We start from the raw sequence: 549,002 nt of genomic DNA, 5'->3' as shown, positions 1-549,002 counted from the left end.
CATTCTTTGGCTTGTAGATGCACCACTCGAATCCCTGCCTCCATCTCCATATGGTGTTCTTCCCTGTGTTTCTGTGTCCAAATGTCCCTCTTATAAGGACACTAGTCATTAGATTAAGACCCGCCCTAATCCATTGTGACCTCTTTTTAACTGGATTGCATCTACAAAGACCCTGTTTCCCAATAAGGTCACATTCTCAGGCACTAGAAGCTGGGACTTCAACCACCTCTTGGCAACCCAATTCAACCCACAACCTTATTTCTGTATATTACAGAAATAAGAATAAAAATGACAAGATACTTAAGCAAAGAAAGCATAATTTCAATATTAGGAGTGGTGATGTTGCCCATGAAACATACTTAATTCTTATTTTGATAGCTTCATTGCCCTTGTAGGGCTTTTGTTGTCTTTTAACCTTCAGGACTTGATGCCTCAGAATATATCATTAAAGGGGAAGTTATGGGATTTGGGTCTTTAAGATATGTAATCGATGCTGCAACAAATAAACACTAAAATATGAGTGTTAACATGATAAGAGTGTATTTTTTACCTTTTTAACATTCCAAGTGGGTGTTCCTAATGAGTCAAAACTAATTTCCAGGAACTTGGGGAGTTGAGGGCACCAGGAGCTTCTTAAAACTTTTGTCTGGGAGGTGCCACATATCACATCTGCACACATAATGTTAGCAAGAACTACTACACCCCTAGATGCAAGGGGACTGGGAAACATAACCCCTGCTGAGTTCGCTGGTACTACTTTATACCATAGAAGAGAGAGCATGAATTAGTGGACAGCTATCTCTGCTACATGGATGCATCTCTCTCTAGAATATTTTTAAATATAGGTCTTGCTTGTAGAAAGTGGAAAAGACTTTTCTAGATGTTCCTTTTAACCTTATAAATCTATGAAACTGTGATACAAGATCTCAGAAAATAGCCTGTGATTACCTTAAAAGTGAAACAAGTATAGCATCAGAAGTTTATTAGGATAATGTGAATTTGTTGTATAAAAGCAGCATGAGTAATTGGTGATGAGTATGGCCTGTGGTGCTGGTTTGTCTGGATTCAGAGCCTGAGCCTACAGGCCACTCAGACTTCTGTCCTTCTCTCCTCCCAAAGACACCTATAGACATTTACTAATGGTCTGTTTTACAGAAAATTACTTCTCAGTCACAATTTCTATAAATGGGGGAAGTTAATAATCCATACCTCACTGGGTTGTGAGGATTTAATAAGGTAACATGTACAGTGCCTTGAACATGGCCAGTATTTTGTAAATGTTAGCTTTATTATTGCTAACATTATCTCTCCTGAACTAACAAGTAGTTAGTCTTAGTAGTTAGTCCATATCACAAATAATGATATAATTTTTATTTAGAACAAAAGTAAAATATTTTTTACCTATCGTGTTATTTTCATTTAAAAAAATGCTCAGACTGTTGAGAGACCACTAAAACTAGCTATTCATCCTGTCCCACTCTTTCCCCTGCTCCCTTCCATATAGCCATACTGCTTGTGCTGTATCTCACCTGACTTCCTTCATTCAAGTCTCTGCTCATGTCACCTCCCCAGTCTTCCCTGATCACCCTATCCAAAAAACTAGCCCCTCACTCTCAATAACTTATCCTGCTTTATTTTCGCTTATATCTGTTATCACTACCTGATATTTATTGTATAATACATAAATGTATAATATTATATTTATTATATTACATATGTTATATATAGATAAATTTTAAATGATTATGTTGGGACTTCCTGGTGGCACAGTGGTTAAGAATCCGCCTGCCAATGCAGGGGACACGGGTTCGAGCCATGGTCCGGGAAGATCCCACATGCTGCAGAGCAACTAAGCCCGTGCACCACAACTATTGAGCCTGCGCGCCCAGAGCCCGTGCTCTGCAACAAGAGAAGCCACCGTAATGAGAAGCCCACGCACCACAACGAAGCAACTAGAGAAAGCCTGTGCACAGCAATGAAGACCCAACGCAGCCAAAAATAAAATAATAAATTTATAAAAACTTAAAAGATAAAATAATTATGTAAAATCTATAAATATATATTATATAGGTAGATATATAAATGTTTGTCTTTTTTACTAGAAAGGAAACTCCGTAAAGGCAGGGACTTTGTCTGTTTTCCTAAGTGCTCTGTTCCTTAATACCTTGAACAGTTCCTGGCCTATAGCATGTGCTCAAAAATTATTTATTGAATTAATTAATTAATGGTGCTGGCAATGTAAATTATTACAACCTTTTTATAAATAAATTTGGCAATATGTTTCAAGAGTGAGTAAATTTCATTTAACAATAGTTCATATTAATAGCAATAATTATTGTGAGACACTGCACAGAACTATTTACCTACATTATATCACTTCTGGACTCTGTCCTAAGGAAATACAAGGTGCATTCAACAAATCTTTATTAAGCACCTACTATGTGCCTCTTTCCCAATTCTGGTAGGTGAGAGAGATAAAAACAAAAGGCAGGCAAATAAAACTGTGAACAAAGATATTTATTGTTATATTATTTCTAAAAGCAAAAATTAAACACAACATAAGTTCCAACAGTGGGGAAATGATATGTATGGCAAGATTAATCCTTTTATTGTTAACTTTGAAAGGACAGGATGGGGAATTCTCTGGCAGTTCAGTGTTTAGGACTCTGTGCTTCCACTGCTGGGGGCCCAGGTTCAATCCTTGGTCAGGGAACTAAGATCTCATAAGCCGTGAGGAATGCAAAAAAAAAAAAAAAAAAAAAAGGAAGGGAGAAAGGACAGGATGGTATTGTCCGAAAGAATTTGTCACCTATTGCCACCAAATTGTAGATTCCACCTTGAGTGGACAACAGGAAAAGCCCATTTTATTTTATTTTACACACCCTTGCTTTCCAAGGTTGGAGCCTTCAATCAAGCAGTTGCATGGCCATGTTTTCTTCAGTCCCCTCAGTGAGTCCCTCCATCTGGAGAATTCTGTCCTTTTAATCCCCTGTCTTATGTGCCCCATGGTCATTCCTTCTCATTGGTCTTTGACTTAGCATTATGGCTTCAGCTCAGAATATACACATGGCAGTCAGATATTTTAAGATTCTTCAACAAATCTTTACTGAACACCTACTCTGTGCTGCCTTTCCGTTCTAGTAGTAGAGATAGGAAAAAACAAGTAGGCAGGCAAATAAAAGTATTCCAAATTGTAATAAATACTAAGGAAACAAACAAGAGATAGAGATGGAGACTAATAGAGTAAGTCCTTGAACAGAATGGACAGTGAAGTCCTCAGTGGAGGAGTTGCTATTAAAACTGAAACCAAAGAGAAGGATCAAGCCTTGTGAAGATAGGGATGAGAAAATATTCTAGGTGGAGGGAGAAACACGAAGCCCTTGAGGCAGGAAAGAACTTGGCATTTTCCAGGAACTGAAAGAAAATTAGTGTAGATGGAGCACAAGGGTACAAGAAATGTTTGGTGATAGGCAGTCAGTAAGAGCACATTAAGGAGTTTAACTCTAAGTACTGCTCAGGGGTTTTAAGCCAGAAGAGGAGGGCAATGATTATATTTGTTGAGAAAAAGATTACTCTTGTTGCTGAACTGCACAGTATTGCTGAATTACAGGAGGGTGAACATGGGCAGAGATAAATTATTTAGGAGGCTTTTATAATAATCCAAGTGGGAGATAATAGCGGTGGGGACTAAGGTGGTTGTGATGGAGATAAAGTAAAGAAGGTAGATTTAAAACATACTTTGGGAATAGAATTAACAGAGTTGTGATGGATGGTTTGTAGGGGAGCAGAGAATGGAGGAGTGCTGGGCCACTGGTAGTTTTCTGACTTGAGGACATTTACCAAGATGAGGATAGCTGCTGAGGGAAGGAGAAGGACAGGTTTTGACTAGGAAAAATGAAGTGGTCTGTTTTTTAAGTTTGAAAAATCAAGAGTGTGTTTCTGTATTAGTTTGGTACGGCTGCCATACCAAAATACCACAGACTGGGTGGCTTAAACAACAGAAATTGATTTTCTCACAGTTCCGGAGGCTAGAAGTCAGACATCAAGGTGTTGGCAGGTTTGGTTTCTTCTGAGGCCTCTCTCCTTGACTTACAGATGGCTACCTCCTCGCTGGGTGTTCCTAAGGCCATTCCTCCCTCTGTGCATTCTCTCTGCCCTAGTCTCTTGTTCTTAAAGAGACACCAGGTGTACTGGGTTGGGGCCCACTCATTTTACCTTAATTACCGCTTTAAAGCTCCATCTCCAAATACAGTCATATTCTGAGGTACTGGAGATTGGGACTTAAGCATATGAATTTGGCAGGGGGACACAATTCAGCCCGTAACAATTTTTTTCTTCCTTTTGAACTGCATCATAAAAAGCCCTTTTTCTGTTATCCTACAGGGTATGGGCCTAGCCCAGAAGTGAGTGAGATGGGAGAAAGAATTCTCTTCTGCCACATAAATGAGAAAGCACAGAAAAAAATTTCCCCCTCTTTCTAATAGATGCAAGCAAAACAATTTTATTCATAATATTACATGTTATGATATATGCCACTTAACAACATAAAGAATAATAATTCTGGATATTTATTATAGAATCCTTCTCAACTTTCATTCTCACATTTATACTAATCTCATTTCCTGCTCTAAATTTACATTCTGACTCCAATTTCCTTCTCAGTATCGCAGCATGAAACAGTAGTAATGATCATATTATAAATACCTGAAATATTTTTTAAATGCTCTTTTTATAACTCTCTATAATTTCTTTGTGTTTGTTTTCCATCCCCTAATTACAGGAATTCAGCTGGCATTCAAACAGGCATAAGCCTGAAAAAAATCACATGTAATGTGGCCATTGACCAGTATGTGGGGATGTGTCCATGCCTTTGAAATTACAGTGTGATTATTCCAGTTACTATACTTTCTAAACAGAGAAAGTGCTCAGAATGACTATGGTGTTTGTTGTTGTTTTGTTTTGTTTTTGCGGGGGGAGGGTTGGCAGAAAAAAAAAAGTTGTCTTTAAAAACAGAGTCTTAACTGTATGATAAACTATGCTTTAAAGTTAATTTTATCCCACAGCAATCATAAGATGAGAATTCTGCAAGTTCTAATTAATAATGAGCATCACCAAAGAAATATGGTATGAAGTGTGGGATCTGTACGTATATGAATCCTTTAAGTCTATGTGTTTTTCTTTTCTATTTTTTTTTAAATAAATTTATTTACTTATTTTTTTATTTTTGGCTGTGTTGTGTCTTCGTTGCTGTGCGCAGGCTTTCTCTAGTTGCGGCGAGCAGGGGCTACTCTTCCTTGCGGTGCGCGTGCTTCTCATTGCAGTGGCTTCTCTTGTTGTGGGGCACGGGCTGTAGGCACGAGGGCTTCAGTAGTTGTGGCACACGGAGCTTAGCTGCTCCGAGGCATGTGGGATCTTCCCAGACCAGGGATCGAACCCATGTCCCCTGCATTGGCAGGCGGATTCTTAACCACTGCGCCACCAGGGAAGTCCCTATGTGTTTTTCTTTTAAAGAAAACAATTAAAATAGCAATAAAGAGACGGAATCTCAACTACTAGAGCTTAACAGTCAAACTTTGGGTTGCAAATTGAGCTATTTTGTTGCTACTGATTTCAAAGGGTCTCATAAAGATATTTGAGGTTGAAAAGTTCAAATTTAGCTGTAAGAAATATGAAATCTGGGAAGTTTGCTTTTTTTTGTTCCTTGTGCCAGGTCCCAGACCAAAGTAAATCAGCAATATAACCTGCATCAAGCCAAAGGGTGAGATCTTATTTATTTATTTATTTATTTATTTATTTATTTATTTATTTATTTATTTATGGCTGTGTTGGGTCTTCGTTGCTGCGCATGGGCTTTCTCTAGTTGCGGTGAGCGGGGGGGCTACCCTTCATTGCGGTGTGTGGGCTTCTCATTGTCATGGCTTCTCTTGTTGTGGAGCACGGGCTCTAGGCGTGCAGGCTTCAGTAAGTTGTGGCACGTGGGCTCAGTAGTTGTGGCTTGTGGGCTCTAGAGCTCAGGCTCAGTAGTTGTGGCGCACGGGCTTAGTTGCTCCGCGGCATGTGGGATCTTCCCAGGCCAGGGCTCCAATCCGTCCCTTGCATTGGCAGGCAGATTCTTAACCACTGCGCCACCAGGGAAGCCCAGATCTTATATATATATATATATATATATATATATATATATATATATATATATATATATATACACACAAACACACATATATCACACATATATATACATATGTACATATGTATATTTTTAAGTGGCATGCCTCACAGCCTTCAAATAGAATCAGGACTAAAACTAATTGTAACTACAGGTTTTAGTCAAATTAACAATACTATTTCTTTCATAGAAGTCAGCCACAGCATGAGTATCTTCATCTATTGAATCCTTTATTACTAACTTTCAAACTAATGGTATAAAAGAAACAGACTTGCTGTGCATCTTATTCAATTATCACTTTTTATAAGAGAATTGACATCTTTTTTTTTTTTTTGGCCTCACAGCATGCAGGATCTTAGTTCCCCAACCAGGGATGGAACCCGTGCCCCCTGCAGTGAAAACACAGAGTCCTAACCACTGGGCCACCAGGGGATTCCTGACAACACATTTCTTAACTAAGCATTAAAAATCTTATGAAAGCAGCACAGAGGCCACAAAAGTAAGGAGACTGAAAAGCTCTTTAAACTCCCTTCCCTTTTCCCCTACCCCCCAGAACTCCTTACATGCTCTAGAACTAACTGTTGGTTGCCTTCAGCATACAGATAACTTTTATACACATTGATTGCAAATGTTGAAAAAATGTGTACTGTTACTCATGCTTCTTTTGGAAAAATGAAATAGATTGCCATAATAGCTGGCATTTAGAAATAAATAAAACACATTTTTGTGGACAGATTTTCGTTACAGTTTAAAAATATATTTTTATTGTCTCAGTGGAGATCTGATAGCCTAGAGGAACAGTTGAGCATCAGTGACTAGGAAGGACAGAGTGTTCCTAGAAGACAAATTATAGTTGCCACCTCCACAGCGCCTAAATACAGTTTAACCACATTAAAATGACAAAAATGTTTGCCCAAGAAAAATGCCATGCAGTTCAAGCTGCTGTTTTACTTTAAAAAAAATAAAGAGAAGAAAAATTACTCTTTGTAAACATTGGGGTATTAAGAGGTGAATTGAAGGGTGTGCTGTTCACTTTCAACAAACAACAAACTTCATCTGTTCAATCTTTAAAAGGAAGCACTACCGAGCAAGCTAACTTCCAAGGAGCAGCTTTCAAACTGCTCCCATTTGCAAGCACTGAGAGCGTTGACAATAAAATAGAAATCCTGTGGAATGGTGAATGTTAGAATTGTTTCTCGTGTGGAAAACATTTTTTTTAAAAAGTACTACATCGTCAGAGAATAAAATTGTACACTGAATCTATGGTAAGGGTGATACACCTTATCATCCTTCTCCTAGTTACAAATAGAGGGACTGGATAAGATGGTTTCTTTTATTTAACAAAAAAATTATTCTGTTTAAAATTAAATTTGTTTAGTATGGGAAATTCTCATTTAAAAATTAAAATAGATTTTATTTTAAAATATTAATGATTACTGTTAATAATTTAAACAATTCAGTAAAATATAAAGAAGAAAATATCAGAGATACCACCTCAGGAGATACATACTGGGAACATTTACTGAACATCATTCTGATGTTTTTTCATACTCCAAAGTATGTTGCACAGACACAGAAATCAGTATGTTTACTCAATGGATCTTGGAATTTTGTAACTATTTTTACTCAACAAGGTGCTAAGGACCTCTTTCCAAGTATTGGGGAGCTTAGTTATGTTCACGTAGAAGACATGTCCACACCATGAACTTACAGGGCCAATTATCCACACATATAAATAATGGATATGTTCAGTCTTATTCTGTTCAAGTAGAATAAAAATCTTTTTTTTTCAGCATTATTGATATATAATTGACATATAATATTGCGTAGGTTTAAGGTGTAAAATGTCATGATTTGATACACATGTGTACTGTGACATGAATACCACATACATTAATTAACATCGCCATCACCTCGAAAAATCTTAAGTTGAATGTGTCTTGTTATATTGATAGTCATCATCTGTGCTTTGATTGCCTAGAATGGCTTCTCCAGGTTCTTCAACGCCTCTGGCTCCACAAAATAACAAAATGCTCCGGGGGACATGTAAAGGAGAGCCTTGAGATGCTGCTTAGCGTATCCATTTTGTCTACTGCCCTTGTATATTTATATCCTTTAAGTTAATAAGCAATTTGTTTGATTATGTCTATAACATGTATGAAGACATAACTTCCATTCATTATATAAAAACTAAGTCTCAGGAATTTGTAAGCCCTGCCTCTTTGAATCTCTATGTATACTGAAATATCTAATGAGCTCTTTGAGGGCAGGGGCTCTGCTTTATTAATTTTTTATTCCCACGTCTGAACAGAGAGCACGGAACGCAGTGGAAGTTTGATAAATCTGTTATCGAGATTACATCAGTGAAATACACATGTGCTTTGCTCATCATTGTATCCCTGTGACCTAATATCTTATCCACAGTAGAAACCTAGTTTATTTGTTAGATAAACATGATTTGGAAATCTGGCTACTGGGAAGTACAACTAAAATCTAATATAAAAAGTTTTCCTTAGTCCCTTGAATTCAGGAATAAACTCAGATTAGAGTAAGCATAATTCTGGAAGATATTTTATTTATTACTAAGAAATAGCTCAGCTATACAGAGGTGGGGTTGAGGAGGAAAAGGGAGAGAAGTTGTAAACAAATGAGACTCATAGGAGAAAATAGCTCCTCTGAGGGGAGCCACATGCTGATACCCAAGGTGGCTGCATGAGGAAGCAGCCTAAAATTAGCAGGATGGGCAAGCCCAGGAAGGGAAAGCCACGGCAGATTTCCCTGCACTCAGCAAGTGAGGGGAAGGGCCAGGAGCCCCGGTGGAACCCTCCTTAGCCTGTGGAGATCCACTGCAGTTTGTGCCAGGTAAGGCCCTCCCTCAGAACTCACCTTGGGAGGTAAAGCAAGCGATTTCTTAAGGGAATGTCCAGACAATGGAAAGATTTAATATTGCCTAGTAAACAGGTGCCTCCAGGAATCTAATGATTAAGAGAGCAATAAAACTATTCTTGTATCCATCCTCACCCAAGGTATTCATCTGAACCACACCTTTTCACCTTGTTGAACTGCGGCTCTCTGGGGTGTGTAGGTGCTGTTTTTTTTCAAGTGTTGGGGTAAAGGGAGGAGGCTGTCCTAGAAAATCTGTAAAACCAGGTGGAAGAAGAATGAGGAAAGAGCACTTCCAAGTGATATTAAAAAAACGGATGAGATACTGCAGGTCCAAAAAGGAAAGATTAGAGATACCACAAATAGGACTCAGTGCGCAACAGTGTGCTTTGTTCACGGGCGAAGTACAGAGTGGTTGAGCTGGTCGAAGACAGACAGCAGAATCCTGGAGGAGCCAGGATTTCCTGTGTTGTTGTTTCATAAATAACTAGATCAGTGACTTACTTTAGGACGCACATGAGTTATTCCCAGTCGGCGTATTTTATCTATCACTCACCATGGTTTCTGTAAGTTCCTATCTTCTGTGCTGGAATTCATTTTTATATTACCTGTTTTTTTTGAAGTTACTACTCATTAATGGTAAAACCCTCCCATCCTATTAAGAGGGTATCTCACAGGGTTGATCTGAAGGGACTGTGCAATTGGACAGCAGAAATTTAGAACTTTAAAAAAATTACAGCTGTATTGAGATATAATTCACATACCATACAATTCACCTATTTAAAGTGTACAATTCAGTGGTTTTTAGTATATCTACAGAGTTTTGCAACCATTGCCACAATCAACTGTAGAACGTTTCCTCACCCTCCCCACAAAAACCCATACCCAAGAGCAGTGGCTCCTCTTTTCTTCCCACATTCCCCTCACCCACAACCCTAGGCAACCACAAATTTACTATCTGTTTCTGTAGATTTGTCTATTCTGGACATTTCATATAAATGGAATCACACAATATGTGGTCTTTTGTGAGCTTTTTTGGGGGGTGGGAGGGATGCTTAGTGTGTAGCGAGAGAGAAAAGAACCTCTTCCGTTGGGAGTATTACTTTCACTTATTATTTACTAAATCCTTTGGACACGTACCATATAAGTTCTCTTAATGATACGCTAAATCAGGGGTCCCCAACCGCCGGGCCACGGACCACTACCAGTCCGTGGCCTGTTAGGAACCGGGCCGCACGGCAGGAGATGAGGAGCAAGCAACTGAGCGAAGCTTCATCTGTATTGACAGCCGCTCCCCATCGCTCACATTACCACCTGAGCTCCGGCTCCTGTCAGCATTATGGTGAGTTGTATAATAATTTCATTATATCTTGCAATGTAATAATAATAGAAATAAAGTGCACAACAATGTAATGCACTTGAATCATCCCAAAACCATCCCCCTCCGCCCCAGTCCGTGGAAAAATTGTCTTCCATGAAACTGGTCCCTGGTGCCAAAAGGGTTAGGGACTGCTGCCCTAAATGAATGCACTTCATTGCATCAGGTCATATCCAAGACGATCATTAAATAAAAATCGTCATTATTGAAAAGCATTTAATCATATAATTAATGAAAGTAAGATGTAGTGTATCTAGAACAGTGCCTGGCATGTATTAGCTTCTTAGTAAATAGCCATATTTTCCTCTACCCTACTCCCAGTGTTAAACATTTACTCATATTATAAAATATATAGAGCAGATTTGAAGAAAATCCTAACTTAGCAGAGTGCTTTGAACATACTAGTTAATAAATACCTTTTAAAACAGGAAACGAAGATATAGTCATGGATGTGTGCATTTTACAGCTGTGATATTATTTCATAAAGGCTATGGAAAACAGTTTCATATGCTGGACGAGGAGGCACCAATTATAATTTCAAGTTTGAGCTGATATCAACTGCAATCTTAGATAACTGACTTGCTTCCTCTGGTCCTCAGTTTCTCTACAACGCCGAGCTAAGAAAGATAGGCTGGATCATAGCTAAAACGCCATCCCCATCGTTCATATTGTGGAAGTATCTTATGGCAGGTTCTCCAAGACACACCTGCCATGTATTTATTTCATGCTAAAGGTCACACATTGAATTACAGGATTGCTTCTTAGGGAAGTCCAGTTGGTTGACTGTCATAAGATCTTGCAGCTTGTAATTACCTTGATGATATCACCAGGTTTCATTGTCTGGTCCTCAGCTATCCAAGATCAGAAACCTAATTTGTTTTTCAAAAACTCTTATAGCAATCCAGTCCTTTTGCAAGGTATTTACATTAATCAAACTCCCAAGGGAGTAATGCAGCATCCACATTTCCAATTTGTTAATTTAAAATGAGAAACATGGCTTGAAAGGAAACTAAGTGCCATATTCACCTACCAACTTATTATTTAAAAGAAGTCTAGGGACTTCCCTGGTGGTGTAGTGGTTAAGAATCCGCCTGCCAATGCAGGGGACATGGGTTCGATCCCTGGTCCGGGAAGATCCCACATGCCGCAGAGCAACTAAGCCCGTGCGCCACAACTACTGAGCCTGCGCTCTAGAGCCCATGAGTCACAACTACTGAGCCCACGTGCCACAACTACTGAAGCCCATGCACCTAGAGCCCATGCTCCGCAACAATAGAAACCACCACAATGAGAAGCCCACGCACCGCAACGAAGACCCAATGCAGCCAAAAATAAATAAATAAATAAATCTATTTTAAAAAATAAAAATAAATAAAACAAGTCTATTTTAAAAAAAAAACCTCAATTGAAATCAGAATGCTGTTGTATGAGCATGGATTGGATCAAGGTAAGTAATTGGTTATGGCATCTGGTAGTGTTGGTCTGGAGCTGCCAGCACTACCATCAGGAGCAGATAGGCTCTCTTGGATGAACACTGCTGATTCTTTCTTCTTTGATTTCCCTTTCCTACTGGTAATTCCAATTATCTCTTCAGATGTAGATATAGATACAAATATTTATATACAAACATATATTTTACAGATAGGTAGGTAGAGACCATGAGTTAGGCTACAGCCAAATTTTGCTTCTTTTTTGTACTGGTGTCCTTGAAGCTTTTTTTTTTTTTTTCTTTTTTTGCCTTGGGGGCAACTTTTACCATTTTTTTCTCTTTATAAATATAATACACCCTTATTAGAAGTTTTTTTTAAAGTACAGCTAAGAAAAAATATGAGAGAAAAATCTTCCGTAGTTCCACTACCTAGTTATAACCAGTTAACATTTTGGAATATTGTACTCCAAAATTTAAAAAAATAAAACAGGGTCATATTATAAATACTGTTTTGGAGACTTTTTTTTTAAATCTTACACAAGCTTTATTGCTCTTTAAAAATGAATAACTAAAGTTTAAAGAGGTATATACGAATATAGGTTTCAAACTCTCAGAACCGAACTAATTCTTTCTCACTGAACTAATTTTTTTTTTAACTAGTTAAATTTTATTCTTTAATTAGAAACCCTGGGGAAAAGAAGTCACATCAGGTCTTAAAAGCAAAGGCAGAGACCCAAAACCAGCTGGTTTTTCCTTATTAGGCTGGAGCAGAGTTTAAACCAGGCCAGACCCACTCCAGCTCTGGCCACAGCCTACTCTCTACATCCTGGTCCCAGGGGTTTGTTTGGTTGCAAACTGGCTTCACTTCATCCGAGGACCTAGCTTGAGTGAATTCATGGCTTCCTCAAGTGTGAGCATCCCTTGTTCCTGCCACTGGCAGTGCCATTCAGCCATGGACTTAGGAATTTGATCAAAAATACAGAAAAGCCCTTGGCATTCACACATTTAACATTTGGCATTTTTGACTAAACAAGGAACTATCCTGAAAGGCCATGACACAATAATTTGTGATTTTGCTGAGGTATCACTTTGAACATGTACACCTGGAGCTGGGGGTTCAGGGCTAGTCACTTACATGGTCCCTGAGCCTAAGCAACCATCAGTTCTCTAATTATGATCTCATACACATTTTATCTGAAAAATCAAATACAACAATGGTATAAGGGATCCACAAATGGCTTAGGGTACACCCTACTGTGAATGTCAAGGATTTATTTTATTCATATATTGTATAAAGAGTTTCAAAAGACTGAAGATGTTTTTTTTTTTAAGTTGGTAAGCTTTTTTTGTATTTTATTTCATTAATTAATTTATTTATTTATGGCTGCATTGGGTCTTCGTTGCTGTGCGCAGGCTTTCTCTAGTTGCGGTGAGCGGGGGCTACTCTTCATTGTGGTGCGAGGGCTTCTCATTGCAATGGCTTCTCTTGTTGCGGAGCATGGGCTCTAGGCTCGCAGGCTTCAGTAGTTGTGGCATGCGGGCTTCAGTAGTTGTGGCTCGCGGGCTCTAGAGTGCTGGCTCAGTAGTTGTGGTGCACGGGCTTAGCTGCTCTGCGGCATGTGGGATCTTCCCGGACCAGGGCTCGAACCTGTGTCCCCTGCATTGGCAGGCAGATTCTTAACCACTGTGTCATCAGGGAAGCCCCTAACTAGTTAATTATTCTTTGTGTCAGCTTCCTCATATATAAATGTGAGTATTAAATCAGATCTACTGACAGGACTCTGATGAGAAATAGCTAATAAAAAACAATAAAACACTTTTCAAATGTAGTGTTTGTACAAAAGATCATTTAAATAATAGGATTTAAAACATCATTGCTCTTTGTATTTGACATCTACTCCACTTCATCATCATTATCATTAGCAGCATTTATTTAGTAGATCTAAATCTTCTTTATCTTATTCCATGTGGTGTTCATATACATTCAACATTAGTCTATTAGACAATTCAGGATCATGGGAATTCTAAGATATCCCTCACTTCCCTAGATTTCTCCTCTCTAAATCACTTAACCTTAACAATAGTTTTGTCAACCTAAAGTTTTATACCAATCTATGCTGACACCCTTTTCTAGATCAGATAAGAAATAAGATATTTACCAATACTCTCAATTATTATTTTCTTGTCATAAAGCACATACCACAGAGTGGATATACTGCTCTGATATTTGTCACCACTCTACTTATTTGGCTAAAGTAAGCTTGTTTGATACTTGAGTTGTCAGATCAAATTATAATTTCAACCCTTTAGCTATGTTTAGCCCCTTGGCAGTGGCTGAGTTGAGAATTTAGAATTCAGAAGCAGATGGTTCAGGAGCACGGTAACTAGATATGAAGCATTTTACCTCCATATCATTGGTTTACAACTAAACTTGGTTGATCACTATTGGTGTCCTATACAAGTTGTAAGTGATCTGATTTGAATCTCTAATGAACAGCACCCATGTTAAAAAAACTCATCACTCTTGCACTAATTGGCATTTTTGTTGTCAGTGTCAGGACAGAAGCCAAGGACTGAATCAGTCTGGAAACCTGAACTGCGGCTGTGTCTGAGTCATCAGTCTAGATGGCCCATTCAGCCTCCGGCCTTTCCTTAGACTTTACAGCTCAGCGCAAATGTGTATACTTCACTCCCTGTGACTTCACAAAGCCAGATTAAAATATGTTTACTTAAAATATATCTTTTTATGATAAGAATGGTAATAATGATAGTTAACATTTATTGGCCACTTGCTAGGAGCCAGGTATTATTCTAAGAGTATTTACTTAATTTTCACAGCAATCCCATGAGTTAGGTACTAATATTTCTCCCATTTTTTAGAGCTGAGGAAACTAAAGCACAGAGAAATTAAATAACTTGCCTAAGGCTTCTCAGATAATAAGTGGTGGAGGTAGAATCCAGCTCTAAATACAATTTCTCTCTGCCTAATTATAGCATTTATTTGACTTTTTCTTTTAAACATCTTACTATACCACTGATATAAATTTTAAACATTCTATGTTCAAATCAAACAGGGCATATATCAATGTCTCAACTTTAAAACTGCTCATCTTTCTGTACTAGTTATTATTCGTTTCTGAAAAGAGGTGATGGATCTTTCTTAAATTTGATTCACATGCATCCTTATTCTGATTTTTTAAAAATATTTATTTATTTGGCTGCATTGGGTCTTAGTTGCACCACGCGGGATCTTCATTGCAGCATGTGGGATCTAGTTCCCTCACCAGGGATCGAACCTGGGCCCCTTGCATTGGGAGCATGGAGTCTTAGCCACTGGACCAGGGAAGTCCCTTATTCTGATTTTAAGGTACTTAAAGACCTTGATTTTACAATGGCTTTTATGCTTACTTATTTATTTTTTCATTGTTTGAGCTAAACATTACCTGAACTTGGAAACATCCTCTGACCTTAACATTTCTAAATTAATAGAGAAAAGAGAATTAAATCAAATAAAACCCTGCCTACCATGCCATCCCAATATAAACATAGTGAATGATCACCAAATAAGCAATCCAGCTGCCTCTTTTTGTTAACATAGTAACTGGATTTCTTCCACCTATTCTTCATACAAAATTAAAAAGCAAATAGGAATTTTTTTTGAAAAACTGAGTCTCTATTTTATGAGACTTCCCATAGTAGCTAGGAAGGAAGTTTTTAGTACATTGAGATAAATGACCTTTAAAATAAAGTTCATGAGCAATTAGATCATTTTAATGAATAAAAGAAATTAATCTGGTTCTCACAGTTTTCTTAAGACTTAGAAAAATATTATTTGCCATAATTACCAGCTAGAAATAGAAAAATAGAAATAGCAAATAATTTCTTTTTTATGTTTCTTTTAGTTGCCATCTATACTCAGTTATTCAAAGCGTGTTCTAAGCCTCATTTAGCACATATTTATTGCTCCAGTTTTGCTAGTAGATAAACTTTGGGGTGTTCCCCTAAAAAAGCTCTTATTAAACTAAATAAATAATGTAAACTTGGCAATCTGGATTTTACTGCTGATTTACATTTACATTTGCATGGCCATTCTAGTGTTTAATTTTCCTATGTACAAAATAATCATAATAAAGACCAACTTCACGGACAGTGGTGTAGTTTTGTCATTGTTATTAGAACATAATAACCAATACATGATTGTAAATAACTTCAAAAAGATGAAGTGCTAAGTAAATGTCTACTTAAAATATGATCTCTACATGCTTAATTTCACTATGTCTAGTAATTTGCAGATAGAGATGCACCAAGATAATTGTTTATTATTTGTGGTTGCTTCAGTTTCTTTTATTTCTTTGACCAGTCAGAGATAGGAAATCATCCAGATTTCCAAGGACTTGGAAGGATTTTGGAGGAAATCACTAAATCATCATAATCCTAATATCACTTGAGGTCTCCTTCTTGTAACTCTACATCTTCTGAGTTTTTTCAAAATTGATTCCCAAATGCATTGCTAACAAGGGTGTATTCCTCTGAAAGGAGATGCCATGTAGTAGAGAAGAACTTGGGCTTTGGTGTCATGTAGACTTGGGTGTGAATCACAGCTCTGAGGGGGCCCTGTGGAAATTTTTTCTCCGATCTTCAGTTTCCTCCTCTATACAAAGAAGGATAATGATATAGAATACCTTGGATGATCTCAAGGTGTACCTCCTGAGACTTTTTCAGACCCCTGAATTTGCAAAACCCACAGTGGCATATACTTTTTTCAGTTTCATTCTCCATAAAATGGGGATAACAATTCACACTTCCTGGGTTGTTGTATTAAATTAAATTTTGTATTAAATATGAACAATAAAGCTTGGTTGGTGTGGACACTGGACAGAGTCAGCTAGGATCACCAGAGAGCTGAATAATTCATTCTGGCTTATCTGCATTTTAACAAGTCCAATTTGCAGTCAGCCACCAATAGTTGAAATCTTGATCTAAATTAGAGAATATATGTGTGTTTTAAGTGTACTGTACTCTTTCTGAGAGAACAGGCAACTCAGTCTGTGACTTGAGCTGGAATCTCAAAAACCAGGGCATAAGAACAGACAGAACTGCCTCTCAGCTATGCATAGTAGGGTTTTGAAGTCCAAAACTCAAGAGGAGCAGTCTATAGAAGGAAAAAAGAGTCTGATTCTAGGGCTTGGACAGAAAGTAAAGACCTGATGTAAAACAAAAGTTGTTCCAAGGTGGGCAGGAAAAATAGTGGTTAAGCCAGTTAAGGAAGATGCAAAAGTATGAAAGTGCCTCTTGTGGGGCACCTACAGAAGAACTCTTGGGCAAGGTGGGTGCTGTAAACAGCCCGAATCATTTCCAAAAGCAAAAGTCCTCCATATCAATTATCTCAGGAATTGTGAGCATCCACTAAGCCAAAGCACATATATTGATAGTCATTACTCAATGACTGGTACACAAAGAACAACCAAACATTTTTAGCTCCTTTCCTCATTTGAATTGATTCTTAACAGTATTTCTGTGTTAAACTAACATCATAATTGTTAATGACAATTGAATCAGTTAATGTTGCTGAGAGTTTAGGTCATTTGATCTTTTCTGGCACACAATAAGCATTCATTAAATATTTGTTGAATTGTGTGAATAATTTAGGACAACTCAACAATTAATACATTATTTTTATAGCATGCTACAGACAAATATTTATTAAGTGACTAATTTGTGCCATGCCTTGAGATTAAAACTGTGTGGCCTATATAAATGTTTTTATGGCTTCAATTCTCAAGGAGTTGATCTAGTTAAATAGATAAAGCATAAATGCATAAATGAAAACTCAGTTTAATTCAGCAATATAAGAAATGTTATAACCATTAGTTGTTTAATTACATAATAATTGGAAGAAACAATGAACAAAGGCAGGAAGTAAAGATAAAGCAAGGAAATACTGGTGGAACTTTTTGGAGACAAGGATTTGTGTAGAAGAGTGCCAGATCAGACCAGAAAGGTTGTTTATGTTTTATAGGATCAAGATGATCACATTTCTGATTATACCAAGGCTTTTCTTATTCTATTTGAAATCTGCACAATATTGTCAGGCCAGTGGGCTGTCTACAAAGAGATTTATCCCCAGCTCAGTTTACACTGTGGTAAATTTTTGTGTTTAAGTCCCCTGTGACATTGTATATATTTGCTTATCCCTTTTATTGACATTATCACCCATATTTTTTTTTTTTGGCTGCGTGGCTTGTGGGATCTTAGTTCCCTGACCAGGGATTGAACCCGGGCCCTGGCATTGAAAGCGTCCTAACCACTGGACCTCCAGGGAATTCCCTCACCCACATTTTTAATTAAAGCTTATTGTCTAGGTTAGAAGATGAAAGGAGAGAATCTCTAAGATATTAACAGGAGACTTCTTGGTTAGACTACGTTTTAACTAATCCATTCTCAGTTTGGAATGAAAAGCAGTTGGGTGATGAGGCAAAATAAAAAAGGTTTTCCAGGTCTTCCTACATTAAAGTATGCTGACTTTATTTGATAGGAAGTTTGCTAAAGCAAGAAACACCAAATGGGTAGATCCATCTGCAAATAAAAATAAGAACTTGAATAGGGATATAAAATACAAATTCCTTTTGATAGATTTCATATAATAACTTCTCAGAAATGTGTATTAGCCCTTGCTATTTCAGTCAACAAATTTTATTGAGTCTTCTTTGTGAAAACAGTCCAAGACTTAGTCTTATGCTATTTTTCTGTTCTCTTCTTGCTTCTGTGAAATAAACACCAAGTCCCTAAAATCAAAGTAATGACTTTAGTAATCCTTTGTCTACCGATACATATGAAAATAATGGCGAGTTTCCTTCTTTGGGTGATTTCTGATTTTTGAACTAACCTGCATAATTACTTTTCATGAGAAGACAGTGGAGGCGGGGGCAATGAAAAGAGAATACATTTTAAACTAAGAGGCCTAAGTTTGACTTCACCCAACTGTGCAGCTCACTGGTTGGCTACCTTTGGGAAAGCTAAACTTCCTTAAGCCTTAGTTTCCTCCTTGTAACATGCAAATAGCAATACCTTTCAGGGTTGCTGTGAGTGTTGAATAAGAGATAACTTAAGCTGCTCCTGTCTTAGAGTACACTTGGAAGAAATGTTAATTCCCATTTCCTTTCCTTCACATCATTAGTGTTAGTGTGATTATTTGGGTCATGCATAAGAACACTGAACTTTATTTTCAGCTTTCTGAGATGTCCAAGCTGCCCAAAAATAGAATCTGAGTGGAATCACCCAGAGACTGGCACACTGGCATTTAAGATATTCAGTGATAGCATTATGAAGAGAGAATATTTCAAGTGTTATTTTCCTACTCTTAACTTGCAAAAAAATTTATTGACCCATGTTGATGTGCTGAGAAATAACACAAAACATTGAAATTTACTCTCAAAAGAACAAAGCTCTTAAATTGTCTGAGCAAAATGACTATCATAAATGGAACAAAAAAATAGGTCTGTTAAAGCATTCAGACTGTCTTCCAATGCCCTATCTTTCAGCATTAATGCCTAATGTTTCGGTCCACATATCAATTCATGTTCTCAGCTAAAATACTGCAGATACAATGTTTCTGAAAGCATTCGTTTTTTTCTTTCTATATTTTCTCTTTGCTTGTTTGTTTAGTCATACAAAAGAATTTCAGGGTTCCTTTCTATCAGAAAAATTATAAACAAAATTCAACACAGTGTTTCCTTACAATACTTACTAAAAGAGACAGTAGGTTTTATGTTTATTTTTACCCTTAATTTTCTTTTCAAATACTGCAGAAATGCAAACTTTTAAATACGTGCAGTAGTTATGAGCACAGACTTAGAGTTAGCCTTAGGTTTAATCCTGGCTCAGTCACTCACCCATTGTGTTACCTTGGGCAAGTTTTTAACCTCTTTCTAAGCCTTAGGTTCTTACCTGTAAAATGAGGATTCTAACAGTACCTACTTCATAGTTTGTTGAAGGAATATGTAAAATAAAGTACAATGTCCATGAAGAGCCTAACATAGTGCCTAGCATACAGCTAAAGAATGTTAACTTACTTCTACTGAGATGATAAGTTTATATGTGTGTTAATATAATCATGATATTAACGTGGTGAGCAGGAGGAATCAACTGTAGACCTCAGGATTACACGCCTGATACTGTCTTGGATTTCTTCAGTTAATCATAGATGCTCTTTTTTTTTTTTTAAAGATTTTATTTTATTGATTGATTGATTGATTGATTGATTGCTATGTTGGGTCTTCGTTTCTGTGCTAGGGCTTTGTCTAGTTGCGGCAAGCAGGGGCCACTCTTCATCGCGGTGCGCGGGCCTCTCACTATCGCGGCCTCTCTTGTTGCGGAGCACAGGCTCCAGACGCGCAGGCTCAGTAGTTGTGGTGCACGGGCCTAGTTGCTCCGTGGCATGTGGGATCTTCCCAGACCAGGGCTCGAACTCGTGTCCCCTGCATTAGCAGGCAGATTCTCAACCACTGCGCCACCAGGGAAGCCCCCATAGATGCTCTTTTAAAAAAAACTCTGGGAACAGATTTTCTTCTTAGAAATAATACCTCCTAAAAAGTGTAAACTTTGATATGTCCTCCATATCAAAAGCACAAGTAAAGGAAGCCTTACAGTCCTTTCATGGAAACCACACAGTAAAGCTTTAATCTACCCCAAAACTGGGGGAGCACACATTAAGTATTATAATAACTGATTATTTTCCCAGATTTACTTTAATAAATGTATCAACCACACTCTCAGTTTTGTATCAGGTAAAGATGTTTACACGTGTCACATGCATCCTCCGCATGGATATGTTGTGCATTCCTTACGTTTTATTCTTTAAAATTTCATGTTTATTATCCTTTTCATCTCGTCAAAGGAGAAATCAAGAAAGTCTGTTTCCTTAGTCATCTTAGTCATTACCCACCCACACCATCCATCCAGGTTAAGAACATCGCGCAGACTGAGTTATTAAAGTTGATCCAAAAGAGCAATCTTTTCTAAATGACGGTCCCTGGATCTGCCACGGAACCCTGTAAGTACCCTTCATTACTCTGGTGGGGCAGTATCACATTTCCTTCATGCTACTTTTGTGGCTGACACAAGTTAGGCAGTGAGATATGGGCTTTGGATGATCCTGGTTGATTGATACAGGAACGGTCCTTCTCCTGGGACAGGTAATCACAAATTTACTTTTCAGGATAATAAGTATTCTGTTTATAGATTTTTAAAATGTTTTTAGTTTTTAAAACTAAATAGGTTTTGAACTTATAGCTTTTGAAGTTTTTTTAGTTTTAGTTTTAAGCAAGTGTTTTCAGTACCGTTGAGATGAAAAAGACATTTCTTAAGGATTTAATTGTAGTTCTCAATTACACTGTATCACGGGGTTTGTTTAAGACCCTCTATAATCCACCATACATACATTGTTTTGGATGGTCAAGAACTTGCCTCTGTTGTGTTTTTCTCATTAGCAAAGGTTAGAAAATAATACAAGTCTCTATTCTTTAAAAATAAGATATAGAGGATTGTTATTTTTTCATCTGATACTTGAGGGGAATACCTCAATATAAATCTATAAACTTTAAGCAAAACTCATGGAAAATTTGGTATATGTCAGAAATTTCTTTTAAAGAATAAAAATCTAAAGCAATCTGGAAAAATAGCAAATACAAAAATTTTATATGAATCTACTAGCACAGAAATTCTCACATGCTTATCCTCCAAGTGAAGACTTCCTCTGTCATAGACCTTCCAGATTCCTTGGCATTCCTGTGGATCACCCCAATGTGAGTGAACTGTTTCTATAACTGAGTGACTGAATTAAGAAAACAGCTGAAGGCAAGAACAAGATCATGTTCAAACCACAATAAACACATGTGTTAGATGGGCCACTCAACTTTATGGGGAAGGCTTAAGACATGTAAACTTGTGTTTACTTGTCACTTATGAAATTTGTTTTTAACTATGTTGGATATATTTTTTAAGTTTTAAAAAGTATTCTTTGTACCAGTAAACTCTGGTAAAATCTAAACTAGTAGGTTTGTGGTGTAATGTTTATACAATTACTAAGATGATATGCAGGGTAGGGGCTACATTACCTGGGAGCAGAAACCAATTTTAAAAAACTAGAATCTAGAATACAAGGTTGATATACTGTTAAGCAAGGTATCCACAGTTGCTGAATATTATTTATTTAAAATATTTATATGCAACTTTTTTTCAAAGAGCTCAAAAAATTTTGTACACTATATGTATTTGAAAATGTTACGGTAAAAATGAAAGAAAGATTACTGCTATTCAGAATTTCTTTGTCTCTTTTTTCCGTAACTTTTTTTTTTTTTTGCATTTTAAACCGATTTTAATTCTTCCTATTGATTCCTAATTCCACTGCCCAACCAACTCTAGTTTATCTTTCAGTATGGGTCTTCTTCCACCTCAGTGTTCTATACCTGGGTGAAAGGTAGGATACCAGGCTTATCATGGAACAGTTTGCAAGGAAGCAGAAATATGTTCACTTACGGTGTGTGTAGACATTTCCCTTTGGAAAATCAAATTGTAGCACATCTATGTGCTAAATGAAATGGAGGTTTTACTTTTTCCTGTCCCGACTCAAGACTTAGCAGCACTTATATTGATTATGCATCAAGATCTGAAAGGGATAGTGGGGGAAGATCCTCTCTTTAAATAAAAAGAAATCGTTGGAGCACCTACCTAAATAGAAAATGCAGAAACACAATTAAGTAGTCTTGAGGTTAATTTCAGCACAGGTAAGAGAGCAAACAACCCTGTACAGTGAAGATCTAGATTAATGCAGTAATGAAAATAACCTATCCTTATAACTCAGTTATTCTTGTGCCCTCTTCCCTCCTCAGTAATAGTGCTTTCAGTCTGGATTATTTTAAAGTTTTCCTCAATAGTCTTTTTCATTTTGCCCATGTAAATTCAAAGTTCCTTAACAAAAGGTATAGTGAAGCTTCTGATTTGATCATAATAAACAAACTTTATATCTATTCAATATACTATAGGGAGTCTCAAGGTGACTGAAAAAGGTAAAAAGATCTCTTAGCAAATGCCATGAGGGCAGGAATTTTGTTATGTTTTGTGCACTGCTTTATACCCAGTACCTGGTACATAGTAGGCATTAGATAAATATTTGTTGAATGAATGGGAAGAAATTCTACAAGTATTATGTGATTTCATTAAGAAAGGTAGGTTTAAATCAATGTATTTTATGCTACCCAAATCTAAGAATGACCCTTAAAAAAAAAAAAAAAATGGCATTTATCTGAATTTTCAAAACCCAGGCTTCTACCAAGACTGAAATAATGGGGTTAACGTTTTTTTTCCAAATTCATATTCTGAAAATATATGAAATTAATATCAAAGAGCCTATACTTTGACAAAGTAGGTTTTTGAGCAGATGTTGGTTTGGCTAAGGATTCTTTTTTATTGTTCGGCAATGCTTGTAAAAGAAGAAATCTGGCATAGACTTTTTCAAAATAATATACAAAAAAAAGTTATTCCAGGTACTAATAAATGAACAGGAGTTGTAATGTGTTACATTATATAGCAATTTTGACTTTTAAACAGTATCTGATTAGTTTTTTTTCTGAAAAAGTTTGTTCAAACTAATTTGTTACTGGGTTTATTCTCAGACTGATGGCTTTTTCCTCTCCATTTTTTCTGTGATCTCTAGTTAACAACTTTTAATGTTAGTTATCTTCTCTGCTTTTGCTAAGCCTTTGGACAAACAGTTAAAAAAAAAAAACCTCTCAGCTTTAAAATGTTAGACCTCACTTTCATACTGGCTTTTCATAGCCAAATTTCCTAAAATGTATCAGTGATTAAATGAGAGTAAATTTCCCATGAATTAAAGTTAATTCTCTTACCTTCTGTGTAGTTCAGGGAACTCTACTCAGTGCTCTGTGGTGACCTAAATGGGAAGGAAATCCAAAAAAGAGGGGATATATGTATATGTATGGCTGATTCACTTTGCTGTATGGTAGAAACTAACACAGCATTGTAAAGCAACTATACTCCAATAAAAATTAATTATTAAAAAAAATAAAGTTAATTCTCTTAAAAATTAAGAATTTTGATGTATTTCAAAAAATAATGCCATTTTATTTGACAGATGGAATGTGTTATAATGAATTTAGTATTAATTCCAAACATAAATCAATAAACAACTTGGGCCTCTAGCTGTAAGTGAAATTCTATAGGTAGGAAAACTGACTGACCCCCACCTCCCATAGGTGCTGTCCTGCTGTGGAATCCCTTTGCTCAGTTTTCTCCTATCCAATCAGGTGGAATGTTTCACAGGCACATGGTTTATACAGCTCAAAATAACTTGGGACCTGTGAGCTGACAAATGCTCTGGCTCCGGTGGTGACAGGTTGTCCAGCTTCTAACAGCCATCTTCACTGAAACTAAGGTTAACTCCTCACTCTACGGACGGCTACTCTCCATTTCCAAGGGCGTGAAGAATTTTCTTTTTCTCCTGTGCTTTCATCTAAAAGTTCTCCTTGGATAATTATCATCACGGTGGAGTGTTTGGACATCCTCATCTGGGTCAACTAAAAAAAGAAAGGTAATATCCAGATTTAAGTTCTCAAGTGTGTTTTGATAACAAGAAACTGACAATGGGAAAGGGATATTTCCGAGACCTAATTTCTGTTGTTTAGAGTAAAACCGAGGATAACTTTCTAATTACGTATGATGGGACACAAAATTATGTGAAAAATAAAGTTTTCTACGTGGTCAAATTTTGGAGGGGATTGATGAGACCCTCAGTGATCACAGCCTACTCGGGTCCTAAAGGAAAATATCTTAACAGAGAAAGTCGTGACATGTGTATCACCATGGGCATTTTCCATACATTCATTTATTAAAATTACAGTGTTTGTATAGAGAATATGTGTGCAATGCCTATTTCCTTTTAAAAGGAAATCAAATCTAAAATAATATGACTCCATAGTTAAAGACTTTCATTTAACATTTTTTTTATCATGTAAAAGGATATGCTTGCTATATTTAGTGTTGGGAGATCTGCTCCCTGGATTAATGTACACAACAGCTGCAGAAAGTCTTGCTCAAAGGACATTGCTCTTTCTTTCTCCTTTCTCTCCCCCTCTCTCTCTTTCTCTCCCCCCCCCCCTCCCTCCCTCCCTTTTCAGCTGCATCAGAAAGACACTTGACAGTCAGTGGCAAGTGTTTGGCTTGGTACATTGCACTATTAGCAGTAATTAGATGCACAACTTGAATTATATTTTAATAACCGTATAAACAAAGAAAAAGAAAACATGAGTTAATCTGTATTTCCATTCCCAAAAAGTGAACATTACAGTAAGGGTGCTAAGAAATTTTATTATCTTGTCAACAGATTTTTTTACTCATACTTGTTAAAGATACTAGCATCAATCAGTTTGAAAGAAACAAAACAGCTAACCAGTTTCCTTTCTCAAAAAATTATTATTCAACTACTTTCACATTGGTAATGATGAAATGAATTCTACAAGCTCTAAATTTAAAAACTGTTATAACTTTTTAGCCTCTCCTTAATAATAACTCCTAACTTCACATAAAATCCATATAATCCTTTTCTAGGAAATTGAGAATGTCTACACTTATAGCTATAATAAACATATTTTTAAACAAAAATTAAGATATGCTGTCTGATACACCATTTGACAATAAGCAAAATAGTTAAAATCAAGGCCATCCCATGAAATCTGAAATATATGCACACCATACTTACTTTGTCGGGACACAAAATTATAAACATTACAGAATCTTACAATAATGGAGTATGAAACAAACAGTTGGACATTATCCAAATTCTGGAGGTTTGTCTCTATTCCCACTTATAGAATATGGCTAATGTTACTGGAACTCCTAACAATGTATTAAAGCGCCAGTGTTCCATACGTGTATAATTTAGAATACAGACTCTACTACAGACTCCAATACATCTATTGTATAATAGAATATAATTTCTAGCTTACAAAGGCACACGTTCAATGGAATGGACTCAGAACCACAATTCACAGACATAAGAAACTGAATGAATTTTTATCCCAACAGGGTTTTGGAATTCATAGAGATGGTTTTTCAAACTTATTTTTGAAGAAACGGGACTACAGGTAAATTAGGTTTCACTGTGAAAGGACTTTAATGAACTAATGTTAGTATATGAAAAGGTGACAGCTAAATTTTTTAGGTTAACTCCTCGATGCAATAGGAGTAATGAACTCAGCTCATTAACCTGAAAATAGAAGATGAATGAGACTGCTAACCCCAGAATAATTAGTCTCCTCATTGACATTGAGATTTGACAAAGGCATTGCTTGTAGCATGGTGTTATTGCCTATAACAAGCCAAAAAGATGAAAAGATTTTCTTATCTCTTTTCCTCTCTTAAGAGATATAGAAGGATCAAACACCACAGAATATTTTCTTAAATTTCTATGGTGCTTTACAGCTGACAAAGAGCTTTTAAAACTGCTAAGGCGTTGGGCTTTTGTTTAAAGGGAACAACCCATGTACAGACAAAATGGTGTGTTGAGAAATTTAAGAACATATTTTCAGCAGTTACATTTTTGGTGGGCACAAAAGTTGGTGTGACTATTTACCTGCAGTCACTGAAGAGTTCCTACAGTTCTGTATAACTAGAGTCACCTTGACAAGCTCTGTATAGACTGTGTGCTACATAGCCCTCCACTTGGAGTCACAATGCACCCCACAGTCTGAGAGAGGCCCAGCAGAGCCTTCACACCACGGGCTGGAACTAGAACTAGATCTTGAGATCACAAGCCGAATTGGGGTACTTGCTCCTCTCCCAATCTAGCAAATGTGTCAATTAGGGAAGTTATCATTTTTCAAATCCTTAAACACCTAAAGAAAATGGACCCAAATATTAAGAGGCTGAAGAAGGATGAAAACGTTTACATTTTTTTTCTTATTTAAAATGAATCTTTGAGTTAATGGGGATTGACAAAGTTTTCTCATTTGGGACTTCGGTATAAGAGCTAAGTTCATCATGAGTGGTGAATTGAGAGTGAAAGAAAGCCTCATTTTTGTGACTACCACCAAACCCTTTTTTTGGCCCTAGATTCCTGAAGCCATCTTACTTGGCTTCATTACCTTTTTTAAGGGTCATAGAATTTACTTCTATACTATTTATTTGCTATATTTCAGATTAAATACTAACTTTGGGCTCTGGTTTTGGTATCCTTTACACTAGTGTTCCCCTACAGAAAAGGATTACCTTGAATTTGTATAGTGTCTACATTTCTAAAGTTCTTTCACAAACAAACCTACGAAGTAAGCAGCATAGTTCTGCTCCTCAGTTTAGAGGTGAGTTAATTAAAGATGTCTATCTTTTCCTATTCCAGCTCTCTAGCCAAATAACTATTAAATATTAGTCTGTTTTTATGTTCCCCTAGTAACCAGATTTGTTTTCTCATTTAATATCTAAGAATATTTCATAGCCAGAAAACTTCAGTATTCATGTTTTAATCCAAGTTACTTCATATTAGGTTTTGCTAATTCTCTGGTCAATGCCCTGATTTAAATGTTCATATTATAACCAAAAGATGAGTTTATAACTCATGTTATTTCCAACAAGGTCTTCTCAGAACCTGCAGAAGAATAGTGTTAACATGACTTGAGAAATATGCCCAAAGGTATCAGCATTAAGTTTTGTTTTTGTAAACCAGACTCCTAACATTTTCAGCAAGTTCTTAGGTCAGATCCTCTTTTCAGGAAAATTCGTAGGGAAAAAATATAGATATTTAGCAAAAGAAAGTGAAGAACATTCAATAAGCATTCTATGTGGCTAAATTAGTTTACATGATTTACTAAAGTTGGTCTTGATGCCACATTAACTGCCTCATTTCAAACCTAAGACCATTTCATCAAAAGCACAATCTGTTTTCAATGGCATTTATTCATTCTTAGTTTGAAAGCAGCGTAATATCTGTTTCAATTTATAATAAGCAGAAAGAAGGAAGCAATGTCCAATGTCACCTGAACGCACCAGCTGAAATGTCTAAGAGAACTTTGACATTTGTCAAATGAAATGTTTAAGAGAACCCTTCCTAAAACTTGTTCCTGCCTCATCCCAGTAAATAATTCCTCCACTCACCTAGTTGCTTAGGCCATAAATACTGGAGTCACTCTTGACTCTGGTCTTTCTCTTGTACCCTACTTTCAATCCATCAGCAAATGATACTGGCTGTATTTTCAAAAGATATCTCAAATCTGACCATTTCTCGCCATCTTCCTCTAATACTACTCATTGATCCAAACCAGCATCATCTCTTGCATTCTTTGCATAGCAGCCACAATTGAACTTTTTCAAAACCATCTCACCTGCTTCAAAAAACCTTAAAATGGTTTCCCATTCACACATTTAGTAAAACTCAGAGTCTTTCCCATGGTCTGAAAGATCTTACATGCTCTAGCCTTCCACTCTTCTTTCTTACTCACCTCCTGGCCCACTGGGCTTGACTTGGACACACCAAACATTCACCTCCCTTGGCCTTGACACTCACTTCTTCCTCCCAGATGGTCACATGGCTAACTTCTCCACTGCATGAGAAGCTTTGCCTGACATTCCTAGCCAAAATATCAGTAGCACACTTTCTCTACCTCATCGTTCTCTATTCCCTTGCCCTACTTTATTTTTCTTCTTAACATTTATATCTTCACTACTAGAATGTCAACTCCATGAGGGCAAGGACTTTGTCTTTTGTTCACTGATGAATCCTCAGGGCCTAGAAGGGTGGCTGGCACATAGTAAATGCTCAGTTAATATTTATTGGATAAATAAATGAAAGCTGGGTTATCCATAATAGCTCTTGGGTTTTTTAAAAGTATAAGTTTTGTAACAGATAGTTTTAAAATTAATGCTTGAAAGAGAAAGTAATACATTTTCATATTTCCTATTTTAGGTAATATTTATCGGTTTAACAATTTATACATGCATTTCCACCTGAGAACCATCTGAGATGGAATTGTTATTATACCATTTGATAGATGAGGATAATTGAGATTCAGATGCATTAAGTGACTTGCTCAAGATAGCAAAGTTATTTAGTGTTGGAGCTGGGATTCAAACCCAGGTTTTTTATTATAATCAGCTGTTCTTTGATCCTTCTAGTATGAAAACAAAGCATAATTCCAGTTATTTTATCCACCATAAATAAATTTTTATTTGAAAGTCACTTTGAAGTTATTACTGCTTTTACCAGTTTATATTTTTTCTTTGTGTCTGTAAGTTTCCTTTGTAAATATGATTTCTATTTATCTGTCTTACTTTAGCCTGCAACTTTAAAAAAAGATAAACAACCATAGATTTAGTAGGAAATTCTAATGAACAAAAGAATTCAACAGATACTTTTTGATCACCTTCTATGTGTTGTGTGTGTACAGAGATGAGGGTGTACAAAACAAAATGAGGTAGACAGAAAAGTAAATAGGCAAATATGTATCATAATAAGTGCTGTGTTTGGGGGTTAGGACAGTGAATTTTGGCAGCACACTGGAGAGGTACCCAACCCAGAGAAAAGAAGAAATCCCAGGGCCAACATTCGGCTAAGAAGTGAAGATTGCATACGACTTGGCCCACTAAGATAGTGAAGAGAGGTGGAGAAAGGGAGCAGCCTGAGCAAAGAGTATATGTACAAAGATCTGAAGGCAGCATGGTTTGTTCATGAGACTATGCATATTTCACAGAATACAGATACGCTGAATTAACTACAAATTCAAGTTCAGTTTCTCTTCAAAGTGTGTCCTTGGATCAAGTCACGTCACTAGTTCTACTTCTTATCATGGTACGTGGCCACAGTTGTTAAATAATAATAAATAATAGTAACTACCATATATTGAACATTTACTAGATGCCAAGCACATTAATCACCCTTCAACTTATGAAATGGCTACTGTTATTACCCCTGTTTTACAAACAAGCAATCTGAGGCTTACAGAGGTTAAGTAACTTTCTTGAGTTTATACAGCTAGGAACTGTCAGAACTAGGATGTGAACCCGATCTATCTAACTCCAAAGTGTTAGGTAACAACTGTTACATTCAAACATTAAAGAAATCCTTAATTTTGAATGCTTGAAATTTTTGTTCTAATAATTTCTCATGGCTATAAGCATCAGAACAGGCACACATTTACACCTCAACTGGCTCCTTTTTTTTTTTTTTTTTTTTTTTGCCGCACCGCAGGGCGTGTGAGATCTTAATTCCCCAACCAAGGATTAAACCGTGCCCCCTGTAGTGGAAGCACAGAGTCTTAACCACTAGACTGCCAGGGAAGTCCCATTGGCTCCTTTTCTTTAAAAAACAACAACAAAGACATAGTTGTAGAGAGAAGTGATTACTTACATGTGTATTTTCTTCTCTATTTTCACCATACATATAAACTTTTTGTAAGTTCTTCAACATTAACATCACCTTTACCCATGTACTGTTATTTTACTAACATCAGCTGAGTGTTCATTATAGTGGCTGGCCCCGTTTTACGAGATTTGCAATCGTAATGTTATTCATCCTCACTCCCCTGGGAAATAGACATTATCCATGTTTTACAGATGAGGAATCCAAAGATCAAAGAAGTTAAGTAATTTTCTCAAAGTCACACAACTGCTAGGAGATGAAGCCAGAATTTGAAAACAGATTTATCTGATTCCAAAGCCAATGTTCACTCTGTGTTGCCTCAAGATGAAAGTCATCTTAAAGAGCTAGAGACAAAGTTACATTAAAACACAATATACAGTAACGTCTAACTAATAGAGAGAAGACCATCCTGATTTATAAAGCACTGAATTTCCCCCCTCACATTTAAATATATACAGAAACTCAAACTTGATTAATGGGATAGTTGATTTACAAATGGAAAGGATTTTCAATCAGTATATTAATTACATTTTCAAATAGCATTTTGCACCTTACTTCAATACCTTTAACTATTCCTCTACAAAGTTAATGCACAAAGAGACAAATTTTCAGCTGGGATCTCAATTACATTTTCATATACTATTTTGTATATCATTCACTGTGCTTCAAAATTTAAAATAGCCATATAGTTCTATTTAATGAGCATATCATACTAATTTAACTACTTTCTTATTGGACATGGTTCCAATTTTTTAATATTATCATCCATACTATGATGAGTATCGTTGTAGATAAATCTTTGCACCCATCCAACCCCACTGCATTTTCAATTAATCTTTTTTTAAGGCACAATAAACCTCACCCAAACAAGTGGCTCCAGTAGTGTTCATCTCAGGCTATGGCAAGCATATGAAAAAACATTTTGCTGTAGGTGATCCTTTTAGCCATCTTTAATTGTCCTCTCAAGGTGACTGCCTACCTTGTCAATTTAGAGGTTAGTTCTAGATAGCACTCTAAAAGTTTGAGAACTAGGGCAGTCCCTAGGAAGCCCTATTTGTAATATTTTGTGATATTACAAATATTTTTATTTATGATATGAGGCTGTCATATAAAAGAAAGAAGAGAAATTAACTGAAATAAATTTTGTCATAGAATGTTAAAGCCGGAAAATATTTAGGAGATTACTTTCCTCTCCATCTTCCAAGCACAAGGCACACAGTAGCCAAGAATGGCAGATAGTCTTCATCTCCATTACCATCTCTGAGTGGCGCGTGGTGGCTGAGGGACTGGAGAGTTAAAAAAGTGAAGGTCAATGGGAAGAATACTGTAATCAGTTAGCTACATCCCTTAAGGAGGAGAGAGAGGAGTAACAGCCTATGGGTTACAAGCTTGCTATCCTTCTAGTAAACGTGTGAGTGAATAAATGGGTATAACATAAATAATATGAAAGTAGTTTGCATTACCAAAATTTCTAGTCCAAGGACTTTGAACAAAAGTTATTGTACTATTTTTATAAGACTTTAAGAATTATTTATTTTTGAATAAATATACCCATATAATTTATGTTAATATATAATTGATTGGAATATACTCGTATAATTACAATTTAAAAGTAAGAAAAGGGTATACAGTGAAAAGTGTTCTGTCTTGCACCCCACTTCCCTGGCTTCCATATCCCCTCTTCACCAATGTTAATTTAAGAGATTTTTTTAAAACCTAGGCTCTAACTCACACCTTTGTAGAAATTAAAATAATCATACCTTATTTGAAAAAACTAAATCATTATAGTTTTCAAGAGCACACGGAGCCTAAAAACAACACTGAATTTAAACAACTTGTCTCTAGTCATAAAATAAAAGCATTATTTATTTTCATGAGCTAGATCAAGTTTATATTTTCAGTAACTAGATGAGATTATATTGTCAACATCTTTTAATTTCTGTTATTTTATTACATTCAGGGTAAGGGGGAGAGGATGGAGGGAAAACTCTCTGTGTATGAAAGCACTTTAAAACTAAAAACCCCTTACAGATATTATCAAAATTATGTTTAGAAATTACATTTAATATCTCTATAGTTATAGCATAGCTTTCAAAATTGAACTTGTATTTAAAGAATTTAATAAAGTGATAATCACCCATGTCTAATTTCAGGGAAACCTCATTCAGTTCCTCTCCATTTTACAATTTGAGAATAATAATCTTTAAGTCTTTAAAGTAAATTTTGTGAAAGTATCAAAACTAGGCAATTTTTATTTTCAGATTTAAGTTCTTAAGCATCTATCATGCTATAATAAACATAGACTTGTTATTCTGTAGAAATGATCCAAACTTTTTGTTATTATTGCTATTTTGTGACAGCATGCAAGACGACAGCCTAGAAGCTTCTACTTCCATATCTCAGCTTCTAAGAGAGAGCTATTTAGCTGAAACTAGACATCAGGGAAACAATGAGAGGAGTCGAGCAGAGCCTTCCTCCAACTCTTTCCATTTTGGCAGTCCTTCTGGAGCTGCTGAAGGTGGAGGAGGCCAAGATGACCTTCCAGATCTTTCAGCCTTTCTGAGCCAAGAAGAATTAGATGAAAGCGTCAATTTGGCAAGACTGGCAATCAATCATGACCCTTTGGAGAAAGCAGATGAAGCCCAAGCTAGAAGATGTTTTTCTTCTGATCAGATGAAACACTCACCTAAATCAAGTTTTGACCCTAACTTCTGCCAGGATAACTCTCAAAGTCCTACCAACTCTAAAGAGAGCCTCCAGGAGGCAAAAAGGCCACAGTATAGTTCTGAAACCCAGTCCAAAAAAGTATTCTTAAATAAGGCTGCCGATTTCATTGAAGAGCTGTCATCCCTTTTCAAAGCCCATAGCTCCAAAAGGATTAGACCTCGTGCCTGCAAAAACCACAAGAATAAATTGGAATCTCAAAGCAAAGTTATGCAGGAAAACAGCTCCAGTTTCTCAGATCTGTCAGAAAGAAGAGAAAGATCTTCTGTTCCCATCCCTATCCCTGCAGATACCAGGGATAATGAAGTGAACCATGCCCTTGAACAGCAGGAAGCCAAGAGGCGCGAAGCTGAGCAGGCTGCCAGTGAGGCAGATGGGGGAGACACCACCCCGGGGTCTTCTCCTTCATCTTTGTACTATGAAGAACCTCTGGGGCAACCTCCCCGGTTCACTCAAAAGTTACGGAGCAGAGAAGTTCCAGAAGGAACCAGAGTACAGTTGGATTGCATAGTGGTAGGAATTCCACCACCTGAAGTAAGGTAAAAATGTCCCATTAGTAATGTTTGGTAATTACTTTCCATCTACTGTGATCCTCTTCATTTTATCTTTCACGTGTGTGGTTTCAAAAATTATATACTCCCTTTGAGTCAGAGTTTAAAGCAACACTGTCTAAGAGAAGTGTAATATTAGACATACATGCAATTTAAAATTTTCTAGTCATCACATTTTTTAAAAATAAAAAGAACTGGGTGAAATTAATTTTTAAAAATATATTATTTAACCAATATATTAAAAATATTACCATTTCAACATGTAATCAATATAAAAATTATTAATAGGATATTTTACATTCCTTTTGTCACCAGGGCTTCAAAACTCAATGTGAATTCTGCACTTACAGCACATCTCAGTTTGGATGCTAAATTTTCCTAGGAAATACTTAATGTGCATTTAGATTTCAAAAAAATGTAGTTGAAAAGAAAAAGGAGAAGTAACCACTGACACTGCAGAAATACAAAAGATCATGAGAGATTACTACAAGCAACTCTACGCCAAAAAAATGTAGTTGAAAAAGTAGATTGTAAGACCCAAGTTGTTCCAAACATACTTAAAAGTTCTGTAAGAACTGAATTGAGTATTGGGTTTTACATTTAAATTAATTAAAATTAAACACAATTAAAAATTCAGTTCCTCAGATGCACTGGCCACATTTCAAGTGCCCAATACCACATGTGGCTAATGAACATGTATTAGCACAGGTCTACAGCCTGTAGCTTAAAAAACAAAGTATTTATGACCTATACTCAATGAATACCTGTGGTATTTTTTTAATTAAAAAAAACCCAAATAATAGAATAAAGTCTGATAGAATAAAGGTAGAATAAGGCTGTGGCAAAGATCAATTTAAAGATTTATTTTACATGTATTGTATTTATTATATACTTTTTGATATCCACTTAATGAGCACTCTTCTCCCTAATGCCCAAGTCTTTCCCTAATATGACTGATGAGTAGAAAGGATATTCATCTTTTATGTGTCTACCATCAGCTTTTCTGTGAAGTAAGTAAAGCTTAAGCTTCAAGGCTCTTCATGTGCACAGGCTACATCTAATTTTGTGTTCTAATTTTATTTTATTTTTTTAAGAGGTCTTTATACTTTTATGAGCTTCAGGCCCCACAAAATCTGGATCCAGCCTTAACTCCCAGGGTGACATTTGCTACCTCTTGTATTATAATGTAATAATATATGAATAATGTGCTGGAAATATATTACTTTTATAGAGAATTACTGGTATTTAGAGTCCTATAAGAGTTACTTTGCCTCCCTAACCACCTAATTACTACTAGAATACTACTTAACATTTATTCTAGTTATGTAAGCAGGACCTCATCTTCTTTTTGCAAAATATTCATATTATAGGGTAGTAATAGCACTAGTATTAATAATATCTTTAATTATGTATTCCTATTGATTAAAGGGATTTTAGTATAAAAACATATTCATATATTGAATTTTGCTTTTCAGAGTCAACATAAGGCAATATTAAATATTATTTCTACAATGGCGTATACATTTTACTATCTAGTTATCCAACTGACCTCCTTGAGGGCAGGGGTTCTATTGTTTTACCTTTGGATCTTGAGCACCAAGCATGGCTTCTAGCCTATAGTAGTTATGCATAATATAGTAGTCACTAAGTTATGAGTAAACTAACGCATAAAGAAACAGGAAAACAAGAAACTCAACTTAGATTTAAATCAGGAGTGATACAGTTGGACTAAGATGTGGCAAAGGGTTGGAACTGCACAACACAGGGCAGTGTCTACCCTTCTACTCTGTGCAAGCCTGATGACACTCCCTGGAACTCTGGTCAGTAATGTTGGCAAGATGTCATCATAGCACCATGATGTATACCACCCAGTGGCATCTGGTCAGTCTAAGTAAGCTGGTAAGCACTCAAGTTACGGCACACATACAACTTACTTAGATTAATCCTATCCATTCCACTAGTTTCTGGTCATAGATTGGACTCTTTCAAAAAAAATTAGACCAGATCGTTCAAGACTCATCCTCCCCATTCTCGACCATGACAATCTCAGATACAAAAAAGACTTCAGTGCTCCCGTGAGAAAAACTACCCAGGAAGAATTACAAAATACCCATGCCTTGAAAAACAAAGTAACCTGGTGGTCACTCAGAAACTACTCAATCGACCAATTAAACATTTACAAATTTAAAAGTGAAAGAAATATATACAACTTCCATGTAGCAATACTAATTTTTACCTGGAGAGCATTTCTTCAGTGATAGAATTCATGCCTGTATCCCAACCACTGTTTTGGTGGCAGGAAATTAATATGTACTCACTAAGTATTTTCTGAATTTCATGACAGTAATCATATTAAGAAAAAACTTAGGATTTTCCAAATAGACTATTAGCTGTCATTATTTTCCTAAGTACAGAACTTATATAACTCTAATCACAAAGCAAATATGTATTGAGCTTTTGCTCTAAACTCAGCACTGTGACCAGTGCAATGAAAGAGACGATATAAATGTGTCCCTGCTCTCAAGGAACTTGCAATCCAGTTAAAGAAATCATCCTAACTCTACTCAGTACTCTGTAATGACCTACATGGGAAAAGAACTTAAAAAAGAGTGGATATATGTATATGTACAACTGATTCACTTTGCTATACAGGAGAAACTAACACAACATTGTAAATGAACTATAATCCAATAAAAAAATAATGATAATAAAAAGAAATCATCCTAACTTTTATAGGACAACCATAAGACTATCAGACTTCAGAGAAGGTCTGGAGGACTAGAAAGGTCAAAGAAGACTTCAGAGACATAAGGGGATTTTAGTTGAACCTTGAAGAGTAAGAAGAAGTTAGGTAGAAATTTAACTCATTTATTCATTCAACAAATACCTACTGAGTTACTAAAGTGACTCATTGATGGTACAAAACAATTGGGAGCTATTGGAGGTCAGGGACCTTGTTTTGAAACCAAGTCTAAAACTCTTCTAAGAGGGCAGCTCACAGTCTAATAGAGGAATCAGACAGACATATAATCAAAACATTGCAATACTGTGTAATAAGGGCTGTAACAGAAGTATGTATAGGATGCAATGGCAGCTCAAAGGAAGATGTGATATTTTGCCTGAAGTGCAGGATGAAGGAAGCATTAACGCTGGAGGTGCCACTTTAGTTGAGAAAACTAAGGGTGGAAGAGGAAAGCAAGGGGAAAGGCCTAGAGACGAATGTTTTCAGGGAACTGCAAGTACTTGGCTATGTGACGAACATGGGATAACAGGTGAGGAAAGATGAGAGAAAAGACGGAAGAAGCAGGCAGAGGGACAGGTCCTTTTAGGCCAGGTCAACTCAACATGTTTACATAAAAGTACAGATGCTGGAATAGTAATAATATCTTTAGATGACAGTGAGGAGACTGAACTAACTGGAAAACAGTGGAGCCAGATGATTTCGAAAAGCCTTGAAAGCAAAGTAGAATAGTTCAGAAGTGGTTTCAAAAGCAAGTGGAAAACATTTAAGGTTGTGTATAAGGACGTACTAAGATGAAAGGGAGAATTTAAGTAGAGTTAGTCTGGAAGAATGAGTTAGACCCCAAAAGAATGGAGCCATGAGGCCACTTAGGAAGCTGTGAAGGGTATTCCAGGCATCAGATGCTCTGATCAGACCAGGGTAGGGGTAGTGCGAAAGCAGAGAAAAGATGTGAGAGGGCAATATTTAGAATAAAAGAAACCAAGCCGAACTTGGTGACCGACTAGACAGGACGGATGAGTTTGAAGCTGGGTACCTGAGAGAACTCTGGGGTCACTGTCAAGGTCTGAGAAACTGGAGGAGGTGGATGATTTGAGTCTGAGAAGATGGAGGGACCATATCCAGTAGACAGTCAGAAATGCAGGATTGAAGGTCAAATGAGAGGGTAGTGGAACTGGAGACATTCCAAGGAATGCCCTGGACACTGGGAAATTTGGACACAGTATCTCTGGCATTACAAAGGGACGATAAATACAGGTAACACTTGGAACTAACTTCTAGCTGTGCTAGACTGGGCCAGGGTTTTCCAACCTTCTTTTGGCAGTAATTCCTCCCCCCATTCTTCTCCCCACAGGAAATCCATTACATTACCCCAATACATACTTCACACACACACACACACTTTTTTAAAAAATTTTTATTGGAGTATAGTTGCTTTACAATATTGTGTTAGTTTCTGCTCTATAGCAACACACACACACTTTTTAAAGATAAAATTAGTGCTTCTGGGATTGAAGAGAGTTGGGGTGGAGGGGAGCATGCAGTCCTACCTTGCTCACCACTGAAATTCCTAAAGCATCTCCATAGAACCCAGGAGCACAGATTTTGATTTGGAGAACGCCTTTAAAAATGCATTAAAATAACGAGACACTTTGGTTTGCCATAAAGGAAAACACAGTCAAAAAGAAAAGTATCCTTTTTGCTATTTTTGCAAGAAAATGTAAGACATATACCTGGCAACTGAGGTCTAACCTTTTATGTGTATGCATCTTTGTGTTCTCAGTATTCTACCCATGTTTTTATAACCCTAGTTTAGCAAATTGAAGAATCCTTTTTGCCTATATTTGTTGATTTCCAAGTTGACTGGGAAGAAATTGTTTTGTTTTGTAAGGGTAGGATCCTATATCATTAAAGCTAGCTGTTTTTGAAAGCTTGTTAATCTTGAACATAGCTTCATTGGAGGAGCTGAAATACATTCATGCGTTACCCACAGATGAAAGAGTCTGCAGGAATTCACAGCAAATGGCCATGATCCCTTTTTGTATCCTGACTCAAAATTCTTTTCCCAGGAATGTACAGCTGGGTCACACTAAGTATGTTTCCTTGTACATAACCCTCTGAAGCAGCAAAAATTTACCTTTTATAGATGCTGATATCTGCTTTGGCTATTAAGTTTTTGCTATTGGTACTTCTGGACATTTGCCTGTAAGTGGCGTGCTGAGGAAATAAAAAAGGAAATAAATTAGCTGTAAAGACAAAGGATGCTTGGGAATTCCCTGGCGGTCCAGTGGTTAGGACTCCACGCTTGCACTGTCAAGGGCACCGGCTAAGATCTCACAAGCCGCGTGGCGTGACCAAAAAAAAAAAGACAAAGGATGTTTTAAATGATATAGGGAAATTTAAAAATATTATAAATAATTATATATGATATGTAATGTAAAATATTATATAAACATTTTAAAACATTACATTATTTAGGGGCATTTTCTTCTACCTTTTGGGAAAATCTATATACTTTCATTTACTCATTCATGCAACAAATATTAAGTGTTTATTATGTGCCATGTACTGTTACAGGCAATAAGATTAAAGCAGCGAACAAGGAAAATTCCCTGCCTTCATGGATCTTAGAATCTAGAAAAGAACACAGACAAAAATTCCAGTGATTATATAATTACAATTGTGATAAATGTTATAAAGGAGGGTCCATAAAGCAAAGGGACCAAACCTTGTGAATGGGTTGGGGAAGGTTTTCTTAAAAAGTGGTATTTAAGCTGAGACATAAAAGATGACTAGGAGTTAGGCCAGCAAAGCGGAGTTTAGGGAAAAGTGTTGCAGGGTGAGGGAATAACAAATTTGAGGCAGTGAGACAATGGTTAACTTTAAGGAATTGAAGGAACTGATGTCACCAGAACATAAACAGTGAGGAGGAAATGGTCTGGGATAAGTTCAGAGAGGAGGGACAGAGGCTAGATTTCAAGAGCCTCCCAGAACAAGCTACTCAAACTGGGTCCCTGGACCAGCAAGTCAGCATCACCTGGAGCCTTGGTGGATATGCAAATTTGCAGGTTCTACCTTGGACCTACTGAATTAGGATCTCTAGAGCGCAGGCCCAGACATGTGTGCTTTAACAAAGTGCCATTTGTTTCTGTGCTGAGAACTTTTGCAATCTCTATAGAGACCTCCTCACCCGGGGGGGCTGGCCCCTTGTTCTGCTCCTTGACCTGAATGTTGTCATCTCTACTGAATGTTCTAGCACCTGCCCCTCAGTCCCTACTCCAACAGTACACCCCTCACAGCCTCTTTCTGTTCGTGTCACTCACCCTAGCAGGTGGTTCTTTGAGGTAGATCTGTTTTGAGATAGAAAACCAAGCTGATTTCTGTGGTGTCCACTTGGCCCATGGGAAAACCCACATCTTTGCCCTCACAAACTTTGGAATTGTTGGCGGTTTCCAATGCAGCCCTCTCTTCTTGCTCTTCCCTCTTGGACAATGCTAAATATCATTTCACCTTAAAAGTTTTTGAGGCAAGAGCTGGGTAAAGCCTCTGTACCACCACCAACTCCAGAGGCTGCAAGTCAAGATCTCCAAGGGATTCTGTAGACGTCCCTGTCACTTGCCTACTAACCTTCTCTATTCAATCTCTCAACCTCCTCATCTATACTCCCAAAGTAGACAAGGATCACCAGATGGAATTTTCTGAATTGTTTTACAAGTACATTTTGAATAGATACTGAAGAATACCTACAATATGGATATATTATAAGAATAATAGCACAAATATCTGTGTGCCTGCCTTACTATCATTTTTAAATCTAGTGTCTTCCTGATCCTGTCCCTTCCTCCCTGCTCAGAGGTAACCCCTAGCCCAAATCATGTGTTTTCTCTTTAAATTTTTCTTAACAGTTTTCCTTCATAATTTTATAACATATCCTTATGTCCTTAAACAATATTGGTACAGAAGTATTTACAGGTGAAATGACACAAAGTCGTATATTTACATTAAAATAAGTCAAAGTGGGGAAAAGAGGAATGTATAAAAGAAACACATCTGCCATTTGTTGAAGTTCAGTGATGCGTGCGCGGGGGTTCATTATACAGCTGCTCTACTTTATGTACATTTGTAAGTTTCCATAATAAAGAGTTTAAAAAAATATTTTTAATTTTACTGTTGTAAAATGCTTATGTAAGTGGAATCATAATGTACGTATTCTTCTGCTACTTGCATTTTTTTCTCTAAAAAGTATATCTGTGATGCTGCGTGTAACTCTCATTCATTCACTTTCATTGCTACATAGTATTTTACTGTAAGGTGAGAGAATTGTATCACTGATGTACATTTGGGTTGTTTTCAGTTATTTTCCTAATAGGAACAATGTTATTATAAATGTTCTAGCATAGTCTCCTGGTGCACGAGTATGTCTAGGCATGGAATTGCTGTCAGAGTATGTACAACTTCAACTTTATAATAACACCAGATTATTTTCCAAAGGAATTGTTTCAATTTACATTCCGACCAACATTACATAAGTGTTCTGGTTGTTCTACATTGTTGCCAATATGGATATTATCAGACGTTTTAATTTTTGCAAATCTGATAGGTATGAAGGCTTCTTGTGATTTTAATTTTCATTTTCATAGTTACTAATGAGGTTGAGATTTTTTAAAATATGTTTATTGATCATTTAGGGTTCATTTTCTATGTAGGGTCTGTTTACATCTTTCACTCGTTTTTCTATCAGTTTGTTCTTTTCTTATTGATTTGTAAGAATTTTTAAAATATGATTAGGAAACTAATCATATGACATTATGTGTTATGAAAATATTCTCTCCCCATTTGATCTTTCTTTACGGTATCTTTTGATAATTAGATATTTTTAACTTTAGTGTCTAATTAACTGAAGTTTCCTTTATGGTTTTGGTTTTTATAGTTTGAGTCTAGTGTACCAAGAATTTTCCACCTGGAAGAACTCAATAAATGTTAATAAAAGTTAAAGCATAGACATAACCGTCCCACCTGTAACCCCAAACTCCTATGAGTGAAATATAGCCATTGGACATGAAAACTTAAGTTCGTTAACTCAGTAGTGGTCAAACAGGACATACAAAACACTGAATTGTGTTACGAAATCCAACATAACTTTGAGTCCTGTTAGAAAATGTCTACTATTATATACTCCAGTTGCACTCTCTATATGAAGAGTCATTCTGATGCATGGAGAGAGCTGAAGATGTCAGTAAGTAAATAAACTACCTTTTGGCTATTTCAGGGCTTACACTCTTTACTTAAGAGATCAGGCATCTAGTCCCCAAGGCTTCTTGAAAAATGAAAATGAAACAGACTTGAGGCTATAATAATCTTAATTTGAATTCATTCACTTAACATCCATACAACAAACATCTTTTGGAACAGCTATGTCGTGCCATACGCTGCGCTAGGAACCAGATAAACAAGTAGTAAAGCGAACAAACATGATAATCTCTGCCCTGTGGTGTTTACTGTCCAGTAAGGGAGAGAGATATTAAACAAATAAACCTATAAGTAAACATATAATTATAAGTGATATGTAGGTTCTGTGAAGTAAACAAACAGGGTATTAGGAGAGGGAGTAATAGGAGGTGGAACAGGGACATTGGAAAGGCTGGGTCAGGGTTAACAGAAGGCTCTGAGTAATCATTCTTTTAATGAGCATTATTACTGGTGAGCCACAATAACACATTCAAATTATGTTTAGGAGTTGTTAATGGGCTAAAACAATGAGTCATAATATTTAGCCACACCATATTTTAGACAAAATAGTAACCTAAGAGCAGAATGGTGATATGTAGCTTAAAAGTCCAGTTAAATCTGAAAAATGTGTCTCTTCAGTGTCTTCATTCCCAGGCTTGGTAGCTAGCCAAATCAGCAGGTCTGGCAAGCTGTCCTTAGTGCATTAAAGATGGAGCCTTCTTTATCATTTGGACTTGTCCCATTTCCCCAGATCACTGACTCATTTCTGCTGAACCATGAATCATGTCTGGCAACCACTGCCATTCTGTAAGTGTCATGAAGATTTGGAGTTCTAAAAACATGCATCTGGGCAGGGTACTTCTATGAAAGCATTCCCTAACATGGATAGACGTTTGAGGAGAGCATGCTTCCTCCTTCCCCTCTAAAGTCTTCAGAGTAGCTGGGTAAATTTTAATTTCTTTTCAGAAGGCAGCCTGACTGGTGCATTATTTCTGAGTGGGTCATGGTGTTAAAGTAAGAATGACAGCGGTTACTAGCTGTCCTTTGGGGCTGGCTGAAGCCATCCTGGCCATCTGAGTAAGGACAAAAATGTTTCTGACAGAGAGTTTGGGCATTTGAATCACTCCACTTATCGCCTCCAGCTGTCCAATTGCTCAGAGATGTTTCCACTCTCATTTTGGTAAAGAAGAGAAATGTTATCCAAAGAAATGAGATAACCTTATAATGTTTATATAAGGGAAGGTGTTTGTTTGTTTTGAAATATTTATATTTGCCTTATCAAATTAATACAGGTACATTGCTTAACAAGTCAAATAATATTAAAAAATGGACCATTTTCAACTCTTTTTGCAGTTTCCTATTTATTCACCTCTAGATTTCTAAATTATATGCCAGTCGTTCTCAAACTTTTTGTTCTCAGGACCCCTTTACAGTCTAAAAAATTATTGAGATGCCAAAGAGGTTCTGTCTATGTGAATTATATCTATAATTATCATATTAGAAATTAAAACTGAGAAACATTTTAAATAGTTGTTTACTTATTCCTTTTAAAATAACAGTGATAAACATGCTCATATAAATAATTTTATGAAAAGTAACTGTATTTTCCCAAAAAAATATTTGAGTGAGAAGAGTGGCATTGTTTCACGTTTTCTGCAAACCTCATTAATGTCTGGCGTAATAGAAGACAGCTAGATTGTCCTATCTACTTCGGCACTTGGTTTGCTGTGATATGTTGTCTGGGTGGCAGTAAACTTTAAAAATCTGGCATTGTACAGATATGTAGCTGGAAGCAGGAGGAATACTTTAATAGCCATTTCAGATAATGTGGCTATTCTGATTTGATACTACATGAAAATTCAACTGCAGTAGTTTCTTAAAGGTTAGTTGCAATGTGAAATCTGAAACCATACCAATGAACTTTTGTACCCTGCTGTACTAAAACCCTTTGTCTGTCTTGAACTTTGAATGGATAACATCACGCTTTGGTCATTTGGAAAATGAGTAATGTAGATCTTCCAAATGTTGACACATTTTATTATATAATATTTAGAAAATCATATATGTTAATACCATGGATTTCATCAAAAATCTCTTTAAGTATTAGGAAGCCCTAAACTCACTATGGGAGATACAAGTTTTACAAAACTCTAATTTTTCCTTGAAAGCTCAAATTTTTTCCTTGGCAACAAATGGGATCAGTTATTTTTACTTGAAACAACAGGCTTACTTCCTTCATTTTTGAGAAAACATCTGCCGAACACCCAAATCTGAATAACCATAATTTGTCAGCTGTTCTTTCAAGTTAAGATACTGTCTCATGCATTAAGGGCCTAGTTCAACTTAAAAAGCCACACAAGTGCTCTTCTGTATTCAGGAGAAACGCTTTATGCTACTTCCCATTTCGCCACCCAGAATGTTAAAAAGACGTGGACTCAAGGTTGAGATGTAATAAATGTAATGACTTTTACTGCTTCATTGAGGACATTTTTAAGTGAACCTGGCTTTTTTTTTTTTAACTGCAAGTGTGGTGGTGAAGAACACAATGACCACTACTCAGTTTTATGCTGCTGAAGCACCAGCAATTTTACCCACTGTGGCTTTTGCACCATCAGTGTAAAATAATATCTTAGTATTATAGGAAAATAGTTTTGTCTTCACAGAAAGTGAAAGTGAAGAGAACCACTGTAATATGCTTATAAACCACTATTGCTTGATATGCTGATGCTATTTTCTCTTTACTTCCTGTTCCAGAAGATGGTGGTTTAGCACCCCTTCACTAAACCAGAACCTCCATTGTTCCTTCCTTCATTGCCTCAGTATAATCATATCACACTCTTGTTTTAAAAAATTTAATGTTTAACTTCTTGTTACTATGTAAGTATTATTTTCTGCCAAGCCCAGTAGGGAAAAATGGCTGCTTCCTTGCTTGTATAACTTTTAATTTTCACCTGAGTTGATGACTCTCTTGTTTTTTTATGTGCTTAGCTCTGTGGTCCTATCACAATTCATCTCAGTTTTCCAATATATTTGTAAAACATTTCCTAAATACTCTGTTCCACACAGTTAAGCCACCAGGCCCATTTAGTTTTTACCCTTCTTTCTCTTGCTCCAATATGGAGCAGCTACTCACACAGCCAACAACTCAGCCTTCATCCTGGGGCAACTCCTAACTGCTCAGAAGAGAGGATGCAACCTGTTGGGGGAATCTAAACGTTCATTTTCTAAACCTGGAATCAGTGACCCTATTTTAAGCTCTGTATCTCCCTCTTCCATTGTCAGTGTGTTTTCACCAAACTTGTATCTCTAAATCCTGAAACTTGCTGGGGTCCTGCTGCACAAATTGCCTTCTTTCACTGACATCCCCAAGTAGGCACTTAGTTTTCAGATTTTTCAACTCTCCTCGCTTCTCATTCTGCTTTCCACCTTTCAAAAGTGTTTGAGGTCTCAGGTCTGCTGTTATCTCCCTTCCCATTCTTTTGGACCTTGCGCTTTTATCCCTTTAAAAACCTTCTTTATTCTCATTTTAGGGTCATTTCTGGCGGAGAGTAAAGATAAACACATGTTTTTCTGGACGCTCGCTATTTGTATTTACAACTACCTTGCTGTGAGGGTTTGTTCATACAAGCTCCATGGGGTCTTGTTGAGATTTGTGCTTTGGAAGATTTAGAAACCCATTTCAGCAGCTGCATGCACTGCTGCCGCCACAACAGATCAAACAATGGAATAGAATTTGATGAAGCAAATAAAATACTTACAAAATATTAACTATCAATTCTTTCCATCATTTGGTCTTTCAACAAATCCAACACAATTTTTCTGCGTGCCTACTACGTGCCAGGATGCTGCCGTAAGTGTGGGATTATATTGGTAAGACTGACAAGGTCCTCTCGTGGACTTTATAACACAGTAGGGGGAGCAAATAATAACAAAGTAAGCAAGCATATAAGATAATTTCGGATAATAATAAGTGCTATGAAGATAACACAAGAGGATAATGTGATAGTGTCTGAGGATAAAGAAGCTACATTAGGAAGAGGATCAGGGACGGCCTCTTCGAGGAGGTGACATTTGAACTGAGGCCTGACTGATGAGAAGGGCCTATTTTTATAAAGACTGGGGGACAAGGATTTCAGGAAGTACAAAAATCCTAATATGGACAGTAGCTTAATGTGTTCACAGAATAGAAAAAAGACCAATGTGGTTGCAACACAGTAAAGGGAGAATGATGGGAGAAGGGATCCAGAAGTCCGAGCTGGGAGGCAGGTTTGGATGTTATCCCAAATAGAGGTGATACTTGAAACTAAGGGATGAGATAATGGCCAAAGGAGAAAGTGTACAGAAAACTGTACTAGGCAGTGTGGATGCTGCACGAGCTTGTAAGCCACCGTCCCTACCTTCAAAGAACTTACAATTTAGTGAAATTGGTGAGACAAGACAAATTCCCCAAATAGACAATTATAAAAGACAGTATAAGGGAGATGGGCTCAGTGCTTTGCGATGACCTAGATGGGTAGGATAGGGAGGACGGGAGGGAGGCTCAAGAGGGAGGGGATATGGGGACATGTGTATGCATATGGCTGATTCGCTTTGTTGTGCAACAGAAACTAACACAGTATTGTGAAGCAATTATACTCCAATAAAGATCTATTTTAAAAAAAGACAGTATATAATCAAGACTTGAATGACACAGTATAGTTTAAAAAAATAAAAAGTAAAGTAACAATCATTGAGAATTGATGGTAAAAGGTGCTTTGCATAGGAGGTGATACCTGAGCCAAACTGATGGATGAGTTATATTTGCAGTAGCTGAAAGGTGAGGAAGAGAATCTCAGCTAGAGAGAAAAACATGAGCAGAGGCTTGAATGTAGGGGTGAATATGACATATTTATGGAACAGCAGAGAAAAGCTTAACTCTTGGGAAGCCGTTGAATAGGTGAGTTTTCTTAAATGTGCTTTAGAATCTTGCTTTATAAATGGTGGGAGAGAGGGGTTCAAGCACTGAGTGGTTAGATCTCAAATTACAATAAAGATTAACCATTGCCAGGACTCCTTAATTTTTGACATTGAATAATAGTAACGGTCTCCACCTAATTACTTTTTAATATGATGTTGATTAGTAATTATTACTTTAAAAATGAAAACAATTATAAAAAGGGGTACCCTGAGACACCTCACCCCATCTGTCTTCATCCATCTTGTTTCCCCTCACCCCAATAGGAAGCCACTTTGATTTTCATTCCATTCTTTCCAGTTTTCCTCATGCATATGCAAACAACATGACTGTATCTTATTTCTTGCCCCCTGTTTTAGTTTCCTAGGGCTACTATAACAAAGTACCACAAACTTGATGGCTTACACAACAGAAATTTACTGTCTCACACTTCTGGAGGCTAGGAGTCCAGAATCAAAGTATCAGCAGGGCCGTGCTCCCTCTGAGACTCTGAGAAGACTCCTTCCTTGTCTTTTCTAGCTTCTGGTGGTGGCGTTCCTTGGCATTCATTGGCTTGCAGCTGCATCACTTCAATTTCTTCTTTCAGTTGTATCATTCTTAATAGGAGCCACTTGCTAATTTCCTGAAAAAAGTGTCACTGGGATTTGAATCCTGCCACTTCTTCTCATTGTTACAACCAAATTATACCATAATAATGGGTTGTTTAATGTTTTGACTCTAAGTTTGCCACAGTTTTCTTCTCAGGGAATATCTGCAGCCATTTATGTTATTAATTCTCACATTTCAGTCATGCCAATATTCTTCCTTGCAGGTGGTACTGTGAAGGCAAGGAGCTTGAAAATTCCCCAGATGTTCACATCATCCAGGCAGGAAATCTGCACTCACTGACCATTGCTGAAGCCTTTGAAGAGGACACAGGACGCTATTCCTGCTTTGCTTCCAACATCTATGGGACAGATTCAACTTCTGCTGAGATTTACATAGAAGGTAAAGCAAAACAGTCTTGGAGCATGGCACTTACTAGTAAGATACATAGTTATAATAAATAAACATTTATCGAGGGCCTGCTCTACCACACACTCTTCAGTGGGGATAACAGCAGTGAGCCAAATAAACAAAAATCCCTAGGCTCGTGGATAGATGGCATTTACATTGTAATAGGAGAGACAGAAAATAAATGAGATAAATAAAATATATCATATGTTAGGTACATGAAATGATTCTGATCATCAATTTCAATGTGTGTGTATCTCATGGGGGAGGCGGTTCCCACACCAGCAACAAGCAATTCTTCACAGCACCAATTTGGTTTCCTACAGTTTAACTCAATTCTGACCCATCTACCTGGAGATGGTGTCAGATCCAACAAGTTAAGGGCTCAGTCCCACAAGACTGCTCACCCCCACCCCCTTCAGATGCCAATCACACGTAGTAGGTGCCCAGGTTACCCACAACTTCTGTCTGACTTGGCTACAAATTGGAGGTTCTCACAAACCCTTCTTCGGGTTCAATTAATTTGCTAGGGTCGCTCACAGAACTCAGGGAAACACTTATTTATGTTTACCGGTTTACTACAGGGTGTGATAAAGGATATAGATGAACAGCCAGATGAAGAGATACACAGGGAAAGGTGGGAGGGTCCTGAGACCAGGAGCTCTGTCCCCGTGGAGTTGGGGTGCGTCACCCTCCCAGTGTGCTTATGTTCACCAACCTAGAAGCTTTCCAAACCCCATACTATTAGAATTTTATGGAGGTGTCCTCACACAGGCATGATCAACTATTAACTCCATTTCCTGCCCTTCTACCCTCTCTGGAGCATGAGGTGTGGGGCTGAAAATTCCAAGCTTCAAATTATGGCTTGGTTTTCGGGTGACCAGCCCGCATCCGGGAGCCATCCCGAGTCACCTCATTAGAACAAAGGATGCTCCCAGTGCTCTCATCACTTAGGAATTTATTAGAGTTTCAGGAGCCCTGTGTCAGGGACCTGGTCAAAGACAAATATTAGAACAAAAGATGGGGCTTCCCTGGTGGCGCAGTGGTTGAGAAACTGCCTGCTAATGCAGGGGACACCGGTTTGAGCCCTGGTCTGGGAAGATCCCATATGCCGCGGAGCAACTAGGCCCGTGAGCCACAACTACTGAGCCTGCGCGTCTGGAGCCTGTGCTCCGCAACATGAGAGGCCGCGATAGTGAGAGGCCCGCGCACCGCGATGAAGAGTGGCCCCCGCTTGCCGCAACTACAGAAAGCCCTCGCACAGAAACGAAGACCCAACACAGCCAAAAATAAGTAAAATAAAATTAAAAAAAAAAAAAAAAAAAAAAAAGAACAAGAGATGCTCCTAAGTGCTCATCACTTAGGGAATTATAAGGGTTTTAGAAGCTCTGTGCCGGGCACCAGGGGCAGAGACCAAAATATATGTTTTCTGTTATCTTACAGCATATATGAGCATATGAAAGAAATAGAAAGCAAGGAAAAGGGATAGGAAGTATGTGTATGTATATATGCGTGTGTGTTTGCATGCATGTGTATACAGGCGGACGTACAAGACCTCACTCACTGAGGGAGTGAGCCACAAAGATAGATATTCAAGGGAAAGACATTCTAGGCAGAGAAATCAGTAAGTGCAGTGGCCCAGAAGAGGCAGTGTGTCTGTCTTAGGGTACGGAGATGAGCAGCTGAGGTCAGAAGTTCAAGATGGGGTGAAGGTGGGAGGAAGCATGTGAGCAGATCATGCAGGTCCTCACGGGTCACTGCAAGGACCTGGCTTTTACTCTGAAAGAGATGGGAGTTCTGGAGAATTCTAGGCAGAGATGTGACATAGTTTTTTTTGTTTGTTTTTTTTTTAATTTATTTTTTAATTAATTAATTTATTTATTTTTGACTGTGTTGGGTAAGCCCTCTGTGCGAGGGCTTTCTCTAGTTGCGGCGAGCGGGGGCCACTCTTCACCGTGGTGCGCGGGCCTCTCATTATCGCGGCCTCTCTTGTTGTGGAGCACAGGCTCCAGACGCGCAGGCTCAGTAGTTGTGGCTCACGGACCTAGTTGCTCCGCGGTATGTGGGATCTTCCCAGACCAGGGCTCAAACCCGTGACCCCTGCATTGGCAGGCAGATTCTCAACCACTGCGCCACCAGGGAAGCCCTCCCCTGACTTAGTTTTTAACAGGGCCACTCTGGCTCCTAGTTGAAAATATACCAAAAGTAGAAGCAGGGAGACCATTTGGGAGCCTTGGAAAGGCATTTATATCAGCACCAAACTCAGATGACTAATTTTAGGGAACAAATCAATTTATGTACCTTGTATATTGACCTCAGTTTTTGTCCCTATTTACCTCATCCTCTGAGTTTTTTCTGGGAGCCTTTTTTTAAATTTATTTTATTTATTTATTTTTGGCTGAGTTGGGTTTTCGTTGCTGCAAACGGGCTTTCTCTAGTTGCGGCGAGCGGGGGCTACTCTTTGTTGCGGTGTGCAGGCTTCTCACTGCGGTGGCTTCTCTTGTTGAGGAGCACGGGCTTTAGGTGCGCGGGCTTCACTAGTTGTGGCATGTGAGCTCTAGAGCACAGGCTCAGTAGCTGTGGCGCACGGGCTTAGTTGCTCCGCGGCATGTGGGATCATCCCAGACCAGGGCTCGAACCCGTGTCCCCTGCATTGGCAGGTGGATTCTTAACCACTGCACCACCAGAGAAGCCCTGGGAGCCATTCTTTAGTACTTTTATCATCTCTAATACCTTATGTATGCCTTGCTTTTAGCCCTTAAATATTGTATTATTATGGTATAAAGGCTGGAACTGTCTCATTCTTCTTTATATCTCCAACACCTTATGTAGTACCAAGTACATAGTGGTTATTTAATAAACTTTTATTGAATAGATGAATGAATAATGATAATAACAATGAATAATACATGAATCGAAGTGTGTTACATGTTTTCATCCTCAAATTTTTGGAGTACAATAAATACCTCCAGATTTAGCTGTGTGATATCTTCCTGGAATTCACTATCTTAAGAAGCAAAGCCAGGATCAAAGCTCTGCTAACAGTGCTGAGATTGGATTGCTGAGTTTTAAAAATTTGTGGTAACAGAGCTTCAAACACCCCCACTCCCAAGATGAAATGTGACTTGTTAATATTAGGACTGGACGGAAGAGCATCCACCTACACCTACAACGTTTGGAATCTAATGTAATCCCTTCTTTTATTTAATCTATGTAGGCCAAGAGTAAGAGGATTTATGGACACCACAGAATGTCTGCAAAGACTGCTCTGTTAGTCTAAAGGCATCAGCAGGTGTTTTATATACAAGAACACGTGGAATTTGGGCCAGTTAATTTGAACTCTTGTCACTAACTAGCCATGTGACCTGAGCAAGTACTTCAACTACTAAGGGTCTAGTTCCTCATCTGTAAACTAGGTGTTAGTTTAGGGAATCACTGAGATTATTTCTAGGTCTAAAATTCTATAGGTCTTTAAATGCCTAGGAACCAGTTTAAGAAATTTTTTTTTAAATTACATGTCTTATTTTTATTTTTCCAGGGGTTTCTTCTTCTGACTCAGAAGGGGACCCTAACAAGGATGAAATGAATCGGTAATTCCAATTTTCTATCTTATTTAGCATCCTCAGGTCCTGAGAAAGCTGCTAATTGTTTAGTAGAACTTGAAGAGGGGGGCTCCAGGGTTTGACCTCAAAAAAAAAAAAAAGATTGGGTAGATTTGGAGAAAATGCTATTTCTTTTGCTTGTTGCTGCTTAAAAGATTAATTTTCATATTCCCAATATTTAAAAAATGAAGTATCACCTATGAAATATCATCATACTTATATATAAAGAGTAAAAAACAAATAACTCAGTGGTTAAAAGAAAATTCATGTTTTCTAACTAAATAATAGTATTCAAAATAACACACGATCTGGTGAACAAAAATTATATGTATGAGTGATCTGGGCAAGACATAGCCTTTTTGCTAAACGATTGTATTGGGTACTGAACAAAGTTACATTACTTTTCACAACCATTGGCTAAGCACCTCCTCTACACCAGGAACTTCACTAGATGCACTGGGTACTAAGAAAAATCAGATGCTTCCTGCCTTCAAGAGGCTCACAGTCTAGGAGAGGGAAACATATGTATAGCAAAAGATGTATACCACACATATAGACAGTAAGAGTAATAAAGTGTAATAGACTATGATATAACCATGTGCAAGGTTTAAGGACTTGGCACAAAGGGCTCTTTATTGGTTGGGGAGGGAAAGAGAGATCAGGAAAGGCTTCGCAGAGTTGGTGACCTTGAGCTGGGTCTTAAAAGAGCAGGTGGACACCCCCGAACAAGGGAGGAAAGGGTATTTCGGGAAGAGGAGACTGTGGACAGAAGGCACGGGAACTAGAAACAGACACAACAGCCATCCCTTGAGACTACCTGAAACATGGGCAATGTCTGGAAGACAGGTTAAGGAGTCGATAACTGAACTTGCATATTCTTTCCTCTCCTACAGAAGGCAAGCTCTTAAGGGCAGAAATCATGACTTATTCTTCAAACTTTGGGGGGTATGCCTACTTTGGAATGGTAATTTGCTTTTAGCTTTTGTGCACATATGAAAATTCGTAACCAGAGTAAATGATTTCTCCCTTTAACTCTCTTCCTTATCATTCTCATGGCTTCAGTTCAGTTCCTCTTCTTTCCTGTCTCTTTATGCCAGTCCCCTCCTTACAGATACTCCAACCTTTTTCTCTTTTACAGTCTCCAAACTACATATAGCCAGTTAAAAGATAATTCTGATCTTATCATTTTCCCGACTTAAAAAAATTATTACCTATGGGAAAATAAAATCAAACACAAAACAAACAACATTTAAAAAAATCTCAACACGGGCATACAAAGCTTTATTCAATAGAGTATCAACCAGGCTTTCCTGCCCCTCCTCCTCCAATCCCCCACCCTCAGGCTCTCTACATGGCTGCCATCTCACTCAAACAATGTGCGGTTCATTTTCACCCCTTCGTTCAAGGGGTGAAATTCCTTGCTAGGAATGCCCTATCTCCTCTGCCTGGCAAACTCTTATTTATCCTTCGAAGCCCAGTCAAGTTCTATAATAAGGTCCTCTGCCATTGCACATACATCCCTCCTTCCTCAAGGCTCTCATAACATGGGTATGAATTTGAGCCTAATGGGTATGAATTTGATATACAAACTTAAATAAGCAAGAAATATCTCATTTGTTCATTTTCTTTAAATCTACTTGTAGTAGTTAGGATTTAGCTGCAGTTGTGTGTAATAGTGACCCCAAATAACAGTAACTTAAATAAGACAAATATTTTTCTCCTTTACATAAAAATATGAATTTGGCTGGCAAAACAGCTCCAAATTCCACTGGGTTCCAGTCTGCTTCCAGCTTTCTGCTTCACCTCATTCTAAGATGTGTCCTCATCTTCTTAGATTGAAAGGAATAAAGGACATACCCTACTCCCCTTTTAAGGTCATCTCTCTTAAATTACATACATCACTATCCTTCATATCCCATGACCGGAAAGTAGGCATGTGGCCACAGCTAGCTTCAATGAGGGCTGGGAAATGCAATCTTTATTTGGAGTAGCTATGTAAAGAAATCAGGGATTCTAATATTGTAGAAGAAGAAAACAGATGCTTCAGGAACACTGATAGCCTCTACATCATCAAATGATTCTGCTTCTGAGACTCCATCCTACCTGGCTCTGGGAAAAAATTCAATCACTCATTATTGGGTGTCCCTTTCCCCCTCCAAATCTGTGCAAAGATTCCTGGGATATAGCAGATACAGACACAGAGATGTAGATATATAGTTTGATATTAAACACTGCTCTAAGCATCTTACATGAATTACCTTATTTAACCCTCACAAAAACCCTATGAGGTAAGAATTATTATTTCCTCATTTTAGAGATGAGAAAGCTGAGGCAGAGAGAGGTAACATCTAGACAAAAGGGAAGCCCATCCTGTCATCGGTCATCTATCTCCACAGGTTATGGGTGAGAGGCCCATGTCCCACACCTCAAGGTCCCTTCAAGTCTAGTGCTTTGTTTCTTCCTGATATGTTTGGGTACTGATATCTTTAGCAAGATTGGGAGCCTTTAATCAAGGGATTGTCATCCCCTCTGGACTTAGGTTCTCCCTCAACAACAAAACTGAAATAATCTACCCTCTGCAGCCTTCTCAAGAATACTTTCTGGCTCCCTTGCCCTTCAAACAATCTCTTTAATTTAATTTGTGTAAACCTGAAGAGCTCATTGACTCAGGCTATTTCTGCTTTTTGCCATGCCAAAATCCCAGAAGCAAAGATTTACAAAGCCTGGCCTCTTACTTGAAATAGGAGGGGGAGGGAAAACACAGAGGACAAAACCAAAACAAATCTCAAAAAATTTTCTGCACATGCTGTCATAGCACTTGTCTTGAATCTCAGTTAGTTGAGAATATGCTTGAGTCCCCAGCTCTGCTGACAGCAGCTAACTCAAGGACAGAACTGGCGTCTTATCATCTTCCTGTTTACACTGCCTAACAAAGTGTGTAGCAAAGCCCTCAGTAAATGTTTGTGTAATATTGTTGAACGAAGATTTCTGTAAGCATTTCTGAAAGCTCTGCTGAAAGGATTTTCACAACAATGATAGGTCTGTTTTATAATCTATATTTTAATCACTTCTCAGAATCCAGAAGCCAAATGAGGTGTCATCCCCTCCCACTACTTCTGCAGCCATTCCTTCAGCAGTACCCCAAGCCCAGCATGTGGTGGCCCAGCCCAGCGTGTCAACCATTCAGCAGGTACAAGAGTCTAAGTGAAACACAAGTGCCACGGACTGACAGGCGGGCGCTGTGACCATGACTATCTCGCACGGCATGATCATGTTCTCCTCTGTTGCAACTTCATAATGACCTTGGGCAACACACTTCTATCGTCATGATAATCACTTTGTACTTCTGATGTATGATATCAGTAGTTCCCCTGGCTTCGGGAACACATTCTCTAACTTCATAGGCAAATTTCATAGCAAAAGAAACTCTACAAATTAGTCTCTGATATTCCAGCTTTATGAAGGGCATTGACTACGTATACAATGAGCTGCCAGCTCTCACACTGGCCCAAGACACTCTGGATCATGAAACTCAGTTTCATGGAGCTATTAAAAAAAAAACAAAATTCTACTTTCTAAGATAGAGCAACCATGAAATTAATTTTTAGAAAACCTCAAAGTCTCTCATCCTTCAAGTTAACAATGATGATGATGATGAGAGTGATGCTTATTGTAAAAACATTTTAAAAATACAGAAAGCATATTAAGTAAAAACTTTAGTCAAGGTTTGACTCCTCTGGCCCCACTCTTCAGAGGTACCTCCTGTTAATAATTTCTAGCAGATAGTTCCAGGCATTTTCTATGCATATCTATAAATGTATATTACTCATATACTTTAAAAATATGAAATCATACTAATATAAACATACTTGTAATGTGTTATTGATATATTGAAATATAAATATTGATGTATATAAAGATCTACAACCTTTAAAAAAAATTTTAAAGTACTTACCTGACCCATTTAGTAATGCAGAGGGGTCACATTTTAGTTCTAATTCAGTAGTTTTAAAACTGATCTGTGGAGCCTCAGGGGTCTATGGAACCTCTTCAGGGGGTTAGGGTTCATCACATAGCTCTATATGTGAGGGGGTGGGGATGGCCAGCACGTATTTACGGCCACCATGACCTAGAAAGAAATACAATCAATTCAGCATAAAATTTGATGTCTGCAATTCATAGACTGAGAAAATGTCAGTCTTTGGTTTTAGATTAATTTCATACACCAAATTCTTTAGCTGTGTTATACCTATCTATCATCTGTCTACCTACCTATCTGATAATCCCAGTGACAATGAATCTATTGTTGGTTCCCTTCTAACAGTGTCAGAGCCCTACCAACTATCTGCAAGGATTGGATGGAAAACCTATCATTGCAGCTCCTGTGTTTACAAAGGTAATCAAAATATAACTTCTTTCTGTCATGGCTTTAAACACACCTCAATACCCAAACAAAGTTGTAGGATTCAAAATTCACTGATTTTATCTCAGGATTTTGGTCTCTTATAAGTACAGGATAGGATTTTGGGGTTTTGTGGTAGCTGTTACCATGTCGCTCCAAGTTGCAGATTTCTAATATTAGTTTGTATAATAAGGGAAAGGTCATCCCCACTCATCACATTGATCTCTATGTCCATCCTATTGCTTTTAAACACAGTAGCCACACCTAGGGGTCAGGTGATACATTTCTAGGCACTTACTATCCAAGGGTTTCTCTGGATGTCTCTGGTGTCCAAGGAGATGGAGTTACATGCTCTTAAGAAGCTTAATACAAAGCCTCACTCTAGAACAAAGAGTTTTCTTTTTCTAATCCATGGTATCAACTATTGTGGTGGCATCAAATTCTGAGCCTCATAATCTTTGTATTTAGAACTGGAAATTTTACTCAGGCACTTTCATTTACAAATGAAAAAACCAAGGGAGGCCCAGAGAGATTAAACAATGTATCCAATGTCACAGAACTAGCACGTGGCAGAATCAGGACTAGAAACAAGTTGTCCCAATTCTGTCTACTGTTCTTTCCCTTACATAACATAGACTTAGTTTATATGTTGCCCAGGACAATAAACTCAAAGGTGCAAAACTGAGTCGTATTGGATTTGTTTCGGTATTATGAAAACCACATGGATGGACTCTATGCCTGGATTTACAGTTTATTGTTTGTATGAATACCAACCTTAAACCCAAAGAAATTTTATCTACCCAGAAGTATGATTTAGAGGAATGGTTCTCAATCAGGGTTAATTTTGTCCCTCAAAGGACATTTGGCAATGTCTGGAGACATTTTTTTGATTTTCACAACAGGGGGCTGGCATCCAGAGATACTGTTAAACATCCTGTAATACACGGGATGACAGCCTCCTGCAACAAAGAAATATCCAGCCCAAATTGTCAATTAGTCCTGGGGCTGAGAAATCATGGTATAGAGCAAAATGGCAAAAAAAAAAAAAAGTCTTTTCCAATGAGTACTGATCCTAAAAGAATTGCTAAATTCACAACTTCCACAGAAACATCCATTTTAGCGACGTTCCACCATATCAGCTCATCCAAGATGGTTTTCCAAAATCAAGCAGAGTCTAAGAGTGAGACATGTTTATCCATAACCGTATCAGGTGGGCAAACATTCTTATGTGAAACAAGATGCCTCTCAATTTTTCAGGTTTGTTTCTTGTAACCGCTTTCGGAACTTAAGTTTTGCTATTCTCAAAGACTTGAAGTAGGAAAGCAACATGCTGTGATTTGGTGAATACCAGACTTGGACAAAGAGTTATAAGTGGACCTGTGTGTGTGCGCGCACGGGCGCGTGTGTGTGTGCGTAATATAGCTAATAGAGCTACCCCTAAGTGTCTCTTAGTTCACTGTTAAGTCACCTAGCCTTGAAACAGAGCTTTAAATGCCGAGAAATCAGGACACTTTTAATTTGTCGTGCCTATTTGTCACACCCTTTGTCAGGCAATGCTGACTCTTCAAAGGCAACTAAATCACAGAATAATTTATACCCAGTCCCAAACTGAGATCTCCTCCACTCTTCTCCTCACCACCATCTGCCCAGCTAGACAGCAAAGAAGTGTCCTTATCTCCCTCCACACTTTCAAATATTTTTGGGTGCTCTGTTTTCCCTGCATCTACATCACCTGGTACATGCCTCTGGTACAACATTTAGCACAATAATAAAGATGTTTAGTTTTCTGTCTCTCCCAAGCGCCTTGAAGGCTATCTCTAATATCTAGATAGGAGTCCATAATGGTTATAATAGGTCCAAAGCCATTTTTATTATTCTGAAAAGCCTAACAGGACTTTAAAACCTATTCTTTACATTTAATTTTCATGGACTGGTTAGCCTCAAGTTTAGCTGCTTTTGTGTTGTGACTGATTACCTCCCTCTAATTAGATGCTCTGATTTGCAGATACATATATGCCTTTGATAAATAAAAATGGGGAAAAGAATTAGTCATTAGTGTATGTTGTTAATTAGATAAATCTCCAAAAACATTAGATCCATGGTGGGAAAACAGTCCCTAGTACAGGGACTCAAACTCTGGTGAGGCTTTCTCAGCCCTCGGGAAGTGTACTTTTGCCTCCATAAATGGGATCAGGGTTGTTCAGACGTAGGGCACTAGCACAGGCTGTGGCTCAGATTCCAGAGGGACTTATCAGCAATGCTGTGCTTGCATCAGTTTCCATGAGTGAAGGTAGGATTGAGGTCATCGTCACTGTCAGTGACATTAGAAAATTTCTGAGTCAGAGCCACTGATGATGGTAATCACGTGGCATAAGCCTTGATAACTGATCATTGGCATACGTTTGTTCAGGTTATTCCTTGCTCTATTTACTTCTTTAGGGACTTCTGGCATTCCAGTACCTATGACTCACTTTCTATACTGCCCAACAAAGCATTTCTCTGCCAATAATGGCAAGAAGCCATTTTTTTGAAAGCAACGATTAGAGAGCAGAATTTTATTTAACTCCCTGTACCTCCTCTGGTGATAGGGAAGTACTGGTATTATCTTCTTTTAACCTAAAGAAGGTTAAAATGAAAATGAAGGTTGCCCAGCAAAACAGTGGTAGAGTTTGAAAGAAGCCTGGGGTCCCATATGCTAATTCACTGCTCTACCTATAGAGGATACCTATATTTTTAAAATATTTTATGGAGATAGACTATCCTCCATCCTCTATACAGTATCAAAAACACTTTCACTCTGTTTGTGGGGGGGAAACAGTGCTCACACTCCTTGAGTGTGAAGGGAGGTAGATGATCACATTAGAATCTTACTCCTATCACTGCTCCCACTCCAACAACAGCTGCTCTGCAGGCTTTCAAGGCTGCAGCCCTGGCTCCAGCTGCTTCAGCAGTAATTTGAAGAGTGCAAGGGGGCAGGGGAAGTGAGAATTTGAAGAACGGCACTTCATTATATAATAGCTGAGGCAGGAAACCCTGAAATGACAAGTCCGGTGGTTGGCTCTAGATTCCTGAAGATTACATGGGCCCCTCTCCCCAACCTCACAATTCCAGAGACTTCTCTGACTCAACTGTTGTATTGGGCACCTGTGACAATGTAGGGGCAAAAAGGTCTTCAATCAAATGGTTCTTTATCAGTAAAAACTGCTCTGATCCAACTCCAGCCTAAAAGCACTATAGCATTCACTTCCAGCATCTCCCAAGGTGCAAAAATAGCAACTGGATTTAAAAAAAGAATAAAGTGACAATATGAACCTTATAGCTGACATCTTTTAACCAATAAGGGAGATGCCTTTTCTCAAGGATGTCCCTGCATTGTATCTGTGGGTATAGGTCTACTAAGCAGGAACTGTGTCCTTTCAACTCACATTTACAGCACCTGGCACAGCGCTTGGCACAAAGCGGGAACAGAGTTATATTTATTCTGTGGTGAACTGCCTCCATTTCAGCTAAGAAGGAATTATTGCTTTTATCACTTTGTGGCTTCAGAGTGTTGTTAGGAGTAGAGAAAAAATCCAATGTCAAATGGCCGTGGAAGACATGCTTCTCAAGTCTCTGTGTTGTCAAGTCATCCTACAAAGAATGTCTTCCTGGATGATCAATATGGTGATGACACACAAGACAGATTTGCACTTTGGATACTGTTTACTGCAGGAGGTTGTAGACTTTTCATTATAGGGACTTCAGTTCAGATCCATAATTCTTAGTTAAGACTAACTTAATCTTTGCTAGTTGGGGAATGTTTCATGTCTTATTCGTCTTCAGTGAAGTCAAGATACATATGATCAAGTCTTACACAGTGTGCCATTAGTAACAGCCTAAGATCTACTGCTGTGTTGAACATGGCCCCATCTAAACTATGTTCAAATGGTGTAACTGGTTTGGACCGGATGTGCAGCAATGTGAGATTTCTTCTTATGAGATTTTTGTAGAAAAGCACAGTTTTTAGCAATAACAACTATCATTGTCCTTCAAACTATGACCTTCAACAACCTTTTCTAAGTGCCTTGTAAGATGACCCCTGGCAACTCCTTTACTGAGTACTGACGATGTATCACACTGGAATGAGTTTCCATCTCATATCACAGTCCCTTAGCTGGCATATTCTAGAACTATAGTATCTCAGGTATCTGGCTGGACTCTCCAATAGAACACAGGTCTTGGCCTTCAATTTCAAGTGAATAATTACAACCAACTAATGTTGGTCTCAACTGTAACATATTCTCTCCAGGAGGTCCTTTTGCAAGCAGGACCTTGGTGTCACCTCTGCAGATTGAGAATTGGTTCATATATCTGAACCTCAAGCCATGTCAGAATGTAGACTGACCTCATTCTGCTTACATCCATTTTTTAAATGTGCCATATTTTATTCATTCAATCCCTTCTGCCACCGCCACTTTTTTTTGCTTTGGTTTTCTAATTTGTTTGCCTCAAGAAGGAACGAAACTCCATTATGTATGAATCCCAGGGAGATGTCTGACTGCCATTAAAGTTTTCAATGGGCCCCCAGAACTACCATCTTAGCACAGAATTTGCTCAGATGTCAGATTCACCAGCTTGCCAGGAGCACCCAAGACTCAATGATGTTCCCTGCTTACTGAGAACATTCCATTCTTGTCACTAGAAGCTATTGTTTTGGGGTAAACAAGGAATAACCAGGTTTTCAATCAAATAGTTCCTTATTACTCCAGAAACCACTCTGTGCAAATCACATCCTGAATTCCTTCAGCAAACAAATTTGGGAATGCGAAAAGAGAACAAAACACTAACTCTGAACTATAGCGCCCCCTGGCTGTCACAATATCAACTAACACACCCTTCTGAGGTAAAAGTCTCCTACTACAGCTAAAGCCATGTGGTTAAACCCACCCCAGTATTCCTAAGATAAATGCCATAACTATGATAGGTTTAAGCACAAAATATCATATACTGTTAAGAGCTGTAAACAATCACAAGATATTTATAAGAGTAAATGACAAAAGCAAAAAAACTACTGGCCTTCCCCTTCTCCAAAGCAAGAGCCAATATTTCCTAAATACAGACCCCAAAATTGTAATAATGGGAAAGCCTTGCAGCATTTGTTGCTGATAGAGCTTGTAGAGGAAGTTAATCATAACCTTTCCATGTTTATCATCTTTAGGCCTATATTAAAAATAAAAATGTGCCCACACATATGCCAAAGGAGCATTTCATAATCAAATGAAGTACCAACTACACAAACGAATGTGTGACTTTAAGCTCATAAATCATGATGAGTGAAAGACAAGTTGTGAAAGGAAAATGTGAGTTCCATTCTCCCATAGGGTCTATTATAGAATATACTGATATTTTACAATGGAAAGTGATTTTTGTAAACTTTTTTGGGGGAAGCGTGGAAGAGCATTTAACGATGCCTTCACAAAATTATGACATATTTTACCATGACCTAAGACTCCACATGTGACTATGATTTTATAGAGATTGTCATTGTTTACCTCCCTCAACAGACATTGAGGCTATCCTGTAAAGAACACATAAGGAAAAGAAAATAGCAAAACAAACGTCAATTTCTAGGACTACAGAAAGTAGGCAAGGCAAAGCCAAGAAAATAGTCACTTACTTAGGCCACAGAGATAGCCCACCTTGTGGAACAGTCTTGTGTGGAAAAATACATTACTCCCATACTGAATACACCTAGTAGATATTCACTGCAGATTTTTAAAATCGTTATTATTTCTGAAAACCAAACTCTACTTGGGCATTTTCTTAAAGGAAGCAGAATTACTTTACCAAATATTAGTATTTTTGCAAACCCTCAATATGTTTCACCTAGTATTCAATAAATTTGTCTGGCACTGCAACAGAGAGGAAAAGAAAGAAGATAGTGAGGAAAAAGCTTCCTATGCACTCAGATGATTCTGTCTTCAAAAATAGATTCAATGTACATCCACAGAATTGAAGCTGCTGGAAATGTACAAGATTTGGAGAAAATCCAAATATGGAGGCAATGGTATCCTTTTCGAAAATTCAGCACTGGGAGTAGATTCCAAAAATATATGCTTTTTGGTTCTAACAATATTCTTCTCATTACAGATGTTACAAAATTTATCAGCCTCTGAGGGTCAGCTAGTTGTCTTTGAATGCAGAGTAAAAGGAGCTCCATCTCCTAAAGTTGAGTGGTATAGAGAAGGGACCTTGATAGAAGATTCTCCAGATTTTAGAATTTTACAGAAAAGTAAGTTGGTGCTTTAAAATTATTTTTCTGATAATTTTTATAGATATATTGTATACATTTATTTTTATAACTTTTAACAACTAATTAAAATGTAATAAAAAGAATAAAATAAAAACCACTTATACTCCACCAAACTAAACCCTATTAATATTTTGGTGTATATTCTCCAAAAATTTTTCCATGCATATATTTTCTTTAAATAAAAATAGTTTTGTAAATTGATTTTTTCACTCAACATTTCATGAATATCTTTCCATATTAATAAATATAGAACTTTTTTACTTGTAAAAATAAGTTGATGCAATCAATTTCATATTTACTTAATCTCCTATTGCTGAAAATGTAGATTGTCCACAAATTTTTACTATTAGAAACTATATTTCAAAGCATGTTAACAGAGAAGATCTTTGTGAATATCTTTGTGAATATCTATGAATAAATCTGAGTACTAGAATTGCTACTGTAAATTCACATTTTTTTAGGCTTTTAATATAAATCATCAAAATGCCATCCAAAAAGGTTGAACTAAATTTAGGATGATTATATAATTGATCATCTAACCTGGGACACCTTGGGGAGTAACAGAGGGTGCTAGTAATCATTACACAGAGATCCCAGGAATAAACCAGATCATCCCAGTTGAACTGGGACACATGCTATTTCAGTTACATTCTACTACAACCAGCAACATATGGGAATTTCTTTTGTCTTATACCTTCACTATCAATGGGTATTAAACATTTTTTTAAATCTTCACTAATTTTATAGGTCCCAAATGGGAATACTTGTTTTAATCTGCACTTCACTAATGAGATGTGGAAAGGAACTTTTTTTTCCTATATATTGGGTCTTTGAATTTACTTTAAAATTACCTATTATATCCTTTGTTCATTGTTTATTGAGGTTTTACTCTTTTTATTGTAAGAATTATTTATATATCCAAGTGGTTAATTCTTTTCTTGTCATGCAGTGCTTTCACCTTGACCCATTTCAGTCGTAAAATATGTTGAAAATTATTTGCTTCTTGGTTAATTTGTTTCTGCCTATCACAAAATAGATATATGAATCAAACTACTATCAGGTTTAACAACAATGATATATTCTGAATAGCAGCAACAATGATATATTCTGAATACCATTTAAGCTGAGGCAAAAAACCTCCACTAGTTCTATCAGTGTAGAAGAATGTAACTAAATTCAACAACTATTCCCTGAGTGCCTGCAATTCTACAAACCTTAGTTGAGCACCTGTTTTCAGTACCAAGCGGGCACCTTCAGGAATGCCAAAGAATTTTAAGACAAAGAACTGTTCCTGAGGAACCTGTCATCTATCCTGAGGCTCTTAATATTAGAAACCTTAGGGCAGGAGGTATACGCTACATTATATCAGGATGTGAGAGCCCAAAGCCAAGAATGATCTCTCAGTCTTCACAAACTTTTTCAGGTCAGGCTGAATGGGTACAATAAAAGCAAGTCATCCTGAATCCCAACTAATTCAGTAAATTTTCCTCACCTAAGGTTTATGTGTCCCAAGTGGAACCCAAGTATGTCCCAAGATACGGCCACATCATTTAGTCAGCAGCTCTCTTGCTGCCCTTCTGTGATAATGATCCTATCCCTGTCAAGGTCATTGGTGCTTAGGTCATTTTACTTAAAATTTACAGATTAGCCTTGTCAAATTACTCATGAGTATGCAAAAGATACTTCTATAGGAAGCTTCTGATAAAAATATCACCTCTCAGTAAAATAAATGCTCAGAATCTTTTAATTTTTTTTTCTTTTAGAACCTCGATCCATGGCAGAGCCAGGTAAAGATCATTTTAACTTTCATTTCATTTGTATGTGATCTGTGACTTGAAATATATAATAAACATATTGAAATTACACTGGTGTCAAGAAAAAAAGTTTTACAAAGAAGATCGAAGCCAACTCTAGCTATGACTGTAGGAGAAGGAAAGGCAAGCATGTGCAAGTTTGGAATATATATTCAATAGCTAGTGTGAATGCAGTTAGTTCTGCGTTGTTGAGGAATGTTTCTTAGGAATATTTTCCCTCTTTCATTGGCCCCTACTCATGACCTCCTTAAACTGGGCAGAGCAATTTCCATGACGCTATCAATTCCAATTCCACAGCCTATGTATCTCAAAAGTTATGCATCAGATTTTAAAATTCACAGAATCAATAAAATGTTTATGATGTTATTAGATTTGGTTGGGAGGATATTAAGATGACACATGGATAAAGCTCTTACCTCTAGAAAAAGACAAGTTGCTCACAAAACACAGCATAAACATCTGAATGTCCTCTCTATGATCACCCTGAAAAATAAGATTGTATTTGTGCCCATGGGTAAGAATGATGGTTTGGAATTTCATTATTATAATTCTTGCTTCTGAAAACTGAATGGAAAGGCATTCCCAGTGTAGACACTGAATATCCATGTTGCATAACCCTACACTAGGCCCTTGGGGATACAGTAAAGACCAGAGTGCTCTTGCTCTAGCATTGCTTGTAGTGGAGAAGCATTTTTCCCTTTGAAAATATTTCAGGCTTTTGATACTTTCAACCAAAGCAAGCTTTTTCACTAGGCAGTCTCATACACAAAATAATTTCAGAGTCACCCAAAAGGGGTCCCTGCTCAAAACAAGCCCCAGCTCCATGATCTAAAATTTCATGTTCAGAGAGTTTTTCTTTCCACCTTGGATAAAGCAAATACCCTTTGGAGACAGAATACTATCTCATCAGGCAGGTATAGTATAGTATGAATGAATTTATCAGATCATTTTCCAAATGCAGGTTGCTGAAAGATGAGAGTGCCAATGTTTGGGAAGGGAACAGAGAGAAGGAAGCATAAGACTCAGAAAAAGGACAGAGAGGTACCAAAACCAAACTTTGCCTCTCCATCATTTAGGATTCTTTGGGCAGCAAGTAAACAAGACCTAACCAAAAGTGCCTTAAGCAACATGAAAAATGTATCTTGTTAGATAGCAAGATGTCCTAAGAAATGGTAGTCTTGAGATTGGTTAATTTAGCATCTCAGAGATCATCATGGGCCAAGCTTTTTATTTTTTTTTTCCCCATTCTGTCATCTTCAGAGTATCCTCTTAGACTGGTTCTACTCATATACCCAAGACGGCTGCCACAGTTCTGGGTATTACATGCAGATGACAACGTCCAAAGGCAAAAATAGGGAAAAACGCTCTCTTTTACCCCTTTTAAAAGGCAAGAAAAACTTTCCCAGAAACTCCCCAGGAGATTTTCCCTAATATCTTATTGACCAGAATTGTGTGTCACATGCTACCACCTTAGCAAGAATAGAGTGGTATTTCACACAGACCTACTTTTGCTTTAAATCCTAATTTGTTTTTGTGATTTTTAAGCTTATTGTTTCTTGGTCCCATTTTTGACATCTGGACTGATGACATAAAAACAGATAATCTGCAAATCCATAATATACATTATATTATCATTAAATCCTCTTGTTCATTGTCTGCATGGAGTTATTCATTTTACTTCCTTTAGTTCATTTAGTCTGATAATCAGTCAGTTCAATCAAATAATTGGACTAATTATTTTCAAACAATTAATATCATCAGCTTCTTCTATTGACTTTTATAGAATCACCATCTAATATCAGAAAATTCCATAATTCCACTTCCGTAAATAAGTCAGTAACCATTCTGCTTTATTGGCTTTAGAGGAGATCTGTACTTTGGTCATTGCTGAGGTATTTGCGGAAGACTCTGGGTGCTTCACCTGTACTGCAAGCAATAAATACGGCACAGTGTCAAGCATTGCACAGCTAGATATAAGAGGTAAGGGCTCTTTCAATGCCAGAACAGTTTAGACTATGATTTTGATTATGAGTATGGACAATGTATATTACCCTCTTACTGTTTTTCATATGAAGCTAGCTTGGCTCTCCTAAAATTTTTTGAATTATTGAGGAAAGTGTTCTTGAACAGAATCCAGTTGTCAATTTCTCATCGCATTTATCACCACCACCCCAGTTATCCTGCTGTTACTTATTATACTCCCTAAGAAAACATCTCCTTGATCTTACCTAAACTTCTAAAATTCTTTCCAAAATGGTACTTAGATTTTTTTAGGTTTTTTTTCCTGTATCCTTACCATTCTTTAATGTCCCAGATTGTGTTTTCTGTTTTTGACAAGGATTTCCATTAGCACGTTCGCCTGGGTTGGATACATGCCCCGTCTCAGGGTTCTAATCCTATCTCAGTCTTGTTGAGTAAGGCTAACATCTCAGGTCCTGTTATCATCCTTTCAGGAAATGAAGACCCCAGAAACAATGGGTCTCTTCACTCAGCCAACTCTACCACCAACCTGGCTGCTATTGAGCAACAGCCGTCCCCACCCAACCCAGAGCCACCTTCTGTGGAACAACTCCCTAAACCCAAACTGGAAGGCGTTCTGGTGAACCACAACGAGCCCCGGTCCAGCTCAAGGATCGGGCTCCGTGTCCACTTCAACCTGCCTGAAGATGACAAAGGAAGTGAAGCATCCTCTGAGGGTGGCATGGTGACCACCAACCAGACCAGGCCTGATTCCTTCCAGGAGAGATTCAATGGACAGTCGGCAAAAATCCCTGAGCCTTCCTCGCCCGTCAAAGAGCCCCCTCCAGTTCTGGCCAAACCCAAACTGTAAGTAGAAATTAGAATGGATAACCAAGAGTGCCTGTGACCTTCTCTGACTCTGCCCTTCTTAAAAATGATGGCGCTAAAAAGGGAAATTATGAAATGAGAAAACACACATTAAATGCTTTGCAAATCATAATCCTTAACATCAGTGTAACTGTACTATCACTTTCATCCTTACTATTCATATTCTACCTCCAAGAAATGTTACTCCTAAACTAGCTCATAAAAGATGTCTGTCTAACATAAGAGGACTCCAGGTGAAGCACTTCTACACTCTTCTTATGAAGCCCTTTCTCACGTCTAATAATCTTTATGGTGTGAAATTTCATCTTTCTAGTCCCCATTTCTGCTTCAGCTTAAGTTTTTGTAGTCATTATAGAAAAGATACCTAGTATTTTTTTTTAAGGTCTTCTTTTTTTTTTAATTTTATTTATTTATTTATTTATTTATGGCTGTGTTGGGTCTTCGTTTCTGTGAGAGGGCTTTCTCTAGTTGCAGCAAGCGGGGGCCACTCTTCATCGCAGTGCGCAGGCCTCTCACTATCACGGCCTCTCTTGTTGCGGAGCACAGGCTCCAGACGCGCAGGCTCAGTAGTTGTGGCTCACGGGCCTAGTCTCTCCGCGGCATGTGGGATCTTCCCAGACCAGGGCTCGAACCCGTATACCCTGCATTGGCAGGCAGATTCTCAACCACTGCGCCACCAGGGAAGCCCCCTAATATTTTTTAGTTAGTTCCTTGATATGGCTAGATATGCTGTAGTAACCACACGCTTCATATAAATGTAATGGGTTGAAATTACAAAGGAAGTGAAGCATCCTCTAAGGGTGGCATGGTGACCACCAACCAGAGTCACCTCAGGAGCCTGATGCAGTTGTCACCCAAACCCTCCAGAGAGCTTCCATCAGAGTCATGTGGCAAAATTTAATGTGCATCCATCGTAAAGCAAGCACAGAATATGATACTACTATTATGTTCTGTTTGATCCACAGATCAAAGTGATAAAAATTACATTTATAACTACATAAACCTTTACATATCAACAGTAAAATCTACAGTAATAGCACTCCCATCATGTGTTTCTCAGTGCTGATATTCATTGGAAGCAGTTCATGTTGCTTAGTTTTATATTTCTCTCACTACCACACAAGGGGAAATTCTGGGCATAAAATTAAATGTTACAAAACATGCGGGTCACATCCAGAAATATCTCTGTCCCCTCAAAGTTCTGCCAGTCACAGGAAAAAGGAATCTACTTAAAGTAAGAAGGGAAGAGGTTATTGTAGGGATATAAGCAGGAATGGGCAACAAAACACAGCCAGGTCCTGCACAGAGAAGGACAAGCAGGGAGTTAAGAGCTAGGATCACATACACGGTCAGTCCAGCCTCTGTCCACTGCTCACGTTCCGTCTTGAGCACCTCCTTGTTTCCTCTTTGCATATCCACTCTACTCTTCTCTCTTGGAAGACTCATCGATTCATATCTGGCCCATGATGGCATGGCATGTCTTGTCACGATTTGTGTCAAGTTCCACTGCTAACTAAATCGTGCTCAGCAGCTCAATTCCAAATACCAATTAGCCCAGGCTCGTCAGGTGCAGAGCATTTATGTTTGGCGGGAAGAAGAGTCAAATGGATCACATCAGAACTGTGTGTGAAGGCAGTTCGCAGAGAAGGGAGTTGTGAGAACAGGTAACCCCAAACAATCAACCACCTCCTTTGTAGGGCCTCCTCTTACCCAGGGACTGTTTAGGGGCTATTAGGTATGTCAGTTAGGATTAGGTTTAGCTTCATGTTGCAGAAAGCCCAAACTAATGGTGAGTTAAACACATGAGGGTTTATTTTTCTCTCAAATAAAGGAATTAGATGGGCAGTCTGAGGCTGTTATCATGGCTTCATAATCATTAAGAACCCAGTCTGCTGCTCTGCCGTCTTTAGCACTGGCTTCTTCTCCAAGTGCCCTCATGGTCCAAGAAGGCTGATGGTGGTCTAGTCATCATGTCTGTATTTCAAGCAGCAGAAAAGGCAAACTGGTAGAAGTCCAATTACTCTCCTTTAAAGGAGCCTTCATAGGACTTACCCAAAATCACCTGCTTAAATCTCATTGGCCAGAACTTAGTCACATGGTATATTAAGTACAAAGGAAGCTGGGAAGTGTGGTCTTTAGCTGCACATGTTGCCTCCATGAGTAAAATCAAGTTCCTTTACAAAGGGGAGAATTAAGTAGTCAGCCAGCAGTACCTACCACATGAAACTTTCAATGAATATAAAAATTCTTTCTACTAAATTATGTAGTGACACCCTCTAAAAATCCAGTCCTCAGCAGTATATAATTCTTTAATATTTTTTGCCTTCCTTAAATTTTCACCTAATGGTGTGAATATAGGTTTGTATTAGTAGAGGTATGACTACGCATGTGCATGCTCACCTCTCTCTCTCTCACACACACACACACACACACACACACACACACACACACACACCCTTTGTGACTCCACATGCCTACAAAGTTTTCTTACTGGTTTTAATCTTTTAGGTTTTATGTTAAAATATATTGACTCAATAATCTTGAGGATACAATTTTCTGCTTGTTCCTTCAATTTGCCATTCATACAAAAAATAGATAGAATTCTTATAGATCTTAAAACTGCAACAGAGAGGGAAGCTGTCATTTTTCAACACTGTATCATCAAAGCCTAGATAATTCAGACTTCGACATTTTCAGCTTGAATATTAAGCTATTTAGAGAAGTGACTCTTCATCCTGGCTACACTCTAGAATGAAATGTAGAGCTTCTGAAAAATATTTATGCCTTCCATCCCAGTTGAATGAGAATCTCTCCACAGATTATTTTAATGTACAGCCAGGTTGGAAAGTACGGGTGTAAAGTTGGAGAACCTGAGTTACAACCCTTTATCACCCCACCCAGCCCCATACACACACCCCTCCACAGCCAGGAAAAAAATAGAAGAATTAACATTTAAAGTGAGTAAAATGTCAGACTAAAATCAGAATGTACTGGGTAAGCCTATGCTTTGGGGCAAGTGTTTCTTTAGAGCAGTGGTTCTCAGTCCTGGATGCAGACAAGAATCCCCTAGAGCCTTGCTATTCAAAGCACTGGCATCACCTGGGAGCTTGACAGAAATACAGATTCTCGTGCTCCACTCAAGACCTACTGAATCAGAAACTCTGGAGGTGCGGCCTGGAAATCTATGTTTTAACAAGCCCTCCAGAGGGTTCTGAGGTTCACTAAAGTTTAAGAACTGACCCACATTTAAAAAGATAATAATAACTATGCCTGGATCCTTTCCCAGGCCAACTGACTCTCTGGCCAGTGGTGCCTAAATCAGTAAGGTTTGTCTTTTATGCTCTCTGGGTGATCTAATGCACAAGCAGCATAGTTACCACTGCCAAAACCACAGCTAAAAGCTGATTGCAGAGACATATTTACCCAGAATTAGTTATCCTAATCAGCAATGTGCTAGCAAATGTTTTAACTACCGGCAGAGGCGGGGAAGCCCTGATTTGTAGCATTTGCCAGTTTCCTCCCACCATGGCTGATTTCAAGCTACTAAAGAAAAGTCATTAAACTGGGAACTGGGATGAGGTGTATACAACGTGCCCTCCAGAGCCATCGAGAGCTGGCTCCAGCACACACTGCCCCAAGTTGTTGTTGCCAAAATTGCTTTCAAAAGTATTTGATACAGTAGCCCAAGTTGTTCTGTTGTGTTTATCATTAAGCCTTGACATTTTATCTCAACCATTTAAAATCCCTCAGAAATGGACTTGAGGACATGGGGAGGGGGAAGGGTAACCTGGGACGAAGTGAGAGAGTAGCATGGACATATATACACTACCAAATGTAAAATAGATAGCTAGTGGGAAGCAGCCGCATAGCACAGGGAGATCAGCTCAGTGCTTTGTGACAACCTAGAGGGGTGGGATAGGGAGGGTTGGGGGAGGGAGACGTAAGAGGGAAGAGATATGGGGATATATGTATATGTATAGCTGATTCACTTTGTTATAAAGCAGAAACTAACACACCATTGTACGGCAATTATACTCCAATAAAGATGTTAATTAAAAAAAAATCCCTAAGAAATTCTTTTGTATTCCAGAAACCACATCAAGAAACATCCTTATAATTCTGAAACTCTAATTTTCATTCTTACAAATCTTGAAATTGATATCTGTAGTTCAGAAACTGAAAAATATAATAGCCACCATTTATTGATCATTTATATGATTTAGGTGATTTATCTATCAATTCTCACAACAACATGAAGAGATATTACTTACTCCTATCTTACTTATGAAGAAATCAGGGTCAGAAAAATCTAGAAACCACCCCAAACCACACATATAATCAGTGGCAGAGCCAGGATTAGGACCTAAGTCTATATGTCTGCAGAGGCCATATTCTTGAGCATCATGCTTAAGCTAAGTTGTGGCAAAAGAGAAGATATTTTCAGGGAACCCAGGAGAGTTGATAATCTACAGAAAGAAAACTGGGTACAAAGCTGATTTCAGAAGTCCTCATAGCAACAAGAAATGAGCAGCTGAGCTTATAGCAATTTATGATAGGCTGTTATTTTGAATTAGAGAGGTTGCTCAGGGTTTTGTATGCTTTGTAATTAACCTTTCCTTCCTTTATTCTTTCATTGCACTTTGTACCTTCATTATTAAATAGTAAGTTCCATATGTTACCTGTAAATAACCACTGGGTATTTGTATTACATATATGTATAGTAAGATTTTTGAGCCCTGAATATCTCATACTATCCCAGGCATATTTGTATCTCCTACAGTACCTAGCAAAGTAAACATACATAAGATTCAATAAAAGTTTGTTGAATACTGGAATTGACACCTTGCCCTTATGTCATGAATAAGCAAATTGAAACAGCTGTTTTAAATCCCTTCTGAAACAAGACAGTTTAATAAAATTTGGGGGGGGGGGGGAAACCCTGTCAAACAAAAGGAGACATTATTCTCAAATGAATTCTTCCAGAATCTTAGATAATCAAAACTATTTGATGCTGTATCTCATATATCATTATGTTTAAAGTTTGTGACCCTCTACAATCCGATATACTGCATTAAATGATAAGGGCTAACATGCTGTTTAAAGTCTTACTTAAAATTAAAAGCTGGTTCTTAGTTTTCATTCAATGGGAGCTAAAGGAAAATAAGAATCAATCAATACCAAATGACTTCCTGGTCCCTTTTCTTCATCCTTATCTTTCTAAGATTACTTAGTTTTCATATACTACTTTTTCTACTTCCATAACCACAATATTTCTGCAATACCATCAGATTAAAAGTTGCTCAGACTACAATACAAACATGTCCTAAAAACCACATGGCATTTTCTTTACACTATAGTAATCACAGAATGGGACCTGCCAGATATGAGATCCATTAAAAATTTAAAGGTTTTATATTTTCATGCCATTGGGAAAGTTAACACCAGCAGAAACGTTATTGTATATATTTTTCTAAGGATAATCTAACAAAGATATTTCTGCTTCTCTTGATTGCTGAATCTTTCATCTATGATGGAATGAAAAGATTTAATTAATTTTAATTATGTTACTTTATTCTCTCAGCTTAAATACTTACTTCTAAAAGGGAGGAAGAAAGTTACTGTGCCAGGTGGCTATACTTCTAAATTCTTAGTTTTCATAGTTGAACAGAGGACAAGAATTTTCATAGTTGAATAAAGAGTCGCATAGTATGTAGCATTTGACAGCAGTCATGAAAGTGGAGATAGGTCTCTACTTTGTGAAGTTACTTTTCTGTATATTGTGTATCAGAAGTGTTAATGAAGGCAAGAGAAAAGTTCTTAAACTCCAAGAATTTTTTTTTAAATCACGACTATATTCAATATCCTGTGATAAACCATAATGGAAAAGAATATTTTAAAAAAAGAATGTCTCTATGTGTGTAACTGAGTCACTTTGCTGTACAGCAGAGATGGCACAACACTGTAAACCAACTATACTTCAATTAAAAACAAAATTTTTTTTAAATCAAAGTTTGGAGAACTTTCTGCCTCAACTTTATTGCCGTTGGTGTTGACTTTCCCGATGGTATGAAAACATAAAACCTTTCATTTTTAATAGATCTCATGTTCAGCAGATCACCTTCTATGTTCCAAAACATATTTTCAAAGAACATAAAACCACGGTGGGCTTGAAGCACTGTGGTCTCACTTGTGGCTGTTGCTATGGTTGTTTATTCAAGAGTAGATTCTCCTAAACAGCAAAGTTTGACAGCCCTGACAACTTTATACATATATGACTTTTAGACACTTTCGTTTTCCATTTTCTTTTTTTAAAAAATTAATTAACTGTTTTGTTAAGAGGAAGTAAATAGACTGTGGGACTTAAGGCAACTCATATAATGCTTCTGTGAGTCAGGTTGCTATAAATGGGGAAAGCGCTCCCAGCTTGATCTTTTTTTTTCCTTTAGGCACGAGAAAAGTCTAAGTAACATTCATAACTACGGTGACCATATAATCCATCGTTCAAACCATGACATTTTTGAGAATGAAAGAGCACTATTAATAATCATGGCAGGAAAACAGGCATAAAGCAGGACTGTCTAGAATGAATCGAGACATATGGTCACCTTCTCTATAAAGCTTTGTTCTCAGAAGAGGATGAGAAACACCAAGACACATCCAGCTGCTTTGTTAAAGTTTGCTCTAAAATGAGGCAGAGTGAAGAATATAGCACATTCTCAGGGAACTCAGCCCCCTTTAGTAACTCACATCAGTATGTAGCTCAGTGCCTTCTGTCCCGAAACAGAACTTTGAGCACTTCCAACAAGAGGACCATTTTTCTATTTCTTCTTTCTAATTTATAACATTCTAAAATGGGGCTGCTGTGTTGCCCAACTCCAGGGTCACAACACAAAGAACACAATGTGAATGACGCCTCTTGGAGTTGTGCATCATGGTGGCCTTTCCCTTCTTCCTGGCAATCAAACAGATTTAGAGAGAAGGAGAGACAGGGACTTCCTTGGCGGTCCAGCGGTTAAGACTCGCCCTTCCAATGCAGGGGGCACGGGTCTGATCCCTGGCCAGGGAACTAGATCCCACATGCCCAAATTTGATCGGCTGGTTTCTGGCGACACTGGCTGTGTGTTCTTAATCAGCATCAAGCAGCCAACAGCCTGTCTCTACAGGCTGAGGCAATGGTGACGGATTTCTCTTCTCTCTCCCCACTCTTGTTTTGTGTGCAGAGATTCCAGCCAGCTACAACAGCTTCACAAGCAAGTCTTACTGGAACAACAGCAGTTGCAAAACCCATCTCCTTCATCTCCTAAGGAGTTTCCTTTCAACATGAGTGTTTTGACCTCCACTGCTGTCCCAGCGGTGACAATGTCCGGCAAGCAGGTGAAGGCCCCTTCATCACAGACATTCAGCTTGGCCCGGCCAAAGCACTTCTTCCCCTCCACGAGCACCACTGCAGCAACTGTGTCCCCTTCCAGCTCTCCAGTGTTCACCCTGATCAGCACTCCTCAAGCCATGCAGAGGACAGTGAGCAAAGAAAGCCTCTTAGTTTCTCAGCCCTCGGTGCAAACCAAATCTCTAGGAGGGGTTTCTGCCCAAAACGAGCCACCTCCTCCAGGTCCGATAGAACCAGCACAACTGCCACTCACATTTTCCATCTCCAGCGGAAACCAGTTTCAGCCCCACTGCCTGTCCCCAACTCCTGTCTCTCCCACCGGCCGGATTCAGAACCCAGTGGCTTTCCTCAGCTCCGTCCTGCCTTCTCTCCCTGCCATCCCACCCACCAATGCCATGGGGCTGCCTAGAAGCGCACCATCCGTGTAAGTGTCATTGAGGTTTCTTGATGTAAAAGATGTCATTTAAGAATGGACCCACATAAGAGTAGCTTGGTCTGGGACAGGACTCTCATTTAGTGAATTCCTACATAATCCAATCTCTTAGACACAAAATGGATATTGAGCACCTTAGGACAAGAGGACACGATTACTTTAAATAATGTTTTTATAATTTAAATACTGAAAACACCTCGACACACAGATTTTCTGGGCAGTGCTCAACTTTTGCTCGCAAGATGCACTCCGTAAGTGCCTGATGGCTCCTGGCGTCTGGTTGCCATGCCAACCACTCTGATTTCTAGGCCTTTGTACCCTGGCCAGTGCTTTTCATGAGTGATTTAGGTGTGAATTTATTTTACAGGCCATCCCAGGGACGAATGAAGAAACATATAAAGTCTTCCCAACCAGTGAATGATGATTACATTCGTGAAACTAAGAATGCGGTGATTCTAGACTTGGGGAAAAAAATGAATTTCAGTGATGTCAGATCAAACCAGCAGGTAAGATTGTTGGGTTCGGACGGTTTACTGGAATTTCTTTGTAAGGAATGTAAGTTTGCTTAATTCAGTCCTTGGGTGCTCAGGTCACCTGACCTCGGTGAAGCTGACACTGCAGTTCTGGAAGGCAAAGCACAGACTGTCCATGGTTCATGTAGGAAACTCATCCACATGGATTCACAGTTCTTGATTTAGCCCGGTAGTTAATTCAGTTTACTTGTCTACATGCGTTTACCTAGAATAGCGTATGTTAAGGAGAGAGACTAGATAGTCTGTTTTCCATTCCAACAATCCTCAGCTCAGTATTGGCAAACACCGTCACATCTTTGAGACATTTCAATATCTGAGCCTTGAGATGACCTAGACTTTAAGGAACTCTGGGGTTCCAAGCCATCCTTTATCTGGCTGCTTCAATCTAATGTGCTTGGGGGTTTGCTCACCAGTTCCTCTCAATCTTTACATTAGGTTGAAGCACGTGAAACAGCCATTAGCCAATATCCTGTGTTTCAACCTGTACAACTCCCTGCTTTCTAGTAAGTGTTTACACGGAAGGAGAAAAAGGAAAGTCATCTGTAAGCATCACATAAAAGAAAGACTAAGTATTTTATTGGAGCCATTTATTTTTGCTTTTTGTAAGGTGGTTATTTTTTAAATGCAGATTTACATTTTAATAATCTAACTCTTGGTTTATTTCCCCAGGTGGGAACTGATAAAATCTATTTTAAGTGTAACATAAAATTTCAGTGAAAACTATATGCCAAATATTGTGGAATTTGTGACATAAGTGACCCCTGGAAACAAGGCTCCAGACTCCCCTGACCATATGCTGTTTTCCTTCATGTTTCTATCTCTTACTTCCAGTGGAGCCATTGATATACAGTATTTTACTATTGTGTTATACGTTGGACAATTTTTACTGAGTGGATTCTCTTGAAAGTAATGCTTAAAATGTTTAAAATAATAATGCTTAAAATAGCTTAAAAATGCTTTTTAAAATTGACTTTAAATTATTGTCTTGAAGCAGGATATTTAAGCTTGCCATAATCGAGTACACTTTTCATGTATTATTTCGTCAAATTACATATATTTCTGGGAGGCAAACACCAAGGCAACTATTCTTCTCTTCCACCTTCTAGATAGAGAAACTGAAGCACAGTTGTCAAACTATCAGTGGTAGAATGACAACCAGAGCCCTGGTCTCCAGGACACTTTCACATTTTCCCTGAAACTCTGCAGCCTTTTTGCAGGTTTACGACAAATACCTCCAAGCCCCATAAATGTTGCTCTGTCTAGCACAGATTTGTTTTCCTATAATACTGTCATCACAGTTGTGGTTGTTAATCCTTCTAAGTGTCATTGAAATCAGAGCTGTGTTCAGCCTATGTCTTTAACAACTCAGGGAGCAATTAGAACCCTGTAAAAATGATACCGGGTCAGCACACAGGCTGTTTGATTTTACTTTTACGGTTACTCTGTAGGTAGATCCATGTTAATCCATTGCCCCAACTCAGGGGAAAGTAGGGTTTTTCTCTTAATTACCTGAAATGTGAGTACATATAAACATGAACTTCCATGAGTGGAGTGCCATAAACCCAGCAGAACTCTTTATTAAACCTCCATCATGAATTATCTTCAGGGCTAACAGCAGGAACTTGGAGTCTCAAAAAGCATCTCAATCCTCTCCATATTTCAGTGAAAACTATATACCAAATATCTGTGACACATCCGTGTTCTTCTGACAATTATTATTCTGAGCGTTATTATGGTATATTAATTACAGAATTGATCTTACACAGCATTCTAGGCCAGGGATCATGAAAGCCAAGCTGCATAAATGCAATTCAGGAAACTAAGGAGCTGTCTGAGATGGAATGCTTGCATTAGGTTGGTAGATGTTGATTCTGAGAAAGTTTTGAGGAATAAATGATGACCATATTATAATATTGTTTTGTCCATTGCTGCCTTGGGAAATGACAGTGAAAAAGTCATGAAGAACTGTCTAAATGTATTGTGGCCCACTGAGGAAGTTAAGAAGAGGAAAATTTGCTGAGAAAAAGTGGAGATTTGTAGATTTTAGGCTGCATCATTTCTTATTTTGAAGGGTATCGTTCACCACCAGTGGATCTTCACTGGACATCAATTGGTTTAGGTTAGCAAGGTGAGTCTGAGAGGTCAGAGGAAACCAGGATCACACAAAATGTAATGGAACCTTCATAACCAATGATTTTAATGCATACATGACTTAGTATGACGTTCTGCTCCCAGTAAATAGTTGGTGACTGTTAATGTCTAAAGCGCACACACACACACATTTAATGTCTTATTTCAACTTTCCTCCTTGACCTCATTTCTCTGGAAACTTTCCCATCTCTTTATTCTGCTCCTCCCTCCCATTTTTTAAATGAAAGCTTCATTAAAACTGTCTGTGGTTCCCAGATACTGCCCTATATGACAGAGGGGGGAAAGAATAAGTACCTAATTCTTGCTCTGCCTTTTTTTCCTCTAATCTCCTTCTTCTCTAAACTGCTTAGTCATTTCTTCTATTTAAATCTTACCTCTTTCATCTCTTACCATGAATTCTTTATGAAAATTCTCTCTTGAGGGCAAGCCGTCTGTTCCTTTTCTAATAAGAATTCAACGTAGTCACTGGCCTTATGTTGCTCACCGTGGGCATTGTAGGACCCTGGGTGCTGGAATAGTGCAGTGTCCCCATGTCACCTGCTGTGGGCCCACCCAGGATGCACCAGTCACAAGCTCCCTGCGAGCTGGATTGGCAGGGGGTGGGGGAGGGGGTCTTGTTCATCGCTGCACCCCTGCTGTATCTGTCCCAGAGTAGGTGCTCAGGGAATATCTGCTGAATTAACTCACAACTTTGGGATTTACATTAATTTCAGATAGGATAACCAAACTTTTGACCAAGGAGAAAATTTTGGATTTGTTGCATCTGTATGGAAAATATCTCACTTAACTATAGAGATTCTGATTATACCTAATTATAGACACTATCTACTATGATAACAATCTATTTTAATCAACTGACTAAAAAGTTGATTAAAAACACACTAAAACCTTTTTAAAAAAACACCCTGAAATTAAGCAAAACTCTAGTGTTAACTGAACATTTAAGTATAAAATAAATCTGTGAACCACTTACTAATTATTTATTCTTAAAGACAAAATTTGGATTTAAAGTATTTTTATGCAACCTCCTTGAAGGTAGAGTGTGTGTTTTATAGAATGCTGTGTCCCCAGCGCCTATTATAGTATTCTAAGAATTTGGCAGCAGGGACAGGGGGTAAGCCATGAAGCCTGGTTATTTCTATTGAAGGAAGCATGTAGTATTGGATAAATCATAAAAGAAGACATCCTCTGTGTAGGTTAACCTCCAAGTTAATCTAGGAATCTCTTATCTGCTGTCCATACTGTGGCTCACCCAGGAACAAAAGGAGAATACTTTCTCTAACACATAAAACTTCTTCTAGTGAACACTGTACCCAGAGTTGGTTGGGAACCCTTTGGGCAGGCTCTTCCAGCTGGTTTGACCCTATTTGATTATTTGCCCCTGAAGCCCAGACTCAGACCCAGAGTAGAGGAAGCCAGCAGCACGCTCAGGGCAGTGAGTGCCAGATCATGGCCCACGTTTTGGAAATTTGGAACCCTGGCAATGCCATATCTGATTGGGTTGTGTCATTACACTGTGATTCTTAGCAGGAGGAAAGCACTCTCCACCAGTCTGACAATTTGAAGAAAACTTCTGCAGATGTGTCTCAGAAACCAAATGCCTCAAGTTGTCAAACTATCAGCCTTAAGAGGATTATCTTTAAAGAAAAAAAAAAAAAGAATTATATTTTCAAGTGGCATACTCTTCTGATGTAATTTTTTTAGCTTTTCATTTTCTTTCGTAGAGCAACTGAAATTCTATGCAATTCATTTTCACTTAAGGTCTTTAACATAAGCCTGGAAAGGATGGGCCATATGTCTTTGACTTGCTTGCCATACAGACCAGATTTACACAGAAAAATATTCTCTCCTTTGAGCACAGACATCACCTACAAGCAGCTGACGCAGAAACTCCTACTTTTACCCACAAAGGGGACAAGGCAAGGGAAAATGGAGAACACAGCCCAAATCCAGTTCTGGAAATTCAAAGTGTACAGCTGCTGACAGTGGATCAGTAGTACAACCTTTGTGCAGAACAGTGCAGAAAGCACATTCAAATTTAACTTAAACACACTGCTTGTTTGCAAATGTCCTTACAAAATCTGAACCCCCTCAGTCACAACTTGGAACGACAACCTTGATTTATGTATAAGAGGATTAGTTATCCTTGGGATAACCAACTCTTAGTTGCAAAGCACTACCAAAAAAAAAAAAAAATGAATTCCTGCTCTGGGGATGGTGTGCATCTTTGTAAACATCTCAGTTGTAAAGGTTCACTGCTTTAGAAACAGGTCACATACCCCTGCCACACAGTTACATGGGTTTCCTTGTTCCTGAGGTTCAACTTCCCAAATATTTTATGAAATCTTTTGTGGAAACTCCTTGACCTACAGTATTCTTACTTTGTTGTGCATCTGTAACTTATACATTATACCATATAACTGGTACCTTCAACAATTGTACCTTAAAAGCAATTTTATTTTTTTCTCCCTTTATCCCTTTAAATTTACCTAGTGGGGCTAATCCTTCTCCTGGCAATCTCAAATGTGAGGTAATCTCAAAACCATTTTGACCAATTTTAGTTCATATAACGTTCTACATTTAGTTTGTTGCAAAATACAGCCTTGATCCAGTAATACAAAATGACCAGTCCTCATGGTAACCAACACCCCAATCCTTATTCAAAAATAAGACCCCACACACAAACGCCCCCATCCACACCTCACAACGCACACCCCAGGGACCTCTACAAATGGGAAATCTAAAGCCAGGAAGGAAGTATGGCCAGCTTCTCTCTTTTTCACTCCCTCCTCCCCTGCTTCACTAACTGCTGTTCCCAACTCCTTCCTTTCCCAGCCACAGAGGGACAAAAGCTGACTCCACACTGGCTCTGTCTCATATGTGGCCCATATATGTATGACAGCAACCATCACAGGTCCTCCGACCTGACACAATGCAGGAGTGTGGGCCACTGAAAGCAACCTTCAGCTTGCCCACCAACAAAAACCCACTGTGCTCCTCACTCTAGATTTTTTAGGCAGGAATCAGATACCAATCCACTGGAGGAACACAGTAAACACTACAAATGGGTCTATTTAATCTCTCTCAATAGACTGGAGGTGAAAGGCAGATACTCTGGGAGTGGAGGTGGAGGTGGGATGCTCACAGACATTAATAGCTCTTTCCAAAGTCTTCTCACTGGATTTTCTCCCTCCTGACTCTTTTGTATCTCTGATGAAGGTGAAGAATATCAATCATCTAACCTGTCCTCAAGCACCTGCTTTGAGATTTCTGGAGGATAGTTTGTCTCCCAACTCACTTGTTTTTTGATATCTAACTCATCTTGGTGCCTCAGTAGAATACAACTGTATCCTCAGTACATAGTTACAGATAGTATATTTTAGATAACTCATTGAGTGTTCTGTTTTCATCACCTCCCAACTTGCAGTACTGGTAGAATAGTAAATATATAACCAATAGGTGTACACTTACAGAAAAACAAAACGTGCGTATTTTCATCATATCGCTTCCATAGTTCCTTTGGTTAAATCAATTCAAACATTTATAAATTCCATAAAATCAGGTCCCAACTTGGTAAAATCAAGTTCCTAAAAATAGTTGTTTGGAATACATGGAGACAATGTGGTATTTGTATTCTCAGGCAAGTGCTCAAAAGCCTTATATATCACCCATTTGTTCCTGAAGTATAGATATAATCATAACTTACCACAATGTACAGTAATACTTGTTTGGAAAAATTAGATCATACTTTCAATATAGAATTTCAGGAATTCATTCCCCCCCCCATAATAACTCTGACAATGTAATTAGCCAGGAACTTACCAGCCCTCACCCATCATGCAGTAGGAGAAGCTGCAGAGAAGGTTATTTAGGTTGGAGCAAGGACTCTACTAAAATAGTGGCTAGAGGCGGTATGGAATGGATTGGGAATTTGGGGACTTAAATGAAACAAGATGAGAAGCCATAAGAAGCTAAGACCTCTTGCCACCCTCACAAAAAGCCTGGGTTATCCTGAACTCCAGGATTTGTGTGTGAGGTTTGCTAACTATATGAATTATGCTTTTGACTATTATTTTTAAAATAATAAAGCTATTTAGCACCTACCTCACATAGTAAGAGAATAAAATGACTCATTGGTTTTACTCCTAAGCATCCAAAAAATAAACAAATTTGTTAAAAGGAAAAATAATACCCATTTAGGAGCATGAATGCAATTCAACAAAGAAGAAAAATATATTCCTTATGGGATTTTAAACTGTCAAGACTAGGAAACATTTCAAATTTGTGGGATTAGTTAATGTATTTATGGAAAATATACTCGCTGTATAGTATTAGGTTGAATAATTTGAAATTGCTGATATTTTACCTCTTTTAACCCTCAAAAATGGCAACTTCATATAGTTCAAACTAATAGGTAGATAGTTGGAAGCTTTAAGTATTAACTTTAAAAATAAAAAACAACCCAAAATGTAGAAAACGGTCTTAATACTTTTAAACTAAATTAGGTTTCAAATTAGAAGTGAACAATCTTTTACTTTAATTATTTGTTTATCTGATTAAAAATTAATACGCTTAACTGGAGATTAATCATTTTTCTACCCTGAAAGAGCTGTAGATGTATTTTGTTTACCCAGTCTGAGATGAGGCTGAGAGGGAAGATTTAAAATTGGTTCTAAGAAATTAAAACCAAGAAACATTTGGTGTCCGTGTTTCCTAAGTTCCAATTCTGCACAAATTCAGGCGATGATATGTATAAGACAATAGCTAGAGGACATGAATGACGTGATTTAATAGCTTGAGAACATATCTCATGAGTCCTGAACTCAATTACTCTGCCTATGACTAGGGGCAGATGCAAATCAGCCATGTGCCCCCAAATTCCACTTCAGGGGCATCCTAGTACCATCTCCTACCTACCTAATTTAGGCCTACCTAAATCATAAAATTATGGTTAACTAGAGTCACAAGTTTAACCAAAGGGCTCACCCTCACCCCAAGCACATGGCTCCAGATTCCTCAAAGATACAGTAGTGTTGGAACAAGTGACGGCCTCCATGTCATTCATGTATTCTTTCATTCTTCAGATACTCATGGAGCACCTGCCATGTGGCAGGCACTCACTATTCCATATATGGTTGATATAGTGGGATGCAAGACAGACAAGAGCTCTGTTTTTCTGATGCTAACATTCTAAGGCTTAGAGATATTCAATCATTCAATCAATATACAAACAAGAAAAACACTAGATAGCAGTCCATGCTCTGTAGAGAATTAGAATTGGGAGTTACTTTAGATGAAGTGGCCTGGGAAAGTTGCTTTAGGGAGGTGACATTTAAGCTTGATAGAATAGGGCAGGATAGGGAATCAGAGGAATCCAGGATAAGTTCTAGATTTAGGTTAACTTGGTGCACTCAAAGTGTGGTCTTAGACCTGTGTCAGTCGGCAAGCTGTCACCTCTCCACCTTGAGATAAGTATGGAAATTGAAAGTAACCATTAAGAAATTTCTAGAGCATTTGACAGAGAAATTTTATGTCTATTGAATAATTCTGCATGCTTTTTCTATTTCATTTTTCTAGTAATTCATTTTTATTTTATTTTATTTTACAAGAGTACAGGTTGAAAAAATGTATTTTTAAAATCTGGTTTTTACCATAGGTAATGTGAGAAACACCAGCTTAACCACTTAACCAAGTGGATGAAGAGTGGTGCCAGTTCCTAAGATGGGGAAGAGCAGGGTAGGAGTATCTTCCCTGGGGGACAGAAATCAAGTGCGTGTTGTTTGGACCATGCTAAGCTGGTCCATGGGTGCACCCATGAGGCACCCAAGCCATGACAGAGAGTATACTGGTGGGTATATGACTCCCATGATGTAGAGTAGATCATTGGGTATATGAGTTCTGGGGAGAGACCAGGCTGAGACACATGGATTTGGAGTCATCAGCATACAGAAGGTATCTGAAGCTGTGAGATTGGATGAGATCACCTAGAGCAGAGGAGGAAGAGCTAGTAAAGGAGACTGATAAGGACCAGCTAGGGGAAGAGAAGGAAAACCAGTAGGGTGTCATGGAAACCAACAGAAAAAAAAATGTTTCAAAAGAGATAAAGTAGCCATCTGTGTCTAATGCTACTGAGAGGTCAGGTAAGGTAAGAGCAGATAAGTGACAACTTATCTGTGGATCTGGCAAATGTGAAGACCCTGACAGCAGCAATCTCAGTGGAACTATAAGAACACAAGCCTAATTGGAGTATGTTAGTGAGAGAACAGGCAACAAGGAAATGAGACTATAACAATAGAAAATTATTTTAAATAGCTTCGTTGTGAGGGCAGCAGAGACACAGTGTAAGCAGACATGGGGTCAAGGGAGATTTATTCAAGACAAGTTTTCCTCAAGTATGCAGATGGGAATGTCTAGTAGAGACAGGAAGTTGGTGATGCAGGCATGTATCAGAATGCAGTTCAGAATAATTTTGCCAAAATACCACATAGGCAGCTCTACATATTGAAATGGACACTATTAGTAGCTACAAAAATTATATTCCATCTTCATTCCATTCCCTACAATATTCTACTGGGGCTCCATGCTGAAGGTGAGGAATCAGGGTTCACTAGGACAGTTTGGGATTGTAGTAGAAACACAAATCTCCTTCAGTGCTCCATGATGAGGAACTGGAAACAGAACATGCCTGGTTTACTGAGGTTCCACAATGTAAATCTAACATTTGAATCTTAAAAAGTTTCATCCTCACATTATATTGATGGACACATTCTTCCTCACCCACAAAAATTGAAATTAAAACATGTTTGCCATTTTGACAGGAGTACAAAATTTCAAGCTTTGAGCAGAGGCTGATGAATGAAATAGAGTTTCGCTTGGAACGCACCCCTGTTGATGAATCAGATGATGAAATCCAACATGATGAGATCCCCACGGGCAAGTGTATAGCTCCCATCTTTGACAAAAGACTCAAGCACTTCCGGGTCACCGAAGGCTCTCCAGTGACATTCACCTGCAAAATTGTTGGGATACCTGTCCCAAAGGTAGGGGAAGATGACCAGCCAGTTGGCCAACCAACAGTGCAAAACTACAGACAGTGCCTTCAAGAAAGTCTTACCAGACTGTAGTGAAGTATCTACAGAGGGAATGAAAATCAATACCAGAAAATTAACAAAGCCCAAGTAATCTGACTAAAAAGATACAATCAGGAATAGAATCATTAAATAGCCAGGCAAAAACCAAATCAGATAACTTATGGGTAAGTTAAAATTTTTATAAAAGTTGACAATAAATGTCTTAGTCATGATCCTCTATTTTGGGCTATTGATTCTCTCAACCATCAAACTCACCAAACTGATACTTTTCTTTCTATTTAACATCTACTGAAAATCTACAGCCTGCCTGTTGTACAAAGTGAGCTATATTTGTATTATTACTGTTAGGTTGGTAAATGCTGAAAATGTCGTATCATTATCATTGGCTGCTGAAAAATCTTACGAGTCACCAGACTTTTTGGCAGTCAGCGAGAGAAGGATTTACACCCAGTATGCCTATAGCAGGGAACCTATCCACCCTACTTTCACAAACATTAACATGGCGCTAGTATGTATGATTAGGTAACCAGGAAATGTAGAGAAGGGCAGCTGCAACCAGTACTTTAACTCCCCTGTCTCTGAGAGATCTCCTTGATACAGGCAGAACTTAACTTGAAAACTATGTATACTTAAATTTTAGTCAGAGGAGAAATTTAGCAATTGAATCCTGGCCTCATTCCATTTGGTATAATAAACCATACTATCCTTTCAAGTAAGGTCAGCTATTCGAGGCCCTGAGATCTCGGACTTCAGGAGACTTGAGTTTGTAAAAGGATAATAGGAAAAGTTCCAGGCTCCTGGTTTTAATTATTTTGCTTCTGAAGACAATTCTGGTCCTTAGGGTGGCTTTTTAAGTAATTATAAATATAATAAAAATAGTCAAAAGTTTTTTCTCAATCCTAAATTATACATAATTTCTTACTTAAATATTGTATATGTACAAGTGGAGGAGCATATTATACTGTCATTTGTAATATGTTTAAAAATTTTTTTCTAAGTGTTTTATAAGGGATGGGTTACTAGTTGTAGAGATGGCAATCGATCCTTGCCTTATCCTACTCCTTGTATCATTATCCTCTAAAGATGTACAGAACAGGGACTCCCCTTGTGGTCCAGCAGTTAAGACTCCACGCTCCTAATGCAGTGGGCACAGGGTCCATCCCTGATCAGGGAACTAAGATCGTGCATGCTGCATGGTGCGGCCAAAAAAAAAAGATGTACAGAACAGTGTATATTCTCCTTGATCATTTTTCATTTCAGGTTTACTGGTTCAAAGATGGGAAGCAGATTTCAAAAAGAAATGAGCACTTCAAAATGAGGCGAGAAGGAGACGGGACGTGTTCTCTGCACATTGACTCCACCACCGGCGATGACGACGGCAACTACACCATCATGGCGGCCAACCCCCAGGTGGAGACGCAGGGTTCCGCGCTGTACTGCACTCTGAGGAAGGAGCGGTTCATGTCATTGTGAATAAACCTTGAGAAGTGCAAGTTACTAAGGATTTCTGAGGAAAATGAATAAGGAGCATAGAGACTGTGTGAACTGGAGCACAGTATCACAACTTACAAGACCACTTAGCCACTGATGGGTCACGCCACCCTTCAGCCTTTGTCAAAGGACATTAGTAGTATCTATTCACTAAGTATATGCCCCAGAACTATTGGAGTAAATCTTGTTTTGATCAACTCACTGACTCTCTTGAAGAGTCAACAAATTATTCTATCAAAGAATGATTTGCTATTTTTTGTTCTTTAGAGAACAAGCAAATCACTTGTGAATATCCCTCACTCATAAAAAAAATTTTTTTTGATAAAAGTTGGAAAGCCATAATCTTTCACTTTCCTTTTCTGAAGAGACCAAGACTTAAAATTCCCCTTAAAGATATGGCAGAGTAAATATCTTCAATTACTTTTAGAATAGGAGGTACAGAACTCACTGTACCTCACTCACTGTACCAGAACTCACTGTAATTTCTACTCACCCACTCCTCCTATTAAAATGTTAGTTTTGAAGATAACTTCTATTGAGGAAAGTATAAAAATACTTGACCATGATCTCTGCATGTGCCTACAAATAATGTTAAGTGCACAAGAATTCAAATTTTTTTACATTTATGTCTGTTCATTTCTCAGCTTAAAAATGAAAGTCACAATATTCTTAAAAATCGTTTCGGGCTTCCCTGGTGGCGCAGTGGTTAAGAATCTGCCTGCCAATGCAGGGGACACGGGTTCGAGCCCTGGTCTGGGAAGATCCCACATGCCACGGAGCAACTGGGCCCGTGAGCCACAACTACTGAGCCTGCGCGTCTGGAGCCTGTGCTCCGCAACAAGAGAGGCCGCAACAGTGAGAGGCCCGCGCACTGCGATGAAGAGTGGCCCCCACTCGCCACAACTAGAGAAAGCCCTCGCACAGAAACGAAGACCCAACACAGCCAAAAATAAATAAATAAATAAATAAATAAATAAATAAATCGTTTCCCCTGGAATATTAACAGTGATTTAAGGAGTTATATTGTTTTCATCCCCCCTCACAAAAAAAAAAAAAAAAAAAAACTCATAATAGTTAGCCAAAATGTTCATAATGTTCTGGTCCATAAGAATGTATATGTACTGAAAAAAATGTGGAATTGTTTTTATTTTAATCTCCTTCATTTTCTGTTTCTCAGGGGAGAATCAGCTGTTCTGGCCACTTGATGGTACAAGGTTTGCCCCTTCGAAGTCGACTAACAGCTGCTGGTCAGTCTCACAGGTAAAGACAGTAAGAATCTCCCTTCTTTAGCCCCTCCCAAGCAGCCACCCACCACAATGAGCACTGAAGTATCTGGTCTACAAATTGTCAACTAATGTGTAGTCCTCCACCCACAGCATCAGCATCACTTGGGAGCTTTTGTTGCAAATGCAGAATCCCAAGCCCCACCCAGACATACTGATCAGAATCTACATTTTAATAAGATCCCCAGGTAATTCATAAGCGCATTAAATATGAGAAGCGTTGGTCCACGGCACACTTTTAATGGTTCAAAAATTGCAACCATCAGTAGTACCTGTGCACATAATATATAAATCAGACTCTCTGAATTAAATTACCTTGTCTTTAAAAAACAGAAACCGTTAATGAGTATATGTATACTGATAAAAGATTTCTGTTGTTGTTATTGTCTCCAATATAACAGCTGTCTCCAACACAGCAACTGACTTTCCTCCTCTCCGATTTTACTAAACACTAAGAAGAAAGAGCCTGGCTTTCTCTTGAGTCTTGGTGGTGCCACAGAGTCTTAGCAAAGCATTTCATAGTTGCTGACATGGATGAATTACATTAGACTTACCAAAGGAACAAAAATAGTGACCCATGTTTCAGATACAGTATTTTACCACCGTTGCAACTCTACCTTCTTCTTCAGTTTTTTTTTGTTTTTGTTTTTTTCCTTCTTCAAGAACAGCTGTTACTGTGGTCAGTCTTAACCAGTTTAAGTTCATGATCATCTTTAATGGTCTGACATAATTTATTAGCCAGGTTAAATTGTATTACTCAGAGACACAGGGATTGCAGCTGCCTTGTTCTGGGTGATAAACAGGACTTCTCTTTTGGCTCTCATTTGAGGTTCAGATTGAATACTGATTTGTTTATTCTGAAACTTCTGAACAACTGGTCAAACCCAAGGCAAGGGGAGCTGAGTCACTTAACCCAGAATGACTTCAGAGAGAAAGAAGCTAAAGCCTGATTATTTGATTACAGATCTCACAAGATAACCCTACAGTGGGTGAGATGCTTAGTACTTTGCTTTTTACATCAGCTCCACACTATTATTTATTATCCCTTCATGGTCCAGCCACCCCCACCCCCAAAAAAAATCTTTCTCCAGGCCCGAGAGCCATGCCTAAATGTCTATACTGTCATAAGTTCTGAAGCGGTTTCTGTGGGTAATGCCTGAACATGCTTGCTGTTTTAGAGTAAGGTCCCGAGCGCAAGAAAGAGACAAAGAGCCCCTACAGGAACGATTTTTCCGACCACATTTCCTGCAGGCTCCTGGGGATATGGTAGCTCACGAGGGGCGCCTCTGTCGCCTGGACTGTAAGGTAGACTCTAGTACACCATTCTTGGTTCCAAATCTGTTCATATTTTGTATTTGTTTGTTTGTATGCACCTATTTTTGTTTGTATTTGTTTTATGGTTGTTGTTTTTTCGGGGAAAGGGGACTGAGGAACAGAGAGAGAGAGAGAGAGAGCACTTTTTTGCCCACAAGGTTCTTTTTGGAGCATTTAATACCAGACAAAAGTATTTCATAAAGTCTTTAAGTGTTTATATCTTAATAAAAATTACATTGATACTGTACCAAGTTAACTCTATGCTTGTAAAGACAACCAAAGAGGTGATGTAATTCAGACATTTTCCATATGGTACCTGGAAGGTCTTTATTACCATAAAGGCATAAGGATGATTTTTGCATCCTTGAAGTGAATTGCTGTGAGGTACAGCCTTTGAAAAAATTATAGTCATGAAAAGATGGCTCCAAGGCAGTTTATGAAAACAGAAGCTGATTTCTCTTACTAGTCAACATCCATCACCTTTAGCTAGTCTACATTCTAACTCTTCCACCAGAAACTAGGTTCAGTTGAACAGTATGAATATTTCTCAGTATGAACAGTAACTGAAGTCACCCCTTCTGTCCGAACGATGTAGAATGCTATGGAGATTTAGACACAAATTAGTAAAGGCTTAAGGTTAAGCATTTATAGAATCCACTTCTCTAGGTGGTTCTTGCTCTCCCATTAGTTACCTAAATAATATTTGGGATTAACTTCTTCCACCCTAAACCCTAAAAGACACCCATGACTGGGTCCCATCCCCAAAGATTCTGATTTAATATAGTAAGTGGGCATCAGGATTGTCAAATACTCCTCATGTGATTATGACACACAGCCAGCTTTGAGAACACTGGTTTAATGTCTGTGCCTTCCTTGGCTACCTCTTGCTTACTAGGTATGTAAGCAATATCTCTGAAACTGATCCCACAGGCCTATTTTATCTATCTATTTAGCTTTTTAATTCTTATTCATTCTAATCTAGAATATAATCATGACCTGAACTGGGGTCCAAATACTATACAGTTTAAATGCATACGGCCACCCACCTAGACCCCTCTTGTCCCGATGTTCCTGAGGAGAGGCTTCTCAGCACTGACGTTCTGTCACTATCGATGTGGTGCCAGACAAGGAAGAAGAATTCAGCCACCAAATAAATCTGTCTGTCCTCAGTCTGTCATTTGCCTCATCTGTCCTGTTGTTTGTTAGGTGAGTGGCTTACCGCCTCCAGAGCTGACGTGGCTGCTCAATGGCCAGCCTGTGCTCCCCGACACCTCCCACATGATGCTGGTCAGGGAGACCGGAGTCCACTCTTTGCTCATTGACCCGCTCACTCAACGTGACGCAGGGACCTACACCTGCGTTGCTACCAACAAAACCGGACAGAATTCCTTTAGTCTGGACCTCACTGTAGTAGGTAAGGTTTGCTGCTGGGACCCCTAAACAGAACTCCCTCCAAAGTGATTGCGGAAACATGCAGAGCCTCTGATGTAATTCCTTAGTCCTTTGCCCCACCGAGTCTCATCTTAGTTTCTCCTTCACTGTAATAAGGGCCATGTTTCCTACGTTGCTTTCGAAAACATATCAGTAAGCTAAAAACATAATATGGTACTTTGTGTATATCATGCTTGCAATAAATGGTAGTCATTGTAATTACCAATTGACTATCACAAATTCAGGTCACTTGCCCTACAAGCTCATCACTCCTGGAACACTCCAGGGTCTCCCCCCACCCCAAGCTTCCATGCCTTTGCATCTGTGGTCCCTCTACATGGAATGCCCTTCTTTGCCTAGCAACCTCCTGCTCATTCTCTAAGACTTAATTCAAATGTCACCACAAAGGCACAGTGGATCCACCAGGTTACATCCTCCTCTGTTTCCATAGCACTTAGTAAAGGAGAGACTCTTACAGCACTGGTGGCTTCGGTGTAACTATTTTCCCTTTTGCCTCCCTGAAGACACCATGAGCCTCTGAGGTCAGAGATTCTGACTTGTTCTTCCGTGTATCTCTGATGTCTGACTCAGTGCCTGGAACGTGGAAGGCACTTGAATCTATAACTAAACAAACAAACCCTAACCTTATAAGATGATGTGAACAAAACACTGTCACAGATAAGGACAAAAAGTCATTGTCACCTGGGAGGTGCCAGACCCTCGGGGCAGTAGTCCAGCCAGAATTAGATTTCAGAATGTATGAAATCTTGTGCTGGGCTTTCTCCCGCCCTCATATGGCCCCTGAAGGAAATCAGGGTAGCTTCAGAATGCTAATCCTCTCTCTAAGCTAGTAGCTGTCTCCTCAGTATAGTTTTTTCTTTTTCTCATCCTTAATTCCATCTCACCAACAGAGTAGGAAAAGCTCATCCTGCAAGGATACGTTGATTGCAGCTTTTACTTTTTTCCCACTATTTTGCTATTGACTAGGGAACCCTGAGATATGAGGTAGCTTTGCCTTAATTGGTTCGGTGGGGGGGGGGGAAGAAAGCCTCCTTAGGAAGCATAATTTGTGTGTGTGGTTTTTTTAAAATAGTATACTTCTTTCAACTTTTCTGTAGCTATAAAATTTTTCAAGATAAAAAGTTGAGGGAAAATTAATATATCTTCTACAAAATAAACTCCTCTAAAAAAGAAAAAAAAGATATATTTAGTACCTATATTGTTTCTCAAAATTTACTGCTGAGCAATAAAAGAAACTCCCTCAATTCCACACCTACCATATGCATCCCATGTGTGTGACCCAAATCCTTGAGTGTAGTCCCTCATAAGATAGGCAGAGACAGTTTCCTCATTTCTTTTTTATCAAGCTTCATTTCTGGAGCTTTTATCAAGGCAGTGATCTTCACTACGAGGCTTGAGAAGTGTTCTAAAGAAGAGGTAAAGGTGGGTGGGTGCTCACTCTGCTAGACTCCAGAACTGTAATTTGTTTGAGGCATGGACCCCAAGGCACTTAACGCTTCAAACTAGCACTGCCCTTCTCTCATTCAGCCAAAGAAGTGAAGAAAGCGCCTGTAATCCTGGAGAAACTGCAGAACAGCGGTGTTCCCGAAGGCCACCCGGTGAGACTGGAGTGCAGGGTCATAGGCATGCCTCCACCTGTGTTCTACTGGAAGAAAGGCAACGAGACCATCCCCTTCACCAGAGACAGGATCAGGTACAGCCTCCACCCTCGGTCAAGTTCAGTGAGGCCTGTCAGGCCGCCCAAATAAGTCTGTAGCCTTTTGAATCTGGTTTCTTCCACTTAGCATAATGTATCTGTTTCACACGTTACTGTGCTTATCAAGAATTTATTCCTTTCTGTTGCTGAGGGGTAGTGCATTGTACACATGTCCCACAGTTTTAAAACCTTAATTTTTAAGCTTAAAAAGGTATGAGGAATTTATAAAGATCGTGCCTATTTTTTGTCATGTGTCTTCAGTCATATTAGCACACAGAAAACCTTTTGACGGTAAAAAGCTAAAATAAAGTAAAGCAAAATAAAATATTAAAGTAATACTCCTTCTCCATCCATCACTACATGGCTGTTTTTTAAGTAACTTTAAGGATACAGTTTCTTAAAGTGGGAGCTTTCCTTAATTCTCCCTAACCATCCTTCATTCTTTGCCATTTTGGTTTTATGCTACAAAGGCGGCTTATGTACAGAAATTGCTACTGAGAATTATTTCTTCACAGTAAACTGAATTTGTCCTAGAAAATATTGGGTTTTACAGAATTTGGGCATCTAAAAAAGTCTATGTACATATAGGTCAGGATTTTTCTCTGGTAAAATATACGCAAGAACAGAGAATATTCTTGAGTTAACACTTCAGTGTAAATTAATGAAACGTGTCAAACACAGCCTGAAATTCTGGTGTAATTATCTAGGATTGCAATATGCAGTCAAGGTTAGTTAAGAACTACTGACATAGAGAAAACAGAAGGAAAGAACATGCTGATTTGCTCCTGAACTGTATTAAGCTAAATGCTGCACATGCCCAGTTGGATATATTAAGAAATACCCCCTCCACCCTAAAGACTGCATACAAAAACTATTAGAACTGATAAACAAATTCAGCAAGGTAGCAGGATACAAGATTAACATACAGAAATCTGTTGCATTTCTTCACACTAACAATGAAATATCAGAAAGAGAAAGTAAAGAAAAACAATCCATTTTAAAATTGTATCAAAAAAACCCAAAATACTTAGGAATAAACCTGACCAAGGAAGTGAAAGACTTATATGCTGAGAACTATAAACATTGATAAAGGAAACTGAAGATGCTACAAAGAAATGGAAAGATATCCCATGCTCTTGGATATCCCAGCGTGGTATTGGCACAAAAACAGCCATATGGATCAATGGAACAGAATAGAGAGCCCAGAAATAAACCTACACACCTAGAGCCAATTAATCTTCGACAAAGGAGGCAAGAATATACAATGAAGAAAAGACAGTCTCTTCAGCAAGTGGCGTTGGGAAAGCTGGACAGCCGCATGTATATCAATGAAGTTAGAACACTCACTCACACCATACACAAAAATAAACTCAAAATGGATTAAAGACTTAAATATAAGACATGACACCATAAAACTCCTAGAAGAGAACATAGGCAAAACATTCACTAACATAAATCATACCAATGTTTTCTTAGGTCAGTCTCCCAAGGCAATACTGTAGAAATAAAAGCAAAAATAAACAAATGGGACCTAATGAAACTTACACACTTTTGCAAAGCACAGGAAACCATAAATAAAATGAAATGAAAACCTACAGAACGAGAGTAGATATTTGCAAACAATGCGACCAACAAGGGCTTAATTTCCAAAATATACAAACAGTTCATACAGCTCAATATCAAAAAACAAACAACCCAATCAAAAACTGGGCAGAAGACCTAAATAGACATTTCTTCAAAGAACACAGCCAGATGGCCAACAGGCACATGAAAAGATGCTCAACACTGCTAATTATTAAAGAAATTCAAATCAAAACTACAATGAGGTATCACCTCACACCAGTCAGAATGGCCATCATCAAAAAGTCTAAAAATAATAAATGATGGAGAGGGTGTGGAGAAAAGGGAACCTTCCTACACTGTTGGTGAGAATGTAAACTGGTGCAGCCACTATGTAGAACAGTATGGAGGTTCCTTTAAAAACTAAAAATAGAGTTACCATATGATCCAGCAATCCCACTCCTCGGCATATATCCAGAAAAAACAAAAACTCTAATTCAAAAAGATACATGCACCCCAATGTTCACAGCGGCACTATTTATAATAGCCAAAACATGGAAGCAACTTAAGTGTCCATCAACAGATGAATGGATAAAGAAGTTGTGGTGTGTGTGTGTGTGTGTATATATATATATATATATATATGAATATATATACACACATATATATATACACACACACATACATACATACATACATACATACACACAATGGAATATTACTCACCCATAAAAAAGAATGAAATAATGCCATTCGCAGCAACATGGATGGACCTAGAGATTATCATACTAAGTGAAGTAAGTCAGACAGAGAAAGACAAATATCATATGATATCGCTTATATGTGGAATCTAAAAAAATGATACAAATGAACTTATTTACAAAACAGAAATAGACACACAGACATAGAAAACAAACTTAATGTTACCAAAGGGGAAAGGGTGGAGGGAGGGATAAATTAGGAGCTTAGGATTAACAGATACACACTACTATATATAAAATAGATAAACAACAAGGCCCTACTGTATAGCACAGGGAACAGTATTCAGTACCTTGTAATAAATCTATAATGGAGAAGAATCTGAAAAAGTTATATGTATAACTGAATCACTTTGCTGTACACCAGAAACTAACACAGCATTGTAAATCGACGATACTTCAATTAGGAAGGAAGGAAGGCAGGAAGGCAGGCAGGCAGGCAGGCAGGCAGGAAGGAAGGAAGGAAGGAAGGAAAGAAAAGACCCCATCCATGCTAACAGTTCATCCATCCCTGGCCTCTCGTTTTGGTCTACTCTCCCGTAGCTTTTTTACAAAGTTCTTGCAATGTCCAGCCTGGTTCGGAAAAGAGATTTTTTCTGTACTTTGGTTGTGACAAGTGGGAGTCCTCCTGGGAGGAGAGTGGAGAGGTCAAGAACAGGTCTCAGCCATGGCTACTGACCCTCTTCTTTCCACCTTCAAGCTTGCCTCTGATGCTTGCTTAAAGCTGAATCCCCTTCCCTCCTGCTAGGGTCAGGGAGGGGAGGAGAAGCACTGCACTGCCTGATTTGCCCGAGTTTCCCGGAGCCCTAAACTCAACAAGGCCGCTTCTGCCCCCAGATACAATACGGATATATTCTTTCTTTTCTCCAGCATGCACCAGGACACAACTGGGTATGTCTGCCTCCTCATTCAGCCAGCCAAGAAATCAGACGCTGGATGGTACACATTGTCAGCCAAGAATGAAGCTGGCATCGTGTCATGCACTGCCAGGTTGGATATATACGGTAAGTGTGATGGCATCGGTTGATCCGTGTGTGACAGGGAGCTTAAAAATCTTTTTGCGGGGAATTCTCTGGTCGTCCAGTGGTTAGAACTTGGAGCTTTCACTGACTAGGCCCCGGTTCAGTCCCTGGTCGGGGAACTGAGATCCCGCAAGCCGCAGGGCGTGGCCAAAAAAATCTTTTTTCTTTTAGGATAGGTGTAGTATGTTTTCATAAATGAATTGGTTAGATCATATTTTAGTGCTTAAGAGATGGATTTTTAAAGTCATTTTATCCTAGTCACCTCAGGCTTTTGTACACTCTCTCATTTCACTATAAGGTTAAACTTCTTCCAAAAAGAGGTTAATTTTTCTGTACTTCTAATACTAGGAATTACAACTACTTCAGAGTGTACATGCGCTTGTACTTCTAATTACCCAACATCTTCAGGCCATCTCCTTGCTGCCATGGGTCACCCACTGTAACTCCCTCCCCACTGCGCGTCATTCCCCAGCCATACCTCCACCCAGCAGAATTTTCCAGACCCCATTCATTTGTTAATTAATTCCACAAATATTTATTACTCCAATCTCACAATCAGACTAATAATAGAGAGCTGTCCTAATGATACTGATATCAGATGACTTTTGTACAGTGACTTGTAATTTATGAAATGGTACCCTAAGATCCTCCTAAACCCATGAGATGATTGTAATTGTTGTTACCCTCATATAAATGAGGAAGAAACGCAGAGACTCAGAGAGATTAAGTGACTACAGCTGGAAAGCAAATCCAGGTTTTACATCGTTCCTTTGAGCCATGTTTCTAATTTTCAAAAAGATTTAACAGATTAATCTTTATTAATGTATTTGTGTACTCTACTCCTCTCCTCTATAATTTTGACATTAACTGGTATTTTTGAAGACATATTCCTTAACCCAAAAGAGTAATCCTTTTTTTCCCCCCCTCTTTTAAAAGAATTAATTTGTTGGCTTAATAAGTTTCTTATTCATTACTGGTTTAACATGATTAACCAGAATAACAAATAAGAAACAGTAACTCTGCCTAGAACCTGAGGTCCCTGCTATTTATAGGTGCACACCAGGTACACCCGCCCCCCCTTTTTCATCTTTTTTCCTTTTTTTTTTTTGGCCGTGCCGCGCGCCATGCAGGATCTTAATTCCCCCACCAGGGATCGAACCCGCGCCCCCCTGCAGTGGAAGCGCGGGGTCTTGACCGCTGGACCGCCAGGGAAGCCCCGGGTACCTCCTCTCTTTGGTACCATACAGGAGGGGTCTTGGCCTGCCATTTTCCCTAAGTCTAATATTTAGAGAAAATATATAGCTTTCTGGTTATTTTCCTTAATTCGTGGACTTGAAAAGAAATTCAGCCGTGAGGGACGCTGGCTCCAATGTACTTTCCCCTGGGAGGATCCGAGGAGAGACACGCCAGTGATACGTTTCTTAATCCAGGCTAATGCCTTAACCATTTCACCCACTTCACCATGTCAGAAGGAAATAGGTCTCCAACTAAGAAACTCATACCAGTAAGCCCTGAAACCGATGACTCTGTCCCAGTCCCGCTCATCCGCGGCGGAGTCCCCAGTTCAGTTAGTCCCGGCTCACCTCTCCCCTGGCTCCCGTCCTGATTCCTCAGCACTAACGACGCGAAGCGCTGTATCCTCAGCTGGGACGGGGGAGTGGGGCAAGGCATGGAGGATTTGGGGTAAAATCAATCCCGTACGCCGCCCCGCAATCACTTCCTACCTGTCCGAGGAATGGGGACAGTAGGCATTCCTCTCTCTTCGAAAAGACGGCTTCTAATAGTACCTGCTGTCAGGTTAAGGTGTCCGAGAGAGCCAGGAAAGGCTAAGGGGCGGAGGGCGGCGGGGAGGGACTTTAAACCAGTTCATGGCTGCCTTACTGAGTGCCTGCTCTCTTGTGGAATCGCTGTAAGTTTTGTCCTGTTTTGTAGCTTTCCAATTTTGATTTTATCAATTCACTCAGAGGCATTTAGATCCCGAAAAACTAATTCAAAAGAATGAAATCAACAAAGGACCCGTTTATAAGTGGGAATGCTACAAGGGTCCATAGCTTCGTAGGACCCAGAGCGTCAGCGTTCCCCACCTGGTGCTTCCCCATCTCCACAGCAAGCTTCTTGGAAACCTCATGAGAAGACTGCTTGGTAATTTCTGAATCAGTGACAACACACAGGACTGAGCAGCTTGGATGGATATTTCATTCAGGCCATGTTCAAGCCTAAAGATCCTGGCTGCTAAAACCAGGGTCCCCTTTGGACAGTGCTTGGTGAACGTGGAAATTCTAATATTCTCTTTTGTCCCCGAACCATGGTTGATTGCACATGTTACTTTTCAGTCTTCTTGCTGTAACTCATTAGAGCCTGATTAGGACGGTAGGTAGGTAATCGCTGATTAGGGTGATGAGGTGTGCGGTCAGAGGTCTGGACTCATCTTTTGGCTTCCATTTCCATAGATTTCTCATCTCCACCTTCTGAGGTGCCCTGCCTTGAGAGCCTACCGCCCTCTCTACCCAGCAGACTCCATGCTAGGTCAGGAGAAAATTTTGAGAAATCACCCTAGTCACCCACTCTTCCTTCTTACAGCCCCAGATTTTACTGGATTAGAATCATAGGGTTTGGAATTAGGGGATTAAGAGATCACCAGCCCAATTTCCCTCTTCCCGATAGGGAAGGAGAGATTTTATTTCTCTCTTTTACAAATGAGGCATTTCAGACCCAGATATATTTCAATGCTTTACTAAGATCCCACAGAAAGTGTTGGAATGAGGACAGAATGCACCCCTGCCGTGTACCTGCTAGACTGTATTCCTTTGATTGTAACACATTATTTGGTCCATTTTCCAGCTCAGTGGCACCACCAGATCCCACCACCCATGTCTGTCCGGCCCAGTGGCAGTCGCTACGGATCTCTCACCAGTAAAGGACTCGACATTTTCTCTGCTTTCTCCTCCATGGAAAGCACAATGGTGTATTCATGCTCTTCTCGGAGTGTAGTGGAGAGTGATGAACTTTAAGAATGTCTGGGTGCCTGCTGTGTAAGGGGGTGGACTGTGGAGGGGGAAGGAAGACCAGCCAGATACGATGGTTTCCAAGCAACTGGATTTGAGTAAGTTCCCACTCTGCCCGACCTGTGGCAAGGAGAGCTTTGAGTAAGTCAGCTGGGGACTCTTGCAGTCTCAGCTCAGGGAGAGATGGAGGGCTGTGCCTTTTAAGATTCCAACAAAATGAGAAGACAATACAGACGAACCAAAGATGTCATGCAGCTGCCATCCACTGCTTTGGGGAAAAGCTAGCATGCTTCCCTGCCCCCTGCTGCGTTGGGGTATTCAGGCCCTTCTAGGAGCAATTAGGGGCCAGACGCTTGGGCTGAGAGGAGTTGGACAGTAGTGACCTTAGGAATCACTAACTCACTAAACAATGCAAAGGAAAAAGGCAGGGGGGTCTCCACCACCTTTCATTGATTGCATCCATAGCAGTAGTTTCGGTGGATTTATTAAATCAGCTTCTACTTAGCACTAGGAGTCTGTGCCATACAACTCACATACGTGGAGAAGCACTTTTGATTTGCTTACCCTGGGTGTACTGAGCCACATAATAAAGTGCCAAAATGTGATTGAGATACCAAAAAAAAAAAAATCACTGAAACACTAAATATTGCACAGTGCACTTATTCTATAGCCAAAACAGGGACCCACCACCCTGCCTGCACCATTTCCTTTTGGATACAGTGGTGAGTGGTTTTTCTTTCTGACTACGTATATATATATATCCCTAGGCTCTAGAACTAAAGGGTTGTTAATAAACCAACCAGAAGGAAATCTTCTGCGGGGTCACTTTTAAAACTACAAGCTTCAGTTGCCACTTGCAAAAATATTCAGGCATCATCATCATCTGCCCATAGAATATTGACTCTCCCGCTTCTCCCCTCGCCCCAAAAGTCTGCAAGTATATGAAGCAGAAAGGAAGAAATGCAAACCAGGAGAGGAAGTGATGGGAGAGTGGTTTTTGTTTTTTCATTTGCCCAAGCAAAAGGAAAGCAGTGGCTGTAGAAGGAGAGGTCTTTAATAGTTGTGAACTGCTTTGAGATCATTAGCCAAATTGCATTTTCTATACAGAAAATATTATGCTAACTGAGAAAGCGGGAGGGACAGAGAATGTGCATCTTTATTCTAACCCACTAATTCAAAGCCTGACTCTCCACTTAAGGAATTTTTAGACTTAAGTTCACTGTGATATCCCAGTGCCTAGAAGAGTGCTTAGCACAAAGTAGACATTCGATAACTATTTGTTGGATGAATGAATCTTATGTTAGAGAAATCTACAACATATGCACCAGTCAAAAAATTGCCCTAGGGATGGTCATCACGGCACAGTTTGCTCCAGATTCACCAGGGAAATGAATTGGAGTGTCTGTTACCAACTCCTTGTGCCCAAGTCCTTGGTGTTCTCTGAGCAGACATCCTCAGCTGGCATCTTACTCAAGTGAACAAATAGTAATTGCTTAGAAAGGCTTGAAATTTTCTTCACTTCAAGGCAAGGATTTCCAGTATAAAAATAAATTCATTCACTCAAAAAATCATTTGTGTGTCCACTCTGTATAAGACGCTATGCTAGAGACTATGGGCCATACACAAATATGATAAGACACAGTCCCTGCCTGCAGAAAGCTTACAATCTAGTGGGGGAGGTAAGAAAAAAGGCATGTCAAGTGCTGCTTCTTTGGGCAAAAGTCTATTTTTTATGAAAGGGAAGTTTCTAGTACTCTTCATCCTATATTTTTCATGACTCTAAAATCATCTTAATTATTTTCAATCTTTATTTCTTAATTAAATAAAATACCATAAGTTACATCCTTAAGAAATAAAGATTTCGGCCAATTACTTAGCAGAATTATTAGACTTTTTCCTTTCTTATGTATGCAGGAACAATAGTAAAAGTATAGGCAACTGTAATGAAATTGAATGCATTCCATACAGAATGCATCCTGTAAAATATTCTGTTTCTATATTGGCTTCTATTATCAAATCTCTTTATGACCAAAGAGCATTTTCTAACTCCAGGATTGCTTCTCCACAGTTGGACACCCAACCTCCTCATCACATCTATTAATGTAAACTCTAGACAGTTCTCCTATGAGAGGATATTCTTCATCTCTATATGTATTCACTTTCCGAATATTTTTTACCTGTTGTTTTACAGTGCTTAACACAGAACTATGATAAATATTATATTTGGCCACTAGATGGCACTGTCGAACCTAAAATATAACAAGCTTTAAAATTCCTCGAATTTGAACTTACTGGATTAGGTTACAGGAAAGTTTCTGAACCTCAGCACTCTTGACATTTGGGGCCGGATAATTCGTTGTTGTGAGGGACTATCCTGCACCCTGGAGGATGTTTAGCAGCATCCTTGGCTTCTACTCACTGGATGCCAATAGCAGAGCAACCCCTCCCCAAGTTGTGGCCACCCGAAATGTCCCCAGACATTGCCACATGTTCCCCGGGAGGCAGGATCCCCTTTGTTGAGAACTACTGTGTTGAACAAATCCAAATTCTATTGGAATTCAATTACAACGAGGAATACTTATATAAGAAATTTTAGTTCTGCTGGATATGTTTGGACTCAACATATCCAAAATCAGATTCATCATCTTCCCTTTCATAAACCATTCATCATCCTAGTTTAATGATTTCTATTAATGGCACCATCACAGTCCTAGTAATCCAAATAAAGAGTATCCAAGTCATTTTTTGCTTCCTCCAATCAACTGACAAATCATGTTAATTCTAACTCGATTATTTCTTTTATAGTCAGGCCTTCCTTTCTGTCCCCCTGTGGTTCCCCAGTTCAGACTTTCATTACTTTCTTAATTTCCCTCAATTTTTCTGACTTCAACCATAATAAGAGACTTCTAATTGGTCTTCCTGCCTCTAGTCCTGCTTTTTCTCCCACTCAAATCTAGCTGAGATCTCAGCATCAGATCATTCTTCCTGAAGTACTGCTCCAATCATATCATTCCCCAATTTTCGAACCCCCAGTGGCTCCCTGGAGCCAACCCAGGCCAGCTGTTCTGTCCTGTGCTATTCAAGCCTTGCTTCAATATGATCCCAAAGCTTTTCATCCATTACTCAGAAAACACACCCAGTGCACCAGCAAAGTTAACACAGGCCTCAGCTTTCCAGCCACATGGCTCTTTTTTGCCTCCCCCTGGAAGGCTTTCTCCCCAATCCCCACCTACAGAAATCTTACCTGTTCCTTAAAAGCCATCTCAAATGCTACTTTACTGCCTCTATGAAATATTTTCTGACCGCCCCCTCCCCCAGACCCCAGTAAAATATAATTCTACTTTTTTTGAAATCTTATAGCAAATTTCTTGAGTCTGGAAAAAGAGAAGATTAATTTGTATAGTATTTTATATAAAACACAGCCTCTATATACCTGCCTGTCTCTCCCCTTGCACTAGCCCAGTCTTGCCTGCACTAGATTTTAGCTACTTGTTAGTAAGGATTGTGTCAAAAGTTTGCCTTATACAGAGTAGGCACTCAATAAATATTTATTGACCTAAATTGAACTTTAAAATTCTATGTGAGTCAGTATGTTTCCATATAAAATGAATTGAGTCTAGAGCAGTGGTTTTTAACCTTGGCACACTAGAATCTCCTGGGGAACTTTTAAAAATCCCAATAGCCATGCCACAACCCCAAATCACTAAGTCATAAGTTCTGGGGTTCTGGCATAGGCGTCAGTATTTTTAAAGCTTCCCAGGTGATTCCAACGAGCAGGTGAGATTGAGAAAAATCATTTTATTACCATGATTTGATCACAGAACTTACCCTAAGAGGTCCGAAGGGATGCAGATAGCACAGGCTGTAGCGTCGGCGTCAGTGAAGAATGTACTTCCTCCTTGTTGCACGTGCAGTGCATGTCTGGAAAGTAGAAATAAACATGCACTTTGGCCTTATGAGGCCCTGCTATTTTGCACTACACTCGTTGGACATGCAGCATTCATGAAGCCCTCAGAGAAATCTCCAAAACTGCAAAAATGGACCGGCGAAAAGAGGGAAAGTTGGTACAATCCTTCTGGCCCTTTTTTCAAAAAGCTATGCAGATCCCATAAGCACCCTTCTTTCCAAACAAGTGAAGAGCTTTTCATAACTTGGTTAGTCGTGGAAATGGGGATCAGAGGGAAAATGGAGAAAGAAAATGCAGCATGAAAACCAAACCGCCAAGCAGCTAATAGAAGAAAGACTACTTCCTCCTTTTTTGTGTCTACATGTCCAAGCTACAGTGTCTGTGGTCCTTTCTGCTTCTATCCCCATTCCGTGTTTTTCTCCGAGATGCCCTGTGCCCCATGTTCTATAATCCCCCATGCTGTAACCCATCCCCTCTCACCCCTTCCCCACACCTGCCAACATGCTTCATGCTCCAAAATGACCTAACTCCTGCTCCATGCATCTTGGCTTAGTGGTCAGGAGAAAGCAGTCCAATTGAACAAATCCTGAATGCCTGAGAGTCTTTTAACTTCACAGAGGAGCTGCGCTTTTAAAAGCAGTTGCTTCCTTACTTCTATCAACTTCTAATAGATGGAACTGCTGGCAAAAGGAAAAAAAAAAAAATCAGGCTGGGAGGGGAGGTCTAGAAAACTGAGTCAGGCATCCAAATTATTCTGGTTGATCACAGCCTCCTCCTGTCCTCTTCCTCCCTACACACTCCCAAAGAACCTTCCAAGCTGAGATCCTGGCCTGAGTCTGTTTGTATATGGGCTATTTATAAGTTGGTTGTAAACTCAAAGGCAAATTTACTCATAATGACCTTTATTCAAGGTCCCTTCCGGGGTAACCTGGACTCAAAGTATTTCCACTTAATGGTAGAGTTGAAAATCACTGGGCCTCACCAGGAAGATGAACAGATACTTAGATTGCAATAGAGCTTGTTGAAGTCCTTTTCACCACTGATTGCCTTTTCTTGTTTTAAGTGGATCAGTATTTCAGAAAGTTAATTACTGAAGCATTGCTTGAAGAATGCCAAGCATCTTCTAAACTTTGACAATGCAGTGGTCATCAGTATGCTAAAAAAAATTGCTACTACCATGTTTTTTAAAAAATCTGTGCGATGCAAAAAAAAAAAAATGCATATTTGTTAAAAATATGTTTGCCTCCTTTTTCTGTCTAATTATATTAGTTAGCATACTTGGTGCTATAGAACCATACACAGGCTGTTTTTTGTTAATATGTAAGTAATGGCCACTTCGAACTCCGAAGAGCAATAGCCTTGAAATTGCAAGAAATAGAGAAAGAACACACTTTTCAATCCTCTGAGAATTGTGCCATAAATGCTGAGAGTAAGCAATAAAGAAAATTGCTGTACTGTAGAGGCATATATGCTAATTTGCTAGAAGATTTAACATACAAGTGAGTAGAAAATGTTTCCCTAATAGTAAAAACTAAAATATTTCAACATTATTTGATAATAAATATTTGACAGTTGACATAAATGGGCATTTTTCTTTAAAATGCAGAAAACAGTGCTAGTTTCCAGGTTTAAAGATTGTTTTTTTGATGATGATTGAACTGATTTTTTAATGTACAGATACATACATCTGATACTTAAAAGAGATTTTTTAAATTATTCAAATTGTAAAAATTACCACATACATTATAACCTGGTCAGATATCTCTAGAGGAACAGAAAGATAACTGGGTTTTAGTCTTCCTAAAATATCCAGCAAGTCCAATAAACTTCTCATAGAATGTTTTTTACTTTCAAAGATAAAAATTCGTTCTACCTCCTAACTGAAAACAGGGACACATTAAAATGAAACTTAAAGATGGGAAAGATGGGGGTGGCAGGGTGGGGGGTGCTTGACCAGTTTCAATTGGAAATTAATGGAGTTACAAGTATAGTTTTCTTAAAGTAAGAAGTACTTTAATACCCACTAAGAAACATGAATGATTTTCATATAATGTGGTAAGAATGAATTGCTCAATGTTCCAAAATTCCAAAGAACCTAATGTTTCTACACATATTCAGTGAGTTATCTGCAAACTGGAGACAGATTCCTATAATTTCCCCACAATTAGTGGTGCAAGAATCCAGTGAACTACATTCTAGTATTGACCATAGCAGTCACTATCAAAAGATTACTAAATGTATGTGCACACAGTATAAACAGATTTACCATGTTTTTTTTTTTTTTTTTTTTTTGGCTGCGTTGGGTCTTCGTTGCTGCGCGCGGGCTTTCTCTAGTTGTGGCAAGCGGGGGCTACTCTTCATTGCGGTGCGCGGGCTTCTCATTGCGGTTGCAGAGCACGGGCTCTAGGAGCACAGGCTTCAGTAGTTGCAGCATGCAGTCTCAGTACTTGTGGCTCACGGGCTCTAGAGCGCAAGCTCAGTAGTTGTGGCGCACAGGCTGAGCTGTTCTGCAGCATGTGGGATCTTCCCAGACCAGGGCTTGAACCCGTGTCCCCTGCATTGTCAGGCGGATTCTTAACCCCTGCACCACCAGGGAAGTCCTGTTTTACTGTATGTTTTAAGGAGAGTTAAAACCCTGAAATAATTCAAATGAGATAATTTGAGTGCAACTGTATTTTTTAACACACACTGGTTAATTAACTTTTACTTTCTCAGTATTTTGATTTCAGAGATAACCATATCCTCTTTTCTGATTAAATTTCACTTATTTTTTCCAAGCTTTAGCATTAAGTTTCATGACCTACTCTTCTCTTTCATTATCTTCCTGTCAAGATAAAAATCTATAAAATATTTAATAGCATTAGGAGAGCTCCTTATGTCTAGGAATTCTCAGGTGAATTCCTATAGGGATTTTAATCATTCAGATGAATTTCAGATATGTTCTCTAATTTTGCTATAACTCTGGAGTCTCTGTTTCTTTATCTGTGAAATAAACAAAATATCTGAGACTTTCCCAGGATGGAGGGTAGGATAAATAAATACTTACGAAGTTTACTGTAGAGACCCTTTAAAAAAGTGATAGCAGGGGTTTATTCATTCCAAAGAAAATGGTAAAAATATTTTTCTCCAAAGTAAGTAATCTGTTTTAAAAGTTCACATTTCTTCCCGGTCCCACTACTTTGTATTTCCTGAGAAGGGTAGTACACAGTGGGAGAATTTCTTCTTCCAAGATGCTATGTGGTTGAAAAAAATCTGGAGAAAAATTAAATAAATTCAAGAAATATCCTATCTGCTTTCTACAGGCAGATTCCAGGGAAATTTATTTCAACATAGGCAGAATAGCCTAAGGGAACTCAGAGTCCTGCGTCTATGATCGAAGCTAGTGGAATGACTCCGAAGTGCACAGAGAAGTAGTAAGAGAGTCCCTGTATTCCTTTCTGGCTTACGCAGTTCAGGACAACTCCATTGTACTTCTCTAGGCTCTAATGAAGAAACGTTCCATACTAGCATGTCATTAGCCTTATGTTGAAATGAATCAACCTTAGGATAACAGATGGATATGGACCCTCAAAAATGAACATATCCTTTGGTCTCTGTTTTCAAATTCTTAGCTACGTCAAGTCTGAATTTAAACTCCATGATTCATTTCAGCCATGAGAACTGACAAAGTTCTTGTGCCCGAAGGCATGTGCACACACACACCCACACACACACACACACACCCACCCACAGCTAACAATTCAATCATGGTCAAGGGACACATGCTTTTCCTTTCTCTTCCTGCATGAGTTCTTTCCACTTGAAAACACACCAGGCCCCAGAAGGCTCACAGACATGATATGCTTCCATCTCAGGAAGCTAGAGTCAACTTATTTTCTAAAGTACCTTTTTGGTTATTGAAATCCTAATGGAAGAACTATTATAGTAACCATTTTGAAATGTGTGAACTATATAAACTGTATATTTCGTCTCTATTACTAGAAAGCAATTAATGGATCTTGGCTTTTATTCCTTTCCTCTGCATCGTGCATGTTAGATATTCTTTGGAAATGAAAACCAATGATCGCTTAAGCCAAAATGTTTGTGAGCATTTACTGTGTCTTTCTCCAGGAAGTATATGGTATTGTATTCCAGTAGCCCACATCATCTCCATGACACCCGTTGCTGTTTCCTAGTTCTGCTTTCTTAAAGATTTATTGGAGGTTGTGTTTTGTTTGGAAACTTTGCAATTAGAAAAAGAAAAACTAAGAACCAGTATTTAATTCACCAGGATGTTTTAAAAAGCAGTTTAGAGGATGTGATGGACTGTTCCTTTATTCATTAAATAAAATTTTATTTATTCTCAGTTAGTTATTGGGTTTGTTTTGTTTTGTGGTTTGGTCCCAGACTTTGTATGTGAGATGGGTAAGTTCTTGCTCTCAGTAGTTTTTTTTCGGCTTGGGTATTTTGGGGATACACTACCAGTTTGAAACAGCAATCCAAAAGTCCTGTGTTAATTCAATGAAACACTCTTTAAAGCTTGCACCATCTAGTATATTCATGATCAGAGAAAGGAATGGATATACATGTGAAAAGGTTGGTCATATATTTATGGTCTTATATGTGCTTTGAAATTTCTTTCACCCACAGGTAGCAAAAAGAGATATCTTTAGTGAAACCTAATCAGAGAGCAGAGCCAAATTCAGTCCAAAATAACACTTTTACTCTAAGATGGCAAAATTTAAGTAGTGAACTGAGCCTTAATTGTTGAATCCTGCAGCACTATTAACCACAACCCAAATACGTTCCCTCTGGCTCATATCCAGCAGAAATTTTAGATCTTCATTAATATAATGGTCAACTCATTAACTAAGAAACTGGGTGTAACTGGATGTTAAGAAAGATACCCTAATCCTTCTTAAGATCTGCAAATACAAAGCCTGTGACATCAATATAATCAGTTTTTGGTAATGACGTTAATGGTGTCATAGTAGATGTTGTTTAATTAAGCAGTTCTCAACCCCATCAGCCAGTTAGAATCACCGGGAGAGTACTGAAAAAATACCTATGCCTAGGCCTCACCTCAGAGCCGTTAAATCAATTCTTGAACTGGGGGCCCCAGATTTGGTATATTTTTCAAGACTCCCTACCTGAGATTCTAATGAGCAGTCTGGGTTGAGAACCACTAGCTTAGATGGCCTTTCCCATCTTCAGAGCCCCATTCATTTGTATAGGGTTCTTCAAGACTTCTGACCCTGGGGTTTGGCCTCAACCTGCAGCTGGCACCTAGGGAGAGCCCACATATAATAACTAATGGGACTCAAACCCTGCCTGTAAGTCGGTCTTCTTCTATTATTTAATATCTCTCTTAGGAGCTCTTATGGCACATATTACCGATACTATACTGTTGAAGCATTCAGCTACACACTGTTCAGGGCTGCTTATTGATTAGTACATGTGTATTCTTCTTGGCTGCCTACACAAGGACAAGGATGATGTTGAAGAAGGCAGGGTATGGGTAGATGCTTGATAACATCTGTTGATTTCTTAAGAAAAGGAAGCCCGAATAAAAGCATATTTTTGAATTTCAATATGTTCTGTTATCAAACTAGAAAGAACACAGATTTTCAAAGGTGAGACAATATAGTATACTGTAGCAACTTTTAGGTTGCTTGGTAATCTAAATTCTATTATGTATAGTAATAAATGAACCTTAACTCCACAAATATTTTACATTTGTTTTATCCAAGCTCCTAATCCATAAACCATAATGGATTCCCCAACATACAGTTTGAGGAGTTTTATCATAGATTGGATTTGATCACTGAGACCCATTTACTTTTCCCTCAAATATCTTTCAGGAAAAAAATAGTACATCAAGTGGGGTGGAAAGCTTAGGAATTTGGTAAGAGCTAAGTTGCTTCCAGAGATTTCCAAACCACGGAAATGGGCAACTAAAAGCATAACAGTTAACAGATTCCCACTCTTTTGGGGGAATGGGGACGGGGGAGAAGAGGCATAGGATTAGAATAGCATCATTTTAATTAAATTGTTTGATTTCATTAAGAAATAGACACAGACGTAGAGAACAAATGTATGGATACCAAGGGGGAAAGGGGGCGGTGGGAGGAACTGGGAGATTGGGATTGACACATATATACTGTTGATACTAGGTATAAAATAGATAACTAATGAGAACATTCTGTATAGCATGTTCTCTACTTAATGTTCCCTCTTAGTTCCCTCTACTTACAGGGAACTCTACGTAATGCACTGTGGTGACCTAAATGGGAAGGAAATCCAAAAAAGAGGGGATATATGTATATGTAAAGCTGATTCGTTTTGCTGTACAGTAAAAACTAACACAACATTGTAAAGCAACAATACCCCAATAAAAATTAATTTTAAAAAAAGAAACTGCTGTTAAGTTGATAAGCAAATATATATATTGCATGTTTATCCCTGTATGGTTCTCTTTTGCAAGGTACTTACAGTCCAGAGAGAGGAATGTGCACCCTACCTAAAAAGAGGACTAACCATCTGAATACATCTGTGAGATCCTCTCTGATTAACACATTCTATTTTAGCACTGATTTTATTTCATTCTACAAACTTCAGAAACTTACTGGGGTTACTAATGACGCATTTTAAGTATAAATAAGTAGAGTATTGTGCCCAAATAGTGAGGAAGGCAGGTGCCCTTAGGGTTGCCATAGCCCCCGTACCCACTGCAGAGCGGAGTAGGACCAGACAGTGGTCTGGGCATCATCACTTCTAGAGCCGTGTTGTCTGCTGGAACTACAATGTCTTCTAAGAGCTGCTGAAGTCAAGAGGTTAAACATTTTATCCTCTAATTTGCACCGAGGAAGGAAAGTCCTGAGCACACCTCAGTTTCTTATTAACAGATATCAGAAGGAAAGGGAAATTCAGCATTAGTCTCTCAATGGATTTCTAGTGATACACTTGTGATTTTGTAAGTTTTAGTTTATGGGGAAGATACTTCCGCTCACTACAAACCAAAAGGATTTTGATAATCAGGCATAACTAAGAAAGTAAAAATTTTGATGAAGACTCTGTGGATAAACGGCAAATAGGTGGCTGTGCCTTGATGTTAGGTGTTGGAACACATAATAAAAGGGTTTGGGAAATGCTGCTTTGGTGACTTGTGACAAGCTCCAAATGCATAGAGCCTTGCTTTTTCCAATTATTAGCAAGACATTCTCTCAAAAGCGTGCAGTGCTGTTGACCAAGTCGTTCTTTACATTAAGGGCTTGGTTTATTCATCCAATGGTTAAGCAAATTTATAAAAAGTAATTCAAACCAATACCACGTATATTATATTGCTCCTTTTTTGATTAGCCTTGATGGTAGTGAAGCCCTCATTGCTCAACTGGTACTGATTAAAAGAAAATCACTTTCAAAAGCCATATATATATATATATATATATATATATATATATATATATATACACACACACACACACACACAAATGTATATATGCAAATATATATATTTGGGTACTTGTAAGGAATTAGTAGTTAGTAATTGGCTTAATAAGGAAAATAAAATATTAAGGAACTGTAAATCTAGTTGCTTAAAAGCTAAACATTATTTCAATTAATTTAATCTTTTTAAAAACCTTGAAAAATATATCTATATTTCCAAGTTGACAGAGAAAACTTTCAAATTAATTACTTGTACTCTCATCAGCTTGTCTTTTTTTGATGAAGTATTACAAAACAGCACTTTGCCAATTGGTGGGATTAGATTTAAACGCTCCACATCTTTACTCAGATAAGCACTCAATATCATCACCCCCCCAAACAAACAGGCCTTTAGTGCCATCAGGAAACTAGCAGGGCACTTGGCATGAAAAACAAACCCACGTTTTTATTATATTTTACAAAATCTATACTTTAATAATGTATACACAGTTTTAAAAAATACAGAGCACTCACGCCCATGTACTCTACCAAAAAAAGAAGGAAAGAAAGAAAACTTTCTACTGCTTCATGCATGGACACACAATGCACTAAGCATAACTGCATTTATAAGACAGGAAGGCAGCTCTGTATTAAGTATACACAAGTAATAGATACTGTAACTTCACCCTAACAGGACAAACCTACAAAGTTTAAGAAAGTGAGGACTAAAACTGCAGTATAACCTAATCCTATTTTTCTTAAGATTGTTTTCTCTCAAGGTAGTCCAGAAAAGGGGGAGGGGGCATTACTTTCAGCAATCAAAACCATTCCAAGATCCATTAATGAAATCTACAACATACTAAGGAGGAATAAAAGAAAAGCAATAAAGTCATTGCGTCCCTAGGACTGGAGATGCGAATAAAAGTAACCTGGAAATTTGTTAATTTTATTCTAAGAATGCATCCTACGCCACCGATAGCCCGACCAGCTACTTGGGGGAAGGTTACGGCTCCAGAGCGCGGATCACTGGGCGTCTCATTCCGGCAGGGTCGCGCGTCCTAACTGGCCATCTGGAAGGGCTCGGGCTGGAAGCTGAAGAGCCTTTGGCCGTAGGGCTCGCTCTCGCCCGGCAGCTTCGCGCCCGCGAACGGAAGGTAGTGGTCTCGGCCGAAGTGCTCACAGTGGAGATTGACCCAGTCCCGCTCGGAGCCGAATCGCTCTGCCTCGGCCAGGATGCGGGTCAGAGCCATGATGTAGCTCAGCGCCATCTGCAGGGTCTCGTACTTGGACAGTTTTTTATCCTGGCCCCATTGGGGTACCACCCTGCGCAGACGGTCAAAAGCCGTGTTGAGCCCCTGCATGCGGCGGCGCTCGCGCGCGTTGGCCGCTAGGCGCCTGCGCGCCGCGCTCTCCAGCCGCCCCTCCCCGGAGCATGTGCCCGCGCACTCGGCGCCGCCCGCGCACGGGGGCGCGGCACGCGCTCCCGCCGCTGGGTTGCTGGGCTTGCAGGACTTCATTCCCCCGCCGGAAAGAGGGAGGCGCCGAGCTCTCTGGTCCGCTCAGGACCTGTGCGTGGGCTGGTGTATGGAGCCGCTCTGAAACTTGGCTCTTCTTAGCAAATAAGTCATGCACAAAACAACCGTGTGGTTCGAAGTTTGTAGTGGGAGTGCGGGGCCCCGCCTTCTGTCCTATTGGATAGCCAGATTGATGTCTCTTCACTTGCCAAAGTTTAGGGGAAATTGAGATGTGGAAGAGAAAGTCATTTTCCCAACGTGAAGTTGAAAAAGAGAAGGGAACTCTCCTGCAGCAGAATTGGTGTCGCTGGTTCGGGAAATGTCTTTCAAGTCCTCTGGGAAAGCCCGAGACTTCTTTTCTGGAAGACAAAATCTTTCCCCAAGCTCAGGAAAGGAGCGCTTCTTCCGCAGTAGCTGTCGGAGAGTGCTGGATGCACCTTTGAAGGAGGAGAATTTATAGCAGAGCGCTGAAGGAGGGAAACAGGTGGTGGCAGGTGGGTGGGCGTCCCTCGGCTTCCATCTCAGCACCTTCCTACCCTGGGAACTGCAGGGGGGAAGGGGGACGACGCACGGCAAAATCCTGACATTACAGCCTTCGTCTGTTGGAAGTTTCTCCAAAGCTATGTCCAACACTAACACACCATCTGGAGTGGCCGGGCTGTCCCCAAAAGAATAACAAGGTGGGGGTGGGCGGAGGGCTTGGTTCATCCTTTCCCATATCAGCGAGCAGCTTACATTATCAAAAACTGAACCAAGGGTTTTAAATTATTAGAAATCACTTGTGTGAATATGTTGGTCTTGAAATTTTAAGATATATAGACGTTTAGTGCCAGAAAATTTCGCTTTGTCAAGATGTGTGGCAATTTTGCACAATGCTGATTGAATGTATTCAATTGAGTATATTCATTTTATTTTAGCTATTAAGCAAGTTGGGACAAACTAGTAGGTCCTAATATTATTTCAGACCTGAAATTTTACTGTGCAAATAATTTGGCTGTTTTCTGCAGAATAATTTATCACAACATATTAAAAGATATTGATATGCTCACAGACATAGAAAATAAACTTATGGTTACCAAAGGGGATCGGGTGGGGAATAAATTAGGAGTTTGGGATTAACATACACACACTACTATATATAAAATAGATAAACAAGGACCTACTGTATAGCACAGGGAACTATATTCAATATTTTGTAGTAACCTATAATGGAAAAAAATCTGAAAAAGAATATATATATAAACTGAATCACTTTGCTGTACACCTGAAACTAACACAACATTGTAAATTAACTATACTTCAATTTAAAAAATGGTTTTAAAAAGATATTAATGTGTATGTAAAAGATGTATATTATTCTACTATATAATTGGATTGCGTGAGCTTGGATACTTAGGCAAATTCAGAATTTATACTCAATTCCCCCTGACACCGGTTTATAAATGTTTTCGGGACATATATTGAGATGATAATCACTTAATTATTTAATTTGACTTTTAAATCTAATAAAACTAATCATAATGTGCATACATATACAAAATGGGAATATCTAAGTGATTTGTGAGGTTTTAAAAAAATAATTCCTAATGGAAGACTTTTTCCCCCACCTCATAAAGCTATAAATATGTCATACTACTTGGATGTTTCAGTTGTGTCAACTGTCCTCAGGAACAATAATGAAGCATGATTTCCACTATTGATAGTGATGTGCTGATTTATAGAGAAACCATTAACTTGATTCTCTTATCTCAGCTTCTTTCTAGATCTTAAAGAAGAGTAAAGTGGCAAAGAAACCAGTTCCAAATAGATTCAAGCCAGAATCATTTCTGGATTCTTTACTAAGATCAAGTTTGTTCTTTCTCCTTTTGAAATATGGATTATGTAGGCATTATTCTCAGATATTTTTGTTTAATTAAATTATCAACAAGCTCCCACAAATCAGGAGTCTTTTAACTGTGTCTTACTTCCCTTACCATTGCTTGAGACTAAAACCCCATTGTGACTGCCCTGACTCCAAGTCCTGTCTTCCCATAAATAGTTGATTAATCCCCAGCTGAAGCAATGACAATGAAATGAAGTTGAGTAACATGAAGACAATAGAATGCAATTGGACATTAATGATCTCCAGCATGACAGATGTTGAACACAGACTTTTGCATGGAGACACTCAGCTCTATTACTCTGATTCTTAACAGTCTTGGTCAGGAACAGCAGTCCTATGACAGGAGAGACTATGTTTAGTCATCAAAATGTCAAATACATTTTTTTGAGTTTTCACGGAAATCAGCCCTACTAATGCTATTATTTCTCATGTTCATTTATCTCATCTGTTTCCCCCAAGGAGCCTCCTCTGTGCTACCCTTTGGAATATTTCCCTAAAAAACATACTGTTCTGGACACTATTGACCAAAGTGCTAATGAGATGCATGATTTTGCAGGCCATGTATTCAGGGTTGGTGAGATTATAGCCTGTGCACCAAGAGAATTGTAAACACAACTTGAAGAGAAAAAGGAAGCCCAGCAGTGTACACACCACACAGCTATATTAGAACAAACTAGCAGATATCTGTGACATGAAATTGATCCAAGGATAGACAGTATTGCTGCAATAAAGGGCCTTAGAAGGTATATAGTAATTCATTGCCCAAATGTATTCTGAAGGACAATTTATTAGTACTACAAAGATGCTTCTGGGGGAAAAGAATTCCACTGTCAAGTAAATTTGGGAAACACGTCTGCTATTTCCTGCTTAGAGTCATGAAGCAAAATTGGTATAGTAAAGTTTCTGAGAAGTCCTGGAGTAAAGAAACCTTCTGACTCCATAGTTTCCTAGACCTTCCTGAACACAGAACTCTTTCTTCCTAGAAAGGTCTTTTAACAAAGTTCCTTGAAATACACGTTTCCAAACCTGCTCTAATACCTTCCATTTATTTTATAGAGGAGGAGACTGAGATCCAGAGACTAAACATTAGGTTCAAAGGCACTGAACAACTTAGTGACTAAATTAAGAAGTCAAATCTCCTGTAGCCTCTGATTTTAGAGGTTTTAAAATTGAGATCACTTAATACAAGCCCCTCAGTTTATACTGGGACAGCTGAGATCCACTAATGACTTCCCAAAGTCAGCAGAGTCACTAGTAAAAGTTTCAGGAATAGAATTAGAAATTTTGTGCTTAAAGGACAGTGTAATTTATTTCATAACCCTAGTGTCTAGCACAGTGCATAGAAAATAACAAGTAATAAACAACCCAGCCTGAGTGGCTGAAAAAATTGTTACGTAAATGATAGATAAATGCCCATCAGAATGCGTGTATTGCCAGTGAATAACCTTTACAAATAATTTACATTCCCTCACTTTGTAAAGAACACATATTAGATCCACATTTTGAATGCAGAATTGATCCTTTCTTATCAAGAAACACATCTATAGCCATTTGAGCCATAAGAACTTGCATGTCAGACTAATTTCTACCATGTTTCTATACTGAGGGCATGATCCTACCAGGTGAATTGGCAGTTACTATATGTCTAGGGTTGGCCAGAAATCAAAACTGGCAGATGGAGATGGGAGAGAGTAGAAGATAGAAAGAGCTTACACCTGTAGGAGCAGAAAAGTAGGAGAAACATTATTTTAGCGGTTAAAGGTCAATGGCTGGAAATTACTACATTAAATGGATAGTCTAGGTTAAAGGGTAAACGTCTTAATTATCCAAAACTATAATTTTCTAAATAAAAACTCTCCAAAGAAACACACAATTAAAAGAGAGGAGAACACTTGTTCATTCTGAATTTGCAAAAAAATACGGAAAATGAGGAATGGGGTTTGCTTCTGGAGAGCATGGCAATTGGGGGACTCTGAGTACCTGAAAGACATCAGAGGTGAGCCAGCAAAAGACAAAGGAACAATGAAGTTGAGTTCCACTTATATTTCATTAAAGACCAGAAATGCAAGGTTTTAAACATTCTTGTGATTTTATAATGTGCTATGTGTTACCAAGTGGGGAGAAAACTGCAAAAAGATTTATGTGTTTAGAGAAAGGAAGGAAGAGGCAAAGTCTTGCATCTCTGTCGCCTGCCCCTCAATGATCCAGGGAAGAGAAAACCCAGTGGAGGGAAGAAACTAAGAAGGGACAGAGACTAACAATGGGGCCAAGAGAGAGATGAATAAGACGGGAGGCCCTGTCCTAGGCCCCAGAAATGATCTCTCACCTCCAGAAAATACGGGCTCACTAAAGGGCCCCAGCTGATTCTCCAACCCCCAGCACATGCTGCTTGAGAATTCCGGCTTGGGAGTCTGATTTAGTTTCTAGTGCCAAGAACCAGAATGACTTGTAGGGTTTGGACTCTGGGTGGTAGATCTTAGCCTCCTCTTAGTGTCTGGGCTGAGCAGCATCTTTGAAGCCAGTTTTGAATCCTGGATCTCCTTTCAACTAGCTGTGTACTCTTGCACAAATCACTTCTCTGATTTCTCCATCTGCAAAGTGGAATCATAATACATACCTCGCAGGGCAGTAGTGAGCATTAAATGAGGTTTTATTAAATAAAGACCTCTGCCAGGTCCCTAAGAAAGTCACTCTTTAAATGACATCTAATACTTTACAAGTGATAATGAAAATGAATTCATCATCAGTTTCTGCAGCTTTTGACTTTAATGAATAATTTTTGAATCTTTTACACATAAAGCTACAGTTAAGGGGGAAGGGATAAACTGGGAGATTAGGACTGACATATACACACTACTATATATAAAATAGATAACTAATAAGGACCTACTGTATAGCACAGGGAACTCGACTCAATACTCTGTAATGGCCTATATGGGAAAAGAGTCTAAAAAAGAGTAGATATATGTATATGTATAACTGATTCACTTTGCTGTACACCTGAAACTAACCACATTGTAATCAACGATATTCCAATTAAAAAAAAAAAAAAGCTACAGTTAATCGTGATGTGAATTCCAGTTGTGTGACCTTGAGCAATTTACCTAACCTCTCTAAGCCTCTTACCTTATCTGTAAGGAGGGTTAATAATAGATCTTATAGAATTGATATGAGGATTGAGTTAGTTACTCTTTGTAAAGCACTTAGACCTATGCCTGGCATACAATTAAATGCAATACAGGTGCTTGTTTAGATAAACAAAATGACCTGTTGCAATTATCCAGATCATTTTTGTTTTATTTCCTTTCTCTTCAGTGCTTGACCCACAGAGTGAATAGGGACAGGGAGACAAGGTTAAATTCAAAGGAGTTCCTTCTGCCTTTGATACGGGAGCAATCTAAGTTTGAAGTATCAGAGGCTAAAACAACGCAGCTCAGGGCCTTACTGGGTAGCAGATTCGGTGGTTTCACTGTAGTTAGAGGTTCAATCTCACAATGACAGACACATATTTTTAAAGCATTAATTTTCAGGAGATGCTCCACTTTTCCAGTGACTGAAATGTTTGCACTCACCATCCAGGGTCCTTCCCTTCCTAGAACTGAGGTATCTGAGAAGATGAATCAATAATCATGATGTTTCTCAGACGTCCCTGGCGGTACAGAGTGGGTAAGACTCTGCACTCCCAATGTGGGGGGCCTGGGTTTGATCCCTGGTTGGGGAACTAGATCCCGCATGCATGCCGCAACTAAGAAGTCCGTGCTGCAACAAAGGCCCGGTACAGCCTAAATAAATACATTTTTTTTAAAAAAAGTAATAATCATGATGTCTCTTTTCATGAACGTAGATAGATGCATAACAAAGGGAATCAGTCTCAGGGGTGTGCTGGACTGTTCTATGGTAAATCTGGGCTGGGACCTATGTTTTTTAGAATGCCCTTCCCTGTGTGCTTCTGGGTTTGAGTTAGGCAAAAGTGAAGTTGCATGAGCTTGGGAGGCAGAAGTGAAGCCGCCATGGTCTGAAGATCCGTGTAGATTAGAGGCTGGGAGGGACAGATGCAGAGGTGCTGGTAGATTCCAGCTTGTCCTTGCTCTTCCTCAGGCTGCATCCAGTGCTCCCCCCCAACCACCGGCCCTGCTGACCAACAGCGGCCCCAGGCCCACTATCAGATGCTTCACGTGAACGCACAGAGGCGGTGGCCTCAAAGAAGCGGACTTCTGCACCAGTGCCCCCACCCAGTCTTACTCCTGCAGCTGGACATGCTTGGCTTCCAGACTCCCCTGCAAGCTCTGACTCATTCAGCCCAGCCAGGGCTGCTTAGCGACTGTTCTCTCATCCTTCAATAGCCCTTTTTGGAACTTTATGTCCCTAGCTCCTTCCCCAAGTGTGTAAGGACTCATCCTTATAATAAATTCCTTCTTCTATAATACTCACAGTGGCTCTGCTTCCCTGGTTGAACCCTGACTGATACAAGGAATCTTTCACCTGGCCACAGAAAGGCCATAGGACCTATCCCTGCACAGAGACCCTCCACACTAGTGCCCCATGGTCTATGTGTCCGCCAGAATTAGAGCCTTTGTCTCTTGGACAGTAATTACTATTTCCATCTGTTCAGCCCTGTGCCAGGCAACAGCAGGGATAAGACCGCATTTAGCCTAATGGAATTCACCATCTAGTTGTGGAGATAAGATCCAAGACACATCAAAAAAGTTGCCTGACAACCATCACACTTCTGAATTCTAATTCTCTTGCCCAAGCAAATCCCCCTCCAATGGAAATGGATTTATTCTGTTTTAAAGTTGCCTGATTTAACAAATACAAATACATAATGACCAATTAAATTTGAATGTTAGATAAACAATGAATAATTTTTAGTATAACCACAGTCCTTACATTGCATGGGATATATATACTAAAAATTATAACTGGACAGCTTGTATTATATTTGGCAATCTTATTAATCTACATCCCTCCCTTTACCCCATCCCAGGAGCTCTGCTTCCTACTAACTGACTACAGGCTAATCTGATCAACTAACTTTCAAGAGTGGTTAATAGGTGTTACTAGGTTAAGTGGTAAAATTTCAAACCAAAAGGGTGACTTGATCATAAGAATTTAAGGCATCATAGGGCTTTTTGCCTAATCTTTTGGGGGAACAGAAGTAATGATATACAGTCTTTGACTAGCAGACTCAAAAGCTAAAAAGGTAATAGGTACCATTTTTTGCATTCACTGTGTTGTTTACTGACTAAAATATATTAAGCACTAATTATATGCCAGTCATCATGCTTTACACAATCGTTCAATTAAAAAAAAAAAAAAACAAAACAAAAAAAAAACAAAAAAACAAAAAACAAAAAAAAGTTGCCTGAGGGAAATTCCTGGCGGTCCAGTGGTTAGGACTTGGCACTTTCACTGCCAATGCCTCAGGTTCGATCCCTGGTCGGGATCAGGCAAGCCTTGCAGTGCAGCCAAAAAATAATTGTTATAATAATAATAATAAAGAAAAGCTTTAAAAAAAAGAAAAGAAAAAAAAAAGACTAGCCTGAGTAGTAAACCAGGGTCATGGCCCCCAAGAGGTGCACTAGATAGTCCATTAGAGTATGGGAAATGATTAGAAATTTTGCTGATATTTATTTTATCTCATTCTTTTCATTTCTGTCTCAGGGTATGTTTTATAGTGTACAAAATATAAATACATATATTTATATGTGAGTATATACCAATGCTTTTTTTTTTTTAACTGATAGGAGCACTTGAGCAGAAAAGTTGGGACCACTGTCCTAGGCATGAGGCAGTACATAGTTAGTACAATTAGGAGCTCAGAGCAAGGAGATTTCACTGTGCTCTGGAGGAAGAAGGATTTCGGCTACCTCTCTTACTGCTGCCCGCTCAAAAGGCTACTCCTCCTCCACTGCCCACACTCACCCACAGCTTGGGGCTTCTTCACTGGTTGCTCCCCCAGCCTCAAATGCCATTTCCCCAGATCTTCCCTGGCTGGCTCCGTTGTATCACTCAGCTCCTGCTCTATCTGATGCTGTATGTCCTTAGTTGTTTGTTTAGAAACTCCAGGAATTCAGGGGCTTCCTCTGTACTGTTCCTAGCTATATCTCCAGGATCTAGAATTGTGTCTAGTACATAACAGATGCTCAAGAAATACTGGTTGAAGGAACGAAGGAAAAGAAGGGAGGAGGAAAAGGGAGATGAAAGGACCCCACACACAAAGGGAGAGTAGAAACTGTCCCCCTTAGCAACACAGCTCTTTTTCCTCCTGCTAATAGGACTCTTTAGGGGAAAACTGTGCCCTCCAAAGGCAGGGACCACAGGCCTGCTGCTTCTGTTTCTGCTCTGAAATTGTGCTATCTGCTGCTTCACAGTGAGCAGGTGGCTTACTCCCCCAAAGGGTGGCTCTCATTACAATCCAGGTTTCAGGCAGTTACCTGAGTCAGCGCAGAGTAAAAGCCCAGAGGCCTCGTCAGCCCAGGCCAGCCGCTGATGCCAGCTCCCTGCCCCAAGGGGAAGCGGTTTTCTGTTGATTTGAGCTGGTGTTGCTTTTTTGTTTCCTTGTGCAGTTTCAGCAGCTTGGCTGCACAAGTTATTCTAAATGTCCCCAGGTCTTTTAATTCTGAGGTTGTGTCCCTGTCCCTCCTCACCATCGTGTTTGAGTCTTACTTTCCTGCCTCCTACTGACTTCCCCTGAGTGGGGAGCAAAAAAGAAATCATGCCTAGCTGACCAGATATCTGTACCCATCAGATTCCTAGGCTCTGTCTAAGTGGAGTCCGACATTGGTAGTCATAGGAGTATATACTCTTTTCTATTCATTTGGCAACCATATACCAATTTGTTTCATTGTTTCAAACTAATTTTCATTCATTTGTTTATTCAACAAATATGTATTGCACGTACTATGTGCTGGGTACTGTTGTAAGCCCTAGAAATAGTGTTGACCGCACCGCAAAAATCTCTACCCTCATGGATATTTAAAACTTGGTATTGTTGCTATATTCTGATGAATTTAATTTCTGTTTCTCCAGATAGGTTGTAAGTTTTTTTGAGGGAAGGGGCAAATTTTAGATATCTGGGTCTAGAGTGTTCAGTGAATACATATTTGCTGTTGTTGTTGACTGAAGGTCTTACTCAGGCTGATCTTAAGCAAAGGAAACCAATATCATCACCATAAAAAAATTAACACCTACGGGAAACACCAAATGCTTACCAGGTCTTAGTTCCTAGCCTCATCATACCTTTTGAGTAGGGACTGTTACAATCTTCATTTTGTGGCCAAGAAAACTGAAGGCTCTGGTTAAACTGAGCTACACAGCCAGTGACTAGATTTGAAACCCAGTTCTCTTTCTTCCTAGAGCCCATGCTCCGTGTTGCACTGAGTCTTGCCTAGAAGAGCTTTGATGTCAGAGAAAGAGACTTATTCATCACTGGGCCCCCAGTGCCTAGAAGGATGCCTGGCACATAGTAGACCTTCATTAAAGTGCTGTAACATGTTCACAGCACTGTGTCAGTCCCAGCAAGTCTCAGCCCTGCTAAACAGTAGGCAGTGGGGCGGGTAATTGGCAGGCACGATTAGACTATTTCTGCGAACCAAGTCTGAGGTTTCCTTGGAGCACCATCTCCCGCTACTGGTATAGAATTAGTACCTAGTGCTGAGCTTGGTGTCTGATGTGCCTGGGGGTGGATGAGAAGCTTCTAAGGACTCACTGACCTCAGCCTTCCTCTTTGGACCCTTCTGCAGCACCCTCACCCTCCACTTCCCGTCTCCCACTGTGTCACTGTATGCCCCCCTCCTTGGGTTCCTGGAGGCTGTACGACCCTCAGTCTGGTGAGTGGGGTCCCTCATTTACCATGAGCTCTCTTCTCCCAAGAACTGGTCACTTGCTCTTCTCTCAGAAGAGGACAAGGGGCCTGCTTCATCCTACACATTCTTCTGGAGCCCCAGGACCCACCACTTGATCATTTCCACATTTTGCCAAACATAAAGCCTCCTGCTTCTGCATCTCTTCACACAATCTCAGATCCTCAGAAGTCAGTACCAAAGGAGAGGGAGCCTAAGTTGGCAATACCCCTCTGACACTGGGCTCCTGACCATCCTCCTCGCAGGCCAGTTTCACCACTGAGTCGGCTCTTCCAACTCCAGCCTTCCACTGCTTGCATGTTCACCTCCCCGCCGCTGCCTGCTCTTGAGGCTTCAGTGGACCAGACAACTGAGCACCTGACGCTTTGCCAGTCATAAAACCACTGCTGACTGCAGTGCTCAGAATACAAGTAATGCCCACAACCCTTTCCTTTCAGCTCACTTGTCCTGTTCCCCAGTGGCTAATGCCCAGTTGCCATATAATGTGTCACTCTAGGTCATCTAGGTAACTTAATTCACCCTAGCAAGTTTGCTTTGCTACTAACTGATGAACACTGAATTGGGACCCAGGTTACAGTGGTTCATGCCTCCATGCTCCCTGGTGTCATGCAGGATGCAGGTAAGTCATCTCGGATGGAAGCCAAAAGTTTACTTAACTACTTGATGACTTTAGGCCAAGAAACACCCTGGAACACAAGTTTTCTGCAGAAGCCCACTATAAGAACCTTTTACCAATTCGATCTCCCAAGTGTCTCCATACTCAAATAGGTCAGAGAAATTCCAGAGTGCTGTTTCCAACCTTCAGTGCCCCCTTTCTCCCATGCCTCACTTCACCCAGAAGATCAGCTTTATTTGTTCCCCCAAAGTATGTTTCCCAAAGTGTGTCCTGAAACTCTTACCCTTCAATAAAGAAAAGGAAATTCTGGCTTAAACAAAGGTGCACAGGCTTTACTATGATCATGGTCCTTCTCAGAATGGGAAATGCAGAGTTTCCTAAATTATGTGGCCATGGAAACTCTTCATCTCAGAGGATATCCAGAGAGCAGTACCCACAGAAAACATTTTTGGAAAATGCAACCTGAGTCCACACTCTTACATTAAGGAAAAGGCCGTCTTAAAAATATCTGTGTATTTTAAAAAAAAAAAAAATCTGTATGTCTTTACACTCAAAAGTTTAACTTGCTATTTTGAAATGAAGGAACCAACCTCTTCTCTTCTACATTCTAGGCATTCTTTTGAGTCCTGAAGATTTCTCTTATAAAGTGACTTGTGAGCATGCAGACACTCCAGGTAGTGCTGAGGGTGAGGTGGATGTGCTGGGAGGAGACTGTTGGGGCTGAGAAAACTTTCAGGGCAAAAAACTGGCCGGTGAGCAGGATGGTCAGAGATCACTGCTCAGCTGGCAGCCAGCCCAGAATTTGACCGTACATAAAGGGACCCAGGAAAGGAAGTGCCAACAGAGAGAAGGGCATTGGTGGCAGGGTAAGATTCAAACTCCAGCCTAACCCACAGTTCATTGCCCAAGGCCTGGTGGTAACACATGCCTGTGAATAACCTACCACTGTTATTTGAATGCTTCTAACTATTGTCCAATTAATCCACTAAAAAGAGATAGAAACAGACAGAATCAGACATCGTATGCCTCCTGATGGAAAAACACAGCACCTGGTGTATCTACTAAAAAGTTGAACCTGAATCTTATTAGGCCTCCACCTCGAACAATCAATTTGCATGACCTTCAGGGGACACAGAAACATGTCAAGAGATACCACGCGGGGCGGGGGGGCGCAATCAGCAAAATCCAGAACTGAGAATCTCAGTAGGACAACTGACACATTGATAACAAGTATCCTGCATGAACAAAAAGTGAAGCGGGAACCTAGGAAATTAGAACAAGAGGCTAGAACCATATCAACCAGGTACAATGTGTGGCTCTTGTTTGAATCCTGACTCAAACCAACTCTAAAAATGTTTATGAGACAATGAGGGAAATTTGCACACTGATTGCACATTCGATAAGGAATTACTGTTAATTATTTTCAGTGTAATAAAAATATCATGGTTACATTAAGTCCTTATATATATATTTTTTTTTTAATATTTATTTATTTGGCTGCGCCGGGTCTTAGTTGCAGCATGCAAGATCTTAGTTCCCTGACCAGGGATCGAACCTGGGCCCCCTGCATTGGGAGCACGGAGTCTTAACTGCTGGACCACCAGGGAAGATGCAAGTCCTTATATTTTAGAGATACATACTGAAATAGTCACAAATGAAATTATATAATGTGTGGGATTTGCTTCAAAATAATCTAGGACAAAGGGAAATGGGTGGAAGTATAGGTAAAACAAAATTGCCTATGAGTTAATAGTTGTTGAAGCTGAGTGATGGAGATATTATGGTTCATTATAACTGGCCTGGAAACAGGGACATAAGTCAGGAATTCCCTGGAGGTCCAGTGGTTAGGACTCAGCACTTCCACTGCATGGGGCACAGGTTTGATACCTGGTCTGGGAACTAAAATCCCGCATGCCACCCTGGGGGCCAAAAAAAAAAAAAAAAGAAATGGGGACATAACTCATAACAGTAGCAGTGTGTGTCTTCAGGTTTCAGGTGCTGGTGGACAGCATCAGTGCCTTGGGGTCAAGGAGGTGACCCAGTTCAACCAAACCACCAAGTCTGCTTCTGAAGCTGATCCAACTCTTTTCTGGTTTTATCCAAGACCTGCCTGGAGACCCACCTAACTGCTTCCCCCTGGTCTGATCCCAGTCCCTTTACCGTGTGGGGAGGAGAGGAAGAGTGGGAGACTCAGAGAGACAAATGGAAGGCCCTAGAGTCCTCAAGCAGGGAGCTCCGTAAGAGAAGGCTCTAACTGCTAACTTATGACGTGGAAACATGAAAATTCCGGGAAGCTGGCGGAAGTTTTGGTGAATTATGTGAAGTCTAATAAGCTAAAGCAAGACCACGGATGCTCCAAGTGGCTCCTGCAGAAGTGGGGATGGGTTGTGCCAAGGGCAGCTATCTGGGTGGAGGCTGGTCATGTCTACAGGGGGAGGATGCACTCCATGGCCAGAAAAGAGCAGGAATTGAACTGGCCCTAAGAGGGATTCGTGTCTTTAGCTTTGTTACAAAGTTACCCACCCCTTGGTGACATCGTATGAAAATCTCCCTATTTGAGGGAGCTAGGAGGGAGACTTTGATCTCTTGCTCAGGGATTTTGCCCAGCTTCAAAGATGTCACTGATAAATGGACCCAACCTCACATTTGGATCCTCAGAGGAAGCCCTTTGCAGAAGATGAGACCAGAGCCTTCCTCGTCTGAATCAGTGCCCGAATGTGGATTAGAAGCATGGATCCTATGGAAGAAGCCATTTCCAGTAATAACTGTAAGAAACCCATGGCTTGCTTCACTGGATGATTCACACAGCCGAGGCTGTTTCAATTAATCACTGAAGGTAATGTTATAATTCATTTTTTTAAAATGTACTTAGCTGTACAAGTTGTGCAGCTTAGATGAGCCTGGGGCCTTTTTTTTCAGAGATTTTAGCACTTGCAAAATTAACGCTACAGTGTCACCTATACTTGAGGAAGCGCACTTGGTCATTTTGTGTAGGCACAAATTTAAATCCCAGGTTACCAGACATAGATGTAAATCGCTTAGCCAAAGAACAGATCCAGCTGGCTAACCATCTGGCACATGCATCTCCATGCAGCCTTATAGCTCTTGTGGCTGAAGATGCCTTTTGTGGGGGAAATTTTATGTTATGATGATATTCTCAAGGTTGGAGAACCCAAAGATTCTGGATTAAACCACTTGCAAACACCACAAACTTATTGTACAAAACTTATCCCTCTCTGCTTTTTTTTTTTTTAAGTTTTCAGTAGGTAACATCACTTACGGTTCTTGCAGAAGAAAAAAGGAAAATGGAACCAGTCTTTAAGCAAAAAAGGAGATATGGAACGATATGAGGAGTAGCTCACTAAATCAAAGGAAACTTAAACAACCCATTCTCTGGCAGGACGTGAATGAAGGTGACCTGGGACCTTAGCAGCCATTGCTCTTGGCCCTGGAGCATTATCATGAGATGACTCTGCTCCAACTTGCTTGTCTATTCCAGTCAAGTTTTCAAATACCTGGGAGAGAGAAATGGACTGGCCAGCTTGTCAGGCATCTCTAGCTATGGCTAGGAAACAGTCACATGGTCACTGGGGGGCTGGTTGTGAGCTAGAAGCCACTGCAGTTTGTGTCTGTTAGAGAAAGGGGGACCCTTTCATCCTGCCCCAATGATGGGGATCCAGCAGAAACTAGATAAAGAAAAAAAGTAATCAGGCATCTCATGGAAACTGAGATTCTGGCTATAAAACAGTTCTCAGCCAACCACTGCTCTCTCTTCATCTGGGAGAAATGGCCCTTCCGCTCCTGTTCTCCTCACCCAGCTCCACTCAGAAGCAGGGCTCCTCACCCCTGTTCCCTTGTTGTCTATTGCAATAAAATTGCCTCTGATGGAGGAGAGGAGAGCTTGGAGTACATGTGGCCAGGCAGGCCCATGCACCATCAGAGTGTCTGGCCCTGAAGAATGCAACCCCATCCTCAGCTACACAAAAGTTTTTCTCCCATGTGAGTAAGCACTTGATCTTGATCTCTCCATATCTCTCCTGGAAATCTTATCCAACTGTCTCCTGGGAATGATCCACCTGAGAAACACAACAGAAGTCCTTGCCATGGCTGTTGCTGAGTTCCCTGGAGTTCTGGTTCTGATAGGACTGGGGACTGGCATGAAGTGCTTCTAAAGCAACAACCCATTCATTGCAGGGTGAATCAAAATATAGTGTTATGCCTGATCTTTATCTCTTTGTTGAAAAATAAGAAAGACTCATGAATGAGAACAAGGGAGAAATGAGCAAGTTAAAGAATTCACATACAATTTTAAGACTGTGGAGTTTGAGGGTAAAATGTTAAAATTTAAGATTTTAAAACCAGCACTGCTCACTCAAGTCTTCTGTTCCTGCCTATTTTAACATGCCTATCTTGTTCATATTTGGCCGGAATTATCATTATCCTTATTGTCATTTTTAATACCCAAGATGTATTAAAAGTACATCCACGTACCAGACACTATACTAAACACTTTCACCATATTATCTTATTCCATTCTCTCAGCAGCCCAGTGAGGTGGGTACAATTATTATCCCCATTTTACAGATGAGGAATGTGAGGCCCAGAGAGGTTAAGAAACTTGCCCCAAGGTCCTTCTGCTGGTGAGTGGTGGAAACTGAATTTGTCTGACCGCAGAACATAACCTCTTAACCACCATAAAATTGGAGTCGGAACACTGATAATGATTCAATATTGCCATAGGCAGAGGAACCCACATGTCTCCCTCAGGCTGTGGTAAAGCTTTGGGGGCTTACATGTACCGCATTTGTGGTCAGACCTTTAGGGAACTGTTGACCGAAACCACCGGCCTTGGCCAGGCCCACGTGCCTGAGTTGTCTCACATCAGGAGGTCCTGATAAGGAACATGGTGCTGCCTCGAAAGCTAACCGGCAGAATTCAGGAGGAGCCAAAAGAGGGAGGAGACGACCAACCTCCCAGAGTCCTTTGCTCTGGAACCCATCTTGGCTGAGAGATGCTCGTGCCACCAGGAAGGACCCTGAGTCAAGACTATGGTCCAAGCAAGATGACTGGCCAGAGACAACCCGGAAACTAACCCCATTACCATAAACCCTGAGACTACGACCATGTAGCAGAGCAGTTCTCCTGGGTTCCCTTACCCTGCTGCTCTCTGTCCAGGCACCCCTTTCCAATAACGTCTCTTGCGTTGTCAGCTCACGTGTCTCCTTGGACAATTCATTTCGGAGTGTTAGACAACAGCCCACTCTCGGGCCCTGGAAGGGTTCCCCCTTCCTGTCACAAGACCTCCAGGTCTTGGATACATCGTGGCCTGACAGCCAGGCCCCAACACTAGCCTCTAGTAAACAGACTCTTTAATTTCGCTTATCGATGGGCAGTGAAGACATCAGACTCCATTGGAGCAATCCTGGGAGGATGCTCTGAGCTCTGCCCTGCCCATTAGGAGCTGTAAGTTTGTGCAAACAACCATAAAATTAACCCCACCCGGGGAGGGGACATTGATTTCCAATTGGCATAGTTCACCAGATGCTGTTTGGTCTAAGAATTGCTTGACCTCTACTAGTGACGCCACCTGCCCTTGGCTTTGCAGGGAGTGTTCCCAGCAGGGAAGGCCACTGCACTCCTGCTTGCTGCTGGAACTTGGGCTGTAGGCGTGGCGGGCTCCCCATATGTTGCAGGGGAGAGGCCAGCCACGCCCCGGGGATGGATTCGCCCTCTTATCCAACTCTGGGGCTAAAGCTACCCCCAGGAGATTACAGGCGCTCCCAGCCCCAACTAATTAAATAGGTGGCCTCCTGATGCTAAAAGGGAATGAGGGCGGAAAAACAGCCGGACCCAGAAACCACCGATGCGTGCCTAAACGGTCTCTAATGGGTCAGGGTGGTTCTATGCCTGAGACCTGGCGTTCTGTATAGTTTGTAGTTTTCAAATCTTATAGTTCAAAACGTGTGTCATAGAAGCTTTACACATTATTTAAAATAATATTTCCTATTAATGAGTATATCTTACAATTATTATTATTACACACCAATCCTTGTGTTAAAACATTGGAATAAAAGTAACTATTCAAAGACAATATTTTTTCTCATGGCACAACCTGCAGATGATTCTACTATATGATTCTACTATACAACACACACACACACACACACACAAACACATAAAGAGGCAGCTTCTGGATTCAAAGCTAAGTGTCTGCCTAAATTACCTAAATCTAAATGTTCATGCAATTATAAGTTTAGATGAAAACTAAAATCATGGTTTGGATTAAGGAAAGAAACCTTTAGAGTTTTTCAGGAGTTCAGCCCTCAAGAGAGTTATTATTAGTTGTTCTGCTTTCCACTCTGTTTTTGCTACAAATCGTTTAGAAGAGGATCTGAGATGCAAAGAGGAAGACAGTTGCAATAATAGGAAATTGGACTAAATTAAAATGATACTAAGTCACAGCACAACTTGGCCTCTTTGCCACCAACTTTTGACATTCTAATTAGGGTAAATGGTTATGCAAATCTAGTCAGTCACTCATTTCTGCCCCAGCCAGAGCGCATGTGATTGTTTAAGTGAGGACTGTTGATGGCATAATTAAAGCTCTCCTAAAAGTTAACTGGGAATTGGAGGACAGCCTCCAAAGATGCCCTAATTTGTGGGCAGCCCAGCACAGCTGTCCTTTTGTCCAGCCTGCCACCAGGACGCCTCGAGTTTCCCCATCAATATAATAGAATGTGACACTCGAGGTGTTCTCAAGCCTCAGTCCACAGGATGGAGTGGAAGACACAGACCGGCAGGAGTCTGCTGTACCCAGGGTTGCCTCCTGGGCATGTTCAGCTGAGAAAATGGGGTTTCAGGTGACCCCAAACACGAAACACAGAACACCTGGGTTTGGGGGGCATCTATGAAACATAATTAATTGGTTGTGAGTTGATAAACGTTGAAGCTGCATGATGGGTGCAAGGGGTGGGGAGTGGCAGGGAAGAAAGCCAGGAGTAGTAACTATAGTATCAATATTTGCTTTGTTTTTGTGCATGCTTGAAATTGTCCACAATAAAAAAAAATTTTTTAATGTGTACAATACTGTTAATTAAACAAGGAGGCCGGGCTTCCCTGGTGGCACAGTGGTTGACAATCTGCCTGCCAATGCAGGGGACACGGGTTCGAGCCCTGGTCTGGGAAGATCCCACATGCCGCGGAGCAACTAGGCCCGTGAGCCACAACTACTGAGCCTGCACGTCTGGAGCCTGTGCTCCCAACAAGAGAGGCCGCGATAGTGAGAGGCCCGCGCACCGCGATGAATAGTGGCCCCCGCTAGCCACAACTAGAGAAAGCCCTCGCACAGAAACGAAGACCCAACACAGCCATAAATAAATAAATTAAATAAATAAATAAATAAAATAAAATAAAAAATATAAACAAGGAGGCCTTTCAAAATAAATTTAAAAAATAAATAAACAAGGAGGTCATTAGACTCAGGTGGTTCTCATACTTAGCTACATAAGCAAACCAAAACCTAAGCCCATAAATGCCTCAAGGGTAAAAAGTCAAAACCTAAGGACAACCAAGCACAGACAGCCAACTAGGCTTTCCCAAACGATGTTTGAGCTTAGCCAATCAAATAATATCCTTGCCCTGCTTCAAAGTCTTCTCGATAATAAAGTCTTGCCCCAGCCCCTGTCAGTGACGTGCTCCTAACCACTTCTGGTTTGGCACTGCCTGATTGGAATAGATGTTTGCTCAAATAAACTCTTAAAATTTAAAAATATGCCCCAGTTTATCTTTTTATTTTTAAATAAATTTATATATTTATTTTTGGCTGCATTGGGTCTTCGTTTCTGAACGTGGGCTTTCTCTAGTTGCGGCGAGCGGGGGCTACTCTTCGTTGCGGTGCACGGGCTTCTCATTGCCGTGGCTTCTCTTGTTACAGAGCACGGGCTCTAGGTGCACAGGCTTCAGTAGTTGTAGCACACGGGCTCAGTAGTTGTGGCTCGTGGGCTCTAGAGCACAGGCTCAGTAGTTGTGGCGCACGGGCTTTGTTGCTCCACGGCATGTGGTATCTTCCCGGACCAGGGCTCGAACCCATGTCCCCTGCATTGGCAGGCGGATTCTTAACCACTGTGTCACCAGGGGAGCCCCTAGTTTATCTTTTAACACTACCAAGAAATAACATTGACCATGAGGAGGAAGTTCTTAGTAGCAAAATCAACTTATGGTTATCCTCTTAAAGGAGGAGAGTCATAGAGCACCTACTGGTTAACATGAGTATACTGTTCTATTACTTCTTATCACATTAACAACACACCCCCACATCCCACCCTGACTCTTCCCAGTTAGGCCCCAGCTTGGAATGAAGAGCAAAGACTGAGGAGAGACCAGGAGAGAAATGGGTCCAGGTAAGAGACAGAAGAGGGGAAACCAGCTGAGAGGGTGAGAAGAGTGAGATCCCCAGGTATCCATACAGAGGATAATTGAGAGTTGACCATGAATTAGTTCTATGTTGTTGTTGGGCTGCACCCTGCAGGCTTGCAAGCCCTGTACTTGCCCAGCTTCAAGAAAGCCTAGAGTCAGCAGCAGACCCATCTATGGTTTGATGGATGGTGGAGCTTACATGTCTGAAGCAAGGTCCTGGAGCAAGACCCCACTGTGTGCGGTGGCTGGCGGGCAGGATGGCAGCAGTCTTGGCTCCTGGGCAGTGGGGCGGGGGAGGGGAAGAGAGATCAGGTTGGCTCATTGGTTACCAGGGAAACTAGCAGAAGGGCACGCCCCTCACCGCCCCTTTGAGAAGCTATCAGGTAAAGATGGTCAGATCTAAAGATTAGAACAATTACTAGCTGGGGTCTGGGGCAAGTACATACATAGGAAGGTCAGTCATGGAAGTAGGTATAGGTGAAGCAGGCACTGGTCGAGGGGATGAACAGAGAGCAAGAGAACAGACACCTTGAGTGGCCTGGGTGGCCTAACCATACAGTAATAAAAAACCAGTACAATCCCATTTGACTTAAAAATAACTTAAGTAAACACTGCTAAATTTAAAAACTAAAAAGTACCTGATAGTCAAGGGGCAGATTCTCTCATGTTTGACAAGCTCCCCTGGCAGCCATGAGTTAAGATGCAATGGGAAAAGAAGTTGGTAGTTTCAGTCCTATGGGTGGAGGTTTTTTAAAGATGGGAGCCCCTTGGCTACAGGAATCACAATGCCAGATAGCTGCAGGCCTTGGAAATCACCTATCTTCCCCAGTGCAGAATGATGCTTTTTCTTTCTTTTAGAATTATCCACGTCTAGGGTGACAGTAATTAATGAGCTAGTAAAAAGCCTCCCCAGTCAGGCTGTGCCCAGGATTTCCTAGCTTTGTTAGGAAAACTTGAGAGAACCAGTGTGGACTAATTAATTGGTCTTCAGGTAGTAACTAAATCAAAGGTGTCTTGGGTACCCTGGGAAACCAGAGTCTCCTCCTTCTTGAGAATCAATCAGCTTAAGATTGATGAAGGGCTGCTAAGGTCAGGCTTAGAAACACAAAACCATCTGCCAATTCTCTAGGGCTGGTACCTGCAGTAGAGCAATTTTAGAAGAACAGGTGTTCACTTTTAACTTACCTTTTCTTTTCTTTTTTGCTGAAATCATGACTTTAGCTACGAAGAGCCTCCAATTGGTTGATGAAATTCACAAACGGTCTACTGTAACTTAAAATAACCTGGCCCAAAGGTATTGTGATAACCTCAACGGTTCTTGCACAAAGTCATAAACCACTCATCCCGGGACTTCCCTGGTGGTCCAGTGGTTAAGACTCCGTGCTCCCAATGCAGGGGGCCTGGGCTTGATCCCTGGTCAGGGAACTAGATCCCACACGCCACAACTAAGAGCCTGCATACCGCAACTAAAAAGATCCCGCACGCCAAAACGAAGATCCTGCGTGTGGCCACTAAGACCCGGCGCAGCCACATATATAAATATTAAAAAAAACCCAAAACACTCATCCCCGACAATGGCCACTCTGGCCTCTCTGGAAGAATTTGGCAGCATCAGAAAACAGTAACTACAAGGCATTGCCCCAGAACGGCTGCCATTGCCCCAGAATGGCTGCCATAGACTGAAAGTTTGTGTGTCCCCAAAATTCATATGTTGAAACTGAATCCCCAGTGTGATGGTACGTGGAGGTGGGGCCTTTGGGAAGTGCTTAGGTCATGAGGGTGGAGCCCTCATGAATCAGATTAGTGCCCTTATAAAAACAAGACACCCCAGAGAGATCCCCTGCCCCTTCCACCATGTGAGGACACGACAAGAAGATTGCCATCTATGAACCAGGAAGCAGGCTCTCAACAGACATCAAATCTGCCACTGCCTTGATCTTGGACTGCTACCTTCCAGAACCATGAGATATAAATGTTTATTGTTTATAAGCCACCTAGTCTATGGTATTTTTGTTATAGCAGCCCAAACAGATGAAGGTAAAGACTAAGCCAAGGAACACTGTTTCACTCTGAGTGTGGAACAGATCCAGTCTGGTCCACCTCCTTTGCAGAGTAGGCTTGAGAGCCCACAAAGTCCATAAAACCTGACACTTAAATGTTTCTGGTTCCTTGAAAGTATCTTCAGTAGGCTAAGAACATTTTCATAAGTTTTTGATGATGACCTATAAACACATCCATATGTTTGTTGATGATGGCTCAATGACTATATTTGTTGTTCCTTTACTTAAAAAAAAAAAAGATTCAGGGTTAACACCAAGTTTTCTTCTTTTAAATGGAGGTATTTCTTGTTCTTGCTAACCATTTATGTCTCAAATTTCCCGAGAATATGGGAAATTCCCCAAAACACTCTTGTGGTAGATCGTATTTTTCCAAAGATTGCTGCAGTCAAATATACCCCATCTCATATGCTTTTATTACAATGTGACATTAACAATCCTCCATTAAGAGGTGGGATTTGTGTCCCTGCCCCATGAGCCTGGACAGACCTTCATAAATGCCTCAACCATAGAACGCGGCAGAAGTAAAATCATGTGACTTCCTGGTGTCATAAAAGGTGAGACAGCTTCCACTTGGCTTTCTTGGGGCCTTGGGAGCCAAGCCTACATGGAGGAAGTCCAGCTCTCCTAAACCCGCCATGGTGGAAACATCACGTGGAGAGATTATGTAGAGATAAATGTGTTCAAGGAGGCCTAACTGGGGACATCCCTGGTGGCGCAGTGGTTAAGACTCCGCACTCCCCATGCAGGGGTCCTGGTCAGGGAACTAGATCCCACATGCCTGCTGCAACTAAGAGTTTGCATGCCACAACTAAGGAGCATATGTGCTGCAACTAAGGAGCCAGCGAGCCACAACTAAGGAGCCCGCCAGCCGCAACCAAGACCTGGCACAACCAAATAAATAAATAAAATAAAATAAAAATTAAAAAAAAAAAAAAGGAGGCCTTACTCTTCCAGCTCTCAGCTGTTTCAACTCTCAGCTGTTTCAGCGTCCCCAACTCAGGCTCCAAACGTGTGTAAACAAGCCTTTGATGATCCCAGCCCTGCCTTTGAACCACCCCAGCTGACACCAGGTGGAGTAGAAACAAGCCTGCCCAATATGTCCCATGCAAATTCCTGGGGACCCACAGAATCTCCGAGCATACCTCTAAACTTGGGGGTAACATTATACAGGACAGTAAGCAAAGCAACCCTCTAGGGATATTCCTTGAAGTATAGCAAGGGCACTAGATTTGTAATCACATAGCCTGGTTTTGAATCCAGATCTAATCATCTCACTAGCAGAGTAAACTTAAGCAAGTCAATTTCCTTTCTGAGCATTACTTTCCTCATCTATAAAACAAGGATAATAATGACTGCCTTAATATACATCAAAACATTGGGGAGAATATTTCCACACCTATGACACATAAAAGTTCATAATAAAGAAACTGGTAACAAAATGCAATGGAAAATAAGCAAAATACATGAATAGAGAGTTCAGAGAAGATAAAATATAAGTAGCAAGTTACTGTAACAAAAGATGTTTAACTTTCCTAATCAGGTAAATGCAAAGTAAGTAATACTAAGCTATCACTTATCAGATTAGCAAAATTCTGCTGGTGGGTTGTGGTGAAAAGGATACAGTGCTCTGGCAACATGAACAGCTACAGTCTCTTTTGGAAGGGTATCTGACAATAGCTACTAAAATGAAAAACACACACATTCCTCTTTTTTTTTTGCATGTGAGATCTTATTTCCCCCACCAGGGATCGAACCCATGCCGCCTGCATTGGAAGCGCGGAGTCTTAACCACTGGACTACCAGGGAGGTCCCCCAAAATACACACATTATTCAAACCAGAAATCTCTCTCTCTCAAGTCTATCCTAAAGAAATAAAAGTACCAGGACATAGAAAATAAAATAAAGTTGCTCTCTGCAGTACAGCTTCTAATGGTAAAGCATCTGGAAATAAAATCAAAGGTCTTCAATAGGAGACTGAGGGGGTAATTCCCTGGTGGTCCAGTGGTTAAGACTCCGTGATTCCACTGCAAGGGGCACGGGTTTGATCCCTGGTCGGGGAAATAAGATATTGCATGCCGTGAGGCATAGCCAAAAATAAAAATAAAAAAAATAGGAGACTGAGGGGATTGATTGAGTAAATGGTGGAACAGCTAATAATGTTAGAACAAGCTAGAATGAGCTATAGTATGGATCTCTATAGTATAGGTCTCTAGCCACCTCTACAGTACTGCTTCCCTTGTTCAGGATCCACATTCCCAGGAGATGGTTTCTGATTTGGCTGAGCCCGAGTAGCATGCCTGCCCCCTGAGGTGCAGAGAGAGGTAGCACCTGGCCACCTTGGCTTTCTTGGAGGAAGTTGGCTAGTGCCTCCTTGACTATTCGCAATAATGTTGCATAACTCCAAACAAATAGTCATAACAACAAAAAGTCAGGAAACGGCTTTAATCTATCTTGAGCTAAAAATTGAAAACAATTTTCCCATTCTTTAGCTATCCTTGAGTTTACCTGATGCCCCTTCAGCTGGACAGTCTCATTTCTTTCTCTGCTCCAACAGTACAAGGCTGTGACTCCTCTTATTGTGATTCAATACACAGGGTGTTCATGGTCTCCAAGAGTTCAGTCTCGCACTCACCTGATGCTCTCTGACACGAAGGACTGGTTTGTGGTTTTGACTGTCTCTGCTGTAAGTCCCATCCCATCAATCAATGGTCTCTGTTCAGCAAAAGCCATTTTGCATGTGTATAAAAGAGAAAATAGGCTTGAACAATCTTCCCCTTTACTAGAATCTCACTAGAGTGTTACATACTTTTTGATATAGGGATCAACCCCTGCTGGGAAAGATTACAATATTAACTTGCAGTGAATGATTAACATTGCCAAGCCAACTCCCTAATATTGCATAAAATAAAATGTTTTGGCTCCCCTAAAAATCAGGGTTTATTCTTGCAGGTCTCAGCAACCCAACTTGTTTTGCATATGGTTGCATGTTTAATTAGTGATCCTTCTGTAAGTGTCTGCAACTAGCACCATGATGATTAATAAAATAACTCCTTTAAAGCTCCATTTAGCTAGCAGAACTGCACAATCAGGTGTAATTAATTCATCATTAATAAATCATGGCTGATTAATCTGTATATTACCAACATTTTACTGAACAGCTCCCACCTGAGCACAGCTAATTTTTCTATGCTGAACAGAACTGGAAGCTAAGAGGGAAAAAAAAAAAAAAACCCAGCTCCTCCAAAACTGCACTAAGCAGCAAGTATATTGGTATGGTCAAGGAGATTTTGAGATAATGCACATTTAAAGTTGTTGAGCTACAAAGGCAATTATCACTTGGGAGGGAAGAAAACAGTGGCTGAATACTAGTAGTTCTCAAACTTAAGTGTACACCCGGATCACCTGGAGAGCTTGTTAAAAACCAGACTTCCGGTCTCCATCTCCAGAGCTTCTGATTCAGTGGGTCTGGGATGGGGCCTGAGAATTTGCTTTTCTAACGAGCTCCTAGGTGGTGCAGATGCTGCTTGTCTAGGTACCACACCTGGAGAACCATAGTTCTCCCTTTCTCATACCCTGGGGATGATTCACAATCGCCATGATTCCTATGTCCTTTCTATAGGTTTTAATAGTTTAAAAAACAACAATAAAAATAGCTTACAGGGGCTTCCCTAGTGGCGCAGTGGTTGAGAATCTGCCTGCCAATGCAGGGGACACGGGTTCGAGCCCTGGTCTGGGAAGATCCCACATGCCGCGGAGAAACTAGGCCCGTGAGCCACAATTACTGAGCCTGCGCGACTGGAGCCTGTGCTCCGCAACAAGAGACGCCGCGATAATGAGAGGCCCGCGCAACGTGATGAAGAATGGCCCCCACTTGCCATAACTAGAGAAAGCCCTCGCACAGAAACGAAGACCCAACACAGCCATAAATAAAGAAATGTAAAAAAAAAAAAGCTTACAGTATTATTTATCTATCCTTGTGTTTACATGCTATCTCTTCAACTGGATTATTAGTTTAATAATTACTTTCTTTTATTTCTCTCAGCCCCCATAGAACCTAACTACTTTCAAGATGTAGAAACTCTAGACAAAACCCAGACATGCCATGTGCATTCATCTCTGAAGCCTTACTCATGCCCCAGTCTTTCGAAGCCCTGTCCTTCAACACTCCCCTGACTACGCCATAGCATTCAGTGTCTGCCATATGTAGACCCTAATCACAGACCAGTGCAAGTGCTCATTATCTTTTCATGAAAGGATGAGCCTGGTTTTCCCAGAGTCCCTTGAGAGCTCTATAAGCTTCCCCTCTAATCTCCTTTGCAGCCTGGCCCCCAGCTCTCCACCCCACCAGCTTCTAGCCCGGTGTCTTATACACAGGAGACAGCAAATTGCTTTTTACCAAGCACGTCAGATTGCTGAGCAGTAGATCTGACACATGGGCTGGGAATTCAGATCCCAGCTGGGCACCTAACTTGCAGAATACATGGGAGCCACAGCAAGGGGAATTCCCACCCCAAAAAGAACTTGGAAAGAGGCAAGATATTACTTTTCATGTTTAATTTTACTACCACTCTATCACACATACATTTTAAAAAATTTCTGGGCTTTTTAGTTATTTAGTTACATGTCCTGATTTTTAGTTATTAAACATGAGTGTGTTCCAATGGAGAAAATAACTTTTTAGGTACATTAAAATTACTCCAATCTTACCCTCCACACGCGAACTCTTTTCACTTTTCTATCTTCATGATCCATCTTTGTCTATATAAATTCGTATTCTCCACAGACACAGCATAACATTGCTAACAGTTTATACTCTACTGTGATTTTCTTTCTTGGTATTGTATCATGAAATTTTTTTTTATATTTCCTCATAGTTATTGGGTCTTTTCAATGGCTGCAAAATAGTCTGTCTGGTACACCTAAGTTTAAATGGTTTGATCTTACTCCTCATAAATTTGTTCCTCATTTTGTGATTGGTGCTCATAATCAAAGGTTACAACATTATTCTTCGTTATTGGTTACTTACATTTCAAATATACTCACAGGTAGAGCCAAAACTCCATTAGTTAATTAGTCAGGAAGCATTATTAAATTTCCATTAATATGTCTTTGTTGTTCTGTGTCTAAGGTGAGGATTAAGTAGACTACTATGCAAACTTTATTCAAAGCAGCCCCTTACATTTCTTTCTACGCGGAAAATGCTTGGTAAGTCAAGATTGCAGCATCGCGCACAAGCGCGTCTAGGCCGTCAGCGTGCCCTCTAAAACAAGAGCAGCACCTCCCTTGATGTCAACTCGTCCATCAGGACGCAGGGAAATCTTCAATTCTCCTCCCCGGCTGGAACACTGAAAGGCTAAAGAAAACATAAAACGAGTCACAAATTAAGATCATTTTCACCCTTTTTAATTAACAGGACATAGTGAGAGACCACTTATTACAAGCTCTAGAATCCTCCCAGGTCAGTTTAAAGAACACATCCCTTCAAACAAACAAAAACAAAATAAATGAACAAACCAAACACAAATACATAGACACAGAGAACAGAGGGTGGTTGCCAGAGGCGAAGGGTCAGGGAGGAGCAGGGAGATCAAAATGGGTAAAGGGGATCAACTGTATGGTGAAAGACGGAAAATAAATTTTTGGTGGTGAGCACGTTGTAGGGTATATAGAAGCAGGAATACAATGTACATGTGAAACTTATATAATGTTATACATCAATGTTACCTTAATAAAAATCAATTAATCTTAAAATTTTTTTAAATAGAATGCATTCCTTCATCTGTGCATGGTATTGCCCAGCCCACCCCATTCTCCTGAGGACTGAGAGACCACAGACGCAATTTGATCCACAAAATACACCGCTCTACCGCTTTGCTTCCTGAGCCACTTCCTCTATTACTTCCTGTAATGCCCCAGACATACCCCGCCCACAGCATCCTCCCTGGCTCTGTCTAGGAGTTAGCAAGCACATGTGAAAAGACAGAGGCTAGGACTAAAAGTCTAAGAAGACAAAGAGGGGTGCTCTTGGCCCTTCTGAAAAGGCCCCACCTTCCGAGGTCTGAATAGGACAAAGGGAGTTCTTTCCTCATTGTGGTTAGCCAGCAACCACACTTGTCAGGCAACCACGAGGCACAGCCTCAGGCTTCCTAAGCTTAGGGGAGTAATTAGGCTCACCAAGGAAAGAGAACAGCCACCGTGCTATGCCCAAATCAGGGTCACAGAGGCTTAACCATCCCACTAAGCAAGAACCTCCATCCTTTAAAGTCAAACTCCTACTTTGATTGTGTAGCCTGTACCACATACAGACTACCAGCTACACTGTTAGTACTAGCTGTGTAAATTCCACTGGCTGCCATTTATTTTCTCTGCCTCAGGCAATATGTAGATCACTAGGAGACTTGGTTCCAAAGCAGTTTGTTTGATTTAATCTCATAACTAGCAATGGCAGTAAGGAACCTTGGTAATCATCCAGTCTCAACGTGTCACATTATAAATAACCTTTCTGGGCCAAAGTTATACAGCCAGTTAACTTTATTCAACAAACATTTATTGGGTACTTACTGTATTAGAAGTGTGTCCTTGTGCTGGGAGAGACAGAGGTGGAAGATGTTTGGGGTGGAGGATGTTTTGAGTAGAAGGTTCAGGGGGAAGGAATTCAAAACATCTCGTTTTCACGTGGGTGATAGTTAACATTTTATTACATCTTCAAGTGGATAGTACATATGAGAAGGAATACTAGCTTCAAGTTAAGCAAATTTTTTAAAATTTGAGAAAGAGCTGTCCTACCGTGCATGGCTTTCTTCCCCAGTTGCTGGGACCAGTAGCTGCTGAGAACAGTATGTGCAGACCCTTAAAAGAAGTGAAAAGTTATGGTACAATCCCAAAGAAAACAGGGGCAACTCTGTGCTAAGTTCATAAACAATCAACTATCCAGTTTGACTAAACCTTAGGTGACTTAGTCAGTATGCTGGCCGTGGCCACAGCCAAGTGTGGAATTAAGGATGGAAATAGAAAGGAAGACATAGAATTTATGGATAACTCCTCCAAATGATGTATCCTATGTCTTATACTTTCTGTGTCTTATACTTTCTGAAGGCTGAATTAAACTGTAGGTTTTAATTCTTGTCTTGTCTACCAGTTCATTGTCAGCCCATGGTAGAATCAAGGTCTTCACATAAAACTGTCTACATCTTCCAAGGAAAAAATATCTCCTTCCTCTTAGGACACACATGAAAGAAAAGGTGGGAACTCTGACAAAAGGCTAAATTTCCCACCAAGTCAGTATTCACAGGTTTTCGGTGCCAGAAGAACTTTCTTTTAGTGAGGTATTTTTTCATATGATTGCGCCCTAGGTTTATATCAGAGAATAGATATTAAAACGAAGAAACAAAATGTAAAGTAATAACTGACAGAAAAGTCTTTGGGAGAAAAAAGGATGGTTTGGAAAAGGTCTCTCCTTCAGGAAAACTTACTAATGTTATGGGGGGTCCACATAGGGTGCCCAAGTAACCCGGTATGCCTGAGACTGTCCTGGCTTTAGCACTGAAGATCCTGTATGCTGAGAAGTCCCTCGGTCTCAAGCAAACTGAAACGGTTGCTCATCGCTGTCCTTCCCACTCTAGTAAAGCATTATTACAGGGGCAAAAACTTGCCCTCTGTGGTAATTAAAATCTTTGGGAAGCAGCTGTGCAAGTGTAAGTCCACTCAGAACTTCTTTTCTATTGGGGAGGGTTGAGTTGGACCAACAGTCGTTGGGCATTTTCCTGAGTCTTTAAAAGTGCTTGCTTGCTGAGCTTTGAATTTCACATATTTTGTTCCTCAGAGTAACTAAGTCAAGGCCCTGAAACCATCCCAGCCCCTGCCATCTGACCAGAACAGGAGGCTCGCAGTCTCTGCTCAGCCTCCTTTTACCCTGGCCACTATCCCATCCACCAGCCTCCTCCATCCAGCATCCCCCCTTTTGCGGCTCAGCCCATTCTTCTCAAGGAGGATGAAAGTACGAGGCTTCACTTTCATCCCTCTGCTTCTGTCTGGTAGAAGATCCTGAATACCCACGTTCCTGAACCCATCCCACCCACTTTGTGGGCAGGTCAGGGAAATGAGGAGGGGAGGAAAAAACAAAACCACTATGCCTGTTCCAATTTCCCACCAGCAGTCCAGGGCTTGATCCTTCAAAAACCAAATCTTATCTAGATCAATGATCATGCAGGCTGGTTACTGAAAAGGACAAAAGGCTTTGGGAATGTAGTGGACACTGGCCACTGGATTTTGCAAATGGCAGCTCTAGAAGTGTTGGCTCAGGGAGCCAGTTTTGTTGTTATTATTAAAATACCTAATAGCTATTGGGCACTTACCATGTGCCAGGCACTGTGTTGGGCACTTAACATGCGTTGTGTTTACATAACCTATGAGGTATTATCCATATTTTATAGCGAGGGAACAAAAGCTTTAAAAAGTTAAGTCAGGAGTTCCCTGGTGGTTCAGTGGTTCAGACTTTGTCTTCCAGTGCAGGGGGTGCGGGTTCAATCCCCGGTCAAGGAGCTAAGATCCCACAGGCCTCGCGGCCAAAAAAAAAAAACAAACTCCAAAACATAAAAATCGAAGCAAAACTGTAACAAATTCAATAAAGACTTTTAAAAAAATGGTCCACATCAAAAAAAATCTAAAAAAAAAAAGTTAAGTCATTTGCCCAAGGTCAACGGCTAGGAAACTGGGATGCAAACCCAGGCTGTCTGACACTAGTTTAACCCTGCTGTACTGCCTCCTTAACTCTGTGTTTTTCACATGAGACTTCAGGGAAGGGATGGGGGAGGGGCAGGTAGGGAAACAAAGGCAGCTCAGAAACCAAACAACCTGAAAGGTCACGTGGAGGGCACATAAACAGCTACTTGTTATCCTCCTCCCTCCCCACTGTTCAGCCCTCTTCAGGACTCAAGCCAAAAAGTACCTGTTACAGGGTCTTCAGCCACACCAAACCATGGAGTGAAATATCTGGAGTAAAAGTCAAACGCTTGAGTCTGCCCATCAGGCTCTCCCTTGATGGTGAGAATGAGTCCTTTCACCTTCCCCGTGTTTTCCACTTGCGGCAGATTCTGTGTGTTCACTTTCAGGCTCTCCAGAAATGACCTTGTTCATAAACAGGATGGATCAGGACAAAGCCATTCAATAGACTACCCACTACCCAGACTCTGTAAAGCAGGCCAGAATGCAGCTTGCCAAATGGCTCACCAGGAGGGGAACAAAACTCTCTGGCTGTGTAAATCATGGTTTGACGGAACATGGCACAGCCAGACCAAGCCAGAGCTATAAATCTGGGTGCTCGGCCATCCCCAGGGTGCTGACGAAGCCAAAAATCTTGTTTACCTGTTGTAAGTATCACTGAGCCGGACCAGGAGCTTTCGGGTATCTGGGGAATAGCGGATGTCCTGAACCAGTGTGTCACCTATGGCAGTCTATGGAGACAGACCAAAACCTCCTCAGGAATTTATGAATTTGACCCATGTTTGGAGAGCAACCTCTCATGAGCGTCTGCTCTGTGCCAGGCACACCCAACATCTCCAATCCCAGGAGTTTCAGGTCAGTTTCGGGACTCAAGGTATTGCTCAAGAAGGCCAGTTTCCTGGCAGCCAGAGACCTTGATGAGGGTTGAGTTTACCCTCTGAGTTTAGCCAAAGATAGGCACTGTTCACACGTGTTACTACGTGCCTCAACACACAACTCCTTCAAGTGGGTATTTTCCCCACAGATAAGAAGATTCAGAGAGGCCCAAGGTCACACACACACACACAAACCTTGACCCAGGTCTGAGGGGCCCTGGAGTCAAAGCTCTGAATTACTACTGTCTACTATCTGTAGAGGTGGGGGCTTCATGCCTGCCTCTTGGAGGTGTTGTGAGGATTAAATGAAATAATATGTGGAGTTCCTGCAGCAGTAACTAGAAGCTTCCACATGGGAAGGACTCAGGGCCAGCAGTCTGATTGGAAGTGGGAACTAGGGCACTTGTCTCAATGCTGCTCTGCTTGGCAAGCTCCCTGTTCTCACGTAGACTGTATGCTACAGATCAAGAACGTAGCAACATTTTCTAGAGATACCTTGATTCACCCTTTACTGGGCTGCACATAGCCTCGCTCATATCTAGGACACTGTATGTCTGTCTTGTCTTTGCTGGCTTGGGGTGCTGAGGGAGATTATGAGGGGACAAAAGCCCCTCCGAGTCATCCTGTGGCACCACCACCAGCTGCCGGCAGAACAGACAAGAGTTACATGGTAGTTGTCTGGTTGTCACTAGGTGGCTTCAGGTTCTCTAGTCTTCTTTAGGGACTGAGGTGTTCTAGGTCCTATGGCCTAGACTCCCTCTGCCGTGGGTGATGCCTGGAATGTCTGCCTCTGTGACCACTGCTGACCAATGTCCCCCTTCTCTAGAAATGGGAACTCCTACAGCCCGATCCCATCTGCTCTCTGGGGCCTCTCAGTCTCTCTGAAGGGTCATCCAGCCCTTCTCTGCATGGATTCTTATGTCAATTTGAAAGTTTAATTCTCAGCTGAGACTCTTATTGCCAGTTTCTAGGAACACAAAATGACAATACTCACAATAAATAACCCTTCATCATCCTCATTTTACAAATGCCGACCCTGAGGCTTAGAGAGATCAGGTTAAGTTCTTTCTACCACGAACAAGGTCTACCACTGTGAATATTTTCCATTTTCTTGCCAATACGGTTAAAGTAGTTCATTTATGAATTTGGCCTGTCTCCCAAAACTCAAGCCATAGGTAGAGCTGAGTGTAAAATCAGAATCCATGATACTTGCTTATACTCTGAAAACTTGAAGCAAAACACTACAGAGATTACAAATGCTGAGTTGAAAATTCACTGAGAAATACCATAATACTCCATTTTGCAGAATCATTTTTTCTCACGGCTGCCCTTGGCCTGGTCCTGACCTGGGCCCTTCTTGCTCTACAAACTAAGCACCTGGCCATGCAGGGCTGCTCTGGCCTTCTGGAATCTCTGGGAGACAACTGTAGTGCCTGCTGCACTGGGTGGCAGTGAGAATTAAATGAGATAATACATTAAAACACTTAGTGCGTGGCACTGCACAGGGGAGCCTAAAAAATATTCGTTGTAATCATCGTCATCATCACCATCATCATCATCAAGCCCCATCCCCACACAGACCCCGTGAGGAGGCCGGTCTATGTATCTTGTCTTCTCTGTCGAGGTTCCCATGCTTTCCTGCTCTCTTCCATCAAAGCACAGCCCTGTCATCTCAGGCGTATTCTCCACTAAAGACATCAGGACACCGACAGCTGCCAGGCAGTTTCCACTCTTTTCTTTCACTCTCAGCCTGACACACGACAGTCTCCCCTCCCCCACCTTTCCACGGAGGCTAATCGGATAATGAAGAGTCAGGGAAAACTGGTCAACCTTCTCACTAAATAGATTCAATATTATTTTTCTTTTTTTTTTTTCTGGCTGTGTCGGGTCTTTGTTGCGGCATAAGGGCTTCTCTCTAGTTGTGGCACACGAGCTTCTCTCTAGTTGTGGCGTGTGGGTTTTCCCTCTCTAGTTGTGGCTCTCGGGGTCTGTAGTTTGCGCACTACGGCTCTCTCGTTGAGGCGCACGGGCTTAGTTGCCCCGAGGCATGTGGGATCTTTGTTCCCTAACCAGGTATCGAACACCCGTCCCCTGCATGGTAAGGTGGATTCTTTACCACTGGACCACCAGGGAAGTCCCTAGATTCAATATTAAAATTCAAATCTCAGATGCACAGTGCAGTATTCAACCAAGCTTAGAATGGAACACTTGTACTGGTAGAAGGCCTATGTGTTGAGATCAAATAGTACCGAATCTTTGTTCAAACGATAACAGATGATCAAATCACACGGCTTAGGTTTGATTCTTTTCACCAACCTTTATCAATTCCTCCACTTCATGGAAGTCCTAGATTGGGAAAAAAGACAAAACTACTGTAAAACAGGAAAGCTCTCAGTTTACGGCAATAATTAAAAAGAGCTGGGAATTCCCTGGCAGTCCAGTGGTTAGGACTCCATGCTCTCACTGCCGAGGGCCTGGTTCAATCCCTGGTCGGGGACCTAAGATCCCATAAGCCGTGCAGGGTGGCCAAAAGAAAAAAAAAATTTAAAAGAGCTGACCTGGGGATGGGCTGGATAAAGAGGCAGGTCCAGGACGATACCGTCCTCTTCTCTTCTGGCCTTTAGTTCCCCACTCAGAGTGACAAAGGTTAGGGTGCTATTCATGTTTTCTGGCCAAAAAAAGAATTCTATTTTGTCAACTAGAAAACTTTTTGAAAGGAATCAAGAAATAGGAAAATAAACATTGTTATATAGTTGCATGTCTGTTTTGATCACTGTTATGTAGTCTTAGATTCTCTGGCAGTGTTGTCCTTTCCAGTAAAAAGGTCCCAGGTTTGGGTTACTGGGGTCCTAAGTGGAGAAAACTCTCACTGGATTCTAACTTGAGAACCAAGAACATAACTGATTGGACTTGACATCATGCTGTGCCTTTGAAAAAATTATTTAATCTCCTTAAACCTCAATTTCCTCATTAATAAAATGGGGTAATAATTAAAACTATACTAATTTCATTTTACCAATAAATTGGGGGTAATAATTAAACATAGCTCATAGGGATGCTATAATGTTTTCTAATGCAGATTTTTAACTATCCCCCTATAATACTATAGAGTTATAAACTCTACTAGTTTAAGATAAGCCAAAGGGATGACAAATAGAACATACAGGTTATGTACAACAGTCTGAGATGAACAAATCAAGCTTACCATAAACAAACCAAACTATACATAAAATCTTGATTTAAAGATTAGATCACCAACCCTGATATAATATCCCTTCATGTTACTGATACAACTTGGGCCACTTATCTCAGTGTGGGTAACATTTTTAGTGAAAACAAAGATTTGTGACTTAATTCTTTTCTCTTCCCTAATATTTCTGTAATACTTAACCATATCTCAAAGGTGAGGAAATTCAGCATTGCTAATTAACTTTCACAGAATAAAATTTACATTCTGAAACCCAAAGTTGAATTCTTCTCATTATAATTGGTGTAAGACATCACTATTTACAAAGCATTTTCTCATCGAACCTTAGGCCCACCCTGTGGAGGACTATCAGGCCTTTCTTTGGTGCTACCACTTTGCAGTTCAACTTCTCCCTGTGTTCAATTCTGCTTTCTTTACTCCCTTAACAATACTGATCTCAAGAACACTGCCCCCAATTCTTCTGGCATGCCAGTGTGTCTCAGAGTCTGCTTTCTGGGCAAACTTGACCTATTAACACCTTCCCTTATCAGCCCCATCTAAGTTACTCCCCCAGAGAAATTCTTTTTCCAACACCCTACTCCCCACAGTTACCCCTCTGTCGTATCATCCTGTTTATTTCCTTGTTTAACTTTCTGTTTGTTGTCTACACTTATTCATGGCTGCTTCCATCTCCACTTTTAGGACATTTCCAGGCATCTCTCTGCCCCATTCCCACAAAGCCCTGATCTTTATCTATTATACTAAGTGTAGATGAGATGGAAACAGGTAGGATTAAGGTGCTGCATCCTCTCTTCACAGGGTAAATGTATACAGCTGGGACTCATTAATATTTAAAGTTCAGAGTAAAAAAGCTCTTATTGTGAAATGAATTTCAATGTGGGTGGGGACCTATTTGGGGCAAAGTATGTCTTTTGGTTCCCCAATGTCATATCATGTTAGACAACTATTCTGCCTTGCAAGCTCTGCTCCTGTGTTTGTCACAGAGACCAGAGAGCTCCTATTTAGAAGAAAATGGCATTCCAGGAAACAATGACCATGGCTTTCCAACATGCATGGCACCTACTCTGAAATATCAAAGTGTTATAGAAACTTGCTGTTTTTGTTTCTGCATAATAAATCGCATGAAATAAACTTTGCAATGTCTTTATACCAGTCACTTTGGTTCACAGGAAAGAATGTGTGAGAGTTTTTTTAAAATATTTGCTATTTGCTAAATGGTAAGTTCATAAAAGAAAATCACGTTACTTATTTTGTGAAACAGCACAGCTGCAGAAGCCAGGGTAGCGTGGCCACAGAGAGGAACCTCACTCACTGGTGTAAACCACCTTAATCCAAAGCAGGAACCTTCAGAGGAGAAAAAACCAAAGAGAGACGAGATCATTCCCATACAAGGGGGTCGTAAACTTTTCATTTTCTTATTCTTTTCTAAATATTTCATTAGCATGATTCATCACTGAAACATGTTGTGAAAGGAGGAGCAAAGTCTAGGCAAGCCTCCTAGGGCCCCCGAGTGCTAGATCTGGAGCTGAAACACTCAAATTCACCAACACCTGCTCCCACAGATGAAATGAGAACCAGATTAGACGCTCCCCCTCTCCCTCCTATCTGCCTGCAAATAGTACATGGACATTTCCCTTAACTATCATTCCCCCACTGGAAAAGCAGCTTCTCGTGCCATTCAGGAATGGTTTAAAAAAAAAAAAAAGTATTTACTTTGTGTAAAGTTGTCAGTTGGGTGTAGTTTTTGGATAAAAGCAGTTTCAGAGAGATTCATTTCCTTTGCAATTTTCTGATGCATATCTTCATCCAATTTCTAAATTAGAAACAAAAGGTTATTGAGACTCCAGAAACAAAAATCAGACTTCCTTGGACAGCAACTGCCACTAGTAAATAACAGTTTATTAATATTAAAAGTTATATGCCTAAAAGGAAATAATCACCAAGGAATTCAAGGCACTTTTATAAAGATGGTTTTTCAGAAATCCATGCATGCAACCATGTGAAGAGCGGTGGAGGTTAAAAGCTAGAACAGATTCTGAAAACCTACCGGCCTGGGCTACCGTTGTCAGATTATCATCTAGTCTATCTGTGAGCATGTGTTCTCTTCTAAAAATAATTTCTGCAAATGGAAACTCCACAATCTCTCTTTCCTGTTGGATGAAGAGATGTTAGGTGCCCACTCTGAGCAGGCTGGACCACTCTGCCCCCATTTACGCACAGTTCACTCCCTTTCATGAGTCAGGCCTCAGGCCAGAGGTCACCTCCTCCAGAAAGCCTTCCAGACTGCTCTGTCTCTTCCCCCGTGCTTAGACCACCTGAAATTACTTGCTATGTCCTTTTAATGTCTGTTCCCCCCACCTCTGACTCTGGCTCTATGAGAGCACCAACTGTGCTACCTTGCTTTGTCCTGGTTTGGAACAATGCTTTTATTCATCCTGGGATGGAAGGAGGTCAATAAATATTTGCTGAGTGAATAATTATCCAGTTACCCTTCATTTTAAAAACCCTCAATATAGATAGTTTTATCCACTTACAGATAAACAAATTAAACACAGAAAGTTTGTGTAATATCCTAAGAACACAATACGCCTAATAAATGGTAGAGTGATTAAGAATGTGGGCTTTGCAAATGGTAAGAACCAGTGAATCTAGAGGAAAAGTATATAGATGTTCATTCTTGAAATTTTTCTTAAGTTTTTTAATTTTTCAAAATAAAACAATTTTTTTATAGTGGGCTTTGGAAACAGACATAATTGGATTTGTATCCTGGGTCAGCTCCTAGAAACAGTGCAAGAGTGGGCAAGACATTTCATCTCCTGGAGCCTCAGCTTCTATGCCTTTAAAGTGGGAATAATGGTTATTGTGAAGACACATACATACATATACATGCGTACACACACATACACACATTCCTCTTAACTCAAGGGAAAAAAATTGGCTGAAGCATGAATTTTCTTTTTGAGAATGAAAAGCAATTTTTTAATCAACAAAATGATCACTACTTAGATTTTGAATTCTAAAGAAATCTCAAGACATTAACTATACTCCAATAAAAAGTTATTAAAAAAAAAAGAAATCTCAACACAAATGTATTTTTGCTTTGGCAAAACTTACTATTCTTGAGCTCCTGAAACCCATAAATAATAATTATACTTTATTCTAATAAATTCATAATTCACTTATCTGAGTTATGCAAGTTAAACACCCTTGTCTTTTAGTTGATTCAAATTCTTTTGAAACACTTTCCATATACTCATATAACATTACAGATATGTTTACCTATTAAAGTTTCTGTATTGAAAAAAAAGGCATAAAACAGCCGTTGTGAAAAATCAGTCATGATTTTTAAAATATCAGCTGATGTAAAAATCCTAACAGGAGACTTACTAAGCTTTTCTTAAAGGAGCTCTGTATTAAAAATCTGTAGAGGCTCTGTAGTCCTACAGAAAGAGAAATCACTTAAGACATAGATACTTATTTTCTGAAAAAATAACACAATGGGTTTTTCTGTTTGTTTTTTACTTAACGTTTTTCTTTCAAAAGATTTAATCCAATAATGCATATAAAGTGCTCATCACAGTGCCTGATGCATAGCAAGTACTTGATAAACGTTACCTTTTTTTTTTCTTTTTAAACGTTACCTTTTTGAGTGGTTCAAAGCCAGTGCTTTAACCTGCCGCACTGCACTGCCTCCCCATAACAAGGGAGTTATTATTATCCCTTTAACAGGCTGCAGGCAAGAAAACCAATGTCTATCCGGTAAAATGGACTCCTGAAAGCAGAATCGATCACGGAGTGCCATGCTGGGCCACCAGCATCAGCACCATTCCCAAGGGAATGTGTTAGAAATGGGGAGTCTCAGGCCCTGCCCCAGACCCTCTGAATCAGAATCTCCATCTTAACCAGAAACCAGGTGAGCCGTGCGCACATTAAAGTCTGGGGAGCCCTGGTGTGTAAGATACGGTCCTGTGGTCAAGGGCCTGAGACTCTCAGTGGAGGAGTCGAGATAGATACAGAAATTAGCAATGGATTTTGACATTAAGTACTCTAGGACTTTAAAGGTGAGGACTTGATGTGGACCTAGAAAAAGGGAAGATTTTGGTGAGTTGGACAGGAAAATGTGGGCAAAAAGCTTTGTATTGGGGACGCTTCTTGGGCAAATCACTTGACCTCACTTCTTTCTCCTTCTGTTAAATCTTTGACACTCTAGGATTCTGTAAGCTAAGGTAAGGAGAATTAGGATGGTAGGAATGAAGTGGAATGAGCACCTGTCACACCTCTGGGCACCTGTGGGCCTGGGGAGCGAGAAGTCCCACCTGAGTAGAGGAGGGGGTTGGGTGCTGCTGAGGCCAACAAGGCAACAATGTTCAGAAGTGAACTCAAGCGCTTCGCAGTGGCCTGTTGAATGTTCCCCATGGAAACTGGCCCACCTGCCCGTGCATATAACACCTGAGAGAAACTCAGAGACATTTAATTCCCCAGTGCTGAGTCAGCAGTCACAGGCCTCAAAGGTGATTGATGAAGAAAAGCCTGGATTTGCCTCCTTGACTGCAGGAACCTGCAGTGCCTGCCAGTCCTTCCTGTATCTCATCTAGCCAAACTCCCTATCCTTGTCCTTCCTTTCTTTGCCTCTTGCTTCCCTTGATCTTTGGGACCAGAGTCTCTAAAAGTATTAAAGCATTTCACATTGTAGCCAAGCTCACCATCTATTGGTAATAGATTCCTCTGCAAATGGGCTTTTTTGCACATCAGCCAAAAACACACTTCACTGACCATCAACTCTTTAATCTTCTCTGCTTTGGTGTATTTCACCAATTACAATCTGAATTTCTGTAAGTGCAATTTCTGCCCCAGAACACTGAAAATGCACCTGCTATTTGCCTGAGGGGCCAGAGACAATGTAGAAAGTATGACAGTAGCAGCCCTCAATGTGCACCACACGTGGCTGAATTTCTACACTGGAACCAAAGATCAAAATAATGGTGAATCATGAGAAGATTAATATTGCTTCAACTTGGAGAGCTTTTGGAAAAAAAGAATGAGACTACATTCATTCAAAATACTGAATTTTGGTTCCAATAATGTTTCCATTTTACACTACAAACTTATTTTTAAATGTAACACATAATAGTTTCAAACCAAACCGATAACTGTTAGTTCTCTTGCTTTAATATCCATTTCCTTTTGCCAATTTCACATGAGTCAAGCTTCCAGCAGCAAAATTAGAGCCATGTTTGTTTTTCTGCCTTCCAATGTACTGCGTTGGGACACTGAGATTCCATCACTATACGGCCCGCGAAAGATTAATGATCAGAAAATCAGAGTAAAGTTTTAAAATACTCCCACCTTGTGGCAGTTTAGAAATATGACAGCCTAAACAGGACAGTCCTGCTCTGTTTATTTGTCCCTCTGCTTTCCTTCCAGCAATGGAAAAGCACTTGGATGTAGAAAGTTCTAAATCATCTAGGAAGAAATTCCTTTTGAGGAATTCCTGGCTGTCTACCATAAGCTGGACACTGTGCTAGGATCAAGATTCCTTTCGAGGCACTTGGATTTCCGATTGTAAAGTTATGTCCACACATTGCAGCACTCAAACTGCAGGCCATCTTCAGTTGCTTCCAATGGATCTTATGAATGCTTAGTCTCTCCAGCTCCATCACAAAACCCAAAGCACATACTCACTTTGCATACCCTGCCCACCCCACCCTACCAATGAGAACAAAAGATGAATAATTGTTGGCTAACTAGAACTCGTAGAAGGAAATTTTGCCATAATATCACTGATTATAATATTTTCACTTTCACTCAACAGTTTTCTATTTAGTGCCTCCCATGTGCTAGGCCTTGTGTGTTGGAACAAGTCAGAATAGATTAATATCTCATGGAATGTACAGTAGTGAGAGAGACAGGCACTGAATGAATTACAACAAGAGTGATGCATGTTATCAACTGGGAAGGGGTGCCATGGGAGCACATAAAAGGAGGGGACATCTAGTCTAGTATTGAGTGGGTTAAAAGCATGGGCCCTGGGCTTCCCTGGTGGCGCAGTGGTTGAGAATCTGCCTGCCAATGCAGGGGACACAGGTTCGAGCCCTGGTCTGGGAAGATCCCACATGCTGCGGAGCAACTAGGCCCGTGAGCCACAACTACTGAGCCTTCGCGTCTGGAGCCTGTGCTCCGCAACAAGAGAGGCTGCAATAGTGAGAGGCCCGCGCACTGCGATGAAGAGTAAAAGCATGGGCCCTGCAGTCAGGCAGACCTGGGGTGGGATTCTGAAGTCAGCCATTTAACCTTCTTCTGCCTCCGTTTTCTCATCTGTAAAATGGGGATAATAATAATAAGACCTACTCATAGAGTGGTTGTGAGGGTGAAATGAAAAGAAATAGCACAGTATGCATCTGGCTGAACTTGCCTGAAGTCACTGCCCTCAAAGCTGAGAGTTATGTTCTAGAAGCCAGTGAGGATACTTGGGAAGCAGAAATTCCGACATTAACATTTCCTCTTCCTTTGCATTGCTCTCTTCCCTCAAATAGCAAAGGAAAACACTTCAACGTCCTAGAAGAATCTTCTCTGCACTTTGCATCATTTTTCTGGGCATAAAAATGAGATATGAGGTTGTAACCCTCTAGAAACCCCAGGAGCCTCTGACCCAGTATGGTCACACTGAGCCAGTGATCCTCTCTCTAAGGAAGGGCAGCAAGTTTGGAAACGGCCACTGCACATGAGTTAAAACATGGATTGAACACAGCATTGCTATACACCTGTTTTTCTTTAAATATATAGCCCACCAAGCTGTAAAAGGGGCTTTTGGTCGTCCCTAAATTTAACCAGATAAACCAGAACAGCAAGTACTTTAGGAACTAAAACTAAGCATTCCTCCTTAAAAGTGTGAAGCCAGGGACTTCCCTGGCGGTCCAGTGGTTAAGAGGTCACCTTCCAAAGCAGGGGTTGCGGGTTCGATCCCTGGTTGGGAGCTAAGATTCCCACATACCTCAGGGCCCAAAAAACCAAAACATAAAACAGAAGCAATATTGTAACAGACTCAATAAAAACTTAAAAAAAAAAAGTGTGAAGCCGATCCTCCTTGCTGTCACTGGAAATGATTAGCAGTGTTTAAAAGAATAGAAACACACATATATGAATATTACATTTGATCCTAGCACAGTGTCCAGCTTATGGTAGACAGCCAGTAACGGCCAGTTGAATTGGGATAAATAAATATACTGGGCACACAACGAAGTTGTTTTTATGGATAATTTAAACAGGAAAACTCCAGGATAAGCCTCTCTTTAGAGAAGGTATCTTCTGAAACAATGGTTTTCAACTGGGGGCGATTTTTGATGGTCATGTCTGGGGGAGGAGGAGAGACCACTGTCATCTAGTGGGTCAAAGCCCAGGATCTGCCCAACATTTTACAATGCACATGACGGCCTCACACAATAAAGAACTTGCCAGGCCAAAATGTCAATAACACTGCTATTGAGAAGCCCTGCCCTAAAAACACACACACACTTACATACACATACATATACACACACACACACACACACACAAAACAACAACAAAAACAAAAACCTTAAGGCTTTGTTAGAATATGAAGGAGAATAAATATGGCTCCTTACCTCTGTTGAGGTTATTTTCACTAAACAGTAAAGATGGTTTACAGAAAAATAAACAAAGTACCACCCCTTTTCACTACCACAGCCCTCTGACCTATTCCAATAGTTGGTCAGGAGTTCCTATAGTTTTTACACAGCTGTCATTGTAATGTATCTATTTCACTTTTTAAAATATTGTTTCTAGGGCTTCCCTGGTGGCGCAGTGGTTGAGAATCTGCCTGCCGATGCAGTGGACACGGGTTCGAGCCCTGGTCTGGGAAGATCCCACATGCCGCGGAGCAACTAGGCCCGTGAGCCACAACTACTGAGCCTGCGCGTCTGGAGCCTGTGCTCCGCAACAAGAGAGGCCGCGATAATGAGAGGCCCGTGCACCGCGATGAAGAGTGGCCCCCGCTTGCCACAACTAGAGAAAGCCCTCGCACAGAAACGAAGACCCAACAGAGCCAAAACTAAATAAATAAATAAATTTATTACAAAAAAAAATTGTTTCTATACATTTTCCATGTCTCTACATCATCTTTATTGTAAAATTGTCAGGCATTTGAGAAAACCATCGATTTTTTGAAATTAAAAATTTTTTTTTCAAATGTCTGTTTCATGTTCCATTTAGCCCTTAATCTGTTTTTGCTTTCACCTAATGTACAGTGTTATAAGTTCCTCATGTGAAAATTTTTAAAATGGACTTGTCTAGAAAGGAAAACAAAACTTTAGAATAGTCTAGAAGCTCTGGAAATGTTGTTACCCAGAATTTTTTCCTTTCCTTCCAGCAGTCTCTTATCAAGTATTCCAAAAGCTCAAAGTACAATTACCTAGTCTTTAGTTTGTCCACCAAGTTTTTCTATAGTTAGTCTCATCTCAGTCAAATTTTAAATAATTTTAAACAAAATGAAAAAGAATATTCCTATGCAGCCCTGCACTTAAAATCTGAAGCATTTTCTCCCCCATAAAAATCCAATGTTGTTCCATGCTCTGCATCCCCATGGGACCTGGCATGAGTCCCCATGGTACCCGGTACGTGGTCTTTCAGCCTCTGTGGTAACTATGGGAAAATGATCAGGTTTAAAAGTGTATTTCCCCTGCTAGACTCTGAGCACCTCAAGGACAGGCAAACTTACTGATCTCTATACCTCCCGTCCCTACCCTGGAGCCTGGCTCACGGTAGATGTCAACAAATATTTGTAGACTATGTAATGACAGGCTGAACACCTACTGAATTGTGGTCAGCATTATAAGGTTTAGCACTTATCTGTCTATGGTATTTTCCTGAGTTCACTTGTGTTCTCTCTAGGTGTTTCAGGTGTCCACTATCTCCAGCCATGTGTAAAAGAATCCAAGGGTGGAAACAACAGTTTATACCTCCATTTTAATTTTTATTGATTACGCATTGGGGAAAGTGCTAGATTAGCCTCCAGGAGAGCAGGATTCTTGTGTCCACAGGATAGAAAACTAGCAAACTAGTCTTTAGATATCTATTCAGTTGTCCCTGACAGGCCATCAAATTAGCCTGGTCTCACAGGTCTAAGGCACAGAAGTGAATTGAGAGACTCTTCAGAAAGCATCCCCAGATGGATCATAGACTTCATCTTCTTTTTCTTTCTTCCTTTCATACTAAAGCATATTGCTTTGAACTATGCTAAGTTTTTGGTTAAATTTTTATTTCCTAGCTTTTCCAAACATATAAATAACATGCAAAATATATTTTAATGGAGAGATAGAGAGGGGAGAGAGAGAGAGAGATCCTAAGTCTGGAGTTTAGTGACTGTACTGGAGGTAAAAAGGAGTAAATTGAGGAGTAATATTGATTCTTGTCATCTGGTGAAACTGAGTACATAAATCACTCAAAACTTTTCTAAAACTCTTCAAGAATATTACATGGGGACATGGGGCAAATGTATTAAGGCTCTTTTTTAAATTTTTAAATTTAATTTTATTTTTGGCTGCGTTGGGTCTTCGTTGCTGCACGTGGGCTTTCTCTAGTTGTGGCAAGCGGGTCTGTTCTTCGTTGCAGTGCTCGGGCTACTCATTGCGGTGGCTTTTCTTGTTGCGGAGCACAGGCTCCGGGTGCAGGGGCTTCAGTAGTTGTGGCTCGCAGGCTCTAGAGCGCAGGCTCAGTAGGTGCGGCACACGGGCTTAGTTGCTCCGCGGCATGTGGGATCTTCCCGGAGCAAGGCTCAAACCCGTGTCCCCGCATTTGCAGGCGGATTCTTAACCACTGCGCTACCAGGGGAGCCCAAGGTAAGATGAGGACTCTTGATCACCATTTCGCTGCTCCATTTGACGGAGAAAATAGGTATACCAAAGACTCAATTAACAATATTCAGCTGTCTCAGTAAAACCTCAGCCATTCTCCATCTTGATTTACACTAGAATCACCCGAGGAGCTTTAAAGAACAGTGCTGCTTGGGTCCCACCCCCAGAGATTCTATTGTGATTGGTTGGGCATAGGAATTTTTAAAGCACATCAGGTGATTTTAATCTGCAGCCAGCTTGATGTTTGCACTCAAAGGCCCCAACTTAATAAGACTTTTTTTAATGTGTTATTTTTTTATTGGAGTATAATTGCTTTACAATGTTGTGTTAGTTTCTGCTGTACAGTGAAGTGAACCAGGTATATTTATACATATATCCCCTCCCTCTTGGACCTCCCCCACCTCACATCCCACCCATCTAGGTCATCACAGAGCACAGAGCTGAGCTCCTTGTGCTATACAGCAGGTTCCCACTAGCTATCTATTTTACACATGGTGGTGTATTTATGTCAAACTTAATCTCCCAATTCATCCCACCCTCCCCTTCCCCCCACTCCCCACCGTGTTCGCTACTTCTGCCTTTCTATTCCTGCCCTTTAAGATCATCAGTTGCTTACTGTGTTCCTGAAGTAATTTTTAGAAAATCTACTCTTGTACTAACTGCTCTGAGTGGAAGGTACCTTGGCTTGTTTCCTAATACCCAGGTAACAACACAAAGCATCTAAGGTCAAAGAAAATTTAACTCTTCTGTTAAAACTTATCCAATTGAAGAGCCATTTTTAAAATGAGACTTTCAGTAAGCTGAGTTCTCCCTATGTTAGAGCTTAATTCCTTCTATCTTTCCACTAAATTACTTAATTCCTTGCAAAATGTCTCATCTTTGGTTCTGAAAGAATTTCTAATTGTCTGAACTATAGGTAAGGTTAAAAATATCCAGCTAGAATCTTTTAAGCTAAATGTAGTATCAGCCATGTCCAGTCACATAAAACTCATCTAATTTCATTCTCCTCCCCATTTGGTGCTAACTAAATGAAAACACAGAGGCTACAAGGAGCTCGAGTTCTTTTTTTTTTGGTGGGGGGGAGTCTCAACCACCAGACCACCAGGGAAATCCGCCCCCCCACTTTTTTTTTAATTGGCTCTAGTTCTTCTTTACATTCGAATCTTCATTTCTCTAGACCTAAGCATCTAGGTGTAAGCAGTCTCATCATATGATTTGGTCAAAATCAACTTGCAGACATGAACATCGCTGATACCATTTGACAAAGAACACAAACCAGAGAGGTACACAGCTAGGTGGGTCTGATTTTTTTTTTTTTTTTTAGGAAATACTTGGTTCTACAGGAATCTAGGATTTGAGGCACTGCACTTCAAAACAAAATACTACTTACATTTTCTAGGAGGCAAACAGCAGCAGGATTCCCATGAAATGCTTTTGCTGTGAATGCATCTACTATGAAAATAGGGAGCTTCATTTTCCTTGCAAGCTGTTTCTGCAAGCTCTCAAAATTGCTGGTAGCCTGCTTTCATGCTTGTTGCTGCAAAATATCAAAAAGTTAATGTTTTACTTGATGTACAGAAGCAACTAGCATTTTCCAGGTACAAAGTCAAGCAATTATTCTAACACACCTACATTTAAAGTGATCCTCTGATTTTAAGCCTCTAAATTGAATTTGTTTTAAAATACTGGATTAATAGAATATTTTTTTTCATAGTGTATATATACTTAACAACATAATCATATTCTTAGAGTAGCCAAAACTACATTAGGCTATGTTTTTAATGAAGTGCATGAAATTTTCAAGGGGCATATATGTTGCGTACAGTTTCCCAATGAATATTACTGCCCTTTTAAAATAATGCATTTTTTCTAATTATAAAAAATATGCCCATTATTGCTTCCCCGGTGGCGCTGTGGTTGAGAATCCTCCTGCCAATGCAGGGGACACGGGTTCGAGCCCTGGTCCGGGAAGATCCCACACGCCGCGGAGCAACTAAGCCCGTGTGCCACAACTACTGAAGCCCGTGCACCTGGAGCCTGTGCTCTGCATGAAGAGAAACCCGCGCACTGCAAAGAAGAGTAGCCCCTGCTCGCCGCAGCTGGAGAAAGCCCGTGCGCAGCAACAAAGACCCAACGCAGCCAAAAATAAATAAATTTATATATTTTTAAAATGCCCATTTTAAAAAGCTTGGAAAATCCAAAAGTGACTCATAACCATGTAAATCAGCAATAACTTTTTTTGGACTTAACATAGTCAAAGGAGCCTCATGCTTTAATTTTGTGTTATTTTATAAATCTGCAGATGGAAACTTTTTAACTCATGATATAGATTTGTTAAAATAAAGCTTTTCATTATAACACTTTCTCTTTACTGAAAACCTGTAAAATATAGAAAAGCAGGGTGGGGAGGGGATCTCCTGTATTCTCATGCCCTACAGAGAGAAATTCTGTTAAACATTCTCAGTGTTTCCTTTGCTTTACTAGAAAGCATGGGTTTTGTCACAGGCATGGAGGGATTCTTCCCTCCCAAAGTTATAGAACTTTTAAAAAATTCAGCAAATTAGGAGGTGCTTTGTTTAAATCTAAAAGAAATTAACCTATCCTAACATGTATTTCTTGTTCTCAAGATTAAGATAAATAACAGTGGGACGCCTTGCTGGTGGCCACACCTGGCACCAGCCCACTAGGCAGCTCCCAGGCCTACAGGTTTCTTTTTCTTTTCTTTGTGTTTAATTTATTATACAAGTGTTTTGCTTAACTTTCTTGCCAAATGCCTACTTTTTTCTGCCTTTTTTTTTAGATATAATTGATGTATTACTTTCAGGTGTACAACATAATGATCTGATATTTTTATATATTGGGAAATGATCTACCACAATCATTAACTACCTAGTTAATCCATCACCATACAAAGTTACAAAAAAAGGTTTTTTTTGTGTGTGATGAAATTTTGAAGGTCTACTCTCTTAACAGCTTTCAAATATGTAATACATTATTGTTAATTATAGTCACCATGCTGTACATGACATTCCCAGGACTTATTTATTTTACAACTGGAAGTTTGTACCTTTTGACTCCCTTCAGTAACTTCAGTAAGGTTGCACCTTTTGCCCTCCAAGCAATAACATTATTAATATTTTAGATATAGTTTTTAATAATTTTTACCCTTTTAACAGTATAGTATGAGTATAAATGCTTCAAAAACATCGTTTTAATAGATTTACAATAGGCTCATGCATATGTTATAAATTATTTAACCATTTCCCCTTTGGTGAGTATTTATTTCCAATTTTTCACTTGTAAAGATAATGTAGTGATCAAATTTTTTGACTGTAAATCTTGGCCTGCATTTCTGATTCTTTAATTATAATAGATTCCCAAAAACCAAATCCCTGGGTCAAAGTGTACAGACATCTTAACTTACACATACAGTTAAATTTATCTTCAGAAAGAGTGTATCAACTTAGCATATGAGAATGCCCCACCATTGGTGATCTGATAGATTTAAAAATACCTTGAATTTTCATTTGTGTTTCTTGGATTATTCTAACCAGACTGCAAAGAGCATAAAGTCAGAACCTCTTCTTGTTTTTCTTTGCTACTAAAATCTCAGTTTCTAGAACAGTGCCTGACACAATAAATGTTTATTGAATTAAGTAAATAATATACTGAGCGTGCATCACAACTGAACTTTCATACACTGACTGGCAAATACTTAGGGCTTCTCAACATGGTATCATCTGCCAGCCAACATTTCAGTAGCATCACCATTATTGACAGTACATTGCAGTTTGTTGATGTAATTATTTGGAAATTTTATTATAGATTGCCTTTATTATTTTAGAAAAATTGAATAGAGACCAGAAACAAATTAAAGTTCTGACAATGAAGCATAGTTTTCATAAATAGAATTGACACTGTTTCAGAAATCATAGGTCTGCCAAAAGGAGCAAGTTTTCAGCCTCATTGAACTACAGCCCCATTGGTCTCAGCCATCAGCTATGTGTTCAATTGGATGAGAAAATTTATATTGAAAAGACTGTCTAACTTTTCTATAGAGATCATAAATTACATGTTTATGTTTTTAAAATGTTTCTTCAGATAGTCTTGTTTTCTTGCTCTAATTTGGTACAGAAAAATAAAATTCTACAACTAAGTACTTTATCAGGCTTCTAGAAATACTGCATTGTTTCTCAAGTGAAAACATTCTTTAAAGGGAAAAATTCTCCAAGACTCTAATATCCAATGTCATTTGCCTGTTTGACAACCACCCCTCTCCACCCCACCCCTCCCACACACATACTTGCACTTCTCTTTTTCTAAAAGAACTCTGGTTTTGTTTGGGGAGGCAATGCACCCGGCCCCATCAATGTATCATAAATGGTCTAAGCCAATCTGTATTATTTCATTCTCCTATGCCAGATGCTCCCTCTTCCAGATCCTCTTGCAGCTAGAGATGGCCATAGGACCCATTTAGAGCAAGATTGCTGGAGAGATTCTAGGGACAATCTTTTGCTTTCTGATAAAAGGGGCAGACGGGAAAGGAAAATGGACAGCCTCTTTTTCCCCCTCCTCTTTTTCCTGTCTTGAATATGTTGCTGATGCCTGGAAATGCAACGATCATCTTTTGACCATGAGGTGACAAATATGAAGAGGAAAAGCTAACAAACTAGGTAAGGAAGAAATAGTATAGGTTCTTTACAATGTAGTTAACCTGCTAAGTCAATGTTAGACCCTCCTACTTCCAGACTTAGGTAAACAGCAAATATCCTTAAGGTTCAAACTATTGTCAGTCCATGGAGTAGCCAAAATAATGGCCGAAGTAGCCAAAATAATGGCCGAAGTAGCCAAAGGTGTCCACATTCTAATTCCAAGAACTTGTTAATGTGCTATGTTGCATGGCAGCAGGGAATTAAGGTTGCATATGGGATTAAGGTTGCTAATCAACTGATTTTTTTTTTTTTAACATTTGAAGGCAGGACTTTTTTTTTTAATTTTATTTTTATCTTTGGCTGCATTGGGTCTTCCTTGCTACGCACGGGTTTTTTCTAGTTGTGGTGAGTGGGGGCTACTCTTCATTGCGGTGCGCGGGCTTCTCATTGTGGTGGCTTCTCTTGTTGCGGAGCATGGGCTCTAGGTGCACAGGCTTCAGTAGTTGCAGTCTGTAGTTGTGGCGCTCGGGCTCTTGGGCATGCGAGCTTCAGTAGTTGTGGCACGTGGCCTCAGTAGTTGTGGCTTGTGGGCTCTAGAGCACAGGCTCAGTAGTTGTGGCGCACGGGCTTAGTTGCTCCGCAGCACGTGGGATCTTCCCAGACCAGGGATCAAACCCGTGTCCCCTGCATTGGCAGGTGGATTCTTTTTTTATTTTTAATTTATTATTTATGGTTGTGTTGGGTCTTCGTTTCTGGGCGAGGGCTTTCTCTAGTTGTGGCAAGCGGGGCCACCCCTCATCGCGTTGCGCGGGCCTCTCACTATCGCGGCCTCTCCCGTTGCGGAGCACAGGCTCCAGACGTGCAGGCTCAGCAATTGTGGCTCATGGGCCCAGCCGCTCCGCAGCACGTGGGATCCTCCCAGACCAGGGCTCGAACCCGTGTGCCCCGCACTAGCAGGCAGACTCTCAACCACTGCGCCACCAGGGAAGCCCGGCAGGTGGACTCTTAACCACTGCACCACCAAGGAAGTTCCAACTGACCTTAAAATAAGATTATTTTGGATTATCCCAGTGGACTCAATGTCACAGGGGTCTTTAAAAGTGGGAGAGGGAGGCAGAAAAGTTCAAGGCAGTGATTTGAACATGCTGTGCTGCTGGGTTAAAGACAGAGGAAGGAGACACAAGCCAAGAAATATAGGTAGCCTCTAGAAATTGAATAAGGTAGGACTTCCCTGGTGGTCCAGTGGTTAAGAATCCGTGCTCCCAATGTAGGGGGCATGGGTTTGATCCCTGGTCAGGGAAGTTCCCCGACCCCATGCCATGGAGCATGGCCACAAAAAAAAAAAAAAAAAAATTGAACAAGGCAAGGAAACAAATTCTCCCCTAGAACCTCTAGAAGGAACAAATCTGGATTAGTTGAGGATGCCATAACAAACCACAGACTGAGTGGCTTAAACAACAGAATTTCTTTTCTCACAATCTGGAGGCTGGGAAGTCCCAGATCAAGATTGATTTTATCTCAGTGAGACCTATTTTGGATTTGTGACCTTCAGAATTATAAAATAATACATTTGTGTTATTGTTACTCACTAAATTTGTGATAATTTGTTATAGCAGCAATAGGAAATGAACACAATCCAGTATTCTGTTACTTGCAGCCCAGCAAAATCCTAACTGCTGCACAAATTTCCAAGAACAATAATAATAAATACTTACTGAGCACTTATTATGTGCTAGACATGGTTCTAAGAGCATTTAATCCTCAGAGCATCTCATGAGATAGATCCTTATTATAATCTCCATTTCCATTTTACAGGTGAATAAACAGAGGCTCAGAAATTTTAAGTAACTTGCCCCAGGTCACACATTTAGGCAATGACTAAATTTGAACCCAAATAGTCTAACTCCAGAGTCCATGTTGTCAACCACCATGCCTTAGAATATATCCCAGGACCAGAATTTGAGGAACTCTTACTTAAGGAACTAAAATCTTAGTTCCATGAAATTGTAAACTACCACTGCATAAGAGAAATTTTGTCTTAAGTGTTAAAATACTTTAGACCATCTTTGAAATGAAAACTCAAGAGTTTAAAAATTCTCTTAGAATTTACAGACACTCAAGAATACAAAGGACCCTGGTACAACAAACACTAAATAACTGTACTATGTATGAAAACTAAACAAGATTTCTGATTAAGTAAAAAGAGTTCTTGGTCAAGTGTGAAAATTTCTTAAGCATTTTTATTTGTTCTAGAACAGTGCTTTTCAGATTTTAGCATTCATCAGAATCACCTGTGGGGATGTATTAAAACACAAATTGCTGGACTCCATGCCCAGAATTTTTTATTTCATAAGTTTGAGGTGGGGCCCAAGAATTTACATTTCTAACAAGTTCCCAGGTAATGCTGATGCCGTACTTGGAGATTCACTACAAAAAGAGCATGAAGTTTCTAACACCATAAATGTATTAAAACTGTCTTTCTAAAATGTATTTTATAAATTTAATTTTTATTCTCAAAGGGTAGAAAAAGTATTTTTATTCATTTAATTTAATTGATTAATATTCCTGTTTGTGCTCTATGGTAACCAATTATGCTTAACATAGGGTTCACATTAACAATTTAATTTTCAAAAATTACTGTGTATTTCCTAAACACCAGGCACATGCTAGAATTGGGGGATAAAATGATGAACAAGTCACTAACTCTCTGTCAAGGTATTCTCAGTCAGTGAGGAGACCAATGTAAAAATTATAAAATATAAAAGAAAAAGATATAGATACAATGCTTATGAACACAAGGAGAGAGCAATAACTCTGCCCAGGAGACAGTCAGAGGGCGCTCCAGAGATGAGGTGACATTTGAATGGGTCCAAAAACATACACAAAAAAATGTCCAGCAGTTCCATAGGGTGCGAACAGGCATCTTGGGCAGAGTGCATGGATTAATCCCAAGGTAAGCAATTCAGTATGGAAATAGATGTGGCAAGAGGATAGGAGAGGGTGGAGATAAGGCTATAAAGATCTGCTGGAGCCAATGTTCATGATTTGTTCTTTATCTTTGTGGGTTCAGAAATCCAAAGTTCAGTTCAACAGCTACTGTGTGGCAGGCAGACTCCAATGCTAGGCACCAGAGAGAGAAGAGAATCTCATGAATGAGCCATACACCTCTACCCTGAGGATCTAATCTAGAATTTATCTTTGAAGATGTCCTTTTTCTCTCTCTCTCTCCTTAAAATTAATTTTGGTTTCATTCCTATAAGGAAAAGGCAGGCTTAACGTCCCCCTGAATTGCTGAGAGAAAATTTGAGGCAGGTAAAGTTTGAGCAACTTGCCTTTATTTACCCAGTAAATGGGCTTGCACAAATTTTGGCATCCAGTCAAATGGCTGGTCCTCAGGTGCAGCTATCAGGCAGGGCTCTGAGCAACTATCCAGCACTGTGTTTTTCAAATGATCCAAATAATTTAAATTATCCTTCTCTAGTTTCATTGACATTCCGTTTGGACACCTAGAGTGGCTTTACATGTCCCTCAATAATGCCAAGCAAATATGCTGTTAAAAAGAAATAAATTACCCCCAGAGGGTACAAGCTCATAAACCTAAATTCATATGATTTCGAGACTTCCCTGGTGGCGCAGTGGTTAAGAATCTGCCTGCCAATGCTGGGGACACGGGGTCGATCCCTGGCCGGGGAAGATCCCACATGCTGTGGAGCATCCCATGCACCAGAATTACTGAGCCCGCATGCCACAACTACTGAAGCTCGCGTGCCTAGAGCTCGTGCTCCACAAGAGAAGCCACCGCAATGAGAAGCCCGCGCACCGCAACGAAGAGTAGCCCCCACTCGCCGCCACTAGAGAACGCCCGCGTGCAGCAACGAAGACCCAACGCAGCCAAAAACAAATACATACATTTATAAATTCATATGATTTCTCAACTATTCATACTTCTCTTTTTTAACTCTTTAGTTTTTAATCATCAAATTAGTATATGAATATAAACTTGTTATAAACAATAAAATAGTACGGAAAAAACTAAAATCCCATTTGACAATTCCCTGTCCCACTACCTTCCCCTGAGTTCCACTGGGTTTGTTTTTGAGAACACAGTAGACACCTTCCTGAATTCTAATCTTGGTTCCATTTACCATGTAAATGTAGGGAAATCATAAACCTCCCTTGTTCAAATAGCTTAGTCATTAAACCTGCCCATGGGTATGCCTGGGAACACTGAGGCTTATTTGTCCCTCTGTAACTGTCTTAGCTTGTTTACAGTCTCCTGTGGCTACAGACAACAGAAAGTTGATTTCTGTTATTCTGTAGCTGTTAGCATAAAAGAATCCACTTAGCTTTTGCTTATGACTACTGCCTCAAAACAAGGATACTCATTAATAAATGCCAGTTTAGTTCTTTGAAAATGTAAATACTTACTAATTGAGCACTGACTGGCATTCAAAGTGTACTTGAACACTGTCTACTTACTGGTGAAAAGAAAATGAGTATAAAAAAGAGCTACAAATTATTAAGTAAAATAAGTTTTTAAATAAAAATTTGGAAGAAAATCTATTTTTAAATTAGTTTCATTTAGCTACTAAGACCATATATATATATATATATATATATATATATATACACACACACATACACACACACACATATATATGGCATTCAGTTACTTTTTGTTTACTTTTACCCATATTTCCTAGACTTAACAGAAGCTCTAAACACTTCCTTTGTTCAAATATTTTTAGACTCGTTCTGATTTCTTCAACTACATTTATGTTTAAATACCCACTGTTTTGGATGGAAATTTTTCACTTTTCTGTTAAAGTTTACATTTCTCATCTTATCATCATCACTTACCATTTATCAACCAAATTATTGTCCCCCCCTTCCTCTCCCCACTGGTAACCACTAGTTTGTTCTCTATATTTGTGAGTCTGATTCTTTTTTGTTATATTCACTAGTTTGTTCTATTTTTTAGATTCCACATATAAGCGATAACTTTGTCTGACTTATTTGTCTTTGTCTGATTTATTTCACTTAGCATAATACCCTCCAAGTCCACCCACATAGTTGCAAATGGCAAAACTTCATTCTTTTTTATGACTGAGTAGTATTCCATTGTATAAATATACCATATCTTCTTTATCCATTCATCTGTTGATGGACACTTAGGTGGCTTCCATATTTTGCCAATTGTAAATAATGCTGCTATGAATGCTGAGGTGCATGTATCTTTTCAAATTAGCATTTTTGGTTTTTTTCAGATACATACCCAGAAGTTGAATTGCTGAGTCATATGGTAGTTCTATTTCTAGTTTTTTGAGAAACCTCCATACTGTTTCCCACAGTGGCTGCACCAATTTACATTCCCACCAACAGTGTATGAGGGTTCCCTTTTCTCCACATCCTTGCCAACATTTGCTATTTGTATTCTTTTTGATAATAGCTATATACATATGTTCTTTATAGATATTCATATTCATATATATATAATATCTAGTTAACACAAAAGCAAGCAGTAATGGAGGAATAGAGAAACAATAAAGACATGGCATATAGAAAACAAATAGCAAAATGGCAGACTTAAACCCCACCTTAATTACATTAAATGTAAATGGACTAAATTCACATCAAAGGGATTTTTTTTAAAAGACATGATCTAACTATATGCTTTCTATAAGAGACAAACTTTAAATTCAAAGACACAAATAGGTTGAAAGTAAAAAAATGGGGAAAAGATATGCCATGCAAAGTATAACCAAAAGAGAGCTGGAGTGACTATACTAATAACAAACAAAATAGACTTTAAGACAATATTTGTTACTAGAGACAAAGAATGACATTTTATAATGATAAAAGTATCAATCTATCTGGAATATATGACAGTTATAAACGTATATGCACCTAACAACAGAACCCCAAAACACATGAAGCAAAAACTGACAGAATAGAAGAAATAGACAAATCAACAATAATAGTTGGAGACTTCAATGCCTAGTTTCAATAATGGATAGAACAACTAGACAGAGGATCAACAAGAAGATTTAACAACACTGTAAACCAACTAGACCTATCAGACATCTCTAGTACACCCCACAATAGCAGTAAACAGCACATCCTTCTCAAGTGCACATGAAGCATTCTCCAAAATAGACCATATGTTAGGTAGCCCATAAAACAAGTCTCAATAAATTTAAAGGCCTGGAATCATACAAAGTGTGTCCTTCAACCACAATGGAATAAAATTACATTTTAATAACAAAAGAAAAAGGAAATTTGGGAAATGTGGAAACTAAACAACCTTCTCCAATAATAAAAGGAAGTGAAGCTCCCTGGAGAAATGGCCGATTCTAGGGCCAGGGTAAAGAAAATACCAGATGAGCCTGCAGCATCTTCTAGTACCAGAAAGTAAGGCAGTCTCAAAAAATAAAAAGGATAGGGGCATGTCAAAGGGATATAGAAGCCAATCTGAAAGTGCTCCCAGTGGCCTAAGCAAGAACAATTTGAGCAACAAAATTAGTAATGTAGTAGTAGATTATAACCCAAAGTACAAAATGAATATCCGTGAGTCTGTACTGACATATATAAAAGATGAAAGAATGAAAGAAAGAAAAACCTTACAGAATAATATCAAATAATTTATCTAGCTACTCTCTCTTCCAGGAGATGGAGTTTATTTATTTATATAAATTTATTTATTTATTTTTGGCTGCGTTGGGTCTTCGCTGCTGCACGCAGGCTTTCTCTAGTTGCAGAGAGTGGGGGCTACTCTTGCTCGACGTGTGCGGACTTCTCCTTGCAGTGGCTTCCAGGAGATGGAGTTTAAATACCCCTTTAGTGTGGGTGCACTCAGTGACTTGTTTCCAAAAGAGTAGACCATAGGAAGAGGATAAAAAGCAACTTCACAGTGGAGAAATCTGGCAAACACTACCTCACCCAGGTGATTAAAGGTAACACCATCAGTGATAAGTCATGTTGCCAGCATATACTTTTGATATGGTGTGATGGGAATGGCACTTTACTTCTGTAGTCTTCTTCCCAAGAACACATTACTCTTGTCTAATCATGGCAAAGATATCAGAGAAATTCCAACTGAAGGATATTCTACAAAGTACTTGACTAGAGGATGCTAAGGAGAATGTTGACTAATGTAATTTAGCATCCCAGATCAGATACTGGAACACAAAAAGGATGTTACAGAAAAACGAGTGAACCCCAAATAAAGTGTGGAGTTTAGTTAATAGCAATGGACCAATGCTGGCTCATTACTTGTGACAAACGTACCATAGAATGTAAGATGTTAACAACAAAGGAAACTGAGTGAGAGGTATACAGGAACTCTTCATACTATCTTTGCAACTTTTTTGTAAACCTACAACTATTCTAAAATTTTTAAATCATTAAAAAAAACCCAAAAAAACTGAGGCCTGCCAATAACCATGTAAGGGCGCTTGGAAGCAGATCTTCCATCAGTTGAGCCTTGAGTAACTGCAGGCCCAGCTGACACTTTTTTTTTTAAATTTATTTAATTAATTTATTTATTATCTTTGGCCACGTTGGGTCTTCGTTGCTGTGCATGGGCTTTCTCTAGTTGCGGCGAGCGGGGGCTACTCTTCGTTGCAGTGCGTGGGCTTCTCATTGCAGTGGCTTGTCTTGTTACAGAGCACGGGCTCTAGGCGCACAGGCTTCAGTAGTTGTGGCACACAGGCTCAGTAGTTGTGGCTCACGAGCTCTAGAGCACAGGCTCAGTAGTTGTGGCTCAAGGGTTTTGTTGCTCCACGGCATGTGGGATCTTCCCGGACCAGGGCTCAAACCCGTGTCCCCTGCATTGGCAGGCGGATTCTTAACCACTGTGCTACCAGGGAAGCCCCCAGTTGACACTTCTGATTGCAGCTTTATAAGAGACCCTGAGCCAGAGGCACCCATCTAAGCTGCCCTCAGGTTTCAGACCCACAGAAACAATGAAATAATAAAAGTCTGTTGTTTTAAGCTGCTAAGTTTTAGGGTAATTTGTTAACAGCAATACTAAGTAATACAGTATGATTTCTTTTTTTCCCAGTTTTACTGACATATAATTGGCATACATTACTGTGTAAGTTTAAGGTATATAGCATAATAGTTTGACTTACATATATTCTGAGATGATTACTGCAGTAAGTTTAGTTAGCATCCATCACCTCTTATAAATACAATAAAAAGAGAAAGCAAAAAAAGAAAAATGTTTCCTTGTAATGAGAACTCTTAGGATTTACTCTCTTAACAACTTTCATACATCATATAGTAGTGTTAATTATAGCCATCATGCTGTATACTATAGTCATCATGCTGTATACTATAGTCATCATGCTGTATATTACAACCCTAGTACTTACCTTGTAAAGTATAATTTTTTTATATATAATATTCAGAAGCAGCCACTGCAAAACATAGGGACAAGATGCAGTCAATCTGTTTGAATTATATTTCTCATTATTCCTCATTGTAAGTTAATAAGTTCTCATTCCAGTTTTAACAACAGATGCTAGACCAAATTTACCTAGCCTGAGCCTATCTCCCTAAACTATCAGAATGTAAAAGCAAAATATACATTGATGAATGCCAGCTATATATCCTAGCACATATTAATTTCCTACTAGACACATCCACTTGGATTGTGTATGGCACCTCAAAATCCGTATACTCAATAGTCCTGTATTCTCTGTCAGTTACTATCCCCACCAACAAACCCTAAACCAAAAGTAACTCATCCTTGACTTTTTACTCATCCATCCACAGCTTCTCTAATCAATCACTAAATCCTGCTGATAATGGCTCCTAAATATCTCAAAGACATCCTCTTATATCTATCCCAGTACCACTGTTCTAGTTTAAGAGCTCATCATCTCTGCTGGGCCTTCTTTGCTAGACTGTGGTGAAAATTAGTTACTTAAAGTGCCTCCACCCCCGATATAACCATAGTTATTTGTACACTAAGAGGCACAGGTACATATATGAAGAAACATATTTTTATCTACCACTCAGAAGCTTAAAATCATGTGTGGGGGGAGAGGGGAATGGTCTTGTTACTCTTAACGGTACAGTGTTTTCTAAGTTATCAATGTGCTTATAAAATATTAAAAGCAGTACAATAGTTTGATTTAAATTCCTTAAGTAGTTATCTTTTGTAGCTGCTTTCCCTGTTCTTCACAGCAATCCACTGGGACAGAAATAATGTTCAACACTTTTAATTATTTTCAAAAATTAGAGAAAGTGTGCTAGGTGCTTTTTTCCTTCTAAGTTGCAATTTGTTTACTTAGTGTATAATTATTCCAATTGGATGAGACCTTTTGGCTTCCCTAATCCCAGAATGAACACTAGGGTGACTTGAAGATACAAAAAAGTATCAAGAATGTAAACTGTAATTAAGTCTTGTCTTGAGAAATAATTTTGAATTATGATGGAGAAGACTACTGCTTTCTAAAGAGAGTAGATATATATGATATAAATCAAAGAACAAGCATTTCACAAAACCTTAGTAAGACAGATTTAGTGTTCAAAAGGCATTAACCACCTTAATTAGACACACTCCTAGAAACTTATTTGTGGGTTTGTTACGTTTTTAGCTTATTTGATTTTCCTGTAGACAAAAATATTGTAATCCAGTTTTTATGTTATTTCAGAATGCCAGTGGGGGTATGTGAACAACTATCTTAGCCAATTTTTAGTTAATATGCCTTCTCTCCCCCAAAAGAGTACAGTCTCTTTCTATTTCTCTTTCTTTTTTTTTCAGGCTCTGCATGGAATTTTCCTGTTCCCTTCATCCTGGTGGTATAATCAGGATCACGTGTTAGCTGTCTTGTTTTCCTCTGGGCCGTGTGGGTACTTCTATTTCCTTCTACTTTTTCATCTCTTCTCTCATTTTGGCCTCTAACAAGACCCTCTGCAGGGTCCCTCTGATCTCTGTACTAATAGGAAAGCACTGAAATGACGAAAAGGAAGACAAAGAGGAAAAAAAAAAAAGCAGCTGGGAGTCCTTAGTTTTAACCATCTCTATGGAAACATTTCCACGGAGACCAATCTGGAAACAATTCAGTATGGACCACTGGAGCAATGGTGAGCCAATCTCACCAAGCCTTACAGGACTCAACTTGCAAGTGAGAATAGTTGATAGACATTTTTTTTTTGAGAAAAGTAATAAAATAGGAAGCCAAATAAAAATTAAGTTTACCCCTATATAACGTACTTTTTTTTAAACTCAAAACTTCCTACTTGCTGTAATAATAAAAAAGCCAAAGGAATGCATGTGCTAATTTCAAGTCCTTCCCAAGCATTCACATTGGCAAACAGCAGAATGCCCAATACAAAGAAATGTGGCCAAAAAAACGAAAAAACAAAGAAAGCATTGCAGTTTGGTGGTGAAAAGTCTTAAGAATGATTTTAGGATTATGGCCCGTGACAATAAAAGTATGTGGAGAGAATGCCAAACTCATTCAGGCAGTAAACAGATTGTTTGAATTCACGCAAGGGGTAAAAGGGATTACAGAATTCCATCTACCAAATCAGGTTGAAAGGCAGAAAGGATAAAGTAGTGATGTAATTTGAATCCAGGGAAGAACTCCACCTGAAGCGGGAGCTTGGAGTCTTACTAATATAGCAATTATTAGAGTAAAAAAAAAAAAAAAAAAAGAAAGCTCCCCCGACCCCCTCACAGTGTCAGACACCAAGATATCAAGTTTCAGTCCTGTTCAAAAGTCTCCAGCCAATAAACCGTTAACTGCAGGTCTCCAGAGATGCTAACTGCAGTGTTAGTTAGAAATAACTCCAATGTGGGGACTTCCCTGGCAGTCAAGTGGTTAAGACTTCGCCTTCCAATACAGGGGGTGCGGGTTCGATCCCTGGTCAGGCAGCTAAGATCCCACGTGACTTGGGGCCAAAAATCCAAAACATAAAACAGAAACAATATTGTAACAAATTCAATACTTTAAAAATGGTCCACATCAAAAAAAAATCTTAAAAAATAGAACTCCAATTTGCCTAAAATGATGTTTGTTCCCTTAAAGGTTATTTACATCTCCAGGTAGGTACATAGTGCTTTAAGACCCTAAGCCCCTGGAGTAAAAACCACTTGGGTTTAAATCCTAGCTTCTGCCACTAGGTGTGTGACCTTGGGCAACTTTTTACATTTCTCTAGAACTCAGGCATACCATCTGTAAAATGGGGATAATAATTATTTTTCAGGGTTATAAAGAGTCAGTGAATTGAGCACAGCACCTAGCTCAAGCAAGCTCTCAATAATTGTGAGCTATCGTTATTACACTATCCAGTTTCGTTTTTCTATCTCTTGTAAATGATGACATTGTCCCTTCCCCCTTTCTCTAAGGGTTATTTTGAGGGAGTGGTCTCAAGAAAGACAGTAGGGCATTATGACCCAGACAATTCTTACTGTCGCACACTTGTCTTACGCAGGTTTGAGGATGAATTAAAGCCACGAAATGGAAGTTTCCATTATATGACGGTAACTGACCTCCTGTCTCCACCCTACACACTGCAAACCTCATGAAGGAAAAATTATTCAAGCTTCTCCACTGCTAATACCCCTTGCGCCCCCTCATCCCACTCTCGACGGGCTTCCTAGTGCCTGTAGTACCAAGTACAAAGTCTTTGGATACTGAAGGTGTACAACTTAGGTTCGTCCACATTTGCAACCTTCGGGAACATCCGTGTACTCGAACTCATTTCCTCCTCTCCCTCGCATGTGACATACGTTCCTTCGTTTGCACTTTAACTTGCATTGATCTCGGTACCAGGACTGCCCTCCACTCTTCTTACAGAAATTAGGCTTGCTTGTTTTTGGGGTTTTGTTTTTGTTTTTCCCTAAAAGCTGTCACTAGGAACCTCGGTGGTATGCGAGCCAGCACAACCAAAAATTATTTATTAGGCGTCACTGGTTCGCTCAATTTTCAAGAATGCAAAGCACTATTCAGAAAACAACCAGAAATCGGGTGCCGCAAGCGGCTGATGGGTCACTGAGATTACAAAATGGGAGACATTAAAAGCAAGAGAGAATGAGAAAGCGAGAAGAGGAAGCGAGGAGTGATCTGCAGGAAAACTTCAATCATGAACATCCCCCCCCCCCTCCCCCAACGAGGCTCACGTTGGGGCGGCTGGGCCGGCAGTGCCAAAGCCAGGGGAAGGAGCCCCAGCCCGAGAACCCAAATCAGGGCCTGGTGGACACTCTTGTATCTTCCCAGCTGAGAAGCCCTACTATTTTTACCGCATAATGCAAACATGGTGGACAAGAAAAGCCCTCCCCGCGTTTGGCGGCCAAACCACGTGGCTCCGTTTCCACGCAGGTGACGCTGAGGGAAGGGCGGGGCCTTTACCGAACTTGCTCTCGGTGCGGCAGAGCAGCAGAGAACTTTTCCACACCCGGACGCCACGGTTCCTGCAACACAGGACCACTATTGCCTCTTCACATCCTACCCGAGAGAGCAGAAAGGTGACCTCTGAGGATCTGATAGTTTTATGGGAATCAAAAAGGTGGAGTTCGCGGCCTCTTTCTTTAACTGGACTAGCTCCCAGCTCCTCTCCACCTCTCTCCCCAACAACCGGGCTTTTCACCAACGCGCAAGCGCACTTCCTGCCGTCCGCGCCAAGGCTGGGCCGACTCTCTTGTCTCGCGTGAGTGGGGCCGGCCGGTCTTCCTTGCTCTCGCTCCACCCCCTCCTCCTCGCTCGCTCTCTCCCATCCCCCCAAGCCAGTCGGTCTGCTGCGCAGCTCCCTTAGCGGTTGCCGCCGCCGGAGACGGTTGGAAGAACCGTTGTGGGAGCGCTGCACGAGGCGGGCGACTTCTCCCTGCTCACGACCGGACCTCGCGAGCACCGGAGTCGGGGTTACTGTCGCCCGACAGGGTATCTGAAGTAAAAGGGGGTAGGTTGGGCTGGTGGTTTCGAGAGCGGAGTCGGGAGAAGGACGAAAGAGCGACTGGGAGGGGGTGGGGCTGCGGGGGGGAAGTGTGGAGGTCGCCGCTCGGGGGCGGCCAGGCTGCGTCTCCCAGGCGATCTCCCACTTCAAGGAGGGCGGCCTGCCGGGGGGAGGATTTACTCAGGTGGAATTCAGTGAACGAAACCGAGCCCCGAAGTGGGGGTCATCCAGCACTTCCTCTCCTTTCCCTGCTGGTTTGGCCTCCGCCATCTTGGGTACGGCGGCGCGGCCACCTCAGCTTCCCGCCCTTCTCCTCTCTTTCTGTTTTTTGCCCCTCAGCTTCCGAAAACTGATTTAGAAGTCCGGGGGATGGTTAAAGGTCCGTGGAAGGGATGAGGGTGGGGAAGGAAGCGAGCAGGGAAAGGCCGGGCACTTGGGTGGCGGGAGGATCTGGGCCGTCGGGCGCGCTCCCGATGGAAATGGCGCCAGATGGGCCTGGCCTCCCACCGCGGCCTCCCTTCCTCCGCAGTCTCGGCTGGGCTACCTGGGCCGGCGGGACTGCGAGTGACTTCTGACGCAGATTCCCAAGATGAGAGAGGCTGGAGCTGGGGGAGGAAAGCCAATGGCGACGAAGGCGCTCAACTCCCAAATCCAGGACAAAGGAGCCAGACGGCCTCCTTTGTAATTCCGCCGCCCGGTGGCGAAGGTTTTTAAGCCAGGCTTGGCTGCCGGGCGGGGAGGGGGGGAAGGGGCGTACTCTCCCTAGCTCTTTGGTCTCTAGGGCAGCTAGATAAACGAAAAGTCTCCGGGGCGGAATAAAGGACGCTTAGCCGGCCCTTATAGTCCAGATTTGGAACTTCGAAAAGAGTACGTACTCATTTTCCAAAGGGTTTTTTTTTCCACGCTTCTCTTAAACGTCGAAAGACTTTGTGGGTAATTGTTTTGTAAGCAGAAAAGCGGGTGACTTACCAGATAGGAATGTGAAATGGACTTATTTCAAATAGGTCGTCTGGATCCAGTGAACTGTGGAACTAGGCTTTTGGAACCTGTGGGCGGGGGTGGGATGGTTTAGCAATGGTTTTGTGTAGTTTGGCAAATATTGATTGGGTTAGAACTTAAGTAGGAGTTTTATTTTGGGGAAACGGTTGTTAAAACACAACCAGTGATGGCAAAACTGTGTGTATAGCAATTGAATTATTAAATCTCCAAGGGTTGGATTTTGTGCAGAGATTGTTTGGGCATTAAGGCCGTAGAAGTAAGATTCTTCAAAATACAGTTAGGGTTTATTTTCTTTTGGTAGCTAAGCATGTTTTCTATTTGGTGTAGGACTGTAGTAACGTTTTGACCAAGAAAATAAGCCTGCTCAACAGAAAGACAAACTGCAAGTTCAGTCATGTGATGCTGTGATGATTTTCGGTCCTTGGAACAGTCGGAGAACTGGTTCTGTAATTTTCGCTGAAGACCGTACAAAAGGGACAGGCAGCCTATTTTTCCAGCTTTAAAAACAAAAAACTCTTCCTGTTGGTGAAGATGTTTTATGATTCTTGTGGACTTTGAAAAGACAGCCCAGAGTTTCCTATACTAGTTTCCTAGTATGTGATGTAACAGTTTCCCTGATTGGATTACTCTAGAAATCTTTTTTTTCTGCCCTCTTTTTCATCTGTATCATAATCTGGAAATGCATCTAATTGCCTTTATATTTTTAATAACTGTGTTCTTCTGGTGTTCTTGGCTGAGCTGCAGTGGCTGGTAACATTGTTCTAGAGAAGAACTTGATCATTTTAGAGACCTCACCACCTTTAGGTACTAGAGGTGTCTCTAATTTTGTTTTTATTTAAAATTAATGATGGGACTTCCCTAGCGGTCCAGTGGTTAAGACGCCGCGCTCCCAATGCAGGGGGCACGGGTTCCATCTCTGGTCGGGAAACTAAGATCCCACATGCCTCACGGTGCGGCCAAAAAAATAAAAAATTCAGTTAAGGAGCAAGCACAGTGAAAGGGAAATGATGTAAAATTACCTGTTACGAATTTCATCACCACTTATTGACCAAATTTTGAAGTTCCTTCTCATTTTTTAGCAGCAGTGGACTACCATTTAGAAAGTTATTAATGCATCAAACCCTTACTGTATGTATTATACTTCGGAAAATAGTATATGCCTCTGCGTTATAAAGGAATTTTATCTCTTTTGGCCTCTGTTGTTAGATGCTTTTTCTTAACAGCTTTGGGATACAGTTCCCATATCATAGACTTCACCCATTTAAAATCACACAACATGTGGTCTTTTGTGACTGGCTTTGTTCACTTAGCATAATGTTTAGGAAATTATATTTAAAATCTCATATAGAACTGACTAAAGTTATTTTAGTATTTCAACTGCTGGTATTTTAATTGGTGCTAACACTAGGAATTCTTTAAAAAGCATTCTGATTAGCCATGACACTGTTGGAAAGAAAGGTTGAGGTGGATTATCCTGAATAATTAGGGAATGCCATTTAGGTAGTTGCCGAGACAGCTTTATTAAGGTATTAGAGCAGATTGTCTTTTTTTATGTGTTTAGAGTTCGTCTTGGTTTTGTTTTATAAATAGAATTCTAGGTTCAAATTTTGAGTTTTGAAGAGATAATAGAGTATGGCTTTCTTTATTGTGTACTCTTCATACACACGGGGTGGAGAGTCACCCTATAAAATAGTTTGTTTTCCGAATCTGCTTAATTTATCCTGATTTAAAATTGTGTTAACAGCTTGGTATTTTTTTTCTAGGCTATGTTTGTTGTTTTTATATAGGTCTCATTGATACAGGCTGATCCAAAAATCAGAACTAGTTTGCTTGCCTAGTATTTCTTGGAAAGTGCTAATACGATTTATAGTAAAGATAAGTCAGTTTCTGTCTTTTTTTTTTGGTATTTGTTCCTGAAACAGTACCTTTACATTGAAAAAAAGTAATGTTCTAAATGAAATAAAGCCACCACATCTACGGTCTTTTCACAACAGATTAGATTGGCTTTGCAAAGTTCTTAAGTTTTTCATGAGGAAGTTAACATTTGAGGTTAGAGCCTCCCCATTTTTTCCTATTGTGTTCTTAAATTCCCCTTTGTAGAAAACAGTTTTTGCCTGTTTTTGTTAAGAAAATGATAAAGATCTTCAAAATGTCTCAACTTTTTTCTCAAAGCCTACTTTCAGGGTGACGCTAGAACTATTTTTTTAATTGTCTAGCTAATCACATATCCTAGTAAACATTTCCAAAGACCCCTTTTTTTCCTCTCTCTCTCTGCTTTAGACAGTTCCTAAGGACACTTGAAAACTTAAGCCTTTGTTGACTTTGAAAAAGACTTGTAACAGTCCTTATTTCCTTTCAAGATTGAGGATGGTTTCCTCTCCTTTAAGGTTGTTATTTTGTTTGTGGGTTATTTCATTAGTTTTATAGGGCCCCTTAAAATCCAATAACAATGGCCACCATTGAATGATTGCCATGTTGCAGACCAAGCACGGATTCCTTAACAGTCCAGTGAGGTATAAGTAACCACTGCTGCACTTTACAGTTAAAAATGCAGAGGTTAAGTAGTTTGCTTAAATTAAGTAGCAAGTGAGTGGCAGACTAGGGATTCAAACCCAGGGTTTCCTTTCTCTTAAAAGTTCTTCCCACTTATTTGTGTGCATAAGAATTAGTTGTAAGGTCAGATAAAAATTTGTATTCCTATTTTGAACATCTGTGTCTAGAGTGGCACTTAGGATGGGGTTTTAAAAAAACAGCGAACCAAGTACCAAATGTGATTCATGTGATTCGTATGCCAGAGGTATTTGCTTAATAACCACATTTGGATAATTTCTACGTTAGCTTATTTTAAATGCGTGGATTCTAGGGAAAAAATTTTACTCTTTTGAGATGCTACCCTTAACAGTTGCACTGATAATTAGATTGTGTGAAATTAAATATTAGTGAATACTGTTTATATGAAATATCCTCAAGCTTAAAGGAATCAAGTGAACAAACTGTTTTGTTTACAGGGGAGGAGGTGGTGAGGGAAAGGTTTGAAATATTCAGGTGAGTAGGATTCCTACAGCTGCATAGTGAAATTTATAAGATCTGGTAAGTTTCTGCAGCTGAAGGACTTCTGCATTAACCTCTTTAAAATGTTTGGGAATTTTAAAAGAAAGGGTGATTGTCTCTTGGGAAGGGAATTTGGTGGATGGGTTCTTTTGCGGGGGGGGGGGGGGAGGAGGGTGTCTCGTACCGTTTTTAATACTTTTTGAATGTGATTGCATTACTTTTTTAAAAGTTCTGTTTAAAGTAGTGAGTAAACTGGTTTTTAATATTACTATCTTCAATAATTTCCAAACAGGTGGCTTCAAAAAACTGTTTGAAAGCTATTCACTTTTGAGTGCCCTTTTATCTCAATTTTTAAACTCAGCCTGATTAACTCAGTAATTGTAAAACTTGCTTTTGGGGAGTGTTTAAATCAGGTTTAAACACAGATAGGAATTTTTCCCCCTTCGAAAACAATTTGGTGTGTCCAGAATTATAGTGCATCTATTAAGTTGAGACTTTTAATACCATTTTTCCAGCATCAAAGGAGAATACTCATTGTAGTTGTGACTTAGGCTCTTACTGTGAATGAATGATGGTACTATGTACAACTTTTGGGTGATTAAGTTTTAAAGAATTTGCATAACTATTCAAGTGAATAATAAAACCTGGAAAGTTTGAGATGTGAGGAAGAGGCTAGAGTTGACACTAAGATGACAGGGTGAAGAAATAGAGTTTGAAGACTGATGGTGGAATTATGTAAGTTTTCTTAAAATTGGTTAATATATTTGATCCTTAGAAATTCAGTATTTTGGGGGAGGGGGTCAGGTTTCACTGCCTTTTCCGTCTTTTGCCTACCCCCAATAGAAAGGTGGTGTACCGTTGTATTGTGACGCTGTCACTGAAGTCACTGAACCATAGTTAACATTTCCTGTTGTGCACCACTGAGAGGTGTTTCTTCAGTACCTCTGGCAAGAGTGTATTTTGATTGACTGCTTTATGTGCTTGTTTATTTTTTATAGCATTTAAATCAAACGGTATTGAGATGGATTGGGTTATGAAACATAATGGTCCAAATGACGCTAGTGATGGGACAGTACGACTTCGTGGACTGCCATTTGGTTGCAGCAAAGAGGAAATAGTTCAGTTCTTTCAAGGTACCTCTAGTATTAGTCAAAGTTTAGTTGTATTTTAATTTTATATTTCTGTTACTCAGTTTCTAATTTGTAAAACCCATTTGTTTGGGGGACTTTTTGATTTGAGTATATCTGGGTTAATGTGTTCAGTTATGAAATGTGCTCCAGTTAATAATATTCAATACAGAATGTGTAAAAATATATAAAACCTAACTAATACGCAATAAACTTAATTGAGAGTAATTATATGTGATGAAATGAATCATGAATTAGCATATGGAGCATAGTTAAGTTTGATTTTTTTTTTTCCATGTAATATTAGGTGGGCTTTTAGAGTGTGTGTGTAATTTTAAAAGACATTGGTCGCAGAAAAATTTTTATGTAATCCAATAATATTTGAAAAAAATCTTCCTTTTATATTATGGGGTGATGGGAAAACTAAGCTTTTTTGTTTTGTTTTGTTTAGACTTGTTTTAAATATTTGATTCAGATGGGAATGTTTCAGCCTTTAACACTGTTCCCCTTGATGGGGTTATTTGTCCTTGGGTTAAAGGGTTGGAAATCGTGCCAAATGGGATAACATTGACGATGGACTACCAGGGGAGAAGCACAGGGGAGGCCTTCGTGCAGTTTGCTTCAAAGGAGATAGCAGAAAATGCTCTGGGGAAACACAAGGAAAGAATAGGGCACAGGTGGGGATGGAGAGTTTGGGATGGTGTTAAATTTTTATTTTTGGGGGTTGTGGGTCACTATTGCTTAAATGGGGGGGTAACAGTAACATTTTTCTGGGGTAGTTTAAAAGAATTGATAATTATCTAAATTTAACTTGGAAACTACAGATTTGGGTGGGGAATTAATGCTATAATAGTTTGCTTAAATTAAAATTAGATTGTTTCCATTTTTTTGTAGGATGTTGTTGATAAATGCTTTTGTATAATCACCTGTTTTCTCTAAACACCTATTACATACTAAAGGAAACAAGCTTAAAATTATATTTTGTGAATTGTTTTCAAATGATTTGTATGTAAAACTTAAATATTAATTATTTAAGTTTGTAGGTGTAAAAAATGTTAACTTTTGGTGTATTTAGGCGATTTAAATTGGGTTATATCTAGATGTAGAAAAACTTACTGCATTTTGCCCAATATTTTATTTACTCTAGTACGTTTATGCTGAAACCTGTACCTTAAACCATTTTCAAATAGGTATATTGAGATCTTCAGAAGTAGCAGGAGTGAAATCAAAGGATTTTATGATCCACCAAGAAGATTGCTGGGCCAGCGACCGGGACCATATGATAGACCAATAGGAGGAAGAGGGGGTTATTATGGAGCTGGTCGTGGAAGTATGTATGACAGAATGCGACGAGGAGGTGATGGATATGATGGTGGTATGTGTATCTAATGAACAAAGGTTCTGTTGTCATTTTCTTAATGTTCCTGACACTTTGTCAAGAAATACAGAAATGGCAGTAATTCAGTACCTACTAGGTTTTAAAACCTGTTCATGAAAAGATGGATTCCCATGGCCAGCTATGGGACTTGATTGATGCACATATTGGCACCTGGTTTACTTACACAAAAATTTTTAAAAGATTGTTACGTTTTGAAATTTTCTGTTTGGCATCAGGGTGAAAATTAATTTTGATGTCTAAATGTATCCTTTTCATATTTTTAATTTCCACCAAGTGTTAACTGCTTTTTTCATACGCACTAAGTTGGAAGTTGCAAACTTTGGGGGAGGGCAGAGTTGCCAGACTGCTTGCCACAAAACATGCTTTTGTAAACTGGATTATAAAATTTGTCTCTTCAAAGCTTATTCATGTATTTCTCCTTAAATTACACAGGTTATGGAGGTTTTGATGACTATGGTGGCTATAATAATTATGGCTATGGAAATGATGGCTTTGATGACAGAATGAGAGATGGAAGAGGTAAAATAAATATTAAAGACATAGTCATTTTTAGGTGAATTTCAGTATTTGCTTTACATGCACTTAGTGGTAATATAGGTGACTTGTATACAAAAGTCAACTCAGGCATATTTCAGTGCATTCCTGCATAGGGCTTTATACAGATGTATACTTACAGGAAAATTCTCCATTTGATATTTAGAACAACTATAAGTATTAAGATTTCTTGGGATTGTCAAAAAAAAGGGTGTAAATAGGAAAAGGTGTGTATAGGGAAGAAATAATCTTTGGAAATTTTATTCTCTAGGTATGGGAGGACATGGCTATGGTGGAGCTGGTGATGCAAGCTCAGGTTTTCATGGTGGTCATTTTGTACATATGAGGGGATTACCTTTCCGTGCAACTGAAAATGACATTGCTAATGTGAGTAATTTTAGTAATTTATTAGTGACTTTGTGCATAATCATAGTCTCTAAATTTTGAAAATTCTTTAATGTACTCATCTTTGTCTTTTTAGTTTTAATGTCAAAAAACCCTTTAATATGAAAATACATATATCCTTATCTTCACTAGTTGATGAATATGTGTCCGTTGTGTGCCAGCCTACATAGGACTCAAGCAAGTTAAAAGCTACATTTATAAAGTCCAGTTAATAATTTCGTGAAAGACTGACGAGCAGAGAGGTGATGACTGGAAGATTATTTCCTTGTTGTGTCAAGTTTTGAAAGTGTTGTAAATATGTGACAAGTCAGTAAGTTTTAGTGGTGTGGTTTGGCTTTCTAGGCTTATGTGGTGATCAGAAATTGAACTGAAAATAATGGTAGTAGATGCTATTACTGATTTGAAACTGGTTTGTTTCACATTGGTTAGAGAATCAGCAAATTTCAGTCCGTGGGGCCAAGTCAGTCACTGAGTAGTTGTGATAGAGACCCAGTGGCCTACAAAGCTGAGGGTATTTATTTATCAACTAGCACTTAAAGAAAAATTTTGCTGTTGATCTAACTGGGAACCAATTGGACCAAGTTCCAGGTGCCTTTTGGGGTCACTTAAATCTGGTTAACTTGTGATTAGAACTAAATGATATATTTTGGGAGCTCTGCATATACAGTGGGTAGGTTTATCAAACTCCATTGTTCTGAGTCATTTAACACCCAATTTCTCTGCATATGTCAGTCCCGGGTGACTTTTTTCAAACAATTTTGAAATACCTTTCTTGGGAGTGGGCCAGGGGAGCTTACTCTTCTCCCTCTCAGTATAGTAAGGAAAATATGGCTTTTTCATTTGTTTAAGGTAAACTGTTCTCTAGCTTAGAAATGTTTTTTAAATTTAATATATCCCCTGGCTTACTTTAAAAGAGATCTCTTCTTTGCATTTGTTTTAATATACTTAAAACCAAAGTGTGTGGTAATTGGCTTTCAGTAATCTAAATAGAAAAGTAAAATAAGTGTTTTCTTTAGTTTTTCTCACCACTAAATCCAATCCGAGTGCATATTGATATTGGAGCTGATGGCAGAGCAACAGGAGAAGCAGATGTAGAGTTTGTGACACATGAAGATGCAGTAGCTGCCATGTCTAAAGATAAGAATAACATGCGTAAGTGGTATAGCTTTCTCATTTGTAATTCCTCAAATGTAAGAGGTTCTGGGATCTGTAGGTAACTCTTAGTAGTCTGGGGCCTGAAACCTTGTGGCCTCTAATAAGTTCAGACTTCAGTGGCTTTCTAGGGGGCTTTCTATTGAAGTTTACTCAGACTCTTAATACTTGACAGATTATTAGAATTTAAGTTATTAAAGAGAAGAAAATTCGTATGTTTTTTGTACTTGCCTGAGTTTCTATGCCGTTTGCAAATTCTGTTTCTTAACGTATTTGTTGATAACTTGGGTAAGTTATTCCTGCATGTCATCAAATCTGTTTTTAAGCCATTAAATTTAAACTCCCCTAGTGATTCCCAAATCTGGCCACACATCAGTCACTTGATACCTAATAAGTTGTTCCAGACCCTACCCTCAGGCTACCCTCAATATTCTAATTCAATACTATGAATGGGCCTGGAATATATTTTTAAGACGTATACCAGCAGGTTCTAAAATAATGTTAGCCCTTTTATAGATAAGGAAACTGAGGCGTCAAACACTTGTTACTTGTTCTAGCTTGAACAGTTTGAACAAAACATAGATTTTAGTCATATCTGGCCTTCACTTTGTCACTCCACTAGGAATTTGCAAGCATACTTTTTCAAGTTAATATTAGCCAGTCAACTTTTTCACACTTCTGCTGATAAATTTGATCCATCACTCCTTTCTCCCATATTACTTTTTTTCCCCTAAAGAACATCGATACATTGAACTCTTCTTGAATTCAACTCCTGGAGGCGGCTCTGGAATGGGAGGTTCTGGAATGGGAGCCTATGGCAGAGATGCAATGGGTATGTAAAGTTTTTAAAATAAGCTGACTTAGACACTTAGCAATCAGTCTCAAACTTTTCTTCTTTTTTTTTTTTCTTAAAGATAATCAGGGAGGCTATGGATCTGTTGGAAGAATGGGAATGGGGAACAATTACAGTGGAGGATATGGTACTCCTGATGGCCTGGGTGGTTATGGTAAGTGTCTGGTTACTCTTGATTCAGTTTGTGTTAGTCCCCTTATGTGGTGCAGAGTTAAAGTTCATTTTATTTACTTATTTGGTTGCACTGGGCTTTATTAGTTGCAGCAGGCGGGCTCCTTAGTTGTGGTTCACCGGCTCCTTAATTGCAGCATGCATGTGGGATCTAGTTCCCTGACCAGGGATTGAACCTGGGCCCCCTCTATTGGGAGCGTGGAGTTTTACTATGCCACCAGTGAAGTCCCTTTTTGTTTTGTTTTGTTTTGTTTTTTAATTGGAGTATAGTTGATTTACAATGTTGTATATATTTTTAATATCTTATGCATTTATATCTTCTAAACGGTTCTTAATGTCTTTTTTTTCCTAAGGCCGTGGTGGTGGAGGCAGTGGCGGTTACTATGGGCAAGGTGGCATGAGTGGAGGTGGATGGCGTGGGATGTACTGAAGCATAACCACCGATACAGAAGTCCTGACAACAGCATCTGGTCTACTAGACTTTCTTACAGATTTAATTTCTTTTGTATTTTAAGAACTTTATAATGACTGAAGGAATGTGTTTTCAAACTATTATTTGGTAAAGCAACAGATTGTGATGGGAAAATCTGTTTTCTGTAGGTTTTATTTGTTGCATACTTTGACTTAAAAAAATAAATTTTTATATTCAAACCACTGATGTTGATACTTTTTATATACTAGCTACTCCTGAGGATGTGCTGCTTTCATAAGATTTGGGTTGATGTATTTTACTATAGCTCTACAAGAAGTAGTTTAGTGTAATCTTAGAGGACAGTGGTTCACCTCTGCATAAACTACAAGTCTTAATAAGCAGACATCTAGAATAGAGCTTGGAAAATAATTAGTGTAACTCTAATTTCTCCTTGACAATACTGTAAATATAAAACCTTAAAGATGAGTTTAGATGGCTTCAGGAGTATAAATTCAGCTAATTAATTCTATATTATTCTTTTTCAAAAGTCATTTATCAGGCATAGCCCTGAAATGTTAATGATCTAAGAGGTATCTGGATATATGAATATTCATAATTGTGTTACCTGCAGATAGGAGTGTTGAAAGTTTAAATTCTAGCCCTAGATTTTAGAATAAATCCCCTCAGCACTTGACTGACGTACCAAAAAAATGTTTCCCAAAAGTGATAGTTTAAGTTCTCAAAATGTATTAGACTAAGTTAAGGTTCTCAGTGACATGAGAATTCAGTGCAAGTACAAAGATATTTACCATGGAGTATAATTAATTCTCACAGATGTATTTTCAGTTTCCAGCCCAATAGTTAAAGCATATGGTTTTTTAATAACTGTATAGATGACTACTTTAAAAAAAATGTAAGACACAAGTCCATGTCTTGAGAGTCTTGCGATTGGATTTTGCATCTGATATGTTTGGAGTTTTAGAGCCATTGTGTTAAAAAATTATATGTAGCAAGGAAAAGGTGCTTTTTTACTTTTTAATCCCTTTGATCAATATGGCTTTTTTCCAAATTGGCTAATGGATCAAAATGAAACCTGTCAATGTGAATTCAGTTACTGAACTTGTTACTTGTTTTTGCTAGAAATGTTATTAATGTAATAAATATCATTGTGGGAGATAAGAGTAATGGCGTCTGTCCTAGAATGCTTTGTGTCAGTTACTGATTATAAATCAAATTGGTAGAAGGTACTATGTCTAATTGAAGATTAGACAGAGTGACTAAGAAATGATTTCTGCTTGTTAGAAAAGGCAGCTTGATAACATAAGTGGAGCCTATCAACTGGAGCAATGATTCATCTTACTGCCTCTACTCCCTTAATTACCTATTTAAGTACTAGGCTCATACCACTTTTTAAAAAAAGATGACGTGCTTTTATTTCCCCAGGATTACCCTATTAAAACGTACGCCTTCTAAAGTGGGCTAATTTTTCAAATCTTTTATTTGTTATATAAAATTCACATTTTAAAACTGTGTATAGAAGAATTACAATCACAATTCCTTGGCACCATGATAGCATTACTGTGGTAGTACTCCTAGATGAGGGAATGGTATGTGAAGTTCACAAAGTACAAATTGACAGCTGTGTAACAAAAAATCCAAAATTAGTAGAATGGTTTTTAGATAAAAGTCAAAACAAAATGGAGCAACTTGTATTACTGTTGTAAAAGCCTGCCTACAAAAAGCCCAAATCAATGGCGATGACATGAGTTTTGAGTGGCAAAGAATTTAAAGGGGGACTAAAAATCATGGTTTATTTGTTGAATGAAACCAGCCTTGGAATTTAAGAAAATCACATTTTAAATTTAAGCACAGTTATAAAAAACAGTATTTGAAATTTTCATTTTTGCTTATTCTTATTTTCAGCAATCATAAAAATGTTAATCCAATCCCATCAGTACAAAATAGTTCCAAGAATATAATTCATGTCTCAAATATTCCTATCAGAGCATTAAGGACCACCTATAAATCGGTGTGTCGGTTCTAACTGAACACCGAAAACTGGATTAGGGAGAAGATAAATCCGAAAGTAAAATAATGGTTTCATACTTTGGCAATTTAGAAAATTAAATAATTTTAAACTTCAATGGAAGAATGTACTCTGAGGAAACAATCCTATAGAATAAGCAACCCTATCCTACCAGAGAGGGAGGTAGCCATGATTCATTAATGCTTTTAGGAGTAACGTAGATACCTATGACATGTTTAAAAGGTTCTCAGACTTAAAGTGCATGATTTAAATTAGGGTTAAAAGTGGAACCCCAAGTGGTGAGGCTGTTCAGATGGTTAATTATACAAGGGTAACTGGATTAAATTCTTGGTATGGCAGGGATTAGTGTTTATTGACGTTCATGCTTGAAATAGTTCAAGTATGAATTTAATGGCAGGGCTGAAACTACATCTTTACTCTAGGCCCTGGCTTGGAGGTGCTCACTAAATGGTAAATATTTTATTCTGTATATATACTGTAGTAGTAGACTGCTACAGTGTAATGCTTCCTAAAAGTTACTGGAATGGAAACGTAATACAGAATTTTTTTACTCAAGACTGTCATATCAAAAGCAAAGTTTTATTGCATTTTAGATTTCTTCTTAAATGCTTAGGGGAGGATCAAATCAGCCTGTAATCCCTGCTACATTTTTTTCTGGGGAAGGGTTTATGTATGTTTTGACTTTCAAAGGGGGCTGTGAGTCCTCCCTAAGAAATGCATATGGAATTTTAACTTACTTTCAAAACAAAAAGTTGTCAGGCAAAATAATACCTCTGTAACGCACTGTTATCTGAAAGTTATCAGCAAATGTCACATTGACTTTTTTAAAGGAAGGCCTTTTCTAATGCAAAATGGGCAGAGGAAGGCGGAGCAAATAAATATTGTTGAAATCTTACCAAGGTAATGAAAAATGTGTTGAAATATAAATACTTCTAAAATGTGTATCTCCAATCTTTCAGAACTGTGAAGCTTTAAAGTGCATTAAGAAAATTACAGGCACCATCAAATATCAGTTTGACAATCTGGAGAATAAAACAATCTGAAGCCCTATTTTTAAGGTCTTTACAAAATAAGGCAAATGTGTTAGCTATGCTATCTGACCTCTCAATGGCATTAAGAAAAGAGTTACATGATTACTACATCAGGAATTAGGATAAAGTTACTGTAAAGCATGCCCTATCAAATTCTTTCTGAGTTACAGTGGGGAAGGAAATGTCAAATTATACAGTTTATAATTCCCGTGAGTTGAATATGTGGAAAGTAAAACTGGTACCAATGCTGTCTGAAAGCTGCTTAAGAAGGACTGTCTGAATACGCTGTATACACGTTCATACATAACATTCATCGTAGGTACTTTTCATACATAAGAATTTAGTTCTGGAGTATTATGGCAAGTTAGATGAGCATCTCTGAATCAGTAATGCGTGACAGGAATCACAAACCCGTACTGGCTTTGGTGAAGAAGGCAAAGGCAGTTCGTTGTCAGAGCAAGCATTACAGAAAATTTCCCCACAGTTTCTACAGTGGTGCTATTAAATGGAAAAATCAGAGAAATTTTGAGTAAAATTAGAAGCCATATTTGCAACATAACTTTTGGACTCACTTCCTATCTCCCTTACCTTTCTCTTAGAGAGTGAGAATTCCTTTTCACAAAGTTTACAATGTGTTGCTTCTTTGTCTTTCAACCAAACCAGTCCCTAGTAGGAAAAATACAAATATTAATGCTCAAGTTGGTAACTAAAAGTTACATGTGAAAATATTTTCAACCAAGAGCATTTTATAGGAATAGATATGTAGATAAACCAAAAATGAGTCCTTTTCTTTGACAGATATACTGAAATAGTTGTAGATTTAACAAGTGTGGAATTTGCTTCAAAATAATCTGGGTGAGGAAGAACGGATGTGGGTTGAATATAAATAAAGCAAGGTTGGCCATATATTGATAAATAGTGAAACTGGGTCATGGTTCATTTTATTCTTTACAACAGAATATTTGAACATTTCCATGACAAATGTTTTTAACAAAAATCTATTATGGATAGTAATTCTCTTTAAGGAAAGAACCCTAGTATACCTACATCGTTGGAAACGCCTCACAGATTAACTGTGTGGTTTCCTTTACTCATAGAACTACCTGTTAGATCTGTGGGAAAGAACTACAAGACAGAGTTGCCAAGTAAACTATGAAAAATGTTAACAGTCAAACTTTTTATCTTAGGTATTGGCATATCCTAATGATCTGTACTGTTCTAGGGTGTGATGGCTTAGGAGTGAATATGATTTGAACCTAATACATTTTTAGAGGGTGTCAAATTCAGAATCAGGCAGAGCCATCTCTTGACCCTAAACATGGTCCTAAAGTAAATCGCTTGAGGAAATTGGATCCCAGAGATTACAGGTGGGGAATTTTGAAGTGTGTCCATATTTCACTGGAGATCAAAGAAGCCTAACTAAAAGAATTGTGGGCTGACTCACATGATAACTTCTTTTTGAGAGGGCTATTTTATCTTGAAGATTATGAGTTTGGAGGAACTAAGGTGATTGGCAGTGAAAAGAATCAGAACATGTGAAATTCCTTAAAATTTATTGACTTAAGTAACTTTGTGTTACACATAATTAAAAAAAAGAACGCTTTACACTTAAAAAAAGGAAAGAACCCTAAAGAATATCCAGTCCAAAAACACTTAAGGATAAATTTTCATTATGTGAAATGCATGAGTCTGGCATTATGTATATATATACCTTATATACAGCAAATCCACAAAATTTGAAGAGATTTTGGAAATCAGATGACTGAGTTCGTTATTTTAGGTAAGACTTCACCTTAAATTCAGTTCTACACTGCTATTAATTTCCCTCACCTCTGTAACTCACAAATTTAATAGTTACTATGTAAACTTTAGTGGCAAATATAAGTAGTGTTGAACAGGTGGAAGTTAACTTGATACCTAAAATTTCTAACTTGACCCATTCTTTCTTTGTTGTTGTTGTTGATTTAAACTGAAAACAATTATTGAATTTGGAGGGAAATTTTTGACCCATTCTTAACTAACCAAGCTCTTGGCTAGAAAAAGCATTTTTCTCCCTATGAAAGCAACTTTGTTAGGTGGTGCCCATTTTATTTCGAGAAGACCTAAGTGAAAGAGGAGTCCTCTGCTTCTGATTAATCTCATCACATCTCCCTTTCAGAAACAGCCCAGGCTAAGCTACATTGCCACTGCTTCCAAAGAACCAAGTATATCTGATTACCACTTGGGAGATGGAACAAGTGCCACTTAACAACAGTGTACCTCTAAGGCATAAGACCTTTACCAGCTAATGAGAGAAAAATCTTCCAAGCAGAAGAGCCAACAGACATTATTTCTCAAAAGCCTGAGTTGTCTTGAAAGCCTTTTCTACCTGACAGAATTCTTTGAAGAAAGTGAGATGAGGACTAAGTATTCACAGATCAAGGTCACAAGGTTAATATCAGCTGTTTTTATTTCACAGTCTTAATAACCAGCAGCTGTTATCTGATATAGCAGAGGTAAGACAAATGGTGTTGGGTTACTGCACTTCAGGCAGTCTAAGGCTCCTTAGAACACAGGATTGTAAGAAGTGAAGGTTTAAAAAAAAAAAAAGAAAGAAAGAAAAGAAAAGGGAAAACCTGAACAGCTCATATCAGACACAACAGCAGAGTCATATGACTTGAATCGTGGAATTTTTTTTTAAAGCAAGATGGGGCCGTAAAGATAATTCAGTCCAACTTGAAGATCACCATAAAAAGGGAAGTGATTTGCCAAATGTCCCAAAGCCACCTAGTGGAAGCAACTTTGCTTCCTGCCCAGCTATATTTGTAAGGGATGGAGAGCCTGATGTGAAGCAGATTTCCAAGCAGTATCATTTGGTTCAGAAGTAACCTTCTGACATCAGGGTTGAGCTTCCAACTTTATTTCCAGACTTATTTTAATTTTAATTTGACTGAACTTACCCTGCCCCTCTCCCAAAGAGAAAAGCTGTACACTGTAGGTTAAGCCTAGTGTATTAGCTGGATGGGACCTCAGAGATCAGCACCTTCAAGCTTTCATTTTACAGATAAGAAAACTTGAGACCCAGAGAGCTGAAGTAGCTTCATCAACGAAACAAAGCTGTTTACAAGCAGAGCCAAAACTAGAACGGGGCAAGCTATTGCTCGGCAAACAAATGGCTATTTTTCTCTGCCCAGTTCCAGAATGTCAACCACCCAGCTTAAATCCTCCGAACAGGATATTAGAGGATCCTTCTCTAGAGAACGTCAACTGCCCCAGAGAGGAGTCTTGTAGGTACTAACATTGAGAAAGGATACCATCAGTTCAGTAGTTAACAGATTTCTCTATGCTTGAGGCCTACCAGTCTATTACAACCCACCCCCATCCACCTAACCAACACACACAGGGCTTCCAAGATTTTTTTTGTGCTTTTTATTGAAATTGGGAGATTATCCAACATTTGAGGAATGATTGGGGCATGAGGTACTCCAACCAAAGAACAAACCCAAGAATGGAATTCAGAAGAAACAGAAAGGCAGTAGCAAAAGAAAACTTTAAAGAAACTATAATGAATATCCCCAGAGATAAAATAACAGGATGCTATTTTAAAAAGGAAAAATGAGTGAATAAAAGCCTGCTGAGGGACTTCCCTGGTGGCACAGTGGTTAAGAATCCACCTACCAATGCAGGGGACACAGGTTCGATCCCTGGTCCGGGAAGATCCCACATGCCACGGAGCAACTAAGCCTGTGCGCCACAACTACTGAGCCTGCGCTCTAGAGCCCGTGAGCCACAACTAAGCCCGCATGCCATAACTACCGAAGCCCGTGTGCGCCTAGAGCCCGTGCTCTGCAACAAGACAAGCCACCGCAATAAGACTGCGCACCACAACTAAGAGTAGCCCCCGCTTGCCGCAACTAGAGAAAGCCCGCACACAGCAACAAAGACCCAACAGAGCCAAAAATTAATAAATTAATTAAAAAAAAAAGAGCCTGCTGAATATTTAAAATATGGTAGCAGAAATAAAAAAGTCTCACAGAAGGCTGAACCTGAATCCAACCAAGCCTTTCGATTTAATTTCCAGTTTACAGGCTTAAAAGGGGATAGAGTAACAAATTTAAGACTACTATGAACAAGCAATCAGATAAAATCTGAAATGTGAGAAACTGTAGGACAGCTGTTCCAGACCCATCAACTGGACAATAGCAAGGACCAAAAAAAAAAAAAAAAAAAAAAAAAGTCACATATAAATCCATTTTCATACATATAAAAACAGGGAAGGGACTTCCCTGGTGGCGCAGTGGTTGGGAGTCCACCTGCCAATGCAGAGGACACGGGTTCGAGCCCGGGTCGGGGAAGGTCCCACATGCTGCAGAGCAGCTGGGCCCGTCTGCCACAGCTGCTGAGCCTGTGCTCTGGAGCCCGCGAGCCACAACTACTGAGCCCACGTGCTGCAACTACTGAAGCTCGTGTGCCTGGAGCCCGTGCTCCGCAACAAGAGAGGCCGCTGCAGGGAGAGGCCCACGCACTGCAATGGGGAGTGGCCCTCGCTTGCCGCGACCGGAGGGAGCCTGTGTGCAGCAACGAAGACCCAACGCAGCCATAAATAAATTAATTAATTAATTAATTTTTTAAAAAACCAACGGAAATCTGGATAATATTTTGTTAAAGCTAGACATGAATGATAAAACTATAAGAAAAACAACATAATGATTAACGAAAAATAGAGGACTGTTACTATAGGGAGGGGAATGCAATCAGGGAGCACACATGTTCTATTATAAGCTAAAACAGAGTATGCCAGTGTTTTTAAGTTATACTATATGTGTCCTCTTTTGCATATATAATATATATTTAACAGAGAAAAAATTTTACAGAGTTTAAAAAATGACAGTTGGGCAGACATCCCTACGTATCTCCTAAAAAAAGTGTGAAAGCAGAATAAAGGCATACAGATTCATAAAATCTTTATCTTCATTCACCATTTTCTAGGAGGCTACTAAAGGAAGCATTGCCTAGTGGGGATTCCCTGGCAGTCCAGTGGTCAGGACTCCGTGCTCTCACTGCAGAGGGCCAGGGTTCAATCCCTAGTCGGGGAACTAAAATCCCACAAGCCGTGTGACGTGGCCAAAAACAACCCAAAAACAGCTGAAAGAACGAATGGCAGCAAAGGGAAATGCCAGGACAAGAGTGACCAGACCAGGGACTTCCTTGGTGGCGCAGTGGTTAAGAATCTGTCTGCCAATTCAGGGGACACGAATTCAATCCCTGGTCTGGGAAGATCCCACATGCCGCGGAACAACTAAGCCCGTGCGCCACAACTACTGGAGCCTGCATGCCTAGAGCCCCTGCTCCACAACAAGAGAAGCCACCGCAATGAGAAGCCCGCGCACCGCAACAAAGAGTAGCCCCCACTAGCGGCAACTAGAGAAAGCCCGCGCGCAGCAACAAAGACCCAACGCAGCCAAAAATAAATAAATAAAATAAATAAATTTATTTAAAAAAAAAAAAAGAAAAAGGGTGACCAGACCAGACAGGAGCAGTAAAGCAGAGACTCCAGGAGGGATGACTCCGACAGAAAAAGAAAACTAACCAGTTACCCGATTCATTTTACCATGTGAAAACCTTTTATCAAGAAGCACTTTACAGAATTGTTTGAAAGTATAAGAAAAGTCTGATGCTCAAATACAACAAAACTTAAAGGGGCAGGTAGGGGGAGAGTAAATATTAACTCCAGAGGAAATAAAAAGTAGTTCAAGAAAGAAAATATAATTGCAATATACTACCTGGCCCAGCAAGGAACAATATTTAAATAGTCATAATAAAGAATACACAGTAAATAAATGTCACAAAAACTTTTACTTAATTATACTGGGAGGGCAGTGAAGAAAAGACAGACCAGGGTGAGAGTGAACAAAACTCCTCATCCACCATGCTGATGAGGCAATAGATAGGTCTGAATAGTACTTAAGAAATAGGGGAATAAATACAAGAAACAACTAAAGGAATTAAAAGTAACCCCCTTCTGGTGGCAGGAGCTGGGGTGGATAAGGGACAAGAGGGTGAAAACAAGAGACTGCTTCCATTTTTTTTTTTTGAAGTCTTCCTAGTACAATTTGACTTTTTAAATTACTTTCATGTAACATTTTGATAAACCAAATGGGTAGCTTGTGTAGTAGGAAGCCATCTGTCACTGAAGTACTCACACAGGGACTGTATTTTCTCCTGTGTTGTAAAGAGATTCTTGCATCCAGATACATTCAGAACCATATACTAATAAACTGTACCAAATCACTTTCACATACATTAACCTACTCAATATTCAAAGCAACCCTATGCAAAATCATAAGCCAATTTCAGAAGAGAAAACTGAGACTCCATGGGGATATGTGACTTGATGAAGGTCAAAAACTAGTAAGTAATAGACTAGCACAGGAATTTAAGGATTATCAAATTCAAAGGCAATTTCACTCTATCATGCCACACTTTGTAGGAAAGTGGACAAAATTATTTCCAAGGTCATTTCCAACATGAGGAATTTTAATAATGTGTTCTAGAGGTATAGGGAAGAGATGGACCCCATCATACAAGCTCCCCATTCACTGCTTCTGCCTCTATATATCCCAGGATTCAATAATAGTACACAGGGCCTTACCTTTATTGGAGACTTTCACATATATCCATACCTTCCTACTTGAGGAAAATACTTACACTCACCTGCAATGCTTTGTTGGCTTCTTTTATATCTTCTATTTTAAGTTTTGATCTAAAAAGATTATAAATAGGTCCAAATTTCAGTACACATTTTAAAATATAGAACATCTAGTAATTCATTAGAAAGGTATTGAATTTTCATAGGATATAAAATGGTATATACTATATTATTCTAATGATCTTCTTTGGCTAGTAGGATTATATTTAATATTTTCCTATATTTCCAAAATGTCCTAAAGCAAAAATAGTTTTGAGATTTAAAATTTGCTTTTTTAAAGAAAGAACATTGGGCTTCCCTGGTGGCGTGGTGGTTAAGAATCCGCCTGCCAATGCAGGGGACACGGGTTCGAGCCCTGGTCCGGGAAGATCCCACATGCCACGGAGCAACTAAGCCTGTGAGCCACAACTACTGAGCCTGCGCACCTAGAGCCTGTGCTCCGCAACAAGAGAAGCCACCGCAACGAGAAGCCCGGGCACCGCAACAAAGGGTAGCCCCCGCTCGCCACAACTAGAGAAAGCCTGCACACAGCAACGAAGACCCAATGCAGCCAAAAATAAATAAATTTATAGGGGCTTCCCTGGTGGCGCAGTGGTTGAGAATCTGCCTGCTAATGCAGGGGACACGGGTTCGAGCCCTGGTCTGGGAAGATCCCACATGCCACGGAGCAACTAGGCCCGTGAGCCACAACGACTGAGCCTGCGCGTCTGGAGCCTGTGCTCCGCAACAAGAGAAGCCATGATAGTGAGAGGCCCGCGCACCGCGATGAAGAGTGGCCCCCGCTTGCCGCAACTAGAGAAAGCCCTCGCACAGAAACGAAGACCCAACATAGCAATCAATCAATCAATCAATCAATCAAAAAAAAAAAAAGCTCATTTCCTCCTCTTCCCCTTTAAAATAAATAAATAAATAAATAAATAAATTTATAAATTAAAAAAAAAAGAAAGAATATTGGTGTTTTCATGTGGTTATGACTACTAATGACAGCTATCATTTATTGTAGGCTTATGATGTACCAGACACTATGCTATAAACTTTGCATGCATAATGTCATTTAGTCTTCAAAAACACTTATAAAGATGAAAAAAGTGAGGCCTGCTGAAGTTCAGGTGGTAACTGGGGAAGCCAGAATTCAAACCCTGGTCCTCTGAGATCCCAAAGCCGACAGGTTAACCATTATGAACACTATTTCTCTAGCAGATGCAAAAGAGTGGTAAGTGAGAGTGACAGTGGAAATATTAAGGAAGATATAATTGTGATAGTTTTTCACCTCTTGAAAATACATGTTAACATACAGACTATAAGTAACAATATTTAATTATCTGTGATCCCACTACTCAGAGATGATAATCTCTAAATATCAATGAGTATGTGTATTTCAAATGGAAAAATTATTTACAGTTTCCTACATGACTTAACAATATATCCTGAAAGGATTAGAGCTACTGACTTGTTATTAACTATCTGCCACATCATTATATTAAATGGTTACATGGTATACCATGAAAAAGAATATGAAGTATGTAGTTTATATAATTATCCAGTGCTGAACTTTCAACCTGTTTCAAATTTCTTTACCACAAAATTGTTCATTAAAGTTGAAATGACCAAAACATTTGTATTACTTTTCTTAGGATAACAACTTAGAAATGAAATTACTGGATCAAAAGGTACATAACATACTAAAGTCTCTGCTACTGAAGCAGAACATTAGGAAACTTGCTTTGCCCTACAAATGCTCTTTGTTCCAAGACATAGAAACAAAGTGTTAGTCTTTTATCTGGCGCGTAATGACTCTTACAGTGGGAATAATCAATGTAAAATTACACAGTATAAAAATATTAACAGAGTAATCAAATTTTCTTGGCTGAATTCACATCTACAAAATGTATCCAAGGAAAATTGATGCTGGTGGGAATTTTGGCCAAAACAGTAACTGCTATATAGAAAAACTGAGTAAGGAATAAAAGAGCTTACTTAATGGCATTCACTACAGAAATACTTTCTATATGAAAATTTACTGGTGTTGATATATTTCTGGTTAAAATGCCTCTATTCACAAATATGGACTCTAAAAAGCTTGCCCCCTTCTGATGCAAATTGCCAAAGTACCTAAAGAAAAAGAGTATCAGTTACAGTTCCAATAAACACAATGTACAAGAACACCTTTTCCTTGTCCTAGACAAGGAACAGATGTCTATATTATTCATTTTAATTAAATTCTATTCAGAAATATGTATTTAAGTTTGTGAAAGTATTTGACCACAGCATGAAAACAGCATAGAGAAGGGTCAAAATAAAACATGAGAATGTAATAAATGTGATACAATTATGACACTATAGGAAAACATCCATAAATTATACAAGCCTCTGATAATCCTGAAACCCCTCCTTTGAGGGAAAAAAAAATCTGTAAGTCTCTTTATATGGAAAGAATAGCATTTACAGAATACTACATTTGGAAGAGTCCTGGTAATTTCCTTTTTAAACTAAAAGTTTTTCTCCTTGGAATTTAAGCCTCAATGAGGATAAGGGAAAAGCTGGTTTTCCTCCTTCAGGTATTCTAAACTGTCAGTCATTATGACACAGATTAGTCTAGATTTTCTTACTTGAATATTTCATCCTAATATTTCATATGTTACATGTTTTCTTCAAATATGAATAGTTCAAGTTTATTTCATTTCTTTAATCCTCAAATTAGATAGTCTATCTACTACAATTATAACTTATTCAGAATAATAATTAACATTTAAAGCCTTTTAAGGGACTTCCCTGGTGGCGCAGTGGTTAAGAATCTGCCTGCCAATTCTTGGGACATGGGTTCAAGACTTGGTCCTGGAAGATCCCACATGCCATGGAGCAACTAAGCCTGTGAGCCACAACTACTGAGCCTGTGCTCTAGAGCCTGCGCGCCGCAGCTACTGAAGCCCGTGCGCCTAGAGCCCGTGCTCCACAACAACAGAAGCCACTGCAATGAGAAGCCCACGCACAGCAATGAAGAGCAGACCCCGCTTGATGCAACTAGAGAAAGCCCGTGCAGAGCAACGAAGACCCAACGGAACCAAAAAAAAAAAAGTGCTCTTATAAAAAAATAAAATAAAAAAATAAAGCCTTTTAAAATCTACCAAAATTTCTCTTTGTAAGAATCCTTCAATAAGAAACCAATTAAGAGTAAATATTATTAAAAGTATTTTTCTAATTAAAATTAATCATTTACATTTAAAATTGCTGGTTCAGAAAGTAAGCACGGGAAAGTAACTTTCAGATCCATCCTGCTCATCTTACAGACACAAAAACTGATATTCTGCTTGCGATGAGGAAAGGCACTGTGCTAGGTGCCTTCCCATACTTATTCTGTTAATCAGAAAAAGAACCCTACATGGATTTTATAACTCTCCAATTTACAAATGGAGAAATGGGCCTAAAGCGGTTAAATAAACAGCCCTAAGTCACACAGCTGATAAACCGTAGGAGGGATACTTTATCCTGTGAGTGATATTAATGAATACTAATTTTTAAATTTAGTCACAGATTTTTAAAAAATATTTGTTTTATTTATTAATTTTATTTATTTCGTTGTGCCAGGCCTTGGTTGCAGCACATGTGCTCCTTAGTTGTGGCCAGCAGGCTCCTTAGTTGTGGCATGCGAAATCTCAGTTGTGGCATGCAGGTGGGATCTAGTTCCCCAACCAGGGATCGAACCTGAGCCCCCTGCATTGGGAGTGCCGAGTCTTAACCACTGCACCACCATGGAAGTTCCTAGTCATTGCTTGAAAATACAGATCTTGAATGGTAAGCTTAAAAACTATTTTCTGAAATATTAGTTTTCCCTTTTAACAAAATTAAATGTTTCATATTATTCTGTATGACCTTCCCCCTCCCAACCCCATTTTATTAAAAAAAAATTTTTTTTTTGACTGCACCGTGTGGCACGCAGGATCTTATTTCCCTGACCAGGGATGGAACCCGTGCCCACAGCAGTGGAAATGTGGAGTCCTAACCACTGGACCACCAGGAAATTCCAACCCCATTTTAAATAACACCCAAATGGTCTACATAAAGCCAATTCTGGTAAATTAGGAGCAAAGGTTGAAGTATTGGTCCAAACTCTGTCCCTCATCATCAACAAATTTTTCTTTTTTATTCTTGTCTGAAGGTGACTCACAGCAATGGCTAAATTAGTCATGCTGCTAATTTACCTCCAAAGGTTTATTTAGCACCTCAGAAATATCTTTTCTCTTGACATAAAGAAAAAAGACAATGAAATGTGCACACAACAAATTTTTAAAGAGATCATCAGGGACTTCCCTGGGAGTGGTCCAGTGGTTAAGACTCTGCGCTTCCACTTCAGGGGGGTGCGGGTTCGATCCCTGGTCAGGGAACTAAGATCCCACATGCGGCCGTGTGGCAAAAAAATTAAAGAGAACATCATTCTGTGTATTAGGGAAGAATTTGTTTTTGCTTAATTTCAACCTGATAACAGTCATAGGAGTAGGAGGATAAAGAGGAAGGCCAAAAGTGTTTCAGCAGATAAGCAGGTACAAATACTCTTAGGGGCCAATAGTCTCTTCTCCAGCCCTGATTAAATTCTTATCACAACAGAAGAGAACCAGAGTTGAGGAAGGATAAAATACGTTCTGACTCAAAAGTGGCCCTATCCATGTCTTAGAGACTATGGTTTCAGAAACAGTAAAGGAAAGCTAATAAATCTGAAACATAAAAATTCAAACATCAGCAAGGAAAAAACATACATCAAAAATGAAACTAGGGCTTCCCTGATGGCACAGTGGTTAAGAATCTGCCTGCCAATTCAGGGGACATGGGTTTGAGCCCTGGTCCAGGAAGATCCCACATGCCGTGGAGCAACTAAGCCCATGTGCAACAACTACTGAGCCTGCAGTCTAGAGCCTGCAAACCACAACTACTGAAGCCCACGCACCTAGAGCCCGTGCTCCGCAACAAGAGAAGCCACCACAATGAGAAGCCCGCGCACCACAACGATGAGTAGCCCCCACTCGCTGCAACTAGAGAAAGCCCGCACGCAGCAACGAAGACCCAATGCAGCCAAAAAATAAATTAATTAATTTAAAAAAATATATATATATATAAATGAAGCTAAAAGACAACAGACAAACTGGGAAAAAAAGATGTACACTTGTACAACAAATAATTTACAAAGACCCCATAAGAAAAAGATGAACAATCAACCAAAAACAAAAAATGTGCAAAGGATACGAACAGGCACTTTACAGAAAATAAAATACAAATACAAATGGAACACAAATTTAGATGCTTAACCCTGTTCATAGTTAAAGAAATACAAATCAAAACACTTAAGATTTTCACCTGTCAGACTGGCAAAAACAGGCACTCTCTCCTACTACTGGAGGGGGTCTAACATCAGAGACGGTAGGTAATCTGGCACTAACAAAATCTTTTTTAATTAATTAATTTATTTTTAAAAAATAAATTTATTTATTTATTTATTTATGGCTGCATTGGGTCTTTGTTGCTGTGCGCGGCTTTCTCCAGTTGCGGTGCGCGGGCTTCTCATTGCGGTGGCTTCTCTTGTTGTGGAGCACAGGCTCTAGGCGCGCGGGCTTCAGTAGCTGTGGCTCATGGGCTCTAGAGCGCAGGCTCAGTAGTTGTGGCATACAGGCTTAGTTGCTCCATGGCATGTAGGATCTTCCAGGACCAGGGCTTGAACCTGTGTCTACTGCATTGGCAGGCGGATTCTTAACCACTACGCCATCAGGGAAGCCCCTTTTTAAATTTATTTTTATGTTTTTATTATGTAAGTCTCAGGTATATAGCATTATATTTCAAAACCTGTACACACTCCAGAGTGATCACCACCAAAAGTCTAGTTACCATCCATCGCTATAATCAAAAAATCTAAATTCTTTTGGCCAGCGATCACCTCTAGGAACTTACTCTTCAGATATACACATTAAAGTATATCAAGGGACTTCCCTGGTGGTCCAGTGGTTAGGAATCCGCCTTCCAATGCAGGGGACATGGGTTCAATCCCTGGTCGGGGAACTAAGATCCCACATGCTGTGGGGCAACTAAGCCCTCACGACGCAACTACTGAGCACGTGGGCCACAACTAGAGAGCCCACATGCTGCAACTACAGAGCCCACACGCTCTGAAGCCTGCACGCCACAACTAGAGAGCCTGTGCACTGCAACTACTGAGACCATGTGCCACAACTAGAGAGAAGCCCGCATGCTGCAATGAGGAGCCCATGCACCACAGCAGAGTATCCCGCATGCCGCAACGAAGATCCCGCCTGCCGCAACTAAGACCCAACACAGACAAAAATAAAATAAATAAATAAATATTTTAAAAAAGAAGGTATATCAAGATATATCAACACACACGTACAAGGACACAGAAGCATGTTATAAAAGAAAAAAATTATAAACAATGTCAATTAAAGCACATTCATCCTATGGAATATCTTTATGTAATGATATGAAAAAACCTCTAACTCATTCTTTTTTTTTAACTCATATTCTTAAGTAAAAAAAAAACAAACAAAAAGAACCTACCACACACACACACACACACACACACACACACACACACACACACACAAACCAGCAAACTTCAAAAGAATATGCATACAGTGCAGTTACACAGGGATTAGGTATGCAGTCAGTATACAAGGGAAAAATTTAGTAGTCAAAAAAACCCTTGAAAATTACTGCTCAAAATAACATTGAGCAGTAATTTTCATGCAAACTATAATTTGAGAATCAATGAACCAGAATAAAGGAAAAAGGAAAACAACGAAATTCTGAATTCAGCTATCTGGACATCTAAATGATCATGCCTTTAACACAACTATAAAGTCTCTAGTATTGAGTGGGAGATGGGTGAAAAGTAATACACATTCCTTGTTTTACTATTCTAACCTGTTTTAATATTAAACCTTTATGATCTTAAATAAATGTACATATATTTTTTGTCGTGGGGATTGTTCACTGTTGAGTCCCTAGCACTTAGAATAGTGCCTGGCACATAGTATTTGTCGGATGAATAAATGGAAAATGAGCACCTGGTCTGGCTCAAAATGATCAATGAATGGATGCCAGATTAGAATAAAAATCTTGCTTATTGATATCACAATGCAAATTGTGCTTTGTAGAAACAAAAACATCTTTTATCTTTTTGAGAGCTGGTATTTCCTTTTTGTGGTTTTAGGGAACTACTCTTTTTTTTTTTTTTTGGCTGCGCCTCACAGCATGCGGGATCTTAGTCCCCTGACCAGGGATCATACCCGTGTCCCCTGCATTGGAAGCACAGAGTCTTAACCACTGGACTACCAGGGAAGTCCTAGGGAACTACTCTTTACTATGCCCTTGGTAATTGTTCTCAAGACTTCCTAATGGAATCCCAACTTTAGCAATTAAGTCTCCATTCCAGTATGATTTCTATTCAGTTTAATGATTACAAAAGATATATATGACATATATATACAGCTAATCATATCCATATATATAATGATATCCTTATATATAGATTTGTTCTGAGGTTAGCTAACTTTGGGGATTGATACTTGGGAGGAGGGAGGCAAATGTTTATTTTATACCTTTTGGTGCTCTTTGTCTTTTTTTGGCCGCGCCGCTCATGGCATGCGGGATCTTAGTTCCCTGACCAGGGATCGTACCCGCGTCCCCTGCATTGGAAGCACAGAGTCTTAACCACTGGACCGCCAGGGAAGTCCCCTTTTGGTGCTCTTTGAATTTTCTAACCATATAAAACATCAAAGGGATTTATATAGGTGATAGGCTTATGGGTCATTGTGGCTTTCTTTTACTTTTCTGTATTAAAAAAATGACACTATTTTTTTTTTAATGTGACAGTGGTACATTCAATACTAAATTAAACCCTCCAGCGTTTACCCTAGATAGTTGACAATATGTTCAATCAGGGCACAAAGATGAAGCTAATCCAAAACACAGACCATGTGGAACAAGGAGGAAAATGTGAGAAAGACAGAACGCCGTTTCTCCTTCTTGTCTTCATAGAAACCCAGTAACACTTCATTGTGACAGAACTAACCACACTGTATGAAGTCAAGCCTCAACTCCAGACGGCATCAAACACCATTCACTTTTCACAATGCTGGCTCCTTCTCAGAACAGTCTGAAAAAGATCTCTCCAGATATTTCGAAAATTTGACTTTTGTTCTGAGAAAAATATATTAAATGAACTTCTGAATTCTCTGATTGGAAGAAATTAAACAAGAGTCTTAGATTTCATCTACTGGAAAATGTTTAGAGCTAACACTTACTATAATGAACATAACTTTAAAAAAAATCTCTCCAATCCACACCCTTATTTGTTAATCTTTAAAGTTTTTGTTTGGCTTTGTTTTTAATAGTTCATATCTTTCTATTTTATATTTAAACTTTTCTGTCTACTTGGTTTGGCACACTCATAACTTAATAAGAGTCAATGACTACTTAGTTGGAGGAAAAAAGAGAAATTACTCGCTAAGTTTGTTGCCAAGTTCTTGAAGAGCTTGCTCCTGTTCGTGATATATTTTTTTCAACTGGTGATTTTCATCCTGGAGGTGAAGGAACTCCTTCAAAACAATAAAAGACAGAAAATGCAATTTAAAAGAAACAAACTCCACACTGCATACATGCAATTAAAGGATAGGAATGTATCCTTCAGCTTTTCATAAAAAATAGCTGCTCTAAAAAAAAACAAAAAGCTGCTCTATCAACTATCAGCTATTTTCCATTCATTTAATCTCCTTACTGATATTTTTAAAGATGACCAGTATACTCTGTTTCCTTGGTATAAATGTAAATTATTATTTGATTCTCTTTTTAAATAACTTAACTGTCATCAAGATAGAATTTTTAAAGTTTTACCACCATTATTTACTTTTTTAAGACTAATGATTTGTTGGGTCTCATTTCTAAGATGAGATAAGGTGTCCTTCTCCTTTTGAAGATCTTCTTGCAAAGTTTGCCTCCATTCCTTCTCAATCTTCAGATCGGTTTCCAGTTGCACCCTTGAATGACAAATAATACAGAGAAGTTCAGTGTTATTTCTCACATGACGGTTGTATGCATTCTTCATTAACAGCATCTCTTTGGTTGATTACTTTCACCTTTGTAATGCAATTCTTCAGGTAGTTTCTTTCACAAATATTTTTTAGAAAACAAGTTCAGTAGCACAGGGTTTTCAGATCTCAAAGTCTCAGTTAATTTGTCAATCACAAAAACCTCTTGCTAAATGTCAATTTGTCATTTATTAACTCTGTATACATAAATGCTGTATAAGCATGGAAAATGCCTGGAAGGGCACACCATACTAGTAAGACTGGTTATATCTTAGAAATGGAACCATGTTCTGGGCCATGAGAAAATTTTTACCACAAACTAATGAAAAGTATTGTTCTGATATAAGGATTACAGCAACCATGAAATCAATTCAACATCAGAAACAGAAAAATCAGCCCTGGTGCCAAGTGCTACTTTGCAGATTACTGTTGGAAGCTGACCCATTACAGTACAGAGCTAAGACCAGGGAGACACTAGAGGAAAATCCACACTGCCTGAAAATGCCAGCTCACATCTGGAAGCTCTATTTCATCATTCAAACAACAGGTGCTAGCTGGAAAAACAAAAGTAGTCAACTTCTTACATTTTAGGAAACTCCCCCAAAATAATTCCAATAATTATTGCTCATAAGTAGTTGTAACAGGTGAGGTATATACTAATAATGCAATAGTTCCTAATACTATACATTTTAAATTATAATGTTATGTTATAATATTGAGAATATCACCGTATTACATTATATTAATTTTTTGTTAATGATTACTTTTGTTTCCTCATAAAGTTAGCATTTCCATCTACAGCCAAATTATTTTCAGTGAAGCAATTTTAGATTTTATAATTAAGGTTGAAGAGACAAGATACCTCAAAATGGAATTTACAAATTGTTGATAAATACCATTTCACCACAAATTTAAAAGGGATACAGAGGGACAGGTATATGCTACTAACACTGAAGTAAGCAAAGTACAGAGTGAGTGCATTGTTGAGTGGCTGCATCATCCAGAATCAGAAAAAACTGAGTGAAAAAGCAAAGGAAAAATTTTGTTTTTAAGTTATTTTAAATATATTGTCAAAACACATGTTGACCACCAAGGGCAGAAACCATGAAGGGGGAAAAAAAAGGGAAAACAGAACTATATAAAAATGTAAAACGCCTAAATGAAAAAAACCACTATGAACAAAGTTTAAAAATAAACTATAGGGCTTCCCTGGTGGCGCAGTGGTTAAGAATCCGCCTGCCAATACAAGGGACACGGGTTCAAGCCTTGGTCCGGGAAGATCCCACATGCTGCGGAGCAACTAAGCCCGTGCGCCACAACTATTGAGCCTGCGCTCTAGAGCCCGCGAGCCACAACTACTGAAGCCTGCGCGCCTAGAGCCCGTGCTCCACAACAAGAGAAGCCACCGCAATGAGAAGCCCGCACACCGCAAAGAGGAGTAGCCCCCACTAGCCACAACTAGAGAAAGCCCGTGAGCAGCAACTAAGACCCAACGCAGCCAAAAATAAATTAATTAATTTTTTAAAAACACACACAAAAAAACTATAAACTTAGAAAACATTTTCACTGTATGTGAAAAACCCACAGTAAACACATAAAGAGCTCTTATATAAATAAATATTAAGAAACTGAACACCACAGAGGAAAAACTAGAGGCTATGAACTGGCAATTCACAAAATAAAGAAATACAAAAGGCTATTACTAGTAATCAAAGATATGAAAACTCAAACAATAAAGCACAATTTTTCAGGCTAAATGATTCCTTTAGGTTAACTGAGATACGATACTGTAGACCTACAGTAACTGATATGATACAATGTCCATAATGTAGTAAATACAATAAACAAGATACTAAAGAGCATGTAGCATGATCCTCTTTCTACTGATAAAAAGCAAAAAATATCTATGCATACCCAAAAAGAATGTTCATCAAAATGTTAGAAAAAGGTATATCCAGGGAATTCCCTGGCGGTCCAGTGGTTAGGACACCGTGCTTCCACTGCAGGGGGCTTGGGTTTGATCCCTGGTTGGGGAACCAAGGTTCCCTCATGCCACGAGCGCAGCCAAAAAAAAAAAAGGTATATCCCATTTTTATTTTCTGCACTTTTCCCCATATTTTCTTACGTTTGGTCAACAGGATGTAATGTTTTCATAATCAGAAACCAAAAAAAGTTATTTCCATTTTAGGTGAAAAAATGGAATTTGTTTTTCTTGAACAAAGTCCCAATTGCCTATTTCTACAGAAACAGTTCCAATTTTTCTGAGACATCAGGGATCCCCTTGATCTCCAAATTGTTAACATGTTTATGCTCTACTAAAATGGCACCCGATGAGAAATGAAATTACTTTCACAGTTTCAGCAGGGACAAACATCTTCTCTCCACATCTGTACCCAAGACCTACTGAGTAGGTTAGCCCTACAGGGAAGGACCAGGTCCCTGGAGCATTATTTGGGTCATCCTTTGGGCAGGGATCAAATAAAGGCAACATTGTAGAATTAATATCAGACTTGCCTTACCTACCCTTTTGTCAAACTCTAGAAAAGTGATTCAGTAACACGGAGTACTGAAGTTTCAAGATTGTATTCTATTGACTGGCAAAGTGTCCCAGTCTTGCTTTTCACATTTTTCCATTTCGCAGGGTACAGGGACTTAAACAACAAAACCCTTGGCACCATTAATAAACTTGATGACTTAAATGTTCTTTGTGATTTCTGTTGCCAAGGGAGTCCTGAAAGCACTTCTGTGAAAGTCTTTAAGAGAAAATGTTTGTTTGCCGAGTGGTGGGTTTTTTCTGGGGGGGGGGGGGGGGAGTGGGTGGGGGGGCATGTGTGAGTTTTAGTTTCACAATTTACAAATGACGTAAGTTTCCAACCAAGGTAATACTCCCTGGCCTAAAGCCTTATTCTATATACCAATTTCTCAAAATGTTATTTTTGTGGCAGATTTAAAAGGAACTTAATTCGGTTCTGAACAAGGTGGAGTAAACACATTTCTACCTATCCCTCCAACTAAGTACAGTTAAAATCCCTAGACATTATATATAAACAAACATAAGAATATTCTGAAAGGGGGAGAGAAGAAAGCAGACCAGCTAGGAATGCCAGAATTCAAGGAATAACATGGTGATGAGTTCCCTGAGGCTTCTTTTTGCCTTCTTTATAGCTCCAACTGGATGTTGAAGAAGCCCACAACCCACAAACAGCAATGGGCACAGACAAAAAAAGCCCCAAGAAAAGCCTACTCTCTCCTGTCAAAGAGCTAGGAAGCAGCCGCCTAGCATGATAGAAACCTTTTCAACGATAAATGCCCTATTCCAAAAAAAAACACCAGAGGAAAAAACCATGCCCACCCCAACCACTGTCAGCAAAAGCCAAACAGGGAGCCTAGTTTCTACCCTCACCTGGCAATAATGAGGCATGCCTCCCAATTCCCACTGTTGTAGTATCAGAGAAAGAGCCAAGTGCGGAGCCTGGACTTTTTTTACCACCACCCAGCAGTAATGAGGTATCTCTCCCCACCACCTCTATGGTATTAGTGGAAGTCACATGGAGAGCCTGGACCTTTATCCTTATGCATCAGTAACAAGGCATTTCTCACCCTCCCCACAGTGTCAGCAAACACCAAGTGGGGAGCCTAGATTTCTACCCTGGCCTGGAGTTAGTGAGGTACCTCTCTCACTCCCCTCCAAGATGGTGTCAGCAGAGACCAAGAGGGAAGCATGGACTCCACTCCCACTTGATGGTAACAAGGCACCACTCTCCCTCTCCACAGTGTCAATGGAGACTGAGTGGAAAGCACAGATTTCAATCCCTGCCCACTAGTTAGGCACCCTTCTCCATTCCATCCAGGATGGTCCTGGGCTTCTACCCCCACTTGGTATGAAGAGTCAGTGTCCACGTTCCCCTGCTGGTGTGGTTTCAGTAGAGGACTGCTAAAACATAAGATTTAAGTAAGACGCAGTCTCATAACATAGTTCCCAAAATGTCCAGAATGCAACTGAAAAATATCTGTCATACCAAGACCCAGGAAAAATCAACAGATTCCAACAGATTCCAAGTCAACAGATTCCAGGAAAAATCAACAGATGGCAACATGTCAGATAATTCAAGATGCTGGATTTAACTAACAAGAATTTTAAAGCAGCCATCATAAAAATGTTCCCATGACCAATTAAGAAAATGCTTGAGGAACCCTCCTACACTGTTGGTGGGTATGTAAATTGGTAAAACCACTATGGAGAACAGTACGGAGGTTCCTTTAAAAACTAAAAATAGAGCTACCATACGATCCTGCAATCCCACTCCTGGGCATACACCTGCAGAAAACAGTAATCCGAAAAGATACATGCACCCCAATGTTCACTGTAGCACTATTTACAATAGCCAAGACATGGAAGCAACCTAAATGTCCATCGACAGATGACTAAATAAAGATGTGTTATATTTATACAATGGAATATCAGTCAGCCATAAAATGCCATTTGCAGCAACACGGACGGACCTAGAGATTATCATACTAAGTGAAGTAAGTCAGACAGAGAAAGACAAATACCATATGATATCACTTACATGTAGAATCTAAAAAAAAAATGAGATAAATGAACTTATTTACAAAACGGAAATAGAGCCACAGACATAGAAAACAAACTTATGGTTACCAAAGGGGAAAGGGGGGAGTTTGGGATTAACATATACACACTACTATATATAAAATAGATAACCAACAGGTCCCACTGTCTAGCACAGGGAAGTATACTCAATATTTTGTAATAACCTATAAGGGAAAATAATCTGAAAAAATATATAGATGTATGTATAACTGAATCACTTTGCTGTACCCCTGAAACTAACACAACACTGTAAATCAACTATAGTTCAATTAAAACAACAAAACAAAAAACTCCCAAAATGTCATTTCCTCTACCTGGAAATTCCCTCTCCTGCCCAGATAGTGACTTAGACTCCTGGGTATCATTTAAAATACAGTTTATATTTTACTTCCTCTGAAAAAAAAAGAATATGCTTGAAACAAATTAATGAATAGGAAGTTTTGAAAGGAAGAAAGGAAATTTTGGAAGGGAAGAAGAGTCAAACGGAAATCTTAGAACTGAAAAATAAAATAATCTCACTGAATGGTCTCAATAGGAGAATGAAGATGATGAGGAAAGAATGCATGAATTTCAAAACAGAACAACAGAGATTACCTGATCTGAACAACAGAAAGAAAACTGACCGAAAAAAAAAAAATAGTGTCAGGGTCCTGTGGGACTATTAAAAAAAAGATCTAACATTCATTATATCAGAGTCCCAGAAGGAGAGGAGAAAGCAGGTGGAACTGAAAAAAAATATCTGAAGAAATAATGGCTGAAATTTTTCCAGATTTGGCAAAGATAAGCCTAATGATCCAAGAAGCTGACCAAAGGCAAAAAAGGATAAATCCAAAGAAAGAATCTTGAGGGTAACTAGAGGAACAATGATTCAAATGACAGTTTACCTTTCATCAGAAACTACGAAGACCAAAAGAAAGTGGCACAACACTTTTCAAATGCTAAAAGAAAATACTGTCAACTCAGAATTTTAAGGATATTCTGAAAATATCCTTCAGAAATAAAGGTGAGATCAAGACATGAAAGAGAACTAAGGGAATTTGTTGCCAACAGACCTACCTTAGAAGAATGGCTAAATGAAGTTCTTCAGACACAAAAAAGGAAACTTGGAGCATCAGGAATGAAGAAAGAACAATAGAGAGTTTTCTAAATTATGTTTAATGGTTGAAGCACAAACTATATCATTGATGTGCTTCTCAATATTACATAGAGGAAATATTTAAGCAAATTATATTGTAAAAAAGAGAACGTAAAAAGACCTAAGTGGAGGTAAGACTTCCACACTTCCCTTAATATAGTAAAATGTTGATACCAGTGGTGAAAAGTTGCAGATATATGATACAATATCTAGAGTAACCACTTTTAAAAATCTATACAAAGAGATACACTAAAAAATACTACAGATAAATCAAAAGCGAATTCTAAATAATGTTCAAGTAACCCATGAGAAGACAGGAAAAATAGAATAGAGGAATGAAAATACATAAAACAGCAGATTTAAGCTCTAATATATCAACAATTACACTAAATGTAAATAGGCTAAATACATCCTTAAAAGAGAGATTGGCAGAATGGATAAAAAACATGCACTATAGGAAACTTACTTCAAATATAATGATACAGATTAGGCTGAAATTAAAAAGATAGAAAATGTAAACATTAATCTTTTGTTTACTACATGAAAACATTAATCAGAAGAAAGCAGGAGTGGCTATGTTAATATGAGATAAAATAGACTTCAGAGCAAATAAAACTACCAGAGACAAAAGGCACATTATATAATGATAGAAAGGTCAATACACCAAGAAGACACAGCAATCTTAAATGTGTAGGCACCAAACAACAGAACTCAGAATACAAGAAGCAAAAACTGATAGAACTAAAAGTAGAAATATACAAATCCACAATTATAGTTGGGATATTTCAACAAATCCTCTCTTGATAACTGATAGAACTACTGGACAGAAAATCATCAAGAACAGAAAAGAACTTAAAAACACCTCAATGGATTTAAAGGTAGCTTAGCAAGTTACACATCATACATGGTATGTGATCTTGTTAATGATCTGTTAAACATAATATTGGGTTGGCCAAAAAGTTCGTTCGGGTTTTTCTGGAACATCTTACAGAAAAACACGAATGAACTTTTTGGCCAACCCAATATATAACTCTTTATTTTCTATTGTTGTTTTGCTGTTCTCTTTAATAACAAAGTGGTACATATTTATTGGGGAAAAAAATACTGATGTTTATAAAGTAAAAAGTAAAATACCCCTGTCAATTTACCATCACTCCCTTGAGATAATCATTTTCCAGAATCTGTATTCTTTAAACTCTTTTCTATGTATATGTAAATACACACATATACAGTTTTAATTTTATAAAAAATGGGATAATACTTAGCATACTGTCTGCAACTTGCTTTTTTCAACTCAGTGACATATACTGACATCTTTCCTAGCTGGTAATATATAGATCTATCATACGAAGTACTAATAAAAATGTTCTCAGAAAATATCACTTTCTTTGATAACGTAAGTTCCTTTGCGTTACAAAGGCCTATAATACTCAGTATCTAGAAACATAATGGCCATCAGATTAATGCTGAACAACAGCAAAAAGAATAAAACTCTCCTTGAGCAAGAAGATAGCAAGACAGTTGAAAGTACTCTATAAACAATAAAGGGAGCAAAAACATAAGTTTTATCACAATTATGCTTTCTAGTTTTCTTTTTTTTCTTTTTTCTTTTTTTTTTTTTGGAAGGAGAACTCCACAACCTAGCCAGCATCGTTAAATAAATAAAAATATAGGTTGTCTACCATTATGTGCCAAAAAATGGGGGGGGAAGAGGGGGAAATTATGTTAATACAGGTATTTATTTCCAAATATACTCACAGCTGTTTCTCCTTTTGGGAGATTTGTTTCTGCAGACCGTCGAATTTACTCTGGCATTCTTGTAGATATTTCTTGTCCTCATCTTCAGTGTCCATTTGCGCCTTCTCTGCTTGCTGCAATCTGGTGTAATTCAAATCAACTTTGGGTAAAACTGAGGCTAGAACTAGGGTGTAAAAGGGTGAAGAAGACAAATAAAAGAAAAATGGGGAAATAGAAACATTTCTAAATGAAAACAAAGTTTGGGGGAAAACTCACAAACTCAAACGTGAAAGAGCCACACAATGTCTAGAAATTGTTTTGTGATTTTTTTCAATATAACGCATAATATACCCAGAATACTATCTTCAAATGTGCTTTATTTCTTGTTCATAATTAACAATGCAAAGCAATATAGCCTTTACCACTTATGTAAAGCATAATGAGTTAACTTTCAAAGTATAATATGTGTGTTACTGCCTTTTTACGAAACCATGAAAAGTATAGTACTTATGTCTACACTAGGTGAAGAAGCCACATTGTTATATATTATGCTAGGATGTGTATGCTAGGAATCAAGTGTGCTACAAGGCCAAGAGCAAAGACCTGCAATTACTTCAAATAACAGTCAAGTCCTCCCTATAGAATCTTTATACATTTACTAAATTATGCCAATGTTCTGTGAGTGTGTATATGTGTGTTTTAAGATTCAAAAGAATTTATTACTAGTTGGCAACATTCTCTAGAGATCATTTTTGTTCCTCATCACTGAATTTTTTAAAGTAGCTTAAAATGTGAATTTCTTTCTTTCTGCTTTTATTTGTAAGTCATTGCTTCTCCCTGTGCTTAGCTCCACTCCCTGCCTCCTATGGCCATCTAGGATTTCTTAGATTTAACGTCACTACTTTTATAAGAAAACATCTCCCAAGTATTCAAGGGACATTAAGTCCTTGTAGGGAATCAAAAGAGAAATTTCTATTCAACTAACCAAAAAAATTACCTCTTCTTTTCTTCCTTAAAACCATGCCAATGGGGCAACCCTCACACATTTCAAAAGTATAAAGGCCACTTCCAAAAAAAAGAGAGTAAGTGTAACATTCAAGTTATCTCTAAATCTAAATTTAAATTTAAAATATTAAGATGGAGAGATGGGAGACCCAAGCTTTTCTCTAAGGGTACAGAAATGAAAATAAAAGTCAGAGTGAGGTAGGCCTTGAAGTTGTGCTATCACAGAAGAGGGCTAAGGGGAACTGGAAAATCAAGGCGCTAAAGCATAAGATGATGGCCAATCTGGGTTATAAACTATTTTAAAACATAGTAAAAAATCAGTAAAGGAGCTAGTAGGCAAAGAGTGGGCCAATGGGGAAAAAAGTGTGTGCCAACACATTGTGAAACCAAAGATTAACTTATTATTAAACAATTTTTATATTTTCCATCAAAAAGTAGCTAAAAAGGTAAAACTGCATTCGAAAATTCTGACCTTCAAAGGGTCAATACTCAAATAAGCCCTTGAGCACAAGGTATGAGGAATTTTTGGAAATCCAAGTGCACCCACTCTGCTTTATGGCAGTGTATTACCACAGCAGCTGATCAAGAAGTGTACAGGGTTCCTAATACCCTTTCAGAATACATAATAGCATAAATTCTTTTTCAGTTTAATACATTATAAAATTGTTGGTTCTCTTTTAGTCTGTTTGAATACAAGTGGTTTTCAGAAAGATATATCTTTGACCAGCTTGTACTGGTCCTGAGTGTCACTGCTGGCACATTTCACCAATGACATTGCAATTGTTCTAGTTTGAGTTAACAAATCATTGTCACTTCATAATGGAATGGACAGAAATCAAAGACAGAAAAAGGTAATAAAGATGTCCAAAATGTAAAAATGGGGATAAAGAAAACAAAAAAGAAAAAAGAAGAAAGAGGATGTCAATAAAAGAATATTCATGTCAATAAAGCATTAATAGTTATGTTTTTCATAAGTAGATTCAAAGAAAGCAATGATAAGACATATGTTGACACCAACATGACAGGTCAATGGAAATACATTACACTTTCCAACAATAAAAGTGAAAAATGCCAATATAAAACAATTCAATTTAAACAAAATTATTTCCTGGGTTAGGTTGAGGGTCCTAGCTCAAAAAAACACAACTAAACTGCCAACTCAGAAAGCTTGATTTCACATAAAGAGATGGTGAATGACAAGGGATATGACAATCAATATGCATGGAAATCAATCAGGGATAATTCCACCATGGATTTTGTTCGTTTTTCACTTTTTCAAGGCTTTTGTTTGTGTATTTGTTTTATGTAATACATTGCACCAAATGAAACTGCCGATATTAGGCCTTTCTAAAAAATCTACAAAATGGCAAGTTCAAATGAATCAGGCTAATATAAAGCAACTTGATTCCATGCAACAACCGAAACAAAAAAGGCAAAATTCTGCTGGGCTTTAAAAAAAATTCCTAATCTAAATTTTCCTAATGGTCTTTGTGGCAGGTGTCAGAGTTGAATAAAGAAAAGGGGGGTAAAGAAAGGAAAAAAGAAACTAAGACTGGAAATGCTGTACCTTTGTTCCAGCTGCCTCATGGCTGCAGTAATTTTATTGGTTTTTTCTTCTAGTCGGGCAGTTATTTCATTTTTTTCTTTCAAATCAGCTTCAGAACCCTATTTAGAAAAACATAAAAGCTACAGTGGTTTTGATTTTTAAACCTGAATATCTATAAGCTTTGTATACCATTTTGCTATGGGATTGTTACTTTGAAATGAGCAGAGTTTATTTGTAGATTAAAATACTCCTAGATGCACCCCTATGTTCATAGCAGCACTATTCACAATAGCCAAGACATGGAAACAACCTAAATGTCCATCAACAGATGAATGGATAAGGAATATGTGGTACATATATACAATGGAATACTACTCAGCCATAAAAAAGAAAGAAATAATGCCATTTGCAGCAACATGGCTGCAACCAGAGATTATCATACTAAGTGAAGTAAGCCAGAAAGAGAAAGACAAATACCATATGATATCTCTTATATGTGGAATCTAAAATATAGCACAAATGAAACTAACTACGAAACAGAAACAGACTCACATACAGAGAACAGACCTGTTGTTGCTGAGGAGGGAGGGGGAGTGGGGGAGGGATAGACTGGGAGTTTGGGGTTAGTAGATGCAACATATTACATATAGAATGGATAAACAACAAGGTCCTACTGTATAGCACAGGGAACTATGTTCAATATCCTGGGATAAACCATAATGGAAAAAAATATAAAAAAGAATGTATATGTGTGTATAACTGAGTCACTTTGCTATACAGCAGAAATTAACACAACATTGTAAATCAACTATACTCTAATAAAAAATAAATTAAAAATAAAATAAAATACTCCTAGATATAAAGCAGTACTACTACAACTAGTCTTCATTTAAAATGTAATAAAGGGAAAATTCCCTGGTGGTCCAGTGGTTAAAACTCTGAGCTTTCACTGCCGAGGGCGCTGGTTCAATCCCTGGTTGGGAAACTAAGTTCCCACAAGCTGTGCAGCAAGGTCAAAAAAAAAAAAGTAATAAAGGAAAAAAAAACCTCAGCCTTCAATATTTTCAGAAGATGACAGAATAAACTCGTGTAAAATATGCTATTTTTTCAAATTAAATTGTAAAGGGCTTTTGGCAACAAGTCTACTTAACAGCAATGTCACTTTATTAGACAATTTGTAACAATTATAGTAAAGCATTTCAATCAAAATTAAATCTCTTAGGACTATACTGTGTAAAGAAGTTTACAAAAATGTCTTGCACATTTTGACTGAATTTTCCCAAAAGATTTACGCTTCATCTGTTAATCTGTCAGCATTAAGAAACAAACTCAGATAGGTAATTTTTTTGTTTGTTCTTTGACATTGCTACATTTCTTCAGCTTCCATTTAGGAAAAATGTCACTGGTTTTTACTACCGACATGGCACAATTAAAATGGGCTCATCTCTTAAAAACCGAATCTTTCATACAAACATTCATTTTCAATTTATTTATTTATCTTTATTTATTTTTTTGTCTGCATCAGGTCTTAGTTGTGGCACATGGGATCTTTCGTTGTGGCACACGGGATCTTTTGTTGCGGCACACGGGATCTTTCGTTGCGGCACGCGGGATCTTTCGTTGCAGCACGTGGGCTTCTCTCTAGTTGTGGGGTACAGGTTTTCTCTTCTCTAGTTGTGACGTGCAGGCTCCAGGGCGGATGGGCTCTGCAGTTTGCGGCACACAGGCTCTTTAGTTGAGGTGCGTTAAGTATTTGTGGCGCGAGGGCTTAGCTGCCCCACTGCATGTGGGAACCTAGTTCCCCAACCAGGGAGGGAACTGCATCTCCTGCATTGGAAGGTGGATTCTTTACTACTGGACCACCAGGGAAGTCCCTCATTTTCAATTTATATAACAAGAAGTTCCAAGAATTTAAGAACATTCCTTACCTGCAGCTTTTGATACATCTCTATGTTAATTGCTTTAACTTCCTCTAGCTGTTGTCGAAGGCCTATCAGAGTATCTTGTTTCTCATGGATATCTTTCTCTAACAACTTCATGGCAAGTTCAATCTCATGTTTCATACTAACTTGTACCGCCAGCTCATTCTCCACATCCTGCAATTCAATACAGCCTCAATTCACACACTGCTTCAGGATGTCAAAGTCAGATACACAACAGTTAATGACAACAAGAAAGAGTTACCATTTATTATGCAGACTACTCCTTTTGAGTTATAAGCCCCACTAAAGGGAATCAACTAGGCCCTATAAGAACATTCTAAATATTTTCAAATGCACGTTTTGTTAAATGAAAGCATTTTCCACATTATGTTGACTATCACTATTTTAATGGCTAGAGAATTATGTATTCTTATGCCTCATAAACTCAGTATTAATTTTCCTTAAAGAAATGAAGTAGTCCATATCAGTAAAGGCCAAAGATAAATCAAAAATCCCATTTCACAAACAGTTTTAATTTCTTCTCTTCAAGAATTTTACATCAGAAGGATCCTAACATTAAAGACAAAGAGCAAAAGGGATGGAAAGGCTGGCAATACTCTCTTCTTGACCTGGATTGGCTACACAGGTATTTATGTTATAATCCATCAAGCTACATATTTGTATTTTTCTGTCAGTATTTCATAATTTAGACAGGTTAAAAAATAAGTTAATTTTAAATATGACTTTACTATTTGAATATTGATATCCGAATACATCATTCTATTCTATTTTTTGTAATGCTGGTCACAATCTACTCACTTCACAAACACAGACTGTAACACAGTTTAAAAACACTGTTTAAAAAACACTGACACAATGGGAGTTTAAAGAATTTGAAGGGACTAAGGGGATCAGATCGCTATCCCACACCAAGGAAGATAAGGCTGATAGAGATTTTAAGTGGTGCTTAAGGGTAAATTATCATTTTTACTAACGTAACTGTAATGTAACCTACTTGTCTTAACTGAGATTCATCTCGAAGCTGCCTTCTGGCTTCATTGTACATTTCATCTAGCCCCTGCCTAGAATGCTTATATGTTTGAAGCTCAGTTTCCACATCTACTTTGGTAACCTAGGAAGAAAACATAAAACTTGTTATTCTATAATCACTACTATTAATTAATACAGCACAGATATATCCAGTCTATGCAAAAGTCCCCAAAAGGGCTATTTCTGATGCAAGACAATCTGTCTGCAATCTATACTTACTTCTAGGTGCTGCTGTGTTTTCATTAAAATCAATTTATTTTCACTTCGTAATTGATGATTTTCTTCTTGGAGTTTAATGATATTATTCTTTGCTATTGCTAACTAAAAATAAAACAGGGGCAAGAAAAAAAGATTTTAAACATCTTTATTTATACTTGCTTTACAGGTTATGTTCATGACTATAACAACAGAAAATAAAATTCGAAAACTTGTAAAATGTCTCTCACATCTACAGAAATTTTCATAAGAAAAATGTGCTCCTATTATCCCAAGATACCAATTAAAGAAATTATACTCTTATTTCTATTTCCTTTTGTTAGCCAGTCAAATCGTATGTTAGTAGAACCATATTGCTTATCTGATTTATAATGTCCTGAATACAAAGTGCATGAGTAAGCATATGAAGAATTATATGGTAAACAGTAAGACTGTAAAGACTTGTGTAAAGACAAAAACACCTATAAGGCAAGTTCTGCTATTATTGAAAATGTAACACAGACATTCACGATAATCAAATAGGACACCCTTGTGAAATCTGGGCATGCTGAGTAACTGACGATCACAAATACGAGACAGCTCTCACCTTCAGAGTTAAATATGAATGACTAAGTGACTTGGCTCTGAAGCCTAGAATGAAAAGAGGGATCCTAGGAAAGGAAAGCAGGAACTACTCCCCAATGTTGGCTTGCAAATAAATTCATGAACACTTGGTCAGAAATGCAACTCGAACTTCACAGTGCGCCTATTATGGTCAAGAAGAGGCACAAACTAGTGAGGAGCTCTCTTTAATGGTCCCAATCTATCAAACTATCAAATGGTCCTAAACTATCAAAATGAAAATGCAGTCATGCAAACAGTCATGTGCTTCCTGGTTTGGGAAAATTAGGCCAGTTCTAAAAGAAATATGAATTTTAATTAACATGTAAAGTAGGGTTCATAGCACTAAAACAGATTTCTTCCTCTAGCCTAAATAATTCTGAAAATGGAAAGCAATAATTCTTTTTTTTTTAATTTATTTATTTTATTTTTATTATTTATTTTTGGCTGCATTGGGTCTTCGTTGCTGCGCCGGCTTTCTCTAGTTTCGGCGAGCAGGGGCTACTCTTTGTTGTGGTGCGCGGGCTTCTCACTGCGGTGGCTTCTCTTGCTGAGGAGGACGGGCTCTAGGCTCAGGGGCTCTAGAGCGCAGGCTCAGTAGTTGTGGCGCACGGGCTTAGTTGCTCCGCGGCATGTGGGATCTTCCTGGACCAGGGCTTGACCCCGTGTCCCCTGCATGGCAGGCAGACTCTTAACCACTGAGCCACCAAGGAAGTCCGGAAAGCAATAATTCTATGGTTAGATAGATTAAAAAAAAAAAAAAAAAAAAAAAAACTTATCTCAAAAGCAACTTTACAAATAGTATTAAAAAGAGATCTGAAGGAGTTCCCTGGTGGCCTAGAGGTTAGGATTCGGCACTGTCACGGCTGTGGCCCGAGTTCCATCCCTGGCTGGGGAACTGAGATCCCACAAGCTGTGCGGCGTGGCCAAAATATTTTTTTTGAAGTTTTTTTAAAAAGTTAAAAAAAAAAGAGAGCTGAGATAAATTTCTGGTTCTGCAACCACCAGACAACTACTTCGACAATGCAGGAAACCAGAGCACATGGGAGGAGTTTTACAGATGGGAGGGTGGAGAAAGAGCATACATGATCATGGAGTGATGCTTGTAAGGAAAAGTAATCTGAATAGGAGAACACGGGGGACAGGATCATTTTAATGGTAATTTCTAACTATAGGTGATACAGGTCATCCAGATTAAAAAAAGAGACTCATGGTTTATTTACAGAAGAGTTGTATGCATTTCATCTTTGGGGCTCATTTCCAGAAGTTGAGTATCTCAAACAATTCACAGATTCACCTAAGAATTTGCCGGAGAATACACGGTTTCTTTAGAACTTATGATCATCAATTACAACTATACTATAAGTATTCCATCATAATGATGAAAATGTGTTTGTGTGTGTGTGTGTGTGTGCGTGCACGCTTAATGCATTCATACTTAAAATGGAAAAGGATCACCAATACTAGGTCCATGAAAGGCAATTATCCATGGCTAGGTGACAATACCTCTTCAATCAGCTTAGTATTTGACTTTTCTAAAGAGTCAACTCTTGAATGGAGACTGCTGACTGTGCTGCTGAAATTAATAAAGAAAAAACACATTCAGAATCACACAAACTCACAACGGCAAGAAAAAGTATGTTATCCTGGACTCATCATGTTGACTGACATGCACCAACTGCCCTGTCTGAATTTTTGATTGTGGGAAATTTCATTAAGTTGGAGAACTTGATCTGACTAACAGAGCAATAAAATCTGTAGCAAAAGAATAAAATTTTCTATTAAAATTCCATTTGATGCTGCTCATTATATTTTTCTGTCTTCTTAGGGTCCTTCTTACATTTAACTTATAACATTTAGGAACTAAAATTCCACACAAAGATTACTAAATATTGTTAAAACTAAATTTAAAATTATTTTAGATTTAGGATGAATTTTAAATGTCCACTTTATAATTAAGTGGCTTAATGAAGCTTGTAAATAGTGGTCTTCAACACAAGCTCCATCTGTTCGCCCTCTCCACTTTCATAATAACTTAAAGACCTCCAAAGTCACCCATGGTTTGGGAAATGTGAATATGAGACACCCAGCATCAGGTATCCAATCAGCCTGCAGCTAAGCAATCACGCGTCTTTCAAGGATAGAGTCAAAAGTCAGGTTACAGTATATGAACAAATTTGTTCTGTGCATTTTTACTTAAATCGATCAAGACTGGACATTATTGTACATTTTACTGAGTCATTTTTCAAGGCCTGCTTGATTCTACCATCTCAAACTTTCTCTAATAAAATGAAATATGCTGTATACGTTACAGTAAAATCTATAATAGATTCAACAAATTTTATACTAGCCTCAGAAATAAGTAATGGCATATTAGTTTAACTGATGAAACAAGAAAAATGTTTTTCTACTCATATTAAATCATTTTTAAAATACAATCATTCTTAGGTAAACAACTTGAATTTTTCACAAACAGCGCAAGGGTATCCTGATGGTGATACATAATACGTACAGGACTAGGAGATGGAAGACCAAGTTTATAGTCCCTGCTTTTCTACTTTCTAATTGTGTCACCTTCAAAGTTGTAAAACCTTTCTGAGCTTCAGTTTCCTTATCTATAAAATCAGACAATGATATTTGCCCTACTTTTATGTGAGAATCAATAAAATAATAATCAAAAAGCACTTTTAAAAACAATAAACCCTCAACAGTTGTTTTCTTTAAGTGAAGGATAATAAGTGAGTTCTATTTTTTCTGTTTTCTATACTTTTGAAATATTCTAAATGTACAAGAACTACTTTCTAAAGAGACAAACAATAAAAAATTTAATACATAAAACATACAAAAGTAAGGTACCAGTACTGCCGTAACTCAATAATACACATAATTGAAAAGGGAATGAGAAAGCTCTTCTTAACTGAATGAAATAAACTCTATAAAGATAAACAGTTGAGTAAGAATAGTAAAGAACAGACTAGTATAAAAAGTATGCTACCCTATGTATCTCTGGAGGCATACACAAGAACCTAGTGTATTAATTACTCCCAAAGAGGGAAACCAGATGGTTGGAGATCAGGAAGGATGGAAATTTTTCATTTTATGTTCCTTTTGAAGTTCGAACCATGTGAATATATTACCTATTCCCAAATAGTGAATAAAAATTTAAAAGTAAATAAATAAGCAGTACAAGGTTGCATTCAGATATACAATCCCAGAAATACAAATTACAAAATACACATATATATGCATATATTTCCTATGATACCAATTAAAACTCCATGATAAAAAAAAAAAAAGACACTGATAAAAGATCTTTCTTCTCTAACTTCAGAGAGAAAGCAAGAGCTACAACTTATTAGTTTCTTTTTCTAAAATGGGAAAATGTTTAACTGTATTTTCTGATTGTAATGCATGTTTATTGAGTGAAACTCAGAAAATACAGAAAAGTATAAAGAAATTTAAAAATTATTCATAATATCACCCAGAGATAGCCATTTTTGAATTATTCATCTTAGTTAATGAGAACAGTCTGTTTCTAACAATGTAGTAAATATTATTCACTATACCTGTGCTATCTGGTATGGCAGCCATAAGCCACATGTGGCTTCTCTGAATTGAAATGTGCTGTAAGTGTAAAATGCACATTGAATTTTGAAGACAGTACAACAAAATATATAAAATATCTCATATTTCATGTTTTTTATTTTTTTAATGTGGTTACTAGAAATTTTAAATTACCTTTGTGACTCACATTATATTTCTACTAGACAGAACTATACTATACTATTTTACACACAGATCTCAGAAATTCTTCCCAGATAGAGTATTCACTAACAGCTTCAATGACCAGATGACATTGTAAGGAGAAAACTTCCACCATGGAAGATGACAGTCACACTGACACGTGAAGTCCTTTGAAGTAGGAAAAATGAATTTTTGAACCACCAAAATGATACAAACTTTCACCCTATCTAGCCTTTTTTTCTCAAGGGTAGAGGGATAAGTCTGAAATTCTATTTTTAAATGTCTCTGAAGATTCTATTTAAAAATATGACTCTCATTTTCTGCTGAAAATCAATTATTTCCAATAATTCTCTGTATTCTCAATTTCCATTCACTCTCTACCCCTCAACCCCTTTTCAAAGATGTTTAGAAAAAAGGAATTAGGGTTAAGATGACCTGAAGGGGGGGGGGGGGAAACCCTAAGACAGCATCCAAAATGTACTAAGTATCCATGTGTCCATAATACTTACTTCAGTTGTCTATTTAATTCTTCAACATAATTCTTCTGGTCTAATATGGCAGCAATTTGAACATTCCTAGAGGAGGGGAAAAAGTAGCTTTGTGCTGATTGGAAAGGTATTTACTGGGTGACCAAAAACAAAAAGAAAACACAAAAGATCTAAATCATCTAAAATTGTTGTTAAACCATAATGGTAAAACAACATTATCTTGCCTTTAAAATAAAATTCAAGAATCTTTATAATCATATAGCAGCAAGCTGTGTACTAAATAACTGTAACTTTTGTTAAATAAATTACTTGCTAATATTAAACAATACCATTAGTATGTTTTTAAATTTTTCTGCATTTATTTTTTTAAGAAATATATTTGACATATAACATTGTGTAAATTTAAGGTGTACATGTTAATATAATACATTTAATATTGTGATATGATTGCCATTATGTCTTAAAATAAACTAGCATTTGTAAGCTTATGAATAATAAGCTTTCATTTCTTTTTATCACAGAAACAGAGCTGACTATTAAAATGGGTCTCCGGGGAATTCCCTGGCAGTCCAGTGGTTAGGACTCCACACTCTCAGTGCCAAGGGTCCAGGTTTGATCCCTGGTCAGGGAACTAAAATCCCATAAGCCGTGCAGCACAACCAAAAAATAAATAAATAAAAAATAAAATGGGTCTCCGAACTACTGGTATGACCAAAAGTCATACTTCAGATTAAAACCTCCTTCTAAGTGATTTTTGCTTTGTAACCCTTGTAAATGGAAGTGAAAACAAAACAAAGCAGGAACTACACAGAATAAAAGGAAATAAAAACCACATTGCAAATAGATGGACCTCATACTGATTTGTAAAGAGCTACATATAAAATACAACATGTGAAATAACTTACGAAAATCATACCTTTCTTTATTTCCAATATCTTCTTCATTCTTTAAATACATGGAAAAATCAATCACTCCAACCTAAAGTAAATAAAGTTATTCTTATTTAGAGGGTGGAAATTCTAGAAGTACCTTTAACATACAACTGACTTTCATCCCTAATTTTTCTCTAGTGTTTAACAGCACTGTTTACAACTTAGACTAATACCTGGATCAAAGAGGAACAGTACAAACTGAAAACACTCTGCATTTGGCACTAATCATTCTCACTTACTTGTGAGTCTAAATCCTCTCCCTTTACACACAGATTAGCGTCTATCACATTCAGGCCAACCAGCAGCCCAACAATTACTGCTCCTTCTTCTTCCATCATTAGTGCATGATACTCATAGAATTCACTGTGAAAATTAAAATAATAAAAATCTTAAATTACAAATTTATTTCGAAAACTAAATTTTAAAATCTCAATACCTTATTACAAGCATGGAACCAATATAAATTAGTTTATATTGGTTGAAATTAACCTTTCTATACGCAAATAACTTAAAATTTTTGAGATTTAAATGTCTATAAAGAAAACGTAAAAGAAACAGACTGAAGGAGATTAAAGAGGAAAAGGAGTTTTGAGAGACAGAAAAGAGAAGCAAACAGAGATTTAAAAAAAAAAAAAAAGGGGGCATCATTGAGGCCTGGAATGTTTGTGACTCTCAAAAGATACAGTGACTGCTGCTGATCTGATTATGATACTTTTTAGTACAGTTGAATTTTCATCCCAGGATTTATTAAGACGCTTAGGATAAAGACTAATGTGGGGAAACGAACATAAGAAACATTTCAAGTCCATTTTCAAGTCAATGCATTTGGTATATCTACTGCAAGTGCTCTTAATAGATAAGCATTAAAGATATTTATGGATATCTAGATCCCAAAAAATGTTCAAACAAGAGACTTGTGAAAGAAATAGGACAGCCTAAAAACTAAGACTTGACAACTAATACTCAGAAAACTATTTATCACTGTCTCATGCCTTCTTCAAGAAGTCCCATGTATATTACTTAATCACCTTAATTAACCTTCAGAAGAATATCGTTGAGAAATTGAAGGTATTTAAAGCATGGTCATTCTCATTCAACAAATGGGAAAACCAAGATGTACAACTGGAGTCACAAGTAAAATAAAAAACGACCACGGACTTCCCTGGTGGTCCAGTGGTAAAGAATCCGCCTTTCAGTGCAGGGGATGAGGGTTTGATCCCTGGTCGCGGAACTAAGATCCCACGTGCCGAGGGGCAACTAAGCCCACAGGCCACAACTACTAAGCCCATGTGCCTCAACTAGAGAGCCCGCGTGCTGCAAACTACAGAGCCCACGCGCTCTGGAGCCTGCACACCACAACTACAGAGCCCACATGCTCTGGAGCTCGCATGCCATAACTACAGAGAGAAAACCCACACGCCACAACTAGAGAGAAGCCCACGCGTTGCAACAAAGAGCCTAAGCACCGCAACAAAAAAGATCCCGCATTCCACAACGAAGACCCGATGGAGCCAAAAATAAAAATAAATAAATTTAAAAAAAGAAAACATCAAAAAAAAAAAAAAAAGACCAGATTCTCCAAAATATCACAGAGGCACTCTAAGAGAACAAGGGCGAATAGAGGGGCTGCCATGGGCCCACTCCCTTTGAGAACTGATATCCTTGCTTTGAAAAGTCTGTCTTAAACATTTGGCCTTCAATTTAAACTGACAGTTTAACAAGCGCCCACAATACAGTCAAAGCAGTAGTTTGGACATTCAAGATCTAAAAAGAAACCTCCTGAATTAAAGCCCCAAATTCCAATACAAATTTTTATTCATATAATTAACTGTAATTTAGGAAAAAATGAAAACTTAGAAATATGACATATAAATTTCCACCTTGTCAGCCAATAAAAATCTTACAGTATTCATTTTTTAGGCTAGTTCTTGATCCACGTTATGTCCCCACCATGCTTTTCTATCTCATTTTGCTCCTCCTTTTATTTTATGCCATCGTAATGTATTTTACATATCCTTTCATACTATATCTTCAATCCTTTTTGGGAAACAGTATATAAATGAAATAAAAAATGAAAATGAACATGATTTAATGGTAATACCTCAAGAGATCCCTTTGAATAATTAAGCAACGCAGGTAGTCAGCCATTTTTTTTTGCATGAGGGCTAATCGAAGCCACGCTCTTGCACGACCCAGGGGGGTCCTGAAAAGCAAAACCCAACAGTCAGAAAAGAGCCTCAGTGCAAAGATTATAGACTACATCTTCTACCTTTGTTGAAGTACACATTGATAAAGAAAAAAGGCAATTTATCATGGTTTTATCTTAGTTTCTAGAGCTTCAAGTCAGCTCTTTGAGCATGCAAACCAATCCCTGGGAGCTTTTTAAGTCTCTAAGATAAATCTGCACCTACAAGACATCTAGGTATCATTTTATGCCTTGGAAAAAATGACTCTCTAAATAGTGAGGATATTTCCACAAGAAATATTTTATCAGAATAGGCTTAGCCCTCTAAATATGATTCTACAAAATGCATCAATAAAGGCAATATAATGCTCTCAAAAAATAACTGATATTATATCTGAATTTTAAAAATCATGACAAAGCTAAGAAGGTATCTAGATGCTAATTAGAAAGAATCACTGCTTGCTATTTTTCAAATGTTTCTTTTATCCAGTTGTCGTTTAAAACATTAAATCTCCTCTTTAATGTGGAGGCCTGATGGGAACAGAACTTTTAAAACGAATTTGTCTGAAAGGCTGTGAACCAGGCCATTTTGCTGGATATTAGCAGTGTCTCTGGGACAGAGGGAGCACACAGCTCTTCTTAAAACTGAAGGTATCCTGCAACCTTACCAAATACATTGATTAGTTCTAGTAGTTTTCTGGTGGCATCTTTAGGATTTTCTATGTATAGTATCATGTCATCAGCAAACAGTGACAGTTTTACTTCTTCTTTTCCAATTCGTATTCCTTTTATATCTCTTCCTTCTCTGATTGCTGTGGCTAGGACTTCCAAAACTATGTTGAATAAGAGTGGTGAGAGTGGACATCCTTGTCTTGTTACTGATCTTAGAGGAAATGCTTTCAGTTTTTCACCATTGAGAATTATGTTTACCGTGGGTTTGTCGTATATGGTTTTTATTATGTTGAGGTAGGTTCCTTCTATGCCCACTTTCTGGAGAGTTTTTATCATAAATGGGTGTTGAATTCTGTCAAAAGCTTTTTCTGCATCTATCGAGATGATCTTATGGTTAACAATGAAAGATCAGAAAGAGAAACTAAGGAAACAATAAAAGAATAAAATGCCTAGGAATAAACCTACCTAAGGAGGCAAAAGACCTGTACTCAGAAAACTATAAAACACTAATGAAAGAAATCAAAGATAACATAAACAGATGGAGAGATATACCATTCTGCTAGATTGGAAGAATCAATATTGTGAAAATGACTATACTACCCAAAGCAATCTACAGGTTCAATGCAATCCCTATCAAATTACCAATGGCATTTTTCACAGAACTAGAACAAAAAATTTTACAACTTGTATGGAAACACAAAAGACCCCAACTGGCCAAAGCAATCTTGAGACAGAAAACTGGAGCTGGAGGAATCAAGCTCCCTGACTTCAGACTACACTACAAAGCTACAGTAATCAAGACAGTATGGTACTGGCACCAGAACAGAAATATAGATCAATGGAATAGGATAGAAAGCCCAGAGATAAATCCACGCACATATGGTCACTTTATCTTTGATAAAGGAGGCAAGAATATACAATGGAGAAAGGACAGCCTCTTCAATAAGTGCTGCTGGGAAAAACGGATAGATACATGTAAAAGAATGAAATTAGAACACACCATTAACACCATACGCAAAAATAAACTTAAAATGGATTAAAGAACTAAATGTAAGGCCAGACACTATAAAACTTTTAGAGGAAAACATAGGCAGAACACTCTATGACATACATCACAGCAAGATCCTTTTTGACCCACCTCCTAGAGTAAGGGAAATAAAAACAAAAATAAACAAATGGGACCTAATGAAACTTCAAAGCTTTTGCACAGCAAAGGAAACCATAAACAAGATGAAAAGACAACCCTCAGAATGGGAGAAAATATTTGCAAATGAAGCAACTGACAAAGGATTAATCTCCAAAATATACAAGCAGCTCACACAGCTCAATATCACAAAAAACAAACAATCCAATCCAAAAATGGGCAGAAGACCTAAATAGACATTTCTCCAAAGAAGCTATACAGATGGCCAGCAAATACATGAAAAGATGCTCAACATCACTAATCATGAGAGAAATGCAAATCAAAACCACAATGAGGTATTACCTCACACCGGTCAGAATGGCCATCATCAAAAAGTCTACAAACAATAAATGCTGGAAAGGGTGTGGAGAAAAGGGAACCCTCCTGCACTCTTGGTGGGAATGTAAATTGATACAGCCACTATGGAGAACAGTATGGAGGCTCCTTAAAAAAATAAAAATAGAACTACCATATGACCCAGCAATCCCACTAATGGGCATATACCCTGAGAAAACCATAATTCAAAAAGAGGCAGGTACCACAATGTTCACTGCAGCACTATTTACAATAGCCAGGACATGGAAGCAACCTAAATGTCCATCAACAGATGAAAAGATAAAGAAGATGTGGCACATATATACAATGGAATATTACTCAGTCATAAAAAGGAACGAAATTGAGTTTTTGTAGTGAGGTGGATGGACCTAGAATTTGTCATACAGAGTGAAGTAAGTCAGAAAGAGAAAACCAAACACCGTATGCTAACGCATGTATATGGAATTTTAAAAAGCAGTACGGATGAACCTAGTGGCAGGGCAGGAATAAAGATGCAGATGTAGAGAACAGACTTGAGGGCACAGAGGGGAAGGGGAAGCTGGGACAAAGTGAGAGAGTACCACTGACATATATACACTACCAAATGTAAAATGGATGGCTAGTGGGAAGCTGCTGCATAGCACAGGAAGATCAGCTGGATGCTTTGTGACCACCTAGAGGGGTGGGATAGGGAGGGTGGGAGGGAGACACAAGAGGGAGGGGATATGTGGATATATGTATACATATAGCTGATTCACTTTGTTGTACAGCAGAAACTAACACAACATTGTAAAGCATTTATACTCTAATAAAGATGTAAAAAAAAACCTGAAGGTGTTTGTGCTCAAGATGAAAACTGATTCTGTCTAGGCAAGAGATGTGCTGATGTGTACAAAGCAAAAAACAACACAGTAACTCCTTGTGGCAAACTGAACAAAACCAGCCATCTGGGGAAAGGTGACCTGTGCTCATGGTAACAGTGGCATGGTTTGCACCAAATTCTGAAGCAACCTTCCTGCTAAGGTCATTGGACACAGAATCCGTGTGATGCTATACCCCTCAAGGATTTAAACTTATTGAAAAGTAAATAAATAAAAGTGTGGATTTGTTCTCTTGCTAAAAAAAATTTAATCTCATATCTCTCTTATCCAAATTCTTATCATTAGTAAAAATAAAACCAAGTTTTACAGAATATGTATGACTTTTTTAAAGAGAAATATATCATTCACACTTTTATGTTTTCTTATGCAGAGAATATTTTGTCAGGTAATGTGGGAGGAAACTTAATCTTCACTTCAAACAGCTAACAAATTTCTTATGGCTTAGCATTTTATTTTATTTTATTTTATTTATTTATTTATTTTTATCACCCACCCACCTCAGGCTTAGCATTTTAATGAATACTATTTTTCAGAAAACATTTTTTACTTTTGTAGAGTTTGGCTTTTTAAAAACAATATGAACATGTATTTTCATATTAAAATGAAACCAAATCTTATATTTCTCTTTTTGAGAGTTAAATTCCCCTTTTCCTCTCTTTGTTAAAAATTGCTACACCTTATATACCATTATAAGAAATATGAAGTGTGAACATCACTTGCTGTTTAATTCTTAAAACTGGGTTTAAATCCTGGCTCTGCCACTTATTAACTGTAACTTCTTTGATCTTTACTTTTCACATCTATACAATTATCATGATAATAATCTCTACCCTAAGGTTGATTTAAGCGCTAAATGAGATAATTCATGTAAAACAATTATCCTGTTACCCTGATACAGTACTCAATGAATAGTAGCTATTTACTTTTATCACTCAATTAAGTACAACTTGCAAACATTTGGATGTTGTGATAACAGAAAACACTACCATATTCCCTATAACATACAAAACCCTAAATTGTAAAGCTAAGAGAAAGCAAACTGATAATGTGACAAAAAATGGTAAGCATAAAAAAAAAAGTTATCTCATTCACAAGAACTAAGATAAACCAAAGTAAGCTCTTCTATCTTAATCACACCCTGAAGAACATAAGACCTTAGCCTTAACAGCAAAAAACCTGCAAAAAATTTTCAACACTCATGAGTCACTAGCTAGAACATAAAGCTTTTAAGACATTTCGTATACAGTTTTTCCTCAGTATTTGTGGGCGATTGGTTCCAGGACCCCCTCAGATACCAAAATCCATGGATACTCAAGTCCCTTATATAAATTGGCATAGTATTTTGCATATAACCTATGCGCATCCTCCCATACACTTTAAATCATCTCTAGATGACTTATAATACCTAATACAAAGTAAATACTATGTAAATAGCTGCCAGGGTGTGGCAAATTCAAGTTTTGCTTTTTGAAACCTTCTGAAAAAAATTTTTTTGAATATTTTTGATCCAAAGTTGGTTGTATCTGCAGATGCAAAACCCACAGATATTGAGGGCCGGCTGCACCTTCATCTAGTCAAACAGGCAGATGACAATATAGATCCCAATTTTAAGAATAAAAAAAAGTAATTTGCACAAGTCCTGTGGTACATAAATGGCTTATCAGAGAACTCAAATCTCCTGAGCCTTTGCCCTGGATTTAGCTTAAATCAGTCTTCAAATAGTACAACTGCCTACTACTGCAAACTAGCATAATACTCAGGAAACAGAAATGCATAATTGATACATCCTATCTTAAAAGAACTTGCCTATTTCCTGCAATACAATTCAGAATTTAAGTAAGTGATATAAGAGTGACTATAATGATAGCAGTATAAAAGAAACAGCACTTAATTCTTATTGAAGGGGCTAAGAAAAATTTCATAAAGGAAATGAAATTTGAGCTGAGCCATAAAGAATAAACAGAATTTTATTAGAAGAGAATGCAAGAAGGCTACATAAGGCTGTGAGAAGATAATAAACTAGACAGTGAGGTACTTCTAAGGAACAGTAAATATACTTCTACGGTGAGGGAAGAACAAGTAATAAGATTACTTACTTAAGACCAGGTAAATCCCGGACACTAGCTCCTATTTCCTCTGCTTCTGGGTACAGCTTCTCCACCAGTTCCAAAGGGCCCCATATAGTTTTGTTATAACTCAAAAATGATTTTCTTACTTTAAAAAGAAAATATAATGCATGTAACTTCAATTCACAAAACTGCAGTAACCTCATGTTAAATACTTAGTTTCAACATTTCTAACTTAACATACAATTATTCAGAGACCTTTCCTCTCTTATCACTACACAGCCCTGTTGATCAGGAGCCTTTCATCAGGATTCTGATATTCTCCCTATCAGAAATATGCACCTTGGTCATTTTTCCATATCAGAAATATGCAAGTAGGTAATTAAAGTAGAAGAACAACTAAGCTCATTCTTTTTTTTTTTTAAACTTTCTTTTTTTTTATAGATATTTATTTATTTTATTTTGCGCAGGCTTCTCGATAGCTGTGGCGCACAGGCTCAGTAGTTGCAGCGCATGGGCTCTATAGTTGGTGGCGCGAGGGCTCCAGAGCACACGGGCTCTCTAATTGTGGTGTGCAGGCTCAGCAGTTGCAGTGCATGGGCTTAGCTGCCCTGCGGCATGTGGGATCTTAGTTCCCCGACCAGGGATTGAACCGGAGTCCCCTGCATTGCAAGACCGATTCTTAACCACTGGACCACCAGGGAAGTCCCATAGGCTCATTCTTTACCAGTACAAAAATAAGACTGGTGGCCCTAGCAGGCTGATCTTTACCGGTTTATTCAATAAACCAAGGACAAATAGTTATTTTACTTTTAAACACAAAAAATTGTGACTTTATTTTTCCTTTTATTTGAATGTGAGATTTGGGTAATATAAAACCATGAAATCACTATTTTTCCTTCTAATACTGACCAGATCTCCTGTAGATCCAGTGTGCCTATCATATGCACAACCCAAAAGCCAGCAAGATAGGCAATTTTTCCCTGGGGGAGAAAAATCAATCAACACAACGTAGCTTTATAATGGTTGATCAAGATAGGTATTTGACTGTTAGGATATGCCTCATGATATTTTGGGAAGTAAAGGAAAATATATTCAGAAAATAGTTTAAAATGTAACTATCGTGGCCATCATTTGGCAAATTCCATTTCAGCAGGCTGGGGGAAAATAAAGACCTATGTCACTGCTATTATTTTTTTTTTAATAAAAAGGAAGTTTTTCAAAAAGCAAATTAAAACTAAAGGCCTGAGATAAGACTGTTGACTTCCTGATGTATTAAAAGAAGTATTCAGAGACTGAGAATATCAAGAGTAGGCAAAAATGTGGGGAAACAAACACATTCACTGTTGTTTGATTCATCAGTGAAGCCTTTACAGACATCAGTTGCCTATATCCTTTTACCCAATAATTCTACTCCTAGGAATCCTAAAGAAATCATAGCATGTGTGTACAAACATATATATCCAAAGATGTCCTTACAGCATAATTTTAATAATAAAAAACTGGAAACACCTTAGTGTACATTAAGAGGAAAGTAGTTAAATAAGTCATGGTATACATATACTATGAAATATTTTACAGCCATTAAAAATGTGATAAAGAAAAAAAAAATGCGATAAAGACCTCTATGTAAATGGCAAAATCTCCAAACCATACCATTGTTTTGTTTTGTTTTTTAAATAGGGAAAAAAAGAAAGTCACAGAATAATACAGCATGATTTTATTTAGAGTAAAAGAAAAAATCACCTATAATTCAATTAAAAAAAGAAAGAAAGAAAAACAGAAAAGAGCTGGAAGAATGACAAAGATTCCTTTAGAGAGATGAATGGAAGGGAATGAAGGGAAATTATGTTTTTGCTCCATGTGCTTCTATGTTGTTTGATTCATGTACAAAAAGAACATATTTCACTATTATATATAATTTTTAAAATTAGTTTAACTCTAATTAAAGAAAAAGTGGAATCTGAAAAAACAAAAACAAAAAAACCAAACTCATAGATACACAGAACAGATTGGTGGTTGCCAGGGTTGGAGGGTGGGAATGGATGAAATGAGTAAAGATGGTCAAAAGGTACAAACTTCTAGTTATAAAAGAAGTCCTGGGGATGTAATGTACATAATGACTACAGTTATTGTATTGTAGATTGTATTGTATATTAGAAAGCTGCTAAGAATAAATCTTAAAAGTTCTCATCACAAGAAAAAAAATCTTGTAACTATGTGTGGTAATGGCTGTTAACTAGGTTTATTGTGGTGATCATTTCACAATATATAAAAATATTGAATCGTGTTGTACCCATTAAACTAATATGTTATATGTCAATTATATCTCAATAAATATAAACAAATTTTAATTTTAAAATGAATACATTAATAACATCACATATAGGGTTTCTCAAATTTCAATGCCAAGGCTCCTTCTCAGTTTAAAGTACATTTTATTAAAACCATGTTTAGGTAAATCTCTTCTTTTGCTTTTTACATTTACCCTTACTCTCATGTGCCATAGTCAGAAACTCCCCCTAAGTGTGCATCAGCAGATGCATGGATAAAGAAGATGTGGTATATATACACAATGGAATATTTGCCTTAAAAAAGAATGGAATAATACCATTTGCAGCAACACGGATGGACCTAGAGATCATCATACTAAGTGAAGTAGTCAGTCAGAGAAAGACAAGTATCATATGATATCACTTATATGTGGAATCTAAAAAAATGATACAAGTGAACTTACTTACAAAAGGGAAATAGACTCAGAGACATAGAAAACAAATTTATGGTTACCAAAGGGGAAAGGGGGGGGGGATAAATTAGGAGTTTGGGATTAAAATATACACAGTACTATACATAAAATAGATAACCAATAAGGACCTACTGTATAGCACAGGGAACTATACTCAATATCTTGTAATAACCTATAATGGAAAAGAATCTAAAGAAGAATATAGATATATAAAATATACATATATATAATATATATATAAAACTGAATCACTTTGCTGTACACCTGAAACTAACACAATATTGTAAATCAACTATATTTCAATAAAAATTTTTTTAAAAAAAGAACTTTCCAACTTACCCAGGTTTCTGGTATACCAACATAAAAGCAAGCTTCTCTTCCTTTTTAATAGTCACCTTAGTACACAACTCTTACATAGCCCTCTACACAGCTCTGATCATATGAACCAGAGATCAAAGTAGTTACTATAAGTAAAAGAACAGTAATATAATACAAACACATAAAAATAATTCAATATGAAATGTATAGATGAATACAATATCCACTGTTATCATCATTTTCAGGGAGCACTCACATTTCTACAATAACCCAATCCAGAAGACAATTTTTCTAGATATGTTTCCATGCACTAAGGAGGTTCATATTTCAACAATCAACTATTTTAATGTATTTGTTCAAGAGAGCTCAAACTAGTAATTATAGTTCATACCAGAATCACCAAGCTTAAAATTTTCTATATAACTCTATAGTTGTCCTAGAAAATGGAAATCAGCTCAGAGTATGTTGAAAACGTTTTTAAATCAAATACACTTTCTACAGGGACTTCCCTGGTTGTCTAGTGGTTAAGAATCCACCTTCCAACACAGGGGACATGGGCTCAATCCCTGGTCGGGGAGCTAAGATCCCACATGCCACAGGGCAACTAAGCCGGCGTGCCGCGACTACTGAGCCTGAGTATTCTGGAGCCCGCTCACCGCAACTAGAGAAGCCTGTGCACCGCAACAAAGAGCCGGCATGCTGCAACTAAGACCCGATGCAGCCAAATAAATAAATAAATAGTTTTTTTTTTAAACAAGAGTATACAAATACCCTTTTTACAAAACACTAACAACTAAGGATTTTCTGAAGACCACCAATTAGAAAACATAAAGTAGTAGGGTATTTTCTCCTAAAACCAACCCACCCAGTATTTTTAAAGTAACAGTAATTATGGCCTCAAAAAAAATCACATTTTCAAGGATATTTAAGATGGGAGGGGGGAGGTTCTATAGTTGGTTTTTTTAAAAAAAATCTCACAATACCTTTAAGACCATGTTTCAGACAATGTTCCATAACAACGAAGAACTGCTGCAAGGGGGGATAATCAGAATCCAAAGTGCGGCCAAAGCTTAGAGCAGATTCAATGAGTCCTTTAATACTGAGTTTAGCCATGTTTAACAAGTTTGCTCTCTCTACAGCTGTAGGGTCTTTTGTAGCTGAAAGCACAAGAAAGGAGTCCAACATCACTTGCAAGAACTGACATTGTAAACTATACAAACCCTTTCCTTCCCCTGTAAAACCAACAGTGGTTTGTTTTTCCTTGGTGGACAAGTAAGTCTTCCTAACATACACCCCTAGTTAACTTCTTTTTATGTCTCTCATGCATACCATAGAACAATGCTCACTCCAGCCAAAGTTTATGAATTATTCTCAAGATCCTGCAAATTGGCTATTCTAGGGTATTTATTTTACTTTTGTGGTACCTCTTCAGGGAGAATGAGTTTTTTTAAATCTCTCTGGAGATAAGAGTAACAGACAACATGTTTAAGGGTCTCATGCAAAGGCAGACAGCAGGAACCATCAAAGATGAATTCAAAAGCAAAAAAATGTTCAGAATAAACTGGCAATAAAATAAAAGGTAGTTAAAATTCTAAGATTCCAATATCACCCATAACAAACATGACAGGTAAATAAAATAGGGGGACACAAGAGAAGCCATTCAACTCTCACTCATTTTAACCCTCTTTCTATCTTGTCTCTTTTCATTGCAATTGTAGCTCCGTATTGCAGGACTCCTTTATATTCCCAGAGGAAATTAAAGCAGGGTCCAGTTTCACCTTAAAGTTCCCTGACCTTCCACACAGCTGATCCAGTTGAATATCAAGGTAATAGATACATTTTTTTAAAACTGATTTTACCTGATACTTTCAATTCACAAAAATTTTTCTTTCCCACAAATTTTATTCTCAGTTTTCTTATAAATTCAGATACTTCCCCATACTCTCATCACTGTTGTGACTGGCAGAAATATTTTCAGCAAACACAGATGCCAAAATGAAGTGTAAAAAAATAAAGCACTTAGTATACTGTCTTATAATCCCTGACAATTTACTAGTCCAAGTAAACCAAATGTCCGTTTTTCCTTCACTGGACAAAAAGTCCAGGGTTCCCAATGATCTAGTATTTTACTTCTGGTCACAGATAGCCAGGCGTGAAGCGTGACACTGAATCCTAAGCAACTTAAAATGCAAACAGTCACAACTGCTACGACCAAGCTAGCTAGTGGAGAATCTCCACACAAGACATCATTTCTTCAAATGTGCATCGTGGTATGACTCCCTCTTTTTTCGGGGACGAAACCAGTCGATGTTTCATAATCTGCAGCAATTCTCATTTTTCTTAACAGTGCCCATCACAATCCGTAATGTACGATGCGACAACCAGACAAAGGGCGCCTTTATAACTGCTCGAAGGTAGGTCCTGGTGGGCACCGGCAGCTCCCGAGTAGAGGAGCGTTTGCACCCCAGCCGCGCCCCGCCCGGGCTGCGGCCCCCGCACGCGCCCAAGGGCCGGTTCCCGCATCTTTCCTGTAGAACCCCTTCCCTGCCTCCCTTCCTCCCAGCCAGCAAGGCTGCCCAAGGGCTCGGGGCGCCCCCAACACCCTCACGGAGGGCTCACCCGGGGTCCTGCGAGGCATCGCTGCCCTTCTCCCGCCCTCGGCGTCTGGAACCCAAGCCCAAACCTGAGACGCTTCCCTCCGCCACCCCCAAACCTGAAAAGTCATCGCCCGTCCCCGACCCGGGAGCTGCACCCCAGCCGGCCCTGTCCTCGCTCCCTGTAAGCCGACGGACCACCAAACCTCTGCCATTAGGCCCCTGAACAGGGAAGGGGGCGGGGGGAAACGGGGGCGGCCGCGCGTTGCCATGGCGACCGCGGGCGCCCCTGCGTCCCCGGCTGCCCCCGCCCAGGCCCAAACCCGGGTTCGGACCCCAGTCCCGACCCCGAGGCCTCCATGCCCACACCACCAGTCCTCCTGGCCTGGCCGAGCCCTCTGCCCAGCACGGAGGGCCGGGCGTCCGCTCTCGGCCTGCTCCCCTTACCCATGGCGGCGGCGGAGGCGGCGGCGGCGGCGCGGTCTCGGGCGGGGACTCCCTGGGCCCAGCCAGCAGCTCCCTTCAGGCGAGCGGCGGCCGCCACGGCGTCTGCGACCAGGCCCGCTGCGGCCCACAGCGCTCCCGGCGGCGGGAGGACGGCCGGGCGGTCCCGCGGAGCCCGAGTAGGGCGGGGGGCCGCGGAGCCTGCAGGCGGCAGGGGAGAAACCCGCCCTCTCTGAGCCACTTCGGGTCCAGCCGGAGCGGAAAGAGAAGGAAAAGGTGTGTGAGGGGGACCTCGCGTTGAGGAGAATCTCGCGTTGAGGAGGACCTTGCGTTGAGGAACAGGGGGGCGGACCCTGGTCTCACCCTGGGGGCCTCGCCGGAACGCTAGGGCTGCATTTCCAAGGGGATGCGAGTCACGTGTAAACGTTTTCCTCCACTGGGTCCAGCTGGGTTTAATCGAACACACCTGACCCCTTCCCTTCTTCACCAAGTAACTCGCAGGGGACCAAAAGAGTGTAGAAAATCTGAAGCAATTAACAGTAGGCAGAAATCTACTAAAACTGTTAGCCCAAATCACGATATTTAAACCAGTGAATCCACTGGTTTATAAAAAGCAACGAGGAATGGTCTCAGTAATTGAGGGAAAGGTGCAGAGATACAGCCAGCGTTTTCTCAGTTCAGGGAGTAAAAACTCTCGTGGTCAGATGACACTAGGTTTAAGTTATATCAATTTGGGGAAACTGAGCTATTACCTAGTTAGATCAGCAATTGTTTTGTTTTGTTTTTTTAAAGAATTTTTAAAATTTATTTAATTTATTTATTTTATTTTTTATTTTTGGCTGTGTTGGGTCTTCGTTGTTGTACGCGGGCTTTCTCTAGTTGCGGCGAGCGGGGGCCTACTCTTCGTTGTGGTGCATGGGCTTCTTATTGCTAGTGGCTTCTCTTGTTGCGGAGCACGAGCTCTAGGCATGTAGGCTTCAGTAGTTTTGGTGCACGGGCTTCAGTAGTTGTGGCGCGCGGGCTCTAGAGTGCTGGCTCAGTAGTTGTGGCTCACTGGCTTAGTTGCTCCGCGGCATGTGGGATCTTCCCGGACCAGGGCTTGAACCCGTGTCCCCTGCATTGGCAGGCGGATTCTTAACCACTGCGCCACCAGGGAAGCCCAGCAATTGTTAAAACGGTGGCCAAGTTAGAAATAGACTGATATTTCGAGAAAATGGAGCGATGTTTATCTCTTCATCATATTGGCCAGCATACAGTTCTATTACGTTTCTTTACTTCTTTTGGTTTTAAATTTTCTTTATTGTGAGATAATCATACATGGATAAAAATGTATAAAGCATATATGCATTTAAAGAATCATAAAGTGAACAGCTGGGAAAACACCACCAGATCAAGAGAGCATAGGACAGAAGAGTCATCTTCCCTGGGGGAAAGGCCTTTAGCCACAATCCCCCTAGAAGTATTAATAAATACGATTCTGACTTCTATGACAATTGTTTCCGTGCTTTTCTGCATGTTATTACCACGTAAGTATGTGCCCCTAATCAATGTAGTTTATTTTTGCCTGTTTACAAACTTTTCACAAGTGGAATAACATTACGAACATTACTTGTTTCTTTTGTTCAACATCATCCATGTCCATGAGGAGTTTCCAGGTTAGGGTGTTTTCAGGTTTACATACTTCCTGGTCCCTATGTGCAGGAGAGCCTCTAGGGCATGTAAATAAGAATACAATTACTAGAAATCAGGTATGCCTTTCTTTAAATTTACTAGATAATGCCAAACTGTTTTCAAAATTTCTCATAATTTACACTCCTTTCAGCAGTGTCGTTTTTCTGTTGCTGTGTCCATTCTAATGCTTAGAATTTTGAGGATTTCTTCATTTTTTGCGTCTTGTGGGCAGGTGATTGCATGGCAGGTTTGTTTTTTATTTACCTCATTACTGATGACATTGAGCACTTTACCTATGTTTACTATTTGGAATTTCACTTTTGCAAAGAAATGGTGCCTGTTTTTCTATTGACTTACCTTTTTCTTATTGGCTTGTGCAAGTTACTTAATATTCTACATACTAATTTGATGTCAGTTATGTGTTGCCACTATCTTCTGGTTAATTTTTTTTCTCTCCTTATGGCAACCGTTGATTAAATGTAAGTTCTTAATTTTCTTGTAGTGAATTTATAGTTTATGCCTTAGTGTCTTAAGAAATCCTCCTTATTCCAAGGTCATGAAGATACTCTCTTTTAAGAATTACATAGTTTGGGGGACTTCCCTGGTGCTCCAGTGGTAAAGAATCCGCCTTCCAATGCAGGGGACGCAGGTTCGATCCCCGGTTGGGAAACTAAGATCCCACATGCCGCGGGGCAACTAAGCCCACGCACCACAACTACTGAGCTTGCACGCCTCAACTAGAGAGCCTGAGTGCCACAAACTACAGAGCCCACATGCCACAACTACAGAGCCCACACGCCCTGGAGCCCGCATGCCACAACTAGAGAAGAGAAAACCCTCACACCACAACTAGGGAGAAGCCCACGCGACCAAACGAGCACCGCAACGAGAGATCCCACATGCCACAACGAGGACCCGATGCAGCCAAATAAATATTAAAAAAAAAAAATTACATAGTTTTGCCTTTAATATTTAGGCCTGTTAGTGCACCCAGAATTAATTTTAGTGATGATGTGAGATAGGGTCAAATTTCATTTCTTCAACTATCCCATCACCCTTTCCCCATTCATCTTCCATGCCCATGATCATGGAAGTGAAGGTCAGTGAGCATGTATGTGAAGGTCAGTTCCTAGGCCAAAACCTCATTTGATCTTCAGAACCACCCCATGAGGAATGAGTTATTTACCTCTTTTACAGATGAAACTAACCTCAAAGATTAAATAACTTGCCCAAAGTCACAGTACTATTAAGGAACAGAGCCAGAATCTGAACCAGTACAAAAGTAGCCTCCATTTTCATAATGTCAAAATACATCTGTGGTTTTTATAGTGTTTGAAGGAGCCTAAAACTGATGACAAGTCTAACCCCTTCCACCACCTTGCTGTTAAACACTGAAATGACTGACTTGTTCATTTTTCTCTTCTCCAAATGATGAGTAAAAAAGGAGGGATTTGTGTTCCAAGTGCATTTAGAAAAGCAAATAATATTAAGTATATATTTATTTATTTTATAAAACCATGAGAACAAAGGAAAAGAGCTTTATTTTCTGGATTGCTTTCCCTCCAGTGACTTCATAGGTAACATGTAGGAAAGAAATTTAGTTCAGTAACAGACCAGCTTTATTTAAAGCAAAAAATATTTCTTCCTTTGAGGAAGATGTTCTTAAACTCCAAAATACATATTTGCTGGATACTCTAGCCACCTTGGATTGAACAGAATTGGAATTAGTGTGTATGTTTAAAACCTATTACACTTAATAGGTTTTTTTTTTTAACATCTTTATTGGAGTATAATTGCTTTACAATGGTGTGTTAGTTTCTGCTTTATAACAAAGTGAATCAGTTATACATATACATATGTTCCCATATCTCTTCCCTCTTGCATCTCCCTCCCTCCCACCCTCCCTATCCCACCCCTCTAGGTGGTCACAAAGCACCGAGCTGATCTCCCTGTGCTATGCGGCTGCTTCCCACTAGCTATTTTACGTTTGGTAGTGTATGTATGTCCATGCCACTCTCTCACTTTGTCACAGCTTACCCTTCCCCCTCCCCGCATCCTCAAGTCCATTCTCTAGTAGGTCTGTGTCTTTATTCCCATCTTGCCACTAGGTTCTTCATGACTTTTTTTTTTTTTTCCTTAGATTCCATATATATGTGTTAGCATACTGTATTTGTTTTTCTTTCTGACTTAACTTCACTCTGTATGACAGACTCTAACTCCATCCACCTCACTACAAATAACTCAATTTCATTTCTTTTTATGGCTGAGTAATATTCCATTGTATATATGTGCCACATCTTCTTTATCCATTCATCCGATGATGGACGCTTAGGTTGCTTCCATGTCCTGGCTATTGTAAATAGAGCTGCAATGAACATTTTGGTGCATGACTCTTTTTGAATTATGGTTTTCTCAGGGTATATGCCCATTAATGGGATTGCTGGGTTGTATGGTAGTTCTATTTGTAGTTTTTTAAGGAACCTCCATACTGTTCTCCATAGTGGCTGTATCAATTTACATTCCCACCAACAGTGCAAGAGTGTTCCCTTTTCTCCACACCCTCTCCAGCATTTATTGTTTCTAGATTTTTTTGATGATGGCCATTCTGACCGGTGTGAGATGATATCTCATTGTAGTTTTGATTTGCATTTCTCTAATGATTAATGATGTTGAGCATTCTTTCATGTGTTTGTTGGCAATACTTAATAGGTTTAAACTAGAATATTAATCTGTTCTGAGCTCTTGATGTACTAAGAATCTAGGTTTTTAAACGTACACATATAATCATGTAACAAAATACTGTTTTTTAAAAACTTATCACATACTGAAATACAGGGATGAAACTGAATGATGTCTAAAATTTGCTTTAAAACATGTCAGCAAAGAAAAAAAAGTTGAAGAAAATTGCTGCAAAATCTAACTGTTGAATATGGATGATGGGTGTATAGGAGTTCATGATACTACTTTTGTGTGTGTTTTTAAAAGTTTTATAATAATGTTTTAAAGTTCATCATAAAAAGTAAGCTAGTTAAAGCCTTAAAAATAATTTTTATGTAAAAATCTTTCATAATAAGCCAAAGCAGTATCTATACAAGAGCTGAGAGTCAGGAAAGGCAGACTTCACCCCCTGGGTCCATCTTGGTTCATACTTTCCAGGATCATGAGTCCCAATCATCCAAGGGTTAGTGGTGACTTGAGTGAAGTTGGATGGGCCTATCCTCTTAGCTACAAGCAGTCTTTTTAATGAGCAAAGCTGTCCATTGAATCTACATAGACCAGCTTGTCAAATCATGCCACAAGGTTTCCAGCTGGCCTGAGATGTGATTTGCTTACAGTAACAATTGTAATGCTTTTTTTTTTTTTTTTTGGCTGCACTGTGCGGCTTGTGGGATCTTTGTTCCCTGACCAGGGATTGAACCCCAGCCCTTGGCAGTGAAAGCGCGGAGTCCTAACCACTGGACTGCCAGGGAATTCCCAACAATTGTAACGCTTCTAAACATTTGTATAGCACCTGGAAAATGTACACAACACTGAATGGGAAACACATAGTACCTGGGAAAATGGCTGAATTACTAATCAGAACATCTGGGTTCTAACAATGACTTGCCCAGAGCCATATGCTAACGTGAAATATCTATGCTAGGTACTCTGCAGGGTTTAATTCAATTGAGAGAATATCTATGAAAATTATAAAGCATACTACATATTATTACCACTGCTAAAAAAAGCAGTAAGTGGTATAAAGCTACATATAAAGATGGAAATAATTCTTTTTGGAAGGAAAAAATATCAGGAAAGGTTTTTTGGAGAAGGTAGCGTACTAGTCTTTCAGTCTGGGTGAAGTTGCATAAATGGTATTGGAGAAATAGACAAATATAGATAGAGGATACAACAAACAAGAAAAAAGACATGTATAGGGAAGAGCAAAAATAGTATATTAGGGAATTCCCTGGCAGTCCAGTGGTTAGGACTCTGCACTTTCACTGCCATGGGCCCAGGCTGGATCCCTGGTCAGGGAATTAGGATCCCACAAGCTGTGCAGTGCGGCCAGAAAAAAAAAAAAAAAAAAAAGTACATTAGAACAAATATGCAAAGAAATATTGGAGAATGACCTCCATTACAAACCACACGTTCCAAACTATTAGTGGGATATGAAAGAATGTTAGTAGGTTGCAACCAGCTTTGTTTTTTTAAATTAATTAATTATTTTTGGCTGCATTGGGTCTTCGTTGCTGCGCGCGGGCTTTCTCTAGTTGTGGCAAGCGGGAGCTACTCTTTGTTGTGGCGTGCGGGCTTCTTCATAGCGGTGGCTTCTCTTGCTGCGGAGCACGGGCTCTAGGTGCGCGGGATTCAGTAGTTGTGGCACGCGGGCTCTATAGAGCACAGACTCAGTAGTTGCGGTGCACGGGCTCAGCAGTTGTGGCTTGCGGGCTCTAGAGCACAGGTTCAGTAGTTGTGGTGCACGGGCTTAGTTGCTCCGTGGCATGTGGGATCTTCCCAGACCAGGGCTCAAACCCGTGTCCCCTGCACTGGCAGGCAGATTCTTAACCACTGCACCACCAGGGAAGGCCTGCAACCAGCTTTGTTTTTAATGGAATAGTGTAAAATATTAGGGTATATCACATATAAAAAGGGTAAATATTTTGTTAAAGTACTGTTTAAGGTGAATGCACATACATATGTTCATGCTGAGTCATGATGCAAAATGTGTTTCTCGTTGTGGGTTGTGGCAATTTTTATTCTTAAGCACCAGTCCAGATTATCATACACCAAACTACCAGTAGTTATAACTAAATGATAAGATTACAAAGAAGTTTAATTTTCTAAAATTTGTAGTGTTTGAAATTCTCACTAAAATCATGTACTACTCTATAATTAGACAGGAAAAAAAATGTAAAGAAAGAAAATTATGCCAAGACTTTTAAACTCAGAAAATGTGAGGTAGATGGTGTCCTTGACAGAAATAGAGATTACAGAGGAAGGCATTAGATGAAGATGGAAATTTACATTTTGTATGTGCTGACTCGGAAGTGCTCACAGAACTGACTCTGAAGGCAGGAGCTGGAACACAGATATAACTAGAATTCAGAAGACGTGGCGGGGTATACAGATTTGGTAAACAGCTACATAGGTGATGGTTGGAGCCAGTGACTGTCCAAGGAGGGAGAACAGGACCAGACCAAACATAGAGCTCTGGGAAAGATCTGTCTCTAGAGAGTGAGAGACGAGGAAGAAAAGAAAGGAATCAGAGGAGGCAGCAAGAGAGGTAAGGAGGCAGGAACTCTGAACTGATTTTCAGGAATGGGGCCACTGGAATGGCTACACTGTCATCACATCCTGGCTTCACACTATAAGGAAGACCTTGTCTAGGCTAATGGTGCTTTTGATCTGGACCTGCACAAAGTGACTGCCCAATAACATTAGAGACTGGTAGCCACTGCTGTCTTAGTCCTTGGCATGGATGTCATACTTAAACTGCACTATTAGCAATTTGATGGCCCAGTCTGGGTTTAACTTACAGCTCACCCCAAGCCTCCAACTCACAGCATCTTATATATAAAAGACGAATCCTAACTCTTTCAACTAAGTGGCTAGACTCTTGTAATCAAGACAGAGTCCCAAATGACAAGAAACACGGAACCCGTCCCTGGGTTCTTCTTCCACAGAGCTCTGCAGGCCACACAAATCTGTAAAGCAACCACTGATTGAACCAAAAGAATTTACATTATTCATCTCACTCCCAGGAACTGAAATTATCTTCAGTTCCTTCCTGTTATATAACTTCATGATATCTAACCAATATTTAAGCCTTATCTCTGTAAACTTCCTAGTTTTTCCTGTCTAATCCATAGTATCTCCATGATCAACTCCATCCTGTGTGTCCTTCATAAATCTCTTTATAATGTCAACACTCCTTGGTTTCAGCTTTAGAGCATTATCAGTATTTCAGTTCTCAATACTGGAAAAAATGGTGGACAACCCTGAACTTAATTATTATTTAGTATTAATAATTGACACAGTAAGATCTAACAGTAAGAAAACAATTTATTTAATAAAATCTTCAAGTAATAATTTTTTAAAAACATGTGAGGTAGAGGCAGCAATTTTTAACACACTTAACGTTCATTAAAAAGAAAAAATTTGAGAGAAATGAGAGATTTCCCTGCCAAAGATGGATACATTAAGGTTAAAATTGGTCACAATATAAGTAATCAAACACTTTGAGGCAATTGTTTTACAAAACATTTTTATACCAAAAGAGAAAATTGAGAAATGCCCTAAAACAAAGGGGCATATGAACATGAATAAGTGAAAATAGGAATACACCTTTTTAATTTGTCATCAATTCAGCAAACAAAATTTCTTCTCAAAAGAACAGTAGGAATTATTTTCTTTTACTAGAATACTGAAAAGTGAAAATAACAAGTGGGAGAGTAAGGAGAATCAGAAATTAACTAGAAATAATATATTTATCAGTGATAATTTAAAAGACTAGGTTTAAAGTGAAAACATCTCTGATAAAAAATCTAAAAGATCAAATTAATCTTGAAAATTTAGACTTAAAGATTTAAACCTCAGATTGAAAAATTCACCCCATCTTTAAAAGGTGGTAGAAATTTATCAAACTCTGGATCATACAAAAACACATTTATAATACCTATAAATTTAGACTTTTCAGTTTTGGTACACCTGTACTAAAAAAATACTATGTTAAATTTTATATGGTAATAGAACTTTATGTTTAACAAGGTTATACCAAAAAATAAATAAAACAAAAAAACTGGAACTCTGAAAGAGTATATTTACATCATTTCTTACCCTTGGGATAAAAGTTATCTTCACAGTGTAACCAGGCACTGATTTTACAGCATATCCAAATTATAAATAGGCAACAGTTGGAGAAGATCATGATGGTTTGGAAAAAGCAAGGAAAACAGTGCTTTATCTTCTTTGAAAATCACCCAATATATGACAAAGACTTTCATGTTCTCCTGATGGAAGATCAATGATGTAAAATAAATTAAGGAAGATATATTTAACACAATGTGGGATTACATAAAAACATATATGACATTATTATCTAACATTCTGTAATTTGGTTTACAGGGCTGCTAAAAAAATTTAAAGATTTTTATGGCATTCTATGGATAATAATATACTTAAGCAATATGGTTTACATATCTTAGCCTGAGACTTACATATAATTTTTTAAAGAGATGATCTATTTTTAAAATAATCTATTAATACAATATGACAAGTAATAATCTCCATTTTTAAATATAATACTTTGTCCTAGATTTTTTTTTAAAAAGGTTGTAAATTGAGGGGAGAGGAACCAGAAGGGATAACCAGTTTTCCTAGATGTATTCTAGGAAACATGCACCCTGTTCCTAGGGCAAAAAATCAAGTCCCTTTTTTTCCCCTTTCTCATTTCACAAACTATCCTTCTCCACCACCTTCATTATTTCACTTTTTGCTTAAAATTACTTCCTGTGAATTGTTTTCTCTCTTTCCTTTGCAGAATCAGATCTTTTGAAATATGCCCATGGGAAACACGAGACACTGAGTTTTAGTTTATACAAATACATAAATGAAGTACTCACAATAGCACAATCAAATGTGACCATATATAAAACAAAAAGGATATTAATTTTTCTGAGTTTAGATGATAAAGTAGTTTCCCCAAAGGAGGATAGCGGTTTAGTGAGGGCACACATCCCAGGAGAATCAGCTTATGTTTGGCTCTGGTTATAGCAACATTAAGACGTCGCCAATCTTTCAACAGTTCACCAAGCTGAAAGAAATTGTAATTTTCGTTCTTTGAGTTTTCTTATTTATTCGAGTTTTTTGAGTTTTCAAAAACGTATACTGCAAAAAAGATTCATCAACACATTTAAAATCCAGACAGTTGGAAAAACTTGCCCACAGTGCCAACTTCAAGTATCTTATCGTGGGTATGATATCCTAGCCATAATTTTAAATTATTAAATACATACAATAAAAATATATTAAAAGTTTTAAAATATTAAATATATATAATAAAGAATTGAAGTTAGGACTTCCCTGGTGGACCAGTGGTTAAGACTCCGTGCTCCCAATGCTGGGGGCCCGGGTTCGATCCCTGGTCAGGGAACTAGATCCCGCATGCCACAACTAGGAGCCCACATGCCGCAACTAAAGATCCCGCACGCAGCAACGAAGATCCCACGTGCCACAACTAAGACCCAGCACCGCCAAATAAATAAATATTTTTTTAAAAAAAAAGAATTGAAGTTACCTCCACTCAGTGTAGCATTGTTTTTTTTTTTTAAATCTATGAAACAAGCTCTCCGTTTCTTTTTTTTTTTAATTATTTTTCTTTTTTTTAAAATAGATTTTATTTATTTATTTACTTATTGGCTGTGTTGAGTCTTCCGTTGCTGTGCGCGGGCTTTCTCTAGTTGCGGCGAGTGGGGGCTACTCTTTGTTGCGGTGTGAGGGCTTCCCATTGTGGTGGCTTCTCTTGTTGCAGAGCACAGGCTCTAGGCACGCAGGCTTCAGTAGTTGTGGCACACGGGCTTAGGTGCTCCACGGCATGTGGGATCTTCCCAGACCAGGGCTCAAACCCGTGGTCCCCTGCATTGGCAGGCGGATTCTTAACCACCGCGCCACCAGGGAAGCCCCAGTGTAGCATTGTTTTTAACAGTAATAGAAACTTGGCATAGTAGAAGATTCAGAGGAGTGGTTAAATATACCGTGACCCATATATACAGTGGAAATCTATGCATCTGTAAGAACAGAATGAAATCTCTGTGTAATGACATGGAAAGATCTCCAAGCTGTTAAGTGGAAAAAGCAAAGTCCAGAATAGTGTATATATTACCTTTTGTGCAAAAAAGGAGGGAAATATGAATACTGATTCATATCTGCTTGCATATGCTTAAGGAAACCTAGACGGTTACCAAAAAAACAAAAACAAAACCAAACCAAAAAACCAAACGTGATTATCTGTGAGGGTAAGAACTGAGTAGAGGAACAGGGAAGAAGGGAGACTTTCTACTATGTGTATTTTATTTTATTTATTTATTTTTGGCTGCGCAGCATGGCATGTGGGATCTTAGTTCCCTGACCAGGGATCAAACCCGCAGCCCCTGCATTGGAAGTGTGGAGTCTTAACCACTGGATGACGAGGGAAGTCCCTCTACTACGTGTATCTTAAAAACCATATGAAGGTATCGCATAGTCAAGAAAAATGAGTCAAGGAGAGATAAAAACGCAAAAAAAAAAACGAAGCCTGGAATTATCTATAAATTTGAAAGTATATCTAGGGAAGCCTATATGTTTAAAATGCTCCAAACACAATAACCAAGAGGTAGAAGCAACCCAAACGTCCACTGATGGATAAATGGATAAACAAAATGTGGTATATACATGCAGTGGAATAATATTCAGCCTTTCAAAGGAAGGAAATTCTGACACATGCTACAACATGGATGAACCCTGAGGACATTATGATAAGTGAAATAAGCCACTTACAAAAGGACAAATACCGTATGATTACACTTATATGGAAAATTCACAGAATTCATAAAATTCTGTCAAATTCTTTGTCACAGAGACAGAAAGTGATTGCCAGGGAAAGGAGAGAGTGGGAATTAGGGAATTGTTCATGGGTATAGAATTTGTTTTGCAAAATGAAAACGTTCTGGAGATGTGTTGCACACACTGTAAATATACTTAATACTTGTGAATTGTACACTAAAAGATAGTTAAGAAGGTGAATTTTATGTTATGTGTTTTTTACAATTAAAAAAGAGGAAAAAAAAAAGAGAGGTAAATAATGTCCCAAACAAATATAAAATACAAATCAGACAACAAAGCAGAAAATACAATTAACTCACAGTTCCATCTTTACTACTTCTAACAAAAGATACTAGAATGATACTTTTGTCTCTTCCTTGGTATTTGTCTACTGTATTAACTTCGACCATCCCAAGAGAAGAATGTGCCAATAAATCATTGATGACTTTTAACTGTTGCCTGTATGGTGCAATGATACCAATATCAGAGGGATTACAACCAGCCTAAACAGAAAAGAACACAATTTAAAGTGAAAAAATCCTGACTTTTGTTATTTAAGCTTTACTAAATTTATTAAATGTTTACATAATGTGCCCAATTGACGTTTACAATACATGTTCCTATCACAAGGAGTAAATACAATTATTGAATTCACTCTAAGGCTACATCCACATTTCCTGAAATGAAATAATTTCCTCAAACATTGTTCCCTTGATATTTAGAAGTTCATGGCAGTATAATGGTTTGTATGCCACCAAAACAGTGTTGCCATACCAAAAAAAGTACTTTCACTTTCTGCTATCCCTTACAACAGATGTTTCCAATTGCCAATCATACTGACTTCAGCACTAAATTGACACAATCAGAATTATCTGATGTTACAAAAAGTTATCCTAAATGGAAACTCAAAATGCCATTACTGTATAAAAAATTACATGTCTTAGATAAATGTTCTCAAAATAAAAACAATCAGGCTTCATTCCTCTTTATCTTAATAAACAAAAGTTAACTTTAGATCTAAAGTTCCTTGCATTCTAATATTCTATTACTCTGCACCTTAATATTAATTAGCCCTCAAAATTAAATTCTATGTTACCTTAATAAAAATTGAGGTCAGGAAAACAACAAGTTTGGCTTCTGTTATATTGCTGACACCTCCCTTTTCAACTTGTTCTGGTGCTGGAACCTAAATAGAAAAAATATGCATCCTGCTTGCAAAACAATCTCTGAAGTTAAGAGTACTGTCAGTACACAGGTGGCCATAGAGATGGTACTACCACATGTGGAAACAGATGAAAAATATCTTCATCTTAAAGTTGAAGGTAAAAGAATTAACAAAAATGAATGATATTAGTCACTTTCAGAAAGCCACCCAGAGGCAACCCATCTTAAACATGCTACATAGAGTTCATACTAAAATCTCTATGAAAGCCGACCATACACTGGGCTTCACAAACTTTACTGTGTTATCCCCCATTTTATAGGAATCAAAGGTCAGAAGAGATGAGTAGCCTGCCCAAGCTTCACAATAAATCGTGGCACTAGGATTCAAACTTAGATCTGGCTCTTATATCTGTGCCCTTTCCATTTTCTTGTTGATTTTTATACAAATAATGGAGCGATAAGTTTCCCCAGGTTCTACCATACCTAGTAGAACTTTCAAAGGATTGTTTTGCTCCTACATCATTCCTAAGTAACCTTGATTAATTTTATTTGGAATAAATGAAACTTATTTATTTGGAATAAATATTATTTGGAATCCTGATGCCAAGAAAGAGGAAATGTGAGTAGCAAAAAAGAATCTAAACAATCACTGGTGAGGTTAAAAAATGGTAAATTATAACTAATAAATTAGAGTTGTGGTTTATAAAAGCAGTCATTTGTGAGATCAGTTTATGTGACTAAATATCCCAGAGCCTGCCTGCCCCTAGGTGTTAATTCTTCACCCTGAAACACTAAGGCAATTTCCAAGAGAATGAAAATTCCACCATGGTACACACATGGTAAGGCCCTATTTTTAACAACCAGCTGGCTCCACCCATCTTGAATAACAAGAGATATAACTATTTTAGAATAACATGCATACATATAATTGGTCATTATATTTTTATTTGAACTTACATAGACTTCCAGGTCAATAATGAGAAGCACTATATAAAACAAACTGTGCGAACATAGGGTCAAAAATTTGTTCTTAGTTCTTAGAAATAAGACTCAAGTCATTTAAAGTCCTTGTGCAGATTTTTTGTTTAATGACAGATTTGCAAAGAGATCTTTAGGTGCATACGGTGGGGGGAGGAGATATATGGGAAATCTCTGTACTTTTAGCTCAGTTTTGCTGTGGAACTAAAACTGCTCTAGAAAATAAAGTCTATTTTTTTAAAAAAGGTCTTCAAAAGGACATCAATTTATTGTATCTGCTGTCCATTTGTAAACCCAGACCTTTGACAATATCAATGCCAATTTCTTTTCGAGGAAATGTAATTATACAGTTGAGTTCACTTTCTAGCTTTCTTACTTCAAAAGTCAATTTTGACATCTATCAATCACCAGAATAAACCTCCTCCCAAAGACAGTGAGTCTATAGAAAGAAAAGATTCTTTTGTGTTAAAGTACAAGAAGTACACTAGTTTTAACTGATAAGCTCTAAGGAAGCAATCGCTACTGAAAACTGAGGAATACAAATAATAGAGCAAAAGGAGAAAAACTAAAGAAAATGTTTGTTTTTTTGTTTTTTACCTTGTCTGTGTTAAGAAAACAAACAGGATTTTTTGGCTCAAAAACTTCAACCAGCCAAGGATTTTCAGAATAATCAGCATAAAACTCCAGTTCCAGCTTTACATCTTTAAAGTTAGGTAGGTTTATCACTGCATTGGCCACTTTGTCTGATCCACACTCCAGCTTTCCTTCGTATGTCAGTTTATTACTTAAGGACATAATTTTACTAAGGGAATTACAAAATAATTTTAGTTTTAGTGATGAACACAAATACAAAAATCACTCGTAGCTGACACTGTTACACAAATACCTGTTCATTCTGTACTGCACGGTTAACTGTACGACAGCATTCTTATTCTGTTCCAGCCTCTTGAATAAGCTTTCACTCATGCCAAGAGCTCTGTCAACAAATCCAGTTCAAGCTTATCAGTGTACTGAAACTGTCCCTTAAAAAGAATCTAGTTTAAAATTGAAACCTCAACGTCTGCTTACCTTGCTTCGCAGTTCAGTACCAGGGGAGGAAGCTGCTGATGATCCCCGACCAACACAAATCTCCGTGAAAAAAAAAGTGGCCCTAGGCAAATTGGTTGGCTAATTTGAGAGGCTTCATCCACTATACAAAAATCAAAAGTTTTACGGGAAAATATGGGATGGTTTACTCCCATACATGTTGTTGCAACTATAAGCTAAAAACAAATAGGGAAAATAGATCAGTTGTTTAATATGTCTAAGAAATACACCTTGTTTTTCCCATTTTTGAAATTAAAAGATCAAAAAAGAACTCTTTGCCCCCCAAAACAGGAATCCCCCAATATTACTGCAGAAACACTTATAGCATGCAAAAAATTTTAATTTTTTACTATAAATTTTTTAAAATCAAGTTAATTTTCCAGACACTATAACAGTGCTCAAATTTTGATATTTCAAAATGGAAATCTGAAACATTCAAGAGGCAGTAAGTTAATGAATTTATTTTTATAATGTCAACCAAGACTTTACTTCTGGGAAGATGGAGTACTTTTCCCTACTCCTCCCACAAAGTACAATGAAAAACCCTGGACATTATATAAATATAAAACTATAAACATAAAGACTGAAAGGTGAAGAAAAGGTAGACCAGCTAGGAACCTTGGGACACGAGGAACACGACAGTTCCCTGGGTTTTCCTTTTGCCTCACTTATCCCAGATTTGGAGCTGATAAGACTAGGAACACAGGAATGCCAATGCATGCAGACCAAAAGAAGCTCCAACAAAAGCCAAAGGAACAGGAAAGGGATAGCCTAGCAGACAGAAAACTTATACAATAATCACTCAACTCTAGCCAAACACCACATAAAAAACCATGGCCTCAATAGAAATAAAAAAACAAAAATAAACGGTACCTAATCAAACTTATAAGCTTTTGTACAGCACAGAAAACCATAAATAAAACAAAAAGACAACCTACAGACGGGGAGAAAATATCTGCAAATGATGAGAACAACAAGGGCTTAATTTCTAAAATATACAAACAGCTTATACAACTCAATAACAAAAAAACAAACAACTCAATCAAAAAATGGGCAGAAGGAACTTCCCCGGTGGTCCAGTGGTAAAGAATCCGCCTTTCAATGCAGGGGACACTGCATTGATCCCGGGTCAGGGAACTAAGATCCCACATGCCGAGGGGCAACTAAGCCCGCACACTACAACTACTGAGCCCACGTGCCTCAACTGGAGAGCCTGCATGCCACAACTAGAAAGAAGACTGAGCGCGGCAACTAGAGAGAAGCCCACACACCACAACAAAGAGCCTGTGCGCCACAACGAAAGATCCCACATGCTGCAACAAAGATCCTGCATGTCACAACTAAGACCTGACACAGCCAAAAATAAATAAATTAATTTATTAATTTAATTTTTAAAAAAAAGAACTACATCTCCTTTATTAAAAAAAAAAAAAAGTGGGCAGAAGACCTAAATAGACATATCTCTAAAGAAGACACAGATGGCCAACAGGCACATGAAAAGATGCTCAACATCGCTAATTATTAGAGAAACACAAATCAAAACTACAACAAGGTACCACTTCACACAGATCAGAATAGACATCATTAAAAAGTCTACAAATAACAAATAATAAATGCTAGAGAGGGTGTGGAGAAAAGGAAACCCCCCTACACCGTTGGTGGGAATGTAAATTGGTGCAGCCACTGTGGAGAACAGTATGGAGGTTCCTTTAAAAACTAAAAATAGAGTAACCATATGATCCAGCAATCCCACTCCTGGGCATATATCTGGAGAAAACTCTAATTTGAAAACATACATGTACCCCTATGTTCATCGCAGCGCTATTTACAATAACCAAGACATGGAAACAACCTAAATATCCATCGAGAGATGAATGGATAAAGATGTGGTATATGTATACAATGGAATATTACTCAGCCATAAAAAAAAAAAATGAAATAATGGGGCTTCCCTGGTGGCGCAGTGGTTGAGAATCTGCCTGCCAATGCAGGGGACACGGGTTCGAGCCCTGGTCTGGGAAGATCCCACATGCCGCGGAGCAACTAGGCCCGTGAGCCACAACTACTGAGCCTGCGCGTCTGGAGCCTGTGCTCCGCAACAGGAGAGGCCGCGATAGTGAGAGGCCCGCGCACCGCGATGAAGAGTGGCCCCCGCTTGCCGCAACTGGACAAAGCCCTCGCACAGAAACGAAGACCTAACACAGCCATAAATAAATAAATAAATTTTAAAAAAATAAAAAATAAAAAAAATAAATAGCCAAACATTATTTGAAATAAAATTTGGTAAATAATAGAATTTAAAAAAAAAAAAAAATGAAATAATGCCATTTGCAGCAACATGGATGGATCTAGATTTCATACTAAGTGAAGTAAGCCAGAAAGAGAGAAAGACAAATATCATATGATATCATTTACATGTGGAATCTAAAAAAATGATACAAATGAAATGATTTACAAAACAGAAACAGACTCACAGACATAGAAAATAAACTTACGGTTACCAAAGGGGAAAGGGTGGCTGGAGGGATAAATTAGGAGTGTAGGATTAACAGATACGCACTACTATATATAAAACAGAGAAATAACAAGGTCCTACTGTATGCACAGGGAACTATATACAACATCCTGTAATAAACCATAAAGGAAAAGAAAAAAATAATAAAAATTTTAAAAAAACACATGTTCAATCTAATAAAAATTTTAGAAAATCTAAAAGAACAAAAACAAAAAATTATGACCTTGCCCCCCTACCAATGCCAGCAAATGTCAAGGGGGATCCTAGACTTCCACCTGCCTGAGGCTGGAATAAGGCACTCCAATACCTTACTGGGGTGGTGTCACAGAAGGTCAAGCCAGGATTTTCATCCCTCTTGGCTGGTAGTAACCCTCACCCGGCAATGTAATGGAGACCACGTGGGGAGCCTAGACTTCCTTCCACCCCTATCCAACAGTAATGAGAAGCCCGTCACCTTCTGCATTAAAAGAGGCCAAGTAGGGATCCTGGACTTCAGCTCCCAGCTGGCATACCCTCTTGCCCTACCAGGGTAGTGTTAGAGAAGCCAGCTAAAACAGAAGTTTTAAATAACACAATACAAAAATGTTCAGATTTCATCAAAAATCACTCATTATATACAGAACCAGAAATATCTCAAACTGAATGAATATAAGACAATCAATAGATGACAGTCATGTTAGAATTATATGACAAAGATTTTAAAGCAGCCATGATAAAAATGTTTCAGTGAACAATTATGAACACACTTGAATGAAAAGAAAAAGATATAAAATCTCAAGAAAATAAAAGTCTTGGCAAAGAAACAGAAGGTAAAAAGAAGAACCAAATAGAAATTTTAGAACTGAAACTAGAATAACTAGAATTTTAAAATCATGGAATAGGCTGAATAGCAAGGGACAGAGAAAAGAATCAGTGAACAAAGACATAGAAAAATAGAAATTATACAGTCTGAATAACAGACAGAAAGTAGACTGAAAAAACAAAAACTAAACAGAGGCTCATGGACCTGCAGGACATAACGGATCCACCATTCGTGTCTTCACAGTCCTAGCAGAAAAGAAAGAGGGAGGGGCTGAAAAAGCACTAGAAGAAATCATGGCTAAAAATGTCCCAGGTTTGGCAAGAGACATTAAATCTATAGATTCAATAAGCTGGGAAAACTCCAAACATGATAGAAAAAAATCCACTACAAGACATATCATAATTAAAATTCTAAAAAGTAAAGAAAAGAAAAAATTCTGAAAAGCAGCCCAGGTAAACACCACCTTGCTATAAGGAAAAACATTCCAATTCAAAGGTCAGCGTATTTCTCATCAGAAACCATGGAAGCCAGAAGAAAGTGACAGAATATTTTCCCAGTATAAAAGAAAAGAATTACATATTTACTCAGAACTAGCAAAACTATCCTTCAGGAATGAAGGGGAAGTTGAGACATTCTCACACTGTATATCACTATACACCTATCAGAATGGCCAAGATGAAAAATAGTAACACCACCAAATGCTGACAAGAATCACTCACACTTTGCTGGTGGGAATGTAAAATGTTATAGCTTCTTTGGAAAACAGTTTGGTAGATTTTTTTAAAACTAAACATGCAACTACCAAATGACTCAGACACTGCACCCCTGAGCATTTATCCCAGAGATATGAAGACTTATGTTCACACAAAACCCTATACATGAATGTCTATAGCAGCTTTATTTGTAAGAGCCAAAAAATGGAAACAATCCAGATGTTTTCCAGTGGGTGAATGGTTAAACAAATTGTGGCACATCCATACTATGGAACAATACTCACCAATAAAAAGGAGCAAACTACTGATTGATACATGTAATAATCTGAATCTACAGAGCATTAGGCTAAGTGAAAAACACCAATCCCAAAAGATTACATACTGTATGTGAAACCAAGCAGGACCTTGTGGGGCCCTCCTAGGAACAAAAGCCTTTCCGGATCCCCCATTTCTTATTTGTAGGATAAAGGCTTCAGCCTCCTCGATCTTCCCAGGGTTCCAAAGGGCATATTCAAACAGCTACTAATCAGGGAAATAGGGGATGCAGAAACAAAGGAGGAACAATCAAGAAACTATAGTGCAGGGATTAAAGAAGGATCCTGGTTCTTCCTCAAGGAATATATGTTACAAATATCTTTGAGTTCTTTTTTTTTGAAAATTTTTAGTGGAGTATAGTTGATTTACAAATGTTGTGTTAGTTTCTGCTGTATAGCAAAGTGAATCAGTTATACATATATCCACTGTTTTTTAGATTCTTTTCCCATATAGGTCATTACGAGTATTGGGTTCCCTGTGCTATACAGTAGGTCCTTATTAGTTACCTATTTTATATATAGTAGTATGTATATGTCAATCCCATCTCCCAATTTATCCCTCCCCCGCTCCCTTGAGGTCTTCTGCAGGAAATAAGGCCGGCACCCAGGTGGAGGATGGTAACTTCAGGCTGAGCACAAGATTCCTGGAGCACCGCCCTGTTACCTCACCACCAACCAACCAGAAGAAAGATACACACCCTGCAGCCCTCACCCCAAATTTTGCCTATAAAAACTTCTCCCTGGAAAGAGTTTGAGGTTTTTGAGCACGAGCTGCCTGGTCTCCCTTCTTGGCCCTGCAATAAACATTTCTCTGCTCCAAACTCTGACGTTTCAGTTTGTTTGGCCTCACTGTGTGTCCGGCACACGAACTTTTGTTTGATAACATATATTTCCACTTATATAACATTCTTGAAGTGACAAAACTGTAGAAATGGAAAACAGAAAAGTGGTTATCAGGGGTCAAGGAATGAGTAGGCAGGAAAGAAGTGGGCATCGTTATAAAAGTGCAACGAGAGTGATCCTTGTGGTAATGGAACTATTCTGTATGTAGACTGTATCACTGTCAATATCCTTGTTGTGATATTTCACTTTAGTTTTGCAAAATGTTACTACTGGGCAAAGGGTATACATGATCTCCCTGTATTATTTCTGACAACTGTATGTGAATCTATAATTATCTCAAAATAAAAACTTTAATTAAAAAAAGTAAATCAGGGCTTCCCTGGTGGCACAGTGGTTGAGAGTCTGCCTGCTAATGCAGGGGACACGGGTTCGAGCCCTGGTCTGGGAAGATCCCACATGCCGCGGAGCAGCTGGGCCCGTAAGCCACAACTACTGAGCCTGTGCATCTGGAGCCTGTGCTCCGCAACAAGAGAGGCCGCGATAGTGAGAGGCCCGCGCACCGCGATGAAGAGTGGCCCCCGCTTGCTGCAACTAGAGAAAGCCCTCGCACAGAAACGAAGACCCAACACAGCCAAAAATAAAAAAAATAAAAACGTACATCAGACATACATCTTAGCCACTTCAAAATTTTTCAATAATTGGGATAGATATTAGACAAAAGAGTTGTAAGACAGTCTATTAAAATCTATTTTAGATAATTTTTAAGACAAAAATATCAGTTAGGACTTCCCAGTAAAAATATATACAGACATTAAATAAAAATTAGGTTCTATATCAAAGCCTAAAAATACCTATCACAAGACTATTCATATACCATTACTTCTAATTCAAACTCACTAAAAAATCCTGATTATTAGTTTTCTAGGTGTGACACTATAATATAATAAGACATACACATTTGGTCTTCCTTCTGCTTCTTGACACAGAGCTCCTAAAACCCTTGGAATTTCCTGATTGATGGGGTGAGAGGAACATCTTTCGTTATTCATAAGTCCCTTTTCATCATACCTGAGTTTATGCTAATGAGCTGACTTTCTTGAGTTCTGTGAGCCATTCTAGCAAATTATAGAAAACAAGGAGGAGGACACAGGAACCCCCAGGCTGGGCACAGGAGGCTTGAACTCGCAATTGAGAACTGAAGTAGGGGGCAGTCTTGTGGGACTGAGTCCTTAACCTGTGGAGTCTGCACTAACTCCACAAAGTCAGTGTCAGAAGTGTGAGTAGACAGAAGCAGAGTTTTCCTTTACTAGGATATTTTAAGCTAGAAGATGGGAGCCCTGAAGAATAAACCAGAAACCTTATTTCAGTTCAGAAGCAAAGAACAAACTATAAACTCATAAACTGGTCCTGTGGTTTATATAAATTAATCACGTGCAAATTTGGTCAATGCGATTAAATTTCCCAAAGAACCATTTCTCCCCTCATTCTGGCTACAAAAATTACTGTCAATATTATTATACAATAATTGTACTTACTTGACTATTGTAGAGTTCTTCTAGAAGAGCTAAGGATCTAATGGATTTTGATCTGCAAATATCCTCCTCTGTAAATTTCTGGATATCTGGATGTACCTTCTGAGTCTGACCCAAGCGCAAAAATCCAATTTTAAACTTTGCTAACTTCAAAAGAATATTGTCAACAGCCGAGTGTGTATAGCTGGTCAACAAAACACTAAAACCACAGGCATAGAGAATTCTTACCTAATAATGAATAAAAGAAAGGAAAACAGCATTACTTTTAACTCCCGATAATTTTTAACATCTATATTTTTTGAATAGAGTTAGAAAACTTAATAGGAAGCATATCTAAGAGCTGAGCCAAGTAACTTGTTAGAAAACTATATAGCCAAAATGTTTTATGAAAATAACATGGCATTATTATCATGTTATTAATGATATGTTAATAATATGTCATAATAGAATTGAATACAAATACACTTTGACTAGTGCCTGGCACAGAGTATCAGTCAATAAATATTTGCTGCCATCATTATGATTATTCTAAGACTGCTCAGTAATTTACTGACATGAAAAAAAAATTCAAGAAAACTCTATTTCAACCGCCTCTGTACAACTTATCATTTTTAAAGGGAAGGAAAACATACATATAACAACAACAGAACGAGATTTTAGACAATCTTACATGCAAGATATCTACAAGGTGATTACAACTATTGGTAATTTAGGTTTTCTATTTCTCATGTCACTTTTAGTTTGAAATAAAGGCATTTTGACTTAAAATTCAGCCCTTTTGATATCCAGTATCACATTCTCTGAACCGAGGAGACGCTGATTTAAATATTCAGTTTCTAAGCAAAAGAATAATAACCTTACAAGAGTACATATTGTAGTTGTTTTTCCTGTTCCAGGCATACCCACGATGAGGGTGTAGTCTTTTGAAAGAAGTACCTTTTTCATGGCTTGCCTTTGAGGCTTATTCAAACCTACATTTAAATTTAAAAATAATAGGAAAAAGAGTGTTGAATTTCACTGAGCACCTTAACTATTTTACAAGAAAAGCTGACTCTATTCTAGTCTGTTCTTCAATACGTCTTTTCAAAGTAAGGAAATGTCATGGTGACAGTAAAGGTCACAGGTAAACTAATTCCAAAGAGATGCTGTCTAAAAACTGTAATTACAAGTTTATAAATTATTAAAGGACTTCCCTGGTGGCGCAGTGGTTAACAATCTGCCTGCCAATGCGGGGGACACGGGTTCAAGCCCTGGTCCGGGAAGATCCCACATGACGCCGAGCAACTAAGCCCATGCGCCACAGCTACTGACCCTGTGCTCTAGAGCTCACGAGCCACAGCTACTGAGCCCGTGTGCCACAGCTACTGAAGCCCGGGCACCTAGAGCCCATGCTCCGCAACAAGAGAAGACACAGCAATGAGAAGCCCATGCACCGCAACAAAGAGTAGCCCCCAGCTAGCCGCAGCTAGAGAAAGCCTGTGCGCAGCAACAATAGACCCAACTCAGCCAAAAATAAATAAATAAATAAATTTATTTTTTAAAAAAATTATTAAAATACTAGACTATAATATAGATTAAATTATAAATAGAACCAAGAAAAATTAATGGATGCAGACACGCTGATTATAACATACCTTTTAGAATGCAGGCAACTGTGTCCTTTGCATCATGTGGAAGAACAGAACTGAGGTAGGATATAAACTGCGGTTCGCGAAAGTCAATGATTAAATCTCGAAGTTTTTGGCTGAAAAGAAAAAAAAACTTTTTTTTTTACTCCACATTCCTTAGGAAAGTGGAGCAAAATTCAGATTCATTTATTGTTACAAACCTGGCATAAGTATTTTCCATCAGTTTAGAAAGATTTCCTAATGGGGTATCTATATCACAATGTTTTTCTTCCTGGTCCAATCTGAACAAAGTTGATTCTGGGAGTCCTGACAAGTTCCTAAAACAGCAAACAGATGTACATGAATGTTTTTCATTTAACATAGTCAGTGGGTCCGTATAAGAAATATGCTGCTTTCTGCTAAAAGAGTAAATGATCCAGAATTGCTATTAAAATGGCTACCAGCCCCTAATACATACTTGCCAACCAAAGACAGGATGAGGCCCTGGATTGGTGGGAAAAGGGAGAAGGGGAAGGCACAAGGCACCAAAGTCAAAGCAGTTTAATAATCGGGAACCTACAACATTTGCTAACAACTCACCTGGACCTGGGCAAGTTCGACCTGGGCAATTCAGCCTGGGCTCACCACCCCAGAAGGATCCTGAGCATATGGCTCCTCCCTCCCCCAGCCTGGAGTACAGGTCTCTTTCCCGACAGCTTCTCCCACTCCTCTGTCAGCCCCTAAACCATGATGTTCCCTAGGTCCCCTCCCTGGTTCTGTGTACTCTTCTTTCTTGTCATTTTCCCTCTGGTCCCATGCCCCCACGTGGGTCTAAATCCCAACTCTACATCTTCAGGCCTGACCTCACATTCCTCTCCCACCCTGTTTCTCACCCAGGCTTCAGGTTTGGATATCCAGCAAGCAGCAAGATATTTATTTGCACTTAGTTAAAACCCAGGCTACGAAAGTTCAGTTTTTCAGAACTGAACAACTCTTTATCCCTGCTGAACCCGATCCTTCTTCTGTGGTCCTGACCTCAGTTAATGGCTCTTGCACCTACACAGCTGTCTTGATCCTTCCCTCTCCCTCACTCTCTTCCAACCCTGCATACTCGAGCAGGATCCCATGTCAGACAGTTTCACTTTCTAAATACTTCTCAAAGCCATTCCACCTTCTCTGTCAAAACTACCCTGCCCTCAATCCCCTCAAGCCTGGGCCACTACAACAGGTGCCTGACTTCTCGGCTTTCAGTTTTGCCTCCATTAATTAACTCTATGCTCCGCAGTGCGTCCACAGAAAAATGCAAATCTGATTATTATCATTCTTCTGTTTAAAACTCTTCAGTACATCTGAAAAAGTAAAGTCAAAACTTCTTAATATGGTATATAAGACCTTCTATGACCTGACCTCTCCAATCATTCCCTTCTTTATCTTTTACATTCCAGAAACTAATTATTACCTGTACTTTCCTGAACACTCCACTTCACACCATCAGGTCTTTCCACACCCTGTTCCCTCTGTTTGATATACTCCTCTCACACTGCTTCATCAGGCTAACTTATTCACCCACAGGGTGAAGATCTGGAATGACCTTTTTCACAAAGCCTTCCCTGAGCCTCCTAAAACTGGGTTAAATGCCTCTCCTCTGTGTTCCCATCAATTCAAACACTTGTCATATTAGACCAAAAACATATTTATTTATTTGTTACCCACAAGACTATGAGTTCCTCAAGGGTTTACAAAGCACCTAATACATGTTAGGTGCCAAATAAATACCTCAAAGGACTGACTGCAGGGATTCCTAAGAAACAACAGAAATATCACAGCTGATACTCCAATATCATGAAACCTAGGCTAGGACTGGTTAAGGCTTAACTAGGATTACTGATTAGCAGAGAGCAAGCCTGGACATTTCCACTGCATCCCAATTACTGATCTCCACCCACTAAGAAATGTGACGCATGCCGGCACTTAAATGCAAGAAAGGCTGGGGGTCCAGGAAGAAGGGAATATGGATATTAACGAACATGGATATTAGTTTCTACCACAAATTTTCATACCGACTTTTCTATTTACTTAATATTATTCTTTAAATTAACTCACTTTGTTTTAAGTTATACTTTATAAGTATGAAGTATTTACAACTATAAATGGAAAAAAGCATCTTCTTTAGAAAAAGGAGGGCTTCCCTGGTGGCGCAGTGGTTAAGAATCCACCTGCCAACACAGGGGACACGGGTTCGATCCTTGATCTGGGAAGATCCCACATGCCGCGAAGCAACTAAGCCCGTGCGCCACAACTACTGAGCCTGCACTCTAGAGCCCGCAAGCCACAACTGCTTAGCCCGCGTGCCACAACTACTGAAGCCTGCACACCTAGAGCCCGTGCTTCGCAACAAGAGAAGCCACCGCAATGAGAAGCCCGCACACCACAACGAAGAGTAGCCCCGGCTCGCCGCAACTAGAGAAAGCCCACACGCAGCAACAAAGACCCAACGCAGACAAAAAATAATAAAAATAATAACAATAATAATAAAATTATAAAAAATAAAATATTTTTAAAAAAAGGAGAGAATGAAATGGTGAGTGCCCGGAGTACTAAGAAGGAGAAATAAGCTTTACAGCCAACACAGGGCGTCTGTCCTGCCTGCTGTACACATGGTTGTGAGAATCTGATAAGATTAAGTCCACATTAGCACTATGGAATGGAATGTACTAAACAAAAGTTTAGCAGTTGGATAATTGCTAAATGCCACTGAACTCTACGTTTAAAATGGTTAATGGTTAATTTCATGTTATGTGAATTTTATCTAAATTTTTTTTAAAAAGCATGGAGTACTGGTACATGCCACTACATGAAGATGAACCTCAAAAACAGTATGCTAAGTGAAAAAAGCCAGTCACAAAAGACTACATATTGTATGATCCCATTTATGTGAAATGTTCAGAAGAGGCAAATCTCTAAAGACAGAAAGGGAATTGGTGGTTGCCTAGGGCAGGGGGAGTGACTACAGGATACAGGGAGTCTTTTGGGGGTGATGAATATGCTCTAAAATTGATTTTAGTGCTGACTGCACAGCTCTGTGAATATACTAAACATCACTGAATTATACACTTTAAATGGATGAACCGTATGGTATAGGTTTACATATCAATAAAGCTTTACCCCCCCACCCAAAAGGGGAACATTTCATTACCTGTCTAATAAACAGGTTACAGTTGTCATGTTAATCTCCTTCATGTACCCCCTAGACAAAGCAAACAATGTTCTCTCTTCTCCACTTAAAATAATTCTGTCACCTGCCATTAGATTTGTGATAGGCATGGCACCATGTTTATGTTGGAAATTATGTAAATATTGTCCATCACAAACTGTCTTTACATGTTCTGTTCTAATCAGGTTCCTAATGCAGCTGCCACTCTCCTCCCTATGAAAGAGAAAGAAAAAGAGAAATTAGTTTTAAAATAATCTCTCAGGACTTCCCTGGCAGTCCAGTGGTTAAGACTCGTGCTTCCACTGTAGGGGGCACAGGTTTGATCCCTGGTCGGGGAACTAAGATCCTGCATGCAGCGACAAGGCCAAAAAAAAAAAAAAAAAAAATCTCTCATCACCAGGTCTCTAGACAGGTGCGAGGGAGCACCTCCCTTGTTGCACCCACAGTCTGGGATTTGTTTTTGTTAAATATTTATTTATTTATTTAGCTGCATCAGGTCTTAATTGCGGCCTGCGGGCTTCTCTCTAGTTGTGGCGTGCGGGCTCTAGAGCACTCGGGCTTAGTTGTCCTGAGGCATGTGGGATCTTAGTTCCCAGACCAGGGATTGAACCCAAATCCCCTGCATTGGAAGGCGAATTCTTAACCACTGGACCACCAGGGAAGTCCCTGAGATTTCTGAACAACATGCATATCAGCACTGTGATTCTTGACTGACACCCCACCTCCTGTGCTGATACACATATAACACTACAGAAGACAAATCGTAATAACCTGACTCTGAACCTGAAGTGAAGAAAGTAGTTAATGTATTTCTTTAGTGTTTACAAGAGAATTTATAATTATTGCTACTAAAACAATGGCAAGCAAATTGATAAGTCCACTGCCTCTTAGAAGTAAGCATTAAGCATTTACAATCTCTCAGGCATTACTATTATACTACAGAAGCTTCCTGGCGTGTACACTGGACGTATTGACTGTACTTATGTAGTCTATTGAAAACGACTTAAACTTTCTCCACTGTAATGGTGCCTTGTGTTAAAGTCTAGTATTAAGGAAATAACAATCTAAGGTCTAAAGTCACATTATTATCAATATTCATTCTGGAAAGAAAGAAATGGATCAAAAGCAACTAAATATTACATAAAGAAATATACTATGCAAAGATATACAAAGTTATAACTTCACAAGTAACTTGTAAAAAAAACGGATCTCACAAAATACAATATTGACCCACTTTAGAAAATGTGAATCTCTACCAAAACTTACAAAAATAAAGACTTTCAAAATGCTAGTATTTAAAATATTAAGTAAAACTTCATTAATTTCCACTGTACCAATATGCTAAAATTCACCTTATGATATACTCAAGTTTATAGTCTTTTCACTGATGAAAAAGGATTTAATTTCACTAGTAATTTTTTAAGTAAGATTTCTTGAGGTTTATTTATTTACGTATTTGTGTATTTATTTATCTATTTTGGCCGTGCCACATGGCATGCGGGATCTCAGTCGTCCGCCCGACCCACCCCCCAAGGAGTGGAAGCGCAGAGTCTTAACCGCTGGACCGCCAGAGAAGTCCCGAGGTATATTTAATCTACTGAAAATAACAATGGTGCTCTACTTAGAAACAATTCACTGACAGCCATCTGGAGTTGGCATGAATATATGAAACTGCATGGCTTTAACATGCTACATAACCTGTGTTTGTCATGAATTACAAATTTCATACCGCTGGCTAATCCAAATTAGTGAAGTTTTACTGTATTAAATGGACCACTTACATATCTGAAGCAGGCGTTAACCATATAGTTTGGTAATTTTTTGTATTATGCTTTGACTGTGACTCCAGGGTTAACATTAGACACCAAAGGCTGAAATACTCTAAGTGTTTAAGTTTTAGATGCTGGGTTTCTTCTTTTATTTTGGGCTGCATGCTGGTCGGGACTGAACTGTCATCCATCTGTTGTTCAACCGCTCTAAAGATAAAGCTCCAAGTTAGAGATGCATATGAAACATTTCACTGACTGGTTATGAAATGAGGTATTTCTAAAATAAACACACATATATGATAATCATCATAACTTATAACCACAGCCCCTAATTTTCTTTAAAAGTGATTTCAACATTTCATAAGCCAAATGGCTTTTTACAAAACCAAATGCACTAGAAACTCAATACTGCATTATTTTGCCTTGAATGACTGTTCCCCTAACAAGTGCTGACGTTTCGTTATAGTCCAGTATTCATTCCTATATGTAGCAAGTTTCGGCTTTTTGTAGGACTGCATTTCTCAAAATCCCAATATTTGTACATCCAGCTGTGTGCCACTAAGAAAGTCAACATAAAAACATGGAGAACCAGGCGGAGTATCAATTTTGCTTAATATTTTTTTTTTTTCTTTTTTTTTTTTTTAAAGGCTCACGGGCCTAGTCGCTCAGCGGCATATGGGATCTTCCCAGACCAGGGCTCAAACCCATGTCCCCTGCATTGGCAGGCAGATTCTCAACCACTGTGCCACCAGGGAAGCCCTTGCTTAATATTAATTTTGAATTTTTATATAGAAACAAATACATTATAGGATAGCATACAAAACATGGAGAGTAAAACTTAAGAGTTCAAAAATATGTGCTTGTACTATAGGCCCAGATTTCCCACAGTTCACGGTCTCTGCCATTAAGAGATCTTTTGATACGATACAGTTGACCCTTGAACAACATGGGACTGAACTCTATGGGTCCACTTATACGTGGACTTTTTTCAATAGTAAATACTACAGTACTAAATGATCTGAGGTTGGCTAAATACAGGAATGTGGAGGAACCTTGTACATGGAGGGCCACCTATAAGTTATTCTAAGATTTTCAACTGCAGGGAGGGTTGCCACCCCCAACCCCAGTGTTGTTCAAGGGTCAACTGTACTTTTAAAACTCCTTTATGTGAATTTTCAGGCTGATTTAGAACTTTGGTTCTGATTTGATCTTGTTTCCTAGTCTGAATTTACATCTAACTACCTTCTTGTTTCCTCCAAAATTCTCACTGGCTATGAAGGTGTAAATACATATGATTGCTCACAAGAAAGCTAATAAACTTCCCATATGTAGAAAAATAGACATATATAAATAAGACAAGTCTAATGAATCATATCAAAGTGTCTGGAAGAACAAATTTCCCTATTTTGAACTACAAAAGGTTTGAAATTAAAACATCAACTAGGAAAGGGAAGATTTCTTGAAATATCATTTAAGAAAAGCTGTATTCACAATGCCTATACTACATTTTTCTTAAATAGGTTCCATAAGTTCTACAATTATTTCATTTCCCCAGAAACTATATGCAGCAAGATGAAAATATTCACTTTTGGAAAAAGTTTTAAAAGCATTCTATTTCTCCAAGGAAATAGGTTTGTTATATAATATGAACTAGCTGTGTTTGTTTTTTTTTTTCTATTCCCTTTGTTTTAAATAACCAAAATGAAACCATCAATGCCAGACCAGCCAACAATGTTAAATCATTCTGAGTTGAATACTTACTTAACTGGAATTAATACTTTTGGAAGACAGTGTGTTTACCTGCTATAAAGAGCACAGTTGCCCATCTGTGAACAATATTTACAGGTCTGCTGTTCCTCAATTATTTGTGGCAAAGGAGCAAGCTTTGTCTTCTCCTCTCCAGTAGCAGATTTGTTAATACGATGAAACAAAGAAAATGCCATCTGGTTTCTTAGCCTTAATAATTCTATAAGGGAAAAAAGGATGGGTGTTTTTAAAGAATTAAGTAAAGTTTATTATATATCTTTTCCATTATATATAACTTTTAGATTCAAAAACATAAAAAAGGAAAGAACAACATTCATATTTCCCACTATACTAAAATAACCACTGATAACATTTTGGTATATCTCCTTCAATTTTTGTTCACTTGATAAGTTCTTTGATTAACCATGAATCTCATAAGTAGTAAATATTGTGAAGCTCGTGTCTTATTGGCTGAATGCTAAGGACAAATACAGCTATCCAGAGTGTCTTGAATGTAAGACAGCAAGTTTAAAATAAAGTTTTATATAGTAAAATATTTTTAATTTATTTTTTTAATGTATAGTTGATTTACAATGTTGTGTTAATTTCCACTGTACAGCAAAATGATTCAGTTATACATATATATACATTCTTTTTCATATTCTTTTCCATTATGGTTTATCACAGGATACTGAATATAGTTCCCTGTGCCATACAGTAGGACCTTATTGTTTATCCATTCTATATATAATACTTTGCATCTGCTAATCCCAAACTAAATGTCCATTGACAGATGACTACATAAAGAAGATGCGGGGCTTCCCTGGTGGCGCAGTGGTTAAGAATCCACCTGCCAATGCACGGGACACCCTGGTCCGGGAAGATCCCACATGCCGCGGAGCAACTAAGCCCGTGTGCCACAACTACTGAGCCTGCACTCTAGAGCCCACAAGCCACAACTACTGAGCCTGTGTGCCACAACTACTGAAGCCCGCGTGCCTACAGCCCATGCTCCACAACAAGAGAAGCCACTGCAATGAGAAGCCCGTGCACCACAACAAAGAGTAGCCCCCGCTCGCCACAACCAGAGAAAAGCCGGCGCACAGCAACAAAGACCCAACACAACCAAAAATAAATAAAATTAAAGAAGATGTGATACACACACACACACATTGAATACTACTCAGCCGTAAAAAAAGAATGAAATAATGCCATTTGCAGCAATGTGGATGGACCTAGAAATTATCATACTAAGTGAAGTGAGTCAGACAGAGAAAGACCAATACCATATGATATCACTTACTATGGAATCTAAAATATGACCTAAATGAGCTTATGTAGTAAAAAGGTTAATAGTGTTTTCAACTATACAGTATATTGTTCAAATTCTTTTTTTTTTTTTTGGCCACGCCGCACGGCTTCCAGGATCCCAGTTTCCCGATGAGGGATTGAACCCAGGCCCTCAGCAGTGCAAGCAGGGAGCTCTAACCACTAAACTACCAGGGAGTTCCCTAAAATTCTTTTTTTTAAAAAAGTACCACAACTTACCAATTACAACCTGTTTAGGCCTAGCAATTGTCAGGTATCAATGTGTGTCACCAAAAATTGAAGGAAAAAACCAACCAACAAAACCCAGAGAAGTAAAATTGAGAGAAAACAGCTCAACCTCTTTTATCGAGATGGTTGGCAGGTACAGGATACATCTGGCCGGTCTTCAGGTAGAGAAGCAGGCCAGCCTCTGGATCAGCTCTCCTCTCTTGGCTTAGCAGTGTGTACAGAACAAGCTGTGAAAACATGGTATATTTCATCAAATAAAACTTTAACTTTCTATATTTCCATACATGTTTTTCAATCAATACATACTGTAATTTTAAAATCAAAAGGTGAATCAAGCTATTTCCATTTTGAAAATAACATGATCCAAATTTAGTAAAGGTAATACAATAAATTCAAAGTCAAATATTTAATTTCCACAAAACATAGTATATGCTTCTCAGTTTTACACAGACAAAAAAGAAATATTTAGAATTTTTCTTAGACGGTAAATAATCTCCAATAAGTTAAAGAGGGAAACTAATCAAGCTATGTTTTACATTTTGAAGTTGTCTTCAGACACTATTTTCCCTGTTTAAAATAAGTGGATTAAACACTAAAATGCATATTATTTATGTCATAGTTACTGTGACAACTAAATGAGACTAACTCTACTAACAGTTTACTGGTTTTTTTCCAGAGCAGGAGGGAGCATTAAGTGCTTTAAGTTTATGTGGCGCTCTTCAGAGAAACCATCTAAGACAAGTTAGAAGTAGCTCCTTTAGTTCATGGAAACACCTTAGCAGAAACATTTGAGCCTATGTAGCATGTGTTGGGATGTCTTCTTCTAAGCACTCCATTTGTGTTGCCTGATACAGCATAAGTAACCAAATAAAACTTTTAAAAATTAAAATGAACTCATAAATGACAGGGTGGAGCCTTGGGGCTGTGGGCCAAGAAAGTCAACCCAAACTAATGGCCATCTATGTTAAGTTTTTCCCTTCACGGGCACTGAGGCAGAAAGAGGAGGATTCTGCTTCTGGGACTTATTAAAAGGAAAAAATATCTGAAATGAAATTCCCTTCATATTATGATAAAAGGAAGACAGACTGAAATTTTACAACACTGTTATAATCCAACTATATCACAAGTGAAATAGGTTTCTGTGAGCTGGTTTAGAGATCACAGCTCCATATAATATTTTTCCTTTAGAAAATGTGTTTCAGAGGGACTTCCCTGGTGGTCCACTGGTTAAGACTCCACACTCCCAATGCAAGGGGCACCGGTTTGATCCCTGATCAGGGAACAGAGATCCCACATGCCACACAGCACAGCCAAAAAAAAAAAAAAACAAGAAAATGTTTCTAATGTCACATTACTGACTTAGAAATGAATTTTTAGAACACAATCCATTTATAAAATAAAGATCTTCCTTAACTGAAGTTAGTTTATAACATAAGCTTTTTCTGTATTACCAAAGTGAGAAGTCAAATCTCCTAAAAGGTATATGTATACATATAGCTGATTCACTTTGTTATACAGCAGAAACTAACACAACAATGTAAAGCAATTATACTACAATAAAGATGTTAAAAAATATACATATACATAACAAAAAAAAGGAAGTGATTTAAAACCTTTAATGAAAAATTATACCTGGATTTAATATTCTTTTGCTTATGCACTAGTAATTATATTCATTAAAGTTTTAATTTGAAGCAAAAAAAAAAAAAATTTCCTAAAAGGGGAAATTTATGTCTTTCCTCATCCATAATATCTATCTATCTATCTATATATCTCAATGAATGACTATAATTATTCTTTCAATATCTCCTTGTTTCTTGCACAATGAATATGCAATATGCACTCTAATATATTTGTTTGAGCCTTGCCCAAATCATTTTTCCTGTTTTTAAATATGATAAACACCACTGTATTCTTAAAAGTTCTTCTTGCAGCTTCTCTTCTTGCAAAGATAAAAGTTCCAACTGAACAAAATTAAATACAGTAATATTCTTTGCCTTGAAGGCACTATAATTTAGAGCAGTGGCCTTAGAAGAAAGGTCTTTAAATCTAGACCACTTTAGATGCTGAAATGCTTTTGTATTTCTCTTCCTTTTAGCACTCAGAAGTGATTTCAAACAAACTTGTCCTTAAAAACACAAGTAAAAATTTTCAGCCTCATGTACACAAAACACATTTCTTCAAATCTTTGACTTCAAAAATGGCTTTTCTTGGGCTTCCCTGGTGGCGCAGCGGTTAAGAATCCGCCTGCCAATTCAGGGAACATGGGTTCGAGCCCTGGTCCGGGAAGATCCCACATGCTGCAGAGCAACTAAGCCCAGGCACTACAACTACTGAGCCTGCATTCTAGGGCCCACGAGCCACAGCTACTGAGCCCATGCACCACAACTACTGAAGCCTGCGTGCCTAGAGCCCGTGCTCCACAACAAGAGAAGCCACTGCAATGAGAAGCCTGTCGACGCAACTAGAGAAAGCCTGCGCGCAGCAATGAAGACCCAATGCAGCCAAAAATAAATAAATAAAATAAAAAATTTAAAAAATAGATTTTCTTCTATCTAGGCATGATTTTCCTTTCTCAAGAAGGCTTTAATCTAGCCAAGTCTTTGTTCATAATTTCAGCCATTTCTGTTTTACCAAAGTGAAAAATTCAAGTCTTCTGATAGGGGAAGCCTAATTTTTCCTCTACCTCCAGTATCTGTAAAACCCAATGATAGGTGAAACAACAAGGTTACCCTATTTTTCATTCCCAAATGGAAAAGCTTTTGTGAGAACCTTTGGTGTTTGGTACACAATTAAGAATGGCAAGAAAGATTTAATAAGGGAAGATCTTGTTAATCCCTGATTATACGATTCAGTACTTTGAATCTGAACCTATTTTACATAAAGTCTGCTGAAATAAAGTGTGAAATTCCATGGGCAAAAGGAAATTTAAGTTATATTACAAATGCTATGTTATTTGTTATATTATTTATTCCTTTAATACTTATTATACCATAAAAATACAATAATGTTACTACTTTTAGTTTTATCTTTGCTTATTTAAAAGTGTCTAGGGGACTTCCCTCGTGGTCCAGTGGTTGAGACACCACGCTTCCACTGCAGGGGGCTCAGGTTTGAGCCCTGGTGTGGGAACTAAGATCCCACGTGCCACGGGTACAGCCAAAATAAAATAAAATAAATTAAAAAAAAAAAATAAAAGTGTCTAGAACATACCATAGACTGCCAATGTGGAGGTTGGCAGAGGGAATGGAAATAATTAGAAAAAATAGAACTTTATGTTAATTACTTTGTTAATGCACTATAATTAATATAAATTTCAGGTCATTTTGAAGGACAACAGAAGACATATTTACCAAGGAGAAGATGATTAAGAAAACTTGAATTTAACTTAATGGTAAGATACAGTTCTATATTTCATTTTAAATAAAAATCAATATATTGGGACTTCCCTGGTGGTCCAGTGGGTAAGACTCCGCGCTCCCAACAAAGGGGGCCCAGGTTCAATCCCTGGTTGGGGAACTAGATGCCACATGTATGCCACAACTAGGAAGCCCGCATGCCGCAACTAGACATGCTGCAATGAAGATCCCACGTGCCGCAACTAAGACCCAGTGCAGCCAAAATAAATAAATAAATTTTTTTTTTAAAAAAGAACAATGGGACCTTTAAAAGAAAAATCAACATAATCGGATTAAAGGTCAGAAGTAAAAGAATAAATTTACACTGCTGTTTCCTAAAGAGTATCCTATGTAGATGTTACATGAAAACAGTAGCTCTGTGGTAAATTAGGTTTAGGAAATGCTGGGTTAAATTAAAAATTACCTGAATTAAATCAAAATATATAAAGCAACTACTTTTCAAACATATTAAAAAAATTTAAATTATTACACACTCATAATTTTCTTATTAATATTTATACCTGACTACGGTGTTCAATAGAATTTGATTCTTTGCCAGTTTTAAGTTCCAGTGGCATTATCTTATATTTCGTTTTACATCCTCGATGTATCTTCACGCCAACTGTAACATCTATTTTGCCCTTCAATCCAAACCTAGGAGACCAAATGCTTTCTTCAATATCCAGTGAGTTTATAACTTCGATATTACATGTTGAATTACCGTTACTACCATCACTTGGCCTAAAAAACAAAACATAAGAATATTTAATTAATTAGAAATATTTAACTAAAATACTTAATTGAATTGAATTAGAACACTTAGCTCATTTCTTATATGCTGGCATTGACTCTCTACTGCACGCACGGAATGTGGGGATGGGAAAGAGTCTACAGACATTTATGGCAGTGATTCTCAAAGTATGCTTCCTGGATGAGTAGCATCAGTACCACCCAGGGAATCTGCCATAAATGCAAATTCTCAGGCCCCATTCCAGACCAACAGGTGAGGCCCAGAATTTGTTTAACAAACTCTCCAAGTGATTCTGATGCACAGTCAAGTTTGAATCCTATCAGTTCTAACTCATAATTTATTTATTTATTTATTATTAATTTTTACTGGAGTATCGTTGCTTTACAATGCTGTGCTAGCCTCCACTGCACAACAAAATGAATCATCCATATACATACAGATATCCCCTCCCTTTTGGACTTCTTTCCCATTTCGGTTACCACGTGCATTAGGTGGAGTTCCCTGTGCTATACAGTATGTTCCCATCAGTTGTCTATTTTATACACAGTATGAATAATGTATATGTGTTAATCCCAGTCTCCCAATTCCTCCCACCCCACCCCTTTCCCCCTTGGTGTCCATACATTTCTTCTCTACGTCTGTGGCTCTATTTCTGCTTTGCATATAAGATCATCTGTACCATTTTTCTAGATTCCACATATATGCGTTAATATACAATATTTGTTTTTCTCTTTCTGACTTACTTCACTCTGTATGACACTCTCTAGGTCCATCCACGTCTCTACAAATGACCCAATTTCATTCCTTTTTGTGGCTGCTAACTCATATAATTTAAATTTTCTTAATATTTATCGTCTGTCCCTTTCAGTTCATTCCCACAATAATCTTCCTAACTCAGGCCTTTATTTCCTCAAGTCTGTCTATATTACTGCAAAAGTCTCACTCCTTGGACTGCTGGAGCCACTATGACAGTCTGAATATTCTGATGTACAATTATAACACAGATTAACATATAATGGCTTGCACGTGGTTGCACCCTCGGTAACAAGGGATGTGTTTCTCCATGTAACACCATATTAACCTGAGTAAGAACGAGCTGTCTCTTCCCACTATCTATGCTGTGTGGGCCCTGATCACACAGCGCTTCATCCCTACCCCCAACCCCACGACAACCCTCAGAGAAACTCAGGTGCTCCTGCACTTACTCATTGTATCCTTTACTTAATCATTAAATGAATCCATCTCTGCCACTATCAATATTTAAAACTAAGTACTCAACATTGTTTTATATTACAAAAGAGGTTCTGGGCTTCCCTGGTGGCGCAGTGGTTAAGAATCCACCTGCTAATGCAGGGGACACGGGTTCGAGCCCTGGTCCGGGAAGATCCCACATTAAAAAAAAAAAAAAAGAGGTTCTGATTTTAGTATCTTACCTGTTAAATAAGCCAAGAGCACAGGAAGGAGGAAAAAAGGAATTTATGAATGTCAAAGGAATTAGAAGAGATGAAAATAACTTTTAAAGCCTCTTGCACTTCTCTTATCTAAGATTTACTCATTTTCAAAGCAGTAAGTTATTCTGCAGAAGAAAGGTCAGATAGGAACAGTCTTTTATTTATTAATCCTATTTTATACTCAAAGCCATATAAAATACTAAATGTAATGTAAATCTTAAATGAAAAGGATAAATTTTCTAGTAATAAAACATTTTATACCATATAAAAATCAAGATTCAAAAAGTATAAGAATTCTGGCTGTCAGAATACATGATTTAGTTGACTTGTTTTGCTAATTTCATGTTATTTAGATCAGCAGCTATTTCTTAACAAATGAGAATATTTTCTAAGAAGAAGAATGCTATCTTTGGTAATTTTTTAAAAACTTTTTCAGGATGCTTCAAATATAATCTCCAGGAATATACATATACTTCTGCAATCTTTGAAGAGGACAATAGAGGAATTCAGGGAAGCCACAACTTATCAGAAATTTCTTAAATATTAATCTGTTTTCTCTGATGGATGTTATCTTATCATGACATGTATTTAAATATATGAAATAAAGCAAACTTTATTAAATATGTCAGATGTATACTTAGAAGATAGGTAATGAAACTTCTAACATTACTATTAAAATTCTTTCCCCTAGAAATAGAAGTAATGTGGTTTTAGACTTAGATCTGTAGAACAAATGACAGGTACTTTAACTTCTATGATTTTCATCAACATAATGCTGTAAAACTCCTTTGAGAGTCACCTGATAGAGAATATAAGAGGTCATGAAGATTAAGAAAATACACATTTACTACTTATGGGTGAGAAAGGTTCTGTCTTTAAATGGCTTTTAAAGGTCTCATTCTCTGCTCTAAAGTCTAAAGTTTTGTTGTTTCTTTTAAAGACTAGCTATAGGCTGCTGGGGAAACGATGCAAAGTAAAGTACAGAGAAGCGCCTCCTGCACAGACAGACACATAAAACCCCATCAGAAATAACTGAAACAAAGAAGAGTCTTACACCAAGCTACAGAGGTGAGAACACCAAGCTGGAAATCAAGAAATTCCTTATTCTAGACTCTGCTCTACCACCGGTTTTTCACATAAAACCTGGACAAGTCACACCACCTCACTGGACCTCAATTTCCTTACTGGAAATCTAAGACTGAAATCTCAAAAATCCCCTTCAGGTCAAAGATGATTCTGAATCCCAGACTTTCCTAGGCTTCCATGATAACTTCTTCCAAGCTACCAAATCCCTTGCTGGTCCACTCCAAGCCTCCTTCAATGGATTCCACCCTCTCCCTCTGTCCTTATACACGGTTACCTCCCAGGGTTCTATGCCTCTTCTGCTGCCCTCAGCAGATTGCTGTTCTCTCTCAGCAATCCCCTCCACTTCTACATTTTCAACTACCACCAATACAATGAGTTCCTGGAGGGTTTTAGTCTCCCTGTAACACCTAGAACAATCCTGGGCACAGATGCAGCATGTAATACATGTTTGCTGAATAGATAAGTCCATAAGTTTGTGAGAATATGGCAGCTTATTAACTCTGCAAAAACAATAAGTAAATTTTAGCCAAAAGAGAAAAACATGCAAACAAAATGCTAAAACAACAGTGAAAGAAAAGCTAGTATCTAAAACAACCATAAGGAATTCCCTGGCGGTCCAGTGGTTAGGACTTGGCGCATTCATTGCTGTGGCCCCGGGTTCAATCCCTGGTCAGGGAACTAAGATCCCGCAAGCCATGGGCAAGACAAAAAAAAAAAAAAAAGATAAAACAAGCACAGAAATGGATATCCACAATTTTAAATCTCAAGCAAATTTAAATGACTCCAAAAGAAATAATAAGGGAGGAAAGAAAGGTAGGGAGGGAAGGTAAACAAGGATAAAGAAATAATTAGGGGGACTTCCCTGGTGGCGCAGTGGTTAGAATCCGCCTGCCAATGCAGGGACACGGGTTCAAGCCCTGGCCCTGGAAGATCCCATATTCCGCGGAGCAACTAAGCCCGTGAGCCACAACTACTGAGCCTGAGCTCTAGAGCCCGCAAGCCACAACTACTGAGCCCACGTGCCACAACTATTGAAGCTTGCACGCCTAGAGCCCATGCTCCGCAACAAGAGAAGCCACGACAATGAGAAGCCCACACACCACAATGGAGAGTAGCCCCCGCTCACTGCAACTAGAGAAAGCCCGCGCACAGCAACGAAGACCCAACACAGCCAAAAATAAATAAATAAATAAATAAATTTAAAATAAATAAATAAAAATAAATAAACATACAGCACAAATCCATGGCAATCAACACATGAGACAGTCCATATGATAGTAACAGAGAAATATATATGAAATTAGGACAGCCCCCCCGAATATTTATAAACAGAAGATTTTATTAAAAAACCATATCTACATCCAAAAATTTTAAATTTTACTATAGTGAAAATAGAATTTTCTATCCATTAGATTTTTTTTTTTGTCCAAGAATTATACTCCGGACTGTAATTTATAAAGTAAGCAAATAAAAAGGCTAGCTGTCATAACTTGACCTCTAAAAAGCTTTAATTCAACATCTTGAATAAGATCCTGGTCTAAAGATACGAACACCATGTAAACAAAATGGGTTTCTTACAGAGAGAGCTGCATCTGAGGGAAGTCAGTTGAAGTATGTTTATGCATGAAATCTCCAGCCCATTTAGAAAATGAAGGAAGATACTCCTCTACTTCTTGTTTTATTTCATCTTGATTCAGATTTAGGCGGTACCTACCAAAGTAAGAGATATTAAATATGAAAGCTTAAATATGAAAAAAGTAAACAAGGAAAAAAACATTCAAATAAGCAACCCAAGTGGCCATCAACTAATGAATGGATAAATAAAATTTGGTATATACAATGGAATATTATTCAGCCTTGGAAAGGAAGGAAATTCTGATACATGCTACAACACAGATGAACCTTGAGGACATCAGACTAAATAAGCCAACAACAAAAGGACAAATACTGCATGACCGCTTACGTGAGGTACCTAGAATAGTCAAATTCATGGAGACAGAAAGAATGGTGACTGCCAGGGACTGAGGGAAGGGGGAGTTGTTTAATGGATATAAAGTTTCAGTCTGGGAAGATAAAAAAAGTTCTGGAGGTGGATGATGGTAGTGTTTGCACAACAATGTCAATGTACTTAATGTCACTTAACTGTACCCTTAAAAGTGGTTAAGATTGTGATTTTAATGCTATGTGTATTTTACCACACACAAAAAATCCAAATAAGTGACATGACATCAAATTTCAGATCTGCTCCAATTCCTATCATCTCAGGTCTAATAGGTCTCAAGTTACACTTTTGGGATAAAAAAGAAACCGTAGAAGATGTTGCTCTTGAAACCCATCAATGGAAAGTAGAAAAGTAAGAGGAAAAAAGACTGTAGGAACAGAAAAGTCACATCAGCCTTACCGAATCAAAGGACAATCTATAGGAATGTTAACTTCAGTCAGAAGTCAGCAAAGACTACCAGAATCTAGTCTCAGTTTTTCAGGGTGCCCACAAGGTCAAAACTATGTCATAATAATACTACAACATTACTTGCCTTTTTTGCTCTTGTTTTCTCATGAGTACACAGTGGAGATTTCTGAGTCCACATACACACATACAATATAGCAATATAGAGAATGAAGAAGCAGATATAAGAAACCAGATGCCTTTTTTTTTTTTTTATTGGAGTATAGTTGATTTACAATGCTGTGTTAGTTTCAGGTGTACAGCAAAGTGAATCAGTTATACATATACATATATCTACTCTTTTTAGATTCTTTTCCCATATAGGCCATTACAGAGTATTGAGGAGAGTTCCCTGTGCTGTATAGTAGGTCCTTATTAGTTATCTATTTTATATATACTTGTATTAAGTGATAAAATTAAAACATCTGCAGAAATGTAAAACAATGCCACTTGTCTCATTACATATTTTTTCAAAAACAGTTATTTTTCATTAGACTGTTGTTTATGTTAACATGGAATGGATTGTTACTGTTATTTAAAAATTAACCAATAAACATTTTAAAATTGTCTCAATTTTCATTTCTAGTACAGTAATTATCTATAGATATAACCCACATAAACAAAAGCTCCTTAGGGTCCTCAATAATTTTTTTAGTGTAACATGGTCCTGAGACCAAAAAGTTTTGAAAACTGCTGTCCCCTTCCCAGGATGGTTCTCCCAGCTCCTTCTGCATGTTTAAGCATCACAATCTTAATAACTACTCTGGGGTGTTAAGAGCACACGTGTTTCTGTCAGATCACACCTAGGTTTGAATCCTAACTCTTTATTAGATGTGTAACTTTGGGCGATTCACTGTTAACTGAGCCTCAGTTTCCTCATCTGTAAGGTGAGTTGATAACTACCACACAGTTAATTTGATGATTAAGTAAAACAGCCTATGTAAAGTATTAGTACTTGGCTTATGATAAGAACTCAATAAGGTATGAAGATAATAACAGTGAATACTCATATAATGCTGACTCTAGGCCAGGTACTATTCTAGGTGCTTAACATGAACACTTTCAACCCTCATTACATCTCTATGAGATACTATTATTGCCACCCCACTTTAGAGCTGAGGAAACTGAAGCTCAGAAGTTACTTCCAAAGGACACACAGCTCTAGCTTGGGAACCTAAGTTCTTAATCCCTATGCTCCCTTCTACACTGTGTTTTAATAATTTACTGCCATAATTTTCTCCCTGCAGGCCTGAGTTCACCTGAGTACTGGTATAGCCTCCAACAATCTGCAAACTCCTTTCAAAAAACACAACTTACCATTTTTCTCACCTTCTGAAGATAGCACAATATTCAACAACATATTCATCAAAATCTGAGGCTCCAGAACACTACAGATTTACCATATAATAACTCTGTAACATTTCTAATACCAAATTTAATAAGCTCCTACTTTCCTAGGTTTCTGCTACCTCTGGCTTATCAGAACTAAGAAAGCAGAGCCCTATCAGTCCTCTAGGAGAGCCAGTTCAGCAGGGAAGACAAAATTAGCAACCCTAGCTCTGCCAAAATTGCTTGTCCTGAGCAATAAGCAACTTCAGGTTGAAGGCAAAGCTGAAGTATCTCAAACCAGGGAGCAACTGCTGACACCAAAGTGCCCCGAATGACCTACAGAAACACAATCAGCCCACATAAGGCAAAGGGTGTTTGTCTGAAAAAGGCTGTTTGAAATCTGGAAAACTTCCAGTGGATGAAAGATGATATAGGTGAGGACGTGGGGGAAACAAGGACCTATATATTGCCTACAGAAATGCAAAATGAATTCTGCAATATACACACATATTATATCATTAAGTTGTATACCTTAAACTAATACAATGTTATATGTCAATGATATCTCAACAAAACTGGAAAACAATGAATGGAAGAAAGAAACAGGACAATGTCTACATAGAGCAATTTGACAATATATATCAAAACTTTAAATGTATCCAGACCGTATCCTGTCCTGGAGGGAAAGAAATGCTACAAAGAACATTACTGGACAAAACTGAAATGTGGACAGTAGATCAGACACAAGTATTATAACAATGTTAAATTTCCTGAAGTTGATAACTGTTCTGTGGTTACATAAGAGAAAATCCTTATTCTTAGGAAATACACATTTAAGTATTTAAAGGTCAAAAAAACACATATACAACTTAATCTCCAGCGGTTTAGAAAAACACACACACAACAGGTAAATCTGAGTAAAGACTGTACGGATGTTCTTTGTACTACTCTTGCAACTTTTCTCTAAATTTAAAATTATTTTCAAATAAAAAGATTTTTTAACAAAAAGATACACCCCTATGTTCATAGCAGCACTACTCACAATAGCCAAGACATGAAAACAACCTAAATGTCCATCGACAGATGAATGGATAAAGATGTGGTACATATATACAATGGAATACTACTCAGCCATAAAAAAGAATGAAATAATGCCATTTGCGGCAACATGGATGCAACTAGAGATTATCATACTAAGAGAGGTAAATCAGAAAGAGAAAGACAAATGCCATATGATATCGCTTATAAGTGGAATCTAAATTATGACATAAATGAACCTATCTACAAAACAGAAACAAACTCACAAACATAGAGAATAGACTTGTGGTTGCCAAGGGGAGCGGGTTGGGGGAAGGATGGAGTGGGAGGTTGACGTAAACTCTTATAAAATGGATAAACAACAAGGTCCAACTGTATAGTACTATATTCGATATCCTGTGATAAACCATAATGGAAAAGGATATAAAAAAAAATATATATATATGTATAACTGAGTCACTTTGCTGTACAGCAGAAAATAATACAACATTGTAAATCAACTATACTTCAATAAAAAAATTTTTTTTAAAGATTTTTAAAATGTTTAAATGTAAATATCCTCTGGTCCGACAATTCCACTTCTAAGTATTGAGCCCAGATATATGCCTGCACAGCCATTAAAATTAAAATGTACAAAGGTATTTATTACAGCGTTGCTAATAAAAGCAAAGACTGAAATGCCAGGGGCTCTTAAATAAATTACTGTACATCCATACAATGAAACATTTTGCCACTCTTAATTCAAAATGAGATAGCTCAATCAGTACTAATATGGAATAATCACCAAGTTTTTTTTTTTTTTTGCCCGCGTTGCCCGACTTGTAGAATCTTAGTTCCTTGACCAGGGACTGAACCCGGGTCCATGGCAGTGAAAGCACTGAATCCTAACCACTGGACCACCAGGGAACTCCCAAGATTTAATATTTATATACAATAATGTGTATGGTATGCTACCATTTATATAACAAATAATATATAAACATAAATAATCACACACACAATCACATGTAAATATTTGAAATCTCTGTGGAAGGACATACAAGAAACTGATAACAGAAGTTGCCTCTGGAGCTAGGTAGTGACTGACCAGGGATGCAGGGGTAGAAAGGACTTAATATCACTGTATACCCTCTTGTACTATTACAACAACACATGGTGTATGTGAATTTATAACCTATTTAGAAATAATAATTTACTATTAAAAAAAAAAACCCTGCACAACTGGGTAATCTTTTTCCTAAATAACCTTCGCGAACCATCCTGGAACCATTCTTCATTGTCACCATCTCCTTAGGCAGATTCTTCCTAGTGTTTTACTTTTTACAGACCAGGACTCTTCTAAGTTTCCAAACCAGTCCACACTGGTTATTTAAAGTCTTCTGCATTTAAATTCTGCCTTTTTAATTTCGAGCCAAATCACAGCAAAATGACATGTAACCACCTGCTCTTTCCTGAGACTCCAGAGATACTTAGGGTTTGGCATCTTCAAGCCTAGACTTTTATAGATATAATGAGAGGACAGAGCATGAACAGGTAAAAATCTGTTCTAAGATCTGTAATAAAGTAGAAGGGCCTATGAGAGAGGGCAGGAAAGAACTTTGGATCTGTTATTTTTAGGCTCTGGGAATTTTAAAAGGATCCTTTTGAACAGGTTTGGACAAGATTCATGAGAGAATTAGTATTTTCATAACTGAAATGAAACACATATTTTCCCTTAATGACTTAGGATATCATGATAAAAAAAAAAATAATGCAGCAAAATGGATGGAGATTACCATACTAAGTGAAGTCAGAGAAAGACAACTATCATATGATATCACTTATATGTGGAATCTAAAATATGATAGAAATGAACTTATTTAGAAAACAGAGACTCACAAACGTAGAAAACAAACTTATGATTACCAAAGGGGAAGCGGGGGCAGGGGGGCGGGGATAAATTAGAAGTTTGGATTTAGCAGATACAAACTATTATATATAAAATAGATAAACAAGGTCCTACTGTATAGCACAGGGAACTCTATTCACTATCCTGTAATAAACCATAATGGAAAAGAATATGAAAAAGAATATATAGGGACTTCCCTAGTGGCTCAGTGGTTAAGAATCCGCCTGCCAATGCAGGGGACACAGGTTCGAGTCCTGGTCTGGGAAGATCCCACATGCCACGGAGCAACTAAGCCCGTGAGCCACAACTACTGAGCCCACGTGCCACAACTACTGAAGCCTGCGTGCCTACAGCCCCCGCTCGCTGCAACTAGAGAAAGCCCACGCGCAGCAAGGAAGACCCAACGCAGCCAAAAATAAAAATTAATTAGTTAACTAATTAAAAAAAAGAATATATATGTATGTATATGTATAAATAACTGAATCACTTTGCTATACACCAGAAACTAACACAACATTGTAAATCAACTATATTTCAAAAAATATACATATATAATTCAGTGATACCCAAGGATCTGCTAAGAATACATTCCTGACACAACACTGTAAAGCAACTATACTCCAATAAAAATTAATTAAAGGGACTTCCCTGGTGGTCCAGTGGTTAAGACTCTGTGCTTCCACTGCAGGGGGCATGGGTTCGATCCCTGGTCAGGGAACTAAGTTTCCTGAAGCCGTGCTGTGCGGCCAAAAAAAAAAAAAAAAAACAACAAAATAAAATTATGACCTTCATAGTTCTTATATTTTTTAAAACTTTCTCCTTTCCTATACAGTAATGAAGCTATCAGCTCTCCTATTATATGACTATGAAGGTACCTTTCTCCCGCATCTTAGAAACCAGATAAGACTGTTAGATATTAATGAAAAATAACAGATGCTGAGGGCATAAGAGACATTCCATTACGTAACATGCACAAGGTTTAATACAAGGACATGAATTCTGAGCAAAGCTGCTCAAAATCCTTGTTTTCTTTCATCCTTATATTCACGTTGGGTTCTGGACTGATCAGGTTACCTGATACCTGAATACCTGTGGTGGTTTAAAATATGTCCACAAATCCTTTGACACCCCCTTCAAAAGATGGTACCTAATTCTTCTACCGTTAAGGGAGAGCTAGACTTAGTGATGAGTACTTAATGAATAAAAAAAGCAGAAGTGACATCGTAGCAATCAGAGACTAGGTTATAAAAGGCACTGTGGCTTCCTGCTCTCTTTCTTGGACCCTTCAATCTGAAGGAAGCAGATTGTGTCCCGGGACACACCAGCCAGCCCCCTAGAGAAACCCATGTGGCAAGGAACTGAGGCCTCCTGCCAACAGCCAGCTAGGAACTGAGTCCTCGCCACAACAGACATGTGAGCGAGTCATCACGGAAGCAGATGCTCCTGCCCGGGTCATGCCTTCAGATGCAGCCCACATGGGAGACCCTGAGCCAGAGCCACCCAGCTGAACTATTTCCAAATTCCTGACTGACAAAAACTATGAGATAACAGGTTAGATGCTTGTCATTTTAAGGCACTAAGTTTTGATGTGTTTTGTTTCAGGGCAATGATCCACACAATACACAACAGATCCTGGTTAGGGTGTGACAAAAAATTTTTTTTTAATTTGAAAACCAAAGTGGCAACTAAAGCAATAAGTAGAACTCTTAAGCAAAAACTTTATTATATCTATTCATATTCTGAACGCCATGCTGTGTGGTTGTGACCAAGTGACAACTTCTCTGTGCTTCCATTTCTTCCTTTATAACAGGTTGCTATCAGATTATATAAGATAGCTAAAAAGCACTTAACACAGTGCCTGACATAGGGCAGGGTTCTAAAATGTTTTTAAGACAATAGATTGTATGTCATTAGTAAATAAGTGTAGAATTATGGAACACATTTTCTCATTTAAACAGTGAAATGTAGAATTATATCTGGGAAAAGTAGGTTTGTATCAACTAGTCTGGAAAGCAAAATCACCACTAATAAAAAAATTTCTGTGAAAAAAAGATGGACTGCAGAAGGAGTCAAGAAAGAAATCGAGAGAGAGTATGCCAATCCCTCTGCAGGTAGCCACTCATAAAACGCCAATGACTAGCCATTTGTGGGTTTACATACATTATCTCCATTGTCACAAAACATCTGCAAAATAGGTATTATCACCCTTTTCAGAATCTTTCAGTAACTAGTTCAATCATAAAATTGGCAAAGCTAGAATTTGAAAGGAGGTTCATCTGACTCCCAACCCCATACAATTTTCAGGATGTCACACTGTTTCTAGAAGTAAAACAAAAAGTTCACACTCTCTGAGCGCAGCTGTGGAGTCTATTACACGTATAGAGAATATTTAGATATTTTTAGCCAGAGAATTCCTGTTCTGCAATTTCAGAAGCTCTTCACAGAATTGCAGTGGGATACTACAACCCTGAAATCTGCATTCTAGTATTATACTGATCTATATTTAATAGTCGAATAGCCAAATACCTTATAGATGCTAGGAAAGAAGTTATATAACAAAACTGTATCTATAGTTCCTCTCGTAACTACTTACATTTCCTTGAGATGCCTTATTTCTTGAACAGTTTGAAAAGCAAGTTCTTGTAGCTTTTCTGGGGCAAAACTATCACTTATTGCTTTTTGAAATACTTCATGGAGAACCGTACCAATCAGCATTTGGCGTGTGGCTGGATCAGAGCTCTACCAAAAAAAACAAAAATTATACGAACATCTTATTTCACAACGTATCAACAGATGTGATCGTACATTTATTACCTAACCTATTGAACCACCATAGCCAAAGTACACTGGTGAGACAAATGCCAAAATATGAAACAACTTTTTTTTCTGGCGAGTGAAATTATAGATGACTTTGACTCTCTTCAATTTAGAATTACCTGAATTATTTTACAAGTTATTTTTTTCAAATCAGTATATTTCCATTTTGAAAAAAATTAAAATAACTTATATGAAAAAGTTCAATGCAGTCTCAAATATTTAACATATTCATCTCTAATTTCACTTTATAATGAACCCACATAGAAAAGTCAATAAACACATAGATCATAAAGTCATGTGAGTAAAATACTCAAACATGAAACAAACTTACAGCAGAGTTTTTTTTTTTTTGGCTGCCCCACCCACACACCTGTGGGATCTTAGTTCCCCAACCAGGGACTGAACCCAGGCCCCGGCAGTTAAAGCGCTGAGTCCTAACCACTGGACAGCCAGGGAATTCTCTACAGCAGAGATTTTTTTTTTTCAAATTTCTTTTTTTTAATTAATTAATTTATTTATTTATTTTTGGCTGTGTTGGGTCTTCGTTGTTGCGCGTGGGCTTTCTCTAGTTGCTGCAAGCGGGGGCTATTATTCGTTGCAGTACGTGCGCTCCTCATTGCGGGGGCTTCTCTTGTTGCGGAGCACGGGCTCTAGGCGCACAGGCTTCAGTAGCTGTGGCTCGCGGGCTCTAGAGCACAGGCTCAGTAGTTGTGACGCACGGGTTTAGTTGCTCTGCAGCATGTGGGATTCGCCCGGACCAGGGTTCGAACCCGTGTCCCTTGCATTGGCAGGTGGATTCTTAACCACTGTGCCACCAGGGAAGTCCCCAGCAGAGATTTTTGACAAACTCTCGCCACTCAAAAAGAAACAGTAGTTTTCAATTAACTCTTTTATTAGTCTGGACTGTCCCCTTGAAACTATCAAAAAACAAGAAAAAGTCCACCAAGACACCCATCAGGAATTTAAAAAATTAATTTACAGGGAACTCTCTGTACTTTTTTTATAAGTTCTATGTGAGTCTAAAATTATTTCAAAATAAGGTTTTTAAAATATTAATATTCAGGTCTGCTTTATAACATGTGGTTAAAAGAGAAGTTAATAGTATCCCCACAATTGAAGAAAAAAGCTGATTTTAAAAAAAAAAAACTATAAATAAGTGATAACTAAGACTATTAGAAAATCTACTTAGGTATTTTTCCTTCTTTTACTCTTCTTGCTTAGCTGCATTTTTTTTTTTTTTTTTTTTTTTGGCTGCATTGGGTCTTCATTGCTATGCACGGGACCTCTCTAGTTGCAGCGAGCGGGGGCTACGCTTCGTTGCGGGGCGCAGGCTTCTCATTGCGGTGGCTTCTCTTGTTGCGGAGCACAGGCTCTAGGCGCGCGGGCTTCAGTAGTCGTGGCATGCAGACTCAGTAGTTGTGGCTCAAGGGCTCTAGAGCGCAGGCTCAGTAGTTGTAGCGCACGGGCTTAGTTGCTCCACGGCATGTGGGATCCTCCCGGCCCAGGGCCTGAACCCCTGTCCCCTGCATTGGCAGGCAGATTCCTAACCACTGCGCCACCAGGGAAGCCCTTAGCTGTATTTTTTGGTTTTCTACATACATAGAGACTAATTGTATAATTAAAAGAATACCCTGGGAGGAAGAGGAAACAACAAATAAAACTCACGTTCTTCAAAAATAAATGGCATTGGGGGCTTCCCTGGTGGCGCAGTGGTTGAGAATCTGCCTGCCAATGCAGGGGACACGGGTTCGAGCCCTGGTCTGGGAAGATCCCACATGCCGCGGAGCAACTAGGCCCGTGAGCCACAACTACTGAGCCTGCGCGTCTGGAGCCTGTGCTCCGCAACAAGAGAGGCCGCGATAGTGAGAGGCCCGCGCACCGCGATGAAGAGTGGCCCCCGCTCGCCGCAACTAGAGAGAGCCCTCGCACAGAAACGAAGACCCAACACAGCCAAAAATAAATACATAAATAATTCTTTTAAAAAAATAATAAATAAATAAATAAATAAATAAATAAATGGCATTGGGAATTCCTTGGCGGTCCAGTGGTTAGGACTCCGTGCTCTCACTGCTGAGGGCCTGTGTTCAATCCCTGGTCAGAGAACTAAGATCCTACAAGCCGTGCAGTGCAACCAAAAGATAAAAAAGAAATGGCACTGAAACAAAGGGAGTGGGTGTAAGGCAGAATACAGATTAAAAGAAACTATGAGACATATCAACCAAACATAATATTGTTTGGATATTGATGCTAACAAACGAACTGAATAAAAAAAATATTTGATAAAAGACATTAGAGATAAAACTATTAGATTAATTTAAGGAATTACTGTTCATTTTATTGTGTATGATAAAGATACTGTGTTTATATATTTTTTTAAATCCTCAGCTTTCATTTAGTTGCAAAATAATACAATGTCTGGGAACAGCAAAATGGGTACATGGGAGTTTATTATAATCATCTCTTTGCGTATGTTTGAAACTTTCCATAATAATGTTTTTAAAAGAGACTCTCACATTTACTTTTAGTTCACTGGGAATCACATGAAGCCAAGTTTGGAAATGCCCAGATATATTAAATTAAAATTTTTATCACTTAAATTAATTATATTATTATTAGCATTAATTATTTTACAAAATGTTGAATAAGATTCAAAGGATCTTAGGGCACCTGGCCTTGAATCCCAACACTGCCACTTACTAGCTACAGTAACTTTGGGCAAGTCACTTAACTTCCTGATTTTCCCCATCAGTAAAATGCAGTTGATTAATACCACCTACTTCACAGGATTGTTGGGAGGATTAAGTAAGAGTGTAAAAGTGCTCTGTAAACTCTTAAGACCCTGTGGAAACACTGGCTGTTAATACTGTTCACCTTAAATGTTTCACTCAGGACAGCTCTTCTCATGCATCGAATACTACTGGCTATGCTTGTGCCAGAAATCAGCATGTCTGGATACAGAATCAAATATCCAAAATCTTCATCTATTATCCAAGTATCGGATATGCAGTCTCCCTCCAAATGAATGATGTCCCCTGCCTCTACTGGTACAGAGCACCTAAAAATAAAGCAAAATTAAAGTATACATAGTTTAGATTCCTACATTTAAACATATTAAGGAGGCTTCAAAAATAACTGGAGGGACTTCCCTGGTGGACCAGTGGTTAAGACTCTGTGCTCCTAATGCAGGGGGCCCGGGTTCGATTCCTGGCCAGGGAACTAGATCCCGCATACCGCAACTAAGAGCCCGCACATGGCAACGAAGATCCCACGTGCCGCAACTAAGACCCGGCGCAGCCAAATAAATAAATAAATAAATATTTTAAAAAAATAAACAAATAACTGGATATCTTATGTAAAGAAATAAGTATTTCTAAATTTCTGGGTCTTGCATCATCTACTGCAAAAGCTATCAAATTATTAACAGTGTATAGCTTCAATTATGGATGAGGTTGTTCTAATAATAATTCTCTCATTCTTAAGACTTATACCTACAGCTTCTATAAGCCTTGAGGCATGAAGCCAAACACAATGTACCAAGAACAAAATCTTATTTATCTAGTTCAAACCATCCAACTTGCAGCCTAGACAAAGTTAGACCTCCACCTTCTCTGCATCTCCCCTTCACCCCTCACATACCACACAATGCTTGAGAAGCAACAGCTAGAGTCTAAGGATGTTCTTATGCTGTGATTAGTTTTCCTCTTAGTGAGAACTAAATGAGTTTTAAGCTGCAGTCCCAGAAAGCACTGGGAAATAGGAAGTAGTGATTTAATAAGTCCCCTTGTACTTGATTTTCAAATGACAATAAAAATCAAGTTTTGGAATAAGGGACTTGAGATGCTGGTGTAATAGGCACAATCTTTATGCAGAATTAACTCAGGTTCATATCTACTCTCTTTATTAACAATTAAATTATTGCAACAGCCACACAAGCCCATGTGATAGTTTGTAAGACGGCACCCTTAAGACTCTGCCAGATCAACACCCAAAGTCACACAAAAATTACCAGTCATTCCTAAGGATACACAGTTCTTTATATTCTAGCGACTGCGAAGCAGTGATGATTAGGTGCTTTTCATGGTTTCCTTCTTCATTCTGTACAATATTGACTGCTAATACCAGGTACCGGTTATCCAATCCTCGGCTCAGAACTGTTTTAGAAAAGGAAGCTTCCACCTTCTTCTTCTGAAATCTAAAGCATACACATACAAAACTACTGTAGCACAAGCATGAAATAAGAAGTCATCCAATCTCTTTTATCTACAAACCAACCTTCTAGTTTTCTAGGTTTGTTTCTTCCGGAAAGCTTATCACAAGACCATTGGCTAAAAGAGGTAAAGAGAGAGAGAGCAAGGGCATAGCAGAATTCCTATTATAAAAACTTCCCAGAAGCAATGCCATTTAAAACATGCTTATGATATGGATTTTTCCAAATATAAGCTCTATGAGGAGCTCTTTGGGACATCTATGATTATGAGGACAAATGGTAAATTGAAAAATATTAGACAACAAATTCCTACCACTGGTGCAAACCTTCCCAAAGTACAAGTGAAAGGAAATGTCTAGGACACTATCTTTTTGTAAATAAAAGATGTTTGTTATGGAAAAATATAGTGTGGGTGGTTTGCTGGAAGTCTACTGTGAGCTTCATTATTATATTAATCTTTCAATTAGGAGAGTACTTAGAAATCACCTAGTCCAACCTACTACTTAATGCAGGAAATCATTCTATAAAACCTCATTGGGGATCAACTAGCCTATGCTTTGTAGAGAAAGCAAGATTAATACCTGTCACCTTAACCATTCCTTCATAGAGTAACTCAGAAATTTCTTATTTATAATGGGCAAGTCGATTTCACAATTCTTTTATCCACTGATCCTAGCCGCCTGAAAACTGCAAAATACTCTAATCTCTCCTCTAGAAAACATTAAGTCCCTCTTAAATCTTTCCAGTTTGACTGCAGTCTTTATCAGTGACAGTCCAAAGTCATCATCTCTCCAGTTATTACCCTAAAACTGTCTTTGTCACCCAACCTTTGTAACCCACCTAGGTTATATTCCTCATTCACCTACCCCACGTAGCCTCAGGCCATGAATTTCCCAAGGTCAGCTGGGACGCTTTAAGGATCTCCCAAAAGGTACTGCTGATCAAAACTCAAAGCGCAAAGATCTGTCAACAATAATTAGCCTCAATATCATTACTAATGACAATTCTACACTATGCTTGCGGGTCATTTTCCCAGATCATTTAAGTCGCTCTGAGGGTACAGATTTCTCCCTGGGATAACTTTCTCCAATTAAACATCAAGAAAAGCATCTAGCAGTTGCAATTTCCTTTTATGAAGACATTTAAGGTGGCTAGGACTACCCAAATTCAGGAAAGTGGTGATATCAAGGTTAAGAATGAACTGCTGGGTGAGGGAGAGTATTCAAGCTCTGGCCCAGGCTTGGCCCCAAAGAGAACCCTGGGAAACAGACCCCAGCTCCGGAGGCTCGTCGGGCGCCCCGAGACCTGAGCACGGTCACTCTGCCCCAGCCCCGGTCCGCGGAGGCGCGGGTGCGGCCTCTCCCGCTCCCTTCTTTTCAAATCTCCCGCTTTGCTCCCAGACCCTTCCCCCGCTCCGCTCACAGCTCCGCCGGCGGCGCAGCCTTATCTCCGAAACTCTTCTCCATTAGCAGCTCCAGTTCGTCCACCTGCTCCATCCCGAGCACAGAGACCTCAAACTGCCGCCAGGTAAAATCAGGGGAACCTGGAGCCACACACCGGGGGAAAAGGAGCGCGAGGCCGCGTGGCGCCGCGCGCATGCGCCGACCAGCCGAGATCCCAAGTGACCTGCGCGGGCAGTCCCTCCCGCGCCCTGCGCGTAAGGCGCTTTTGCTCCTTTGCCTTGGGGTTTGGAAAACAAGGAGTCTTCGTAATCTGGCCCAGACTAAATGCTCCGGCTCGTCTGTCTCTCTCTGTCTCTGTCTCTCCCCCTCCCCCCTTCCCCTCCCTCCCTCTCTCTCGACACGCCGACCCATGTCCGACACAGCACTTAGTATGAACAAAACTGCAGTTGCCCAAAGCAAGGCGTCCCTTGTTAGCTTCTGGAATTTTTCACTCTTTGGAAAACAACCTCTCCTTTTTTTCTGGCTCAACTGAGAAAATGGAAGCTGTCAGAAAAGAACTTCCTCATCATGCCACGACTAAATCTACAAAACCACTAATATCTCCTCCCCGTTTTATAACCTCTTCCCACTTTTTCCAGCAGTGGACAAAGCGTTCCTCCTATCAATGGGCAATCCCTCTACTTCTACTTGGGATCCCAGGGCCTCCTGCATTCTCAAGGGCATTGCTTCTTCTGTTATTCCCTCATTCTCTACTATCATCAATCTGGCCCTCATTATTGGATCGCTCCCTGGCTTGTAATGCGTCCCAGTATCTCTCATCTTGAAATGATGTTACCTTGATGGAACCTTTTCTCTCTTGGCCACCCTCCTGAGGAAAACTTCTTTAAAGAATTTTTTTCAAGGCTATATCCATTTTCAACTCCTATTCACTCTCCTTTTGCTTTTAGTTTTTTGAATTAAAAATCAATTTTTTTACATACACAGAATATTAAAAACCACCTCTAAAAATAATATGCTACAGAATATTTAAAATATACAGAAATGTGGGACCTCCCTGGTGGTCCAGTGGGTAAGACTCCGAGCTCCCAATGCAGGGGGCCCAGGTTTGATCCCTGGTGGGGGAACTAGATCCCACCTGCAGGCCACAACTAAGAAGTCCTCATGCCGCAACTAATCATGCCACAACTAAACATGCAGCAACGAAGATCCCGCATGCGGCAACTAAGACCCGGAGCAGGCAAAATAAATAAATAAATAAATATTTTTTTAAATACAGAAATGTGTAAAAAATAGTGATCACTTCCTAAGGGTTTGACCCAAATTAAAAATAATCGTGGGCTTCCTTGGTGGCGCAGTGGTTGAGAATCTGCCTGCTAATGCAGGGGACACGGGTTCGAGCCCTGGTCTGGGAAGATCCCACATGCCACAGAGCAGCTAGGCCCGTGAGCCACAATTACTGAGCCTGTGCATCTGGAGCCTGTGCTCTGCAACAAGAGAGGCCGCGAAAGTGAGAGGCCCACGCACAGCGATGAAGAGTGGCCCCCGCTTGCCACAACTAGAGAAGGCCCTCGCACAGAAACGAAGATCCAACACAACCATAAATAAATAAATAAATAAATTAAAAAAAAAAATAATCGTTATCAAAAGTTATCTTTCACATTCATGTTTATTCATATAAAATTATGAAGAAGTTATGAGCAACTTCCTGGGAAAAAAAGAATGGAAAATCCTTGCCTGTAGTAGATACAGATTTTGTACCTGTGATGCCACAATCAACTGGTTTTCCTCCAACATCACAGGCACTCCTCAGTCTCCTTTACTGTCTCTTCATTTTTCTGCCCAATCTCTAAATGTTGAAAGTCCTCAGAATCTAGTTCTGAAAATTTTATTTGTCTACTAGCTCCCTAGGTTATTTCATACATTTTCATGGCTTTAAATACCATGTCTATCCTGCCAATTCTCAAATTCATTTTTACAGGCAAGGCTTTTCCTCCAAATTCAAGAGTCCAACTGCCTGCTTGACATCTATACTTGGGGGGGGGGGGGAGGGGGAAACTTCTTTAACATGGCCAAAATGGAAAAAAAATTTCTTTTTTTGGCCACGAGGCTTGCGGGAATCTTAGTTCCCCAAACCCAGGCCACCTGCAGTGGAAGCGCAGAGGCCTAACCACTGGACTGCCAGGGAATTCCCTGAAATAGAACTTTATATTTCCCCAAAAAACCTATTATTCTTCTCAGTAATAGCACTAACCACCCAGCAGATAAGGCCAGAAACCCAGAAATCATCCTTGATTCCTCTCTGTTACTACCCACATCCAATCCATAGGCAGACCCGTAGATTCTGCCTCTAAAACTATCTTAAATCTCTTCGTTCCTTTCCATCTCCACTGCCACTACCTAATCATTATCTCTCACATGTGCTTCCATTCTTGTCTCCCTGCAATTTATTCTTTTCCCTTTCCTAATATTTTATCATAAAAACTTTCAAATGTACAGAAAAGTTAAAAGAATTATATCATGAACACCATATACCTATCACCTAAATTTTACAATTAACATTTGCTATCTTTAGCAAATGTTATCATTCATTATCACAATGTATATCTATCTATCCATCCCTCTATCCATCCATGAATTCAAGTTTTCTTTTTAAATGCATTTCAAAATAGCAGACATCAGTGCATTTCACCCCTGAACACTTTAGCATGCACACCATTAGCTAGAGTTCAATATTTTGTCTGTGGTACTTTAAATGTTTTATGTAAATTTCATATGTGAATCGTAGAATTTACATAAAATGAAATGCACAAATCTTGTGTGTACCATTTGATGAATTTTGACAAACGTGTTTGACACCAATCCTTATTAAGATACAGAATGTTATCATCACCCCCAGAAAGTTCTCTCATACCCCTTCCCAGGCAATTCCCACATCCATCCCTATTGGAAACCCAACCACTAACCTGATTTTTTTTCACCAGAGATCTGATTTGTCTATTCTACAACTTCATATAATGAAAATCACATGGTATGTACTATTTTGTATCTGGCTTCTTTCACTCAGTATAATGTTTTTGAGATTCATCCATTTTGTTACATAAACCAGTAGTTTGTTCCTTTTTATTGCTGAATAGTACTCTACTTGGTCAGTCTCCAGTTGACAAACACCTAGATTACTTACAGTATTTTGCTATCTTGAATAAAGTGGCTACAAATATTCTTGTATACGTTTTTTCACGGATGTGTGCTTCTGTTTCTCTTGAGTAAATACCTTGGGGTGATATTTCTGGGCCATGGGTAGGTTTATATTTAGGTTTAACATAAGAAACTGCCAGACCTTTATGCAAGTGGTTGTAACATTTTACACTATCACCGACGATGTTTCAGAATTCCAGTTTCTGCATATACTTGACAATATTTGATGCTATCAGTATTTTCAGTCTTAATTTGCACATCCCCATCACTAATGAAATTACTTTATCATGTGCTCAGTCATTTGTATATGCTCCTTTGTAAATGTCTGTTCAGATCCTTTGCCCAGGGATTTCCCTGGTGGTCCAGTGGTGAAGAATCCGCCTTGCAATGCAGGGGATGCGGGTTTGATTCCCGGTTAGGGAACTAAGATCCCACATGCCGCGGGGCAACTAAGCCCACGCGCTGCAACTACTGAGCTCGCGCACCTCAACTAGAGCCCACGTGCCGCAAACTACAGAGCCCACGCGCCCTGGAGCCCGCGCCACAACTAGAGAGAGAAAACCCACACGCCACAACTAGAGAGAAGCCAGAGCACCACAACGAAGAGCCCGCGTGCCACAAGGAAAGATCCCGCGTGCCTCAACGAAGATCCTGCATGCCGCAACTAAGACCCGACACAGCCAAAAATAAATAAAATAAATAAATAATAAATAGGGCTTCCTTGGTGGCGCAGTGGTTGAGAATCCACCTGCCAATGCAGGGGACACGTATTCGAGCCCTGGTCCGGGAAGATCCCACATGCCGTGGAGCAACTAAGCCCATGTGCCACAACTACTGAGCCTGTGCTCTAGAGCCCGTGAGCCACAACTGCTGAAGCCCACGCGCCTGGAGCCCGTGCTCCGCAACAGGAGAAGCCACCACAATGAGAAGCCCATGCACCGCAATGAACAGTAGCCCCCGCTCGCGGCAACTAGAGAAAGCCCGAGCACAGCAACAAAGACCTAATGCAGCCAAAAATAAATAAAATAAAATTTAAAATAATAATAATAATAATAAATAAATCTTTAAAAAAAATCCTTTGCCCATTTTTTTCTTAACTGCATTGTCCTTTTATTACTGAGTTACAAAAAAATTTTTTTTCTTTTTCAGCTGTGCCAAACGGCATGGGATCTTAAGTCCCCGACCAGGGATTGAACTCAGGACCTCGGCAGTGAGAGCTCGAAGTCTTAACCACTGGACCACAGGGAATTCCCCAGGAATTCTTTACATAATTCTTAATAAAAGACTTGTCAGATAGGTTTTGTGAGTATTTTCTCCCCATCTGTGGCTTGCCTATTCATCTTCTTAACAAGATTGTAACCCAGCAGGACCCTATGGGGCCTTCCCCATATCCTCTGCTTTAGCTCCTCTCTGAAGTCCCTAGATAATAGTATCTGATACACATTTCCTGAGTAGTTCTATAGATGTGAAAACCCCCCACCAAATGGAAGATGTTTGTTTTGTTTTTTGGCCGCACCATGCAGCTTGTGGGATCTCAGTTCCCCGACCAGGGATTGAACCTGGGCCACAGTAGGGAAAGCCCGGCATCCTAACCACTAGACCACCAGGGAACTCCCTGGAAGGTGTTAACTACTTGATGATCACGAGCACATAGCCCCCAGGCCTGCTGGAGCCTGATTGATGATGTTAACCCCCGTGACACCGCCCTGTTACCTCACAAGCTGATCACATACCCTGCAACCCCACCCCCTCACCAGGCCTTTAAAAATGCTTTGCTGAAACCCTTCGGGGAGTTTGGGGTTTTTAGAGCATGAGCCCTCCATCCTTCTTGTATTGGCGCCTTATAGTAAATGCTGCACTTTCCTTCATCACAACCCAGTGTCAGTAGCTTTACTGCAGTGGTGAGCAGACCCAAGTTTGGTTCGGTAACAAGATCTTTAGATATGCGTAAGTTGTAATCCTTATGAAGTCTAATTTACCCATTTTTCTTCTATGCTTTTCGCTTTCTGTGACCTGTGGAATCCTTGCCGACCCCTAGGAAGTAGAGATATTCTCCTTTGTTTTCTTCTTGAAGTTTATTGTTTTTTCATTTAGGTTTATGATCCATCTAAAATTAATTTTTGTGTGTGGTATGAGGTGGAGAATGAGTCGTGTTCCCCCCTCCCCATCCCCCCAACCATGTGCATATCCAGTTTTTCCAGTAGCACCTGTAGAAAAGACTACCCTTCCCCCATGGGATTGCTTTGGCACCTTGTTAAAAAAAATCAAATGACTATATAAGTATAGGTCCATTTCTGGCTCTCTATTCTGTTTGTGACTCCTTATGCCAGTATCACATTGTCATGATTACTACATCTTTATAGTAAGTCATACAGACAGGTACTGTATGTCTTTGTTCTTTTTAAAGACTGCTTTGGGTATTCTAGGTCCTTCACATTTCTATATAAATTTTAGAATCAGGTTGTGAATTTCTACAAAGAGCCTGTTGAAATTATGATTGAGATTACATTAGACCTAAAATCAATTTGAGAAGTATTGATTTCTTTAAAATATAGAGACTTCTAATGCATTAACCTGGTTTATCTCTCCATTTATATAGATTTTCTTTAATGTCTCTCAGCAACATTTTGTAATTGTCAGTGTAAAGCTCTTGCATAGATTTTGTTAAATTTAAGTATATATATATTTTTTATAAGTTTTTTTTTAATTTATTTATTTTATTTGCTTATTTTTTGGCTGCGTTGGGTCTTCATTGCTGCGCATGGGCTTTCTCTTGTTGTGGCGAGGGGGGCTACTCTTCTTTGCGGTGCGCGGGCTTCTCATTGTGGTGGCTTCTCTTGTTACGGAGCACGGGCTTTAGGCGCGTGGGCTTCAGTAGTTGTGGCTCACGGGCTCTAGAGCACAGGCTCAGTAGTTGTGGCACACGGGCTTAGTTGCTCCGCGGCATGTGGGATCGTCCCGGACCAGGGCTCGAATCCGTGTCCCCTGCATTGGCAGGCGGATTCTTAACCACTGCAGCACCAGGGAAGCCCTAAGTATATTTTTTGATGCTATTTTAAATGAAATTGTTTTTCAATTGCTTCCTGCTAGTATATAGAAATACAATCTTTAAAGTTTACCTTAGGACTTTCCTGGTGGTCCAGTGGTTAAGATGCCACGCTTCCAATGCAGGGGGCACAGGTTTGATCCCTAGTCAGGGAACTAAGATCCCACATGGCACGTGGTGCGGCCAAAAAGATAAGATAAATAAAATTTACCTTATATCCTGAGACTTTGCCAGTAGTTGTTTTGTAGATTCATTAAGACTTTCTATGTAAATAATCATGTCATCTACAAATAGAGGCAGTTTTACTTCTTCCTTTCTGATCTTTATGCTCTTTATTTCACTTTCTTTCTTAAGTTCACTGGTTAAATAGAAGTTCTGACACTGGGCATCCTTGCCTTCTACTGATCTTAGCGGGAAAGCATTCAATATTTCACTATTAAATATGATGCTAGCTGTAGGTTTTTCATGAATATTTGCTATGGTTATCTAATCTATGTAAAAAACAAAAACAAACCTCCAAAACTTAGTGTCTTTAAACAACAATCTTTTTTTAATTAATTAATTTATTTATTTCTGTGGCATGTGGGATCTTAGTTCCCGAACCAGTGATCAAATCTGCGCCCCCTGCAGTGGAAGCGAGGAGCCCTAACCACTGGATCGCCAGGGAAGTCCCCAACGATCATTTTTATTGGCTTATGAATTTTCATTTTGGGCAGGGCTCTGTGAGGAAAGCTTTTCTCTGTCCATGAAGCATCAGCTGGAAGCTGGAGGATCCACTTTGAAGATGGCTTACTCAAATGGCTGGCAAGTGGAGGCTGGCTGACAGTTTCTCTACAGGGGCTGCCTGGCTTCCTCACAGCATGTTGTGAGGATTCCAAGAGCGAGCATTCCAAAAGACCAGATGGAAGCTGTTTCAGCTTTACAACGTAACTTCAGAAGTGGCACAGCATCACTTCCACCGTAGACACAAGCCCACTCAACCAGATGTAAGGGGAGGGAATGGTCTGTACCTCTTGATGGGAAGAGTGTCAATGACACGAGAAGAACATGTGAGATGAGATGTACGGTTGGAAAATTAATCTGACAAAATGCTCTATCAGATTGAGGAATGTGATTAATGTGATTAATCACATTATCCCTGATGTGATTAATTTTTTTTTTAAATGTTAGCCACTATTGATTAGCTTTTTCCTCCTAACGACATTTATTCTTTTTTAATTAATTTTTTATTTTATTTATGGCTGTGTTGGGTCTTCGTTTCTGTGCGAGGGCTTTCTCTAGTTGCGGCAAGCAGGGGCCACTCTTCATCGCGGTGCGCGGGCCTCTCACTATCGCGGCCTCTCTCGTTGCGGAGCACAGGCTCCAGACGCGCAGGCTCAGTAGTTGTGGCTCACGGGCCTAGTTGCTCCGCGGCATGTGGGATCTTCCCAGACCAGGGCTCGAACCTGTGTCCCCTGCATTGGCAGGCAGACTCTCAACCACTGCGCCACCAGGGAAGCCCGATTAATTTTTATAATGTATCAATTTTGAATTTTGCCAAGTGCTTTTTCTGCATCTATTGAAGAATCATGTGTTTTTCTCCTTTATTCTGTGAGTACAGGAAATTACACTATTGACTTAAGATTGTGAAACAACTTGGCGTTCCTAGGATAAACCCAATTTCGTCATGATACAATAAACTTTTTATGTATTGCTGGATTTGATTTGCTAATATGCTGTTAAAGATTTTTCCATCTTTGTTCCTGAAGGATACTGTTGGTAATTTTATTTTTCTGTAACAACTTGGTCAGGTTTGGGCATCAAGGTTATAGTGGCATCATAAAAGTGCTGTCTTCTGATTTCTGAAAGTTTGTATAAAATTCTTTCTTTCTTAGATGTCCAACAGAATTCACAATCTGAGCCTGGAGTTTTCTTTGTGGAAGGATTTTTGATAAATTCAGTTTCTTTAATTGGTTATGCAGATTTTGTTTCACCTACATCAGTTTTGGTTGTGATTTTCAAAGCCTCTGTCCATTTCATCTAAGTCATCAAATTCCTTAGCAAAGAGTTATTTAGAAATCCCGTATTATCTTTTTAATATCCATAGGATCCATAGTAATGTCATCTTTTTCATTATTTTTGTTTTGGCCACGCTGCATGGCTTGTGGGATCTTAGTTCCTCAACCAGGGATTGAACCCGGGCCTTCGGCAGTGAAAGCGTGGAGTCCTAACCACTGGACCACCAGGGAATTCCCCATTCTTGATACTGGTAATTTATGTTCCTTTTTAGTTATCAGTCTAGCTAAGGGGCTTACCAATTTTGTTGATCTCTTCAAAAAACCAATTTTGGGGTTTGTTATTTTCTCTATTGTCTGTTTTTAATTTTGTTGATTTCTGTTGTTGTTTTTTATTTTTTTGTTTTGTTTGTTTGTTTTGGCTGCACCGGCATGTGGAATCTTAGTTTCCCAACCGGGGATCAAACCCACGCCCCCTGCATTGGAAGCACAGAGTCAACCATTGGACAACCAGGGAATTCCCTGATTTCTGTTTTAAGTGCATATAATTGTTGATAAAGCAGAGTGATCTTTGTAAAAATATAATCAGGCAATTTTACTCCCCTACTGAAAACCTTCAAGGCTTCCCATTGCATTTAGAATAAAAGACAAAATCATTACTATATCCTATAGAGCCCTAAATACATTGATCTGCCCTTTGTCTACTTCTCCAACCTATTTATTGCTACTCCCTCACTCAGGGAGCTTCATTCACACTGGGCTTAGATCCACCACTTATTGTGTGAACCTGGGCAAGTTACTTGATATCCCTGGGTCTCAATTATCCCAACTGTAAAAAAGGAATATTTAACAGTGCCTATCTTATAGTACTGTTATAGAGTTAAGGCATCAAATAACGATATCTGACATACTTGTATAGTAATTGTATACTTAAACACTTACATCAATTCTTTGAATATGACATTGTTACAAACTAGAAATCAATGACAAACAATAAGTCATGTATATTTCCTGAGGATTTACTATGTTCCATTCCTTATTTTAAGCACTTTTGATGCCTTTGTCTATTTCTCCAATCTATTTATTGCTACTCCCTCACTCAGGGAGCTTCACTGACACTGGGCTTCTGACAATTCCTGTGTCAAACTAAACTTTTTCCTGTTTCAGAGTTTTTGTACTGTGCTGTTCCCTTCATCTGGGCCATTCTTCCCCCACAGCTCTTTGCACGACTACTTCCTTTTCATGTGTAGGCTTAAAGTTTAGCACATCAAAGAAACTTTTCCCTGACCATTCTAAAGTAGCACTCTGATCCTTACACACAACAATTATTCTCTATCATGTAATCTATTTACTTCCTTAATAAGCACTTTCCAGGAATTCCCTGGTAGTCTCATGGTTAGGGCTCTGTGCTTTCACTGTCAAGGGCTCTGCACTCAATCCCTATTCAGGGAACTAAGATCCCGCAACCCTCTTGCTGGCGGGGAGGGGGGCCGGGGAGGGGGAGCAAAAAAAAATTTCTAAAGCACTTTCCAAAAACTGTAATCATTCTATTAATTGGTTTGTATTTATTACATATTAGAGCTTTATGTGAATAGGAAGGATACTACTGTGTTGAAGTATAGCATCATGGCTAGTAGACTAGGCTATAGGCTGAATCTTAGATCCACCACTTATTGTGTGAACCTGGGCAAGTTACTTGATATCCCTGGGTCTCAGTTATCCCAACCGTAAAAAAGGAACATTTAATAGTGCCTATCTTATAGTACTGTTATAGAGTTAAGGCATCAAAAGTGCTTAAAATAAGGAATGGAACATAGTAAATCCTCAGGAAATATACATGACTTATTATTTGTCATTGATTTCTAGTTTGTAACAATGTCATATTCAAAGAATTGATGTTAAGTGTTTAAGTATACAGTTGCTATACAAGTATGTCAGATATCATTGGCCCACTCTGCAAGGCAACGCATACTGATATAATATAGATATTATTATTTGCCATTCATCCTGGCTCAAATTAGCAACAAGACATTTCTGTCAAGAAAAAACAAATAACTTTCTTTCTAAATTGCTCTTTCCCTGAACTATTTGTGCCTCGTTTCTCTCTACCAGAACATTTTCTCCAAAAACAGGGACCAAACCTTCCTTCTGCCCATCAGTAAACATCATTGAGCAACTATTATGATGCCATACCCTGTTCTCCTTAAAGAGGATGAAGGTATGACTCTGCCCATGAAAGAACCAATTGGGAGGACAAGTAAACATGCAGTAACTAAAAAGTATGGTACATACCCTGTTAGAGAAATACCCAGTGATAGATGCTATAGGGAATCCAAATCAGACTGCAAGTACAGTTAACAGACCTCTCAAGGTATGCCCCCATAATGCCGATATAATCCGTGGCACACAATGGGTGCTGCATAAATGGATGTTGAGTAATCTGGGGGAAAATGTTGTAAGATATTATTATATATACCCACTAACCTTTCCATCTCCATACAGGCCACCATTAACAGCTAGGAATGGTACCTCACTCATCAATCCCTAAACAAAATCACTGCCCCATTCTATAGATCAGAGGGCTGTACCCAATAAAAGGCAAGGAAAGTATTACAATGGAGATCAAAACATAAACAGTCAATATTCAAATGGAAGATAATCTGTCAAGATTCACTTTGCGTTATCAATCTGAAATAAATCAGATAAAAATACTGTCATTATTTTAAGTATTCTTCCATTATGTTTAATATTTGTGCTTCAATAATGTAAATAGTTAAAAGAGAGGAATAATTGTTGAAATATGAATAAAATTTATTTTTAATAACCTATGTATTCTGTAACATAGAATGCAAATTTTTATTTAAAAAAATATTTGCAGTCCTCTTTTATTGATAACATAACTGAGATACTTATTTTATACATTTAAATTATCTTGAGATTTGATAGCAGTATTTAGCTACAGTGTAGCCGAGAAATGAAAATATACAAAATAGTTTTAGGAACACATGTATTTTTACCTGTGGGTACACTTATAAATCATACAAAGATACACATTTATTTTAAAATAAAGACTTTGAAAATGAAACCAGTTCATATAATTTTTACCAAGTTATGACAAGAAATATTTTATGCAAAAAAATAAAAATTGAAGCAGAAATAACACTTTCAATTTAGTTTTCTAATGTCTTAAAAATCACATCAATTCTACAAATTGCTATTTCTGAGGACAGAACTATTAACTGTTCCCCTCCCATTTTTGTCATGCTTATAATAAAACATAAAAACTACTCTAAACATAATAACTGGAATTCTTACATTTTAAACCATTTTAATATAAATGATAGCAATTCAGATCATGTTTTACATCTCTACTTAAGTTTATATTGCACTAAAATTATTTTACGTGGAAGAACTAGTTGCTGTGTCATAACATAATATCTTGGAAACATTCTTTGACATTCACATCTATATTAATGGATATTTCACAGTCCACTTAAATAAATTTTCTAGTATACATCAAATCATCTAACAAAAACAAATCTATAATGCTAACTTGTTTTGAGAGCAAAGATATTCAGTATTTACTATTACTGCCTTTGGGAAATACATTGACTTTTAAAAACACATTTAAATCACTCAAACTGGTAATAACATTTGAGCAATACCTGAAAATTCTTGACTTACTGATGAGTCTCTACATGGTTACTTTTTGAATACAATATTTATCAAAAAATGAAGAGAAAAAGTGTTTGTCCTTTTATCCAGCGGAGCAGAATTATGAGAAGGGAAATATTAAGAATAATACTTCAATGCTGGCTTCTAACCTATGTTTTATATAACTTAAAATTTCAGCTCTCATCATTCTGCTGCAATATAACCAAGACTGTTAATAATAATAATAACAATAACAGCAACCAACATTAGAGTCTTTGAAAATCATGATTACAATTAAAAGCTTGGAATAGCATGATAAAACTAATGGCAACCTTTTGAATCCCATTTTAAGTTAGTTCTATCCAAATAAAACTTTAAAATGGTTTCAAATAACCTTACTGATTAGCCAGCATCAGCTTAGGATTTTTTTGCAATGTTCTAAGATATAACTTTTGGCGTAAAAAGTATAGTAAGCACTTTTGATTTGTGATGAATAGAAAAATCAAGTACTAAAATACCAGTGGTTCCTGTGACAGGGTAAATATCCCCCTTCAAGTAATGTTCTCCCCAAATTAAATTAACATTTTATTTTTCCCTCTGAGAGTTTAAGGAAAAGAAATAACGATATTTTTTAATTGAGGTGAAAAAACTGCTTCATAAGTTCATATGTTGTAAAAGCCACTGCCTGAGAAGGAACGCAGCGAATGTAATTAAGAGATAAACCACGATATAATCCTTTCCGAATTCCATGGTGTCCATAGACATACTTCATAGTCTCCCGCATGGTACTGAAAGAGAATGGTTAAATGATGACACCTTTATGCCCAGTCACGAAGAGACAATTTCAGGATCCATAATAGCATTTTTACAAGAAGCTAAAAATGCCATCTGAGTAGCTTTTGGAAGGTAAGTGTTAAAACAAGCTAAAGGACTTCCCTGGTGGCACAGTGGTTAAGAATCCGCCTGCCAATGCAGGGGACATGGGTTCAATCCCTGGTCTGGAAGATACCACATGCTGCGGAACAACTAAGCCCGTGCACCACAACTACTGAGCCTGCGCTCTAGAGCCCGAGAGCCACAACTACTGAAGCCCACGCACCTAGAGCCCATGCTCCGCAACAAGAGAAGCCACCACAATGAGAAGCCCGCGCACTGCAACGAAGAGTAGCCCCTGCTCGCCACAACTAGAGAAAGCCCGTGCACAGTAACAAAGAGCCAACGCAGCCAAAAATAAATAAATTAATTAATTAATTAAAAAAAAAAAAAACCAAGCTAAAAATTCATAATAAAAGAGCAATTCATTCCAAACAAGTACAAGCATTATGCATAGGATTCCGGGGCTCATTAATACCATATATTTTGTTTGCATTATGTCTGTGACATTTACTAGCAACACTATTTCATAATAATATTTGAAATATTGATGTAGTCTTTTTAAAGGATATATGAGCAGTTGCCCTTTAAACTCTCAAGTTTCTGCTCACGTTCTATGCTACAATGAGCAGATGGTTATAGAACTAAAGCTTGAAGGACTATCTTTCAGATTTCATCAATAAAGACTTTCTTGTTTCAGTGTTCTTTCCTTTCAAACCAACATTTTGGGCTTTGTCTTTCTCTTTCAATATGCAATGTAGACTGAAATATTCAAAAAATCTTTTGGGTGAATGAAGGCAATTCATGGTCCTGAATAAACATTCTGCTCTTCCCCTGAGGAACAACACATCACCAATCAAACAGAATGATTCGAAATTTCTACAGATTATAGAAAACTCTAGAGCTGGGCTATGCAATAGTGGTAGCCACTAGCCACATGTGGCTACTGAGTACATGAAATGTGGAAAGTCCAAAATTGAGATGTGCTGTGAGTGTAAGATACACCCTGGATTTCAAACACTTAGTATTTTTTTTAAAAGGATGTAAAATACTGAAATGTTGAAGTGATAAATTTTAAATATATTGGTTTAAATAAAATATTTTAAAACAATTTCATCTGTTTCTTTTTATACTTTTTTAATGTGGTTAGGTTACCAGAAAATTTTAAATTACATATGTGGCTCACATTATATTTTTATTTAAAAGAGCTGCTCTAAAATTAAATTTGCTTTTTTTTTTGGCCGCAAGGCTTGTGGGATCTTAGTTCCCTGATCAAGGATCGAACCCTGGCCCCCACAGTGAAAGCACCGAGTCCTAACCACTGGACCACCAGGGAATTCCCTAAAATGAAAATTTTAATAGGAGGATTAGGACCTCATTAAATTCAGTTTACCAAAGAATACTATGGGAGATAAAATGAAAGCTCTAGACTACTAGTGAGATCACAGTCCTATCTCCCTACTTACTATACACATTACATTTCCTAAAGAAATTGAACAATGACAAATGAAGAACTTACAGGCACTTTTCAAATTCTGGAAGAACAGTTCCTAACTGCATTCGCCGACGTGTTACATCAAATGGGTAGCTAAAAAAAGAAAAAGAAGGACTTAAAAATGATTTTTAGTTTTCTACTCAGCAATTATTGAATACAAAGCCCTATGTATGCTAGGAAATAATGTGTTCCTATTCTCTTACTGTTTTGTCTAATCTGGGAGTCAGGATATAGGCATATGAATAAAATCAAATAACAATACAGAGGTCTCCTTGCCTTTGCCTAAGTGGTTCCCTTGGGTTAAATGATTCTTCTCTTTCATCACCCAATATCAAGTTCTATTTATTCCCCCAAACCAAATTAAATGCCACTTCCTGAGGAAATAGACGGGGTGCTTTCCATTGTTGTAACCCTAAGACAGGGTTTCTTAACTTTGGCACTATTGCCATTTTGGGTTGGATAATTCTTAGTTGTGGGAGCTGTCCTGGGCATTGTAGGGTGTTTAGGTAAATCCCTGGCTTCCACCCACTAGATGCCAGTAGCACACCCCCAGTTGTAACAACCAAAAATGTCTCCAGACATTAATAAACGTCCGCTAGCGGCGAAACCACCCCAGTTAAGAACCACTACCCTAAGAGTATTCAGCAAGTGCCCCTGTATACAGTAGGCCAACAAAAAATTCTCCTTAAGGGCTAAAATTAACAATACAGATAATTGCATTTAGAGGATAGAGAAAATTCTATGTGAAAAGATTGCCTCATTCTGCAACTATGTATGGTGACGAATGTTAACTAGACTTATTGTCATGGTCATTTTACCATATATACAAATATCAAATCATTATGTTATATACCAGAAACTAATATAATATTGTACATTAATTATACCTCAATTTAAAAAAAATTTTAAAGATTGCCTAAAATGAAATATACAAAAGTAATCTCTTAGGAGTGGGACCCCAGGTGATTTTTTTTTTTAATTACTTTTTTGGGGCTAATGTTGACTGCTTATGTTAGGTCCTGTGCTAAGCAATTTATGTACGTTATCTCATTCCATCTTTACAACAATTGTGTGAAGTAGGTACTGTTATCTCAATATTAAGATAAGAAAATTGAGTCTTAGAGACATTTTCCATGTCATAAAGCTGCTTTCTACTTCCCTATTCAAAGCTCTTGTTTATACATATATATATACATACACACATATGTATATATACATACATATATATAATATATACATAAGTGATATGACGAAAATAATTATATACTTTTATATACATTTAAATTTACTATGAAATAATTATAATAAAAAAACCACCCATGTACCAACCAAACAGCTTAAGAAATAACATTAGTAATAGATGAAGAGCTCTATGCATCTAAGCAGCATCTCCATGAATTACCTTTTTTTTTTTTTTGGCCCTGCCTCACGGCTTGCAGGATCTTATCTCCCCAACCAAGGATCCAACACATGCCCCCTGCAGTGAAAGTGCGGGGTCCTAACCACTGGACCACCAGGGAATTCCCCTCCATGAATTATCTTTTTTCAAATTTTTAAAATATTTATTTATTTATTTTTGGCTGTGTGGGGTCTTCGTTGCTGCACGCGGGCTTTCTCTAGTTGCAGCGAGTGGGGGCTACTCTTCGTTGTGGTATACGTGCTTCTCATTGTGGTGGCTTCTCTTGTTGTGAAGCACGGGCTCTAGGTGCGTGGGCTTCAGTAGCTGTGGCACGTGGGCTCAGTAGTTGTGGCGCACAGGCTTAGTTGCTCCGCAGCATGTGGGATCTTCCCGGACCAGGGCTCGAACCCGTGTCCCCTGCATTGGCAGGCGGATTCTTAACCACTGCGCCACCAGGGAAGTCCTGAATTATCTTTTAATGGGAGGTAGAGAGAGGAAAAAACTTTATGGGGAATAAAGGGACCAAAACCCCAACCTGAAGGATTCAGTTTCCAAGCAGGAAAAGATGTGTCTGGGTGGAAGGAATTGATTAATAAAGAGAAAGTAAGAAGACAAAGTACAAGGATCAGAACTAGGGAAATAACAATGGGAAAGAAAGAAAATAACATTCTAGGTAATGTTTTTAAGCAAAAAAATGACAAAAATATTTGGATATGTACAATGTGAAAAATGATCTCAAGGTATTACCAGGACTAGAAGATTAATGGTGATCAGTAACAAATAGGAAAGTTGGGGGCCGAGGACAGACACGAAAAAGAAGACAGGAAAGCAGTATATGAATTACAGAGCTTGAACTGAGGACAGAAGTCCAGGTAGAAACATCCAAGAGCTTGCTAGAGAAGTAATGAGAGTGAGCAATGAAGATTTAAATAGAATTAGTTATCTGTACAGAGGTGACCACTGAAACCATAAAGATAGGTCAGCTATTCTGGATGTTTACGGGAAGAGCAGAGGCCCAAAGTCTGGCTAGGCCTTACAAAAATCAGCACAGATAGGTAGGAGGAGGAAGACATGAATCAGCAAGATACCTGAAAAGGGAAAGTTGCCGCAACTAAGAGTTCGCATGTCACAACTAAAGATCCCACATGCAGCACCAAAGATCCCGTGTGCCCGCAACTAAGACCCAGCGCAGCCAAATAAATAAATAAATATTAAAAACAAAAAAGAGTCAGTGGGTGTAGAATATAGCTTATGAAGTAAGTGGAAAAGAGAAGACAGATTTTAAAGATCTAAATTGGAAGTAAATAATAAAGAAAAGGGGCAGTAAAACCAAGAAGAGAATCAGAATAGCTAGAGGTGATCATGTCTCTGCAAATGAACAAGGTTCCGCAGCCATGTTTCTAAAAGTAAACTACACACTTTTTTTTTTTTTTTAATATTTATTGATTTATTTGGCTGTGTCAGGTCTTAGTTGCGGCATGCGGGATCACTGTTGCCGCGTGCGGGATCTTTTAGTTGTGGCATTCGGAATCTTTAGCTGCAGCATGTGAACTCTTAGTTGCGGCATGTGGGATCTAGTTCCCAAACCAGGGATTGAACCCGGGCCCCCTGCATTGGGAGCACGGAGTCTTAGGCACTGGACCACCAGGGAAGTCCCTACACCTTTTTTCCTTTACTTTCAGTCTAGTATGATCTGCTCCCACACACAAGTATACTGAATCTGTCTTCACAAAAGTAATCCTTCATTGTGAAATCCGATGAATACCTTACTTTTCATTACCCATCTTACTTTGAATTTTCTTTTTCCATTGGATACTCTTTTTTGAGCCTTTGTGACACTACTATTTCCTGTTGTCTTCCTGTTTTTCAGGATACTCCTCAGTCACAGAGAGCTTCCCTTCTTCCTGTTCCTGAAAAGTTCCTGCTTCTTAGTATTCCAGCCTTTTTTTTATCTCATCTATCCAATCTCTCTTGGTCTACAGAAATTCTCTAAAGCCAACTTTCCAATTACACTTTCCACCTAGTTTATCTATGTCCCTAATACACTTATATTAATATAAAACTCCCTTGCATTGCTACTGTCTTAAGAGTATAGGCTCCTTGGGACTTCCCTGGTGGCACAGCGGTTGAGAATCCGCCTGCCAATGCGGGGACACGGGTTCAAGCCCTGGTCTGGAAAGATCCCACATGCTGCGGAGCAACTAAGCCCATGTGCCACAACTACTGAGCCAGCACTCTAGAGCCTGCACGCCACAACTACTGAAGCCCGTGCACCAAAACTACTGAAGCCCATGCGCCACAACTACTGAAGCCTGAGAGCCTAGTGCCTGTGCTCCGCAACAAGAGAAGCCACCACAATGAGAAGCCCCTGCACCGCAACAAAGAGTAGCCCCGACTCGCTGCAACTAGAGAAAGCCTGCACGCAGCAACGAAGACCCAAGGCAGCCAAAAAAAAAAAAAAAAAAAAAAAGGAGTATAGGCTTCTTGAGGCAATACTTTTGTTTTTCCTTCAGTGAAGCTCCCAATGCCTAGCATACTGACTGGCACAAAGTAGGTCTTCAAGATTTACTGCAAGAGAAGTTGTACCTACACACACACACACACACACAAACACACACACACTAAATGGCTCAAATTTCAGAAAACTCATACAGGCAAATTCATGAGGAAATATGGATGAAAACTATAGTGTTTCTTTCTAGCTTTCTTTTTCCTTTCTTTCTTTTAAAATCCACAGAAATTGAGTAGGTTCAAACTAATTTGGTCAATTTGGCACGAAGTTATTTATAATATGCTTAAAGTGCAGGCACGTTGGAAAAAATGTATTAAATTAATATTTATATTTTGCAAGGGATCCTGTGTTTTAATAATCTATTAGAAAAAATAAGACAACTAACCAATGCTAAAAATCAGTACTGGATAAATGTAATTTGATTTAATTAATTTGATGAAGAAACTTACGATATTGTCTGTGCTATTGCTCCAGCAACACCACCACAAAGTAAGTTTATGTGAGTTTTCAAAACTAAGACATTAGGATTGTCTGATGAAGGTCTGCCAAGAAGGGTAGGAGCATGGGAAAGCCCAACACTCTTTAAGGTACCAAAAGTAAAAAATGAAACACCTGAAAAACAAAATATAAATTCACCACGATGCTTAACAGAATGTGAGCTGTGAGAAGACACCATTCTTACATAATAACCAATTAACTCAAGGGACTAACTATGCATTTCCTCATTTCCAATGTTTGGCTTAATCTAAGATAAAAAGATTTAATTAATGTTTACAAATAACCTAAAGATAACAAAATTACCACCTATAAAAAATTATACATTGGTTTTTCACACCCTAACATAATGTTCAGTTCACTGAATAAAGGTAGTAGTTGAGTATAATGCCACCTTATACATGAATAGAATTGAACAGTTTTCCAAGGTTTTCCATAAGTAAAAGTTAAATTAATGATTAGTAATCTTAAGTAAATGTGACATATTTACAATAACAATGATGGTGATAATGTAAGGTAGAAGCAAGAAATTCAAAAGTGATAAAGCATTGTTATTTCAATTCAGTGTCTAATGTTGTCTTCGAGGAAGAGTTATGACAATGAGAGACTCACCAGACACATGGAATCTAATGAATATTGAATTAAGTTATTGATAATGTGCAGTTGGTGCTGGCTGAATATTTACACGATTTTATAATAAAAGGATTAAAGTCATACATTAAAAAAATTAACAGAACTCAAGTATACCTATCAACTAAACATTACTCAAGACATCTTGATATCTACTGAATTTTTAAAACATATTGAAAAAGATACTTGATTCTTAAAAACAAATAAGCACTAACAAAAATTCAGTCTAGGATAACACCTCAATATATGCATTTATTCTTTATATAAAATTCTTATGATCTTATAGTATTTTATAATGATGCTATACAACTTTAGAATATTCATAAACTTTTTTTTAAAGAAGTGGTTTTTATTTTTTAAATTTAAATTTTATTTTTATTTATTTATTTTTGGTTGCATTGGGTCTTCGTCGTTGCACGCGGGCCTTCTCTAGATGCAGCGAGTGGGGGCTACTCTTTGTCGTGGTGCGCAGGCTTCTCATCGCGCTGGCTTCTCCTGTTGCGGAGCACGGGCTCTAGGCACGCGGGCCTCAGCAGTTCTGGCACATGGGCTAAGTAGTTGTGGCTCGCGGGCTCTAGAGCACAGGCTCAGTAGTTGTGGCACACGGGCTTAGCTGCTCCACGGCATGTGGGATCCTCCCAGAGCAGGGCTCGAACCCGTGTCCCCTGCATTGGCAGGCAGATTCCCAACCACTGAGCCACCAGGGAAGTCCCCATACACTTTTATATATGGGAAATCTATTCTATAGACTTAAATACAGAAATCTTAACCACAGGAAAAGCTCACAACAAGGAAATTCATAGCAAATTAAACACAAGTAGAAAAAAAATAGAAATACCTTAATTATGCGGAATGGTATTCACTGAAATATGACACAATTAATAAAAATGTGAATAGTATTCAGAAATTTGAAAACCATTTGGGAAATGGGAAAAAATTAAGAAACAAAATTATATACATACTGTAACTATGTAAAAAATGTATTTCAAAAACAAAACAAACAAAAAAAATTAGAAAGAGAAAAAAATACAGTAAAAAAACTAAAGAGTTCTGATTCCAGCATAATGGCAGTCTAGGTACTCTGAGGAACTCTGTCATTGCAGAGCAACTGTATCCATTGCTGGGCTTACAAAAAGGAAGAGAAGGTTTCCAAGAATCCCTAGCAGCACCACCTTCCAAACATATAATATGAGGCCCACTTGGGGATTGTGGCCCATGAGAGAGGTGGAGTGACTCTGCATTTTGATGGCAATAGCAGCCAGGCCATTGAGACAGATCCTGCCATTGGGCCTACAGAAGATGAAATCACTGGGTCAGAAACTCAGGGGTTAAAATCAAGTAATGGACTCATAATTAAAGACCACTCAAAAAAAGCCACAAGAAATAAACAACAAACTAACTAAATAAATAAAGACCATCAAGCATAGGAGGAAGCAAATAAACTTATATATTTATAAAATATTTGGGGGGGGGGTAAGGATTCAGAAAAATAAGCAAACACGAAAGGAATAAAAAGAAACGTAAAAAGAAAAACAGGGCTTCCCTGGTGGTACAGTGGTTAAGAATCCGCCTGCCAATGCAGGGGACACGGGTTCGAGCCCTGGTCCTGGAAGATCCCACACGCTGCGGAGCAGCTAAGCCCGTGCACCACAACTACTGAGCCTGCACTCTTGAGCCCGTGAACCACAACTACTGAGCCTGCGTGCCACAACTACTGAAGCCTGTGCGCCTAGAGCCCGTGCTCCACAACAAAAGAAGCCACCGCAATGAGAAGCCTGCACACTGCAAGGAAGAGTAGCCCCCGCTCGCCCCAACTAGAGAAAGCCTGCGTGTAGCAACGAAGGCCCAGTGCAGACAAAAATAAATAAATAAAACAAATAAATTTATTAAAAAGAATATAAAAAAGAAAAACAAGTGGAAATCAATAGCAAGGTAAAGAAACAAGTCCAAATATATCAATAATCACAATAACCATTAAGTATACTAACCGGCAATTAAAAGATTTTACTGACCAGATTAAAGAAATACCCAGCTATATATATATAATGATTACAAAATAAATACCTAAAACAAAAACATGACAAAGTAGAAAATGAAAGGATGAAAAAAGATATCCCAGGCAAATATTAACTTGGATCTGGGCAAAAAAAAATTATGAATGGGGGGAATTTGAACAATGACAATATACTAGATGATATTAAGAAAGTTTCATAATGGTAAGACAAATACCATATCACTTATATGTGGAATCTAAAATATGACACAAATGAACCTATCTATGAAACAGAAACAGAATCTTGGACATAGAGAACAGACTGGTGGTTGCCAAGGGGGAGGGGGCTGGGGGAGGGATGGAGCGGGAGGTTGGGGTGAGCAGATGTAAGCTTTTATATATAGAATGGATAAACAAGGTCCTACTGTCTAGCACAGAGAACTATATTCAATATCCTGTGATAAACCACAATGGAAAAGTATATATAAAAAAAAAGAATGTTGGGCTTCCCTAGTGGTGCAGTGGTTAAGGGTCCGCCTGCCAATGCAGGGGACACGGGTTCGAGCTCTGGTCCAGGAAGATCCCACATGCCGCGGAGCAACTAAGCCCGTACGCCACAACTACTGAGCCTGCACTCTAGAGCCTGCGAGCCTCAACTACTGAAGCCCGTGCGCCTAGAGCCCGTGCTCTGTAACAAGAGAAGCCACCACAATGAGAAGCCCACGCACCGCAACGAAGAGTAGCCCCTGCTCACCGCAACTAGAGAAACCCACATGCAGCAATGAAGACCCAATGCAGCCAAAAATAAATAAATAAAATAAATAAATTTATAAAATCAGTAACGAGCCAAAATGCCAAGTATCATCACTTTTATTGACTGCTGCACTGTAGGTCCTTAGCTGGTACAGTAAGATAAGAAAAAAATAAATAGACAAATAAGGATTTGAACAGAAGTAAGAAAAATGATGTTATTTGCACAGGATGTAATGGTCCACACAGAAAATCCAAAGCATTTACAAGTAACATGGTAGCTGGCTATCATATCAACAAGTAGAATAATGGCTAGCTATAAAATCATATAAAAATTAAATCAAGCAATAAACTGAAAATGTAATTTTCTAAAAGACACAACAAAACTTATAAGGTGTCTATGAATATATCTAACAAAAATGTCCAAGATCTGTATGCAATTTCATTCAGAATTCCAACAAGGATTTTTGTGCAACATCAAAAAATGATTCTAAAATGCACATGGAATAGCAAAATATCTACAGTCCTTACATTCCTGAAAAAAAGGAGCAAGGGACTTGTCCTACCAAATATAAAGACTTACTATAAAACTGCATTCTATTATTGTTTTAAGAAGTAGCACTACAGATCACTGGGGAAAGGAGAAATTAATCAATGACTATCTTTAGGGAGGAAAAAAAGTAATTCTGGACAGATTAGGGGCTTAAATATAAAATGCTAAACTTTAAAATCACTCCTACAAGAAAATGAAAAAACCAAGATTTTGCCAAATTTAAAACATACCTGCATATGGAGCCATTCCTAATATAGTAGGCATCAAGCCTCTGTAAAATCCAAGGAAACCACCTTCCTTTTGAGTGAAGAAAAATTAGAAGTGAAATTACACTGGGCTCATTATGATAAATGCAAAAGAACAAAAGCATACATTATACAGGAAAAATTATTCTGGACCCACACTGAAACACAGATGTGTTTTCACAATTATGATTAGTATCAGTAATTATAAGTAAAACAATAACTTTCAAAACAATGACATTCAAAACATTTGCCTAAATATAAAAGGACATGTTATAGACAAGAAAAGTAAAAATGAAATACCTTTGCATAAATTGTTTTGAATGCATGAATAATTCCCGTATAAGTGTGTTCCCCTTTCACCTGGAATGCTAGGCGTACTCTAACCATATCAAGAGGGTAAGTACAGATAACTGCTGTCATACCTGAAAAGAAAGCAGAAACTTAAATGTATAAGAATCATATATTATGTATACATATATATATATACCTTTCATATCATTAGTAATGCTCTCAAATTATACAGTAATGATGAAAACCCAATGAAATCAAAGGTAATATTACTGACAGAATTATATCATAATATTATCAGTTGAAAAACTTGTAAGTAAAAGGGTCAGTTTGTAAAATCTTTTCAAGTTCTTCCCACTGTGAAGTTATAATGTTAGCACCAAAATAGTACAGTGTTAGTGGATCATGTTAGTATTTTTTAAATTCTATTACTTGTCTATTCACAGGTAAGATATCAGAAAAGAAAAACTGACTATCTCCAAGGCACTAGGCAGGATATTTGACTTTTTCCTTATTTTCTCTAATCCTAAAATGGAGAGATGCTTAACCTACCTAAGGAATTCTTTTAAAAATAAAATAAAGGCATTTTTAAAAAAAATTCAAAGCATGGTCACTATTTTCTTTTTAAAATTTAGGTAAGGGTAATTCCCTGGTGGTCCAGTGGTTAGGACTCCGTGCTCTCACTGTCAAGGGCCTGGGTTCAATCCCTGGTCGGGGAACTAAGATCCTGCCAGCAGAGCAGCTAGGCCAAAAAAAACCCAAAACATACAGGAATTCTGAAAAATAAATAAATAAATAAAATTTACATAAATTTGTTACAGACTAAACATAATAAAAATATAAATGTCCAAGGTCATAGAAACAATTTATTTTAGGAATAAAATCTCCTGATAAACAAATTTAGTATTAAGTTCTAGATTTTCATCAATATATGATTTCAAATTCCATAAACTATCCAGGTGATTTTTTTTAAAAAATATTTATTTATTTATTTACTTATTTTTGGCTGCGTTGGGTATTCGTTGCTGCGTGCGGGCTTTCTCCAGTTGCGGTGAGCGGGGACTACTCTTCGTTGCGGTGCACGGGCTTCTCATTGTGGTGGCTTCTCTTGTTGCAGAGCGTGGCCTCTAGGCGCCTGGGCTTCAGTAGTTGTGGCACATGGGCTCACTAGTTGTGGCTCGCGGGCTCTAGTGCACAGGCTCAGTAGTTGTGGCGCCTGGGCTTAGTTGCTCTGCAGCATGGGGGATCTTCCCGGACCAGGGCTCGAACCCGTGTCCCCTGCACTGGCAGGCGGATTCTCAACCACTGCGCCACCAGGGAAGTCTCCCAGCTGAATTTTTATTTGTATCTTTTTTACTGAGGTATAGTTATGTATCAGTTATGTTTAAAATTAAAAATAATCTTCTATTTTTGTAAAGTACAAAAGAAATAAATGCTCAAGGTAAAAAAATTAGAAAATATAGACAATCAAAAATTTTTAAATATATATATTCATCCTCCAGTAATAACCACCTAAATATATAATATTACAAACCTTTTATACAGGGGCATTTACACACATCTAAACACATACATACATTTAAAACATGACAATGTGTTTCCCTGGTGGCACAATGGTTAAGAATCCACCTGCCAATGCAGGGGACACTGGTTTGAGCCCTGGTCCGGGAAGATCCCACTTGTTGCAGAGCAACTAAGCCCGTGCGCCACAACTACTGAGCCTGCGCTCTTGAGCCCGTGAGCCGAACTGCTGAGCCTGTGTGCCACAACTACTGAGGCCCGCATGCCTAGAGTCCATGCTCTGCAACAACAGAAGCCACCACAATGAGAAGCCTGCACACCACAATGAAGAGTAGCCCCCGCTCGCCGCAACCACAGAAAAGCCCACGTGCAGCAACGAAGACCCAACGCAGCCAAAAATAAAATAAATAAAATAAAATAAATTTATTTAAAAAAACCCCACAATAATGGTGTAATTCTATTTCGTAGTCAATTTTTCCTGCTTTACATTATATTGTGAACATCTTTCTATGTGAGAAAAACATTACCTGGATGTACTATAATTTATTTAAACAATCCTCTTAGACATTTAGGTTGTCTCCATTATTTGCTACATGATATTGTAATAGTAAACAGTGCTTTGATGAATGTCCTTATAACTAAATATTTCATTATGGATAAATTCCTAAAATAGAATTATTAGGACAATGCATAAGGCTTTTAATAGAAATTGCCTTCCAGAATGATTGTGCTGATTTATAATGTCATCTGTTAGAATATAAGTCCTATTCCTCTAACTTATCAGAAGTATTAGATAATTATTAGACAAGTAGAATATTCAATTATTAGATAATTTTTCCAACACTGGATGGGCAAAAAAACACTCTGTGTTATTTTGGTTTCTCATATGACATTCTTTTTCTTTTTTTTTTTTTGGGGGGGGGCAGTTTTATAACTTTCTTTGACAATCAGTGGTCAGTTCCCTTCCACATCAACTGTGTAGATTTCTGAAAGTGGTGACAGATTTTTGAAAGTGGTTACCTCCTTGGTACATAGGTAACCAACATATAGAGCTTGTTTGGTGAATCTTCATCATCATTATGTTTTCTGGACAACCGCACACAGATATGGTAGGGGATATTCCTCATATCTTTGGCCCAGACAGCTTTGTTAGGCATAGTGTCAATGAGCACATTGGGAGTTCTCATCTCCTTGCTGGCCAATTTCTGGATCTCTTTGAGTACCTGAGGGGCACACTCTTGAAGTCCACTCCAGGGATGTGCTTGTGAATGTTAATGGTGTAGTCCCTGGTCATGACCTGGTTGGTGAGCAGATAAGACTCTTCGTCTCACCACCCTTCTTTGCAGGAGCCATCCTGCCAGGCCCAGGTTGGAAAGGAAGAGCTTGAGGTATTGTCATGACTTTCTTTTTCTCTGTAGGCTTTTAACATGATAATTTCATCTTTTTATTAGTCTTACCAAATGAAAATATAATTTTTTTTGCCACAACTTTGGCCTACAATAGCATACTAGTCATATAAAAGTGGCAATTTAAGTGATTTCTGTATTCTTAACCTAATTTAACTTTTTAGTTTTAATTTTTTTGACACTGTATTATTATTACTATCATTATTATTATTATTATTATTATTATTATTATTATTATTATTTTGGCTGTACCACATGGCTTGCGGGATCTTAGTTCCCTCTCCAGGGATCGAACCTGTGCCCCCTGCAGTGGAAGCACAGAGTCCTAACCACTGGACTGCCAAGGAATACCCAGTGTTAAATTTTTAGTATTTGTTTAATATTATTTAAATAGACCTGAGATACCTTACCCCATTTACTGAGCAAATGCTACTGTAACTTGCATCCATTTTTATTAGCCCAAACTTAAATCTATACTAATTTTCAGAGCTTCTGCCACTCTCCCAAAAATCTAAATCAGTTCGCCCCTCCTTATACATGGATTAGAAAACAATGTTCTTTATGTTATTATCTAGGTATCTCTCATGGCATCTCTACCTGGGTGATTATAACATTATCTCTGAGCTAAAAATCTACACAGCTAATATACTGCTAATACTTTTTTTTTTTTTTTAAAGATTTATTTATTGATTCATTGATTGCTATGTTGGGTCTTCGTTTCTGTGCGAGGGCTTTCTCTAGTTGTGGCAGGCGGGGGTCACTCTTCATCGCGGTGCACGGGCCTCTCACTATCGCGGCCTCTCTTGTTGCGGAGCACAGGCTCCAGACGTGCAGGCTCAGTAGTTGTGGCTCACGGGCCTAGTTGCTCCGCGGCATGTGGGATCTTCCCAGACCAGGGCTCGAACCCGTGTCCCCTGCATTGGCAGGCAGATTCTCAACCACTGCACCACCAGGGAAGCCCACTGTTAATACTTTAATGCAAACACATGCAACCCTTCGTTCTCTTTTTCCCCCCTTAGTTCTCTCTTGAGAATGACGAAGACTCAATTCCTTTAGACAATGAGCAGAAAGTCAGTTTGAATATGTTTAATTTTAAAAGCAAGCAATACTTTGTATCAAGATTAGCCTAATGGTACTCAGAACAGGTTAGACTCATAGAAGAAATGCTGATTTACGATTAACTTATCTGTGATTTAGCTGTAAGTGATATTTTAAACCTTCCTTTTTTTAGTTTGCACATAACAATAAAGACTGTCTACTATGTGCCAAGCACACCATACCAGACACTTTACAAACACCACCTCTAATCCTCACATACCAAATACCACCAACAATACTACAAGGTAGAAAATTGAGGCTCAAAGTAGTTATGTGAGTTGACCAAATTCACAGTTTCTGTATCACAGTGTAGAATTTGAGACTAAGTTTTCTGGCTCATATCACAACATATATTGCCTTCCCTGTAATCTTCTTTTCTCAAACATTTAATTAGTACTTTCTAAACTTAAATTTTTAGTTCAGAAATTCCATCAGTTCAGTGATTAGAAATGTCAGTCCCTCATTTCAACCAATTTGATTTTGAGCTGCTCATCTGAGCCATTTGTTTTCAACCTATTCATTTTCAAACTATTTAACTTGTTTTTAATCTATTGGTATTCAAACCAGCCATGTCTGGCAGCCAAGGCAGTGACTCTTCTAAATGGCCTCTTTGAAGCTGAATCTAAACTAATACAGTACAAATGTGATGTTCCTAAGACAAGGTTTGGCAATAATATCACATTTAAGTCACAGCAAATACCTTATTATCCAGATATTTATAAAACTACATATTTCGCAGCTTGGTTTAATTTTTTGCAGCTTGTGCTAAATATTTTGCAAGGGAAAATTTTACAAAATAAAATGAGGAGAGATTATCTATAAACTAGTTCCATGTTTATTGAAAATGGCTCATATTAAGGAGTTTAACAAATATAGAAAAGAATAAAAAGGCTGACCATTTTAAGCCTTGATCATCCTGACACAATTTGGTTGAACATCAGATTTTGCAAGGATTTGCCCAGATCATCACTATTCATTTTATTTCTTTATGCTTCTGTAAATTTTTACAACTCCCATATTTTTTTTCTACTCCCTATCTGGATCACTTTCATCTTGCCTCTCCTATTTGTTCTCCCTGACTCCATTTATTTCTCCTTTCCTTCTCACATGCTCCAAGCCTTCTCATTGTCTTCTTACTGGTTTCAAGTGGTTTAACATGAAATAACTGAATTAACAAAGTGATTAAAATGGTAAATTGGTAGAAAATGAGGACATCCAGAAATTCCTAAAGGTAAAGGAGGCATTAGTTTAAAATCTGTAAGACCATGAGTCAGGCTGAGGAACTGGCATAACCTAATTGTACATCAGAGAATGGTAAAAATAATGCCAATGATTACTACAACGCCAAACTGATGATCTAGTTTTACAATTTTTCGGCCAGTTTACTTCACCATGTTTTTATATGGTATATTTCTTTTGAATTTGAGCAATCAAATCTTCCTAAAGAAAAACAAAACCTTTTAACCAGGATGTTTGAAACTTACAAAGTTTTTTGTTGTTGCTGTTGTTCACTATTTCTAAAAGCAACTCAGTGATTTAAATGTAACTTTAAACTTCAGAATTTAGCAAGAAGATTTTTAATAATTTTGTACTCTGATAAATCTTGAAAACTCCTTAAGATTTTAAATGTTTATTTATCCTTGGAATAAGTGGGAGGTGAGAACTATTCTTCTGATAGTCATATTTTACCCTTCACTCTAAGTATAAAATTATGAAGCCCTCTACAGGCTGGATTTAGACTTTCAGAAGCCGTAAAAGTCTAAAAGCCCTAAATACAGAAAAGATTATGACATCTTATATTGTTCAAACGAAAAACAATACTGCACTGTAAAGTAAGTTTGGGGATATCCAACTAAGTTTTTTTTTTAAACATTTATTTATTTATTTGGCTGCGCTAGGTCTTAGTTGCAGCACGCGGGATCTTTTAGTCGCAGCATGTGGGTTCTTTAGTTGCAGCATGTGGGATCTAGTTCCCTGACCAGGAATCAAACCCGGGCCCCCTGCATTGAGAGCACAGAGTTTTAGCCACTGGACCACCAGGGAAGTCCCTCCAACTAAGTTCTGATTCACTTCATGATGACTCTGTCAATGCTTTTTAAAACTACCACATCATTAAGTTCCTTTTTCTCCACACTCTCTCCAGAATTTATTATTTGTAGACTTTTTGATAATAGCCATTCTGACTGGTGTGAGGTGACACCTCATTGGGGTTTTGATTTGCATTTCTCTAATAATTAGCGATGTTCAGCATCTTTTCATTTGCCTGTTGGCCATCTGGATATCTTCTTTGGAGAAATGTCTATTTAGGTCTTCTGCCCATTTTTTTTTTTTTTTAATTATTAGCATCTTTAATTATTTATTTATTTATTTATTTATTTGACTGTGTTGGGTCTTCGTTTCTGTGCGAGGGCTTCCTCTAGTTGCGGCAAGCAGGGGCCACTCTTCATCACGGTGCGCGGGCCTCTCAGTATCGCGGCCTCTCTTGTTGCGGAGCACAGGCTCCAGACACGCAGGCTCAGTAGTTGTGGCTCATGGGCCCAGTTGCTCCGCGGCATGTGGGATCTTCCCGGACCAGGGCTCGAACCCGTGTCCCCTGCATTAGCAGGCAGATTCTCAACCACTGCGCCACCAGGGAAGCCCTGCCCATTTTTTGATTGGGTTGTTCGTTTTCTGAGGAATAAGGAATTCAAGTGGCTGGCTCAAGAAATGTAACAGGCCGCTGGCATGGAAGGTTTAATAACATTCCCCCATACTTATGGAGGACCTCAGATCTTTCAGAATGTTTTCACAGAATTCTCTACTCTGACCCTCAGAACAATTAAGAAAGAAAGAGAGTTGGGCAATCATAAGTTCTACTTTAACAAATGGATAAATGAATTATGGAAGGCTCAGATGATCTGCCCATAGTCAAAGGACATGTATGTAATGGAGGCCAGCCACGATCCCAGGCAGTAAGTGTTCTGTCCATTTGACCTCCCAGCCTTAGGCCCAGCTCTAAACTAGAGTAGACCAGAAACGGCCACAAGCAGAACTCAGCTCATTGCTTCTGGTTTCTGACAACTTCCTTCTTTTTCTCTTCTCTATCCTGTCACTCTTAGTTTCATAGGAACTGGCAGATCAAGATTTATTTCAAACAAGTGAAACATACAGAAAGAAAGGAGAAGGCCTTCCTTAAATATACAAACCTTGATTCTCAGTCTCTAGTTTTTCCTTTTTGAATGACTGAGATTCAACATGTACTGGATTGTAGTTGTAGGATGAGGGAAAAGGTTGAAGTTCAAAAAAGCTTTAAAATAAGCTCTGTTGAAATGATCATGAAAAACATACCATTTTTAATTTTGGCAAATATAAAATTTCCAAACTTATGTTCAAAGACCACCAAAGGTACAGAAGCAAAGATACCAGATATAAATAAAATTAAGCAGAACATTTATTTCAACTGTTTAAAATCATAAAAGCAAAATGTAAATTATAATTACTTAAACATGATAATAAAAAGAGAAATATTGGTTAATGGAAGCACTAGTCTTATCTATAATAGCTAGAATTTTTTAAAACTCTTTTCTTTAAAAATTAAAATTTATACTTGAAGTTCCTTTGGTTTATTATTATTTTCTAGTGTATATTGAAACCTTGATGTCAACATGTCTTTCATTTCAGAAATATGAAGCTAAAAGCACCATTTGAACATGCTAGTCAAGAAATAATCAAGTGCACAAAAAGGAAATAATACAAAGTCTTTAGGATTTTACTCATATTCATAATCCTACTTCATCTTTCCTACAACCCTAAAAGAAAGAATTTGACCTGTCACTTATAAAATCAAATTTAAGAGACAAAAAAATTTTAAAGTGATGTAAGAAATCATAAATTTTAAGATTTGGAAACTTTACTAAAATTTTCCTTCTGTAAAATGAGAGATAATCATAGCACTTTCCTCACAGTATCTTTCTGTGACCTACATGTCAAGTACTCAAAGATTACATGGCAAGTGCTCAGGTCTGTGAAGGGTACAAAGCAAGTGAACAATACATGCTAGCTAATGTTACTCACCAGCACTGCCATGCCAGTGTAAAATACTAAAATATTTCTATAGCAGTTGACAAATAGCTGTTGCTCCAGCTTCCAAGATCTCCCGCATCATGACTCTGGTAGCCTCTCCCTCAACCAGAGCTCCCACCACCACCACATACCGTCTCCTGATCCAGCCATGAAAAAGTTAGTTGGAGGCTTTCAGAGCCTGTCCTATTTGTTAGTACCTCTACGGTTGGTTTGCTAAATATTTTAGATACTATTCCTGGTTATTTTTAATACTTATTGATCTTGGGTCAGTCTGCCAGAAGTCAAAAAGAGTTAAATAAACATTGCGTAAGGCAAAACCATGGATAAGGTAGGTCAGGTTGGACATTATAAATCTAGGTCCAAAAAAATCAACTGAAATCCTACAAACCTTGTGATAACCACATAGTTAAGATTTTGATATACCACCTTCCAATGGTCTTATTTCCATTAGCAGAAATAAAAACTGTTAACATGTTGGTTTATAACCTTGCAGATGTTTTTTTAATGAATATTTACATATGTATTTACTTTTTAAAAACCAAAATATGATATAGCATATTAAACATTCTCTTTTGTAACTTCCTTTCTTTCTACATATGATGTAAACATCCTTCTCTGTCAATAAATACAATTCTACAAATGTACAAAAAAAATCTAGTACTGGAAGTATAGAATTCTGACATGGATTTTTTTTACCACTCTTCTATTGCTACATACTTAAATTACCTTTTGGTGTGAGAAACAAAAAAACAATGAAAATCTAACATAAAAAAAAATCAATATAAAAAAAAGTTTTAGTGGAAAACATGAATAAATATTTTTATCTTAGAATGGGGAAGGCATTTCTCAACACAATTCAAAAAATTTTGAAGCCACAGAGGAAAAGACTAACCCATTTGGCTATGTAATACTTCTATATGGGGGGGAACTTTTGGATGATTTTTCCAAAAAAAATCACAAATAAGGTTAAAAGACAAATCTAGAACTGGGAAATAAAATAATAGCAATATTTGACAGAAAAAAAAATAATGTCTTAATTCCCAAACTCATAAAAATGAATATTTAAAGAATAGAAACAATTCAAGGCTGAAAGTAAGAAATACAAATGGTCAATAAACATTTGAAAAGCTGATCAACCTTACTCATAATTAATTGCCAAATACTAAAAATTTAATAAGGCCCAGTGTTGATATGGTATGTAGGGGAAAGGGCTACTGAAAGCATTATGGAGATCAGTTGTTTGGAAAGGTTTATCAAAAATTAAATACACATATCCTCTGATAAAGTAATTTCCCTTCTGAAAATTATTCTACAGATATATTCACACAAGTACAATGTGTTATTTGCAAAACAAAAATTTTAAATATCCCAAACGTCAATCAATAGGGGACTGAGTAAATAAATAATGGGCCATTTTTACCTTAGAATATAACACAGTTCTTCACAAAATTAAGAAAGATCTATGTACTGATACAGAAGAGAGTCCTAAGATAACTATAAAAGTTCTAATCCTATAGAATAGTATTGGAAAAAAGCACACATAAGGGCTTCCCTGGTGGCGCAGTGGTTGAGAATCTGCCTGCCAATGCAGGGCACATGGGTTCGAGCCCTGGTCTGGAAAGATCCCACATGCCACGGAGCAACTGGGCCCGTGAGCCACAATTACTGAGCCTGCGCGTCTGGAGGCTGTGCTCCGCAACAAGAGAGGCCGCGATAGTGAGAGGGCCCGCGCACCGCGATGAAGAGTGGCCCCCGCTTGCCATAACTAGAGAAAGCCCTCGCACAGAAACGAAGACCCAACACAGCCATAAATAAATAAATAAATAAATAAATAAATAAATAAAAAGAATTAAATCTTAAAAAAAAAAAAAAAAAAAAGCACACGTAAGAAACTGCTAATAGTGATTGCTTCTAGGGAGCAGAACTATTTTCATTGTATAGGAATATGTATTACTATAGTCATTATAATTTTTTTTAATTTTTTGAAAGAAAAAAATAAACATTTCCAGAAGGAGAACTGTCCAAGGGAACGTATGATTTTCACATAGCTGTAAGTTTAGACTGCTCCTTACATCTCCTACTGTAAAACACTCTGAGTTGGGATATTAATGATTTCTTGCATAATTGAGCATAGGAAGATAACAAATGTGTGCCACTTAATCAATGTCGCACATATTACCTAAAGCAAATTAAGTATTTTAATAGAAAATTAATTTGCAGAAATAAAATATACCCACGCCTGTATAGCACAGGGAACTACATTCAGTATCCTGTGATAAACCATAATGGAAAAGAATATAAAAAAAAGAATGTCTCTATGTGTATAACTGAGTCACTGCTGTACAGCAGAGATGGCACAACATTGTGAATCAACTCTACTTCAGTTAAAAACAAAAAATTACCCACTCCTCTTACCTGCCATGGACCCAGCCATTAATCTGTGTACATGACCAGAAACTCCCAGTTTTGTAGTAATTAACTAGAAACCAAAAACATCAAATTACGCACTTTTACAGAAGCAATCTTGCCAAATGTACTATATTACACATTGATGACCACAAATACTTAAAGTGTGAATGGGAGTAGTAGGAATAAAATGCTACTATAGACAGTGAAGTCTTGATACTGCTTACTTTTCATTTTAAGATACCCTATGATAATTTTTAAAAAATTATTCTTAAGATACCCTATGAAATTTAATTCATTAAACTCCTTTCTGTGTTAAGATGTTTGAGAGAATAAACTTTCAGTCAGTCAGAAAAGAGAAACTTAGTATGATGGGAAAAGCTGTTAACTTACAGCATTACTCAAAAACAGACTTTCACAATATGGTCTCACTAGTTTATTTAATAAGAAAATCCAAAGTTGCAATGTTCTTCTCCTACAACTGAGAAACAAAAAGCATATCAAAAAGCTATTAATATTTTATGGATTTATTATTAGCTACTTGAAGGATACTTTGGCTCTTCTTCATAAGTATGAACATAAACAATTTACTCAAAAATGACTAACAATCCTGGAACAGATAACTCCAAAACCAAGTTATATTTAAAAACTTAAACTATCACAAGCCTTAGTCTTTCAAAAAGGCATTACTTTATCCATTCATCCAAAGTAACTTTAAAGGTCAAAGCAAATGCCTTGTCAATTAAGTACGATATTCAAAGACACAAAAGAGGAAAACAAGATAAAGGTTCAAGTACCGTTTTATAATGCTCAAATGCCATAAACTGGATTGCACCATAAGGAAAAATTCGAATCATCATTGCACCATTCCCTTTATACAATCCAAGGTATCCCTCCTTTTGGGGAACAGCACGCAATGCAGAAAATACTCCTATTTTTAAAAAGATTTTTAGAAGAAAAATACTATTAAAACAGAGAAAACTACCTAAATTCAAATTTTCATGACAATCACAGATAAAGATTACTATGCCATCATTCATGATATAATTTTGCTTGAGGAATTACATGAATAGTAATTTCTGTATAACAGTTAAAGCTACTTAAAATACATCATATGTCCAAATTATGTAAATATTCCTCATGTAAAAATATAAAACATACTATAGCAAGAACAGCTACGAATTATAGTAAATTATATTTATAATTATTGTAAATTATATTAATCCCTAGCAACCTAAAAGAATATTAATAGAAATATATTCAACATTCAGATAATGCACTGCGGATGAGTATCTGGAAGGACGAAGGAAGGTTTCCCAGACTGACCCAGATACCTGTGTGGTTTGTTTACGAAAGAAGCTGCTAAATAAAAGAAACAAATAAAAAACCTACCAATTAAAAAACTATTTAAATTGGGGGGCAAATTTTCATTAGTAGTATACTTTAATTAGGAATACAGATAAACAAAGGCCTGAGTTCTGATCCGATATACTGATATGTTTATTATTCTAATAATGTCAATCACTAATCCTATTTGCAGTACAGACTTCTACATTCCATTATTAAACTATTTAAATTCCAATATTAAACTATTTAAATTCAGGTTCCTTTCCAAATTTTTCAAACAAAAATTAGATCAAACATGAAAGTAAATCACTGGGCTCATTTCGAAGTTTAGAATTCAAGTAATCTTTTGATCCCTTCGCAGAAATTAAAACTGTAGGTACTTACTAACATCTAAGAAAAGATATACTCTAAAAGCATTTTTAATAAGCAGATATCTAAGTGGACTAATAATGTATTAAAAAGAATTCTATTTGGGGAGTTCCCTGGTGGCCTAGTAATTAGGATTCCAGGCTTCCACTGCTGTGGTCCGGGGTCAATCCCTGGTCGGGGAACTGAGATGTCGCAAGCCATGTGGCGCGGCCAGGGGAAAAAAAAAAAAAAAAGAATTCTACTAGATATATATATATATATACACATACAGCTATATGTATAATATAATGTTCTTCCAAAATACATGAATAATACAACTAAATATATTCACCCCTCTCTAAAAAAATTCTATCAAAGACATCCTCTTGCTGGAAGAGAAGACTAATGATAAGCCCAGTTTAATTTTATTCAAATGTGTTTGTAATAATTTAAGGGTAATCAAACTTAGAACAGTGGCCACCTAGCAGGAACAGGAAGGCTGACGATGAGAGAGAGTACAGAGGAGGTTTCAACTGTACTGATGATGTTTATTTCTGAAGTTCTGTGCAGCTCCACATATGTTTATTATATTATTCTCTAAAACTCTTTGATTGTTACAAATATTTAAAGAGAAATCATTAGTAGAAGTGAAATAAAGTTATTTCAAAAAAAGGAAATCCAGGGACTTCCGTGGCGGTCCAGTGGTTAAGACTGCGCTTCCAGTGCAGGGGAGCACAGGTTCGATCCTTGGTTGGGGGGAGGAACTAGGATCCCACATGCCATGGGGCCAACAAATAAATAAAATTTTTTTTAAAAAAAGGAAATCCAGGAAACAAGGAGCAGGGGAGGGGGGAGGGGGGCTGGGGAGGATACAAGAAAAGCACAATGAACAGAAAACATAAATCTATGATTGAAAAAAAAAATCTAAAACATATAAATCCTTCTATTAAAAGCCAAAGACTCTCAAATTCTGTTAAAAGGCAATGTCTAACCAAATGCTTTGCACAAAAATCTCACCTAAACCAAAATAACACAGAAAGACAAACAGAGGAAGACTGGATGTTGAATGTTTTCGAATGGCATTTAAATATCCATTGAGATAATGACGTTATTTTTCTCCTTCAACCTATAGTCTGTACTATTTTTACCCAGGGAAATTGAAATTTTCTTTATGGCATAACACTGAACCAATTTTTGCATGTGTTACAAGCATATTTGGAAAGAATATGTATTCTCTGCAGGGTGCAAAGTCCTCTTGTCTATATCAAGCTTGTGTGTTATTTAGATCCTTTCCTGTATCTTTATTTTGTCAACATAGGATTACAAGGAACTAACAGTTGGTAATATATAAGCATATGCTTGTGTATATATACATAAGCTCTGAAGGAAAATGGAAGAAAACTGTAGATGCTTGATTCTAATGAGGGGACAAGGAGGAAGACGTTTGCTTTTGTACTTTTTGAATTATGAACTTGTGAAAATATTATACATTCAAAAAATAAAAATAAATAAAATGTAAAAATAACAAAATTTAAAGGATTTTTAAAGAATCCTATTATGATTCATCTACCTGTTTTTATATCACATTGACTGTAAAAAGTTAAATGGAGTTCAAAGATTTTTAATATATTACAGGAAAAAATTCTTTACACTTGGTGCAAATTGGGGAAGAAGAAATTCTAATTATACCCCTTCCTTTTCATTTGGCCACAATAATTTTGATTCAAAATAAAAAGTAGTTTTTGATGCCTTGGAAATAACGCCATACACGTTTTAAAAGAAGCTAAAGTAAAAGTTTTATTCAGTAGCATATCTTTATCATCTTTGACTGTGAAAAATCATGTTTTTAAATTTAAGCAAAACTGAAAAACTATCTTATGCACGTAAAAAGGGAGGCACCTAGAATAAAATGCCCGACAATATTTTTAAAATAAATTAATAAGCCACTAATACTTTTCTTTTGGCTTGTATATTTTAAAGATACAGGAAACTCCATACACTACACCAATAGTTCATTGTTGCACTACAGGAATTCTGTTTCAAATTTTGCATGCCTTGTAGGGTACACTGTAACCCGTGGCATGCAGCCCTGTAGAGCGTGAAATCTAATGTGAATATGTAAACTAACGATTACAAATCAGGAAACAAAACAACATACATCAGCATGGGGAGAAGTTTAAAAGAATAAAACAATACTGCTCAGACATTCATATGCTGGGTCACTGTCAAACACCACGAGATATTGGGTAATATAATTCATCTCCTTTTCACCCTCAATTTAGACTACAAAAGAAAATCATTTCCTTCCTTTCCAGTTTTATATAATCTCTCAATAAGTTCAAAGGTCTGATTCTTTCTATACATGAGCAGTACTCTGTGAAGATATAGAATTCATTTCTGGACACTAAGATATTAGCAAAATTTTTCTTTCAATTTAAAGAATAGACTTACTTTGTATTAAAAATATTGACAGGAAAATGAGACAATAAATATAAAATCACATTTTAAAAACTCAATTGTTAAAATAATTGATTCTTATTCACTCTGTTAAATATCTTTCTTAAAAATGATGCATAGATCATGCAGAGCACACATCATTCCCATTACTGAAGCATGAAACTGTAAAGGAATGGAGTGGTATGAGTTAGTTGCCTTGACCTAACTTCTTTCTTGGTCTCTATCCACATTAAATTTTTTCTTTTAAATCTTTTTCCCTCTAATTGAAAATTTAATATATGTTCAACATGTATTACAAATTAGCTTAGAGGAAAAAAAATACCTATAATCTCACCACTGAAAATTAACCACTTAATGTTCATATTTCTCCTTCTAGCCTTTTGTCTAAACACGTTTACTCAGATAAAATGCAATATGATTAAACCATTTGCAATATTTTTTCATTTAACTATTATGAACATTCTTCCTAGTCAATTAATATTCTTTTACAATTTTTTATGATTGCAAAATAGTCTATAATATGGACTTATTTATTTAAGTAATACTTATTATTTAACTTAGCCAATTCCCTATTATTAAACATTTTGGTTGGCTCTTTTTTTTTTTAACCAACATAAATAATGCTTTGATTCTTGTATATACATATTTGAGCACATTTCTGATTACTTCCTTGAAACAACCTCCTAGAACTAGAATTGCAAGGCCAAAGAATATGTATCTTTTCAAGACTTTTGATGCATATTACCAAAATGCCCTCCAAAAAGGCTATAAAAAATCCTTACTCCCACCAATGACATATTAGAGTGTCCATGTTAATTATAATAGCTGATTTTTATGTTTACAAGGAATAACTAAGGGCTCGATATTTTTTTAACAACGCAAGTTTATCCATATATACTAATTGCATTGGATTCTGTTTGCCCTAAGATATCTACAACACATGCTTAAGTGTTTAAAGGAATAAACCTTATCTCTATCACTAGTTGGATTTTTTTTTAAATCAAGCTGAGCTATTATGTGTGTCTGTTAAGGATGTGATTTGTTAATCTCAATAAACAAATATGTAGTACTTACTTCAATGATTCAAAGATTTTAGAGTACATTAGTACCCTAAAATGATAAACATATATAACCACTATTGCAAATGAAACGATTAAAATGGATAAGAGATACATCCCTCGTAAAATCTGCCCCCAAACTTGAACTCCTTTTTGTGTCCTCTTTCCACTATAATTCACAACTAGAAACGAAGAAAGCAGATGGATAACATTTTCATTTTTCTCTTTAGCATCCATTAACTCACCCAAGTGTTTGTAATGGTGATTGTGAGCTTGTAATAAAACCTTCACTCGATCCAAAGGAGCAACTGTTGTTTTGGCACAGCATCCAGCAATACCTAAAAAATTTGAAAAGATCAGGAAGAAATTCCATACCATTTCTTTCCAGATGGAAATCATTATTTAGAGGCTAGCACACCCTCTAATCTCTAATTTGATCTCCATGGGTAGAACTGCCCAGTAGCAGGGATATGTAGATGATGGGCCCCCATTCTCTACAATTTAATTATTGAGCACGTCAGACTTAATAAGTTTGAAGAGTGTAAATCTGCCCCCTAATTCCTGATGAACACTGGAATCTTGCTAAATGTGGTTATGGAGACAGACACTTGGAGGGATTTACCCACCTATAAGCCTCTGTTTGAAATAACATCTTCTTCTTCTGGATGACTTCTCACTGAAATAATCAAATTTCACCCGTAAAATTCAGTCATTCATTTATCCACTCAGCAATTATGTATTTGGTCCCCACCACATGCCACTGTGCAGACATGTGGATGACAGTAAAGTGCATACATGGGCTTTAGCATAAATCAGAACCCAGGTGAGCCCTAATAGCTTGGTATGCTTCTAAGGTGACAATATATAAAGATTTTTTGCTACAGACTGTCTGTGTCCCCCCAAAATTCATATGTTGAAAACTAATTCCTAGTGATGATATTTAGAGGTGGGAGGTGGTATTAGAGGAGGTGATTAGGACCCTCATGAATGGAATTAATGCCCTTATAAAAGAGGCCCCAGAGGGACTTCCCTGGAGGTCCAGTGGTTAAGGCTCTGTGCTTCCACTGCAGGGGGGCACGGGTTCGATCCCTGGTCGGGGAACTAGGATTCCGCAGGCCGTGCGGTGCGGCCAAAAAAAAAAAAAAAAAGAGGCCCCAGAGAGATCCCTGGCCCCTTCCACCATGTAGAAACACCAGCTACGAGGAAGCAGGTCCTCCCCAGATATTTGCTGGCACCATGACCTTGGACTTCCCAGTTTCCAGAACTATGAGAAAGAAGTTTGTTGTTTATAAGTCACCCAGATTACAGTATTTTTGTTATAGTAGCCTGAACCATCTAAGACACTTTTGTAAAGTACCTTACATGTAGTAAGCACTCAACCAAATGAGTTGTTACTATTATAAAAAGGTGGACAAAAAAGTCCTTGGTGTCTTTTTTTTTTTTTTTTTTTTTACAAGAGATAAATCGACTGCTTGGTGTCTTTTTTATGGTTATGTTAAGCTCTTCATCATTGCATGTTTGTTAAGGAAGGTACAGGAGGACTGGGATATTGTGAGTCTCTTTACTACTGCATCCCCAGAGACCAGTTCAGGGCCTGGCACCTAACAGGTACTCAATACCTGTTTATTGAATGAATGAAGAGTCTTACTTTACAAACTTTTAAAAATATAAGACAAAATCACTCAAAATCCACACACATTTACTTAATAGCTCAGCATGTAACTGATGCTAAAATGCATATTCTGAAATACCCAAAAATAAAATGCCTATTTATACTCAAATATTAAATCCACATATAAGTTTCTATATCAAGCTTCTCTTATCTGAACTAATGGAAATAACAGTCATGGCCACTCAAAACTGAGGATAAGCTAAAAATAATTTTCACTTGGGTACATTTGGTTTCAGAATAGTTTTTTATATTATTATCTTCCCATTCATTATGAAATAACCATATAAAAATTATTTAGAATCTGTTGAATAAGTAGGTTCCTTTAATAATATCTTTACTTGCTTATCACATCACTTTATAGCTCAATTAATCATCACAAAAGTCCACTGAGTAAGGTCAAGTAGCCTTTATCTTCATTTTGAACAGCTGAACTTAAGATATTTGCCAAAGAGGACTTCTCTGGTGGCACAGTGGTTAAGAATCCGCCTGCCAATGCAGGAGACACGGGTTCAAGCCCTGGTCCGGGAAGATCCTGCATGCTGCGGAGCAACGAAGCCCATGCGCCACAACTACTGAGCCTGCGCTCTAGAGCCCACAAGCCACAACTACTGAACCCGTATGCCGCAACTACTGAAGCCCGTACGCCTAGAGCCAGTGCTCCGCAACAAGAGAAGCCACGGCAATGAGAAGACTGTGCACCACAACGAAGGGTAGCCCCCGCTCACCACAACTAGAGAAAGCCCGCATGCAGCAATGAAGACCCAATGCAGCCAAAAATAAATAAATTAATTAATTTATTTTTTTTAAAAAAAGATATTTGCCAAAGACCACTGCTAATTACCAATAAAAAGCACGTATGGTTTCCTTTGTACTAGGTACTAGGCTAAGAGAGTCAACTGCAGGCACTGTGCCAAGGCTTTTACAGGTACTTTCTCATTTAATCATTACAATTACATTCTGAGGTAGGTACTCTTATTTTCCCATTTAAAGGATGGGGAAACTGAGGCAAAGGGAGGTTAAGTAACTTGCCCAATGGTATTTTCTCATATCACTTGGACCAGGAGCGCCTATAACGGTTATAAAAATCTGTGTGCAACTTTTTATACTCATTTTATCCAAATAACAAAAAACTAGAAAACCAAGCGAATTTTCACAATAGATGAAACTGGTAAATCCATACAATGCAATACTACTACTCAGTAACAAAAAGCAGCACGTTACTGATACATACACATGGATGCAACTTAAATGCATTTTGCTAAGTGAAGGAAGCCAGACTCAGAAAACTACATGTTGTATGATTACATTTATATAACATTCTGGGAAAGGCAAGACTACAGAGACAGAAAACAGATCAGTGGCTGCCAGGGGTTGGAGATGAGAGGAAAGGCATGAGTACAAAGGAAAGTGGAAATAATTGGGGGTTATGGAACTATTCTATATCTTGACTGTGGTGGTCATTACAAAACACATTTGTCAAAACTCATTCAACTGTACACACGAAAAAGGGTGAACTTTACTGTATATAAATTATACTTTAATTAACCTGATGTTTAAAAAAACTATAAAAACAAACAAAAATATTGTGCAAGTTTCTAAAAAGTACACAGCTTAATCAAGATTCCATTGCAGAGTTTCCTATACTTGCTGTCTCCAATTTCTTTCTTCCTCTTAATAGATTTTGTGTAGTAAAGTGTAAGATACATAGAGAAAAGTGCACAAATCACAAGTATGCCACTTAATGAATTACAGTAAGGTGAATACACCCACATAAAGACCACTCAGCTGGTAAATTCATTACCAGCCTCCCAGAAGTCCCTCTCCTCAAATCACTATTTGCTCCTTCTCAGAGACAACCAATCAGCCTTCTGAGTTCTAACAACATGGATTTAGTTTTGGCTGTTTTTGAACTTTATACAAATAAAATCACACAGTATACACTATATCTGGCTTCTTCTGTTCATCATTATGCTTGTGAGATTCATACACATTGTCGGTGTTGTGGGAATTTACTCATTTTCAGTGCTGCACAGTATTTCACTGTATGATTATACCATATTTTGTTGGACATTCTTTTTTTTTTAAAAAATTATTAATTTATTTATTTTTGGCTGCATTGGGTCTTAGTTGCAGCACATAGGCTCTTCGTTGCAGTGTGCAGGCTTCTCTCTAGTTGTGGCCAGAGCACGTGGGCTCTGTAGTTGCATCACGCGGGCTCTCTAGTTGTGGCGCACGGGCTCAGTAGTTGTGGAGCACGGGCTTAGTTACCCCACAGGTGGGATCCTAGTTCCCCGACCAGGGACTGAACCTGTGTCCCCTGCACTGGAAGGCAGATTCTTAACCACTGGATCACCAGAGAAGTCCCTTGTTATACATTCTAACATTGATGGACATTTGGGTTGATTCTGCTTTGGGGATATTATGAATATCACAGATAAGAGCAGAAATAGATGGGAACATATGTATATGTATAACTGATTCACTTTGTTATAAAGCAGAAACTAACACACCATTGTAAATCAATTATACTCCAATAAATATGTTAAAAAAAAAAAAAGAGCAGAAATAGATATGTTGGGTATATACCTAGGAGTGGAACTGCTGGATCATACAACTGCTAGATCAACTGCAGGTATACAAATGTTCAGCTTCATAACTACCCAGCCAGTTCTCCAAAGAGGTTGTACCAATTTGCATTACCTGGTTGCTAACCTTGCCTACACATTACCAAGACTCTACTCCAATGTCTAGTCAACATCACAAAATGTAACGTGTCCAAAACTGAATTCCTGATCTCCCCCAACAACCATCATGAACATTGTCCCAACTACAGGCTTCCCATTTCAGTCAATGACAACTTCATCCTTTCAGCTGCTCAAACCAAAATAAGTCCCCCTTGACTTCTCTTCTTTACCCATATCTAATCTGTCAGAAAATCATTTATTCTATCTATATCCAGATTATCACAATTTTTCACCACCTCCCCTGCTACTAACCTGATCCAAGCTACCATCATCTATCATCTGAATTACTGCAATAACCACCAAACTGGTCTCCCTGCTTCCATATTTACATCCCTGCAGTTATTCTCCACAGAACAGCCCAAGTAATCCTTTGGAAACATGTCATATCATGTCACTTCTCTACTAAAGACCTGCAATGGCTCCCTACTTCACTCCAAAAGTTAGAATCTTTACAGTGGTTTACAAGACCCTTCATTTCCTGCCCCCTTTAACTTTCTAATCTCCTTCCCCCATCAGCACCACCTGGCTCCAGCCACATAGGTCTCACAGCTGTTCTTTGAACCGATAAGGTCCTCCCTGACTTTGAAGACTTTGCTTTAGCTTTTCTCCCCACCTGGAAGGCTCCTTCTTAGACATCAACTTGCTAAACTCCCTCACTTTTTCAAGTTTGCTCAAGTGTGATCCTCCCAATGAGACTTATCACGAATTATCCTATTTAATACTGTACCCACGTAGCCTCTCCATTTCCTTGCCCCATTCTCCTTTTTCCTTCTTCCCATTCCATTCGTCATGTTCTAATATACTATATAACTTATTTTTTCATTTTGCTTATTGCCTTTCTCACAACAAGTCCCCAACCAATGTAAACTCTAGGATCTTTGTTTTATTCCCTAATGTACACTGAGCATGTAGCAGACACTCAAATATTCCTTGTATAAATAAATGAATGTCCTTTTTATCAGCGGAACAAAATAATTCTTAATACTATTGCAGCGTACAGATATCTTTCTACAAGTCCTCATAATGTGGAATTTTAAAAATTCCCAGCCTTTACAAATAATTAAGTGATGACAACCCAGACAGTCAACTAAGAGAGGGTAGAGACTGAAACACCTCTATATGGGAAAGCAGAAATTTCTGAGAGACAATATGAAACTTCTGGCCCGACAGTCACCCCAGTAGTAGGGCTGCACCAGCTACCTGTCAAGTACCTGTGGCACAGTTTTCTAGAATCACCGGAACCAGTTTTGGTTGTAGACAAGTTTTGCACAATTTCCCCGTCATCCTTAAAAAGCTGACCTCCAATGTTTATTTTCTTTTAAGCAAACAGCAAAATCCAATTCTACTCTCGGTCGTGCACAGTCTTTTTAAAAGAAAGGAGTGCCCAGCATGTTGCACTGAAACCCTGACGTCCTTTAAGGGACTCCCCTCTTTTTCCTGCTCTCCAACCCTGAAGAACTGGTGCCTGGTTCAGCCTTTCCAAGGCTCCAGCCGCTCCTCGACAGCGTGAGGCCCTTCCTCCCCAGGATCCTGCTGTCATTAGTCAAGGGATTCTTAGAGGTTACAGCGGGTCCGGGCAAACACCTGGCAGGGCGTTGGAGCAGCCAGAGTCCAAGAATGTCATCGCGGCCGCATACACCCGACCTGCCCCGGATCCCGCCCCGGGCCACTCCGTGCGCGGCCAGGTGCTCCCGGCGGAAACCCACCTCCGGCCAGGAAGGAGCGCAGCCAGTAGAAATCTCTGCGGGCAGCTGGCCCTCCGGCTCCTGCCGCCTGCGGCATCGCGGGAGGTGGCTCGGCCGCTGCCAGGGCCGCCGCCGCCGCCATCAGGACCAGGGCCGCGTTGGGAGCTTCGGTCGCCAATTTACAACCCAAGGGCCCTCGCCATGGCCAGAGCAGGCGGTGACAGGGCACCGACCGCCGCACGGCGGGACGGAACACCACGGGCGGCGCGGCGCTGGCTGATGGCGTAGGCCAGGGGCGGGGCCTGGGTCAAGGCCCGAAGCGGGAGTCGCCGGGGCTGGACGCCTCCCCCATCTCCCCAGCCTCGCCCCACATCTCTACTTCTGGCCTCGCTGTGCAGGCGTCTTCTGTTACAGGCGGAAGAAGGGAAGCATGGCCAGCGAGAAGGTCCTTCCAGAACCCACCACCTCAGAAATCTCTCCCCCGTCCATCAACCCATATTGATCATCGATCGACATGTAACCGTCCATCGGGCTGCCTTCTGACCTCCCCAAAATGAACCCTTTCCAGAACCAACCTTTGGTTCCTCACTCTTTCCAGGAACTTCTGAAATTACACTGTCTCCCACCTGATCAGCTCTGCCTTCTCAGATCTTCTCGCTGAACCTCACATTCTGCCTCCCTAACCACCCCCCCCAACTAAGCTTCTATTCCACCCCCAGCCCCTCTGCCAAAGAAATAATTGCTAAAGCAAGTTCTTCTTTCTTTGGGGCCCTATGAATTACACAAATACTTCTGCCTTGCCAGGACTTTCTGAATCTGTGCTTTGTGCTTAGCTCTCAAATTCCACCGCTTTACTCCCCACCAACTCCTAAACTCTCAGGAACCTCCCAGTTTCTTCTCCCTGACCCCGCTGTATTACAAGACTATTTTTTTCAAACCACCCCTTACCCAGCACTATTCTCTTACTGTGCGTCCCTCATCACTTCCAGCTTGAGCAAAATTCATTCCTATTCTTTGTGACCAAAGTTGTTCTGAACTTTTATCTTCTTTTTCAGAAATTACCTATTATAATTTTCGTTAATACTTACTCCAATCTTCCCTATTATTGACACTGGTCCCCACTTTCTCCTTCTATGGATATGCCTCTGCAAGGTGTTTCTAGCCGACATTTATCATTAATGATGAGTCCAGATTTCAAATTTATTTTTTCCCATGTTCCCAATATTCAATTTCTACCAGAAAATACAGACCCATATAATAATATCATTATTAATAATTTGCATGTCTAATGTGAAGAATTGAAAGCTCCCAAAAGTGGGGATGGTTGCACAACATTGTGAATGTAATTAATACTACTGAATTGTACACTAAAAAATGGTTAAAAGAGTAATTTTATTTTTTATTATTATTTTTTTTTGGCCGTGCGGCTTGCGGAGTGACCGGGGATTGAACCCGTGCCCCCTGTAGTGGAAGTGCAGAGTCGTAACCACTGGACTGCCAGGTAATCCCTGAAGTATGTTTTATTACAATAAAAAAGTACAAGAACAACCTCCCTAAGGTTTTTTGTTTGTTTGTTTGTTTATTTATTTTTGGCTGAGTTGGGTCTTTTTTGCTGTGCACGGGCTTTCTCTAGTTGTGGCGAGCAGAGGCTACTCTTTGCTGTGGTGCACAGGCTTCTTGTTGCAGAGCTCAGGCTCTAGGCGCGCGGGCTTCAGTAGTTGTGGCTCACAGGCTCTAGAGCGCAGGCTCATAATTGTGGCACACAGGCTTAGTTGCTCCGCGGCATGTGGGATCTTTCCAGACCAGGGCTCGAACCTGTGTCCCCTGCATTGGCAGGCGGATTCTTAACCACTGCGCCACCAGGGAAGTCCCCAGGTTTTTTTTATGTAACAAAAAAAGAGAAAGGTCTATGCTTTCATATTACGTAACTAGCAAAGCTGTCCCAGCTCCTAGTGCTAATGTGTATTTTTCCCCTGTCCTGTAAGCTGTACTGGTATCTCTTCTAATCCATTTCTGTTTCAAATGAGATGCACCTTACAGATTTAATTTATCACGTAATGGCCCTCAACTCCAAAACTCAATCCAGACCTAGGATGGAAAGTTTATATACATGATAACCGACAAGTCTAGTGACTTAAACATCCAATTATATCTTCTCTACTCAGCTGGTTACAGCTAAACTACTCAACCTACAGATGTTATTACACTCACTCTCAGAGATCTTACCCAACCTCAGACTTTTAAATACCATTTATATGTAGTCATTGGGATGACTCCTAATCTCCAGCCCTTCCCACCCACTCTCCAAATCTATTGATCCATATTTCCCACATCTCCACCTGTATATCTAACTGGCATCTATTTATCATATCCAGAACAAAATTCCTCATCTTCTTTCCCAAACATACTACTCTTGCAACCTTTCCTCATTTCATTAAATCACAACTCCAACCTCAGTCCATAAACCTTGAGTAATTTCCTAATTAATCTCCCTGCTTTCTCTTGCTTCCTACTTTCGTTCCTAATATGGCAGCCAAAGCAATTCTTTAAAACCTAAAACAAATCTTGTCACACCTTATCCCCAAACCCTTCAATGGCTTCCCATATCACTTGGGGGAATTCTTAAAATGGTCTACTGGTTTCCTGTTATATCTCTGGCCTCAACTCCTAGAACTTCCTTCAGTCACACTGGCTTCTTTGTTCCTCATAAATACCTGGCATGATTCCCTCAGGGCCTCTGCACATGCTTTTCTTTCCACCTGTACTACTTTCCCCCTAGATATTCCATGTAACTTCTTCTTTCTATATCCTTCTTCAGGTTTTCCACAAATGTAAGCTTCTCAAGGAGGCCTTTTCTGGCTGTAATATTTAAAATTACTACCCACTCCACCCTCACCCCTACCAAAACTCACTATCTCTTTTCTCTCCTTTAATTTTTTCCACAGCATTTACCAGTGCTTATAATATATATAAAATGTTTTTATTATTAGTTTCCCCCCACTAGAATGTAAGCTCCATGAAGGTAGGAATTATCTGTTTTGTTCATTTGATATGTCACTTGACTCTGAATAGATGATATACAATGGTGGCTCTACTTAAAGACCAAGCCTTTCTATGTCTGTCTTTCACTGCTAGAATAGATAGCAACTAGTGGCCAGAGGCTAAAGAAATGGAGAAAAATGAATCCCTTCCCTCAATGAATGTACTATTTCATGGAATGAATGTGAACCTAATAGTAAAATAAATAACATACACAAATAAAAAGTAGGGATGCAGAAGAAAGACAGACCATGTTTGTCAGAGATCATGAGGGAAGGAAGTAATTGAACAGGCTTTTGACACACCCAAGCATGGGCCAGGGCAAACACACATACATGTATACACATGCATGCACAGGTGCACATACACACAAACACACACACACACACACACAAATAAGGAAACTCAGCTTGGTCAAAGAACAAAGAATTGTCCAGTTTGCCTGTCTTAAGATTCTTGACCCTCTCTCCTTGACTCCCCAACACTTGTATGGCAGACCACTGACCAATAACATTAGAGAAATAGGTCAAGGTTATATCATGAACAGTTTCAATCTTGGGCTAAAGAGTTTAGACTTAATTTAGTGGCTAATAAGAAACTGGTGACAGCTATGTTTTGGAAGAATTAATCAGGGAGAGATGAATACAATAATTGGGAAGACAGTCACTGACAGATCTGACAGTAAAGAAGCCAGTTAGGAAGCTTTTGCAATAATCCAAGCAAGAGAGTTGGTGAGAGCATGAAAACATAATCAGAAAGAAAATGGATGGAGGAGATAGCACCTTCTGGGCTTGCTAAGGAATTAAATATGGAAGGCAAGGAATAGGATAAGTCAAAACTGATGCAAAGTTTTTTGCTAAGGTGGTTAAAAGACTTGATGGACCATTAACAGAAGAGGGAAAACAGAAAGAGGGACTGGTTTGGGACTTCCCTGGTGGTGCAGTGGTTGAGAATCTGCCTGCAAATGAAGGGAACACGGGTTCGAGCCCTGGTCCAGGAAGATCCCACATGCCACGGAGCAACTAAGCCCGTGAGCCACAACTACTGAAGCCTGTGCGCCTAGAGCCTGAGCTCTGCAACAAGAGAAGCCACCGCAATGAGGAGCCTGCGCACCGCCACGAAGAGTAGCCCCCGCTTGCCGCAACCAGAGAAAGCCCACGCGCAGCAACGAAGACCCAATGCAGGCATAAATAAATAAATAAATTTTTTAAAAAAAGTCTTCATTGAATTTGTTACAATACTTCTTCCGTTTTTTGTTGTTCTTTTTTTATATAAATTTATTTATTTATTTACTTTGGCTGCGTTGGGTCTTTGTTTCTGCGCGCAGGCTTTCTCTGGTTGCGGCGAGCGGGGGCTACTCTTCGTGGCGGTGCGCAGGCTTCCCTTATTGCAGAGCACGGGCTCTAGGCACGCGGGCTTCAGTAGTTGCTGCTCACAGGCTCTAGAGCGCAGGCTCAGTAGTTGTGGCGCACGGGCTTGGTTGCTCCGCGGCATGTGGGATCTTGCCGGACGAGGGCTCGGACCCGTGTCCCCTGCATTGACAGGCGGATTCTTAACCACTGCGCCACCAGGGAAGCCCCTGCTTCTGTTTTATGTTTTGGTTTTTTGACCATGAGGCATGTGGGATCTTAGCTCTCTGACCAGGGATTGAACCCACACCCCCTGCAGTGGAAGGTGAAGTCTTAACCACGGGACCACCAGGGATGTCCCAGGCAGTTTTTTTTAAAATATGGGCAATACATGAATACCATAAAGACTGGATATAGCAATAACTACCTAAAAAGCCTTCTTTGGGGACTTCCCTGGCAATCCAGTGGTTAAGACTCCACACTCCTAATGCAGAGGGCACAGGTTCTTTCCCTGGTAGGGGAACTAAGATCCCACATGCCGTACGGCGCGGCTTAAATAAATAAATAAATAAATAAATGTAAAAAGCCTTTTTTGAAAGTTTCACCCAACCCCACACATACCCCGACATTTCATGAAACAGGAGTAAATCAATGTGCCTTTTATTATTATTGTTGTTGTTGTTGTTGTTCGCGGTAGAAAAGTTTTGTTTTTTTTTTTAATTTTTATTTATTTATTTATGGCTGCGTTGGGTCTTCCTTTCTGTGCGAGGGCTTTCTCCAGTTGCGGCGAGCGGGGGCCACCCTTCATCGCGGTGCACGGGCCTCTCACTATCGCGATCTCTTTTGTTGCGGAGCACAGGCTCCAGATGCACAGGCTCAGTAGTTGTGGCTCACGGGCCCAGTTGCTCCGCAGCATGTGGGATCTTCCCGGACCAGGGCTCGAACCCGCGTCCCCTGCATTGGCAGGCAGATTCTCAACCACTGCGCCACCAGGGAAGCCCAGAAAAGTCTTTTATTATATTAGTCAGGCCCCACCTGGCCTGGCCTAGACCTGGGCACAGGAGTAGCTGAGAAGAGCCCGTCCCCCTCCCTACTATTCCAGCTTCTCTTTGTCCTGCTTCTGCTCCTCCTCCAGCACCAGGGTTCGTCCTCGCTCTTTCACCCGCTGGACACCCCAGTAGGTGACAAACAGGATGGCCAGTGTGGTCTGGGGGAACCCTGTGAGTAGCAGGCACTGGGCGACCAGCTCTGTGAACTCAAGGCTGCTCAGGCTTACAAGGTTGTACGTGATGATGGCCCAGAAGTTCATGGCCCCAAAGATGGCTGAGACCCTGCGGGACATCTGCTCCCACAGAGAGGCCTCAATTTGCGCTAGGGACCCCCACTCTGCCAGTTTCTGTACCCAGAGCTCAAAGTTGAGGCCAAAGCAGTTAAGACATGACCACAGGTAGGCATTATCACAAGGCCCAAGCCACAGAGTGGTGATGGCAAATGTGGCCACATTGGCCCCCAACGCTGCAATTACCACAGAGTGCTCCCCACCAGTGTGGTCATACATGTACCTGCAAAGCCAGTTGTTGATGCCACTGTCAAAGTGCGATTCCACGAAGACATAGAGCTGTGATGCACTTGGGAGGCTGGGGAGGGTCCAAGTGGTTGCAACGGTGTTGACGATGCTGAAGAAGATGGCCGCCTTCACCCACTCATATACCAGGTTTGAGTAGGCTAGGCCAGCCGGGGACAGGGGGTCATCCCTGCCGGGGGGGCATTACACCTCCCCCCAACCCCCACTCCGACCTGGGCCTCCCCAAATCAAGGGGAGGCTCCATTTTAATAAACATTGTCATGGACCTTAGCTATCTTTATTTTATTTTATTTTATTTATTTATTTATTTATTTATTTATTTATTTATTTATTTATTTATTTTTGGCCACACTGTGCGGCTTGCAGGATCTTAGTTTCCCGACCAGGGATCTAGCCCGTGCCCCCTGTCATGGAAGCCCAGAGTCCTAACCACTGGACCACCAGGGAATTTCCTTAGCTATCTTTAAGTTAGGCTAGGTAGTCTCTTTTAGACCACAGATCATTAACGTTTATTTACTTATATTTACCAGGAATAAGCATCATATATCACAGATGCTTTATAATTTAAATAATTTTGGAGTCATATATAATTTATCCGATATATAACACATGATCTTTGCTCCTTTAGTAGCATTTGTACACTCTTTTATATGGTTTGATTTTTTTTTTTTTTTTTTTTTTTTTTGGCGGAGCTTCACAGCTTGTGGGATCTCAGTTCCCCAACCAGGGATTGAACCTGGGCCACAGCAGTGAAAGCCTGGAATCCTAACCAGTAGGCCACCAGAGAACTCCCTGATTTTTTTTAAAAGCATACTTTGGTTATGTTTTGACCTTAGGTAATTAGATCTTAAGAAATTGCATAAGATAAAGATGATTCTTATTATTTTTGACTCTAGAAATAATATTAGATATGCTTAAGTTGTGCCCTCAGCTTTCCATGGCTAGTGTACAGTTGAAAAAGTTTGTGAACATGAGGTAAAGTTTAATCAGGAAAGCAGGGATTTTAGGAAACAGCTTCAGGTTTCTTTTTTATTACGGCATTAGTAATCTGGTATTCAAAAAATGAAAAGTGACATTTTTTAATCAAATCTTTTTCTACAGTCCTCCAAAGCTGTACATTAAGTTCTAACAGAGTATAGTGAAAAAGAACAGAAACATTGAATGTCTGTTTCTCTACTTAGTAGGTAAGTGATATTTTTTTCTAAATTTTATTTATTTTTTGGCTGCCTTGGATCTGCGTTGCTGTGCATGGGCTTTCTCTAGTTGCAGTGAGCGGGGGCTACTCTTCATTGTGGTGCACCGGCTTCTCATTGAGGTGGCTTCTCTTGTTGCGGAGCACGGGCTCTAGGTGCGTGGGCTTCAGTAGTTGCAGCACACGGGCTCAGTAGTTGTGGCTTGTGGGCTCTAGAGCGCGAGCTCAGCAGTCGTGGCGCAGCATGGGCTTAGTTGCTCCGCAGCATGTGGGATCTTCCCAGACCAGGGCTTGAACCCGTGTCCCCTGCATTGGCAGGCAGATTCTTAAACACTGCTCCACCAGGGAGGTCCTGTAAGTGATCTTAAAGACAATAAATACCTGATATTCAGTTTCTAACCTGTAAAAATATGGGTGATCCCCCAGATATGATATGGATATCAAATAAAATCATTTAGACAAAGGACCTACCACAGTGCACAGCATATAATATGTGCTATATTCCTTTCACTTCCTTAGTATGTGCACCCCTAGACCTGCAGAACAGATCATTATTCTTTCAATCCATACATATTTACTGTCCACCTACTGTGCGCCAGGTGTTATGTTAGATGGTCAAGCTATGAAAATAAGATAAAATTCCTACAAAGACTTTTGTAAGAGAGCAAGCAGTTACAAAAAAGTAAGTATAATTTGTCAGTATCTGTCCAGTATTAGGGGTATGCATAGAGTACTATAAGGAGCAAAGAGGGAAGAGACCAGTTCTCTTGGGGTGGGGTTGTGGGGGGAAATTAAGAAGACCTAGAGAGTTGAGCTGAGCCTTGAAAAATGAGTAAGAGTTTTCTGAATTTTTCAGAAGAGGAACTACATCATCTCAGTGTAGTTACAATTAGATATAGCAATGAACTGGAAATTATTTAGAGAACTGATCTAATTTATTTTTGTTGTGGTTCATCACGTATTTCTTGTACAGGTGCTAGGCATCAAATATACAATAGTAAATAAAAACTTGGTTCCTGCACTTCAGGGAGCTTATATTCTAGTGGGAAAGAGATCTTAATCAAGTAACCACAGAAATTTATGTAAAATTTAAACTGGAATAAGTACTTTGGGGAACTAAGTTCCCACAGGCTGCACAGCGCAGCCAAAAAAAAAAAAAAAAGACCATAAAACAGGGATTGACCTAAACCAGTTTAGAGAAGCCTTCCTTAAGGAAATGATGCTTGAACCCAAAGGTGAAGAATGACTAGGGCTTAACTGAGGAAGGGAAAAAGAAAAAGCATTACAGAAAAAAGAAACAGAGCTTATGGTGGAAGAGTTTGGTGTCTTCAAGGGTCTGATCACAACTTCAAATACATTACCATGCTATGTCCTTCCAGGCTTCAGGCAGGTCACTCACATTGACAAATGTGTAAGACAATAGAGGGAGCTGCTAGACTGAAGAACTGTAAAGTGCTTGCTTTGCCTAAAATGAAACTTTTCTGCAAATGAAATTTACTGGTTTACAAGAGTGGAATTATTGGTTTGTAATTACAGAAGAAAGCCACATGAGGCTGGAGTGAGAAGAACTAGGATGTTTATCATATAAGATGAGATAGAGAAATAGGTCAAGTCTTACAGCCACTGGCAGCCTTGTAGCCCCTGTAGGAGTCTTGACATTATCCTAAAGCAATATGAAGCCAGTATTAAGCTGTGGCTTACATGGTGAGGTGTGTATTTCAAAATGATCATTCTGCTCATGGCTTGGACAATGGAATAAGGACAAAAGTGGACGTGAGCACACTATTGCAAGATGTGGCAATTGGTCTAGAGTACAGGCCATGGGAGTGGAGGGAAGAAGGTGGATTTGAGACACACTGAAGTGATGAAATGGACAGAACTTGGTGATGGATTCAATTAGGGGGTGAGGAAAGGGAGATAAAGATAATTCCTAGGTTCCTGGTTTACATGACTGGATGGGGAATTCCCTGGCAGTCCAGTGGTTAGGACTCCGTGCTTCCACTGCAGGGGGCATGGGTTCGATCCCTGGTCAGGGAACTAAGATCCCACAAGCCACGTGGCGCGGCCAAAAAGAAACCCACAAAAAACACGACTGGATGGACTCACTGAGGCAGGAATCACTGGAAGAGGATCAGTTTGTTGTTGCTTTAGGGCAAAGCGGAAGGACAGGGGAGAGGATGAGTTGCTTGGTTGGGACACACTGAGTATGTGGAGGCCTCAGAGACATCCAAGAGGAAATATTAAAGAGTAGAATATATAAGGAGCAGCCCGGGCTGAAGATATAATATTAGTAAGTCAAGCCTAAAGAGAGAGAGTGAGAACCTAGAACTCAGCCTTGAGTAACTGCAACACCTAATGGCCAGTTGGAGAATGATGAGGCGGTAAAGGAGATAGAGGGGTAGCTAGAGATGTGTGTGGGTGAGGGGATGGGGGGGTAGGATAGAAGCCAATGGAAAGGAGTGTTTTAAGAGTAATGTAGTATTGGAAACGTTGAGTTTAAGATGTCTATGAAGGATCTAAGCTGAAATATTCTGGGAATTCCCTGGCTGTCCAGTGGTTAGGACTCCGCACTTCCACTGCAAGGGGCACGGGTTCAACCCCTGGTCGGGGAACTAAAATCCCGCAGGCGCGTCCAAAAAAAAAGAAACGTCTGGAGCAATGGGATTCAGTCTAGAGAGGTAAATTTGGAAGTTTGGGGCATTTACGTTACAACTTAAAGCCATGTTTATTTAGAAAGCATAGTATAATGTGTAAAGACATTACTCAATCAACGGTAGCAATTGTTATTCACACACTTGAGCAATAATAACACTGATGGGGCTTCCCTGGTGGCGCAGTGGTTGAGAATCTGCCTGCCAATGCAGAGGACACGGGTTCGAGCCTTGGTCTGGGAAGATCCCACATGCCGCGGAGCAACTGGGCCCGTGAGCCACAACTACTGAGCCTGCGCGTCTGGAGCTTGTGCTCCGCAACAAGGGAGGCTGCGACAGTGAGGGGCCCGCGCACCGCGATGAAGAGTGGCCCCCACTCGCCACAGCTAGAGAAAGCCCTCGCACAGAAACGAAGACCCAACACAACCAAAAATAAATAAATAAATAAACAAACTAACAAAATTAAAAAAAAAAAAAAGATTAAGAACCATTAACTTATTAATTCTCCGGATACACAATATATTAAAATAGTTCTACTTTAAAAAAAAAAAAAAACAATAATAATAATAATAATAACACTGATGGATTTACTTAGTGTTTTTCTCTGAGAAGATAAAAACACTTTGGAGATATTATCCAATTGCTTCTGTCAGTCAGTATTTGACCTGTCAGCAATATTTATTGAGGGTATTATAGTACTAGGTCCTATAAAAAGATAAGACACAAAAGAAATAGAAGATATGAGTCTTACCCTTAAGCTTTCACATAGTTGGGGGAACAAAATGTTGACATATGCATTACTAATGAGCAGAGTCAAAATTACATAGTCAGTGAGTACAAATTAATAAAGTTCAACACTATTCTTCATGAATGCTGAGGAGAGGTGATAATTCAGAGGTTATCTGTGTTTCGTGGGGTTGTTTAAGAACAATTTCCTGGAGGAACTGAGTTGTCAGTGGATTTTAAATAATAGAATTCTACAGATGATGAAGGCCTTAGAAACCTTTAAGACAATGATAACTATTTTTGAAATGCCTCTTATATATAAGAGGAGGGAATGGGAAAGGGACCCACAGAATCCCAGCTTTGTGTGAGCCTGTAGTAGGTGCTTTCCATTTTCTGCCAGGTTTAAGGTATTGTGACACTGTGAAGTTTATCAAGAAATTAGCCTCATTTGTGCAAATATATAGAATTACATAATCGCAGTCACAGAGTTTAAAAAGGACCTCTGAGAGGCATTTATTTATTTATTTTTAAAATTTTTGGCTGCGTTGGGTCTTCGTTGCTGCGCATGGGCTTTCTCTAGTTGTGGCGAGCAGCGGCTACTCTTCATTGTGGCATGCAGGCTCAGTAGCTGTGGCGCACGGGCTTCGTTGCTCCGCGGCATGTGGGATCTTCCAGAACCAGGGCTCGAACCCGTGTCCCCTGCATTGGCAGGTGGATTCTCACCAACTGTGCCACCAGGGAAGTCCTCTGAGAGGCATTTAACAAAGTTTCTTGAGCTATTGGGTATCTGCTTTGTGCTAAGTCCTGAGCTAGCACTGGGAATATAAAAAAAGGAAGATAAGTCCTTTGAGAGACATACGGTTTGGTAACTGGAGTGGAGTGTGTCAGAAGTGCTATGACAGAGGTCTGGGGCTGCTGCAGAAGCAGTGTGGAGAGAGCTATGAAGCTCCTAATTCCGCCTGGGTTATTACATGAGGCTTCACAGACAAGGAGTTTTGTGAGCTGGGTTTTGAGGGATGAAGATAAGTTTGCCAGGTTGGCAAGAATGAGAATAATGTAGAGGAAGGAGAGGATGGAACCGGAGGGAGAAGGACATTCCAGGCAGACCTGTATCTGTCCCAACTTTTTCATCCCCTCTATTCACAGAGCTGGAGAAAGTATGTTTGTTAGAACAGACTCACCAGATAATCAAGACAGCTTTAAATGAATTCTCAGAGGGGAGGAAGAAAACATTCAGGAATAATTCAGTCAGTTGTTTTTAATGTGCCTACTATGTAGAGGTCACGATGTATGAAGCAACGAGAAGGAAGAATCAGCGGAGCAGGTCCCAGAATGTCTCAGGTGAAAAATGCAAAAAAAGAGTTCAGGAACACAGCACAGTTCTTCAGGGGTTAGAGATAATGGGCTGCAGTTACAGAGCAAAACCTTCAGGGCTGGGGACTTCCCTGGCGGTCCAGTGGTTAAGACTCCGTGCTTCCAATGCAGGGGGCGCAAGTTGGATCCCTGGTCGGGACACTAAGATCCCACATGCCACGGGGTGAGGCCAAAAAGTTAAAACAAAACAAAACCAAAAAAAACCCCATTCATTCATGGCTGGAGAGTCAGCTTTGGAAGTCTTCGGCTGGACCAGGAGTCTCGAAGTGTTTGCAGTGCCAAGAGAGGTCTGAAGAAGGAAGCATCCAGAGAAAGAAGATGGTGAAGGCATTTTGGTTGGACTTATAGGAGGAGAACCAGGATGGCCTATAGGTGTCACAGAATTCCAGGACTGAGGAATTTCAAAATGTAGGGGGAAAAAAAGAGAATGAAGCTGTGTTGTGAATGTAATGTCAGGAGAGTAGGTCAGTGGACTCAGAAATAAACAGATGTTATAGGAACAAGAAACAGCAAGAAACAGAATTTGTCATGGAGAGAAATAGGGCTAAAGGTAGATGGGAGAGCAAGGTCAAGCAAAGGCATGACCTGGGCATGATAAACATGGACAACCCCTAGACAGCAGAGAAGAAGGTGCTAATGAAGAAGAGACTGAAGATGCTAGAAGGAAGGGCTCATTAATGTAGTAAAAACTGCTTAAATAAAGTAGCATGGAGGGACTTCCCTGGTAGTCCAGTGGTTAAAACTCTGCACTCTCAATGCAAGGGGCCCGGGTTCGATCACTTGTTGGGGAACCAAGATCCCACCTACCACAACTAAGCCTGCATGCCACAACTACTGAGCCCGGGCACTGCAACTAGAGAAGCCCGCGCATTGCAATGAAGACCCAGCACAGCCTAAAAAAAAAAAAAAAAAAAAAGTAGCATGGAGACTAAGCTAAAGGGCACAAGATAATGGACAGCCCCATAACAGGGAAGAAACTTCAGGTAAGGAAGGAAATTGTGCTGTTGAGCAAGGGAGGGAAAGGTTAATAAGAAATCTATTGTGATCATCTTGTAATGTATAGAAATACTGTGCACCAGGAACTAACATAGTGTTGTAGGTCAATTACACTTCAAAAACAAACAAACAAACTCATAGAAAAGGAGATCAGATTTGTGGTTACCAGAAGTGGGGAGTGGGGGGAGGGGGGGAGGGGGAATTGGGTGAAGGTGGTCAAAAGGTACAAACTTCCAGTTATAAGATAAATAAGTACTGGAGATATAATGTACAACATGATAAATATAACACTGCTGTACATCAAATATAAAAGTTGTTAGGAGAGTATATCTTAAGAGTTTTCATCACAAGGAAAAAATATTGTTTTTTCTTTTATTTTGTATCTATATGAGATAAAGGTTCACTAAACTTATTGTGGTCATCATTTCATGATGTATGTAAATCAAATCATTATGCTGTACACCTTAAACTTACACAGTGCTGTATGTCATTTATATTTCAATAAAACTGAAGAAGAAAAAAAGAAACCTATTTCTTGAGGGCCTTTTTTTTTTTTTGGCCGCAGCACTTGGCATGTGAGATCTTAGTTTCTTAGTTTCTTATTTCCCTGACCCCTGCAGTGGAAGGGCAGAGTCTTAGCCAGTGGACCGCCAGGAAAGTCCCTTGAGGGCCTCTCTTGACAGCCTGGGCTATGGGCAGCTTTGGAGGTGAGGCATAGGAAGGCTTAGAACAGGTCCCATGGCAGGAGGATACTCAAAATCTTCCAAAATAGGGATTGCTGAGGAGAAATAAAGACCTCAGGCAGATTTAGGTCTTAAGATTTCAAAGCTGGCTAAGGCTCCCACAGAATTCTGCCGCTTGCAAGCAGCAGAGAACATGAATGATGGGGTTATAGAAGTCAAGTCAGGGTGCTTCCAGGTTGAGTTTGGGAGAGGTTAAGTGGACAAATGAATTAGTGGGTTGGAAAGCTTACCATTAAAGTTGCTGGACAAGGCATAAATGGAGAAAATGGCCTATCTTGTCATAGGAAGTAGGGAAGGAGTTTTCACCAAAACCATACTTGATCACACTCAAGTTCTTGATTTGATATACGGTCCTTTTGGAAGCTGACTATATTATAAAAGATCCTGTTTCATTATCATAACTAGACTATATCTTCATGCTCTACAGTTACTACGAAGGTATGCTAATTTTTCCAATTCCTTCCGAAACCAATTCTGGCAATCCCAATTTTTTTTTCTCCCTCACAGTATCAATTTGATTTCCTCTTCCACCTACTCTACTGAGGTGTCTTTTGGTTTGTACCTACCATGTATTGTATGTGTCCTGTGTATTCTTGACAATCTTTGGATTCAATTTAGAAGCTTGAGTGAGAAAAAGACCTTAAGTCTGTGTCTGCCAGTAAACTGACCAGTAAATACCAATTCCTGCAAACCTGCTCCGTGCAAATTCTCTGAGAATTCCCTTGGGTCTTTTCTACTTTAAGTTTTCCTTGCTCTCTTGGACTCCTAGCAGAATTGACTGCATTGTATCTTTTTCAATGCTGAGCTATTTTTGCAGGTTTATCTTGCCCAGCCTCCCCTGCTCTTCCAGGACCTTGTAGATTGTAGTGTCCCAGATCACCAAGAGACTATTAACGTTTTCCTACCTACTATTATATTATTTATCTATCCCTGCTCTCTTTATAGAGAATCATAAGTTTGCCTTTCTTATTTGTTTGTACCATTTATACTACTAGGAATGTGTAAGAGTTCCTCATCAACACTTAGTATTGCCAATTTAAGAAATTTTTCCAATGGAATAAAAAAGTTTTTTTTTTGTCAGTGGAGATTATATTCCTTAGGAAAGAAACCGTGTGTGTGTGTGTGTTTGTGTGTGTGTGTGTGTGTGTGTGTTTGAGGGGAGTATATATTTTTCCCTAGGACACTGCCTAAGGTAATTAGTAAGCAGGGCAGCTAAGATGAAAGTACAGTTATGTATTTAGGAAGCTATATAAGCACAGTTCCAATACTCACCTTATGTGTATTTTCACATCTCTTTCCTAGAGAGGTGTTTGGAAATAAGACAGGAATTCTTGTTTTGTTATTAAGAAAGAATAGATAAGGATAGTGGGAAATTGCTTAAACATGTATTCTTTGATATTGAGGACTGGAAACAATTGCATTTTCTTTTTTTCTCCTTGGGTAGACACCTCATATTATTGTTTAGCTTCCCATGACTTGTTCAACCTTTTAGTTTCTGTTATAATTATCAGACCCCTTTTCTAACAGGTTCAGAGGGACATGACGTTGCTAGGTGCTATGTTTAAGTCTCAGATGCCAAGGTGGCTTTCAATGTCATCTACATGCTGATGACTTCCAAATTTGTTTTTCCAAGCTAAACTTCTTTTCCAAACTAAAAATTGTCTCGGACTTGGTCAGTGGGAGTTATCTTTTTTTTTTTTTTTTTTATGGGCACTTACAGTTTCCAATTTTTTTTACCATTGTGAAATACAGTGAAATTGTTGTGTTGCCACAGACACAAACCTACCTTCAGGGCCTTTGCACTTGCTCCTTCCTAAGCATAAAATCTTCCCCGGTTTCCTTCCTTAATCTCTTTCAGATCTATTCCATGAGCTGTTCGTTGTATTTAAAATTGCAGCCTTCCCGAGCACTCCCTGTCCCCTTCTCTGCTTTTCTTCCTCTCCCTCTGACCATCACCATCTGACACACTATATGTATTCTGCTTTCTAGCCTTTTTTATTCTCCTGGCCCCGTTCCGTGATTGAATGCAAGCACCACAAGAGCAGAGGTTTCATTTTGCTCACTGCTGTTTCCCCAAAGTATGGAACTGTGCCTGGCACATGGTATGGACTCAACTAATATTTATGGAATGAAGAGAATAAACATTGCCATGGTCATTTTTTTTTTTTAATTTATTTTATTTATTTCTGGCTGTGCCTGGTCTTAGTTGCGGCACATGGGATCCTCGTTGAGGCATGTGGGATCTTTCATTGTGGCGCACAGGCTTCTCTCCAGTTGTGGTGTGCAGGTTTTCTCTTCTCTAGTTGTGGCGCGCAGGCTCCAGGGCACGTGGGCTCTATAGTTTGCGGCATGCGGGCTCTATAGTTTGTGGCATACGGGCTCTCTAGTTGAGGCCCACGAGCTTAGTGGCGTGAGGGCTTACTTGCCCCAGGGCATGTGGGATCTTAGTTCCTTGCCCAGGGATCGCACCCGCGTCCCCTGCATTGTAAGGCGGATTCTTTACCACTGGACCACCAGGGAAGTCCCACCATGGACATTTTTCTACATCTTTGTGTGATTTTCCCATTTCAATACTTTTTTAAGTTAATCATTTCAATTAATTGACAAAAGCCAGGATATTGCTATTACATGATAGTCTTTCTCCTTTTGTTCTTTAAGAAAATCAAGTTTTGAGTCAAACTCTGACAAGATATTAGCAATTAGCCTTTTGGAAACATTGACTGAGAAGAGTCCCTTTTTTCAGATAAGATTTATTTTAAACACCACATTTCAAAAAAAAAAAAAAACCACATTTCTTTCTCCAATCAATGTATTTATCTGACTGTAGCACTGAAAACACTGTAGTGCAGCCATTAGTTTGTTCTGCTTGCAAACCCAGAATGTGTTCCTCCTGGGTAGGAAGCAAATTGCATTTAACTCTGTAGGCCTAGCTTCTAACTCAATAATAAGTTTGAATGAATCGATCAGTGAGAAAGGTTGAAAGTTTAGGAATCTTTCTCAAAAGAACAATCTGGTTATGCTTATTAATGCAGGTATAACAAAGAATAAAAATTATGTGCAGAATGGGGGTAGAATGGTGTGGAAGGCAATGATAGAAGGAGTCTTTCCCTTCCATTGAAGTTTGACCTGGGAGGAATGATTGTTCCATGAACAGCATTTTCCTTACCACTGTGACTCCATTGAAGATCTGGATTCCCAGATCTGTTTAATAACTGACTGCTGGAAGAAGCAACAGCCATCAAACACTTAGGGAGAAATTCAGATGCCCCAGTCAGTCTTAATTTTGGCATAATGCTACTGGTTATTGCTCCTAATGATAAAAACTTACTTCTTCCTGTGCCTTCATTTCTTCATCCATAAAGTGAATACCGCCAAAGTACGGGGGCAAATAACTAACAAAAATGTTATGACGACCTTTGCAGACATCAAGCTCTGAGTCAAGGGAACACAACCCTCCTCTGGCTTCTCTCTACGGTGTTGAGGGCAGTTTTCCATTGCTCGCGACGCAGATATGCCTCAATGGTGTCATCTCTGACCTGGCGTCCCATTAATGTACCTATAAACATTAAGTTGAGAGACCCTCAGCCCGAGAGTCCCTCGGAGAAAAGATAATGACAAGAAAACGTTGACAACGCTCTCCCTCTTCAATACTCTCCTTTGACCTCAAAAAAAAAAAAAAAAAAGTCAAGAGAGAGGAGGGCCAAGGGGAGGGGTAAGGGTCGAGAGAGGAGTCCAGCTCCAGTTTGGGGAAATCCAGCTCGCGTTTTGCCGCTCGCTCAGTAGTGCAGGGTCCAGGGAAGGCAGAGCCCCAGCTTCGCTCCCTGAGGTCTGTCCTGGGGAGACAGTGCTGCTCCGGGGGGCTGACCTGGCGGGGAGTGGCAGCGCAGTCCGCTCCCGCGCCGCTTTGTGCGCGCAGCCGCTGGGCCCTCAGCTCCCGGGTCTGCCCCCCGGGACGCCCCCCTGCCCCGCCCCAGTCATGCAACTCTACCTGCCTTTCCGCTGTGGACCTTTGGGAAGCAGTCGCCCACCCCGGGGGCTCGGGCCCTGACCCTGCCAGGAGCCGGTAGGTGTTCGCCCGGGGCCCGCCCGCGCCCCTCGCGCCCGCCGGGACCCCGGGCTCCGAAGTTGTGGGGACGAGCGCAAGTTGGAAAGTTCGCCCGAGGGCTGGTGCAGGCTTGGAGCCGGGTGGACGCGCGCAGCCCTCGGAGCCTGAGGGGGCCAGTGGTGAGTTGGGGTTGGGGCAGAGGGCAGGGGTCCGGGGAGCCACACGCGGAGGCCGGAAGGCGTTGCGAGGGACAGTGCACCGCTGAGGCTGGACGTGGGCCGGGGCTCGGCGTCCGCGGGGCCGCCGGGGCCGCGGGGGTGGGCCCGCTCCCCGCGGCGACCCCCCCACCCAGGGCTGCTTGGGGCGCTTTTGTTGCGGGTGGTAAACAATGTCCCCCGGCCGGAGGACGCGGCTGCGGCGCCGGGTGGGGAGAGCTGGAGCGCCTCGAGGTAGGACCCCGGGCTCCGCTGGAAACTGGATTGGGGGGGAGGGCAAGTGCGGCCTGGGGGGGGGGATGCCTGACTGGGCCGGCGATTGATGCGCCTCGGGCTGAGGAGAGGGAAGAGTCATAGGGCAAGTTGCGGGTAGGGAACCCTGGCTGTCCCACGCTCAAGCGTACCCCCGAACAAGTTTTCTCCTTCCCCTAGGCTGATATAGGGGGCCGGTTCCCTGAGAAAACATTTGGCACTTGCCTCCTTGAGCTTTCCCGGGAGGGGGCTTCAGGGGCGTAGCTTTTGGGGTGGAGGTAGTAGGAGAGTCTTGCCAGAGGCTGACCTGGAGTTACGCTAATCCGGGAAGAAGGGAGTGGAGTAATAGAACAGTGCTCTGTCAAAATGGCCTTCTAAAAACTCTTAGGAGCGCCACTCGGTCGCCGAACGCGCTGGCTTGCCGTCGCATCAGTCCCACTAGGGCGGAATCCCGGAGCGGGCCCCAGGGGTGAGAGGTCCGCAGAGCCGGGTGCCGGGGACCGGCCGGGCGGCACGTGAGGGGCCGGGGCTGGGCTAGGTCTCTCGCCGTCTCCCCCTCACCCCTCTCTTCTCTTCCTCCCCTCCCCTCCCTCCCTCCCTCCCTCTCACCCACACTCCCAAACGATTCAGCTACTAGGGGCTACAGAAAGTGGTCGGGAAGTTGCTGGCCTGCCCCAGTACACTTTCCGCGGTAATGGAGAACACAGATTGGGCTTTTCTGACCCAATAAAAATTAATGTATCAACAAGAGAACAGATATTGCTTGAACTAGGAGTCTTTTCCCCCGCCGGCAACTCGTCCTCCTCCCAAATTAACCAGGTCGCTCCAGTGCCTCTTTCTCTCCTCGCCCGTAACACTCTCGGGCACACAGTGAGCTGCATGATATATCATAGTAAGGATCAGTTTATAAAGACATGTTTGAAAAGTGTTTCAAGACCCTGAGCGAGGAAAAGATTAGGTGCACAGCCTAGTGTCGGCAGGGTGCGCTGAGCGCTGCACCCACATGAGTTGAAGGGCGGCGCTACAGGGTAGCAACCCCAGGTCCGCCCTGAACCGAAAAAGGACCATCCTTCTCCCCATCTCAACGTTAAAGAGTAAAATAAAAACGTTGGCTTCTTCCGTCCTCACTCAGGATGCCACAATGAGTATGGAAAAGGTGTTTGTGAACCAGTTAGGGCGAGAGCTTTTTAAGGCATATTAGGAATTTTGTCTACAATTAAACAAGGCGGGTGTGTAGATAAGGAGATGTTTGGGGATTGGTCAGCGTTGTTTCTAAGATCTAAAAGTCTCAGGTAACGTGACGTTGGGTGCGCTTCCTGATTTTATTGGTTTTATTGGTTTGTATTAGTTACACAGGTTAAAGCCCAAGTCCCTTGCCTCCCCAATTAAGAGATCTTAATTAGGTTGGTTGTCAATGTATGACAGTGTTTAAAACAATGTTATGATTTCAATTAAACTTCCGAATCAAGTACGAAAGTTATTAGTATACACTGTATCTCTGCAAAGATTGGTAGCTCAGATTAAGAACTCCTGGATCACCGCTTACCATTTTAATGAGGGTTAACTATGGCTCCCAGCTCTGGTCTTCCAGAATTGATCGGTTGGAGGTTTGGATCACCTCTGTCCCTGCCCTTTGTTTCTCTTCCTCCTCCAATCTTCTTTATCTTGTTCGTCCCTCCCCTCCCCCACCCTCTTCTTTGCCTCTGTATTTTTCCTTCTCTGTACACTTAAGTTTCTCTTTTTCCACTCCCTCCATCTTTCTACCTTTAGTCTTCAGCATTTTGATCCCAGTTGTCTTTTTATATTCTAGCTTTATTACTATATAGTCCTTCCCCTTCCTCTACTTTTTGGCTTTTTTTTTTTTTTTTCCATTTTAGACATTTTCTTCCTTCTGCTTTTTCCTCTTTTCCCAACGTGTTTTATGCTTTTCTTGTTTTTGGACTGATCATTCCATCTCCATTTAACTTGTTCCTTCCCTTTTCTGTGGCCCTTTTTGGCCTTTTTTTCTTCGCTCTCTGCAGGGCAGCAGGGGTGTTTTACATATGGAAGGAGCCTTTGACTAAATCTGCTGGCATTCTAGTGAGTTTCCCTCCACAGCCTTTCCATGTGCCGAAGGCTCTCACACTTCCTGTGGTACAAAACTATCTAGGAACAGCAAGCAGCCCGCCCACCTCCTCTTCCTTTAGAACTTAGTTGCTGGAGGAAACTAAGCCAGGTGGTGCCTTTTAAAAAGAAATGTTTTAAGTCTTGTATTTCTCAGTCAAGTGCAGTAGCCTTTAAATTCTAAGGAGCTGAATGGAGTGACTATTAAATCAGAGTTTCTTTTGCAACTAGCTCTATGTATGCAAATACCACTTTTTTGGCCACTGCTGGTGGTGGGAAGGATTGCAGTATAATTTTAAATTGACATGTGGGCTGGATGGTTACATCAGTTCAGCCACTTCCTGCCCAGGGGACTTTGGGAGATCCAGAAGGAGGAGGGGGGATGTAAGTGGGAGAGAATTTTTCTGACACGGTATTGTCGATATTGTCCTTTACAGACAACTGATACAGTTTAGGAAGTCAGCTTTTCAGTTTCTAGGCAAGGTGATCACATCAAATAATTGCTTTTTTCTTTTCTTTTTTTTCTTTTTTAAGACTCTTTAGGGAAAGGCTGACTACTTAGTAAGCTCAGATAATATTGAGGCAAAAGTCTGATCCTGTTTGTTGACCAATTTGGTTAGGTATGTTTAAATTATGTGTGAATAATTAGCAGATCCTTTCATAGGCCCTGGGGCCTGATCTTGCCACTTCTCCACTTTCTCTGTAATCTTATATTTTCTTCTTTGGGCTGGCATCTCTTTTCATGTTTCAAATTATGAGTTGGCCCTTATCTCCTGGACAGTAATATTTGGATCTCATACACTACTCCAGTCCCCTATATCACAGGACATCTTAGGAAAAAAAAAATTTTTTTTTTTTATTGTGGGTTAGGGGTCTTGGTGCCCTCTGGTGAAAAGACTAGTTAAGTAATGTTTTGCATCCCACAGTTGTTGGGAATTTTGTTTGTTTGTTTGTTTCACTTTGTTTTCTCTTCTAGGAAAACAAAAACTCACAGGATAGTGTCAATTGCATGTGGTTCCCCCTCCGGGGCCTGCTATATATGTTTGATAACAGGGACATTATTCTCTTATTTTCTCTCCAATCATGTTATCCTGTAGCAACCTCAGTAGCACTCAGACTCTTGAATATACTCTAGAGTAGAATAAAACTGATTTTGAGAAATATTGAAATGTCAGTTTTCATCAGAAATGAAAAACAGAAGTGGAATTAGTATTTAATTGTAAATGTATTTTTCTATGACTTAAACACTCTGTAGTAAATAAAAGCACAAAACAAGGAAATAAAGCATTTAATAATGTTTACAAATTAATAAGGAAAATAAATTTCATAAGATCTGTGCAGATAATTCCATGTTTAAATGTGGATCTATATAATAGAATGGACTCCTTCCCCCCTCCAGCCCCCACCCCCACCCCAGCCCTGGGGATAATTTAGTTTATTTACAAAAGGGGGTTACATTTCATCAGTGGAGCCAAGTAAAATTAAGATCTTGTGGGAGTCCTTATTTTGTTTCTGATTGTTTTTTTGGCTGGGTGGTACCCAGTGGTTTCTTCCCTGCATTTGGGTTTTTCAGGGGTCATTGGCCTCTTTCACGATCTCATAAAAAGGCTGTTACCATTCAAAGAGGCCACATCTTTCCAATCCATGTTGCTCATACCTTTTCCATTTCCTTGACAGGCTCTTTTTCAAGAGATAAGGTTTGAATAGTAAACATTATCTTAATTACAAGTCTGGATTTCTAAAGCACTTCCATTTAAAAATATAAAAGAATATATGAGACAGAGATCAATTTATAAACTACTTTCAAAAGCAGATCCCGTGACACCCTCTGGCATATTCAGATTACTTGCAACATATATGAATTTTAATTTTTATGACTAATTGCAATATTTAGATTATATGCTCTTAATAATTTTTTAGCAAGGTAATCCTGATATAAGCGATAAAGCATGTTTAGACAGATATTGTTGAATTTCTAGAGAATGGAATGGATTGTTTTTTGTTATCCGAAAAAACATCCTTATAAAGATTGCTGACTTTCTGGAGATTAGAATTGGAATGTCTTTTGTTTTCTAAAAATGCTGGTACAAAAAGCAGTGGTCTTTGGAGAAAATATCCTACAGCTTTTCACAGCCAAAGAGGTAGTGCAGCCAAACTTTTTTTTCTTTTTTTAAGAAAAGGGGGAAAGCCATAAGCTTAGATGCCAAGAACTCAAGCGGAGTATTCTCTGGCCTAGTATTTGTATTCAGCACAGGTTTATCAAAATGTTATTTTTCTTGTGGTTAATGTTATCACTAATGTCTATTTTAAAAGTCTTTCTTAAAGGCTCAATGCTTTGCCTCTAAATGTTGTTCTCTGAGATCTTTTATTATAGTGTGTGGCCTACAGCGTGTTAGATGGGAACAGAAACAAAAGAACTAGATCTTGTTTTGCAGGATATGACAGACTGAGGATTAAACTTGTTCTACAAAAATGATAACTACCATTAAGCTTATGGCTAGTAATGTTTCTGATCTGGAAATTGAACCAACGTCTACCTAATTCCAAACTCCTTCTTACCTCAGATATCACAAGGATGAAACCACTACCACTAGGTTTTCCTCAGAGGAGCCCATTGATATCTCAAAACAACCTCATTTCAGATGCAGAAAACTTGACCTCCTGTTAAGTAGTTTGCTGAAGGACACAGCTGGTGACCACAGATTCAAATTCAGGGTTTTCTGATGTGACACCATCTCTAGCCACTAAAGCAACTAGTGCATCCCAGGATTACCAGGATCAGATGAGTACAACAAAAACAAAACCAAAATTTGAGAATTGGTAGAGGGCTGTCACATTTTTACTTTGCCAAGTAATAACATTAAATAAATAAGCCTATCTCCACCTTTTCACAAAAAAAGGACTTTTATTACTTTATTTATTTATTTGGCTGAGCCTCGCAGCTTGCGGAATCTTAGTTCCCCAGCCAGGGATCGAACCTGTGCCCTTTGCAGTGGAAGTGCGGAATCCTAACCACTGGACTGCCAGGGAATTCTCCACGTTTTTTAGAAAGGACATTTTAATGAGAGAAAACAGGAAAGCATGATTAAATAATAATAAATTCAACCTTATGAAAAACTTTATACGGCCTCATTTTTTTTTTTTTAATAGAAGTGTAGTTGATTTATAGTGTTGTGTTAGTTTCAGGTGTACTCAGCCTATTTTTTTTTTTTTTCTCATTTCGCCACAGACTGGTGATCACTTGGTTGCAAACTAGTTTTTGGTAACCATTCTCCTACACCAGATTTTCTTACAAATCCAGCAACCTGTCAACTGTTAAAGAATCCTCATCCAGTTTGTTGTCACACTCTTGATTCCATGATCTTTAGGAAGTCTACTGATATATATATATATATTTAATTTTATTTATTTATTTATTTATTTATGGCTGTGTTGGGTCTTCATTTCTGTGCGAGGGCTTTCTCTAGTTGCGGCAAGTGGGGGCCACTCTTCATCGCGGTGCACAGGCCTCTCACTATCGTGGCCTCTCTTGTTGCGGAGCACAGGCTCCAGACGCGCAGGCTCAGTAGTTGTGGCGCACGGGCTTAGTTGCTCCGCGGCATGTGGGATCTTCCCAGACCAGGGCTTGAACCCGTGTGCCCTGCATTGGCAGGCAGATTCTCAACCACTGCGCCACCAGGGAAGTCCTACTGATATATTTTGTATGGTGAGCTTCACTCTTCCTCATAGCTTGGTCTTATTTGGGGTCACGGTAGGCAATCTGAGGAGACAAAAATGCAACTGATGATGACTCTTAGTCAGTCCCCTTTCATTTTCTCCTCTTTTCTTACTTTTCAAATAATAGTTGCTTATCTAGTATGCTTTACTGTTCTAATTATCTCATTTTCTCTTTATTTCCAATTTCTTTGCCTAGGCATTCATCATGAGACTTTTGGGACCCTTGGTAGAAGGGAGTTTAGAACCATCAGTCTTTGGATTAAGTCGGGTGAAAGAGGAAGGAGGGACATCATTTCTGGGTGTGGGCAGTGCCCGCCACAATGCATTCCTTATACAGAGGAGGTACTCAACAGATATTTGTTGGACCTGTGAGTCTTATTTGTAACCTAATCTGTAAATACTAACTCCCAAGAGTTTATGCTACTTTTGTGTGAATGTATAAAACTCAAAATCTGTGGATGGTTAATTGGAATATGGTATTAATGTTACTGGATCTCCAAAGAGTAGAGTTTCTTGGATAATACAAGCCTCTTCTTCCTCTGGCTTTACCAGCTTTACTGTCCAACAGATGATACCTCTGCCTGTATGGTGATGTGCTTAAGAAAGAGTTTAAGAGATAACTTTTTAAGTATCCAAATTTGTAAAGATTAGGATTTGAGCTTTAAACTACATGTAACTATGATAGTTGTGGTTTCTTTTTTTTTGGTTGCATTGGGTCTTCTCTGCTGCGCGTGGGCTTTCTCTAGTTTTGGCGAGCAGGGGCTACTCTTCGTTGCGGTGCACGGGCTTCTCATTGCGGTGGCTTCTCTTGTTGTGGAGCACGGGCTCAGTTGCTCTGCAGCATGTGGGATCTTCCCAGACCAGGGCTCGAACCCGTGTCCCCTGCATTGGCAGGCGGATTCTTAGCCACTGCGCCACCAGGGAAGTCCATAATTGCGGTTTCTAATGTAAAGAAACTCCCATGCTTAGCTTATTCAAAGAACTTCATCAACTTAATCAGTTGTCACAGGAATTAAAGGAGCTTTATTTGTGAATCCAGGATTTATAGGATACTTTAGTATGTTTTATGTCTATTATATTTTTCTTTTGCAGTCAATATTCTCAGTTCCTTAATTTTAATTAATAATTGCTAGTAAATATTCTATTTCAAATGAGGGATTGCATAGGAAGAAGACTCACTCCCAATGTTTTGTCATTGTTATTTCAGACCAAAACCTCCTGCGACTGAGCACAACCATGGTGCATCCGGATTCTCCTCAGAAGTGAGACTTTCCAAAGGACCAATGACTCTGTTCCTCATGCCCTTTCAGTTTTTCCTACTCCGTAGCTATGTCTCGATCTCGCCATGCAAGGCCTTCCAAATTAGTCAGGAGGGAAGATCTAAACAAAAAGAAAAACAGCCAACTGAAGAAGGGATCTAAGCCAGCCAACAAAAATGTGGTGACAGTCAAGACTGTGAGCCCTGGAAAATTAAAGCAATTAATTCAAGAAAGAGGTGTTAAGAAAAAAACAGAACCCAAACTGCCTATGCCAGTCAGAAGCCTTCTGACAAGAGCTGGAGCAGCACGAATGAATTTGGATAGGACTGAGGTTCTTTTTCAGAACCCAGAGTCCTTAACTTGCAATGGGTTTACAATGGCTCTCCGAAGCACCTCTCTTAGCAGACGACTCTCCCAACCCCCAGCGGTCATAGCCAAACCCAAGAAAGTTCCACCTCCTAAGAATCTAGGAAAGCAACATGAGTGTGATTATAAGGTACTTACTGACATGGGAGTAAAGCATGCAGAAAGTGATTCAGTCCCAGTGCAAGACCCCTCAATCCTTCCTGATATAGAGAATCTAATTGGCATACAAAATGCATCATTAATAAAAGGTGAGAGCCAAGAGACAACCCAGTCTTGGTCCCAAAGTGTGGAGGATTCCAAAATAAATCGCTCTACTCATAGTGGCCCTGCAGCAGAGGTTCTTTCTGGGTCATTGGAAGGGACACGTGGTGGTGAAGGACTATTCTCTAGAGAGACATTGAATGATATCAGTGATTCCCCTAGAATGTTTGCTCAGGACACTCTCTGTGTTCCTTTGCTCCAAAAAGCAGCCCTCAGGGTTACCTCTGAAGGAAACCCCAGCATTCAGTTAGAAGATTTGGGTTCACGAGTAGAATCTCTTAAGCTATCTGATTCTTACCTGGATCCCATCAAAAGTGAACATGATTGCTGCCCCACCTCCAGCTTTAATAAGGTTGTACCTGAATTGGACCTTAGAAACTGTTTGACTATTGGTGGGTCAATATATCCTACCTCATTAATAAAACTCCTCTTGGCAGGTTCAGAACAAGAAACCCTTGGTGCTAAACCAGATCATCAAGAGGTACTCAAATCTACCCCAGATGAACAGGAAGTTCTTGATACCACCCCTGTCCTAGGACAGGCCCTTAGTGCTGTCCCACATCAATGGGAAGTTCCTGGTGATAACCCAGTTCATGGAGAGCCTCTGGGTGAGACCCCAGACCCACCAGAGATTCCTGGTGCTATTCCAGTCCAAGGAGAGGTCTTTGGTGCTATATTAAATCAACAAGTCCTCGGTATGGGCGGTGGTACTGCCTCAGACCCCAATATCTTTCTTCCTGCTCCTCTTAACCCAATTGCTACCTGTAATGCTCTCCCAGAATGGCCTGAGCCCCAGAGCACTGTTTCATCTGGGCTTGAGGTCCAGGGCACTCTGCAGATTTTGCCTTCGGGCTTAGGTCACACTCCTCAACGATCATCAAACTCAGAGATAAGTTCGGTACCTCCCGCAATGGCTATAAACAATATAGAAAATAAGAAGAAGGTTCATATAAGCTTTCTGCCAGCTAACACTCAGGGGTTCACAATAGCCCCTGAGAGAGGACTCCACCATGCTTCACAGGGCATTGTCCACCTCTCCCAGGCCAGTCCCAGCAAATTGGAAGGAGGGAGCTCCCAGATCAGTGCCACCAGCATGGTTGACATCAACACCACAGTGGTGTCTAGGCCAGTGTCACTTGTCAGTACCTCCTCTTCTCCTTCCTACACAACTTTGCTACCTACTTTGGAAAAGAAGAAACGAAAGCGATGTGGGGTCTGTGAGCCCTGCCAGCAGAAGACCAATTGTGGTGAATGTACCTACTGCAAGAATAGAAAGAACAGCCATCAGATCTGTAAGAAGAGGAAATGTGAGGAACTGAAAAAGAAGCCATCCATCATTGTGCCTTTGGAGGTAAGTAAATACCCAAGGGGCTGGGGACACCTGTGAGACTTAGTAGTGTGATTTGTGTGGAGACAATTTGCTTCTGTATTACATCCTTTTGCTTTGGTAAAATGTTGCTTTAAGTTGCCTATAGGAATTTGTGGACCTACCTGAAGTATGTCTTGTTCACTGAGTGATACATGAGCTTATTTTTAGAATTTGTCTCAGAAAACTAGAACATAAAGATTTTCCATTATAAGTTTTGATGGAGAATAGGGAAATTGTATGAAATGTGGTTTTGGAAAGATTTCCACTGTGCCTCATTTTGGCTAGTTGTGTGTCTTTTTTTGGGAGTTACAGATTTAAAAATTAGGAGAACAAAGTCACTAACTGTCTTGCAGCCTGAGAAACCAGAGGAATTAAACTTCTTTTCTTTTGAAAGAATAAAACTGTCTCTATCTTTAATCTTGAAACTTTGCCTTGGAGGTATAGTAATGATAAAGCTTTCGTCTCAACTTTTGGCTTGTGATTTTCACCTGCTCACAGGATTGTTGAGATTCAATGGTAATCAGAAATTGAAAATGGTTTTTAAACTCCAAAGTGACATACAAACATTTGTACTTATTATTACAGTTATGAAACTAAGGTAGTAAAAATATTGGTTGACTTAGACTTCGTTTAAAGGATTTTATGGAGGTTGGTTAATACTCAAACTTGTTTTAATTAGAATACCTGTCAGCTATGGTGTTTTATGATTTTTAGATTACTCACTTGAAGTTATATTTATTTTGAGTCTACTATGAATATGGGTGTAGTAGAATAGATTAATTTAAAGTATTATGAACTTAATTTCAGTCAACCTTTTTTCTATTTCATTCTGGACTTAAATTATCTGTCCAAAAATGCTGACTTCCTATTTGACTGACACATTGCAAATAAGAGATCAGACATTTAGCCAATCATGTATTGATGACATTTAAGGTATTTCTAAAATATTTTGTTATTATAAATCTTACTGCAATGAACTATCTTCTTTACTCAAGTCACTTCACACATGCGGGAGTAGATCAAAATGTGGCCAGTAACTTAATAGTCTACATACTTAACATCTAAAACACTTAGTAGCAATATTTTTATAACAGAGTGATCTCCCTAGTAAGCTCCTGATTTGTAACATTGCCAAAAGACATTGTTGCCAAAGGTACTCTATCTCTAATAGGCATAAACAAGTTTGTTCTCTTCTTTTCTAAACTGGCTCCTCCTCTTGCATTACATTTTTTTTTTTTTTTTGTGGCTCACGGGCTCTAGAGCACAGGTTCAGTAGTTGTGGAACAGGGGCTTAGTTGCTCCGAGGCATGTGGGATCTTCCCGGACTGGGGATCAAACCCGTGTGCCCTGCATTGGCAGGCGGATTCTTTTTTTTAAAAAATTATTTATTTATTTATGGCTGTGTTGGGTCTTCGTTTCCTTGCGAGGGCTTTCTCTAGTTGCGGCAAGCGGGGGCCACTCTTCATCGCGGTGCGTGGGCCTCTCACTATCGCGGCCTCTCTTGCTGCGGAGCACAGGCTCCAGACGCGCAGGCTCAGTAGTTGTGGCTCACGGGCCTAGTTGCTCCGCGGCATGTGGGATCTTCCCAGACCAGGGCTCGAACCCGTGTCCCCTGCATTGGCAGGCGGATTCTCAACCACTGCGCCACCAGGGAAGCCCCCAAGATTTTTTTAAAAAATATTTATTTATTTATTTATTTATTTACTTATTTTTTATTTTTTGGCTGTGTTGGGTCTTGCAGCACGTGGGCTTCTCTCTAGTTGTAGCGTGCGGGTTTTCTCTCTCTAGCTGTGGTGTGTGGGCTCCAGAGGGCATGGGCTCTGTAGTTTGCAGCACGTGGGCTCTCTAGTTTAGGCACGCAGGCTCAGTAGTTGTGGCATGTGGGCTTAGTTGCCCCGCAGCATGTGGGATCCTAGTTCCCCGACCAGGGATCAAACCCGGGTCCCCTGCATTGGAAGGTGGATTCTTTATCACTGGACCACTGGGAAGGTGCCAATATTCAAGTTCTTGGCATGACTGATCTCCTCTGTCTTGTTTGCTGTCACTTCTCACATTATACTTGAAGTTTCAGCTGTATCCAGCTACTTAGATTTCCCCAAGCTCACCGTGCATGATCCTGCCTCAGTGTCCTTGCTCATGGTACATATTCTTCCTTTCCCTATCTGACAAGACTCCATCCATTCACTCACCCTTCCCTGTGCCACACCTGTATCTGTGCATGTTCCCCTGGTTTCATTCCAGGGGACTTTGTTTTTCTAGTGCCTATCTAACCTTGGTACAGTGATAGGTGCTAAATAAACACTTGTTAGTTAAATGAAAAGAATATATTTGTAACTCAAATAATCAGGTTTAGAAATTTAGATGTTGGCATGTGGTTTATTTCTGTAAACTTGCTCTGGCAAGCCAGTGTGGCCACTGTTGTCAAGGTCCATCCGTGTGAGAAAAACCAGTATTTGTTAATGAATGAATGAATACCTTGGCTATTGCTCACAATCTCCTAAGCACCACATTCTTTATTAAAAACAAAACAAAAAACTCTTTTATTTTGACATAATTCAGTTTTATAGAAATATTGCAAGAGTAGTATGGAGAATTTGGTTTATCTTTCAGCCAAATGATAACATTTTATCATATTACTTTATTACTTTATCTCTGTTTAGCTTCTCCCCATATGTATATTTTTTTCTGAACCAACTGAGAGTAAGTTTTTCATAGACATGATATCCCTTTATCCTTACATACTAGAGAATGTATTTCCTAAAAACAACGATATTCTCTCCTATTATTATCAAAATTAGCAAATTAACATTGAACCATTATTATTATCTAGCCCACAGACTTTATTCATATTTTTCCTATAAGAAAATATCCTTTTGACTTCCTTTAATTTGGAATAGTTCCTCAAACTTTTAAAACAACTTTACTGAGGTATAATTGACATATAATAAACTGCACATATTTAAAGAGTACAGTTTGATAAGTCTGACAGATGTATACACTGTGTGAACATTACCACAGTCAAAATTCATTACTCCCCAAAATTTCTTTGTACCCCTTCATAGTCTCTACTCTCCTACCTGCACCCTTTCTCCTCAGGAAAACACTCTTTCCGTCACTATACATTAGTTTGCATTTTCTAGAGTTTGATACAAATGGAATCATATAACATGTATTTTTTTTTTTTTTTTTTTTGGTTTAGCATACATAGTTCCTCAATATTTGTTTTTAATGACATTGCTTCTTTTGCAAAGTGCAGATTACTTATTTTGTCCCTCACTTTGGGCTTGTCTAATGCTTCCTCATGCCTAGATTTGGATTATACATTTTTGTATGAATACCTTCTTACAGGAGGGACATGATGTCCATTTGTCCGACTATTCATGATCTTAATTTTGATCACTCGGTTAAAGGTAGTGTCTTACAGATTTCTCCATTGTAAAATCAGTATTTTTTACTTTGTATTTAATAAATATCTTACAGGGAGATCAAGACATGTAAGACTGCTATCCCTCAAACTTTCACTCCCCAATTTTAAAGTTCATCAGTGATTTTTGCCTGATAGTTGCCAAATAGTGGTTCTGTTTCCATTGTTTCTTCTAAATCTGTTAATTAGTTTTAAACTCCAAGGAAGAGCTTTTTCTTCTTATTTGTTTCAGTGTGAACCTGTAGATTTTTGTTATATTCAGTAAGTTTTACTCCTTTATTATCATTACTTATTTTGATGCTCAAATTTCCCCAAATTTGGCCAGGGAGCACCTTCAACCATTGTTTGAATAATTCTTTATTTTCTGGGACAAGTGTTCTAAGGTTTTCTATTTTCCATCCTGCCCCAGACCAGATGACCAGCTGTTTATCCAAGGAAACTTGGTTCTTTTTGGTGGAGAATGATACTTAGAAACCAAGATCTTGGTAATAGGTATTATCGTTGTTGCTGAAATGTCAGTGGTATGTTCAAAAGTTAGACTATGCATATGTTGAATTAGTTCTCTCTCTCTTTCACACACACACACACACACACACACACCCCACCCTCATGCTTCAATGTAGTTATGTTGTTCATTTGAAATACAATTTTAATTAGTTTGTTTATTTTCTATTTCAAAGGTCCCCTATAGTTTATGATATTCATATTCTCTTGCTCTCCCTTGCTTTCCCCCTCTCCCAAAAGATCGCCCTTACCCCTGACAAAGCTGATTCTGAAGAATGTATTGTGTTGTCCTCATACTGAACTCTGACAGTAGAGAGACCTACTCATCCAACAATGCGTGGAGAGGCAGAGGAGAACATAGGGAACACTTCTCTGAGGAATTTCATTCTGAGAGAGCAAGGAACAGTTGTACACTCATTTGTTTCTGTCTTCTTTTGCTAAATATTATGTTTATGAGATTTGCCAATAATGTTGCTTATAATTATAGTTGTTCATTCTTGTTGCAGTGTAGTATTCTATTGTATGTATATATCACAATACCTGTATCCATTCTGTTGTTAATGGGAAGTGAAATGTTACAGTACAGTACAGAACAGAACAGTAGAATGAACATAGCAGTGCTACTATGGATTTTTTTTGGGGGAGGGGGGTGGGCTGGCTATGCAGCTTGTGGGATCTTAGTTTCCTGACCAGGGATCAAACTTGCCCCCTGCAGTGGAAGCACAGAGTCCTAACCACTGGACCTCCAGGGAATTCCCTGGACATTTTTTTTTCTATGTTAAAGTCTCTATAGTATTTTTTTTTAAACGGAACTTTATTTTCATTTATTTATTTATTTATTTATTTATGGCTGCGTTGGGTCTGTTGCTGTGTGTGGGCTTTCTTTAGTTGTGGCAAGTGGGGCCTACTCTTGTGGTGTGCGGGCTTCTCATTGCAGTGGCTTCTCTTGTTGTGGAGCACGGGCTCTAAGCACGTGGGCTTCAGTAGTTGTGGCACAGCAGGCTCAGTAGTTGTGGCGCACCGGCTTAGTTGCTCCGTGGCATGTGGGATCTTCCCGGACCAGGGCTTGAACCCGTGTCCCCTGCATTGGCACGCGGATTCTTAACCACTGCGCCACCAGGGAAGCCCCCTGGACATTTTTATAAAAGTCTTTTGGTGACTATATGCATGCATTCTATTGAGTGTATTCCTAGCAGTGGAATTGCTGGGTCATAGAATATGCATATGTTTAGCTTCCATAAATATTACCAAACTGCTGTGGTTGTTCCAATTAAGACTCTCATCAGTAGTGTATGAAAGTTCCACTTGCTCCACATCCTTGCCAACACTGGATATTTTCTGTTTTTTTAAAAAAATATTTATTTTCTTTATTTTTTTGGCTGCATTGGGTCTTTGTTGCGGCGCGTGTGCTTCTCTCTGGTTGTGGTGCACAGGCTTTCTCTAGTTGCGGCGAGCAGGGCCTACTCTTCATTGTGGTGCGTGGGCTTCTCACTGCAGGGGCTTCTCTTGTTGTGGAGCATGGGCTCTAGGTGTGCAGGCTTCAGTAGTTGCAGCACGCGGGCTCATTGGTTGTGGTTCGTGGGCTCTAGAGCGCAGGCTCAGTAGTTGTGGCACACAGACTTAGTTGCTCTGTGGCATGTGGGATCTTCCTGGAGCAGGGCTCGAACCCGTGTCCCCTGCATTGGCAGGCAGATTCTTAACCATTGTGCCACCAGGGAAGTCCCAATTGTGCTTTTTAATGAACAGAAATTCTTAACTTTAATGTAGTCCAGTTTACCAATCCTCTCCTTTATGATAACTTTTTATTTCCTGTTTAAGAAAATTTTGTTGCACTTCCCTGGTGGCACAGTGGTTAAGAATCCGCATGCCAATGCAGGGGACACGGGTTCAAGCCCTGGTCTGGGAAGGTCCCACATGCCGCGGAGCAACTAAGCCCGTGCGCCACAAATACTGAGCCTGTGTGCCACAACTACTGAAGCCCATGCACCTAGAGCCCGTGCTCCGCAACAAGAGAAGCCACCGCAGTGAGAGGATGGAGCACCACAATGAAGAGTAGGCCCTGCTCGCCACAACTAGAGAAAGCCCGTGCACAGCAACAAAGACCCAACGCAGCAAAAATAAAATATAAAATGAATAAATAAATAAATCTTTAAAAAAAAGAAAATTTTGTCTGTTTTTTGCAAATTCCAAGGTCATGAAGATGTTCTCTTTTGTTTTCTTCTTAAAAAGTTACTTTTTTAAACCTTTCATATTTAGATGTACAAACTGGAATTGACTTTTGTGTATCACATGAGATAGGAGTCAAGACTCATTCTTTTTCATATGGATATCTACTTGACAAGCACCATTACTGAAATGACTGTCCTTTCCCCACTACTACAACATCAACTTTGTCACAAATCAAGTGATTGATTAGTTCTCAATCTGTTTCTAGACTGTTTCATTGGCCTTTTGTCTATTTTTCTGTCTGAACTCTCATTACTAGGCTTTACAACTAACTAGTCTTGCTAACTGGTAGTATAAGTCCTTCAGTTTTGTTTTCAGTATTTATTTGGGCTATTTTTTTGGTTCTTCGCATTTTCATCAAAAAAAGATTTTTTAATATATGTATTTATTTATTTATTTGGCTGCACTGGGTCTTAGTTGCCACGTGTGTGTGGGATCTTTGTTGCTGCATGCGGAGTCTTTTTAGTTGCGGCATGTGAACTCTTAGTTGTGGCATGTGGGATCCAGCTCCCTGACCAGGGATCGAACCCAGGCCCCCTGCATTGGGAGTTCGGAGTCTTAGCCACAGGACCACCAGGGAAATCCCTTCATCAAAATTTTTGAATCAGCTTGTAAGTTTCCACCAAAAACCCTGTTGGAATTTTTATTGTTTGTGTTGAATCTATACATCCATTTGCAGTCAAATGCTCTACCACTGAGCTATACCCCCTCTCATCAGTTTGAAGAGATTGACATTTTTACAATATTGAATCTTCCAGTTCATGACCATAGTATATCTTTATTTATGACTTACTTTCTTTCAATAACATTTTGTAGTTTTCAATATAGAGTTATCTAGTTTGTTTTATTTTTAGGTATTTGATATCAAAAAGTTTTTATATTTATTTTACACACATCAATGATTGAAACCCATTTACTTTGATAAGTAAGAATATTGGTAAGCAAATATATTTCATGTATTTGTTTGTTCCTCACATCAGAATTATTTTACTTATTATTGAGAGTTGGAGTGAGAAAGAGAAAATACATTTACAGTTTTTAAATGTTAATATTTTTATTATTAGAATATTTATTTTATTATTTATTTATAATAATATTTTATTATATGAAACAAATGTACATTTTAAAAACAGAACTGTTAGAATACTTTTCTTCTAAAATATACTTAGCCCCCAAAGGCATATGCCATTTCTCAGAATGTTAACTACTAATGTCTGGGAGAAGTAAAAATAATTTTGATCTACTCTTTTTGATCATAGATTATATTTTTGTCTCCCAACTGTTTCTTTTAATTGAACAACAAGGTGATTAGATAGTCTTCCCAGTGATCTCTTTGGCCAAGAGATAAAATGTTATTTTTTGCCAAGTTTAGTTCAGCTTAGTGTTCTCCATATTCAGAAATACAGTTAATTAAAACCATTAACTTTATAACTCGTAGTCATCTAGGAATTTGCTCCTGGCTAGGTATTCCTCATTTTGCATTTGTAATTTAGCATACTGAGACATATGCATTATTCTATTTATTGAATAGTGAGTGATGTTAAAAGGGGGGAGAGGTGCTTTTTAGGGACTTAAAGGGTAGGTGCTTTGGCCAGGCTACACTTTCACACACCTTTTAGTATGCTCAAAAACAACAACAACAAAACACAGTTGTTTGTAGGTATGCTTCTGAGGGCAGGGTTTTGAATTATTTATCTATAGCTTGATGATTTGGTATAGTATCACACATTTAATTAACATGAATTGAATGACTAAGCAGTTTGTGAGTTGGTTGCCAAAGTGAAATAGTCTCTTAATATTTACTCCAATTAATATTTTTTGTTTCTTGGGTTTTTTTGTTTGTTTGTTTGTTTTAAAAAATTATTTATTTATTTATTTATTTATGGCTGTGTTGGGTCTTCGCTTCTGTGTGAGGGCTTTCTCTAGTTGTGGCAAGTGGGCACCACTCTTCATCGCGGTGCGTGGGCCTCTCACTGTCGCGGCCTCTCTCGTTGCGGAGCACAGGCTCCAGATGCGCAGGCTCAGCGATTGTGGCTCACGGGCCCAGTTGCTCCGCGGCATGCGGGATCTTCCCAGACCAGGGCTTGAACCCGTGTCCCCTGCATTGGCAGGCGGATTCTCAACCACTGCGCCACCAGGGCAGCCCTGTTTTTGTTTTTGTTTTGCCATGCCAGGCAGCTTGTGGGATCTTAGTTCCGGGACTAGGGATTGAACCTGGACCATGGCTGTGAAAGCTCCATGTGCTAATCACTGGACCAACAGGGAATTCTCTACTCCAGTTAATACTGATTTTTTTTCCTCCAAATATTAAAGGGTTATTCTATGCTTGGTAAGATTAATAGCAGTATATTAAATAACACTGTAAAATGTGCTATTTATTACCATGCTACCTTCTTAGCTAATAGAAATTACACCTGGAAAAACAGCAATACCTATATAGTTTGTGCTTGAAAAGCTAAAAGTTAAGTAGTATTATATGATACAAATTGAACCACTGACTGTTCACTATTCTGTGGGTAGTGTGATAACAGTCTAGTTCCGGAGATGTCCCTTCAGAATTGGTTGACATACTTGTTTAATTTTATTTTATCCACTTTAGTGGGAGTTGCGTGGGACAGGCCTCTTCTGGCCACTGCTTTTCTCAGTGTTTTCAAACAGCCAGATTTCATTTTGGCATATGTTATATATGGCATATGGAACAAATTTTTGCTACCAACTCTTGCAATTGAGGGCAGATGTTATATGTCCCTAAATATGCCTTTAAGGAATCTCTTTCGATCACTACTGAGACTTCAGTAGCATACCTCACCACAGAGCTGACCATAGGAAACAAAGCCTGTGGCGTCTAGGATCTTTGCATGTTTAGAATATGTATATACATGTATAACTGAACCATTTTGCTACACACCAGAAATGAATACGACATTGTAAATCAAGTATACTTCAATTAAATAAATAAATAAATAAAAAGAAACCCCAAGCATGTCAACAAAGCCATGCTGATCTTGATTGATTATGACTGGTGGGTGTTAGTTTCTGCAATCTTGTCAGTATGGTTCAAGTCTTACCTTGCCATTTTGTGTAGACCATCTTATCCAGAAAGTAAAATGTGTGAAACTGACTTAACACCTTCATCTAGTATCAGTATAATCCAAGTTATACTATCACTTACTAGTGAGCACTCTAGTTTGGTACATGTTTATTTTGCTACAGAGCTTATCTCCCCGTGTCTTTGTTGGTCAGCTTCTTGATATTTTTGTTCCAGAGTAATATTTCAAGAGTTGATGGTTTTAAAACTGCAAAAGTCGTTCTCCCTATAAAGTAGCCAGTCACTGTAGTACTATGATGGATGTGGCACTAGTGTAACCAGCTAGGAGAGAAGGTGGGATCATATATTTTTGTACTGTTATCATATTAAAATAAGACACAGCTAACAAATGAATCAGACTAATCTAAGCAATTCAGGTCATTACCTTGATAATGAGACTCAGTGCTCAAGTCATGATTATCCAGAAAGTCTTGGCTAATTATCGTCAGCTCTTCGTGTCTGCTAGTAAGCAACAAGAGAAATCTTGCTCTTTTCTGATTTATTTATGTCCTGTTAACACTGCTACAGTTTTAAAAAGAAGGACATGGTGAGAAAGCAGTGATTAGAAGTGAGATGTTTAAATTACTTCTAAAGCCCAAGCTCAAGCTATAGAGGGTGCTAGCACATCATAGGTGCTCAATAAATGTTTGCTGAACAAATGATTCAATGAATGAATGAAATCTCATCAAAAATGTAAGATTCAGCCTATCTCACATACCAATGTCTCTTAAAAAAAAAAAAGTGCACTGTAAACCATTATATCCCATGTGTACTTAATATATCATCTCAGCAGCTAGTACCTCAAAACATTTTGGGGTTTATTCTATATATGTCATTTTCAAGTACCAAAGATATTAGAATCATGGGATATCTGTAGCAGAAATTCAAGTAGAGGACTTGAGAAAAAAGTTTATAGGAAGTACACAGTGCTTTAAAAATATGTTTAAAAAGCAGCTGCTTGTGTTGTTTAAAATTACTGCTATGTCCATTTGTGATTATGAGTTATACCAAGATGCAAAGTTTGGACACCTCAAAGTTCTAAAGGGAAAAGGACCGTGAAAGCTCAAAATCATGTTTTTCTAATTGTAAATGGAGTTTAGAAAAACAATTCTAGAAGGATACAGACCTACCAAACCAAACTGTTGGAAGTGTTTACCTCTGAGGACTGGAGTTTTTGGATGGAGGATGGGTGTATTAGAAAATAAGTGACTTTAAATTTTGCTTAAATTTTTCTACATGGTTTGAATTTCTACATAAACAGTTTGTGTTACTTTAAAAAGTAATAAAATCAAAGTAGTGTAATTTGCATTTGGAAAGCTTAGAAGCAGGAAAAAGACAAACTTTAATTCTACTACCTAGATGCAACCACGATGCATATTTGCTTCCAGTATTTTTTCTGCATTTATTTTCTTTTAAAGATTTTTTTGATGTGGACCATTTTTAAAGTCTTTATTGAATTTGTTACAATATTGCTTCTGTTTTATGTTTTGGTTTTTTGGCCCTGAGGCATGTGGGATCTTAGCGCCCAACCAGGAATCGCACACTCACCTCCCTGCATTGGAAGGCGAAGGTTTGACCACTGGACCACCAGGGACGTCCCTGCATTTAAAAAATAACAGAGTTTAAAAATTTTTTCTTTTTGTTTCACTGGAAAGATGATGCTCAGTTGTAAACGTTAGAAGTATACAAATTGTGGGCTTCTTTGGTGGTGCAGTGGTTAAGAATCCGCCTGCCAATGCAGGGGACACAGGTTCGATGCCTGGTCTGGGAAGATCCCACGTGCCGTGGAGCAACTAAGCCCGTGCGCCACAACTACTGAGCCTACGTGCCACAACTACTGAAGCCCGGGCACCTAGAGCCTGTGCCACCACAATAAGAAGCCCATGCACCGCACAAAGAGTAGCACCTGCTCGCTGCAACTAAAGAAAGCCCGCGCAGCAACGAAGGCCCAACGCGGACAAAAAAAAAAAAGTATACAAATTGCTTTGTTACAATAAAACTAACCGTGTATACACACACACAGAAGAAAATAAATAACTTCTTTAAAGTTGAATGGGGTAAAATTTTTTCTTCTTTTTTTAACTCAGTATATCATCAACATTTCCCTTGTAAGTAAAAATTTGTAAAGATTTAAAAAGTATGTGTATCATATTCCTTTGGGTAAATGAACATAACCTACTAAATTGCTTTTCACGACTGGATGAATTATTTTGGGTCCCATTTCAAATTATGTTCTTTTTTTTTTTTTGGCTGCGTCAGGTCTTAGTTGCGGCATGCGGGATCTTTTGTTGCAGTGCGGGCTCTTTGTTGTGGTGTGTGGGCTTCTCTCTAGTTGTGGCGTGCGGGTTTTCTCTCTGTAGTTGTGGCACACAGGCTCCAGAGCGCGTGGGCCCTGTAGTTTGTGGCAGGCCAGCTCTAGTTGAGGCGCGAGAGCTCAGTAGTTGTGGCATGCGGGCTTAGTTGCCCCAGGGCATGTGGGATCTTAGTTCCCTGACCAGGGATCCAACCCGCGTCCCCTGCATTGCAAGGAGGTTTCTTTACCACTGGACCACCAGCGAAGTCCCCTCAAATTATGTTCTTGACACTGGAATCTACTAGTCCTGTATTTCAAGCTAGAAGTATTAGCATAACCAAAATATTTAGTATTTTGTTAGTGATTTATTATTGCCTAATGGTTTCAAAATCTTTACCACTTTCGGAAACCTAAAGTTTGTAGTACAGGTATTTTTTGGAAAGTCAGGTCTATTTCATTCTCTCAGAAAGAGAAACTAAAGTTTCTTTTACCTTTTTTCTGGTAAACACATCTTCATGCCCTCTCAAAGATGGGGGTTGAGCCAGCATTTAAGCATATCTCATTAGTGTAGCTAAATGACTGGACACTAGCCAGATCAGATTAGGTACTTGGTGTATTTTTAGCTACCATGGAAAAAACCAGAATTTTAAAATTATTATTATTATATTAGTGCTTTAGTCTCACTAAATTTTCCACGTTTTTTGGTTGCTAGACAAGAGTTCCTAAGACTAATTTGATCCTGGTTTAAATGGTCCCAACACTTGTCTTTCATATGATGTTTCAAAAATCATAAAGTTAGAACTTCTACATCAGAGGTTTTTAATCTGGATGGGCTTCAGTGCTCTGTGATCCCATCCCCTCAAAATTATATGTAGGGACTCCCCTGGTGGCGAAGTGGTTAAGAATCCGCCTGCTAATGCAGGGGACACGGGTTCAATCCCTGGTCCGGGAAGATCCCACATGCCACGGAGCAACTAAGCCCATGCACCACAGCTACTGAGCCTGCGTTCTAGAACCCGCAAGCCACAACTACTGAGCCCATGCGCCGCAACTGCTGAAGCCCACGTGCCTAGAGTCCGTGCTCGGCAACAAGAGAAGCCACTGCAATGAGAAGCCCGCACACCGCAACGAAGAGTAGCCCCCGCTCGCCGCAACTAGAGAAAGCCCGTGCACAGCAACATAGACCCAACGCAGCCAAAAATAAATACATAAAATAAATAAATTTATAAAAAAAAATTATATGTAACATATTGTTTTATATGCATTTTTCTGGAGAGATGGTCTTTAGCTTTCATTAGATTTCACAGAAATATAAATCATGTCTCCTACTCCCCAAAGTAAAAACAAGTAAGGGGATCACACCAATCTTTTAAGACTTTGAAGGAGTGAAATTGACAACTGTTACTCTGGTTAAGTTATACTAAGATCCTATATTCCCACCATGTGGTCCTCAGTGTGAGAATGGATCTATTTGTAACATTGTGATAGAGCCCTGAAGCAGGGATGCCTGAGGAGCAGAAGTGATGTCTACAAAGGGTCTGGCAGAGTCCCTGCTACATAGTAGGTGCTTAATGTGGTGGTTATTGTTTTATCCTTGAAGAGATTTGCCTATTCATTTCATTACTTTCACCCATTTCCCTCTTGCTGCTTGACTCACGTTACTTAGAGGAAAGTAACTAAAGTCCTCAGAAGTAGCCAGTACACACCATTCACAGTATCTGCACATGCATTTTTCCTGCAAGAGGATTAGGATTATGAATGAATTGGTTTCACTGTTCCCATGTGATGCAGAATTATAGCTGTGGTTTCCGGCGAGACGATGCCACAGTTATTTTCTTGTCCTTGTATAATGAGAGGGTTTTGGTGTTTCTGCCATATTCTAGACATTTACACTACACAGCTCATTTTCGTATCATATTTCATATGGAACACCATTTTGTGGTGAGTTTTCTGTTAAAGGGCAAAAGTAGGATCAAGACAGGAGGAAGTGGGAGGACAAGACAGTGGAAGCCCACAGTTGATCCAAGCCATGGACTTTTGGAGGGAGCTGATCCAGTTTAGATTTAGAGAGAAAAGTGTGTGTGTGTGTGTGTGTGTGTGTGTGTGTGTGTGTGTGGGTTAGTTTCCTCCACTCTTGCAGGAGTAAGTAACTTGTTTAGGAATTAACACAGACTTGCAGGGAGATTTGTCTGCTAGGCAACATAAAATTAAATTACCTTCTTTATTCACCTACTTCCATTTTCTAGGGACATTTCTGGTACACTATGAGATGTCAAAACAAACAAAAATCAATAAAACAAGGAAAACAAAACAAAGTAGTGTTTAACTTATTTCTTTTAAAAAAGTCAGTAACCAGGGAACTTTGTCTTCATTGATAATTAGGTATGTAAGATTTTAACAAAATTTAAACTTCTTTGACTTGCAGTGCAGGAAACTGGCAAAGGAAAGGAAAAAGGGGAAAATTACCATTTATTGAGAGTCTACTATGGGCCAGACACTGTGCTAGAAGGCTTAATGTTACCATATTTGATCCTGACAGTAACCCATGAAGTGTTAAGTATTAGGACTCTCATTTAGCAGACTAGGAAATGGAAACCCACTTTAAAAAAATGTATTAATTTCCCCTGGCTAGCAAGTAGTAGAGGCACTCTTTCCATTATGATAAAGGAGAATCAAATAATTTCTTCTTTTTAAAAAACTGAGATCTAATTCATGTATCATAAAATTCACTCTTTTGAAAGTGTACAATAGTGCAATAGTGGTATATATATTGGCTGCAGAGCTTGCAGGATCTTAGTTCCCCAACCAGACATAGAACCAGTGCCCCCTGCAGTGCACACAGAGTCCTAACCACTGGACCGCCAGGGAATTCCCGGTCTTTAGTATATTTACAAAGTTGTGCAACCTTTACCACAATCTAATTCTAGAACACGTTCATCACCCCAAAAAAGAAACTCAGTATAATTAAGCAGTGACTCCCCATTCTTCTCTCCCTCAGCTCCTGGTAACCACTAATTTGCTTTTTGTCTTTATGGATTTGCCTATTCTGGGCATTTCATGTAAGTGGAACCAAACAATATTTGGTCTTTTGTATCTGGCTTCTTTTACTTTAGCATAAAGTTTTCAAGTTTCATCCATGTCATAGCATTTATCAGTACTTCGTTCCCTTTTATGACCGAATAATATTTCATTGCATGAATAAACCACATTTTGTATAAACATTCATCAGTTGATGGACTTCTGAGTTGTTTCTACTTTTTGGCTACTATGAATAATGCATTTACAAACATTTGTGTGCAGGTTTTTTTTGTGGACATGTGTTTTCAGTTATTATGGGTATATCCCTAGGATTGGAACTGCTGGGTCATATGGTAACTCTTTGTTTAACTTTAAGGAATTGCCAAACTGTTTTCCAAAGCAGCTGTACCATTTTAGATTCAACCATCCTCAACAAAACTTGTTATCTGACTTTCTGATTATTACCTTCCTAGTCGGTGTGAAGTGGTATTCCAGCATGGGTTTGATTTGCATTTCTCTAATGATTAATGATATCAAGCATCTTTTCATGTCCTTATTGACCACTTGTATATCTTTTTTGGAGAAGTGTCTATTCAAGTCTGTCTTAGTCATTTTGGGCTGCTATAACAAAATACTGCAGACGGGGTGGCTTATATACAGCAGAAATTTATTGCTCATAGTTCTGGAGAAGGCACCAGCATGGTTGAATTCTGGTGAAGGCCCACTTCCTGGTTCATGGTTTGTGCCTTCTCACTGTGTCCTCACATGGTGGAAGAGGCTAGGGAACTCTCTGGAGCTTCTTTTAGAAGGCACTAATCCCATTCATGAGGGTTCTACCCTCATGACTTAAGCATCTCCCAAAGGCCCCATCTTCTAATATCATTATATTGGGCTTTAGGATTTCAAAAAATGAATTTTGGGGGGACACAAACATTGTGTAATGCTTGTCATTTGGTAGCCACTAAACAAATGTTGGTTGAATTAAATGATACTAGTCATAGACGTGGAACTGGTATGTAGTAAACATTGATATCTGAAGGGGTTAATAACAACTATTATATATTGAGTACTTACTAAGTGCCTGGTACTGTATTAAGCACTGACATGCTCATTATCTCATGTAATCCTTGTAATAATCCTCTGAAACATACATTCTTCCCCCAATGTATGAAGTAAGACACTGAGGCTTAGACAGGCCAAGTAACTTGTCTAAGACTACACAGTTGATCTTGGATTAGAGCCCTTGGCTTGGATGGTAAGTGCTCATTTAAAGCACCATGTTCCCGGGAATTTCCTGGAGGTCCATTAGTTAGGACTCAACACTTCAGCTACTGAGGACCAGGGTTCGATCCCTGGTCAGGGAACTAAAATCTCACAAGCGGCGTGGCATGGCCAAAATAATAAATAAATAAATAAAATTAACCACCATGTTTCTGAGCAAGGGCAACAAGCCAAATATGAAGAACCTGGAAGATAGAGAGAAGTGGGACCAAAATGTGGACTGGTTGAGGATAGCCCTGCTAAGGTGATTGCTGCTGTCTTTTAGACTTTTGAAACTTTGAAAGACATGTTGTGTAAGAATCTTATACTAGGTTCATGTTAACAAGGAAACTATATAGCACTGTATAGCACAGGAAACTATATTCAGTATCTTGTAATAACCTATAATGGGAAAGAATCTGAAAAAGAATATATATATGTGCATATATATATGTAACTGAATCATTTTGCTGTACACTAGAAACTAACACACCAAAAAAAAAAAAAAAAAAGCTCCCTAGGGACTTCCCTGGATGGTCCAGTGGTTAAGACTCCGTGCTCCCAATGCAGGGGGCACAGGGTGGGGGAACTAAGATCTTGCATACCACACGGCACAGCCAAAAAAAAAAAAAGAGAGAAACTAATACAACATTGTAAGTCAACTATACTTCAATAAAAATTAAAAAAAAAAAAACTTAAAGGTTCATTTTGCAAAAATATAATTTTTTGACATAAATCAACTATTTAAACTCTTTGAGTTTGCCAATTCCACTGCTTCTGTATTTTATTTTATTTTATTTATTTATTTTTAAAATAAATTTATTTATTTATTCATTTAATTTTTGGCTGCATTGGGTCTTCGCTGTTGCACGCGGGCTTTCTCTAGTTGCAGTGAGCGGGGGCTACTCTTTGTTGTGGAGCGCAGGCTTCTCATTGTGGTGGTTTCTCTTGTTGCAGAGCACAGGCTCTAGGCACGTGGGCTTCAGTAGTTGTGGCACACGGGCTTCAGTAGTTGTGGCTTGCGGGCTCTAGAGCGCAGGCTCAGTAGTTGTGGCGCACGGGCTTAGTTGCTCCGTGGCATGTGGGATCTTCCCGGACCAGGGCTTGAACCCGTGTCCCCTGCATTGGCAGGTGGATTCTTAACCACTGTGCCACCAGGGAAGCCCTGCTTCTGTATTTTAATTTCAAGGTTACACTTCTCTTTAACAATCTTTTTAGCTTTTTTTCTCCATTTTTAATTTTTACCTAAGAAAATTTTACCCTCCCTGGACCTCATTACCCTCTGAATCCTGGGATGATAATTAATTCTACACTATGGTGTAAATTTTTTCACTCTCCTATGCCTCCAAGGAGATGTTTTTTTATTTTGTGTAGTTTTTCTAATTGTCTTCAGCTGGCGGGTTGTTTCAAATTATCAATTTTGTTATCACTGGAAGTGAAAGTTTCATATTCTTTTCTAACTAATAAATGTAAGATTATGTTATTAATGGTATGGTGAAATTAGCACGCCCTAACTCTAGCAGAAATCTTGTTAATACTAGACTTATCTGGGAGAGGTTCCAATGTCCCAAAATATTATTTGCTTGAATATCTCCATTTTTATATTAAATGAGTTTTAATTGCTTAATACCTTGTTTATTTGTACATGTTCATGTGACAGCCATCATTCTCCGTTGCTGTAGTGGAACCACCTGCAAGTCAGCTGCCATACCAGAAGCTTTTTTCATAGCCATTACAGCATTTAACCCTAAAGTCAGCTTTGTCCCTCACTGAGTCTATGGGAGGTTAACTTACTCTGGGTCCCATAGTTAATAAGCATCATTGGGATTTGGATCCCACCAAGGACGTACTGATCTTGTATAAGATATTTTGATATTGTATGATATAACATCTTAAGGTGGACAAGCCATGAAGAAATAATACTTTCTTTTCAAAAAATCTAAATTAATTTTCTTTTATCACATACATAGTTATGATTAAGAGAATTGTTAGGTATAGTGGTCCTTCATCCCCACCACCCCCTCCCCAAACCCACTAATGCTTCATTTATTATGATGATTAGCAAAAGTAGCCTTATAAAAATATGGTATATATTCATAAAGTTGGAAACAATCACAGCATCAATGAATGCAGTTTGACTTATTCTCAAATGATGTGCATGAAAGAACTGTTGTTATGAGCAAGGAAAATACCAATTCACAGGTTATAAATATCTAGTAAAAACATTAAGAACCATTTATTTTATTTTAAACAGCAAGAGCTAATGTACACTTTGAATAAGTGTTCGGAAGTCAGGTAAATCAAACAGATTTGGGGGGAAATTGCATTTTCTTAACTAGTCATTAAGAGTTATCTATGGAAATGCCATTATAATCGTTTAGGCTAAAGCATTCCTGATAAAGATAGGCAAGTTTTTCATTTAAATCTGCACAGTTAACACGGGTATAACCTTGAGCTCCATACTTGTTGATTTCTAAGGTGGACTGTGGGGAAAATAACTTTTTTGTTTTCTTGCTATGACAAATATATCTCCTCTTGATCCCACAAGTTATTCCTAAAGGGCTTTACATTGCAGAAGCTCAAAAGGATCCCCTCAGACAGCGAAATGGTAATCTCAAGTTAGAAGAAATGTCTCTAGGACTTCCCTGGCGGTCCAGTGGTTAAGACTCTGTGCTTCCGCTGCAGGGGGCACGGGTTTCATCCTTGGGTCGACCCCTGTTTGGGGAACTAAGATCCCACATGCTCTGCGGCCAAAAAAAAAAAAAAGCCTCCGGTAAGAATATCAAGGACTGTTTATTTATTTTAGTTTCAACAAGAGCTAATGTGCCCACTGAATAAGTATTTGGATATCAAGAAAGTCAAACAGACTTTAGAAAAAATTAATTTTAGGCATTCTATAATTATAAATATTGTGGGCTCCATGTCAAGTTTTTTGTTTTTTCTCTCTATCTGAGTTAAGCTCAATGGAAAAGTTATTCATTGTCAGAGATTCCACAGGTGTTAAGCAGTGCCTCGAATATAGCTGGTGTTCTCTGTTCTATTTCTGGAATGAACAAAGGAAGGGCATCCCTTTCTCCAAACATCAGAAGCATCTCTCCAGTACAACCAGAGTTACCCAGCTGAAAGAGTAACATTTCTTGGCAGGCAAATCTTGCTTCTCCATAGATTGTGTGGGACTCGAGTAAATTAGTTCAAAAACTAAAGAGGTTAACCCTTCCTGAGTTACTGATCTCATCTCAACAAAAACCTACATACACTTATTCTCAAAATATTGCTTTACTCTGATTAGGAGACTTAGTTACATGAGGGGTTTTTCTAGCTAAAATACGAAGGTTTCAGACCTAGGATAAACCAGTCACCTCTCCTTAGTTCTCTTGAAAAGGTAGCTGTTTGTGATGAACAACTTAACAGGGGTATCATTGTTGTCTTTTGAAAGGACCAATTATGGAAAGTTGAAGGATGGAACAGAAATATTTCAAACCAGAATGGTAGAGAATTAAGGCTGATTACATCTCTTCATATGCATTCTCAATGACCAGCATTAATGCCCATGTTGTAGCGTATCTATTTATATGCATTTCTCCCCATAGTGTGACTGTCAATAGCCACAGTGCTCCCAGTGTCCTTGTACATGTTGTTACCTCCATCTGGGGCATATACTTTTATTCTGTCCCTCTATGTTAAACCAACTCCTACTTACAGTGGAAATAAATGTCACTTCCTCTGGGAAGCCTTCTCTGGTCTTGCATAGATTTCTGGGCTCATCCCCATTCTATACTACTTCATAATAATTATCTGTTTGTGTCTCTCCTGAGATGGTACGTTCCAGGGGGGGGAGCGGGGAGCCCAGCACCATGTCTGCATATTGAAAGTGCCCAACACTTGTTTTAAAACAACACTATTGTTTTAACGGTTTTTGGTTATTAAATGGGGGAATTTCATTGTAAAAACATGAATTAACAAATTGGCTTGATTTTGCTAAACTTAGGAGACACCTAGGTCTAACTTTCTCAGAAAGAAGTTGTATGTGTGTAAATGCTTTGAGCTTCTCCGTGAAACAAGACAGTTTTAGGATTTTGCTATTAGATCAAAAACTGAGGGTATTGGACTTCCCTGGTGGTGCAGTGGTTAAGAATCTGCCTGCCATTGCAGGGGACACAGGTTCGAGCCCTGGTCCGGGAAGATCCCACATGCTGTGGAGCAACTAAGCCCGTACACCACAGTGACTGAGCCCGCGCTCTAGAGCCTGGGAGCCACAACTACTGAGCCCGCATGCCACAACTACTGAAGCCTGCGCACCTAGAGCCCATGCTCTGCAGCAAGAGAAGCCACCACAACGAAGAGTAGCCCCCACTCGCCGCAACGAGAGAAAGCCCGTGTGCAGCAATGAAGACCCAACGCAGCCAAAAATAAAAAATAATAAATAAATAAATAAATAAAACAAAAAAAAAAACTGAGGGTACAATGCTCTCTAGAGTCAGCTCTCTTGCATGAATAACATAGAGAGGGAGCCCGAAGGTACAGAACTTCCTTTAAAAAAAAAAAGAATAACATTAATTATAAAATACACAGGACAGACTAGGAATAATAAGAAGCATTCAATATATCATTCACAAAAGGGGAAAATTTTCTAAATTGCAGCATCCTTTGTGATTTGTTTTTGACAAAAAGCCATAGATGCTGTTATTGGATTTCGCTGTTCAAATTATGGATCTAGACTGTAATAGAGGGAGTAGACTTGTCAGTTTCAAGTTAGTACTGCGAATTGCTGAGAAGAAATTGGGGAGAGGTGATATTTTAGCCCCATTTAGTCTCTGGCATTATCTATGGTTCACCTCATTGTCAACTGTTCTCACTTGGCAGCTGCTGAAGATCACTGCTTGCTTACTTGTTCCTTAGTTCTTGCTATTGAAGAGCAGTTATTTTTACCAGCAGTAAGCAGGACTGCTAGAGAGAATGGAGTTGGATACTTGGTAGACCAGGCCCCTTAGAGGGAAAAAGCATTACTGCAGATAAGCCTCAGGGAAGGAAGTGGGGGAGGGAAGCCAGGGAAAAGCTGTGCCAGGGGATCGACTCAATCACTCACTATTAAAAACTGAGATCTCCAGTGTTAGCCTTTCAGGTTCCTATGTCTCACATGACATAAAATCAACCTAACTTTAAGATCTCCATTAGAATTGTTAAAGTATGAGCTGCCTTTTTTTTTGTTATTCATATTGATTGGAAGTTTACAAAAGGTGGTACTTGGAATATCTTAACCAAGTATCACAGCAAAAGCTATGTCTCCAACAGTAAATAAGAAGAGACATATAGGAGGATTTCATGGGAGACCAGAGTGTGGCTAATATTGGAAGGATTTTGTGCTGCACAGGTGTCAATTTTGAGGAATAGTAAATAACTCGAGATTAATTTAGAAGAAGACTCCTCCTAGGCAGTGTTTGTATGTCTAGTTTCTTGTGGGTACAGAATTGTTTATGTTTAGAAAGAGAAGTAGGATTTTGAAATTATTCATAAATTTATCTCTGAGGGCACACAATATTATCTTTTAAAAAATACACCTAGGGCTTCCCTGGTGGCGCAGTGGTTGGGAATCCGCCTGCCAATGCAGGGGGCACGGGTTCAAGCCCTGGTCCAGCGAGATCCCACATGTCACGGAGCAACTAAGCCCATGTGCCACAACTGCTGAGACGGCGCTCTAGAGCCTGCGAGCCACAACTACTGAAGCCTGTGCGCCTAGAGCCTGTGCTCTGCAACAAGAGAAGCCACCGCAATGAGAAGCCTGCACACCGCAACAAAGAGTAGCCCCCGCTTGCTGCAACTAGAGAAAGCCCACGCGCAGCAACGAAGACCCAACACAGCCAAAAATATATATTAATTAATTAATTAATTTAAAAAAATACTAATCTTCTTTGGACTTCACTGGTGGTCCAGTGGCTAAGACTCCTCGCTCCAGGCCCGGGTTCCATCCCCGTTCAGGGAACTAGATCCCACGTGCCACAGCTAAAGATCCTGCATGCCGCAACGCCCACATGCCGCAAGTAGGACCCGGTGCAGCCAAATAAATAAATAAACAAATATTAGGAAAAAAATACTAATCTTCTTGAGCTGCTGTTCTAGCCTAAAAACGATGCATGTGAGGGGGTTTTTTTTTGGAAGTATTGTTGATTTACAGTATTAGTTTCAGGTGTACAACATAGTGATTCAATATTTTTATAACTAAGGGTGTGGTTTTGAAGTGTTTTTTGTTTTTGTTTTGTTTTTGGCCGCATCACACGGCATGTGGGATCTTAGTTCCCGACCAGGGACTGAACCCGTGCCCCCTGCAGTAGATGCGTGGAGTCTTAACCACTGGACCGCCAAGGAAGTCCCTTTTTTTGTGTGTGAAGATGGTTCTTTTGGGATATTTGCAAATTCTATTGTTGAGTAATGAAGAGGAATTATAGAGAGAGCAGTGTAAATGGTTAGATTCAGGCTCAAGTTCAGGTTTTAACTTGCTGTGTAACCTGAGTTAAGTAATTTTACCTCTTTGGGCCTCAGTTTATCTATGACCTAAATTTTCTCTAATGTTCTTTTTTTAGCTCTGTAATCATGTGACTTTTAAGAGAAAAGAGATAGATCTCATTTTGTAATATTTGAAAAAACCTAATACACTTGAGTTATTACAAAATTAAGTAACTCATGCAACTTAATAGTGGTTCCTTGTGGGAAAAACAAATAGATTTAAGTGACAAAAATAAGTTCTGAATAGGTTGGACTACAACACAATGTGTCTTAGTTTCTCAACTTGTCATTCATTCAACTGGATCTAGTTGTATGCATTTTGCCCTAAATAATAAGATAATGGGAATGGCTCTCGACCTCCACTTTCTCTGCTAGTAATTTCTGATTATTTTCTCCATCAAAGTTCATGTCACCTAAGCCTTGAGCTGAGATGGACAAATCGCTAGGTATAGGATTTAGAACAGATGGTCACAACTAATTGATGTTACCAATCTACTCTGTGTCCAAACAAGTATAGATCCTCATGGTGTAGTATCAGTTGGATATTTGGAGTTAATGTTAGTTCTGGTCACTTCCATTAACCCTCATTTAGCTGGGATGAGCTTTGGCTTTATTATTAACTCATTTTACAGAACACTAAACATAGACCTTCGATGTTTGCTTAGGTTGCCAAGTGCGATGTTGTGTGGTTTCATGAGTATCCCATACAGTGAAAACGCCTGTCCATGGGGCTGTAAAAAATGGACCTCTCACCAGTGTGGATATTCAGTAGACCTAACACTCTGATCCTGATTTTATTTTACTGAGGCAAACATATGGATCACACAGGTAATAAAATGATTTAAAATATATAATTATATCTGTTTTATTTTTTCGCCACACGGCACATGGGATCATAGTTCCCCAACCAGAGATCGAACCCGCGTCCTCTGCACTGGAAGCGCGGAGTCTTAACTGCTTAACGGCCAGGGAAGTCCCCTATAATTATAGCTTAATATATCATGGCCATTTTACTAAATAGTGAGCAATCAACCTGGGAAAATGTTGATGCTTTTTAAAAATGTTATTCGGCCATTCAAGGGGAGAGGCGTAATCTGTAATTGAAATGGAAGACACTTTAAGAAATGTAGGGCTACCCTTGTATGCATTGCTGATGGGAATGTAAAATGGTAAAAAATAGTTTGGCTGCAGAAAATGGTGGTTTTTTGGTGGTTCCTCAAAAAATTAAACAGAATTGTCATATGATCCAGCAGTTCTACTCCCATGTATATACTCAAATGAATTGAATGCAGGGACTCAAATAGATACTTGTATACCCATGTTCATAGCAGTATTATTCACAATAGTCAAAAGGGAGAAATGACCCAAAAGTGTATCAACAGAAGAATGGGTAACAAAATGTTGTTATTCAGCCTTAAAAAGGAATGAAATTCTTAATACATCTTACAACATGGATGAACCTTGAAAACATTATGCTAAGTGAAATAAGCCAGATGTAAAAGAACAAATATTGTGTGGTACTACTTATATGAGGTACCTAGAGCAGGCAAATTCATAGACTCAGAAAGTAGAACAGAAGTTAGCACGGGAGCGGGGAGTTACTGTTTAATGGGTACAGAGTTTCTGTTTGGAATGATGAAAAAGTTCTGGAAATGGAAAGTGGTGATACTTGCACAACATTGTGAATATACTTAATGCTACTAAATTGTACACTTTAAAATGGTTAAAATGGAAAACTTTATGTTATGTATATTTTACCACACACACAAAAATCTCCAAAGAGAAAGAAATGTAGGGTTAAAAGGTTTTGCACTCATTTTCAAATCTTGTATTTGGTCCTGTTTTTCTACCCATTCATTTCACGGTTGCTTCATTCCCCACAGAGAGCTTTTTAGCGTGGGCTCAGTATGCTTAAAGTTGCCGTGGTGGACGTGGTTAGGTCAAAATCCACTGGTTTTGCTTGCTGCTTACATTTGTTAAAAATTTTGAAAGTGGGTGGGTGAGGGAGAGTTAGTTTAAAGTGGGGAAACAATGCATGTTGGACTTCCCATTCCAACAAGAAAAGCGTGCTTTTGTGGCAGACTGAAAGGCTAGGAATCAAGGGTGATGAAATACAGGCTTTCCGGCCCTCTCTCTGTTCCCGATTTCTGGTTGTGGGAATCTGTTCTGAATCCAACTGCAAGTGGAAAACCCATCTTTGGCTGAGCAGCCAGTGAGGCCCTCCTGCCAATCCCCCAAATGTGCTGCTGAAACTTTGGCCCTGTGAGGATGGAGCTGAGGCTGTCTTCCCAAGATCTGTGCAGCTGTCAAGGTGGCTGTGATGGGACTTTGACTGGCCTCTGCACTGCATTTTGGCAGTGACCTTGAGACCTGCCAGCTCAAACAGCTGTCCTGGTTCTTCGTCTGCTGCCACTGTTACATGTCCGGGAGGCTGAAGGGAGGGGCTAAACTCCTCTGGCTCTGTCATTCCCAGGGTCTGGCAAGTTCTAACTGTGGTGCCCAGCTCTCCCAGTGCTTACCACCCACTGGGCATGGGGGCAGTTCAGGTGTATTGAGTGTGGCTGGTTGCTTGTTCCACCTCTGGCTCAGCTCCCAATCCCTGGGAAGTAAATGGCTGTGTCTGTCCATCAGCCCGTGCACAGACAGGCTCCACGTGGGGACTTGCTTGGCAGCTCTGCGGAGAGATGCTCGGTGACAGTTGATGATCTTGGGAGGCAGAGGAGCCAGAGGTGCTTCTTCTGTCCCAAAGTTATGAATCCGCCTTCTGGAAGGGATGGATTTCTTTGGGAAATGAAGGTCATCAGAAATGTCCAGAGCAAGAGAGAGAAATCTTTTTGAAATCTCCAGCCACTCAGAGTGGCAAGTGTATTTTGAAAACTCCTCCCCCTCTCCTTGTCCTCATCCTGTCCTTTCCCTTTTAAGTGGCTTTATTATTATTTTTTAATCCGCCTTTATCATTGGACATTTATTGACAGAAATCAAATTGCTGTGTTTCTGGGCAAAGCGCCTGCTGCAGAGAGGTGTGGTTCCCGAGGAATGAGACACGCAGCCCAACAGCTGAGCCTACACTGTCCTCACATAACCTCCCTGCCTTAAATATCGCCAATATTTAGCCTTGCCTTATAAAGTAAAAATGCACAATACCTTCCAGAGTTTCAGCAAGCCCAAATGCCCCCCTCAGCTCAGTTATATCTCCTGTACGTTAAAGGCAGGACCGCGCACCCCTCCCCCCGCGCAGACCTGCCCTCGGAGCCGCCAAGAGGTTACTAATCAGGGAGAATCCGCCATCGATCCGATGGTGGAGACCTGGGGGATTTGTGTGCATTGTGTTTTTGCTGAAGCCTCCTGTGATTTCGGCGCGACCAGATCCTCTGCAGCGAACTCCATGTCGCAGCTTGTGGCTGCCTGTGTCCTGTGGTGAGAGCGGAGCCGCACAGGAGATCCTTTGTCTAGGAAGGCTAGGCAGAGAAGATCACTTTGGAGTTGCTAAGCTCTGCATTGCCATTGGCTGCACTCTTTGTGGGGCTGTTTTTGCAAAAGGCATGCCCAGCACGTCTACAGTGCTGGCAGGCCAGGGCTGCCTTTAAACACCATGATAATAATACCAAAAAGCAGTTTGCAGAACTGTTCAACTGTAGAGGCTTCCTCTGCAGAAGCGAGCAAGATGGCTACCTCGTGGGCTTCGCTGTGAAGAATGCAGAGGCTAATTAAGACAGACTTTAAGGGGAAAAAAGGGTATTTCCCTACTTCATCTTTATGCAAGGCTTTTTTTCAGTGACTTTTGAAGTATACATTTTACATAAGCTCTTTAGGTTCTGTCTAGCAAACATGTTGATGATTTTAGATGGTATAAGTAGTTTTATAGAGAATAGCCAAAAATTTTTGGGGGGGGGAGGTGGGAGCTAATTTTTTTTCTCTTATACGGAGGCTCATTTTGCAATTTGATTTTTTTTAGGTTATAAAGGAAAACAAGAGGCCCCAGAGGGAAAAGAAGCCCAAAGTTTTAAAGGTAATCAGCTATTGATTAACTCATATTTAATATTTTTCCATTTCATATAGTATTTTTCTGTCACTTAGGGGTAAATTTGGAGTACAGTGGATGTAAATTCTCCCAGATTTTCAGTAGATAAATGAATTTTCACTCAACTAAAGTGTTTTCTCTCTCTTTCTCTCTCTCTCTCCCTCTCTCTCTTTTTTTTTGATATGCTGCATAATATGCATATTAGCATCCTTTATTTTCAACTCCACACGAGTCTGCAGAAAGAAAACTTTATATGCAAGTGTCGTGAATAAAATTTGTGGCTTTTTTTTGTAGCTCCCTTTGTAGCATCTGCATTTGTGGTGTTGCACCAGTGTGTAAACTTCAGCTCTTAAGGAGAAAGACACTATTTAAAGTTGACAGCTATGATCCATTGTGATTTTAATGGACCTTCCATTAGACACTATTTTAAAATGTGTGATTTTTCCAAAGGAAAAGGTGCCTAGAGGTTCTAGTTCAGCTTAAAATGTGTAAGCCATTGAGGTTTTACAGCCAAATTACAATTGCTTAATCCCAAATTCTCATTATATCATCTTGAATTTGGGCATTCATGGAGGGGCAGGAATGTGTATGTTTTCTTTATTTTCAGTAGTTTGCCTAATGAGTATTCAGTAGTTACCTAATTCAGTTATAAGCTAGCAGTCTGTGTTATGAGCTTTGTACAGTATTTAAAATGGTTAATTTAAAAGCATATGACATTACTAAAAGTTCAAGACTAGCTTTAGCAAATAGGTGCTTATGTGTTAAAGGTTTCAAGTGGTATATTGCTATTATGAATGTAAGTATCCTGAGCAGTCAACCTTTTTAATTCAAGAAGGCATATTAAACAATAAAATGACTGGTCTTTAACATTATATTGTGTATATATAATTGAAAATATCTTACCTTAATCTTAGCTTTTCTTTTGCAAATAAAGTTTTGGCACTCATAGAGGAACAACATGTTTGAACTATAGATATAGCATATTTTAAAATCTCATTTGTTTCCTCAGTCGTGTACCTTGAAAATGCTATTGACATGCAGAACCAAACCTTGCATTGCTTTCTAATCTGTCTGACCACTTTAAGTTTCTGTTTCCTGTGTGTACACAGCATTGCCATGTATATTTTTCATCAACCAACAAGTATTTATTTAATATTTACCACACAGTCATCAATGTGCCAGGCACTGTGAAATGAATGAAATTGCTTGGCACAAATTCTCACTGGGCCTGGACAAATAGAATACTGGTTATTTTCAAGGTAAATTCGACCCTTCTCTGTGTTTCTCCTGCATATTGATCCACCTGCCCCCTTTTAATCCTTTCCCCTCCCCCAATTATAGAAGAATATCCTTAAAATCCCCAAGTATATTTCTTAATCTCTTTTTACACTTTCTGTGTTGGGTGTATCCATCTCAGGTGTTTTGTCTTAAAATCTTCAAGTGAGAAATAGTTTTAGTCCTGCTGTTATAAATGGCTCTCAAATTTGTGTGGTGGGGGGTAGCGTGGGGTGGGAAAGAGCATGGAAGAAAGGGATGGAGACTGCATGGACAAACTAACATGGACTAATCTTGGTAGCTAAATCATCACCTGCCTTTCCTACAAGGTAGAATTGGACTTTGGGAATACTATTTAATTCTATGTTTATTTTGTTAGTCTGTGGGTGTCCTGTCACCTGAAATAAATTTCAGAAGTAAATATACTGTGTATTGCTTTTTTGAATCATGGCAGTGGACCCTGACTTTTAAAAAGAAATAAGTGCCTGTGGATGGCTGGAATTCATGTGCCACAGCAAGCAGAACCAAACTGTTGCTCACTTCCTCTGTAGTTATCAGTTGTTGTACAAGAGTAGAGAAATGCTCTAAAAGGAAAAAATTAATTTTTTTCCTGATGTTAGCATTTTTAAATGTTTTCTTTAATTTTCTGTTGGGCATGATTTTTTTTGTTCTTTTTCAAAGAAAGCTTTGTTTCTCTGCTCCACAGTAGAAATGCTCAAATACTTTCAGATTTTAGCTTGATATGTGTAAAATATAGTTAGAACAAGTGTAGAATATTATATAACCCTGAAGGAGATGTTAAGAAAACTAAATCCAACTTCTGGGAGGGAGGGTGGAGGAAAAGTAAAACTTTCCATTTAGGATTTTATGGGTGAGAACTTAACATTCCAGCTGGCTGCTACCCAGGGGATCAGTCACGGGAATCTACAGGTTACAACTTGGTTTCCTTTCATAATGCTTTCTTTGCTTTTGGCATTGTGCCAGAGATCTACTCTTCTTCCTTTGACTCTGGCCTCTTAAGTCTTCACATCTCCTGGGTCCCTTGCTCTTAGTCAGGGTGGCTGCTACCCATAGGTATCCTGACTCATTTTCATCTTCATCTATTGGGAGGTAGTTGGATAAATGAAGAGTCTGACTAAGGAAATTGGGAATAGAGTTGAAGCTTGTCTCATCCTACTCTGAACCTGCTAACTAAATACTGAATCCAGTTGTGGGGCTGAAATTGCCTGGTGTGTCTCACACCTCTCATCTTTAAACAATCTATTATCTATTATCTATATCAAAAACCTGTATGCATTCTATTACAGTTCAAAATTTAAAACTATACATAGTGATCTCAAATCCCAGACTACAGAGAGCATTTTCCTCGAGCTGAAATGACAGTTTCTGTCCAAAGCACTCTAATGGCCAGAATGGGTACCAAATGATGGGGGTGAGGGTGGGGGAGCTCAGCACAAACTCCTGCCCCCACTGGGGCTGAAGGACCAGGTTCCTGCTCAGGCGCTCTTGTTGATCACTGGAGTTGATCTGTCTTCATAGATGGAAGCAGGTTAGCTGTGCTATGTTTGCTTGACTCTTGAGTAAGGTGAAGGTGTGAGATGATTTCAGGCCTTGATTCATGAACTTGTACTTGTGAGTGGCATGGTTTGGAACTCCTCTCGGTCGAAACATTTATGTAAATAATCACTATTTTGTGTTTCGGGGTGGGAGAAAGTCAATATCACTTTGGTTAGGTTGTCAGTCCCTGTCCCTAGAGAAAATCAGATTACACAGTCAGTTGGGAGTATTGGGGAGAATTTAATAAAGGGATTGTTTAAAAGGTGTGGGCAGGGTTCAGAAAAATCTAGGGATGGCAGAGCATCCCAGGACTAATGACAGCAGAGAGATATTGCCACTCCTAGGCCTGAAGGGGCAGGGGCTTTTGTGTGGCCTTTGATAATGGGATCTTTCTTGAAGAGAAAGTCATGGGGAGGTGGGTATGGAAATAAATACTCTGCCATCCAGTTTCCTGCTGCTTTCATTGGTTGATGCCAATCAGAAGCCAAAAGGAAAAAGGGAGCCTACTGATGATGAAATATATCTTGTTCCACCTCCCTTGTCATGTAAGAGGGTGTAGAAGTTGGAGTGGGGACCTGAAGGGCAAAGCAAACATACATACATTCAGCATCACTACTGACCACAGGGTCAGTATGGTAGGGTCAAAAATAGTACCAGAATCATGATTATGTAAGAAAGTAACACTAGACAGGGTTGGGTGAAGTTTATATAAGAACTCTATACTATTTTTGCAACTTACCTGAAAATCTAAAATCATGTCAAAATAAAAAGTGTGGGTATCCCTGAGAATGAACTGCATTTATACATTCTGTAATTTCTTGTCTGGTAAGGGACATTTTTCTAGCTATTTGATTATAAAATATCATCAAAGTATTATTTGGAAGAACTGGGTGAACAAATATAAAGAAATGTCAGTGGATATTAAACCAGGAAACTGTCTACAAATGATTTAGAAATGAAAAAAAAAAGAAAAAAGAAAACTAAGTGATCTTCCTGCTAGCTTCTATGCTGGCAGCCCTGTTCTTCACTGTTTCCTTCCTTCCTTGATGATGCTGATAAAAGTAGAACGAGTCGTTGTTGGGGGGGCAGGGGGTGGGATGGGGGTAAATAAGACATGTTTCACTGGGAGAGAAGGACATGACACTGACGTGTAGCTATAGTGATAAGTCTTTTAGAAACGTTTTAAAAGGAGAATCAAATCGTAAATGAATCACATTCATATGTGGTCTTGATTTACATGACAGTGTTATTCAAAATATTTAGTACCATCATTGCCTGGCACACAGTTAATGCTCAATATGTGTTGTTTCTTGAACAACAGTATTATTAACATTCGATAAATACTTTTTTAGCCCATACTAAATGCTGGGCTACAATGGTGTGTAAAACCAAACTGATTTCAGCCCTCAAGGAGATTAAATGTTGCTGAGGAAAGGCCAAAAAAAATTAAAGACAAATTAATAAATTACAAATTGTGGCGTATACTTTGAAGGAAACAAAGAAACAAAAAAAAATTTGCCAAGACAGGGGAAAACACCCCCTAGGGAAATTTACTTGGTATCTTTGAGAACTATTCCCTTCATTTGTAAATTGTTACATACACTAGTGAGGGTTTAAAACTACCAAATTAGATACAATTGAGTTACCCTGTTTATCTTAAAAATTCATTAAGCTATAAGAAATGAAAGATAACAGGGTTACTAAAGATTTTTTTTCTGTGCACACTTATCTACAACTTTGTTTCAGTTAGTTAAAGAAATCATTGGTAAAATGATAAACTTTTCTTAACTCTAGTTATAAAGTAACATTCCATGACTTATAGCAGCAACATGTTACAAATTTTAGTGACATCCTATACTGAGCTTGATGGTTGTTCAGGGGGGAAAAAAGCCATTTGATAGTCTTTTTTTTTGGCTGCACTATGCGGCATGCGGATCTTAATTGCCTGACCAGGGATCAAAACTGCACCCCCTGCAGTGGAAGCATGGAGTCTTAACCACTGGACCGCCAGGGAAGTCCCTTAGTCTTACATAGTCCCAGGCAAAGAATCCCAGACTTCTGAATATAACAGACCATGGGGGCAGTGGGAGGGCGAGGGGGGGCAGGGGGGCGGGGCAGGGGAGATTCAGAGTGGTGAGAGCATCCACAAAGGGATACCAGCTTTATAAACAAAGCAAGCAAACAAACAAAACAATAACAACAACAAAAAAACCCCACAAACATATAAATTGGAAGAAGAAAATCTCAGAATATAGGGTGGTCATATAAAATTTAATAATTTAGCCTTATGATTCAACACATGGTCCTTATTTTCCTCATGTCATAAGCTGGCAAAAACTATCAAAGACTAGTGCTTATCCATCAGTGTTTATTCACACGCTCAAAGGCACACATGGGGCTTCTGGTTTGCATACCCAGAAATTGTAACATAGCATTTTGACCAGGGACGATGAGACTGAGTTCAGGCTGAGAACTCAGACTCAGGGCTGAGTTCTCACTAAGTCAGCTCACACACAGTCAAATCATTCATTTATCATCGGAGCACGAACATTTCCAGTGATTCAAAATTCATGTCCATTTTGTAATTTCTAGGAATGATCCCAAACAGAGAATCAGAGTGAATAGAAGCCAAGTGGGGTGAATAGGCTTGAAGAAAATTTCATTCAGGCTACAAAAAAAGTCTGTTGAATTCTTCCTAGCTTAGAAAAGAACATATGCTTTGTGTCTTGAATCCTTATGCTCATCTGATAATGTGTTTGTGTTTTGAGAGTGCTAGATTCATACTGTTTTCTGAGGTCTGCCTTCCTTATTGTATAGCTCTCCATCTATTGGCTAGAATATCATCTCAATACACAGGTAAAAAGAGCCAAATAAGAACTGTTAAATTTTTGTTAAAACCTCACTAGTATCTTAAGTCATTTTCAAGTTATAATTAATTTTATAATGGAATGCCTTTCAATATTCAAAATGTGTCATAAAAATAATGTTTTTAAAGATGTGATGGCAAGGGAACTTCCCTGGTGGTGCAGTGGTTAAGAATCCACCTGCCAATGCAGGGGACACGGGTTCAAGCCCTGGGCTGGGAAGATCCCACATGCTGCGGCACAGCTAGGCCCATGTGCCACAACTACTGAGCCTGCGCTCTAGAGCCCATTAGCCACAACTACTGAAGCCCCGGTGCCTAGAGCCCGTGCTCTGCAACAAGAGAAGCCACTTCAGTGAGAAGCCCATGCACCGAAACGAAGAGCAGCCCCCGCTTGCTGTAACTAGAGAAAGCCCACGCACAGCAACAAAGACCCAACATAGCCTAAATAAATAAATAAATAAATAAATAAATAAATAAATAAAACATCATTTAAAAACCTTTGGTGAAAAGAAGATGTGATGGCAAGATTTATCCACCACAGTGGCCTATTCAAGAGAATGAAGATTACAGTGTCATTCTTTAACCTGTTCTGATGCTTCGTAGTTTGAAATACTGTTTTAGTCCTTTTTGAGCTAAAAACAGGACTTTCTGCACATGAAAAATTTTAAGGGAAGAGATGTTACAGTTTTATTATCTATGTTTACAATTAATGATAATATGAATTTGATTAAAGCATAGGTTCTTTTCATGGTTCTAGGGAACCAGATGTTAAACAGTAAACTTATTTTAGCAACTTAGTTATTTTTAAGTAAATTATTTATTTTAAGCATTATATTGTGTGTTTAATTTTAAATATAGTATACAAAAATACACACTCATAAAATACACACTCATAGGATCATAAGATTGTTATAGACTTAAGTGAATTATTTAATACATGTTACATTGCCTAGGACAGCTTGACATATAGTAATTTCTCAATTAGTGGTATTATTACATCTAAAGGTATAATTTATCCTACTAAAAATATTAAGTGAGCCTTTAAGAAAATGTGTATTTTCTTAGCAATATGTTCCCTTGCCTTATTTGAGAAATATAAACCTGTATTACAAAAAGCCTTTTCTTTCCTTTTAAAAATGTCACTTCTGCCTTTTGTAAAAAGAATTATCAGAAAGGAGTCTTTAAACCTTGAATATATTAAATTCTCTCTTTCCTGTTTTATTTATATGTATATATTTTATAGAATCAATAATTCTATAATAAAGACTAGAATATCATCACTATGAAAAATAATCTCACAGCTGATGTTTAGTTTCAATTATAGAATTCAGCTGCAAAGAAAAACTCGGACTAGGATGAAGACATTTGAAACAGGATATAAGTTATGGGGATGTTTGCAAGTTCTGTACCTTAAGCATGATTTCTTCCAGATAAGAATCACATAAGAAAGTTCTCACTAAATTATCACAAAATTTATCTTAGATATCTGAATATATCTTTTTCTTAGAAAAAAATGTTTTTACTTAATATCTTGTGTATTCGTTCTACTTTAGAAAGGGAAAAAAAAATCTAATAACTGTGTATTCCACTTCTTGAAGTAAGTTTAATGTTATTTTAGACATAACTTCTGTGAAAATAGAAAACACAAATCTGAAATTTTCTGAGTATTTAATTTTTTCTTTTGCTGCTTGGCGTGTGGGATCTTAGTTTTCTGACCAGGGATCTAACCCATGCCCCCTGCATTGGAAGTGCGGAGTCTTAACCACTGGACCACCAGGGAAGTCCCCGAGTATTTAATTTTGATATCATAGGTATTTAGGGCTTTTGATTACTTTTATTAATTAATTAATTTATTTATTTATTTATTTATTTATGGCTGTGTTGGGTCTTCGTTTCTGTGCGAGGGCTTCCTCTAGTTGCGGCAAGTGGGGGCCACTCTTCATCGCGGTGCGCGGGCCTCTCACTATCACGGCCTCTCTTATTGCGGAGCACAGGCTCCAGACGCGCAGGCTCAGTAGTTGTGGCTCACGGACCTAGTTGCTCCGCGGCATGTGGGATCTTCCCAGACCAGGGCTCGAACCCATGTGCCCTGCATTGGCAGGCAGATTCTCAACCACTGCGCCACCAGGGAAGCCCTTGATTACTTTTAATTTTAAAATTTAAACCATGTGTCTTTTTGTGGTATCAGCAGTACCCAAAGGAAAGTGCCTGACTGAGGGAAATTTAATTGAACTATCTGAGAGCTATTTTCTTTTTTTTTTTGGATTACTTTTTTTGTTTTTTTAAAGTACACCTGAATTATACATTATTTAATTTTTATTTATTTATTTATTTTTATTTTTGGCTGTGTTGGGTCTTCATTTCTGTGCGAGGGCTTTCTGTAGTTGCGGCAAGCGGGGGCCACTCTTCATCGCGGTGTGCGGGCCTCTCACTATCGTGGCCTGTCTTGTTGCGGAGCACAGACTCCAGATGCGCAGGCTCAGTAATTGTGGCTCACGGGCCCAGTTGCTCCGCGGCATGTGGGATCTTCCCAGACCAGGGCTCGAACCTGTGTCCCCTGCATTGGCAGGCAGATTCTCAACCACTGCGCCACCAGGGAAGCCCTGGATTACTCTTTTTAAAATAATTAATTAATTAATTAATTTATGGCTGCGTTGGGTCTTCGTTGCTGCGTGCAGGCTTTCTCTAATTGCGGCGAGCGGGGGCTACTCTTGTGGTGCGCAGGCTTCTCATTGAGGTGGCTTTTTTTGTTGCAGAGCATGGTCTCTAGGCATGTGGACTTCAGTAGTTGTGGCATGTGGGCTCAGTAGTTGTGGCTCACGGGCTGTAGAGTGCAGGCTCAGTAGTTGTGGCGCATGGGATTAGTTGCTCTGTGGCACGTGGGATCTTCTGAGACCAGGGCTCGAACCCGTGTCCCCTGCGTTGGCAGGCGGGTTCTTAACCACTGAGCCACCAGGGAAGCCCTATTTTCATTACCTTTAAAAGGGGAACAGTAACTAATCCACACTGTTGTTTAGCATATTACATAATTTTAAATTTACTGAATTTATCCCATCCAGAGTGGATGTTCAATAAATGATAGCTATCATCATCATGATTGTTTTTGTTATGGTTGTTAATATAAAATAAAATCCTTTATAGAATATTGATGTGTTTAGATTTTTTTTTTTTTTTTTGGCTGTGTTGGGTCCTCGTTTCCGTGCGAGGGCTCTCTCTAGCTGTGGCAAGCGGGGACCACTCCTCATCGCGGCGCGCAGGCCTCCCACCATCGCGGCCCCTCCCGCTGCGGAGCACAGGCTCCAGACGCGCAGGCTCAGTAATTGTGGCTCACGGGCCCAGTTGCTCCGCGGCACGCGGGATCTTCCCAGACCAGAGCCCGAACCCGCGTCCCCTGCATCGGCAGGCAGACTCTCAGCCACTGCGCCACCAGGGAAACCCCTAGATTTTTAGTTGCTTTTATTATTCGTTAAACTAGATTGTAAACCTCTTAAGTTTAGAGCAGCATTCAACTTTGTGTCTGCAGTCTTAATGTAATATCTTGTGCCTACAACTCAATAAATGTTGGTTTAATGAGTGATTGAATTAATGCATTTCATGGCCTAACCTCATTTAGTCAGTTAGGTCTGAAGTGTAGAAATTATTATAGTGACATCTGGGTATATAAGGGAAACTGTACTTTCTGAAATCATCAGGCCAGCCTTGAATAGTGTTGATAATGAATTGCTATGGAAATCAGGATATATATCTGATATCTTTATTTTAATTTGATTAATTGTTCTGTAAGTTTTATTTGAAAAACTCAAACCTACAGAAAAGTTGAAAGAATAACACATTGTACATCAATATTTTTTTTTTTTTTGCTGGATCATGCGACATTTTACCTATAAATGCTTCAGCATGCCTCTCCTTAACTGCAGTACAGTGATCACACTGAGGATAGTTAATGATTCAGAAGGTACTGTCCAGGGCTTCCCTGGTGGCGCAGTGGTTGAGAATCTGCCTGCCAATGCAGGGGACACGGGTTCGAGCCCTGGTCTGGGAGGATCCCACATGCCGCGGAGCAACTGGGCCCGTGAGCCACAACTACCGAGCCTACGCATCTGGAGCCTGTGCTCCGCAACAAGACAGGCTGCGACAGTGAGAGGCCCGCGCACCGCGATGAAGAGTGGCCCCCGCTTGCCACAACTAGAGAAAGCCCTCGCACGGAAATGAAGACCCAACACAGCCAAAAATAAATACATAAATTTATAAAAAAAAAAAAAAAAAAGAAGGTACTGTCCATTTAAAAAATCTTTTCCATCGTTCCCCCCTCTACCCCCCGCCCCAAATCCTTTTTAGCTGTTTCCTCCTGATCTAGCCTCTAATCTTAAATCATGTCTTGGATTTGGTTGTCTTGTCTCTTTGTTCTCCTTTTATTTGGTCTTACTATCATTTTGAGTGTGTGTGTGTGTTTATATAAATTTATTTATTTATTTATTTTCAGCTGCGTTGGGTCTTCTTTGCTGTGCGCAGGCTTTCTTTAGTTGCGTTGAGCGGGGGCTACTCTTCGTTGCAGTGCGCGGGCTTCTCATTGTGGCGGCTTCTCTTGTTGCGGAGCTCGGGCTCTAGGCGTTCGTGTTTCAGTAGTTGTGTCACGTGCGCTCTAGAGCACAGGCTCAGTAGTTGTGGCACACGGGCTTAGTTGCTCCGCAGTATGTGGGATCTTCCCGGACCAGGGCTTGAACCTGTGTCCCCTGCATTGGAAGGCAGATTCTTAACCATTGCACCACCAGGGAAGCCCGTGTGTGTGTTTTTTGATTGGTGATTTTGAACACTACTTCTCTTTTATTACATTTTTATAAAATGTTTTGATTTGAAGATCAAGCAATCTGGGTAAATTACAATAAATTTCAGGTGTCAGGTAGGTTGTACAATCTACATTTAACTGTTGGGGTCTTTGTCAGAGATTGTCCAATGCTTCCTGGATTGTATCCTAAATTCTTAATTAGAGGAGAGTAGCAGATTGAAAAAATAAATGTAGTTGGCTAAACTCAGAGATTAAATTGACCTGCCCCATCTGTACCAGATAGTAGCAGGGAGTGGAAGAGAAAATGGATACCTTAATTATGGTTTCACTGAAATAAAGAAATGAAAAACAAATGAAGTAGGGGTGGGGAAGCACTTTCAGTACTATTGGCTTGAAGTCAGGGTATTGATGAACCTTATAAAAATCTGAATGTTATTTGCTGATTAAAATAAATAGAAGCTATTTCAAAATGTTGATTTTTGTCACTCTACATCCATGAAATCTAGTTTATGCCCTCACTTAATGGACAGGATAAAATAGCTGCAGTTTAGAATATTTCATCAGAAGTTTAATCCAGCTGTCCAGGGTTTACTTAAAGCCTCTGATATTTGATCACTTCATTAAAACAAGTTAGGAGGGCTTCCCTGGTGGCGCAGTGGTTAAGAATCCACCTGTCAATGCAGGGGACATGGGTTCGAGCCCTGGTCGGGAAGGTCTCACATGCCACGGACCAACTAAGCCTGTGCGCCACAACTACTGAGCCTGCGCTCTAGAGCCCGCGTTCCACAACTATTGAAGTCCGCTCACCTAGAGCCCGTGCTCCGCAACAAGAGAAGCCACCGCAAAGAGAAGCCTGCGTACTGCAATGAAGAGTAGCCCTTGCTCCCTGCAACTAGAGAAAGCCCGCGCGCAGCAAAAAAGACCCAACGCAGCCAAAAAAAAATAAAACCAAAGAAAACCCCAAACAAACAAGTTAGGACCATCAGAAAACTGAGTTATCTGGGCCACATTTCCTAAGATACTATGCATCATGACATACCATAGTTATATAAGGGACAGGCTAACTTTTGCTCAGTATAATTTCTAGTGAAAAATTGTCAAGATTAATTTATGTGCTGCCCATGGTCAGAAAAAAAGACAATATAAACAATGTGTTTTTCTATTTTGATTTTTGAGTCAGAAAACTCAAATTTGTTGGTCAAGCAGTGTAATATGCTCAACTACTAAATGAGAAAGCATCTTGTCTTCCTGCTTCATTCTTGTTAGCTTCATTAAAATTAAAAAAAAATACTTTGACATAATTTCAAACAACAGAAAAGCTACAAGAGTAGTGCCAAGTATTCTCATATATCCCTCACCCAGTTTACCCATGTTAATATTTTATCATATTTGCTTTATCTCTCTCTCCTCATATGTAAATTTTTCCCCTTGAATTATTTGAGAGTAATTTCAGACCTGAGTTCTCTTTACCCATAAGTACTAAAGTGTCTATTTCCTACAAGCAAGGACCTCTTCTTGCATAACTATAGTACAATGATCAAAATCAGGAAATTATCATTGACACAATACTATTATTATCTACTGATCGGAATTCACTATTTGTCCTTAATAATGTAGAGCACATCAAAAGATAATCTCAGATTATGAATTTCATTCAGTTGTTCTGTCTCTTTAGTCTTATCAGTCTGACATTTTTCACAGAGTACAGGTCAGTTAGAATGTCTCTTAATTTGGGTTTATTTGATGTTTGCTCATGATTAGATTCACGTTATGCATTTTTAACAAGAATGCCACAGAAGGGAGTTAGTGGGGTTTTGTTTTCCAGTGAATCATATCTGGAGGCACGTGATGTCAGTTTGTTCCATTATTACGATCTTTACATTGAAAACTTGGTTAATGTGGCATCTGCCAGGTTTCTCCTAAGTTACTCTTTTACCTTTTGCCGTTAATATCTCCTGTGGAGATACTTTAAAACTGTGTAAGCATTCTGTTACTTCTCATTGGTTTTTAGTATCCATCCATGTTTCTTGTCTGATGTAATTATGATGGACTCCATTTTAAGCTAAACATTTTATTTTGTATTTTGCTACCTTTAAGGCATCTTGACTTTCCTTTGGGCATAGAAATGGCACATATTTTAAGTTTTAGAGATTAAATGAATAAAACTTTTAAGTAATAATGAAAAGTGCCTATAACTCTATTTAATGTCCTATTGCACAGTGTAGCCAAATGGTTAATTTTGGTTGAGAAAGTTGGACTCGGGTCACTGTGTGATAAAGTGGGTATAGTAAGGATCTGGGATGTTGAAAAAATGCAGGTATGAGGATGATGAGGCTGACTAGGCATAGAATTCCAAGAGAATGTGACTTAGACCTCATTCCTTCTTTATCTTGTCCTTTCCACTTTTATCTTCCTGGCAACCCTATCTTACCAAGAACTCAATGCAAAAGAAAGAAGCCTAACTCCGAGGAACTCAATGGAGACAAAGTAAAATAGAAGATAACCAGTCAAGCAGTGCCAGCCTAATCCCTCCGTCTAGGACAAAGTAGCATTAAAGACAAGGAAAAAGATTTGTGTATGAGCCAGATAGGAAACAAATTACATTAAACATCTTTCAGGGTGTATATAAGTAACAAAACTCACAAAATTAACTCCAGGTGGCCTTTATAGGTTATCAGAATAGCAGCAAAAGCATACTAAAAATCCTGTGTACAACTAGTGATCTGAGACAAACATCAAAGTGTAGTCAAAATTTTGTTGAGGAAGAAAATGCAAACATCAGTATGATTTAAGAGGAAATCCAATGAACTCATTTAAAAATAGTTTTAAATTACAAAAAAAAAAAAAGAATAATCTTGAAAGGAATTCAAACAGAAGCGTATGAAGGAAAGGAAAAATGTTCTCCTTTATACTCATTGTCCCTCCCTTCGTTCATCCTCCTTATTCTCACATCTGAGGGGTATAACCTCTGAGTAGTTTTGTGGGTATTCTTCCAGATAAAGTCTGTATACATACCAGTGTAGCTATAGTTACATATATGTCATGTATATATACAACTGCATCAACTCATTCTTTTTAAACAACAGCCTTATTTTTTGAAATGTACTTTATATACAGTGAAATATCCAGGTCTTAAATATATAACTCAACCAGTTTTCATGAATGCACAGAAAGACACCAATCTTTTCTGTCATCTCAGCCCCTCTTCCTAGTCAACCTGCTCCCCCGCCAGGCAACTACTGATTTGATTTCTATCACTTTAGGTTGGTTTTGCCTTTTCTGTAATTTTTTACATATGGAATTTTATAGAATATACTTTTGGGGGGATTCGGCTTCTTTGACTCAGGACTAGGTAGGTAGGTGGTTTTGAACATCCTTAGTTTTTTTTTTTTTTTAATTTATTTATTTTTAGCTGCATTGGGTCTTCGTTGCTGTGCGCAGTCTTTCTCTAGTTGTGTCGAGTGGGGGCTACTCTTTGTTGTGGCGCGCTGGCTTCTCATTGTGGTGGCTTCTCTTGTTGCAGAGCCCGGGCTCTAGGCGCGCAGGCTTCAGTAGTTGTGGTACACAGGCTCAATAGTTGTGGCTCGCAGGCTCTAGAGCACAGGCTCAGTAGTTGTGGCGCACAGGCTTAGTTGCTCCACGGCATGTGGGATCTTCCCAGACCAAGGCTCGAACCCGTGTGCCCTGCATTGGCAGGCGGATTCTTAGCCACTCACTGCGCCACCAGGGTAGCCCCATCCTTAGTTTTTGTTTTTGTTTTTGTTGGGTTTTTTTAATAGCCTTATTGAGATATAATCTTATACTACCCAATTCACTTATTTAAAGTATACAATTCAGTGGCTTTTAGTATATTCACAGTCGTGCATGGATCACCACAATCAATTTTAGAACCTTTTCATTATCCCCCAAAATAACCTATTTCATAGAAATAGGATCATATAAAACGTGGTACTTTGTCAAGAGGCTTTTTTCATTTAACAATGTTTTCAAGATTCATCCATGTTGCGGCATGTGTTCTTCCTTCCTTCTTTCCTTCATTCCTTCCTTCTTTCCTGAATAATATTCCATTGCATGTATACAGCACATTTTACTTACCCAGTCACCATTTGATGGCCATTTGTGTTGTTTCCACTTTTTGGCTCTTGTGAATAATGCTGATATAGTCATTAACATACAAGTTTTTTTGTGTAGACATGTTTTAATTTCTCTTGGGTATATGCCTAGGAGTGGATTGCTGGGCCATATATTAACTCTGTGTTTAACTCTTAGAGGAACTGCCAGTGTATGAGAGGTCCAATTTCTCTACATTCTGACCAACACATTCTTATACAAGTGCTTTTCCTGGGTGTGAACATATATTTTTCATTTATCTTGGATAAATAGGAATTGAATTGCCTGTAGGGTAGGTGTATGTTTAATATTTTAACAATCTTCCAGTGAAATTAAGGGAATATTAGTTGCTCCACATCTTCTCCAACATTTGGTGTGTCAATTGTTTCATTTAGTCATTCTAATGATAGCTTTGTTCTTGTTAATTGTTACCCATTAAATGGCTCTATAATAACTGCTTTAACTTATTTTTATTTTTTTAAAATTTTTATTTATTTATTTATTTTAAACTTTTATTTATTTATTTATTTACGTCTGTGTTAGGTCTTCATTTCTGTGCGAGGGCTTTCTCTAGTTGTGGCAAGTGGGGGCCACTCTTCATCACGGTGCGTGGGCCTCTCACCATCGCGCTCTCTCGTTGCGGAGCACAGGCTCCAGACACGCAGGCTCAGTAATTGTGGCTCACGGGCCTAGTTGCTCCGTGGCATGTGGGATCCTCCCAGACCAGGGCTTGAACCCGTGTCCCCTGCATTGGCAGGCAGACTCTCAACCACTGCGCCACCAGGGAAGCCCCTTTTAACTTATTTTTGAATAATATTCTATATATTACCTAAAATAGTAGCATTATCAATTAGAATAACATTTTCAGGAAAATACTATTGTTCAGGAGAATTAATTGGCTTCTAGTTTTTCATCATTATAATTATTGCTAAAGTAAACATACTGGACTGAACACAGATTTTTTAAAAATATTATATAATCTCTGAGCATGTCATATAACATTAAGCCTATAATAACAATATGAAGAAGAATAAAGTTAAAAGTGAGGTGAGATTTTTTTTTATTCTAAGGGTTTGTGTTTAATTTTGGTAACTGTAGAGAGGAAATAGAATTTATCTTGTAGTTTGCCATTTATTTGCCTTTAATCTTTAGATTAAAGCATAGATAGAACATAGAGAAGAGGAATTAAAGTTCAGGATGTTTCATGATAGCATAAAAACTTCATACTTGGACAAACGATGACGTCTGATGGGAAAAAGAAAAAACAAAACAAAGCAAAACAAAGCAAAACAAAGCGTCATACTTTGTCTAAAAAGAGTTCAGATTTCTAATTAAGGTGGATGACATCCTATAATACTGACAGTAGTTGGAAATAAGAGCACCTAAATACCATCGGTGAGGTTTATGATGTCCTGGAGAATGAAGGAGGTGCCCGGAAGTTTAAGATAAAGGAAAAAACTTACTAAGTGATCAGCTTCACAAAAGAAGAAATATAAATGTCCAAGAAATAATTTTTAAATGGTCAGCCTCTATAATAATTTGAAAAACATACATTATTATAAGATATCTTTTTTTCCCGTATGAATTTGGAAAGGTAAAAGAACACAATTAGCAAATAAGGAAAATGTGAGTTGAAATGGGACAATCTTGGAACTCTGTGAGAAAATAAATTGGTACTGTCTTTCTGGAGAGCAGTTTGGATAGTTTTGAAAGTGTGAGTGCCTACTTCAGTCTAAAGAAAGGTAGAGAGCTTCAACAATGTATTTTTCAAGTGAAAAAAATTAGGTTACAAAATGACATATGGTGTAGATCTCATTTTTGTTTTAAAAATATAGTGCATCAAATATAATATATTTATATACATAAAAAGGAATCTGGCAGACTACATACTAGTTTTTCCTGGGTAGATGATATGGAGACTTTCCTCTGGTTTTCCTTATCTATGTCTGCTGGGTTTTGTTTGTTTGTTTGTTTGTTTTTTGTTCTGAGAATGTAATAAAGGCAAATAAATTTCTAATTAAAATTTAAAAACACAAACCCTAGGAAATATAAAAAAAGAGGGGATATATGTATATGTATAACTGATTCACTTTGCTATACGGCAGAAACTAACACAACATCGTAAAGCAACTATACGCCAATAAAAATTAAAACAGAAAACAAAAAAAAACCCCCCCAAAAAAACACAAACCCTAATATTATGATTAAAAAGCAGAGTGATCAGCACAGTGAACATTGTGAAAGCCATTCCTTCTGTGTGAAAGTTCCAATTAAGCTTTGAGAGGGGACAGGGATCTTTGGGAAAGGGGAATGGGCTCTAGACTATGATAGGTATATATTTTTTGACTTTTTATTTGGATATCATTTTTAATTTATAAAAACATTGCAAAAATAGTACAAGAATTTCATTTTATCCTTTACCCAACATTTCCAAATGTTAACATCTTATATCACCATAGTTCCGTGATCAAAACCGTATCATTGGACTTCCCTGGCGGTCCAGTGGTTAGGGCTCCGCGCTTCCACTGCAGGGGGCATGGGTTTGATCACTGGCCGGGGAATGAAGATCCCGCATGCCGGGCAGCATGACCAAAAAACCCAAAAACAAACTAGGTCATGAACATTGACACAATACTACTACCAATTCTAAAGACCTATTTCAAATTTGGCCAATTTCCCCACTAATGTTCTTTTTTCAGTGCAGGATTTAATTTTGATCCCTCACTGCATTTAGTTGTCAGGTCTCTTTAGTCTCCAAACTGTAGTAGTTCCTCAGTATTTTGAAGTCTTTTATGACTTTGGCACTTTTGAAGAATTCTGGTCAGTTATTGTGTAGGATGTTCCTCAAGTTGGGTTTGTTTGATGCTCCCTCATGATTAAATTTAGGATATGTACTTTTGGCAAAAATCTACAGAAGCAGTGTACCTTTCTCAGATATCTTATCAGGTGTCATATTTGAGTTAACATTGTTCACTTGCCTTAACTGCAAATATCCTGTTTTCCATCATGTTTTTACCCACTAATTTTAACATCCATAAGTAATTCTTTTTCTTTCTTTCTTATTTTCTTTTTCTTTCTTTCTTTTTCTTTCTTTCTTTCTTTCTTTCTTTCTTCCTTCCTTCCTTTCTTTCTTTCTTTCTTTCTTTCTTTCTTTCTTTCTTTCTTTTCTTCCTTCCTTTCTTCCTTCCTTCTTTCCTCCCTCCCTCCCTCCCTCCCTTCCTTCCTTCTTTCTTTCTTTCCTTATTTCTTTCTTGCTGGCTGTGCCGAGTGGTATGCGGGATCTTAGTTCCCCAACCAGGGATGGAACCCATGCCCCTGAATTGGGAGCTCAGAGTCTTAACCACTGGACCACCAAGGAAGTGCCCCATGGATAATTATTGCCTCCAACAATTATTAATATTGTGCTTACCAAGTGGTCATTTTCTATTTCCACAATTCCTCTCCATCTATTAATGGGAACTCCACTGCAAAGAAGCACTGTCCCTCTTCTCCAACTTATTTATTCATTCAATTATTTATTACATCAATATGGACTCACACTGTTTATTTTATTCTGTGGACTATAATCCATCACTGCTAGATAAATGAAGGATTAAGGGAGACTTGCCCTGTTGGATTCCAAGGAAAAAGTGGGACAGATGGGTGAGGGGTGGGACAAAACAGCACACTGGACTGTTTGCAGGTAGTTTCTTGTTACTTTGAGTACTTAAGCAGAGGTTGATGGATTGCTTAACAGAGGTAATGCAGAGATAGTTCATGCCTGGCATCACTCCATGCCCTTGAAGGTCTCTTCTAACCTTGAGATCCTCTCAGCAGCTTAAGCAGAAAACACAGATGGCCACTTTATAACTTACTTAGCCACTAAGCTTGTGCAGTAAGGGTTTTATATCAGAGCATGTTTAGCCCTGGTGTATCTGTCCCATAATTAATAAAACCCAGCCAGCACCGCAGGCAAAGGGTAAGGTGTATAGAACTTCAGTGTAAATAATCTAAAAATGCCAGACCTGACAGATTCCACTATTTTTTTGTAGCTCAATTCTCACTTCTTAGAACTAAACATTATGATGTGTAAGTTTATTTCAAGGTGACCTCTTCTTGGGATGTGTAAAGGAGATTATTGCATTTGCTGGTATAGTTGTGTTTCCTAGTACCAAGTACATTGCTTTATGATTTGTTGCCTAATGCCACTTCAAATCCTTTTTCATCACTTCTTCAGAATTTCAGCTTTGGATTTATTCCCCTCCAGAGATTTCCATATTTATCCGATGAATTCTATACTTGTCTTTATTTCCATGATACTTCCTTGAAGCAACATAATTATTCTAGCAAAATTATTTTTCTTATTTTGTATTTATTTATTTATTTTACTAAAATCAAACTTTATTTTGATTGAAACATTTTTAAAAATTATTTTTTTCCATTCTTCATTGAGGTATAATTGACACATAACACTGTATAAGGTTAAGGTGTACACTGTGATGATTTGATATATGTCTTTTTTTTTTTTTTAATTTATGGCTGTGTTGGGTCTTCCTTGCTGTGCGTGGGCTTTCTCTAGTTGTGTCGAATGGGGGCTACTCTTCGTTGCGGTGCGCAGGCCTCTCATTGCGGTGGCTTCTCTTGCTGTGGAGCATGGGCTCTAGGTGCGAAGGCTTCAGTAGTTGTGGCCTGTGGGCTCAGTAGTTGTGGCTCCCGGGCTCTAGAGCACAGGCTCAGTAGTTGTGGCACATGGGCTTAGTTGTTCCGCGGCTTGTGGGATCTTGCCAGACCAGGGCTCCAACCCATGTCTCCTGCATTGGCAGGCAGATTCTTAACCACTGTGCCACCAGGGAAGTCCTTGATATATGTGTATGTTGTGAAATGATGATCACATTTTTATGTTCTTTTGGAATGTCACTGAAATTTTCTTCCCTTTTAGTCGCTTGTAGCATTAGTCTCATTTATTACTGGCCCACATTTTGCTTTTTGCTGTGTTTTTAAATTAATTGTTAGTTAAAAGGTCTTAGATATTATTTGAATCTCTACTAGCCAAGTACTGCTCACCCCTGGCAAGGGTCCTTTGTTTACCATATTTAATCCAGCTTTTAGTCCCTCTGATTGCTCATCCCCAAGCTGATTGGTTTGAATCAGTTTTGCAAGTAAAATACCAAGAGACCTTGTTGGAATTGCTTCATTATCAATGCCCAAATGTATAACATCTGCTGAGTTTTTTTCCTGCCTGGAGTCTTGTGTTCTCAAAACTCTTACTAGTTTCCACGGTTGTCATCTCATTTGTTAGCAAGCATCAAAGTGGTTTAGGAACAGGCCACAAAAGTCTAGCTCGCAGCTTTCCAGAGAGGTGCAGAATAGAGGTAATTTAGGGTCAGGTTGTAACTTTGTAATTTTTAAAAGAGAGGTGAGAAAAATTCAGTGTTAGCAAAAAGCCCTCAGTGTTCACAGACTAGGAAACCATTTTGTTGCTATTTTTGTTTATTTTTATTAAAAGCCTTACACTCAGCTGTCAGTCTTTACAACCAAATTCAGTGTATGATATTAAAATTCAATGATATCCTATTTTATTATATAACACCAGTCTTTTGGGAACTGTGAAATTCAGAATCTTCTTTCTGATTTATGACTTTATTTTTGTCGTCCTTTTCCTTTATTTGATTTATATTCCATGATGTTTAAGATGTTTGTGAGGAATTAAAAAGTAATGGAGGCCCAGATTTGAATTTGTCTGTTTATAATTGTTAAAGAAATACTTAAAAGGAAGGGGGAAAATGCAGTGCCCTCCTCTGTATGATTATAATGACTTCTAATTTTTTTTTTTTTGGTAATGCCTACATATTTTTTGTAATGCCTTCATTTTCATCTGTGGCATTTTGTTTGCACTATGAAGTACATGAAACAATGGTGGCAACTCATGTGCTGGTGTTTTATTTCAAATAATGTGAGTCCAAGCAGATGATATTCTAGACACTTACTAAGTATCTTTTCCTTTAATTGTAAATTTATTTATTGTGGACTGTTAGCCTGCTCCAACTCACCCAGCTGGACAGTATTAACAGTTGTCTAATATTCTTTCAGATCTTTTTTAAAAAATATATTTATTTATTTATTTGGTTGTGCTGTGTCTTAGTTGTGCAGGCGGGCTCCTTAGTTGCGGCTCATGGGCTCCTTAGTTGTGGCACGTGGGCTCCTTAGTTGTGGCATGTGAACTCTTAGTTGTGGCATGCATGTGCAATCTAGTTCCCTGACCAGGGATCAAACCCGGGCCCCCCTATATTGGGAGCTTGGAATCTTAACCACTGTGCCACCGGGGAAGTCCCTTTCAGATCTCCTTTGTTACATATATAAGTACATAAAGAGAATGGTATCATACTATAATATATTTTGCCATATACTTTTAAAAACTTTTTTTTGAGTTCTGAAATAATACATACAGAGTGTGTGTAAGATGTTTGTGTAGTTCAGAATTATTACAGGAACACTCAATCACCAGTCAAGTGGTTAAGAAATAGAATATTGCCAATACTGCAACCATCTGTGCATATCCTTCTACCATCTCATCATCCTACCAACCCCCAAGAGGAAATTTCTCTCCTGCCCTTAGGATAATCATTTCTTTGTTCTTCTATATAAAGTTTTATCATTCCTGTATTCATCTTCGATAGTATAGTTCTTAAGGGTAAATTTCTATAGGATAAATACCTAGGAGGGAGGTGGCATGTAGTTAAAGCAATTTTTTTTTCTCTTGCTTAAAATTTTTAATTTTTTCTCATTACAAAAACAATCATGTTTATTATAAAGTTATTTGACATCATTATACAAATTAAACACTACAGAAATGTATGATATAAAAAAATGAAAGTAACCAGTAACTAATCCCATACCAAATAATATACATTTGGTTTATGTTCCTATGACTACACTAACATTTATTATTATTTTATAAAAATTAGATTGTATTATATTACTTTTTTGAGGCTTCATTCTTTTCATATTAACTTTACGTACTTCTTTTCGGGTCCCGGTAAGTAGATTTCTATCATAATTTTAATAGATTGAGAAATATGGATTTAAGAGTACTATTTAAAGACATAAAGGGAATCAGTCATAAAATTAGAGTGTATGTCTTTTAAATTAATAGAGGAAAAGAGAAAAAAAAAGAAAAATAACCCATTTAGCAAAAAACCTGCCTGCACCAAACATGTATTATTACAATAAATGCTTATGAAATATAGTCCCCATCTAAAAGAAATGCCACAGATTGTATAAATAAAACAAAATTTAAATTAAATGATATATTGTCCACAAGAGACACTCCTAAAAGCAACGTGAATTGAAACGCAAAGGATGGGCAAAAAATATACCAGAGAAATGTAAACAAAAATAGAATGTACTTCTAGGTGTAAATTGAAAATTTGTGATAGTTATTGCCCTCTAAATTTAAACTTGAACCAAGAGCATCAAGTTTATCACCTCTAAATATTATCAATCTTTATTCTTTGTCAGTCTGACATTTTTAAGTGATTACGTTATTTTCATTTTAAGATTATTACTGAGATTTTTTTTCAGCCTTATTGAGGTATAATTGACAAATAGAGGGAATTCCCTGGCGGTCCAGTGGTTAGGACTCTGTGCTTCCACTGCCGGGGGCGCAGGTTCAATCCCTGGTCAGTGAACTAGGATCCCACAAGCCATGCAGCCGGGCCCCCAAAAAAAAAAAAAATTGACAAATAGATTTGTAAGCTATTTAAAGTGTACATTGTGAACGTATTCCCTACATTGAGTTAATTAGCACATCCATAACCTCACAGATTTACCTTTCTTAGTGAGAACATTTAAGTTATACTGTCTTATCAAATTTCAATTATACAGTACAGTGTTATCAACTAGAGTTACCATGTTATGCATTAGAACCTCAGACCTTATTCATCCTATAACTGAAAGTTTGCACCCTTTTACCCACCGCTCCCTATTTCCCTCACTGCCCCCAGCTCCTGGCAATCACTTTTTTACTCTCTGTTTCTGTTAGTTTGCCTTTTTGCTGTTTTTTTTTTTAGATTCCACATATATGTGATACCATGCAATGTTTATCTTTCTCTGTCTAATGTATTTCACTTAGCATAATGGCATTAGGTTGATCCATGTTGTTGCAAATGACAGGATTTCCTTCTTTTTAAAGACAATAAAATCCCATTGTATATATATCCCACATTTTCTTTACCCAGTACCCATTCATCAGTGGACAGACACTTAGGTTGTTTCCTTACCTTGGCTATTGTAAAGAATGCTGCTACTTCATTTGAGGCGCTATCTCATTGTGGTTTTTTTTTTTTTTTTTGGCTGTGTTGGGTCTTTGTTGCTGCACATGGGCTTTCTCTAGTTGCGGTGAGAGGGGCTACTCTTCATTGTGGTGCACGGGCTTCTCATTGCGGTGGCTTCTCCTGTTGTCGAGCACGGGCTCTAGGCGCGTGGGCTTCAGTAGTTGCAGCTCGAGGGCTCTAGAGCGCAGGCTCAGTAGTTGTGGCACACGGGCTTAGTTGCTCTGCGGCATGTGGGATCTTCCCGGACCAGGGCTCGAACCCGTGTCCCCTGCATTGGCAGGTGGATTCTTAACCACTACGCCACCACGGATGTCCTCATTGTGGTTTTGATTTGTATTTCCTTAATGATTAATGATCAAGGCACATTTTCATGTACCTGTTGGCCATCTGTATGTCTTCTTGGGGAAAATGTCCATTTAGGTCCTTAATTTTTATTTCTTTATTATTAATGGGAGGAACTTTTTTTTCATAGAAAGTTTATTAATACTGAAATTTGGTAGATTTGGTTTTCTGAATTTTATTTCAATTTTTTGTGTAATTAGAATTTTTTCAACCTTTATAATAAAGGTAACAGGTGCTGGTTGAAAAAAATAATAAAATAGCAAAGTGCTGAAAGATAAACGTTCTCTGTTTTCTTTGTACCCTCCTATCTCATACTTCACAGCAGTAACCTCATGACTAGGTTGTGTATTTTTTCAGATGTTTTAAATCTACACTTACATAGATACCTCTCTCCAGCACTCCCCACATACACATGGAGGACTGTATCACATGTAATTTTTCAGCTGTTCTTTTAATGCTATGTTTTGAACCTTTCGCCATTTCAGTGCATGCTATTTTAATGGCTACCTAGAATTCCATTGTATAGACATAACATACCATACTTGATTCACCCAGTCCTGTATTCTTTTGAAATATTTCTAATGATGCAGCTCAATCAAGCCTTACATAAATATTCTCATATTTTTTTACTCTTAGTAAAGAAAAATCTAAAAACATTTTTAAATTATTACTTTTAATAAAAAGGGAAAGATAAAGAGAAATTTCCATCATTGTAAATTATCTACAGGAATAAGAGGAAAAAAGGACAGCTCATGGTGGGAATTTTGATTAGTGTGTAGTACCTCTTAGCTTCATGACTCTGCCTGTAAGTGCTTATCTTGGTTTCTCTTCCTGACTTTCCAAAACTGAGTCATGCATTAAGAGAGGAATTAGATGGAAAAAGACCAGAGCTGTGGTTAAGGAGAAGGGTGTTGTATCCAGACTCAGTGGTGGGTGACAAAGTCGATGCTAGATCCTGGAGACTGTTTTCCAAGAGGCAAGAAAAGAGTAGAACAAGGACATCTAAAACAGCTTTTCCTAACCAATCCTGCTATTTAATGTGTCTGGTTCCAAAAGAGCCACATTCTGAAAAGAAGTATTGGAAAAGTTGACATTTAGAAAAGAGAAGGACTCTATTCCTTTATTCTAAAATAATATTTACAAATGCAGAGTTGGCAAATCTCCCCAGATTAAGCCACTGTGCAATACCTGTTTCTTCTTTATTTTAAAATCATTTGTGCATTTGGGCTTCTCATCTCTGTGGCTTCTCTTGTTGCAGAGCACGGGCTCTAGGCACACGGGCTTCAGTAGTTGTGGCACGCAGGCTCAGTAGTTGTGGCACATGGGCTTAGTTGCTCCGTGGCATGTGGGATCTTCCTGGACCAGGGCTCAAACCCATGTCCCCTGCATTGGCAGGAGGATTCTTAACCACTGTGCCATCAGGGAAGTCCCAACATCCAACTTTTTAAATGAAAATTTTCAAGCATAAAACAAGTTGAGAGGATAATGCAATGAACACCACAGTACCCATTATCTCAATTCAATAATTGTCTTTTGGTATGTGTATTAACCATTGGAAAGTTGTAGGTATCATCCTTAAGGTTAAATCTCTTAAGAACATTGTGCACAATCATACCGTTATTACCATTTCCTAGTATTATCTAATATCTAGCCTATATTTTGATTTCTTCCCAAAATAAACCACACATATTTGAGTCTAGAGGACAGCCACCGAGATCTGTCCTCTGGGACTAAAGTCCAAAATGAGGAGACAGCATTGCAAACAAATGAGTAAGTGCAATCAATTGATGTGATAAATATCTGTGCAGAGATAGTACAGAAAGGAGTATTCAGTTTTATCTGAGTGAGGCAGAAGGATAAGAAATACTTGATTCTACCAGCTGGGGGATTGTTAAGAAATACTTGATTCCACTGCTCACCTTTCCTCTAGTTCTCTAGAGGTGAATTGGCGCTTTAGAGGCAAATTGGATGGGGGAGGGTTGAATGACCAAAGAGCTTTCTATGTTGAAGCTGCTACTTGAGAAAAGACGAAGCTGCTTAAAATAGCCTAGAGGAAGCAGGGCCGGGGGTAGGGCTGGTGTGGGGAATACTGTTGTACAAGATGGTCTGTAAACTTTGGCCAGGGCTAGAACTGGAGGCCTTGCTTTGCTTGCTGGACTGAAAAATGTGAATTTTGCTCTTGGGATTAGTGGTTCCCACTTTCCTTTACCAGGCTACTCTCTGAATATTTATGGGGTTTTTAGCTTCAGACCTAAGGGAGCCATGCAGGGGTTAGTTTAGAATCTGTGGTTTTCTAAAACCCACTTGGGTGATGTTGATGTTTAGCCAGGTGGTGTGGAATACAGCCTAAAGCAATGAGATTTGCATTTAAAATGAATTCCATAAATAACTGCATTGTCTAATAACTCGAAATTTGGATAGGACAACTGAGAAACTGACTTTGTGATTTTATTTTAATTAATTTCAAATTTAAAACTAAGCAAAGTGAAATATTTTCCCATTAAATACAACTTTATTTTGGTACCACTACATTTTACTTTAACCATTGAATATTTAGCACTGAATTGTGATTCATTAAGTATAAAATATACACTAAATTTCATAGGTTTTATATAAAAAAGTAAAATATCTGATGATTTTTATATTAATTCCATGTTGAAATAATGTGTTTGATATGGTGGCTTTAATAGAAATATAATTTATTTCACGTGCTTCTTTGTACCTAAAGAAAATACCTCCTAAAAACTTTAAAATGATTTCTGTAGTCCACATTGTATTTCCATTGGACAGTGCTTCCTTAGCAGAATATGAAGGTTTGGGAGTGCTACATTCTGGAAGCCAATCCCAATTCTGAGATTTATCTACTAAGGGTACAAGATGAAAGATTAGGTTCTGAAAATGTTTGTTATCTAACACCCATTAGAATGTGAAGCCACTGCAATGAGAAAGAAGCTCACGGTGCAGCAACGAAAACCCAATGCAGCCAAAAATAAATAAAAATTAAAAAAAAAAAAAAGAGTTGGTACCTTTTCTCTCCTATTAACCATACCTAAAGCATGTTATGGGTACTCCATAAATGTGTTGAATGAATATACTGAGGCAGGGCAGTAGGAATGGGGAACGCAGGGATAAATGGAAGAGATTTTTAAGTAATAAGATCCATCGAACTTTGTGGCTGAATTTGGGTCTTGAACTAGGAGGCTTCTTAGAAGACTCATGGATCATTAGGTGGATTTGGGGGTTAAAGCAGGCCCCAAGGACAAGGTAATTCATTAACTTTTAGATGCGCTTCCATTTTTGTTTTAAAGGTTAGTTTCTTTTTTTTTTAATTTATACATTTTATTTATTCATTTTTGGCTGCGTTGGGTCTTAGTTGCGTGCGGGCTTTCTCTAGTTGCGGCGAGCGAGGGCTACTCTTCATTGCGGTGCATGGGCTTCGTATTGCGGTGGCTTCTCTTGTTGCGGAGCACGGGCTCTAGGCACGTGGGCTTCAGTAGTTGTGGCACACAGGCTCAGGAACTGTGGCTCACAGGCTTAGTTGCTCTGCAGCATGTGGGATCTTCCCAGACCAGAGTTTGAACCCATGTCCCCTGCAGGCGGATTCTTAACCACTGTGCCACCAGGAAAGCCCCAAGATGTGGTTCAGTTTTAATTGCCAGGTGAAGAAGTCCAGTTGGTGGATGACTGAATTTGACATTCAGGAGAAATATCTTGTCTTGTTGTGAGAATTAACAGCAAATAAGCGTAGACTGAAGGGCAAGTATGTGGATAAATGGGCAATTGGAGATGAGGCAAAGGGAGACACTATTGTTTATTAGTGGGCAGAGAAGCCAGCCAGGGAGACTGAAATGATGGACAGAGAATTGAAGGGACGATCTTAAGTGAGAAATGGTATCAAAAGATATTCTGCAAGTCCACTGAATTTGGTATTGGACTACACTGGTGAATCTTGGGTAGTTTCAGTGAGGTGGTGGGTGCAGAAGCCTAATTACAATGGGATGAAGAGTGCAGGATAGATAGCGTGATTGCAGTTTGGAGGAGTTCTTTGTAAAACAGGACAGTGAGGTAGGGTGGGAGCTAAATATTTCTGGAGGATTTCGTTTTCTTAAAATAGAAAATATTTAAATTTGTTATAGCCTGTGGGGAAGGAGGTAGATGGGAAAGATTTACAGATCTTTGGCTCCAGAATGCTCTCTGATTTTTCTGTTAGGAATGTGTAAATACCTCTGTGCAAATCATCACCAGCTAAGTGCTGAATAAATACTCAGTATTCTTGAAGATTATATTCTTATTGTTAGAAAGTCTAAACTGAAATAGATATATTTTCTTCAGAGGAACACCTTGGAGGAAGGGAGTAGAGACCCAAAGCCACATGGGCGATGTGGAAAGAACTAAAAGCTGAAACCTGTCTTGGTGCCTTGTAGGATCATGAATTAACTAGTTATCTGATGGCCTTCTGGAGGGAGTTAGGTGAGGCATGGTCCTTGAATATTATCTTTGATTGAGGGAGCATTCCAGGTGGGGTGACTTGATAGAAGCCAAACCCTAATGGAAAACAGGATTACAAATCTCCTGAAATCCTGAGGAGCATTTAAGTGCCATTAACAAAAAAAAAAAAAAAGAGAGAGAGAAAGAAAAAAAAAGTGCATGTAAACTGCATTTGTAAAGAACTAATGTGATTGGATTAAATAATCTGTAATTTGTATGTCATTCTTTTGTTTTTTAAATTAATATGGCAATTCATATTGGGGTACTATTTAATACCAAGAAGTTTTCAACGAATTTTAGTCTCCTAATTATATGAAACTAACAATTTTTTAAAACTACTTTAAGTTAATTTCTTTTTTTTTTAACATTTTTATTGGAGTATAATTGCTTTACAATGGTGTGTTAGTTTCTGTTGTATAACAAAGTGAATCAGCTATACATATACATATATCGTCATACCTCCTCTCTCTTGCGTCTGCCTCCCACCCTCCCTATCCCACCCCTCTAGGTGAACACAAAGCACAGAGCTGATCTCCCTGTGCTATGCAGCTACTTCCCACTAGCTATCTATTTTACATTTGGTAGTGTATATATGTCCATGCCACTCTCTCACTTCGTCCCAGCTTACCCTTCCCCCTTCCCGTGTCCTCATGTCCATTCTCTGCATCTGTGTCTTTATTCCTGTCTTGCCCCTAGGTTCTTCAGAACCTTTTTTTTTTTTTTAAGATTCCATATATATGTGTTAGCTTACGGTATTTGTTTTTCTCTTTCTGACTTACTTCACTGTGTATTACAGTCTCTAGGTCCATCCACTTCACTACAATTAACTCAATTTCATTTCTTTTTATGGCTAACATTCCATTGTATATATGTGCCACATCTTGTTTATCCATTCATCTGTCGATGGACACTTAGGTTGATTCCATGTCCTGGCTATTGTAAATAGAGCTGCAATGAACATTGTGGAACATGACTCTTTGAATTATGGTTTTCTCAGGGTATATGCCCAGTAGTGGGATTGCTGGGTTGTATGGTAGTACTATTTTTAGTTTTTTAAGGAACCTCCATACTGTTCTCCATAGTGACTGTATCAATTTACATTCCCGTCAACAGTGCAAGAGGGTTTCCTTTTCTCCACACCCTCTCCAGCATTTATTGTTTGTAGATTTTTTGATGATGGCCATTCTGACTGGTGTGAGGTGATACCTCATTGCAGTTTTGATTTGCATTTCTCTGATGATTAGTGATGTTGAGCATCCTTTCATGTGTTTGTTGGCAGTCTGTATATCTTCTTTGGAGAAATGTCTATTTAGGTCTTCTGCCCATTTTTTGATTGGTTTGTTTGTTTTTTTTGATATTGCGCTTCATGAGCTGCTTGTATATTTTGGAGATTAATCCTTTGTCAGTTGATTCATTTGCAAATATTTTCTCCCATTCTGAGGGTTGTCTTTTCATCTTGTTTATGGTTTCCTTTGCTGTGCAAAGCTTTTAAGTTTCATTAGGTCCCATTTGTTTATTTTTGTTTTTATTTCCATTTCTCTAGGAGGTGGGTCAAAAAGGATCTTGCTGTGATTTATGTCATTGAGTGTTCCGCCTACATTTTCCTCTAAGAGTTTTATAGTGTCTGGCCTTATATTTAGGACTTTAATCCATTTTGAGTTTATTTTTGTGTATGGTGTTAGGGAGTGTTCTAATTTCATTTTTTTACATGTATCTGTCCAGTTTTCCCAGCACCACTTATTGAAGAGGCTATCTTTTCTCCATTGTATAGTCTTGCCTCCTTTATCAAAGATAAGGTGACCATATGTGTGTGGGTTTATCTCTGGGCTTTCTATCCTGTTCCATTGATCTATATTTCTGTTTTTGTGCCAGTACCATACTGTCTTGATTACTGTAGCTTTGTAGTATAGTCTGAAGTCAGGGACCCTGGTTCCTCCAGCTCCGTTTTTCTTTCTCAAGATTGCCTTGGTTATTTGGGGTCTTTTGTGTTTCCATGCAAATTGTGAAATTTTCTGTTCTAGTTCTGTGAAAAATGCCATTGGTAGTTTGATAGGGATTCCGCTGAGTCTGTAGATTGCTTTGGGTAGTATAGTCATTTTCACAATGTTGATTCTTCCAATCCAAGAACATGGTATATCTCGCCATCTGTTTGTATCATCTTTAATTCCTTTCATCAGTGTCTTACAGTTTTCTGCATACAGGTCTTTTGTCTCCTTAGGTAGGTTTATTCCTAGGTATTTTATTCTTTTTGTTGCAATGGTAAATGGGAGTGTTTCCTTAATTTCTCCTTCAGATTTTTCATCATTAGTGTATAGGAATGCAAGAGATTTCTGTGCATTAATTTTGTATCCTGATGCTTTACCAAATTCATTGATTAGCTCAAGTAGTTTTTGGCAGCATCTTTAGGATTCTCTATGTATAGTATCATGTCATCTACAAACAGTGACAATTTTCCTTCTTTTCTGATTCGGATTTCTTTTATTTCTTTTTCTTTTCCGATTGCTGTGGCTAATACTTCCAAAACTATGTTGAATAATAGTGGTGAGAGTGGCAACCTTGTCTTTTTCCTCATCTTAGTGGAAATGGTTTCAGTTTTTCACTATTGAGAATGATGTTCGCTGTGGGTTTGTCATATATGGTCTTTATTATGTTGAGGTAAGTTCCCTCTATGCCTACTTTCTGGAGGGTTTTTATCATAAATGGGTGTTGAATTTTGTCAAAAGCTTTTTCTGCATCTACTGAGATGATCATATTGTTTTTCTCCTTCAATTTGTTAATATGGTTTATCACGTTGATTGATTTGCATATATTGAAGAATCCTTGCATTCCTGGGATAAACCCCACTTGATCCTGGTGTATGATCCTTTTAATGTGCTGTTGGATTCTGTTTGCTATTATTTTGTTGAGGATTTTTTCATCTTTGTTCATCAGTGATATTAGCCTGTAGTTTTCTTTTTTTGTGACATCTTTGTCTGGTTTTGGTATCAGGGTGATGGTGGCCTCGTAGAATGAGTTTGGGAGTGTTCCTCCCTCTGCTATATTTTGGAAGAGATTGAGAAGGATAGGTGTTAGCTTTTCTCTCAGTGTTTGATAGAATTTGCCTGTGAAGCCATCTGGTCCTGGGCTTTTGTTTGTTGGAAGATTTTTAATCACAGTTTCAATTTCAGTGCTTGTGATTGGTCTGTTTATATTCTCTCTTTCTTCCTGGTGCAGTCTCAGAAGGTTGTGCTTGTCTAAGAACTTGTCCATTTCTTCCAGGTTGTCCATTTTATTGGCATACAGTTGCTTGTAGTAACCTCTCATGATCCTTTGTATTTCTGTAGTGTCAGAAACTAACAATTTTGAGGAAAAAGTTATGCTAGAAGGTAAAACATCTCAGGGTTATCCAGAAGTAAAGAGGGATATAAGCCAAGGAACATTTGCAGGAGGAAATAGACAGTGACCTCCGACTGCTTCCTTAAGAACTAGATTCTAAATTGTGTTCCAATTTTACTCCTTTCCGTAATAACTTTGCGTGGACCCAGTGTGCATATACTGAATTTGGAGATTAAGTTATGATATTTTGAATAACAATGCTGTACTGCTACAACTCACAAACAGATGAATAAAAGTAGGCCTAAGAGAAAAACAGATACTGTATGCTAATGAATATATATGGAAGTTTAAAAATTGGTATTGATTAACCTAGTGGCAGGGCAGGAATAAAGACACCGATGTAGAGAACAGAATTGAGGGCACAGGGAGGGAAGGGGGAGCTGGGATGAAGTGAGAGTAGCATTGACATATATACACTACCAAATGTAAAATGGGTGGCTAGTGGGAAACTGCTGCATAGCACAAGGAGATCAACTCGATGCTTTGTGAGGACCTAGAGGGATGGGATAGGGAGGGTGGGAGGGAGGCTCAAGAGGGAGGGCATATGGGGATATATGTATACATATAGCTGATTCACTTTGTTATACAGCAGAAACTAAGACAACATTGTAAAGCAATTATACTCCAATAAAGATGTGAAGAAAAAAAAAAAAAAGTAGGCCAGTCAGTTCAGAAGGATAATTCCCACAATCTAACAAAGGAAACTTCCATAGGAACCGTGTTGTTCTTTTTAGTTCTAAGCATCTATGGCAATCTTAGTTCAGTAAGCATTAGTAAATATTAGTAAGTAAAGGGATTTGTTTTAAATGTTAATACTTGCTTGCTGCTGACACGATTATTTTTAGGACAGTGCATTTGGTTAAACACTAGGACCTTGTGACTAACACTAGGACCTCTCTAAAGAGACATTTGGTTTGAATTTTGGCTCAGAGCATTGATCTGACTTTGGCTAGTGACTTAACCTTATCAGAACCTTCCTTGTTAGAAGACTGGAGAAGTGAATACTGTTTTTTTTTTTGGCTGCGCCACACAGCTTGTGGGATCTCAGTTCCCTAGCCAGGAATTGAACCTGGCCCCTGGCAGTGAGAGCACAGTGAGTCCTGAGCACTGTACCGCCAGGGAATTCCTGTAAATACATTTATCTCAGTAGGAAAAGTAAATGAGATAATTCATATAAAGTACTTATAATGATGACTGGCAAGCAGTACATGCTCAATACATAAGTAATAGCTATTAATAAATATTCTTTTCTTAATTGTGGATTTGAGACTGGAATTACTGAGTTTTTGCCGTATATTGAAGGACATGTAGAAAAAGAACTACCTAATATGTATTTTTCCCTTAAATAGTTCGTTTCTACACATAAGATCCAACACTTATAAATGTGTATAAATAAGTTGTTTGATTTAATCCCCACAATAAACCTTTTCAGTAAGTGCTATTACTAGTCTTGATTTATCTTTTTTAAATTTATTTTTTATTGAAGTAGAGTTGAATTACAATGTTGTGTTAATTACTGTGTACAGCAGAGTGACTCAGTTATACATATATATACATTCGTTTTCATATTCTTTTCCATTACAGTTTATCACAAGGTATTGAATATAGCTCCCTGTGCTATACAGTAGGGATTTATCTTTTTTTAAATAATTTTTTTAAATCCTGAGAAATTATTATTATTATTATTTTTAAATTGAAGTATAGTTGATTTATAATATCGTGTTACTTTTAGGTATATAGCACAGCAATTCAGGTATATATATATATATATATATATATATATATGAATATATATATAACACACACACATATTCTTTTTCAGATTCTTTTGCCTTATAGGTTATTAAAAAATATTGAGTATAATTCCGTGTGCTATATAGTAGGTCCTTGTTGGTTATCTATTTTATGTATAGTAGTGTGTATAAGTTAATCCCATAGTCTTGATTTATCTTAAGGAAACTGAGGCTCGAAGAGCAAGGACTCGCTTTATGCCATGTGGTTGGTAAGCAGTGGGAGAGTCACCAGTTTGATTCCAGTAAAGCTCACATTATGAAAAATGTATGAAACAGTTAAGGTACATAAAAAGTGTAAAGAATAATAACTGGGGACTTCCCTGGAGGTCCAGTGGTTAAAACTCCGCACTTTCAATGCAGGGGGCGTGAGTTTGATCCCTGGTCAGGGAACTGTGATCCCACATGCCGTGAGGTGTGGCCAAAAAAAAAAAAAAAAAATACACTGAACATGAGAGTTGGTTATTAACTTTAAGCATGGATAGGATTGTTCATGAAAAGTGTGAAGAACAAAAAGACAGTGGGTTTTGACTTAGAATCCTCTAAGGATTGGGCTCAGGGGGACACACCCACAACCAAGGGACAGACACGCGGGAGTGAGGCTCCAGGGGAGACCTAGATTATAGTTTCAGTTGAGAATCTCCTTGGGGATCCACAAAAGAGCAGGTTAGGTCTATAATATTTAAGGAATGATTGGATTTGGCAGTTGAGAACTCTATAAATGAGTTATAACCTTGGGGGATAACTACTTAAGATATTTGAATCAGGAGGGAATTTGACGGGATGATAGCTTGAGGCAGATTTGGGGTCTGACAGGCTTTTTGTCTTTTGTTGTTACATGAATTAACCCATTTATTGTAGGCTAGCAATGTTACAGATGGTGGACCTTCCACTGGTCTTACAGTTCCTTCAGTCAGATTTTATAGCGATGGTAAGAGCAGTACTGTAGATCTAGGCATCACCTGCAAGCTTTTCAGGAACCACGGCACCATATCCCCAAAGCTCATCTCTTCATTTTGGTTTTGCCACCAGAGAAGCAAGTGTGCTTGGCGTGCTGGCTGATTTCAGTTTTCTTCACCATCTTCCTGAGGGAGGCAGCATAATGGGCCCGTATTTACCAACAATCCTGACCTTAGTGCTTTTAGCATTGTCACCACAAACTAGGTCTGAGCCCAGAGAGTGGGTTTTTATCTTTTTGACTGGGAATAAATTATACTGGCTCTTAGCTCCAGAGGAAGAGGTCTAGGACAAGGTCATCTGTGACTAGAGAGGTTTAGCTCTTAGGTCAGTTTTGTATACATTTGGAACTAATCTGCAATTAAGTTGGTTTTTGATTAAATAGAAGTTGTCCCTCCCTTTAGTAACTCTCCTCCTTTGCCCCACCCCCAAGTTTAAAGGAATTACTTTGGATACTAAGACCCTGTGGCCAAATGAGGGTGGAGTTTTTGTTTGGGGATAAGAATAAAAACATTAGAAAAGCTGTCTGGATCTGGTGTCTGGATCTGACTGAGAGAATTGAGAAACATCTGAAGTTTCTGCCATGGCTCCTATTCGGCAGAAGCTTGGAAAAGCCGTAAGGCGGTATGGCAATGAGGTAGGGCAGGTGGGGACGCGTGCTGACCTAGTTCCTTAGACTCCCCCTCTCCTGGCTGACCCAGCCCTGCCTTTCTGTGGCCTTTGAACCCCTCACTGGCTGGCTCTAGGCAACCTGGAGAAACAGATATTAGAGGCAAAGCTCAGAGAATGTTAGGGCTACAAAACTTGGTCGGGCAGGTATTCCCTTTTTATGCCTAAAAAAAGGAAAAAGAGAGCTTAATGGCTGGGATTCTGGAGTAGGTAATTTCACTGCTATAGGAAAATAAGGTAGCTTTTTGCAGGTCCCCTTTGAAGGAGGATATTTTTGGTGTATGTGTGTTAAATGTTTATTTTAGACTCTCCTTAGGCGGATCTTTGATGAGTAGCTGGTTCATCTTTACTTTTGACTTAAATTTGGTTTTGTTATCAAGCGTTGTGGTGAGCATTGTATGGTGGTAGGTTGCAGAGCAGGGCTGACCTCCATGCTTCTTTTTAGGGAATGTGGGAGGGAAAATACAGTATCAGGCATGATTGTGTCATCTTAAAGTCAAAATTAATGGAGGCCCCAGCGGTTCTCCCTCAAAATTTTCTCCAAGCTCTCAATTTTCAGGTTGAGAACGTAGATTTTGAAGGTGTCACTTCTGATTAGGAATAAATGCGCTGTGGGCTGCTCCTCCTGTTATACATGTTTTTAAAATTGTTTTTTACTCTGAGGGGGTTTATATTGGTAGTGGGGCGGGGTGAAAAAATCTTAGCTATTACAAGGGGGCCACAGTACGTAAACAGATACCCACAATATGTGTGGTATTAAGATCTCACGGGGAGGGCTATTAGGGAAAAAAATGTCTTAAAAGACTCCTGCAGGGACTTCCCTGGCGGTCCAGTGATTATAAGACTCAGCGCTTCCACTGCAGGGCAGGGGTGGGGTGGGGTGGGGGGCGTGTTAGATCCCTGGTTGGGGAACTAAGATCCCACATGCCCACTGGGCGGCCAAAAAATAAAAAAAAACTAAGACTCCTGCAGTAAGGGATGAAAAACAATGAAAAGAAAGTTGAGAAACACACTGATCTACCTGTGTAGTAAAGGTCATAGTCTTGTAGGACCACGTCTCTGAACATGCTTCGAAAGTCTTTATTTTTTCATGTGATCTGGGTACCTGTTTCTTTTTTTTTTTAATTAATTAATTAATTAATTTGTTTGTTTTATTTTTGGCTGTATTGGGCCTTTATTGCGGTGCGTGGGCTTCTCATTGCAGTGGCTTCTCTCGTTGTGGAGCACGGGCTCTAGGCGCGAGGGCCTCAGTAGTTGTGGCGCACGGGCTCAGTTGCTCCGTGGCATGTAGGATCTTCCCGGCCAGGGCTTGAACCCATGTCCCCTGCATTGGCAGGCGGATTCTTAACCACTGCGCCACTAGGGAAGCCCCCTGGGCACCTGTTTCTTGATACAGGACATGCAGCATGTAAGGAATGTGAGTGTGTGCTGGGAGGAGCTACAGTCAGATCTGGTCCATAGGGCAGGGTCATTTCAGAATAAAATACCCCTTTGCTCAGTGTCATTTGAGCTCCTTCAAGAGTGGGTGTAAGAGTATCCTGATGATAGGAATGTGGAAAAATGACAAAATGGAGGGGGCCTGGGAACTATTGGACCCAGATCTGATCTAAGGAGTTCAACATTCCTGTTAGTTCAGAGTGCAAACAACCTATAATCTTGAAATGGGTATAGAGTGGAAGACAGACAACTAGGGGACTTTTAATCACTTACTGTCTTGTAAACTGTACCCTTGGGCCCTTTTGGAGTAGCAGAGGACAGCAGTGCGACCGGAGGGGGAGGGGGTTGGAGGAGGAGGAGAAGAGACACAAACACAGGTGGGTAGGTGGCATGAGTTTGGTGTCCCCAGAGTGTACATGAAACTCGCAGGGATAAAACAGCCACCATTCCAATATTCTTGAAACACTTCACTTCCTTCAGAGAGTTGGCTTCTCTTTAGAGATAGATGTTAACAATAATAATTTGAGATTCAAGATGGATATTCAGGAAATACACTATACCTAAGCAGATTAAATGTCAATAAAATCTTCATTAAAAAAATGTAGCCACTGGGGCCTGTTTCGAGTAGTATTTTGGATTAGTGCTCTCAGTGGTGTCATGGAGACAGCTCCTTCCAGCTCACTAAATGTGTGCATTTCTTCCCAACTCTTGCTCAGGTGGGCACACTGATAGTTTACAATCTACCGTGGTGGGTGTATTTACACCACAAAAATTGGCCAACCCTACAAAACAGGGCTTCCTCCCCACCACTTCCCAAGTTGATTGTTAAACATTTAACAGAATACCACTGAGTACAGTTTCTATAACACAAATGTTGACAGTTGTATGTACCCTTCCTGAAATATCTTAAACAAATATTAGCAAATACATATGTACTCTGCACTCTTCCTTTTGCTCTAATTTGTTTGTAATTTGATACTACATAAACTATTCTGCATTTAGGTTTTTTCACTTAACTGTACTCTAGAAATCTTTCCATAGAGTGCTTTGTCAATTTTGGTTTAATTTTAAAGGAAACACATTAAAAAGTCAAAACAGTATTTAATCAGATCTGGGTCTAAATAGTTCCCAGGCCCCCTTGCTGTTTTCTCACTGTTAGGTATTGCTTCTAAACTCTTCCTATTCAGCATTAGTTTCTTTTGTATTCTTCCATAGTTTCTTTTTTTTTGGCCGAGTTTTATGGTTTTATTAACACAAACAAAATGTGCACATGAGCTGTCTATTCATTTTCTTTGCTGAGCAGCCTGGCATTGGGATTGGTGATTCTGATGGCCAGCTGGGCTGCTCTTTCCACAATGGCTTTTTGGTTCTTGGAGGAGAGGTTGTGAGCAATCTCAGCATAGTAAGCTTTGTTGCACATCAGCCTCACTTCAAGCTCCTTGACCAGGTGGACCAGGAACTTCCGGAAGCTGCTGGGCAGCATGTGCTTTGTTTTCTTGTTGCTCCCGTTACTGATGTTGGGCATCAAGATCTGGCCCTTGAATCTCCTGCGCACCCTGTTGTCAATGCCTCTGGGTTTCCACCAGTTCTGCTTAATTTTGACATATTGGTCTGACTGGTGCCGGATGAATTTCTTGGTCCTCTTTTTGATGATCTTGGGCTTCACGGGGGGTCTGAGGGCAGCCATGATGCCGAGTTGGAGACGGCTGCCACCTCCGAAGGCAGCGCTGAGGAAGAGCTGTATTCTTCCAGGGTTTCTTTATGCAAATATGAATGTGTATATTATTTCTTTTCATACAAAAAGAAATATTTCATATACAAGTCCTATATATTTTTTTAAATTAATTAATTAATTTTTATTTTTGGCTGGTTTTTTTGGGTCTTTGTTGCTGTGTGCAGGCTTTCTCCAGTTGCGGTGAGCAAGGGCTACTCTTCGTTGCGGTGCGGGGGCTTCTCACTGTGGGTGCTTCTCTTGTTGCGGAGCACGGGCTCTAGGTGTGCGGGCTTCAGTAGTTGTGGCACACGGGCTCAGTAGTTGTGGTTCGTGGGCTGTAGAGCACAGGCTCAGTAGTTGTGGCCCACAGGCTTAGTTGCTCCGCGGCATGTGGGATCTTCCCAGACCAGGGCTGGAACCCCTGTCCCCTGCATTGGCAGGCGGATTCTTAACCACTGCGCCACCAGGGAAGTCCCTATCATCCTTTTTTATAGTTGCAAGGCATTATATAGCTGTATCACAATTGAATTAGTCTGCTACAGATGGACACTGGGATATTTTCAGCTATTTGTTAAAATATACAAAGCTGTTAAAAAGTAATTATATGCAGGTATAACTAAGGTAAATTTCAGACTGCTGTATTAAAGTTGCACTTAATTTTGATAATTAATTATTGCCAAATTGCCCTAGGAGCAATTGCGCAGGGGTTGCACCATTTTGTACTTCCACCAACATTATATGAAAGTTTATCTCCCTACAGCTTGCCCAAGGGTCTAGGTGGTCAAACTTTTTCATTGTTATTCTGATAAATGAAAAATGTTATCTGTGTCATTTTAATTTGCATTTCTTTTAATGTTGAGCACCTTTTCACAGTGTCTTCATCAGGGTTGTATGAAGATTAAGTGAGTTATTGCAAGTAAGGAATATATTAGAATACAGCTAACTTTTTTTGAATTATAACTATTGTAATGAAATTGTGCTCTCTCAGTGATAGCTCATCATCACTGTGCTCTTGAGTCATTATCTCATCTAATTCCCATCACAATCATATATGATCTCTTAGAAGGAAGAAATTATAGTTTAGGCTAAGTAGCGTCTCCTGGCTCACACAATTCCTAAGGATTGCTCTCTTCCCCATCTTAGTGTTCAAGATTAACCAGTAATAGCACATAGGTTAGTTTCTTTTCAACACTTTTATTTAAAAACAAACCTATGTATAGTTTGTTTAGATGTATGTATACTTTATTTAGATGTATCTATTTAAATAAGTTGATTTTATGTATTTTTAAAAATTGAGGTATAGTTTATTTAAAATATTATATATTATAGTTATATATAAAATATTATATAATTGTATGTTATGGTTTCAGGTATACAACATAGTGATTCAAAATTTTTATATAGATTATATACTCCATTTAAAGTTATTATAAAATATTGGTTCCATTCCCTGTGCTGTACACTAGATCCTTATAACATATTTATTTTATACATAGTAGTTGATACGTCTTAATTCCCTACCCCTATCTTGACCCTTCCCCCTTTCCTCTCCCCACTGATAACCACTGGTTTATTCTCTACATCTGGGATTCTGTTTCTGTTTTGTTATATTCATTCATTTGTTTTATTTTTCAGATATCACATGTAAGTGATATCATACAGTATTTGTCTTTCTCTGTCTGACTTATTTCACTAAGAATAATATTCTCCAAGTCCATCCATGTTGTTGCAAATGGCAAAATTTCATTCCTTTTTATGGTTGAGTAGTATTCCATCGTATATAATATACCACATCTTCTTTATCCATTCATCTGTTGATGAACACTTAGTTTGCCTCCATATCTTGGCTATTTAAATAATCCTGCTGTGAACATTTGGGTACATGTATCTTTTTGAATTAGTGTTTTCATTTTCTTTAGATATACCTAGGAGTGGAATCACTGAATCATATGGTAGTTCTATTTTTAGTTTGTTGAGGAACCTCCATACTGTTTTCCACAGTGGCTGCACCAATTTATATTCCTATCAACAGTGTACGAGGGTTCCCTTTTCTCCACATCCTCACCAACATTTGTTACATGTGGTCATCTTGATGATAGCCATTCTGATGTGAGGTGATATCTTGTTGTGGTTTTGATTTGCATTTCTCTGAAGATTAGTGATGTTGAACATCTTTTCATGTGCCTTTTAGCCATCATACATCTTCAGAAAAATGTCCGTTCAAATCTTCTCAGCATTTTTTAATTGCCTGCTTTTTTTTTATATTGAGTTGTATGAGCTGTTTATGTATTTTGAATACTAACCCTTTATTGGTCATGTCATTTGCAAATATTTTCTCCCATTTAGTAGGTTGTCTTTTCATTCTGTTGATGGTTTCATTTGCTGTGCAAAGCTTTTAAATTTAATTAGATTCCATTTGTTTATTTTTACTTTTGTTTGTTTTGTTTTAGGAGACAGATCCAAAAAATAATGCTGTGACTTATTTCAAAGGGTGTCTGCCTATGTTTTCTTCTAGGAGTTTTATGGTTTCAGGTCTTACATTTTGTTCTTTAATCCACTTTGTGTTCATTTTTATATGTGGTGTCAGAAAATTTCTAATTTCATTCTTTTACATGTAGCTGTCCAGCTTTCCCAAGCACCACCTATTGAAGAGACTATCTTTTCCCCATTGTATATTCCTGCCTTCTTTGTTGTAGATTGACCATAAGTACATGGGTTTATTTCTGGACTCTCTATTCTGTTCCATTGATCTGTGGATCTATTTTTGTGCCAGTACTATACTCTTTTGATTACTGTAGCTATATAGTATAGTCTAAAGTTAGGCAGTATGATACGTCTAGTTCTGTTCTTTGTTCTCAAGATTGTTTGGGCTATTCAGGGTCCTTTGTGTTTTCATACAAAAAATTATTTGGTAATTTTGATTTGGTATTTTGATAGGGATTGCATTGAATCTGTAGATTGCCTTGGATAGTATGGTCATTTAATTATTTTTATTTATTTATTTTTGTCTGTGTTGGGTCTTCGTTTCTGCGCGAGGGCTTTCTCCAGTTGCGGCAAGCGGGGGCCACTCTTCATCGCGATGCGCGGGCCTCTCACTGTCGCGGCCTCTCTTGTTGCGGAGCACAGGCTCCAGACGCGCAGGCTCAGTAGTTGTGGCTCACGGGCCTAGTTGCTCCGCGGCATGTGGGATCTTCCCAGACCAGGGGTTGAACCCGTGTTCCCTGCATTGGCAGGCAGATTCTCAACCACTGCGCCACCAGGGAAGCCCCAGTATGGTCATTTAAAAAATATTAATTCTTCCAATCCGTGAACGTGGTATATCTTTCCCTCTGTTTGTGTCAGCTTCAATTTCTTTCATTAATGTCTTATAGTTTTCTGAGTACAGGTCTTTTAGTTAGAGTTATTAGTTAGAGTTATTCCTAGGTATTTTATTCTTTTTGATGGTATTGTTTCCTTAATTTCTCTTTCTGATGGTTTGTTGTTAGTGTATAGATATGCAAGAGATTTCTGTATATTAATTTTCTGTCCTGCAACTTTACCAAGTTCATTGATGAGCTCTTATAGTTTCTGGTAATTTTTTAGAATTTTCTATGTATGGTATCATGTCATCTGCAAGCAGTGACAGTTTTACTACTTCTTTTCCAATTTGGATTGCTTTTATTTCTTCTTCTTGTCTTATTGCTATGACTAGGACTTCCAATACTATGTTGAATAAAAGTAGCAAGAGGGGCATCCTTGTCTTGTTCCTGATCTTACAGGAAATGCTTTCAGCTTTTCACCATTGAGTATGATGTTAGCTGTGGGCTTATGGCTTATCATAATGGCCTTTATTATTTTGAGGTGTGTTCCCTCTATACCCACGTTGTGGTGAGTACATTATTTGGATGTATCTATTTTTTTTTTTTTTGTTTTTTGACCGTGCTGCACAGCTTGAGGCATCTTAGTTACCTAAACCTGGGGCCCTGGCAGTGAAAGCGCCGAGTCCTATCCACTGGACTGCCAGGGAATTCCATATTTTCTTAAAGTTTAGTTTTATAGTTAGCAGAGTGTAGGACATGTTTTCATGTATTTATAAACTTGTGATACCCAGTGTTTTTTAAAAACTACATGAGATATAACTTAATAATAAAAGTCAATTTTTTTTCTAATATGTATACCAAGTATGTTCTATTACCTGCTTTGTCTTTGAAAAATGCAGGAGATCAAAGAATAAAACTATTGAAACAGCAGTCCAAGGGATCTAGATTGAGTAGGAAAACAAGAAAATCAGAAGATGCAAAATGAACTGTGAATAGGTAGGGTGGTCTGGAAACTAGAAGGTACCATAAAGTAAAGACCTTTAGCACTATCAGAATTCTTGGAAGCACATTTTTATTTTTATCTTATTTTATTTTATATATATATATTTTATATCTTTATTGGAGTATAATTGCTTTACAATGTTGAGCTAGTTTCTGCTGTACAACAAAGTGAATCAGCTATATGTATACATATATCCCCATATCCCCTCCCTCTTGAGCCTCCCTCCCACCCTCCCTATCCCACCCCTCTAGGTGATCACAAAGCATCCAGCCAATCTCCCTGTGCTATGCAGCAGCTTCCCAATAGCCATCCACTTTACATTTGGTAGTGTATATGTGTCAATGCTATATTCCCTTACTTCGTCCCAGCTTCCCCTTCTGCTCATGTCCTCAAGTCCATTCTCTACGTCTGTGTCTTAATTCCTGCCCTGCCACTAGGTTCATCAGTACCGTTTTTTTTAGATTCCATATATGTGCTTTGGCATACAGTATTTTTCTTTCTTTTTCTGACTTACTTCACTCTGTATGACAGACTCTAGGTCCATCCACCTCATTACAAATAACTCACTTTCGTTCCTTTTCATGGCTGAGTGGTATTCAATTGTATATAAGTGCCACATCTTCTTTATTCATTCATCTGGCAATGGACATTTAGGTTGGAAGCACATTTTAAAAAATTGAAGTTTAGCTGATTTACAATTTGTGTTAGTTACAGGTGTCCAGCAAAGTGATTCAGTTATACATATTTATATACATATTCCTTTTCAGATTCTTTTCCATTATAGGTTATTACAAGATATTGAATATAGTTCCCTGTGCTATACAGTAGGTCCTTGTTGTTTATCTATTTTATATATAGTAATGTGTATCCGTTAATCCTGAACTCCTAATTTTTCCCTCCCCCCCTTTCCCGTTTGGTAACCATAAGTTTGTTTTCTGTGTTGGTCAGTTGCTTTTAAATTAAGCTCATTAATTAATGAGACTGTCTTATGCTTTTAGTACATAAATTTTAAAAGGACCTCAAGATCGTCTCTGTAGGGGAATGTATAGTCCAGTGTGTTTAGATATGCATACCTATAAAATTAAAAGCTTCAAGTAAAAAAAAATAAAATTCCCCTTTACTTTAATTCTATTTCACAGTGGTAACTATTATTAACATTTTAGGTTTATACTACCCCCTTTTTTTCTGTGCTAGACCAATTTGTGTGTGTGTGTGTGTGTGTGTGTGTGTGTGTGTTTGGCTGTGCTGCAAGGCTTGTGGGTTGTTAGTTCCCAGAGCAGGTATCAAACCCCGGCCACAGGAGTGAAAGTGCTGAGTCCTAACCACTGCACTGCCAGGGAATTCCCAGTGTTCATGTGTTTTAAATGAAAAGGGATGATAATGTCACATGTGCGTCTTATTTTGGTTAATGATATACTAAGAATATTGATGCATAGAGTAATGGCTGCACATTTTTCACATTATGATTATATGAGTTTATTTCATACTTTCTCTACTATAAATGTTATGTTGTATTATGATTTGTTTACACACATTTCTACTTTTTTAGTTTTGCAATTTGGATGGATAAAAACATGACATTTATTTTCATTTGCTTGTCTTCTAGTAAAGTTGAGCAGCTTTTGATCCTTTTGATTTCCACCTAAGTGAATTGCATATGCCTATTCTTTCCTCACTAATCTATTGAGTCATTTTCCTTCTTAATTTGTTGGAGCTCTTTTTCATTAAGAATGGTAACTCTTTATATGTATTACGAATATTTTCCCAGTCTGTCACTTGACTTTTCAATTTATTTTTGGCAATATTTCTTCTACCTTTATAAGTAGGTATGCATATCAGGAAATAAATACATTTTACATCACGATTCAATGCACAAACACATACATAAAAATTTATATGATAATACTTATCTTTACTAAATGTAGTGTACACATTTTTCTTTAATATTCCATTAAAAAACACTTGTCACAAAGCATGATATTGGTATGGGGACTCATAGGTTGTGATCAGCAATTTGAAAAACATATTATGGTGTCTTTGCCTTTAAGATTGTTAATATCATATGTAGTCAGAGAATTCTATCTTTTCTTCTATGGCTTATCACTTTTTGCTCTTGCTTTGGAAGATTTTTCCTACTTTCTAAATTTTCTTATTCTTACATCTTTTTATATTTACATTATTAATGTATCTGGAATTTTTTTTGCATATTATGAGATAGGAATCAAACTTCCCTCATCATTATTAAGAAATTAAGGGACTTCCCTGGTGGCGCAGTGGTTAAGAATCCGCCTGCCACTGGAGGGGACACGGGTTCGAGCCCTGGTCCGGGAAGATCCCACATGCCGTGGAGCAGCTAAGCCCGTGCGCTACAACTACTGAGCCTGCACTCTGGAGCCCATGAGCCACAACTACTGAGCCTGCGTGCCACAACTACTGAAGTCCGTGTGCCTGGAGCCCATGCTCCGCAACAAGAGAAGCCACTGCAATGAGAAGCCTGCGCACCACAACAAAGAGTAGCCCCCACTCGCAGCAACTAGAGAAAGCCCGCACGCAGCAACAAAGACCCAACGCAGCCAAAAATAAATAAATGAATAATAAATAAATTTTAAAAAAAAGATTAAAAAAAAGAAAGAAATTAATACTTTCTCTACTGCTTATAAATGCCAGCGTTTTAATAATAAATTATTAAAATATTTTTAAATTTAGTCTGTTAATTTGTTTAGCTACCCTGCATGTTAAACTTATTGTTCCTTTTAATATTAAAAATATTATAATATTGCTCTTTTTTAAAAAATCAGCTATTATTTCATTTAGTTTTACAAAGTTGTTATTTAAATGTAATATAGAAAAATGTGTATATGATAATTATATATTTTGATGACTTTTTTTTTTTTTTTAATTAATTTATTTATTTATTTAATTTTTTGGGGGGGTTATGTTGGGTCTTCGTTTCTGTGCGAGGGCTTTCTCTAGTTGCGGCGAGCGGGGGCCACTCTTCATCGCCGTGCGCGGGCCTCTCACCATCGCAGCCTCTCTTGTTGCTGAGCACAGGCTCCAGACGCGCAGGCTCAGTAATTGCGGCTCACGGGCCCAGTTGCTCCGCGGCATGTGGGATCTTCCCAGACCAGGGCTCGAACCCATGTCCCCTGCATTGGCAGGCAGATTCTCAACCACTGCGCCACCAGGGAAGCCCCTATTTTGATGACTTTTGACAAACTGAACATAGCCTATGTAACCTATACCCTGATTAAGAAATTAGGGGACTTCCCTAGTGGTCTAGTGGTAATGCGCCTTACAATGCAGGGACATGGGTTCGATCCTTGGTGAGGGAACTAAGATCACACATGCTGCAGGGCAACTAAGCCTGCATGCTGCAACTACTGAGCTCGTGCACTCACTCTGGAGCCTGTGCGCCACAACTAGAGAAGAGAAAACCCCCACGCCACAGCTAGAGAGAAGCCCGCACACCACAATGAAGAGCCCCAGCGCTGCATCAAAAGATCCTGCATGCCTCGGCGAAGATCCCGCATGCCACAACTAAGCCCCGATGCAGCCAAAAATAAAAATAAGTAAATAAATAATAAATCTTTTTAAAAAGCCACAGTGAAAAAAAAAAAGGAATTAGATATGGCCCTTCTGAAATCTGATTCTCTTTTTTAGTCGATACTCCTGGTTTTTCTTTGGAGTCAGTTACATAATCATCATTCAGTAGCAAGTCTCCTAATTTTTTATATTTAGATTTTACTGTCTTCAAGGCATTGACTAGAGCATCCAGAGTGATGTTAAATATTATAGAGGTTATTTTCTATTTGCTCCTGACCAAAATGTCCCCTATTGTCTCCTCCTGTGGTATAATTTTGGATGAGCTGTTTCAAGGTTTAAAAAAATAGGGATTAGAGGGGGGAATAATGATTCCTTAATGGGTACAGTGTTTCTATTAGGGGTGATGACAATGTTCTGGAATTAGAGGTGATTGTTGCACAACACTGTGAATAAAATCAGAATTACACAATTTCAAATGGTAAAATGATGAATTTTATTTTATGGGAACTTCATCTCAAGAAATTATTTTTTATTTTTTTAATTTTTATAAATTTATTTATTTATTTTTGGCTGTGTTGGGTCTTCGTTTCTGTGCGAGGGCTTTCTCTAGTTGTGGCGAGCGGGGGCCAGTCTTCATGGCAGTGCGCGGGCCTCTCACTGTCGCGGCCTCTCTTGTTGCGGAGCACAGGCTCCAGACGCACAGGCTCAGTAGCTGTGGCTCACGGACCTAGTTGCTCCGCGGCATGTGGGATCCTCCCAGACCAGGGCTCGAACCCGTGAACCCTGCATTGGCAGGCAGATTCTCAACCACTGCGCCACCAGGGAAACCCCCCCAAAAATTTTTAAATAGGGGTGTCACTACCCACTCACCAGAATGGCTGATGTGTAAAGACAGAAAATACTAATTGTTAATAAGAATGTGAGCTAATTGTTAATAAAAATTGAAACTCATAATTTCTGGTGGGAGTGTGTATTGACAACCACTGTAGAAAATGATTTGGCCTATCTCCTAAAGTACATGCATATATACACACACTGAATGACTGAGCACTTCCACTCCACGCAATGTTGTACAAGTTCAAGTTCACCAAAATATAACAGTAATATGTTATAGCAGTGTTCTTTGTTACAGCCAAAAACTAAAAATAAATGTCCATTTACAGTAGAATAGAGATATACATTGTAGTGTATTCAGTCAATGAGTTACTGTATAGCAGTAAGAATGAATGGATTACAGTTAAACTTTACAACGTGGATGACTCTCAGAAATATAATTTTGAGTAAAAGGAAGTCAGCTGTATAAAGTTGGGAAATAAGCCAAAGAAATCTATGATAGATGTGATAGCAGTAGCTACCCTTTGACAGTGGAGTGATGACTAGATGTGTTTTTTTTTAATTAAAAAAAATTTTTTGTTTTTTTTTATTGAAGTATAGTTGATTTACAATGTTGTATTAATTACCGCTGTACAGCAAAGTGATTCAGTTATACATATATATACACATTCTTTTTTATATTCTTTTCCTTTATAGATTATCATAGAATATTGAATATAGTTCTCTGTGATATACAGTAGGACCTTATTATTTATTAGATGTAAGTTTCTTGGTTGGGATCTGGGTATATAGGTGTTCATTCTGTGAAAATTCAACAAGCTATATATTTATGATTTATATGTTTTTTGTGTGTGTGTGTTCTACTTCAGTACAGTTTGCATTGAAATAATAAGTATTGTTCATTGAATGGCATCAATGTAAAAATATTTTAAAATTTTATTTTGGAAAAAAATGAATATACCAAAATATTAACAGTCATGGGAATATGATGGTTTCCACCTCTCTTTTTTTTCTTTCCCCCTTTTTGGTATTTTATAACTTCTAAAAATGTAAAAAGTGAAAATAAAATGTTTTCAGGGACTTCCCATTTAGTTGCTTTTAAATTGTAAAGTTCTTACAGCTCTTACTCAGATATTTGAGCAGATTATAAGAGTAATTTCTCTGTTTATTTTATAGGCAGATTTTGACAACAAACCAGTAAATGGCCCCAAGTCAGAATCCATGGAATACAGTAGTTGTGGTCATGAGGAAGAACAAAGATTGGAATTAAATTCATGTCCCTTAGAAAATGTAACTAAAAATGAAGAAAGTATGACAGGTATTGAAGTGGAAAAGTGGACACAAAACAAGAAATCACACTTAAATGATCATGTTAAAGGAGAATTTAATACAATTAAAACAGAAGCTGAAAATCTGAAAAGCTCTGAAGATGACAGGAAAAAAATCCTACTTACTGACCTCCTTGAACCTCAAAAATTGTTTGCACAAACTGTAAGAAACGGCATTAAAAATGTACACTATTTGCCAACTGAAACAAATTTGTCTTTTAAAAAAATCAACATTGAAGAACTTGGCAAGGCATTTGAAAACAATCCTTATAAATTCCTGAAAGACACTGCAAACCATAACAATGCCATGAGCGCCATTGCTACTAGTGCGAGCTGTGATCATCTCAAGGGGAGAAGTAATGTTTTGGTCATTCAGAAGCCTGGCTTTAACTGTAAGTCTTTTCCAGATCCTGCAAACTGCAACTTAAATAGTCATACTAGTATACACAATGAAAGTGATCAACCAAAATCCCTAGAAATTATAACAAATAGAGAACTAAAAGAAGGATCAACGCTTCAACCAAGTCTTCTATCCCTAATGAAAGATAGGAGATTAACGCTAGAACAAGTAGTGGCCATAGAAGCTCTTACACAACTTTCAGAAGCCCCATCAGAAAATTCCTCACCATCGAAGTCAGAGAAGGATGAAGAAACAGAACAGAGAACAGCTAGTTTGCTTAATAGCTGTAAAGCTATCCTGTATTCTGTAAGAAAAGACCTCCAAGACCCAAATTTACAAGGGGGGCCGCAAAGCCTTCATCACTGTCCATCTCTGGAAAAGCAAAGTTCATGCAACACATTGGTGTTCAATGGACAAAATATTTCTAAGTCACACAACAGCTCACCTAGTGACCAAGCATCCACAAAGGCACAGGAATACTCAACAGTCACAAATTCAGTATCTGTTTTTATACCAAATTCAAATTCATCTAAAACCGATACCAATAAAAATGTTGCTCAAGGTAGAATTGCTCTTGACAGTTCCAGAAATTTGCATCAGTTGACAACAACAACTAATAAATCGGAGTATTGTAACCAGTCACTGGACAGCAGCATCAAGTTGGACTCAAAGGATGATCCCTCATGTCAAGATACAGTTCATAGTAAGATAGAAGAAGATGTTGCTGCACAGTTAACACAACTTGCATCAATAATTAAATTCAATTGTATAAAACCAGAGGACAAAAAAGTTGAAAGTACACCAACAAGCCTTGTTGCATATAATGTACAGCAAAACTATAGCCAGGAGAAGGGCACAATAGAGCATAAACCACCTTCCAGTGCACAAAATAATCAAGGACCTTCAGTAACAAAGCAAAAGAACACAATCCAGAAAAAGACAAAATCTACCCCATCAAGAGATAGACGGAAAAAGAAGCCTGTGATCATAAGTTGTCAAGAAAATGACCAGAAAAAACAGGAACAGTTGGCATATGAATATAGTAAGTTACATGACATTTGGATAGCATCTAAATTTCAAAGATTTGGTCAATTTGGTCCACATGACTTTCCTATTCTATTGGGAAAAATCCCTCCCCTAACCAAAGTATGGAAACCACTGACTCAAAGGAGCTCAGCATTAGAACACAAAAAATTATTTCCTCCACTCACTCAAATAAAATTTGAGCGATATTATCCTGAATTAGCACAGGAAAAGATGAAGGTTGAACCCTTGGATTCTCTCCCCATAATCCAGTTAAAAACAGAATCCAACGGACAGGTGTTTACAGAAAATGGATATGCTCAGGTACAGCCAACAGTGAATGTCAATCAGAAAGCTCATCCTTTACTCCAGCCATCCTCTCCAACTAACCAGTGTGCTAATGTGATGGCTGGCAATGACCAAACACAGTTCCAACAGGATGTTAAAGACCAAGTCACACATCAGAGGCTGCCAACATTGCCTGGTATCTCTCATGAGACCCCTTTACCGGACCCAGCACAAATTCTCAGGAACCTAAATGTAGTATGTTCAGGTGGAATTACAGTGGTTTCTACCAAAAGTGAAGAGGACGTCTGTTCATCTAGTGTTGGAGCATCAGAATTTTCCCCAATAGACAGTGCACAGAAAAGTTTTAATGATTATGCAATGAACTTCTTTACTAATCCTACGAAAACCCTGGTGTCCACAACAAAAGATTCTGAATTGCCTACCTGCAACTGTCTTGGTAAGTGAGTTTCTTCATTTTCTTGCATTAATGGCCTCAAGTTGTGACTGAATCAAGTTTGTTTTACCTTTTATATATGACATTTTTGCCCCATTCATATTCTAGCTAGGATGAGCTAAATAATTCTATACCCATTTTTCTGTGGGACCTTTATTGATGCTGCTCAGATAAATGGGAAATCCAACTGGTAATTTGGAAACTTTCTTAAGTGGAAAATTTGATTTCTCTCAAGCTAGATGTCTCTCAAGTTGTTTACTGTGCATATCATAAGAATGAAGTCCCGTAATACGTTATCACAGTTTATTCTTCCTATATTCAAAAGAATTTCAACCTTTAAGCCTTTTGTTTAAAAATATATATTTTTAAATTGTGCAGTATAACATGCATACAGAGAACATAAAATATGTGTACAACTTAACAAATAACTATAAAAAAAAGTATCTGTGTAATTGCTAACCCAATCAAGAAGCAGATGGTTCATTAGTATATTCCAGAATGGGTGGGTGGTTAAAGGATTGATTGAAAGGATAAAGTAAGTATATCATTCTGATATTTTTGTAACCACAATAGAAAAAATAGTGAAGTGTAGCAATGACTTTTAGTTCTTGATTTTTCAAAGTGCATTTGATATTCTGAAATGAATCCTTCCATTTCTCTGCTCATCATTCAACACTCAGTTTTGACAGCTTACCACATACCAGGCACCAAAGATAGGCTCCTCTGAGAATGAAGAGCCCCCAGGGAGGAGGGTCTGACAATCTGGAAGGGGTGGCAATGCTGTCTGAGTGGGGTCGATTTGGCAGAATGAGAGATTCTTGGACCAAGGACAGAAGATTGTAATAATGATAATGGCTCCTATTCCAGATCTTTTACTGCAAGTCTGATAACTGTCCTACACCCTTGACTTCTTATATTCACAACAACCCACCAAAGGGAATGCTTATTATCCCCATTTTACAAGTGAGGAGACTGAGTCAGAGAAGTTCACAGCTAGTAAATGATTCAACTGGAATTCAAAGACAGGCAGTCCCAGCTCCATCGGCTGTATTTGTAACTTCCGTCCTCTGTTGCTTCAAAAATCTTAAGTGAAAAAGAGACTATTTCTCTGAATATCATTAAAAATGGAAAAAAGGTCTTTAATTTAAAATGCCAGTAAGATTTATATACCTGAGCTCGTCTAATTTGACTGCATACATAAATTTCAATTGGATGATTGTCTAGTTTCAAGACCCTTTCCTTATACATACTACCTTATCACAGTGTCAGAGTCAAGACAGCCAGGCATTCAAAGTTCATTCAGGGGCTTCCCTGGTGGCGCAGTGGTTGAGAATCTGCCTGCCAATGCAGAGGACACGGGTTCAAGCCCTGGTCTGGGAAGATCCCACATGCTGCGGAGCAACTAGGCCCGTGAGCCACAACTACTGAGCCTGCGCGTCTGGAGCCTGTGCTCCGCAACAAGAGAGGCCGCGATAGTGAGAGGCCCGCGCACCGCGATGAAGAGTGGACCCCGCTTGCCGCAACTAGAGAAAGCCCTCGCACAGAAACGAAGACCCAACACAGCCAAAAGAAATTAATTAATTAATTAATTTAAAAAAAAAAAAGTTCATTCAGTATCTGCAGTGGACCTGGAACTGTTGAATACACTTGTCAGTTACATGTTTTCCTTTAATTGTTACATTTGAGGTTATTGTGCTCATTGTGTAGAAATCGAAACTTAAAAAGAGAAACAAAAAAGTAACTTCAGAAATCATCCCAAGTGGGCTTCCCTGGTGGCGCAGTGGTTGAGAATCTGCCTGCCAATGCAGGGGACACGGGTTCGAGCCCTGGTCTGGGAAGATCCCACATGCCGCGGAGCAACTGGGCCCGTGAGCCACAGCTGCTGAGCCTGCGCGTCTGGAGCCCGTGCTCCGCAACAAGAGAGGCTGCGACAGTGAAAGGCCCGCGCACCGCAATGAAGAGTGGCCCCCACTTGCCACAACTAGAGAAAGCCCTCACACAGAAACGAAGACCCAACACAGCTAAAAATAAAAAAAATTTTAAAAAAAGTCCACTTCTCTCTAAAAGTGTATAGAAATATGCAATTAAAGAAAATTAAAAAAAAAAAAAAAGAAATCATCCCAAGTGAGAGTAAAGGATCCCCATCATATCTGAGGGTAAAGGATTTCTGTGAAAGTGTTATTATGTTCTAGCAAAATTAGAGTAATTAACCTTTAGATCAAGGTTCCTCAAATTTAGCACTATTGGCATTTTAGGTGGGATAATTCTTGGTTGTAGGGGGACCACCTTATCTATTGTAGACTGTTTAGTGGCATCCCTGGCCTCTACTCACTAGTGATACACACACACACACACACGGGTGTGCGTTTGCAGTTGTCACAACCCGAAATATTGCCAAATGTCCCCTTTGGCAAAAATACCCCTGATTAAAAACCACTGCTCTAGATTACCAATAAATTAAAAATTATTCACCGTATCTTGCTTAAGTAGCCACAGAAATAATCCTATGGTATATTTGATGTCCAATTAAAATGGTAAGTAGTGATCTTTTGGTGTAGGTAGACATGCATTTCCCAGTGATTCTAGTTAGACGTGAATCTCAGAGGCCAAGTTTTAAAATACCATTTTCTAAGAACTCTGTAATTTACACAAAAATTCAAATGGTACAGAAATATGGTGCAAATGTCTTTTTCTAGAGAAAAACGGCTGTTATATTTTTTCTATATAAATTAACATTATTAGTGATTTTAATTTTGTTTCCAGTTTTACAAAATTTAAGCCTTTTAAAACATACTATTTAACTCTTACCTCATTGAAAGATGTTAAGAGTGTTTCTCTTTTTTAATATTACGTACAATTGTAACAAGGAATATTCTTGTATACATGTGTATTATAAATACATAATTGTGCGCATGTGTAATAGAATAAAATCTTAGCAGTGCAATTGTCGGGCTCAATTTTAATAGGATTTTGAGGCCAAGCTTTTAAGATGTATTGCTGTTGGGTAGCTTAATTTTGTACCTCAATTTTTATAGAATTTTTTTAAAGCAGGAGATCTGAGAATAAATATGAACCACAACTTAAAATATGTTTTTCCTCCTCTGATTCTTAGAGAAAGAGTGGATTAATTAGGAGCAGAAAGAAAGGGATAAGTTAAATTCCAGGGCCTATTGTCCTAGACTTTAATTACTAAAGCTTACCAAAATCTTGTCAAGATTCATTGTTCTGAATTGGAAAAAAAAAAAAAAATAGCTCTTCCTTGCCCCTATGCAATTCTGTAAAGTTTTGGGTCTAATAATCTTATTCCTTCCACAGATCGAGTTATACAAAAAGACAAAGGCCCATATTATACACACCTTGGGGCAGGACCAAGTGTTGCTGCTGTCAGGGAAATCATGGAGAATAGGTGAGGAAATATGCTTCCCTGTTAAAATCATTCATTATTGGGGATCTGACTCAATGCAGAGAAATCATCTCTGGGAACAAACTTGAGGTGAATGGAAAACTTTCAGGAGCATGAGTTTGATGTTTCTTAGGGCCCAGGAAAAGCATAGAGTCCTGGTGTCCCTGCTGAGTCAGTCACATGAGCCATTGGGCACTCAATAAGACCTTCACAGAGCAAGGCTATCTTTGTTAAATGCGGACATACTTATTTTTTATATTATTGTATAATGGTAGAAATAGTTAAAATTACCTCTGTCAACACTGCATTCACATTCCTTTTGCTTGTCTTGGAGCCAGGCCATTTTTTAAATGAGTGATCCTTAAGGACAAGTAAACAGAACTGGATAACAAATAAAAATATCTGCCACACGAAAGTAAATTTTTAACAAAGTTATAATTATGAGGAGTGTTTGAATTTTGTACTTCCGTAAATCTATATCTTATGCACATGAAGATGTTAAAAGTGTATTGCAATTACTTTCCCTTCACTGTGTTTCATACTCAGGTATGGTCAAAAAGGAAACGCAATAAGGATAGAAATAGTAGTGTACACGGGGAAAGAAGGAAAAAGCTCTAATGGGTGTCCAGTTGCTAAGTGGGTAAGTATTTTGCGTTTATACATTTTTCAAAATGGATATATTCCACATATAAACTAAATCAATTTTTTTCCATGAAGATGTGGACTAGAAAAATACCCACCCCCATTATTCCCAGGGAAAAAAGGGAGCTATTTTGTCTTAGCCTGGGCTTTTTATGTTAACGAACAAAAGGGTATGGCCATTCTCAGTTGGTATCTTGTGATATAGGGTCATTAGTCTTAGAGTTTTTTGTTACTTTTAGAGAGCATTCAGTGCATTTATAATTAGACAGCATAAATAAATGGTACTAAATTATATATATTGTTTCCTATATCTTTTTTTTTTTTTTTGCACATTCTTTTTCATATTCTTTTTCATTATGGTTTATCGTAGGATATTGAATATAGTTCTCTGTGCTAGACAGTAGGACCTTGTTGTTTATCCATTCTAGATATAAAAGCTTACATCTGCTCGCCCCAACCTCCCGCTCCATCCCTCCCCCAGCCCCCTCCCCCTTGGCGACCACCAGTCTGTTCTCTATGTCCCTGATTTTGTTTCTGTTTCATAGATAGGTTCATTTGTGTCATATTTTAGATTTCACATATAAGTGATATCATATGGTATTTGTCTTTCTCTTTCTGACTTACTTCACTTAGTACGATAATCTCTAGTTGCATGTATATCTAACTTTTATCAGTTATTTTGAAATTCTTTCTAATTCATTGTCTCATAGGGCCACCTTAATGAAGATCATACAATATTGAAAACAAAACCAAACTTCTTACAACATATTTCCAAAATTGTTTCTATGACTACTTTGAGTTTTCTAAATTTGCGGAGCTATAAGAAGTAAGAACTGGATTTAGCTTCTTTAGGAAGTTCTCAACTGAGAAACAGTATCATATCAGGAGGATGTTCACATCCACAAGGATATTGACCAGTTTATTTGGAATTCTTGACCAAAGGATCATTTGAGATGCTGTCCTGTCATTTGTCAATAATGATGATGACTATAATAATGATAATAAAATAATAAGAACTACCTCTCATTAAATATCAGGAACCATATTAAGAACCTGACATACAGTGCCTCATAAATCCCTATAGAGGGACTCATGATTTTGGAAAAGGGAAAAGTCATTGTTTTTATGCCCATTTCAGAAGAATAAAAAACATTAAATGCAAAATGGAGATAGGGTTGGAACCACGCTATTCCTAAAGCGAGACATTACCAAATCCTTATGTGTTCCAGCAGACTGTATGTCTTGGTTATTTATTTATTTATTTTTGGCTGCGCCGCACGGCATGCAGGATCTTAGTTCCCCAACCAGGGATTGAACCCATACCCCCTGCAGTGGAAGAGTGGAGTCTTAACCACTGGACCACCAGGGAAGTCTCTCTGGTAGGGTTTTGATTAGAATTGTATCAAATCAATTTGGGAGAATCCTAACCATTGGACTGCCAGGGAATTCCCTGTCTTGGTTACTTTTCAGCCTTTGGAGGGTGACAGCAGTGATGAGAGCAAGAGCTGGGCACTGAACACTAAATATGTTAGAGTATTTCAGTTTCTTCAATCTGTTTGGAGTGCATAGTCTTGTCAAAATATAAATGAACATATCAAGGAATTCTCCATATGTATAACACTACCCAGATAGTGATATAAATCTTTCTAGCACCCCAGAAGCCTCCCTTTGGCCCCTCCCAGTTGGTAACTCCATGCAAAGATAACCACTATATAACCACTTCATTACTATACAGGTCTTTTTCATGATTTCTATGCAACTAGAGTCATATAGAATGTACTCTTTTGTGTCTGTCTCCTTTCCCTCAACATTTATAGAACGTGGGTTTAATGGCTGAAGCTCCAACAGCCGACTGGAACCATGAATTGACTTGATAATAGAAGATGTGTACTAGGATGGGGAGAAGAAAGACAGGAGCCCGAGTCCCTGATGATACCAATAGAAGCGCTGTACCAACCTTAGGCTTCTTAAACCTGGATTTCTGTAACATGAGAGAATTTTTTTTCACTTCTAAAACCTGTTACTAGGCAGTCTTCTGTTACATTAAAAAGAATCGAATCCCAAATAAGATACCTGCCTTCAATTTGCTCAATTTCCACAAAACATTCACCCACACAAGTCAGTCCCCACATGTAAGAGTTTTGGTGAAGATATATCTAAACAGTAGTCAGAGTGATCTTTATTTTTATTTTTATATTTTATTCACTCTTGAGAAAGTTAAGATGGTCGATCCAAAACATTTTAAAGTAGGAAATAATACAAAAGGGCCGTTTTTTCTATTGGGTTATTAGGCTTCTATTGATTTTTATAGAAGATCCTTTAGAAAATTGACTGTGATAAGTAGCAAATATATTTTCTCTTTGTCTTGTTTTTTTGGCCGTGCTGCACAGCATGCGGAATCTTAGCTCCCAGACCTGGGATTGAACCCACGCCCCTTGCAGTGGAAGGGTGGAGTCTTAACCACTGGACCACCAAGGAAGTCCTTGTTTGTCATATTTTTTAACATACAGATTTTTTTAAATGAAATGAAATTTAAAAAATTTTTTTTTTAAATTTCTGGCTGCGTTGGGTCTTCGTTGCTGCATGCAGGCTTTCTCTAGTTGTGGTGAGCAGGAGCTACTCTTTGTTGCGGTGCGCAGGCTTCTCACTATGGTGGCTTCTCTTGTTGCGGAGCACGGGCTCTAGGTGTGCGGGCTTCAGTAGTTGTGGCACCTCTGTCTCAGTAGTTGTGGCACCTCTGTCTCAGTAGTTGTGGCTCACAGGCTCAGTAGTTGTGGCACATGGGCTTATTGGCTTTACAGCATGTGGGATCTTCCCAGACCAGGGCTTGAACCCATGTCCTCTGCATTGGCAGGCGGATTCTTAACCACTGTGCCACCAGGGAAGTCCCCAATGAGATGAAATGTTAAGTTAAATTTTTAATGGAAAACTTTGCTTTTATGGTTTCAGTGTATCTTAATTAGAAAAATCTTTACCACTTCTACCTTATAAATCTCGAATTTTCTTTTTATAATATTTTAATGATTTCATTTTTTCTACACTTAACTGTTTTATTCATCTTGTGTGTAGAATGTTAGTCACAACTTAAGTTTTTTCAACTGGCTACCCAGCTATCCAATACCACTTAATTGTCTTTCTTCTCCCTACTGATTTGTATTTGTTTATATTAGTAGATTTTCTGTTCTGTCACATCATGTTATGTATCAGCATCAAATTACTCTAATTATTTGGGTTTAAAAATATGTTTTAATATCTGATAGAGCTAATTCTTCAGAAATTTCCTGAATATTCTTGCCTTGTTTTTTTTTTCCGTATGAGTTTATGATCGCCTTGTCTATTTGCAAGAAATACCTTGTCGATTTTGGGGGGTTTTTTTGTTTAAGATTTATTTTATTATTTATTTTTGGCTGCATCAGGTCTTAGTTGCGGCTCGCGGGATCTTGGTTGAGGCATGCGGAATCTTTCTTTTGTTGTGGTGCGTGGGATCTTTCGCCGCAGCATGCAGGCTTAGTTGTGGCATGCAGGTTATCTCTCTCTAGTTGTGGCATGCAGGCTCCAGGGCACGTGGGCTTAGTTTCCCCGAGCCATGTGGGATCTTAGTTCCCTGACCAGGGATCGAACCCACGTCCCCTCCATTGTAAGGCAGATTCTTTACCACTGGACCACCAGGGAGGTCCCTCGATTTTGGTATTTTTGTTGGAATCATATTACAGAGAGAATTTGGAGAATTTACATTTTTGATGTTTAGTCTTCCTATCCTAAATGCTATACCTTTCCATTTGTTGATGCCTTCTTTTGTCCTTCAGGAGTGTTCTAAAGTTTTGTTCCCATAGAGTTTACATGCTTCTTGTTTTCCAGTTTATTTCTCTTATGTATTTCAGATGTACAATCATAATCTGTAATGACAAATTTATATTCTCTAGTTTATAAATTTAAACTAGTAATTTCTTTTTTTCATTTAATACAGTTAGTCTAACATACTAACTCCAGGTTTATATTGCTTTAAATATGGTCTCATCTTTTTCCTCTCTTTAGTGGGAACCTTCCAGGGTTTTCTTCTTATGAATGGGTCATCAGGGAAGACCTCACTGGGGAGAGAACTTTTAAGCTGAGGACTACTGAGTGACAAAAAGGAGCTGAGCATGCAAAGAATACCCCCAAGAATGCAAGGAAGAACATTCCTAGGCAGAGAAAACAGCAAGTACAAAGGTCAGGGAAGAGAGTACATTCTTTAATAATCTAAGAGGAGTCTAGTGAAGTTGAGGAGGTAGAGAATGGAAATCGGAGAAGGTAAAAAGGTAGGCAGAAGCCAGAGCATGAATGGTTTTGTAGGCCATAGTGAATTTTAGTCCATGAACAACATGAAGCCTTTGAAGTATTTTAATTAGGGATGTGTTCTCTATCTGGTTTATGTTTTATAAAGAGCATTCTAAGTAATTACTTGATAAGCTCAGTATTATTTCTCTGTTGCTGCTTTACAAATTACCCAAGTTTAGTAGCTTTGAACAAAACACATTTATTATCTAATCACTTTCGTGAGTCAGTAATCTGTGGGTAACTTAGGAGGGTGCTTCCAGAAGAGGTCTTTATCATCTCAAACGTGACTGGGGAGGAGGGTGCTGGAGGGTCCACTTCCCATGTCATTTGCAGGAGGCTTTAGTTCCTTGATAGCTGTTCACTAGAGGACTCACTTTCTTATCACAGGATTTCTTAAGTGTTTTCTCATGTCATAGCAGCTTGTTTTCCCCCAGAGTGAGTCAGTCAAAATATAATAAGGAAGAAGCCACAATGTCTTTTATGACATTAACCTTGGAAGTTGCTACATTACTGAGCCTTATTTAGTGTAGGAGGGGACTATGCAGGGGCATAAATACCAGGTGGTGGTGATGATTGGGGGCATCTTGGAGACTGGCTATTACAAAGTTCAATATCTCTTCTTCACTAAAAATATCAACATGTTAAGGATACTACACTGACATTGTAAAATACAGCTATCTTAGCCCTATCCGATATATTTAATATATAATACATCTAATCTAATCTATCTTCCTTAGCCCTATCATCTCTAAAGGCGAAAAACTTTAATTTGTGAATCTTTATTCACAAAATAATGCTCGTAAGCATCAACATTGTTCGTTACGGAATATATCAAAAAAAAAGTTTGTAAAATATAAAGGTAGAGTTGACCTATGATTATAAATTGACCACTCATCAAGCAACTACCCAGGTGAAAAATACAATTTTTCTAGGTTCCCAGAAGCCCCGAGAACCCCTCCATCCTAACTTTTGTGGTAATAATTTTCCTGCTTCCCCCCCGCCCCCCTTATGTATTTCTTAATGGTATGGTTACTGTTCTTTTGTGTTTTCCCCCACATACGACCTTGCATATTTGCTGAAATAAGTAGTAGGGATTGGTTCCCAATATTTGGCACTGATAGTTTACATAGGTTTGTTAATCTGTATCTGTTAGATATTTCTGAATATTTTACTTATTTGCCTTTAAATAGCAAAGGGTGAAAATATGCTTATGGCAGCTGGCTTCCTCTTGAGTAAGTGACCCAAAAGAGCAAGGTGGCTGGGTTAAGTGGTAGAATTTTGGATGATTCTTCCCACCGTTCAAACCTTCTCTAGCATAATAATAATTACACTGATAGAATTTTGATATATATCAATACTTCTATTTTTTTTATGAAGACAAATATGAAATCTGCAGCTTAAAGATTTTGGCAGCAACTTTCTGTTAAAGTCCTATTAATGGCTTAAGTCTTCTTAAGGGTTGCTAGGTATGTAAAAGATATATAGCATTTTCCATGAAGCAGCTATAGCAAAATTATTTTCTTACGTTACCTTTTGCAATTTTTCTTTCAGAATCTGGCTCTTTTCACAAATACAAAAACAATTCAGAGACAAGACTGAAATAAAGCATAGTTGCTAAGAACTTATGCAAATTTTGATATCTACTAATGACAATGCAAAAGAATCATCTTTTTTTTAAATTAATTTATTTATTTTTGGTTGCGTTGGGTCTTCATTGCTGCACACGGGCTTTCTTTAGTTGCGTTAACCTGGGGCTACTCTTCGTTGGGTGTGCGGGCTTCTCATTGCAGTGGCTTCTCTTGTTGTGGAGCACGGGCTCTAGGCACGCAGCCTTCAGTAGTTGTGGCACACGAGCTTAGTTGCTCTGCGGCATGTGGGATCTTCCCGGACCGGGGCTCGAACCCCCGTCCCCTGCATTGGCAGGCAGATTCTTAATCACTGCGCAACCAGGGAAGCCCCATCTTTTTATGTTTGTTTGTTTGTTTATTTATTTATTTATTTATGCAGGATCTTTAGTTGCGGCATTTGGGATCTAGTTCCTTGACCAGGGATCGAACCCAGGCCCGCTGCATTGGGAGTGTGGAGTGTTAGCCACTGGACCCCCAAGGAAGTCCGGCAAAAGAATAATCTTGATAACAAAACCAAGAATTAATTCTGTGTATCTGTGAAAAAAATAGCCTCATAAATGATTATATATGTTAGAAAAATCGTAATGTTAATCAAAGTTTATTTTTGCAAAATTTCCAAGTTATGTTGCTTGTGTCTGGAGCAATGCCCAGCACATATTCAGAACTCAATAAATTTTTGTTGAGTAAATGAATATAGAGCTTAAATAAGACAGTTATTGAATATTTTCAATTGGAATTGATATCGTGAAATAGTATTGCTCTGGTATACATTATTAGCTCTTTCCCTCAGGAAAGAGGGAGACATGGGCCATTTTAAGTATTAGAACTAATAGTCTGCTAAAGTTGTCCAACCCAAATTTGAGCTCTTGAGGTTAAATAAAAAATAGAGTGAAATGGTTAGGTTTCTCTATAGTCTACATTGTTTTTAGGACTTTATTATTTTGAATGACACTAGCACAATCAAGTCTTATATGGAGGGACTTCCCTGGTGGTGCAGTGGTTTAAGAATTCGCCTGCCAAGGCAGGGGACACGGGTCCGATCTCTGGTCTGGGAAGATCCCACATGCCGTGGAGCAACTAAGCCCGTGCGCCACAACTACTGAGCCTGCACTCTAGAGCTTGTGAGCCACAACTACTGAGCCCGTGTGCCACAACTACTGAAGCCCGTGCACCTAGAGCCCATGCTCCGCAACAAGAGAAGCCACAATGAGAAGCCTGCGTGCAGCAATGAAGACACAACGCAGCCAAAAATAAATAAATTTATTTAAAAAAAAAAAAAAGCTGTGCTCTCCATTTAAAAAAGAAAAAAGCGTCTTATATGGATACTTAATGCAGGAATGAAGAAAAAGGAGAGAGAGGAAATGAAGGTCAATCATTTTAAACTAAGGAATCTAATAAACCTTCAACTGGTAGATTGTATTGCTCCAAACTTACTTTTCATCTTGCATAGTTTACATTTTTCATCTTGCATAGTTTACATTTGTCCTGTATTTGATATTAAACATTAACGTAAATCAAGCATCTTGTGATTTTATGTACATTTTCTCATCTGTGTGTGCAGACTTATGTGTAGAAATAGTGGTTGAATTCTATCCTACTTTTTTAAAATTAATTAATTAATTAATTTTTGGCTGCATTGGGTCTTCGTTGCTGTGCATGGGCTTTTCTCTAGTTGCGGTGAGTGGGGGTTACTCTTTTTTTTTTTTTTATAAATTTATTTATTTATTTATTTATTTTTGGCTGTGTTGGGTCTTCGTTTCTGTGCGAGGGCTTTCTCCAGTTGCGGCGAGCGGGGGCCACTCTTCATCGTGGTGCGCGGGCCTCTCACTATTGCGGCCTCTCTTGTTGCGGAGCACAGGCTCCAGACGCGCAGGCTCAGTAGTTGTGGCTCACGGGCCTAGTTGCTCCGTGGCATGTGGGATCCTCCCGGACCGGGGCACGAACCCGTGTCCCCTGCATTGGCAGGCGGATTCTCAACCACTGCGCCACCAGGGAAGCCCGGGGTTACTCTTTGTTGTGGTGTGTGGGCTTCTCATTGCGGTGGCTTCTCTTGTTGCGGAGCATGGGCTCTAGGCGCGCAGGCTTCAGTAGTTGTGGCGCACGGGCTTAGTTGCTCCGCGGCATGTGGGAACTTCCTGGACCAGGGATCGAATCTGTGTTGCCTGCATTGGCAGGCGGATTCTTAACCGCTGTGCCACCAGGGAAGTCCCTCTATCTTATTTTTATCATGCTGCCCTTGCCTCCTTTTCTTGAAGGGAGGTGTTAGGGTTAGGTCACACACAGAAAGCCTAACAACAAATTATAACTGGGTAGCACAGCTTTCTAAGCCAGTTTCACAATGTTTTGCCTTTGTTCTTAACACTTTTAATCTTGGAAATGTTTCTTTGCCAGGTGGTCATTAACACTCCTTAATTGTTAGCCTTTGACAGACATTTGTGACTCTTCTCTGCCGTCACTTTGGATCTGGTCAGGGAGTGGTTACCTTGTTATGCAGTAGATCTTGGTGGAAAGGGTGATGTAGTTTCTTGGATACAGTAGGCTCTATTAACTCCCTATACTACCCACCCCCATCCCCCCCACCCCGCCCCAACTGAGCCTTTGAGATGATGACTGGAGTTGGGAGAAGAATTCAAACAGCAAGCTTCCCCAGATGGTTCAAGTGCTGAGTAATTCACACCAGGCCCCCAGTTCACGGGTTCCCCTATGTAAGATTGTTTATTAGTCAATAGAGCAGGTGTGGCAATGAGTATGTACAAGTGAATGTTTTATTGCCTGTTTAGGTGTGATGTGACCAGAGTTTTTGGGGTGAGGTGTAAACCAAGCTGAAGTAGCTAAAAGTTTTAAAACCATCTAACCTGGATTTATACATTTATATAATCTTCAAAGACTTCCCTTTTTTTATTCCTTTGTTCCAAGTTTCTGCCTAGTATCTGCCTTGGTTGTCTTCACCCTATACCATGGTACTGCTTATTTCTGTGCCCAAATCAGGCACCTCTTTGTGTATTACCATGTCAACATAATAAAGGGGTAGTTGGTGTCCTGGGCTACTTGTTTGCTGTCTGCAAAATCTTGCTAATGTGAAAAAAAACATTTTATACTTCAATGATCAAAATTAGGCAAAAGCTGAGAGGTTGATGCTATCAGTTGATGTTAAACTGACTTACATTTTTCACTGTCCTTGCTTTTCTTTTGTTATAAAACATTTTTCTTCACTTAATCCTACTGTCCACTAATGTACCATTAGAACTACTTTTATGTTAGCTTGCTTGCTTATAGAGTTCTTTTTTTTTTTTGGCTGCATGTGGGCTTTCTCTAGTTGTGGTGAGTGGGCTTCTCATTGCGGTGGCTTCTCTTGTTGTGGAGCACGGGCTCTAGGCGCACGGGCTTCAGTAGTTGTGGCTCTCAGGCTCTAGAGCGCAGGCTTAGTAGTTGTGGCGCATGGGCTTAGTTGCTCCGCGGCATGTGGGATCTTCCTGGATCAGGGCTTGAACTTGTGTCCCCTGCATTGGCAGGCAGATTCTTAACCTCTGCGCCACCAGGGAAGTCCCATAGAGTTCATTTTTTAAGGAAACTTTTTATTGAACTGTAATATACACAAAGAAAGTACACAAGTCACAAGTGTGTAGCACATTGAAGTTTTACAAAGTCAAACCATCCAGATCAAGAAATAAATTATATCACCACCACCCCAGAACACCCTGCATGCGCCTAATCATCACCACCACCACCCCCAAAGGTTGAAGTTCATTAGCTATGATATATAGGCGGATTTAAATGGATGATTTTGGTTTTATGGGGTGGGGTGGCCACCATCATTTTGTTTTGAAAATTTAACCCTAATTTTCTCTCACATGGGTTATGGATAAGCTCAAAAGTGATCTCTCTTTGGTAATATACCCGACACTTGACATAAACGTTGCTCCTAGCTGTGATTCTAGCCGAGTCCTTCTGTGGAGCCCAGATTTTTATTGGAGCTGATGTAGGACCCTAGTCACTGCTGCATCTTTAGAGCTAAGATTGTATTACAACGATTATTTTATTTGTTCTTTTTTTTAAGTAACATAGTTCTGTAATGTTTATACAATTATTAAATTTAAATTTTAAACTAAAATTAAATTCAGTGTTAATTTGAAGTATCCAATCAGAAAATTAAAGTTCCATATGAAATTAAAATTAAATTTTAAAAGTCTATTATTTTCAAAATTTAAAACACATCTTAGTTTTACCCTCTGAGATGATAATTAGCAATTTTGGGTATACCCAAACTAAGAGCTAGGGTGTTAAAAATTGCAATTAAAAATTATGGACAAATGCTGAAGCATGTTAAGCAGAAGAGTGACAGTCAGTAAAACTTCTGGTAAAAACTTTTTATTCTACAACTTCCTAAATTTGAAGAAAGTTTGATTAAATGAACATAGGATTGTTTTCGAGCACAGGCTACTCAAGAGTTTTTGATTCTCTTTGCATACTGAAATAGAATATATAGCTCAATTCTTCATGGGTTGTTTGAATGCAGTATTAGAAATTATAAAAAAGCCTTCAAAGAAATTGCTTAATGTAAAAAAAGGCTGAAAAAGGATGGATTCTTCCCAAATTCTTAATTTATAACTTAGTAAAGAATAAATATTTTTCTTGTTGTTAAAAACGTTTTTACTATAAAAAAATTAATCTACTGGTGAAATTTATTTTGTCATTGTTTACCTAGTAAGTAAAAAGTCAATATCTCGGGACTTCCCTGGTGGCGCAGTGGTTAAGAATCCGCCTGCCAATGCAGGGGACATGGGTTCGAGCCCTGGTCCAGGAAGATCCCACATGCCATGGAGCAACTAAGCCTGTGTACTGCAACTGCTGAGCCCACACGCCACGAGTCCGTGCTCCACAACAAAAGAAGCCACGACAACGAGAGGCCCACACACCGCGACAGAGTAGCCCCTGCTCACTGCAACTAGAGAAAGCCCACAAGCAGCAACGAAAACCCAACGCAGCCAAAAAAAAAAAAAAAAAATTCCCCTTCATTTTCCACGTGTCCTTTTTTTTCCCCCTTAAATATTTATATATTTATCTGCTTGCACCCAGTCTTAGTTGTGGCAGGCGGGCTCCTTAGTGCAGCATGCATGTGGAATCTAGTTCCCTGACCAGGGATCGAACCCCGGTACCCTGCATTGGGAGCTCGGAGTCTTAACCACCACACCACCAGGGAAGTTCCATGTATGTGTCCATTTTTGTTGACATTGTTCATTGGCCCATTAGGTTAGACCATTGCTGGGCTGCTACTGCATTTTTTGCTATAGTTTTGTAGAAAAGTTTTAAATTTAGAAGGACATTTCCCTCTCAGTTGTTTAAAAAATCTTTTTCATGACTTAATGTTCATTTAATCTTTCATATGAATTTTAGAAACAAGCTAAATATATCTTAGAATGGGGAGTAGATTAGTGGCTAGAATTAAAATCTTTTAATGTCTAACCTTCCAGCTAGGAACAGCTTAATTAAGATTTATTTACATGCATTTCCCTTAAGATAATCCTTACAGCTATGCTTAATTTGAGCTGTAAACCAGACTTCTATTTGGTTATTGCTGGTATATATTAAAGTTGTTGAGTCCTCAACAGTTATAAGGAGCCACCTGTTTTACTCTCTTTAAAAATCCAGTAGAGTTTTCTTTGATTCTCTTGAATTTTCTAGAAAGAATTTTCTGTAAAAAAAAAATTGTCTTCCAATTATAATACCACTTGTTTCTTTTTATTTTTTTTATCACATTGTCTATTTGATCTAAATTCTCACCTTTAATCCTAGTTTTCAGAAGTAATAGTTTGATTAGCCTTTGTATGTTCAAATATCTGCAAGTACCAGCAAATGTAGTAGTAATTCTGATCCAACAAACAAAATGCTGTGTTTCCAAAATAACAATTACAAAGTCTATATACCAGTAAGGGAAATTAGTGATTACAGTGGAAGATAATTAAATGTCAGTGTACCATTCATTGACATTATGAATATTTTTTTGTTTTGTGCAAAGCAAGAATGTATATATCTAATGTTCTCTGGATTTTGGAGGCAGGGGAATTAAAAAGCTACTTTACTTTTTCTGTTACCTATATAAATATACTATGGCTAGAAGCTGAGTTTGCCTGCTATAGTGGAAACTGCTCTTGGTCTTTGAGACCCTTCTTTCTATGCCCTAAGAATATAAAAATATTGTTACAGTGTAGGAGGGTTCCTTTTTTCTACACCGTCTCCATCATTTATTATTTGTAGACTTTTTAATGATGGCCATTCTGACTGGTGTGTAGTGGTACCTCATTGTAGTCTTGATTTGCATTTCTTTAATAATTTGCAAGGTTGAGCATCTTTTCATGTGCCTGTTGGCCATCTGTGTTCTATTTTGGAGAAATGTCTTTAGCTCTTCTGCCCATTTTGTGATTGGCGTGTTTGGGTTTTTTTGTTGTTGTTATTGAGCTGTATGAGCTGTTTGTACATTTTGGAGATTAATCCCTTGTCGGTCACATCGTTTGCAAATACCTTCCATTCCGTATATTGTCTTTTCATCTTATTTATGGTTTCCTTTGCTGTGCAAAAGCTTATAAGTTTGATTAGGCTCTTTAGAAACTTACTGTTCATTATCAGCTACTTTTCAAAATTGAGAGCATAAGGTCTTCATTTCCTTCTCCAAATTAGTTTGCACCAGTATTTTTTCCTTGATAGTTGCTTTTGATGTTAATTTCTCTAGAAATTATAGGAGGATTTGATTAGACACAGCTTTAATAGCTACCCAGAACTCTTTTGCTCAAATAATTTTGATGATAATTTAGAGAAAATAGAAAATGCAGGATTTAAACTCAGGAGAGAAATAATGATAACAATACAATGGATTTTAAATACTAATTTTAATCAGAAAAGTTGTATTTAATACATTAATTAATGAGAATGGCTTTTTCTGTGGAAATCCTACTTCAGTTTTCTCTGTGATACAAAGTATTGAAATGTAGTGGTCACAGGGATAAATACTAAGTATGGGAATAAATTCTCAGAGCATACCAATCTCCAATCACTGGTCATTTTGATTTCAGCTGCTGTTTACTTTCTCAGCATCATCTCTAAATGTATGAGTGTCCTATCTTAAGTTAACAGTAAAATATGTTAGAGTAGCCAGAACAATCTTGAGAAAGAAGAGCAAAGTTGGAAGGCTCACACTTCCATATGGCCAGGCAATTCCACTCCTAGGTATATACCCAAGAGAAATGAAAATGTGTCTATATAAAAACTTGTTACATGAATGTTGATAGCAGCATCAATCATAATAGCAAAAGGTGAAACAATCCAAATGGCAACCAATGAATGGATAAACATAAAGTTGAATATCCATGCAATGGAATATTATTTGGCAATAAAAAGGAATGAGGTACTGATAAATACTATAAACATGAATGAGCATTATGCTAAGTAAAAGAAGCCAGAAACAAAAGGTCACATGTTAGAGGATTCCATTTATATGAAATGTCCCAAATAAGCAAAACTTACAGAAATACAAAGTAGAGTAATGGTGGCCAAGAAAAGAGAGAAATTTGGCATGAGTGCTAATAGGGTTCTTTTCAGAGAATGAAAATGTTCTAAAATTATATATTGATGGTAATGGTTGGCCAACTCTGAATGTACTAATAACCATTGAATTGCATACTTTAAAAGGATGAATTTCGTGATATTTAAATTACGTTTCAATAAAGTGATATCAAAAGACAAGTGGACGGTGGGACTTTCCTGGTGGCGCAGTGGTTAAGACTCTGCACTCCCAATGCTGGGGGCCTGGGTTTGATCCCTGGTCGGGAACTAGATCCCACATGCGAGCCGAAACTAAGGAGCCCACCTGCCACAACTAAGAAGCTGGTGGGCCGCAACTAAGGAGCCTGCCTGCCACTAAGACCTGATGCAACCAAATAAATAAATACATATTAAAAAAAAAAAAAAAAGACAAGTGGATGGTATTTACAAAAGCCATTTATTTAAAACATTCTTCATTCCAACATTATTCAATTTGGGTTATGATTTTAGCACAAGTCCTAAAAGAATGTGTGATGTTTCACAGATATAACAATTGCATAGCATGTAATATAAGAATATTAAAAAGTGACAGGACAGTAGTCATGATCATTACATTACTCAGATGTTTGGGTGCATCATTTACCATCTAAAGTGAGTGTCAGGCTTCCCTGGTGGCACAGTGGTTAAGAATCCGCCTGCCAATGCAGGGCCCTGGTCCAGGAAGATCCCACGTGCCGCAGAGCAACTAAGCCCGTTCATGCGCTCTAGAGCCCGTGAGCCACAACTACGGAGCCCGTGTGCCTAGAGCCCGTGCTCCGAAACAAAGAGAAGCCACTGCAATGAGAAGCCCACGCACCGCAACGAAGAGTAGCCCCAACTCGCCGCAAGTAGAGAAAGTAAGCGCTCAGCAATGAAGACCCAACGCAGCCAAAAATAAAATAAAATAAATAAATTTATAAAGTGAGTCTGTCATGAGGCCCCAGCTTCAATAGCTTGCCAATCAATACTTTGTTCCAGTTACAAAAAAATGTGGTTATCTCCAAAAGTTTTAAAATTTAGACTATTCATATCACTTAAAATCTGTTTCTGAAATGAGAGTTTCCGTCTTATTAATAGTATCACTTGTTTTTGAAATTTTCATAAAATGCAACCACATTGGGTTTTGTGGGTTTTAACCATTCGTTCAACAAATATTTGATGAGAGCCTCCCATGAGCTGAGTTCTGTGCTCAGGAGCCAAGTATGCAGTAATAAAGCAAAGAGACAAAATAGTGGGTAATATTTATTAGATCCGAGGTCTGTGCTACTATAGAAAGGTTAATAAAATTGCTACAATGTCCTGAGCCAGTAAATGACTAAGCAGTTTCTGTTTTTTGTTTTAAATTTAGGTTAAGATACACTTTTAATTTTAGTGTGATATACATGCAGAAGACTTCAGAAATCCCTAAGGTCACAGAATTTTTCTGAAGTGTACACACTGGTGTAACCAGCAATCAATATTACTTGCCCCTCAGAAGTACTCTTGCCCCCTCCCAGTCACTAGCTACTCCCTAAAGAGTAACCACTCTCCTGCCTTCTAACATTATTGATTAATCTTGCCTGATTTGAACTTTATGAAAATGCAGTCTTGTAATATGTATTCTTCTGCATATGTCTTCTGTCGTCTTCCTCACGGCATTATAATTGTGAGATTAAGCCATGTTGCTTGTAACTGTAGATCATTCTCATCTCATTGAGCCATTCTTCTGGTGATTAACATTTGGGTTTTTACCAGTTTTGGGTTGTCATCAATAGTGGTGTTATCTTTAGGAAATATAAGGATACATTTCTGTTTGTTATATACCTAGAAGTGGAATTGCTGAGGGGGCGGAATATGCATATGTGCAGCTTTGGTTGATACTATCACATAGTTTTCCAAAGTGGTTATCATTTTTTTTACATTCTCATATGAGTAATGTACCAGTGTTCCAGTTGCTCTACATTCTTATCAACACTTGACATTTCCTATCTTTTTCATTTTAGACAATCTCCTGGGTCTGTAGTGCTTTTTTTAAAAAAAAATATATATTTATTTATTTATTTATTTATGGCTGTGTTGGGTCTTCGTTTCTGTGCGAGGGCTTTCTCTAGTTGTGGCAAGCGGGGGCCACTCTTCATCGCGGTGCGCGGGTCTCTCACTATCGTGGCCTCTCTTGTTGCGGAGCAAAGGCTCCAGACGCGCAGGCTCAGCAATTGTGGCTCACGGGCCCAGCCGCTCCGCGGCATGTGGGATCTTCCCAGACCAGGGCTCGAACCCGTGTCCCCTGCATTGGCAGGCAGATTCTCAACCACTGCGCCACCAGGGAAGCCTTGTAGTGCTTTTTTAAAGAAGACTTTCCTCTCTTTTTTTGTGTGGTAAAATAACACATAATGTAAAATTTACCATCTTAACCATTTTTAAGTGTACAGTTCAGTAGTATTATGTATATTCACATTGTTGTGAAACAGATCTCCAGAACATTTTCATGTTGCAAATCTGAAACCCTATACTCCTTAAACAGCTCCCTATTTTTCTATGACCCTAGCCCCTAACACCATTCTACTTTATGTTTCTATGAATTTGAATATGATTTGTAAGTAAAATCATGAATGTTTGTCTTTTCATGACGGGCTTATTTCACTTTGAATTATGTCCTCAAGGTTCATCCATTTGCCACATGACAGGATTTCCTTACTTTTTAAGTCTGAATAATATTCCTTTGTGTGATTCAATGAACATGGGTTTGCAAATATTTGTTTCAGACCTTACTTTCAGTTCTTTTGGATATACATTCAGAAGTGGGATTGCTTGGTCATATGGTAGTTCTATTTTTAATTTTTTGAGGAACTTCATACTGTTTTCCATGGCAGTTACACCATTTTATAACCCCACCCACATATGTAGTCCTTTTAAGTTTTTTTACTTTGCTAGATGACTAATAATGTTGAGCATATTTTCATATGCTCAACATCTGTTTGGATATTGTCTTGTGTTGAGCTTATTTAATTTTTTCAGCCAGTTTTCTACTTTGCTTTTATTACTTTATATATTTTGGGTAAGAATAATTTGTCGATTATATATATTGCAGCTATGTCTCCCACTGTATTGATTGCCTTTATACTTAATCTTTTGTTAGTTAATGCTTTTGATAAACAGAAGTTCTTAATTTTAATATATTCCCGTTTCTTAACTTTTTCCTTTAGGATTATTAAATTTGGTAATCTATTTTAAAATATTATACATATTCCAGGTCTTGAAGGTGTTTTCTTCTAAAAACTTAATGATTATCTTTCATAGTTAGATCTACAACATAACTTGTCACTCGTGTGAAGTAGGCATCAAGATTCTTTTCTTTTTCCCATGTGGATGTCTATCCAGTACCATTTATTGAAAGACTGCTTTTTTGCATTTCACTGCAGTGTCAACTTCGTTATACGTCAGGTGACCATATTTATATGGATCTCCTGCACTCTGTTTTGTTCCATTGATCTCCTTATCTGTCATTGCACTGATACTAGAGTATCTTAATTACTATAACTTTACAGTAGATCTTGATACCTGGTAAATCACTTTCTCTGTCTTTGTTCCTTGTCACTTCTTGGTCCTTTGCATTTCCATATAAACTTTGCAACAAGTTTGTCAATTCCACCCCCAAACAAAACTAATTCTCGTAGGGTTTTTATATATATATATATATATATATATATATATATATATATATATATATATATACACACACATATACACACATGAATTTATTTATTTATTTATTTTTGGCTGTGTTGGGTCTTCGTTGCTGCGTGGGCTTTCTCTAGTTGCGGTGAGCGGGGGCTACTCTTCGATATGGTGCCCAGGCGTCTCATTGTGGTGGCTTCTCTTGTTGCGGAGCACAGGCTCTAGACGCATGGGCTCAGTAGCTGTGGCACACGGGCTTAGTTGCTCTGTGGCACGTGGGATCTTCCTGGACCAGGGATCGATGCCGTATCCACTGCATTGGCAGGTGGTTTCTTAACCACTGCGCCACCAGGGAAGTCCCTCTGGAAGGGTTTTGATTGGAATTGTATCAAATCTAGAAACCAATTTCGGGGAAATTGATGTCATTATAATAATTACTCTTTCATGAAAATGGTATCTCTCTTCATTTATTTAGGTCTTCTTTAATTTCTTTCAATAATATTTTTATAGTTTTCAAAGGTCTTATACAGGTTTAATACTTGTCTTACTCCTTTTAGACTGCTATGAGAAAATATCAGACTGGGTGGCTTATAAACAACAGAAATTTATATCTCACAGTTCTGGGGTTTGGAACTTGAAGATCAGGGTGCCAGCATGATTGGTGGTCCCTCCTCTCTTTGTGTCTTCATGTGGTAAAAGGGGCTGCATAGCTCTGTGGGGTCTCTTTTATAAGAACACTAATCCCACTCATGAGAGCTTCCCCCTCATGACCTAATCACCTCCCCAAGGCTCCACCTATTAATACCATTGTTGGGATTTGGGATTTATTTTATGAATTGGGGGTGGACATAAATACCCATACCATAGCAATACTTAAGCAGCTTATTAAACCTATATCTGAATTTAAAGACTCATTATGTTTAATTTTCCATTATTCACTGAAGGAAATATGGAAGATCTGGCAAAGGCACAGATACAATGAATACATAGCATTTTAGCATTTCCCACACAAAGACTGGATCACTATAACTTTGTTGGTTTGACAACATGAAGATTTATCTGGTGTAATTTTGTTTGATACAATATATCATTTTGCGTTTGAGCTTATTTGAAAGCAAATGTATTCTTATTTGGCTGTTAAAGGACATATAAATATAGAAAAAAATTTTAATATACGTAATTGTGTTTAGGGGGAAGGTCCTAAAGCCAACTCTACTCAAGGGATGCCTTGGTAGCAATGATTGTTAACCATCTGGAGTGACAGAAGAAAGTGATATTGGGTAACTAACATCTTAAGAAGTTTCATCTCAAGTTTTTGTAATATTATAGCAACAAAAATGGAATATTAATTATGCTATTGGGTGCTCCATTCTCGTCACAGGGGTGGGCAGTTTCATCATTTACTGATTATGTACTGATTAATGTGATCAGTCTCACTGTAAATTTGTGATATATGGAGGGACTTTTAAACATAGTTGGATGGTTTTACATGATGTCAATATTTTAATGTAATTAAAAAAATAAACACTAGGATAAACACTAGGACCACTGGGCAGTATTTTAAATACTCAGGAATCCTTTTTTAGCAACTCATGGTTATGATGCAGTGTCAGATAAAAGGATAAATATTCAAAATGAATTGTTATAATTTGCATTCTCCATGTCAGGTAGACCACCTTAATCTTATGATAAGATAGGTATGATAAATCCCTGTGATAGCATGGAAAAAAATCACAGGAATTGCAGGAGTATTGCTTTATGTATTAGTTATTCTATATGGCAAAACCATGTGCCCAAGGAAAACATCAATAACTTTCCTCAGATGCTAAATACAGTGCTCAGAGTTTATTTTTAATGCTGGGAGTACTAGGTTATTTCTATCTAGCTAGATTTGTCCTGTTGTGGCAATTATGGAAGAGCAGATGAGTTAATTAGGCTCTTTTCCATGGGATCCTCTGTTGTCTGTTTTGCAATACTGTATCAACAGTGAGATAAAATACAGACTGTTTCCACAGATTTCTGCCTGTTGTTTGTTAGTCAAGTAACCTTGGATACCCTGCGATGAGTTGTATGGGGGCAGCTAGTCTAACACCTGAAGGTCCTATAGGCTTCAACCCTTTAAGAAATAGTAATTTTTAAAAAATTAGAATGTAATGATGCAGAGCTTTAAAAACAATATCCACTGCATTCGACATTAGGTTTCTTGTTTTCCATAAATGTATGCATTCTGCTTTGGCAGGTTTTAAGAAGAAGCAGCGATGAAGAGAAAGTTCTTTGTCTCGTTCGACAGCGTGCAGGCCACCACTGTCCAACCGCTGTAATGGTGGTGCTCATCATGGTATGGGACGGCATCCCTCTTCCAATGGCTGACAAATTGTACTCGCAGCTTACGGAAAGTCTAAAGTCATACAATGGTCATCCCACAGACCGAAGATGCACTCTCAATGAAAAGTAATCAAATCTGTTTTGTACTGTTTTGCCATTCAGTCTATTATATCATGTTAAATTAACTACCAACTACATATGTTATATGGGAGAACAGAATTTTAGGTATTGTTCAGCTAAAGAGTGAACATATCTTTAAAGAGAGACTTGGTTTCATAGTGGGTTAAGACCATTTTAGAATATTCTCCTTTAGAATATTCTTTTCTTGCTTCTCTCTTTGGTACCTGATCCTTCTCACCCCTGGAGTCTGGAGGAGAGAGGTTTTTCTATAAAGGCACAGCTCCTCCATAAGGAATTGTACAATTTTGCATTTCCTATAGCACTATAAGAGAATATCTGTTTTTCTACAGTTTTCCAATGTTGTCAAACTTGAGTTTTTGCCCATCTAATAGGGGATAAATGTCATCAGTTTACGTTGATTTGAATTTTTCATATTATGAATAAGAGTATTTTTTCATATGGTTAAGAGCATTTGCCATTTGTTTGTTTTTTATTTTTTAAATTTTGTTGAAGCATAATTGATTTACAATGTTGTGTTTAATTTCTGCTGTACAGCAAAGTGACTCAGTATATATATATGTATATATATACATATTCTTTTCCATTTATGGTTTACCACAGGATATTGAATATAGTTCCCTGTGCTATGCAGGAGGACCTTGTTGTTTATCTATCCTATATTATAACAGTTTGCGTCTGCGAATCCCAAACTCCCAGTTCTTCCCTCCCCCACCCCTTGGCAACCACAAGTCTGTTCTCTATATTTGTGAGACTGTTTTTGTTTTGTAGGTTTATTCATTTGTGTCGTATTTTAGATTCCATATGTAAGTGATATCATATGGTATTTGCCTTTTTCTTTCTGTCTTACTTCACTTAGTATGATAATCTCTAGTTGTATCCATGTTGCTACAAATGGCATTATTTTGTCCTTTTTTACGGTGAGCCATCTGTTAATTATTCTACCCCCTATTTCAAAAGGAGTATTCATTTTTTTCTCTCCCTTTGTGATTTAATTTCTAAATGCTTTTGCCACTTTGATATTTGTCTTTTTACTTCTGCTATGTCACCTTTTGCACAAGTTTTCTTTTTAATGTAATTTACTGTATCTATCTTTCCCCTTATTGTGTCTGAATTTTGAGTGGTATTTGAGAACATTTTTCTCTCACATGAGTTATAGAATAATTCACCCATGTTTTCTTTTATTGTTGAAATTGGAAATTTTTAAAATGTAAATCTCTGATGCATTTCAAATTTATGCTGGACAGAAGTGGGAAGAGGAGATCCATTTCTATTCTTTTTTCCATTTATCCCAATACTACTTACTAAAGAGTACTTCTTTTCCTCTTGATCTGAAATACTACCTTATACAAAAACTGTATATAATGGAGCCCTCTCTTTTATATGAATTCTGTATCACTGTCTGGTCTTTTCACGTACTAGTACCACATTTTTTAAGTTATAGAGGCATTATAATATATTTTAATATTTGGTAAGGCTAGCTCACTATTCTTGCTCTTTTTCAAGGCTTTCTTTGTTATTTTATGTTTGTGCTTCCAAATGAACTTTATAATCAATTTGTCTAGTTTTAAGATAAATCTAATGATATTTTTAATGGGATTGCATTAAATTAACTTAGAATAAACTGACATTGTTATGATATTGAATCTTCCAGTCCTATAATATGATTTATCTTTCCATTTGGTAAAGTTTACTTTTGTGTTCTTCAAGAGTGTTTTGTGTAGTTTTCCTCATAAAGTTCTTTCTTTTTTAAAAGAAATGTCATTATACAAATTATAAACAAAATATATATCATTCACTCTCTAACCTCCACACAAGATTATTTGTGTATCTTCCAGAACATTCCTTTATGTTTAAAATCATTTCATTATATTTTTGTTAATCTTCCTAATCCCAAGTATGTATACGTCATTTAATTTTTGAATTTTTGAATTTTATTTTGTTTTTTATACAGCAGTTTCTTATTACTTACCTATTTTATACATATTAGTTGTATACATCATTTTTAATGTCTCTATTTTGTTATGTGGATTCACAATAATAATAATACCTCTTGTATAGAGAAACAGTTCTAAATGATATACATATAAACTTATTTTTCCCAAGAATTCATAAATAGTTTTATTCTACTTCACTCAATGTAGATCCAGGCTATCGCTTTTTAAAAATTTTATATTTACAGAAATGATGCAAGAATATTTCAGTGAACTCTTATATACCCCTTACCTAGATTCCACAAATGTTAATGGTTTGTTACATTTACACTTATACACATGGTCACACATAAACACAAGCTTACATGTTATTATCATTATTGATTTTCTATACTTTCTTTCAGAATAATTTGTGAACTAGTTGCAAACTTTGTGACTTTTCCCCCTAAATAATACTTCAGAGGGTGTTTTCTAAGAATGAGGACATTCTCTTAACACCAGTACAATTATCAAAACCAGGAAGTTTCACTTAGATAAAATACTATTCTCTAATTCAACTATCATCTATTCTCCAGTAATACTTCATACTAATCTTCCCCTACCCATGATTTGATGGATTGAGTTGTTTTGTCTTTTGGGTCTTTTAATCCTTTTATCTCAGTCTTTTTTTGTGTTTCATGGCATTTCCTTTTTGAAAAGGACAGGCTAATTTTATAGACTGTTGCTCAATTTTGGATTGTAGGATTGTTTCTTCCTGATTTAATTCAATTCAGGAATTATTGGCAGGCCATAATATTAGGAGCTATTTTAAGTCTATTTGTCTCATCATTGGTGATGTTGACTGTTTAATAGAAACTTTTAGGTCTCACAGTTAAGAGTTAAACTACATTTTTCTACTTGTTTGGCAACTTCTTTGAAATTCTGCCATTTCAAATTTACCTTCTTTGATCCTATTTATATCCTATTTTTCTTCCTTTTCAAGTTATTGTAATCTTTTTCCCCTTTAAAAGCATATATTCCATCTTAGTGGAGGTTAGAATATTTGAACTATTCCTCCTTCCTTTTTTTCCTTCACAGTGTCTTAAATGATCCTTTTTATATTCAAATATATCAGACATTTTCCTGACTTTCACAACTAAAAATGCTTAGTTTTTTTTTTTTAAGATTTTATTTATTTAATTTATTTTTGGCTGTGTCGGGTATTAGTTGCAGCACACGGGATCTTCTTTGAGGCGTGCGGGATCTGTCGTTGTGCCACGCGGGCTCTTCCTTGTGGTTCTCAGGCTTCTCTCTAGTTGTGGCATGCGGGTCTTCTCTTCTGTAGTTGTGGCGCACAGGTTCCAGAGCACGTGGGCTCTGTAGTTTGCGGCACGCCGGCTCCAGTTAAGGTGTGTGAGCTCAGTAGTTGTGGCACTCAGGCTTAGCTGCCCCGCAGCATGTGGGATCTTAGTTTCCTGACCAGGGATCAAACCCACATCCCCTGCATTGTAAGGCGGATTCTTTACCACTGGACCACCAGGGGGAGTCCAAAAATACTTACAGTTTTGATCTCTAAATTTCTATATTCTTTTTACTCACTGTTTTTTAAAAATGTGTTTTTTTTAATTGTATTTTTTTATTTAAGTAATTTTATTTATTTATTTATTTATTTTTGTCTGCACTCGGTCCTCGTTGCTCCGTGCGGGCTTTCTCTAGTTGTGGCGAGCAGGGGCTGCTCTTCGTTGCAGTGCACGGGCTTCTCATTGCGGTGGCTTCTCTTGTTGTGGAGCACGGGCTCTAGGCTCGCAGACTTCAGTAGTTGTGGCATGTGGGCTCAGTAGTTGTGGCTCGTGGGCTCTAGAGCGCAGGCTCAGTAGTTGTGGCACACGGGCTTAGTTGCTCCACGGCATGTGGGATCTTCCTGGACCAGGGATTGAACCCGTGTCCCCTGCATTGGCAGGCAGATTCTTAACCACTGCGCCACCAGGGAAGTCCCTGTTTGTATTGTTAAGTCATATAAGTACTAATTCCATACTATTAGAAGTTTCAAGCATTATGCAAATAGGAACCACAAGGATGTACATTCCTTCTTTGGTTTCACATCTTTGTATGTATGTTCTTATCATTGTCATCCTTAGTATAGAGTCGTTTTGGGGTTTCAGAAATGCCCCCAAGGTTATAAAATTGCTCAGTCACTGAACAAAACGAGCTTCCTCCTCAATTTTTTCTCATGACATTTATAAAGGCTTTCTTTAAAATTGACAAAGTGATTTCACAGACAACACATATTATCCTTAATCAGTCCTCACAGGAGTATATCAATGTCATTTTACAAAGCAAGGATGAAGTCCAAAGAGATAATGAGATGCTTTAATTTTCACTTCTGACAGGAAACCAATCTAGGATTAAAATCCCGGCCCTTTATTTCCCTTCCTTGGACATCTCCAAATCAAACAAGTTACGGATATATCAGATCTGTATAGTTTGTTGCCTTTTATTTGGATTTACAATCTTGAACAAACATTTCAATTGAAGATTTAGTTATATTCAAGTACAGTTAGCCTTGTGTTGTTAACATAGCACTACTTTAAATAAGTAATAAAATAGATGTGTTAAAATCATTTCATTATCCATCTATACTTCTATAGTTATATGAACCTGAAATGTTCTATTTGAGGTATTGTCCTACTTTATCAGTTCATTCCCTTGCAATTACCATCTTACAGTCGTACCTGTACATGTCAAGGAATTGATCCAGAGACTTGCGGAGCTTCCTTCTCTTTTGGCTGTTCTTGGAGTATGTATTTCAATGGCTGCAAATTTGGTAGAAGCCCAAGTCCTAGAAGATTTAGAATTGATCCAAGTTCTCCCTTACACGTAAGTGTCCTTTTTACTTATGAATTGCACAATGAATATATAAGTACATTCCTTTAAAAAAATTTTTTAATTGTAAAAAAATTAAATATTAACAAGTAGTGACAAAATAGTAACTATATGTATATATATATATGAAAATAGTTTAAAATTATAAATAATTTAGGTAAAGTCTTTAACTATCAACCCAAATTCCAATTGTCCCTGGCTCCCTCCTTCTTCTCCCCTAACCCCAAAGAGAATCACTGTTTAAAAAAAATCTAGAATTTTATACCCAGCCAAAGTAGGAAGAATAAATAAAGCTATTTGCCAACATTTCAAAGACTCAGTAAGTTTACTACCCACAGCACTACTATGAAAGAATTACTAAAGGACGTAATCCAGAAAGAAGATATATGAAACCGGAACCAATCTGTCCGGAACACGAGGCCATGGTGAGCAAAGAAATTAGTCAACCTTACTGTTAAGTTTAAATAAGTTGAGTACTTACATTTTTTAATTGAAATAACAATAAGTATAATTCAATACTCTTATCAAATCAGGGGTGGGTAGGTAGTGGGAGGGGGTGGGGCACCTATATAAACTAAGTGTGGTAATGTTTTGTGCTTGTTTGGAGTTGGGAGGATTTAGATACTGATTAACTCCAAGATCAGTGTTTTTCAAACTTTGTGCTGTGACCACGAGTAAAAAACATTTTATATTACAAACAACTATACAGACATATATATATTCAAGTAAATAAATAGAACTATCACAAAACAATACTTCACCTTATTATATGTAACAAAGATAATATTTAGATATTAAAAAGCTAATATATCCTATATAGTTATTGCTGAGGATCACTATGATTCAGTAAAATATTTTTTATGAAATTTCATTTCTCTTTTAAATGCTAGTTTTGACCTACTAAACTGATTTCATGGCCCACTAAAGAGTCATGACCCACAGCTTGGAAAACACTGCTCTAGATATTGTCAGAAAAACATATTTGAAAAGTGTATGTTTAAAAATTTTTTAGATGAATACGAATAGAATTTATAACATTTGAACTAGTGGTGGAAAAAAAATCCATTCATCAGTCAGCAAAGTTAGTTTAAAAAATCATTAGGATACAGGATAAATAGGAATTGATAAAACAGCAGGAATTAATCTAATTGTATCTATAATACAAGGAATATAATATACAAGGAAAGCTCAGAATAAATAAATAATCCCTTTAAAGAGGCAATCAAAATTATTTGGTTTTTCTAGAGTTCCCATTTACTGTAATAAACGAAGGAAATGACTCTAGACAGAGAACTATCTTTTGCAGATAAAGTACCTTAGAAGAAATCTAACAAGAAGTTTATCAGAACTTTAGGGAGAAAACTATAAAAATTACTAAAAGGACATATAAAATACCTGATAATGAGAAGGTACCATGTTCAAAGGTCAGAACACTTGATAATGAGATGTGAATTCTCCCTTAAAATTAACCAGTTTTTTTTTTCCAAATAAGTATCTGATAAAGCTGTTAGTATACAAATATATTATTTATATTGACATGACTGTTAAATTTTTATTCTATAACAAATAACTCTGTTATATAATGAATGTAAGATCAGTTTTTGCTTATGGTTATTATTAACAATGAGTAACGTTTATGTAGTGTTTATAATACAGGAAGAAGCATTCCTCTTTCCAGGAACTGACAAATGGCCAGTGAAGCACAGCAGGCAAGGGAAAGTGAGGTGCATAAAGCGACCTTGTAAACCATGTCAAGAATTTTGGAAGATCATTGAAGAATTTTAAGGCGGAGAGTGATATAGTTAAACTTTTCTTTTTAAAAAGGGATCTTTCTGGCTGCTCTGTGGATTGGAGTTGGCCAAAAGTTGGTATAGCAAGATGGGCTAGCTATGAGAACAGTCCAGGGAAGGAATAGTAGTGACTTAGAATATGGCTGTGACAGAAGAAATGATAAGCAGTGGTTGTTCTGGAAAGATTTTTTTTAATTAGGTACTATTCCTTGACATAGGATATGCTGAAACAGGACCAGGTTTATAGAAGGCAGATTATTAATTCAGTTTGGATGCATTGGCTTGGAGATTCCTAAGAGAAATCCAAGTGAGGCTGTCAGGTCATTAATAAGAACCTGAAGCTCAAGGGGTGGTCTGTGGGCCAGGTGGTAATTGTAGGCATTGATATGGAGAAGATGGTCCTAGAGATGAAGTACAGCGTGAGAAGGGCAGAGGGATGTAGGTGTGAGCCCCATTAGGTAAAGATCTGATAAGAAATCTCTATCCGACGTACTCATTCATTCTAATGAAACCATTAGAAAGTCAGGATTTTTACAATATGAATAAAGAACCTACATTCAAAAATGATACTAATAATCATCTATTTAAGTTTTATTTAATTAGCTTCTATTTGCCTACTTCATTTCATTTCCACATAATAAATGAGATATTCCATAAGATGACAAATTGCCCAGTCTGACTTGTGACACTGAATGATTCTTAATATTCTATTAGCAGTAAAACACAATTACCCCACCCAATATTCCAAGTGTTATAAAATATAATAGTCTTTTTAATAGGCATTTAAATAATAATTCCTAAGTTTTCCTCAAATTTATAATTAATGTGTGAGTATAGCTAGGAAGTATTTTTAAAGTAGGGGTCTGACCTCTCTGACTATATTTATTAAGCTACATTGAGTAACAAATACATAATTAGGCAGATGAATGGAACAGAGCAATCTAGATATAGACCCTATATACATGAATATCCTTTTCAATGAAAGCACCAACATAAATGAGTAGGAAACCAAAAGGTTTATCACTGATGCTTTGCAGTTGCCAAGACTGAGGCTTGTTAAAAAGCACTCAAGAATTAACTTCCTATGTCTACATTGGCTTTGGTTTTTATAATAGTCTGCTTCATACCAGAGGTGAACTGGTCCACACGAAGGCTTCCTTCCTGAGTTCTAGGCATCCATCAGATCTCAAATGAGGCAGAAGCCTTCAAACCTTCTTAAGTCCTTCATTCATCCTTGCTGTCAGTTCTCCATCACTTGTCTTCCTTAGATGTGACTGATCATTTATCAAGTCTCTGACTTGATTTAGGATATAATCATCTCTGAAAAACTACCGCAATGGTTTTCCAACTATTGTTGCCAAAGGCTCCTTTCTCTCCTTCGAACCTCATGCTGTCATCAGTGACATTTTTAATATTCTTGTCATGACGGTTTTCCTTTGAAAAAATCTTACATGTTTCTACTGTCATTAGAATCTAGAATCTTGAAATGGTGTTAAGGCTTCTCCACAGTTCTATCAAATCTTCCTCAATTTATAGCCATTCCTGTGTAGAAAAGAAAACACTGGTTTTAGACAGCCCATTGCCTACTTATTACGTTTGAAGCTCTTAACACAGGATCTGATACACAGTATGTGCCTTATGTGTGTTGCTCTCCCATCTCTGTTATAGAAACTTGTTTCACTGTCAGAATTCTTCCAAGTCTCCACTTGTTAGCAGGAAAATTGTCTTGATTTACTTCAAGTGCCCTGTACTATTGAATAGATATGAAATATGGTTCTTGTTTTTAACAACATGAGCAGTTTTGCAACTTACCTCTAACACCAGTTAGATTTCTCATTAGCTGATAACATAGACTTTTAATTTCAAAAGACTAAATTCAAGCATAACAATGACTAATAGTTTAGATTTTACGAAAACAATCCATATCATTTTCTATGGTAGCTCTTTTATCTGGGTAAGTATGAACCGTGCATCAACCACACATCAGCAATGATGTATAATTCATTTTCATACGTTATATAATAAACTCATCACTCTTCTTAATGTTATTATGAAACAACTTTTATGGACTGTCTCTTCCTTTAGGAAAAAAACCTTGAAGATAATTTACAGAGTTTGGCTACAGAATTAGCTCCAATTTATAAGCAGTATGCTCCAGTTGCTTACCAAAACCAGGTATGTTTTGGTTCCTTATACAGTACTCTTAAACATGGTTGAAATTTATATCTAAACAATGTCATTGTTAATAGAAAATTTTTTCAAATCTGAACTTAATGTAGATCTTTTATTAGACAGCTTAAAAAATTGTCTAGTGTTTTTTAAAAAGTCTATTATGGCAATTGAATTAAATCTCCAGAGTGACAAAGTTATGATTGTTTCTAGGAATAAAACTTATAAAAGCAGAAATGCATCATCAAGAAAGTAATTGGGAAGTGGTGGAGATGGGGAGATGTTGGTCAAGGGGTACAAACTCCCACCTATAAGATAAATACGACCTGGGGATCTGGTGCACAGCTTGGTGGCTATAATTAACAATACTGTATTATATACTTAAATGTTTTAAAGACATCCTAAATGTTACTTCTACACACCAAATAATCGTAATTATGTGAACGGATTGCAATGTTCACTAACCTTATTGTGGTAATCATTTTGTAATACATACATGTATCTAATCATCACATTGTACACCTTAATCTTACATATGTTGTATGTCAGGAATACCTCAATAAAACTGAGTTGGCGGAACACATTGTTTTAAAAAAGAAAATGAAAAGACAACCACAGATTGGGAGAAAATAATTGCAAATTATATATCAGAGAAAGGAGAAAATAAGTGTGTAAAATACCTAATTTTAAACATAATCAGGGAATTCCCTGGCAGTCCAGTGGTTAGGACTCTGCACTTTCACTGCCGAGGGCCTTGGTTCAATCCCTGGTTGGTGAGCTAAGATCCTGCAAGCAGAGTGGCGCAACCAAAAACAAAAACAGAAACATAACCAGAAGTCCATATTTTAAAAATATTTAATAAAAATTAAAATATTTATTTGTATTATCATGAATAACAAGCTCTCTGTTAAATTCCAACCTTTCATTTAAAAAAGTTATTAACTTACTTTCTGTACTGGTTCATGAATATATATGTACATCTACTTTTTATAGACATTGAAAACTGGATAAATGATCAAAGCACTGTATTTTTCTTTCTTCCTAATGAAATATTTCAGGCTACTGTTCTTGTTTATCCACCACCAGCAGGTATTAATGCCCTCACCTTGCCTTCAGTAATTATCATTTTAATCCATGTAGTCTCAAATTCTTTACCCTGAATATTACTAAACTAGACAATCACTAAAATAATATACTGTAGTGTCAGATATCTCTGAAATTATAAAGTGTAATTAACTCATAAACTTTGTCAGAAAGTGAGTTTTACTCTTTGTTGAAGGTGATTCTTTCTATCTCTTAAAACCGTGGGTCATACTTTATTTTTCAGGTGGCGCTTGAACACGTTGCTCAAGAATGTCGGCTTGGCAAGAAAGAAGGTCGTCCTTTCTCTGGGGTCACTGCTTGCCTAGACTTCTGTGCCCACCCCCACAGGGATATTCACAACATGAATAATGGGAGCACGGTGGTATGTACCTGGGTGGCTTTTGATTCTAAAGGCTCCATCACTGTACGCTCAAGCTGAGGTCCTTAAGGATGATTATTGTGACAAATCCTATTTTATGTCTGTTCCACATAGTATATATCGATAGTGCTCCCAAAAAGTTACAGAACCAGCCTGAAATACTTTGTTGAAAGTCTTGAATTATACATTTAATTGTGGTAGGTTTGTTGGGTTGTAGAACTACATGATTATTCGAAGCAACCATTCTGTGCTATCAAACTGGTAGGTAGGAAGTTAAGCAACTTAATGTTTCTTGCCATCTGTACTTCAGGTTTTTTGTGAGGGAACTGTGCCAAATTTACCATCCTTTTTATTAATATTGGTTCTTAGTACTAGTTTGTAGAAATATTTAGAAGAAATATTTGCACGTATATGTGCATACTATGTTTATAGCCATGAAAAGAATCACATGCCCATAGCAAGAAGTCAATCAAGATAGTCTTAAATTAAGGAGAAGACCTCAGGAAAAATCATGCAATAGTCCTTTTATAAGGGAAATGAGTTTGCTTCAAGTAGTTATCTTCTTACCTAGTAAAACAGATTAACAGAGAGTGATTGCCTCTATTTCTGCACTACACCATTTTGGCCTCTTAGAAGACATAGCTATGATTATTACATTTTGATTGGAAGTGTACAGTCTGATCCATCAAAAGGCAGCCTTGCTTCCTTATTTGCTCAGTGAGGTCTATCAGTAACAGATTAAGGAGCCAAAACAACTTTTTGCCTATCACACCTTTTCACTGATGTTGACTATGGTCTCTGAGACCAATGTTATTTCCAAATGCTGATTTTATAAATCCATCCAGATGAATCTTAGCCGAAGAGTGATTCAACATCATGCTTGGCTAGTACATTTTATATGAGTTGCTTCATTAGAGAATATTAGTGATCAGGTTAGATTAGGTTCAAAGTTAAACTAAATTTTAGTTCCTCTTCTCACGTTTTTGTTTTTTGTTTTTAATTATTTATTTATTTTTGGCTGTGTTGGGTCTTTGTTGCTGCGCGAGGGCTACTCTTCGTTGCGGTGTGCGGGCTTCTCATTGCGGTGGCTTCTCTTGTTGTGGAGCATGGGCTCTAGGCGCGCAGGCTTCAGTAGTTGTGGCACACAGGATCGGTAGTTGTGGCACACGGGCTTAGTTGCTCCGCGGCACGTGGGACCTTCCCGGACCAGGGCTCGGACCCGTGTCCCCTGCATTGGCAGGTGGATACTTAACCACTGTGCCACCAGGGAAGTCCACATTATTTAAATATTAAGAAATAGTGTGATTTATAAGCTAAAGTAATATCTTTTTATTAGTTAATATTTAATATGAAGGTAGTGAACAATTTAGTGACTGTTCCTTAACTTAGGCAATGAAATACGATGGAATGTAACAAAGAAGGCAATCTAAAATATTATAAAATGCATAAACATGTATAATATGTACTTACAAAATCAACTCAACATTATACTGGTCTGCTTACAAACAGTTGATAAGTTATGCAAATTGAAAAGCATTGAGTGGCTTGATATATAAAATATTTTTCAAAAATGAATGAATATACTAGCAGTAACCAACTGAAAACAGTTCCCTTTCACAATGGCAACAATAAGAAGGTAGGAATAACTATTATGAATGTGCAGGATCTCTAGTTCCCATTTCATGTTTTCTTCCTATCAGGTCTGCACTTTAACACGAGAAGATAACCGCTCATTTGGTGTTATTCCTCAAGATGAGCAGCTGCATGTACTTCCTCTTTATAAACTTTCAGACACAGATGAGTTTGGCTCAAGGGACGGAATGGAAGCCAAGATCAAATCTGGGGCCATCATGGTCCTTGCACCCCACCGCAGAAAAAGAACACGATTTACTCAGCCAGTTCCTCGTTCTGGGAAGAAGAGAGCAGCAATGATGACAGAGGTTCTCGCACATAAGATAAGGGCTGTGGAAAAGAAATTTATTCCTCGAATCAAGCGGAAGAATAATTCAATGACAAACAACAGTAAGGCTTCATCGCTGCCACTTTTAGGTAAGGCTTATTGAGCCTGCTAATTTTCTGTGCACAACTTTCACTGGCAGTTCGGTTTGCACTTGTCTTTGCATCTTATTTTTCTTTTTTATCTTTGCTACTCTCTTAGGAGAGAGGCATTATGAAAAGAAAAACTTTAGATCAGATATCTACCCATCAAGTTCGCTAATTATTTTTATATAGTTTGTTTAGAGTTTAAACTAAGACAGTGAATATATTTCTACGTACTTGCCAAAATTAAAAGCCAACAAAAAGGTGACCCATCAGTATTTCTTGGTATTTTTTTCTCTATTTATATTCTTTTTTTTAAAAAAAAGCAAAAACAAAACATGTTCTTATTGTTTGTTCCCCAGCTATTTTGAAGCAAAGCCCCTTCTCAGCATACATAAAATGACATCACTTCCTTGAAGTCTTACTTCATCAGCTTTTTTTTTTCTTCATCAGCTTTAGCATCAGTTTAAGTAGTCCATTCAACAAATATTACTGCGCACTACTTTGAACTGTTCTAGGTATCGGAAATGTAGCAGTGAATAAGAGGGGACATAGTGCTGTGAAAGAATTCCATTTGAATAGGGTTGTCAAAAAAGGATTCACTGAGAATGAGGCATTTGAGTAAAGTCCTAAAGGAAATGAGGATCAGCAATATTTTTACTTGGAGAAATAGCATTCCAGGTAGAAGAAGTGGCAAGTGCAAAGTTCAGGAGACAGGAATTTACCTTGAATACTTGATGTAAGCAAAGAGGCCAGTATGGTTGGAGCACAGTGTGAAATGGGGAGAATTGTAGGATGTGAGATCAGAGAGATAAGAGGGGCATCTGAGCAATTCATCTTGGGCTTTGTAGATTGCTGTCAAGACTTTGGCCTATATTTGAGTGAGAAATAGAGAAGGGCTATGATCTGACTCAAACCTAACATCCCAGTTACTGGATTGAAACTAGAGTCAAGTGGGGTAGAGAATAGAATAGTAGGGTGATCATAAACAGGCTATCCTAACAACTCAAGAAAGAGGTGATGGAGCTTGGACCAGAGTGGCTAATGAGGAGGACAGGAGAAATGTCTGATTCTGGATGTTTTTAAGGTAGAGTCAATGGGATTTCTTTTCTTTTTTTTTTTTAATTACTGTATTTTATTTATTTATTTTTGGCTGTGTTGGGTCTCCGTTTCTGCGCACAGGCTTTCTCTAGTTGCGGGGAGTGGGGGCTACTCTTCGTTGCAGTGAGTGTGCTTCTCACTGTGGTGGCTTCTCGTTGCAGAGCACAGGCTCTAGGCACATGGGCTTCAGTAGTTGTGGCACTTGGGCTCAGTAGTTGTGGCTTGCAGGCTCTACAGTGCAGGCTCAGTAGTTGTGGTACACGGGCTTCATTGCTCCGTGGCATGTGGGATCTTCCTGAACTAGGGATCGATGCTGTGTCCCCTGCATTGGCAGGTGGATTCTTAACCACTGCGCCACCAGGGAAGTCCTGGGGATTTCTGACAGATTTAAGTCTGGAGTGTGGACCAAAAAAAGTGTCAAGATTTACCCTGATGTTATTGGCTGGAAGAAACTGGAAGGATGGTTAAACCACCAACTATCATGAGGAAAGGAGGGAGAAGAACAGATTTGGCAAGATAAAGAGGGAAATCAGAGGCCCACTTTTGGACATGGTAAAAGTTCGAGACACCTGTAGACATTCAAGTCTAGATGTTAGGTAAGCAGTTGAATAAGAGTGTAATTCAGAGAACAGGTTCAGACTGGAGATAAAATTTAAGAGGTCAACTGGATAGAGATGGTATTTGAAGCCTTGAGTGTGAATGAAATCACAGAGAAGGAGGTGAAAAAGAAACTTGATCGAGGACAAATCCTGGGAATTTTCAGTTTGTAGAGGTTTCAGAGATGTGGACGAACGAGCAAGAGAGGCTTAGACTGGGAAGGTGTGGTGTGGTAGGTGTGAAACCACAGAGAGGAGTGATCAGCCCTGTCAAATGCTGCTCCTGTGGCAATTGAGAGGAAAACTGAGATTTTATCATTACATTTGAAGACGACTGCTAGAGCAGAGTCTGCAGAACAGTGGTGAGAATGAAGGAAGTAGGTTTATAGGGAAATGGGAGAGAAATGGAAGACATGCATGTTGGCTATAAAGGGGGTCAACTGAATGGAGTGAAGGTTATAGAGTTGAGGTTTTTTTTCTTAAATGGAAATTTTAAAAAATGTACAAAGTGAATGAATTACATAATGAATTCCACTTCCCTCATAGGCTCCTAGTTTAAAAGTTTTTCAATACATAGCCATTCTATGTCATCTATACCATTACCCAGACCACATGGGTATGAAAATATAAAGATATGACTTGTGCAGTTTTTTGGTGTTTTTTTTTTTTTTTTTTTTTGGTAACAAAGTCATATCTTACCCACTGAATCATCTTTTATGTGTCACTAAAAGAGAAGGAATCTTTATACCCACAATACCTAAAACAAACAAAAATCAGATAACGTCTTAATACCAGTGTTCAAATTGCTCCACTTGTCTCCTAATTGATTTTTTGTTTTTTACATTTGGTTTGCTTAAATCAGTATCCAAACGAGGTCACACATTATATTTAGTTGATATGTCTCCTATACCTTTTTTTTTTAATTTAAAGCTTGCTTTTCCTCTTTTCCCTTGTTTTTTCACTTTTCATTATAGCAGAAACCATTGTCCATAGAGGCAAATTCAACTTCAATTAAAAAAAAAAATTACTATGGCCAGAACAATATCTGTGATTTATATACTCCTATTTCTTCACATCAGGAAGTACATAGTGTTTGGTGTGTCTTTTGTGATGTTTAGACTAGGCCAGGGGACTTCCTCAGAGGTCCAGTGGTTAAGACTCAGCACTTCCACTGCAAGTGGTGCGGGTTCGATCCCTGGTAGGGGAACTAAGATCCTACATGCCGCATGACACAGCCTGACACAGCCGAAAGAAAAAAGACTAGGTCAGGTGTTGTTAACCTAATTCACTGATTATAATGTTCCCTAACAGCTTTCTACCTAATGGCTTTAGAAACACTTATGGTCATAATACATATTCTTTATTTCATTAGGAGTTTGTCATTCTTTTTCCACTTTTAAAATCTTCTTTTAAAAAGAAATTGTCCTTGTAATAACTTGTTAATTCTGAGGTATGGGTGATTAAAGAAATCAGAATAAATGCTTAGCTATTTGCCTTTATTCACCAGTGTTAACAATACAAGTTACTTCCCAAGCATCTTCCAGTGTGATCAATTGTTTTTCTTTTTTTTTTAATTTAGTATCATTTTGAACTTATGTTTTTTTTAACATAGTTTATATTTCAATGCATATTAAGAAGGTTTTTTTTTCACTATATTTGAAAATGCTTTAAAAAGCTTCAAATTCATATGCTTTTATTCAAATTCCTGTCTTGGATCAGTAGAAACACTTCAAGGTGGCTTCTGATTCTTTTGTCATGACCCCGATTGTCTTTGATAACTTCCTTAGTTTCTGTTCTGACAAGATGTTCCAGGTTCCTCTTATGTAATCCTGCCCCATATCTAAAATCAGCCATTCCTCCAAGGAGCCTAAAAAATAAAAAAACACTATGAATTTAAACTGACATTCAAACTAAGAATTACAGTGTATTCTTTAACTTCATTGATTTTTATATTTTTAAGAGAAGTTGTTTGTTTAAGATGAGACAACTGACAGTGCAGACATTTATATAACACTGAGAAAGATTCAATAGAGATAGTGAAGAGGCAAGGCAAGGGACAATTATCATTCCTTTTTGCTTGTAGTTCCACTTTACAGATAATTAATTTAGGTTTATTTTAAGATTCACATATCTGGTTCCATGCTGCTTGTTAACAGCAGTCATAAAATTTTCATCTTTGTGTCATTCCCCAATAACATCTTTACATGCTCTACATATATATATATATATATATATATATATATATATATATATATATACCCTATTAGTAGCCAAATGCACAATATTTGGCCTAAAACTTCTTGTCCTTTTGTAATATTACCCATGATTACCCATGAAAGCTTTTTTACAGGTTTTTCTAATTCAATAAAAGACTCATCATATTTTAAATCTTTCCTTCCTGTGAGTTGTACTTTGTTGACAACTTAACCTCTATAATAGTAGATGCAGCCACAGATAGTAGCACAGATCTCCTTGGGTCCTGTATGTAAGTTCTCTTTAGACATGAGAATTATTGTGTCTCCAGGTTGTATTATCTGAGGGAAAATTGCAGATCTTCTGAATTAGATAAATGTTTACTATTAAATTATTTTAAAACAAGACAACTTTACTTTTGCTATTTCTTGGTGCTTAAAATCTACTGCTTTTGCCTTGCAAACATTTTATTAGAACATCAAAACAGGGAGCATGTCCTCAAGGAAAATGTTTCCATTTGATGTTAGGTTTCTGTGGATATGTCAGAGTAGACGGCCCACCTTTTGTCCAATGTCATAATAATGATCTACCTACTTTGTGAGAAAGAAACAGAGCTTAAATGCACTTGTTCTGAGGGGTAGGAATAGCTTATTTATGTGACTTTTCTTTGCCTAATAATTAACTTTGCCAGTTATGATGCTTTCATTACTCAGAAATCTTTATAAACTGTTACTTTCTTTAACATTTTCAAAAATGAGATCATGCAATACCTAAAATGTATCTAAACAGCTCTTTGGGTAGTGAAATATTGCTCTTGGTCACCATATTATCACTTGCACTGTATTCTGATGTATGGTTTTAATATTTACTTCATAGCCAATTGGGTCATTTCCAATATCTTACCATTTTAGACAATGGATATCCTTCTGGCTAAATTTGTGACCTTATTTATGATTATTTCCAAAGTAAATAGTTCTTTAAGAAAAAAATATTGGGTGAAAAAGCATACCTAAACTACCTACGATTTTTAACGTGTGCATATGTCAGGCTTAAAGTAAATAGAACAAAGCTGGCCAACATTGCCATCATCAGTGTTTTGTTCTATTATTCTTTGTACTTCTCTTTAAAAATACTGTTTAAAGACAACAACTACCAAAAGTAGTTTGTATTTATCTTCACATTTGGTGTCCTTTTCTCTGTTTAGGGAATAAAACAGAGACTGTGCAACCTGAAATAAAAAGTGAAACTGAACCCCACCTTATCTTCAAAGGTTCGGACAACACTAAAACCTACTCACCGACCCCATCCATTCCTCACCCAGTGAAAGAGGCAAACTTAGCTCCAGGCTTCTCCTGGTCCCCTAAGACTGCTTCGGTCACAACAGTTCCTTTTAAGAACGATGCATCAGTTTCGTACGGGTTTTCAGAAAGAGGTAGCAATCCCCACTGCACAATGCCTTCTGCGAGACACAGTGGTGCTAATGTAGCTGCTGGGGAATGTGCTGAAATTGCACAGCCTGGTGAAATGGTTCCTCTTTCCACCTTGTCTACTCCCATGACAGATTCCCTGGGTTATTCTGAGCCTCCCACTGGTCCATCTGAGCAGCTAACTTGTAATCAGCCAAACCAGCAGCCCCCATTCATCCCTTCTCCTCATGAACTTGCTTCTTCTCTGGCGGAAGAAGACGAGCAGCATTCTGAAGCAGATGAGCCTCCATCAGATGACCCCCTATCAGACGACCCCCTGTCACCTGCTGAGGAGAAACTGCCCCACATTGTTGAGTATTGGTCAGACAGTGAGCACATCTTCCTGGATGCCAGTGTTGGTGGGGTGGCCATAGCGCCCGCCCACGGCTCTGTTCTGATCGAGTGCGCCAGGCGAGAGCTTCACGCCACGACTCCTGTCGAACACCCCAACCGGAATCACCCTACACGCCTCTCTCTTGTCTTCTACCAGCACAAAAACCTGAATAAGCCCCAACACGGTTTCGAACTAAACAAGATTAAGTTCGAGGCGAAAGAAGCAAAGAATAAGAAAACTAAAGCCTCCGAGCAGAAAGACCAGGCAGCTAACGAGGGTCCTGAACTGTCCACTGAAGTTAATGAATTTAACCAGATTCCTTCCCACAAAGCGTTGACATTAACCCATGACAATGTTGTCACCGTGTCCCCTTATGCTCTCACACATGTTGCGGGGCCCTATAACCATTGGGTCTGAAGGCTTTTCTCCCCTTCTTAATGCCTTTGCGAGTGCAGTGTATTTTTTCAAGGTGCTCTTAAAAGAAAGTCATGTTGTCGTTTACTATATCTTCATCTCACCCATTTGAAGGCTGAGGTAAAACAAAAAAAAAATGGGGGGTGGGTATTTCTTAACTGTGACTATATTTTGACAATTGGTAGAAGGTGCACATTTTAAGCAAAAATAAAAGTTTTATAGTTTTAAATACATAAAGAGATGTTTTGGTTAGGTGTTAACCTTGGTAGAATCACTCAGTTTGGTGCTTTAAATTGTTTACTATGAAACGAGTCATTTTTAGAGGATTTTAACAGGTTCATGTGCTATGATGTAAAATTAAGACACGCAGTGTTAACTCTACACAGCTTCTGGTGCTTAACCACATCGACACAAAAATAAGCTGAATTATTATTTCATGGTGCCATTGTTCTAACATCTTCCAATCATTGCTAGAAACTCGGCATATTCCTTTGAAATTAACCAATGAAATGTTTTCTCTCTTAAAATCTCTCTCCTGTATAAAATAATTCATTATTGTTGGTGATGGTTGGAGGCTGTTCATAAATTGTAAATATATATTTTAAAAGCACTTTCTATTTTTAAAAGTAACTTGAAATAGTATAGTATAAGAATCCTATTGTCTGTTGTTTGTGCATATTTGCATACAAGAGAAATCATTTATTCTTGCTGTGTAGAGTTCCATCTTGTTACCTGCAATATGTATTCTAATCATGTATATGGTTTGTGTTTAAATGAGTCCTTTCTCATTCAAAGATTAGCTACTTATATAAAATAGTTAGGTCATGTAAAAATGATTAATTCTCTCTAAAATTGGAATTAGGAAGCATATTACCAATATTGATTAACTTTTCTTTGGAACTAAATAAGAATGGTCTCTTCTGATTTATTGAACAACAATGGCCCTAATTTACTTTCACCCCAGCTTTCTCAATATAATCCATGAAAGGTGTTTCCAAAAGGAGATGAGACATAATAGGATTCTGAAGAGTCAAATGCTTCTAAAGTTTCAAGGTGATAAAATACAAAAATTAAGTAGCAAGAACCTTATCTACCCCAAATTGCCTTATTCATTCTGAAAGTCATTCTGGTCCAGAATAAGAATAAATTTCCTGTAGAAATCTTTTGAAAATAAATTCCCTATCATCGTCATCACACCCCCCCACACACTGTAAACAAACAGTAGGAATGGTATTATAAGCATGGTTTGTCCATTAAGAGCTAATCCAAAGTAGTTCATCTAAGTATATTGTTCTGGGGAAATGTTAACTCATGTTCTTCTAGGTAATGGGAAAATAGGCATTCCATTTACTTTAGTCCCCCCCCCATTATTTTTTCCCATTACTTTATTGACTCATTTTATAGCAAAACAAAAGTAATTGCCCAAAAAAATGTTTAGAACAAGAAGAAATTTCAATGAAATACTTGATTCTGTTAAAATGCAGAGGTGCTATAACATTCAAAGTGTCAGATTCCTTGGGAGTATGGAAAACCTACTGGTGCTTCTCCCTTGGAAATGCCATAGGAAGCCCACAACCGCTAACACTCACAATTCTGGTGCAAAAGCAAAAGTTCCAACAAGCTCTCTAAAGGAAAACTCATTGTAACTTATATTAAAATAATATATGGTGCAAAGTATCAGTTTCAAGCTTTTGACTAATTTTGAATAAAGGAATATGAAGGGATTGTAAATAACAAAATGTCCATTGATAGACTATCATCTTGTTAAGTAGATTTCTGCTTCTTGAATATGTAAAATAGAGTAATTCATTGACTTGTTTTAGTATTTTGTGTGCCTTAGATTTGTTTTAAAACATGTATATTTTTGTGAGCCTAAGGTTACTTATACATATAAGTATATAAATAAGTGATTGTTTATTGTTTCAGCTGCTTCAATAAGATATTACTAGTATTAGACTATCAGGAATACACCCTTGTGATATTTTGTTTTAGAATTTAGGCCTTAGCTCCCACTAGAAATTATTTCCTCACCAGATTTAATGGATAAAGTTATAAGACCCTTTATCCATCCACCCATCTATCCATTCTTCCATTCAATTTTTATTGACTGTCCCCCAAATTTAAGTATTAGCTTTTGTTTTTCTTTGTCACCACCCATGACATAGTAAACTTGAAGAATTAAAATCCTAAAAGATAATCTAACACATATTTTTCAAAAATAGCAAATTTCCTTCAAAACAATCCATTGTGATACATCTGCAGCAATTCAAATCAGTTTGTCACCAACTTTAAATAAATTCCTGAACAATCTAAACTTGAAGCACCAATGTTGACTTAGGGGAATATTTGGATTTGTGAAGTTAGTTGCAATTTACCAAAACAAGTACATGAAAATACCCTATCTCAACTAAAATATTTCCATTCTGTTATTGTAAGTAACACCATGAATGGCCTGCCTCAACTGATAACCCCTTGGTGGGACCCACATATGATTCCTTCCTTGTTGAACTCTATTTCCTAAATTACACAGTGTACCATCCCGTTGTTTGCCCTGTGACTTTTTTTTTTTTTTCAAAGCTCATGCTTATTCAGTGTCCTGCAGCATTGTGATTGTATGCTGGCTATACTGTTTTTAGAATGCTCTTTCTCATGAAGCAAGGAAATAAATTTGTTTGAAATGACATTTTCACTCAGAAAACTGGTCATCTAACATTATTTCTACACTTCTGTTATGTTTTACTGTACTATCACCTTTTGTTTTACCCCTTTTATAGCACTCGTTGGGTTTTCAATCTTCTGCCTTTGTTCATGGTATGATAATTGAATTCATTGATACTTGACTCCCAAGTTAGCCCAACCTGTTCATAGTAGTTACAAAGTTACCAACTATAATGAGAGAATAATTCCTACCTGTTGTAGAATCCTACAAAATGTCATGCTGCCCTTCAAAATCCTGCTTCTAATGGATCTCAGGCCATCGATGAAAAGTTTTTCTTGTGCTTGTCAGCCTCACCTACATCTTTCCAATTCATCCACCAAGTACCAATACATCATGTCATAAACCTGATTGAAATATATTATTGGAAAGTGAGGCTAGCTGAAAATGTTTAACTATAGGTAAATTTTTGCAACATGTTAGCAAAATGTTTGCATCTTAAATAACCTTCCACAACTTTATTATGCAATCTGCATGTGGATGAAACAATTTCATTTGTTAAATATAGAATTTCAACTAGATGAGATTCATAAGCAATTAGACATAACCCCACTGCATAGTTAATTGAATGCATACCCCTGTGTAAATGAGATACTGGCTTAATTCATATGAAGTAACCTACTTTCTAATGTTACTACTTCGGTGGACTCCTACTGATTATCATTTATTTCACAATAGCATGTATGAAAATCACCCCAATCTATTTAAATTAGTCTTCTTAAAACAAATTATATCTTTTATCTGGAACAAACTTTTGACATTGCATGACAACTTCCACTGAATATGGGCACAACGTTTCCTTTGAATGTGCCAAGTAAATCAGTAGCTGTATGTGACCTTTAATATATAGCTACCTTCTATTTCACAACTTCTTGATGCATGGAAATCTTTTTTGTCTAGATTTAGTACAACTGGGAATTTTGATCTTTTGTAGAAATTTTTGATGAGAATTGTGAAATAAGGTAATATAGAGGCCTCTCACAGCCCTGGAAGACACCTTAGAAGACATACAATTCAATCACTGGAGCCCAGACAGCAGATGTGAGTGTCAATGTGCAATTATGTTTGTAATTAAAATTTAAACAGTCAAATGAAGGCCACTTTGTGGTTAGGAGGACTGTAGGAAAACAGACTTGATCTGCTCACCCACAGGGGATTTTATCGCTGCGAAGTAACCTTAGTTTTGGTACAAGTCAAAAATAAAATGGCTTTGAGTTTTTTTCTGAGTGGTTCAGGGAAAGAATTTAAGTGACATTGGATCAAGATTTCCCTGCCTGCAGAGTTTTGTGGGCATTGTGTGGGAAATCTAGATAACTTTTACCTATGAAGCTGTCCTGTTAATTCATCTCACAAAATGTAGCAATAGTCCTATTTGCTATTTCAATAAACAAATATCAAGTACTGATAGAGTAAAGGTTTTTATTTCCCCTCGAACAAGTGTTTGGCATATATAAGGAGTTAGAAAAGACTGAATGGTTGGAATAATAGGGGAAAGTATATTTCTATTGTACATACTCCCTAGCCATAGTTGTACAGTCTATTCACACTCTTGCCTAGTTGGCCTCACAACTAAGTCCCAGCATAGTTTATTTTGATGGGACTATCTATGAGTATTAGAATAGTTTTGTTGTGCACAGCTCCTAAACTTGCCCATAAATGTATCGAACTTGTGTAACTTCAATGTCAGTGGTTGTGGCACACTTAACCAAGTGATAGAATCAGTGCTCTGATTTCTGAAGAAGTCTGGATTTATCTAAATCAAATTATGCTCCATGTTGAGCTTTCTTCTAACAGGTTTAGAAAATGATGCCACGAGCAGTCCCTCAGAACTATCTGAGAGATTGCCTCCTGGGCTTGAATTCCTCAGAAAGTCCTCTGAATAAAACACAATTCTCAACTTAAAAAAAAAAAAAAAGATGCCATCCATGGCTCTGGAATACAGTTTGGAAAGAATCAGTATGTCCTTTATCAGAAGTGCAATTTGTGTATTTTCTTAAAATGTTTTGAGAATCATTGGGATCTTTGCTTTTCTCTAGTGTATAAAATAAGAGTGTAAGTTCCTCTGTTAATTTTGGAGATGGTGGAGCTCGCTTTTATGCAGGACATCACTTTTCTTGTCCACAGTGAACTCTACAAACTTTTAATTCTCTGCGTTCCAGGACCTGAATGACTTTGTTTCAATGCCAGTTTCTTCTGGGCACCCAATCAAATACCATTGTTCGCTTCAAAGGGCATGTGTTTTGTTCCTTCAAGTAATCCAAATGTATTTCTAATTTTGCCACTCCTCATTTTCCCTTCTTCTGTAAGGGCACCAAAATGTGTTTCTCTTTGGCTAGTATACAATGTTTAATATTTCCAGCTTTAAAAGTCTAACATTAATCTTTTCTTTGTTGGTTGTACTCCTTTCCCATCCCTACTGTGATGTCTGTGACCCTGCCTGGGTCATAAATTTTCTTCTAGTTTGTTCAGCCATAGATGTCCCTTAAATTAAAGCAAAACTTAGTCTAAGGTGGAAATGTTATATATTAGTCGATTTAACCCATTTATGTGTGAGTGCAACTTTGGAAACCCTGGGGTAACAGTATAAACCTAGTTTTCCTAAAAATTTAAAAAAAAAAAAATTTCCTAGCAGCTGTTATGAAAGGCATTCTCTTGTCTCATTCATCAGGAAAAAAATCTCGCAACTGTCAGAAACATTTTCATTTTTGGAGAAACTATATTGAAAAGTAAATTGGTTTCTTCTCCATTTGGCTAGGCATAAACTTATCATCTTTGACTAGAAACTCTGCTTGTTATTATTTTTCTTTTCTCATTTTACTGAAACTACAATGTCACTAAGTGTACTTTCATTCTTTTTACAGTTTTTAATCCTCTTTAATTTTCTTTAAATTAAAACTATTGCTTCCACCCTCTCTGTTCTCTCTCCATCCCCCATGTCCCCTACACAAACACACAGGGTTCATTTTAAGGATAGCAGTGATCTGGCTCAGGTTGTCTTTTCCTGTCTTTTAAAATTGTTTCACCAATCCTTTTTGGAATAATACCAAAAAGAATTAAAAGCTTTTATTCAGCCCTTTCAGTTAGAGGCAAATTCAGTTTTTAGGAACCCCAGGTTAGCATCAAGTGTTCCCCTTACCTATCCCAGCAATGTTTGACCCTCAACTTATTTATTAGTGTTTGAGTGTTTTACAAAAAGTTGTGTAAGAAGTTATATATTCTAGCACTCTGTTTGGCTCTGCTATTTCTGTATAACGCATCATACTAATTATCAATTGTTTGACTGGTGACTTTGAATTATCAGGTGTGATCTATAGCAGCGGTCCCCAACCTTTTTGGCACCAGGGACCGGCTTCATGGAAGACAATTTTTCCACGGGGGGTGGGTTGGGAGGGGATGGTTCAGGCGGTGATGCGAGCGACGGGTGTGCTGGGGTGGGTGTGATGGGGAGCCGCAGATGAAGCTTCGCTCGCCTGCTGTGTGGCCCCGGGGTTGGGGACCCCTGATGTATAGAATAGAAAGTTGTTTTTTGTTTGTTTGTTTTTTTTTGCGTGTTTTCCTCCTTATCTCCCAGCTCAATTTTGTGGATGGTTTCTATTTTCTAATGTAAATTTACCCCTTTGGAATTTGGTTGTTGTCAATAATAGGAACTGTTTTATGATCTGGGCGAGAAAGTTAAAAAAATGGACAGAAAGAAATCCGAACAGTTCTTATATAAATCAGTCATCAGAAGCTCTTTTGAGTGCACTAGGGGGACGTTAAGGGGCAGAAAAGAGGGAGAATTTTGTTCCTATAAGCAGCCTGCAGGTTCACCTACCAGCTCAAAAGCAAGTTGTAATGTTTCTACTCCCCACTCCATACCAGTTTCTTCTGAAAAATAGCAGCTCAAAATGAGGAACAAATATGGAAGTAAGAAGAATTATAATCCTTGTACTTTATAATCCTTGTACTTGTATAATCCTTGTACTTTATAATGTTTTAGGCTATCAAACTGCTTTCCTATGTGCTGCTTTTTTCTCCCCAACACTGACGGTTGGACAGAACAATGTTCCCATCTCACAGGTGAGGAAGCTGCAGATTGGCAAGATTAGCAAATGGCTTGCTTCAAATCACACAGCAAGTCAACCCATGTGAAACTAAAACAGGTAATATCTGCAGACTGCTGAACACATTTCTGTGCCATAAACTATGACTTAGAGAGTGTTATTGAGTGGAAATTTTGTCAGACCTAATCTAAGAATAATACAAAATCTACTTATTGTAGAGAAAATATGCTTCTGAGGTATTTTGTCTCCACTATTTATTTTAGCCAGCTATTTTCTTATTCATACGTTGGAAGGTCTGCCCAAATTCCTAGGACTTCTGCGTTAGGGCTTAGATTAATGAAGTTTTATTTTTTCCCCTGTAAAAAAATTTTTTTCTTTGTTGTTTAAAGAATGTCCCTGTACTACTGAAACACAGGGAAACCTCCTAAATAATATTTTTAAAGACCAAGGTCAGCAATTCATAATCGAAGTTTAATGTTTTTGTAAATTGAAATGCGATTTTCTTGAAAGGAATGTGCTGGGTAAACTGATTATTTTAGTTCCCAGGCACTCATGGTAAAAATGTAAAATTTTTGGCATCTCTAAGAGATAGCTCTGTCTCCCACTTATTTGAAATTGTTTTGTTTTTTTGTTCCACTTTTCCAGCCACATAAAATCTCTGGGTCAAAGATTAAACATACCTTGGCCCAGAGAGTTAAGAAAAATAATGAGATGTATTAGTAAAGTTTTTAGTAAGCTCTTTATAAATATAAAGAGGTAGGAAAGTTGGCCTATTTCATCAGTAGATTATGGGTTACTAACAAAAAACATAGGCCAGACTGCCCTAAATAGTCAAATAACGTTTTTGGTGATTCAGTTCAGTAACTGCCTAGCCTCACTAACGCCTCTTTGTGACATTGTAAAATAAATGGCTGATGACATAGAACTTTACAAAACGAGCTCTTAAAAAAACACAAAGATATATGGCCTTTAAAAAAAAAAAAAACTTTTATGAGATAACATTGTGATAGGTGCTTTGAGAGAATTATTCTTCCAGAATGGTTTTGTGGTAAAAATAAAGGGCAGCTTTTGCATTGTTACGTATGAGTGGATGGTCCTCTTTGGGTTACTAAGAAATCACGAAGTGGTCCCTAAAGAGAAGGTCGAAAGACTACTCAGCAGAAAGAAAAGCATTGATTTCTGGTTTCTTCATTTTCTCTTATGATACGTGGTGACCTACCAAATAGATTCACATGCATATCAATATCCCGTTTTGAAGGAGAAGACATTATATTCATCATTAGTGGGAGTAAAATATTCAGATTCTTCACCATGGTGAAGTAGAGTAGTACTAAATTCCCAATAGAGAATTATCAATTTCACAAAATAATATTCCTGTCTCTAGATGACTTTTTCTCTCTTTGGGGTGTATTTACTATTTATTTTGTACCTTTGGTTTTTTCCTTTGGAGGATTTTACCTATTGCCGTCCTACTGTATTAAATATCCCACACATTGAAATAGGTTAGTAAGGAAAAGATTTTCAAACCCCACATATATCCGTTTTTGGTTCTTAACGTAAGGGGGAAACAGTTTAAAGAGAAAGCACTTCAACATGTAGAAGGGAAAGAGATAATCTTAATTATGATGATTTCAATTCAGGATCAATATGTAGTGCTCTGCATACAAGGGAACACTTACTAGCAGTACTTGAAGACTTGTGAGTTGGAATTGCATGTTACTTGAAAGACCTAATTAAGCTAAATTTTGGTGCACAGCAGTTGTACATGATTTCATGTTTATGTAGCAAAATGCTTTGAAATGTACTAGTTTTGAAACATACATGTAAGATAGTTGTGAAAAGTGTCTATTATATTTTCCTGTGTGTCTCATTTATTTAGAGCATAAAGTTTTTTTTTTTTGATTGTTCTAACTGAATAAGGCTAAATGAATACTGTAATTGAAATTATATTTTAAATCTTTGTCATGAGTTTTTAAAAAAACTATTGCAAATTGTATCATTCCTGATTACACAGAAATTTGTGGGTCGTTTTAAATAAATTTTATACTTCTATTTTGCACCTGGTGGTCTAATTTTTCTTTCCTCTTCAAAATCACATTTTTAAAGTTTAATATCCAATAAAATTCACACATTTTTAACTACAAAGGACTATAAGATTTAATATTTGGAGATGACCAAATGTATGGATTGGGTTCAACACAAAATCAAGATGGCTACACTTATGGAATTCTTATTATGAGGCAGAAACCTTGCATTTTATGTAAACTATTTATCCCCACAGTGATGCTATTAAGTAAGGGCTCTTATCAGCCCCACTTTACAGATCAATTCAGGAGCTTAAAGTGGTTAAGCTCACACCCCTAGTTTTTAGCAAAGCTGTTAATCAACTTGGTTCTAGATTGACTCATGCCCTCCCTTGGATGTATCATTATTTTAATAAAACTTAATCCTGAACACAGTATGCCAACAGTATTTTCAAGTTGACATCCTAAAGTATTTATTGAAACCTGAAATGAAAAAATATATTGACAATAGGTGTTTAGTGATATTCCAGCAAATATCAGAAAAATAAGTTACTTTAAATTCATCTAGTTTGAAGCCTACTTCTCTGTAGCACCCTGGTAGTCCTCTTCTTCCTTCTAGTGATAGAAACAACTCCATTCCCCTCCACCTCCCCTTCCCCACCTCCTCCCCAGGTTTAGCTGGGCAGCTAGAGACTACATTTTCCACGTTCTTCCTGACTGGTTAAAAGGGTGACATGTGAGATGCTGAACATACAAACAGACCTGGGCAACACCCTAGGGAATGAAAGAATAAACAGCTCAACTAATATCCTTTATCTATATCTTATTTCCCCCACCAGGGACTAGGGACCAGGGATTGAACCCAGGCAGTGAAAGCGCTAAGTCCTAACCACTGGACCGCCAGGAAATTCCTGCCTTTATCTTTTAGATGCTCTTTAGACAACAGCTTGAGTAATATTTTATTTTTTAAAAAATATTTATTGAGACTTCCCTGGTGGTGCAGTGGTTAAGACTCCGCACTCCCAATGCAGGGGTCCCAGATTCCACCCCTGATCAGGGAACTAGATCCCACATGCATGCTGCAACTAAGGAGCCTGCGTGCCGCAAACCAAATAAATATTTAAAACATTTATTTATTTGTCTGCATCAGGGTCTTAGTTGCAACATGCACGATCTGCGTTGCCGTGTGTGGGATCTTTAGTTTCAGCATGTGAACTCTTAGTTGCAGCATGTGGGATCTAGTTCCCTGACCAGGGACCAAACCTGGGCCAAGTCCCATGAGTGATCTTTTAAAACAGTAATCTTTTAAAAACAGATCTTGGGGGGAATTCCCTGGCCGTCCAGTGGTTACAACTCTACGCTTCCACTGGCAGGGCCAGTTCAATCCCCCATCTGGGAACTAAGATCCCACAGACTGTGGTGTGGCCAGGAAAAAGAGATGTGAGAAATTCAATACGTAATACATGTTGAAAGAAATTTAAAAAGACCTAAAAAAATGGAAAGATATTCCATATTCATAGAATGGATACTTTATGTTGTTAACCCTGGGAATGTAAACTGGTGTAGTCACTGTGAAAACAGGTTCGCAGTTCCTCAAAAAGTTAAGTATAGAATTTACCAGGTAACCCAGAATTCCACTCCTAGGTATAAACCCCAAGAGAATTGAAAACAGGAGTTCAAACAAATACTTGTATGTGAATGTTCATAGCAGCTTTATTCATAATAGCCCCAAAGTGGAGACAACCCAAAAGATCAACTGACAAATGGATAAACAAAATGTGGTATTATCCATTAAAAGTAATCATTTTAGCTATAAAATCCAATGAAGTACTGATGCCTGCTACAACATGAACCTTGGGACACAATATAGTAAATTACAAAAGCTAGCCACGAAAGGCCGTATGTTGTATGATTCTATTAATATGAAATGTCTAGGACAGGTAAATCCATAGAGAGAAAGCCGATTAGCGGCTGCCTGGGGCTGGAGGGAGCAGGGATTAAGCAGTGACTATTTAATGGGTAGGGGTTTGTCTCAAGGGAGCAGGCGATGGTGGTTGCTTTTCGTATGAAGATACTAAAAGCCCCTGAATTGTACAACATAAAATACTTAGAGCAGTGAATTATATGTTAAGTGAATTTCATCTCAATTTTTTAAAAAAGTTAGCAGATGCCACTGGATATATCCATTCTTCCAAATACTTGTACAAGGAAAAAAAAAAAAAAAACAAGCGAAAACACACAAAATGGCGGAAGGCTTGTCGGATCACGTGACTGCCGATTCTTTTCCTTCCCACACTCAGGGAAGCCTTTTCCTTTGAGCTTGCGCAGAGACACAGCCTCATTATTATGCGAGGCCAAGGTAACCCTTCTTAGGCGCGCTCTAGTTCTAGCTGCGTAGTACGAGGGGTGAGCGCCTTGAAGGCTTGCTGGGAAGCGCGCACGTAGAACGCAGGCCCGTAAGCGCCGTTCCTCGGAGAGATGGGGAGGAGGGGAGAGGCGCGGAGGAAAAGGGGGAAGTTGGCGCATGCGCGTAAGGCTGACGGGTTTGAAATGGCTTCGGTGTTAGCCGGGACCGGATTCAGGTGAAGGTCTGGTCCTCGCGGTTGGAGCGGCCGGCGGCTGAGCCGGAGTTCTTAAGGTCCAGTCGGATCCGCGGAAGGGCTGAGGGCGACCGTTTTGGTAGCACGGCGTCCGTAGGCCGGCGACGGTGGGGCTCTCGTGGGACTGGGACGGGAGGGACACGGTCCCTTTTGTGCGGGTCGGAGCAGGCCCCGCGCGGCCGGCCCCTCCCCCACCGCCTCGCTTTTTTCCGGCGGCCCCTCGGGTGTCCCCGGCGACCATCAGCCTCAGCCTCGGCCTGGCGGGCTCGAAGGGACTGCTGACCGCCGTCCCTAGCTCTCGAGCCGCTGAGGCTTTAGCCTCCTGGGCTGCGGTCCGGGACGTCGGGGCCGCTCACGGCGGCACGGCTTTTGGGGGATGGAGGCCTTCTCCGCCCCGCCGGGGGCTTAAGGGGGTCAGGGCTCTCGGTATTCCCCTCTTGGCGTTCGCCTAGTCTCGTGGGACGGAGGATTCCGCCTCCCCTAGTGTGCGGCCCCCGAGGAGCTAGGGCTGGAGGAAGATGGATGGCAGAGCTCTGGCCCCTCCGAGGAGTGGGGGGAAAGGGAGTGCGCGGGCTGAGATCTTCACCTCTTCTGGCTTGATTTTGGGGGGAGGGGTCTTCGCGATGGTTCTTTAAGGGGCATCCGTTATTTCAACTGTCTTTCCGCTCGAGGGAGGGGAGAGAGAAGGAGCCCCCCAGTTCCTCCCCTGCTCTAGAAAGTACGGAGATGTTCGTTATTTAAAAGATATTCTTGAATCCCTTTATTCGGTGTCTCGTCCCAGCTTCCGTTATTGGTTTCTCCACTTTCAGTCCCCAGCTCATTGCCAAAAGAAACACGCAGGCTATATTTCTTTTGAACGTAAGGCTGTGTACTTTTTATTGTTAAGAATTGGATAGAAAACAACAGATGGTCTTCTCTTTAAATGTGACAGTTTGTAGTCGCAGAAGGAAGTGCCTTTCTTGTAAGTCTACCCCAAATGTCATATATTGAAATTGGGTACTTTTGGTGAACTACTTGATGTGAAATGTTTTTGCTGCATATCGGACGTTCATATGCCCCTTGTTACTTATACTTGGCCTACGAAGATGTCCTTGACAAATTGAACATTTCTTTAAAATAATACTTTTGTGATATTTGTAGTTTGGTTTAACTTTAACCTGTGGATCCTTTCTTAATAGATCGCTGCTATAGAAGACAAACAAGTGAAGATTTTCTCCCTCCCCCTTTTATCATGGCTCAGTTTGGAGGACAGAAGAATCCGCCATGGGCTACTCAGTTTACAGCCACTGCGGTATCTCAGCCAGGTCAGGCTTCTTCTGAACACATGTACTGTAGATGTATGTCGGGTTGGAGATATAACTATGTGAATTAGGCTATGCATAATATTGTAAAAAAGTTTGCAAATGCTGTATGTTTTAAGCTTATCTGTGAAGCTTCTTTTAAAAATTCATGGACCAACTAGCAAAATATCTGTTTTACACAGCAGTTTGGACAGTTATATATAGTTTTTCAAACATTAAATTGATTAATTGGTTTAATTATGTTAGAGGTTCCTCATTTGTCATGTTAAGGTGTCAGTATTCATAAGTTATATTTTTAAAAAAATGTATTAATCCATACTTTATAAAAACTATACATGACTGGTTTTCAATTATTTGAATTTAAAGTAGAAACACCAGCTCTAAAGAATTTATCAAGCAAAGGAAAATGATAAATAGATGTAAAAGGAGCAAATGAATATTTACATTTTCAAAATAAAGTCAACAAAAAGTCATTTTCAAAATAAAGTAACAAAATATGTCATTGAAAGTGTTTGTTTCAATATTTCTTCCCATTGCTCTTAGGAAGACTTTTTTTTTTTTTTTTTTTACTGTTTCTTGACTTACGGTTTGAAAAATTAAAGCAAGTTTCCTAAGGAGTTTACAGAATGAAATTTTGGGTTTCTTTGAGTACCCAGAAAAGTTTCACCTTATTCTGTTAATTTGAACATATTTTTATTTATGACATACCTGATACTAGTTCTTTGCTGCATTTTACTTAAAATTTTGTTATTTGAGGTCAGTTGCAGAGACAATGTGATCGTCTAATTTCGGTCCTCTAAGTATGATGGACATGATTATCTTGTTATATAAGTGACCTTTCTCCTTTTTTAAAAACTAATTAATTTTTGGCTGCGTTGGGTCTTCGTTGCTGCGCACAGGCTTTCTCTAGTTGTGGCAAGCAGGGGCTACTCTTCGTTGTGGTGTGCGGGCATCTCATTGTGGTGTGCGGGCATCTCATTGTGGTGGCTTCTCTTGTTGCGGAGCACGGGCTCTAGGCACACGGGCTTCAGTAGTTGTGGCTTGCGGGCTCTAGAGTGCGGGCTCAGTAGATGTGTTGCACGGGCTTATTTGCTCCGCAGCATGTGGGATCTTCCTGGACCAGGGCTCAAACCAGTGTCCTCTGCATTGGCAGGCGGATTCTTAACCACTGTGCCACCAGGGAAGTCCCGGTGACCTTTCTCTTTAAGGAAATGGGTACATTAGGGTTTTTATTTTAATTACTCTTGATTTGGGGGGTTAAATGATCAACAGTTACTTCTGCAGACAACTGAAAATAATATGAAATAATAGCTAAAGATTATGTTAATTCAGATCCATGTATTTCTCCTCTGTGTTAAATAGTGGGGAACCTGATAATGACTTAGTTTTCTTTATAAATTTATTTATTTATTAATTTATTTATTTTTTGGCTGCATTGGGTCTTCGTTGCTGTGCGTGGACTTTCTCTAGTTGCGGCGAGCGGGGACTACTCTTCGTTGCGGTGTGTGGGCTTCTCATTGTGGTGGCTTCTCTTGTTGCGGAGTATGGGCTCTAGGCGCGTGGGCTTCAGTAGTTGCAGCATTTGGGCTCAGTAGTTGTGGCTCGCGGGCTCTAGAGCGCAGGCTCAATAGTTGTGGCACACTTGCTTAGTTGCTCCGCGGCATATGGGATCTTCCCAGGCCAGGGCTCAAACCCATGTCTCCTGCATTGGCAGGAGGATTCTTAACCACTGCGCCACCAGGAAAGTCCCAATGACTTAGTTTTGTTGAAACAGGAATTATTAGCAGCTACTTTGTGTCCAGAAACAAGTGCTGTGTACTGGTATTTTGGTAAACTAAGCATGTTGACATGTTTTTTTCTGCATATAATTTGTTTTAATTTCGTACCTGTATTCCAGTAGAATAGCTGTTATGGTGGAATTCTATTGTCTGTAGCTCTTAACATTTGTATTGTAATTACTTAAATGGGCGCTATACTCTTTGTTTTCATTTTAAAACTGAGCAAAGGAGACACCAAAGGTTTAAAAACTAGTCAAAGTCAGTAGTAAATATAGGTCTCCTTTCATATTTGACAATAGAGTTTCCAAATGTAAATGATGGAATTTGTGTAAACAGTTTCTATTTTTTTTTTTTTTTTAATAAATTTATTTATTTATTTTTGGCTGAGTTGGGTCCTTGTTGCTGTGCACGGGCTTTCTCTAGTTGGAGCAAGCGCGGGTTACTCTTCGTTGTGGTGCGCGGGCTTCTCATTGCCATGTCTTCTCTTGTTGTGGAGCATGGGCTCTAGGCACATGGGCTCCAGTAGTTGTGGCTCGCGGGCTCTGGAGCGCAGGCTCAGTAGTTGTGGCACACGGGCTTAGTTGCTCCGCAGCATGTGGGATCTTCCTGGACCAGGGGTCGAACCTGTGTCCCCTGCATTGGCAGGCGGATTCTTAACCGCTGCACCACCATGGAAGCCCAACAGTTTGTATTTGTGCTGTAGGAAATTATTTATGGATTTTCTGGGACCTGTCATTAATCACAGTTTTTCAAAATCTGATACTTTATTGATACATTATGACTTAAGTAACTAGGCAAGTGTTTTGTTAGCATCTGTGCTTAGTTTTCTTACAAAAATCCTGGAGTAGGTTCTAAGTGGAACTCTAGTGACAATGTTTTTATTAAAATATTTAATTTTTAGGTGCTATATTTTGAGCTGTTTCCTGAAAGCCTGTTATAATATTTTCTAGTCTTCATTTTCAAGTCTTTGTGACTAATCATTATCTTATTAGAGTTGATTCTCAGAGCCAAGCTAATTTCTATCAAAGTTGAATTTTTTTCAACCCTAAGGCAATTAGAATTTTATTTACACCTTAAAAACCTTATAGTTTTATTTACACCTCATTTCAATGGAGAACATTTTAGCCTAAGTATATAACGCCTTAAGTTTTCTCCTGGCAGCTTCAACTACAATTTGAGAAAAAATTTCAGCAAAGGGCATTAAAAGGACTTAATCTGGGTAATAGTATAGCTACCTGTTTTATTCTAGTTAAAAAAAAGTATATATATATATATATATATGCATGCCAGATATATTAGTATCAGAGGTCAATGTCATAAATCAAATAATCACGCAACAGAAAAAGGTTAACTGAATAATTCAGTTCAAATGAAATATTTTGATCTTTGTGGCTATGTATCTGACTCATTTTCTCCTGAAAGCAATATAAAAAATTACTACTGTTTCCTTTTTGTATATAACTTAAGGTGGTTTTGTTCAGCTAATGGCTTTGCTATTCCATTTGCTAGCAAGGTTATCTTGCATTTGTACTAACTCTGAAAATTCTCAGCTAACAGTGATTTGAAAATTTCAGTGCATTCACACAGATGACGTATTTAAAATAAGATTAAAAACTTCAGTAAAAGCATGCACACTAGCACTTTATTGCTGAAATCTGTCGTAAGGTCCAAGATTAGTATTTGAATTGTTTCTGATTAATTTTAATGCTGAGTCTGTTCCATTAAGGAGTTAGTAATTTCTACGTGTCTGTCATCTTTAATTTTCTTTTCCTTTATTCCCCATATTCAAGCATATATCAAACCTTGACTTTTTTCCCCCTTGAAAATGCCTCAGATATATTCCTCTATTTTACATTTAGGCCCTCTGCACTTTACATGTGGATAACTGCATCAGCTTTCTCTTGCTTGCAGATCCTATGCCAAAGTCTCTCACCTAACTTTCAGGCCCTTCCATACCTTTCCCAAAGCTTTATATCCTAATCTGTAATGCTTACCGTAAATCATTCACTTAAGTCAGGCTACTCTTTTCCCCATGTGTCACTTAGTCGTACTCTATATTTATTATCCTTTATTAAGTTCTAACTGCTTTTATTTGCTTTCCTCTTTTACTGGATATGCTGCTTATTATTTCTCCCCCAGATCCGGTGTGTCTGTCAGATGTGATATTCCTAAAGCATAATTTCTATCTAAATTACTGAATTTTCCAAAGCTGAATGGGCCCTGAACTAGATTCTCTCTCAACTCGTTTTTCTAACAGATGAAGAATTTGAGGCCCAGAAAAGTGAAGAAATTTGTTTATCAACAGAAGGTCACAGAAGAGTCCAATGTTAGGACCTCAAAATTGTGCTTATTGTTTCTTCCATTACTCTCTTCTTTTATTCATCCTCAAAAATATCTTCAAGGACTTTTAGAATACAGTTCAAACTCCTTGAGATGGTATTCAAGATCTTCTGTATTTCCAACCTCATTTCTCATATCTCCTACACTGAAATACTTCTTTTTAAATATTTACCCTCTTTTCTATCTCCTAGCTGAAGTGCTGTGTCACATATTCAGTGACAGTCATAATTGGGACCAGAGCTTTTAGGTTTGAAAGCTTAACAATTTTCTGTTGTGTAAAGGGACATTGAGAGAGAGAGCTGGCAAATCACTGACTGAATCTTTAAATATCCCTTAGATTAATTATAGTGACTTAGGAGTATCTTCAGTATATTTGACTCAAAATATTTGCATGTGTATATGTACATAATTGCAACAGTATTAAAATGTTTGGGTGGATTTAGCCAATTCAGACCTATTTTCTCACCCATTTCTTTGACCATTTGTAAGATGACTACATTCTGGCTATAGACAAAAAATGAACCAGTTCAGGAGTTAAGATCATAGTGCTATGTGGTACTTTAACACAGGTGACTGAGACTAATACAATTGTTTTAAATGTGACTTCATTTAAAATTGTTTTATACAAGTTTTATTTTATTTTATTAGTTAATTTATTTATTTTGGCTGTGCCATGCGACTTGAGGGATCTTAGTTCCTTGACCAGGGATCGAACTCGGGCCCTGACAGTGAAAGCACCGAGTACTAACCTGGACTGCCAGGGAATTCCCTATACAAATTTTATTTTATTTTTTAAATTAAAAAATTTTATTTATTTATTTATTTTTGGCTGCGCCATGCAGCACGTGGGATCTTAGTTCCCTGACCAGGGATGGAACCTGCACCCCCTGCATTGGAAGCATGGAGTCTTAACCACTGGACTGCCAGGGAAGTCTCCCCTGTACAAATTTTAAAGGTCACACTTCATTTAAAGTTATTACAAAATATTGGCTATATTTATTGTGCTGTACTGTATGTCCTTGTTAGCTTATCTTACACTCAGTAGTTTGTACCTCCCACTCCCCCACCCCAATCTTACCCATCCCTGCCTTCTCCCCTCTGGTAACCACTAGTTTGTTCCCTGTATCTGTGAATCTGCTTTTTTGTTATAATCACTAGTTTGTTGTATTTTTTTAGATTTCACATATAAGTGATATCGTACAGTATTTGTCCTTCTGTCTGACTTACTTCACTTAGCATAATGCCTTCCAAGTCCATCCATATTGCTGCATATGGTAAGATTTCATTCATTTTTATGGCTGAGGAGTATTCTATTATATATGTATACCCCATATATTCTTTATCCATTCATCTGTTGATGAACACTAAAGATGCTTCCATAAAATATGACTTCATTTTTTCTACCTCTTTAATCTGGCCCAGTGGTTGTCTTTTAAAACCCCTATCTCTTGAGTCAGAAGCTCAAATTGTTAAACTGCAAGATTCATGATCTTTTTCAAACAAATAATAGCTGATGTACTATGTATACTTACATTAGTTACCTCTTGATAGAGCTGGATATTTCAACTCATTTGGTAGAAAAAGAAGATTGCAGGAATTCCCTGGCTGTCCAGTGGTTAGGATGCGGCGCTTTGCCCACTTTCATTGCCAGGGCCCAGGTTTGATCCCTGGTAGGGGAACTAAGATCCTGCAAGCCAGCATGGCCAAAAAGAAGATTGCTACTGGTGTGGGCTTAACTCTTTTTAAACACTACTAGTGCTATGTAACAAGAAACTGTCTCCAAAACATTGTTCTAAGAGTAAAAAAAAAAAATGCACAGAAATCTGTTAAGGCTCATTGTTAGTACATATTTTTTCCCTTATCCTCTGAGCATGCCTTATTTGTGCTCTCATCCAGTGAGAGCTGCATCAACATACCAAAGTACACACCAGTGAGTGCCCCGTCTCTCTCTGCTTAGTTGAGTGTGCAACTCATGTTTATGCATTTGTGGCTTCTCTTGCACTATGTTTTATGATCTGGGAAATAATTTTGGTCTATTATAGCTGAAAATGTATTGGAAGTAACCTTGAAAGTTGGAATATTAACTTTGGGTGATACAAAACTCGTTGAAAGAAATGGAGTTGAAAACTAGATAAATATCTGAGGCATTCAAGGATGGAAGAAATCATGACATTACAAATGGTGTCTTCAACTTCCTGGGAGGGTTGACCAATGTACTTGAGTAATAGCTAGAAGAGACTATGGCCAGGATCACTAGTCATCACTTCGATGGGACTTCAAGAGAGTCGAAGAGCTGTTGTCTGCTAAGCTATTAATCTTTATAGAGACTCCCATATAACACTGACTTATTTAAGGCTTTGCCTCTTCTTTATAAAACAGTTCTCGCCACTAAGTAGAATTTTCTGTGATGATGAATATATTCTGTGTCTTCATTATCTAATATGGTAGCCACTAGCCACATGTAGCTCTTGAGCCCTTGAAATGTGGTTAATGTGACTGAGGGACTGAATTTCTAATTTTATTTACTTTTCACTAATTTAAATTGAAATAGCCATATATGGCTGGTGGCTAGTGTATTGAACAATGTGGTTAGTATAGAAGATTACAACATTTAGAATATGTTATATTTAAAGTACTATTTTGTGCCTTAATTTTTTTTAATATGCCTGTGACTTATTTATTTTGTAACTGGAAGTTTGTACCTTTGACTCCCTTAATTTCTTATTCTTAATGCCTTAATTTCTAATTCTTAAAAGGTAATGAGTATTTGCAGTTATTTGGGTACATTATGGGCTTAGAAAAAAAAGCAACAGCAATGCCTTGACCAGTGAGTTGTCTGATTGGAAGAAAGTTATCTGTGCATGAGGGCATCAAAAGTTTTGAATTTCTGTGAAATCTAATCTTTAAAGATCACTTCTTAGGAAGGATGTTGGGTTAAAGATGACACTTAGGAGACTTGTTCACTTGATTTAAAACTTGGGTTTATACGTGTTTTAGTAAATCCACAAGTTATAAAGAGAATCCCCCACATCTTTATGTTGTTTTTCTTTCCATACAGTGTAAGATTGCTTTTGAACATATATTGATACATGGAAATTTCGAAGGATAAAGCATTGCTTGACCAGTGCCTTAAAAAAATTTTGCAAAAGATGAAAACAATGAAGTTTCTTGGGTTAGCTTGAGGTTTTTTGTTTTTTTATTTTATTTGTTTTTATTTTTTATGTATTTATATAAATTTATTTATTTTTGGCTGCGTTGGGTCTTCGTTGCTGTGCGTGGGCTTTCTCTGGTTGCAGCGAGCAGGGGTTACTCTTGGTTTTGGTGCGTGGGCTTCTCATTGTGGTGCCTTCCCTTCTTGCGGAGTACGGGCTCTAGGCGTGCGGGCTCAGTAGTTGCAGCACGCAGGCTCTAGAGCACAGGCTCAGTAGTTGTGGCGCACAGGCTTAGTTGCTCCGCAGCACGTGGGATCTTCCCGGACCAGGGCTCGAACCGTGTCCCCTGCATTGCCAGGCAGATTCTTAACCACTGCGCCACCAGGGAAGTCCCAGAGATTTTTTGTTTTTTTAGTCTAAGGTTGCTTCTAAGTAGTTTTTTTTTAATTGAAGTATAGTTAATTTACAGTGTTGTGTTAGTTTCAGGTGTACAGCAAAGTGATTCAGTTGTGCATATGTGTATATATATATATGAGGTTTTGTATTTTATTATTTCAGAAGGATGACCCATCTTAGTAAAGATAGGTATAAGGGTAATAAGGATTTTTAAATTTGTGAGTTTGATAAGATCAAGGGACAACAGACAGGGGACATGTTTCTGTTATGTGTTTTAATGGTGTGTTCACTGGTATTCAGTATATGATAACTACTAGTATGTCATAAAATGAATGCTTCAGTCATATGAAACTGATTTTACATTTTAGAAAATAATATATTTTACATTTGTCTTTAAAGCTTTAAGGAAACTTACCCCTTAGATTTACTTATTCACCTCTGGTAGCCTTTGGTCCTTTAGGGCTCATTTCATAGGTTTGTCTGTGGAAGTATTGATACATAGTTATAAGTATATCTGTTTCAGATGGGCCATGAGACCTTCAACAATCATATTGAATCAGGTAAAGATAAATGAACAGACTGTTCCAATGTGGGTAATTGGAAAAAATCTCCAACTGATAAGTGTTAGGCCACTTATGGAGAGAGAAAGATTAAGTCAGAGATTCATACCTTTGTACTTTGTAAGTATAGAATTATCTTACAGAATGTTGATTATAGTAATTCATAAGAGTAGAGAATGCTATAAACAGGTATTCAAGGATACCTTCTTAGATAGCCACAAAAAAGAGGAGCATTAATAAATTTTAATGAAATGTACTTTATCGAGGTTAAAATCGCAAAGGTAAATGACTTTAAAGAGAGCTACATTATACAGACGTGTAAAAGCCACAACCACATGCACAGTGATTTCACAAAATTTGAATTAACTAGCTAGTAGTGTGCAGCAACTACTAGAATGTCAATTTCCTTCCCATAAAGTTCTCCTAGCAGTTGAGCCTTTCAGTACCAATCAGTCTGCTTTGTAGTTTCTAATTCATCACATTGACTGTCAGCCGTGGAAAAGAGATTGTGGATATCAGCTATCATCCCACTTACTAAATGCTGTGTAGGAAAAAAAGAGCTCTTTCTGAGATATTAGCTCTGAGCCCTTCTGTGGCAGCTATCAGTACTTTCCAGTGTTCTGGAAATTGGTACCAGCAGATCTGAGGTCAGAGCTCAGGTGGGTGAAGGAGATGCATGCGGGTATGATACTTGAATCACAAGATGTTACTTTCTCAAGTGCAGAACATCCCAATCTAAGAATTTTAAATACTAATAATTTTTCCTAGATTCTTTCCCTGTCTTGTGTTTACAAGAGAATTTTGCTTCTGTTATCCTAAAACAGTAATTCTTAACCTTTTTTGGGTCCGTTATCCTTTTGAAAATCTAATGAAAGCTTTGGACTTTCTTGTCTGTAATTTTATATACAATTTCAGAAGGTTAACAGGAACTACTGGTTAGAACCTGTGCCCTAGTTTCAGTACCTTTATCTCCATTCTCACTGCAGTTAACTTCATTTTGAATTTACATTGGTGTTAAGACATTCCTCACTTCTTTCTATTTAAATTAACTTTGTTAGTCCTGGTTTCTCTGACTTACCTTAAAAACAAGAGAGATCTAGAAAAATGATACAGATGAACTTATTTGCAAAGCAGAAATAGAGACACAGAGGTAGAGAACAGACATATGGGGCAGGGGGATTGGGATGAATTGGGATATTGGGATTGACATATATGTAGTACTACGTATAAAATAGGTAACTAATGAGAACCTACTGTAGCTCAGAGAATTCTACTGAGTGCTCTGTGGTGACCTAAATGGGAAGGAAATCCAAAAAAGAGGGGACATATGTATACGTATAGCTGATTCACTTTACTGTACAGCAGAAACTAACACATTGTAAAGCAACTATACTCCAATAAAAATTTAAAAAACAAAAATAAGGGAATAAGAGATTAATGTTGTAAGGGTCTAGAATTGTGTATTCAGGACATTCAGTAGGTTTTTTTCCCCATCTTAGATTCTTTTTTTTTTTTTCTCAACCTTTTTTAATTTTTAAAAATCAGTGTTTTAGCAGGGGATAATTTGTAATTTATATGAATTCCAAACCTGATTTCTGGGATTTGTTTGTTTTTGCATAAGTTTATTGTTGGTTTGTTTTACTTTTGAGTAGAATTAACCTGGACTCTTAAACAACTGATTGATGATGAACCTCACACTTCTAAAGATTTTCTGGTAGATTCTAGACTAGGTGCTTTGGTTAATTCATTAATGATTTCTATTCTTTTCCTGTAAGGCACAATATTGTTCTTTCTATAGGGTTATTAACTTAGTAGCTATAGAGCAGCATTTTTTTTAGTTATTCTCAGATATAAGCAAGATGCTTCAGAAAATGGAGTGTTACATGAGCAAATATTGCTTTTATGGCGGCCTCTTTGAGATTCACAATGCTTAGTGGCATATTAAAGGTTCTGAGGATTCCTGCAGTAAAAATATGTGCTTAATTCACTGTCTTCTAAACTTTTTAAACCTTGAACCCCTTTTTCCCAAACTTTAATGTCCCAGGGAGCTAGTCATTACTCTAGGAGATACAGTTTTGGGAAGTGCAGTGCTAGACTGCTATTTAACTTTGTGTTTTTAAACTGTTCCTATTGTCTGTTTCCTAGTTTTACAGTTCTTTAATAGAGTAGAAGTACATGAAAATTCTGTCCAGTAGGATGTTTTAAGGGTGGATCACTTCCAGCAACGCTGTCCTTAATGTATGATTCTAATCTGCTTGAAGATAATACATTCTAGATTAGTAAAATAAGATAATTTATTTTCTGCTTTTCTTACTAAAAATATTTCTCAAGGGTACTTTAGCCACTTGGTCTAGGTAAGGTTGGTTGGGTTCATTCTGTAGTTTAATTTTATAGATTAATGTTTTCTTATATCTATCATGACTTGAGCATATATTTAATATAAAGCCATTGGAATCTGAGGTGGGGCATGAATCATTTAAATTCAACAAGCATTAGTAAAATTTTTCTTTAGGTTTTTACTAAGCAATGACAGACTAATGCATTACTAAGCACGCATTGAAAATTCCTGGAAAGGATCCAAATAATCTTGATTTTTTCCCCCCCTTTCTAATCTCATTTTAGCTGCATTGGGTGTTCAGCAGCCATCACTCCTTGGAGCATCTCCTACCATTTACACACAGCAAACTGCATTGGCAGCAGCAGGCCTTACTACACAAACCCCAGCAAACTATCAGTTAACTCAAACTGCAGCATTGCAGCAACAAGCCGCAGCTGCAGCAGCTGCATTGCAACAGGTGAATCTTTAATGGGTTTTAATATGTGACATGCAAAACTTTCAAATCTGAGTAGCTAGGGTAGGTACCTTCACATTTTAAAGAATGAATAGTTGTGGGGTTCTGTTATGCCTGTTGTTTTATTCTGGTGATAAAAATTCTTTATGCCCAGGACATACAGAGAGATGTAGTTGCATAGTCAAAATTCTTAAGTTCTTGTATCTTAATTATTTGAGTAAAATTCCATTCTTGATGAATCCCAAAATATATGTAATCATTATTTTGTTTATTTTAGATGAAGTGTAGATGTTCCAGAAAATTTCTTTTTAGTTTAATTCTGGTTATGTATTTGAATATATATATATATGTATATGGCTTTTTGAGAATGACTAAAACTGATATCCATATTTTTCTTTAAAAAATCTTTTTTCCAGCAATATTCACAACCTCAGCAGGCCTTGTATAGTGTGCAACAGCAGGTTAGTTTATATTTTCCATGTTAAAAACTGATTTTTAAGAAGTCATTTGTTTCAACTAAATTTTTGTAGATTTTATTTCCCATCAGTAGCCTTAATGTGTGATTTGAATTCTTTTGGGGTGGAGTAAATGTGGTAGGTAAAAAGGAATGTCTCCAAGGGAGAAGAAGACAGGAGAGAGGTCCTGAAGACTCAAATCCTCATCTAGTAGCCAGTCTTTGTCACATGTTTCTAAGAAAGCATGCAGAAGATAATCTGGAAAGAATCACTCTTATTAATGAGTCTTTGGCCCAGTACTCTTGTTTGAAACCTCTAGCCCTACTGTGCTGTACTGGACCACATGTGGAAATGAAAAGCTCCTTTTTCCCATTTGAAGCTACACCGTAGACAGACCTTTGGCTTTCAGCCTTTATTTATTTAAAGCAGTGGAACCTCTGCCCTTTTTTCCCCTAATGAAATTGTGTATTGAAACCTAATATATAAAACATAAAAATAGTGTTGAAAATGGGAGGAAGCCTCCCCTTGTAGTTCTCACCCCTATTCCCAAGGCACATTTGAACAATTTGAAAACTCCTTACTTAGACTAAACAAAGTTTCTTTGGCTCCTTTTCCCTAAGCTTATACTCTAATCATATTCTTCAAGGGTTATTATATCTGTGATGGTAGAAAGAGGTAACAAAGTGAACCCAAGGAGAAGCATATCAAGCAAAGAAGAGTTTGACTTGCTCAAATCTAGATAGGTTCTAGTCTAAGCACCCATTCTAGGTTTTCCAGGGTTAAGAGGTACTCTTCGTCCCTTCTCAGTGCCATTAAGGAAGCTTCAGGAAAGTATAGCAGTCAGGAGAGGAAAAGGGGATACAAGAGACAAGGACCAAAAACTTGGATCCAGAGACACTGTGGAGAAACAAGAGGCTTCTCAGTCCATTAACACTTGTTCCTAGATCCATGCCCCAATTTCGTCCTTGCCTTTTGGGTTTCAGAAGCATTTCATTTGCCCTGAAGATTATAGTATCCCACAATAATTGCTTTAAACTTCTAAAAAATTGATAAGAGATTGGTGTCCAAGTTGGCTATCTTGTTTTCAAATACCCTTAGACTTATTTTAGTACTGTTAGGAAATACATTATTAAAGCCTGTGTTTTATTTTGAACCACATGAAAATGGCAATACTCAAATGTTCTTGTCCTAAAAAAATGCCATTATTCATCCATTCTTAACTTACAGAAAAATGGAAATTTGATAGATTTAACCTTTAATACATGTCAACCTAGGTAAACTGAGTGTTTTGAATTAGAATGTCATAGATTGTTTTCTCCTAGCTTATTTTTAAGTCTGGCAAGGATTTATTAGGAAGCTTATTAGTCATAGTGAATAAAAAGTCATGAACAGAAGAACTGTGATCTTCAGATTCTGCCATTGGGCTTAAAACACTAGTTAGAAGCTGATAAGCATCAAGGATGTCCCAAGGGAAATCTTACCTAAGTCCAAATCTTACCGTGACCAGGATATCCACAAACAGAGAAATGATGCCCATGTTCTCCTCAGACTGCTTACCTGGGCAGTAGGAAAAGAGACCTTTTCCTCAAGCTATTTAGCATCATCAGGAGATTCCTGCTCTTCTAGCTGTAACCATGGGACACTAGTGCATGATAGACAACTCCAAGCTGGGCAGCTTGACGAGAATGCTGAAGGACGACAGGGAGCGAGCAGGGATAAGTATTTCTTTGGAGACCCTCCTGATGGTTAATACAAACACAGTTCTGAGGCTTCAGAAAGTTTACTTCTGTTACAGAGTTTTAAAATTTCCCCCTTTCCACCAATTCCTTTTGCTTTCTGGTAATGTTATACTTTGCTATTGCCAGAAAAACTATATATGTCAGAGTGTGTGGTCCTTTATGGTCCCCATACCTTTGGCAAGTCTGACTGTTAAGGACTGCTTCTCATTTTAGGGAGATATATATGAATTGGACAGCCAGTAATATTTTTGATACAGGTAGCATACGGATGATATTGAATCATTTCTGTAGCATGGTAATTAATATGGGGCAGAAGTAGAAATTTACCCCAGTAGGGACTTGTGGGGTTTTTTGGTGGGTGTTATTCCTCTGAAATAACAAAAAAAAATTTCTTTATCGTTATTGAATTAGTTAGTTATATTTAAGGTCTGCAGTTGTTAAAAATAGTTGTAGGAAACCTTATACTTAATGACCTCTGTTACTTTTCACATATTTCTTAATTAGAGATAAAGTACTTATTTAATAGGAATTTTTCCTTTTGTAAAACATCTGTGAAACAGCAGTTCTGATTGATTCTTTTATCTTTCCTGTTTTTGTTTTTCCTGTTTTTAGTTGCAGCAACCTCAGCAGACCCTGTTAACACAGGTTAGTTTGTCATTACTTTATTTCTTTTGAATATCTGAATGAAAAGTAGACCAAAGTTTTATTCCTATTCTAGGTTTTCTTTCAGGGTTTTTTTAAAAATTTTTATTTCTTTATTTATTTATCTGGCTGTGCTGGGTCTTAGTTGCAACATGCCGCGTGCGGTATCTTCGTTGCAACATGAGGGATCTTTAGTTGCGGCATGCGGGCTCTTAGTTGCGGCATATGGGATCTAGTTTCCTGACAGGGATCGAACCCTGGGCCCCCTGCATTGGGAGCACAGAGTCTTAACCAGTGGACCACCAGGGAAGTCCCTCTTTCAGGGTTTAAAGATGAATATTTGTTGGATTCACATAATAGTTTTAGCAATATAATGTTAAATAAAGATGGAAAACATGTTTTTGTTTTTTCTTTTATGCTGTTTGATTGCTGTTCCAGCTGTGATCTAGTTTGAATAAATACGAGGTCTTATTTTAAATTTAGTAGTGATTTTGGCTTTTACATTTTCTTTGTAGCTAGTATTTTTAAGAATTTTTTTGTACATGTTATATCTTTTTTAGTTTGACCTTAGGAAGTGACTTATTGTGTTGCATTATCAGTTTGATTTTTCAGCAACATTAAAAAGTTTGTCAACTTTTGATATGTAATGCTACTTTAGGCTTTGGGGACCACTTACAGTCTATGTTGCATTTTTTTTTCTTTTTATACAATTCTTTAAAATTGTAAACACTGGGAATTCCCTGGTATGACAGTGGTTAGGACTCTGCGCTTTCACTGCCAAGGGCCTGGGTTCGATCCCTGGTCGGGGGACTAAGATCCCGCAAGCCACACGCTGCAACCTAAAAAGAAAAAAAAAGTGTAAAAACGACCCTTGGCTTGTAAGTTTGTGTAAAGATCATAAGCTGTGGGCTGGATTTGGCCCGTGGGTTGTGGTTCACTGACCCCTGGTGTATGCAACTGTTAAAAAGAAAGCAGAACTTCTAATAATAACTGGAAACAGTGATTGCCCCATGGATAGGGAACTAGGTAGCTAAGGAACAGGAATAGGTGAGAAGCTTTTTACTGTATAACCTTTTGTACCTTTATAGTCTTGAACCTGTTAGTTACTTTTAAAAAATAAAGTATACTTCAATTGAGAAATAAACCTCACTTTGTATTTATTAAAGAACTAAAATTGGCGCTTCGCTGGCGGTCCAGTGGTTAAGACTCCGTGCTTCCGCTGCAAGGGGTGTGAGTTTGATCTCTGGTCAGGGAGCTAAGATCCCACATGCTGCACAACCAAAAAAAAAGGAACTAAAATTGATGAACACCTGTGTCCTATTTTCAATCTCCAATAGTAGGATTTTCAGACTGAGTAGAAAAGCTGTAAAAGTTAGTGTTTTCTTAGAATAACATTTCCCGAAGTGTGCCCATAAAGCATTAGTGTCTTGTCTTAGGATGTTAAAGAAACTTTGTGAGAAAATTTTGTGGCTATAGTTTAAGAAATGCTGAGTTCCTTTACATATATAGGACTTAGCTTTTTTTTTTTTTTTTAATTGTAGAACTTAGAGACTCGCTTTATTGGGCAGGTGTAAAACGAATTATGGAATTCGTTTGAGTTGAAGAATCAGATGATTGTTCCTTTCTTTTTAATGGTTTTATTTCTGTTTACATACAGAAGTTTTAATCAGTAATATGTTGTTATTCATGATTGATTGTGTCAGAAAAGACCAATGAAAGTGTTACCTTTTCCTCCCAGTTTGAGATATAATTGACATATAACACTGTATTAGTATAAGGTGTACAGCATGATTTAATAATACATATATATTGTGAAATGATTTCCACAGTCAGTTTAGTTAACGTGCATCACCTCACGTAAGTGAATTTCTTTTTTCTTCTGATGAGAACTTTCAAGGTCTACTCTCTTAGCAAGTTTCAAATGTAGGATACAGTATTATTAACCATAATCACCACCCTGTACATTACATCCCCACTGGAAGTTTGTACTTTTCGACCACCTTCACCCATTTCCCCCACCAAACCGCCTCCTCTGGCAGCCACCAATCTGTTTTCTGTTTTTATGAATTCTTTGGTTTTTTTAGGATCCACATGTAAGTGAGATCATATATATATTTGTCTTTCTCTGACTTATTTCACTTATCTAGGACTTTCCTGAGTCTTTGTTATGCCATTATGGATTTTGAATTTCTAAGAGGGGGCTAGAGTATGCGGTGTTTTTTTAACTCATTGCACTGTGGTGACTTTTTTTTTCCTGAAACTTCCTGTGGAAACTTTCATCTGAGGGAACTTAATCATGAAATCGATCAAAAGTAACGTAATTTTTCAGACTTGATTTTCATCTTCAAGGTGTACGTATGTATTTTCTAACTTCAAATTGTTTTAGCATTTTGAGTTATTTTTAAGTAGTCAGTTTTAATTTCTAGACTGCTTCATATCATTACCTTAATTTGATGTTGATTTTGTTTTATAGCCAGCTGTTGGACTGCCTACAAGCCTTAGCTTGTCAACTCCTCAACCAGCAGCTCAGATAACTGTATCATATCCAACACCAAGGTCCAGTCAGCAACAGACACAACCTCAGAAACAGCGTGTTTTTACAGGGGTGGTTACAAAACTACACGATACATTTGGATTTGTGGATGAAGATGTATTCTTTCAGCTTAGGTAAACTTCATTAGGTGTTGACACATGCCTTCTTGTATTTAGCATTAAGTAATTTGATAAGACACCTACTTAACTGTGGCATGGAATTATGGTTTAGCTCTAATTTTCTGCTTTAATCATTCAACCTGTACCTGTGACATTTTTTTAAAATTAATTAATTAATTAATTTAGGCTACGTTGGGTCTTCGTTGCTGCACACGGGCCTTCTCTAGTTGTGGTGAGCGGGGGGCTACTCTTCGTTGTGCGCGGGCTTCTCATTGCGGTGGCTTCTCTTGATGTGGAGCACAGGCTCTAGGCACGCAGGCTCAGTAGTTGTGGCTCGTGGGCTCTAGAGCACAGGCACAGTAGCTGTGGCGCACGGGCTTAGTTGCTCTGTGGCATGTGGGATCTTCCCAGACCAAGGCTCGAACCCATGTCACCTGCACTGGCAGGCGGATTCTTAACCACTGTGCCAGGAGGGAAGTCCCCTGTGACATTTTTTGATGGAGAATGTGACTGAACATATCTTTTTATTATTGAACAAAGTAGTCATCATGAATTCTTTATAAATGTTTTGTAGGAGTGAGTTTACATTTCTAGCTATTCATGAGCAGACTTACAGTGAGATTAAAAATTGAAATAGTTATATGCCTTTTAAAATTTAATCTTCTGTTTGACATATCTAATGACATGTATGTAAAATGTTTTAGTTGAAAAAATGATAGGATTAAATGACTTGGGCTTCCCTGGTGGCGCAGCGGTTAAGAATCCACCTGCCAATGCAGGGGACACGGGTTCGAGCCCTGGTCCACAGAGCCATTAAGCCCACGCGCCACAACTACTGAGCCTGTGCTCTAGAGCCCGCAAGCCACAACTACTGAGCCCCCGTGCCACAACTACTGAAGCCTGCACACCTGGAGCCCATGCTCTGCAATAAGAGAAGCCACGACAATGAGAAGCCCGCGCACAGCAACGAAGAGTAGCCCCCGCTCACCGCAACTAGAGAAACCCCGCACGCAGCAAAGACCCAACGCAGCCAAAAATAAAATAAATAAATTAAATAAATAAATTTATTTTAAAAAACAGAATAAATGACTGATTAATGAATTTGAAATAGTATTTTGTTAATGTTGTGGTGGTTGCAGGAAATATATATTTCTTTAGTTACTTCAAATGTATTTCTAATGAGCTTCCTTAGAAATACTTTGGGAAATTAATTACTATATAAGATTTCTCTGTATAAGTGGGTCTCCTGTTTTCCATCTTTTCTGCATTTCTCTCATCTTTCCAAAGCCCAAGGCAAATCTTACTCTTGGGTTATAAAAGAAAGTGCTTTAGAGGGAGGGACACAGTATTAGGAGGATAGAGGGCAGAAAATTATTTCTTACATTTGAAACTGTTTATAAAGCAAAGTTGAAACATCAGTTCTAAAAATAAGTCTAGGAGGTATGTCTACTTTTTAAAAGAGCTTTTTAGGCTTCCATTTCTGGTATAGTTTACTTTAAAATGCTAAATATATAAATCTTTTTTGGAGGAATCTCTTCTAATTGTGTTCGTATTTAACTTAATTTTTTTTTAGTGCTGTCAAAGGGAAAACCCCCCAAGTGGGTGACAGAGTATTGGTTGAAGCTACGTATAATCCCAATATGCCTTTTAAATGGAATGCACAAAGAATTCAAACACTACCAAATCAGGTATATAAAATAGTATTAGGTATTATGAAAACTTGGTGGTTGGGTCTTCCAATTTACAAAGATTTTTCTTTTTAAAAATTTGTTTTCTTTATTTTTGTTAAGAATCAGTCGCAAACCCAACCTTTACTGAAGACTCCTCCTGCCGTACTTCAGCCAATTGCACCACAGACGACATTTGGTGTTCAGGCTCAGCCCCAGCCCCAGTCACTGCTGCAGGCACAGATTTCAGCAGCCTCTATTACACCACTATTGCAGACGCAGCCCCAGCCTTTATTACAGCAGCCACAGCAGAAAGGTATTACATGCAATATATCTTTTCCTTTTAGGGTTCAGACTAACACACAAATGTTCGGTTATTAAAATAATGAGAGTATGCTATTAATTACAGAAAAGGCAGGAACTTCCAGAATACTTGCAACTTAAATATCTTGTGTTGAGCACTTCTACTTGTATAGCGATTTGGAAGTGTTTTATTTTATTTCTCTTATTCAAAGACATACTCTTTGTGAACTTAAATATCGAAACTAATAATCCCCTGTCCCCCTATTGGCATCTTATCATTTATAGAAGAAAATGTTTTGAGCCTTATTTCTTAATGAACATAACATTTTATATACATGTAGAGTCTGGCGGCAGCACTTTACTCATTGAACCATAGGGCATCAAATAAATGAGCTGTGTTTTATTTTTTTTCTTTTCTTTTTTTTTTTTTTAAATAAATTTATTTATTTATTTATGGCTGCGTTGGGTCTTCATTGCTGCCCACGGGCTTTCTGTAGTTGCGGAGAGCGGGGGCCACTCTTCTTTGCGGTGCGCGGGTTTCTTATCGTGGTGGCTTCTCTTTGTTGCGGAGCACGGGCTCTAGGCACATGGGCTTCAGTAGTTGGGGCTTGTGGGCTCTAGAGTGCAGGCTCAGTAGTTGTGGCGCACGAGCTTAGTTGCTCCGCAGCATGTGGGATCTTTCCAGACCAGGTGTCCCCTGCATTGGCAGGCGGATTCTTAGCCACTGCGCCACCAGGGAAGTCCCTGAGCTGTGTGGGGTTTTTTTGTTGTTGTTGTTTTTAATTTATTTATTTTTGGCTGCACTGGGTCTTCGTTGCTGCACACGGGTTTCTCCCTAGGTGTGGCGAGCAGGGGCTACTCTTCATTGCGGTGCACGGGCTTCTCATTGCATTTGCTTCTCTTGTTACAGAGCACGGGCTCTAGGCATGCAGGCTTCAGTAGTTGTGGCACGTGGGCTTAGCTGCTGCATGGCATGTGGGATCTTCTCAGACCAGGGTTCAAACCCATTTCCCCTGCATTGGCAGATTGATTCTTAACCACTGCACCACCAGGGAAGCTCTGAGCTATGTTTTAAATTTTCTTTTGCAAATTGATAATTTGAAACTCTATACGTTTTCTTATCAAAACAATATTAAAAATGATAGCCTTGACTTTAGCAGAAGTCTACGTAATTGTGGCATTTTCTCTTTTATCGTAAATTGACACAAATATAGCAAAGTTATAAAACATTTCAGTGTAATGAGCTATTAAAATGAACACCCGTGTAATCACTACTTGTTAACTCTTTTTCTTTTTTAATAGTTTTACTCTAAGTATGCATGCTCATAAATATACTTTAGCTTTGTCTGTTTTTGAATTTTACATAGTGTGTGATTCCATCTAATCTTTTGTGTAAGACTTTTGTTCAACATTATGTTTTAAAGTTTTTCATACTTATTTATTCCATGTGGCTCTAGTTTCTTTGTTTTCATTATTGCACAATATTCCATTGTATGACTATTGTACAATATTCCATTGTATGAATATTGTACAATATTCCATTGTATGAATATTGTACAATTTATATGTTTTTCTTTGCTAAAGTTTGGATTGTTTCTAGTTTTTGTTTTCTGAAAACACTGCTGTAAGTGATCATAATGCAAGCATTATGACATTTCACCCCTGTTTACATTAAGCATGCCTTTCCTAGAAGAGAATCTTTTCCTATATTACCAGAATCTACTGTGACTTCTAAGAAAAAGCATTTAGATATCCTATTTATATTCAGACCTCCCCAGTTGTCTCCCAAATGTCTTTTAAAAAGGTTGTTTTTTGTTTCCTAGACGAAAAAGTAGTCAGGTTTCATGTGTTGTATTTGGTTATGTTGCTTTAGTCTTTTTTATTCCAAAATAGTTTCCCACTTTTTGTTTCTTCATTTATAACATTGACTTTTTAAGAAATTGGTCTAGTTGACTTGTAGATTCTTTTGGAATGTTGTGTTCTGGATTTGTCTTGATTCCCTGTGATATTTTCACCTTGTTTCTCATTCTGCCATATAAACTATAAACTAGAAGTTAAGTCTAAAGGCTTTTGGCAAGACTACATTATAGGTGATGTTTTCTAATTAATACTGCATCATACTAGAAGGCACATGTAGTTAGATCCTTCTACTGTTATTGATGTTAAATATGATACTTGGTCAAGTGGTGGCCGTAGATCTCTCCATTATAAAGGTTCTTGTTCTTTGTGTGCATAATGTCTGGATGATACTTTGGTGCTCTGCGAATGTCTTGTTGTATAGCGGTCTTTGGTTTAATGCCTGTAGGTCGGAGATTGGCAAACTACAGCTCTTGGATTTGGTCTGTGGCCTGGTTTTGTATGGTCCCTGAGCTAAAAATGGTTTTTACATTTTTAAACAATTATTTTAAAATATACAAATATGCAGATGGTCTCTACCATTTACCCTTTATGGGTCACAAAACCGAAAATATTAGCCAAATTTTTCTATATAAAATTTAACCAAGTAATGCTTTTGAACTTCATTTAAATAAATTAAAACATCTTCTTCTGTGTCTTTTAAAGCTGGTTTATTGCAACCTCCTGTCCGTATAGTTTCACAGCCACAACCAGCACGAAGGTTAGATCCACCATCCAGATTTTCAGGAAGAAATGACAGAGGGGATCAAGTGCCCAACAGAAAAGATGACCGAAGGTATGTTTTTAAAAGTATACTTTTGATGGTGGTGATGGTTGCACAGTGTGAATGCACTTAATGCCACTGAACTGTATACTTCAAAATGGTTAAAATGGTAAGTTTATTATATTATTTATATTTTACCACAATTTTCAAAAAGTTACTAAAAATGTATACTGTGGATCCTTGCTTGTATTACCTATGACATTTATTTCATTAAAGAACTCTTCAGTAATGCCAGAAATAATAGTAATTTTAGAAAAATTTGCTTTAAGTCGTGAAAGGGAGAGAGAAAGACGTAGATCCAGAGAAAGATCTCCTCAGAGGAAACGTTCCCGGGAGAGATCTCCTCGAAGAGAGAGAGAGCGGTCACCTCGGAGAGTTCGACGTGTTGTTCCACGTTACACAGTTCAGTTTTCAAAGTTTTCTTTAGATTGGTAAGTTCCCCATTGTTTTCTGAAATTACTAATTTCATAGTTTTGTGTAATTTGGAGGAATGTGATACATTGAGAGATATTTTTCTTACATTTTTCTTACAACTTTCATTTCCTGACATTTGGTGCTCTTAGTTATATAAGGGCAGAAATGCATTTGAAGTAGCACTTCAGTTCTTTGCAAGAGTGCATTATTTTCATACACTCATTAAAGATACCAGCTACTGAAAAAGGCAGCCCCTCTGTAATGGAGTAGTTCATTAAAGGTAAAATTATTTAAGATTCAGATTTATTAATAACTTTATTAAGGTCATACATAGTTCATTGTGTATGATGAAGTAATGATACAGTAGTGACCAATTATTTCAAGTTAGCTGTGGCCATGTAGTATCATAGAAACACAGGTCTACATATATACTCACAAGATACGTAACATATACACATATGTGTGTATACATCAATACATTTTTTAGCCTTTGAAATCAGAGGTAAGTGGAAAGTTACCAAGAATTTCTGAGCTTCATTTGTGAAATGCAAGTTATATCAACTAGCAGAATTATTGTGAGGTTGAGTTGATTTCATGTATCTAAAGCACTTAACCCAGTGTATGGCAGTTGTAGATACTCAGTGGTGGTTGGGATGTGGTGGCCAACTAGGTAATAGCTGCAAAATTGTAATTCATATAGAGGCAAATTGGTAAATGGCTAATTTGCTCTAATGGAAAGGAAGAATCATCTAAAGGCCTTGGGGCTGGCAATTGTGTGTAAGATAAATTAATAGATGGGAAAAAAAATTTACAGTAAAATAAGAAAAATGAATCAATAGTGTTTAAAGCTGTTCAGCATAGGAACAAATAACTGTGCGCAGTGTCTTGAGAGGGTATTGCTGCATTTCAACAAAGTATAATAATTAATATTCATAATACTGGCCTACAAAAGTTAAAATTTCTATTTATTCAGTTCTAGATTCAGTAAACCAGTGTAGTATTTAAGCTACTCAGTGCCCCAAAAAATCTTGCTTGATGACTTTGCTTAATTGTTAATGTAGTAGGTGTTCATTTACTTTTGCATGTGGTCAAATCATCAACTATTCTTAATTTTTACTAGTCTTCTTGTTACCCCTATTTACTTGTGTGCTTAAAAAATATCTTGTCTGCATATTTCAGAGAAATTCATTGGAAACAAAACCACTTCTCCAGCCCCAGAAATATTAACTAGAGCAGCTCTGCTTTTAAACTTATCTGTTCCCAGTCTAGAATGCTATTCTGGGAGGAGTTGATACTTAGGATATAAATTGAGCAGCTGTCTTTCTCCTTCCAAGTTAAATCTTCACAGTTTCACTTCATTACTTTGAAGTAAATCCCCAGAACATCAGATGAACACATTATAAGTAAAAGTGATTTTAAAGTTTCCATATCTCTTATCATCTATAGTTGTGGAAATCAAGATTTTCTTATAGTAATATGATTATAGGAGACTATATGCCAAGAAGTGATGTTTTGTTTATTTATAGATTTTTCTCCTACGGGATAAAACATGACTTCAAAAACTTAGGAAACTATTACACATACTTTCTGTTTGTAGCACTTCTTTAAAAAACAATTAACAAAACTCAGATAGCTGTTTTTAACATTTTTATTTTGGCAGCAAAATTTTATCCATATAAATATAATTATGTCAACAACCTTAACTGACAAGTTTATCATTCTATATTTCTTATTTTTAGGTTTCACATAAAAAGACATCCCTATAGATACATTAGTTCATATTTCGTACTCTTGCCTTTAGTTGTCATTTGAAAGGATGGTGTAGTTATCTTTTCATCTTACAGACTATTGGTGTTTTCCACTTTTCATTATGCTTTTAACAGAAATCTCTTGGCCTATTACCAGATTGATTTACTTTTGAGTTTCTTTCCTTTATTTATTTATTTATTTATTTTTGGCTGTGTTGGGTCTTCGTTTCTGTGCGAGGGCTTTCTCTAGTTGCGGCAAGCGGGGGCCACTCTTCATCGCGCTGCGCGGGCCTCTCACTGTCGCGGCCTCTCTTGTTGCGGAGCACAGGCTCCAGACGCGCAGGCTCAGTAGTTGTGGCTCACGGGCTTAGTCGCTCCGCAGCATGTGGGATCTTCCCAGACCAGGGCTCGAACCCGTGTCCCCTGCATTGGCAGGCAGATTCTCAACCACTGTGCCACCAGGGAAGCCCAAGTTTCTTTCCTTTAAAAGCTCTGTTTCTGGGGCTTCCCTGGTGGTGCAGTGGTTGAGAGTCCGCCTGCCAATGCAGGGGACACGGGTTCGAGCCCTGGTCTGGGAGGATCCCACATGCCGCGGAGCAACTAGGCCCGTGGGCCACAACTACTGAGCCTGCGCGTCTGGAGCCTGTGCTCCGCAACAAGAGAGGCCGCGATAGTGAGAGGCCCGCGCACCGCGATGAAGAGTGGCCCCCACTTGCCACAACTAGAGAAAGCCCTCGCACAGAAACGAAGACCCAACACAGCCATAAATAAATAAATAATTAAAAAACAAAAAACAAAAAAAAAAAAAAAGCTCTGTTTCTTAGGAAAAAGTAAATCATCCTTTAAAAAAAAAAAAAAATTCATTATGCCAGATTTAAAAGGCAAGAAACTTATCCTCTCTTTACATAGTAAATAATCAGGTATGGATCTTAATCATTAGATAGAGAGGTATGGAGATGTGGATAATCCCCAAAACGTTTGGATTTTGTTTTCATGTAGACTTTTATATTTAATTTTAAATTAACTATGCCTGATCTGGGATCTTACTGTAGAATAAAGGTTGTATTTTTTCCAACACTGTATAAACCTGATTGAGGAGCACTCATACTAATTCTTATTCCTTTTTTATATGCATTCTGTATGAATCATAATTTTCTCAAAAATGCAGCTTCAACTGAGGCAGAATTGCTTTTGTTCAGATATTTTCTGGAGCTTGAAGTTATTTCAAAGGGTCTTGTCTAAATGAATTTTAAGCTACACACAAAAAATAAAGAAATAATGGTAACACGTAGATACTAGTTATTTATTCAAAACTGTAAGTAAACATATTTGAAAATGACATTTTCATGTACTTCTATGTAAATCTATAGTGCATTCATTAACAGTGACTGTTCATTTTCAGCTGGCTGTTAACTGTATCAGATTATATATTTAGCTTTAGAATTGAATGAATCTTTGCATAGTATTTGGTGTTAAAGGCTCTTTATTCACTACTTATGTCTGTTTTTCAGTCCTAGTTGTGACATGATGGAACTAAGGCGCCGTTATCAGAATTTATATATACCTAGTGACTTTTTTGATGCTCAGTTTACATGGGTGGATGCTTTCCCTTTGTCAAGACCATTTCAGCTGGGAAATTACTGCAATTTCTATGTAATGCACAGAGAAGTAGAGTCCTTAGAGAAAAATATGGCCGTTCTTGATCCACCAGATGCTGATCACTTGTACAGTGCAAAGGTTTGTATTCTGTGATACACAGCTAAAAGTTCTGAGTAGTTATTCATACTAAGAGTGTATGTGGAATTAATCTTCAGAAAGTGGTTATTACGTTTAAGACCTGAATGCCTGTGTTTTCTTCTTGTCTGCCAGATTCTGTTTTGGTTATTTAAGTTATTTAATTTAACCTCTTTTTGCCTTAACTCTTGAGCTGTTAAAATGTTGTTATTGCTTTAACATTTTGAACCTTATAAAAATGTGAAGATGAAGTTCATTTTATTGAGCTTTTTGGAATGTTCTGTGACTTCTGGTAGCCCCAGATAAAAATGTAATGTTGGGTGAATGCAGTATATGTGAGTCTTCAGGGTAACATTCAGTATATTGTTTATGATCAGTAGTTTTCTGCTATTTGAAAAGCATTGATCAAAAAGCATTCCTTGAAAAGTTAAAACTATATAATTATAAGGTATCTAATACCATTTCTGCTATAGCGTTTTACTTTCCATTTTTATAAAAAACTTCAGATAACTATTATGTAAGGATAATTAGTAGTGCTTCTCATTTTTTTACATTACTTTAGACTTTTGACAGGATTGAATTATTTGACTATAATAGGTAATGCTGATGGCTAGCCCTAGTATGGAAGATTTGTATCATAAGTCATGTGCTCTTGCTGAAGACCCACAAGAACTTCGAGATGGATTTCAACATCCTGCTAGACTTGTTAAGGTAAAGTGAAACATTTATTTTAACTTTAGGTGTATATTTGCTTTGCTTAGTTCTAACTGTATATATATAGAATTTAAAAATACTACCATTTAAATTTTGTTGATTTGTTTTGTATTTAATTTTAATATAGTTACGGCACTCAATGATGTAGATGTTTTTCTCATTGCAGATTAACGGCTATATCTTATTTGTATGTCACTAGTTCAACTGTCGTTTTGATGTTTTATATTTGAAGCATAGTAAAATCTTAGTGACAATGGATTTAGTGTATCGGGATGCTCTTAAACTTTGAATTATAGCTTGTTTCTTTAAAAGAACTTTTTATCTGAGGAAATATTTTAGAAGGATGAGTTATGATGTATAAGTCCTATTCCATTGCTGAAATGCAGTGTGGAACTCGATGAACTGAACTCTTCCTTGACTGACAGATACCCGAGGTAGTAAAAATGATATTGGAAAGGTTTGTTCCTTTCCTTTTCAAGTATTTCATTTGTAATTTGACAAGTTGCATAATATATGTAAATGATTCTTTGTTTTAAATTAGTTTTTAGTGGGCATGAAAGGCAAGGATGAAGCCATGGCCATTGGAGGCCACTGGTCTCCTTCGTTGGATGGACCAGACCCAGAAAAAGACCCCTCTGTGTTGATTAAGACTGCTATTCGTTGTTGTAAGGCTCTGACAGGCATTGATCTAAGTGTATGCACACAATGGTAAGTACCAATTCATTTCTTGATTAGAAATGTTTTTCTAATAGTTACATAGATGTTCTTGTCTATCAGCCTTCCCCCCCACCCCTTATTTTAGCAATCTTGAACATTCAGGTAATCTCAAAGGAAAATACTAATTTTAGCAAAAGTTTATTTGGTGCCAAAAATGTTTGGGGGAAAAGGATTAAGAACTAATCAAAATAAATTGAAAATTTTAATGTTTTGTTATGCTGAACTTTGGAAGTTGGATGTATGTTGAAAATATTTTTCATTTCATGCATAGCTGGAGAAGATCGTCAAGAGAGAACTTCATTTCATTATAATTCTTTTGTTATAAAATGATGTAGTTGCTGATTATTTTTGTTCAGCCATATTTTCTCTTGAGGCTTATTTGTCCTGTGTATTTTAGTATATTTCTTGTGACTTAATTGAGAATATTCTTTTTTTAGCACATGAAATCTGAACAGCTATCCAGCTTCTTCAGGTATTCTCTAAAATATGGGTAGCTCTGTAATCAAACTTTGAAAATGCCTTGGGGAACATATTCTTCTTTTAACCATAAAATATTGTACAAATGTACCAAAAGAGGAACTATGGCTTCTATAATTTTTTTTTCTTTAGACCAACCTCAAGTTCTTGCAGCAAAATTTCTTTACTTGATGTGCTACAAGTGAACTAGGGTCTTTAAAATGTATTTTAGAATTTTTTTTCCAACATGCTTCTTCCCTTGCAACAGGTACCGTTTTGCAGAGATTCGCTACCATCGCCCTGAGGAGACCCACAAGGGGCGTACAGTTCCAGCTCATGTGGAGACAGTGGTTTTATTTTTCCCGGATGTTTGGCATTGCCTTCCCACCCGCTCAGAGTGGGAAACCCTCTCCCGAGGATACAAGCAGCAGCTGGTCGAGAAGCTTCAGGGTGAACGCAAGGAGGCTGATGGAGAACAGGCACTGAACGCTAATCCCTTTTTCTATTTCCGCTTCTCACAGGCACAGGAACACAGGCACAAATGCACACCACACACTACATAACAAACACACATGGAGGAACATAACTGGTAACAGCGACTGGTAATCCAGCTTTCAGCAGTATAGTTGTATGTTCTTTTCTCTTAAAAAAAAACAACTGTCTATTATGCTAACTTTAAGAGTGCTGAGACCTCAAAGGAAAATAAGTTGTGCTTAAATTGCACAGAATTTTGTTTTTATCATAGGTCTAGTTGCTGGAATCTGGGACCAGTTGTTGAGCAAGATTCAGTATTAAGCCATTTTAAACATTTTGCCATTTTCTAAAAATTTAAAAAATTTTCTCTTTCACGGTCATCAGTTCTAGTCATGGATATTTGAAATTGGACAACCACAAGTCTGAGAGATTTGAAATTTCAGGCTATGTGGCATCGTCTTTGGTACATTTGAAAGGTCTGACTAAATCAGTCTTAACTTTGGGTGGCTTGAAAATTGGGGCAAGATCACACACTGTTTGGTTAGTGGAGATCGGCAGTGTTTGTGCATCCCTGATATCCTTTGTGTTGTAATTTATCACCCTTTTGTGTTTCACAGATCTGGCTTTGATTGGCTGATGAGTGTCTTTGTGATCAGTTAAAAGTGATAGAATGTATGTACGTGGACTTGCCTAAATAATAACTTTAGGAGAAGACAATCTGAAACATTTGTGACCTTGCACAGATCAGCAACAGACTTTTAAAAGTAAATTACCTTTACTTTAAGGTTTCAGAATAGTAATTCTGTTCTTTACTTTGTATATCAGGATGAAGAAGAGAAGGATGATGGTGAAGCTAAAGAAATTTCCACTCCTACCCATTGGTCTAAACTTGATCCAAAGACAATGAAGGTAACTTTGAAAGTAATGGTATTTAATTTGAAATCTTTGAACAGGAATAGAGGATGTTGTGGACAGTAGTTTTTCAGATATAAGCCATTAGAAATGAAGTCCACTGGTTTTGTATAAATGTTTTTTGTTGTGTGTGTGTGTGTGTAAAAATTAAAAGGTGACTTCATACATCAGTTCAGCCACTGTCTGTCGAATGTAATATACATGTGCCTATAGTATGAACAATATTTGCTTTTTTGATTTGGGAACTGACCAAGAGGCGGAATTTCTGCACTTAATTAACTTAAATTCAAGGAGAAGGAATGAAACATAGGAAAAAGATTATCCAGTTTTTAAATAAAATTTTAAAATAAAATGTGGATTGATATACATCTGAAGTAGGAAGAAGATAATTTAAGAGCCTTTTTTTTTTTTTTTTTTTTTTTTTTTAATTAATTATTTATTTATTTATTTATTTTTGGCTGTGTTGGGTCTTCGTTTCTGTGCGAGGGCTTTCTCTAGTTGTGGCAAGTGGGGACCACTCTTCATCGCGGTGCGCGGGCCTCTCACTATCGCAGCCTCTCCCGTTGCGGAGCACAGGCTCCAGACGCGCAGGCTCAGCAATTGTGGCTCACGGGCCTAGTTGCTCGGCGGCACGTGGGATCCTCCCAGACCAGGGCTTGAACCCGTGTCCCCTGCATTGGCAGGCGGACTCTCAACCACTGCGCCACCAGGGAAGCCCTTAAGAGCCTTTTTTGAAAATCTTTGATTAACCCATCATAACTAGTTTTTTTTTGCTCCCCAGCACCTCTGGACCTATTATCTTTTTGCAGTTTTGTATCTCTGGGCCTATATTGTGAATGTAGATCCATAGATTCTACATACATAAATTCTACATAGATCAGAAGATCAGAAGCTGGCTTGCTTTTGCAACTTCCTGTTTAACACATAAAAGCTGACCTTTTTATTAACTTCTGTCCTCAGCAAAATACAGGGTTTTTTTTTTAATGAAAGTGTAGTTTTTAAACCAACATTGCTTTTTTAGTAGAGAATGTGTATCATAAGAATGTTTGCCCTTCTTACACTACTCCAGGTTATTTTCCTCAACATCAGGTTTCATATAGAGTCCTATAGATTCAGAAAATTAGATTAAGCCTGCACTCCAAGGCCTTTTTGTCAAACTGATGGCTTTGCTATTTTTTCTTATTTAAAGTTTGTATTCCTTTTCTTTTTTTTATGAAAGAAATTTATTATTTGTAAAGCACATTTCCAATAAAATTGGGATAATTTTCAGTATCTCTCCCTTAATAAAGAAAAATTTTAGTAAACAAGATGACAAATTATCCGTATTATCTCGAGAAATTCTTTTTTCTTTTTTAACATCTTTATTGGAGTATAATCGCTTTACAATGCTGTGTTAGTTTCTGCTTATAACAAAGTGAATCAGCTATATGTATACATATATCCTAGTATCCCCTCCCTCTTGCATCTCCCTATCCCACCCCTCTAGGTGGTCACCGAGCACTGAGCTGAGCTCCCCGTGCAATGCAGCTGCTTCCCACTAGCTATCTATTTTACATTTGGTAGTGTATATATGTCAGTGCTACTCTCACTTCGTCCCAGCTTACCCTTCCCCCTCCCCATGTCCTCAAGTCCATTCTCTACGTCTGCATCTTTATTGCTGTCCTGCCCCTAGGTTCATCAGAACCTTTTTTTTTTTTTTTTAAGATTCCATATATGTGTGTTAGCATACAGTATTTGTTTTTCTCTTTCTGACTTACTGCACTCTGTATGACAGACTCTAGGTCCATCCACCTCACTACAAATAACTCAATTTTGTTTCTTTTTATGGCTGAATAATATTCCATTGTATATATGTGCCACATCTTCTTTATCCATTCATCTGTCGATGGACACTTAGGTTGCTTCCATGTCCTGGCTATTGTAAATAGAGCTGCAATGAACATTGTGGTACATGACTTTTTTTGAATTACGGTTTTCTCAGGGTATATGCCCAGTAGTGGGATTGCTGGGTCATATGGTAGTTCTGTTTTTAGCTTTTTAAGGAAGCTCCATACTGTTCTCCATAGTGGCTGTATCAATTTACATTTCCACCAACAGTGCAAGAGGGTTCCCTTTTCTCCACACCCTCTCCAGCATTTATTGTTTGTAGGTTTTTTGATGAAAACTTGTATTCCTTTTGATTATAAATATAAGGCATGCTTATTTTAAAAATTGGTGTATGCATAAAAAATTGAAGAAAAAAAATTTCTCAAGCCTGTCATTCAAACACAACATTTCTTAAAAATTCTTTGTATTATCTTCCATTATTTTTTCTGGGTACAAGCTGGTTGGTTGGTTGGTTGGTTGGTTCTAATCATGTTGTGTAAAAAAGTTGTTGTTGTTTTCAATTAATAATAATGTTTCCCATGTAATTATTTTTAGATGTTCTATACTGTTCCATCTAGTTGATGTACTGCTTTTTTTTCTTTGGTATTACCGTTTTATTGGATATTTAGATTCTTCACTTTTTTGGAGGGAGGGATTATGACAAGGAATGTATCGATATAAAAAGTTTTTTTCTTGTGTTTAGGTTATTTCCTTAGGGTAAATTCCCAGAAATTAGAATTTCTGGGTCAAAGAGCATTAACTTCTTTTTAAAAGCATCTTAAAACATGTTGCAAATTATTTTTGAAAAATACTCTGTCGGTTTGCATTTTCACAGACATTTTATGAGCTGTACAACTGTCCCTTTCACCAAAATTAAAAAAAAAAAATCATACAAAAGATCATTGCACAGTTACCTATTTCACTATCCTGTTTTCCTTTTCTGTGTTTTTATGGTGTGTATATTTAGGTAAATGATCTCCGAAAAGAATTAGAAAGTCGAGCTCTTAGTTCCAAAGGGTTAAAATCCCAGTTAATAGCCCGATTGACAAAACAGCTTAAAGTAGAAGAGCAAAAAGAAGAACAAAAGGAATTAGAGAAATCTGAGAAAGAAGAAGAAGAAGAGGATGATAGGAAATCTGAAGATGATAAAGAGGTATATACTAAATCATTTAAATACTATTAAACATAATATGGGTTTATAGGGTTCTTGGAATATGTATGTATTAAGGTATAGTTTACAGAATAGAAAAATTCAATCTTTTAGTGAACAGTTGCGCAAGTTTTGACACATGCATATAGTCGTGTAACCACCACCACCACAGTCATGATATAAAACAGGTCTTTCACCTCCTAAAAATACCCTGTACCCCTTTGTAAGCATTTTCTTCTCCCACCCCGTCAGCCGCTGGAAGCCACTGATCTGTTTTCCTATAGTTTGTCTTTTCCAATATATCATGTAAATGGAATTACATAACCTTTTTAGTCTGACCTCTTTAACTTAGCATGATGCATTGGAGATTCACCCATTTTATTGTGTTTCCATAGTTTGTTCCTTTTCATTTCTGAATAGTATTCCATAGTATCAGTGTATCATAGTTTGTTTATTCATTCTCCACTGGAGACACAGTTGAATGATTTCCAAGTCACGTATTTTTAATCCTCCCTCTTAAAAATGAATAATAATGTTTTAGATATAAAAAATGAAATGAAATTTGGTTGACAAAGCCACTAGTTCAGAGATGGAGTTCTAGTGAAGTGCTTCTCTGAGAATTGTGCTGCTTTAAAGCTGTGTGTTTGATTGCATTTCAGTCCTTAAGACTCAGAGGCTGTTTATTCACTCCCATTTATGCCTCAATCTTATGCCCAGAAGAGTAACTTATGGATGTTTTCTGAATTTGAAACATGGGGAAATCAGAAGTGTGTTACAACACCAGTAATTGGATAAACCGACATTATGTGTTTCGCAGTGGAATGCATTGTGAAGTATACGTCGTTATTTATGAAGTATTCCTGCCGAAAATGTTTTACCTTAATCTAATTGTAAGAAAACAGATAAATTTAAAATGTATGAAATTCTACAAAGCAGCTTGTCTGAACTTTTCAAAAAATGTCCATATAATGAAAGAAGAAAAATGGTTTAGATTAAAGAAGGTTAACAAGACATGACAACTGAATGCACTGAGCAAAACTTGACTGAATCCCGGATAGAGGGGAAAAAGCCATAAAGAGTAATTGTGGGGTAATTGGAGAAATTTGATTATGGATGTGATATTAGATAATAGTGAAGAACTGTTAAATTTCTTGGATGTGATAATGATTTTGTAATTATGTAGGAAAATTACCTTGTTCTGAAGAGATGCATGATTTCTTATTTTACTATGTAAGTTATATTTATTTTTATAGTGAAATTGTCTCAGAGTTGGCCAGCAGGAGGCCTTTCAAGTTGTCTTCTGTGTTCTTGGAAATGTCCTTGTCATTTTCTGAGGACTTTCTTATTTTGCAGCACAGTACAGTGTTTTAGTCTCACCGTGTACTATCCCTGCCCTATTACTGAAATCAGCCATTTCCCCAGCAAGTCCTGGTATCTTTTAGTGAAGAATGGTACATCATATTTACTACAATAAAGTCATAAGTTTGTACTGATATCTCCAATTCTACTCCAGCATCACAGAGTTCATTCTAGTTTTCTCTCTTTCCATGTATCTTAACTCCTTTCTCCAATAATGAGAAACATACCTTCTATTACACTTAATATATTTGCTTACTTTCTCAGTTGTCCATCACGCTCCCTCTCCAATTTGAATATCCTCACTCTGCTCTCATTCCCTGCCCTGTGCTTTCTCTGTATGGATACCCTTCTTGCTTCATTTGGGTTTCAATTCCTGGTAACTGAGCAGCTCATCTGCTCTGGGCCATTGTAGCACTCCTTCCTCACAGCCTCCATCCCCTGTATAGACACCTGCTTTGCTTGTAGGAATTGCTTTAGAACTGAATTGTTCAGGACAGGAAGAGCAGAAAAAGAAGGCAGAGAGTTGATTTTCACTTTTTGATGTTAGCGGCCATTGGTGCTCAAATCCTAGATCCACTGATATATTGGGGTTCAATAATGGTGATATCATAATTCTTATTTTGTGTTCACATATTCTCTTCACCTGCTGTTTGGTTACCCAGGTGGTACAGGTTTGCCTTTTGGTAAATTCATATAGAAGAAGGCAGGATCAATACTTGATTCTTTTCTTTCTTTCTTTTTAAAATATAGAATATTAGGACTTCCCTGGTGGTCCAGTGGTTAAGACTCTGCACTTCCACTGCAGGGGGTGTGGGTTCAATCCTTGGTTGGGGAACTAAGATCCCACATACCGCATGATGTGGCCAAAAAATATATGTGTGTGTGTGTGTGTGTGTGTGTGTGTGTGTGTGTTGCTAAATCAAGCACTATTTTTTGTTGTTGTTTATCCAGCTTTCATGAAAATGCATTGGTTCCCTGCCATCTTCAGGTGGTTACCTGTTTGTTTTTATTTTTTATTTTAATTAATTAATTTCTTTTTTTTAGCTGCATTGGGTCTTCGTTGCTGCACACGGGCTTTCTCTAGTTGCAGTGAGCGGGGGCTACTCTTCGTTGCGGTGTGCGGGCTCTAGGTGCGCAGGCTTCAGTAGTTGTGGCACGTGGGCTTGGTAGTTGTAGCTCGTGGGCTCTAGAGTGCAGGCTCAGTAGTTGTGGCACACGGGCTTAGTTGCTCCACAGCATGTGAGATCTTCCTGGAACAGGGCTGTAACCTGTGTCCCCTGCATTGGCAGGCGGATTCTTACCCACTGTGCTACCAGGGAAGTCCAGTAATAGTTTTTTATTTGTTCGTTCCCTTGCTTTTGTTTTCTTTAAGGAATTCTGATGTCTTGTATTGACCTTGTTTGCTTCCTCAATATTGGTCACTTTTTCTTGAATACTTTTCATTTCTTTTTGATTTTTAAGATTTCCACATTACCTGTTCTCTTAAGGCATTATCTCTTGAGTTTATTTGCTTTTTTATTCCTTCTAGTTTATTTTTAAATTTCTGAAACTATCTTTTCTGATTGTTCCCTAAATTCTGTCACCTCATTTTCTTTTTTTTTTTTTAATATATTTCTTTATTTATTTATGGCTGCATTGGGTCTTCGTTGCTGCGCATGGGCGTTCTCTAGTTGCGGCGAGTGGCGGCTTCGCTTCATTGCAGTGCGGTGGCTTCTCTTGTTGCAGAGCACGGGCTCTAGGCATGTGGGCTCAGTAGTTGTGGCTCACAGGCTCTAGAGCGCAGGCTCAGTAGTTGTGGTGCATGGGCTTAGTTGCTCCGCGGCATGTGGAATCTTCCTGGACCAGGGCTCGAACCCGTGTCCCCTGCATTGGCAGGTGGATTCTTAACCACTGCGCCACCAGGGAAGCCCTGGACCATTTTTAAAGTCTTTATTGAATTTGTTATAATATTGCTTCTTTTTTTTTTTTTTTTTATGTTTTGGTTTTTTGGCTGCAAGGCATGTGGGATCTTAGCTCCCTGACCAGGGATCGAACCCGAACTCCCTGCATTGGAAGGCAAAGTCTTAACCACTGGACTGCCAGGGAAGTCCCTGTCACCTCATTTTCTACTTTTAAAATTCTTATTCATGTTGTTCTTTCATATCATGTAACATTTTCTTTTCCTTTTTTAAATATTTACTTATTTATTTGGTTGTGTCTGGTCTTAGTTGTGGCAGGCGGGATCCTTAGTTGCAGCCTACCAGCTCCTTAGTTGTGACATGTGAACTCTTAGTTGTGGCCTGTATGTGGGATCTAGTTCCCTGACCAGGGATCGAATCCGGGCCCCCTGCATTGGGAGCACGGGGTCTTAACCACTTTGCCACCAGGAAGTCCCTGTAACATTTTCTTAATGTCTTTTAGCACACTTTAAAATAGTAAGTTAAGATTTTTATCTGCCTTTTGGCCATGGCTTTCTGCCCCACTTTCATTGTCTGCCAGAGATGTGATTCTGCTCCTTGTTCTTTTTTTTTCCTAATAAAAACTTTGGGGGGCTTCCCTGGTGGCGCAGTGGTTGAGAACCTGCCTGCCAATGCAGGGGACACGGGTTCGAGCCCTGGTCTGGGAAGATCCCACATGCTGCGGAGCAACTGGGCCCGTGAGCCACAACTACTGAGCCTGAGCGTCTGGAGCCTCTGCTCCGCAACAAGAGAGGCCGCGATAGTGAGAGGCCCGCGCACCGCGATGAAGAGTGGCCCCCACTCGCCGCAACTGGAGAAAGCCCTCACACAGAAACGAAGACCCAACACAGCCAAAAATAAACATAATAAATAAATAATAAATAAAAATTAAAAAAAAAACAAAAACAAAACTTTGGGATTTGACCTCAGTACTTTTCTACTGCTCATGTTTATGTGAATGTAGTTTGCCTAAAGTTTATTAGGAGATTGCTTCAGATAGCTTTTCTAACTTCACAGAGCTCTGTGTTCTGTTATTTTCTTGTTCTGTCAAAAAATATGGTGGCTTGCTGAGATTTCGATCTTTATTGCCCTCTATCACTTTTTATTTGGACCTTCTCCTCCCTTGTCTCTGTTGTCTCTGTTGTCCCTGTCTGGCTCACTATTGATTCTGCTCTCAGAAGTTTCTCCTCATTGTGGGGGCCCTGTGCTGGAAGGATGCCCTGGTAATTGAGCTTTGCAAGTTCATAGGTGGGGCTAGAATATCTGGGCCCTTTCAGATCTTAACACTGACCCCTTGTATACCCTCACTCACCTTTCCCTATTTTCAGCTGCTATTCTTAAATTTACCTGCTGTGCTCTCCATTGCCTGATTATTTTATGGTTTTCCTGTTCTTAGATCCAACAGGCAACCTCGTTGCTTCCTTCTGCTTTCCCCCCACACAGATGTCAGTAACACATAGCTGTTTGGGGTCTTGTGACTTTTTCCTACTTACTTGTATATTGGGGTTTGTGGGGATACCTTATCACCTCGTTTTGTGGTGCATAGACATGGATTTTGGTTTTGGTATCTAGATTATTCTGTCTTTTTTTAAATGTGGGGATTCAGGTAGACCCACAAACTATGTTACCATGACTATTTTCCCAGAATCTCCTGATTTATATGATGTTAATATAGGTTTGTGGGGTTTCTTTCCTCTTTAGAAGGCAGTTTCTTACTCTGGGAAATTGAAAAGAAAGCGAATTAGGAGCCATAAAAGCTGCTGTCCTCTTTATTAAATTTGAACTTTGCTCCCTTCTTAGCCCTTAAGGTTGGTATTATCATTGTATGGTGTCATAGAAATTTGCCCTTTTTCTTTACATATGGTGTACATTTGGTATGTATACATAATGTACATGCAGGTTTAACCATTACTTAAAATTTCAAATTTGTAGGAAGAAGAAAGAAAACGTCAAGAGGAACTAGAACGCCAGCGTCGGGAAAGAAGATATATTTTGCCTGATGAGCCAGCCATCGTTGTACATCCAAACTGGGCTGCAAAAAGTGGCAAGTTTGATTGTAGCATCATGTCTTTGAGTGTTCTTTTGGACTACAGATTAGAGGATAATAAAGAACATTCATTTGAGGTAATGTTTTAAGTTTGAATTGGGATCCAAATAAGGTTCACACATTGGTCAGTATATCTCTTAAATCTCTTTTGAGTGCCTCTTTCATTGTTTTTGTTTTTTGTATTTTCCTTACAATGTATTTTTTTTGGGAAAAAACAACCAGATAATGTTCCCTACAGACTCGCTTTTGCTGATTGCATTCCTGTGATATGGTTTAAGTGTTCTTCTGGCCTCTCTATTTCCCATAAATTGATAGTTGGACCTAAAGTCTCAATCCGGTTCAGGTTCAATTATTTATTTCCCAAGACTACATCACAAGTAGTGGTGTAGTGGTGTGTTCTTTTATCAGGATATTGGGAGACATATGATACAATAATCTCTAACTGCCTCTCTTGGGAATGTGGTAGCACTTCATTATTTACTCTAGAATTAAAATACCATTTAGTGGGATTGAAACTTTTACTTGTGATTGATTTAGGTGTAAGATAAAATAATTGATGTTTATATTTTCAACATGAATCTGTTTCTTTGTACCATTACTTTAGAGTAGCTTTACAACAAACAGTTCATGTCATTTTTCAAAACAGTTGAAATGCACTTTCATCCCTAAGTAAGTGATTGCTTCATTCTTTAAACAAAACAATGTAAAATATCCCCAAATATCAGTTTTGTAAATAGCCTGTACAAAATTATAATTGTGTTCAATTATTGTGTCTTATTAAGATATCTCACATTGTGTTATTTGATAAATTATATTGGAAAAATCAATCATACCTACTTGACCCAGGAGGTCATTGTTCACCAGATGGTAAGATAAAAATGAAGTGCTTAGACCAGAGACATTTGCAAACAAATATAGAGGACTACTGAGGCAGTTAATAAACATGAAATGCATGTTTATTGGTCTTGAAATAAACTATGTTACAATATTAACATATTTACATTTTTTGAAACATTGATAATTCCAGTAAGCCAGTGTCCTTAAGCATTATATACAATGTGATTTTATTTTTATTACCAATTGCCATAAATTTAACTCTTAATAGTGCCTATCATGTAGTAATCATTCAAGAAGTAAATAAATAAATTTAAAAATTAGTCTTTGGTATTACTTACTGCTTATAAAGTATATACTGTATACCTAACGGATGCTGTAAGAGGATGTCAAATTAATGCTGCTCGGTGGAAACAAGGTGATTTAGGAACAGCCCTCTGCTAGCAGAATGATCCTTTATTTTTCTTCCTTTCCACCTAACATACCCCCTTGGTTAGTTTCCTTTTAATCTATCATTAGAATGTAAGTCATTTTGGTATATGAATTTAAAAGAAATTATTCTGTAACTAAGAAAAACCGTATATCAATAATAAATAGATTTTTGACTGATTTAATTTTAATGCTAGGTGTACCTTTGTCTTTTCACTGCTTGTAGATGAAAAGATATGTAGAATTAATACTGATATTCTAGTTACTGCTCTAGGTTTCTTCCAAGCTAACACATTTTAATTGCTTTTTTTTTGTTTGTTTTTTGTTTATTTATTTATTTTTGGCTGTGTTGGGTTTTCATTGGTGCGCACAGGCTTTCTCTAGTTGTGGTGAGCGGGGGCTTCTCGTTGCCGTGGCTTCTCTTGTTGCGGAGCACGGGCTCTAGGCACGCGGGCTTCAGTAGTTGTGGCACGCAGGCTAAGTAGTTGTGGCTTGTGGGCTCTAGAGCGCAGGCTCAGTAGTTGTGGCTCACGGGCCTAGTTGCTCCGCGGCATGTGGGATCTTCCCGGACCAAGGCTCGAACCCATGTGCCCTGCATTGGCAGGTGGATTCTTAACGACTGCACCACCAGGGAAGTCCCTTAATTGCTTTTTATTTGAGTAATAGAAGATAGAAGAGTCTAAGAAAAATATATGACTCTTGCTATTTACCTACACAAATGGAGATTTTATTTAATTTTTACATTAATGATTAAGAGAAAAGAATTCTCAACATCTTAATGGTCATTTTACTGATAATAGATTTCTTTTTATTTAAAACGTATGAAGACGGCATGAATGAAAGAAAAATAGATTGTAAGATCAATTATAGTTTTAATACATTGTATATTTCTTTATGATCTGGAAAATAGTCTTATTGAAGTGTTTTACCAATTATACTGAACACATTGCCAAAGATTACGTATTTTAGAACTGTTGTAACTATTTCAAGTTCTAGACCCTTTTAATCTGTTGAATGCAATTGCCTTAGATATATTTACATAGGGAATTCCCTGGCAGTCCAGTGGTTAGGACTCAGTGCTTTCACTGCCTGGGTCCAGGTTCAATCCCTGGTCGGGGAGTTAAGATATCCTACAAGCCATGCGTCATGGCCAAAAGAAAGAAAAAAAAAAAGATATATTTACATAGGATATTTAGTATATAATTTTAGATTCATGAATATATTAAAGGTCGTTTTCCCTGGATCCTTACATAGTAATAATGCTTACTCCCTACTCAGAGTTTTGATTTGGTTTCCCCTGCATGGAATGCTCTTCTGGGTATCTATGCAATGGCTCATTCCCTTGCTGCCCTCACATCACCTTTCAAACGTCACTTGATCAGAAAGGCCATCTCTGGCTACGCTCCCTTGTTACTCTCTGTGCTCTTATCCTGCTTGTTTTTCTTATAATTTAATGTTGATTTGATTATTCCATACTTTGTCCCACTAGATTATTAGCTTATGAGAGTTGGGATTTTTATCTGCTTTCTTCACTGCTGTATCCCCAGTGCCACGAACAGTCCCTGGAACATAGTAGGCATTTCATAAAAACTTGCTGAGTACACCTCATGATAAATGTACATGATAAAGTAATGCAGTTATTATTTTTTGTAATATTTGGCCCAAAGTATACCAAACATAGTATTTATAGCTTCAGGAGAGTTTTTGAGGATTTTGAGACTACTCAGCATCATTGACATCAATTATTATAATTTTATTGTTAGTGCACATTAATTGTCAGATGTGATAGATTATCATTTGATAAGTTACTGATTTGCTGGATTTGTTCAATATTTCTATTAAAGTTGGCTGGGTTACTGTTTGTCTTTTTATAGGTTTCATTATTTGCAGAGCTTTTCAATGAAATGCTTCAAAGAGATTTTGGCGTCAGAATATATAAATCATTATTGTCTCTTCCTGAGAAAGAGGATAAAAAAGAAAAGGAAAAGAAAAGCAAAAAAGATGAGAGAAAAGATAAAAAAGAAGAAAGAGATGATGAAACTGATGAGCCAAAACCCAAAAGGAGAAAATCAGGAGATGACAAAGATAAAAAAGAAGATAGAGATGAAAGGAAGGTCTGTAAATATTTCCAGGACCAGCAACCAGGTTTAGTTTCTAATTAGTCTTCTGGAGTGTAACACATGACAATGAATTCCATCAGAATAGTAAAATGTAAAGGCCAAACTAAAAAATTTTAGTGTATTATTAGAAATTTAAGTCTTTGAATTAAGCCTATTTAAGCATCTATAGTTGTGATAGTTTATTCTTTAAGGTATATAGCATGATGGTCTGATTTATGTATATTGCGAATGGTAGTTTATTCTTAAAGTATATTATTGTTACAAGATATTTATAATGTGATACTATTTCAAGTAAATTTAGTCAATTTAATGTTTTTCTTTTAGTTGTTTGGTGAGATCTTGCTGAATTTTAAGACATTTTAAATTACAGAAAGAAGATAAAAGAAAAGATGATTCTAAAGATGATGATGAAACTGAAGAAGATAATAATCAAGATGAATATGATCCAATGGAGGCAGAGGAAGCTGAGGATGAAGAAGATGGTATGATTCAAATTTATTTTCCCTTAAGATGAAAAATACAATTTTTGTTTGGGGACTTTGTATCACTGAAATCTATAATTGTAATATTTTTTAGGGTAGGAACAGTAAAATATTCTCTAGTGAAAATATGTTAAGTATTGTTTTACTAATTTTTAGGTGAGAGGATTGTTTTAAGAAATGTTTATTTTTAACTATCATATGTTCCATATATAATTCTAACTCAACTTGAGGGAAAAAAAATTTCCCAAACGTGGTGTTAAACTGTGTCATGAAAAGGTATAATAGTCTTTCTTGTTTCACAGAATATAATCTTCTTTAGAAAACTAATTAATTATAAAGACTATGATACAAGCAAAAGAGTACATACAGCATATAGAGTTTAAAGACTAATAATAATAAGCACCTGTATACCTACCACCCATGTTTTTTTTTTAATTATTTTTTATTTTTTTTTAAGAATTCAGTCTTTGTTTTATGGGAGAATTTTTATTTTTTTATTTTTATTTTTTTTAAAGATTTATTGATTGATTGCTATGTTGGGTCTTCGTTTCTGTGCTAGGGCTTTCTCTAGTTGTGGCAAGCGGGGGCCACTCTTCATCGCGTTGCGCGGGCCTCTCACTATCGTGGCCTCTCTTGTTGCAGAGCACAGGCTCCAGAGGCGCAGGCTCAGTAGTTGTGGCTCACGGGCCTAGTTGCTCCGCGGCATGTGGGATCTTCCCAGACCAGGGCTCGAACCCGTGTCCCCTACATTAGCAGGCAGATTCTCAACCACTGCTCCACCAGGGAAGCCCCCACCCATGTTTTAAATAACAAACTTTTACCAGTAGTAATGATATTCAAAATACTTTACTAGTCATAGATGCCAGCCCTAAAGTACTTATGGAGTACCACTGAGTACCTGTCAGTTTCCATGTAGATTTGGGACTTTTTACAAAAATTTTTTTTTGAGATGAGAAAATCGTAAGAGTTTTTTTGTTTTGGTAGTACATGTCTTTGAGGATTATTACTACTTAAGGTGTTCTTGGTTTGCCTCTACATTTTTTATTTCTACCGCAGCATTTTATTTTTCTTCTAATTGATGAAAATATTCAAACATAAAAGAAGTTGAAAGAATAGTGCATTGAATACCCTATATCCCACAGTTGATTCAGTAGTTAATATTTTATCTTACTTGTGTTGTCTGTGTGTTTGCATGTGTATGTTTCTGACGCATTTGAAAGTAGGAATTCTTCAGCTTGCCTAAGAAAAGACATTCTCTTAACCACAATTCCATAATCACCCCTAAGAAAATTAACAATAATGTCATACACCATCTATTGATGCCATCTAATGTGTAGTCTTAATTGTTCTAATAATTCAGTAGCAATGATATAATATGCATATATCAGTATTTCTTTTATCTTCATTACCTGCTCTGCTCAGTGAAGATTAGCCCTTTTTTCTTTTTTTTTTGGCTGTGTTGGGTCTTGGTTGCTGTGCGCGGGCTTTCTCTAGTTGTGGCGAGCAGAGGCTACTCTTCATTGCGGTGCACGGGCTTCTCATTGTGGTGGCTTCTCCTGTTGTGGAGCACGGGCTCTAGGCGCATGGGCTTCAGTAGTTGCAGCACGTGGGCTCAGTAGTTGTGGCTCGAGGGCTCTAGAGCGCACGCTCAGTAGTTGTGACACACGGGTTTAGTTGCTCTGAGGCATGTGAGATCTTCCCGGACCAAGGCTCAAACCCGAGTCCCTGCATTGGCAGGCGGATTCTTAACCACTGCGCCACCAGGGAAGTCCCAAGATTAGCCTTTTTTACAGTCCCATTTTCTCTCCTCCATCCTCCCAGTATTGTTTTATCACTGCTTTTGTTAAATCACTAAACAGTGTTCTCATTATTTTGTTTATGTCAGAATGTCCTAGCTCTCATCCCTTAGTTGTCTTCTTTATTCCTTTTCTGCCATATAACTCCCTTGGTGGTGGTCTCTTCCATTCTCCCAACTTTAAGTACAATTTGCATGTACTGACAATTCTCAAATTTATATCTCAAGTCAGACTTCTCTTATTCTTCTATATCAGCTGCCTATTTGTCATCTCCACTTAAGTTATCTGACATTTCAAACTAAACATGTCTAAGACTGAACTCTTGCTTTTCCTTTTCACCATAAAGAAAACAAACAAAAAAATCCTCTACCTTCTGCCTTCCGCACCTCTTTTGATGGCAATCCCATCCTTAGAGTTGCTCAAGCTAAAATCTAGGAGTCATCCTTGACACACACTCTCTCTCTCTCTGTCATATTCCATTTCCAGTCTATCAGGAGGTCATATTGCCTCTATCTTCAAAATATACCCAGAATCAGACCATTTCTCACCAGCGTCACTGATCTAACCTTAATCCAACCCATGTTGTTTCTTGCCTGGATTATTTTAATAGTCCCTTATACTGGTTTCCCTGCCTATCCCCTTCCTCTAAAGTCTCTTTACAATAAGTTGCCAGAATAACCTTTGTATAAGTCATTTATTTGTTCAAATTCTTACAGTCGCTCTCCATTTCACTCTATGAAAAAAGCCACAGTGTTTACAATGACCTGTAAGACCCTACCATATCAAGTCTTTTTTTTTTAAAAAAAGATTTTATTGATTGATTGATTGATTGATTGCTATGTTGGGTCTTCGTTTCTGTGCTAGGGCTTTCTCTAGTTGCGGCAAGCGGGGGCCACTCTTCATTGCGGTGTGCGGGCCTCTTACTATCGTGGCCTCTCTTGTTGCGGAGCACAGGCTCCAGACGCGCAGGCTCAGTAGTTGTGGCTCACGGGCCTAGTTGCTCCGCGGCATGAGGGATCTTCCCAGACCAGGGCTCGAACCCATGTCCCCTGCATTAGCAGGCAGATTCTCAACCACTGCGCCACCAGGGAAGCCCCCATATCAAGTCTTTAATTTTGTCTCTTACAACTCTTTCCACTTGCTCATTGCACCTCAGTCACTGGGACCTCCTTGAACTCATTATACATGCTCCTGTGTTAAGACCTTTGCATTGGCAGTTCCTTCTGCCTGCACGCTCTCGTAGAGACCCACCTTGCTGACTCCCCCAACACCTTCAGTCTCTGTTGAGCTATCGCTTTCTCAGTGAGGTCTACTCTGCACCCTACCCTATTTAAAATTGCAGTCTCCTCCCCACCCCCACCAAAGTACACATTCCTGATGCCTCCTTACCCCGTTCTACTTATAGAATTTATAACCTAGTCTACTATACTGTTTACTTGGTTTACTTATTGTCTGTCTTCTTTCCACTTGAATATAAGCTCTTAATAAGAAAAAGAGAGATTTTTCTTTATTTTCTTTGCTGATGTATATTGGAAGTTCCTAGAACAGCCTAAATATCCAAATAGGCTCTAAATAGATACTTGTTGAACTAATATCATAAACTGCAAAGCCAAATAGGGTGGTATGATTATAGTTTTGGGGTTTTTTTGGTTTCCTTGGTATTTCTAATTGATGCTTGCTTATGTTATCATTTTTCCCCATACTTTGCATCTCATTATCCAATCAGGTTTCCAGAAGACCACTTTTTTCCCCATGGAAAATTAGAATTTGTGGTTAAAAAAAAAAAAAAAAATATATATATATATATATATATATATATATATATATTTGTGTGTGTGTGTATATATAGTACCAGTTAATGTCTAAAATGGTGTTGAATCTTCTTAGTAATCAGAGGAGCAAATAACAGTGAGGGTCTAATTTTTACCTGTCAAATTGATGAAACTTAAGTTTCTAATAAAAGGTAACATCAGTTTAACAGGGGTAGAGAGAAGACTACTTTCACTCTTGGGGTGAGTTTAAATTGTTGCACCTTCTCTGGACAGAAATTTGGAAATGTTAATTAACCATATCCTTTCAAATACCAACACGAATATTTATTTCATAATTATTTATAAAACAAAAAACTAGAATCAGTCTTAATATTCAACAATAGGGAATTATTTAAATGCATTTTGACATAGACATGCAATTAAATTCTGTGCAGTCATTGAAAAAGAAGTTAGAGGATAGTGAATTGGAAAAAGATGACCAAATGGTTTTTATAGACACAGACAGCATGTTCCAAGATGAGCAAGGATTACTTGGATTTTTTTTTTCAGCCGTGCTGTGTGGCATGTGGGATCTTAGTTCCTCGACCAGGGATCAAACCCGTGCCCCCTGCATTGGGAGCATGGAGTCTTAACTACTGGACCACCAGGGAAGTCCCTGGATTTTTTAAAAAATACTTTAAAAATATAGGTTTCAGGAGAGATGGTTTCAAAAGTGACACCTTTCAAGTTAAATACTCAAAATAAGGTGGGTTATGTCTGTAAAATGTGAATAAATGAAAGGAGAGGTTACTTAACTATTTCATAACTGAGGAATCTGAGGCTCCTAGCAGTAAATCAATTTACCCATGATAATAAAACTATAAAGCAGCTGAACCACTCTGTACTGTATTTTATATATATATGAAATAATTAGGTTCCAAGGACATATTATCTCTCTTTCTTTAAAACAGTTTATTTCGGTTCCAATACATATCACAAACTCACCCATTTTAAGTGTATATAATTTAGTTTAATAATTTAACAATTTAATAATTTGTAGTAACTTCATAGAATTGTGAAACCATCACTACAATCCAGTTTTAGAACATTTGTCTATTTCCTTTTTTTTAATAACAACTTGAGATATAATTCACGTATCATCCAGTTCACCCATTTAAAAGTATACAACTCAGTTTTTTTTGTTTCTGTTTTGTTTTAATATGTATTTGGGTGGTACGCCAGGTCTGAGGTGCGGCACGTGGGATCTTCGTTGCCGCGTGCAGGATCTTTTAGTTGCAGCTTGAGAACTCTTAGTTGCGGCATGTGGGATCTAGTTCCCTGACCAGGGATCGAACCCAGGCCCCCTGCATTGGGAGCGTGGAGTCTTAGCCACTGAACCACCAGGGAAGTCCCAGCTCAGTGGTTTTTAATATATCCATCCGTCACCACAGTCAATTTTAGAACATTTTCATTTCCACATAAAGAAATCCTGTACTCATTAGCAGTCAGTCCCATTTCCCCCCCATCTCCTCAGCCCTAGGCAAGCATTAGTCAGCTTTCCATCTCTATAGATATTCTGGACATTTCATATATATAAATAGAATCATGCAGTATGCAATCTTTTGTGACTGGCTTCTTTTCACTTAGCATAATGTTATCAAGGTTCATGTGTGTTTTAGCATGTATATTCTATCTAATATAAAGTTTTCTCTATATTGTTACTATTCGCGTACAACTTCTCACCTAAAGCAGTCTTTCTCAGAGTGTTCCAAAATATTAACAGGTATTAAGGTTAATAAAGTATACTGGGGTCAAATAAATTTGGGAAACTTGGGCTAAGTGAAGGTCTGCATGTTTTAGTACAGAATTTCTTAGCTGCTTATGTATGTTGTGGATGTTCAAGAAGAGAATATAGTGTGAAATATTATAAATTTATGCTGTGTAATATCTCAAGGACTAATTAACTCCTAGTGTTTACTGTATCTCCTATTTTATCAGCACACCCTTTGTTACTCTGGGCTTTCTGATGGAGATCCATTTGAGAGATCCAGAAGCCTCTAGAAACAAAATTTCTCTTAAAATTGTTGACAGATCATTAAATATCAGCAAAAAAGCTCTTTAGTTGTATATAATTCATGAAAGGATGATGTATTAGTTCACTAGGGCTACCATGAAAGGTACCTCAAACTGTTGAGCTCAAACAATAGAAATTTACTGTCTTCACAGTTCTGAAGGCCAAGTCTGAGATGAAGGAGTTAGCAGGGTTGGTTTCTTCTGAGGGCTGTGAGGAAGGATCTGTTCCAAGCAGCTCTCCTCAGCTGCTTGTAGATGGCCATCTTTTCCCTGTATTGTCACATCATCTTCTATCTGCATGTGTCTGTGTCTAAATTTCCCCTTTCTATAAAGACACCAGTCATTGGATTAGAGCTCACTCTAATAAACTCATTTTAACTTGATTATCTCTGTATAGATAGACCCTTTCTCCAAATAAGGCAACATTCTGACCTACTAGGGGCTTAGGTCCTCAGCTTCGGAATTTTAGGGGATAACAGTTGAACCCATAACAGATTTATTCTTCAGTATTAGTTGAATAACGAGCTGTTAATGGTGCTTGACCTGAGGGCGATGGCTGAGGTCTTTGTGAGCTGGGTAGCTTATGGATAGGTAAGAGAAAGGAGTTTACTTTTTGTCAGTTTTCTGTTTATTTATTAAGAATAATTTATCGAATTTCCTATCTTTTTTTTAAAATTTATTTTATTTATTTTTGGCTGCACTGGGTCTTCATTGCTGTGCGCAGACTTTCTCTAGTCGCGGCGAGCAGGGGCTACTCTTTGCGGTGCGCGGGCTTCTCATTGCAGTGGCTTCTCTTGTTGCAGAGCGCGGGCTCTAGGCGTGCAGGCTTCAGTAGTTGTGGCACGTGGGCTCAGTAGTTGTGGCTCATGGGCTCCAGAGCGCAGGCTCAGTAGTTGTGGCGCACGGGCTTAGTTGCTCCGTGGCATGTGGGATCTTCCTGGACCAGGGCTCGAAGCCATGTCCCCTGCATTAGCAGGCGGATTCTGAACCACTGCGCCACCAGGGAAGCCCAAATTTCCTATCTTTTATCATAGGACACATACATTAGTGTCAGCAAATCTGGGTATTAATACTGTTAGGTCTTCTTTATTAAGAACATTTCAATTCTCATATGTAGTTTTATTTTGCAATAATCCATCTGCAGTTAGTTTTAGTATATTGGCTGTTTTTCCTTTTATCTTGTAGAAAATATACTCTGCCCTGTTTTGTTTAAATTTATGTTTCAATTTTTTGTATAAAATTCATTCATGTTTGGGAACTAATTCCCCCAAATATTTATTGAATTAAGTCCTTGTATTTGAATCAGTAAAGTCCATTTTTTTCTTCCCTGTAGTCTCTTTATAAATTTCTTCCTGTTCTTATTCTTTATAATTGTTTCTTATAAAATCCAAACTGTTTTTAGTCATATAATATTTCTTTGTTCTTTTATCTTTTGAAAACTGATCAGCAATAGAAAAGTATTTTCAATCTGTACAGTAGTTGAAAATTTATCTATTAATGAGTCTTTTGCTGCTGTTGTATTTATTTTATAGATCGGGATGAGGAAGAAATAAACAAACGAGATGACAAAAGAGATATTAATAGATACTGCAAGGAGAGGCCCTCTAAAGATAAGGTATGTATTAAATACTGAAGTATGTTTGACATACATTATGTTTAATGTGTACAACACAGTGATTTGACATTTCTGTATAATACTATATTTTTTATAATATGATAATTTCCATTTCTTACATAATCCAGACTTATTAAACGTAACTAAGTGATGAACTTTATTGATCCTTGTATATCTATATATTACCACTCATCAGAATTCAGTCGGTTGTATTTTGGTATTTGTGGTTTTGTCAGATAATCAGTATGTCTTACTTCTTTCTTCTATACACATAAATCAGATCAATTCATTTTAGCTAAGATGAGGTAAAGGTGTTTGCAGATTTTTGGTATTATATGGACACAGTCTAATTTTCTCACTTATCAGGGGTAAAAATTATGTACTGTATCTTCTGCATTTTCTTTAGGACAAAGAAAAGACGCAGATGATCACAATTAACAGAGATCTATTAATGGCATTTGTTTATTTTGATCAAAGCCATTGTGGTTACCTTCTTGAAAAGGATTTGGAAGAAATACTTTATACTCTTGGACTACATCTTTCTCGGGCTCAGGTAATCTATCTCGTGAATATTTAAAATGAAAAGCATGTTTAAGTAACTTTGTCTTTTTAGTACCTTTGACTTTTTGAAATATAAAAGCAATACAGGGACTTCCCTGGTGGTCCAGTGGCTAAGACTCTGTGCTCCCAATGCAGGGGGCCCAAGTTTGATCCCTGGTCAGGGAACTAGATCCCACATGCCACAACTAAGACCTGGTGATGCAAAATAAATAAATAAATTAAAAAGAAAAAAAAAAAGCAATACAGGCTTGTAGTAATACAGTTAAGCAATACTGAAATAAATAAAGTAAAAGAAGTTAAAAGTCTCTTCTCCCTCTAGTTCCACTCCTCTGGCCTAATATATAAACTTCTAGATCCTTTTGTAAGCAACTCATATGTATATATATATGATAGTTCCAGTTTTATAAACAACACATGAAATCATTCTAAACATACAGATGGACAACTTTTTTTCATTTAATAATATATCATGGGCATTCTACCATGAAAATGGAGACCCATTTTGTTCTTTTTATTACTGCCTAGAATTCCATGGTATAGATGTGCCTTTATTGCCTTAACTAGTCCCAGTTGCTAAATGGCTTTCATTTTTTAGAATTACAAACTATGGTTTAATAAACGTGTTTGTACGTATATTTTATGTATTGACGTTTCTATCAGACTTTTTTTTGACAATTTTTTTCAAGTGATAATTTGATTTTAGGTTTATGGAGAAGACAGTTAAAAGCATAAGTGCTCTGATTGAGTGGTAGTGGATACCTGAGATGCCATTGATGTTTATCATATGTGAAAATTAGAACACTGATGTTCAAGGAGAATCAAAAACTTATTTTCATCTTTTTAAATAACAGGTAAAGAAGCTTCTTAATAAAGTAGTACTCCGTGAATCTTGCTTTTACCGAAAATTAACGGACACCTCAAAAGATGAAGAAAACCATGAAGAATCTGAAGCATTGCAGGAAGATATGCTAGGTTTGAGTATATTATTTTAAGATCATGCCATTTTATAACCATATTATTAATTAAAGAAGAAAATAACATAATAAAATATGGTATCTTTTAGGGACTTCTTCCCTGGCGGTCCAGTGGTTAAGACTCCGTGCTTCCACTGCAGGAGGCACGGGTTCGATCCCTGGTCAGGGAACTAAGATCCCACATGCTGTGTGGCGTGGCCAAAAGAATATGGTATCTTTTATATTATAGGAAACAGATTGTTACTTCCAACACCGATAGTAAAACAGGAATCAAAGGATGTGGAAGAAAATGTTGGCCTTATTGTGTATAATGGTGCAATGGTCGATGTAGGAAGCCTCTTGCAAAAATTGGAAAAGAGTGAAAAAGTACGAGCTGAAGTGGAACAGAAGCTGCAGTTACTAGAAGAAAAGACAGGTAAGGAAAAGCATTGGATATGAGGTACTTTTAACACTCTATTGGGATATATATGTGTACACACATATGTACATACCTATACTTGTGCATATCCATACCTTGTTTTAGTCTAGACACATAATGTAAGTTTACTTTTCACCATTTCTGTTAAAGGTTATAAAATTGCTTAGCTTTATAAGAATTAATCTTAGATCTTCATGTGCATTCTCAGGTTCGATTGTTGTTCTGTTGCATCCTTTTAATCCTCCCCTAGTTCCACTTAGTCTTCATCAGTTTCTGCTACTTTCTCTAGTCTGTACAATTATCTTAAAATGGAACTTGGGTTTAGAAGTAATACTTAGCTAAAACTTAATTTAAATGAAATGAGTTATTACAGTGTGCTTTATAACTATTAAAATTGACACTTGTGGCCAGTTTAAAGAATTATATACACTTTTTATTCTCCTAGCTTAAGTATTTTTAACCTCAGAGTTAAATTGGAAATTTTAAGGGGTAAGATGGTGAATTTGGTTTTGTTTTGTTTTGTCTTTTGACAGATGAAGATGAAAAAACCATATTAAATTTGGAGAATTCCAACAAAACCCTCTCTGGTGAACTCAGAGAAGTTAAAAAGGACCTTAGTCAGTTACAAGAAAACTTAAAGATTTCAGAAAACATGAATTTGCAATTTGAAAACCAGCTGAATAAGACAATCAGAAACTTATCCACAGTAATGGATGAGATCCACACTGTTCTTAAGAAGGTTAGCTGTTTTGTACCTTCAACATTTTCATAGTTTATTCCTTTTCTAAAAAGTCTATTTCTGGCAAATTTAATATTATTAAGCTCTTAGTGGCTTTTCTAACAGAAAATAGTGGTAGCATTCTGTCCTTCATTAGATTAGTCAAAAGCAATTCCCCAGAGATGGTATTTTCCTAGAACTTACTTCAGATGTCAACATGATTTATGTGTGCAGACTTTTTTTTTTTAATCTATTTTTGGCCGCATTGGGTCTTCATTCCTGCGCGTGGGCTTTCTCTAGTTGTGGCGAGCGGGGGCTACTCTTCGTTGTGGTGTGGTGGCTTCTCTTATTGCGGAACATGGGCCCTAGGCGCGCGGGGTTCAGTAGTTGCAGCACGCAGGCTCAGTAGTTGCAGCACGCGGGCCCTACAGCACATGGACTTCAGTAGTTGTGCACGGGCTAAGTTGCTCCGCAGCATGTGGGATCTTCCCAGACAGGGTATCAAACCTGTGTCCTCTGCATTAGCAGGCGGATTCTTAACCACTATGCAACCAGGGAAGTCCTTGTGTGCAGACTTCTTAAAAAGCAAGTTTTACTTGGGTTTCTTTTAGAATCAGAGATTGAGTTTGAACTTGAGGAAGAAAAGCCATTCACTTCTTTTTTAAACCCATTTATTGGGCAGAGTTGAGAAACTTTTTGACACTATCAGAATTAATTTATTAGTATTCTTGGTCTCAAAAATATCTCATAACTCAGTGCCCTTGTAAACTAACTTCAGTAATTGAGAGACCTTCCACCTCCTGGGTCTCACTCAGAGAACAAGAAGACAAAAAAAAAACTACAGTGCAAGGAATATACTGCTGTTAGTAATACAGTCCTAAGAACCTCTAATTTCTTAGGATTTAGATGGCTTTCTCAAATACTAGAAGTCATTCTGCACAAAACTGAGAGATTTCTTTCATACTCTCCCCTTCCCCCCACCCGGTTCAATTTTCCATAGATGGTGAAATGGGCTATCTGCAGTATCTCTGTTTACTAATGTTTGTTATTTTTAAAGTTACATTTAAGAGAATTTAATAAAATATACTTATCCTTTGTGTATTTTATAGGATAATGTGAAGAATGAAGATAAAGATCAGAAATCCAAGGAGAATGGTGCAAGTGTATGATAAAATACATGTAGTGATGAAGAATGGTGATAAGTAATGTAATATATAAAATCATGATACAAAAATGTTTGAAAGTGATGCATGTTTGATTTTAGTAGTATAAATATCTGTTAGTTCAAATGATGTATAAAGTTTTATGAATGTGAGAGTCTTTGCTTTTGAAAATTGCTTGTAATTCCTGGCATCCAAATTATTAAACACTCCTTGAGTGAAATAATTTTGCATTGCAAAATGTTTTAGGATGAACTTTGTTATAGTTTTAACCCCAATAAAGTTCATCAATTTAATTGACGGTAGTGTTTAATTACAAATGTCTTTTACTAAAAACCTAGACAGTTGTAATTTTATTTATAGAATTATCATTACTAGTTTTTTTTTTTTAAATTTAGCCTTTTAAAATTTCAGTATGGGGCTTCCCTGGTGGCGCAGTGGTTAAGAATCTGCCTGCCAATGCAGGAGAGACAGGTTTGAGCCCTGGTCCGGGAAGATCCCACAGGCCGCAGAGCAGCTAAGCCCGTGCGCCACAACTGCTGAGCCTGCGCTCTAGAGCCTGCGAGCCAGAACTAGTGAAGCCCGCATGCCTAGAGCCCATGCTCCGCAACAAGAGAAGCCACCACAATGAGAAGCCCGCACACCGCAGCGAAGACTAGCCCCCACTGAACGCAACTAGAGAAAGCCCGCGGGCAGCAACGAAGATGCAATGCAGACAAAAATAAATTAAAAAAAAAAAAATTTCAGTATGAATCATAACATAGGATTCTGCTTAAATTTTGCAAGTTTTTTGGACCACACTTTTTTTTTTTAACTTGTCCTAAAATCCTCTCCAATTTTCAGTCTCTAAAAACATTTATTAAAAATTTAACTCATCCAGGGCTTCCCTGGTGGCGCAGTGGTTGAGAATCTGCCTGCCAATGCAGGGGACACGGGTTCGAGCCCTGGTCTGGGAAGATCTCACATGCTGCGGAGCAACTAGGCCCGTGAGCCACAACTGCTGAGCCTGCGCGACTGGAGCCTGTGCTCCGCAACAAGAGAGGCCGCGATAGTGAGAGGCCTGTGCACCGTGAAGAAGAGTGGCCCCCGCTTGCCACAACTAGAGAAAGCCCTCGCACAGAAACGAAGACCCAACACAGCCAAAAAATAAATAAATAATAAAAGTGTTTTAAAAAAAAAAAAATTTAACTCAGCCAAACAACAGTACATCAAAAACTAAGAAAATAATTGTTAATTGCCATTGTTATTATATATGTTAGGCTTTACATAAAACACATAGTTTTAATGTTAACTGCTTTCAATTAACTGTTCTATTTTCCCAGAATAGCAGCTATATTACTTTTAATTTTGAGGGGTTTTTTTTTTTTAATGCAGTATATGTCAAATGTACGGTCTAGTTCCAAGCCAGTAGATGTCAGTATGATGCCTTAAGTTAAACCTTCCTTAATTAAAAATAGTTTGTTTTATTAGTCTGTGTACTTCCTTCAGAATTTTAGATACATAATAGTTTATTAACTATTGAGTGAAAAGGTAGGAAATGCGACATACTCTAAAGCAGTGGTTCTCAACAGGGGGTGCATTAGCCCCCAGAAGACGTTTAGCAGTGTCTGGAGACATCTATACCCGTCCCACCGAGGTGAGTGCCACTGGCATGTAGGTGGTCGAGGCCAAGGACTTGGCTGAATCACCTGCTTTGCATGGGACGGCCCCCCGCAACAAAAGGTTGCCAAGCCCTGTATGTCAGTAGTGCCCCGCTGGAAAAACTCTGGTCTAAAGGAGTATAGGGTTAAAAACGACATGTCTTTGAAATAACACTAGTGAAAGCTGAATTGCATCTGTAGCAAATATCAGGTTTTCTGTATGTAAATAACCCTCCCTGGAACGTTTCACTGTCAGAGAATTATACAGTATATTAGGGTTTTTATATTTTATTTTGCTAGAATAATGATTTGGTGTTCCAAACGGTTAATATGAGAATGTAAGTGCCCTGTTACATGTGTCTTAAGCTGAATGGAATCCATGTAGCTCTTACTAAGAAATAGATTAAAATACCTAAAATTCTTTCAAACCAATTTTTTTCTTTTTACCTTAAGTTGCTCTTTCTGATTGTAATGGTTTGTTGAACTTCTCTGAGGTTGAATTACTGATTGATCCATAATTTTACAGTTACTGTATAAATGTTTCTCTATCTTTTAGGTAAGATAAATCATTATAGGGTAGTTAGAAAGTTTTTTTCTCAGAGGAAAATCCTGGAGACAATCGTTTAACTAAAAGTCAGTGAAGAATATAGTTCTTTAATACAGTATGATTTTGAATGAGAAAAATCATTATAAAGTCTACCTGTCAGACTTATTTTTCCCAGAGATAGTTAAATGAGAATAATATTGGGAGAATGGAGAAAAAATATAAATCTTTCCATTATATTATTACTTAGAGGTAAATTAGAAGTGGAAAATGAGATGACTAAGCTAGGGGGAAAAAATTACATATAGAATAATTGGTTTTAGTGAAAATGAGGTAAAGAGAACCTGTTTTTGTCTTTCTAAACTGTTTTGGATTTTTATTCAGAAGTAAACATGCAGTCTGTTCTTATATTCTATCAACTGACATTGACCAAACCAAAAAAACTTAATCAGATAACAAAGTAGGTCTATGATAACATTTAATTTTGTTTTCCCATCTTTTTTATGTTCTGGTTGCCTGTTTCTGTATTTCTAATGCTCATTTAAGTCATTTTAAGACAATGAAATTTTAAGATTTTAATATTTCTTTCTGAATATTGCCTAAGTTGTAGAAAATTACTCCTCAAAAATATAACAGCACAAAAAATCCTTTTTAAAGAGAATTACAGTGACACTTAGACTTTATATGTGTACAACTTTTCACTCTCAAAAGAAACATGTGAAGACCCTGAACTGGGTGGGCTGGGGTAGGTGGGACAGACTAGCTGATGCTGTTTTCATCTATCCTTTCTATGCACCCTAAAGGCTCAGAGCACACTTCACGTGTTACATACAACTGCACCTCACCCCTTGCACAAGTGCATGATGTGCGGGGAACAGTCCATCCATTGTGTACCCCTGGGCAACTCATTCTTTATACCCTAAGAGTGGCCAGGATATGGAGTTGCACCTTTGCTAAGGGGTCAAGCTTTGGGGACTTTTGTCAAAGGTGGACTCAGGAGGAAAGACACTTGCAGATGCTTTTACATTGGTAAATCTTAGTATCCATCTTCAGCACCAGTGGAGACATGAACTTGGACACAGGACCAAAGACCATGACAATCCCAAGGGTCTCAGCTCTCAGGTACCTTCCCTATGCTTCAACTGAGGGGAAAATCTCAGGTGCCTTTGTTTTGTGGGCCACAGGGTCTTAGCTGAGATCACGGGGACAAACAGCAGGGATTTGTGCCACAGTGACAGTTGTGCCTTAATACAAAGGCAGTCACTTTCTGATCAGAAAAGCAGTATTTGTTAGAGGGCAAGAAAAAAAAAAGCTTGGAAATTTCTAATTTTCTGCTGAAGAAAGGCATTTGGAATACGTTAAACATGGATGAGTTTGCTTATTAAAATATGGGTGAGGACTTGCCTGGTGGCACAGTGGTTGAGAATCCGCCTGCCAATGCAGGGGACACGGGTTTGAGCCGTGGTCCGGGAAGACCCCACATGCTGCAGAGCAACTAAGCCCATGCGCCACAACTTCTGAGCCTGCGCTCTAGAGCCCACGAGCCACAACTGCTAAGCCCACGTGCTTAGAGCCTGTGCTCCGCAACAAGAGAAGCCTGCTCGCCGCAACTAGAGAAAGCCCACGTGCAGCAACAAGACACAATGCAGCCAAAAAATAAGGAAAGGAAGGAAGGGAGGGAGGAAGGAAAGAAAAATATTAGTTTCAGGAAGATGTAATAGACATACTTTTCTGTATTCTTCCCATTTAACTAAAAAACCCTGGGAGATGTCTACACACCCATGTTCATCGCAGCATTATCTGTATTAGCTATAATAGGAAAGTTGTTAAAAGAGTAAATCCTAAGAGTTCTCATCACAAGGAATAAAACTTTTTTTTATCCATATGAGGTGAAGAATGATAAGTTAAATTGCGGTAATTTCACAATATATGCAAGTCATTATGCTGTACACAAACTAATACAGTGCTGTATGTCAATAATATGTTAATAAAACTGGGGGAAATTTTTAAAATATATATATTAACAGGAATAAAAAACTCGATGAGAGCAATTCCACTCCTAGGTATATACCCAAGATAAATCAAAAGATATGTCCACACAAAAACTTGTTACATGAATGTTCACGGTAGCATTATTCATCATAGCCAGATTGACTGGTTCTCTTCCAGAAACAGTATCTCAAAGGTTAAAAATTCATCTCCTAGAAACATTTCCAACAGCCAGGTGAATGCCTCCTGAGTTTGCAAAGCTGGTAAAAACCCAGGGATTAAATAACAGATGGATTTGGGAAATGGCATAAGTGCAGCCCAAGGCTAGTGTACTTTGTGCTTTAAGGAAGAATGGTTCAAAGTAGGTTTTAATTAAATATTTATGTTATAGCCAGAAATAGCAAGTGGTCTTTGTGTGGTCAGGGACTGGCTTTCAAAAGGTCTATCTATCTAAGAAAGAAAATGAATGGGCATTAAATATTTATTCTTTATATGTTAGAAGTAGATTCTGTTCTTTCCATGCCTGAAGGAAGATAAAAAGGCTAGAGATAACCAGTGAGCTGCATTTGGAAATACAATCTTATAAAGACTAGGAGGCTAGGTTCAGCTATTAAGTGGATATGAGGTTCTACTGAGGCCAAATAATGTGAAATATTAAACCCTTTACCATTTAGCTGGGGACCACGAGGGAATAACTTTCCATTGTTTTTGGCTGAATTTTTTCACCTTTAGAATGGGAAAAATAACATGACAAATTTCTTTGCTGAAGCATAGGCTAGTAACTGCTATATTAATTTTCCAAACCCTTATATGACCCTTGCAAAGGAGAATTTATCATAGCAAACTAAACCCAAGACAAGTTTATGTTTTTGATTTATCTTGAATCTGAAAATTTAGAATGATCATAAACCACACAGCGTGCAAATTCCTCATATTTTGTCTCTTTAGATGTGAGAAAGTTTTGAACTCCAAGATCAGTGTTGTAATAACTCTATATAACAGCTTACTAGAGATCACATTTAAACTTGTACCCTGCTCTTTATGATGCTTCATCTGCCTGAATTGCTAGAGCAATAGCACAGTATCAGTTGTTGTTGGACCAATGGTAAAATTTGCACCTGAGGTGGCTTCCCTGGTGGCGCAGTGGTTAAGAATCTGCCTGCCAATGCAGGGGACACGGGTTCGAGCCCTGGTCTGGGAAGATCCCACATGCCGCGGAGCAACTAAGCCCGTGAGCCACAACTACTGAGCCTGCGCGTCTGGAGCCTGTGCTCCGCAACGGGAGAGGCCACGACAGTGAGAGGCCCGCGCACCGCGATGAAGAGTGGCCCCCGCTCTCCGCAACTGGAGAAAGCCCTCGCACAGAAACGAAGACCCAACACAGCCAAAAATAAATATAAATAAAGAAAAGGACTGGAGAATAAATGTACCTTTAAAAAAAAAAAAAAAAAAAAAAAATTTGCACCTGATTTAGTAGCCCAGAGAATTTTTAGGGCAAAAGCCATGAAAACACAAATGCTAATTTTAAAGTGTTTGGAAAAAGTTCAATTCTGAAGTTAAATTAATCCCCCAAATTTGAGAATCCAGAACAAACTTCATGTGAAGAGGCACCATCTTAACCACATGTTAACAATAATGAAACTGCAGTATTGCAATAAAGGAGAAAAATTAAAGTGATTACATAGCATTCTTCGACATTAGGTGCAGGGCACTTGGGTTCTAAAACTGGTGAATTGGAAAGCCATCTGCCCTGAAGAGCAGATGTAAAACAATGCCAAGATCCAAATATTTAAAAGATTATTGAAATATCTAAACCTGGACTTCAAAATATTTTTAAAGTTTTTAAATAACTTAGTAAAGCTTAGCATAACTTAGTAAATATCCACTTAGAAAATACAAGGGGGGAAAATCCAATGAGAGATAACCCAGAAACTACCCCAGCAATGCCCACCATAAGATTTTTGTTACCCTTAGAAGGAAGCTCTCCTAACAGATTCATACACTTTATATGAACAAAATCTCAATGCACAGTTTCACAACAGCTTAGGATCTCCTGTAGAAAACACAAGGACTCTTTAAAAAAAGCATTGGTTTTGCTTCCCATCTTGAGTTTACTTTTAAGCAAGAGTACTGCTGGAGCAATGCTGAATGTCTGGGAAAGCAAGAAGCTTGTGGATCATAGCTTTTACCTCCAGAGGCTTCAGTTTCCTAAGGTGGTCTTTATCTGCAGACTGCTAGAGTTCCCAGGCAACCAAGAGCTAAACATGACCAAGCTCTAAAACAGAAAAAATTAACTGTGGAGTTGAAGGCTAAGCTTTAGAATGGCAGGGTTCTTATTTCATTCCAAATTCAGATTTACCCTGGATTTGATTTCATTCAGTTTGAAATTAGGATGGCTCACACTAAAAAAATATTAAATACATGAAAATGCTTAGATATTTTTGATTAATAAACATCTGTAAAACCACCTGAGGCAGTTAAGCCTGCATGTCAGCCCTGCCTAGCTATAAGTTTCAGATATCTTTAAACTGTAGATTTAGGCGCACCAGGTTTCTGATCTAATCCAAACTGCCTGACATGTTTTGAGGCGTTATACCACTAGGTAGGATTTATCACTTTCATTGTCTTTAAATGTGGTGTGGACCCAAATGCCACCACCCTCACCAAACTCTAGTCTTCAATTAAAATCTGTGTAGATGAGCTTCTATCTGGCTCCTGACTTCCGCCTTCTTTGCTGAACCTGAGGCCCCAGCTCTGAATCCTGCCTCTATGGTTGGGATCCTGACAGTCTGCAAAATGCTCTCTTATTTAGGGGCTGGACTCTGTATTCATGAGCTTGACACTGGTTGAAGTCTAATTCTAACTGATCAATTTCCCCTGGAACTAAGATTATAATCTGCCTGATTTTCAGTAATACTGACAAAGCCTGGAAGATTACCATCTTCGCACCCCCTTTACTCTCCTACCCACCAGACCGAACTTTGGACAGTGAAGTCAGTCATTCCACATTAGTTAGATTATGTTCAGTATCTGATACCTCACAAAGGAATTATACAGTCACGTCAGCTTGAGGATGAGAAGTGAAAAAAAAAAAAACAACTATAAAGACTGATTTAATTCAGTTGCTTAAGCAGTTGTGACCCTTCCCATACACTATTTCTAAGTATACAGCTTCTCACAGTGACTACCCTGCAGGTTCCCGGACTTGCTTTCAGTCATTCAACAAATATTTCAGTGTCTACTCTATCCATTGTAAAAATATTTACCAATGGATTAACATTTACCCCTACAGAGAAAGCCCAAAATGCTCAGAGATAGTATCTCCAAGACAACCGCTACTTTTCTTGGAGTTTTAAAAATCACATATCAGCACTTTGTTATAAAGCAGAAAAAAACACACCATTGTAAAGCAATTATACTCCAATAAAGATGTTAAAAAAAAAATCACATATCAGTAGGAAAAACTGCTCTCTGTGTATACCTTAGTTCAGAGGTTCTCCAAGCATGTTAACCTAGAAAGGCAGCAGCAGTACCCGGGAACTTGTTAGAAATGCAAGTTCTTGAGCCCTACCCCAGACTGTCTCAATCAGAAATTCTGGGGATGGGACCCAGCTATCTGTGTTTTAACAAGACTCCCAGGTGATTCTGATGCTTACTAGTCTAAGAACCACTGCCTTAGTTTAGGCCGAGTGATCACATTCAGATTCCACCATTAACGGGGCTGAAACAGGGAGGTGACTCTGACTTAAGTAGTACCCTATCTGAATACCTGACATAGTATGTCCTCTCTACAACAAGAAAAACCAAGTGTATAATTTATGGTCAAAAATATTTGGGGACTTAACCTTCATTCATGTATAAGCCTGCGGCTTGTTTTTTATATTTATTTATTTTTTAAACCCAGCAGTTCTTTTTTTGGGGGGGGGGGCTGCGTTGGGTCTTTGTTGCTGTGCGCGGGCTTTCCTAGTTGTGGCGAGCGGGGGCTACTCCTCGTTGTAGTGTGCAGGCTTCTCGCTGCGGTGGCTTCTCTTGTTGCAGAGCATGGGCTCTAGGTGTGGGACTTCAGTAGTTGTGGTGCACGGGCTCAGTAATTGTGGCTCACAGGCTTAGTTGCTCCGCGGCATGTGGGATCTTCCCAGACCAAGGATGGAACCTGTGTCCCCTGCATTGGCAGGCGGATTCTTAACCTCTGGACCACCAGGGAAGTTCCCTGAGGCTTGTTTTTATTTTATTTTATTTTTATAAATTAATTTATTTTTGGCTGCGTTGGGTCTTTGTTGCTGCGCACAGGTTTTCTCTAGTTGCGGCGAGCGGGGCTACTCTTCGTTGCGGTGCACGGACTTCTCATTGCAGTGGCTTCTCTTGTTGCAGAGCACGGGCTCTAGGTACGCAGGCTTCAGTAGTTGCAGC

The 549,002-nt window shown here is 38.5% G+C and overlaps 10 protein-coding genes, 1 long non-coding RNA gene, 3 other non-coding genes and 1 pseudogene across 52 annotated transcripts; 7 read left to right on the top strand and 8 right to left on the bottom strand.

Moving 5' to 3' along the window:
- Window positions 1–18,369: 18,369 nt before the first annotated feature.
- Window positions 18,370–96,443, bottom strand: LOC132350821 (uncharacterized). Of its 4 annotated transcripts, none has more exons than XR_009498018.1 (4): window positions 96,318–96,443; window positions 55,023–55,196; window positions 23,760–23,803; window positions 18,370–18,429 (listed from the first exon to the last, which is right to left on the bottom strand). It is a non-coding gene; the product is annotated as an uncharacterized LOC132350821 (long non-coding RNA). The 4 variants fall into 4 exon arrangements; XR_009498019.1 differs by lacking the exon at window positions 18,370–18,429 and adding an exon at window positions 20,111–20,330; XR_009498017.1 differs by lacking the exon at window positions 18,370–18,429 and adding an exon at window positions 22,581–22,655.
- MYPN (myopalladin) lies at window positions 24,219–99,364 on the top strand. Of its 3 annotated transcripts, XM_059900343.1 has the most exons (20): window positions 24,219–24,460; window positions 32,635–33,537; window positions 47,284–47,459; window positions 51,004–51,055; window positions 54,143–54,257; window positions 55,392–55,463; window positions 61,599–61,740; window positions 63,525–63,548; window positions 65,439–65,555; window positions 66,029–66,401; window positions 73,643–74,233; window positions 74,610–74,748; window positions 83,745–83,966; window positions 85,278–85,427; window positions 86,686–86,768; window positions 87,970–88,096; window positions 89,312–89,519; window positions 91,085–91,250; window positions 94,442–94,575; window positions 97,435–99,359. In XM_059900343.1, exons 2-20 carry the CDS (start codon window positions 32,636–32,638, stop codon window positions 97,602–97,604), a joined length of 3,963 nt encoding a protein of 1,320 aa, XP_059756326.1. In that variant the 5' UTR covers window positions 24,219–24,460; window position 32,635; the 3' UTR covers window positions 97,605–99,359. The 3 variants fall into 3 exon arrangements, with proteins under 3 accessions (XP_059756326.1, XP_059756327.1, XP_059756328.1); XM_059900345.1 differs by lacking the exon at window positions 24,219–24,460 and having other exon boundaries at window positions 32,630–33,537; window positions 97,435–99,364; XM_059900344.1 differs by lacking the exons at window positions 87,970–88,096; window positions 89,312–89,519; window positions 91,085–91,250; window positions 94,442–94,575; window positions 97,435–99,359 and adding an exon at window positions 87,193–87,927 and having other exon boundaries at window positions 24,220–24,460.
- A 10,146-nt stretch (window positions 99,365–109,510) lies between these two features.
- ATOH7 (atonal bHLH transcription factor 7) lies at window positions 109,511–110,452 on the bottom strand. Its single transcript, XM_059900354.1, has one exon. It carries the CDS (start codon window positions 110,424–110,426, stop codon window positions 109,968–109,970), a length of 459 nt encoding a protein of 152 aa, XP_059756337.1. The 5' UTR covers window positions 110,427–110,452; the 3' UTR covers window positions 109,511–109,967.
- Window positions 110,453–135,800: 25,348 nt separating this feature from the next.
- PBLD (phenazine biosynthesis like protein domain containing) lies at window positions 135,801–172,174 on the bottom strand. Of its 7 annotated transcripts, XM_059900063.1 has the most exons (12): window positions 172,037–172,174; window positions 170,952–171,047; window positions 166,962–167,006; window positions 155,325–155,471; window positions 145,779–145,878; window positions 145,311–145,409; window positions 143,416–143,525; window positions 143,174–143,203; window positions 140,625–140,713; window positions 140,209–140,387; window positions 138,048–138,110; window positions 135,801–136,614 (listed from the first exon to the last, which is right to left on the bottom strand). In XM_059900063.1, the coding sequence occupies exons 4-12, from the start codon at window positions 155,406–155,408 to the stop codon at window positions 136,502–136,504; spliced, it is 867 nt and encodes a 288-aa protein (XP_059756046.1). In that variant the 5' UTR covers window positions 155,409–155,471; window positions 166,962–167,006; window positions 170,952–171,047; window positions 172,037–172,174; the 3' UTR covers window positions 135,801–136,501. The 7 variants fall into 7 exon arrangements, with proteins under 7 accessions (XP_059756046.1, XP_059756042.1, XP_059756048.1 ...); XM_059900059.1 differs by lacking the exon at window positions 172,037–172,174 and having other exon boundaries at window positions 170,952–171,209; XM_059900065.1 differs by lacking the exons at window positions 170,952–171,047; window positions 172,037–172,174 and adding an exon at window positions 170,723–170,855.
- On the top strand, window positions 170,955–181,834 carry HNRNPH3 (heterogeneous nuclear ribonucleoprotein H3). Of its 7 annotated transcripts, none has more exons than XM_059900058.1 (10): window positions 170,955–171,067; window positions 176,541–176,675; window positions 177,208–177,346; window positions 177,860–178,044; window positions 178,501–178,587; window positions 178,874–178,989; window positions 180,024–180,159; window positions 180,896–180,991; window positions 181,074–181,166; window positions 181,537–181,834. In XM_059900058.1, exons 2-10 carry the CDS (start codon window positions 176,564–176,566, stop codon window positions 181,611–181,613), a joined length of 1,041 nt encoding a protein of 346 aa, XP_059756041.1. In that variant the 5' UTR covers window positions 170,955–171,067; window positions 176,541–176,563; the 3' UTR covers window positions 181,614–181,834. The 7 variants fall into 7 exon arrangements, with proteins under 7 accessions (XP_059756041.1, XP_059756036.1, XP_059756037.1 ...); XM_059900053.1 differs by having other exon boundaries at window positions 170,978–171,108; XM_059900054.1 differs by having other exon boundaries at window positions 170,978–171,249; window positions 177,860–177,999.
- A 1,266-nt stretch (window positions 181,835–183,100) lies between these two features.
- RUFY2 (RUN and FYVE domain containing 2) lies at window positions 183,101–233,119 on the bottom strand. Of its 6 annotated transcripts, none has more exons than XM_059900713.1 (18): window positions 232,842–233,119; window positions 230,784–230,957; window positions 226,767–226,884; window positions 221,536–221,637; window positions 219,674–219,797; window positions 219,419–219,480; window positions 218,524–218,589; window positions 215,777–215,846; window positions 213,674–213,775; window positions 213,420–213,536; window positions 212,411–212,578; window positions 210,504–210,601; window positions 207,953–208,072; window positions 200,267–200,396; window positions 199,864–199,958; window positions 191,367–191,415; window positions 185,262–185,339; window positions 183,101–185,171 (listed from the first exon to the last, which is right to left on the bottom strand). In XM_059900713.1, the coding sequence occupies exons 1-18, from the start codon at window positions 232,843–232,845 to the stop codon at window positions 185,028–185,030; spliced, it is 1,821 nt and encodes a 606-aa protein (XP_059756696.1). In that variant the 5' UTR covers window positions 232,846–233,119; the 3' UTR covers window positions 183,101–185,027. The 6 variants fall into 6 exon arrangements, 5 of the variants coding, with proteins under 5 accessions (XP_059756696.1, XP_059756692.1, XP_059756693.1 ...); XM_059900709.1 differs by lacking the exon at window positions 232,842–233,119 and adding an exon at window positions 232,420–232,525; XM_059900710.1 differs by lacking the exon at window positions 232,842–233,119 and adding an exon at window positions 232,420–232,497 and having other exon boundaries at window positions 215,777–215,843.
- Window positions 185,693–185,811, top strand: LOC132351375 (small nucleolar RNA SNORA18; annotated as a pseudogene).
- Window positions 195,506–195,634, bottom strand: LOC132351372 (small nucleolar RNA SNORA19). The gene has a single exon (XR_009498308.1). It is a non-coding gene; the product is annotated as a small nucleolar RNA SNORA19 (small nucleolar RNA).
- An 8,183-nt stretch (window positions 233,120–241,302) lies between the features above and the next one.
- DNA2 (DNA replication helicase/nuclease 2) lies at window positions 241,303–285,817 on the bottom strand. 2 transcript variants are annotated; one of them, XM_059900707.1, is made up of 21 exons: window positions 285,744–285,817; window positions 284,121–284,306; window positions 282,986–283,169; window positions 279,891–280,036; window positions 272,175–272,306; window positions 267,830–268,049; window positions 264,020–264,137; window positions 262,408–262,573; window positions 260,620–260,814; window positions 258,821–259,051; window positions 255,846–255,962; window positions 255,652–255,761; window positions 254,879–254,988; window positions 254,021–254,245; window positions 247,281–247,474; window positions 247,099–247,188; window positions 246,810–247,014; window positions 245,167–245,256; window positions 244,391–244,573; window positions 242,158–242,304; window positions 241,303–241,520 (listed from the first exon to the last, which is right to left on the bottom strand). In XM_059900707.1, exons 1-21 carry the CDS (start codon window positions 285,815–285,817, stop codon window positions 241,452–241,454), a joined length of 3,192 nt encoding a protein of 1,063 aa, XP_059756690.1. In that variant the 3' UTR covers window positions 241,303–241,451. The 2 variants fall into 2 exon arrangements, with proteins under 2 accessions (XP_059756690.1, XP_059756691.1); XM_059900708.1 differs by lacking the exons at window positions 282,986–283,169; window positions 285,744–285,817 and having other exon boundaries at window positions 284,121–284,206.
- On the bottom strand, window positions 283,088–330,875 carry SLC25A16 (solute carrier family 25 member 16). Of its 5 annotated transcripts, XM_059900715.1 has the most exons (10): window positions 330,672–330,875; window positions 324,795–324,887; window positions 320,137–320,270; window positions 319,349–319,412; window positions 308,859–308,980; window positions 308,544–308,610; window positions 304,342–304,504; window positions 300,006–300,074; window positions 296,252–296,399; window positions 283,088–283,169 (listed from the first exon to the last, which is right to left on the bottom strand). In XM_059900715.1, exons 1-9 carry the CDS (start codon window positions 330,790–330,792, stop codon window positions 296,297–296,299), a joined length of 936 nt encoding a protein of 311 aa, XP_059756698.1. In that variant the 5' UTR covers window positions 330,793–330,875; the 3' UTR covers window positions 283,088–283,169; window positions 296,252–296,296. The 5 variants fall into 5 exon arrangements, with proteins under 5 accessions (XP_059756698.1, XP_059756702.1, XP_059756700.1 ...); XM_059900719.1 differs by lacking the exons at window positions 283,088–283,169; window positions 296,252–296,399 and adding an exon at window positions 296,846–298,429; XM_059900716.1 differs by lacking the exons at window positions 283,088–283,169; window positions 296,252–296,399 and having other exon boundaries at window positions 300,002–300,074.
- TRNAR-CCU (transfer RNA arginine (anticodon CCU)) lies at window positions 283,258–283,330 on the top strand. The gene has a single exon. It is a non-coding gene; the product is annotated as a tRNA-Arg (tRNA).
- A 1,073-nt stretch (window positions 330,876–331,948) lies between the features above and the next one.
- On the top strand, window positions 331,949–476,688 carry TET1 (tet methylcytosine dioxygenase 1). 7 transcript variants are annotated; one of them, XM_059900045.1, is made up of 14 exons: window positions 331,949–332,151; window positions 337,725–337,807; window positions 355,845–357,874; window positions 384,162–384,215; window positions 431,761–434,080; window positions 437,393–437,483; window positions 438,027–438,120; window positions 457,536–457,747; window positions 462,399–462,549; window positions 462,894–462,980; window positions 466,431–466,520; window positions 467,842–467,979; window positions 469,677–470,025; window positions 475,111–476,688. In XM_059900045.1, exons 3-14 carry the CDS (start codon window positions 355,967–355,969, stop codon window positions 476,121–476,123), a joined length of 6,507 nt encoding a protein of 2,168 aa, XP_059756028.1. In that variant the 5' UTR covers window positions 331,949–332,151; window positions 337,725–337,807; window positions 355,845–355,966; the 3' UTR covers window positions 476,124–476,688. The 7 variants fall into 7 exon arrangements, with proteins under 7 accessions (XP_059756028.1, XP_059756027.1, XP_059756031.1 ...); XM_059900044.1 differs by lacking the exons at window positions 331,949–332,151; window positions 337,725–337,807 and adding an exon at window positions 348,138–348,368; XM_059900047.1 differs by lacking the exons at window positions 331,949–332,151; window positions 337,725–337,807 and adding an exon at window positions 348,396–348,529.
- Window positions 421,471–421,911, bottom strand: LOC132350564 (large ribosomal subunit protein eL32-like). The gene has a single exon (XM_059899812.1). The coding sequence runs from the start codon at window positions 421,876–421,878 to the stop codon at window positions 421,471–421,473; it is 408 nt and encodes a 135-aa protein (XP_059755795.1). The 5' UTR covers window positions 421,879–421,911.
- Window positions 476,689–487,239: 10,551 nt separating the features above from the next.
- Window positions 487,240–540,692, top strand: CCAR1 (cell division cycle and apoptosis regulator 1). 6 transcript variants are annotated; one of them, XM_059899469.1, is made up of 25 exons: window positions 487,240–487,262; window positions 488,682–488,807; window positions 499,653–499,825; window positions 500,239–500,283; window positions 502,629–502,661; window positions 505,132–505,325; window positions 506,884–506,998; window positions 507,101–507,293; window positions 509,843–509,972; window positions 510,230–510,391; window positions 513,634–513,859; window positions 514,454–514,567; window positions 515,112–515,278; window positions 516,012–516,222; window positions 517,043–517,126; window positions 519,963–520,148; window positions 525,374–525,565; window positions 528,626–528,865; window positions 529,242–529,353; window positions 536,506–536,588; window positions 536,995–537,141; window positions 538,001–538,121; window positions 538,353–538,538; window positions 539,075–539,280; window positions 540,369–540,692. In XM_059899469.1, exons 1-25 carry the CDS (start codon window positions 487,250–487,252, stop codon window positions 540,426–540,428), a joined length of 3,519 nt encoding a protein of 1,172 aa, XP_059755452.1. In that variant the 5' UTR covers window positions 487,240–487,249; the 3' UTR covers window positions 540,429–540,692. The 6 variants fall into 6 exon arrangements, with proteins under 6 accessions (XP_059755452.1, XP_059755456.1, XP_059755455.1 ...); XM_059899473.1 differs by lacking the exon at window positions 487,240–487,262 and adding an exon at window positions 487,284–487,359; XM_059899472.1 differs by lacking the exon at window positions 487,240–487,262 and adding an exon at window positions 487,398–487,485.
- On the top strand, window positions 514,916–514,980 carry LOC132351379 (small nucleolar RNA SNORD98). Its single transcript, XR_009498313.1, has one exon. It is a non-coding gene; the product is annotated as a small nucleolar RNA SNORD98 (small nucleolar RNA).
- Window positions 540,693–549,002: the final 8,310 nt, after the last annotated feature.

This window comes from Balaenoptera ricei, chromosome 16 (assembly GCF_028023285.1).
Source record: "Balaenoptera ricei isolate mBalRic1 chromosome 16, mBalRic1.hap2, whole genome shotgun sequence".
NCBI classification, from domain to species: domain Eukaryota; kingdom Metazoa; phylum Chordata; class Mammalia; order Artiodactyla; family Balaenopteridae; genus Balaenoptera; species Balaenoptera ricei.
The sequence above is the reverse complement of the archived record's forward strand: the minus strand, read 5'-3'. Positions and strand labels throughout refer to the sequence as shown.

What these genes read in the sequence shown, in the direction of transcription:
- RUFY2 (XM_059900709.1), bottom strand. Translation starts at nt 232,525, where the DNA reads ATGACTTTTCAGGTTTGGGGGTGGCGGAGGGAAGCGTCTCAGGTTTGG. An exon ending in GATATTGGAAATAAAGAAAG is followed by an intron (nt 218,590 to 219,418) that starts GTATGATTTTCG and finishes CCCCTCCTCTAG; the next exon opens with GAATGTTCAAATTGCTGCCA. An exon ending in GAATTAAATAGACAACTGAA is followed by an intron (nt 215,847 to 218,523) that starts GTAAGTATTATG and finishes TATTAATTTCAG; the next exon opens with CAGCACAGTCAGCAGTCTCC.
- HNRNPH3 (XM_059900058.1), top strand. Translation starts at nt 176,564, where the DNA reads ATGGATTGGGTTATGAAACATAATGGTCCAAATGACGCTAGTGATGGG. An exon ending in CAGAATGAGAGATGGAAGAG is followed by an intron (nt 178,588 to 178,873) that starts GTAAAATAAATA and finishes TTTATTCTCTAG; the next exon opens with GTATGGGAGGACATGGCTAT. An exon ending in CTATGGCAGAGATGCAATGG is followed by an intron (nt 180,992 to 181,073) that starts GTATGTAAAGTT and finishes TTTTTCTTAAAG; the next exon opens with ATAATCAGGGAGGCTATGGA.
- TET1 (XM_059900045.1), top strand. Translation starts at nt 355,967, where the DNA reads ATGTCTCGATCTCGCCATGCAAGGCCTTCCAAATTAGTCAGGAGGGAA. An exon ending in GCCTACCTGCAACTGTCTTG is followed by an intron (nt 434,081 to 437,392) that starts GTAAGTGAGTTT and finishes TTCCTTCCACAG; the next exon opens with ATCGAGTTATACAAAAAGAC. An exon ending in AGATGCACTCTCAATGAAAA is followed by an intron (nt 457,748 to 462,398) that starts GTAATCAAATCT and finishes ACCATCTTACAG; the next exon opens with TCGTACCTGTACATGTCAAG.
- DNA2 (XM_059900707.1), bottom strand. Translation starts at nt 285,817, where the DNA reads ATGGAGCAGGTGGACGAACTGGAGCTGCTAATGGAGAAGAGTTTCGGA. An exon ending in GCTGCGCCGCCGGCGGAGCT is followed by an intron (nt 284,307 to 285,743) that starts GTGAGCGGAGCG and finishes TGTATGCTTTAG; the next exon opens with ATTTCAGAAGAAGAAGGTGG. An exon ending in CCTCAGATGCAGCTCTCTCT is followed by an intron (nt 268,050 to 272,174) that starts GTAAGAAACCCA and finishes TTTGTTTTTTAG; the next exon opens with GCCAAGTGATGGTAGTAACG.
- LOC132350564 (XM_059899812.1), bottom strand. Translation starts at nt 421,878, where the DNA reads ATGGCTGCCCTCAGACCCCCCGTGAAGCCCAAGATCATCAAAAAGAGG.
- SLC25A16 (XM_059900719.1), bottom strand. Translation starts at nt 330,792, where the DNA reads ATGGCGGCGGCGGCGGCCCTGGCAGCGGCCGAGCCACCTCCCGCGATG. An exon ending in TCACCATTACAAACACTTGG is followed by an intron (nt 320,271 to 324,794) that starts GTGAGTTAATGG and finishes TTTTAAAAATAG; the next exon opens with GAGTATTTTCTGCATTGCGT. An exon ending in TCAAAACAATTTATGCAAAG is followed by an intron (nt 308,611 to 308,858) that starts GTATTTCATTTT and finishes TTCACTCAAAAG; the next exon opens with GAAGGTGGTTTCCTTGGATT.
- CCAR1 (XM_059899469.1), top strand. An exon ending in AAGATAGAGATGAAAGGAAG is followed by an intron (nt 528,866 to 529,241) that starts GTCTGTAAATAT and finishes TTTAAATTACAG; the next exon opens with AAAGAAGATAAAAGAAAAGA. An exon ending in TACATCTTTCTCGGGCTCAG is followed by an intron (nt 537,142 to 538,000) that starts GTAATCTATCTC and finishes TTTAAATAACAG; the next exon opens with GTAAAGAAGCTTCTTAATAA.
- ATOH7 (XM_059900354.1), bottom strand. Translation starts at nt 110,426, where the DNA reads ATGAAGTCCTGCAAGCCCAGCAACCCAGCGGCGGGAGCGCGTGCCGCG.
- MYPN (XM_059900345.1), top strand. Translation starts at nt 32,636, where the DNA reads ATGCAAGACGACAGCCTAGAAGCTTCTACTTCCATATCTCAGCTTCTA. An exon ending in CCTAGAAGCGCACCATCCGT is followed by an intron (nt 74,234 to 74,609) that starts GTAAGTGTCATT and finishes TTTATTTTACAG; the next exon opens with GCCATCCCAGGGACGAATGA. An exon ending in ATGTCAGATCAAACCAGCAG is followed by an intron (nt 74,749 to 83,744) that starts GTAAGATTGTTG and finishes CCATTTTGACAG; the next exon opens with GAGTACAAAATTTCAAGCTT.
- PBLD (XM_059900063.1), bottom strand. Translation starts at nt 155,408, where the DNA reads ATGAAGCTCCCTATTTTCATAGTAGATGCATTCACAGCAAAAGCATTT. An exon ending in TGTGCTGTTTCACAAAATAA is followed by an intron (nt 143,526 to 145,310) that starts GTAACGTGATTT and finishes TTTTTTGGCCAG; the next exon opens with AAAACATGAATAGCACCCTA. An exon ending in AAGTGGAGGAATTGATAAAG is followed by an intron (nt 140,714 to 143,173) that starts GTTGGTGAAAAG and finishes CTGTCTCCATAG; the next exon opens with ACTGCCATAGGTGACACACT.